The 560367-nt window shown below is 35.3% G+C and overlaps 20 protein-coding genes and 2 long non-coding RNA genes across 43 annotated transcripts; 12 read left to right on the top strand and 10 right to left on the bottom strand.

Moving 5' to 3' along the window:
* Positions 1 to 8979: 8979 nt before the first annotated feature.
* On the bottom strand, positions 8980 to 19307 carry LOC138329175 (uncharacterized). The gene is made up of 3 exons (XM_069275971.1): positions 18954 to 19307; positions 14695 to 15090; positions 8980 to 13647 (listed from the first exon to the last, which is right to left on the bottom strand). Exons 1-3 carry the CDS (start codon positions 19030 to 19032, stop codon positions 13502 to 13504), a joined length of 621 nt encoding a protein of 206 aa, XP_069132072.1. The 5' UTR covers positions 19033 to 19307; the 3' UTR covers positions 8980 to 13501.
* Positions 19308 to 19329: 22 nt separating this feature from the next.
* Positions 19330 to 33896, top strand: LOC138328920 (uncharacterized). Its single transcript, XM_069275634.1, has 10 exons — positions 19330 to 19489; positions 22690 to 22762; positions 23416 to 23475; positions 23733 to 23810; positions 24306 to 24377; positions 25013 to 25047; positions 26571 to 26655; positions 26818 to 26874; positions 27411 to 27508; positions 33728 to 33896. Exons 1-10 carry the CDS (start codon positions 19437 to 19439, stop codon positions 33894 to 33896), a joined length of 780 nt encoding a protein of 259 aa, XP_069131735.1. The 5' UTR covers positions 19330 to 19436.
* A 36280-nt stretch (positions 33897 to 70176) lies between these two features.
* On the top strand, positions 70177 to 75781 carry LOC138328919 (uncharacterized). The gene is made up of 7 exons (XM_069275633.1): positions 70177 to 70419; positions 71246 to 71357; positions 71649 to 71821; positions 72330 to 72526; positions 73392 to 74111; positions 74954 to 75010; positions 75557 to 75781. The coding sequence occupies exons 1-6, from the start codon at positions 70177 to 70179 to the stop codon at positions 74961 to 74963; spliced, it is 1455 nt and encodes a 484-aa protein (XP_069131734.1). The 3' UTR covers positions 74964 to 75010; positions 75557 to 75781.
* Positions 75782 to 76630: 849 nt separating this feature from the next.
* Positions 76631 to 91528, top strand: LOC138329174 (uncharacterized). Its single transcript, XM_069275970.1, has 20 exons — positions 76631 to 76641; positions 78161 to 78223; positions 78497 to 78609; positions 79471 to 79512; positions 80027 to 80110; positions 80649 to 80806; positions 81704 to 81830; positions 82462 to 82567; positions 82841 to 82899; positions 83175 to 83303; positions 84062 to 84115; positions 84577 to 84619; positions 84882 to 84913; positions 85427 to 85513; positions 86380 to 86457; positions 87452 to 87532; positions 89060 to 89137; positions 89387 to 89439; positions 91169 to 91227; positions 91471 to 91528. The coding sequence occupies exons 4-16, from the start codon at positions 79474 to 79476 to the stop codon at positions 87473 to 87475; spliced, it is 1020 nt and encodes a 339-aa protein (XP_069132071.1). The 5' UTR covers positions 76631 to 76641; positions 78161 to 78223; positions 78497 to 78609; positions 79471 to 79473; the 3' UTR covers positions 87476 to 87532; positions 89060 to 89137; positions 89387 to 89439; positions 91169 to 91227; positions 91471 to 91528.
* A 460-nt stretch (positions 91529 to 91988) lies between these two features.
* LOC138329173 (mucin-2-like) lies at positions 91989 to 102675 on the top strand. Its single transcript, XM_069275969.1, has 3 exons — positions 91989 to 95029; positions 98650 to 98769; positions 99221 to 102675. The coding sequence occupies exons 1-3, from the start codon at positions 94979 to 94981 to the stop codon at positions 102530 to 102532; spliced, it is 3483 nt and encodes a 1160-aa protein (XP_069132070.1). The 5' UTR covers positions 91989 to 94978; the 3' UTR covers positions 102533 to 102675.
* A 7275-nt stretch (positions 102676 to 109950) lies between these two features.
* Positions 109951 to 111080, bottom strand: LOC138328913 (uncharacterized). Its single transcript, XM_069275628.1, has 2 exons — positions 110571 to 111080; positions 109951 to 110487 (listed from the first exon to the last, which is right to left on the bottom strand). Exons 1-2 carry the CDS (start codon positions 110874 to 110876, stop codon positions 109951 to 109953), a joined length of 843 nt encoding a protein of 280 aa, XP_069131729.1. The 5' UTR covers positions 110877 to 111080.
* Positions 111081 to 128299: 17219 nt separating this feature from the next.
* LOC138329171 (uncharacterized) lies at positions 128300 to 163623 on the bottom strand. Of its 3 annotated transcripts, none has more exons than XM_069275962.1 (13): positions 163475 to 163623; positions 160660 to 160735; positions 160072 to 160154; positions 148322 to 148456; positions 147677 to 147785; positions 147361 to 147469; positions 146113 to 146190; positions 139752 to 139816; positions 139170 to 139340; positions 138523 to 138624; positions 137469 to 137590; positions 131478 to 133179; positions 128300 to 131442 (listed from the first exon to the last, which is right to left on the bottom strand). In XM_069275962.1, the coding sequence occupies exons 2-12, from the start codon at positions 160730 to 160732 to the stop codon at positions 133027 to 133029; spliced, it is 1200 nt and encodes a 399-aa protein (XP_069132063.1). In that variant the 5' UTR covers positions 160733 to 160735; positions 163475 to 163623; the 3' UTR covers positions 128300 to 131442; positions 131478 to 133026. The 3 variants fall into 3 exon arrangements, with proteins under 3 accessions (XP_069132063.1, XP_069132062.1, XP_069132064.1); XM_069275961.1 differs by having other exon boundaries at positions 160072 to 160163; positions 163475 to 163622; XM_069275963.1 differs by lacking the exons at positions 160072 to 160154; positions 160660 to 160735; positions 163475 to 163623 and adding an exon at positions 158116 to 158160.
* On the top strand, positions 163617 to 180038 carry LOC138329172 (uncharacterized). 4 transcript variants are annotated; one of them, XM_069275965.1, is made up of 8 exons: positions 163617 to 163745; positions 169815 to 170240; positions 170778 to 170886; positions 175590 to 175706; positions 177762 to 177868; positions 178297 to 178373; positions 178530 to 178713; positions 179052 to 180038. In XM_069275965.1, the coding sequence occupies exons 2-8, from the start codon at positions 169898 to 169900 to the stop codon at positions 179180 to 179182; spliced, it is 1068 nt and encodes a 355-aa protein (XP_069132066.1). In that variant the 5' UTR covers positions 163617 to 163745; positions 169815 to 169897; the 3' UTR covers positions 179183 to 180038. The 4 variants fall into 4 exon arrangements, with proteins under 4 accessions (XP_069132066.1, XP_069132065.1, XP_069132068.1 ...); XM_069275964.1 differs by lacking the exon at positions 163617 to 163745 and adding an exon at positions 163755 to 163891; XM_069275967.1 differs by lacking the exon at positions 163617 to 163745 and adding an exon at positions 163915 to 164060.
* Positions 180039 to 181931: 1893 nt separating this feature from the next.
* LOC138329170 (oxysterol-binding protein-related protein 11-like) lies at positions 181932 to 216578 on the bottom strand. 2 transcript variants are annotated; one of them, XM_069275959.1, is made up of 22 exons: positions 216431 to 216578; positions 199388 to 199422; positions 197054 to 197159; positions 195760 to 195807; positions 195438 to 195519; positions 194932 to 195005; positions 194407 to 194555; positions 194093 to 194207; positions 193709 to 193750; positions 193208 to 193288; positions 192275 to 192336; positions 191790 to 191908; positions 190055 to 190191; positions 189542 to 189627; positions 189340 to 189421; positions 188942 to 189149; positions 188497 to 188607; positions 187818 to 187978; positions 187323 to 187442; positions 186661 to 186822; positions 186127 to 186192; positions 181932 to 185558 (listed from the first exon to the last, which is right to left on the bottom strand). In XM_069275959.1, exons 1-22 carry the CDS (start codon positions 216527 to 216529, stop codon positions 185484 to 185486), a joined length of 2220 nt encoding a protein of 739 aa, XP_069132060.1. In that variant the 5' UTR covers positions 216530 to 216578; the 3' UTR covers positions 181932 to 185483. The 2 variants fall into 2 exon arrangements, with proteins under 2 accessions (XP_069132060.1, XP_069132061.1); XM_069275960.1 differs by lacking the exon at positions 216431 to 216578 and adding an exon at positions 216184 to 216396.
* Positions 216579 to 230459: 13881 nt separating this feature from the next.
* Positions 230460 to 233262, top strand: LOC138328754 (uncharacterized). The gene is made up of 4 exons (XM_069275502.1): positions 230460 to 230615; positions 231407 to 231478; positions 232162 to 232221; positions 233079 to 233262. Exons 1-4 carry the CDS (start codon positions 230549 to 230551, stop codon positions 233213 to 233215), a joined length of 336 nt encoding a protein of 111 aa, XP_069131603.1. The 5' UTR covers positions 230460 to 230548; the 3' UTR covers positions 233216 to 233262.
* Positions 233263 to 240832: 7570 nt separating this feature from the next.
* LOC138329168 (uncharacterized) lies at positions 240833 to 255047 on the bottom strand. Its single transcript, XM_069275955.1, has 16 exons — positions 254802 to 255047; positions 252119 to 254441; positions 251638 to 251845; positions 249431 to 251086; positions 248776 to 249281; positions 248321 to 248364; positions 247887 to 248040; positions 246691 to 246854; positions 245974 to 246128; positions 245072 to 245152; positions 244708 to 244819; positions 244435 to 244512; positions 243909 to 244036; positions 242411 to 242527; positions 242055 to 242165; positions 240833 to 241505 (listed from the first exon to the last, which is right to left on the bottom strand). The coding sequence occupies exons 2-16, from the start codon at positions 254421 to 254423 to the stop codon at positions 241415 to 241417; spliced, it is 5910 nt and encodes a 1969-aa protein (XP_069132056.1). The 5' UTR covers positions 254424 to 254441; positions 254802 to 255047; the 3' UTR covers positions 240833 to 241414.
* Positions 255048 to 255094: 47 nt separating this feature from the next.
* Positions 255095 to 263046, top strand: LOC138329169 (splicing factor 3A subunit 2-like). 2 transcript variants are annotated; one of them, XM_069275957.1, is made up of 9 exons: positions 255095 to 255222; positions 256887 to 257063; positions 258869 to 258940; positions 259243 to 259289; positions 260069 to 260178; positions 260457 to 260506; positions 260906 to 261046; positions 261595 to 261663; positions 262289 to 263046. In XM_069275957.1, the coding sequence occupies exons 2-9, from the start codon at positions 256938 to 256940 to the stop codon at positions 262781 to 262783; spliced, it is 1110 nt and encodes a 369-aa protein (XP_069132058.1). In that variant the 5' UTR covers positions 255095 to 255222; positions 256887 to 256937; the 3' UTR covers positions 262784 to 263046. The 2 variants fall into 2 exon arrangements, with proteins under 2 accessions (XP_069132058.1, XP_069132057.1); XM_069275956.1 differs by having other exon boundaries at positions 255100 to 255222; positions 256884 to 257063.
* A 2456-nt stretch (positions 263047 to 265502) lies between these two features.
* On the bottom strand, positions 265503 to 271694 carry LOC138328911 (titin-like). Its single transcript, XM_069275625.1, has 4 exons — positions 271674 to 271694; positions 269564 to 271376; positions 266221 to 269456; positions 265503 to 265916 (listed from the first exon to the last, which is right to left on the bottom strand). Exons 1-4 carry the CDS (start codon positions 271692 to 271694, stop codon positions 265503 to 265505), a joined length of 5484 nt encoding a protein of 1827 aa, XP_069131726.1.
* A 5213-nt stretch (positions 271695 to 276907) lies between these two features.
* Positions 276908 to 342067, bottom strand: LOC138329164 (transcription factor ETV7-like). 10 transcript variants are annotated; one of them, XM_069275950.1, is made up of 10 exons: positions 342006 to 342067; positions 299436 to 299511; positions 288037 to 288144; positions 286922 to 287026; positions 282943 to 283041; positions 280307 to 280531; positions 279633 to 279707; positions 279098 to 279226; positions 278444 to 278690; positions 276908 to 277820 (listed from the first exon to the last, which is right to left on the bottom strand). In XM_069275950.1, the coding sequence occupies exons 1-10, from the start codon at positions 342024 to 342026 to the stop codon at positions 277166 to 277168; spliced, it is 1740 nt and encodes a 579-aa protein (XP_069132051.1). In that variant the 5' UTR covers positions 342027 to 342067; the 3' UTR covers positions 276908 to 277165. The 10 variants fall into 10 exon arrangements, with proteins under 10 accessions (XP_069132051.1, XP_069132053.1, XP_069132045.1 ...); XM_069275952.1 differs by lacking the exon at positions 342006 to 342067 and adding an exon at positions 331847 to 331977; XM_069275944.1 differs by lacking the exon at positions 342006 to 342067 and adding an exon at positions 331240 to 331263.
* On the top strand, positions 285820 to 327519 carry LOC138329165 (uncharacterized). The gene is made up of 5 exons (XR_011209419.1): positions 285820 to 285870; positions 316975 to 317092; positions 317697 to 317710; positions 318523 to 318546; positions 319055 to 327519. It is a non-coding gene; the product is annotated as an uncharacterized lncRNA (long non-coding RNA).
* On the top strand, positions 329031 to 353599 carry LOC138329166 (uncharacterized). The gene is made up of 3 exons (XR_011209420.1): positions 329031 to 329105; positions 350262 to 350330; positions 350616 to 353599. It is a non-coding gene; the product is annotated as an uncharacterized lncRNA (long non-coding RNA).
* Positions 353600 to 354094: 495 nt separating this feature from the next.
* Positions 354095 to 381919, bottom strand: LOC138329162 (ETS-related transcription factor Elf-3-like). 4 transcript variants are annotated; one of them, XM_069275940.1, is made up of 9 exons: positions 381735 to 381919; positions 367050 to 367234; positions 366429 to 366903; positions 362382 to 362621; positions 361183 to 361323; positions 360377 to 360517; positions 359551 to 359751; positions 359150 to 359342; positions 354095 to 356739 (listed from the first exon to the last, which is right to left on the bottom strand). In XM_069275940.1, the coding sequence occupies exons 2-9, from the start codon at positions 367179 to 367181 to the stop codon at positions 356631 to 356633; spliced, it is 1632 nt and encodes a 543-aa protein (XP_069132041.1). In that variant the 5' UTR covers positions 367182 to 367234; positions 381735 to 381919; the 3' UTR covers positions 354095 to 356630. The 4 variants fall into 4 exon arrangements, with proteins under 4 accessions (XP_069132041.1, XP_069132042.1, XP_069132043.1 ...); XM_069275941.1 differs by having other exon boundaries at positions 367050 to 367231; positions 381735 to 381814; XM_069275942.1 differs by having other exon boundaries at positions 354096 to 356739; positions 367155 to 367234.
* A 39918-nt stretch (positions 381920 to 421837) lies between these two features.
* On the bottom strand, positions 421838 to 440119 carry LOC138329161 (uncharacterized). Of its 2 annotated transcripts, XM_069275938.1 has the most exons (7): positions 439287 to 440114; positions 436022 to 436201; positions 435698 to 435869; positions 434188 to 434461; positions 427550 to 427663; positions 425250 to 425495; positions 421838 to 424805 (listed from the first exon to the last, which is right to left on the bottom strand). In XM_069275938.1, the coding sequence occupies exons 1-7, from the start codon at positions 439444 to 439446 to the stop codon at positions 424536 to 424538; spliced, it is 1416 nt and encodes a 471-aa protein (XP_069132039.1). In that variant the 5' UTR covers positions 439447 to 440114; the 3' UTR covers positions 421838 to 424535. The 2 variants fall into 2 exon arrangements, with proteins under 2 accessions (XP_069132039.1, XP_069132040.1); XM_069275939.1 differs by lacking the exon at positions 427550 to 427663 and having other exon boundaries at positions 439287 to 440119.
* An 11880-nt stretch (positions 440120 to 451999) lies between these two features.
* On the top strand, positions 452000 to 456837 carry LOC138329157 (uncharacterized). Its single transcript, XM_069275930.1, has 2 exons — positions 452000 to 452201; positions 452517 to 456837. Exons 1-2 carry the CDS (start codon positions 452146 to 452148, stop codon positions 456826 to 456828), a joined length of 4368 nt encoding a protein of 1455 aa, XP_069132031.1. The 5' UTR covers positions 452000 to 452145; the 3' UTR covers positions 456829 to 456837.
* An 18669-nt stretch (positions 456838 to 475506) lies between these two features.
* On the top strand, positions 475507 to 483817 carry LOC138329160 (uncharacterized). The gene is made up of 8 exons (XM_069275937.1): positions 475507 to 475817; positions 477045 to 477128; positions 478036 to 478245; positions 478929 to 479066; positions 480065 to 480125; positions 480373 to 480440; positions 481164 to 481255; positions 482567 to 483817. Exons 1-8 carry the CDS (start codon positions 475779 to 475781, stop codon positions 482754 to 482756), a joined length of 882 nt encoding a protein of 293 aa, XP_069132038.1. The 5' UTR covers positions 475507 to 475778; the 3' UTR covers positions 482757 to 483817.
* Positions 483818 to 486082: 2265 nt separating this feature from the next.
* On the bottom strand, positions 486083 to 526359 carry LOC138329154 (uncharacterized). Of its 2 annotated transcripts, XM_069275919.1 has the most exons (43): positions 526212 to 526359; positions 524805 to 524891; positions 524199 to 524312; positions 523625 to 523762; positions 520667 to 520769; positions 520013 to 520090; positions 519509 to 519638; positions 519069 to 519117; positions 518458 to 518558; positions 517750 to 517816; positions 515195 to 517025; positions 514428 to 514561; positions 514032 to 514114; positions 513595 to 513677; positions 511456 to 511612; positions 510844 to 510921; positions 510418 to 510457; positions 509769 to 509854; positions 509471 to 509598; positions 509235 to 509305; positions 507328 to 507418; positions 506855 to 506994; positions 504812 to 504898; positions 504486 to 504610; positions 503887 to 504060; positions 503371 to 503493; positions 502672 to 502966; positions 502365 to 502419; positions 502159 to 502237; positions 501687 to 501749; positions 501305 to 501416; positions 500914 to 500934; positions 500098 to 500259; positions 499105 to 499314; positions 496875 to 496967; positions 496547 to 496692; positions 493089 to 494035; positions 490613 to 492105; positions 489788 to 489898; positions 489135 to 489298; positions 488474 to 488714; positions 487889 to 487975; positions 486083 to 487537 (listed from the first exon to the last, which is right to left on the bottom strand). In XM_069275919.1, exons 1-43 carry the CDS (start codon positions 526212 to 526214, stop codon positions 486197 to 486199), a joined length of 9921 nt encoding a protein of 3306 aa, XP_069132020.1. In that variant the 5' UTR covers positions 526215 to 526359; the 3' UTR covers positions 486083 to 486196. The 2 variants fall into 2 exon arrangements, with proteins under 2 accessions (XP_069132020.1, XP_069132021.1); XM_069275920.1 differs by lacking the exon at positions 500914 to 500934.
* A 183-nt stretch (positions 526360 to 526542) lies between these two features.
* Positions 526543 to 540155, top strand: LOC138329159 (sorting and assembly machinery component 50 homolog). The gene is made up of 14 exons (XM_069275936.1): positions 526543 to 526673; positions 527997 to 528065; positions 528322 to 528423; positions 529180 to 529267; positions 530402 to 530505; positions 530701 to 530846; positions 533743 to 533830; positions 534559 to 534687; positions 534848 to 534919; positions 535188 to 535271; positions 536126 to 536267; positions 536671 to 536817; positions 537358 to 537499; positions 539803 to 540155. The coding sequence occupies exons 1-14, from the start codon at positions 526650 to 526652 to the stop codon at positions 539846 to 539848; spliced, it is 1383 nt and encodes a 460-aa protein (XP_069132037.1). The 5' UTR covers positions 526543 to 526649; the 3' UTR covers positions 539849 to 540155.
* Positions 540156 to 560367: the final 20212 nt, after the last annotated feature.

The raw sequence follows: 560367 nt of genomic DNA, 5'->3' as shown, positions 1-560367 counted from the left end.
GCTTTAGAGATTGAAATTGAGTCTGTAAATTTGAATTTAATAACAATATATGGTCCCAATAAAGATGAGCCTGATTTCTTCAATATTATATCTAAAACAATAGAGGAATTTGGAAATGAAAAGTCTATTATTTGTGGTGATTTTAACCTGGTCCTTAACCCACAAATTGATTATGATAGGTCTTACAAACACATAAATAATCCACATGCCAGGGAGAAGGTGCTTAACATGATAGATGAGTATAATCTGATAGACATTTTTAGAGAATACCATCCAAATCTTAAAAGATACTCGTGGTGAAAAATAAATCCTCTTAAGCAATCTAGGTTAGATTTTTTTCTAATAAGTGATTGTTTATTACCTAATGTTAGCTCTTCCAATATTGAACCGAGCTATAGGTCAGATCACTCTATCACTACACTAGTTTTAAAATTTAATACATTTAAAAAAGGAAGGGGTCTATGGAAATTCAACAATTCTCTTCTTTATGATACAGAATATGCTAAATTAATTAAAGATGTCATTGCAGACACAAAAAAAGAATACTGTCTACCTATATATAATCTTAACAATATGAATAACATTGACGAGATGGTTTTACAGTTTAACATTGATGATCAGTTATTCCTTGAAACTCTGTTAATGAACATTAGAGGTAAAACAATATCTTATGCCTCTTATAAGAAAAAACAAAGAAACTTGAAGGAAAACGAATTGATTAAGTCCATACACAATTTGGAAAACAGTGAAATTATTAATATTACAGAAATTGAGAGGAAAAAAAAAGAATTAGAAGCCATTCGATTACATAAATTACGAGGAAGTATAATAAGGTCTAGAGCGCAATGGGAAAAAGATGGAGAAAAACCTACCAGTTATTTTTTTGGTCTAGAGAATCGAAACTTTACCTCCAAAATTATTCCCAAAATTCAAAGAGACGATGGAACCATAATAGAGAAACAAGAAGATATTTTGGAAAACATCAGACATTTTTATGAAGACTTGTATAAAGAGAACATACATTTACATGACATCGATCTTAATACATACTTGAATTTTAACGATATACCCAAACTTACTGTTACAGAGTCTCAGTCTCTAGAAGGTAAAATCACTTATAAAGAAACTAGTAACTTCCTAAAAAGTATGAAAAATAACAAAAGCCCTGGGTCTGATGGCTTTACGGTTGAGTTTTTTAAATTTTTCTGGATGAATATTGGTAAATTTGTAGTACGTTCTTTGAATTTTGGTTTCTCAAAAGAAGAATTATCAGTTACCCAGCGTCAGGGTGTAATTACTTGTATACCAAAAGGTGATAAGCCTCGACATTTTTTGAAGAATTGGCGTCCAATCTCATTACTGAACATAACTTATAAAATTGCTTCTGGTGTGATATCGTACGGAATGAAAAGTGTTTTAAATAAACTTATAAATCATGATCAGACAGGTTTTTTATCAGGGAGGTATATAGGCGAGAACACACGTTTACTTTATGATACTATGAAATTTACAGAAGATAATGATATTCCTGGGATGATCCTGATGGTAGACTTCGAAAAAGCCTTTGACTCTGTATCTTGGAATTATATTAGAAAAGTCTTGAATTTTTTTGGATTTGGCAATGACATTCTAAGATGGTTTAATACTTTACACAATAATGTCACATCTACAATTAATCAAGGTGGGAATTTATCTTCTTTTTTTGAAGTCAAAATATCTTGTCGTCAAGGCGATCCAATAGCTCCATACATTTTTATACTATGTGCTGAAGTTTTGGCAATTCGTTTAAGGAAAAACATTAATATAAAAGGAATTAAAACAAATGACACTGATATTCTTACAGATGATACATTTCTTACATTAGACGGATCAGAAAAGTCACTTAGTGAGAGTTTAACAGAATTAATTTCCTTCAAACATATATCAGGTTTAAAAATTAATGTAGATAAAACTGAAATAATATGGATAGGAAGTATGAAGTACAGTAACGAGACTATGCTCCCAGAGTTCCATCTCAATTGGGGAAACACTAAATTCACATTACTTGGGATTGACTTTGATGTAAATCTAGATAACATGCCTAAGATGAACTTTGACAAGAAAATTGTGAAATTAAAAAGTTTAATTGATATATGGAAGAAAAGGAAACTAACACCTTTTGGTAAGGTTCACATTATCAAATCATTAATGTTATCTCAATTTAACCATTTGTTTATATCTCTTCCAAATCCAAGTGAAAAGGTGATAAAGGAAATAAACACACTTCTATTTGAATTTCTATGGAATAGTAAAACTGACAAAGTAAAAAGAAATATTGTTGTCCAAGATTATTGTAACGGGGGTTAAAAATGATTAATTTATATGCTTTCATAAATTCTTTGAAATTAGGATGGATTAGAAGACTGTACAAGAAGGAAGGGAAATGGAAATTGATTTTGAAAGAAAATATTGATATTGATATATTACTAAATATTGGTGGTGAATATATATTGCAGTGTAGTAATTTATGCAAGAACAGTTTTTGGAAAGATGTTTTGAATACCTGGTATAAATTTAATAATGCTAAGGAAATGCTAGAGTTGCAGAAAAATTCATTTTTAACAAAATGCATTTGGCATTATAAGGATATAACTATAGCAGGTAAACCCATTTTTTACAAAACTTGGTATAAATCAGGAATTCATTCTGTCGCAGATCTTGTAAAGAATTCTGATATATTTTCCTTCTATACATTAGAAGAGCTTTCACAGCTATATTCACTCCGTACAAACTTCCTCCAAGTTCAAGGATTAACATCAGCAGTTCGGAAATGTTTGCCAAATCCATTGCCCCTTAATACTCCATCAGTTGTTCGTCCATTTTTACCTCCAAACATAGTACCTGTACTCCAAAGTTTTAAGGACTCTAAACTCTTTTATAATGTTTTTAATAAAACAACCACTGTAGCCACAGGTAAACTCAAATGGCAAGAACAATTTGAATTTCCTGACGGAGAATGGAGCAAAATTTTCAATATTCCGTATAAAATAACTAAAAATACGAAACTTCAATGGCTCCAATATCGTCCATCCCACTATATTCTTACTACAAACTCTAGTTTATTTAAATATGGTGTTGTGCTTAATGTGGGAGTGCCAAGAGGTGCAAAATATGTTACAAAAATTTGAGACTCTTTTAGATGTACTTTACATTCCGTTTGCAGTAAATAAGCCGTCTTTTATCTTTGGACTTACGAACAATGGTATAAATACTGCTGTTGATAATGTTATAATTCTTATTATTAAACAATATATTTATAGGACCAGATGTTTTAATAAATCTTTAAATGTTCATGCATTGGTAAACAATATAAAAGAGTATTACAACATACTAAAATATATATCAAATGGACAGAATGACAGTTTAAAAACAAAATTTGCCAATACCTGGAGTAAGTGGATAAATCTTATCCACCTTGACATATGATTGTCAAAGCTATCTGACAGTTCCTTTATAATTTTATATCCGAAGCAACTGTGATGTTACTAGTCACATCTCAAACAAATACATTTCTAACCACTTTCCTCTGCATCTTTCCTCTATTTTCTCTACTTCTCATTTTCCTCATCCTTTTACTTTCTTATTTTCTTTTTTTTTCTTTTTTCTTCTTCTTCTTTTTCTAAATTTTCTAGAATTAAAAATTTATTTTCATTGTTTTGTCAAGAGAATTATTATAACTGTGAGTGTGCTAGGCTGTGTGTATGAGTATGTTTATGCATGGAATCACAAGTATTTACTCTAAAAGTTTTATGTGTGAGGGTGTTTGTGTGTGTATGTGTGTGTGTATGTGCCTATGGAGTGATGCCTCTTATAAATGTATGTAAAACTATATTAAAATGTAAATTATGTATTTACCTTGTACATGTATGTTTTGGTATATATAATGTATGTAAGGGTGTGATTGATTGTGTGTTTATGTATGTATGTATGTATGTATGTATGTATGTATGTATGTATGTATGTATGTATGTATGTATACATGTGTGTATATATGTAGGTGTGTGTGTATGTATGTATGTGTATGTATGTGTATCTGTGTGTGTATGTAAGGATATAGGTATATGTATGATCGTGTATGTGTAGATATACAAAGGTATGTGTGAAAAGGTGATCGCATAAAAAAACCATATTGAATTAAATTATATTAAATATAGATGATTAATTATAATACCAATATGATTTAAAAATAAAAGAATTATAAAAAAAAGAAACGAAGTGGTTTACACAATATTCTAACCACATTTATGTACGACGCAAATGACTTTAGCCGTCGGTAGAAAGGATGCATTCTGTTACTTTCAGTGATGCCCACCTCTTACACTGTGATTGCTTGACTATTGAGATCTTAATCAACACACGTTTGCAAAAACTAAAAAACGGACGTTTTACATAAAGCAGCCTTCGTTCACAGTGCGAGTTTTTAATCATAAATACTTGTTCCTCGTTTGGCGTTAAAGACCTACTACCTTTCCGAAAAAGCTTTTGATTTTTTTGGATGTAAAACAAGATTGATAATTTTGTGAAGCCTCAAAAGTTATTAGCTGAACGTAAATACTAAACTTACATTACCTTCTGTTTGGTGTTGTAACCTTATCTTATGTTTATTTTCTTATGTTATTATTGTTTTTAAGAAAAAGTAGCGGGCCTTTTAAAGATGCTCCACCGCCGACAGAGCATAAATGCTATTAATCATTTGAACAATAATTGTTGTTTAATCATGTTTATATATGTCTAATTAAAACAAAAATTAATATAATATAATTTATTTTGCCTTTGTTGCATGGGCAATCAGTACTTCATTCCATATAGGATATAGTGCCACGGAATTTTTTCGGGATGCAATTAATAATTTTTTTATATTTTTAACTTAAAATAAAATTAGAAGTTCAAACATTTCAATGGTGGTAATGGTGTAAAGTAAGTAACATTTGTAACTGAAGAAAAATACTAAATCGTCTGCTCCTCTTTTTGATAGTGAAAAAATACCATTTGTCAGCGGTGGAGCATCTTTAACAGTATTATACAAAGACAATAATATTTTCAACCTATTTATAATATGAGTCAAAGTTTTAAAATTGATAATATAAACAACTGGGCTCTTACTGCTGTCGAAAGAAATTGAACATACAAGGAAACCCAGTTTGTGGGTAAAACATAAAGTGGAAAGTATTTTAGTTTTTAGATATTCTAATTTTCTCCATAATAACCAAAGGTTTTTCTCTTATAGATTGCCGATATTAAATAAAAAGTAGTAAAATATTTTAACTTTTGCTAGCAATAACACCATTATGTTGTTTTGATTTCCAAAATCTAAGATGAGATGTATCTTGTTAAATCGAAGTGGCTATGGAAGGTTCTACCAGAGAGAGAGAGTTTTACGTGGAGCCTTTGGAATATAGAATCACATCTAAATCACTCATTTTCGGCTTTATACGCTTTAACATCCACAGAATAGTCATTGTCTCACACAAATGGTTGTCTGGGGAGATATCGCGAGAGTAGGAAGCAGAGACAGTACAGATAACACAAATAAAAACACGAGAAATGTTAAAGTCAGGACAACAGAGCTATTTTGGTGTCTTTACTGCCATGTGTCCCTAGAGGAGAGAAGCAAAGGAAGAAGAAAAAAAACACATTTCTATAAGACAATCGACACCAATGTCGTTTACAGATGCATACATACTGATGTAACTTTATTGTGTTAGCTTACCGACAACTACGGGCTCTATAATAAGGTTACAGAGTCTTCTAATACGATAACTGATACCTGGTGACTGGCACAACCATCGCGTTTAGCAGCCATTCCTTTCAGAGTCGTTGCTTACACTTATATCATTACAAATGTGTGCAATTTTGGGTATCAGTAGTAATGTCATTCAAAGTCGATTCTTGTACATTTACAAGCTTACCAACAATGCAATGTGCCTTACATGTACCGCATATACAGTCCAAAACGAAGATCAGTTATTAAATGAACCGAAATGAATGCTATGAAATTATGTTTATTGTAAATAAACAATGAGTACATCATGAATAAACCATGCCAAACTTTCGTTTTATATATTCTCTTTAAATTTGACCATGTTTAATGGAGTTTTGGTTAGGATTGTGATTTGGATATAGTTGATGCATTATATATAGTTTTTTTTTTTCAATCGATCTTAACAGGATGCATTGTCTCCAGTAGTAGAATATTGAATATTTAGAGACGCAGAATTTGTAGGTTTTTTTCTAGTGAGAGAAATCCAATAAATCGGTTTCATTACATTTTACAGACATATTATTAAAAGGCAGAATTTAGATCTGGAAAATTAATATCAATAACAGTCATGTAATAAAACTTGATATAAAAAAAAAATAAAAAAAAATAATAATAAATAAAACGTATAGCTAGTTACTTTCGTGGATTTTTTTTTTTCACTTTCGCGGTACATGATAACGAAAATTTGCTACGCGAAATATTGACAAATGTTGACTTATTCTAAAGTCAAAATCATGAACATTAAAAACCGCTGAAATTAAAAAATCTCGTTTTTAGTTAAATCGCTATTAAATCGTTAAATCATATAATCAAGGTCCAAACTGATGGCGTACGAAACATCAGGATCCAAACTGATGGCGTACGAAACATCAGGATCCAAACTGATGGCGTACGAAACATCAGGATCCAAACTGATGGCGTACGAAACATCAAGGTCCAAACTGATGGCGTACGAAACATCAAGGTCCAAACTGATGGCGTACGAAACATCAAGGTCCAAACTGATGGCGTACGAAACATCAGGATCCAAACTGATGGCTTACGTCTTTGAACAATTCCTGAGACATTGTTATGCATGTGTGCCAGTGTCTGATGTTAAAAGATCTATAAAACACTAATAGCTAATGGTATGCAATTGGATATGGTAATCGATAATCCAAAATTAGAAAATATCAACATAGATCAGCCTGCCGGGTCATATCTTAAATCAGTACTTAGGCTTTGTGCGGTAATGCTAATGAAAACTAAGCCTGTTCGTCGGCGTTTTCCTATTCATTAGAAATGTTGCTGCTTTATATATAGCAAGATTACACGAAAAGAAAATCAATTACGTTTTCTTTTTACAAAAGCAGCATCGCTTCTTTGAAGGATTCCATCGATCTGGAATTTTAAATTGTAAAGTAAACCCATACTATAAATTATAAAGAGTATCGCCGAAGTGTTGTTGTTTTTGTTCTTGTTTTGTTTCTGCAGTATTACGTAAATTGTTGGATGATGTACAAAAACTCGAAATACCTTTAAATATTCTAATCTTAATGATGGGATTTTATTCATTCAATAAAAAAATAACAAAACCAGTTCTGCTTTCCACATTAACAGTTTTTACATGGTCAAGTCGATTTGGTATTATTTGGCATATATTTGAATCCCCAACTGACAAATATTGACTACTGGAGACAACAAAATTTTGTTTCACGTTTTATCATCAGCAAGGATCATCTATGGTCGTGTTCAATCTGATTAAAATCATTTCTTGATCGTTGTCTACGTTGCCAGGCAAATTGCACGTGACAGATGGCTTTAATTGGATTGCGACAGATTCAGAAGGTGAATGGAAGCCGGAGAAAACTTACCGGCAATATGTTCCCTACAGGAAAACAATGAATAAGTATAGAGACACAGGCAGCATGACGAGAAGCATAAATCGCATTATTTACAAACCATGCGTTCATTGGTACAAAGTCTGTTAACTATACCCTGTATTCTAGCGTCACCCTCGATAATCCAGGGTTTACTTTCACTATCGTTATGTTCATGAGAAAAATAAATTGACCAATCACAGGCCAGCAGACTCTTCAGTGAAGATTACAGAGAGTGACGCCCAATTTCATAAGCCACAAAATCAGCCACAATATAATGTTTTAGATATTTTTGATGTAAATCAAAGGACCAAACTACCTTCTCATCTGTCAGGGAATGGATGTTACCACAGAAACCACTCGAATGTCTAGGATATCCTCTTTTATTATACCTCACTTAGAATGTTTTAATTGTATTAAACTTGATCACATGACATTGAATAAGTTGGATATTTCACTGGAATATGAAAGACTAGGGAAATAACCCCAGGGAAATAATCTTTTGAAGCTCCGCATGTGACCGGAAGTTGACGTCATCTGCAACGTTAAGCATCCATGGCAACGCTGTTTGCTTATTTGTTTGCAGCCAGACGAATTTATCTTTTGTTGGGAAAATATCTTCACGAGTTCTTTTGAAAGAAATTAAGAATAGCTTGTTGATATTGAAAAACAAATATATGGATTTATTTTAATTTTGTTCGGTATAATAAAAAAATTTATATCCCTATGTGTCGGGTACATCTCCCTGAAAAGAGGGCATGACTTTAACATATTTTATGAACATATTCCTCAATGAACCAGAAACCGCGTTCGAAAATAAAATAATAATCTTTTCATGCATATTTCATTGTATTAGCTATATTTTCAACAAACTTTCACCTTTTAGAATATTGATTTTCACGGTTTCTTTATAAATTAAAATTATCTATTTACATTTTCTACATCATTTGGATAATGACATATACACATAACCCCATTGTTATTTGTACCGAGATCCATGGATTGCCACGTATTGACGATGAACACTTCCTTTTGATTGCCTTTATATTTACATAATGTTTCCTATATATAACTATGGAGGCCTATCGATTTTCTTATACAATTTGTTAACCCATATTGCATTTTGTTTGATCAAAATAAATTTTGTGCCATTGCACATTAGAGAAGTATGCATGCCGTAAATTCTGGATTAGATCTACTTACCGAAACAAATATTTTTCATTCTCTTCTCATCCTATGAAAGCCAGATTATTTTGTGTGCGGTTGAATTTCGATTTCTTCGCTGAGAAATCGCCAAAATAAAACGCCCCACGAAAATGATTCAATTTCAGCAAAATTTTATTTCAATAACTGAAAAAGGATTGAACATCGGACAATGCCTATTTGAGTTCTCTCCCAGGAAATAATACGTATACATATCTATCACATAATCCGCCTGATATCCAGTGATTTCATGATTTTCATTGGCTGGAAATTCATTATGACGTAAGACAGAAACAATAAAATGATGCCAGGAAAAATGACGAGGATTACGAGGCTCGAGATTACGCTAAGGCTCGCAAAAATAAAAATTCCTAAAACCCGTTTCATAAAATATCAAATGAAATGAACACTCATGTAGGATCCTATATATAACAGATCCAAAGTGGACTGAATCCCGTTTTATATATGTGTGAACGCCGCAAAGTTAAGTCATGCCGAACATCAGTTGGTCTACCGTATTTCTTTGTTAACCAGTTATTACCGTAAATTCTAAGTCGATTCAGAATAATCCTCAATACAAAAATAACAGCATAATGTAACCTTTGTGACATTCTTGAAAAACGTTGTCTTCAAAGACAAGAGCATAATTCTGTCTTTGCATATAACAGAGTTAGCTCCCTTGTGGGTAGGTATCGATTGTTACGTCATTATTTTGTGAGCGCAATTTACGTCGTTTTCTTCAAAAAGTGTGACGTTACGCTCGCAAAGACATGACGTCACAATCAATACCTACCCGGAAGGGCAGATACATTGTAACTCTGTAATATGCAAATACAGAATATAAGGGAGTTCTCCGGAGATTTAGGCATGTTTGTAGGTTAGGATAAACAGCTCTTATCTTCTAAATAAACATACACATATTAGCTACTTAAAGGGACAATTCACTCAGGCTAATTCTTTTACATAACCAAGAAGCAAAATATAGCATAAATGTATTGCTCTACATTTCTTATGGAACATATAAGGTAAACTATTGACAAATTCCACGACATTGTTAAGTATTTTAATTAATACCGTTGAAATATCAAATCGTTGATCAATACGATTTAGCAGGTACAATATGGACGCTGTACCCATACCCGAGCCAAAGTCATGCACGTTAAACAAAAAAAAAACTACATAACTACTGAAAAGGTGATAAAATGATTTTTAGGCAAGACAATTCACCTAATAAGGTAAATACACTACTGTTAGAGCGATTTTAGCAGTTTTAGACAAAAGTTCCATTACTCTACGAGCAAGGGACTGGGTTCGGCATACAAAAAGTTCGACCACAATGTGTAATGGCGGACAGCGAGCGAGTTTGAACATCTACACACATGTCACAACCATGGGCTTTTCATGCATATCACAGTAAAACTGACTGCTCTAACTTCCATTAGAACTGGGTTTTTTAAATATTTGTACAAATTTTAATGTTCTTTTAGACTGAATTGTCCCTTTAACAGAGGCTTTATAAAGAATGTTTCTACCTAATTTGTTTATGAATCCAAATGCGAGGTTATGTGATTTTAATAAAAGATATTATCTTTCTATTGGCAACTTATATTATTAAAATTATACATGTATATCTCTTTGATAGTATAGTTACCTAGTACATATGCACATGTATATGAACAACTACTCCGATGTTACAAACCAGATGTTTAATATAGTTCATTACCTCTTCAATACAATTACATACAACACTGATCATAAGAAGGATACGTAGTACACAACGAGGACTTCATCGACAGTTCGGTTCTAAACATAAAATTAATTTATTGTCCGATAAATTGGGCGGAATAACGAGGCGATTCACACATTATTGAGAACAAAACCTACTCTTCTGATTGGTTTTCGTTGTTTTGCTCAATTAACAGAACCATTTATGCTAATCATCATTTACTATTTAACTTGTTGGGAGGTAGCGTAAGTTAATAAAACGCCCATTCTATAATGTAAACGACTTGATATATACATTTCCTTTATTCCCACTTCAGTTTTCAATGTTTTTTATATTGTATTCAAAATGCATTATCACCCAAAAATGGACCAAGTAACTAAGTTGTTATTGAATTCCAGAATGCGACCACCAAGCTGTATTACATCACTGGTAAATGCATTTGACTTTTATAACATTGTAAAAAATATTTATTTTTCATGAAGCGTTATAGTTAATTGATTCGCTCGATTGTCAAATCACCCATTGAACTAAATGGGTGAGCTTCAATGGTGAATTGATGCAGTTTACCATTCAATATTCAGGGGACATAGTTCGTATGGATGTCGACTAGTTAATGATTTATTGACATTATTCGGTATGTATGGTTGGGAAAGTATTTGATCATGACACTTAATCAATATAGTACTTTGTCCATATACCCACCGTATAATATTGGTGATAACTGAAGGAGTACCTCATTTATTCCGTTTGTCAATATGATCGATAAAATCTAAAAGAATGTTTGTTTATAAAACTTAGTACAAATTATTTCGCCTTCGTATTTATAGGCGAATACTCAATACTTTCGTCTTCATATATAACATATTTATAGGCCTATATACATTTATATATAGATCTTGCGCCAATGAACGCCAGATTTATGTTTCTGGATAATTAAGCGACGTGTACTTAGTAACATTCAGCTTGATATTTATCGATAATAGCATCCCTGGAAAAGAAAATGCATTTCCCTTACACGTGTGAATTGGTTTTGTAAAGATTATATTAAAAATAAAAGTTAGTTAGTACCGTTGAAATATCACTACGTGCTCAGGCGTTTGTATTCCACAATTATATGTAGGGTTGCATGATGTTCTTCTACTCATTATCTGTATAACTGACAAAATATTTGGTAAACTGCTAATCGAACAGACTATCGAGGTATACGGCTACGTCAATACTGTGGGAAGGTTTTGCAGTCGATCAAATGGTCAGATATCTGAAATATTTCAGTTTGGTTTTAAAACATGAAGCTAGACTTGGTCGTTGATTTATTATATGCAGTGTACTTACGTAAATATTGCCGTCACCCTAATCTCATTTGACTTTGTGATACGACTTGCATGTGCTCGATCCTCGATATTTTCGAGGTAACATAATCACTGTCCGGTAGTACCCGCATAGTGTCAAAGCTATTCATTTCTTTTGATATGAATCAATAGACCAAATACATCCTCCATCTGTCGTTACTTATGGAAATTTCAGATTTGCAATGACTTAGTCAGGTGCCGGATACTAAGACAGTGATGGTTACACTGAAGTATCGAAGATACGATGGCGGGTGTTGTAGAGGAAGTATAGAGAACACTTATTATTTTGGAGCATTTGGTTTAGTTAGTATTTAGTCAATAATTTGAGCATGACGCTGTTATTTTTAATTTTGATTTGCCCAAAGTGGTATATAATGGTGGTTGTCGAACACCGAGTTTAACATTCTAATGTATACTGTTTTAATAGTTTGTTCACTTTATTGACCATACCCGCATGCCATTCTATGTAAAACAATTAGCTATTGGTAACTCAAGAGAAGCTATGATTCATTTTCAGAATTTAAAAACAACTTTACATTAACAAAGGTTTATGCCTAAAGGCCATGGCTACATGAGAATAATGCAAATACAAGTAACAAGTAACAGGTGTTATTGTCATGCAACCCTTTGTCAAGTAACAGGTGTTATTGTCATTTTCCTACATTACGTAATTATAATTCAATTTTGCTTGTTACGAGCATTTCCATTGGCTTAAAAATTTACTTTATCAGCCTATCATTCGACAGTAACGTCGCTTCTGATTGGCTGAGATGACGGCGTAATAATTTCATAGACAAAAGAGTCCCAAAATGAATTTTAAATGTTGAAGAGATTATCTTTAGTAAAATGAATTATAAGGATTAATTTGAATAGATTTTTTTATGTTATGGAGATATAACACAAAAATCTGAGTATACTCTCATCATAAACCGCTTCGCGGTTTATTTAGAGTACACTCAGATTTTTGTGTTATATCTCCATAACATAAAAAATCTATTCAAGTTAATCCTTAAATAACTACATCAAAGGGACACAATGCTAAGGTAACAGAATGGCATCCTCTCTCTCTCTCTCTCTCTTGTTCCCTGTATTCTGCTTTTTTATCAAATATGTTGCTACCATTGCAGCTAGATACGTTTAGCCTAGTTCACAATGAACTAAACCTTCTTAAATACTATTCAAAGGCGGATTGCTAGTGTCACTCGTACCATAAAATGAGTGAAAGGAAAGCTGCATCTTGCACATAAAAATGTAACTTCTCCACAGATTACAATGGTATGTCGATGTGTGTCGTATCCTTCCTTCCCGGAGGTAATTTCCTCATCTTCTACCATGACTGTTTCAGTGTTATTTGACTAGGTCTGATTACCAAGAACGTGGTAATAAAAAACTGGTATGAAAACCTAGTCTTTCTGATTGTGCATCCTGAATTCATGTCAGCAATGTGTTATTATCCTTAAGAGATATCACTTATGATGCTGAACCCCTTATTTAGTATCTGATTTTGAAACAAGTCATGAATTATTTATGACGGTTAGCGAGGCTGGTAGGCAAACTATATATGTCATACATGTGCGTCGTCTGCTAATTTTTGATCTGGGCTTCTGACATGTTTTATTATATCCATTAAAACAACAAAACAGAATGCTGACAATATCACTGCTCCGGCTCCAATCGCGATCAGATCCTGGGTATCCAGCACATAAAAATCTGGAAAACATGAATAACGGCAGCGTTTAGACATACATTTAGTATCTTATCCTAGCATTTAAGCAAGTCAACACAAGTTACTTCCCTTTAGGTAGAATACAGGGATATATTTCGATTATCTCTCTTTGAATGTAGTATACATAAAACTGATTCAGAAAAACTTGATGCATGAATTTCATATTCAATAAGTCAATGTTCCTAGTGTGACGTCATACAACTCTTTCCCTGTTTCTGTTGTGAGAAATCTCAAGATTTTCAAAACTGACCAATCGGTAGCTAGGCAAAGTGGGGGAAACTAATACGTTTGCTTTAATGTATTAAAATAGTTGGATGCGATTAGATGGAAAAAAAAAATTAAAAACGTTTTTCGCGTTATTTGCGATTTTCGTTTTCATTGAGATATGAAAATTGATTAATGTTCAAAGATTTTTAAAACACTTTCATATGTTTATCCTCTCGTTTTGCTTCAGAATTGCACTAGAAACAACATAATTATAATAATTGGTCAGCAGACCTTCAGGTTTACAATTTGAACAGTGGTAAATACATTTCAGAGCGTCTGGTGTTTTCTATGAAGGATGATTAGATTTGTGTTATGATAACTTAAATGGAGGTCTCATTATTCATATTTTTCTTTATAATTGAATTTCTTGTGGTACTGCAGACTAATTGCTAATTCTGTTTGTCGTCATAGCTTAAGGATAAACTGCATTTGAATTTTGCTTTTACATTTTTACTTGACACAAAAACCAGACGTTCATTTTAACCGATGCGTTGATCATCATATTAATTCAGAGGGCTGACACTCGTACATAATATTATCTGATGAAAATATAAAGATATGACATTTTATTTAAAATAATGAGAGTTATTTGCCCTTGATTGTAGATTTCTTATGTCATGTGTTCATGAGTATAATGTTAAGTCGTTCAGAGATAGCGACGCATTTTTAACTCAAAAGCTAATAGCAAAATAATGTCACAATCGATACCTACCCGCAAGGACAGATAACTCTGTCAAATGGAAAGACGGAATTAATGTACTTACCTTTCGAAAACAGCCTGTTCGTAGAATCGTTGAAATTATATTCACAGAGAACAGATATTTTCTCATGACATTTACATTCTTGTCTTGTTATATTCCAATATGGCTCCAGCTTTATAAACTCGCACCTTTCCTCTTCATCTGTCGTTCTTTTACTTATAATTCTTTCATTTCTTTCGTGTTGTTCTCTCGTCCAAAATTGAACTGATGAGTTTGAGAATTTTGAAAATAGATAATGAAAAGCTGACGTCACGTCAACATCCGTGTCCATATGTGGAATGTTGCTTCCATCTCGCGTGCAAAGCTGTTCAGCACTTGGAAAGTCATGGAATTCTGGGTAAAATCTAAAGCATTTCCGGCGCGACGTATCTAGTGACCAATGCAAGGAAGGGCAGTCACCTGTAACTATAGAGTAAATATCTATTTTGAAATAGGTGTGTAGATTCCAAACAACAAAACACATCTCATACTTTCTGAAGCACGTATAACTTAAGCTCAAGTATTGAATCTTTGAACTTAATACGCTATCAAAGGATCGTATTCCTAATGAGCATCCAACTTACTTAACATTTCGTTCATCTTTGAACTACAATAGACCTATTATGAGAGAAACCTCAAATATGTGTTTTAGATTTCTCAATAAACAGCTGGTACGTAATATTTCAGTAAATGTGTTAAACACATTGCCTTACAAGAACCTTTGCAAATTCCATTCTGTTTCAAACTTGATTCATCAACATTTTGAAAATGAAGGAAATACATTTAGGAAACATAATCATTGAATACCAACCTCGATGTTTCTGAATCATCAGTTGGAAAAATGATATGATCTCTTTTGTTTCTTACATGGAATTTAATATCTTCCATAAGTACCACTACGCTGTCTTAGTTTCTGGATATATCGCTACAATACCCTTGTTTATTTACTGCCTGTTTCAAAAGCAATGTTGAATATAATTAGTTATTAATCTGTTTAGCTGTTGATTTCTTTCTCAGAAAACATGTCATGTTATTGCAAACACTTTTTGGTTTTGTTTTTAAGTAAAATCGCTAAGCGAAAGTGAAGTACAGAACTGTTTTCTTACAAGCTGTTTGACCTATAGTAATTAGTTTATTCGTCATACTCCGTGTAGCACTCCCAAATTCTCGTATAGGTATTTTGGTACAAACCTCACAACGGAACAGCATTGCAAGTATAACGTTTACGACACGAGATTTTGATCGTTTTGAAAAGTAGGGTCCTTCTGAAATACGTGCTATAAAGCGTTCGGAAGCGTTACTAGGTAACTTTGTCAAAATAACTGAAGAAAAGTATTGTCATTTAGAAATATGTTCTTAGTATCTTAATAATTCATCTTTTTATTGAATGGCACGAAGAGTTATTTCAATTTTAAAAATGTGTTTCCGTGTTTTTGGGCTAATTTTTCCTTCTCCACCAACATCTTTCTATTTCTAAATATTTAGCTGTTTTCTGCAGAACTTAGTGTTTTCCATTTCCAAAATGAGAAAGTCCGTCTGTAAATCTGACAGCTGGATTCAATGAATCATAATAAATGCATTACATAATGGCGACGTCACAATATATTCGTCAGTACCTGTGTCCAAGGCAATGGAGTATATATATATATAGAAATTGATAACGAATAAGACCAGCACCACATTAGTTCTGTAAAATTAGAACAAAAGAAACAAATAGGTTAGTAAATGCAAAAGATTAATATGAAGCTTTAGTGGAGATCCATACCTCTGTTTTACCTTATGGTGCGGTGATATTCAACTACCGCGCGGTATTTAGGACGACGGCAGGAACATAAGACGACCCGCGTTATGAAAATTAACATTTTATTTATTTATTTATTTGAATTCAATTGTTAAGAAGGCGTTGATAAGTGTAGTATAAACGGTAAGTTCATAATTTTTGCGAGTCTATAAAATTATCGATTTCGTTGTACATTCCCATTTTTAAAATGAAAATCTCCTTTCGGAAAGGTAGTGGGCCTTTAATTAACTTCTAACGTGCATTAAAGGAGAAAGTCTAAAATATCACTCCTACTGCATCACAGTCGTAATCATTTCCTATCACACAAAATGCCCATGACGAATTGCCGTCCTGTTCATACGTTTACTGCGAGATACATGTAACATGACAGGCGTCAGTTTTCTGCAGACCTATCATTTATACTGCTGTATCAATAAAGATCAATGGCAGAGTACGGAGGTTAGCAAACATCATGGTAGTAATGACTTCAAGAAACGACGTGTCTAGACATGAGCATCAGTATTTGAAAGAGACTAATAATATCTGCTGATGGATGGAATCAAGCGTTGTAAGGCTTATCTGCTTATTTATAAATTTTCAGTATTCTCGTAGGTCATATATCAAGGTAGCCACGGAAACTAGCTTATTACATTAAACATGCATTGTTGATACCTTTTATTTGTATCCGCAAAGCATTGATAACTTGCTATAAATCTACTTAAATTTGTTTAAATGTTATTTGGAAGTAAATATGAAGTACATAGATATTTCAATGTTGTTTAGAAAAATCATTAACACTGTTCGAACAATAAAAAGGGCATTCAACATCAAAAGGATGACACCCAAGTTGACAATACTAGATTGTATCCTGAACCTTTGGTGATGACGACACCCGATGTAAAAGTGAGGCATTATTGTCACACAGGGATATGTATAATAACACTAGCACGTGCTCTATACATGCTTCCATCATAAATACAGACATATTACCACATAGACGCCAAATAAATCAATTAAAAGCAGTGACATGTTATACAGATATAGAGATGGTCGTGTATTTCTACACATAAAGCCATTCTACCTCAGACATGGCGACACACGTTGCTATGGGTAACTATGATGGGGATTGATGAAATTAAATCCTGCTTTTATTATTAATAAATACAATCTCGTATTGTGCTTGTGTTGTATGTTAGTCTGAAACAATGCTGCATTGCATCAAAGCTAAAGCCACGAAGTAACACTGAGAATGAAAATTCAGACAAACAACACAATTTTTACTAAGTAAGCATCAATGTTTCATAGGTATGTCTGTTCAATCTTTCACACTGTTTGAAAACATCATTAAGGTATGATTAAATAAAAGCTATAACATCATAGCTGTCTAACATCATGTAGAAAATCATACCAAATATGGCATTTGCAACCTTATTAAAATTAAACATATGTAAACTACTAGTTGGCAGTAATGCAGGCATTATCCTTAAAGTACAATTTCACCAGTAAAGATGGGATTAAGGTAGGATTCAATAAAAACTACATACTGTCTAACATAAAGTACTGGTTGTGTAGAAATGTTCACTGTTTTCACGGTTGGTGTCGAATCACGAATATAAAAAAACAAACGACTTTGTTTTAAGGTTATTTGGATCGCTGTCATTATGACCTACCACGAATATGTATGCTAATAAAACACTTTGGAAACTTCACACCACGAAATAAAGTACCTACAAACATCTTATGAAATATATATACTTTGTCAAATTATGGTGTTTTCTTAGCTTCAGACCAAAAACCAGAATCTACACAATTGTCTCTTGTACCACATTTATGGAGTTCAACTAAGATATCTTGTTTATATTTTTCTTTTTTTTTTCGAAAAAAAGGAAAGAAAAAAAATACTGTTTGCGACCATCTCTTTAAATATTACTTGGTGACATTTGTACCAGGTTTTCAATTATTTGAAATATTATGAAATGTTTCCTGATTTCAGTATTATAAGTGTATTGTGTACGTTTAACATAATTTTGTGTGATTTGTGTAGACACATATACACAATTCACACAAAATTCTGTTTAACGTAAACAATACACTTATAATACTGAATTCAGGAAACAAGACACTTGCATTGTTATATGATTTATAAACCCGAACGGCAAATCAGTCGAGGGGTGATGTCCCCATGTTTATATTCTATATAATATACAGAAATACACATAGATAAGATTAACCTTGTCTTGCATTAACAATACAACTGTACCTTGCAAACTAGTCTAGGTACATGTATTAATAAAATCAAACAGAAAAAAAGTTTCTTCTGTACAATATCTATTTACAACATAATATGCAAAAGTTCATTTAAAGATACTTTGAATAAGAAGGAAAGTCACTATGTGATGCAGTGGCTAGCATTCTAATTAACTACATTGCATTTATATAAAATATATCTGAATATTTACTTCAATGAAATAACTTTTTTACATTATTATTCATAAGTACGTACCTTGTCTTCCATAATTGCCAGACGTTATCAAAAAGAAATTACACAGGTGTAAAACAGGGATTAAAATGTTCTTTTCCATGTCAAGTGATTTCAGCTCAGTTTAGTTTCTCTTCTCTGATGGCTCTATCATACTAGACAGGCTCTAATCGTGTACTTTCATTCTCCCGCTAAAAAATAAACATTTGCGAAAGGAAGAGGAACCCACGTATTTGTTTTATCAGACAGCGAAGGCCGTCACGCCATCAAATGTTTAACCCCAGCGGAATTCAGATCCTGTTTCGTAACATTTAAATTATCGCACATTAACCCTCAGTAACTGTAATGGACCTGTGGGTAATATGACCAGTCACATATGCAGTGGTCGTTTGGGAGAAAATGTGCATAACCATATATGTATATTCTAGTCAGAGATAATTTTGCGTCGCGAAATCTGATTGGCCGACCAATCAGAAGGTGTTTCTGAGGCTGGGAGAGAAGTCCAAGATGGCGACTATCGAAGCGGTGACCCATGGAGTATCTGCGACTGAAGACAAATGGTAAATATGCTGTTATATTTAAATCTTGACATCATAATATTATGTTTCTGTGAAGTTTAATGCCTAATGCAGTATCGTGAGTACATGCGTCTACGTTTTTGACGATCGTGTAGACTGATTCCATGGGCATGACCCAGTGGCATTACTAGGCCTGCTACTCTCATAACATGAGAGTCGACTGGTCAGCCGTTTTTTACCCATTAGCCGTACTACAGTACTGTACTAGTAAACATAACGTAATGGGATTTAATATCCAGTATCTAACTTGACGGTGAGGAAGAAATGAGCCAGCTCTATGGATATCAAATAGGTTGAAGAACCACAATAGGCCTATAGCTACATGTATCTCATTTGAATACACGTGGGAACTAGGCTAGCACATCATCAATTTATATCATTGGAGATTCGGACGTGTTTAGATTGTGGGTCGTTTCGCTCAAAGCTTAAGATCAAGTGTACCAACAAAAAAACGTAAATAGAAAAAATGGTATAAACATTTTGCCTTAGGGTATACGTACTTTCAAAACACACATGCAATAAAAAAAACATACCTTATCCAGTACCTATGCCTCATCATGCTACAGTGTAACTACCCGAAACCTAATCGTCTCAAAACTGATCATCTCTAGAAACCGAACATGGATGTCATTTACGGAATGAATTCCTCTTTATTAATAGTAAATAAAACTTCCCAAAAGTGATCCCTGATCCCAATTCCGAATGGCGAATACTGGACCGATTTTGAGATCGGAATAACTAAAATGCACTTCTGAAAACCGGCCTTACCTGAGCGACAATGATAGCTTGCATTGAGGTCTAATCAACCGACCGTGAAATACACATGATACACATGCACCTGTATCCATAGGTGTCGCATGCCATGTCCTAGGGCATGTATACAGTGTGAAGATGTACACGGTAATTACAGCAGAGAAGGTGATGTAATTATTTAATTATGTCTATTGTTTAGATATTTAACGAAGGTCTACCATGTGCAAGGGTTTTGTTTACTGTAGGAAAACAAGCAGTGCTACTGTAGTAATATAGAGAAAGTTTCATATTCAATTTTGAGAGTTTCAAATGTAAATTCTGTGTATGAAGAAGCCAAAGCCATGTATTGTTTTAGGAAATGACCATGTCATATAATGACCGGCATCGACTGATCATCGTGTAATTAGATCATATTTAATTTGATCCTTGACATAGCAATCGACCGTATGTAGGTTAGTGCAGACGAGAACATCCCGAAGAACATTCACACAACTAACGTTTATAAGCGATAACAAAGTCAAGATTGTTGTAACCCATTCCTTTTAAACGTATGATTCTCTCTTTTGTGATAATATTTACATCAACAATTAATATCATTCGGTTATAACGAACACTAGGCATACAGTCTGGCAGTATAGTGTAGAAAACAACTTCCGATCGATTAAATATGGAACGATATGATTGATATTTGGTTCACTTCTCCAAACCCAACCCTCTCTAAACCGGCTGAAATTTTATACACCGACCATGATCGGTTTAGGGAAGTTCCACTGTATTTTGAAAGTTATTATTTTTCTTATTAAATTGGAAATCTGAAATTTAAAAAATAAATTCTGTAAAAATGGTAGGATTCCTGAAATATTATACTATAAGCAAGTAAATAATAACTCTCAACTAAAGAGCACATACAATGCATTAGCAAACAGTTTTGTGCAAAAAGCAATGATTTAATATGTCTAAAACAAATGGTCATTCCAAAACAAAAAAGGGAATAACTCTTAGTTGTTAAATATTGTAACAAGGTAAGATCAGTGTTCTGCACGCTCTACCGACTGGGCTTAAGGGAAATTCCTTAAGGGAAATTCCTCTAGTGCGAATAAGCTATTTACAATTAAAGGGACAATTCAATGAGGCTAATTCTGTTACATAACCACGAAGTAAAATATGACATAAATGTTTTGTTCTACACTCATTATGAAACTATTACTGTTAAGTAGTATTCCACAATATCGATAGCAATAACAGCAATAATGTAATGTTGAAATGGTTAAATATAGCGTGCAATAATCAGCCCTGAACCCAGAAAACTGCTTTTAGTATTGGGTATCGGTTGTTAATTCATAATCAATTACTGCTTAAGGACAATCTACTAATTAACAATTTTATAATCGGATACCATTTACAGAAAATTCACATATATTTTTATATATATTTAACATTTTACTTTCTCTGAAGAATTTTAGAAAGATATTCTATGAACCAACACTACAAAGAAGTTTTTCTTAATTCAAATTATCTTTTATTTAACATTTCATTTTGAAATCTTGTTTTGCACCAGTATACACGTAATAAAGGTTCAGAACAGTAAAATATCAGCACAAATTATCTCCCATTTTAATAATCGATTAGTGACTTTAATTTCATAATTGATAGTCTTTAGGAAAATCATAATCGATCGATCATCGATTAAAATCGAGAATGAGTACTACACCATGTTATATTAGATTCTATTACTATAGCTATAGTACAAAGTGTAAAAGGGGCAGATTGATGGGGCTTATATAAAGATTGAGCTGTGGTTCAATTCAATTAAAGGGACAACTCAGTGAGGCTATACAAATTCTGTTACATAACCACGAAGCAAATTATGACATGAATGCATTGTTTTACATTCCTTGTGAAGCATATATAACAAGAGATTTTGACAAATTTCACGACATTGTTAAGTATTTTGATTGATACCATTGAAATTCAGGTAGCAGGTACAACATGTACACTGTACCCATAACCGAGCCAAACTGACACACATTAAAGAAATGGAATACATATCAACTGAAGCGTTAGTTGATGAAATTATTTTTAGATAGGAAAATGCATCTAATAAGGTTAACACACAATTGTAAGAGTGATTTGAGTAGTTGTAGGGCCAGGCATACAATACTTCTGACCACTATGTGTAATGGCGGACAGTCGAGTAAGTGAGTTTGAACATTTCACATATATACATTTAATTTCACTACAGTGGGCTTTTCTGGCATATCCAATAAATCTGATTTCTATAAGAACTTTTTTTTTTCGAAATATGTGCAAATTTTAATGTACTTTTAGAATGAATTGTCCTTTTAAAGGTAGAATATATAAATGCCATTGGATACAGATATATTCAATGTAGTGTGTTAATATCAAAATTTGCTTCTTTCCTTTTTTAGGCGTCTGACATATGCAGAGGTTGTTTGGGCTATGCCTACTAAACCAGAGTCAACGGCCATGACCATGAAAAAGGTAACTTTGTTGTCTTATATCATTACCATCTTACTATCTTGTTTTTTGTTGACTTACTAAAGTATTCACATGGAATTAGTTTCTTCTGTGTATACATGTAAAGTCTTTAATCATGATATAGGTTGAAATTTTAACAACAATACTGATTTTGGTTACCCGGTATTTAGTTTAACAACCTGTAAACTACCATGGTCATTTAAAGATATGCCAGGTTTGTTGGTGGAGGAAAGTTGCAGTACCCAGAGAAAAACTACTGACCAGCAGTCGGTACCTGCCTCACATGGGGTTAGAACTCTTAACCCAGAAGTGCAGGGCTTTTGGCAATCTGAACATCGAATTAACCACTCAGTCACCACAGCCCCTGATCATGGTTAACAATACAATTAAGACAAGCTCAACACACATATTCTAAAAGTAAAATGCAAGTCCTTTTATTGGCAATTCAATTATTACTACCAATTAGTCCCATGCCGGTGAAACTGGGTTAATTACAGCTGTGTTAGTGTCCATCTATATCTTTCTGTCTGTCTGTCTGTCTGTCTGTCTGTCTGTGTCTGTCTGTCTGTCTGTCTGTCTGTCTGTCTGTCAGTCAAGATTATGGCTTTCAGACAAGAACTTTATTTTTTTATTTTTGAATTTATCTTATTTTAAAGGAACTAATGAAGGTGTCATCTCCAAGACGATCAAGAAAGATGCCAAAAATACAAACAAAGGTGAATATTGTTTTGATATATAATTGATGGGTTGCCAACCAGCTGTCAGTTAGACTGTCCGGGTACGTACAATTGACTTTGCATTTTGTATTATGTATGCTACAACATTGGATGGGTATACGTGTGAGCATGAGGTATGGCTATATACTGCCTGCTGAGGATAACTTTATAAAGGACTATTTATATAGATATCTCTTCAGGTCATGACAGTCTGTACCATATGGCAATTTTCATTTTAGATTGTGTTTATATTTAAGGAACTAATGAAGCTTAAGGTGTCCCCTAGTGCTCCAAGGCAATCAAGATTTGGAACAACGCACAAAATACCAACTAAGGTAAATATTGTTTTTCTCCAAATACTACAAAGCAATGCAATTCTGTCTTCATTCCACCTTAATACTAGCTAATTTACCAACACACACATAGCATTTAAAAAAATTAAAAACTATCAGAGAACATGTTGAGGCTAGAGTAAACAATTTATTAATACTTAAGTATCATTCAGGGTTTGGGTTAAAAAAAAATGACTCTAGTTGGGCTCCAACTATTCCCATAGCCTGAGTGCCCTGCAGGAAGGGCGTAAGAATTGTACCTGCTGCCCCTATTGCATGATAGTAAAAAGCAACTAAATTAGGAAATGCGTTCCGCAGCAATGGGTAAAAAGCCTATCATAAGTAAGAGGTTAGACACAATTTAGTGTTGTTAAGTATCTTGTCATGCTATACTTCCAGTATTGTTGGAGTAGGCTATGACATAATCAGAAACAGGTATAATTACAAATCTTTATTATTTCAATCTCATGTATATCAAAATTGTGTTTATATTTGAAGAAACGTTTTAACATGCCGATGGTAGCCTACCAGGAAAAAACCAGGAGAAAGTCACTGATGATACAACCTAAGGTATGCTAATATTGATTTTTCAACATTTAATATTTTTTTATTTTATTTTGGTTCTTTTTATGTAGTAAAATCCTGTTTTCATAATACATTGTAATTATCATACCACTCATTGGTTAATGCTATGTAACTTTATTGATAGCAATCATTTAATTCCTCCATGAGTATAATTCAAATATTAAATATTTGTTTTCAACAGTTTAGATAAATCATGCACGATCCATATGCTAATACATAGTCTGCTCTTTTTACGACAGCAGATCTAGAATGTATGAATGATTAGCTGTAATAATACTTTCAGTGTTACCCGTCCTTATCATTAGAGGAAATATGTTTGATTTATGTGCTTTGAGTGACCTCTGCTGCATCTGATTTTCCCTTCTTTTGTTTCAAAGAGCAGACATTTCACAAATTTTTCTTTTGAAGTTCAAAAATAGTGCTGTATTTGTTTTAATTAATTCTATGTGTAATATCTTTAACCCATAGCTGTTTAAAGTTGAATATAGAGATTTAGTCTATATTGGAAGTCATGTAATGCTTTTGCTTTTAATGTTATATATGCTTGTTACTGATTTGAATATGCTTTGTTGTGTGTTTGATATGTTAAATGTGGAAGTTTATTTACTTTTTCACTGCAGTCCTCACTTAAAAATGATGAACATGTTTATCAACGGTATACATTTGAAAATCTTACGTTGATTAATATTGTTGATACTAAATACTGTTAAGCATAAGAATGAATTAGTCTTGCATATTAATATTGTTTTAACTAACATGATACTGCTTTGTGTTTACGTAGAAAAATCCATATTATTGTAATTAGGCCCTAATAGTAATCAGTTTGTCCGTCCATCTGCCTTTTAATTCCAGATAAATATGACCTGTTTGATGTCTTAACTACTTTTCAGGACAAAATGTACCAGCAGTAGAATGTTCACTTTAAAGTCTTTCTTTCTTAAGTTTTGGAAGCATTAATATATTATGTTCTGTTTTTATTTGTTATAACATGTGCATACACATAATGTACATCACAGTCACATACATGTCTGATCTTAATAGTTTACATCTTAAGATATATATATAAGAATTGGATGAAATCTGATCCTACTGTTTATGAAGAGATATAGGAAAAGCATGAAAGACTAATCTTAATATTTTACATCAAGATATAGAAAAAGCATGAAAGTCTTATAGTTAGGAATTGGATGCATCTTATTGATGACTTGCATTGCTTGCAGTTGACCTGTTTCAAGGATCATTTTGGATGAACAATTTGATGCATAATTTTCAATATGTGTATTTTGATATATAGCTGTGAAATTTTATATCACATTTTTGAGAAACTTGTTTTTCACATAAACTTTAATTTTAAGCTCACCAAAACAATCCTCATACTTATTAGTATTTGTTTTATGAATGCCAAAAATGATACAAATTATTACTTGATAAGAATGAATTTACGATTGCAATTGACGCATATCAACTTTATCTGCTGTAAATGGTTCAAGGATTGTTTATGTTAAAGTTATTCATGTTTACAATAATTTTCAGATTTAATCAAACCTTTTCCAAGAGAGTTAAAATAAAAATATTTGATTAAATACATGTACATGTGTACATACAATTTGTATGTACATACATATGTATATCAAAGATACAATTTGTACATACATACATATGTATATCAAAGATACAATTTGTACATACATACATATGTATATCAAAGATAGAAATGTTATGATGTTAACCTACCTGTTAAATTTGTCAGTTGAATTTGGGTGGGGTTATCATTTTAACAACAGATAAGAATTAAATAGGGCAGTCATAACATTGACGGTACATGCACTCTTGCTTTTTCCACTGTATAATTATGTATTGAGTGTGATGTCAATATAATGAAGTACTGTAGCTTGTGTGTGCTCATTTGAATGTTATATTGTGATATCTTTTGCTATGTTCTTCATAACCACCTCAATATATCCCTTTGTTGTCTTCTTAATTTTTTTCTGGTTTTGTTTTTATCTATTTTAAATTTTCTTTGTACTAAATCAGTTATATTTATAAGTAGATATATTTAGGTATTTATAAGATATGTATTGCATAATTACATTTCATAATTTTTTTTACTTTTATACACATGTAATTTATAAATATATGTATTGATCCAAAATCAGTGAACTTCCGGTATATTTATAGGGTATGCATTGAGATCACGGAAGACTTGACCATCATCCTAAAAGCAAAGTCAATAAGATCAATTTTTCGAAGGAACGGTGTAAAGGTAAGCTCCATGCTTTTATTTGAATTTCTATAGAAACATAAATAACTTTATTATTTGTTCTCTTGTCTGTCAACGAGAAAATTGTTACAGTAACTTTTAAGTTCTTAACACTTTTGACTCTTTAAAAGCCATTTAAATTTGAATATTGTTTGTCAATTGCAGCAGGGTCAACCAAACAAAAAATGTGTACGTTCAAGTTTTACAAGAAAACGGAAAGAAGTAAGTATGACACCATGCGACCATGCAAGCCAAAAATATCTTTAAACAACTTCTTCTCAATAACCAAGAGGCCGAAAGAGGTTTTATTGTTATTGGGCCCCTGGCATGTTGGGGTGAAGGGCTACCAAATTTGTTCAAATGAATGACCTTGACCTTCATTCAAGGTTACAGGGGTCAGATTGACAAAAATCTTTAAACAACTTCTTATCAACAACAAACAGACCTAGACACCTGATATTACCTGTTTCATGCATAGAAATTCTTATTGACTCTCTTATGTGTTGAGTATATGCACTATGAATACCAAATAGCAGGTGAGCAATTCAGGCCCATTGGGAACTTGTTTTGCCAATGGTATGTTGTGAAATAACTCTTCAGATATCTGTCAAATTTGGTATGATACTTTTTATAGGTAATAAATTATCAGCACTTTCAAGACATTTTATAAGCGCTCACTTCTGAAAAAAACATTGCAATACAATTGATTTCTGTATTAGAGTAGATGAATTATATTGGTAATTATTTTATTATTATAGGTAATCAACCTTCCAACTGGAGTTCATTGTTGTGGTATTTACCACAACAATGACTTCAAATACCTACGATCACTTCAAGAAACATCACTTGGAAACAGGTATGTATTTCCACGGGAAAAAAACAAACAGCTTATTTTACATTTGCAAGTCTAAACACAGGGACCTAAAGTTTTTATCAATCAATGTATAAGTATTTTACATATAATTATTATATATATATAGATTTTATTTTTTATTTTTTTTAATATATATTTTATAATTATTTCTATTTTATTAAGTTATAAAGATACTAACGTCAATTTTCCAAACAACATACGAAATTCCGTAATTGTCAGGTGTGTATATTTTTCAACCGTTGTTCGCACGGGAAAAAAAACATTTTTTATATTTATCTAGAAATATTTTTTAAAGGCATATTTGGGATACTAAACACTAATTATTTATAGGCATAATTTAATACATGGATTTTTAATTTTAATTACATATTGGCTATTATTTCTTTTTTTTTTATATTGCCGTAAAATAATTTAAAACTCACGAATCAAATTGATTTTTAATATGTTTAATAAGTTTCAAAATTGATAAATAAGCATGGTCTGTCCATACATTTATATTTTACCATTTACATATTTTATTAAATGTATATATATATATAAGCAAATATTTGAAATGATATTTTGATATATTCAACTTTATTAGAGCTAAAAAAAAATTTGGTTATCAAAAATTTAATTGAAATATGTCATACATTACAACCTGTGAAATGAGTACAAATGTAGTCATTTTGAAGCCAAAAATTGTGTTGTCTACAATTTATTTTTTACACAATTAGAATTTTTAAAAAAATATATATTGCAGGTATTTTTTTTGATTTTAAATATGTCATAACGCTTTAAAATACAAAAATTACAAAACTTGTAATGAATTTTTTTTAATTTATAAGCCCGTTAACATAAATGTGATTTTGAATGACTTTGCAAGCTTAATTCGTCAAACCTTTTTTTCATTTTTCCAAAGAAAAAAAATAACATATCAAATTTTTTTTGTCAGTTAGGCCATATAGGCTTTTTAAAATTGTGAAATGTTATTTAATTTGGGACAATATACATAAATCGGGGCTGATTTTGGTCCATTAATAAGTATTTAATTAAAAAATTAAAACAAATCATAAATTAATGTTTTTTCCTTACAGAGTTCATACCCTTAATACAATTTATATAGCCCCTTGTAATTTTACAATTTTCCAGATGACCAAGTAATTTAAAAATCTATTGTCGTATTACAAGTGGCGAAATGTAAAACGGATGGATTTTAAAAAATTTTATACAAATATTTAAATTTTTAGAATATGTAACCCTTTGTTCTATAATATTCATTTCCCCATTGGTGGTAGGGGTCAAATAGTGAAAACTTCAAATTTCAATGTGTCAGAATTAAATGGATGGCTTTTTAACAAATGACGACTCCTAGGGGCCTTTTGGGGCAAAAGTTGGTCAAATAGGCCATTAAACTTCAATAATCAAATTTCTGGAACTGTTTTTAATCTCAAAAAAAAATGATAATGGAGAGTCTTAAGGTCCTTTACGAAAATTGTGAATTATATGACTGGGGTTATGTGACCATCTGGGGAGGGGGGTCAATTTTACAATTTTTTCAAATTTGGTAATAGTTTTAAAATGGAAATTTAATTTAAAACACTTCTTTACATTTCATATTTGTTCATAGGAATTAGTTGGTTAGATTTTTTGCCTGTGACAGCATTTTATTCATATCCATATCGGTGTTGACTTTTGGGTCTCATATTATTTAAAGCAGTTCATCATTGAAATTAAAACTTAAAAAATCTTCTTCTTACAATTCACAGTTTGATGGAACCAAATACTCTTCATAGATTAAATAGTGAATATTTATAAAACTCTTCATCACATTTTTTGACTGACACTGACTGACTTCTAGTATGGTTTTTGTTGTTTAACGTTGGCAAAGCAAATTGGAATTTTAAGCATAAGGTTTGGTAACATAATACACTATCAAAATAAAAATTCTAATACGAAGGTTCAACTTTAAAAGTTTATTCTGATTCATAAATACTTTTAAACAGATTTGAACCAACTTTGCAATGCTCTTTCTGTAGCAGCACTCAGGTGAAGGCCTCTTTGGCCTTTTTTTTTTTTTTTTTTTTTTTGTAATCGCAAAACATTTACAAGAAAATGCCACGTTCTCTAGATCCCTGCATAAGATGTTGAATAAAACTGGGTAATCGTTTACTGACACCAAATGTGAAGTCATAAAAAAAAATATGAAATAATTAATGTGGCCCACAATAAATTCACGGAAACTCCGGAAAACATTTTCTTGGCCCGATCGATGTACTAGTAGCTACAATGTATAGGCTAAAGGCACATACCACAGGAGTCTGACGTTCTGTCAATAATATAAAAAAAATATCAAAAATACCCCTATATATACTATATAAAATAGGATAAAGGTGTTTTTTTTTATATTTATACTATACATAAGTCATTATATAAAATAGTATATAGAGGTATTTCTTATATTTATACTATACATAAGTCATTTATAATAAAATAGTATATATAGAGGTATTTTTTATATATATATTTCAACTATCTGTTATTGACAGAACTGTCAAACTCCAGTGAACATACATGTACGAAACACTTCCGGGAAAAACAAACATTAATTGTCGTGACCTAACACAAATTTGATCAAACTTCGCACGGATGTAAAAACAAACATTTTAGATGTACATCAGTCTAAACACAGGGACACATACATAGATAAAATTTTTTGGCATTATATTTATATTTATAGTCAATTGAAATGAGTACATACGGTCAGACCATGAAGCCAAATTGTGGTCTACAATTTCATTTCACATTTTAAACAGTGTTTATTAGTAATTAGTAAAATTATAATTGCAGTATGTTTCCCATCTGAACATACATAACCATAAAATACATCACTTATTACATTATCTAGTGTTGAGGCTAATATTTATAAGGCATCTGAAGTCATTTGAAAATGACTTTCACAGCTTAATTCGTCAAACCTTGTGGTTTTCAATAGGATTAATAAAGAAAAAATAACATCATTTTTTTGTCCATTTACGGCACATATAACTTTAAATGTTAGATATGCTTCACTGATATGTAGAGCCCGTTTATAAAAACAACATAACCAATAAATAGTCTCTTTTTTTCTCTAATTCATACCCTTGTATACACAATACATATATAGGGGCCAAAGAAGTAATATCAACAGGATTTTCCAATGACACGGGATCCAATCAAACGTAATGGTCTTGGGGTACTCTGGTGGGTCCATGATTATATATAATCTGTAACTAATTCTCAGATCCCTGTGATGTAAATAACAGGAACATACTTCCTAGACAAATGAAATAGGTTTATAAGGTCACTCATCATTTGCCATTGTCCTTCACCTAGGGAATGTGTATCCAGCTTGGTATGTATGCAAGCATATTATGTATAGGGTTTCGATAAATTAACAGCAATGGATTCTCCCCATTTTTCAAAGAAATCCAAAGAAAATCTTGATATTATCCATGTGTTTTTTCATAATATTACACACGACCGGAATAAATCTAAAGCAATTGTTGATGTTTGTCGTGTTTTTTTTAAAACCCCTCTTATCTGAACTTCTGTCGTTCTTGTTCTTTGCAGGTTGTGTTTTACACTTCCTTCCGCAGTTTGGTTGACCGGGGTTGCGACGTCGCTCGCAGTGGTGGTTAAGCCGTGGGCTTTTCACTCTTGCGTGAGGCTGTGGTAAGATTTTAGATGTAAAAATTCATTATTCCCTACCGGTGAAAAAGTGTTCAGGTCACGTGAGAAAGACTTAACCTAATCGCCTTCTGTTTGTATAGCGATAAACAATTTATATCTTCGACGACTTCTCCTAAACCACTTAACCAAATTCATTAGAAATTTGCAGAAGCCTCTCATGGCCAAAGGTCAACCAAAATTATGGATTACTGATCTCAGGGTCATATAGTTCACAATTTGTAAGTCCCCCCCACCCCCCACCCCCCGCACCCTCAATGGAGTCCCTAGGGAACTTATTGTGTGTGTGGTTTTTTTTTTTTTTTTACAGTACAAATATTTTATTCCCCCAGCTGTATGTGATGTGTATATACATACACATTAGTGTTTTGGTAAGAGCTGCCAGAGCTGGGTGCCCTGAGGTCAACTCCTCGAACAATATTGTCCTCCAAAGCATGCACCAATTACAAATATAATTTTTTAACAGAAAAATTTTGAAAGCCATTTTAGTTGAAGGGACATGCATATGTAACTTTTTGCAGAAAACAAATCAAGAAAATTACATGTGTATTGAGTATTCTGATAACAATGATTTGGAATTTATTGTTTTTGATTAATGTTTGTAGTAGAACTAAGAGAATGTAAATGTTTGTATCAACAAACAAAAAATAGAAAAAAAGACACACACACATAGAAAGAATTATAGACAATACACAAACAAACCAAAAAGAATTCAAATCATACATATTTTAAGTACTACAACATAAAACATCATACAAACATTGATTGGCATATTTCAAGAACTATTCAAAAATGTATTTCCAATTGATCCATATTTGATCAAATTTCTCAATACACCTATTTGGTATTGACAGCTTTTTTTTCCAACATCATATTTTGTAAACAAAAACTCCATCAAACCTTCCATATTTATGTTTTTATTTGTTGTTATATTTTTTCATGATACAGGAAAAAATACAAAACTTCATAATTTATTATAGAATATCAAAATTGAGTGGTATTGACAAATTTTCAGTCTCACCAAAGAGTACTGTATCTAATTTAAATTCCACAACATTTATTAGTTTTTACATATATTTTTCTTTTCATATCTTGCCATATTTGGAAAGATTTTTGACAATACCAAAACATGTACTGTTTCTAATTTAAATTCCATAACATAATTAGTTTTTTAACATTATTAGTTTTTACATATATTTTTCTTTTCATATCTTGCTATATTTGGAAAGATTTTTGACAATACCAAAATATGTGTTCTTTGGTTTCAACTTCTGTATTACAGATATTACATAATTTATTTCAGAAATATTTTTAATTTTTAAGTAAATATACAAAGGGAGTATACGGTGTTTGTAGTCTATACTGGAACCATTGTATTGATGTATCTTTGGTAACTTTGAAAGGGTATTTTTATATTTGTTCTTTTCCTGTGTATCATGTTTCTAAAGATGTCTTGTTGCTTCCATTTCCTCTCTGTTAATTACCAAGCATTTAATTTTTTTCAATTAGACAAAAATACGTTAAAGTTTACATCCCTTAATACTTTTTTAAATAAAATATGATTATGACTAGGTATGAATGGTCTATCTAGTTTATTTAACAAGTTAAGGTTATATTCAGATTCTTACATATTTTCTTGATACATTAGCTGACTTAATAAGTTATTCTTCTTCTGGGTCTTCTTTTTTCTGCCGGGACTTTGACCATTTTCTCAAACTTTAAGTCGGATTGCCATGAAATTTCGTAAGGTCCATTTCTGGTGACCTGCAGATGTGTCGACCGTTTTAATTTTTTTTGACCAGCATCAAAGATGTTTAAATCAAATTCTAAATTTTTTAAAGTGAAAAATACCATAATTGTGAGTAAAATAACAAATTTTGTCACGGTTTCAAATTTTCTAAAACCCAGTAAGAGTTATCTCTCTTTAATTCACTGCTCAGCAGGGATCCGTTAGCAAGTTCATTTTTATTGTTTTTAAGTTAATAGATCGTATTGTTACTAGCGGCTAAAATTATTTTGAGGTCTTTTTTTGTGCAACTTTTATATCCCATAACCAGTACCACGATGGCCGCCATGGAATACAATAGGTCAAAATTGAGCAAAAAAGGAACATGGCTGAGAACACAAATCTAATACAATATTTGGAGAAGTTATTTGTGCCATGGTTCCTTTCATATACATATTAATGTATGTGTAGGAAGAATAAGGATAATGTGCACTCGGGATGAAAAAATGTACGTACAGTTTTTAAAAATAAATTGTGACGTACAAATAAATATTGTTCTTTGCCCTCAAGTTGATTACTAGTATATCCATATCCTTCATATTCACATACTCACGAGTCTTTCATATTCATAAATGATATCATTTTTTTCATAAACCATGAACATATCTGGCCAATATTTCAGCAATATTCTCTCTTGTATATCTGCTGAATATTTTGTAATATGCGCCTATACTTGTTTACTGAACTGTGTACTTGTGATCTTGCAGGTTGTGTACGCTACCTGCTGCTGCCGAGGAGAGGTTTTCCCTGTCCCTGCTGCTGACCAGCCTAGCTCCAGCTCTGTTGTCCCCGCAGTACCAGTCCCAGCATCACCTGTTCCTATCCGCAGATCTGGTCGTGCCACCCGCAGACCAGCTTGGCATAAGGATTATGTAATGTGATGTCATATATAATGTATTGTAATGTAATATCCTTTATCTGTTTGTCCATGGAATGATGTTGCTTGAGGATGTGGTAACCCCTCAAAAATCGTGCCAATTCCTGTCCCTCACCCAAAAATGTATACAATAGTATACACCATTAATTGGTTGTTCATTCCAACATCTAAGATCAGTCCCCATTTAGGTGATTTGGTAATTTCCTCCCAAATTCCGTTCCATACTTTTGTACCCTAAACGAAGAAGGGACATTGTTTTTGCTCCGTTTCGAATTACTATTATTACAACTTAAGGTTGTTTGAGGTACATTTTTATAAGATTTTTTGGGATACGGAATGCATTCAGTGATATGGTTATGTGGTAGGTTGTGAGGAACACATGAACATGTGTAGTGATACAACTTCCGGTTATTTGAGGTATATCATGTAATGCTATAAGGTTTTGACAGACATACTCTTTGGAGTGTGCATAAAGGGTTTTTTCCAGGATTGCATTCAAAGATGGCTGCCAGTGTCCACTTTTTAAATTCTTGAAAAATTTCTGAAATTTGGTCTATTGGTATTGTAAATTGGTATACAATATATATAGTTTTAAGGTTTAAAGTTTTTGTAGGACACTGAACTCATGCAGTGATCCCAATAAGGTGTTTAATTGAAATACATCACAAAATATTTGAGGACGCTGACCACTTAGCAGTGACCCAATTATTGTTATTTGAGGTATAACTTAAGAATTTTGAGGACACTGACCACTTACAGTGACCCAATTATTGTTATTTGAGGTATAACTTAAGATTTTGAGGACACTGACCACTTGCAGTGACCCAATTATTGTTATTTGAGGTATAACTTAAGATCCTGAGGACACTGACCACTTAGCAGTGACCCAATTATTGTTATTTGAGGTATAACTTAAGATCTTGAGGACACTGACCACTTAGCAGTGATACGACTGCAATACTTGGTAAATCACAGGATTTTGAGGATACTGACCACTTGCAGTGACCCATTATTGTTTTATTTGAGGTATAACATTAAGATTTTGAGGACACTGACCACTTGCAGTGATACGACTGCAATACTTGGTAAATCACAGGATTTTGAGGATACTGACCACTTGCAGTGACCCAATTATTGTTATTTGAGGAGGTATAACTTACTTGAGATCTTGAGGACACTGACCACTTGCAGTGATATGACTGCAATACTTGGTAAAGCACAGGATTTTGAGGACACTGACCACTTAGCAGTGACCCAATTATTGTTAATTTGAGGTATAACTTAAGATCTTGAGGACACTGACCACTTGCAGTGATACGACTGCAATACTTGGTAAATCACAGGATTTTGAGGATTATACTGACCAATACTTGCAGTGACCCAATTTATTGTTATGAGATAGAACTTGCATCCTGAGAACACTGACCACTTAGCAGTGACCCAATTATTGTTATTTGAGGTATAACTTAAGATCTTGAGGACACTGACCACTTGCAGTGATACGACTGCAAATACTTTTGAGGTAAATCACTTGCAGTGACCCAATGTTAGATACTTGCGACCACCACTTAGCAGTGACCCAATTATTGTTATTTGAGGTATAACTTAAGATTTTGAGGACACTGACCACTTGCAGTGATACGACTGCAATGATGCAAGTGATACGACTTACTTGGTAAATCACAGGATTTTGAGGATACTGACCACTTGCAGTGATACGACTGCAAGACTTGGTAAATCACAGGATTTTGAGGATACTGACCATTTGCAGTGACCCAATTATTGTTATTTGAGGTATAACTTAAGATTTTGAGGACACTGAACACTTGCAGTGATACGACTGCAATGCTTTAATTTTGACTCAACTGAAGTGTACAGAAAGTAGTTAATAGAATATTTCGTCCCTGTCCCTAACAATACTCACATTACCCTACCCATATACCCTAGCACAATTAAGCACGCATTTAGTAAATAACATTCTAACCGCTACTTTCTATATGTACACTTGCAGTTGACCAAATTAACAGCCAGCGTCATCGGTGAAGAAATGCCGTTGACCAGCAATGAGTGCCAGGTAACTGCCCCACGTGGGATTTGAACTTGTCATCAAAAGGTGAAAGGTCCCTAATTAAAATACAGGAGACCATAAAGTCATTTAACAACCTTGGCTCCATTGAAAAAGGAAATGAATTTTTTTTCAAGATGGCGATTTTTGTGCCCATCATTGAAAATGTATTTTAAAGTACACTTGGTAAGGACAATGTCAGGATCGTTTTAGACATGTTGCGTTGATAGATAGAAGATGGTGGTCAGGGTAGGCATCTTTGATTTCGGATCAATCCAAAAAATAGCATATGTTTGAAATCATGTCCGATAATTTCAGACAAGTATTACTAAATCATACTAGTAGAAGTAGTTTTAAATAATGGACACTGTAGATGGCCATCTTGGATTTTGCATAGGCCCGGAAAAAAACACTTGGTTGGGACCATATTGGAAATTTAGGCAAGTTTCTGCGAAATTGTTAGGTTATCCTGACCTTTCAGGTCGACCTTATAAAGTATCACGTTAAAGTATCTAAGGTATCTAAAGTAACCATTTGCCCTTGCATCCCCCTCCCTCCCCGTTCCTGCACAATGCCATCTAAATCCAGGACAACAGGGTAGAGAAGTTGTAGAATTAAATTGTATGTAATAAAAGGAATGAAAGCTAGAAAAAAGAAAGTTTGTAAGAATTAGAAAGAGTTAGTAAGAAAGTTTTGTAAGAAAGTTTGGTAAGAAAGTTAGAAAGAAAGTTTGTAAGAAAGTAAGAAAGTTAGAAAGAAAGTTTTAGAAAGAAAGTTTGTAAGAAAGTTAGAAAAAAGTTTGTAAAAAGTTTGTAAGAAAGTTAGAAAGAAAGTTTGTAAGAAAGTTTGTAAGAAAGTTAGAAAGAAAGTTTGTAAGAAAGTTTGTAAGAAAGTTAGAAAGAAAGTTTGTAAGAAAGTTAAGAAAGTTTGAAAGAAAAGTTTGTAAAAAGTTTGTAAGAAAGTTAGAAAGAAAGTTTGTAAGAAAGTTTGAAAGAAAGTTTGTAAAGAAAGTTTGTAAGAAAGTTTGTAAGAAAGTTAGAAAGTTTTTGTAAGAAAGTTTGTAAGAAAGTTTGTAAGAAAGTTAGAAAGAAAGTTTGTAAGAAAGTTTGTAAGAAAGTTGATGAAAGTTTGTAAGAAAGCTTATGAAAGTTTGAAAAAATGTTTCTAAGAAAGTTTGTAAGAAAGTTAGAAAGAAAGTTAGTTAGAAAGATCGTTAGTGTTAACGTGTGACGAATGAAAGCCCCCCTGTGAGGGGACATCTGTTTATATTTAAAAGGCTGACCCCAAGGCCCCAACCTTGGCAGCTTTCAAATGTATAAATGTTCTGGGGTATTAAAATTTGTGTTTTTTATGAAAAATGAAAAAAAAAAAAAAAAAAAAAAAAAAAAAAAAAATGAAAAAAAAAAAAAAAAAAAAAAAATGAAAAAACAAAAAAAAAAACAAAAAAAAATAAATTAAAAAAAAAATGTTAATATTGTAAATAAAAATGTAAATATTGTAAATAAAAAAAATTCACAATGGCAATACATGACATGATCCTGATGTCATAATAATTTCAAATATTTTCATATTTTTCAGGATAGTGATACCATGAAGATATGCGACAACCATCAGGACAGTGACACCAGATAGCAAACGTTCTTTGATAGCGACCCATAATGCTTAGCAGAGCATCTGGACCAGGATAGTGATTCAATCAGGACAGTGACAACCATCAGGATAGAGACAACCACCAGGATAGGATATGGCGACAACCATGAACTAGATAGAAAACGTTCTTTGATAATGCGACAAGCTCTCATGGACCATCAGGACAATCAGTGACACTAGATAGAAAAAAGATATGCGACAACCATTGATAGCGACCCATAATGCAAACGTTAGCAGAGCATCTGGACCAATCAGGACCCAGGATAGTGATTCAATCAGGACAGTGACAACCATCAGGATAGTGATACCATGAGGATAGTGACAACCATCGATATTGAGAACCATCAGAATAATGACACCCAATGGCAGACGTAATGGTGACTAGTAGTGATTAGCAGAGCTCCATTCAGGTACATTTACTATTAAAAACTTATATTAAAAAAAGCTATAATTGAATTGTAAAATTAAACTACAGTGTTATTGCAACTGCATGTGTGTATTTTGTGCCCATCACCATCAAGTGGTGGGTCATTCAAATTATCTTTTATCCTTGGACCAGTGTCCGTTCGTCCATCATTTTTGTGTCGCCTACAATGCAAGGGAAATACTTAGGTATCACTATGTCTGCACTGTCGACGTCTGGGAAATGGTTTCTGTGCGATAACTTAAATATTTAATGTCCGATTTCAATCAAAGGTTCATTGCTTTATATCGATAAGAATCGATTTACGAGTTCGATAATTGTCAAAATCTGTCAATATTTACAAGAGTTACGGGACCTTAAAATTGTCAAAATAGATAAATCCATGGTTTCCACTCAATAGCTTTAGTATTTATTTGTCTAATTTCAACCATTTGGTATATTGCTTTTTATCAATGTGATCTCGGATGAGTTCAATAATTGTCAAAATCCATCAATATTTCCAAGAGTAATGGGACTTTAAAATTGTCAAAACAGATAAATCCATGGTTTTCACTTGATAACTTTGGTATTGTCCAATTTCAACCAAAGGAGTAGATATGATAGACCAGTATTTGGCCTTAATTTTTCAGGCCGAAAAAAATAACTCTGATCCCCCATCTATTTCATATCAATAAATACTCTCATACTTGCCATTCATTAAAACATATTTTTTTATAACCATGTACACTATGTGTCCCCCGCACCTATGACGTCATCAAATTGATGATTTTTCTCTTCTCGCCAAATTTTGCTAGAAATTTTCATCATCTTTAGGTTAGAAAAGGCTTGAAATGAATTTGGCCGCCACCTTGGAGCAACTTTACATTTTGCATGGATATGCGTAAATACAACGAATACACAACGTGTGAAAAATCTCTTTCTGCTCCACGAAGGCGGCCACATTCATTTTTAGAGAAAACCACTCAAAAAGTATGATTTTTCAAGTTTATTTTTGAAAAAATGCGGGAAACTGCATGTTGATGACGTCATAGTGAACATAATTGGCACATGCGGGATATTTTCGAGATGTAAATGTGTTAGCAAATGTATTCAGCTGTTTTATATGGCAAAATATGTTGTTCTTTACAGGAGAATTAATTTTGAGGCCATATTCGAGTCTTAACGTACCTTCTCCTTTGGTATATTGATTAATAAGATCTGGAAGTGGTTTGATACTGGTCCAAATCCATCCATATTTGCAAGAGTTTACGGGACTTGATAACTTCACCTAATAATTAACAATATTTTCAACTGTAAATAACTATTTTTGTGATGCTGTGCAGGCGACACATCCTACTTCCGTGGAATTCTTGTGTCCATTGATAATTTATCAAAACTACAAAGGGATCTCTCTCAATTTTCATGCAAGAATAAAGGTTTTCCCTAGTACCCTTGTTGAGCACATTGCATATTGGGGCTCATATGTCTAAAATAGCTAACAGACAGCTAATTTGAATTTGAATAGTTAAGTTTGTAACCACTGGGTTCAATCAGATCATATGTTTTTTCACCAAACTAACTGATTTCACTTTTTTCTCCCCCAAATGGCAGCTGCAGTAATCTTTTGGTGATCTACAAGGTTCATAACTCTTCTAAGTGGCTGTTCACCCCCAAGAAAAGGAAGTTTTATTATTGTAACTGTTGTTGGCAATTCAAAATAATTGGCATCTTAGGATTGTGATGATCACCATGATAGTGACAACCAGTATATCGACAACCATCAGGATTATAGCGACACCATCAAAAAAAGTGACAACCTATCAGAAATTAAATCAAAAATTAAAGTGACAACCACCCATCAAAAAAATGACAACCATCAGTAGTGATGCCCGATGGCAGACGTTCCGTGATGGTGACCATTATGTGATTAGCAGAGCTCCAAACAGGTACATTTACTATAAAACCTCATGTGTAAAGCTTACATCTAAATTGTAAAGTTAAATTGCAGTTTTATTGCTCATGTTATTTCGAATTCAACATACTATCTGTATATATGTTTTTCCCTAGTACCCTTGTTGAGTAGTAATTTTGGGAAAATATGTCTGCCAAGTAGCTAACATGCAGCTATCTTTTATTAGTGGAATTTTGTAACCGCAATCTTTAAAAGAAACTATAAACATGTCATATCATGATTTCCACTTTACTGAATGATTTCACTATTTCTCTCCAATGACAGCTGCAGTATCTTGACCACTTTTTGGGTTCTGCAAGGCTCTGGACTCATTGGCTGTTCAATCCAAGACAAGGAAGTTTTAGTTTGGCGACTCTTGTTGGCAAACCCAAAACGGTAGGCATCGTAGAAAAGTGATACCATCAAGTTAGTGACATCCGTCAGGATAGTGACCACCATGAGGTTAGTGGCAATTAACCATCAGAATAGTAACAGCCAGGGTCATGTAAGGACGTGCCAGGTTTGTTGGGATGGAGGAAAGCCGGAGTACCCGGGGAAAAATCACTGGCCAGTGAACAGTACCTGGCAACTGCCCCACATGGGATTCGAACCTATAGCCAGAAATTTGACAACCATGAAGATAGTGACACCATTGGATCGTAACAACCACCAGGATAGTGACAACCCGAATGGCAACTCCAGTATCTGCACCTCATTTGGTGCCTGGCTCTTATCTCGTTTCAAAAGAAGGAAGTCTGGTGACTCCTGTTGACAATCCAAAATGTTCGATAGTGATACCATCAAGATAGTGTCAATTTATCAGGATAGTGACACCCGATGGCAGATGATCCCTGATAAATAGTGATTGGCAGATACCGGTACCTTTCCATTCAGTATTGTTATGAAATTTAGTAAATTACAATTTTGTAAAATCAATATCAGTTTCTTTTTTTCGCACTCATTAAAGAGAGATAAAGATGTTAATGAATTATTAAACTTTAAGGTCAATACTTGAGTTATACACACTATCAATACAAACTGAATACCACTAATGGATCTGCTCTGGTGAGGTTTCCGTCTCGTTGAAGTCTCGATTCATCTTTAATTAAAGATTTTTTAAAAACTAATTTTCACCATTTAATTTGTAGCAAGTTGCTATATAAAAATATGTTACGAAGTGACTTCTTTTTGTTTTAAATTTTTTCATATATGAGTTTGATTTGGTGGCCATTTTGAAAACGTTCATTTTTTACATTTTTAAATTTGTAGAGAGGTGAAATTTCCACCTTTTTAGCTTCAATAGTTTTACTTAACTTGTCAGTGCAACAACATTTTTAGATATATTGAGTTAATTTTTGCTGTAAATCGTTTTGTTATGATCACTGAGATGTCCAATGATAAGCATTTAAGGGGGAGATTATAACATATTGGTCTTTATTTTTTACATTTTATGTGAAAGATCAACTTCTTTGAATTTTTTACAAAGAAAAGCTGAAAAATAACACATTTTTGTAATTGGACAAAACATCAAAACACACGCTGACCCCCTGTTTTTATGATGGTTTTTAGAAACATACTTTGAGCTGCAAAATCTTTGAAAAAGTCAGTCATCAGAACTTTTTCTGGGAAGCGTTCCAATCTGGCAAAAACGAGGTTTATTTTCATCTTCAAAATTTAGGGGGTAGGGGGTGACATACACAGCTGTTCTGAGCAAAAATATGGGTTGACAGTGTGTTATTATTTTTGCTTTAAAACAAACTTTGGTTTTGTCAATTTCATGAATATTAAACTTATCAGACAACTAATTTGCAAAATATTGCTTTTAGATTATCGTTTGTATAGTCAGACAAATTTTACTTTTAACCAGAAAGCAGATCCTTAATACCAGGATCGATTTAATAAAAAAAAAGTTTTCACACTAGTGCCAAAATCATTTACGAAATATTTCATTGAATTTTGTTACTTCTGGGATGTTCCACCGCCGACAGAGCATAAACGATACCCATTATTATTTGAACGGTAGTTGATAGTTAATTGAATGTTAATAATTATCTCCTAATACAAAAATACATATTAAATCATTTATTTTGCTTTTGGTACATGCAAAATTCAATACTTCATTCGATATAAGGCATTAGTGCCCATGGATTTCTTTCTGAACAAAATTGATTATTTTTAATATTTTTCTATTGAAATAAAAAAAGAAGAGAACTCAAAACTTTTCAAATGGTGGTAATTGTGTAAGGAACTTTTGTAACTGAAGAAAAAATACTAATTCATCTGCTCCTGTTTTTGATAGAGAAAAAATACTGTATGTCAGCGGTGGATCATCTTTATGTTTTTAGCAACTAGATCATATCAGTATGATGGTAGAAGGAGAAAACTATTTTTGATAAAGAGACTTACCTAGTGAACTAGTGTCAAGGGAGACAAAAAGCTTTTTAGCACGTTTATTATTATAAAAGACGAATGCCCTTTTTTCATCATAACAGAAACCTCCCATCATTTGAAAATAAAAGTCTTAAGGTTAAGAATATACATTATAATTACATCTATTTATTCTAAAAAAAATCTAACATTTGCACAACCGAAGATAAAAAATTCAAATTCTTGTCTCTGATTTCAAATTACATTGACTTATATTTTTCCAAATAATTCAGAATTTCATATTCCTAAAAAATGACACATTTAGTAATGTTATGTTTTAGTCTATGAAGGCCAGAAGGGTCATTTTTTGCTCTTGCAATAACAAGTATGTTTTGAAAAATAATTCTTGATCATAATCTTTGGAAAAATTGTCATTGTGTGGCCTGTTTTTGGGTAAGAAAAAAAGAAGAAAGGTAATTTCTTTTTTTCCAAATTTCATTTTATATTATTCAATTAATGAATATAGAAAAGTAAAGTTCTTTAATCCTTTTACTCACTCTGCAAGACATTGACGAAAAACCTCCCAAAATGACAGGACACAAACGACTAGACGGGACTGACGTGGGAGGCGCGTTACGAACTGACCCTATCACTAAAACTACTAATTCACATTCTCACTCCAAAGGACTTAATTTCTATATTACTTTAGTCAATGATTTTAAGATAAACTTCAAAAATTATATTTTTTTTATTTTTGAAAATAATTATCCTTCTACACATACTGGCTTGAGCTGTTATGACCATCTGCCTTGTAGACCAGAAAATAGCATTGAAATAAAGTGTGGTAATAAAAAAAACTCATTGAAAAATCAATATGATATGGAATAAGATTTTAGTAAGATAGATCAATTTGAAACTATACTGTCTTAATTTGTCGTTGATAACAAATTCAATTAAGGAGTTATCTGATCACTTTATTTCTAAATATCACCTACAGGTACTGTAGAGTGTCACCAGTACATAAGTGACCTACAGGTACTGTAGATGTCATCAGTACGTAAGTGAACAAAAAATCAAAATTATGGAATTTATGAATTTTATTTTGAAACAAATACGTGTGACATTGTATATCATTTTATATATGGGGCAAATAAAGTAATTTCTAACAGTGTGGACAAAAGATTGTTGAATTTTTCAAGGCGATCTGTCCCTTTGTCTATAAGGATCCAGTGTTATATGGAAAATAACTGTTGATTATTACTTCCTTGACCAATATCATTTTTATGTATGGTTTTCAAAAGAATTAAAGCACTTATGCATCTGTTAAGAATCATCAAGCGTCTACAAAAATCACGAGTTTTCTATGTATGTATTGCATTTTTTGTCTTTGTGTGACCAGAAACATATATATTATAGGCGGGCCATTTTTTAGATTGGCAGATGTACTTCTGTATAGGCTAACGATATATATGCTCTTTAAATATGCTCTTAAATAGTTAAATATAGGAGAATAACTTTTGATATGTTATAAAAAGTTCAATAATTTTCAGATAGTTTTAGTAGAACTTTGGAAATAAAAAAAATAACATTTTAATTCTTGCATACAATAATGTAATACAAAATGCACTTCCAGTTTTGAATGTCTGACTGTCTAAAATTAAAGTATAATTTTCTTATTTTCTGCTTTCAAAAATCATGACTATGATATGTTTAATCTTTGTATTGATGCAAAACTATGAATTAAAGTTAGCCAAGGGAAAATGCTTGTAATGTATAAAACCCAGAGGTCCATCTCTTACGTCAACAAAAAAACCTATGTTTCTGGTGTGACAATGTTTTATGTTAACATATTGTCATAAAGGTTTTCCAGAGTTTTATACTATGTTGGTCTTATCTCTGGTTTTTAACCTTGGATATGAATACATGAGGATTTTATCATTGTACATTTGTATCAGCAAGATTTGAAACCCCATCTTTGCTGCTTCTCATTTATAATGGCTATAGAAAATGTGCTTAATAGTATGACATGTAAATTATGCATCAATTACAATAATTAATAAATTATCATTTTAATAAGTATGACATTTTAACAACAATTTTTTTTTCTAATTACCGCTGACAAATGTTATTTTTTCACTATCTAAAACAGAAGCAGACGATTTAGTATTTTTCTTCAGTTACAAAAGTTACTTACTTCACACCATTACCAAACTTTTGAAAAGTTTGAGCTTTTAATTTTACTTCATTTATGAAAAATAATTAATTGTATCATTCTGTGGCACTATATCCTATATGGAATGAAGTACTGATTGCGTCAAGCACTTAAGGCGAAAATAAATTATTTTATATTATTTTTTTTTGGTGTTAATTAGGCATGAATAGACAGGGATTAATTACAAATTATTGTTCAAATGAATGAACATCATTTATTGCCTCTGTCGGCGGTGGAGCATCTTTAATCAAGGGGAACAATCATAATATTCTCAAGGTTGTAAACCAGTCCAACAACTTCACATTATTTAATACAGAATAAGATTTATTAGAAGGGGCTTACATATCTAGGTATAATTATCTAATACAAAAATTACGATTTATTAGAAGGGTATACATAGGTATATTATTTAAGTACCGAATTAGGATTTACAGAATAGGTAGGTACATTAATTAATTACAGAATTAAGAATAATTAGAAGGGTATACATTAGAAGTTATAATAGGACATTGAATACTATCTAGGTATATGTATTTCAATACAGAATTAAGGATTTATTAGAAGAGTATTACATATCTAGGAATCATATACACTTATTTTTTTTATTTTGATGTTAGCTTTTTATAAAGCAAGTGGAAACTGACCTGAAAATCAAGATTGATTTTTGCTATCATAAAAGAAACTTAATCTATTCCTGTTGATATTCAATTCACTTGTAATGCCAGTTCTTTTGAAAATGTATCCATACAAAGTGTGAAGATTTGAAAATACAAATTGGTTATAGAAAAAGACATTTGCAATTTTGTAAAGGCATCCTTAAATTAAGAAAGGTGTACAAACAATTTCATTGCTCTTTGGCGAGCTTGCTATTGAAATAAAATACAGAATTGTGTTTTTGCACAAAACCTTATAACATTAAGTAAATGATCAATTAAATTCTTTTGATCACAAGTAAACTCTTTTAAATTAATTTGTCAACACTCGTTAAAGATATTCACATGTTAGATATTAATCAATTTTTGTAAATTCTTTTAAAGTAATGGTCACATGTTTAAAAGATATTAGATTCAATGAACTTTTGTAAATTCATTTAAAGTAATGTCACATGTTAAAGATATTAGATCAATTAACTTTTGTAGAATTCTTTAAATTAATGTCACATGTTAAAGATATTTTTTTATCCAGAGCTGACTTAAAGTAAATGTTTGAATACACTATATATAGAAATCAAATAGCTAGTTTTTACAAAAGATGAATTTAAGACTATTCATCAATTTATTCAGAAACTGTAAGATGAATTATATTGACACAGTTTGACATAGTAAAGTAATTTATTAGAACTTAATGAAAATGATAGCAAAATTATGTATACATTTAGAACCAGCTTATAATTAATCTACATGAAGAATCATTGAATCGAAAATAGGTTCGTATTCTAGGCAAACAATGAGAAGAAATTGTAATTTATGTAAATCAACATTGGCAATACTATTTTTCTTTTTAAAATGAATGTCACATAGAAAAAGATAAACGAATCATTAAGAATTGTAACTTATTCTAAATAAATGCACTGTTAACTTCTTATTCGAAGTCCAGAACTAATGCAAGAGTAATGTTTTAATATATATTTCAACCTATTTAATATGTTTACAAAAGATTAATTTAAACTAATTTGTTCAAAACTAAGTCAAAATGCAATCTTTATCAAATGCCTTCTTTCTGACCTAATTCATTACCTGTTAAGTGCGCTTGATTACTTTTCAATTATATATGTACATGTATATTATGCTAAGAGCACTAATATTTTTGATTGCTTCCTATGCCATATATCACAGATTGTATTACAAAAATTTGGACTTCTTTACATACTTTTATGAGTCAGAGAGAATAAATAAAACCGTTTGAATCTGCACTTAGATCATTGGTAATCGGCCGCATTTCAAGAACGTATCAATCATTGTACGGGCCTAAATTAGGGAATCCATTGTACGGCTAAATTAATTCCAACACTGTTGTTTAATAACCCACCCATATATATATCATATTTTGCATTTTTTGTCTTTATGTATGACAAGTTTATAGGTTACACTATTGTCAAAAGTTTTTCCTAGAGGTGGTTTATTTTCCTGTGTTACAGTTTTTTATCTCTGGTTTTTGTAAACCTTGGACATGAATACTAGATACTAATATTACATTATCAGCACCAGATTATTTGACCAATGAAATCTGAAAACGAGATAACCAGTGTAAAGTTATTTATGAAAATTAACCAAACATAACTTATTAATTATTTAATAATACTCAACCCACCCCCACCCCCTTCCTGATAATGACTACCATCCCCATTTATATCTAAGGGTTTTCTATATGTACATATATGTACTGCTTAATTGCAAGTTTTTTAGGGTAACACTATTGTCAGATGGTTTTCTAGAGTTTTTTTTTTTTGTATTAATTACAGTTTTATCTCTAGTTTTTAAACCTCAGACATGAATACAAGAGTATTGTATCAATTGTATCAGCAAGATTTGTACCCCGATATTTGCTGCCTCTCATTTATATGGTAAACTATTGTCATGTGAGTTCCAGAGTTTTTTTTTTCAATATTACAGCTTTTTATCTCTGGTTTTTAAACCTCAGACATGCATACAAGTGTAATGTATCATTGAATCAGCAAGGATTTTAGTAAACCCCATATTTGTGCCTGCCTCTCTTTAGAGATGGTAAACTAATGTCATGAATTCCAAGGTCTTTGTATTATATTTTTTTTCTAGTATTAGCAGTTTATTAAATCTCTGGTTTTAAAACCTCAGACATGAAAATACAAGTGGTATAATATCATTAACAATAAGATTTTGTGACCCCATATTTGCTGCAACTCTATTATATGGTATAAGCAATGACGGGTTTTTTCCAGAGATTATGTTTTCTTTATTACAATTTTATCTCTGTTTATATTAAACCTCAGACAAATGAAATACAAAAGTGATATAATCTTTGGAATCACGCAGAATTGTACCCCATCTTTCCGAGGCGCTCTCATTTAATATATCTATATGTAGTAACTTCATATGTTTGTCGTTTGTCGTATGACAACTCTTCGTTGTTTCACCAATGTCAGAAGTTTTCCAAGGTGATTTTTTCTGTATAACCATTTTTGGTCTCTGTTTTTTGTATTTCGGACATCATACAAAAGATATTTAGTATCAATTGTGTCTACATATACCGCATGTGGGGGCATTGTCACTTCCCAGTCTGCAGATATCTTTTCAAGAAAAAGCCAGTGTACGGTGGACTAAAAAGTTGTATTTTAATTGCATTACTTTTCATATATATATCAATAATGTAATGTAACTGTCATCTTTTTGTCTTATAGTGTTATGACAACTTTTGTCGTTACACAAATGTCCAGAAGGTTATTCCAGAGGTTTTATTTCAGTAACTACAGTTTTATGACTGGTTATTTTTATTAATTTCGTGACATCAATACAAAAGAATTATATTGTATCAACTGTGTCTACATATACCTACATGTGTGGGGGGCATTGTCACTTCCCTTCTTCAGATAACATTTCAAGAAAAAGCCATTGTACGGTGATTAAGAAATTTGTATTTTAATTCATACTTATTAACCCACTTATGACTTTTAATGCTAGCTTTCATTTATATATTTAGGAAGTGCTTATATGTGTACTACTGAATTATTTTTCTTTGTGTGCGACAACTTTTGTGGTTACACTATTGTCAGAAAAGTTTTCCAGAGTTTTTTTTCTCTCTGTATTACAGTTTTTTCTCTGGTTTTTAACCCTGGATATGAATACAAGAGTAATATATCCTTGCATCAGCAAGATGGCAAGATGTATGTTATACCCCATCTTTGCTGCTTCTCATTTATCTTGTATCAGTACAAGTGTATGACAACTTTTTATGTTTCACTATTTTCAGAAAGTTTTCCAGAGTTTTTTCTGTGTTACAGATTTATCTCTGGTTTTTAGCCCTGGTCATGAAAACATGTACACGATATATCTTGTATCAGCAAGATGGCAAGATTTGAACCCCATCTTTGCTGTTTCTCATTTATAACATAATGCAATTACAATACTTGTATGACAACCAATTTTTGATGATAACTACGTCATCAAATAAATGACCATTTCAACATCAATTTGATTATGTTGTCTTTAATTGCAGTGAGTTAAAGCAGCAAACGAGCTGCAGGTTCTGATCAGGGTCAGGTTAAGGCCAAATAAAAAAATATTCTTGTTTCTGGTAACACCCTTGAATCTTTTTATATATATATTTTTTTTTCTCTTCATCCCAGTTTCTTGCAGTAAAAAAACTGAAATAGACTTTATTCAACCTTATATAAACCATGGATTTGATTTCCCGGTTATTATTAGTGTCTTAAATTTACAGCATTTGTACCCACATTCCTAATTTTGTGCAAAACCAAACAAAATTGAGGTTGTTATTTGTTTGCTTGAGGACAAAACTGATAAAAAGTTTTTGAGTAGGCTCTAATTTTATAGAGTTGGTCGGGTTACCGGAAACACAAATATTTTTTGTATGGCCTAACATGAATGATCAGAAAATTAACCATGTCCGTTTTAAATTTAGAATTACGCCAAATTCGCATCATAGTCTTTACCAACAATTCAATGCTAATTATACACTTATTCAAAGATTAGGCAATTGGCTTTGACTTTGTTGTGCTCTTTGGGCGAGATGACTTCGTACACGAAAAAAATAATTCCGACATCTTTTCCCAACTAGACAATCTATTTAGTCCGTTGAGATTCACTTCCAAGATTCTCAGGTACCAGTATCTCGAACTTTCCTTAACTTAGACTTCTCCATAGGAAATCTTAAGTTAAAAAAAAATCCGTAATGCTTTCCTATGCAGAATTTAAAAGTTAAGGAAAGGAAATCCTTGAATTTAAGGAATGTCCATGAAACGATCTGGAAGAAACAATTTGATTGGCATATTTGAAAGGTCACCAGAACGTGACCCCTAACGTAATGTTGATGCAAGGGGACGTAACCCATGATGGATCATGAAATTAATAATATAGATGCTGTGACCATATGTACCTGAAATATTTTAATGTAAAGTTTGAAAGATCACCGGTCTGGTGTGTATCGACTAGTTACTTTGGAAAGCTGATTTATACCAGTTTGTGAACAGAAATGGACAAATCCTGAACTGTATTAAACCACATGAGAGTATTGAAGCAAGAAGAAGAAAATGGTATGGGCCTTAACGGTCACCTGAGTTAGAAATATGATTAAAAAAAATGATAAAATTACAGACATATGTAAACACTATAATACGCTGGGCCTTGAAGTTGTTCATATTTAGTATTTTTATAATAAAGCAACTAAAAGTGGTTAACAATTAGAATTATTTTTTTTTTTTTTTTTTTTAATCATTTTTTGTTTTCCTGCCCCTCTGGTCCCAGGGGGTCATCGAGGACCACATAATATGGATAAAAATGCTTATATCTTAGGCTAATAATTCTAATCAAGGTTGATTAATTTCCTAATGAAAATTGGGCAAATAATGTTACAAAATGTGTTTTTTCCTATATAAACTAAAGTAAACTTGACCCCTCCTCAGGGGGTAAACGTTTTCAAGGTCATATATTCACAATTTTTATAAATTCTAACCCTTTCTTTCTCCTTTTATTCTCTAATTATTTGATTTACAATTTCCAGAATTTTAAAGAATTTTTTGAAAAGTTTTAGCTATTTGACCCTTTTTTAGCCCCGCCCCGCCCCTCTGCCCCCAGGGGGGTCGGCCAAGACCAAATTTGTAAAAATATTAAAATGCTATCTCAGGCTAAGGGGATTTAAAAACCAAAAATTTTTGAAATCCAAAAAAGTCTTTCCTATTAAAATTTAACTTGTATTTTTTTAGAAAATGAAAAACAATGCTCATTAAGAATTTCTTTGGTCCAAACTATAGCCTAGACCCTTGTTTAAAATTTATAAAAAAGAAAAAATTTGAAATTAATTTGACCTCCCCCAGGGGGGGGAAACGTGAGACAGGGGTCATATAACTATTTTTTATTTTTATTAAACAAACAAACTTAAAATTTTTATTATATAAAGTGTATTTAGAGTAACCATAAGTCCAAATTTCAGAATAAGACCCTTTTATTTATTATATATTTTAAGTTTTAGCCTATTTTTAGCCCCATTTGACCTTTTTTGGCCCCGCCCCTTGCCCCCCAGGGGTCGGCCAAGGACCAATGTTATATAAAATGATATGAATATTAAAATTTATCTCAGGCTAAATTCTAAATTAAGCAATTTAAAAATCACCAAATAGAGCTCTCATTTTGTAAAAAAAGGGGTTAAAAAGGAGGCTAAAACCACATAAAATTTTTCTAAAATTTTTAAATTGGGAATTAAATTTTTATTATATATTTGAACCAAATGGAGTAATGAAATGAAAAATTATTGGAAAATATGCATGTTAAACCCCCATTGACAATGTAATCCCCTTGGGAGGGGGACAAAGGACATAGTTTGGATATAAGGATGTCCAATTTATGAGGAAATGGATTTCTACCTAGATTTTCAATGGTAAATTTTAATGTCTGGTTAGAATTAGAAGGGTATTAGGTACCAAGCACAAAATTACCATTTGTACCCCATTATTTACCTGGCCCCCCTGGGCCCAGGTCAGGGGATTTGGTCAGTAATGTGGATATAAGTTATTAAAAGGCTATATAGGAAAAAATTCACCATATTTCTAGAAAAATGAATTTTTGTTTCCAATTAAATCAAAATCTTTAAAGTTTGTGCATGTGATTTGTAGAAATTATGTTTTCTTTAATTATGAAACTTTTTAGTAGTATTTTAACAGGAAATTTTACCTGGTCCCCATTTGGGGTAATAAAAAGAGGGGACCAAGTCCAGGGACAAAGGTCTTTAATTAAGAAGAAGGGTTGAATTTTTGTTAAAAACCTTAATTTCAAGATTCCTTAAAGTTTAAATTGAAAATAAAATTTGAAATTTTACACATTTTATAACATTTCGCCTATTTTCAGAAGAAAAATTTTTTTTAAAGTTTAGCAATCTCTTTGACCCCAAACCCTGACCCCTAAATGACCCCCTTTTTTTCAAGTCTTCAAGCCCATATAGGTATTTATTAGGTGATAAAACATTGCTAGTTCTCATAACTTCCAATTTAATAGTATGTAAAATAGTCAAACCCGCCCACAAAAAATATGAAGAAAAATTTTATTAAAAAAAACAGCCATTTTTCATTTTATATTTTTAAAAGTAAACCCAGCCCCTTCCCTTATTCTAAAATAGATGCCGGGCGTCCAGGGTTTTAAATTAGAAAAATTATCCTTTTTTCGTCAATTGTCAGTGTCCGTAAATTTCCGTATATTTCATCTCAAAAAAAGTTTTGTAAATCGCTACTTGTCATAGAGTTCTGCATGAATTTTTCTGTAACCAAATTTTGAACAAACATCCTTGGGGGGAAGGAAAAAGGACTTGTATAAATTTTGGCCCCTCTGACCCCCCCCCCTGGGGGGAGGGGGGGACCCAATAGGGAAAATAAAGGTAAATGGCCTATAAAACGCTACTTGTCCTAGAGTTCTGCATGGATTGTAACCAAATTTGGCCACAAACATCTTGGGAGGAAAGGGGAAAGAACTTGTATATTAGCAGTTTTGGCTCTGACCCCCCCGGGGCAGGAGGGGCGGGGCCCAATAGGGATTTTAAAAGGTAAATCCTATAAAACGCTACTTGTCCTAGAGTTCTGCATGGATTGTAACCAAATTTGGCCACAAAAATCCTTTGGGGATGGGGAAACAGAACTTGTAAAAGTTTTGGCTCTGACCCCCTGGGGGCAGGAGGGGCGGGGCCCAATAAATTAATAGGGAAATAGAGGTAAATCCCATAAATTGCTACTTGTCCTAGAAAAAACAAGGATTGTAACCAAATTTTTGAAAATTTTTAACAAACATTTGGGGAAGGGGAACAGAACTTGTATAAATTTTGGCTCTGACCTCCCGGGGGCAGGAGGGGGGCGGGGCCCAATAGGTTCCAAAGAAATATACTAATATCACTAAATTTAAAATTTACGCTACTTGTCCTAGAGTTCTGCATGGATTGTAACCAAATTTGGCCACAAACATCCTTGGGGGAAGGGGAACAGAACTTGTATAAATTTTGGCTCTGACCCCCGGGGGCAGGATACGGGGCCCAATAGGGAAAATAAAGGTAAATTCTAATCTTAAATCGCTACTTGTCCTAGAGTTCTGCATGGATTGTAACCAAATTTGGCCACAAAACATCCTTGGGGGGGGAAGGGGAACAGAACTTGTATAAATTTTGGCTCTGACCCCACGGGGGCAGGAAGGGGCGGGGCCCAATAGGGAAAATAAAGGTAAATCCTATAAAACGCTACTTGTCCTAGAGTTCTGCATGGATTGTAACCAAATTTGGCCACAAACATCCTTGGGGGAAGGGGAACAGAACTTGTATAAATTTTGGCTCTGACCCCCCGTGGGCAGGAGGGGCGGGGCCCAATAGGGAAAATAGAGGTAAATCCTATAAATCGCTACTTGTCCTAGAGTTCTGCATGGATTGTAACCAAATTTGGCCACAAACATCCTTGGGGGAAGGGGAACAGAACTTGTATAAATTTTGGCTCTGACCCCCTGGGGGCAGGAGGGGCGGGGCCCAATAAGGGAAATAGAGGTAAATCCTATAAATTGCTACTTGTCCTAGAGTTCTGCATGGATTGTAACCAAATTTGGCCACAAACATCCTTGGGGGAAGGGGAACAGAACTTGTATAAATTTTGGCTCTGACTATATATTTTGGGGCAGGAGGGGCGGGGCCCAATAGGGGAAATAAATAGAGGTAATCCTATAAATTGCTACTTGTCCTAGAGTTCTGCATGGATTGTAACCAAATTTGGCCACAAACATCCTTGGGGGAAGGGGAACAGAACTTGTATAAATTTTGGCTCTGACCCCCCGGGGGCAGGAGGGGCGGGGCCCAATAGGGGAAATAGAGGTAAATCTTATAAATCGCTACTTGTCCTAGAAGTTCTGCATGGATTGTAACCAAATTTGGCCACAAACATCCTTGGGGGAAGGGGAAACAGAACTTGTATAAATTTTGGCTCTGACCCCCGGGGGCAGGAGGGGGCGGGGCCCAATAGGGGAAATAGAGGTAAAAAATCCTATAAATCGCTACTTGTCCTAGAGTTCTGCATGGATTGTAACCAAATTTGGCCACAAACATCCTTGGGGGAAGGGGAACAGAACTTGTATAAATTTTGGCTCTGACCCCCCCGGGGGCAGGAGGGGCGGGGCCCAATAGGGGAAATAGAGGTAAATCCTATAAATCGCTACTTGTCCTAGAGTTCTGCATGGATTGTAACCAAATTTGGCCACAAACATCCTTGGGGGAAGGGGAACAGAACTTGTATAAATTTTGGCTCTGACCTCCCCGGGGGCAGGAGGGGCGGGGCCCAATAGGGGAAATAGAGGTAAATCCTATAAATTGCTACTTGTCCTAGAGTTCTGCATGGATTGTAACCAAATTTGGCCACAAACCTCCTTGGGGGAAGGGGAACAGAACTTGTATAAATTTTGGCTCTGACCCCCCGGGGGCAGGAGGGGCGGGGCCCAATAGGGGAAATAGAGGTAAATCCTATAAATCGCTACTTGTCCTAGAGTTCTGCATGGATTGTAACCAAATTTGGCCACAAACATCCTTGGGGGAAGGGGAACAGAACTTGTATAAAGTTTGGCTCTGACCCCCCTGGGGGAGGAGGGGCGGGGCCCAATAGGGGAAATAGAGGTAAATCCTATAAATCGCTACTTGTCCTAGAGTTCTGCATGGATTGTAACCAAATTTGGCCACAAACATCCTTGGGGGAAGGGGAACAGAACTTGTATAAATTTTGGCTCTGACCCCCCGGGGGCAGGAGGGGCGGGGCCCAATAGGGGAAATAGAGGTAAATCCTATATAAAACGCTACTTGTCCTAGAGTTCTGCATGGATTGTAACCAAATTTGGCTGACCACAAACATGGGGGAAGGGGAACAGAACTTGTATAAATTTTGGCTCTGACCCCCCCTGGGGGCAGGAGGGGGGGCGGGGCCCAATAGGGGAAATAGAGGTAAATCTTATAAAATTGCTACTTGTCCTAGAGTTCTGCATGGATTGTAACCAAATTTGGCCACAAAACATCCTTGGGGGAAGGGGAAACAGAACTTGTATAAATTTTGGCTCTGACCCCCCGGGGGCAGGAGGGGCGGGGCCCAATAGGGGAAATAGAGGTAAAATCTTATAAATCGCTACTTGTCCTAGAGTTCTGCATGGATTGTAACCAAATTTTGGCCACAAACATCCTTGGGGGGGGGGGAACAGAACTTGTATAAATTTTGGCTCTGACCCCCCGGGGGCAGGAGGGGCGGGGCCCAATAGGGGAAATATAGGGTAAATCCTATAAAAATCGCTACTTGTCCTAGAGTTCTGCATGGATTGTAACCAAATTTGGCCACAAACATCCTTGACCTGGAAGGGGAACAGAACTTGTATAAATTTTGGCTCTGACCCCCCGGGGGCAGGAGGGGCGGGGCCCAATAGGGGAAATAGATAATATTTTAAATCCTATAAAATCGCTACTTGTCCTAGAGTTCTGCATGGATTGTAACCAAATTTGGCCACAAACATCCTTGGGGGAAGGGGAACAGAACTTGTATAAATTTTGGCTCTGATCCCCCGGGGGCAGGAGGGGCGGGGCCCAATAGGGAAAATAAGGTAAATCCTATAAATCGCTACTTGTCCTAGAGTTCTGCATGGATTGTAACCAAATTTGGCCACAAACATCCTTGGGGGAAGGGGAACAGAACTTGTATAAATTTTGGCTCTGACCCCCCGGGGGCAGGAGGGGCGGGGCCCAATAGGGGAAATAGAGGTAAATCCTATAAATCGCTACTTGTCCTAGAGTTCTGCATGGATTGTAACCAAATTTGGCCACAAAAATCCTTGGGGGAAGGGGAACAGAACTTGTATAAATTTTGGCTCTGACCCCCCCCGGGGGCAGGAGGGGCGGGGCCCAATAGGGGAAATAGAGGTAAATCCTATAAATCGCTACTTGTCCTAGAGTTCTGCATGGATTGTAACCAAATTTGGCCACAAACATCCTTGGGGGAAGGGAAACAGAACTTGTATAAATTTTGGCTCTGACCCCCCCGGGGGCAGGAGGGGCGGGGCCCAATAGGGGAAATAGAGGTAAATCCTATAAATCGCTACTTGTCCTAGAGTTCTGCATGGATTGTAACCAAATTTGGCCACAAACATCCTTGGGGGAAGGGGAACAGAACTTGTATAAATTTTGGCTCTGACCCCCTGGGGGCAGGAGGGGCGGGGCCCAATAGGGGAAATAGAGGTAAATCCTATAAATCGCTACTTGTCCTAGAGTTCTGCATGGATTGTAACCAAATTTGGCCACAAACATCCTTGGGGGAAGGGGAACAGAACTTGTATAAATTTTGGCTCTGACCCCCGGGGGGCAGGAGGGGCGGGGCCCAATAGGGGAAATAGAGGTAAATCCTATAAATCGCTACTTGTCCTAGAGTTCTGCATGGATTGTAACCAAATTTGGCCACAAACATCCTTGGGGGAAGGGGAACAGAACTTGTATAAATTTTGGCTCTGACCCCCTGGGGGCAGGAGGGGCGGGGCCCAATAGGGGAAATAGAGGTAAATCCTATAAATCGCTACTTGTCCTAGAGTTCTGCATGGATTGTAACCAAATTTGGCCACAAACATCCTTTGGGGAAGGGAAACAGAACTTGTATAAATTTTGGCTCTGACCCCCCGGGGGCAGGAGGGGCGGGGCCCAATAGGGGAAATAGAGGTAAATCTTATAAATCGCTACTTGTCCTAGAGTTCTGCATGGATTGTAACCAAATTTGGCCAGAAACATCCTTGGGGGAAGGGGAACAGAACTTGTATAAATTTTGGCTCTGACCCCCCGGGGGCAGGAGGGGCGGGGCCCAATAGGGGAAATAGAGGTAAATCCTATAAATTGCTACTTGTCCTAGAGTTCTGCATGGATTGTAACCAAATTTGGCCACAAACATCCTTGGGGGAAGGGGAACAGAACTTGTATAAATTTTGGCTCTGACCCCCCGGGGGCAGGAGGGGCGGGGCCCAATAGGGGAAATAGAGGTAAATCCTATAAATCGCTACTTGTCCTAGAGTTCTGCATGGATTGTAACCAAATTTGGCCACAAACATCCTTGGGGAAGGGGAACAGAACTTGTATAAATTTTGGCTCTGACCCCCCGGGGGCAGGAGGGGCGGGGCCCAATAGGGGAAATAGAGGTAAATCTTATAAATCGCTACTTGTCCTAGAGTTCTGCATGGATTGTAACCAAATTTGGCCACAAACATCCTTGGGGGAAGGGGAACAGAACTTGTATAAATTTTGGCTCTGACCCCCGGGGGCAGGAGGGGGGCGGGGCCCAATAGGGGAAATAAGGTAAATCTATATAAATCGCTACTTGTCCTAGAGTTCTGCATGGATTGTAACCAAATTTGGCCACAAACATCCTTGGGGGAAGGGGAACAGAACTTGTATAAATTTTGGCTCTGACCCCCCGGGGGGCAGGAGGGGCGGGGCCCAATAGGGGAAATAGAGGTAATCCTATAAATCGCTACTTGTCCTAGAGTTCTGCATGGATTGTAACCAAATTTGGCCACAAACATCCTTGGGGGAGGGGGAACAGAACTTGTATAAATTTTGGCTCTGACCCCCCCGGGGGCAGGAGGGGCGGGGCCCAATAGGGGAAAATAGAGGTAATCTTATAAATAAAATGCTACTTGTCCTAGAGTTCTGCATGGATTGTAACCAAATTTGGCCACAAACATCCTTGGGGGAAGGGGAACAGAACTTGTATAAATTTTGGCTCTGACCCCCCGGGGGCAGGAGGGGGGGGGGGCCCAATAGGGGAAATAGAGGTAAATCCTATAAATCGCTACTTGTCCTAGAGTTCTGCATGGATTGTAACCAAATTTGGCCACAAACATCCTTGGGGGAAGGGGAACAGAACTTGTATAAATTTTGGCTCTGACCCCCCGGGGGCAGGAGGGGCGGGGCCCAATAGGGAAAATAGAGGTAAATCCTATAAAACGCTACTTGTCCTAGAGTTCTGCATGGATTGTAACCAAATTTGGCCACAAACATCCTTGGGGGAAGGGGAACAGAACTTGTATAAATTTTGGCTCTGACCCCCTGGGGGCAGGAGGGGCGGGGCCCAATAGGGGAAATAGAGGTAAATCCTATAAATCGCTACTTGTCCTAGAGTTCTGCATGGATTGTAACCAAATTTGGCCACAAACATCCTTGGGGGAAGGGGAACAGAACTTGTATAAATTTTGGCTCTGACCCCCCCCCAGGGGCAGGAGGGGCGGGGCCCAATAGGGGAAATAGAGGTAAATCCTATAAATCGCTACTTGTCCTAGAGTTCTGCATGGATTGTAACCAAATTTGCCACAAACATCCTTGGGGGAAGGGGAACAGAACTTGTATAAATTTTGGCTCTGACCCCCCGGGGGCAGGAGGGGCGGGGCCCAATAGGGGAAATAGAGGTAAATCCTATAAATCGCTACTTGTCCTAGAGTTCTGCATGGATTGTAACCAAATTTGGCCACAAACATCCTTGGGGGAAGGGGAACAGAACTTGTATAAATTTTGGCTCTGACCCCCCGGGGGCAGGAGGGGCGGGGCCCAATAGGGAAAATAAAGGTAAATCCTATAAAACGCTACTTGTCCTAGAGTTCTGCATGGATTGTAACCAAATTTGGCCACAAACATCCTTGGGGGAAGGGGAACAGAACTTGTATAAATTTTGGCTCTGACCCCCCGGGGGCAGGAGGGGCGGGGCCCAATAGGGGAAATAGAGGTAAATCCTATAAATCGCTACTTGTCCTAGAGTTCTGCATGGATTGTAACCAAATTTGGCCACAAACATCCTTGGGGGAAGGGGAACAGAACTTGTATAAATTTTGGCTCTGACCCCCCGGGGGCAGGAGGGGCGGGGCCCAATAGGGGAAATAGAGGTAAATCCTATAAATCGCTACTTGTCCTAGAGTTCTGCATGGATTGTAACCAAATTTGGCCACAAACATCCTTGGGGGAAGGGGAACAGAACTTGTATAAATTTTGGCTCTGACCCCCCAGGGGGCAGGAGGGGCGGGGCCCAATAGGGGAAATAGAGGTAAATCTTATAAATTGCTACTTGTCCTAGAGTTCTGCATGGATTGTAACCAAATTTGGCCACAAACATCCTTGGGGGAAGGGGAACAGAACTTGTATAAATTTTGGCTCTGACCCCCCGGGGGCAGGAGGGGCGGGGCCCAATAGGGGAAATAGAGGTAAATCCTATAAATCGCTACTTGTCCTAGAGTTCTGCATGGATTGTAACCAAATTTGGCCACAAACATCCTTGGGGGAAGGGGAACAGAACTTGTATAAATTTTGGCTCTGACCCCCTGGGGGCAGGAGGGGCGGGGCCCAATAGGGGAAATAGAGGTAATCCTATAAATCGCTACTTGTCCTAGAGTTCTGCATGGATTGTAACCAAATTTGGCCACAAACATCCTTGGGGGAGGGGGAACAGAACTTGTATAAATTTTGGCTCTGACCCCCCAGGGGCAGGAGGGGCGGGGCCCAATAGGGGAAATAGAGGTAAATCCTATAAATCGCTACTTGTCCTAGAGTTCTGCATGGATTGTAACCAAATTTGGCCACAAACATCCTTGGGGGAAGGGGAACAGAACTTGTATAAATTTTGGCTCTGACCCCCGGGGGCAGGAGGGGCGGGGCCCAATAGGGGAAATAGAGGTAAATCCTATAAATCGCTACTTGTCCTAGAGTTCTGCATGGATTGTAACCAAATTTGGCCACAAACATCCTTGGGGGAAGGGGAACAGAACTTGTATAAATTTTGGCTCTGACCCCCCGGGGGCAGGAGGGGCGGGGGCCCAATAGGGGAAAATAGAGGTAAATCCTATAAATCGCTACTTGTCCTAGAGTTCTGCTGCATGGATTGTAACCAAATTTGGCCACAAACATCCTTTGGGGAAGGGGAACAGAACTTGTATAAATTTTGGCTCTGACCCCCCGGGGGCAGGAGGGGCGGGGCCCAATAGGGGAAAATAGAGGTAAATCCTATAAATCGCTACTTGTCCTAGAGTTCTGCATGGATTGTAACCAAATTTGGCCACAAACATCCTTGGGGGAAGGGGAACAGAACTTGTATAAATTTTGGCTCTGACCCCCCGGGGGCAGGAGGGGCGGGGCCCAATAGGGGAAATAGAGGTAAATCCTATAAAATTGCTACTTGTCCTAGAGTTCTGCATGGATTGTAACCAAATTTGGCCACAAACATCCTTGGGGGAAGGGGAAACAGAACTTGTATAAATTTTGGCTCTGACCCCCTGGGGGCAGGAGGGGCGGGGCCCAATAGGGGAAATAGAGGTAAATCCTATAAATCGCTACTTGTCCTAGAGTTCTGCATGGATTGTAACCAAATTTGGCCACAAACATCCTTGGGGGAAGGGGAACAGAACTTGTATAAATTTTGGCTCTGACCTCCCGGGGGCAGGAGGGGCGGGGCCCAATAGGGGAAATAGAGGTAATCTTATAAATCGCTACTTGTCCTAGAGTTCTGCATGGATTGTAACCAAATTTGGCCACAAACATCCTTGGGGGAAGGGGAACAGAACTTGTATAAATTTTGGCTCTGACCCCCCGGGGGCAGGAGGGGCGGGGCCCAATAGGGGAAATAGAGGTAAATCCTATAAAACGCTACTTGTCCTAGAGTTCTGCATGGATTGTAACCAAATTTGGCCACAAACATCCTTGGGGGAAGGGGAACAGAACTTGTATAAATTTTGGCTCTGACCCCCTGGGGGCAGGAGGGGCGGGGCCCAATAGGGGAAATAGAGGTAAATCCTATAAATTGCTACTTGTCCTAGAGTTCTGCATGGATTGTAACCAAATTTGGCCACAAACATCCTTGGGGGAAGGGAAACAGAACTTGTATAAATTTTGGCTCTGACCCCCTGGGGGCAGGAGGGGCGGGGCCCAATAGGGGAAATAGAGGTAAATCCTATAAATCGCTACTTGTCCTAGAGTTCTGCATGGATTGTAACCAAATTTGGCCACAAACATCCTTGGGGGAAGGGGAACAGAACTTGTATAAATTTTGGCTCTGACCCCCCGGGGGCAGGAGGGGCGGGGCCCAATAGGGGAAATAGAGGTAAATCCTATAAATCGCTACTTGTCCTAGAGTTCTGCATGGATTGTAACCAAATTTGGCCACAAACATCCTTGGGGGAAGGGGAACAGAACTTGTATAAATTTTGGCTCTGACCCCCGGGGGCAGGAGGGGCGGGGCCCAATAGGGGAAATAAAGGTAAATCCTATAAATCGCTACTTGTCCTAGAGTTCTGCATGGATTGTAACCAAATTTGGCCACAAACATCCTTGGGGGAAGGGGAACAGAACTTGTATAAATTTTGGCTCTGACCCCCTGGGGGCAGGAGGGGCGGGGCCCAATAGGGGAAATAGAGGTAAATCCTATAAATCGCTACTTGTCCTAGAGTTCTGCATGGATTGTAACCAAATTTGGCCACAAACATCCTTGGGGGAAGGGGAACAGAACTTGTATAAATTTTGGCTCTGACCCCCTGGGGGCAGGAGGGGGGGGCCCAATAGGGGAAATAGAGGTAAATCCTATAAATCGCTACTTGTCCTAGAGTTCTGCATGGATTGTAACCAAATTTGGCCACAAACATCCTTGGGGGAAGGGGAACAGAACTTGTATAAATTTTGGCTCTGACCCCCCGGGGGCAGGAGGGGCGGGGCCCAATAGGGGAAATAGAGGTAATCTTATAAATCGCTACTTGTCCTAGAGTTCTGCATGGATTGTAACCAAATTTGGCCACAAACATCCTTGGGGGAAGGGGAACAGAACTTGTATAAATTTTGGCTCTGACCCCCCGGGGGCAGGAGGGGCGGGGCCCAATAGGGGAAATAGAGGTAAATCCTATAAAACGCTACTTGTCCTAGAGTTCTGCATGGATTGTAACCAAATTTGGCCACAAACATCCTTGGGGGAAGGGAAACAGAACTTGTATAAATTTTGGCTCTGACCCCCTGGGGGCAGGAGGGGCGGGGCCCAATAGGGGAAATAGAGGTAAATCTTATAAATCGCTACTTGTCCTAGAGTTCTGCATGGATTGTAACCAAATTTGGCCACAAACATCCTTGGGGGAAGGGGAACAGAACTTGTATAAATTTTGGCTCTGACCTCCCGGGGGCAGGAGGGGCGGGGCCTAATAGGGGAAATAGAGGTAATCTTATAAATCGCTACTTGTCCTAGAGTTCTGCATGGATTGTAACCAAATTTGGCCACAAACATCCTTGGGGGAAGGGGAACAGAACTTGTATAAATTTTGGCTCTGACCCCCCGGGGGCAGGAGGGGCGGGGCCCAATAGGGGAAATAGAGGTAAATCCTATAAATCGCTACTTGTCCTAGAGTTCTGCATGGATTGTAACCAAATTTGGCCACAAACATCCTTGGGGGAAGGGGAACAGAACTTGTATAAATTTTGGCTCTGACCCCCCAGGGGCAGGAGGGGCGGGGCCCAATAGGGGAAATAGAGGTAATCCTATAAATCGCTACTTGTCCTAGAGTTCTGCATGGATTGTAACCAAATTTGGCCACAAACATCCTTGGGGGAAGGGGAACAGAACTTGTATAAATTTTGGCTCTGACCCCCCGGGGGCAGGAGGGGCGGGGCCCAATAGGGGAAATAGAGGTAAATCCTATAAATCGCTACTTGTCCTAGAGTTCTGCATGGATTGTAACCAAATTTGGCCACAAAAATCCTTGGGGGAAGGGAAACAGAACTTGTATAAATTTTGGCTCTGACCCCCCGGGGGCAGGAGGGGCGGGGCCCAATAGGGGAAATAGAGGTAATCCTATAAATTGCTACTTGTCCTAGAGTTCTGCATGGATTGTAACCAAATTTAGCCACAAACATCACCTTGGGGGGGGGAACAGAACTTGTATAAATTTTGGCTCTGACCCCCCGGGGGCAGGAGGGGCGGGGCCCAATAGGGGAAATAGAGGTAATCCCTATAAAATGCTACTTGTCCTAGAGTTCTGCATGGATTGTAACCAAATTTGGCCACAAACATCCTTGGGGGAAGGGGAACAGAACTTGTATAAATTTTGGCTCTGACCCCCTGGGGGCAGGAGGGGCGGGGCCCAATAGGGGAAATAGAGGTAAATCCTATAAATCGCTACTTGTCCTAGAGTTCTGCATGGATTGTAACCAAATTTGGCCACAAACATCCTTGGGGGAAGGGAAACAGAACTTGTATAAATTTTGGCTCTGACCCCCTGGGGGCAGGAGGGGCGGGGCCCAATAGGGGAAATAGAGGTAAATCCTATAAATCGCTACTTGTCCTAGAGTTCTGCATGGATTGTAACCAAATTTGGCCACAAACATCCTTGGGGGAAGGGGAACAGAACTTGTATAAATTTTGGCTCTGACCCCCTGGGGGCAGGAGGGGGGCGGGGCCCAATAGGGGAAATATAAGAGGCCCGTAATCCTATAAAACGCTACTTGTCCTAGAGTTCTGCATGGAGGCCCAAATTTGGCCACTTCAGCCATCTCTATAACAGAACTTGTATAAATTTTGGCTCTGACCCCCCGGGGGCAGGAGGGGCGGGGCATCAGCGCATCTAAATAGAGGTAAATCATTATAAATCGCTCACTTTGTCCTAGAGTTCTGCATGGATTGTAACCAAATTTGGCCCCGTCACAAACATCATCTTGGGGGAAGGGGAACAGAACCCCGTATAAATTTTGGCTCTCTGACCCCCTGGGGGCAGGAGGGGCGGGGCCCAATAGGGGAAATAGGTAATCTCTATAAATCGCTTGGACTTGTCCTAGAGTTCTCATGGATTGTAAACCAAATTTGGCCACAAACATCCTTGGGGGAAGGGGAACAGAACTTGTATTGGAGGGCTCTGACCTCCCGGGGGCAGGAGGGGCTAATAGTCAGGAAATAGGAGGTAAACCTCAGCTTATAAAATCGCTACTTGTCCTAGAGTTCTGCATGGATTGTAACCAAATTTGGCCACAAACAATTGGAGGCCCGTCACCTCAGCGCATCTCTATAAAGACTTACATTGGAGGCCCGTCACTTCAGCGCATCTCTGTATACTCAGTTATTGGAGGCCCGTCACCTCAGCGCATCTCTATATAGTCAGACATTGGAGGCCCGTCACCTCAGCGCATCTCTATATAGTCAAGTTATTGGAGGCCCGTCACCTCAGCGCATCTCTATAAAGTCTTACATTAGAGGCCCGTCACTTCAGCGCATCTCTGTATACTCAGTTATTGGAGGCCCGTCACCTCAGCGCATCTCTATATAGTCAGACATTGGAGGCCCGTCACTTCAGCGCATCTCTATATAATCTTGACATTGGAGGCCCGTCACCTCAGCGCATCTCTATAAAGACTTACATTAGAGGCCCGTCACTTCAGCGCATCTCTGTATACTCAGTATTGGAGGCCCGTCACCTCAGCGCATCTCTATATACTCAGCATTGGAGGCCCGTCACCTCAGCGCATCTCTGTATAAGTTATTGGAGGCCCGTCACCTCAGCGCATCTCTGTATAGTCAGACATTGGAGGCCCGTCACTTCAGCGCATCTCTATATAATCAGCATTGGAGGCCCGTCACCTCAGCGCATCTCTATAAAGACTTACATTAGAGGCCCCGTCACTTCAGCGCATCTCTATATACTCAGTTATTGGAGGCCCGTCACCTCAGCGCATCTCTATATAGTCAACATTGGAGGCCCGTCACCTCAGCGCATCTCTATATAGTCAGACATTGGAGGCCCGTCACCTCAGCGCATCTCTATATAGTCAGACATTGGAGGCCCGTCACTTCAGCGCATCTCTGTATACTCAGTTATTGGAGGCCCGTCACCTCAGCGCATCTCTATAAAGACTTACATTAGAGGCCCGTCACTTCAGCGCATCTCTGTATACTCAGTTATTGGAGGCCCGTCACTTCAGCGCATCTCTGTATACTAAGTTATTGCAGGCCCGTCACCTCAGCGCATCTCTATATAGTCAGACATTGGAGGCCCGTCACCTTCAGCGCATCTCTGTATAGTCAGACTTATTGGAGGCCCGTCACCTCAGCGCATCTCTGTATACTCAGTTATTGGAGGCCCGTCACCTCAGCGCATCTCTATATAGTCAGACATTGGAGGCCCGTCACTTCAGCGCATCTCTATATAGTCAGACATTGGAGGCCCGTCACCTCAGCGCATCTCTGTATACTCAGACATTGGAGGCCCGTCACTTCAGCGCATCTCTATATACTCAGTTATTGGAGGCCCGTCACCTCAGCGCATCTCTATATAGACTTACATTGGAGGCCCGTCACTTCAGCGCATCTCTGTATACTCAGTTATTGGAGGCCCGTCACCTCAGCGCATCTCTATATAGTCAGACATTGGAGGCCCGTCACTTCAGCGCATCTCTATATAATCTTGCATTGGAGGCCCGTCACCTCAGCGCATCTCTATATAGACAGTTATTGGAGGCCCGTCACCTCAGCGCATCTCTTATAATCAGTATTGGAGGCCCGTCACTCAGCGCATCTCTATATAGTCAGACATTGGAGGCCCGTCACCTCAGCGCATCTCTATATAGTCAGACATTGGAGGCCCGTCACCTCAGCGCATCTCTATATAAGACTTACATTGGAGGCCCGTCACTCAGCGCATCTCTGTATACTCAGTTATTGGAGGCCCGTCACCTCAGCGCATCTCTATATAGTCAGACATTGGAGGCCCGTCACTTCAGCGCATCTCTGTATACTCAGTTATTGGAGGCCCGTCACCTCAGCGCATCTCTATATAGTCAGACATTGGAGGCCCGTCACTTCAGCGCATCTCTGTATACTCAGTTATTGGAGGCCCGTCACCTCAGCGCATCTCTATAAAGACTTACATTGGAGGCCCGTCACCTCAGCGCATCTCTGTATAACTCAGTTATTGGAGGCCCGTCACCTCAGCGCATCTCTATATAGTCAGACATTGGAGGCCCGTCACCTCAGCGCATCTCTCTATAGTCAGACATTGGAGGCCCGTCACCTCAGCGCATCTCTGTATACTCAGTTATTGGAGGCCCGTCACCTCAGCGCATCTCTATATACAGACTTATTGGAGGCCCGTCACTTCAGCGCATCTCTGTATACTCAGTTATTGGAGGCCCGTCACCTCAGCGCATCTCTATATAAGCAGACATTGGAGGCCCGTCACTCAGCGCATCTCTATATAATCAAGTTATTGGAGGCCCGTCACCTCAGCGCATCTCTGTATACTCAGTTATTGGAGGCCCGTCACCTCAGCGCATCTCTATATAGTCAGACATTGGAGGCCCGTCACCTCAGCGCATCTCTATATAGTCTACATTGGAGGCCCGTCACTTCAGCGCATCTCTGTATACTCAGTTATTGGAGGCCCGTCACCTCAGCGCATCTCTATATAGTCAGAATTGGAGGCCCGTCACTTCAGCGCATCTCTGTATACTCAGTTATTGGAGGCCCGTCACCTCAGCGCATCTCTATATAGTCAGACATTGGAGGCCCGTCACTTCAGCGCATCTCTGTATACTCAGTTATTGGAGGCCCGTCACCTCAGCGCATCTCTATATAGACTTACATTATGAGGCCCGTCACTTCAGCGCATCTCTGTATACTCAGTTATTGGAGGCCCGTCACCTCAGCGCATCTCTATATAGTCAGACATTGGAGGCCCGTCACTTCAGCGCATCTCTATATATCAGATTGGAGGCCCGTCACCTCAGCGCATCTCTATAAGAGGCCCGTCACCTCAGCGCATCTCTGTATACTCAGTTATTGGAGGCCCGTCACCTCAGCGCATCTCTGTATACTCAGTATTGGAGGCCCGTCACCTCAGCGCATCTCTATATATCAGACATTGGAGGCCCGTCACCTCAGCGCATCTCTATATACTCAGTTATTGGAGGCCCGTCACCTCAGCGCATCTCTATATAGTCAGACATTGGAGGCCCGTCACCAGCGCATCTCTTATACTAGTTTTGGGGGCCCGTCACCTCAGCGCATCTCTATATAGTCAGACATTGGAGGCCCGTCACTTCAGCGCATCTCTATATAATCTTGCAGTGAGACCCGTCACCTCAGCACATCTCTGTATACTCAGTTATTGGAGGCCTGTCACCTCAGCGCATCTCTATATAGTCAGACATTGGAGGCCCGTCACCTCAGCGCATCTCTATATAGTCAGACATTGGAGGCCCGTCACCTCAGCGCATCTCCATAAAGACTTACATTAGAGGCCCGTCACTTCAGCGCATCTCTGTATACTCAGTTATTGGAGGCCCGTCACCTCAGCGCATCTCTATATAGTCAGTTATTGCAGGCCCGTCACCTCAGCGCATCTCTATATAATCTTGCATTGGAGGCCCGTCACCTCAGCGCATCTCTGTATACTCAGTTATTGGAGGCCCGTCACCTCAGCGCATCTCTGTATACTAAGTTATTGCAGGCCCGTCACCTCAGCGCATCTCTATATAGTCAGTTATTGGAGGCCCGTCACTTCAGCGCATCTCTGTATACTCAGTTATTGGAGGCCCGTCACCTCAGCGCATCTCTATATAGTCAGACATTGGAGGCCCGTCACTTCAGCGCATCTCTGTATACTCAGTTATTGGAGGCCCGTCACCTCAGCGCATCTCTATATAGTCAGACATTGGAGGCCCGTCACCTCAGCGCATCTCTGTATACTCAGTTATTGGAGGCCCGTCACCTCAGCGCATCTCTATATAGTTAGACATTGGAGGCCCGTCACCTCAGCGCATCTCTGTATACTCAGTTATTGGAGGCCCGTCACTTCAGCGCATCTCTGTATAGTCAGACATTGGAGGCCCGTCACCTCAGCGCATCTCTGTATAGTCAGACATTGGAGGCCCGTCACCTCAGCGCATCTCTGTATAGTCAGACATTGGAGGCCCGTCACTTCAGCGCATCTCTGTATACTCAGTTATTGGAGGCCCGTCACTTCAGCGCATCTCTGTATACTCAGTTATTGCAGGCCCGTCACCTCAGCGCATCTCTATATAGTCAGACATTGGAGGCCCGTCACCTCAGCGCATCTCTATATAGTCAGACATTGGAGGCCCGTCACTTCAGCGCATCTCTTATATCTTCATTGGAGGCCCGTCACTTCAGCGCATCTCTGTATACTCAGTTATTGGAGGCCCGTCACCTCAGCGCATCTCTATATAGTCAGACATTGGAGGCCCGTCACCTCAGCGCATCTCTATATAGTCAGACATTGGAGGCCCGTCACCTCAGCGCATCTCTATATAGATCTTGCATTGGAGGCCCGTCACCTCAGCGCATCTCTGTATACTCAGTTATTGGAGGCCCGTCACTTCAGCGCATCTCTATATAGTCAGTTATTGGAGGCCCGTCACCTCAGCGCATCTCTATATAGACAGACATATACATCTCTGTATAGTCAGACATTGGAGGCCCGTCACCTTCAGCGCATCTCTATATACTCAGACATTGGAGGCCCGTCACCTCAGCGCATCTCTATAAAGACTTACATTGGAGGCCCGTCACTTCAGCGCATCTCTGTATACTCAGTTATTGGAGGCCCGTCACCTCAGCGCATCTCTATATAGTCAGACATTGGAGGCCCGTCACCTCAGCGCATCTCTATATAGTCAGACATTGGAGGCCCGTCACCTCAGCGCATCTCTATAATAGCGCTCTCATCTTGCATTGGAGGCCCGTCACTTCAGCGCATCTCTGTATACTCAGTTATTGGAGGCCCGTCACCTCAGCGCATCTCTATATAGTCAGACATTGGAGGCCTGTCACCTCAGCGCATCTCTATATAGTCAGACATTGGAGGCCCGTCACCTCAGCGCATCTCTGTATACTCAGTTATTGGAGGCCCGTCACTTCAGCGCATCTCTATATAGTCAGACATTGGAGGCCCGTCACCTCAGCGCATCTCTGTATACTCAGTTATTGGAGGCCCGTCACCTCAGCGCATCTCTATATAGTCAGACATTGGAGGCCCGTCACTTCAGCGCATCTCTATATAGTCAGACATTGGAGGCCCGTCACCTCAGCGCATCTCTATATAGACTTGCATTGGAGGCCCGTCACCTCAGCGCATCTCTGTATAATCTTGCATTGGAGGCCCGTCACCTCAGCGCATCTCTATAAAGACTTACATTAGAGGCCCGTCACTTCAGCGCATCTCTGTATACTCAGTTATTGGAGGCCCGTCACCTCAGCGCATCTCTATATACTCAGTTATTGGAGGCCCGTCACTTCAGCGCATCTCTGTATACTCAGTTATTGGAGGCCCGTCACCTCAGCGCATCTCTATATAGTCAGACATTGGAGGCCCGTCACTTCAGCGCATCTCTGTATACTCAGTTATTGGAGGCCCGTCACCTCAGCGCATCTCTATATAGTCAGACATTGGAGGCCCGTCACTTCAGCGCATCTCTATATCAGACCCGTCACATTGGGCCCGTCACCTCAGCGCATCTCTGTATACTCAGTTATTGGAGGCCTGTCACCTCAGCGCATCTCTATATAGTCAGACATTGGAGGCCCGTCACCTCAGCGCATCTCTATATAGTCAGACATTGGAGGCCCGTCACCTCAGCGCATCTCCATATACTCAGTTATTGGAGGCCCGTCACCTCAGCGCATCTCTGTATAGTCAGACATTGGAGGCCCGTCACTTCAGCGCATCTCTGTATACTCAGTTATTGGAGGCCCGTCACCTCAGCGCATCTCTATAAAGACTTACATTAGAGGCCCGTCACTTCAGCGCATCTCTGTATACTCAGTTATTGGAGGCCCGTCACCTCAGCGCATCTCTATATTAGTCAGACATTGGAGGCCCGTCACTTCAGCGCATCTCTATATAATCTTGCATTGGAGGCCCGTCACCTCAGCGCATCTCTATAAAGACTTACATTAGAGGCCCGTCACTTCAGCGCATCTCTGTATACTCAGTTATTGGAGGCCCGTCACCTCAGCGCATCTCTATATAGTCAGACATTGGAGGCCCGTCACTTCAGCGCATCTCTATATAATCTTGCAGTGAGACCCGTCACCTCAGCACATCTCTGTATACTCAGTTATTGGAGGCCTGTCACCTCAGCGCATCTCTATATAGTCAGACATTGGAGGCCCGTCACCTCAGCGCATCTCTATATAGTCAGACATTGGAGGCCCGTCACCTCAGCGCATCTCTGTATACTCAGACATTGGAGGCCCGTCACTTCAGCGCATCTCTATATAATCTTACATTGGAGGCCCGTCACCTCAGTGATCTCTATATTGGCTTTCTATTTTCTAGATTCCCAACTTGCATGATTATGCTCAGACGAAAAGGGTTCACCTTCAGCCTACAAGGAAGGTTGATTGTCAGGCAAAGATAACTATCAGACATGTTAAGATGTATATGGACTACACCTCTGACTTGAGTATGAAAGACCGCAGACGCAGTATTCTAATGAATGATTTGAGGAAACGGCTCCAAAATGATCCTGACTATGGTGATACAAGGATTTATGTATCACTCCCTTTAGCTGACGGGCATAACAATCACATTCCTTCACCAGAATCGGTAATGGGAAACAGAGTTGATGATACAGTCAAAACTAAAATCAGAGAGTTTGTGAGTGATGGGATAACAAATGTAGGCATTATCAAAAGATTGCTGAAGACTTTTGTTGACAAGAAGTATGATGACAAGGATTCCAAACCTTCCCCAATGGATAGGTCATATTTTCCTACCAACAAAGACATAAAAAACCATATCTGTTTAACTCTTTCCTCTAAGCATTCTTCTCAATGTGATCAGGAAAATTTGGAAGACTGGTTAAAAAGATGAAAGAAGAAGACCCCTCAAGGAAGATACATTTTAGACCAGCCAGCGAATTGTGAGGATGGTTCAACCAGCAAGTTCCTTTTTATCCACCAGGAAGAATGGCAACAACGATTATTAAACTTGTATGGTAATACCTTGTGTTTGCTTGACGCAACCTATAAAACCACCAAGTATGCCCTACCATTATTCCTTGTTGTTGTGAGGACCAATGTGGACTATATACCAGTATGCCAATTCATAACAGAAGATGAAACCATGAGCAGCATCCAGGAAGCGTTATCCATACTGAAATCTTGGAATGAAGATTGGAAGCCATCGTATTTCATATTGGAAGCCATCGTATTTCATGGTTGGTTTTTGTGAAAATACATATTTATCTCCATATCCATCAAAGTTTGACTGGACATTAAACAATGGATCCATCCATCCAATCATATCTCCCAAAACAATTGAATTTAAGTTACAATATATCATGTGCATCGGTCAAGTGGTTTGGTATTACCTGTACTCAAATGGATCATTTTTAGCTCATCTAGTCCAAAGAGCAATTGAGTTGATGGTGTATTAGTGTCCATTGTTTGTAAACCATAACGTGAAGTTTTTAATCATGATGTACTGTTTTTTTTTTATATAGCTGGATTATGATGAGGCAGAAATTGGTGCAGTGACTGCAGAATTTCCTGACGGGAAAATATTGATGTGTGCCTTCCACAGAGAGCAAGCTTGGGAGAGGTGGTCTAGAAGTGGTAGGTTAATTCAAATTTCAGGAGCAAATGAGCAAAAGTCCAACTTCAAACAGTGCAATATGGCTGAATGATACGTTGTTGAGCTACATGTATATTTAAGGGTTTGACCTTTCACATGTAAAGGTATTAATAGTACAAGTTGATAACTTTTGCCACTCTACAAAATTATCAATCAGGTTTATATTCCCATTTTAAAAATTAAAAACTGTTTTGAAAAGCGCCTATTAAGACCATGGGTCCCTTTTTTTTATGTTTTTTACTGATTTGAAATTTATATTGAATGTGTCGCAGAGGATAATGTTCCAAGTGAAGACAGGGAGGAATTCCTTCGCCATCTGAGAGCAGTTGCTGATGCCCCTTCAGAGGAAACTCTACAGGAGGCCATTCAAAGTCTGGAAGAGAAGTCTTTCTACCGGGGATCTCTAAGGAGATATGTTGAGAGCAAATGGCTTTCTGTAAAGGAGGTAATACTTTTTTACTAAAGTACTGAATGGGCATATGGTAAAGGGGTAAATTTGGTCATATTGCTATGTATGTGTAAATGACCTCGTCTCAGAAAGTCAGAATGACATGGCCAAGGGTTGTCAGCCAAGTAATATGTTAAACTCCCAAAAATAAAGAGATAGATAAATGAAAGTATGAATAGATATCATATCTGTCTCGTATGCTTTATGCATCATCTTTGTGGTTTTTGGAGACTTGGAGGGAGGCGGGGTGAATTTGTGTAAACGATATAAATGGATGTCATACTTTATATGTACCTATCAACTTGATATGCTTAAAATTTTCTCTTGAATAAGACAGCTTCGTGTAAATTAAATCCATAATTGAAAATTGATGTTTTTTGTTATGGACCTTTTCTGTGATTTTTATCACTCAAAAAAAAAAATGCAAAATTAAATTGCACAAAAAAGAAATTTTTTAAACTATTAATTTCATTTATATCCATAACTAGAATATATTTATTTATAGAGTTGGTGTCGTGCCTGTATCGCTCCTGGATTCCATTTACCTGTGACAACCAACAATGGTGTGGAAACCCTAAACAAGTCATTGAAGCATTTCTATTTGAAGTTGTCCAGTTCTGCTTCGCTCAGCAACCTTGTGCAGATAATTTTCAAGGATTTCCTGCCAGACCTGTATCAAACATATTTGATGTTGAACTTTAGGTAATATATCTTAGATCAGCACAAACTGCATGAGCATTTTTGTTTCATTTAGGAAATACATGACTGTACATTTATGTATTAGTTACTCATCATTGCACATATATTAGAAATGAAATAGTTATGATAGTTCTTGAAAATGTCTGGTAACTTCTACTGGAAAGCAAGTATACATGTTTTTTTATTCCTGACAGATGATACAACAATTAAGTATGGATTGTCATATTTTTGACATACATTGGGTGTTTTAGCATACCATATAGTGCACTAATCAAATGGTGCACATTACCATCATATACAGTCCAACCCTGTTATTATGAATTCATGGGGACCCCTGAAATCCTTTTGTATAATGCAGGATTTGTACTAAGTGGGATCGAACCCAGAAAATAAAACAACATGATGCCTTTGATCAGAGATATACTTTACGTTTTATTGAAAACTGTTCATCCCCTGTATATGGATTACCCACTGTATACACATAATGGGAGTACAAACAGTGATCAATGGTTACAATTAACCTGGTTTTGTCAATTTTTGTTTTGTGGGTTTAAGATAATACAAAACGTGTCCAGGAGACTTGAATATTGTTACATAAGGGTTTTGTACTATCCGAATTCATATTAATGAATGAGTTGGTCTGTATTTGCTAGAACACTGATTGTATGTAACATACCAATGCATGTCAAAATAATGACAACCTTTGCTTGTACATCTAAGTAGTCATTTCCATTATATAAAGAAAATGTAAAATATAAAATTAAAACATCTGCATAGAGAAAAATAGCATTTGATGGAACAGCCTTTGATTTGACAGGAAATAGTACTCCAAAAATGTAAATCACTATATTGAGATTTTCATTTTCAGATCAACCTCCAACTTCAAACCCTACCAGGGCATCCCTTCTTATCTACATGATCGCCCTCATCATATTGTACAGCACATGCTGAAGAGGCTCAGTAAGGGAGAGGAAGATTTCCAGAGCAGTGATATCAGCCTGAATACCGTGGGTCTCTACACTGTTAAAAGTGACTCCAGGAAATACACTGTGTCTTTGGGCAGTGAGTCTGCATACCCGGACTGTAGTTGTGATGATTTTAGGAGGAATTTTCTGCCATGTAAGCACATGTTTGCTGTGTTCACATTTACCAACTCAGACTTTTTGGATCTTCCTTTATTGTATAGAAGTAACCCACTGCTCACTTTAGACACTTCCTCAGTAAAAACACATTCTGGGTTGTGTGCATTGACCAGACAACCGGTGACGGAGGAAGCAATCTCTTCAACAAAGGAAGACAGCATTGATACCGTGAAAGTCCAGAGAAATGTCCTCAGTAAACTTAAACACATCCAGACTTTGGTGTACCTTTGTAAGGACAATAATACTTTACAAAATGCAAATGACCTCTTGGAGGAAGTGGCAACTGCATTGAAAGAAAATGTACCTCATGATGCCAACTTACCATTAGGTCCATCAGCAAAGTTACGGAAATTACCAACAAGAAGAAAAATATTTCAGACGGCATGGGAAGTATCAGCGCAGAGTAGGTGCCAAAGCCCAAAAGATGCGAGCTGCAGCAGTGTTAGGTAAACACATATCACGATAAAATAATGTTCAAAACTACATATGCATGACATTGAATAACTTTCCAATAAGTCCTTAATCATTAAGGGCCCAATAGGGGATCGAAATAGAGGGATTTCCTGTTGAATCACTACTTGTCATTAAGTCCTTGATGGATTTACACCAGATTTGGTCAGAAAACATCCTTGGGTGAAAGGGACCTTGCATAAATGGTGGTTCTTACCCCATGGGTGCGAAGGTCGGCCCCAATAGGGGAAATATAGCAGATTGTAGAAATCCATTGTCAATTATATAGATGGAAGTAGTCACATCCTTGGGTGAAGGTGAATAGATTTAGTGTAATCCTAGGCTTCTAGGGGCCAGAGGAATTGGGATTAATTGGGGAAATATAGTGAATTATCCTGTTGCAAGCATCAAGGTTTAGTTTAAGTTTGATATGAAGCAACATTTGGTAAAGAAGAACAACTTTTGTATAAACTGTGATCCTGTGCTCTTGGCACCAGAGAGATGGTGGGGGGGCAATAGGGGAATATACATATGTATAACGTTAGTAGTAGGATCCAAAACGGAAATATCTAGCAATTAAAAAAATTCTTCTTCTGATATAGGAATAAAAATAATTGGTTTATATTTAGTCTATAGCGTCCTTGTATGAAATGGGTCAGCTATGGGTCAAATTTAAATACTATATATATTAAATAGCATAATTGAATCTGAAAACCTGTTGTGGAAAGCACTTCTTGCTAATTTCATAATTAGAAATATCTATTATCATTCAATTAGAACTTTTATTACTTTTATAATTCATGTTTTTTTTTGTTTATTTCATTGATATTTATTGCAGAAATTGGTAACATGGCAAGAAAGAAACCAATGAAGGCCAAGATCCATTCAAAAACCAGTAAGTTAATGGCTCGATACACTATCTATCTATGTGCTCATACTATTGTTCATGAAGGTACTATGTGTCTCTTGTCAAAATCTTAATAGAATCTTTCTCTCTCTTGAGGGGTGTGACATCAAAATCACAACACGGGATAATTAATGAATTTCCAAACTGAGGCTTTCCACAAGGGTAGTGACTATATGGTGTCACTTTTCAAGAATGGGAATGGTTATTTTTCTCCAATATACAAAAGAATGATTGAGATAGTCTCAACCTACCTCTCTTACCTAAGGAGACATTAAAATGGGTCTGTCAACTGTGCGTCAATGTTCAATGTGCACAACAGTTAACAACACTACACTTAACAGGGAAATCTGTAATGGCTGAAATTAGAACACCACAGGATACATTCCTCAATATGTATGAAATATGATCATAATTTTAATAAAAATTTCTGTGTTAAGACACACTCACATCAAAACAAGAGAATGTATCAATACTAGAAGCTGTTATTTAGATGCAGGTAATGAATATCTTGAAATGCTAGTACTCTTATTGTAGGAACTCCTCCTTCGCTGGATGGCCCGGTCTTGACAGATAATCCTCCCTCACTGGATGGCTCGGACTTGACAGACAATCCTCCCTCACTGGATGGCCCGGTCTTGACAGATAATCCTCCCTCACTGGATGTCCCGGTCTTGGCAGATAATCCTCCCTCACTGGATGGCCCGGTCTTGGCAGATAATCCTCCCTCACTGGATGGCCCGGTCTTGGCAGATAATCCTCCCTCACCCGGATGGCCTCAATGATGGCCGGTCTTGGCAGATAATCTTCCCTCATCACTGGATGGCCCGGTCTTGGCAGATAATCCTCCCTCACCCGATGGCCCACGGATGTCTTGGCAGATAATCTTCCCTCATCACTGGATGGCCCGGTCTTGGCAGATAATCCTCCATCGTTACATGGCCCAGTCTTGGCAGATAATCCTCCCTCACTGGATGGCCCCATTTCGCCACATAAACCAGGTAATGTCTCAGGATATAGTTTTTAGCCCTCCATTATCAGGTGGTGGGCTATTTAGATTGACTATGGTCTCTGGTCCATTGTCCGTCAATCCGTCCGTTAACAATTCTTATTAGCCCTTATTTATCAGAAAGGGACCTGTCTCAAATTTCATATGCGGGTTCCACATAAAGCCCTTAATTGTGCATAATGCATTTTGAGACTGATCCGTCAAAAGATGGCAGACAGGCTGCCATCTTCAATTCTTATCATTAAAGCTTGTTACCACAATTTCTCAGAAAGAGCTGAAGTGATTTTTCTCAAATTTCATATGCAGGTTCCCCTAGGGTCCTAGTCGTGCATATGACATTTTTGGATTGATCCTTCAACGAGATGGCCGTTTATAAACTTTTCATTCAAATGTTAAAGTAATGTACAAAAGAGAAAATAGCTCTTATTTCAGCTCTGAAACACTTCAGTGGGAGGATGGTTACTTGTGTTGACTTGAAATGAATATTCAAGTTATAAAGCACATCTAAATGTTTTATGTTTTACAGGTATTTTAAATGAATTACCGGTATACATTATTTTTAGGAAACTAAATATCTGCTTTCGTCCATCCCTTTACAGAATATTTCACAGAGGTAATGGTTTTAAATATTACCATACTTGGGTGTGTGTAACCTTTCAAACTTTCTGTATTCTTCCATTGCTTATATAGCCTTGCCACTGCTCGCCTTTTCACCTTCTGTCATGTAGACATTAGATTTCAATTCTTTCTGTAATTAGAGCTGGTGACGGGTAAACAGATATACTGATCTAACTAATTTTCTAACTTCAAAGTACTTTTAAATTATAGAGGTTTTTTTTTATTTCACATAATATACTGAGATTTTACATGAAGTAAATAAGATGTAATTTGTGGATGTAATTTATTCATATGCAAAGGTATTGGATCCTTTTTCACATTGCATGGCACTCAACAATTTATCGGACCAGATTGATGGTTTCAGTTATTTCTGCATGAATATATGAATATATAAGAACCTAGCTTTATATATATGTATATATATATATACCAGCATGATAAAAAGCGTACATACAAATGTAACCAATCAAGACTTGGCAGACTATTAACATTGAATTTCTTTGTAATACAATTTCATGAAAGATTATTATCATTCATGAACATCGATATTTCAAATTCACCGGATTAATGAAGCTTTTTGAAGGTGTTAAAGACCCACTACATTTCCAAAACAGATTTTAATTTTTAAATTTTTACTGTGAAATAAGTTCAATAGTTTTATGGAATCTCAAAAGTTATCAAATGACCATTATCACTACACATGAATAATTTCCAGAACTTGGGTAGACTTAATGTTTATCCTCGTCGTCCTAGACGTGGTTGGCTATCAGTACAACTGCACACAGTAAAACAGTGAAATGAGCTTCTTTGTTAAGCAAAGGTTTACATATGGAACCTTGCATTTGTTTGGTGTTTAACCTCATCTTAGGTTAGCAATGAAGATGTTCTAACATTATAACTGTTATCATTTAAATTTTGTTTTGGAAACATAGTGGCCCTTTAAAGTGACATTTAAATGTCAAGTATATAAATGTATCCTGTTGTGATTGTGATCTTGATGTTGTACTTTCTTGGGTGATAATTGTTTTTCTGTGTCTGTTATGGCAGCATCTTTAGGGAACAATCAACTAAATGAAAAAAAAAGACCTTCAAAATGGCCCCTGTGTATTGAAGATTGAGCCCACGATAGAATTTTGACCTGGCCACTGATTGGCTGGTTTTATATATAATCATGAAATTCAAAAGTAGAGATGTTTTCTGACAGAGAATATTCCTACATAGCAATGATATGAATTTGGAAATTGCAAAATGTACTTTCTTTCAAAATGGTTACCCTGGTTGGAGTTTGAATTGAAGAACCCTAACTTTTTCTCTATCTATATTAAAACCTAGCCTTTAATAATAGAACACAGTAGCTAACTAATATTCAGTTGTTTAATACATTATAAAATTTACAAACTCCAACATTGTGGTCTATGAAAATTATTAAGTTGGTTAATCTTCTTTGACATTTCCATAAAATCTCCACTAATATCTTGTCATTCAAATAATTATGTTTCTTTCTTTGCCTACAGCTGCATGTAGTAGTTCAACAGTAGTTGCAACACCAAGTGATGTTTTATTTGATGCTGATTATGGTAAATATTCCTGTTAAAAAAATTGCGTATTTCATTTAACATATTTCAAATATATTGAAAGTAAACATAACTTAATTTGATTCTCCTATTGATTCATTTCATGTAAATTGAAAACATATCAATATATTGCTGACATTATACCTGTAAATGATTATACAATGAGTTTTTAAAACATAACCCTCTTTGTTTCATAACAGGTGAAACTTTACCTATGCCTATATTAACTAATGTATACATATATTTGAAAAAAATTATTCCACTATATGTTTGCAGTTGTACAAAAAATTTGGACGATTGGACCTGTTGGTCATCTCCTTGCCAAAGTTGGCCCCAATCTTATCACAGATCATTCAATTAAGTTTCTGCAAACAACTTTGAGTGATGAGGTAATGCTTTCTTTAATGTTTATTGCCATAATGCAGTCTCCAGTTTATCCAAGATATATTGAAATCTGGATCTACATCTGTGATTTGACAATAGATACATATATTTTTATTTTTCCCCTGATTGGTGATATCTGACATTTACAGTGAGAATGGATAATCACCCTGAAAGACCTAAAATAATAAGTTAGCAGGTTGTTTTAAATACTCCTTTTGAGCCTGTGAGCTTATCGGTATGCAATGGTGCTGCGTCCGTCATTTGTTTATTGTTCGTTCGTCCAGCAAATGGCCAGAAACATCCTTGGGGGAAATAGAACAGAGATTGGAAGGGTTGGGGTCTAATATGGGAAATTAGAATTAAATTTTAAAATTTCTTCAGAAAAGAGACAATGATTTTGTATTATTGTATTAAGAACATTACTACGGCATTACAAACCAGGTGAGCGATTCATTTAGCCAAAGTTGTGGACAAAAATACATATTTTGTATCTTTATCAATTGAATAAAACTTTCAAGTTAGAGTTAATAAAAAAAACGATAATCTTATTATCGTTAAATACTTGTATCAGGTAATTTGAGATGAAACTTGAGATACTCTTGAGTCAGGAATATATTTTCAGAATTTGATAACGGTTGAATGAAATTACTATGATGATTTATAATCTGTCAGTTGAGGTTTAATAAAGAGAAAGAATATATTTTCATATCTTAAAATAATACATCATTATTATGTTAAAAGTTCTCGTTTTCATCTTTATTTTCTGTCAAATGGAACATAAAAAAATCAAAAGTGAAAAAAAAAATCAGTTATAGCAAAAATATATGTATGGTTGACGTGTCAACGTTTGTTCTTAATTGTTACAGGTCATGGATGCGTACCTATTTCTTTTAACATCAGTGTCCATGGTAAGTTTTAAGCCCATCATCATTACATGGGGGGCTATTCAAATCGCCTTTCGTCCATGGTCCATTGTCCGTCCGTCTGTCCTTTCGTCCATCTGTTAACATTTCTTGTTACTGCTATTTCTCAGAAAGAGCTATACAATATAAAGGGATCTTTTTTCAAATTTGATATGTAGGTTCTCCTAGAGTCTTAGTTGTGAATATTGCATTTTTGGACCGATCGGTTTTTAACAAGATGGCCGACCAGCGTCATCTTGGATTTTGATTGTGAAAGTTTAAAAACCAGAGAAAAGATCCTTCTGTCATTTGTCAGACATATATCATTCTTTGATGGGCGCTGTTGTTATTTGATTTAATTGCATGTGCTTGTACAAGTACATGCATGCATACAAAAACATAATACAGTTAAATTATGAATACATAAATATTATGAATACATAAATATATACAACATTAAAACACTTGCACTTTTTACTCAATGTGATTAGCTATTGAAATATGATTTATTTTGGTTTAGAACAAAAGAATATATCACATGGAGACAGCAGTAGCCAAAGCCATTTTTGAAGATTCAAGTTTGATTCATGGTGGACTAAGACGGGTTTGTAATAATTATTTGGTCATATGTATCTTCAAATTCCATTGTGCAATGTGTGTTGTAATATTTTAATATTTTAATGTGGAATCATTATCAACAGAATGTGCTCATTTACCCCTGAGTCTGATGACAGAGTGATAGGGCCTTTAAAGAGAACCATTGCTAAAATTCCCCCTTATAGAATGCTTCTACTCCTGGGTTTCACCTAAACCTGATTTATATTCATGATCATTTGAGGAGAGCAATCTGGTTTTTTTCGTGAAATGATCTCAGATCTCAGATAGACCTCAAATGAAAAAAAAAAGTTTTAAACACTTTATTTAGTTGATACTCATAAAATTGATCATATTGATCCACTACCAAAAAAACTACCTTTAATGTCTGTCTGTCTGTCTGTCTGCCTGAGAATCTTGTCATGTTCCTCTTGTCACATCTTTGAATCAGATAGATTACTTTGTACATATTTAAGTATCCTATGCCATTGCTAGCCTATATTCATTTGTAGTACATTTGTAACATGACATTTACTTGCATATTTCAGTTAAATTTGACTGACTATGATGTCATGATTGGGGCCGTTAATGAAAGCAATTCGCACTGGACACTGTGTGCCGTGTATCCAAAACAAAGGAGACTGATCTATGTAAACCCACTCGGAGAAACGCAGGCCAAGAAAGATTTGATCCTAATGAATTGGAGGTATGTTAAAAGTTCTACATTTAAACGCTTCTGGCAAAGATATTTGTGCAACAAAGTGGAGAAGGGGGTATTCAGGTTGCCCACCTAAATTACTGGGAATGATATTTGGTGACAGTATTTCTTACACATTGTAGCTGTACATAATTCATATCCGAGCAGAGATATGACCCTTGCACGTCCTTACATGACCCTGTCTGTATATATGACGTTAAACTATTAAAACCTACAGAGTAATACTTCAATGAATGTGTTGTCAATATTTTATATTACAAAGAGTGACCTCCTACCACTTTTTTTCTCCTTGATGCCATTTATTGTTACATCCAGTAACTAGCCTAATTAAGGTGTTATTATAAGATCATATTTGTGTACAGTATTAATATTCTTTTTAAATATTTTCAAAGATTACATGATTCAATAAGGAAAAGATGCGCTATTAGTATAAAAGTTAAGTGAGCCATAACTTCGCAAACATTTTGATATCCTTTCTTTTCTTCTGTAATCATTATTCTAGGTAAATTGAAAATTAATTACTATAAGATTTTATGAATTATTCTATGAAAAACCATTTAAAGGCACAGATAAAACATGCTGGTTGCTTTAAGCATATTTGCCACAACACAGATTTTGTGCACTGCAATAATTCGCGTATTTATGCTTTATGTGTATTAAAACTAAGATGGAAATATTTCTTTATAACTACTATAAAATGTAAAAATGTGACATGAAGTGGTAGACCATAACTTGACTACTTTGTTTAACCCTGTGTTCCATTCGCTAGGCAGTAAATTTTGTGATTTTTGGCAGTACTACCCAAATTCATTCTGACCTCTTATTTGACTTGTAAAATTAATACACACATGTGTAACATTAGTTGGTTATTGCTTTATATTACAGGCGATTTCTACAATACCGGTACAATATTGGCATTGACAGCCCTCCAGCAGCATCAAAGTGGCTTCTAGACACACAATGTCATATAAAACAGTATGACTCTGTATCTTGTGGGATATATGTTTTGAAGGTAATTCAGTTTTATGTTCATTGAAACAGAGGTTGGATATTAATTTAGGTTTGTCCAAATCTAATATAATTTCCATGTGTGGATCTGGTGCGCTAAATCTTTGAGACCTGTGTCGTCTGCCGTGTGTCCTTAAACAATTTACATTTTTGACTTCTTCTCCAAAACTGCTGAAGAAAAGTCAATGCCTTTTGTTATCATTTTATTTATCATATTAATTGGAATTTCACATAAAAGATGCTTCACCTCTGACAAATAGTATTTTTTCACTATTAAAAACAGGAGCAGACGATTTAGTATTTCTTTTCAGTTACAAAAGTTACTTACTTCACACCATTTCCACCATTGAAAAGCTTAGGCTTCTAATTTTACTTCAAGTTAAAAATATAAAAATATTTAATTGCATCCCGAAAAAAATCTGTGGCACTATATCCTATTTGGAATGAAGTACTGATTGCACATGCACTGAAGGCAAAATAAATTATTTTATATTATTCTTTGTGTTAATTAGACATATATATACACGATTGAACACCAATTATTGTTCAAATGATCAATATCATTTATGCTCTGTCGGCGGTGGAGCATCTTTAATGTTTATCATAATTTACTTCCATTTATTATTACATCATAGTTTGCAGAAGATTTGTTGTCAGACCAACCTTTGCGTTTCAAATCCGCTCCAAAGGATATACTTTCCATAAGACTTGGGATAGCAACACAGTTGCTAGAAATATCAGGTAATTAAGGGACATAAGTGTTTTAGTTTCATAATGTTGTTTTTTTCTATTAAGATATATGCTCTATGTAAGTAATATCTTACTTGTATATCATTTATAAAATGTGGTTATTGCCCTAATAATTTTTACAACAAGCCTCTACAAAGTTACCAGGTTAATATGAGCATGGCCTTTTGGTGGAAAATTAAGTATTTTATGTTGGTGCAGTCCAACTGTACTCTTTATGATATGATTATTGTTTCCAGCCTTTTAAACATTTTGTTTTAATTGCAGAGCCACTTGATAGCTATTGCAGGGAGTGTTGTCTGACTGACACATCAGACTGTCTCTGGGTATGGACAACATCAGTTGCTGTAGTACATGTGAACAAGTCTATTTTGTGTTTAACTTCCGTGGCTTACAACTGATTTTATGTATATACATGTAGAATCTAAAATGAACGTTCCATGGATACAAGTTCTATGAAACGAGTCTAAGAAGTTCAGCGTATAATGAATAATGAATACATGTACAGTATGCATAATGTAATAAATTAAGAAACAAGCCCAGGTAGATAAAATGTACACATTTGCCAGTATATCCCATTGTATGCTACATTGCTCCTTAGATTCAATGTGACTCATGTCCGAAGTGGTTTCACCGATCCTGTGTGGATATTCCAAGGCATAAACGGACATCAGAGATACAGACAAATCCATACCTGTGCAGGTTTTGCCTCAAAGATTATGAACCTATGGTATGTGTTATTGTTTTTAACAAAGGTATATTGAACATAGAGTTTAATGCCATACCGGGTCTGTCATCCTTTGTTGGTTCATCCAACCACAATTTAATATCTTTCCTTGCACCTCTACTGATTAAGATATAATGTGATTCAGAATGTTATTAATGTTGATCGATAATAGGCTCACAAGAAGTTTAGGGATTTGCCAAAAGGGAGTTATTTGGCTAATTATTGCTATAAATAACTTCTTATATTTTGAAAAGACTTTAACTGTCTTCCTATAACTACATATGTATATGATATATTTCTCTCATACCTACGGGTGTAATACTGGCTGGTCTCAGACAATACTGCTTCCATTTATTATTACATCATAGTTTGCAGAACTAGACAATAATGTTGCATATATTAAGTCTGTATTGCATGGCAACCATTAAAAATTATGACAAAATACTACAAAATTATTATTTTCTTGGTAAAATTTTAACATTAATTTATATGTAGCTTGCTTTTGCAATTAAAGTACCATTAATACCTCTAGCCCTCCATCCTTGAAACCTATGTGAGGCAGTTGCCAGGTACTGACAGTTGGTTCGTGGTTTTTCTGCGGAGTACTCCGGCTTTCCTCCACCAACAAACCTTGCACATCCTTTTATGATCCTGACTAAAACCCCAAACCCTAATCAATATAGATATAAAGATCATTCAATGGCGAGGGCTATCACATGTGCTTTTACGTAAAATGTATTTCATTTGATTTTATTTGACAGAACAAGGTACAGCAACATGGAAGGAGTCGTCAACTACGGACAAACCCTCAAAAGGTTAATAGGTTCAGATAGATTACATAGACACATCTTTTGCAGACATAAAACACAACTCATCAATGAAGACCACGATGACCCCTATTTTTAGTTATCAGCTTTGCATGCAGTAAAATAGCATTAAAATGTTTCCATGTTGATACCAGGAATCAAATTAAATCTGACCTAGGGGATATGCAACAATTTTCTGAAATATTACATTAATGGGAATTTGTTTACTTTATATATGATTCAGTTGATAGGTAATGAAAAATGTTTCATTAATTATATAAGTATAGTGAAAAACGCCTAATAGTAGGTAGAAATATGGACTCATGAGCACTTGCACCTTTAATTATGGATACTTTGGGTTATGTCCCCTAGCAGAGAGACACAACATAGTCTATAAAAGTGGCAGTGTTTCTGCTCCTGTTTCAACTCTTAATATGAAATAATTATTTTTATTATAAAATGCTTTTCAGACCAGGAAGAGAAGCTCTTTCATTTATGGAACACCAAGAAAGAGTGAGTACAATTATTCTTTTGAAAATTTAATGTATTTATAAATAATCCTTAGTTTCATAAGGGTAAAATATTCCTTATGATACATCCATCCCTTATTCATGAATGATCAGGAAACAATATAAGCAGCTAACGCGTACCATTGGATATGCTGGAACACCCAATATATCTTACACATGAATTTGAATAAAAAAATATGACATCCGATGCTTTAATATTTTATGTATTTACTGTATGAATGACCAGTATATATTTCTAATTTCAGTGAACAGTAATAACAAAGAAAATGGAGACAAGGTAAAGCTGTATATTTCACAGTATTTTGGTTTTTTTTTTACAATTTCATCCACATTTCTTGAAAACAAATGTGCATATGAAAGAAAGAAACAACATATCTCTCCGTCATTTAATGCATTAGTAGCCTGTTAGGGTCACATTGAAAAAAAAAATATTATGTTGTAAAATAATAACGACTTAGTATGTTGTAATAACGACTTACTTATGTTGTAATAATGACTTAGTATCTCGTAAGAACGACTTAGTTATGTAGTAATAACAATTTAGTTATGTCATAATAACGACATAGAATGTCGTATTAATGACTTAGTATGTCGTTTTATCGACTTAGTTATGTTGTTATAACAACTTAGTATGTCGTAATAACGACTGGTACATTTGAATGTCGTAATAACGACCTAGCTATGTCGTTATAACGAACTAATATTTATTTTAATATGACCCTAACAGGCTTCCGTACATTATTGTTGTTCTCAAAATAAACCTATAACTTTGTTGTGCTTGTTATCTTAGAATATTACTGCTAGCAGACCGAAAAGACAACGGTTAATGTCACCTACAGCTGAAAATATGAAAGCTATGCAAAAGGAACAGAAGAAAGTAAGTTAATTTTCTATTGAGTTTTTCAGCTCACATTATGGATAGAACATTTTTAGGCCACCTGACCATAAGTCATGGTGACCTATTGCAATAGTCGTTTGTCCGTCCGTCGTTCTCTGTCGTGTGTAGTGCGTCGTGCGTCGTTGGTTACCATTTCCTCGTGAACGCGATAACTTGAGTAAATGTAAACCGATCTTAATAAAACTTTGTATGTAGACTAAAAATTCGAAAGATCTCGAACGAGTTTGAAAATCAACGTGATTTGATTGTAATTTATGGAGTTATTGCCCTTTGCACTAATAATTATTTTTCGACATTGTGAACGCGATAACTTGAGTAAATATAAACCAAGCTTAATGAAACTTTGTATGTAGACTAACATTGGAAAGATATCGGACGAGTTCGAAAATCAGCTTGATTAAAGTAATTATTTAATTACAGAATAATTGCCCTTTGCGATAATAATTATTGAACCTTGTGAACACGATAATGCGAGTTAATATGCACCAATCTTAATGAAACTTTGTATATAGACCTATTAGATCTATTTTCCTATTTCATGAAGAAGACATCAGTTGGCTAGTAAATGACATAACTAATTTTTATCAAATATCAGGTGACTGTTAAGACCCATGGGCCTCTTGTTATAGAAAGTAAATAAATTTCTCCCGACAAGTAAAGTCTTAACAAAGTCACTGGAGACAAGGTAAAGCTGTGCTACATTATATTTCTTTTCTTCACAATTTCATGCATACATCATGAAAACAAATTGGCAAATGAAGAAAACAACATAACATTTTCTTGTAATTTAATGCATGAGATTTGCTTACAAATTAACAATAACTTTGTGTGCTTGTTTATCTCAGAGTATCACAACAACAAGAAATCGATTAGCGCCACCTAGTGATTCAGAACAGAAAGCTTGGGATGAGGAACTGAAGAAAGTAAGTAGCTTTTTAATTAATAATTGGGTATTTCAGCTCACCTTTTTATAAAAGAACATTAATTTCATAGGAAATAAATTAACTTTTCACAAAAGATAAGGTCTTAAATTGCATAGAAAACAGTTAATATAGGAAATCATTTTCAGAAGTTTTTGATTTAGTGAAAGGCTCAGTACATTTCCTAAACCAAAAGTCATAAGTTTATTAAAATGACTTTATGTATATAAGCATCAGAATATCTATATTCATGATCTAAAATGAAGTAATAATTACAACACCAAACTTATGCAAGATTTCTTGTGTAAATCCATTTTGATAGTGAAGGTTAAGTTCACGAACCTGCTGTATCCCAAATGGAATGCACTGTACCAGCCTAACCGAACCATACAAGTGTTTTGTTTCTTGAAGCTTACCACTTGGATGCATGATGGTGGAATGAAGATATTTCATTTGTCAGCAAAATGTTTTCTTGTACTTTGTTGAAAACAAGACCAAGAGTATTTTTACTGTATCTTATGAAAGAAACCTAGCTAGATTATTTACTTCAATGTATGCCAAATATTCAAAGCGTATTTTTCATGGGGTGCCGCCATCATTGAAAAATCAAAACGCAATAATCTGTGCAACTGCTACGAATCCACAAAATGAATTGTAACACATGGTTTATGTCCCCAACCAAACACTACTGAACTGTAATTTAAGAAAAAATATATTGCCCTTCTGTTATTTAAAACATCATTTGGCTCTAATATTACGTATGTCAAATATTCAATAATACATATTGATATATAAGCCTGGTGTAAAGTTACAAAGTGTAGGCCATATATGTTCAGTTAATCTGTAGTATAATTAAAAGTGTAGTATGAATGATAAAATTCATGTCGTTGTGACTTTTAGATTTCTGAGCGGTTTCATTTTAAATCTACGGTAGTTACATAGTAGTTTTCTTGTTTTTCTTCTTTCTTATTGTTATTTTTTGTCATTTCTTTGACAGGAAGATGAAATGATTTGGGACTAAGAAATTGTAGCGCCACTTTTACCAATGGAAAATATACCTCCTTTTATATGGCCACAGGTAGAGTACAGCTATATCTTACTTATATACAGTATATAGTAAGACACACTTATAACAAACAGGCTTACAAAAAAGGAATGTTTAATGTAACATTGTGAGTTTTATTCCCCATCAAGCTAAGTCCCTCAGTAGGTCCAACCCCTGGGGACAGAGGGGAAGGACTCAGAAGGGGGAACTTTGATGAAATTTGGCTTAAGTATCCTACTCCTCATTAACCATTGAGTGGATTCTAACCATAATTGGTGTGAAAGATCATATGAGCTAGTTTCGACCCTAGTGACAAAGGGATGGGGCTTCAAAGGGGAACTTTGTTGAAATTAGGCTTTAAAATTTTACTCCTCCTTAATCCTGACCGGGTTACAACCATATTTGTCATGGAACATCTGTAGCAACAAATTATTCAAATGAATGACCTTGAAGGCCATTCAAAGTCTTATGTGTAAAACAGGCTAAAATCTTCAAACAACTTCTTGTGAATATTTACGAGGTCTAGAGACATGATATTGGACCTGCAGCATACTAGGATGAAGGGCTACCCAGTTTGTTCAAATGTGACTATGTTGTTTTGTGCCAATAGTCAGACAGCAAAAATTAAAGTTTGGAGAGGAGTTCCATACAATTTCATATGAAATGAACATAAATTCAAGATACTTTGTATCATATAATTACAAGTATATTCATAACAAAGAACTTTACGTCAAAATGTATTCCAAGAATCCAGCGGAGGCCGCCTTTTTGTCTTCCAGTTATCTTAATTCTGACATCAGGTAATATTTCCTGACGTCATCTTATTGTTTCTGAATTACATCACAATGAATTTCCAGCCAATGAAAATCGCCCCAGGTCTTATTGCACTAGGTACATATTAATCAAAATTATTACACGGGCGAAATCACTGCATATCCGATGAATTATGTAATAAATATTTATATCACATGGTTCAGTATATAGTAAGAGTGATATAACCTTGACAAGTGAATTTGACAGATAATCCAACATCAATATATGCACCCGCTCACCCCCCACCACCACCACCACTGCAAAAAAGTTAGCGGTTGTGTGAGCTACTGGATATTCAGGTTGTATGTTCATCTGTCTATCTGTCCATCTGCCAACGATTGATAGATTACTCCTACTTAACCACTAGAGGGATTTAAAATAACAAATAAATGTACCTCAACATTTCGAGAGTGATACCCCATTAATACAAAGAAAAACATAAGTTTATCTCCTAATCATGAGTGGGTTTTGAGTTTTATAAGTTCAACGTCCTTTTAATAGCCAGGGTCATGTAAGGATGTGCCAGGTTTGGTGGTGCAGGAAAGCCGGAAGAACCCAGAGAAAAACCACCGAACTGGTGACCCATATTTTGAGGGCTTGTGGTAATATGTTGAGGAGACATCTTGACCGCTCTGCCACCACAGCCCTTCGTTATCACGGATGAGTGTTGTAGTTGATAACAACAAAAAATGCATGATACATATACAAATTTGACATTTCTAATTAATCCTATTTCTTCATAAACAGAACATGGATGAGGATAACGAATCTGATGATGAAAGTGACAAAGAAGGGAAACTGTCAATGGATGACATTGAAGATGCAGTAAGTACCATGGAATAAGAAGATAAACTACATTTTTAGTACTGCTAGATTTAATTATGATGATTACACTGTGTATTCTCAGAATTGGCCATTTTATGTTTGTTTTCCTATCTTAATTGCCATTTCAATATCTTTCTTGATGTATGGATTTATTACATTGAATTTAAGTTTTTTAACTGTCCAATAAAACTTATTATGCATTATTAGGCAAAGGTGAATATTAACTGACACATAATCTTTTTGCTGCAGATACCAATCCTGTATCCCACTCTGACGCTTCTTCCATCTGGTAAATTGCCAAGGTAATTATAAGAGTTAATGATAATGAACTGCATGTACTATAATTGAAAGAAATGTTACAATTTAAAAGTTATGGAAAAGATAGAATAAATAACAAAATTGCAAGTGACACTGTCACCGTTATATGTATGAGCTAGCTTTTAATTGGAAGTTCTGATACCAGCTTATACTAGCTTATCCTGAACATTCCAGAAACGCTTCATACCAAAACTGTAACCACAATAATATCTCAGCAAAAATGGACGATCAGTTTCTTTGGTCTTATGTAGCATCAAATGTTATGGTACAGTAAAACTTATTTATAACAAATCTGTGGTTGATATAATGCAGTTATGTTCATACTTCGTAAAGGTTCTGTTGAGATATCTACATTGACTGTGTAAGTTACTACAAATGACTATAGCGAAGTGATTTTGTTGTACACTCTGATTCATGGCGTGGCTCTGAAGTTGCGCATGGCTTTCTGTAATCTCCAAAGTTTCTGCAAGCCTGTACTTGGTCAGTTTTTTTTTAACTCACCTGGTCCAAAGGGCGATTGAGCTTATGTCATGAGGTGGCATCTGTTGTTTGTCCATCTACATTTCTTATCAATCGCTACTAGTATTCATAGAGTTCTAAATGGATTGTAACCAAATTTAGCCAGAAACATTCTCTGAGGAAGGTAGGGAATGAGAACAGAATTTGTAAAAATTTTGGCTCTGACCCCCTTGAGCAGGAAGAATGGGTACCAATAGGGAAATTAAAGCTAAATCAATGATCCTGTATCCAGAACATTACTTTGCATTACAATACCCAGGTGAGCGATACAGGCTCTCTCGGCCTCTTGTTTCATGATATGTCTTCATTTGTACTATGAATGGATAATAATGATAGTTAAGTACCAGATAACACCTGGAGTATCAAGGATGATAGTAACTTGATATAGATGAAGGACTACTCACTTTGAAAATTACATGCTATTTTATTGCTTTCCAGCTCTTTTCATGAACAGTTTATGAAATTACCAAATCCAAGACAAACATATGGATATGGTCTGATGGAGATTGAAGCAAAGGTACACCATTTGTTTGTTTAAATGCAATTTAAACTAGAACTGTTACCAGAGTGACCGACTGTTACATCCCACTTGGGCTAATTAGACTTTGTAATTTGTAATAACTCCATTAATAGGGGACATTACAGAACCCTAAATAGTTTATTCAAGTCCCCTTTATGTCAGCTAGGGCTCTGTGTACTAAATGTTAAAATCTGTCATACAGTTTATGAGGAGTTGACGCCAGACAAAGTTCTGTTGACAGACAGACAGGCAAAAAACCAATTCCAATTGTCCCCCTTACTTTGTTGTGTGGGGTATACTTATTAATGATATCAGTTCATTTTTATACAATTAAATACTGTTATCAGTCTCCTGTTAAGAAAAGTTATAAACGTGTACGAGAAATTTCTTTGTCCGCAAGTTTTCCTTGTTAATGAGCATGTATCTGGTAGACTGCAATGAAACGATGTATGTAGTATATTGATTTGGTAAGGATTTAATTTAGGACTAAGAATAAGTTCCATAAGTTTGATGTGCATGAATGAAATAGTCTTCTGAATAGAAGTATAAGGTCATCATCACAATGGTTTAATCTGAAACAATCTAATTACTCCCACTCAAAGTCATATCAACCACATGCATGTAAAGGACTTTGTATCCAATGTATTTTTTTTTGTTTTGTTTTTTCATTACAGGCATTGATGGCAATCGAGATGTGGGTCATGAAGACGTTTTCCAAAATAATCCCAAGAGAGTATGTGAATTTTGCAAAAAAATATATACAAAAATGTTTTCCAATAACAATGTATCAGAATGAAACTCCTTCATTTTGTTAAATAATAATGTGTTTTGATTGAGTGAGATATTAATCAATTATCACAAGAAAATTTAACAATGTCGACAATTCCATGCGATATGTTAAATGGTGTTTAAATACAGTAAGACATTATATAAAGTATTCAATACAATTAACTCCTGTTCTCTTTGTTTGGAGCAGCCGGTACACAAGTTGGTCAACAGTGCGTGGTGCTGAGAAAGAACTGATGGATGCCATCAGGGAATCGTCGGTGTAAGTAAAACTTAATATGTTCATTCATGCTACAAGGCTCAAACTGTTAAAGATAATTTGATTTGCTTTGTCTGGTCCCACATTCTTTAATCTTGTCTCGGTTCTCGTACAGAATCATATGTTCATTGAAAAACCAAACATTAGAGTCATGTGTAACTTAAAGCATGGGATTATTGTAGATACTATGATACAGTATTAAGTATGATATCAAACTTCAAAAAGTAATAACCACATACAACATACCATATAATTCATGTATCATTTGTATCATGTAATTTCAGTAAAGGAGAACAGTATACAAGACATGTCATCTTGAAAGAAACTGTGACTCAAGTTGTCCAGAAAATCAGAAAAGTTACAAGAAAGGAAGCGATCAGACGGTGCTGTGTGTGTGAAGCGGAATCATGGGGAAAGGCAATCAAAATATGCATGAAAATGAAACTGTAATAGTATTCTGTAAAGGGCTTCATATATTTATGTTATTAATTCATACTTAAAGTTATATGTGTCATATTTTTCATATTTGCGAATCAAGAAGAGCTTCTAATAGGTCCTTCTCCACCGAAAATTACCAACATTTTGAAAATTACAATACTTTCAATGCACAGGTTTTGTTTTTAGAAATACGAATAAGGACTGCCAAAAAACGTCTGCAGTGCACTGAAATTAGTACACAGGGTCAGACCATGAAGCCAAATTGTTGTTTACAATTTCATTTCACATTTTTACAGTATTTCTAATAATCATTAAGTAATTTCTGAAAGATTATTTCCATCTAAAGAAACATGAATTATAGAACCACGAATTTTACAATGCATAACATCTGTGTTCATGTATGTTTCCTTGTCCATTTGAAAGATTTACACAGCTTTATTGATCAAACCAGATGGTTTCAATATATTACTAAAGAAAAAATAATATGTCAAATATTTTGCCAATTAATTTACAGCACATATAACTTTAATCATAACTCCACTATTCTGGGGATGACTTGAAACTGTATGTTTACTTTAACAGATGTATGTACCACGAGTACAGAAAGATTTAAAATATGGCAGATCTTTTCGCCAAGAACTTATATTTTGGTTCGTGAATAAGCAGCAAAATTATATTCAAGGCAATTGTGATAAACCAATAAAATCATGTTATATATTAGGAATACATTTATTATTCAAAAAACATGACCATGTAAATTTAGTGCGAGTCTGGCAGTATTATTGGTAATTAGAGTAATGCTTAGATGTTATGTGGGTTTATGTTAAATAGAATAAATGTAATATGTTAAAACGCAATATATATAAAAGTAATAGATAAAGTATCAAAATATATTTTAACATAATTACATGTAGAGAATTACAGATGAATAACATATGAGAGTAATAGATATAAAGTATCTACTATGCTAATTATGTTCTCCGCCTCCATAAAATGTATGATTTACAAATTTAGTAAATTGTCATAATGTACATGTGTGTGTTTGAAAGGCTTGGTAGATATCTAATATTTGGTTGATTCACAGGATATATTCAATCTATATCAACATCATAACATTCCAACAATTTGTGAACATATTATGTATCATGTTGTTGATCAATCCAACACTGAAACATACACTTTTTCAATAATGAATTTATAAAGCTACAATTTATTAATGTAGTGTCAGTACAATTCCAATTATTCTTATGTTTTGCTTGATTTTGCATGTGTACATTACAAAAAAGAAAACGGCTGATCAATAGCATGGTGGCATTATAAGCAGTTGCTATAAATTATTTTTTTCTCTGTCACATACTCTGGAATAGACAATCAATGTATGTTATAATACAAAATTGCTGATGGTGTACATCATGTAAGTTATTTGTCCCTGTGAAGTCATCATTTCAAAAGACAAATTCTGATGTAAAGGAAGTGATATTATGTAAACTTCATACCACCAACGGCAATGACAATGATAAAGTGATGCAGCAAAGGACACTACGACTTTGTAAATATCCATTACATTTCATTATCATTCAGTGGTTTGTGACTTAAAAACTACAGTATAAAATACAGTTGACCATGTTTGAAAACTTGTTATGATATACATGTACATGTTACTACATTTTTGTTGCAATGATTGATGTCATTGTTATATCAGTTGTTGCTAATAATTGATATTTTTCGTTTGTAAATAATGAGTGAATAAAAATTATTGTAATGACATTTGAATTCATGAAAATCTGAAGGGCTTTGTTAGCGGACAAAATTTGCCAACAATACGGTACTAGAATTACACATGATTTACTGCATTATGCAGAAGGAAATAACAACCATGGATGGTTAATTTTAATTAAAAAGGCCTTTCACTACCTATCATATCATGGGAATTCCTGTACAATGTTTTGTTGTATTTTACCTTTTCTGAAAGTGTTATTAGATTGAACTTATTAATCAATGATGATACTTAAGTATCTTTCCTACAATTATTTTTTCCTCTTTTTTACAACTGTGGATGTAGACATTGAGATCCTATTATGTCACATTTGTTCATATCGTGTGCTTAGATCATGTGCATTATGATGAGAAATAAGCAAGACATAAAGGGATGAACTATTGAAAACTACATGAAAATAAGCTCATGCAATTTGCTGATGATAACAGCCTCAATATTGATGGAATATGGAAAACACTTCAATGTCTCTTGAATCTTTTAGACCAATTCACTAAGTTGTCTGGTTTAAATCAAATACATGTATTGAAAAACAAGGCATTTGAAGTGGCTCATAGAGAGGAAAAAATATGTGCATAACATAACTTACATGTACACTGTATTAATTATATATTTATTGTGTTTGGTATTATTTCTTGTGTTAATTGGACAATTCTATACACACAATATAACACCAATTATTTTTCAAATGATGACTATTGTTTTTGATCTGCCGCTGGTGGAGGATCTTTAAACAGCATCATCTGATCCTATATTTATGGGATAGAATAGCAAGAGACTACTTTATCTCTGACATATGCTATGCAAAATATGAAGATTATGAAATTGGAATACTTTTGCAGAAGAAAGTATTGTTGGCTAATACTTAAAAGCAGTGAGAGTGGTTAGCACATTGTATTTTGGATATCTTGATTTTGAAAACTGCATATTATGAAATATAAAGTCAAATTCATACCAATTCTAAAAAAGATATATCTATACTTCAAAAGTCATAAGCTGATATATAATTTTGTAAATGTTTAAATATAACTTTGTACAATGCTACTTTTTACGGAAGCCCTGGAGGGACATTTTAGTTATTAGTTATGGCTTATTTCTTAACACTTAATACTTATTTGTTATCACTTATTTGTTATCACTTATTTGTTATCACTTATATGTTATCACTTAAATTATTTGTTAATTGACTGCTTTGTCAAGGCGCGATGTTTTCACTTTAGAAACAAAATGGCCGAGTCAAGTCGAAACGAAGAGGACAGTCCTTCAAACGAAGAAGAGGTAAGATTGAATGTAGTTGTCATATATAAGGGATATCCCAGTAACATCTTACAAACACACCAATCCTCATCACGACACTTATTCACATATCAAACACAAAAGTAAAATCTAGACAGCCAAATCCTTTTTATTCGGCGGTGGCCGAGTGGTTAAAATGTCCCGACATATTACCACAAGCCCTCCACCTCTGGGTCGCGAGTTCGAATCCCATGTGGGGCAGTTGCCAGGTACTGACCGCTGGTCGGTGGTTTTTCTCCGGGTTCTCCGGCTTTCCTTCACCAACAAACCTGGCACTTCCTTAAATGACCCTGGCTGTTAGGACGTTAAAGTAATAAATCATCAATCATCAACTTTTTGAACAGCAAGGACTTATTATTAGGCATGAACTGATAGTTTTTACAATTACTGCAATAAGGGAGGTAACTCTTGAGTAAATGTTAGGAAATGCGTAAAGGCTGCGCTTGCGCGTCGCAACTTGGTCAATCTGGAAAGACGCTGACAATCGGTGTCCGCTTTTTTTTATGAAGGTAAGCAAATTGTAGAATTGCCATCTGGCATGATACATGTATTTCAGTAAGGTATATCGTAATGATCCATGTTCTAATTTGGCGTAATGTTAATGTTCATGCAGTAACAGTAGCAAGAATATCATGTTTGAACAACAATGTCAACATGTGTTTTTTTATTGATCATGTGGCTGGATATTGTTGTACTTTTTAGATTTCTCAGTTGATAATTGTCATAGAAATATATTTGTTACAAAGTTCACACTGCATAGAAAGTTATAAGATAGCTACATCAAGTATTTGACATTGATGAAATACTGAGGAAGCATGGTAGTACAAGTCGAGATTTTCGAACCGTAATGCTAGCGATATTTACTTTTGAAAGGGCGAGTTATCTCCCTTTAATCGTCCGTTCATCATAATGAGTGGCCTAGTAGTATGCACATGTACAGTAGATCTATCGAACCAATAAGAAAATCTTTAAGATAAAGAGTAATAATTGAATGATTTGGCAACGTAACGTTAACTTGAGTTCAAGCCAATACTAAAGCATAAATTATACTGTACAATTCTGATATTTTATAAGTTGTTATAACTTGTCAGTGCTGCGGCCCAATCCTTTTTGTCAAATTTAAAAGTCAGATAAAATATGTTAACAAGAGGCCCAAGAGGCCTTGACGGTCACCTGAGTGCTGCTACAGAAAGAGCATTGCAAAGTTGGTTCAAATCAGTAAAAAGTGTTTACGAATTAGAATAAACTTTAAAAGTTAAACCTTTGTATTAGAATTTTCATTTTTTGTTTTTCATTTTGATAGTTAGTGTATTATGTTACCAAACCTTATGCTTAAAATTCCAATTTGCTTTGCCAATGTTAAACAATAAAACCAAACTAGAAGTCAGTCAGTATCAGTGATTTTATAAATTTCACTTTTTAATCTATGAACATTATTTGGTCCATCAAACCTGTGAATTCAGAAGCGGATTTTTTTTTAAATTTGAGCCATTTTGACCTATTTTGGCCCCGCCCCTCTGGTCCCTTGAGCCAGGACCAATATGGATATGGTGTAAAATGCTATTTCAGGCTATTATTCTAACCCAGTTTGCCTCATTCCTATTAAACTAAGCAAATAATGTTCATAAATGTGTTTTTCCTATATAAACTATAGTAAATTTGACTCCCTCCCCAGGGGAAAATCTGAGATCCCAGGGCCATAACATCCACACATTGTGTAAAAGGCCTTGAATACCTTTCAATCTCTGTAGAGTATTTGGTTCCATCAAATCTGAAGAAAGATTTTTGAAAAGTTGACAAATTTGACCCCTTTTGGCCCCGCCCCTCTGACCCCTGGGGGTCGGCTAGGACCAATATGAATATGATGTTTAATGCTTTCTCAGGCTAATAATTCTAACCCAGTTTGACTAATTTCCTATGAAAACAAAGCAAATAATGTTATAAATGTGTTTTTCCTATATAAACTATGGTAAATTTGACCCCCTCCCCAGGGAAAAATCTGAGATCCAAGGGCCATGAAATTCACAACTTTTGTAAAGGACCTTAAGACCTCTCCACCATCTATGAAGAGTATTTGATTCTACCAGTTTCAGAATTTCAGAAGAAATTTTTTTTAAGTTTTAGTCTATTTGACCCCTTTTGGCCCCGCCCCTAAGGCCTCTGGGAGTCAGTCATGGAAAATTTGTTAATAGGATTCAATGGCCATTTCATAGGGATAATTCTGACAACATTTGACTAATTTTCTATTATAAATGACCAAATAATGCTCCAAAATGTGTTTTTACTATATAAACTATAGTAAACTTTACCCCTTCCCCAGGGGGAAACCTGAGACCCCAGGGTCATATGATTCACAATTTTTGTAGAGGGACTTGAGACCTTTCTATATATGAAGATTATTTGATTCTACCACATCTGTGAGTGGAGAAGATTTTTGAAATTTTAGTCAATTTGACACCTTTTGTCCCCTGGCCTCCCACAGCCCCCTGGGGGGTGGGGGTCATATAAAAATCCATCTTTTTGATTGGCCTTATGCCTTAGAAGGTTTGTGCAAAATTTCATTGAAATTGCTTCAGCAGTTTTTGAGAAGTCGAAAATAAAAATTGTTTACAAACACACGGACAAAAGGCGATTAGAATAGGTCACTTGAGACTTCGTCTCAGGTGACCTAAAAATCAAAGGTTAAGCCTAATTGTTGGTATATGTGCCATTAATGATAATACAACATGTTGTTAGTTGTATGTTTTTCCTGTGATGTTGGAAATAATTGTGAAATAGCTGTACAATTACATTGTACATGAGTGTACAATTACATTGTACATGAGTAGTTCCCCATGTATTGGCGTTATGGTTTTGCACTGTCCTCCAAATACCCTGGACACTAGTCAATATATGTTGAAGTTACTTGTCACAACTTGTCACATGGAATCAAGTACTGTCATATTTCGTCACACTTCTTGGAATATTTTATTTTGATGAGATGTTAGAACTTCATTTGATATTGGTTTTAGGGTTACTTCATGTATGTGATGTGACACTTGGTCTTAACTAACAGTAACAGTCCTAACAGACATAATTTGAAATGTAGTACGATATAGCTAATTGTAATTATGACATAACTAAGTCACAATTATAACATAACAGAAATTTGGAAAATTCTACAAAGTTGATTTGTTGCATTGCTTGGCTTGAGGTGATCGAAATATTTGTCTGACACGAGGTACAAGATACAAGAATTTTTATTTAGAGTCGTGTTTTACAAAAAGCAATTTTAGCTCAGGAGAGCTATCCTTACGACTTTAAGTTATAGCAACGAAAATAAAAGAGACATTGCAGATATATATCACTGGAGGTAGCATGCATCACTGGAAGCCGAGTAAAATAGCACTTAATTGTTTAAAGTTCATACAAACGTAAACCTCATGCAATAAATTTCAGATTAAAATTTAAAAGACAGTAGTCTAATATACATGTATGACAAAAGATGAAAATTGATATGGTATATGCTAGTATGGCATACTCTAAAAAAACATAAGGTTAGGCATATTAAACGTTTTAAAAAATCGGAATTTAAGTATTGATTTGTTTGGGTTTTTTTTCAGACTGAAATATCCAGAAAAGAACGGATTAAGCAACTCGTCAATGCAATTAAAACAAGCAAGTCATCAAAGACAATGAACAGGAAAAGAAAACTGCCACAGTTTGGACCTGTATCTGGAAAGGTATAATTAAATCATACAAACATTAGCAAGTGAATTCTATAAACTGATGATGAAGATGACTGAATTCAAGATAAGTGATAACAAATAAGTGATAACTGATAAGTTGTAATAAATAAGTAAATAAATAATAACAAATAAGTAATAACAAATAAGTTGTAAGTAATAAGTAATAACAAATAAGTTGTAAAAAATAAGTAATAAGTAATAACAAATAAGTAGTAAGAAATAAGTAATAACAAATAAGTTGTAAGTAATAAGTAATAACAAATAAGTTGTAAGTAATAAGTAATAACAAATAAGTTGTAAAAAATAAGTAATAAGTAATAACAAATAAGTTGTAAAAAATAAGTAATAAGTAATAACAAATAAGTAGTATTAAATAAGTGGTAAAGTGTGTTACTAAAAAGTATTTGTTGGGTGAGAAATAATGAATCCAATTACTTCATTTCAGAAAGAAGAGAAAAGCCAGTGTGGTGCAAGGGGCAAACACAACGTTTACAAGTTATATATAGGATGGCAAAACTATTCCAGTGAGAAATATAGAGTGGTAACCATCAAAAAAGGAGGCGGAACAAGACTTATAGAATATAAAGCAGATGAAGTCCAGACGGTGGAGAGTATCATCAGAAAAGGAACACAGTACTTCTTTCCGAATGGAAAAAGTCAGTTTGGCGACTTGAAAGATATGTATTTATCACTTGCTAGTTTTTCTGGCGAGTGTATAAACACATTCACAGACTTAGAGGGTTGTGAATGTACATTACAAACATATCTGAAATCACATGGTCTTTTTTCTTCTCAGTACCATTTGTACCTGAGATCAAAAAGAAGAGAAGAACCAAATAAATTACCAAAACCTGAAACACCGGACTCACAAAAACGTCCCAAGGTACCAACTGATGTTACAGTGAATGAAAGTGATGAGTATGAAAGAATCCTCTTAGTAAACAATGGTCTTCCAGGAAATATAAAATTGTCTTTCAAAAAGACAAAATATTCGACATATTCTAATGATGAAAGCTCAATTTCGTGTGCGTCAATGAAAACCTGTTATGGTTTGGCAGCTAACAATGAAACTCCCTACGACCAATATAATTGTTTAATTGATGATAGCTTTCTGACAACAATGGTTTCAAAGGAAGATCGGAAGTATTTAACACAGAGTGATGATGGGTCATATCAGTTGCATGATTACACTACAGTCTCTTCGAGCGGTTCAGATGTAATTTTGCAAGGCCCAAATGAAGTTCATGGTATGAATCACGGAGATCTAATGTTGGGATTGATATCTCTGGTACACAACCAAAATGAGTTATACCAGTGGTTTAAAGATGGGGAATTACTTTGTGAAGGACTAAATGTATCGTTCATCAAAGTTGAAACCCCTGGTGTATATTCAGCTGGGATATATTCCGGTGACAAATTGCATGCATGTGGAGATAGATGTGTTGTAAAAGAATGCTTCATGAAGAAAGATGTATTGAATTTGTGTGATTCCTCTAAACTTCTAAATCAGTCATTATTTACAACAAGTTGTTTGGAACCAATGCCAACGCAAACGGAACACACAATTACATTGCCAATTCCATCAGAACTTTCGACTCAGTTGCCAAGCAAATCAGGTCCTACACAGTTGCCAGTTACAGCATCTACCACAGATCTAGACTGTACTTTTCCAGCAGGCCCTACGACAGACTTCATCTTTCCCACAGGCCCTACCACACAGTTGCCAGTTACAGCATCTACCACAGACTATACCTTTCTAGCTGGCCCTACGACAGACTTCATCTTTCCCGTAGGACCTACCACACAGTTGCCATTTACAGCATCTATCACAGACTGCAACTTTCCAGCAGGCCCTACTACACCGTTGCCAATTACAGCATCTACCACAAACTGTAAATTTCCAGCAGAACCTACCACACAGTTGCCAATTACAGCATCTACCACAGACGTTAACTTTTCAGCAGGCCCTACCACACAGTTGCCAGTTACAAAATCTACCACAGACTGTAATTTTCCAGCTGGCCCTACCATACAGTTGCAAGTTACAGCATCTACCACAGATTTAACCTTTCCCACAGGCCCTACCATACAGTTGCCAGTTACAGCATCTACCACAGACTGTAACTTTCCAGCAGGCCCTACGACAGACTGTAACTTTCCAGCAGGCCCTACTATACAGTTGCCAGTTACAGCATCTACCACTGACTGTAACTTTTCCGCAGGCCCTACGACAGACTTCACCTTTCCCACAGGCCCTACCACACAGTTGCCAGTTACAACATTTACCACGGACTGTAACTTTCCAGCAGGCCCTACTATACAGTTGCCAGTTACAGCATCTATCACAGACTGTAACTTTCCAGCAGATCTTACTACACAGTTGCCAATTACAGCATCTACCACAGACTGTAACTTTCCAGCAGGCCCTACTATACAGTTGCCAGTTACAGCATCTATCACAGACTGTAACTTTCCAGCAGGACCTACTATACAGTTGCCAGTTACAGCATCTATCACAGACTGTAACTTTCCAGCAGGCCCTACTATACAGTTGCCAGTTACAGCATCTATCACAGACTGTAACTTTCCAGCAGGACCTACTACACAGTTACCAGTTACAAAATCTACCACAGACTTAACCATTCCCACAGGCCCTACGACGAAGTTGCCAGTTACAGCATCTACTACACTGTTGCCAGTTACAGCATCTACTACACAGTTGCCAGTTACAGCATCTACTACACAGTTGCCAGTTACAGCATCTACTACACAGTTGCCTGTTACAGCATCTACTACACAGTTGCCAGTTACAGCATCTACTACACAGTTGCCAGTTACAGCATCTACTACACAGTTGCCAGTTACAGCATCTACTACACAGTTGCCAGTTACAGCATCTACTACACAGTTGCCAGTTACAGCATCTACTACACAGTTGCCTGTTAGAGCATCTACTACACAGTTGCCAGTTACAGCATCTACTACACAGTTGCCTGTTAGAGCATCTACTACACAGTTGCCAGTTACAGCATCTACTACACAGTTGCCTGTTACAGCATCTACTACACAGTTGCCAGTTACAGCATCTACTACACAGTTGCCTGTTACAGCATCTACTACACAGTTGCCTGTTACAGCATCTACTACACAGTTGCCAGTTACAGCATCTACTACACAGTTGCCTGTTACAGCATCTACTACACAGTTGCCTGTTACAGCATCTACTACACAGTTGCCTGTTACAGCATCTACTACACAGTTGCCAGTTACAGCATCTACTACACAGTTGCCAGTTACAGCATCTACTACACAGTTGCCTGTTACACCAAGACATAAGACGCCTTTGACAGCTCTTGCTGGTCCTTCAACAGAGTTGAATGAGATGGAATGTACCTGTCTGCCTAAAGTGATGATAGCAGACCTTTCATTTGGTGAAGAAATTGGGAGGGGGGCATTTGGAGTCATAAGAAAAGCTGTGTGGCTTGGAACACCTGTAGCAGTGAAAGAAATCACAGTGAAGAGAATGAAACTTGCAAAACCTTTGATTAAACAGGAATTTTGTATTCACAGCAGAGTCCGTCATCCGAATATAATACAGCTCATGGCATACTCGCTGAACAACAACAAATTATTTATGATATCCGAACTGAACGACGGAAGAAATCTTGATGATATTATTTTCAGCGGAGGGAATGAAAACATGTCATTTGAGCAAAAAGTATCTATTTCAAGAAACATAATCCAGGCTATAGCTTAATTACATAACCAATCCCCAGCAATCATACACGGGGACATTAAGCCGGAAAATATATTGGTTTCGTCAGATTTAAAAAGGATACGCCTGTGTGACTTAGGGATCAGCAAGTTGAAGACTATGAATACAGTGAATACCACATTAGATGGCACATCCCTTCAACCTGGAACACCATCTTATCAAGCCCCAGAAGTATTGTTAGGTAGAAAAAGTGGAAACATTGCTTCTGATGTTTGGAGCCTGGGATGTACCATCATAGAGTTGCTGGTCGAAGAACCAGTGTGGAATATTCCTGAAGATGCTGATCCTGTTATATATATTGTGAGCTGCATGAAAGAAGGAAAAACCCCAGATGCATATCGGCTATTATCAGTGAAGTTCTCCAATTCCAACATCATTCAAATGATGTTGTACAAGGTTCTGAACTTTGAAATAAACAAAAGACCTAAGGCAATGGAAATGCTAAGCGCGTTCTAGAGTCAAGATCAATCTTTGGTTGGCGCCAAGATCCGTATTTGATCTCTTGCTTTTCGTTGATAGAAGATTTTATGGTGGTTTCAAGTTGTATTTTAATTCTATAAATGTTGACTTTTCTTGGGTATGTAAGACTTAAGTTTCTAAACATTTTAGATATTAAAAAGAAATAAACGTTATTGTACCATGTTAAATCTTAACAAGTCTAATAAGTGTATAGGATCTCTTTTATATAAGGAGTTTCACATTGGTGTGATTGGGCTTTTTTCACGTTTACATCTGCATGATTATTGAAAAATGTATACTTTACAATTTCAAGTGAAATGATATGATATAGGTCCATGTTGCATTTCTTACAGTGTAGATTTTGTTCCCCATCCCATTTTTTTCACTAACCTCGAAGTAAAAGCAGATGGAAAATCTGAAAACCAAGTAGGTTTCTTTTTTCACTTTTGACTTATGGCTTACTTTTTACAATATTTCTATGAAAGACTAGTCTAGATTTGGTTCTACATTTGTATAAGCGCCGCGCCCCCTTATTCTGTTCATATTTTGAAATTTTATATCAAATAATGTGTTTAAATACATATGTACTCGTTATATATACAAATACTACATACAGTATCAAAAAATCTGGTAGAAATCCTTGTGATTAGTAAGCCTGGGTATTCCTTTTAACTTTAGTTTCCTTTAACAGGTCACAGTAAAACTAGTTGATATATCAATATAGGTAAGATTGAAATGCTTTGCTTCAATCGGTTGTCAACAGTCAAACTTGTGTATCTGGTCGTCATCTTGGGACATGATTGATAAAGCATGTTTTGGGATCGGCGTATATAACACTATCCCGCGGAATGGCTGTTTTACTTTGAATATTGATATCAATTTGTGTAAATGTGCTCGGAAAGTCTTGTTTGTGATATTGAAGAGTTATAAAACTGTTTTGGAGCTTACTTGATCGGTGCAGTAGGTTTTTTATGATAAAGATGTTTCATTGTGAATATTAAGATTTGTTGAATCGCTAAACAAACAATTTTAATTCATTCTGCTGACACGGATCTTTAAAATAAACAATAAAGAATATATCATTTCCTTTTTGTTAATGCTTTCTGATAGCACAGTCCCAAAATAATGCTTATAGCATATGGAAAAATGTATTTTGACGTGAAAATCGAATTTTACAGAGTATGACGTTGAATGAAATGTTTGCATATGTTGAAATGCATTTTTACATATATGCAGAAATCGAGTTATAGCTCATCTCTCGAGTAGAGTGGGCTTATGGAGTCATTTCGGTATTGGCGTTGGTTAAATTTTGGTGCAAGTGCTATTCTGAACAACTGGCAATGATCGATTTCTACTTTATATAGGATCATAAGTGTTGTGATGAATATCATCAATCACTTTAAGGAAGAAGAAACTGCTGGATTTGAGAATTTCAAGAGGCTTACATGGGCCGAAACTACCAGGTTAAAATTCTGGTACAAGTATGCTAAAAACATACATTGATTCCTACATTTACTAAGGATTGATACGACTGAAGGCAGCCAGATGTTTCAGTAACCATTAATTATGCAGAGTTAAAAGGTTCAATTTATGGAAATAACCAGAAACATATATACATAGAGATTGGCAACTCCGCCATTTTCACGAACGGCAAATGTACCTCTGTAAGTGCTTAGGGTTTTTTAGATAAACTTTTAAATACCCGAATTCTCTGTTTATTTTTCATTCATACATTCACACTATATCCTTTTACTAAAACCCCCATTTAAGAAAGAAAATCCACAAAAGAGAAGGAAGAAAATGTTATTTCCGTAACAGATATTCCGTTTTTCGTCAGCTGATTTTATTGGAAGGTGGTCTATCACTTGAATGCTTGCAAATGTAGAGCAGTAGCACTGAGCTTCTGCCGGATGAAGATTACGTTCGTCGGATTTCATTTACATTTCAACAAATTTTATTGCAAATAATATGCAAATGGATTTGGCAACAGGCAAAGCCTATATTAGCCATCTCCAAACAAATCCGGTATAGTACAATTATCAACAAAATATTTTAACATTTACCATTACATTATGAATGAATATTATTATTAGTGTATCTCCCCAACCTATCATAGTAGAAAAATCTAAAAAAATCTTTTAGTTTCAGATATATATTCTGATATGCATTGCAATAAATATGTATTTTTTTCTTCATCACAATTGTCACAGCCATGCAGTAGAGTTTTTGCGTTAAAATGCGAGTGGGGGATATTAGAGTTATGTATTTTGGTTCTGAGTGATGATCTTTGTTCATTAAATAAAGGACATATGAAAAGATAGTGTTCGGCTGTTTCATTACCAAGGCCACAAGAACAAATTGGAGAATCTCTCAAATGATCGTGAAATAGGTCAGAATTTAGATTGCTAGAGGAATTTCAGAGCTGGCACAGAGTAATATTAATAATTCGAGAACCTTTGTTTATAAAGGTATTTGTTATATCAGGTTCCATTTTATTAATGTTAAAAAGGAGTGTTTTAAATTGTGCAACAGTATTAACATTTGATAAGTCAAAGTTTAAAGCGAAAGAATTAAATTCTCTAAAGGTACTTGGAAAAAAACTAGTATTGTAACTTGCAGTTCTGCACATAGGAATATTAAAATATCTTGTCATCCTTAGTGGATATCTCTCATTTTCAGGCTGATATAAAAATGGTTGTACAATTTCAATCAAATGATGTGGAGCAAATCCACGGAGTGTCTTAAACATAAGAATAAGTTTGTGTTTTTGACGCCGATCAGAAAGAGATTCCCAAGCTAGTTCTTTATAAAGTATATCATGGGAGGTACCTCTGCGCAATCCCGTTATAATCCTAGCGGCTTCTAAGTGGACAGACTCTAACAGAAGTTTACATTGTTCAGTACAGTTATCCCATAAAACATCAGCATATTCTAAAATAGGTAAAATATAACTTTTATAAATGTTTAAAAGAGTTTTACGTGACACTCTTTTTTTTAATGTTTTTAAAATATTTATCCTTTTAAATGCTTTCTGGCATACACGTTTGTCGGATCATAAAAGCGTTTGAAATGCTTGATTATATAATTAGCTCACTTCTAAGCATCGCATTCACGCTGATGGGATTTTTACAGTGGGTAAAATAATGGCCGCTGCAAACTGAAGCTGTCAGTGTGTAGGATTGAATTTTGAAAATTGAGTTTTTCTTATATTTTCATGTATGTGTTACCTTAGAAGTGCTTCGCACTTTATGCCCTTTGGGCACGAAGGGCTGCGCCCTTATTAGTGTTGCAATAGGTATGAGTTTAGTGTACTGATATTGGAACTATATGCAACATGCTGTGCATCCTCGATACTCCAGGGGTTCCGATCACTTACGATCTCTGTCGCTCTCGCTGTAGTCTTCTAAGAAAATTTCTACACGCTTGTGATTTGTTCAGATTTGCTCCCCTAATCGAGCTTTCAATTTTACTATGGGATAGTAAATGAGCGTGGAGATCGTAAGCGATCTGAAGCCCTGGAGTATCGAGGATACATGCCGTTTTGAGGGCTATCGAGTGCATTCAAGGTCACAGGGGTCAAATATGTGAAACTCTTTAACCGGAAGACCCAGGACATTATAAGGGCGCAGCGCTTCGGGCACGAAGTGTGAAGCACTTCTAAGGTAGCACATACATGAAAATATAAGAAAAAATACAATCTTTCAAATTCAATCCTACACACTGACAACTTAAGTGTGCGGCCGCCATTTTTCCCCACTGAAAAAGTATAAAATTAGTTTTTGAGGTACCCATTAGAGGCGAAACAACATTTCGACCGGACAGGGAAATGTCTACCTAGCATATTTTTCGTAAATTTCCCAATTCATACCCTTGATACCATAATATATGTATGTATATTGTTGGTTAAAATTTTTCGTGCCAGGTCCCGGTGCTATATACGAAAAGGGTGGCAAACCCTTAGACTGCTAAGGGGATTTGACGATAGATGGACGGAACTTTCTTATGTTACGGAATCTTTTGCATAAGTAAAAATCGAATTATGCATATATGTGAAAAAAAGTGAATGCGGAATTTTATCTTCATAAATCCTATCTTGATGGGAATTTTTATTTCTCAGTATCGTTCCAACAAGTGTGTGTCAGTAGATTGTACATTTACTCTGGGTTTGGATTTTGGGACAATAATCCCGTATCTAGGCACAGGTTTACGACGCGCAAAAAAACTAAAAAAGTAATTTTTTCGCGCATCGTAAACCTGTGATCTAGGTAAGGTGGCCTTTTCCTATTTTGTGAATTGAGTAGAATCGGCTCTGTGTCACTATAGTCAATGCATTGTCACTTTTCCACAATTTGATCTGTCGGGCTTTGACATCACAGGGATATGAGAATTAGTTACAGATTATATAATCATGGACCCACCAGAATGCCCTAAGATCATTTTTAGACGTTTAAGAGGTCTATATTAAAAATGATAAAAATCATACTCTACATGGTACTATATATAATCTGTAACTAATTCTCAAATCGCTGTGTTTGACCTTTATCTTGTCGTTAATTGTGTCTTCTTCATATTTACGCACCAAACAACTCACACACTAGATACCCGAAACCCGTAATAAACGAATACAACATAAGGTTTCCATTTCCAGACTTCCAAAACTGCACGGGTATATTTCAATATCATTGATTTTAATTAAATCATATAAGTTTTGATTATTTTTTATTGTTATTTTACATTACATTCAAGACCTTGACGTTTCGACATAAATGTTTGAACTTTACAAGACCAAGAATAACTTGTACATTATACTAGGACTTTTTATGTGCAAGCTAGGGCTTTTTCGTATCGCAAGCTACGCCCCTGGGGACGAGATTTATAAACAACAAAGGCCAAAAACGAATTCTCCCTGACCGAAATATCTCTTGACTCTACATACATGAAGGTACGTAGGTACTACCTCGCTCAACAAGACTTTTGTTGGCTTCGCATGCTGCGCCAGTATCAAGCATTTGGTTTATATATCAGATATCTTATATAATTCTATTAAATACGACTGACAGATATCTTATATAATTCTATTAAATACGACTGAGACGTTGCTCCATGAAACAAGAGGCCCATGGACCTTAACGGTCACCTGATATTTGACACAAATTAGTTATGTAATTTACTGATGTCTTTTGTTCATGAAATAGAAAAATACATCTAATAGCTCTACATACAAAGTTTCATTAACTAAGCTTGGTGCATATTTACTCACATTAGTGTGTTCACAAGGTTCAATGATTATTATTGCAAACGGCAATAACTCCTAGCAACTAACACTATATTTGTACTATGAGCAGCCTAATGAGACTTATGCAAACTCACTTTTTGAATTGTCTCTCTGTTAATATGTTAATATGATTATCATTCTTCTTCTTTTCTTGTGTTATTTTAAAATCATCAAATATTTAAGTAAGGTTACTCCTAAGAAACTAATTATGGGTAAACACTAGTAATTACAAATATAGTTGTAACTCCACAAATCAAATATATGTGTATTTTATGAGATTGGTTCTGGATAACCATCAGTGGATGGCTAATTGTGTTAACACATGTGGACTTTACAGCCTGTATCTGTTGTGGCGAATAGGACCAATATCACAAAATATACATACTATCAATTATAGTTAGAATAATGTGATAATATTTGGTTATTATATAAAAAATGAAAATTAACTAATAATTTATAGAGTTACAATAAATATGATCAAAAATTATGTCATTCCTCATCTAGGAGTTACCTCCCCTTATTTTCATAAACCTCACCATGTATATGTTTTATATAATTATTTGTTTGTACCACCAATATCGGGAGAAGACTAAGATAGGCTACGCCTGATGTCTAATCCAATTGACACTAACATCTTTTTATCAATAAAATATTTGGAAATTAAATTAACTCCGTAAATTACTGTCGAATCATGCTGATTTTCGAACTCGTCCGAGATCTTTCCAATGTTAGTCTACATACAAAGTTCATTAAGCTCGCTTTATATTTACTCAAGGTATCGCGTTCTTAAGCAAATGTTAACGGACGACGCACGACGGACAAAAGACTATCGCAATAGGTCAGCGATCCTCACCACCTTATATTTTGGTTTAGCTTCATAACTGCATAAAACCTTCCCAAAACAGAAAAAAAAACACAATGATGACCTGATCTATGACAAGCCAACATGACATTTATTCAGAAGCAACGTCGATTCTAAATTTCAATGATTATATATAAGATATCTTAATTACGATAAAAATATTAATATTAATTTTACGTCGATTACGAAACAAGTTATATAACTTATGCAAATTACTCTCGATGGCCCGGATGTAAGAGTACGAGGGATCTCGGTGTTGGAGGAAACCGGAGTGCCCAGAGAAAACCCACATGATTGGCAGGTGACCCCTAACCTTTTCACGTCCGTGCTGGGGATCGAACCGATATAAGATATAGTATATGAGATAATAATATATGTTACAAACTTAAATAAAATATCATATTTAATTTTTTTTCTGTATACGATATCTTGCATACTACATGTAATATCATCATTGTATATGATATATATAATTATATAAGATATTTTATATAATTTGATTAGATAAGGGATAGACATTCAATAAAAGTTAAATCGGCTTGCCATAATTATCTAACAAAAAACGGAAAATCAAACCCTTGTTAGATACATATATAACACTGCTAAAATATCGGTATACTAGTTTTCTGCCTTTATTTTGAAACAAAAGTAGACGGTAACATCTACACTTTATTCTTTAAGTCAGTCCATAATACTAAAATATTGAAATATCAGAATCGCTTGGGCAGAAAATAAAACCCCCATTTTGGGCATTCGTTCGTTCCAAAACTAACAACAGTCATTTTAATATCCTATCAGAGGTTATTATAGATATTCTTGCAAAATAATGTTGAGCTCAACAAATAGTCGTAAACCTTCGTCAGGATGAATGGGGATGATGGCATTTGGTTTTACAACGTTAACAAGTTCTTTAAATGTTTTACTGTATTTTGGTTTCTTTTCACCGTATAGTTCAATGCAGGCGTTCAAATCTTCAGTATCAATATCGGTTTTAAAATTGTGTCCTTCGTTCAATTCAGGCACAAAAAACAATACATCTGGTTTTCCAGAGGGCAGTTCAGAATATTTTTTCTGTTGACGTATATCATGCGAATTCCAATGTTTTGCAATTCTATCCAAATCCGTTTGCAAAGCCTCCATAAAACAAAACTGTAAACATTCTTTTACAACTGGGTGATCCATATCAAATAATCCACAATCCCTGATGTCTTTAAAAAATTTATCCACCAATGCACGCCCAGTTTCCGAAGGGTCCCCCAAAACGCCTCTATTCGTTGGTTTGATGTACTCTTTCCACACATAAAACTCTTCATGCCGGCTAAAGAGTCCGTGGAATTGCGCCTAAAAAATGGTTGCAAAAAACTCAAACTGTTGTTTTCTGTTCCATGGTCTGCTCTTAAAATTCTGGGAACACAACGTAGAGCCATTAAACAGTCTAGATAATATTTTGCAATAACAGATGGATTGTTATTAGTGGACGCAACCTCAAACCACAAGACTTTGCGACTATATCCGTCAATGCAGCCATGGATACAAAATCCAAACGGTTTAAGTTTGTCGTACCCGTCTACATGCCATACGTAATTAGGTCCTTTCAGTCGATACACTCTTCGTTGCAACCTATGTGATCTTCGTTCATCTGTTGCATGTGGATTTATTTCTTTCATAATTTTCATTACGTCGTTTCTCTTTACGGCTATGCCATAGTCCCGCACAAGTCTTTTCCACATAGTCCTATAACCTACGCACGATCCACTAACATTACATTCTTGTTTGATTATGTTGACTACCTCATGTTTAGGTGAGTAATGTTGAGGACGTCTTCGAAGATGGAGACGCTTTAAGATACGTTTTAATTGCCGAACGCATATTTTAATGTTATGTCTACAGAACAAGAACAGTACTATTTCAGCATACTTGAGTCCTTCGGTGAAATATACCTTTATCAAATCATCTCTGCTAAGGTTGTTCCCAGACACTGGTATACTAGAAGGAACAACACTCAACACGACTGTTATGTTACACAAAAACAAAGTTAAAAACATGCATACAATACTTCGTAGTACATCCATCTTCTTCATCTGGTAATTCAAAATGGCCGCACAACACATTGAAGCACGAGGTATAATTTTAATAACTGATAAGAAATAAGTATTAAGTGATAAGAAATAAGTATTAAGTGATAAGAAATAAGTATTAAGTGTTAAGAAATAAGTCAGAACTAATAACTAAAAAGTCCCTCCAGGGCTTCCGTAACTTTTACATCAATGAGCAGAGAGAGATCTTTTTACATAGATGGGGATCCATTCCCGCTATGAATCTCCCAGAACACACTTAATAACTGATCTAAGTCTGTTTTATATATCTACCTGTATATATTGTATTAGTGTGCATTGTCTGTCATGTTTATTATGTCATGTTAAGATAAAAGTCAAGAAAATGTTAATGATGAAAATAATATTGCTATTGTCTTCCTCATAATATATCCTCTCATGACTTTTTTATAAACGTATCATAAACGTGAATACTTCCTTGTTGTTATTTTTATTGTATCTTACAATAACGATAATATCGAAAAATACTGACAGCTACAGTACAGAAATGGAATGAACGTATCTCTAAAATTCTTTATTTTGTCATTTGAATGGCTTCTGTGCTATGAAGAGAAATGGGTTGCTTTTGTACAACGTTTTAAATAGATAGGCACAGTGACATATATTGACATTAAAACTTATCACCTCACAAATATTGACAGTAAAACCTTGTCACCTCACATTTGATGACAGTAAAACCTCATCACCTCACAATTATTGACAATAAAACCTTGTCACCTAACATTTAATGACAGATAACCTTATCACAATATATATATTGACATTGACCTGCATATACAGAAATGGTTCGCCACGACCCTCAATACGTGGTGGTTTAATAGTTTGTTTTAATCAAATGAAATTGTAAATTTTAATTTTTAAATATCACTAGAAGGTTCTTAAGGATGTAAGGAAGTAATACTATATAGACTTGCGTTGAGGTGACGGGCCTCCTATGTTAGACTATATGGAGATGCGCCGAGGTGACGGGCCTAGCTCCTATGTAAGGCTATATAGACATGCGCTGAGGTGACGGGCCTCCTATGTTAGACTATATAGAGATGCGCTGAGGTGACGGGCCTTCTATGTTAGACTATATAGAGATGCGCTGAGGTGACGGGCCTAGCTCCTATGTAAGGCTATATAGAGATGCGCTAAGGTGACGGGCCTCCTATGTAAGGCTATATAGAGATGTGTTGAGGTGACGGGCCTCCTATATTAGACTATATAGAGATGTGCTGAGGTGACTGGCCTCCTATGTAAGGCTATATAGAGATGCGCTGAGGTGACGGGCCTCCTATGTTAGACTATATAGAGATGCGCCGAGGTGACAGGCCTCCTATGTTAGACTATATAGAGATGCGCCGAGGTGACAGGCCTCCTATGTTAGACTATATGGAGATGCGTTGAGGTGACGGGCCTCCTATATTTGACTATATGGAGATGCGCTGAGGTGACGGGCCTCCTATGTAAGGCTATATAGAGATGTGCTGAGGTGACGGGCCTCCTATGTTAGACTATATAGAGATGCGCTGAGGTGACGGGCCTCCTATGTAAGGCTATATAGAGATGCGCTGAGGTGACGGGCCTAGCTCCTATGTAAGGCTATATAGAGATGCGCTGAGGTGACAGGCCTCATATGTTAGGCTATATAGAGATGTGCTGAGCTGACGGGCCTCCTATGTAAGGCTATATAGAGATGCGCTGAGGTGACGGGCCTCCTATGTTAGACTATATAGAGATGCGCTGAGGTGACGGGCCTTCTATGTTAGACTATATGGAGATGCGCTGAGGTGACGGGCCTCCTATGTAAGGCTATATAGAAATGCGCTGACGTGACGGGCCTCCTATGTAAGACTATATAGAGATGTGCTGAGGTGACGGGCCTTCTACATGTATGTTGGACTATATAGAGGTGTGCTGAGGTGACCAGCCTTTGAAAACTATTATCAGAGATTGGTCATATGAAAATAGTTAGGGAGTTAATCATGGAAAGTCAATTACTTGGGAATAAGTAAGTATTAAGCAAACAAACAGTTTTGCAAAAGACCATACAATTCACTCTACACGTGCTTGATTAAGAGGCAACTCGGATGAGGGTTATTCTCTATTTAGTAATACTTCACTCTTTTGTAAGTGTGTGTTCAAAGTTGTCAGAATGGAGTATACAGTTCTACTGAAGTATTGTGTTTTAATTTTGGAAAGAAGAACCAGTTTGATAAGTATGGACATTGTAAAACATAGAATACATCATCTAAACATGTTCTAAATTTCCCCGTGGTGTTGCTGGGATTTACCAAGGACATTTCTTTTTTAAATCCTTGCATTTACTTAGTGATCATCCGGGTACGTACATGTACATGCACATAAGCTATTTTCAGACATACACATTTACGTGTTCAATTTTTATATATTTTTAATAAAAGAAAACAAACACAATGCGGTTTTAATATGTTATTTCTTCTAAATTCAACACTTCTTTGTGCAAGTTGTCAAGCATTTATGGGGAACATACATCGATTTTGGGACTCTCTGGACATAGTTTTTTTCCGAATTTTTTGATGTGCAAAATATACTGGCTGGCGACATATTATCGTGAAAAAATAGATGAACTTCAGTCTTATTGGGATTAAAAGATGCAAGCGATGCTATCTTATCTAAATCGCTATTAAGTACGTTAGTTCTGCTGTATATTCCAATTAAACCTTGTAACATAGTTATGCATTTATCTATGTAATACAACTTGAGGAACAACATAACAGAATAAATATACACACAACATGTACCATTACAGCTTTCAGTGTACTTTTTCAAGAATAATTAGTAAAATAAATGAAACGTATTCTTTAGTTGCTTGTGTATTATCCATCAATTAAATAAATTCATGCTATCTAAATCTGCTGAGAAAGGCAGAGTAATAATATTTCTTTCTTAAAGACACAACATTATCTTAATTTGTGAATGGAAGATTTATAAGCAGAAGCATATATCAAATATTTATAGTTTATGTTTTAAGATGTTGAATAATATAGGAGTACGTGTCATCATACACTCTTCATTCAACAGCAAATATAAACATTATAATATACATGTATTCATGTAAAGTTACACTGATGAAAACACTTCCAAATATACAGCTTCAACTCCATGTATTGTCATTTTTCTTTTATTGTACTATATATAGGGAACCATGAAGGACCATATACCTGAAACACATTTTTATGGTAATCAAAATCAATGTATACTTTTGTGCACACAAAAAAGATGTTCAGATGATGTAATTCATTACATATACATGTACAGCATGCAGTGTTTGAAGGATTCTACAGTCAGACCAAAACACTGATTCTAAATTTAAAATACCTGTATTATTGGGATTTGTTGTAATGAATGTCCAACAGGAAAAACACAAGATACTTAACTTAGTAAAGTATTTAATCTGTAATATCATATTTAAGCTGATACACCATGTATGTCTTCTAAATACTACTAATGTATTCAAAGATTCTTTTCACAATCCAGTTTTATGAAGAAAATATCCATGTACCAGTCTACATTTGTAGAGAATAATGGAAATGATAATTCTACAGTTTTTCTTTAGTGAACATTGAAATAAACCTGTACAAAAAAGGATATTCTTATATCCACACACACCTGAAAATGTGTCTCCTTTGTTATGATTTAACAAGATTATACAATAGTTGAAACATATGTTTCTGAAAGAATTTCAAAATATGTTTAAAAAATACCAATAATTTCTTAACATTCCTTGGATTGTCTGACATACATTGCACTTCATGGTCCTAGCAAACATTTTAAATACATGGCTAAACAGTTGATTTTTGTTAAAAAAAAAAAAAAAAAAAAACGAAGAAAAAAGTTATACTGCGGTTATATCTATTGTCTGTGAATTTTCTTTATTTCTCAGGAAATCTTGTTTTCAGACTCTCAGCTGTCAAGAAACTGACATGAAGACACAGTTGTTTGTTACATTTTGTTAACATTATTTGAAGCACCCGATCACTACAAGATATGCATGCAATCAAGGATCTTTGCAATTTTCCCAATCATAGGGACCATTTTCAAAATTAAGCGGCCAATGGTAAAGGGGCCCATCCATAATTATCCCCGCATGTCTACATATAAGGCCAAAAATATGTCTGTTTAGTATTTAGGGTTACATTGGCAAAAACATAGGGTCGGTAGGTTGGGAGGATTTTTTTAGTGTCTTTCACTCTGAAATAATGGCCAGAACTGGAGTTTGAGATCGAAATCCTGACTTTTAATTTTTTTTTCGTAGAAAAGTGGTAAAAAATAGGGTCGAGGGTAAAAAATTAAGGTCGGTCGGGTAACCCAAAACAGAAATATTATTGTTTTTGGCCTAATATATATATATATACAGATGTATCCATGCAATCTCCCAGACTCCCACATATAAAACAATCTGTTATTCAAAACAAGGACAAAGACTGATTTAATTATGATTTATTGATTTCTGGTGGATGACTGCTGATGCAAGTGCATATTTTCTCTCCTAACATGCATATGCATACACCTAAAGTTGTTTGCGACATGTACATGTGATGTACCGTGTTTCGTATTTGTCTATCATTATAATGTACAAGATAATAAATAAATTCTTCAAAAATAAAATAAACAAAATAAACGCTGAAAATACAGTTGAACTAGAAATAAACATCAATTCCTTTTTTTTAATTATTATTTTTTTCGTAACGGGCCGTTCTGACTGGGGCCGTTTATACAGTGGAGTCGTTTTAGAAGGGGTGGGGCTGTTCACGACTGAATGAAGTCTGTGGCAACGACGAAGACGGAAAATAAATTACAGTCAGGTACAGTTATATTGGAAATACAAACATACATAACAGACGATATATATATATATATATATATATATATATATATTATATATTGATATATTTTTGAGCAATTAGCAAAAGATTTAGATGTAATGCATTGCGTCAATGTCGCTGGATTGAAGACACACCACTGGCACTGCATCGAGAAACACGTGTTTGAGAGTATGGGCTCGTTTACGCTGCCAAAATCAAGAAAATGATATAAAATCTATCGATATTAAGTTGCGTAGGACAGCTCACATGTACCTAGTTCTTTTTACAGCTGTTTGTTTATGTTTTCAAAGCAGTTTAACGGTTGTGTCTTATAAAATCTTGCACCTAGTTAGATTTCTTACGTAGGCCGCCATGCAAAATTTTGTAATGATATAAGCGGTTTTTCCCCTATGACCTTTGACACGGTGTTTTAAGGCCGCTTAAGAAATTACGCGTTGATTGGTCTATGAGAGACTACACACACACACGGACACAGGGACCTGGCACGAAAATTTTTAACCAATACTATACATATATATATTATAGTATCAAGGGTATGAACTCGGCGGTCGAGAAAAACGGACCTATTTTTTTTTAAACCGTGATTTTTTTAATAAATGGGTTCTATACAACTTGACGGATATCTTACCTTAAAGAGAAATAATTTATCTTTCCATTGAGTGCTTGATGAACAAAATTGGCCAAGTATTGACGAAGTTATGGTTTGATGAATCGGGAAATTTACGAAAAATATGCTAGGTAGACATTTCCCTGTCCGGTCAAAATGTCGTCTCGGCTCTAATGGGTACCTCAAAAACCAAGCCAAAATCACAAAATCTACGCTTGTGGTGGTAAACAGAACCCATAACTGTGTTCATCCACAATCTCCTTTGAAGGTGTCATGACCCGTACTTTGTAGAAACTCCATTTAAACATCATGTAGCTCACTTACTTTAACCGTCACCGCCATGTTCATTTTTCTCTCGGAACGCTTCTCGACTTTACATATTGTGACTACATTATGCAAATTATGTAATGTTGTGCTTGTGGGTAAACTCGAGAAGCGTTCCGAAGGACAAAGGAACATGGCGGTGACGGTTAAAGTAAGTGAGCTACACGATGTTTAAATGGAGTTTCTACAAAGTACGGGTCATGACACCTCCAAAGGAGATTGTGGATGAACACAGTTATGGGTACTGTTTACCACCACAAGCGTAGATTTTGTGATTTTGGCTTGGTTTTTGAGGTGCCCATTAATATTAGAGCCGAGACGACATTTTGACCGGACAGGGAAATGTCTACCTAGCATATTTTTCGTAAATTTCCCGATTCATCAAGCCATAACTTCGCCAATACTTGGTCAACTTTGTCCATCAAGCACTCAATGGAAAGATAGATTATTTCTCTTTAATATAAGATATCCGTCAATGTTGTATAGAACCCATTTATTAAAATAATCACGGTTTTAAAAAATAGGTATGTTTTTCTCGACAGCCGAGTTCATACCCTTGATACTATAATATATATATATATGTATACTGATAGTTTAAAAAAATCGTGCCAGGTCCCTGTGCACACGGACACATATTACAAATAGAACAGAGGAACAACACACCCACCTCACGTGCGGACAAGTCAGGAAATAGACAGAAAGAAAGGAGAAAGAGAGTCTGACCAGCTCTCGGAGCTTTGTCCAGACTACTCGAGAGAAACAGAAAGTCGGAATTTATACCAGAAAAGACCAATGAGAATAGAGAACAGAAATTTAAAGTAGCCAATGAGAAGAGAGATAACAGATTGAAAGTGAAAGTAGAACACAAATAACAGGAATCGAACCCGGGTCTCCGGGGTGGAAATCTACGGCTCTACCGACTGAGCCAAAGAAGCATGCTCCGTCAGCTGAGTGACAGAGACCGTATTTAACACTATTTACAAGTCACACCGACCCGCTCCTTTTACACACGAATATGTCCAATTAGGGATCTAGCTGACAACAAATTCATGTATTACTTCACTATATGATTAAACCTGGTAAGTGCAGTGTATATTTTCAGTTTGACATTGTTATTTGCAATATAGGAGCATGTGTTCCTGAGACAAGATATGTGTAGAATGATGCACGTGTGTCAAGTCCCGTGCTTTATATGTTGGCCAGTGAAGGTAACTAATTTAAGCAGAGCAAAAAAAAAATGGCTGCCACTTCGGATACACTCACAATTTTACAATCAAAGTACAGGGATTTCGAAACACTGTTTCAATCGCTTACCTTCTGTTCAACGAATTAACGCTTGGCTAGCTGTTGATACAGGCATGGGTAATGGCATAACGTAAGATGTTTTGATGCTATCCTCATTCTAGGCATACTACGAAGCGTAGGCAATATGGAGGTCAGGGGCGGATTCAGGTTTTGAGGTTAGAGGGGGCGTGTGACCAAGCAAATCAGGCGAGGGGTCTGGGAACCGCCTAGGCCCCCAGAAGCTCTAGAATAAATGGTGCAAAATCCTGCATTCTGAGGATTTTATGAACACATTTTCCAGAAAATAATTGAAGCCATTTAATGATGTTTATTTATGGTTTTCGTGTCAAGTGTCATATCTTTTATTTGAAGTTTTGATTTAATTTTTTACTTACAGAATTGCAATATCAAAATCTTAATATTTATATGGACATAAAGCGAAGAAGGATGGGGGTCTGGTGGCCGCCTAGGCCCCCAGAAGCCCTCGAATAAATGCTAATAAATCCTGCTTTCTGAGGACTTCATGTACACTTTTTCCAAAAAATAATTGAAGCCATGTAAAAATGTTCGTTTATTATTTTTGACGTCTAATGTCACATTTTGAATATAAAGTTACAGAATTGCACTGCCTAAAATCTATATATTTATAGAGGCACGAAGCAAAGAAAAGGATGGGGGTCTGGGGGCCGCCTAGAACGAATATACATACCCGGCCTACTATGCATTTACATATTATTTTTGTCCAAAACAAACATAAATACAATGCTTACTATCTACCGTACCGCTCACAAAACGTCAAAATCACATTTTGTGAACTTGCCGTATAAATTCCCTTCTGAAAGACCTTATGTATAATGTAAACAAATAATGCCTCGATGAGAATTTTATATTTTATGTGGTTCGTTTTTATTGCCTAGTAGGTAAGCTATATCAAACAAGTACGATAAAATGTAAAACAAACGTTTTATAATGGTTTACATAATCATCACTTTGCTCCATTTGCAGTAATAAGGAACAATTGTAGCTCTAAAGAAGACACCATTTTCAGTCTAAAATACTTTTGAGCTACAATATTGCAGCTAGGGGTCGCCTATTGAAGGTTTTTATAGGAATAATAAAAATGTATGTGAACTTTTTTAACGATATAAGCTTTTACTTTTATACATTATCTGTCAGATTAGATAATTTATTTTCACTAACATACACAATCTTCATAATTCGTGTATTGGACAATGACAGAAAAGTAGGCTAATGGTCTGTCTATGGCCAGATGCTGCCTGGAATTATTACTATCATCCTGTTTTCTAATAGGGAGCCTTTTGTCATGTGCATTAATTTTTTTAACATCTTTTGTCCCATCTTATAACATTATCGGTAAGATATGTTTTTGTTGAAACAAAAAAGGAAGGCATCTGGCCATGGTGTGCACCCAGACCCATTGGTTCTCCATTTGGTTTGATTTTCCACTTTTTCTTTACACACGTTTTCTTAGGACAAATAAAAAGCTTCTAGAAGCATTCGACGTCAGTAGTAATCTTGTAACTGGCGTTTTGAAAGTACGCACACATTTGTGAATTGATAGTCGGGTTTAATGTAATGTGAACTCCTTTTTCCAGAAATCTATATTAGAAAAAATGTAAGTCCATCAGAAAAAAAACACAGAGCATCCTTAAAAGCTTTAAAATATTTCAATATAAATAAATAAAAAACAATGTTCCTAATTATCAGATCATGGTAAGATTAGAATGACAATGGTCTGAGTCTGTGAGAAATATGGCTTGTTGATTGGCATTCGGACAAATGGCAAATTTCTGGATTTCTATAAATTCCAGATGTATGTGTTCGAGTTCAATTTCAAACAATTTTATTGACAAATATCAGAGATTTAAATATCAAAGTGATTAGACAGCATGCAGGCATTGTCTATATTTGTGCAGGAACTAATGATGTTTTCTCTGTTGTAGAATTTGGAATGATTTCTGTGTATATAAGTTGCAATGTCCTAGACTTGGTGTAGGATCCTAGAGGACCAGCATACATTGGACCTAACTTTACGGAGATGTCCCAATTTGGAGGTTACAGTGTTTATACAGCATCTACAGATGTTTCTTAAATGTCCACAGGATGTTTCTTGTGTAAAGACTGTTTAGTAAAGATGATCTTATTTGGTCATATTTTTGTTTTTGCGGTTCTTAAATCCAGTATTTGAAATCTTAAGCATTGAGTACTGGTGCACCTCCTGCTAACCTGCACTGCAGGATTTTTCAGGTTGGGTGGCTCGCTTGGTTTCACAAAAGGCTTTGGGACTCAGATATGTACATTATACTCGTCCACTAATACCAATCCACAGCCTAATACAGTGTTCAAAAGAATGTCAGTCTTATGTTTTTATTTTAATTGGAATATTTAGAAGTGAAATAATTATGTTTGGATAAGATACGAAGCAGAACATGCATACATACCGTATATCTTGTCTATACTGTTGGAGTAACTTCTGTGGCCAAAGTTAATTTAGATCTTAAAGACATTTGTTTTAAGTATCCAGTGTAATCTTGATCCTTATAAACAAATGCCGTGTGTAATCCATGTTAACAGTTCATCTCCCTGTTTTGCTGTCTGATGCAGTGAGAGTAAACCAACACGCTAATTATGATGACGGCCGCAAACATTATTTGACGACTCACGTTAAGAAAATCAACATTTATTTTGACTTCGAGACAAAACTTGCCACGTCAATTTTGAAGTGAATATTGTCTGGCAAAGGAAAACTTAAGTCAGTACAAATAGTGTTAATATATCCAGTACAATTTCTTATGAAAAATAAAATCTTCCGTCAAAATTAATCTGCACGCAAAGAATTTATATAATAGGAGTCCTAAAACATCATTCCCATGTCCGTGTTAACATATCCATGTAGCCTCACTTTTAGAATTAGCCAAATTTATTTTTATAACTGTGCTTTATTTACACAGGGCTTTTCCATTAATTCATATGGTCTGGAACACTAGACATCATAAACAGAACTTGATTATTGTTTTGATATACGTGTACAAGGACTTCTGGAAAACCAATGAATGCATTTAGACTGGTTTTCTTTGCCCGACTATGTTTTCACTCTAAAGGTGGGGTTCTTTCAAATTTTGCAGTGTTAAAGGTCTAGGTTTATTTCTCCTTTATGTGCAATTTTTCTCCATTTTGCCTTTATTAAAAAAGGAAGAAAGGGCCTAAAATGATAATTTCTAACAATATTTTGATAATGTGTCAAGGGGACCCCGCGTATCCATCTTTTGAACAAATTTTTGATTTTTTAAACTATTTTTTGGTAATGAAAATGGATTCATTCTTTATTTTTAATCCATTTTTAATGTATTTGCTAATTAATTTGACTACAAACTGATTTTGTAGCAAAACATTTCAAATTTTTGACAGATAAATGTTTTGGGTTTGCTTTACATATTTGGCCATTGTATCAATTTTTGTCCACACTTTTAAATTTAAAAACAAAATTGAAATCAGGGAAAGTACCTTTTCAAATGCTGAAATGTAACCAATTAGAATTTTTTTCTAAAAAGTCAACACATGCACTAGGCGACATTAAATTCAATTTTGACCATAGGTAACCTAATAATACAACAATTAGTGATAGAATTATGTAAACTTTACCATAGGTACCCTAATAATAAAACAATTAGTGATAGAATTATGTAAACTTTACCATAGGTATCCTAATAATACAACAATTAGTGATAGAATTATGTAAACTTTACCATAGGTATCCTAATAATACAACAATTAGTGATAGAATTATGTAAACTTTACCATAGGTATCCTAATAATACAACAATTAGTGATAGAATTATGTAAACTTTTTTTATTTTTAAATGAAATATGCTACAATCTTAATTTTATTCAATTAGGGACATTGATTTCGTTACCACAAAGTATTTCAAAACTGCTAAGCATCTTACATATTTCATTTTTTTTTATACTTTATAACCCCTATATATACCAAATTCACGTATAAATCTGACAATATCTATAGTTCACCCAATCTGGGGCCTCCATTTCATTTCTGTGGCAACCTTTCTTTTTTGACAGTGATCCATGTACTCGGCATAGATGTACAAATGTAACCCCTATATACCAATTTTCACTTTATTCTGACATAATTTAAATTTCATGGCACCCAATATTTGCTATTAATTTATTACTATAAACTAATTTTAACTTAAATTGGACTTTAGAACCTTAAAGATGCTCCACCGCTGACAAATGGTATTTTTTCACTATCAAAAACAGCAGCAGACGATTTAATATTTTTCTTCAGTTACAAAAGTTACTTGCTTTACACCATTACAATCGTTGAAAAGCTTGAGCTTCTAATTTTACTTCAAGTTTTAAATATCGAAAATAATTAATCCCGAAAAAGTTCCGTAGCACTATGTCCTTTATAGAATGAAGTACTGATTGAGTATGCACCAAAGGCAAAATTAATTATTTTATATTATATTTAGTGTTAACTAGACATATATATACACGATTAAACACCAATTATTGTTCAAATTATGAATATCATTTATGCTCTGTCGGCGGTGGAGCATCTTTAAACTGGAAATGTATATCTAGGTACCGGTATACATACAAAAAAGTACTGCATTGCTGACTGCGTTCACTATTTTTTAAGTAATCCAAATACTGTTTTCCCGGATTTTAATTTTGAAAATAAGTTACACTTACAGATAGAAAATGTCCTGAGAGTGTTCTAAATGCATGGTAAAATTGTGGTCACCCTGTCACAGGGTGAAATGAGATGACAAAGAGCAAGGCTTCACCAATGTTAACACACCATTCTGAAATATGGTATGCTGACTTTTAAAGTAAAATTGCTAATGCAAGTACAAGAGCTAGCGTGAATAATTCAACATTTGACGATTTTTATAAAGTAGAAAAAACACCATTTGAACAAAAATTTTGCAAAATGGCCCTTGGGGTTGGAAAGTATGCAGTAAATGTTACATCCAGGGCTGAATTATGACAATATACACTAGACTGTTTCATTAATACTCGAGCAATATGCAATTTGGCTAGAATATCACAAGATGACATTAATAATCTTGTAGAAGAAGCTTTGAAGGTCAGTGAAAACATTAATGAAAGTGGATAATATTCATGGTTTTCATACGTATCAAGTATTATCAACGAAAATAATATTACATTTGAGATTAAAAGGGGAAACTTCAGTAGGATTGAGGAACAAGCCAGATTAAAATGGTCATTAGAAAATCTAAACATTGTAGTTTGACATTATCTTCTCAAGCAAAATGCAGCTTTTAGATTATAGTAATAAGCTCTTTCTATACAGTAAACTTAAACAAAACCAGAAAGAGGAATGTTATCTTTCTTTCCAAAATTTTGAATTTCGAAAATTGCTGGCAAAACTTAGGATCAGCTATCACAACCTAGAAATTGAAGCTAGTAGGACAAAAAAGATGCCTCGATCGCCAACACCGGTAATGCATATTTTGCAATCCTCAGGAGTACAATAAATTCTAATGAAAGAAAAACTTCTGTTAATACCAAAAAAGATACCTCGCCAGCACCGGTAATGCATATTTTGTAATCCTCAGGAGTACAATAAATTCCAATGAAAGAAAAACTTCTGTTAATACCAAAAAAGATACCTCGCCAGCACCGGTAATGCATATTTTGTAATCCTCAGGAGTACAATAAATTCCAATGAAAGAAAAACTTATGTTAATACCAAATTAACTATATGTTCAAAGACTTTGAAAATTTAGTAAAGTTATTGTCATCTAATGAAGCACATCATGCAAGCTTTCCTAATTAAGTCTCGCACGAAATTAAAGTATTGTAAGATAACTGTGTATTCTCTATATATTCCGGTAAATATATGCCACTGTGACAAGGGCATGCATATGGAATGAATAAATGTATGTCCTTGTGATAGAACAAAATATTAAAAAAACTATGAGCCGTAAAGTGTGGCATTTTCCCCGCGCCCTGCAGTTGGTATAAAACCCCAAATACATCAAACCTAACAATTACATCAAGGTCAAAGTAACAATTATTCAAGTATAACTTTATCGCAAACCAGTATTGTAAAACTGAAAAAAATCAACAGCAGGTAATAAAAAGAAACTGTAATTTGGTATTTTTGACCGAGTTTCCATAGTAAAAGAAACAAGATCCCAGAGGGATCTCGGCACCCACCAAAGATTGATCTATATCTGACAAATGAAAGAGGGATCTTTTCTCTCCTTTCAAACTTAAACTTCTTTTTTCTGCTTTTCAAACTAAAAACTTCTTTTCTCTGCTTTTCAAACTTTAAAGTATATCAAAATTCAAGACAGCGGCATGGCAGCCATCTTGTTAACCTATCGGTCCTAAAATGCAACATGCACAACTAGGGCCCTAGGGGAATTGCATATGAAATGTGAGAATGAACCCTCCAGTACTTTCTGAGAAATAGCGGTAACAAACCTCAACTATCAAAATCCAAGATGGCTGTCTAGCGACCATCTTGTTTACCAATCTGTCACAAAATCAGTATGGCACTCCTAAGGCTCTAGGGATATCTACATGTGAAATTCGAGACAGATCCCTTCAGTACTTTCTGAGAAATAGCGGTAACAAACATCAACTGCCAAAATCCAAGATGGCTGCCTGGCGGCCATATTGTTTTTTTCCGATCAGTCTCAAAATCAGCATGACACTCGGCGTGCCTAAGGAGAACATATGAAATTTGAGACAGACCCCTTCAGTACACCATTTGATATTTGTTTTGTTTTTTTCATTAATAAACATGTACTAATTACCAGTAACTATATATCAGTTTACCAGTAAAACCTGTAGACAAAAAAAAAACACAATTTATATAATATCTTAAAAATCTATTTTAAAATCTGATCTTGATAGTATACATCATATAAACTTGATTTAAAAAATGTTTACCGTTAAAACAATTATTACATTTGATTATTAAAACAAGAGGTCCATGGGCCTAAACAGTCACCTAGAATGAAACAGATATACAAACACTACAAAGGCCCTTGAAGTCGGTCAGCGATTTTATAGATTTGACTTTTTAATCTATGAGGAGTTTTTGCTTCCATCAAACCTGAGAACAAAGGAGAAGTTTTTTTAAAATTTTATTCATTTTGACCCTATTTTGCCCCGTCCCTCTGGTCTCCCAGGGGGTCAGCAAGGACCGATATGGATGTCAAAATGCTATACATGTATATATCTAAGGCTAATAATTATTATCAAGTTTGACTCATTTCCTATGAAAATTTAGCAAATAATGTTCATTAATGTGTTTTCCCCATATAAACTAAAGTAAACTTGACCCCCTCCCCAGGGGGATATGTGATACCCCGGGGTCATATAATTCACAATATTTTCCATCTATAAAAAGTATTTGATTCTACCATTTCCAGAATTTTAGAAGATTTTTTAAGCTTTAGCCTATTTGACCCCTTTTTGGCCCCTCCCCTCTGCCCCCGGAGGGTCGACCAGGACCAATATGGATATGATGTTAAAATAATATCTCAGGCTAATAATTCTAACCAAGTCTTGACTCATTTCCTATGAAAATTGAGCAAAAAATGCTCATAAATGTGTTTTCCCCATATAAACTATAGTAAACTTGACCCCCTCCCCAGGGGGAAATGAGAGACTCCAGGGTCATATAATTCACATTTTTTGTAAAGGACCTTAAGACCTTTACATCTATGAAAAGTATTTGATTCTACCATTTCCAGAATTTTAGAAGAATTTTGAAGTTTAAGCCTATTTGACCTCTTTTGACCCCTCCCCTAAGGCCCCTGGGGGTCAGTAATGGCTTTAATGGCCATCTCATACTGATAATTCTGACAACATTTGATTAGTTTTCTATAACAAATGACCAAATAATGCTCAAAAATGTGTTTTCTTTATATAAATTAAAGTAAACTTAACCCCCTCCCCAGGGGATAACGAGAGACCCAAGGGTCATATAATTCACAATTTTTGTAAAGGATTTTTAGACCTTTCTATCTATAAAGAGTATTTGATTCTACCACATCTGTGAGTTGAGAAGATTTTTGAAATTTTAGTCAATTTTACCCCTTTTGGCCCTCCCACAGCCCCCTGGGGGAGGGGGGGGGGTAGGGACCATATAATTCACAATTTTGATTGGCCTTATGCCTTAGAAGGTTTTTGCAAAATTTCATTGAATTTGCTTCTGGAGTTTTGGAGAAGAAGTCGAAAATGTAAATTGTTTACAAACACACAACAAACGCATCGTCAGATGTGGGCTATATATTCAAATCGGCTAGCTGTGCATATTGCATTTTGGGACCGATCAGTCAACAAGATGGCTGACTGGCCTCCATCTTGGATTTTGATAGTTGATGTTTGAAAAGCAGAGAAAAGATCCTCGTTTGTAAATGTGGGGTTTCAAAGTCAATTTGTTCTTTGTTCTTATTTGTACCAAGGATTTATATCATATACATCCTTGTTTGTACTTAACAATTCTTTTGAATTTATGAAAATGTAACATTGAATACCTCATGAAATAAACGACAGAAAATTACTTATGTCCCATGACTGTACTTTTTAGCGAAAATGCGAAAAACTGCAAACTATGATTTATTAGCGCAAATATAAATTTGCACTTTTCTGTGGTGCAATACTGGAAATACATTTTACATGTATATGCTGTACATGGATTAGCTCTTCAAAAACAGCACGAAAATAGCTAAATAAACGTACAGCTAAAGAAGTACGTTCACAGTATGTATCCATATTTACACATTGTATGTTTTACTAATTGCTGTTAGTTCTTTAATCATAGATATTAGTATCGCCGATTTTTGGAGATAGTTTAGTGCTAAATTAATTTCAATTTTATAGACTAAATTGGTTTTCTTCTTTAGAATCCCAACCATATAAGATGATGCTACAAATTCGATATGATACATTGTATCTTAAATTTCAGAGAAGTCGTTTATATGAAAATAGTCGCGGTAAAACTCAACTTGGTCCTTCCTACCACTTGAGCTAATAATGTATGAAGTTGTTTTTTTAAGTTTTCAGTATAATGTACATTATTAAATGATGTGTGTCGCAAGCCTCAAGGTTAATGAAAAAGCATTGTAGTGCGATTGATACCATTTCAGGACGTCCTCTCGTGTATGCTATCTCTTGCATAGGTGAAGTTGGTTTTTTTTCTACAAATACAAAACGAGTGCAGTCCAATGCTTACTTTCAGAGAAGTTGTTTTTAAAATATCAAAATATCCAAATTGATCCCTTTGGCCCCTGAAGGGTCAGCCCAACCATTTGTGCAATTTTGAGTCCCAACACCATAAGGAATGCTGCCAGTCAATGGTTAAATTCTGACAAGAATTGAAAATGAAAAAAAAAGTTAATTGCTGACAGACGAGCGGACAGACAACAGAAGCAGTGGTTTTGCATACCTTCGGACCAGGTGAGCTAATAAATGTATGAAGTTTTGTATCAGTAAATTGTACATAAGTACAAGATGTGCACCGCAATCGGTTAATCCTCACGGTTAATTTGAAAATCATTTTAGTGTGGTCGATACATACAGAACAGCTGAAATAGCCTTCACCTTCTTATGTCAGATCATGTACGATTTGTACACGTTTTACACATGTTGGTGAACTAGCCATGTCTGATGGATTGTTGGCTTATTAGACCATTTAGGGATGTCCTTCAGCACGTGTGTATGCAATCTGTTGCATGTTTTGGGAGCCTGCAGTATGTTCATGTGATTCTTTGCAATAGTGGAACTCTCACTATTTGTTATAGTGATGCCTCACTGCCAAAGAGACTAAACAAGCACACCACATCCGGCTACATTATACCAAAAACGACTGTCAAATAAACACAATACATCGTTCAGATTTCAGACTTCTCACTTTGCGAACGAAAAACATCACAAAAGACTAATGTATGTAACTTGTTTTATTTGAAGAGAAGATGTATCATTAACAGTGACAGACATAAAGGGGAGGTCACTTCTATCAATGATGGTAATGAAGGAAATCTGAATAACTGACACACAGTGCCCAAAAGTCTCCGATCATACTACTGTATATATATATGTAGAGTTACCGAATCTCCGTCATACAGCATCGGATCCATTACTGACAAAGTAACATGATATATGTTTAACACAAACAACTCATGTAATGTTTACTTTGAAATGTTTTGTTTCAAGATAAGTAAATCAGATAAATTGTGATGACTTTCTTTAATTTGAGATCATTTAACGCGATAAATTTTTTAGAAATGTGTAGCTTAGTCCTATTACTCTTTATGATAATAAAATCTACAGAACTAGTGTAACATGATTTGTGGTCATTTTAATTAGACCTATCTAGAATTGAATAACCTGATTTTTTTCTTTTTATTATATCCAGCAGTACATAGTGCATGGTTAAAAATTCAACGAGGTGAAATTGGCACAGCATCACATAGTTTGACTAGCACAACAGTGAAAATGATGTATTCCACAACCAAAAAAACTTAATATTTACCATATCCCCCAAAAAATAATAGTAAATAGGTTTTGTCAACATTCTAGCACAATAGTTTAACATAGCATTGCATCTTAGCGCTATGTTGTTTTGAATGTCTTAAGGGACATGCGGGTCTGTGTGAATGCTCTATCAAACAAACTTCAAGTCTTATAAACTCTCAGACCCACCAGGCAGAACCGTGTCTCGGTGAACTCTCTAATCAGAGCTAGCTATGAGATATATCTTGGTGAAGTCTCTCCCATCAGAGTCATGGGCTCACTTGTCCCCAAACTAATATGCATCTACCCATATCTCGGTGAAGTGCCTCTCACCAGAATCAGACTGCTTTGTCATACTGTCTCTATAGAAAGGGGCTTAAATATATATATATATATGTACTGATCATGTCAATGACCTTAACCTCTCAATTGACTCTGGCTAATATGCTTCTGTGAATTCTCCTTCAATACACGCCTCTCACCATAGAATGGGGCACATGAAAACCTTTTTTCATCCCATTCTTATCACAAAAGGCCTGGAGAACACAGGAATGGTTTTGAGCAGATATAACAATATGTAATAGCTAAAATGTTAATGCCTCTTAGCAATTCTGTATTTGTATATTACAGATTTACCTACCCTTGAGAGTAGGTACTGACTGTTATGTTGTTTTTATGAATGAAACATCACATTTTTCACAGAAAATGATGTAATTTTGCAAAAAAAAAAAAAAAAGATATCTAGCCACAAGGGAGGTAACTCTGTAATATGACAGGATATATAATACAGCACCATCGAAGTTTTACATAAACCATACATACATACAGGTCATGGTAAAAAATCATAGTTAGTAAAAGCTTCTAGGTACTTTTGTTTTATCACACAAATATTTTCTCAAGCTCTCTCAGCTGGCTTTCATCTACCAGACAAGTGCAAGCTAATATCTTTTATATCTAAAAGTTTCTTTTTGAAGTTTATGAGATTTTTTTTTTCTTTATTTATTGTACATGATTATAATATTATGGAAACATGTTTCTTCCTACTTTTAAAAAAAATACTTAAATTCCTTATTTTTTATGATAAGAATTTATCTGTGTCAGAGCACACCAATTTTGTGAAAGCACGATAACTTGTTGCTTATATCCATGTTCCAGCCACTGTAGCAAGCTATATTCACAAAACATATACATGTTCATCCTTGATACTCCAGGGGTTCCAATCACTTATGATATCTTCACCCTTGGACTATCTCATAGTAAATCTGAATGTAGCCAAGAGGAAAAAATCTGAACCAACCACAGGCCAGGAAAAATTTCCTTTGAAGACTACAGAGAGAGCAACGCCCAACTTCAAAGCCACACAGTCAACCAGTGTACTGATATAGGCCTCTTATGATGTGCATCAAAGGACTGAACTACCTGTTCTGTTGCCTCCAGATTTATTATAAGATAATCCACCAGGGATGTAGAGAAGTGCATGATCGGAACCCATAGAGCATCGAGGATGGTACATAATATACCTTGCATCTTACATCATGTCACAAAACACAAAATGACGTATATTATTGTAATGTGAAAACAGTAAACTTCACATGCAGGTGCCTCCTAGAATCACATTGGTTTTCTTAATAGCTGGTATGCTACTGTGTAAAATGAAATTTTCGTTGTGAAGAAGTGTTTGTAGTTTCATGGTTACCAAAGAACCACATATGTAATTAAAAAATGGAATTTGTTTGATCTATTTTTGCCACTACACTTTATCGGCTGTAACCATGAATAGGTCAGCCAATGATTTGGTATGACAGCTCCAAACTACAGTAGACACTACACAACATGTTCGTCTACATGTTTGTTTACCTCGTGTTCGTCTTCGTTCGCGTTCGTTTTCGTGTTCGTGTTCGTGTGTCATGAATAGGTCAGCCAATGATTTGGTATGACAGCTCCAAACTACAGTAGACACTACACAAGAATATATCATGTTACACAGTGAACTACCGACACCTAACAGTGTCACAACAGCCCTAGCCTGATTTCAATCTAAACAATCAGTCTTAATTCAGTGTCTCCCTAATTACAATGATTTATCATCCGATTATTAGATCTCATATTTTATGAAGAAAAATAAAAAGAATTTACAAAACATTTTTGTTTCTTGATAATACAGACACTGATTTAAGCTTTAAACATTTAATACAAATGTATGTGTTTGGAGAAATCATTTCATGCGGTACTTTATATTGATATGATAAAACTGTCTATTTATCAAGCAAACAAAACAAAACTACCCTATTGATTTCTTTCATATGTAAACAATCACTAACCAACTAAAACTATGTGATGCATTTTTTAAATCTTAAAATGATAAAAGTCATTATCATTCCATGTTATATGACAGTAAAATCTGATAAATTTTCTGATGAGTTTAGCGAGACATGATAAACTGATAAATAACTGGCCTCAACACGGTGAATGGACTATCAATAGTCTGATGGACACTCACTCACTGCTTGTGACATGCTTCTGTTTTTAATTTTGTTTTAAAATCATTTGAAATAGCAATGCATTCATATACCTCGAATCATTTGAAATAGCAATGCATTCATATACCTCGAGACTATAGTATAATATAAAACTTTTAATATGAACTCATCTTTTCATGATTATTGAAAAAAAAATCTTTGCATGATTTAATTGAAGAATGTGTGGATTTGCATAATTTTGGAACATATTATAGTAATCAAACTACTGGTACTACCATATAGCCAGTTATCTTCTCAGATCAAAATTTTGCTATTTGACCAACAAACGAGAAAATCCAATTTTAGCAGTTTTAAACTTCTGTAATATGGATTTAAGGGTATATATTGTTCAACCATTTCACGGATCAAATTTTCACTATCATATCAATGTCTCACGAAATCGCGAAAATATTTGGCTATACGATATTTTGATACTTGTTTCAGATGAAACATTAGAGACTTCCTATAGGGTTTAACAGTTGAAGACATAAAAGAAGCCACCGGTGAAGTGAACATTTATGCATACACAACTCAAAAATTTCAATTTCATAAAACAACAAATTCAGCACAGATATCCTTATTAATAACAGACATACAACAATTTTAGAGTTTTATTCTTATGAACAAGACTTTCAGACCACTGACCTCAAACACCCATATTAAACTTTCTAAAATCTACACAAAATTGGGTTAAATTTAGGCTCAACTGAGCTAAAAAGATATTGAATGCCAGCGTTAATTAATGTAGTCCAAAATACCTAGTCTAAAATGCCTTCCAATAAAATCATTTCATGATGTACATAGCAAGTTAAATCTCTCTATTAATTCTTTTACAAATATTTTTTCTCTCTAAAACATAATACTACAGTTACACAACAGATTAATAAAATGTAATAATTCTAAGAACTACATGTTTTAATAATCATCTACTGATTCTCACAAACTCTGTGACTATAAATCATTTCTCCGCTGATCCTTGTATGGTCTCACGAACGGACCAATGTGATCAAGGCAGTTTGTCTTTATACTGTTGTCCAACCTCTGACTAAAATTGTAGCATCAAGCCAAAAAAGCTTGTTATAATAAAGCACACAACTTGTACAAATAAAGTACCGGGTAAAGTCTCATCTACACAGGTATCCGTGTGTGAAAACATTTTCATTATGTATAGGAAATGCCCGTTGATGGATTTTTTTTGGTTAGAATGTTTTGATGTTACTACTAGAAGAATAGTGCTAATTAAGTGATATAAAGTAATGTTACATATAATCAAGGTGAACAAATGCCTTCTTTCATCAAGAAAAGGCATGAGAAATCTTTTATGATGTTCATGCACTTTTTTTCTATCTTTTTAGACAAAATATTTCAATGGAAGTTGGTATAAATATAGGTCTTTATCTATTTATCTCACAGATCGCTGCTTTACAGATTTTTTTTTTATGGTTGAACCAAAAATGGAGAAAAAGACCTGTTTTAAAACCATTATCAGTAGCAAGTAAATGAGAACCGTTCACTTAGCTGGGTCAAAACAATGTTTGCATCTGACCCTACTTCCTAGTCACAGTATTTGAGGATAAAATCCATGACTAAAACATCTGTAAGGTGTTTTTGACCAGTCCATACTAAACACGATATCTTCACTTGTCTTTGTTTAGAGTTGGGCGTTTGAAGTCCCCAGTATTAAGTCTTGGACGCGGCCGGTCACCAAAGATGTAGCGTTCATCGTTTGTAATACTTTGGGCGAGAGCCTGCATGGAGGCTGCTATCTGATCAGGATCACTGGGAGTCAGCTATAAATCAGAGAAATCAGTAACTATAATGAATGTAAGCAATGAGGTATCATTTATTTTGGATGTAGTCATATTTGGCTTATTTGGCGTTTGGCGTGAAAGCGCTAAAATTTAACATACCAAAATTCGGCTATGTATGTATAACTATTGATACATCTAAACACTGTTATTAGGTAATACTATGTGAACACATACTCTCGGGTAAATTACTTGATCGCGTTACATAAACATACATTTAAGGTATGTGCTGTCAACCGGTAAAAACTTTACCTATGCAAGTCTTTCTTTTCAGCAAACATGTATATAATTAGATGTGTGACTATTAATCACCTTTATTAAAGACCAGTATTTCGGGGTTGTCTTTATATCGATTAGGCTTCAAAACTAATCATGTCAGATTTTCATTGTTGCGGGATTTATGTCTATAGACAAAGTAAATCAAGGTATGCTCTAAAATTTTAGGGAAATGCCAAAAAACGTATCAAAATTTAACCACCTACTTTGATACAAATACTGTACACCAAATTTTCCTGATGCCAAAATATCCCAATTAACATTATCACAAAATGCTAACATTTAACGGAAAACCTAACTAACATTTAATGGAAAACCTAACTAACATTTAATGGAAAACCTAACTAACATTTAATGGAAAACCTAACTAACATTTAATGGAAAACCTAACTAACATTTAATGGAAAACCTAACTAACATTTAATGGAAAACCTAACTAACATTTACTGGACACGAATCATCAACATCTAGCATTTAATGGAAAACCTAACTAACATTTAATGGAAAACCTAACTAACATTTAATGGAAAACCTAACTAACATTTAATGGAAAACCTAACTAACATTTAATGGAAAACCTAACTAACATTTAATGGAAAACCTAACTAACATAACTAACATTTAATGGAAAACCTAACTAACATTTAATGGAAAACCTAACTAACATTTAATGGAAAACCTAACTAACATTTAATGGAAAACCTAACTAACATTTAATGGAAAACCTAACTAACATTTACTGGAAAAACTGGCTAACATTTACTGGACACGAATCATCAACACCTAACATTTACTGGAAAACCTAACTAACATTTGATGGAAAACCTAACTAACATTTAATGGAAAACCTAACTAACATTTAATGGAAAACCTAACTAACATTTAATGGAAAACCTAACTAACATTTAATGGAAAGCCTAACTAACATTTAATGGAAAGCCTAACTAACATTTAATGGAAAACCTAACTAACATTTAATGGAAAACCTAACTAACATTTAATGGAAAACCTAACTAACATTTAATGGAAAACCTAACTAACATTTAATGGAAAACCTAACTAACATTTACTGGAAAACCTAACTAACATTTACTGGAAAACCTAACTAACATTTACTGGAAAACCTAACTAACATTTAATGGAAAACCTAACTAACATTTAATGGAAAACCTAACTAACATTTACTGGAAAACCTAACTAACATTTACTGGAAAACCTAACTAACATTTACTGGAAAACCTAACTAACATTTACTGGAAAACCTAACTAACATTTAATGGAAAACCTAACTAACATTTACTGGAAAACCTAACTAACATTTAATGGACACGAATCATCAACACCTAACATTTACTGGAAAACCTAACTAACATTTAATGGAAAACCTAACTAACATTTAATGGAAAGCCTAACTAACATTTACTGGACACGAATCATCAACACCTAACATTTACTGGAAAACCTAACTAACATTTAATGGAAAACCTAACTAACATTTATGGAAAACCTAACTAACATTTACTGGAAAACCTAACTAACATTTACTGGACACGAATCATCAACACCTAACATTTAATGGAAAACCTAACTAACATTTAATGGAAAACCTAACTAACATTTACTGGAAAACCTAACTAACATTTAATGGAAAACCCAACTAACATTTAATGGAAAACCTAACTAACATTTAATGGAAAACCTAACTAACATTTAATGGAAAGCCTAACTAACATTTAATGGAAAACCTAACTAACATTTAATGGAAAACCTAACTAACATTTAATGGAAAACCTAACTAACATTTAATGGAAAACCTAACTAACATTTAATGGAAAACCTAACTAACATTTAATGGAAAACCTAACTAACATTTAATGGAAAACCTAACTAACATTTAATGGACACGATCATCAACACCTAACATTTAATGGAAAACCTAACTAACATTTAATGGAAAACCTAACTAACATTTAATGGACACGAATCATCAACACCTAACATTTAATGGAAAACCTAACTAACATTTAATGGAAAACCTAACTAACATTTAATGGAAAACCTAACTAACATTTAATGGAAAACCCAACTAACATTTAATGGAAAACCTAACTAACATTTAATGGAAAACCTAACTAACATTTAATGGAAAACCTAACTAACATTTAATGGAAAACCTAACTAACATTTAATGGAAAACCCAACTAACATTTAATGGAAAACCTAACTAACATTTAATGGAAAACCTAACTAACATTTAATGGAAAACCTAACTAACATTTAATGGAAAACCTAACTAACATTTATGGAAAACCTAACTAACATTTAATGGAAAACCTAACTAACATTTAATGGAAAACCTGACTAACATTTACTGGACACGAATCATCAACATCTAGCATTTAATGGAAAACCTAACTAACATTTAATGGAAAACCTAACTAACATTTAATGGAAAACCTAACTAACATTTAATGGAAAACCTAACTAACATTTAATGGAAAACCTAACTAACATTTAATGGAAAACCTAACTAACATTTAATGGAAAACCTAACTAACATTTAATGGAAAACCTAACTAACATTTACTGGAAAACCTAACTAACATTTAATGGAAAACCTAACTAACATTTAATGGAAAACCTAACTAACATTTAATGGAAAACCTAACTAACATTTAATGGAAAACCTAACTAACATTTAATGGAAAACCTAACTAACATTTAATGGAAAACCTAACTAACATTTAATGGAAAACCTAACTAACATTTAATGGACACGAATCATCAACACCTAACATTTAATGGAAAACCTAACTAACATTTAATGGAAAACCTAACTAACATTTACTGGACACGAATCATCAACATCTAGCATTTAATGGAAAACCTAACTAACATTTAATGGAAAACCTAACTAACATTTAATGGAAAACCTAACTAACATTTAATGGAAAACCTAACTAACATTTAATGGAAAACCTAACTAACATTTAATGGAAAACCTAACTAACATTTAATGGAAAACCTAACTAACATTTAATGGAAAACCTAACTAACATTTACTGGAAAACCTAACTAACATTTAATGGAAAACCTAACTAACATTTAATGGAAAACCTAACTAACATTTAATGGAAAACCTAACTAACATTTACTGGAAAACCTAACTAACATTTAATGGAAAACCTAACTAACATTTAATGGAAAACCTAACTAGCATTTAATGGAAAACCTAACTAACATTTACTGGAAAACCTAACTAACATTTAATGGAAAACCTAACTAACATTTAATGGAAAACCTAACTAACATTTACTGGACACGAATCATCAACATCTAGCATTTAATGGAAAACCTAACTAACATTTAATGGAAAACCTAACTAACATTTAATGGAAAACCTAACTAACATTTAATGGAAAACCTAACTAACATTTAATGGAAAACCTAACTAACATTTAATGGAAAACCTAACTAACATTTATGGAAAACCTAACTAACATTTAATGGAAAACCTAACTAACATTTACTGGAAAACCTAACTAACATTTAATGGAAAACCTAACTAACATTTAATGGAAAACCTAACTAACATTTAATGGAAAACCTAACTAAAATTTAATGGAAAACCTAACTAACATTTAATGGAAAACCTAACTAACATTTACTGGAAAACCTAACTAACATTTACTGGACAAGAATCATCAACACCTAGCATTTAATGGAAAAATAAGAATTCACATTTAATGTAAATCATCTTTAAGAGACAGATGTCTCAGAATATAATTTAAATGTGGGACAGGATGTGATAGGACTGGGTATAGGCCTGAATGGATCAAAACCTGATAGGGCTGACAAAGGTAATATCATATGCCCTTTCTTCCCAATTTTATGACGGAAGTATAAGACTATCATATTCAAAGCTTAACACCTGACACTGAATAAAATACCAGGTATGTATGAATTGTGCTATATTTATCTCTACAAGGATCTACCTTATCTCCATCCGTGGCGCCGTCATCTAGACCAGTTCTATTCCAGATTGGTACAGAAATGGGCATGGAGGAGGAATAGATGGAAGTCTTCATTGGCGTCGTGCTCCTTCTCTCTCTTGGCCCTAATAACAAGGATCAATTAGGATAGTGGATATAACATCTAGTGTAGAATACTAAACAATTATCAGGTTAAGTTCATATTTATCACATAACAGGCCTGTCAGGCCATGTCATATATATTATAAGACATGTGTAATAACACTATTATGACGTCATACCGTGTATATAGATTTAATGTCATTATATATGAAGTCGCATGATTGTCTCCGTAGGCTCGTGGTATATAAAATTGTTGAATTCGTTTGATAAATCTCATCTTACATAGCCACTCATGTAAGATCCTCTATATATCCCATCATTGGGAGACCCACGGTTAATTGCACTACGCTATATGCTGAAATAATAAGTTTGCATCTGACGATAGGATTACATGTAATAAATCAGCCATCTCAATATAAAACTGGTTCTTGAAGGGAAATTTATCAAGTTTACTGGTAGTCATTTTGTAACCCCTCAGTGACCCCTCAGTGATAAGAATACTATTTCAAATAAACACACCTATAGAGTTTCAGCTGTGTAATACAAGCTCTGTTTGGACTTTAAATGGTGATTTTAGAGGCCAAATGTCAAAGAATTAACTAGAAAACTGACAGGAATTTTAATATTTCTCAGATGATAACAATGAGCCTGTTGAGGAAACAAACAAACTATAGAAATAAAAGGAATCCTCAGATAATCTAGGTAAGCATATTCTCTAACATAATCTAGGTAAGCATATTCTCAAACATGATCTAGGTTAGCATATTCTGAAACATAATCTAGGTAAGCATATTCTCAAATTTAATCTAGGTAAGCATATTCTCAAACATAATATAGGTAAGCATATTCTCAAACCTGATCTAGATTAGCATAAACTCAAACATAATCTAGATAAGCATATTCTAAAACATAAAATAGGTTAGCATATTCTCAAACATAATCCTCATCTACTTACTTGCTTCCTCCTCCTCCTCCTCCTCTTCCTCCTCCTCTTCATCTTCAGACGAGTAGAAATCAGCTGGTCCGTCACCTCCATCATCGTCCAACATAAACATACCTAGAAGTATTTTACATTGAATACACTCTAGTATCAATGTACAGGTATTTTACATTACATGTAAATACAATCTAGTATGAATACCTTGAATAAGTAAGTTTGGGGCACCTGTTCATCCTTTTCTCACTAAATAACTTAGGTGTCCTAGACTTAAACTGACCAGAAAACCTGCCAGTAAGTTTTGGGCACCTGTTCATCCTTTTCTCACTAATTAACTTATAATTAGGTGTCCTTGACTTAAACTGACCAGAAAACCTGCCAGTAAGTTTTGGGCACCTGTTCATCCTTTTCTCACTAATTAACTTAGGTGTCCTTGACTTAAACTGACCAGAAAACCTGCCAGTAAGTTTTGGGCACCTGTTCATCCATTTCTCACTAAATAACTTAGGTGTCCTTGACTTAAACTGACCAGAAAACCTGCCAGTAAGTTTGGGGCACCTGTTCATCCTTTTCTCACTAATTAACTTATAATTAGGTGTCCTTGACTTAAACTGACCAGAAAACTATGGAAACTATGACTGACATGTAAGATATAGTCAGCATACCTTCTGAGTCTGGATTCTCCTGGTATTCGCTGATGGAATGGATTTTTGGCACCGGGGTAGACTTTGTCCTGCTGATAGGAAGATGTTTGGAGCCCTGTCCAGCAGGTACAGTAACAGCAGAGGATGAACTCCCAACAGACTTTCTGTCCAGCTTCCTCCCGTCTCCAGATCCTAGTGTATCAGATATCAGGTAATCACAGGTTATTGTATGTGGGGGATAATGATGACATTTCATGTTTCAATTCTGTGTTTGCTTATTACTGTCAGTAACAGAGTTATCTGCCATTGAGGGTAAGTATTGATTATGCCTATTTATTGATTTAATTTGTGTTCATTGTATATGAAATGTTGTGACACTTGTCTCAAAGTTTCAATTTTTGCTCACCAAGGCACACAAAATAAAACACTTTCAAGACTCTATTCATTAAATTCCATATAAAATGAGTACCCATTTAAGATATGTGTCTGCCTCAAAGTGAATGGTTTTCACAGCTTTATCTATTAAACCTTTTCAATAAATTAGTGAAGATAAACTAAAATGTCAATATTTCGACCAGTTTTTAAAATACTTGACCACAATACCTTGATTCCTATTCCCACCAACAGTAGCATCCTTTGTCTGATTCTCAGATGCATTCAGGAGTAAACTGAAACACAAAAGACAAAACAGTAACAAAACAGACATTATATTATATGTATGTAACATCAAGGACATTAACTCTAACACAAAGGACGTTAATGTTACATCAATATCACTGTCAAGGACATTAACTCTAACACAAAGGACGTTAATGTTACATCAATATCACTGTCAAGGTCATTAACTCTAACACAAAGGACGTTAATGTTACATCAATATAACTGTCAAGGTCATTAAAAACTAGGCATTAACAAAGGACGTTAATGTTACATCATATAACTGTCAAGGTCATTAACTCTAACACAAAGGACGTTAATGTTACATCAATATAACTGTCAAGGTCATTAACTCTAACACAAAGGACGTTAATGTTACATCAATATAACTGTCAAGGTCATTAACTCTAACACAAAGGACGTTAATGTTACATCAATATAACTGTCAAGGTCATTAACTCTAACACAAAGACGTTAATGTTACATCAATATAACTGTCAAGGTCATTAACTCTAACACAAAGGACGTTAATGTTACATCAATATAACTGTCAAGGTCATTAACTCTAACACAAAGGACGTTAATGTTACATCAATATAACTGTCAAGGTCATTAACTCTAACACAAAGGACGTTAATGTTACATCAATATAACTGTCAAGGTCATTAACTCTAACACAAAGGACGTTAATGTTACATCAATATAACTGTCAAGGTCATTAACTCTAACACAAAAGGACGTTAATGTTACATCAATATAACTGTCAAGGTCATTAACTCTAACACAAAGGACGTTAATGTTACATCAATATAACTGTCAAGGTCATTAACTCTAACACAAAGGACGTTAATGTTACATCAATATAACTGTCAAGGTCATTAACTCTAACACAAAGGACGTTAATGTTACATCAATATAACTGTCAAGGACATTAACTCTAACACAAAGGACGTTAATGTTACATCAATATAACTGTCAAGGTCATTAACTCTAACACAAAGGACGTTAATGTTACATCAATATAAATGTCAAGGACATTAACTCTAACACAAAGGACGTTAATGTTACATCAATATAACTGTCAAGGACATTAACTCTAACACAAAGGACGTTAATGTTACATCAATATAACTGTCAAGGTCATTAACTCTAACACAAAGGACGTTAATGTTACATCAATATAACTGTCAAGGTCATTAACTCTAACACAAAGGACGTTAATGTTACATCAATATAACTGTCAAGGTCATTAACTCTAACACAAAGGACGTTAATGTTACATCAATATAACTGTCAAGGTCATTAACTCTAACACAAAGGACGTTAATGTTACATCAATATAACTGTCAAGGTCATTAACTCTAACACAAAGGACGTTAATGTTACATCAATATAACTGTCAAGGACATTAACTCTAACACAAAGGACGTTAATGTTACATCAATATAACTGTCAAGGTCATTAACTCTAACACAAAGGACGTTAATGTTACATCAATATAACTGTCAAGGTCATTAACTCTAACACAAAGGACGTTAATGTTACATCAATATAACTGTCAAGGACATTAACTCTAACACAAAGGACGTTAATGTTACATCAATATAACTGTCAAGGTCATTAACTCTAACACAAAGGACGTTAATGTTACATCGATATAACTGTCAAGGTCATTAACTCTAACACAAAGGACGTTAATGTTACATCGATATAACTGTCAAGGTCATTAACTCTAACACAAAGGACGTTAATGTTACATCTTATCAATAACTGTCAAGGTCATTAACTCTAACACAAAGGACGTTAATGTTACATCATATAACTGTCAAGGTCATTAACTCTAACACAAAGGACGTTAATGTTACATCAATATAACTGTCAAGGTCATTAACTCTAACACAAAGGACGTTAATGTTACATCAATATAACTGTCAAGGTCATTAACTCTAACACAAAGGACGTTAATGTTACATCAATATAACTGTCAAGGTCATTAACTCTAACACAAAGGACGTTAATGTTACATCAATATAACTGTCAAGGTCATTAACTCTAACACAAAGGACGTTAATGTTACATCAATATAACTGTCAAGGTCATTAACTCTAACACAAAGGACGTTAATGTTACATCAATATAACTGTCAAGGTCATTAACTCTAACACAAAGGACGTTAATGTTACATCAATATAACTGTCAAGGTCATTAACTCTAACACAAAGGACGTTAATGTTACATCGATATAACTGTCAAGGTCATTAACTCTAACACAAAGGACGTTAATGTTACATCAATATAACTGTCAAGGTCATTAACTCTAACACAAAGGACGTTAATGTTACATCAATATAACTGTCAAGGTCATTAACTCTAACACAAAGGACGTTAATGTTACATCAATATAACTGTCAAGGTCATTAACTCTAACACAAAGGACGTTAATGTTACATCAATATAACTGTCAAGGTCATTAACTCTAACACAAAGGACGTTAATGTTACATCAATATAACTGTCAAGGTCATTAACTCTAACACAAAGGACGTTAATGTTACATCAATATAACTGTCAAGGTCATTAACTCTAACACAAAGGACGTTAATGTTACATCAATATAACTGTCAAGGTCATTAACTCTAACACAAAGGACGTTAATGTTACATCATATAACTGTCAAGGTCATTAACTCTAACACAAAGGACGTTAATGTTACATCATATATAACTGTCAAGGTCATTAACTCTAACACAAAGGACGTTAATGTTACATCAATATAACTGTCAAGGTCATTAACTCTAACACAAAGGACGTTAATGTTACATCAATATAACTGTCAAGGTCATTAACTCTAACACAAAGGACGTTAATGTTACATCAATATAACTGTCAAGGTCATTAACTCTAACACAAAGGACGTTAATGTTACATAATATAACTGTCAAGGTCATTAACTCTAACACAAAGGACGTTAATGTTACATCGATATAACTGTCAAGGTCATTAACTCTAACACAAAGGACGTTAATGTTACATCAATATAACTGTCAAGGTCATTAACTCTAACACAAAGGGACGTTAATGTTACATCAATATAACTGTCAAGGTCATTAACTCTAACACAAAGGACGTTAATGTTACATCGATATAAACTGTCAAGGTCATTAACTCTAACACAAAGGACGTTAATGTTACATCAATATAACTGTCAAGGTCATTAACTCTAACACAAAGGACGTTAATGTTACATCAATATAACTGTCAAGGTCATTAACTCTAACACAAAGGACGTTAATGTTACATCGATATAACTGTCAAGGTCATTAACTCTAACACAAAGGACGTTAATGTTACATCAATATAACTGTCAAGGTCATTAACTCTAACACAAAGGACGTTAATGTTACATCAATATAACTGTCAAGGTCATTAACTCTAACACAAAGGACGTTAATGTTACATCAATATAACTGTCAAGGTCATTAACTCTAACACAAAGGACGTTAATGTTACATCAATATAACTGTCAAGGTCATTAACTCTAACACAAAGGACGTTAATGTTACATCAATATAACTGTCAAGGTCATTAACTCTAACACAAAGGACGTTAATGTTACATCAATATAACTGTCAAGGTCATTAACTCTAACACAAAGGACATAATGTTACATCAATATAACTGTCAAGGTCATTAACTCTAACACAAAGGACGTTAATGTTACATCAATATAACTGTCAAGGTCATTAACTCTAACACAAAGGACGTTAATGTTACATCGATATAACTGTCAAGGACATTAACTCTAACACAAAGGACGTTAATGTTACATCGATATAACTGTCAAGGTCATTAACTCTAACACAAAGGACGTTAATGTTACATCAATATAACTGTCAAGGACATTAACTCTAACACAAAGGACGTTAATGTTACATCAATATAACTGTCAAGGTCATTAACTCTAACACAAAGGACGTTAATGTTACATCAATATAACTGTCAAGGTCATTAACTCTAACACAAAGGACGTTAATGTTACATCAATATAACTGTCAAGGTCATTAACTCTAACACACAAAGGACGTTAATGTTACATCAATATAACTGTCAAGGTCATTAACTCTAACACAAAGGACGTTAATGTTACATCAATATAACTGTCAAGGTCATTAACTCTAACACAAAGGACGTTAATGTTACATCAATATAACTGTCAAGGTCATTAACTCTAACACAAAGGACGTTAATGTTACATCAATATAACTGTCAAGGACATTAACTCTAACACAAAGGACGTTAATGTTACATCAATATAACTGTCAAGGTCATTAACTCTAACACAAAGGACGTTAATGTTACATCAATATAACTGTCAAGGTCATTAACTCTAACACAAAGGACGTTAATGTTACATCAATATAACTGTCAAGGTCATTAACTCTAACACAAAGGACGTTAATGTTACATCAATATAACTGTCAAGGTCATTAACTCTAACACAAAGGACGTTAATGTTACATCAATATAACTGTCAAGGTCATTAACTCTAACACAAAGGACGTTAATGTTACATCAATATAACTGTCAAGGTCATTAACTCTAACACAAAGGACGTTAATGTTACATCAATATAACTGTCAAGGTCATTAACTCTAACACAAAGGACGTTAATGTTACATCAATATAACTGTCAAGGTCATTAACTCTAACACAAAGGACGTTAATGTTACATCAATATAACTGTCAAGGTCATTAACTCTAACACAAAGGACGTTAATGTTACATCAATATAACTGTCAAGGTCATTAACTCTAACACAAAGGACGTTAATGTTACATCAATATAACTGTCAAGGACATTAACTCTAACACACAGGACGTTAATGTTACATCAATATAACTGTCAAGGACATTAACTCTAACACAAAGGACGTTAATGTTACATCAATATAACTGTCAAGGTCATTAACTCTAACACAAAGGACGTTAATGTTACATCAATATAACTGTCAAGGTCATTAACTCTAACACAAAGGATGTTAATGTTACATCAATATAACTGTCAAGGTCATTAACTCTAACACAAAGGACGTTAATGTTACATCAATATAACTGTCAAGGTCATTAACTCTAACACAAAGGACCGTTAATGTTACATCAATATAACTGTCAAGGTCATTAACTCTAACACAAAGGACGTTAATGTTACATATATAACTGTCAAGGACATTAACTCTAACACAAAGGACGTTAATGTTACATCAATATAACTGTCAAGGTCATTAACTCTAACACAAAGGACGTTAATGTTACATCAATATAACTGTCAAGGTCATTAACTCTAACACAAAGGACGTTAATGTTACATCAATATCACTGTCAAGGACATTAACTCTAACACAAAGGACGTTAATGTTACATCAATATAACTGTCAAGGTCATTAACTCTAACACAAAGGACGTTAATGTTACATCAATATAACTGTCAAGGACATTAACTCTAACACAAAGGATGTTAATATTACATCAATATAACTGTCAAGGTCATTAACTCTAACACAAGGACGTTAATGTTACATCAATATAACTGTCAAGGTCATTAACTCTAACACAAAGGATGTTAATATTACATAAATATAACTGTCAAGGTCATTAACTCTAACACAAAGGACGTTAATGTTACATCAATATAACTGTCAAGGTCATTAACTCTAACACAAAGGACGTTAATGTTACATCAATATCACTGTCAAGGACATTAACTCTAACACAGGGACGTTAATGTTACATCAATATAACTGTCAAGGTCATTAACTCTAACACAAAGGACGTTAATGTTACATCAATATAACTGTCAAGGACATTAACTCTAACACAAAGGACGTTAATGTTACATCAATATAACTGTCAAGGTCATTAACTCTAACACACGTTAATGTTACATCAATATCACTGTCAAGGACATTAACTCTAACACACGTTAATGTTACATCAATATAACTGTCAAGGTCATTAACTCTAACACAAAGGACGTTAATGTTACATCAATATCACTGTCAAGGTCATTAACTCTAACACAAAGGACGTTAATGTTACATCAATATAACTGTCAAGGACATTAACTCTAACACAAAGGACGTTAATTTTACATCAATATAACTGTAACACAATTCACATAATTTTACCTTACCTTAAAGATTGATATATCACTTATTCTCTTTTGCTAATTTTTTGTGCTTATATATCAACTCAATTAACAACTTCCTCATATAAACTACAAGGTCAACAAATACATATTTAATATCATACCTGACCATTTTCTTCTTATCATTTCTCACTTTATCCTGTAGTCTCTGAAAACGTTCTCTTTCTTCCTCTTCAAACGTCCTATAGCAACAGAAGACAAGCTATTAAATCCGGCTTGCAACCAGCAACAATAATGCCAAGAAATGTTCTGAATACAGGATCTTTGTTTCTTTTCTGAAGGAATTTAAAGATTTACCTCTATTTTCCCTATTGGGATCCATTCTTTATAAAATTTATACAAACTAGGTTCCCCTTCCCTAAATTATGTTTCTGGACAAATTTGGTTACAGTCCAAGCAGAACTTTATGACTAGTAGCGAATTAAAGGATTAACCTCTATTTCCCCTATTGGGCCCCGCCCCTCCTGCCCCCAGGGGATCAGAGCCAAAATTTACACAAACTCTGTTCCCCTTCACCCAAGGATGTTTCTGGCCAAATTTGGTTATATTCCATGCACAACCTTATGACTAGTAGTGATTTAAAGGATTTACCTCTATTTTCCCTATTGCCAGCCCCTCCTGCTCCCGGGGGTTCAAATTTGTTTACATTCCATGCACAACTCTATGACTAGTAGCGATTTAAAGGATTTACCTCTATTTCCCCTATTGGGACCCGCCACTCCTGCCCCGGGGGGTCAGAGTAAAAATTTATAAAAACTCTGTTCCCCTTCCGCCAAGGATGTTTTTGGCCAAATTTGGTTACATTCCATGCAGAACTGTGACTAGTAGCGATTTAAAGGAAATGTTGACTGATGGGCGGACAATGGACGTCGCGCCATGGTATAAGCTCAAGGTGAGCTAATAATATTAAAGACCCCTCCTCTTAAAGGCCCATAACCTTTCCGGAATAACACCAGAAAATGCATACCGATGATCTAAAATAAGCTTACGACACCAAACATATGCAAGATTGCCTGCGTAATATATGAAAACAGTGGAGAGTCAATTCGGTGTTTTGCTGTCTGGCGCAGTGATAGTCAACTACGGCGCGGTATTTAGGACGACGGCGGGAAACATAATACGACCCGCGTTATGAAAATAAACATTTTATTTATTTTAATCAAATCGTTCAGAAGGTGATGATAAATGTAGTATTAAAGGTAAGTTAATAATTTTTAGGACTCTACAAAGTTATCGATCTTGTTTTACATTCCCATTTTAAAAATTAAAAGCCGTTTCGGAAAGGTAGTGGGCCTTTAAATCCCAACACTTATTTCTAGGGTAAGGTGCTTATTGTCCTTAAAATAAGGTACCTGATCCGGTCTTCCATAGCAGCTTCCTCCTGTAGTAAGTAACTACTAAGGTGCTGCTGGATATTATTGAGCTGAGATTGTAGAGATTCATAATTACGGGAAGACGAATCTGAAATCAAAATACACTTTTAATGTCCTGCAATTACATGTTTTAGACACGAACATGGAATCAAGAGTTGAATGGTAAGTTCAAATATTTCCACAATTTTTTTTATTCACTTTCATTAAACTGTTCGCAAATGATATATTCTAAATCATAATTTGGATATGATTAGATGTTTATTTAGTAAGGGGAGATAATTTGGTATGAACTTACCTGGCATACTGCCAGAATGAATGTCACTTTCTGGTGTTGCCATGACGATACCAAACACCTGAGAGAAGTCAGGTGACTGATGTAGCCTCTCTATCACCAGAGAATCTGTCTGTTTAAAATAAACGTATATCAGGTTACCACTTCAGGAGATAAAAACATTAAGATGGGCAAAGGGTGGTAACTGCCAGAAAGCTTACATTTTTTCTGTATATCTTTTTATTAAGATGACTCTCTGTTTAAAAAGTACCGTGTTAAAAGCTATATATGGCTATATAGATGTAAATATTTCACCAAACAAACACTGTAAAGGTCACACTCTAGTTCACAGTGACTTACTTTTAGTAAATGACATTACCTCACCTAGATTTAATTTTCCTACAACCACATAAAAATATCCATGACAAATAGTGTTGAAAATATTGATGATTTGTGCTAGTCTACAGTCCAGCTAAATTAGATTTATGAAATGGGAAATGAATATAGGAAAGACAGGACCAGTATGAGCTTTAAATTCATTATATTATTTAGTATTCCAATAAGTCCAATTTCAAATGAAATCAATGTTTACTACTCTATATATTGCTATGGCTGATGAATTGCTAATTGAATTGAATTGTGGAACTATTTATTGTCATATTTCCATACCTGGAGCATATCGCTGACCAATACCTTGGGTGGTCTTCCCTTGGTACAAACGGCATGAGTGTCAATGCCGCAGCTGAGACAGCGATGTAACACCCAGTCTCCTAACTGCCGTTTGTGGACCAGGTACAACTGTTCCTGTAAACATACGAATACATGTAATGATAATGTTCTGCCGCTTTATATATCCAAAAGAGATGAACATACTATCAATAGTAAAGATCAGGAAACAACACATGTACATTTGATTGCACAACGTACCAAAAAATATATCAAAATTGATCTGTATGTTTTCTATAGGTCATAATGCATAATTCCTTATTATATATTACATCAACCACGATTGCTATCACACAGAAACCGTTCCCCTCACACATCCTGCATTCCCGATCCACACATTCATGTGAACACTGTACATTGTGTAACGTTTTGTGTTTACAAAACTGTACAAACAAAGTACACCTTTTATGTGAATAAGGTACTGGCAATAACTAGAAAACTAGAGCTAGTTGTAGCTGCAAACATGGACATTTAAGCAAGGGGAAAATTTTTGCTAATTGAACGAACGTTATTCCACAATGCAAATTTTTGTAAAAAGTTTATAAATTATATTGTGAAAAGCCTGCAGTTATATGTTTCACAAAAATAACACCAATGCGCCTGTATCGCTCACCTGGTTTGTAATGTCAAGTCATGTTCTGAATACAGGTTCATTGTTTCTTTTCTGAAGGAATTTGAATATTTACCTCTTATTTCCCTATTGGGCCCCGCCCCTCCTGCCCCCGGGGGGTCAGAGCCAAAATTTATACAAGTTCTGTTCCCCTTCCCCCAAGGATGTTTGTGGCCAAATTTGGTTACAATCCATGCAGAACTCTAGGACAAGTAGCGATTTATAGGATTTACCTCTATTTCCCCTATTGGGCCCCGCCCCTCCTGCCCCCAGGGGGTCAGAGCCAAAATTTATACAAGTTCTGTTCCCCTTCCCCCAAGGATGTTTGTGGCCAAATTTGGTTACAATCCATGCAGAACTCTAGGACAAGTAGCGATTTATAGGATTTACCTCTAGTTCCCCTATTGGGCCCCGCCCCTCCTGCCCCCGGGGGGTCAGAGCCAAAATTTATACAAGTTCTGTTCCCCTTCCCCCAAGGATGTTTGTGGCCAAATTTGGTTACAATCCATGCAGAACTCTAGGACAAGTAGCGTTTTATAGGATTTACCTCTATTTCCCCTATTGGGCCCCGCCCCTCCTGCCCCCAGGGGGTCAGAGCCAAAATTTATACAAGTTCTTTCCCCCTTCCCCAAAGGATGTTTCTGGCCAAATTTGGTTACAATCCATGCAGAACTCTAGGACAAGTAGCGTTTTTATAGGATTTACCTCTATTTCCCCTATTGGGCCCCGCCCCTCCTGCCCCCCGGGGGTCAGAGCCAAAATTTATACAAGTTCTTTCCCCCTTCCCCCAAGGATGTTTGTGGCTAAATTTGGTTACAATCCATGCAGAACTCTAGGACAAGTAGCGTTTTATAGACCTGCCCCCAGGGGGTCAGAGCCAAAATTTATATAAGTTCTTTCCCCCTTCCCCCAAGGATGTTTGTGGCCAAATTTGGTTACAATCCATGCAGAACTCTAGGACAAGTAGCGATTTATAGGATTTACCTCTATTTCCCCTATTGGGCCCCGCCCCTCCTGCCCCTCGGGGGTTCAGAGCCAAAATTTATACAAGTTCTGTTCCCCTTCCCCCAAGGATGTTTGTGGCCAAATTTGGTTACAATCCATGCAGAACTCTATGACTAGTAGCGATTTAAAGGAAATGTTGACGGACGGACGACCCTTCGGGCCAGGTGAGCTAAAAATAACACCAATGCGAAATGTCTACTTTTAGAAATCGTGAAAATAAGAACTCAGTAAAATATCCAAGTATATTGCAAACATATATAGATGCAGTCAATTGATATAACATATTACTATTAGCTGTTATATTTTTATTGCATCTGTAAATAGATAAAAGATTATATTGACTTATCAAATATTTAAAGAGATAATAAATATAAATTTTGTATATATTACAATAGGGTTAAAAATAGATTTGTTATACAAAAAAAATTGTGTCCTTCTTAACTACCTTCACCTTGTGTATTAATGATAATACACGATTAGTTATACATACATAAAGTTTCACACAGAGCTCTCAAAATGTGTTATATCATATTTTATGTCATGTCATCTTGACATACTGGTATCCACGTATATAGGACTTATCAGTATGTTATTTTTAAAGCATTGTTCAAAAATATATTTATACATTGCATGGATACATGTATATTTAAAGGCCCACTACCTTTCCGAAACAAAAAAATATAGAGATTCTTAAAAATATTAATAACATAAGAAAACATATACAGATGGCCTAAGATGAGATTATAATACCAAACAAATGCAAGATTTCCTGCGTAAACTATATTTACAGTGAAGATTCGTTTCGCTGTTTTACCGTCCGGTTCAGCGATAGTCAACTAACGCTCGGTAGTTAGGACGACGGCGGGAAATATAATACGACCCGCCTTATGAAAATTATTATTTAATTGACATTATTCTAAATGTGCAGAGGGTGATGACAGGCCTAGTATTAACAGTAAGCTAACAATTTTTGCGAATCTACAAAATTATCATTCTCGTTTTGCATTCCAATTTTGAAAATTAAAAACCGTTTCGGAAAGGTAGTGGGCCTTTAAAAGATATCATAGAATCAGATAGAAATTAAAACTTGACATCAAAATCAATATTTCCAATTCATAAACAACAAAAATAAATCAACAAGTATTATATTCACATACCCAAGTTTATTTTTTGATAATGATCAGGCTAAAAATACAAGTCCTTTTCATCTTTGCTATATATCACAAATAGTGCAAGGGAAGTAACTCTGGTAGAATGCCTTTGTAGCATGTGACAATCATGCAATCATTGATAAGGATTTTCTTTAAACAGCATACCCTGAAATAGCCTAGTCTCTGATCTAAGGAAACCATTTAATATAATGTTTAAAGATGGAAGTGAAAATAATAAATTTTACAAAAATTGTTTTTATACCAATTTGCTACAAATGACATCTCTTAGTAAAAAATAAGAAGAAGTACCTTATAATAACATCCTCAGTGCTTCGGCTATCTGATCCCACTTTTGGACAGTGCAATCATATAACAATAATTATACAACTGTTTGTACCCTGTACCGGATATATTAATAGGTATTTGTGTGATGGTCACTTGTTATCTACAACAGGGTATCTTTATATCAACAATACTGATACACCAGCTTGACAAGTTCAACCATCTGCATTTAATAAATAATTCACTCCCTTAAGCTAACATATGAAGCCTGATAGTATTACATGTGATATTTAAACAAATAAATTGGGTAAGGTGAAGAAAATACCATTCTATATAAATCTACACTGTTGCAGAGTTGCTTCCTTTAGTTTCATGTATTTTGTTTGCAAGCCGGTAATAAGAGGAAATATACAAGCAGGCAGGTCAAGGAATCTTGTCTATTTCCAATGTTTTTCAATACAGACAGACCTTTGGGAATGCAAATTTTAAGTCATGAATAGTGAAATAAAGAGTCTTTAATTTCAGCATGCTAAAATCAAATTGTAAATTGTATATGATTCCCCATGGAAAATGTGAGTGGGGTCCAACCAGGATCCCGGGGGGATGAGTGGGATCCCACTGGGACTGCAAATCCCACTGGGATTACATAATTCATAGATTGCACCTTTCACAGTATTGATTTTTTAAAAATAGAAATGACCAGTAACTTTGAAGCATGTTCTTTCTGAGTGATGAAAGCGCAAAGTCATTTATTGATAAATAAGTTACAATTAGGCAATATGAAAGCGCAAAGTCATTTATTGAATAATTAGAATTTATATGTTTTAATTGAATTAAAATAATATTTTGTTTGTGTGTAGCATTATAAGTTAACATAATTATGAAGAGAACAAAGCTTTAGTGCAATTCAGAAATTCAATAATATTTGAAGGTCAAGGAGTGGCTTGAGTTGATAAAAATCTTTTTCTTAATTGTCTGTAACTGTTGTAACACATCTCAAGTTGTGTTTTGAGAATTTTTTTTTTAAATAGAAATGCATTCAATTATCAATTTTTTTTTTTGTTCATTGAAAATTATGAAAAAGATAGTATTCACAATTGAATTTCCCTAGGATCTCACTGGGATTTTGTAGCAGTATCCCGCCAGGATTGACTGGGAACCAATGGTGTGATTTTACTGAGATTCTAGTGGGATTCATCTGGGATCCCTGCGGGATTTGACTGGGATCCCGGTGGGATTTGACTGGGATCCCGGTAGGATAGATTGGGAATCCTGCCCAATTATCCCACTGGGAGCTGAGTCTGAATTCCAGTGGGATCCCAGTGGGATAGATTGAGAATCCCGCCCGATTATCCCACTGGAATCCCAGTGGGAAAACCGCTGGTATCCCACCGAGATTCCCAGTAAAATTTTCCATGGGGATTTATGATATTCTTTTGTCATATATGTTCTATAATTTTATATCTACGGTCTAAATGTATTCATTGGCCTTCCAAAAGTTCATACATATCAATATGACAGTCCAGTTCTGCTTATGTTGTCCAGTTTTGACCATTGAAATTATGGAAAAGCCCAGTGTATTTAGCACATTTCTAAAAACAACTCTTTGAAAGCGAGGCTGCGTGGAAATGTCAACATGGACATAGCCAGCCGGGAGAACATGTTAGGATTCCTATCAATTAAATTAACTTCTTCGCATGCACAGCAATTTCGACAAGTAGGTTTATTTTTCTGTTTTATAAGACATTATACTAGATATATTTACAAAATTTCACTGACTTAAGCCTTCATTTGCCAGACTATTCACTTTAAACTGTTAATCTGAAGTATCAATGTGAATGGGGAAATTAAGCTACCAATATTTAGGTAAAAACTAACCTTAAATTGATATAAAAATTATAAATTAACATTAATTGATAATATAAGAAGCTAGCCAAATGAAGAAGATACTAGATGCAGAACACAGAATCATTCGGAACTCCTTGGGGAATAGATTCGCAATAATACCCTATGAGTTCAGGATGTACACAGATAGCATTGTTATTGCTCAGACTAAAGAGGCCAGTTTGTACATTGGCCTTTTTAGAGCTGCATAATATTACCACAGATCAAAAACTCTTTGGTAAACAGTTTTATCACATACTTATGCTATTTTACAATAGTGATACAACTAATTTCACTGAACATTTTCGTTGGTTTGTATCACACATTACGTGTGATACAAGATATTGCATCACCCTTCTAGCTAGAACTACTTTCAAGGGGAATTCCCTTTTCACACAAAACAAGCATTTTATAGAAATCCCCTCTGCAGTCGAAGCATGAAACAAAAAAGAGGCCCAGAGGACATGTGTCGCTCACCTGGTTTGTATTGCCAAGATATGTTCTGAATACAGGATCATTGTTTCTTTTCTGAAGGGATTTAAAGATTTACCTCTAAATACACTGTTGGGTCCTACTCTTTATGCTACTGGGGATCAGAACCAAAATTTATACAAACTCTGTGCCCCTTCCCATGGGATTTAAAGGCTTTGGATATCACTTTAGGCCGCTTTACGGCAACTCAGTGATAAGCAAAATATTTTGCATGAAGATACCTTAAGGTCAGCTGCATATTGTATGCTATTCAGAATATCCAATTTTTTCTGCGCTCATGGAAATTTCAGAGGTGAAAGGTCAAAGGGTGAAAATTCACATTTTCATTGTTTAAGTCCTAATTAATTAAATAGCGATACCTCTCCTTTTCTTTTCCCATTTCCCCAAGGATTTTTCTGGCCAAATTTGGTTACATTCCATGCAGAACTCTATGACTACAGTGGAACCTCCCGAAACCGATCATGGTCGGTGCATATAATTTCGGCCGGTTTAGAGAGGGTTCGGTTTGGAGAAGTGAACCGAATACCGATCATCACGATCCGGATTTAATCGATCGGAAGTCGTGTTTTACACTAGTGCACCGCAGGTATGCCTAGTGTTCGTTAAAACCGACCGATATTGATTGTTAATGTGAATGTTATCACAAAAGAGAGAATAATACGTTTAAAAGGAATGGATTACAGCAAACTTGACTTTGTTACTGCTAATAAACGTAGTTTAGTTAGTTAGTTGCGTGAATGTTCTTGGGGATGTTCTCGTCTGCAACCTACATACGACCGATCGCTTCCGGTTACGTCAAGAATCAAATTATATGGTCTAATTACACGATGATCAGTCGATGCCGGTCATTATATGACATAGTCATTTTCTAAAACAATACATGGCTTCGGCTTCTTCATACAGATAATTTACGTTATCCGACAACTACATATGTAAATTTAAAAAAAGTGTGATTTGAATACAAAACTTTCTCTTTATTACTAGCTCTGCTTGTTTTCCTTCAGTAAACAAACCGCGTGCACATGGTAGACTTTCGTTAGATATCTAAACAATAGACATGATTAAATAATTACCCACCATCTCGGGTATAATTACCGTGTACCTATAGCCTTCACATCTGTATACATGCCCAAGGACATGGCATGCAACAACTAAGGTACAGGTACGTGTGTATTTCACAGTCGGTTGATCCGACCTCAATGCAATCTATCGGTGTCGCTCAGGTAAGGCCTGTTTTCAGAAGTGTATTTTAGTTACATTTGACTATTCCGATCTCAAAATCGGTCCGGTATTCGGAATTGGGGGGGATCGGTTTTGGGAAGTTTTATATACTATTAATAAAGAGGAATTCATTCCGTACATGACATCCATGTTCGGTTTCTAGAGGTGATCGGTTTTGAGAAGGTTCGGTTTTGGGAGGTTCCACTGTAGTAGCAATTTAAAGGATTTACCTTTAATTGCCCCTATTGGGCCGTACCCCTCTTGCCCCACAGGGGTCAGAGCCAAAATTTAAACAAACTCTGTTCCCCTTCCCCCAAGGATGTTTCTGGCCAAATTTGGTTACATTCCCTTCAGAACGCTATGACTAGTAGCGATTTTAAGGAAACATTCACGGACGAACAACAGACGGATGACAGATGCCGCGCCATGACATAAGCTCATCGGCAATAGTAAAATTAATTATACATGGTGTCACATTTTCAATTTCTTTCAACAAATTTTATTTCAAACAAGAGGCCCAAGGGCCTTTACATGTAGGAAATTAATTAGATATAGTGTCATGGTAGCCATTTTCGATTTGGGATCCACCCGAAAAATAACAACATTTGTCAGGTCCATGTCAGGATCATTTCGCACAAGAATCTGTCAAACCGCATTAGTAGAACTTGAGAAGAAGTTCAAAATCTGTTTTCAAGATGGCGACTGTGGTGGCCATCTTGGATTTCAGATCGACCCGAAAAATAACAACACTTTGTTGGGACCATGTCAGGATCATTTCAGGCAAGTTTCAGCCAAATCGCACTGGTAGAACTTGAGAAGAAAATCAAAATGTGAAAAGTTAATGCACAGTGGACGGCGCACGGCGACGGACGAAACATGACGACTATAGGTCATCCTGACCCTTCGGGTCAGATTGACTAATAAATCTTATCATACCCGATATCCAATACTATTCATACTACAAAACTGAAACATGTGATGATAAGCAACGTAGAGTCATTCCTTCTCTATCATGTTTAGAGGCACAGACAAATATACAGATATGGTCTATGTTTGACAGCATGCACACAGCTTTGATTTCATCTTATCTCGCTGCCATTATGTCCCCAGATGGCTTATGGACAGGTACAACATACTGAAGAGTAATGCTATTTTCTGTGCTTATGTTCCTATGAGAAAAGCTTATCAAATCTAGACGTGCACTTGTTGTTTCACTGTGGTAACTGCTTGTACAAGTCACTATATATGAACGATTGGTCCATTAGATAAACATGCTCGTTTAAAAAATTCTTGTGGAATAAATTCACTTCCAGCAACAAGCGATACAGAATGTTCATCCATTGGTGACAAAACTCCTCCTTGCATCGCTCCATCTACCACATCTCTTCCCTTTTCTTTTTTTGAGCTTATTGTTTTTGTTCCTCCAAGTTGAACATAGAGATCTTCCTCAGGAGTTCCAGATTTTAGACAATACAACAACCTGGGAAGGGATTGATGAACTTTGACAACAAAGGCAATTTGGCTCTCGATGTTGCTAGTGACATGGAATAGTGATCTTAGCTGTACATTGAAGTCTTCGAAATAGAAGCAGGATGACGTCCATAGAGGTCCTGAATCTCTAACTCTTTCTGTAAAATGTAGCAGCAAATGTACATTGGAGGTCATATACCTGGCACTATACAGTGTGTCGACATCAATCACAAACCGCAGGAGCATCTCTTTGCATTTGTTCAGCTGTACTCATGTTTATAAGTCATTATACGCCAATATGTTAATCTGGCTGTCCATTTGAATGATTTTCACAGTTCAATTCATCAAACCTGATGGTTTTCGATAGAAGAAATTATAACATGTCAAAATTTTCACCCAGTTATGGCAAATGTCAACAATTTTGCCCAATTATGGCAAATATAACTTTAATTGTAGCTAGTATTCACCAGGGTTTTAAACTCACCCTCCAGAAAAGAACTTAATTGAGACTACAGGGGAGAACAGTAAGTTGATACTTTTAGGGCATGACCTAGTTATCAGTCATCACTATATGGGCACCAATGCAACGTAACAGAGGACATGACTTATATATTAATAAAATCTGTTACCTGTAAGTGATCGAGATTGGGTTATCTTAGTCGAGGGCTAAGATTTTGTAACATAATCCCAACTGAGGCGTTAGCCGAGGTTGGGATGTTACAAAATCTTAGCCCGAGACTGAGATAACCCGATCTCGATCAATTATAGGTAATAGATTTTTTTTTCTCTCGCGTCTCTAAGATATAACAAAACCCATCTATACGAGTTCAGAGTGTAAAATTATCCCGTCTTGGGCCTCCTGGTTCAAAGCTGATTAACCATTTCATCTGCGCTTCGATTTCAGTCATTCCGCGTAAAACTATAGTTCAGTTATATCAAAGAAAAACGATGATCAATCGGTACATAGTGTTTTCATAATTAAAAACAACCACCAAACAGTGCATGGTAAATGACTGAATGCACATATTTCTAATAATATTGATTATCTGAAGCGTGTGACATCACCGATTCGATAGTATGACGTCACATGCGCGGAATGTTACATGAATGGCGTAAAATTCCACCAAAAATCACGTAAAGGTACCAGACAGATCGGACGAGATAGAAAAATCTAGCACCGGGTATCATGTGAGATTTCCCTGTCCGAGGTGCGAGAAATATATATATGGTACATGTATTTAAAATCACTGTTAGTGTCTCTGCTAGGGATTGAACCGAGGACAGAACACATTTACCCTTGAAAATACTATCAAAGACTGATGTTATGACTTTTCAAGGGTGAATCTGCAGACGCCAAACTGATAGAACTAAAGGAAAGTTCTCTATACCGTATTTTCCCTAATGAGGGCGCTGGCCGCGGGTAAATGGCCAAGGGGTGCGCCGTTATTTTAGACCAATTTTAGATGGGTTTTTTTCTGAAACAGCCTATAGTCATCCTGCTTTTAGTTTCGTATTTTTCTGAAACTTACTATAACCACATACTCTACACACTTACCTGTGGTACACTTCCATCAGCTGTACCCATGGCCTCAGTGAGGTACACACATACTCTACACACTTACCTGTGATACACTTCCATCAGCTGTACCCATGACCTCAGTGAGGTACACACATACTCTACACACTTACCTGTGATACACTTCCATCAGCTGTACCCATGGCCTCAGTGAGGTACACACATACTCTACACACTTACCTGTGATACACTTCCATCAGCTGTACCCATGGCCTCAGTGAGGTACACACTTACCTGTGATACACTTCCATTAGCTGTACCCATGGCCTCAGTGAGGTACACACATACTCTACACACTTACCTGTGATACACTTCCATCAGCGGTAGCCATGGCCTCAGTGAGGTACACACATACTCTACACACTTACCTGTGATACACTTCCATCAGCTGTACCCATGGCCTCAGTGAGGTACACACATACTCTACACACTTACCTGTGATACACTTCCATCAGCTGTACCCATAACCTCAGTGAGGTACACACATACTCTACACACTGTGACCATTAGTGTTGGGAATCACTTCATAAATTCACAATCGATCATCATCTTTTTAAAACGATCGATCATCGACTAATGATCGATTAATTGTGTGTCCTTTGTAGGGCTTCCAGGTTACAAAAATCAAATTTCTTGTTTGCTTTTTTCTTTTCTTTTTTAAATTGTATACTGTTTCCAATATGTATTCTTTTATGCCATTTTGTATCCGATAATTTCTATGTGCTTTGTTTTTGTTTGTTTTGTTTTTTTATTCTATAATGAATTAATTATTCATTGAATAAATTGTTTTCAAAATATTTCAAGATATTTGTGTTAATTATTTTACTATGAATTTGTTGACAAATTGACATAACAAGATCAACTCTAAAGAAAGTTAATGACTTGTCATTTTAATGAAATTAACATTAACTATTTCCACAAAAGAAATTTGATATTTTTTCAGTGAGTTTAAGACTTATGACCTTATGACTGATTTAACAGATATTACTTCGTTTTACATATCTAAATTTAATGTTTAATATATAAAACTTAAAGCGATGCTAGCCACCGAAAACAACAACGTGGTTCTACTTTCATCTTCCTTAATCTTAATATAGGATATTTATGATGTCACTGAAGTTCACCACTAGACAGCAAAATTATTGACTATTTTGTGAAGAATACAGAATTTCGGCAATACATTAACACGTTTTAAAATTTCAAATATACAGTAATTATAAAAACTCCGGGCAAAACATGTTCCGACGATTCAACTTACTGTTGAATTTGTATTTGTTTCCACACTTTATGCAGAAGACAAATTCCATGTCGAGTTTCGGAGGACAGCTGTACATGTCCTTTATTCTTTTGAATCCAAAAAAATTCCACACACGGGAACGTTTTGCCCCCGGATGATCATATAGTTCGTCTGTCGTATTTGTCGCCATGTTCATTCATCGCTTGTTGCTACTGGAAGCTGAAGCGCTTGCAGCGACAGCGGAAACGTATCCAGTAACCAATCAGAAACCGTGTTACATCATGTGACAGATACATTGTAAACACTATAATTGCTGCACACCAGAAAGCGGCGTGCCTCGAAGTATTTCTCATCTTTTATCTGTGCCTCGTATTTTTTTTGTCTCGTTTTAGTCATTATGAAATCGACTACAGAAATCATTAATCGATTAATCGATTTTCCAGAGCAAACGAGGCGACGTCGACTAAATCGATTAATCGGAACACCACTACACTTACCTGTGATACACTTCCATCAGCTGTACCCGTGGCCTCAGTGAGGTACACACATACTCTACACACTTACCTGTGATACACTTCCATCAGCTGTACCCATGGCCTCAGTGAGGTACACACATACTCTACACACTTACCTGTGATACACTTCCATCAGCTGTACCTGTGGCCTCAGTGAGGTACACACATACTCTACACACTTACCTGTGATACACTTCCATCAGCTGTACCTGTGGCCTCAGTGAGGTACACATATACTCTACACACTTACCTGTGATACACTTCCATCAGCTATCTCAATTTCATCCAGCTTTTTCTGAAAGAACTCATTTTGGCTATATTCCTTGGGGAGACCTGAAATTTCTTATACAGAAAAAAAGAATATTTACTTATAAGTGATTATTAAATCTAAAAATTAATATCTAACTTTGTTACAACTCACAAGCATAGTTCCTTATATTACAGACATCTTATAATTATAGGAAGCACAACAGGGAATGAAATTAACTATGTTTTGTTGTATACGTGTTCGTTAGAAATGTGTTTTACTGTAGTATATCAAGCATAAAATACGCAAATCTTGATAATTCCAAAATCATGCATGTTCAGATCCTCAAAGGTATATGATGTTATGTAGATGTCTATCAATTTTATACATAAAATGGCAAGTATACAGCAATGTGTAATACAAAATATACTTAATACCAATTCTGCACATAGGAAGTATGGGGGACAGTGTATATGGGCTTTCTAGGTAAATTTGACAGTGACAGATCCAGCTAAGTGATATAGCTCCAACTGAATTAATAGTAGCAGAAAATATTCATCAACCATATCATGTTTTAGACAATGAACCCACCAGATCTACATGTAAAATGAAGGGCCTGGCTTGTACGTAACTTGAAGTTCAAACAGTGACAGGTAAGAAGCATTATCTGAAACAAAAAATGGAAAATTTAGAATAATTAATTAATTCACTGATCAACTTAGTTCTGTATTATTAATAATTATATAAATATCAAATAATCAATTTTCATTTTAATTTCATTCTAATGTCAATTAAGCCTTCAAAAGTATCTGTAATATTGCATTGAACCTAATAAGCACTAGCTAGGGGTGTAACAATACATCGGACTATTGATATGTTACAATTGTATGCCTATTAACTCGATCAATTGATGGCAATTTCAAAAAGTCGATAACAATCGCCGATAATACGCCAAACTATCGATAGTTTCAATAGTCAGATATTTTTCTGTAACTTGGACTAAAATCATGTACTCACAGAGGTTTCATACAGGAACAGACAAACAGTTACGATAAAATAATACTTTTCCATGCTATTCAATCCAAACGCAAACACCGACAATGTTCTCAATCACGATCTTCATTGCGTTTGAGTTGGTACTGAAGCTAGCAGGTAAAAGGAAGTAACTCTAAACCAATACTGCACTAGATGACGAGATGTACGTCAATTATGGCGGCCAATTAATCGACCAGATTGTCATCAAATTCAGAGTGCAATACTATCACAATGCTATTGCAATTGTATTCTGCAATAGTTAAACTATCGCAGTAGTGTTTCCCTCGATAGCAATAGTATTGCAATAGTTAAAATTGTAAGCGAGTCACCCCTAATAAGCACACATGCCCTTAAAAAATAGTGAATTATAAATAGAATTCTCAAGATGTCATTTTCTGCTTGTTAAAGGAAAATGATATATAATTAATGTAGATATTGACATAGGAAATATGTAAATACAAGCCAATTAATCTCAGTTGAATCAGAATTAAAGAGTTTTGTATAAATTCATTTGCAACAGGAGATGAGAAAATGTAGTGGAAAGTCCGGGATTCTAATAGTCTACATAACAGAGTGCTTTACCAATTGAGTTACTACTAGCTTTTGTAGTGGAAAAGGTATCACTTTCTGACAACAATAGAACTCCAACAGTAGCTTCTGGTTGAGCTATAATCGATCATAAACCCAGTCCAATTCCACTACACATTTGTGAAAACTGTCTATCAGCTCCATATAAAAACTGTACCCTGTGATGCTATTTTTAATGATTTGAAGATGCATGAGTACATGAATACATATGCATGCACCAAATTTAAACTTAATAGGGAGCTAATTATAGTTTATAGTTTCAAGTTCTTATCTGCCTCAAAATAGTGGTAAACTAATTATGGCTTCTATAGGCCGCTCCAGCTGGGACCTATATATTACATCAGAAACATATACAGTTATATACATATATATAGAGATTAGAAACTCTAGCTTCTTTACAATTTGTTGACAGGCAGCAGACCTCCAGTTTATAGGCATTAATTTTCCCTTGGCTAACTTCTTTTAAGTGTATTCTTTTAAACATTATATTTTTGCATCAACACAAAGTTTATATATATAAACATTATATCATGGTTTGATGTGACCAGTTTCCCCTATTGATGTTATTTGATATGATTTTTGAAAGCATGAAAAACAGCAATTTTTCAAAAATCAGACATTCAAAACCAGAAGTTCATTGTTTTATTAATATATAAGTTAAATGTTTTTTCTATCCAAAATCATACTCAAACCATCTGAAAATTACGGAATTTTTATGACATATCAAAGTTATTCTGTTGTATTTAACAATATTTAAGAGTTAATTATCTAAAAACCCATACACACATATAGAGGTACATCTACCGTTCGTAAAAATGGTGGAGTTGCCAATCTCTATGTATATATGTTTCCGGTTACATACATCAAATATCATTATTTTGAATTGTTTTTTTCAATTCAATGAATTTTAGTAATTTAATTAAAGTTACACAGCCAGAATCCTTTAGAATGGTTGCAGCCAGATCATGTAGCAAACTAAATTCAACTACACTGTAATAGAATATATATATATGGGATCAAATAATGTAGCAATACAGGAGTTCCGAGATCCTATAACAACGTGGGTAAAGTATGATTGAACGTCGATTAATCCCGGGCCACCTTCCGGTCGTAAAAAAAAAAATATGACTTCACATAAATCACGTCAAATAATGACCAGATGGTGGGACTAATTGCATTGTTTTGTGAACTTGAAACTCCCTAATTACTATGAGTTGATACTTAAAAGTTCTTTAAATTATTTTACATTTTTTTTTAAATTTGCTTTTAATTAGCTGTTAATCAGTTTGGTTGTTACATCTCATAAATAAAGATGCCATTGTGGTTTTGACAAAAGGTAGGTAAAAAATTAAAGAGTCAGAATCGCTGTAACTTGAAGCCTATCAGATGAAAGTTATGTGTCGACCCTGCTAGCTGGCCATGAAAATGTTTAACCAGATTTGAAGTTGATGTTATGGTGATCACAAGTGCAGCCTGAGTGCAGATTTAGGACTATTGTACCAGAAACATATATGTTTCTGATTGCATGTACACAATAATGAAACGGATGCAATGTGATTGTAATAATACTTCAGAAATATACTTTAAAACTGCTATCTGAAAAAGAACTGTCAAAATAACGGGAGCTGACCTATATCTGTAGAGTCCCAACTTACCCAAAACATTTGACGTGATGCTAATCACACTTTGGTCTGGGAAATTTCCCAAACTTTGCACTTTCAGGACACACTGAACGTGTCATTAAAAAGCCGACATTTAGACTTGTTTGCTCCATATACATTACCTGAAGTTTGTGCTTTCTTTGTGGTGCCCCTCGTCCGCTAAAAACGCTGCGGTGGGGTAGGCAAACACCAGTCACAAATTGTTGGACTGACAGTGGACAGTGGCCTCTTTACATCACTCGGAAAATAAATGTAGAGCAGTGAAAATCTTTTCATAAGTCTAGAAGTGTTCCGAACGGTATTGTTGTCGTCTTATTTCATCATCCGCACAAAACTACTGAATGATATGCAGCTTATTCATCGTATTTACAACTAAAACAGTTAATTTATCAGGTATTTCAGTGTTATGTAGAAGACCTTTTGTTTTATTCGGTGTACAGTGGCATGTTCCATTAACCTATTTATTAACCAATCAAGTGTCGGCAAGGTGAGTCCCGAGAGAAGTCGAAGTGACCTGTCTGCAGCGTGACAGAACTAAGGTTTGGATCTTTTAAATGAAACACATATTTGGCCGGTGATTGAACACATCGAAGTTGTTGCTCTCTCCTTACATGTATGATATATTCGTACGATGTAAGGCCTAGGCCTATATCGTCCTATCAAGTGGAATGACCCGGTTTGGTTTTCTCGATTTTGTCGTCTGTGGATGTAAGAATTACCTCCCTTTGACCAGTCCGTGAAAAGTAGGCTATTGCTGAAAGTTAACTTAAAAGTAAGATCCTCCACCGCTGACAAATGGTATTTTTTCACTATCAAAACAGCAGCAGACGATTTAGTATTTTTCTTCAGTTACAAAAGTTACTTACTTTACACCATTACCACCATTGAAAAGTTTTAGCTGTAACGTATGGAATGAAGAAGACTGCATGGTTGCCCCTTCACCAAAGGCAAAATAAATTATTTTATATCATTTTTTGTGTTAATTAGACATATACGTATATACCTGATTCAACACCAATTATTGTTCAAATAATGAATATCATTTATGCTCTGTCGGCGGTGGAGCATTTTTAAAGATTTTAAAGGTCCACTAGGCCTACCTTTCCGAAAGACTTTTTATTTTTAAAATGGGAATGTATAGGGGAAAGATTTTGTAGAGTCTCTAACATTTTAATACTTATTACACCATATCAGCACCCTCTCAACAATTTAGGTAATAATGAAAATGAAAGGCCCACTTCTTCTTCTTCGTCTTCTTCTTCGTCTTCTTCTTAATTCTTTCCGAAACAAAATATAAAAGTTTCTGAAAACAATATTAAAGATGCTCCACCGCCGACAGAGTATAAATGATATTAATCACTTGAACAATAATTGGTGTTTAATCGTGTATAAACATGTCTAATTAACACAAAAAAATTTATATAAAATAATTTATTTTGCCTTTGGTGCATACGCAATCGGTACTTAATTCCATATAGGATATAGTGGCACGGAATTTTTTCGGGATGCAATTAATTATTTTTTGTAACTTTAACTTGAAGGGAAATTAGAAGCTCAAACTTTTCAATGGTGGTAATGGTGTAAAGTAAGTAACTTTTGTAACTGAAGAAAAATACTTAATCGTCTGCTCGTGTTTTTGATAGTGCAAAAATATCATTTGTCAGCGGTGGAGCATCTTTAACATAAAAAAATGTATATCGATGACCTTAGATGAAGTTGTAACATCAAACAAATACAAGTTTACCTGCATAATCTATGTTGATTGAATTAAGGGCTCACAACAATTATTATACCTCACTTTCATTTAGAATGTTCTGATTGGATTAAACTTAATCACATGACATTGAATAAGTTGGATATTTCCCTGGAATTGGAAGGCGATGGAAATAACCCCAGGGAAATAAGCCCTGAGGGAAATAACCCAAGGGAAATAAACCATGAAGGAAAAAACCTTAGGGAAAAAAACCCCTTGGAAGCTAAGCACGTGACTGCATGGAAGTTGACGTCATCTGCAACGTGTTGCTTATTTTTTGCTGCCAGACACATTTTGCTTTGGGAAATATCTTCATGAGTTCTTTTAACAGAGATTTTTTTCTTTTCATTTTGGTCGGTATAAAAAAATAATTATGTCCCTATGTGTTAGGATACATCTAAAATTATCTCCTGGAAAGAGTTATTTTCTCTTGGGCTTCACCTTCGAGAAAATAACTCTTTCCAGGGAGACAATTCTAGATGTATTCCTCCACAGAGGGCCATAATTGTATATCAATTTCGCTGTTTTGCAATCTAGTGCAGTGATAGTCATCTAACACGCGGTAATCAGGACGACGACGGGAAACATAATACGACCCGCATTATGGAATTTTGATTTATTTTAATTAAATTGTTCAGAAGATGATAAGTGTAGTATTAATGGTAAGCTCATAACTTTTAGGACTCCTCTACAAAATTATCAATCTCGTTCTACATTCCCATATTAAAAATCAACAGTTGTATCAGAAAGTTAATTGGCCTTTAAATATAATTTTTCATAAAGCAGGTTATATTATGTTTCCCACCATTTTTTGAAAGATGTGAGGTTTTTTGTAAGGTATATTTTCTTAATATTTTACTATTTGCTGATAATATAACACTATTCAAAATATCTCTAGCTTCAAAAATAAGCTTTTTACAGCTGTTTGAAATTTTGAAATTTCACCTTGTATAAAGTGTGTTTTCAAGGAAATAACAAAGAAGTGTCCTTGCCTTTTTTGTATTTAAATATAGACCAGTAGAATATTTTTTCTTTCTTATCACATTGTCAGGAATACTTTTTCCTAATTTAAGATTAAAGAATCAGATTTGTCAAATTAAAAATTAACACTCATTAGAATTTAGAGTGACAAAATACATTTTTATATGTCTGTCATGTGTGTTATCGACTGTAGACAGGAAAAAGACATTTTTATATGTCTGTCATGTGTGTTATCGACTGTAGACGGGAAATAGACATTTTTATATGTCTGTCATGTGTGTTATCGACTGTAGACGGGAAAAAGACATTTTTATATGTCTGTCATGTGTGTTATCGACTGTAGACGGGAAAAAGACATTTTTATATGTCTGTCATGTGTGTTATCGACTGTAGACGGGAAAAAGACATTTTTATATGCCTGTCATGTGTGTTATCGACTGTAGACGGGAAAAAGACATTTTTATATGTCTGTCATGTGTGTTATCGACTGTAGACGGGAAAAAGACATTTTTATATGTCTGTCATGTGTGTTATCGACTGTAGACGGGAAAAAGACATTTTTATATGTCTGTCATGTGTGTTATCGAATGTAGACGGGAAAAAGACATTTTTATATGTCTGTCATGTGTGTTATCGACTGTAGACGGGAAAAAGACATTTTTATATGTCTGTCATGTGTGTTATCGACTGTAGACGGGAAAAAGACATTTTTATATGTCTGTCATGTGTGTTATCGACTGTAGACGGGAAAAAAGACATTTTTATATGTCTGTCATGTGTGTTATCGACTGTAGACGGGAAAAAGACATTTTTATATGTCTGTCATGTGTGTTATCGACTGTAGACGGGAAATAGACATTTTTATATGTCTGTCATGTGTGTTATCGACTGTAGACGGGAAAAAAGACATTTTTATATGTCTGTCATGTGTGTTATCGACTGTAGACGGGAAAAAGACATTTTTATATGTCTGTCATGTGTGTTATCGACTGTAGACGGGAAATAGACATTTTTATATGTCTGTCATGTGTGTTATCGACTGTAGACGGGAAAAAGACATTTTTATATGTCTGTCATGTGTGTTATCGACTGTAGACGGGAAAAAGACATTTTTATATGTCTGTCATGTGTGTTATCGACTGTAGACGGGAAATAGACATTTTTATATGTCTGTCATGTGTGTTATCGACTGTAGACGGGAAATAGACATTTTTATATGTCTGTCATGTGTGTTATCGACTGTAGACGGGAAAAAGACATTTTTATATGTCTGTCATGTGTGTTATCGACTGTAGACGGGAAAAAGACATTTTTATATGTCTGTCATGTGTGTTATCGACTGTAGACGGGAAATAGACATTTTTATATGTCTGTCATGTGTGTTATCGACTGTAGACGGGAAATAGACATTTTTATATGTGTGTCATGTGTGTTATCGACTGTAGACGGGAGACATTTTTATATGTCTGTCATGTGTGTTATCGACTGTAGACGGGAGACATTTTTATATGTCTGTCATGTGTGTTATCGACTGTAGACGGGAAATAGACATTTTTATATGTCTGTCATGTGTGTTATCGACTGTAGACGGGAAAAAGACATTTTTATATGTCTGTCATGTGTGTTATCGACTGTAGACGGGAAAAAGACATTTTTATATGTCTGTCATGTGTGTTATCGACTGTAGACGGGAAATAGACATTTTTATATGTCTGTCATGTGTGTTATCGACTGTAGACGGGAAATAGACATTTTTATATGTGTGTCATGTGTGTTATCGACTGTAGACGGGAGACATTTTTCAATTTTTCAAATGACCCTCATGTCTAACCTTTTATAACTGCTATGGATATTACATGCACTAGGAATATCAAAGATAAAGTCAAAATCATTACTACATAAGCTTAACCCTAGGAAGTACGATAAAATTACTGTACTTCCAAAGGTACATTCTGTGACATATTTTCGGCAATGTTACTTAAGTCGATACAATTTATCTCCCATATAACTAAGAGGCTTAGAGACCTGATATTTGGCTTGTAGCATGCTTGGATGAGGGGGGTACCAAGTTGTTCAAATGATTGACATTTACCTACATTCGAGATCACAATATTAAAGGTCAAAATGGTAAAATTTTGTCAATTTTCAGCTCGCCTGGGCCGCTTCTATGACAGCTTATGTCAACGCGTCATCTGTCGGTCAACATGTCCTTTAAATCACTACTTCCTAGAGTTCTCCATGGATTGTAACCAAATTTGGCCAGAAACATCCTTGGGGAAAGGGGAACAGAGTTTGTATAAATTTTGGCTCTGATCCCCTGTGGGCAGGAAGGGCAGGGCCCAATAGGGGAAATAGAGGTAAATCCTTTAAATCAGTACTTATCATAGGGTTCTACATGGAATGTAATAAAATTTGGCCAGAAACATCCTTGGGGCAAGGGGAACAGAGTTTGTATAAATATTGACTCTGACCCCCTGGGGGCAGGAGGGGCAAGGCCACAAAGGGGAAATAGAGGTAAATCCTTTAAATCACTACTAGTCATAGGGTTCTACATGGAATGTAACCAAATTTGGCCAGAAACATCCTTGGGGCAAGAGGAACTGAGTTTGTATAAATATTGATCCTGACCCCCCCCCCCCCCCCCAGGGGCAGGAGAGGTGGGCCCAATGGGATAAATTGAGGTAAATTATTTAAATCGCTACTAGTCATAGGGTTCTGCATGGATTATAATCAAATTTGGTTAGAAACATCCTTGGGGCAAGAGGAACTGAGTTTGTATAAATTTTGGCTCTGACCCCCCTGGGGCAGGAGGGGTGGGCCCAATAGAATAAATTGAGGTAAATTATTTTAATCGCTACTATTCATAGAGTTCTGCATGAATTCTAATCAAATTTGACCAGCATCATCTTTGGGGAAAGGAGAACAAAGTTTGTATAAATTACGACCCTGACCCCTCCCCAGGGGGCAGAAGGGGCAGGGCTCAAAAGGGGAAAAAAGTCCTTTAAATTGCTACTTGTCATAGAGGTCTTCATGGATTATAACTAAATTTGACCAGAAACATCCTTGGGGAAAGGGGAATAGAGTTTGTATAATTTTTGGCTCTGGCGGGGCCTGATAGGGGAAATAGAGGTAAATATCAAAATTCCCTTAGAAAAGAAACAATGAACCTGTATTCAAAACATATCTTGGCATTACAAACCAGGTGAGCGATACAGCCAGCCCCTCTAGGAATTTTGTTTAAGAGTCCTAGAGACCTTTTATTTGGTATGTAGCAGGTTGGGATGAAGAACTACCAATTTTGTTCAAGATCCCAGGGGCCAAAAAAGGCTAAAATATCTAAACAACTTCTTTTGAATAACTACGTGGCAGAGCTAAAGTAATGTTATTTGGCCATTAGCATGCTGGGATGCAGGGCTGCTAAGTCTGCTTATATGAATGACCTCCACCATCAGTCAAGGTCACAGGGGTCGAATAGGCTAAAATAATTGAACAAATTCTTGTGAATAACTAAGAAACCCAGGGTACTGATAGTGGGCATTTTGCATGCTTGGGTGAAGGGCTAAATGTATCAAGGTTGATAAAACGAAGGACCTTGACCTTCACTCAAGGTAACTAATCAGAGGTTCTTTCTGTGTACATTAACATAATGTTTTTAAATCATTATTGAAAACAAAATCTTGTTTTTCTATTTTTGCTACGTTGTCTTTGCAGTACTTTGATTTTTTCAGGTATTCGGTTACAAAATGCACCTAGTTTTAAAGAAAAAGGTAAAGAAGGATACAGTCATGCTTGGATGATCCAACCTTAAACGATGCTAAGATTACCAACATATTCAGTACTGGTGCAATTGCTAGCAAGAGGACGCATATGTTCTAGATATAAAAGTGTTGGTAACTGTATATCAGTGAGACAGCTTGTTTCCAGCACGAACAATGAACAATATTATACCTTGCCAGTCTTGTTCAAAACTCGAACCCCTGGAGAGAAGATGACGGTGGATGTGGGTATCTGGGACGTACGTCCATCCGACCCGACACTCCAGACTCCACTTGTTGTTGCTATCCACGGACAACCTGGATCCTCCCAGGACTTTGAGTCCTTAGCTAGAAGACTGGCTGGCCATGATGTCAGAGTGGTGGCGTTAGACTTTCCAGGTACACATCAATTTTACATTTCAGTTTTATAGGTACTGTACATACAATTCATTTTACCTGATCATGACTAGATAATGAAATTCCTGACAGGTTGCTATTTTGGTGTTGCCTGTAAATAGAAGGTGACACATGTATAGGAGTCTATGGCAGTAGCTGTGGGGCCCATGTTGGTGGCAGGAGGTTTCCATTTAGAGGTTTCCGTTCATTTATTCAAGTTCTCTTTCAGATCAGAATTGCAAAAGTCAAGGTCTTTTTTGTTACAAACTCACATTATGACTGCACACATTTACTTCCGTGTTATTCTGTTAAATGACTTTAACAGTTTGAGCTTATCATGCAGTACTGATAGACATGTTTCAAACATAATGTGTAGATTTGGGTTTCTCCTTCATTTGTTGTGCACACTCTCCTTTTGGTTATGATCTGTCAATCAAGAAGACAGTCTATTGCACAAGAAATTGATAATTTGATGATACAATGAATATTATTATATTAAATTGTATAATGAAACACATTCAAGTTTATTGGTCATTACAGGCAATGGGAGAAGTAGACTTTTTGGGAAGGACATCTATCGCCTTGACCACAGCACAGAAGGAAAATATCAGATGTTAACTACTATACTGGAAGCTTTGGCCATTGATAGGTAATATGTATTCCATTGATTTAAACATGTTAGGGTGGTAAATGTCACATATTTCATTGGTGAATCACAGATAAATGGGTTTTTATTGGTATAAACATGTTAGAAGGTCAGGATGACCTATTGTCATCGTGTTTCGTCCGTCGTCGTGCGCCGTCCGCCGTGCGCCGTGCGCCGTGCGTCGTGCGTAAGACTATTTATACAAAAGCCTACTCCTCCTTAACCCTTGAGCGGATTACATCCATATTTGGTGTGAAACATCATTGGGGAAGGACAATCATATTTTATATAAATGAGCCTGGTCCGACCCCTAGGGGCTGAGGGGTGGGGCCCCCAAAAGGGCAAATTTTCTTAATTTTAGCTTTAAAATCCTACTCCTCCTTCATCCTTGGATGGATTTCATCCATATTTGGTGTGAAACATCATTGGGGATGGACAATCATATTTTATATAAATGAGCCTTGTCCGACCCCTAGGGGCTGAGGGGTGGGGCCCCAAAAGGGCAAATTTTCTTAATTTAAGCTTTAAAATCCTACTCCTCTTTCATCCTTGGATAGATTTCATCCATATTTGGTGTGAAACATCATTGGGGAAGGACATTCATATTTTATATAAATGAGCCTGGTCCGACCCCTAGGGGCTGAGGGATGGGGCCCAAAAAAGGGCAAATTTTCTTAATTTTAGCTTTAAAATCCTACTCCTCCTTCATCCTTGAATGGATTTCATCTATATTTGGTGTAAAACATCATTGGGGAAGGACAATCATATTTTATATAAATGAGCCTGGTCCGACCCCTAGGGGCAGAGAGGCGGGGCTCCAAAAGAGGAAATTTTCTTTATTTAAGCTTTAAAGGGACAATTCAGTAAGGCTCAATCGTTACAAAACCACGAAGCAAAATATGACATTAATGTATTGTTCTACAGTCCTTATGAAACATATGACAAGAAATAGCGACAAATTCCACAACATTGTTAAGTATTTTGATTAATACCATTGAAATTCCAGATCCTTGATCAACACGATTAAGCAGGTACAACATGTACGCTGTTCCCTTACCCGAGTCGAAGTCACGCACGTTAAACAAATGCAATACATAACCACTGAGGAGTTGATGAAATTATTTTTAGACAAGAACATGCATCTTATAATGTTACCACAACTGTAAGAGCGATTTGAGTAGTTCTAGACAAAAAATGCTTTACTACACAGGCAAGGGTCAGGGTTAGGCATACAAGGCTATGTGTAATGGCGATTGAACATTTCACATACATTTGACTGCAGTGGGCTTTTCTGACATATCACAGTAAAACTAAGTAATCTAATTTCCATTAGAACTGGTTTGTTTCCGAAATATGTGCAAGTTTTAATGAAGTCTTAGAGCGAATTGTCCCTTTAAAATCCTACTCCTCCTTCATCCTTGAATGGATTTCATCCATATTTGGTGTGAAACATCATTGGGGAAGGACAATCATATTTTATATAAATGAGCCTGGTCCGACCCCTTGGGGCTGAGGCGTGGGGCCCAAAAGGGCAAATTTTCTTAATTTAAGCTTTAAAATCCTACTCCTCCTTCATCCTTGGATGGATTTCATCCATATTTGATGTGAAAACATCATTGGGGATGGAAAATCATATGTTATATAAATGAGCCTTGTTTGACCCCTAGGGGCTGAGGGGTGGGGCCCCAAAAGGGCAAATTTTCTTAATTTAAGCTTTAAAATCCTACTCCTCTTTCATCCTTGGATGGATTCCATCCATATTTGGTGTGAAACATCATTGATGAAGGACATTCATATTTTATATAAATGAGCCTGGTCCGACCCCTAGGAGCTGAGGGATGGGGCCCAAAAAAGGGCAAATTTTCTTAATTTTAGCTTTAAAATCCTACTCCTCCTTCATCCTTGAATGGATTTCATCTATATTTGGTGTAAAATATCATTGGGGAAGGACAATCATATTTTATATAAATGAGCCTGGTCCGACCCCTAGGGGCTGAGGGGTGGGGCCCCGAAAGGGCAAATTTTCTTAATTTTAGCTTTAAAATCCTACTTCTCCTTCATCCTTGGATGGATTTCATCCATATTTGGTGTGAAACATCGTTGGGGAAGGACAATCATATTTTATATAAATGAGCCTGGTGACCCCTAGGGGCAGAGGGGCGGGGCTCCAAAAGAGGAAATTTTCTTAATTTAAGCTTTAAAATCCTACTCCTCCTTCATCCTTGAATGGATTTCATCCATCCATATTTGGTGTGAAACATCATTGGGGAAGGACAATCATATTTTATATAAATGAGCCTGGTCCGACCCCTAGGGGCAGAGGGGCGGGGCTCCAAAAGGGGAAATTTTCTTAATTTAAGCTTTAAAATCCTACTCCTCCTTCATCCTTGAATGGATTTCATCCATATTTGGTGTGAAACATCATTGGGGAAGGACAATCATATTTTATATAAATGAAATAGATCCGACCACTATGGGCAGAGGGGCGGGGCTCCAAAAGGTCAAATTTTCTTAATTTAAGCTAGATCCTACTCCTCCTTCATCCTTGGATGGATTTCATCCATATTTGGTGTGAAACATCATTGGGGAAGGACAATCATATTTTATATAAATGAGCCTGGTCCGACCCCTAGGGGCAGAGGGACGGGGCCTAAAAAGGGGAAATTTTCTTAATTTAAGCTTTAAAATCCTACTAGTCCTTCATCCTTGGATGGATTTCATCCATATTTGGTGTGAAACATCATTGGGGAAGGACAATCGTATTTTATATAAATGAGTCTGGTCCGACCCCTAGGGGCTGAGGTGTGGGGCCCCAAAAGGGCAAATTTTCTTAATATTAGCTGGCCCACTTCCTGTTTTCAGATTTCGGTCTCCAATCTCAATGAAAATTGGTCTATAGGGGTTTAAATTAATGCCGAACAACATGCAAACATTTTCATTAAGACTTTGGTTTTCCAAGATGGCCGCTGGCCCACTTCCTGTTTTCAGGTTTCAGTCTCCGATCTCAAGGAAAATTGGTCTATAGGGGTTTTAATTGATTCTGAAGGGGAACTTTAGGTGAGGACAATCATATTTTATAAAGGACCGAGCTAAGACCCATGGGGATAGTATGGCGGATGTCCAAAATGGAAGCTTTGCTGAAATTTGGCTTTAAAATCCGTAAATGGGTTACAACCATATATGGATGAAGGGCTACCAAGTTTGTTCAACGAATGACATTTACCTATTTCAGAAACTTACATATTCAACTAAGGAGTTTCTTGTATTGTTTATATTAATCGTTAACCAATACTTTATACTGTGACTTTGTTGTTTTGTGCAATGAGTCAGATGACCGTTAAGGCCCATGGGCCTCTTGTTATTGGTATAAAACATGTTAGTGTGGTAAATGTCACATATTTCATTGGTGAATCACAGATAAATGGGTTTTTATTGGTATAAACATGTTAGTGTGGTAAATGTCACATATTTCATTGGTGAATCACAGATAAATGGGTTTTTATTGGTATAAACATGTTAGTGTGGTAAATGTCACATATTTCATTGGTGAATCACAGATAAATGGGTTTTTATTGGTATAAACATGTTAGTGTGGTAAATGTCACATATTTCATTGGTGAATCACAGATAAATGGGTTTTTATTGGTATAAACATGTTAGTGTGGTAAATGTCACATATTTCACAGATAAATGGGTAAATCATTTTAGCCCATTATCACCAGATGGGCTATTCAAATCACTTTTTGCTTGTGGTTCATCGTCAGTCCGTTAACAATTCTTGTTATCACTATATCTCAGAAAGTGCCGAATGGATCTTTCTCAAATTTCATATGTAGGTTCCCTAGGACTCTTGTTGTGCATATGGCATTTTGAGACCAATTGGTCAACAAGATGGCTGCTAGACAGCCATCTTGTATTTTGATAGTTAAAGTTTGTTATCGCTAGTTCTCTGTAAGTACTGAAGGAATCATTCTCAAGTTTCATATGTAGGTTCCCCGAGGGCTGTAGTTATGAATATTACATTTTGGGACCAATTGGACAACAAGATGGCCGCCAGGCAGCCATCATGGATTTTGATTGTTAAAGTTTGTTATCCCTATCTCTCAGAAAGCACTGAAGGGATCATTTTCAAATTCCATATGTAGATTCCCCTTGGGCCATATTTGTGCGTATTTTGTTTTGGGATCAATCAGTCAACATGGATTTTGATAGTAAAAAATTGTTACTACATACTATTTCTCAGAAAGTACTGAAGGAGTCCTTCTCAAATTACATATGTAGAAACAAATAATAGAAATAAAATTGGACTAGCCTTTCATAAAACTATTGAACACTTAAGCCATAAATCCTTTTGCAAGATTAATCATTAAAGAAACATATACACAGTTTTCGAAATTTTTAGTCTACATTTATATTGGGGGTCTGTGAATTTAGGTCTAAAAAGAGGGGACAAGGTGCTTATAGGGATGGGGGCACTTATTGTGTTGAATACATCATTAGGGACAAGATTTAGTTTAGCAATTGAGCTAATTAGGTTCACATTGTCTGCTCTGGGTCTATTCTTTTCCGTCTTTAATATTTGGGCACCAATGCAATAGTAGTGGACATTATGGAGTACATTACAACTTCATACAGGAGGTACTCTAGATAATGCGTTCAGAAAAAATGATTAGATTTCGTACATACAGCTCTGGTATTTCTTACAGGGTCGATGTTCTGATGGGACATAGTGCTGGTACCTGGTTGAGCTACAAGGCTGCAGCTGACCTTCCTCTTGCTAAGTCATCTGTCATTCTTAATCCCCTTTCAAAAAGACACCATCGGTGAGTTCAATCTGGAAGCCTTAAGTCCATGGTTAGTTATGAAGGATCATTTAAGTCATGTTATCTTTCAGAAAAACATGAGTTGTTAAAATACCCTAATGTTAGTATTAGAGGAAGACAGGAAGTTTAACAAAGCTTTTTATAATAGGAATAGAAAATTTAATGGGGATAACGGCAGGATCCTGCCAAGATCCCGCCAGGAAACCAAATCCCTCCGGGATCCCAGCGGGATTTGACAATCTAATTGGGATCCCAGTTTAGAAAACCGGGATCCCAGTTGGGTAAACCAGGATGGTGCATGACCGTGATCCCTGCCTGGATATCACATGTGACCAGGATCCCGGCTGGTCACAGAAGAGTTACTCCTCTTTTTAAGAACTCTTTTCGTGTTTTGTAGTTTAAAATTAAGATGGAGGACACCAGGTAGGGAAGTCAAAGTTTTGTGCAGTTATTTGTGAACTTTAGGAATATCAGCAAATTTGGTAAGTTTCATAATGTTACAAAAGTCATTTTATAAGCCTAAAACAAAAGAAATTCATAGATTGCATTCTCAGTAATGTTTTTTAATAGAAATGAGCAGTAACCTTGAAGCATGATCTTTCTCAGTGATAAAAGTGCAAGTCATATATTGATAAATAAGTTACAACTAGGCATGAAGTGGTGGCAATTATTAGTATTTGATTATAAGTTTATATACCTGAATTTAAATACTGTTTTGTTTATGTGTAGCATTATAAGTTTTCATAATTATGAAAAGAACAAAGCTTTAGTGCAATTCAAAATTCAATAACATATCAAGGTCAAAGAATGGCTTGAGTTGATAAGAATCTTTTTGTTTATTGTCTGGCTGTATCTAAAGTTTTATTTGATGAAAAGTGTTAATTATTTGTTTGAAATAGAACTGCGTAGAAATGTAAAATTTTTGGTTCACCGAAAAAGCAAAATTATTTATAATCAATAATGCAAAAGATAGGATTCACTTGTATACCCCGTATTTCCCCAAGATCTCACTGGGATTTTGTCTTGGGATACCAGCCCGAATCCCACCGGGATATGACCGGGATCACGCTAGGATATGACTGGGAGCCCGGATGGGATTGACCGGATTCCAGGAAAATATCGAACCGTGATTCCCGGTCATATTTTCTCTTGGGAAGACCTCTATGATACAGGAGATTTTAGAATCATAAGTCATTACAGTCCTAGGAAAAAGAACCATTGAAATTATTAAAGATGCTACACTGCCGACAGAGCATAAACATTACCATTCATTGGAACAATAACTGACATGTAGTTGTGTTTATATGTGTCTAATTAACACAAGAAAAATCATATAAAATAATTTATTTTGCTTTTGGCGCATGCTCAATCAGTACTTTATCAAATATAGGGCATAGTGCCATTGAATGTTTTCGGGAAGCAATTAATTATTTTTTAATATTTTATCTTAAATTAAAACAAGAAGCTCAAACGTTTCAAAGGTGGTAACGGGGTAAAGTAAGTAACTTTTGTAACTGAAGAAAACATTAATTTGTCTGCTCATGTTTATAAAGAGGAAAAATACCATCCATTGGCGGTGGAGCATCTTTAAGCATTTATATATAGATAAATTAAGGACCAATGGGCCAGAATCGCTCATCTGCTACCTGGTAATCATGGTCATATTAAAGAGAGACGATAAGATTTCTGATGTATGACACAGGACAATTTTTAATATAAAAACAAAAACAAAAAAACATTTCATTGCAAAAATCTACAGGGACAGGCCCAGTGCATAGTCCTATGGCAGCCAAAGTAAAAAGATATTAGCCTATAAGACTCCAATAGACCTTGAATGATGGTCAATATTGACAAAATTCAATTGAAGATTTTCGCCTATTTGACCTCTGTGACTTTGAATGAAGGTCACAGTCATTTTTTTTAACAAAATTAGTTTTCCTTCATCTCAGCATGATGCAGGCCCAATGTCAAGTCTCTAGGCCTGCATGGGCACTTATTGGGAAGAATGTGGTATATGAACTAAACCATTTCTTATTTCTTTTGATCGAGTTACAGAACTCTCCGGCCATATATGGGAGTAAAAATTTTAGCGGCACTGTTGAGAAATCCATCTCTTCATTTAACAATCTATAAAACACTTCCCTTTTTATATAAGATGTTAGGTAAGTCTGCATTCTTAGTAAATGTACACTCTGTCTTAAATTATCTCCCTTTGTTGTTACTCCAAATTCTATAGAAAATATATAGCTTTTAGAGTTGATACATTTTTCTTGCAATCACTTTATAAGTAAACAATAAAAACTTCTTAGGCTTTCTGTGGAAAGTGTAGCTTTCCATCTCCATTTCAACTGAGAACTTATTTGACTAAAAGCACATTTACTTGATTTCCAAATACTGTACTTAATTGAGACAAAATGTAATCAAGTAACTGTACCAATATCCCGGTAATTTGATGAAAAACATTAATTATAATAAAACTGAACAATTGATACTTATCATATCATACTTCAAAAAATTCTCGTCTTTTAAAAAAATTATGAAAAGTTTATCAGAAGTGATTAAGTGCAATATTTATTTTTGTGCATTATAGGTTTTGTGTTGGATGAAGACGCTTTTCCATCACTTCCGATTGCTGTAGAAAGTATGAGACAAGTCAATTTTGATAAGGTAACACATGATTTTGAAGTAAAATGAAATTTGTTTATTTTATGACATATTCTATGAATTTTGAAAAAAAAGTATGGTATATGATTTATTACATATACATGTAGTTATGGAAAATCATCAAATTATATATACATTTGCATCTTTGTAAACTTTTAGATGCAAGCATTTGCTGAGGCTGCTGGTAAAAAGAAGCACCCATTTGTAATGGCTATTACTCGCAATGACAAGATTGGTGAATGGAACTTTGCCATGGAGATGGCACATCACCTTGGAATCGAGGAAGGGGAGATAACCAAGATTGGAAAAGATTCTATAACCATTGCTGATACTGTCGGAAAATGTAATGATTTTCAAGAATAAATTTTATTTACTTTGAATCTGCATAATTTTATACATCTAAATTCCATTTCATGGTAAAGTCATCTATCTGTAAGGTTCTGTGTATTTCACATTTACTTATGTATTTGTCATGTTTCAAAAATAACTTTTCTTCAAGTCTCAGTTTGATTGTCAAATAGCCTTAATTGCTATACATAAGCATGCATGATATCTTAATATCACCTGTAAGTGATTTATCTCTCGGATTCCTATAAATTCTGTTCTCTGCTCTTCTTCTTCTCTAACCATAACAGGATTTATTTGTGCTTGTTGTTGTAATTTGTGGAAATTATCTTTCAGACGATGATAGCTACTACAGGCGAGTGCTTTTGTTTGAACGGGGAGGCCATGTTGTCCACAAAGCCCATGAACAAGAAATTGTAATACAGATACTCAAACTTTTAAAAGTTGTTTGCAGTCATCATTCTTGACAGAGTAACACTGGCACATTTATTTCGTGACTGTCCTTGAGATACTATTCTACATATGTTTTACTTACATGTTATATTGTAGCTATGGTTCCATATTTTTATGAACATACCTCATGTGGTGTTGTGAAACAATGAAATTGATTCAAAGTCTGCTGGTCCAAAATGTATGACATAAGTTTGGAACAAATAATTTGTATATCTGAACACATACCTCATTTCTTGTTCACCTGAGCAAAGAACACATACAAATGTATCTAGCTTGTGGTACATTTCTGATGATGACACGCCCGATGTAAAGAAGTACATGTACTGTAATCTTGCAGCTTGTCAGTCCATAGTTTGTCTGCACAGCTACCTCCTAATCTGCTGGATCCATTTCAATAAAACTTCATTGGCAGCATTGATTGTGACCGTGTGTAGATGAATGTATACAGTTCATGCATTTGTTGTGATTTTGGTTACCATGATAACCAGGTTACACAATTAAGGTTTTGTTAGAAAAAATGTCCAGACAACTCCTTACTACTGGTCAATTTCTATTTTGATTGCTATGGTAACAAGGTCACTATACACAGGTTTTCTAAAATATACATTTTACCTTTTAGATTGATTTTGTTCAAACTATGGTCAATTATCATATAACATATGCATGTCTATAATTTGATACGTCACATGCTTCATTAACAGTTACCATCGTGTTAGGGGTGGGGATATTGCATTGGCTTACAGTTTCAGTTTACAGGAAGTTTTGGCTTACTGGGCAGTGTCACTGTTTATCTGTTATCAAACCTGAATATAATAAGTTAACATTAAGCGATTGATTCAGGTCTGAATAAAAGGTATTCTCTTTATAGCATGTTCAAGACTTGTTATTTGTGGTATTGTTAATAGACACACTACTAGTCTGTAGAAAGTCCTAGGCATCATTTGATGTCATATGTGGCACGTTATCCAGTCACTGCTCATATTGTATGTGGCATGTTATCCACTGCTCATATTGTATGTGGCACGTTATCCAGTCACTGCTCATATTGTATGTGGCACGTTATCCAGTCACTGCTCATATTGTATGTGGCACGTTATCCAGTCACTGCTCATATTGTATGTGGCACGTTATCCAGTCACTGCTCATATTGTATGTGGCACGTTATCCAGTCACTGCTCATATTGTATGTGGCACGTTATCCAGTCACTGCTCATATTGTATGTGGCATGTTATCCACTGCTCATATTGTATGTGGCACGTTATCCAGTCACTGCTCATATTGTATGCTCATATTGTATGTGGCACGTTATCCAGTCACTGCTCATATTGTATGTGGCACGTTATCCAGTCACTGCTCATATTGTATGTGGCACGTTATCCACTGCTCATATTGTATGTGGCACGTTATCCAGTCACTGCTCATATTGTATGTGGCACGTTATCCACTACTCATATTGTATGTGGCACGTTATCCACTGCTCATATTGTATGTGGCACGTTATCCACTGCTCATATTGTATGTGGCACATTATCCACTGCTCATATTGTATGTGGCACGTTATCCAGTCACTGCTCATATTGTATGTGGCACGTTATCCAGTCACTGCTCATATTGTATGTGGCACGTTATCCAGTCACTGCTCATATTGTATGTGGCACGTTATCCAGTCACTGCTCATATTGTATGTGGCACGTTATCCAGTCACTGCTCATATTGTATGTGGCACGTTATCCAGTCACTGCTCATATTGTATGTGGCACGTTATCCAGTCACTGCTCATATTGTATGTGGCAAGTTATCCAGTCACTGCTCATATTGTATGTGGCAAGTTATCCAGTCACTGCTCATATTGTAGTGTTCTGCCGAACATCATGGCTACATGTTGGTAGATCAGCCTTCGACTGCCACTTGCCGAAGGGTTAATTGTGCTCCATTGTGCTTCATAATATTTGTCTACCTTCATTGTCCCATATTACTGTTCATATCATATTTATATGTAATCATGTTTGTTTTGTTGTTTCTTGATAAAGGTGCAGATCGACTTGAAAAAAATGACAATTCTTTTTTGGTCATCACTTCTATGTCCCATAAGAATTTAATACATATATTTGTACCTTTGTTGACTGCTAGTTTTAATAAATGTTTGTTGTTGCCTATTTAAAACTCATATTCTGTTTATGTTTTTCATCCATTTGTATTATTAAGCTATTCAATTTTTTACCAAGTATTGAATTTAGAACCTCTAGTCTGAAAAGTCAGAAAGTTTAAGCGATGATGAAGCGTCCTTCATCAATTCATTGTCCACCAATTATTTGTCATGAATCACTACAGGTCATAAACTAATTCATGGATTTTAACAAGAGACCCAACGGCCTTGTGGGATAACAACACTTGGCCAAATCATTTCAGGAAAGTTTCAGCTTTATAATACTAGTAGAACTTGATAAGAAGTTCAAAATGTGTTTTCAACATGGCAGCCGTAGCATCTATCTTTGATTTCGAACTGACCCAAAAAGTAACAACCATTGGTCGGAACCATGTTGGGATCATTTCAGGCAAATTTTAGCTAAATTGCACTTGTGGAACTTAAGAAAAAGTTCAAAATGTGAAAAGTTTTTTGTACAGAGCATGGCAGATGACACAATGATAATGACGTCATATAATAAGTGGATGGTACGTAGTGCATCGACTGCACTTGGTAAGGTAATATGGGCTGCAGTGAAAATGTAAATAATTAATAAGACAAAGGAAAAGATAAACAATTCTTTATGGTATCACAGATTTCATACTTTATTATGTCCCCATACACTTTTAGATAATGTATGACATTCACACAGCACTGTATTTACAAGCAGGTATACATCAATTCTCCCTCCACAAAACAATACATACAGGGCAGTACAAATGTGTACAACTGCTCTCCGTGCATTCACCTGTCTCAAAATGAGAGAAAAAATATCAAAAGCTATACATTAACTTATTGAACAAGTGATAGAATTTTGAGAAAAGTAACTCTAAACCTCTCAGACTGACTCTCATTGTCAGAGACCGACCGTTGATAGTACTGCGCTAGACTTCATCAACCATAGGTCTCAGAAAGTATCTTAACGTTATTTATTCTTACACCAACCCTACACCGACCTAGTACGTAGATTTCAATAATTAACAAGAGATCCCAGAGGGATCTTGGCGCCCACCAAAGAATGATCTATATCTGACAAAGGAAAGATGGATCTTTTCTCTACTTTTTAAACTTTTTCAAACATACTACATATAAAATTTGAGACAGATCGCTTCAGTACCTTTTGAGAAATAGCGGTAACAAACTTCAACTATCAAAATCCAAGATGACTCCTTGGAGGCCATCTTGTTGATCAATCGGTCCCAAATCACAATATGCACAACTAGGGCCCTAGGGGAACCTACATGTGAAATTTGAGAAAGATCCATTCAATACTTTCTGAGAAATAGCGATAACAAACTTTGAATAACAAAATCCAAGATGGCTGCCTGGCGGCCATCTTGTTAACTGATCGGTCTCAAAATGCAATATGCACAACTAGGTCCCTAGGGGAACCTACATATGAAATTTGAGACAGATCCCTTCAGTACTATCTGAGAAATAGCCATAACAAACTTGAACTATCAAAATCCAAGATGGTGGCCTGGCGGCCATCTTGTTGACCGATCGGTCCCAAAATGCATTATGCACAACTAGGTCCCTAGGGGAACCTACATATGAAATTTGAGACAGATCCCTTCAGTACTATCTGAGAAATAGCCATAACAAACTTTAACTATCAAAATCCAAGATGGTGGCCTGGCGGCCATCTTGTTCACCGATTGGTCCAAAAATGCAATATGCACAACAAGGGCCCTAGGGGAACCTACATATTAAATTTGAGAAAGATCCCTTCAGCACTTTTTGAGAAATAGGGATATCAAACCTTAACTATCAAAATCCAAGATGGCCGCCTGGCGGCCATCTTGTTTTTCCGATCAGCCTCAAAATCTGTATGGCACAACTAGGGACCATGTGTACCCTCCATGTGAAGTTTGAACAAAATCCCTTCAGTAGTTCTCAAGAAATATTGATAACAAACTTCAACTGCCAAAATCAAAGATGGCTGCCTGGAGGCCATCTTGTTTTTCCGATCAGGCTCAAAATCTGTATGGCACAACTAGGGACCAAGGGTAACCTCCATGTGAAGTTTGAACAAAATCCCTTCAGTACTTCTCAAGAAATATCGATAACAAACTTCAACTGCCAAAATCAAAGATGGCTGCCTGGCGGCCATCTTGTTTTTCCGATCAGCCTCAAAATCTTTATGGCACAACTAGGGACCACGGGTAACCTCCATGTGAAGTTTGAACAAAATCCCTTCAGTAGTTTTTAAGAAATAGTGATAACAAGCATTGTTTACGGACGGACGGAGGACGGCGGACGCAGGGCGATTTGAATAGCCCACCATCTGATGATGGTGGGCTAAAAACTGCATGTCAGAAAACAAGGCTAGAATAAAATGTGAATTAATGGTAAGTTAGCTAACTATATATAAATAGGTGGTTAGTTTGTCCTTGACTTTTACCAAAACATGTCAGTCAGGCCCGACTTGTAACTTTAAATTAATACATCTTAGTAATGCATTAAATGCAAATAAAATGGACACTTACAAGTCACTCTAATGCATAAGCAATTGAAAATCACTCTAATGCATAAGCAATTGAAAATCCTTGTAATTCACTAAGTCCTCAATATAAAAAGATGAGTCTTTAGTTTAATCGTACACAAAAGGACAATGGCTGCACCAATCAACACAACATTTTCATTGCATAATGCTTTCAAAAGTCTACAAAATGGATACCGCGATAATTTTCTTATTGTAGTGTGGAAAAAAAAACATCTGAAATTACACTGACAGAACAGGTAAATTTGTCCCCAAATATACATTTCTCGACACTATTGATACCTTCATTTTTAAAATGTTTAAGAACACTTATAATATAAGAATTTATAGGTGGATTTGTCTTTTTAATTTGATTTTGATTGAGATACCAGTACAAAAAGAACAATATGATCAATGATATTCAATCTTGACAAATATGCAGATTTTATAATTTATATTATTAAGATGTTTGGAACAACAGATTATTAAACCTACATGCACCTGTTGTTAACAACTTAAAATTGCACTTAATGAATAGATTCATAAATAACAATATAACATTTTATAAGAGATCATTTTGGCAATTAAACCACCTTAATTCAGTAGCTGAATATCATGTGTTTGAATTATAAACAATAAAACAGTTTATGATAATGAGCAGTAAATTTGTCTACATTGGGAATCTCGCTGGTACTATACATACCGGGAGTACATAACTTTATTGCTTGTTTTCAACAGAATATGAAAAAAAAAAAAATTCAAATGATAATTTTTTTTTATGAATTCAATTAAACGATTCTGCTAAAAATTATGAAACTGACCTATTTCTACTACTTTTTAAACCATGGATATATGAAACAATCACATAAGAACAAAAGTAGGGTAACACTGATAAAAAAAATAGCTTTAGTGTTGATCTTTAATAGTATTGATCAATTATAATTCTTTAGTATATTGTATGTAAGGAAAGCCACTTTTATCAGACTGAGGTAGACCCAATTATACTGGTCCCATTCAACATTTAATATAAAGCAGTGATAGCAGACCTCAAATTTGTCTGCCACATGTGAACACACCATTGTGGTTTGACAGAGCTTCCCTGTGTTTAGTAAAACATGTCTACATATCAATGTATGTGTCCATTGATTGTCTTTTTCACTTTGTCCAACTCATACTTTCAAAACCACGTACACCACACAATATCTGATGCAGAGATACTTTGACAAAGGATATATCACATTCATAAGTGTGCAGAACAAAGGCCATAACTTCAGTATAGTATCATGTGTTTTGTCTATATTTGGTTTGGCGATCAATATACACAAGATAACAGCTATTGTATCACATGTAAATTGCTATATAACGTTATCACAACATCTGGTGAAGAACTTTATCACATTTCTTTCCTCTGATGCATCAACTTCTACTTATCACAAAATAATTTTCCTATTGCAGACACCTTAGTGAACAAGTCCATCCATTTTGACAACAATAACATATTTTTGTTAACCATCATATCCTTTTGTATTCGGTAGTCCTATCTACCATTTAAAGGCATGAACCTGAAGGTTGATCCCACCACAACCTTCCACTACATGAAAGGAAGAATATGTCTTCATCACTATAGCATTATATCGGAGCTGCTCGTCAAGCTGTACCTTTCATATTTCCCTTCTCAAGTATAGTGTTGTATGTCCAGACATCATCCACCTTGTGAAAATACTGAAATGAAAACAGATGAGTTGAATGCTATGCTTTTAAAAGAATTCAATCTTTGCACGTTACAGGGTTACCTCCCTTGCTCTTAGGTATCCATTGTGACGTTCCTGTTTTAAGCGAAATTCACATTGTTTTCTATGAAAAGTAGGGTGTTACACTCACAAACAATAAATGCTAGCAAGGGTAAATACAGAACCATGATTTTTGTTTTTGTATTTCTATATCTCAAAATATTGCATAAAGGTTCATAACTAAAACATTTAACTTAACTGAATGTTGACTGTAAAATAATTTTATTGTGTGCTATTTCTACTTGGAAACAAAATTATTAAGATTTACTTTCATGGATTTCAAATAAATGGAAACATCTATCAGTATCTATTAAGCCAGGTTTATAAACACATCCTGAGATATTAAACCTTTGAAATTTACTGTTGCAGTTAAACACAAAGATTAATATCATTCACACTCAAAATAAAGTGGGCTTATACTATACAGGTAGTATATAATGACATACAATTTTATGTGGGGGTTGTATGTACTTGGTATTAAGCCAAATATAAAATTGTACCTTTGTGGGGAAATCCGTGTTGGTTTCCTTCCTATGACGTTCTCCTTCTCTTTGTCTCTCCTCCAGCTAATCAACAAAGAAACAGCAATTACTTAATGGCATAAAAATCAATGTAACAACATTGTCAAATTAAATAACAACAAGAGATCCCAGAGGGATCTTGGCGCCCACCAAAGATTGATCTTTGTCTGACAATTGAAAGAGGGATCTTTTCTCTGTATTTCAGACTTCAACTATCAAAATCCAAAATGCAATATGCGCATCTAGGACCCTATTGGAGAACTTCCATATAAATTCTCAGAAACTTCAACTATCGAAATCCAAGATGGCTGCCTGGTGGCCATCTTGTTGACCGATCTGTCCCAAAATGCATTATGCACAACTAGGGCCCTAGGTTACCTTATTACTTAATTAGTAACAGAAGGACTGAATAAACATGTGACATGTGAACTATTTCTGTTATCCTTGCTGAAAAGACAACGGTATATTATAGTAGTTTATAGGCACTAGTAGCACTGTCTGAGGAATACTTACAAAGTGTTTATGTTCAGTTGCTGTATTCACATCTCCAACTCTGAGAGCGTTGGTAACATGCTCCCAGAGCTTACGGGATTCAAAGTCTCCCTGTTTAGTCAGCGGTCGAACTCTCTTCCTTAGTATATTTAGGTTATTCACATCGATAATCTTGGTTTCCCCCTTAACATTAAATGATGCAGTGGTAACTCTTTTGTTATCATATGTTAGAAATACAATAGAATCAGGACTAGAATCAGATGAAACTCCATTACAGTAAAACACGGTTATAAAGAACCTCTCAGGACCAACAAAATTGCTTCGCTATAAGCATAGTAGTTCATTATATACATCTTATAGGAATCTAGGAATAGGAAATTGATATATTATAAGTATGTAAGCATGTTTGAGATAAACACATTTACTTTATTTGAAACAGCATCATCATTATAATCAATTTGATTCAAGCAGTATTATTGGTTGGTTCTCCATTATTATAAGATATTCCTAGAAATATTGTTTTTTTTACAAAATTGAGTATTTATAATAGAATATTTTTTAACTAATAAATACAAAACAATGAGCAACTTTTCAATTATTTGCTCTTACTTTTGCTCACAAAATAATGACAGTAAGGGGGGTAACTCTGTAATATACAGACTGAATATTTGCTTGATGCTTACATTTGCATAGCTGAACTCGAGAATGTTGTTCCACTCTCCCTGAACTTTACAGGCCACTGTGCCCTGGTTACTATTCTTCACCTCTGCAGATACTCGATGGAGCTTGCCTCCATAGAATGGCTGTATAATAGATTATAAATAGTTATCAGTCAAATACTGTACCATATTCTACCAGCCCTTCTACCCTAGATATAAATGTTGAGATAATAAGGGGAGGTGGCTTATTGCTGAATATAGGGAGGACGCTTGTCGCAAATTGGGGCTTATTGCCAGTAGAGTATGGTTACAATAACGGTACCATGATAGCAGGATAAAATTACTGTAGATCATTATATTTCTGCATGGTATACAGTATTTTGCACACTTATACTTGTATTTGATACAATACGTAGATTGAATACATGTATTATGATACTTTGAACTTGGATAATCACACATTAAGTGATTTGCTCTTGGTACGGATTGACAAAATTTCTACAATTGTTATTTGCATACCTTGGTATGGAATGTGACATTGGCAACATAGTTGGTCTTTTGGCAGTTGATGGTAATTTTGTCCCCCATTTCAGCCCAAGGAACAGTGAGTATAGACCGGGCATAGGCACTGGGCATCATAAACACATACTCTTCATCATGTTGTAATAACTTCAAACAGACTGGAACCCAAAAAACACACTTGTTAAGATATATACCAATAACATAAAATAAATACTAAGTTGTCTTTTAATGGAGAAATGCATGTTTATCTTAATTACCTCGTGTTGCAAATAAGGTACAGAGATTTGCAAACTTACTGATTGTAATTGTTATAATATTTGACCCAACTAGTGCCCCCATTCCTATAAGTGCCCTTGCCCCCTCCTTTTTTTAAGTGCCTCAACATCACTTTACTCAAATTAAAAGCAGACTAAAACTGAAAACTGTGTAGTTCTCTATTTGATGTCTTTTGCAAATTGTTCAATTACTTTTGTACTTTATGAAATAATTATATATGAAAGTTTACCCCGTAGACCAATTTTGCTCCTATCAAGCCTTCTCATTTCTGGACATTTATGAGGTCAAATATAAAAGCTACTTGATACCTCTTTAAAAAATTCATGACCTTAATACATTGTTTATAATATAAGCATAATCATTGATCACCATGAGGAAGTTATGTGTAGACGTAACTCACTTTTTCCAACCATCTGTACGCCTATGGACATACCCATGAAGCGTGATTTGGTATATATGGAGGCATTCATGCACATTTGTTTTTCTGGGCACTCAAAATAAAAGGCAGAAACTGTAAAAACAATGTTTCATAACATTAAAAGCATTGGATGAACAGCTGGAGAAAACAAGAATTTGATTTTTGCTTGAAAGCACTACTGGAATGATTTACCATGAAACCACTAGGATTAAGTCAATAATTTGAAAATGCCATGAAATTAATTCAAATTGAATGGTGTGGAATTTTTTTCTAGACAATCAAGAAAATATCTTTAAAACAAACAGCAATTGAAAATTGTTTGCGATCATAATATCTTTGAAAATCAGGAGCAACACAAAAACTTTTCTAGAGATTCGACAATGATGGCTTTATATATTCACTTGACTTAATTTGCTTTGTACTTTACCTGGAGGGTGATGTGAGACCTGCTCAGCACAGAACGTTAACTGAACAGGCTTGTTACTGGTTTCACCATCTTTGTCATTTGTCTGGTTTTCCTTGTCAGGCGAGTCAGGTTTTGATTGGCTTGATTTATTGTTATTTTCTTGTAAGCGCCAAGAGCAGTGGAAAGTTTCTCCAATGATAGGATTATAAGGCTTTTTGGCAACAGACCCCTAAAGTGTAAAACAACAAAGAAATCATAATTTATACATGTATAGATAATAGGCAGAAACAATATTTAAGTCAGAATCAAGTGAAACAGTAGATTTTTTTTAAAGATAACCTTTGATTGGCAACTAACATCATATATATCATAATTTAGAACAAAAGGACCAAGATAGTTATAAATAAAAACAATATTACCTGTCTGGCTGCATGGAAAGAAGTGAGGTACCATTCGAGGACAGCAAGCATCCGAGACTCAGGGTCAGGCAGATCGGCAATTCTGTAAAGGATAATTGATATACTCAAACACTTTCAATTAACCGCCCTCACAGGATTGAAATGCTTTACATCCTCTGATATTCCATGATTTATCAAAATCTTTGAATCATTATTTACTCACTTGAGAAAGAAGTCAGGATGAGCCATACAGTCAGCAAACATTTCAAGTAAGGAACGGCGCTCCAGGATAAAGGTAGGAAGGACAACCTATTGTAATCAAGAACATGGTGTAATTATAATAATATAATACTATTTTATGTAGGATGATGTGTAGAAACTTACAAGTAATACTTTAATTGGATAAACACTGTTTATGGTATGGTCCACCAGTCACCGTAGCCCAATACTTTTTAACAAGGGATATTGGGAAGAACTTTAAGTTCAAATTATCCATTGCTTGGTTAACTACAATATATTAAAACACTATCATTGTTTTAATGTTACATGCAACCACAAAATATTTAATTTTGAAATTAAATTGAAGCTCAAAATAATGAAGGAATGTACACACTGAAAAGTATGGCATACAGTCAATTGAATTCAAAACAAATTTTGTTTTTTAATATTTCATGATAACTATAAGATACCCAATACAGCTTTGATATCTGTGGTGGTTGAGGATGATATGACTAACCTTGGTAAGATCCATGCCCAGTTTGAGCTGAGACAGGAGATGAAGGATAACACTTTTGTGCTCCTCCACCTCGTTACCGAGGTCTGTATCCTGGTAACTGGCGCTATCCTCTACTTCTTCATCATGGTTAATAGGACCTGATAAAACAGAAATGTAGGCTGGTCAGACAAATATTATATGTGTGGTCAATAGTACCTGATAAAACAGAAATGTAGGCTGGTCAGACAAATATTATACGTGTGGTCAATAGGACCTGATAAAACAGAAATGTAGGCTGGTCAGAAAAATATTATATGTGTGGTCAATAGGACCTGATAAAACAGAAATGTAGGCTGGTCAGACAAATATTATATGTGTGGTCAATAGTACCTGATAAAACAGAAATGTAGGCTGGTCAGAAAAATATTATATGTGTGGTCAAAAGGACCTGATAAAACAGAAATGTAGGCTGGTCAGACAAATATTATATGTGTGGTCAATCAAGACCTTATACATATATGATACATAAAATACAAAAGCTCGATGAGCATTCTTGTTTCCAAAGAAAATTGATTCATTTTTTTACAGGTATTGAAAGGATTTATTCAATCAATCAAAGAGTCTTAACTCTGCAAACTACTTTAATGCCAGTTAAAAGGGTCATAACTCTATGGCTGCCAAAAGTCACTCTGACTCTGCCCTAAATACAATCAACATCATACATGTACTTCTTATCAAGTTTGAAGGCAGGTAATTCATGATGTAACTGTATTGTTTAGAAACAAAGTCAGACAAACCCAATACAGAATCTACCACTATGATGAGAGGGGATTACAATGGGTTACATGTGAAGTGTTCCAAAACTATAATCAGCCATATTTAAGTGATAGGTGACAGTAAGTTTTTCATATATACATGATAGTGGGTATTGTCATAACACCACAAAACTTCAGTTGGCTCATTAAGAATCAAAGTAAAGATAACAAAAATATATGAGTGATTTGATAAAGGGATGGTGCATGAATAAAATTATGAAATCCATACTCAGGAACACAAAAGTACTATATGAAAGTGTAGAAATGAACAAAATACACTGAATATAAATTGGAAGCATGCAAAAATCAAAATCTCCATGTGTGTTAACATAGATTTTGTGATGCAGCCCTGAGTACCACGATAATGGTCAGTGCTTGTGGAATGTATTTTATGGTGGTCTATCCTATAACCTATTTAATGTAAGCTTGACACTCAGCACCATGTAACCTAGCTACTGACCATTGATGAAATCGCAATACATTATAGATGAAGTCAACATTCAGGGACTACCTGCCAACAACCACCAAAAATTGCAATGATGCCTGATGCAATTCTCATCTATCAGAGTTAGTTCCCTTCGTTTCACTTGGTCAGTAGTGAACATGAAATGAAGGGAAGTAACTCTGATAGGACAGAATCCCTGCTGCTGAAATAGGATTATGACCTTTGATCTAAGGCCATCCAGTAGACTCCTGAAAGTATGCTTTTGACTCTTAAAATTCAGATTTGACTCTTGAGTTTGAAGCACATGTCTATTTGTCACATGTTTTGACTTTTCAGATTTCTGAGAAATTGTGATTTTACTCCTGAATCTGCTAAATTTCAACTGGATGCCCTGCATCTAGGACAGAGTGAATTGAAAGGAAGTAACTTTGATAGCTTAGAATACCTGGTGCTAGTAAAGGGGTTCTGACCTTTGACCTATAATGTAAATACTTACCGTCCTGTACTTGATCAGGCAATGTGAAGGGCAGTGAGGTGGCCGAAGAGAAACTTCCTGTTGGGGAGGTTTTCCCCCCAGAACTGGTAGGTATGGGTATGGTCACATGGGAAGTATTACTGTGAGAAATTATTACAATATAATAGTACCTTTTAGTAATATATATCAAACAAGAAGTCTATTCATTCAACTTCTTCAAAAATTTAGGTTCATTTTTATAAGACCTAGCTATGAGTAGAGATAAATTTTGAAGTACATAATTAATAAATTTGTATACATGATTTTTGCATTTCTATTTTATTACAATCATTACTTGTCTGAATCAAAAACAGTTTTTATCCAGCAATTATTTTGTCCTCAATACCTGTCATGATTTTGATGATGATTCTGAACATGACTGACATTCCAAATCCTATTATTAAATAGTAAATATCTGTGCATACAGATGTTTATTTAGACAAGTGTTTTATGAGTAGAAGACTTACACTGGCTGAGGGTCGCCCCAGTTGATTGCAGTAGAGTTAGGGACAGGTTTGATGGAGGCTCCCTACGGAAGAGATCAAACATAACTGTCAGGAATGTTAAACACACTGTTCCACTCTAGGATAGAAATGTGTAACAAACCAGTGGAATTCTGGGAGTTTATACACAACTATAACCTGTTAGATAGAGGACGTCAATAGAATATTTTATTCAGGAATTATTTGTTGTACATACAAGTGACATGTTAACAAATCAACAGAATATTTCATTCAGGAATTATTTGTTGTACATATACGTGGCATGTTAACGAATCAACAATCTTGATAGTTACAAATCATTTTGATTCTGCTTGATGTTAATAAATGTAAACTCTACTTGGGGAAAATTCAAGTATATCATTTAAGCAGCAATGTTTGTTATTCTTGTACGATGTAGTGTTGGGGAAAAAAGTGCTAACTTTGATATCACCTGCTACAGACTGATTTTCATCAAATCTATTGTGCTTATTTCAGTTATGAATGATTTGGATCATTTCAAAAAGCATACAAATATTGTAAAAAAGTCTCCATTTTTATTGAAAAACAAAACAACTAACCTACACAATGTATTGTATTTAAAAGAAATAAAAAAACATAAATATTTACAATTGTACACATGCAAAGGAACACAAAACCACATTACATTCAAAGCTGGTACTGCAGAAATGATTTTAGAATAACCAGACAAATCATTCCAGAATTTTGTACTAAATGTCTTCTTTCATTCAAAGCAGACAAAGACTTATAAATAATTATAATTAGTATTAATCGTACTTTTATTTATTATTTTTGTCTTGTGGAAGATTTTGTCTTTAAAAAGTACCATAGAAATAAGAGGTAAAGACAAGACAAAAGGCATAAGGAGAGAGTTAGGACAACAACATGCCAACAACTTACCTGTCTCTGTTGTAACATCTTGAGGCACTGTGATAGACAGGTGAGTGTAGCATTGGACGTGGCCTTGATTAGCAGTACATCCTGTAACAGGCAGCCTTTAGATAAAGTCTCAATACATCTAGTCTGATTGGTTTTATTATGAACAACAATTACAAGTCCAAATACTGTACATTCGGTATTTATCAGAGAAAACATTTTGCTATGTATTAATATATATTTGCAATAAATGCACCTGTAAACTATTTGCAAAATTAGTTTCATATACACACCAAATATTATGCCTTCCATAAATTGTTCATGCTAAAACATCCTCTACGTAATTTAGCGTAAATTAACCAAAATTTACACATGAACAATTCTAATGAATACCAATACTCAGTAACCATACTAAGAGCTTTACATAATGTAACACAAAATATAGGTTGAAGCAAAATTAATGCTTTACATTATATTCCTACGTAACTATGAGAAAAGAAAATATTCACTAAAAATTAAACTTACCGGATCAAGCCCTGTAATTGTTTCTCCAGCAGCTGGGAGGTGCTACAAAAGTAAAGGATATCAAAAATCAAACTCATTTTACATATTTGTAAAAGATGTAATAGAGATACATGAGATACAGTGTATTTCTAAGAGAAACAATATTTTTTTTTTTTTTTTTTTTGTGTAAAGATTAACATAAATTGGCTATCTTCTTTTTCTGCACCACATTTCAAAAATAGAAAGTTTTAAAACATCTGACACAGATCTTTAAATTTTGAATTAGTACACAAATATACTTCATTTCCACTTGCAATGAAGAGTATGAAATTCAGTCAGGGAAAACTTCCTGTTAAAATGTAGGTGATTAAGACTAATTCATTCTGATAAAAATTGTCTACTTACATTAATTTTTTCGTTGAGTGTCTCTGAGTAGTCCTCTGCCTCTACAATGTATTCCTTGACCTCCCGGAAGGGGTCGAGGGTGTGAGGATGTGCTGCTGGGGCCTTACCATGTGACCTATAGAACAAAGCTACAACTTATAACATGTAAGATTTCCTCACTTTATCTGATTAGATATGCATCGTATATAACACAACAGCTTTCATCATTCTGGAAATATTTTAGCTGATATACAAATTTGTTTTAGTAATGATTCAATTAAAATTGAAAAATATTACCAGATTGCTGACTGGTTATTTAACAATACAATACAAACCTCGAAGCAACAGATTTTGTAGGTACTGCTATATCTTGATCTGCACGAACTGAGGGAGACTTTCTAGACCTGACAGGTACATGTCCCGTCTCATTTGGAGCTAAGTTCATAGACATGGACTTCACATCAGGCTTTTGTGCTGCAGAACTCTGTAATGTTAATTCGGATATATTGTGTTTCAATGCTAGTCTTCATAACTTTAATTAGTTTTCTACCTTTATAACGATTAGAATTGTCCGTGAATTTATGTAACTGATATATTCAAGAATTAGGCAAATTAGTACAGACCATTAAAATTATCCCTAATTTTATTGAAAACAAACAACCAAAAGTTGTGTGTTCTGTATTTATATAAGATTTCAGTATATTTTTATTAAACCGAGAGGTTTGGGGAACTTTTAATAATGCAAGCACTGTAGATATGTAGCCTGATAAAATATTCTCGCAATAGGTGATTAAAACACTGTTTAGCCAACAGAAAAACACAGCTCATACAGATAGAAACCCAGATGGATGCGTATTTACCATGTTGGCTGTGTGATACTCGGCAGTAGACCGTAACTTGTCAACCCAGTGTTGTCTTTCTTTGGCATCAGAGGCTGGCAATTAAAACATTTCAATTTCTATAGCCTACTTCATCATTTAAATCAAATGAGGATTAATGCTTTTGATGATGCAGGCAATATACATGGTGCATGTGACTACAAAACAATTATTTAACATAATTAATACATTTTTAACCAGATGTCCATTAAACTTGGTGTAATAGTCCACTCAATATTAATTGTTATCATATACTAAATTTCATCACACACTAAATGCAGTTAATTCATAAAGCCCTGTTAGCTAACCAATGTCATGATGCCTTGTTTCTGTGACATTCAGTTTGTGTAATAGTTATACAGCTGATCCATGTAAATATTATAGGATCAGCTTTGTTTGTTTTAACATTAAGTACCTTTTATTGATTTTACTGGTTTCGGATGCAAAATATTGTTCCGTAACCTCATTAAACAATAAAGTTTGAATACCTCTTAGTCTGTATAATTCGCCATTAGCAGCATTCACTGTAAATGTCTGAGAGTCCTCATCTGACGGTGAAATCACTGATGCCTGCAGAAAAATTAAAATGATCAACTAAGATTTGCAATCCTATCGATTCAATCATATCTACATTATAAATAATTCATCTATTTGGGCTGAAAATGTGTTATCGCCAAGCATATTGAAGAAGTGTCTTAATAGCATTCAGTCAACTTTATATTCAAAATTAAAATGTCTACGACATGTTTCTGTCAATATGGTTAATATTATTATTATTTATTATGAGAAATGTATTATGTGAATACGTACAGCCAGTTGAACATAGCCTCTAGGTCTCTGTTTTTTCTGTTCTTCTTTCTGAAAAAAAAATTGCAATATGTCAACTGTATTCTTTTTCAGCATTTAAAGAAATTAAAACTCATAATTATTTTATATGGATTAGGTATTAACTGTGATTAGAACCATTCTTATATTTAAATAAATATATAAAATTCATATACATGAAAAACATACCACAACATGTAAAACATACCAAAGAAAGAAATAATCTAAAAGTTCGAATCTAGAAATTATAAATTGGATATCCAGATAATCATGACCATACAGGTAATATGTTAGCAGGTCATGTACCAGTGTGTCTGTAGCCTCTACACCTACATGGCATTACATAGATAACCCCTAGATTAGATGAAAGCCATATAAATTTGATAGCAGACCCACCATTTATAACTCATTGGAGATTCCATAGATTAACATGTATGGTATACAACATGGCGAATACTGTCCACTAATATAAGATCTATTGTAAACTTTTAATAGACTGAAAGGCATACAGCAGACAGGCTGAACTAGGAGGCTATTATATATATGTGGGCGGGAAGACTTCCACATACAGCCATAATACTGTACGTCATTGTATTCTACGGATTTATGTCAATATAACCATATTAATTGCAGTTGCTTTGATATTTGAACATCACAATGCATCAATATTGATTAAATCTGACATGTTTAAATCTTGACAGCTGGGTAATTGTAACATGTGGGCTACCTAGAAACGGCTCAAACGCTATCGTAACAGAACTCTGGACCTATAGCAATGATATTAAAATCATCCTGCCAGTCATCTGAGAATGATACCAATTGTTTGAAAGACAAATTGGCCATTAGACAACTGAAGTCAATATTTGTAAACAAACCACACCATTTGAGGAACTTTCACTTTCAATACTTCTTTTAAATCTGAACTTCATTAAAATTGTACAGTGTGTTCCTAGTAAAATTGAATAAATTCTGAAAAGCAGTCACCATGCAAAAAGATACTCACACTTTTTAGTGTTAGCAATTCACTAATGGACGGACGACTAACACCATGGGATACATACAATTACATCAGACTTTTTAGACAAGCAAGATAGAGGAGCAGAACTCAAATTTAAATACAATATTTGGTATCCCATAAAAAGTTTATTCTAGATAAAACAATCAAGGAACTAGTGACCATGAGGATCAGATTATTATTTCATACATCAATTAAATAAAATTTGCAATGCATCATTATATTGATTTTATGATTACCAAGCATTAGATAATCAAGGCATACCTCAAAATACTCAAGCATGCCCGACTCAGGGTCAAGGACGAACCACCTGAACTGCCAGCCTTTGAAGGCATTAGTGTATTTATGCAGTTGGCCTTCCATTGGTTGTCTGTAAAATACCAAAGTTATGTATATTACAAACACACAACATAGAAATCATCACTCCACTACATATAGTTTTATATGACAAGTCATCACAACAGTTTATCAGTCTGATAGGAGGAGAAACTAAATACCAAGTAGGTATTCCAAGACACAGGGCTCGAATTTTACATTTTTTGCCACTTGCTAAAAATAGCAAGTGCCCTAAATTTGTACTTGCTAAAATATATTTTTACTTGTAATTAAATATTTGTATTCAAATTACTATTTTGTTATATATAAAATCATTTATTTTTGCATGATGATGTGAAGTGTATAGGTATATCAACAACATTATAATAAGAACTGTGTCCTCATATTTTCCATTAAAACAATTTTTCAAAATCATTTTGTCATTTTTACAGTTGTCCATAATAAAAACCACTTGCTGAAATATGCAAGTGCATATTTTTTTCACTTGCTATTCTGGTATATCTACTTGCGAAAAGCAAGTAAAATAGCCTGAAATTCGAGCCCTGGTCTTTGCATATTAAAGAGTAACATCCCTTGCGGGTAGGTATCTATAGTGACCGACGTCATTACTTTGCATTCTAAACTCACACTGTTTTCTCTGAAAAGTATGATGTTACGCTCGTAAACACATGACATCACAATCAATACCTATCCACAAGAGTAGATATAACTCTGTAACATACAAATACAGAATAAGGTCAGCCACTCCATCTAGAATACATCAAACCGACAATAACACTTAGAATCAAGTTAACGGTGACCTCAGGTGGATTCCACTTAAAATGTTACCACTGCACACAGCTAGACTACACAGCAGCCTAATTAAATAATGATATCTCAACATACCACCTCAGATCCATTAGCCATAGCTTTACCAATCTGATCCAGTTTATGATATGTTACCTAAATGATTACATATCCAAGTAAAAAGTATGTAAAATCCCAACTTTGCACCAATGGTCAGCCTAGATACAAGTCCGATTGTTTCTGAGTCCGATTGTTTCTGTGTCAATTTTAACTGTATATTCACAACCTTCCAAATTCACATTTTCACTACCTAATACAAAGAGTCTACTAAATGTTAAAACAACTAGATTATGGTTTCCACATTAATGTTTCCCTAGAACGCTAACATTTGACAGCTGATATGTACCCTATACTGGTACATATGCATACTTTTGAAGGAATCTGACTCTCCTAGCTTCTGAATATAGAACTTGTACAGTTGTTTGTCATAAGATATATATCCGCTCTTATTAATTGGAAGGAAGTCTGTTCTCATACTTAATATGTACTGCAAATGCAACAACGTCCCCAACAAGTTCACTTCTAATTAGTGCACTAGCTGCCAATTAGTCAGTAGGAACTCTGACTAAAATGACAATTACTATCAAAATGCTTATGCTTGAGCTCGTTATTATTTAAAGTTTTAAAATTTATAGAATGATGTTTGAAAATCAGGTAGAAAAAAATCAAAGATAAAAAAATACAATTTAGAAATTCAGGTAAAAGATTAAAAAAAACTGTTCTACTGTGGAAAAGATACACTATTTGAAGAGGCCTTCATTGATTAAAGGTCAGTTGATTGAGAATTTACATTATTTGGCAATACAGATGTACACCTATAATTTGGCAATGTGAACTTATACTTTAGTCATTACAAGGAGGTTCTTCAGACTCAACTTCATTCTTATAATTACTGTCAGAAAATACTTCAGTTTTTGGTGTGAAAATATTTATATTTATTAGTTAATTGATTGCAATACTTGCAATTGGGACTCTACCTTTGAATGACCTAGCTTTATCTCTCTCACCTTAGATTATGTCCCTTTATATCTCATATTTTATAAACAATTTAAAAGGATTTTTATGGTAATGTTTCATACAGTTCTACAGCTAGGAGCTTTAACATATTATAAGTGTCTAACTCTAAATTATTAATAAAATACAATGTATAAACATCTCATTGTTTTGTAAAACAATATGTATGATCTTATTCGATTACAAACCAACACATTTCTTTCCAAATATCAAACAAACATCAAGTCTGCTGGATATAGTATATGACCCTGGCTGAACATGATATACAGTTCCCCAATAAACAATTTAACATGTACGGTAGCTGATATGAATCCCTGAGGTGCCCTTGTCAACATGCATGGAGAACATTTCGCTACTTGTCAACTATATACTAGGACAGACACAAACAATCAGTGGACTTACCTCATATGTTTTGTTCCCTCCACCTCTTCATAATCCTTCAAAGAAATGAAGAATACATTTTACAAAAAAATTTATGTTACAATACTAATATCCTGAAATCCAACCTCCGGCTACAGATAAATTAAAGCTATAATATATACTGTAAAGTATCATCCTATTTTAGGGAAACTTTTCTGAGAACATGAATTATAGATGAGTATACATTGCACACATTTGATACTGTTCTGCAGTCACACGGACTTTGCGATGCGGTACCCAGCACATATCATTGTTTGATATGTCCCAGATCAATACACATTATTTGGATTACCTCCATATGTGGTATTGTAGGGGGATGTACCCCGGCCTTACATCGCACGGGATCAATAAACAATGCACACCCTTGTTTGGTCTGGCAGACAAAGGAAAACTTCAATCAACACAATCATGTCTTCACCCACTACATCACTGAGCTGAAGATAAATCGTCTCATCTTACTTCTTAAATGTTAAGATACATAATGTGCAATTTGAAAATCAGATTAAATCAAAGTACTGTAAGTACTGAAGGAGGTGTTATTCAAAATCATGAAAAAGACATGTAATTTTCACAATTTCAAAACTATATGGTATTTTGTTAATTAAGATAAAGCATAGAACAGCTTCCTCAAAGTCCATGCACATACCGGTATTCTCCAATGATCTTATCCCAAAGGAAGTGTTCAATGCTGCAAATTATGGCAAACATTGCATCAGGTTTCTTAAGTTAACTGTCATGCTTTATATTTTCTAGACGTAATGTTTGAAATAAATTCCATGACAAAATATCTATAAGTAACAGTTTTGCCTTTTACTAATACTGCACTAGGCTTTTCCGTCGGTTGTTTTATACTTGAAATACTTCACCAGTCATATATACTGACCTTTTCTACCATCTGTTTTCATAACCATGCCCTTTTAAGTCTTTCGCTAAACTCCTTGGATGTTTCTATACCTTTGTTATTTTTATATATACATTACAAAGATTCATTGTGATTGAAAGAAAATACAATGGTTCAATAGAACGCATTGGTCACTTGCTACCTGGTATTTTCGATCTATTAATGCTACCATCTAAGTATAAGATCCAAAGGACAATGGTCAATATACTGTATAAAAAGTCATGAATATAAAAATACATGTACTAGGTTTTTTTTAATTCATACAAGGTCACATATAAGGACAAAGTTGGATTCACTTAAAGAGACATGAACCTAAATAAATTGTAAAATTGAGTAAAATATATATTTAAGACGCATCAGATACCTTACGAAGTAAAATGTATCAAATGATTATAATGGAAATTCCATCTCTCTGTATTTTGAACCGGCCCGGTCGAATTTTGCAGACTGCAGTGTGATAAAAAAGTAGTGTTGAACTTTAGTGACCTCCCAAATGCACTGCATAAATTAAATGAACGTAAACAAAATGGTGGGTCGAAAACGTGGGTGAAGCTAACACAAACGAATTTCGATAGAAAACAGAGTATATCAAGAGTCAGTAACGTGCGCGATTGGGAAAGTAGGTACATATAAATGGATCGTTGTAATGCAAGAGACAGAAGCAACTTTCCAGTTAATACTTGCGTGATGTACATATATGTGCAATTAAGTCAAGAACCTCCCCGTCATATGAAAAGTCTCGTTTGAATTCTGACTTATCATTGAAGTACGCTAAATACAAATTGTTTTATTACTAATATTAACAAATATGGCTTCTACTTCATATGTCAACGATCGTAAATTAGAAAATCGATCAACTTAAAATGTGGAAAACTAATATTCATTATCGTGTCAGCAAGTTTGTTGTTCATTATAATCTCGCTTTCGACCAGGTTTCGTTTTTGTGTTCCCAAAATAGAATATGACGGTCTATTTTTATCATTTTTGGGGTAGGTATTCCCCACATTTTCCTGTCGTTTTAGATAACCAATCATTGTAATAAAATATTCAAGAAACATCTGAAAACCATATCTGAGCATACAGAACAACTTATTTTAGGTTCATGTCCCTTTAATACCAGTCCTCTTAGCTATAATATTGACAGGAAGTTGTTACAAATAGCTTATTTGAACCCCGTGACTTTGACCCCGTGACTTTGAATAAAGGTCAATGCATTTGATTCAATTTTTGGACATACTTTAAAGCCCCATTCTTTGTATTAAATTTTACAGTTCTAATAATGTATAAGATCATCTGCACTAATGACAAGAAGTCAGTTCAAAGTATTTGGCTATTTTATTCATCCCCTGCAGTCTAATTCAATGGGTTTAATCAGAGATATTCCGAAACGTTTGTTTTCGCGAAAAATTTGAATATTAATACGTATCGGGATACCTCTGACTAAACCCATTGAATTACATTGCAGGGGAAGTCACTCTAATCGCTCTTCACTAGAACGTTGCTTTCGATGTCACAAGTCAGAAAGCGCCGGTAATTTTGGATTAAAATATTGCGTTTGAATATATAGACATCGTTTATATGCTTTTGCATGGTATGTATGTGATTATGGATTATCGGAGGACTGATGCGTGACTATGACTCTAGGAAAAAAGGTATACTATTGTGAAAAAAAATAACTTTAATCGAGGTGGGGGTAAAAAATCCAATATGGCGACTGTCGTCCCTTTCTCTGTTTTATAGTAAATATCCCGATTTTTAAATAATTTTTCAAATCTCGTATTTTTTGGAAAATATCCAAAGGCCTGTCATATATACTCATCAGTCCATCCTCCAAATACAAAAAAAAATGTATGACAACGTCCATTTCCATTGAGTTGGCCCCCTGTGGCCATTTCCTCTCAAAATTCGTTCTTTAAGGCCTATGGAAGCTATGATATCTATTTACAATAAGCTAGGTGACTATAGTGTATCACATTAAATCATATAAATGATTTGGTTTTGTAATCGCAAGGATACATACTGCGGAAGATAGGATTGTGTTTACTTCATCTCGCACTTCAGCTGAAGAAATATAAACAACCTGATAGAACAGTTACCGTAATGTAAGCTACCGTGATGTAAACGTTGACTATAACTGTTACAACATAACTGTAGATATTTAATTTTGGAAAAAATATTGCAGTTTTTCCCCCAGTCATGGTTGCAGAAACTGTCGCCCCCCATGCGTCAAGTAGAATGAATACCGGCGATATAAAAACACATTTAGGGTACTGATGAAGTGAATCGGATTGCTTTTGCTAATAATCAAGTTTATTATTTACAATCAGATTCAAATTTTATAAGCAAATAGACTACAATACTAGATCTAGCACTACGCTTGTACTAGACACTGGCCGGTTCACTGTTATAAGTCAGAAGTCAAATATTTATATAATACCGTATTTCCCGGAGAATAAGTTGCGACTTTTCCCCCCTTAAATTCGGGATCGCTACCTATACACCAGTGAGACTTATCTGTGGACGAAAACCAAAATCTGACGATGTTTTTGAATTATTTCTACGTCATGATCCACACGTGAAAATCGTAAGTTTTACTCGCCGCTTTAGTAAAGTTATACATCATAAAAAAATCGCCGTAAAAGTGTTTAAAAGATATAATATGTAATGAAAATATAATAAAGATGACAATAATTACGTACCAAATGCATTTTCAATCGTACAATTGTTTAATTCACGGAAAAAACGGCCAACTGAAGCGTGGTTGTTTACTATCACAACACAATGGCGGACTGAACTCGCTATCGATTTTCTGTGGGTTTGTTATCGAGATAATAATATTTAAACGTCAAAAATGATCAAATATCAAATTAAAGGTTTAATATATTATTTAAATATTATGTTTGGACAAGAAATGTTCGCAGACACCAAGAAAATGGTCTTCTGAATGACTGCTAACTTGCACACGTCTTACACAGTTATATGTCAACAGGTGTATTTCCCGGAATCCTGTCGTCGTGATATCAATGAAATAATCAGCAATCAAGTTATACATGTAAATAACATGTAATATAGAACATAATATCAATTTTATAAGCATCCCACTGTCGTAAAAAGCATCTTTTAATCAATCTCTGCAGCGTCAAACCCCACGACGTCATATCCGGAAGTTTACAAAAATAAAAGCTTGGGTATTGCATTATGGATCAGCTTACACTCTAAACAAAGTCGATAATACAGTAACTCTTTACACAAAGACATATTTTATACACATGATATATCAAAATAAAGATATAATACACTTCTATGCGAACTGAAGACAGTATCTTAAACCGGCGTATTGAAATGTTAGCGAGAGTAAGCATGAATTCGAACTTGCAAATGTATTACACATGTGTCTTTCCCGGAATTCTGTCCCCGTGATTTTAATGAAATACTCCAATCAACTTTATAAACGGAAATAACGTGTAATATTAAATATAATATCGACAATATAGACATCACACAGTCGTATAAAAATCATTTAATCGATCTCTGCAGTGACAAACACCACGAGGTCATATTCCGAAGTTTGCAAAAATAAGGCTACGGTAATGCATAATGCGATAGGCCTACGCCGTCACTCTAAACGAAGTCAAATTTAGGTTACGATGCTAATCTTGATAATACATTAAACTATTACACAACCATATGTTTGATACACAAACTATATCAAGATAGTGATACAATACAATCCTATTCATAATGAAGACTGTATTTTAACCGGCTTACTGACATACGAACGAGAGTAAGCGTGGATTCGTACGGCCGCCATGTTTGTTTACACACAAGTAGGCTTACGTAATGGCAGAGTAAACACCAAACAGCAACATGATCAAATCCATTTTTACTCAAGATATTCACATCATTGTGAGTGTTATTTGTTATTTATTTCTATTAAATTTACAGACAGTTTTAGTTAGTCTAATCAATCGATAATCATTACCGTATACGTACTTCATCAGAGATCCGTCAGAGATCGATCATACAAATCAAGGATTTATAAGTGAGATCTGATATACGTCCTTGTACAAATGTATGTACTCAAACGTGGGTAACATGAATATTGGGGGAAAATAAATTGATGATCCTGTTGATACATAAAACTAGATAAGCCAAATAAAAAAAAGTATGTGTAGCAAATGTGAAGCATGCGAGAACAGGCAATCCCTGACAGTTCTTGACCTCTGTGCAATACACAACGTTACAATACACAGTGTAAAAGTTATCTCCCGTAGTTACGAAGATTGCCGATAGGATTACCAAGGTATAGTGTTCCGGTTATATTGAGAAACCTGAGTGATTTTATAATGGAAGGTGTATACACACCTCCATAAAAATTTCAAACTAAGAAGAACATAACGAAGAAATAATCTGCAGCATGATGTATGGTGAGACACATCAACTTGTACATCTCCTACCAGTGCTTTCTTGTGTAACAAACCTGTAAACTGGCCTGTGATTCATTGTTACCATTAATTATATATATACATGTACATACATGGCCTGATAATGAAAGTAAAGCATTCTTCCATGTGTCATGTGTCTAAACCCTAGTGTTTGACAATTAATTTCACACACTGTAGACACAACACCACATAATTAAACAGTATATTATGTGTATACAATATACACAGGCAAGTTGAACCAGTTAATTAAACCATATTTTGAATAAATAGGTCGCTCTGCAAATATCTTGAGTTGAGATAAGTACAGTGATATATTTATCTTAAATTCAGAATCCATATACATGTACCAGGTACTTGCATATATACCGTATTTGTCCAAATATGCAAAATTGAAGTAACTCAGGGAATAAATTTAGACTTGCCTTTCATAGAATTATTATACAAATTAGCCATCATTCATGATCAATTTGCAAAAGAAATTGGTAACAAAACAATCAAAGTTTTCATATTTTCAGTCTGCATTTCATTCAAAGTACCGACCCAATAAGCGCCGAGGCCTCATTCCCAACTGCCAGGGCATATATATACAGATCAAAATTGTATAGGTTTGCAATAATTAGGAATGTGGACGCTTACAAAAGTCAAATACAGTACACGAAGAAGAAATTTGATACTGCACATTTATCAGAAACAAGATGATAAAGATGTAATGTGCTAGTTTCTGTTGCAATAACCTATTAAAAAGGAATTATATACATTCAGTAACCAATTAAGTCTTAATATTTGAATACAGAAAAAAAAAATTATTGAATATTTTACTTTGTCATGTTTGTCATGTGTACTTGGTCTATTGAAATTTGAAATCTTAATTTGGCATATTAAAGAATTATCTCCCTTGCGGATATGGGTATCCACTGTCCGTTTTTGTAAGTCCAACTGCCCCACTAGCCTAGACAGTATTGGTGCAATATGCCATCCAAATTTTTATTTTCAGTTTTTCAGTGGTCTTCGACCACAGGACCAGTGGTAGCATCAACTAATGGCTAGCTGTGCTTTTGTAAGTATTTTGGCTGCAACCCCTGGGAAGATTGAGGACTAGTGATTTTGACAAACATAATTTTCATATCCATACACTGTTTATTATATAAAGGTCTGCCAACTATCAATGTAAGGAGCAGAAATCTAAAATCTGCTCCAATCTTGGGAGGGTATAACGAGCTTCTGACTGAAGACCAGATAGGACAACATTGAAGACAGAGAAGCATAAATCACTGCTAATGAACTACACCTCCAAAAAATTGTATTGGAATAAATGAGTAGAGTATAGTACAATATTGTTCTGGTTAATGGATAGTTTTCCTACCATAACAGTCAGGCAATCATCTACAGAGCAGCAACGTTTAACTGTAAAGATAAGTCTATACCTCATGGTACTGTTATAACTAATCCTCCATGTCATTAACACCTTATGCTACTGATTACACCCCAAACATCTTCAATAATTAACGGTGTACTGGGCTCATCACAGCAAGATCAGAAGTCGATCATTGATCTCTTCCCAAGGAATCAGGTGCAAATCAGAGGTATTCTAAAGCTCCCGCAGTCTTCTTATAATGGTCAAATAACAAGAAACTTCAAAACTCCTAGCAATTAAACATATTATGATATCATCAGAAGCAGTGACAGCTAACTTTTGTTTTTATATCATGACAGAAAACACCACTACAATTCTGTATTTGAGCCATATATGCATATTCTGTCCCCGATAAATGGTAATTAAACCCTATCTCTGTATATTAATTATCATCAGCATCAACATTAAGTGGTCCATACATATCAACAAGATCGCCAATCACTGAAACTGGACTTTATTCCTGGAAATTAAAATACTGTTGATCATATATAGTGTTCATCCAATCAAGTCTGACAGAGGCTTAGTCTGCTCCATCATTGTCTATGCGACAGTCGTATGGGATCCAGCTACAGAAGAAATCTGAAGGCTGTGTGTTCGTACCAACTCCAGAAAACTGTACAAAAATTAATGTAACGCTGCCAGATTTATCATGAATGACTACAGTTGATACACCAATGTTTCAGAAATTGATAATAGAGCTCTTGTGGGAATCATTTCAAAAATGATGTAGAAACCAACACCTACCACTCTTGTAAAATATCATTAATGGGCTGGTGGCTAATCCCTGGCAACAACATACACTCAGGAATGAAACTTATTGCAATGTATGTAATATTGAAATATACAAGAACTCATTTATCCCAGCCATCAATCATCGCTATCATCATTATCATCATTTTTTATATAATCATCATCATCATCATAATCATCACCATTATCAACCATTCAATGATCATTACCAGCATAATCATCAACCATTAATGATAATTACCATCATCAACCATCGGCTGATTGGGTGGTGTAGTGGTTAAGCCACTCGTCTTTCACCTAGCCGGCCGGGGGGGATTAGTAAAATCTTTTCTTGCCTTTTTGCGCCAGTCATTTCATCTGGTCATATATTCACTTGTGCGCTTAACAACAGCCACGTTATATATAAAGCGACGATAGGACGCAGATTCATTTGGGGAATTTCCCAGTTTGATCAGTATCAATAGTTAGATATGACAACTAAAAATAAACGAAAACAACAGACTAGCCTAGCTAGGGTTTTTTTCCAAAATAAAAAGCCCCATATTTAGGGTTAGGGTTTGATTGATTGATTGATCATATTTAGGGTGAGATGTGATCTAATTATTACTCAGGAGAGGGGTAATTACCGTTGGTAACCATGACAACCTGCAATAGAATGTAAAGATAATTATATAATTATGGTGATCCGTGTGACCTGACAGAGAAAGCAGTCTTTATACACACAGAATATTGTTTCAAAAGTAATCTTACATCGCCGACTATATTAAAGATCAATCAACCCTCCATTCGTCTTGTATTTATCTTGCCACATTCTCCTCTTTTTTTGACTAGGTCAATGTTAATAATGACCAATTGAATTGTATACAATAATAAAAATAACCGTTGTAATCTATTCTTCTATCCATCAGTAGCCATTCTCGGCCCCGGCGTCATCGCTATACCACGGGACCTCTACACTCTGGAAATAAAAAGAAAACATAATAAGAAATGTAAAATTAACATGACTGGTTAATTTCTTATCGTCAAGCCAGCAATACATTATGTATTCTGTTAAGTATCCAACGATAAAGCAGCTTGGTAAAATCACATAGTATTTTCTTATCATATTCGTAAAAATTACGGTTATATTACCAGTAGTAAAGTTATGTTACGAGTTGTAAAGTAAATTACGACTTTTTCTCAAGCCTGGCCCGGAGGCTATATTCTTGACCGGGAGTTGTGAAGACTCCTGCTGTGAGACCATGCCTCGCTTGCACAGCTACTTTACCTGTGTCCCACCGGCTAACTGATCGGTCAACGTCCCAATATTCTTACTGTAGGCATTTCTTGTTTATTTGTTTATATTCAATAAAGGCATTTTTTCAGAAATATCGAGTAGTTCAAGTCGCATAATATATATTTCGTCTTCATGTCCAGCAAGTTTTCGTTTCTACAAACTTAACGTAAATACGATTGATTTTCAGTAAAACGTTCATATGTTTCATTTAAAATATTAATTTCAACACAAGACGATACATACATCATGAGAATATAGTACCAAACAGGTAGCGAGTTGTCCTAATTAAAAGTGTGTATAACCAGAGACATACATAATTTATTTATCTACGTCTCTGTTATATTATGTGTACGTCTCTGGAATAACTCACGGGGAAAATCACAACCATTGTAAACTAAATCACAACCAGTGTTAACTAAGTAAAGTACCTTGCCGCGGGCAAAACGTTACGAAGACAATGAGGGATCACACATACTGATAGCAGGGAAAGCCCACCTGTTGTTTGATTGACAGCCACAGGTACGCTAATTAGTAATTGATCCATGTCACTGCGACTCACAGGTAAGTGCCCGAGCAATTTTATTCTGATTCTTTTACAAAAACCTCTTTTCTCTTACCTGATATACTACCATTAATTATACACCGACAATCGGTAGTTCACGCTGGGATTTGGCAGTTTTATTTAGTTCAAAGCAACAACAAGACAATACTTCAGTTTAATTTCGAAATAAATTTTATTCAGATTCTTTTACAAAAACTTTACTTCTCTTACCTGATATACTACCATTTCTTATACCCCGGTAATCGGTAGTTCACGCATGGATTTGGCAGTTTTATTTAGTTACAAACAACAAGACAATACTTTAATTCCGGAATGAATTTTATTCTGATTCTTTTACAATAACTTCACTTCTCTTACCTGATATACTACCATTAATTATACCCCGATAATCGTAGTTCAAGCTGGGATTTGGCATTTTTATTTAGTTACAAAAACAACAACAACACAACACTTTTGATTAATTCCGGAAAGAATTTTATTCAGATCCTTTTACAAAAACTTCAATTCTCTTACCTGATATACTACCATTACTTATACCCCGATAATCGGTAGTTCAAGCTGGGATTTGGCATTTTTATTTTGTTACAAACAACATCAAGACAATACTTCAGTTTAATTACGGAATGAATTTTATTCAAATCCTTTTAAAAAAACTTCACTCCTTTTACCCGATATACTACCATTTCTTATAACCCGACAATCAGTAGTTCACGCTGGGATTTGGCATTTTTATTTAGTTAGAAACAACAGCAAGACAATACTTCTGTTTAATTACGGAATGAATTGTATTCAAATCCTTTTACAAAAACTTCTTTTCTCTTACCTGATATACTACCATTAATTACACCCCGGCAATCGGTAGTTCACGCTGGGATTTAGTAATTTTACTTATTTACAAACAACAACACAATACTTCTGTTTAATTCCGGAAAGAATTTTATTCAGATTCTTTTACAAAAACTTTACTTCTCTTACCTGATATACTACCATTTCTTATACCCCGGTAATCGGTAGTTCACGCATGGATTTGGCAGTTTTATTTAGTTACAAACAACAAGACAATACCTTAATTCCGGAATGAATTTTATTCTGATTCTTTTACAATAACTTCACTTCTCTTACCTGATATACTACCATTAATTATACCCCGATAATCGGTAGTTCAAGCTGGGATTTGGCATTTTTATTTAGTTACAAACAACAACAACAAGACAATACTTCAGTTTAATTACGGAATGAATTTTATTCAAATCCTTTTACAAAAACTTCACTCCTTTTACCCGATATACTACCATTTCTTATATCGCGACAATCGGTAGTTCACGTTCGGATTTGGCATTTTTATTTAGTTACAAACAACAAGAAGACAATACTTCTGTTTAATTACGGAATGAATTTTATTCAGATCCTTTTACAAAAACTTCACTCCTTTTACCTGATATATTTCCATGATTTATGCCCCGGATATCGGTAGTTCACACTGGGATTTCTGGGCAGTTTTATTTATTTACAAACAACAACAAGACAATGCTTCAGTTTTCGGAATGAATTTTATTCAGATTAAGTTACAAAAACTTCACTTCTCTTACCTGATTAAATACAGTACCATTACTTATACCCTGCAACCGGTAGTTCACACTGGAATTTTGCAATTGTAATGGGAAAAAAAAACAATAGCAAGACAACATATCTGTTTCAGAATGATTTAATTTGAGATTAATTTAACAAGCTTCACTCCATTCACCTGACATACTACCATGACAGATTGATGTCTCGGTAACCGGTAGCTCATGCTGGGACCTGGCACTTGGCCAGTTCTGGCTAGCTGAAACACAGGTAAGCCGTGCGTTCAGCCGTGACCGACCCTGGCAGGAGGCCAGTACCTAATCGACGGTGACTGCTGGCAGGGAGGCAATATCTTCAGCGACAACTCTGAATTTTAGATGACATTTGTCTGAATTTTAGATTACATTTGTCTGAATTTTAGGTGACTTGTCTGAATTTAAAAAAACGTATCTGAATCTTCAGATTTTGTCTGAATATAATAAAACTAGTCTGATTCCACAAGGAAAGTCTGAATAATTCAGATAAAACGTAGTAATTTCAGACTTTACTATCTCCTAGTGAGATGAGTATACATTGCACACATTTGATACTGTTCTGCAGTCACACGGACTTTGCGATGCGGTACGTACCCAGCACATATCATTGTTTGATATGTCCCAGATCAATACACATTATTTGGATTACCTCCATATGTGGTATTGTAGGGGGATGTACCCCGGCCTTACATCGCACGGGATCAATAAACAATGCACACCCTTGTTTGGTCTGGCAGACAAAGGAAAACTTCAATCAACACAATCATGTCTTCACCCACTACATCACTGAGCTGAAGATAAATCGTCTCATCTTACTTCTTAAATGTTAAGATACATAATGTGCAATTTGAAAATCAGATTAAAAAATTTCAAACTAAGAAGAACATAACGAAGAAATAATCTGCAGCATGATGTATGGTGAGACACATCAACTTGTACATCTCCTACCAGTGCTTTCTTGTGTAACAAACCTGTAAACTGGCCTGTGATTCATTGTTACCATTAATTATATATATACATGTACATACATGGCCTGATAATGAAAGTAAAGCATTCTTCCATGTGTCATGTGTCTAAACCCTAGTGTTTGACAATTAATTTCACACACTGTAGACACAACACCACATAATTAAACAGTATATTATGTGTATACAATATACACAGGCAAGTTGAACCAGTTAATTAAACCATATTTTGAATAAATAGGTCGCTCTGCAAATATCTTGAGTTGAGATAAGTACAGTGATATATTTATCTTAAATTCAGAATCCATATACATGTACCAGGTACTTGCATATATACCGTATTTGTCCAAATACGCAAAATTGAAGTAACTCAGGGAATAAATTTGGACTTGCCTTTCATAGAATTATTATACAAATTAGCCATCATTCAATTTGCAAAAGAAATTGGTAACAAAACAATCAAAGTTTTCATATTTTCAGTCTGCATTTCATTCAAAGTACCGACCCAATAAGCGCCGAGGCCTCATTCCCAACTGCCAGGGCATATATATACAGATCAAAATTGTATAGGTTTGCAATAATTAGGAATGTGGACGCTTACTGAGTCAAATACAGTACATGAAGAAGAAATTTGATACTGCACATTTATCAGAAACAAGATGATAAAGATGTAATGTGCTAGTTTCTGTTGCAATAACCTATTAAAAAGGAATTATATACATTCAGTAACCAATTAAGTCTTAATATTTGAATACAGAAAAAAAAATTATTGAATATTTTACTTTGTCATGTGTACTTGGTCTATTGAAATTTGAAATCTTAATTTGGCATATTAAAGAATTATCTCCCTTGCGGATATGGGTATCCACTGTCCGTTTTTGTAAGTCCAACTGCCCCACTAGCCTAGACAGTATTGGTGCAATATGCCATCCAAATTTTTATTTTCAGTTTTTCAGTGGTCTTCGACCACAGGACCAGTGGTAGCATCAACTAATGGCTAGCTGTGCTTTTGTAAGTATTTGGCTGCAACCCCTGGGAAGATTGAGGACTAGTGATTTTGACAAACATAATTTTCATATCCATACACTGTTTATTATATAAAGGTCTGCCAACTATCAATGTAAGGAGCAGAAATCTAAAATCTGCTCCAATCTTGGGAGGGTATAACGAGCTTCTGACTGAAGACCAGATAGGACAACATTGAAGACAGAGAAGCATAAATCACTGCTAATGAACTACACCTCCAAAAATTGTATTGGAATAAATGAGTTGAGTATAGTACAATATTGTTCTGGTTAATGGATAGTTTTCCTACCATAACAGTCTGGCAATCATCTACAGAGCAGCAACGTTTAACTGTAAAGATAAGTCTATACCTCATGGTACTGTTATAACTAATCCTCCATGTCATTAACACCTTATGCTACTGATTACACCCCAAACATCTTCAATAATTAACGGTGTACTGGGCTCATCACAGCAAGATCAGAAGTCGATCATTGATCTCTTACCTAGGAATCAGGTGCAAATCAGAGGTATTCTAAAGCTCCCGCAGTCTTCTTATAATGGTCAAATAACAAGAAACTTCAAAACTCCTAGCAATTAAACATATTATGATATCATCAGAAGCAGTGACAGCTAACTTTTGTTTTTATATCATGACAGAAAACACCACTACAATTCTGTATTTGAGCCATATATGCATATTCTGTCCCCGATAAATGGTAATTAACCCTATCTCGGTATATTAATTATCATCAGCATCAACATTAAGTGGTCCACACATATCAACAAGATCGCCAATCACTGAAACTGGACTTTATTCCTGGAAATTAAAATACTGTTGATCATATATAGTGTTCATCCAATCAAGTCTGACAGAGGCTTAGTCTGCTCCATCATTGTCTATGCGACAGTCGTATGGGATCCAGCTACAGAAGAAATCTGAAGGCTGTGTGTTCGTACCAACTCCAGAAAACTGTACAAAAATTAATGTAACGCTGCCAGATTTATCATGAATGACTACAGTTGATACACCAATGTTTCAGAAATTGATAATAGAGCTCTTGTGGGAATCATTTCAAAAATGATGTAGAAACCAACACCTACCACTCTTGTAAAATATCATTAATGGGCTGGTGGCTAATCCCTGGCAACAACATACACTCAGGAATGAAACTTATTGCAATGTATGTAATATTGAAATATACAAGAACTCATTTATCCCAGCCATCAATCATCGCTATCATCATTATCATCATTTTTTATATAATCATCATCATCATCATAATCATCACCATTATCAACCATCAATGATCATTACCAGCATAATCATCAACCATTAATGATAATTACCATCATCAACCATCGGCTGATTGGGTGGTGTAGTGGTTAAGCCACTCGTCTTTCACCTAGCCGGCCGGGGATTTAGTAAAATCTTTTCTTGCCTTTTTGCGCCAGTCATTTCATCTGGTCATATATTCACTTGTGCGCTTAACAACAGCCACGTTATATATAAAGCGACGATAGGACGCAGATTCATTTGGGGAATTTCCCAGTTTGATCAGTATCAATAGTTAGATATGACAACTAAAAATAAACGAAAACAACAGACTAGCCTAGCTAGGGTTTTTTTCCAAAATAAAAGAGCACGAAACACACGATAACATACAAGAAGCTCAATGTAGTATACAGGAAGCTAAAACTTCAGACATTGACAATGAAACAAAGGAAAGAAATTCAAAAACCCTAAAAAAACCCTGAAAATAACAGTAGGGCCAAAACGAAAGCAAACCATGGAACTTAAAAGTGACCCTGGTCCCTCCTCAAAGAAAACATTTGTACTATTTTTCTATATTTTCTATTGTGTTTTTCTATATTCTGTAGTATTTGTCTATACATCATTATTTAGTGCTTTTCTATAGCGCATCTATCTGTTGACAGCTGGTAATTAGATGGGGACACGCTGGACCCTTAATCCGTGAAGTAATTAATTATCCACGGCCGTGGCACTTATCGTCTGCGGGGCTCCCTCAATTTTATTGCCCCCCTATTTGAGAGGTATTAATTGCCTCCCATCCCCATTATCTATAACAAATGGCTACATCGGTCTGGAAAATCTGCCAGTGTCCACATCTATATTACACACGGTCAACATTTACTTGTGGCTAATCGTTTTTCTAAGTGTTATGTTTTAGTGTTATTGTCAATTTTGGTAACCAGAGCCCACCGCTCCTGCAAAGGAGCGGGGTGCTCCTGCGCTCCTGCAGCGCTCCTGCAGGGCTCCTGCATGTTTGGTATAAAAGGGGCACGAAACTGAAGCTCGAGGAGTTCAGGTGTTAGCTGGTTTGAATGACGGAGTTCAGGTGTTAGCTGGGTTAAATGACGGAGTTCAGGAGTTAGCTGGTTTGGCCTATTGTTCAAGTGCACATTTCTATGCTAGAGAGAGCGGAGTGGTTATCCTGTGAACTGTAACTGTATCCTGTAAATGCTATTGTTGCTGAATATACGTGGAACTTTATTAAGGCGTTGAATTGTGTTTTACTCGACGACCCACTCTATCTTAATCAAAACTCGGGTATTGTGGCGGGTGCCTGACGTTACCCTAGAAGGCATCTACCGAGGGCTGCGGGCTTGGAATACGTATACACGTAACTCCTGCAGTTTTTCGCTACACATTGTTAAATTCAACATTGAATGGAAAAGGAATGATTTTTAATGTAAGCATCAAATAATTTACAAAGAAGATACATTTAATTAGAAGTTTTGTTGCTTGATGATGTGACAGTGTATAATCATAATTGACCAACAGTATTGGAAGATCAGTGCAGTTGAATGACCATATATGGCGATCAGTTGCTGCTGTTTAGAAATTAACACCTTATAGGTTTTATCAAGTACCTACCAACTTGACTGAAACTGTGCCAGCTAGGTAAAATTTGGTGGTGCCGAGTGAGTTCTCGGTAACTAGTCACTAGGCACAGTGCCTAGTAGCAGAAATTTGGTGATGCCGAGTGAGTTCTCAGTAGTCACTAATAGGCACAGTGCCAAGTAACAGAAAAAAACTTAATCTAATTATATTATAAGCCCTGCTGTTTTATTTTGTAAAGTACAGTGTATAGTTTTACTTCTATTTTCACTCCTTTCAAACATTTCACTTCTCAATTTCATTGTAAATAGGCCTAGTCTAACATTAATAAACTGGTAAAAAAAACACACACAAAAATGAAAAAAGACATTATTTTCAAACAAAGCAGTTATATGTATGTATATAAAATATAAGATTAGTTTTATTACATATCGCACATAATTCAGTTTAATGAAATGAAAATATTATTTTCTATTGAGTAAAATTGAATTTCAAACCCTAAATTCTGTCTACACAATGCACTAAGTCCAATATAACTGTTTTATTTGTGTAAATTATAGTTTTACTTCTATTTCACTCCTTCCCGAATTTCATTTGTGCAAGTTTTTTGCTATTTCCATAATTAAGCTACATCATAGAAGCTAATTACTGTATATAACAAATACCTCGTGTTGTGTACACTTGTTATCTTATGTAATTCACAAACTTAATGGGTATTCTTATATCTACGACTTTCAGTTCGCAGTTGTCATACATGTAAATGTTCTAAACTTAAAAGTAAATTCTTATTGAGTATCATACAGACTCAAAATAAACTCAATATAAAAACATATATGATCATGACAAATACATGGAGCCACAAAAGGGATGGAGCAGAATTTAATTTACGGTAAAGTGGACATTACTTAGCCTAAGCCCAATGGGTACTGATAGCACAGTATAGTATACGTTTTAAACACACCAGCGGATTTTTTTCTTTGCCAAAAGACTGCTTACCTGGCGATAGAGACATAATCATTAAACACAGAAGATGTGACATCTGTTGTATAATCCAAAATCTATAGCAATGATTGATAGGTCGTTAGCAACTTTATGAAGCCTTGAACATGTAAATACCCTATCGGATGACAGAGCTTGTCCAATCGTTATGGATCAATGATCGAGGGCCTATGACAACTTCTGGGAGCTTCCGGTCAGTCCGAACGCAGTGTATACACCCACTTTGCTTATCGAAGTTACATACCTTAGCACGTTGCATCACTGCCATGACCTGTAGAGCCTCGGCTTCAGACAACCCAGACAAATCGGGCAGTCCAAGGTTCACTTTCTCTGTAGCTGCCATCCTAACGTTGATTGTGTCAACTTCCGTTACAGCGTCATCGAACTCCAAGGGAGACTACTCTAACAGGCGTAAAATTATTGTGCCTCGAGCTCATATCATTAAGGAGGCGCATGCATGCATGTTCAGCAAAAAAAATCAAATACCCGCGGCGCCTATTATAAGTTATCATGATTAAAGGAATAAAGTTGATTATTTGTGAAGGACTATACATAAAGGCGAGAATTGAGACAAATATATATGTATTGATAAAACTTATCCTAGTTAAAGCTGTTCAAAATCATTTAAAAATCTTACTGTTAGATAAGTTAGTCTACATGTAACGTTGTCAAATTTTGATGTAAAGTTTCAGTGTTTGACTTAAGTAAACATCAATCCTTTGAAATGATTAAATGGTCATGTAACATTTACAAGTTAAAAAGTGGTACCAGCGCTGGTGCACACCAGTGTACCCTGCACCCCCTTATAAATACTATTTCAAAAATTATCAAAATTAAAATTTCAATCCTTCGATCTGCTCTATATGGGTGTGAGCTTTGGGTATTATCAAAACCTGATTTATTAATGCTAGCCTTGAAAGGGCTCAACATTTTGTTATACAGTAGTGTCTATACAAGGGTTTGACAGAAGAACTAGAACAGATATTAAATATGCTTCACTAATAGTTTGGACCTCTATTAAGGCTTATACAGATATTAAAAAACTATTGTTCCTAGGCAGAGTTTGCAGAATGAAAAGACCAAATTTTATTTTTTAGAATTTTTAATATAATTTAATTTTTAAATAATGTGACAACGTATGTTCAAAAAGGTTTTATACCAGACATTAATACCAAAATACCTATAAGAAATACAACTTATATAAATATGAATATGTCTTAAAAATTTCGATAATGGATCTTTTCCTTCCAGATATTGTTTGAAGGCATTAGTCCACAAATCTGTAACTATGTATGAAACAATTAATGCCTGGAAATTCAGAATGTCAAATGACGCAGAATTCACACGATTCTTATCATTACATGATTGTTTAAAACCCCATTACCTTTGGAAACTAGCTCTACGTCATCCAAATGGCCTTGAAAATGTCAGATATATTATGAAAATGATTGTGTCTGTACGTTTAGAAAATTCTGTAATATTATGTCACTATTGTGGACACTTTTACACTGATATTGTTAGTCATATTGTTTTAAATTGTTCATTAACTGAACAAATAAGAGATGATTTCATATGTTCAATTGTATCAATCACAAATATAGATTTTATTGCATATTTATACTCCCTCTCAGATTTTGAGCTAAATACATGTATTGTTAGGAGGTCCCTTGGACTTTACATTTGAAAGGTATGATATGGAACTTTTAAACAGATGTTTAATGTAGTCGATTTATAATTACTGCAAAACTTACTCGTGCATTTCTTTATGAATATATATATATATGTATTGAAAATACTTTGATATAGAAATATCCGAGACAATTGTGCTCTCTTCTCTCTTTCTCTGATTTATAATAATTATGGCGTGTATTCTCCTATTCTCTCTAATTTTGTACATATTATGTCATGCTGCTACCATACATGTATTTTCATATATTATCATTATAAACTCTTCATTTTGGAGGAAATAAAGATAAAAATAATATATGTGTATACACATGTATTATAATAGACATGTCTTGGCAATACTCTCTGATTATTATGACAGTTCCAATTGACAGTTCCATGGGAAGAAAGATGAGAGGAGGCATTTGAGTAAAAGAAGGAGAAGTATGAAGAATTGGCAGGACACATTAGGGTCCTAGGGTGGAGTGGTTGGGTCTTCCCAGTGGAGATCGGATGCAGATGACTTCCTGCACATACAATATGGAAAATGTTTGCAGCACTGGGTGTGAAGGGCAGATACAGGAAAGCAGCAGTGGACCGACTGTCAAGAACAGCAGAGAAGTCGTCCAGCTGGCTGTGGTGGAGATGACAAGACATGAGCTGGAAGCTATCCACAGACGGGCAGTGATTTGGGCAATCCCTGTCGACTCGCCATCTTGAGGACGTTCCAGGTTAGGAGTCGAAACATTCAGGGAGAGGTGGACCTGGGATGGCGACGTCTGTGGAGTTGCAATCCAGGAATTGTATTAGGTAATATTACTATACTGGGCTACCAGTGACTTCCAGGACAGACTGGATGGCAACCAATAACAGATTGGAGACACTGGAAAGACAGATGACATCTAGGAACAGACTAGTACCAGGGTGTAATGGGGCAGCTTCCCACTTCACAGTATCCGTGAGGGTACAACCTACCACCAGCTATGAAGATACATTCAAAGCAACACCCCCAGAGTCTTCCGAGAAGGGGAGGGTGAAAGACACGAGAGGACAGACAACACGGCAACGACTAGGCTCGTCCAACGGACTTTGACTTGAAAGGAAGTAGAGATCAAGTGCCACTGTGGGAAAGTCAGCAAAAATCTTTGAGGCTTACGTATCCACCAGGCAAGAGCAAAGTGCCAAACTGAGGAGAAACTGCAGCAGCGCACAGATATGCCATCTGACCATCTGGTGAGACGCAGGAGGTTCCCAGTCAGGATTTGCACCAAAGCGCTGAGTACCTCACTGCTGCTGTGTCGTCACAGCGAGTTTACTTTAGGGAGAAGATGGTCGAGGGACTAAAGCAGATGAACCTACAGTCGAAAGGAGGAGAAAGGTGAAGTGGCCTCGCATAAGGACATATGGAAACAACTAAACGAGGACTTGGATACGATGTTGGAGACAACACTGCAAGGTGGAGTGGAGAGAAAAATAAAATCATTGACAACAATTGTGTACACATGGGGATGTGAAAGATTTGGTACAGAGGAGCAGAAAAGGCAAGGTAATACTCACCAACCGAACAGAAGGAAACACCAGATCAGCAAACTGAGACGGGAGCTGAGATGTTTAAGGAATCGGTTCAGAAAGTCGGACATCAAGGAGAGGATCGGTTTGCAACAGCTACGAGACGACCTCAGGAAACAACTGAAATCCCTTCGGAACGCTGAGAACGCCAGAAGAAAGAGGCGAGAGGCAGCGAAGAAGAGGTCTGCATTTGTAGGAAACTCCTACAAATTCTCGTCGTCACTTCTTGGGGGAGAGAGATCGGGGAAGCTAGAGGCCAATAGACAAGAGATTGAAGAACACCTACAGGAAACGCACTCTGATGCAGATAGGGACTCACCGCACGGAGAGTGTTCCAGAATCACTTTTTCTGAAGAACCATCAATTCCATTCGATACGAAGGAGCCAACTTGGAAGGAGATCACAGAAGTGGTCAGGAAGGCACGGACGGCATCAGCTCCAGGACCTAGCGGGATACCATATAAGTACTACAAAATGTGTCTGAAACCCCTGAAACGGCTGTGGAGGCTTTTAAAGGTCATATGGAGGAAAGGCAAGATACCGGATAGTTGGCAAAAAGCCGAGGGAATATTTGTTCCGAAAGAGAAGGATTCTAAGAATATCACACAATTCAGGACGAATTCTTTACTCAGTGTTGAGGGGAAGATCTTCTTTGCCATACTCGCCAGACGGATGGCAACGTACATGACGGCAAATGAATACATTGATTCATCTGTGCAGAAAGGAGGGATCCCAGGATTCCCGGGTTGTTTTGAACACACGAGTGCCATCACCCAGCTCATCTCCTACATATTGTACCGTTTGAGGCTTATCTCCATAACATAATGTTAATTTAATTGACATAAACATGAGAGTGCGATACTAAACTTTCATGTTCTTTTACTTCCCTAAAACATAGACTACTAATCATTGTTTTAGTGAGCTAAAAGAACATAACAGTTAGCATCGCATTATAATTTTTATGTCAATTAGTTAAAAACCAAGTGTTCATTTTCTTTATTAAGTTTAAAGATGCTCCACCACCGACAGAGCATAAATGATGTTCATCATTTGAACAATAATTGGTGTTTATTCCTTGTGCATGCTTTTCGTGTGTATGTAATATATCTAATTAACATAAAATGATTTATTTACATAATATAAAATAAATTATTTCCCTTTGGTGCATGCGCAATTAGTACTTCATTCCATATAGGATATATTGCCACGGATTTTTTTCAGGATGCAATTAATTATTTTTTTTTTATATATTTTACCTTGAAGTAAAATTAGAAGCTCAAACTTTTCAATGGTGGTTATGGTGTAAAGTAAGTAACTTTTGTAACTAAAAACAATACTAAATCGTCTGGTCCCGTTTTTGAAAGTAAAAAAAATACCATTTCTCAGCGGTGGAGCATCTTTAAGATATGGCTATGATTTCATTTTTTGTTGTCATCGGTGCATTATTTGGGCTATTAATTGTCCAGGTATTTGTTCCATTTGTAGACTTTTTCACTGTTAGTTTAATATTTGTTTCTTCTTTCACATGGTTGGACCAAATGTTACAACATAGAAATTGTTCGACTTTCTGAATTAAAAAAAACACGTGTAGTTGAAAGATAAAAAAAATGCTAGCCAGTTAGAGTTTTTATAGTGAAATTATAGTCGACATACACGACATGTTGTCAAATATTCAAATTGAACACGACTATTGCTGGTACCGCATCACTTTCGCGATATTCACGTTGCATATACATGTATCTTTCAACTACACGTGGTTTTTTAAAAATAAAACCGGAAGCGAAGTTGATTGGCTGCCGTTTGCTCTACTAAATGTGTATACGGCGGCCATTACAAATCTGTGAAATAGAAGGGTCTCGGAAGTATTTCATTGTGCAGAGTTGTTTAATTTCATAAATGGGATGTAACATGGGGGCAGTGGAGTACATAAGATCCCAATATATAGGTATGTGTATGTTTTCCCGGCATTGCATGGACGATATATTAGAAATATACCGCTGACGTAGCGTAGGCCAAATCTGGCCTACGATTTCACATTTTTAAGAGGTACCGCGAGCTGACTATATATTAGGCAAAAAAAAAAAAAAAAAAAAAAAAAGCCTAATAATATAGGCAGGTTTAGCGGACTATTACAGTAGCGGTCCGGAGCCGCGTGCTCGTTTGAACTGTTCTCTTCACTATAACAAGTTGTATTAACACTCTCCATGCGTCGTAATGTTTACCGAGTCAGTTGTTGGGATTGTCGCTGCTCCATTGCCTTTCCTTTCGCATTTTAGGTGAGTCAGTTGGTTGTTTTGGCGGAAACCTTTTGGTTCAAAACTACGGTAGCCATGTTTTGTTTACTACGGAGAGTGGTGGATGTTGCGCATGCGTTAAGATTGACCTGCACTCTTAGCCGGTCGGGAGGACTTTTAGGATTCCCATAGATATTATTATTTTCTTCGCATGTACAGCGATTTTGACGGAAAGTTTTTTTTTTCTAATTCATAAGAAATTATACCGGATATATTAATACCATTTTTTACCGATTTTACAGTCACTTGCCCGACTATTCGCTTTAAAGTAAGGGAGCTACACGATGTTTAAATGGAGTTTCTACAAAGTACGGGTCATAACTCCTCCAAAGGAGATTGTGGATGAACACAGTTATGGGTACTGTTTACCACCATAAGCGTAGATTTTGTGATTTTGGCTTGGTTTTTGAGGTACCCATTAGAGCCGAGACGACATTTCTACCGGACAAGGAAATGTCTACCTAGAATATTTATCGTAAATTTCCCGATTCATCAAGCCATAACTTCGTCAATACTTGGCCAATTTGTTCATCAAACACTCAATGGAAAGATAAATTATTTCTCTTTAAGGTAAGATATCCGTCAATATTGTACAGAACCAATTTATTAAAATAATCACGATTTGAGAGGTCAAGGTCACGGTGACCGAGCCAGACAACACTGTACAGGGCTCCGATAAAGATCTATGTTTTCTTATATTTTGATGGAACTGTGCTACACAGCTTTTGGTAGTATGATGTCTGAGGAAGAGTTCTAACGAATACATGTGGAAATTGGCACAGACTTATACGTAAAAGTTGATTTTGAAACACTTTTCTAAGAGACAATGATGTGACTCCGGTGAGATCTACTCACCCCACACCTGTATACTTCTACAGTGGATCTGGTGTGTACATACAATTGTACCTACTATATATAATATTTACACTTATAGACTATAGTCATGTCGACTCCAAGAGGTACTTTCAACTCCAATAAGGGGAAATCTAAAGGACGTGATGAGAAATCTGTAGAGGAAAGTCTTGTGGATATTTATAACAAACTTGAGAGTCTAATCACTAGTGACACTATGGAAAAAATGATACATAAACTCAAAAGTGATATCAGAAAAGAAAATGAGGACATGATTCAGAAACTTGAGAGTCGGATTTTCGACTTAGAGAATAGCAATGACAGACTAAAACAAACAGTCCAGAGTCAAGAAGAAACAATCATCGAGCTACAGAAGGTACAATGTGAAGTGTACTCTAAATACAATGACTTAGAGCAACACGGTAGGAAGAATTCCATCCGTATATCCGGACTCCGGGATACCTCAGATTCCGAATCCGTAGATGACTGTGTTAAAAACTGTTGTGTCTTTTGTAAACCGTAAGTTGAACATTCCCGTACAGAGTGAGGACATTGACATTGCTCACAGGCTAGGTAAATTCAATAAAGATCGTCCAAGGAACATTATTGTAAAGTTTGTCCATAGACGGAAAAAGCACGAGATCATCCGCGCGAGACGACAGCTGAAGGGTACCGGCATGACTATTTTTGAAGATCTAACAAGACTTAACCAACAAAAACTGAAAACAGCATACAATTTGAACTGTGTTAAGAATTCGTATAGCGTAGATGGAAAATTATTTGTGATTCTGGAAAACGGCAAAAAAACGTAGAATCCTGTTTGATACTCCTTTGGAAGAAGATTTCCTGCTGAATGACACAAATTTCAGAAGGAATATATAGAAATATAGACCTACTTGTACAAGTATTTTCACAATCTGAAATACATGTAACTGAGATTGCATTACAAAAGGTCGGTAATGGACTATAGGTAGTGGACAGCACTACCGCCAGAGACTAAGTCTCTGGATTACCGATCCGCGATAAAACATTTTATTGTGATTACTGTGAATTTTTGTGTTGTGCATAATTATTCTTGTTTGGATTAAAAAATGGAATATTTAAATTTCTGTGAGTAAGGTAAGTGCGAGTTGATGTTATATTGAATTGTGAGCAAAAACTGTAACTTTAAATGTTCTTCGAGAGTAGTTTCCTCGATTTGGGAAAACAAAAAACACAGATTTTGTGTTCATGTACAGTAATCATAGGTTTTTTTTTATATTTTTATTTTTTCTATTTTCATTTGTATGGTAATTATATCAGAAACATGTAATATTTATGTTTCTGATACCATAACTCATGTAAATCTCTGTAAGAGTGGCCTCCCTTTACCTGTCTATATTTTTTGTTCCGTTAATTTCCTGTCTGATTTGTAATCAGAAATATGTTTCTGTCGCAATGAATGCCTCTGAAATATACAGATAGACGTATCAGTCAAATTTTGCCCTCTATATTCAAATGTGAGTTGTATTCTTTTTATTATCAAATAAGGATTTCCCTTTAGATATTTTTTTTCTTTTTCTTATCCGGATTTAATTTGGATAAGGTTTTCTCATATAGATTTGTACTTCCGTTTCCGGTATGTAAGTCTTTGTCATTGGTGCGTTTGATTTGAATATAAATATATGTTTCATTTATGCGCCAATATGACAAAGACACAACAGTAAAGTAAGCGAGCACGGTGTGGGAAGAGTAGTGACCGAACTAGGCCTACCATGTATATGTTTTTTATTGTATCCTATCTACCCCTTTTCTGTTCTCTTCTTTCCTACTCTGTTTTTCTGGATGGCAAGTTATACTTAAGAAATTGGAATTGCTGCAACAATAACGCACGTTGGAAATTTATTTATATTTATCGTGTTCCACAGTACCTTCTCTACGTGATTTATTCAATATGCCTACTGCAACCAGCTATTAGAAGCAAGCATGATGACATGTTTTGTAACTTTGGTTTCATAATTAGTTGAGAGTGTCAAGATACTATCAGCAAACTGTCAGGGTCTGTCGGATAAGTTCAAGCGTAAAGATGTCTTTGCATATTTAAGAGACAAAAGTTATAATATATACTGCATTCAAGACACACACATTTTACCAAAGAAAAAGAAATACTAATACGCAATGAATGGGGTTATAACTGTCATTTCAATTCTTTTAAATCTAACTCACGGGGTGTTGCTGTACTAATTAACAATAATTTTGATTGCAGGATCAAAAAGGAAAAGATAGACTCGTCTGGTAATTTTTTAGCATTAGACTTGGAAATTGAAGGTAAAAATATAACATTAATCAATATTTATGGTCCAAACTCCGATTGTCCTGATTTTTTTACAAGAGTGGAAGATACTATCCTTGACTTTAATAATGATAAATATATAATCTGTGGTGATTTTAACTTAGTTATTGACCCTGAGCTGGACTATGACAAAAGCTATAAAAAAATCAATAATCCAAAGGCTAGAGAGAAAGTTTTAAATTTAATAGAAAATTTAGATATGGTAGATGTTTTTAGGGAACAGAATACAAATTTGAAACGTTATACATGGCGAAAACATTCACCTGTAAAACAATCAAGATTAGATTTTTTTCTTGTTTCTCGAAATATATTGTCAAGTGTTTCTGAAGCAAATATTGATGCAGGGTATAGGTCTGATCATTCTTTTCCAAAGATTGTTTTAAAATTTTATGACTTCAAAAAAGGTAAAGGGCTTTGGAAATTTAACAACTCATTATTACATGATCAAGAATATTTGAACCTGGTAAATAATACAATTAAATCTGTAAAAACACAGTACTGTCTGCCAATATATAATCTTGACTCTATTGATAATATTCAGGATAGCAGCCTACAATTTATAATAAATGATCAACTCTTTCTTGAGACACTTTTAATGGAAATAAGAGAGAAGAACAATATCATATTCATCTTTTAAAAAGAAACAAAAGAATTTAAGAGAGAACAATCTGAAAGAAGATATTAGTAAACTTGAAAATCAAACTACTGTTGATATAGATCTAGATGAATTGAATAGAAAAAAGAAGGAATTAGAAGAGATTCGGTTGGAAAAAACTTAAAGGTAGTGTAATTCGGTCAAAAGCTTTATGGATAGAGGAAGGGGAAAAGCCTACACAATATTTTTTAAATCTAGAAAGTAGAAATTATGTATCAAAAATTATTCCAAAACTTGAGAAAGAAAATGGAGAGTTTATCACTAATCAAGATGAAATTCTTAGTGAAGTTAAATCCTTTTATGAACAATTATACTCTGTTGACAAGAACATTGAGGAAGTAGATTTAGAAGAATTTTTAGAAGGTTGTGAAGTTCCAAAATTAAATAATACAGAATCTTCGAGTATGGAGGGTCTAATAACGTTTGAAGAAGCATCAACAACTCTTAAAAATATGAAAAATAATAAAAGTCCGGGATCGGATGGATACACTTCAGAGTTTTTCAAATATTTTTGGAGTAAATTGGGGTTTTTCGTTGTTCGTTCTATTAATTATGGGTACTTAAATGGTCAACTTTCAATCACACAACGTCAGGGCATTATCACCTGTATTCCAAAGCCAAACAAATCAAAATACTTTATTAAAAACTGGCGTCCAATTTCTTTATTAAACATTGTATATAAAATAGCTTCTGGGACAATAGCTAACAGGATTAAAAATATTTTGGGTAAAATTTTGAATTCAGACCAGACAGGTTTTATTTCTGGACGATATTTAGGAGAAAATACAAGATTAATTTATGACATTATGCAATACACTGAGGAATATGATATCCCTGGAATGTTGTTAATAATTGATTTCGAAAAAGCTTTTGACTCCGTTTCCTGGAAATTTATTGATAAAACTCTGAAATACTTTAATTTTGGAAATAGTTTAAGAAATTGGATAAAAGTTTTACATCATAATGCTAGCTCTGCAATTAATCAAGGAGGTAATTTGTCTTCATTTTTTAATATTATGCGCGGTTGTCGTCAAGGCGATCCAATCGCTCCTTATATTTTTATCATCTGTGCGGAAGTCTTGGCTATTCGTATTAGAAATAACAGAAACATTGTTGGTATAAATATAGAAAATTGTAGTATTTTAAATTCTCAATATGCTGATGACACTTCTCTAATACTTGATGGATCTGAAAACTCTTTGAAGGCAGCTGTTACAGAATTAAATATTTATGCCAAAATTTCAGGACTTAAAATAAATACAGGAAAATCACAGGTTATTTGGATAGGCAGTAAAAAGTATAGTAATGATACACTTATTCCGAGCTTGAACTTACAATGGGGAGTTACTAAATTTACACTTCTTGGTATTGACTTTCATGTTGATCTTCATAAAATACCAAAAATGAACTTTGATAAAAAATTATGTAAACTAAAAAATTTAATACAAAACATGGAATAAAAGAAAAATATCTCCTATTGGTAGAGTGTGTATCATAAAATCTCTCTTAATTTCTCAGTTAAATCATCTTTTTATTTCACTTCCAAATCCAGATGAAAATTTTGTAAAACATCTAAACACAGTTCTTTTTAATTTTCTTTGGAATAGCAACTCAGATAAAGTTAAGCGAGATGTAGTTATCCAGAATTATATAGATGGAGGTTTGAAAATGATTCATCTTTCATCGTTTATAGACTCGTTAAAGATAGGGTGGATAAGAAGAATTTTTAGATCAAATGGTAAATGGCAAATGATTCTAAAAACTAAAGTAAACTTTCTTTTTCTGGCAAACTGTGGAAGTGAATATCTGAATAAAATTTTATCTAATTGTAAGAATGATTTTTGGAAGGATGTATTTACAGCATGGTTCAAACTAAGAATAAAGGATAATCAATTAGAAGCGGAAAAACACTCTGTTCTTAAGACACCAATTTGGTACAATAAAAACATTACTGTTGGAAATAAAACGATTTTCTACCAATCATGGTTTAGAAAGGGAATTTCAATTATACAAGACCTGTTAAAAAGTGTTTCTCCATGTTCATTCCTTACATATGATGAATTTTGTAATAGTTATGGTGTAATAAGTAATTATCTTCAATATAATGGACTGATATCCAGCATTAAAAAGTATCTGAAGAATGTAAATTTACCAAATGAAATACTATTTTATCCAATTATTCCTTTTAGTCTTGAAATTATACTGAAAAACATTTGTGGAGTCCAAGATTTTTATAGAGCACTTGTCAAAAACAATACTGTAATAACTGGTCAAACTAAATGGGGAACCTCTTTTGACTACGATCAAGAAACATGGAAAGATATATATAATATACCCTTCATCTCTACCAATAATACTAAACTTCAGTGGCTTCAGTTCCGAATCTCCCATTATATACTAACAACTAACACTTATCTTTGTAAAATTGGTCTCTCTAATAATCCTTATTGTTTGTTATGTGCTTTAGAAAGGGAGACAATCACTCATCTATTTTGGGAATGCTCTGAAGTTCAGGATTTTTTAGCTAATTTTGAAAGTCTTTTAGATATTCTGTTTATACCATTTGCAATTAATAAAGAAACTATGCTTTTCGGAAAATTTAATCATAACGGAATATATCAAAGAATCGATAATGAAATTGTTCTTTTTATCAAACAGTATATTTATAAAACAAGATGTTTACATGGTTCTTTAAATGTGATGGCTTTTTTAAACTGTATTAAAGATTATTATTATGTTCAAAGATATATAGCTTATAAAAAAGGAGAAAAAACTTTTAAAAAATTTACCAAAGATTGGAAAAAAATGGATAAAGCTAGTAGAACTCACAAATCCCTGACAGTTGCACATATCTTTTATTAAAATAGAATATATATTTATTTGTTGTCACACATACATGTGTCATGCTTGCTTTTGATCAGGATGTTGAGCAGTAATTTTTAATTCAATAATATTATTGTAACTATCAAATATAGAATGACTATCTAACTTCTTGCCTCCTTCTTCTTTTTTTTCTTCTTTTTTTCCCCATTCTTTCTTTCTTTTTCTTTCTTTATTTTATTTTTTTTTTTTTTAATCGTGTTTTCATTTAGTTGATTCATTATTCTTCATATAAGAATATATCTACATTTAAATATTATACTTCACGATCTCTCGTTTCTAGTTCATCCCATTATCCCTTCTTTCCTTCCCAATTCTTTTGTTTTTTTTTGTTTTTTTTTTTCTCTCCCTCCCCTCTCTCTATAAAAAAATCAAACAATGAAATTATAATGATGAATGAAAGAATGGCAGAGTGAAAGATGTGCATGGAAGATAACTATATCAATAATTCATGAATATGTGATTAATGTAAAACTGATGTATTGTTTGACAAAAAATAAAAAATTACAAAAAAAAAAAATTTAAAAAAAAAAAAAAAAAAAAAAACAAGAGATCCCAGAGGGATCTTGGCGCCCACCAAAGAATGATCTATGTCTGACAATGGAAAGAGGGATCTTTTCCCTTCTTTTCAAACTTTTTCAAACACGACTACATATAAAATTTGAGACATATTGCTATAGTACTTTCTAAGAAATAGTGGTAACAAACTTCAACAATGAAATCCAAGCTGGAGGCCGTGCAGCCAACTTATTGTTGACCTATCAGTTACAAAATGCAATATGCACCACTAGGGTCCTAGGGGAACCTACATATAAAATTTGAGAGAGATCCCTTTAGTACTTTTTAAAAAATAGCAATAACAAACTTTAACTATCAAAATCCAAAATGGCTGCCAGGCGGCCATCTTGTTGACCGATTGGTCCCAAAACGCAATATGCATAACTAGGGCCCTAGGGGAACCTGTGTATAGAATTTGCTTGAGATCCTTTCAACACTTTCTGAGAAATAGTGGTAACAAACTTCCACTACCAAAATCCAAGATGGCCGCCAGGTAGCCATCTTGTAGATCGATCGGTCCCAAAATGCAATATGCACAACTAGGGCCCTAGGGGAACCTATATATGAAATTTGAGAAAGATCCCTTTAGTACTTTCTGAGAAATAGCAGTAACAAACTTTAACTATCAAAATCCAAGATGGCCGCCTGTCGGCCATCTTGTTAACTGATCTGTCCCAAATTGCAATATGCACAACTAGGGTCCTAGGGGAACCTGCATATGAAATTTGAGAAAGATCCCTTCAGTACGGTGTAAAGTAAGTAACTTTTGTAACTAAGAACAATACTAAATCGTCTGGTCCCGTTTTTGAAAGTAAAAAAAAAAACCATTTCTCAGCGGTGAAGCATCTTTAAGATATGGCTATGATTTCATTTTTTGTTGTCATCGGTGCATTATTTGGGCTATTACAACTGTAATTGTCCAGGTATTTGTTCCATTTGTAGACTTTTTACTGTTAGTTTAATATGTGTTTCTTCTTTCACATAGGTTGGACCAAATGTTACAACATAGAAATTGTTCGACTTTCTGAATTAATTGCATTCACATTTTAAAAATTATCCTCATATATTCAATTTTCAAATCAGTTTCCAAAACGTTAAGTGTTATAATTCTGATTTGCATTATTGATTCGCACGTGCACGTGCACGCGTAGCGGGACATAACATCCTCGATACACCAGGAGCTATATACTGACGTTATATCCACCCCTGGACTATCTCATAGTAAAACTGGAGGCAACAGAATAGAACAGGTAATTTAGTCCATTGATGTTCGTCAAAAGAGCCGTACAACGGTACATTGCGGTTGACTGTTGAAGGAAATCTTTGTAGGCATGTGATTGGTTCATCTGCTGAGCTGCCTCCAGTTTTACTATGAGATATTCCATGGGTGGATATACCGACAGTTACAGTAACCCTTGTAGTATCGAGGATGGATATAACACAGCGACACGGAAACTGCCATAGACACTGCATTTTGGCGCTATATCAACTTCGGGTTAGACCTATACTATGCTGACGTCACAATAGTTATTTAACGTAATATCGATTGTGACGTCAATGTTCATGCTGTGCATGGTAACGGGACGAGTCCACGGATTCTCAAAGGATATCCATGAAACAAAGAGTACGTATAGATGGATGGTGACGATGTCAATATCTGTGTATGGTGACGATGTCGATATCTGTGAAGGGTAGCGATGTCAATATCTGTGTATGGTGACGATGTCGATATCTGTGAAGGGTAGCGATGTCAATATCTGTGTATGGTGACGATGTCGATATCTGTAAAGGGTGGCGATGTCGATATCTGTGTAGGGTGACGATGTCAATATCTGTGTAGGGTGACGATGTCAATATCTGTGTAGGGTGGCGATGTCGATATCTGTGTATGGTGACGATGTCAATATCTGTGTAGGATAACGATGTCAATATCCTGGTATGGTGACGATGTCAATATAAGTGTACATCTCTCCTTTTTCGTGAAAAATACACTTTATCGCAATTATACTGTAAAAAGGCTGATTTGATGCTTTTCTTGATTTTTTAACGTGTCTTATCCATGTTTGACATCTCAACAAAGGTTGTCATTTCGACTTATGCACCATCTCCACCCACTCTACTTAGACCCTACCAGTAGTCGCGAAGGCACAGCAGTCGTGATTTTGGAAAAAATAATTGCTTGCATCTCACGAAACATTATTTCCACATAAACAAAACAGAACCATCATGAAGTATTCGTTAGCAGCTACAGACATTTGGAAACTGGACGCACAGTCGAACCATCACGACTGACTGGTTGAGGCCCAGTGCCAAAGAAAAAATAATCAGATAAAAATAAATGAATAAAATTTATAGTTTTTTTGTTCTGGAGACAATGCATCTATTAAGTTTTTGACAATATCACCTTTTTTCAAGGCGACATGTTTGGAATGACCTTTGTCACAATGGCATTGTACGAAGTGGGAAAGTTCCTAGAGAGCAACCCAGGTAAGGTCGATTTTATGTTTTAACGCACGATAATTACGTAATATGTGTAGAATGTTTGTGGGATTATTTTGATAGATGAACGACACAATTTTCAAACACATCCTGTATCTAGTCTGAGTCTGTCCTCGCGTAGATTCATGATTGCAGAGAAAACAAACTACAGTCAAACTTGTCTATGAATATATACAAGCGGTCTTCAAAGACTGGTGGTCACTATATGTACATATGTGCTTGTATGTATAATGTCTTAATCGTAATTGGACACCCCTCCCCCGGAAGACATTTTCAATGTAAAACTGAAAAATAAATTGACTACCGGAAGTTTTAGATAGTGAAATGTAGCTGCCACAACAAAGTGCGAATCCAAGACGATCCGAAATGTACCTACAATGTAGTTTCGAGGCAGAATCATAGTTGGCAGTTGTCGCGTGGTTAAACTGTCCCAACTCGTGAGTTGCCATGTATTGCCAATCCCCACTTAACATAGCACATCCTTCCCTGACACTTTCGTCCCGCAGTCGGGGGCATTTTCGTAAAGTTGATACCTTTTTTTGACACCAAACATAATTTCATGTTCTGCTGAAATGTTCATTGTTTGGACAAGGTTTACGTTAATATTTCATCCGTCAATAAGATACACATATTTTTTTTACATATTTAATCAAACTTATGTTTTATTTCAGAGGACGAAGAAGATAAAGTGCCGACTCAGTCTTCTGTCCATGTGCCAGGCCAATTTGAAAGTAATAACCATCTTAATATCTTTTAATTTCTTTTTGTGACACAAAGAGACTCGTCAGTTTTTGTGATTTATATATATATATATATTTATATAGTGACTCATCCTTAACGTCGGTTATGCCTTTTTCTCGTGCCCTTCCTCCCATAGTCGACATTTCTCTGTATTCTCCAGTTTCGTACTAGTTATCTTTATTCGCCCTGGATCAGTCAGTCCCTTTCTTTTTCTTTTTGTGTCCTTTTTCATATTTACAGTTAAGCCGAAACTTTGTCTTTTGTTCACCCGATAGTCGAGTCGATTCCGTATCACCATGTTTTTTCCTTTTCGTTACTTTCAATCACCAAGTCTTTTTCTCATAATTCTCAAAGTTTTGTTCTCCTTTATCAAATTACAATTTTGAATAGCATTTATTAACCTTCCCTTCTAGAATTTCACTTTAGAATACGCTTACCTTTCCTCTTTTGTTTGTTTTTCTGTTTCCTTTCAGTCGAGTCTGCGTGTCTCTTATTTGCTCATGGAGACAATTTTGTTCGACCCTGTGCCTCAACCCCCATTATCGAATTTTTAAATTTTGTCATGTCCCCCTTTCCGAAGTATGTTCCGTGTTTTGATTTCTCCTTCTCTGAATGTGTTGTTTACTCGTGCTTCTCCCTCTCTGAGTTACTGCCAATTTTTAATGTTCCCTCATCTGATTGTATATTGTCCCATGGTATTTTTCTTTATGAAAATCTTTTCTCTTTTGCGTTCCCTGTCTCCAAGTCTTTTTCTCTTCCCTGGTGTATTTTCATCTATCTATCCTGGCTATCCTAATTTTGTCTTTTCTCACTTCCACCTTTCCTACTATTTTCTATTTTTCCGTAGCTGAGTCCTTGTCGTTCCTGCAGCCCCCACCACGACCACGCCCAAAGTTCTTGTTGAGACACCGACGCCGATTGGCTCGCAACCGAGCGTACACAAAATCTCTCATCCAATCCCTTCCGGACGATCTCAAGTTCTAAAGATGGCACATCAAAATGAAATAAAATAATACGAAATGTATATGAAATTCTCTTTCTGTTCTTTGTGTGTCCGATCATCTAGTATTCGAAGAGGTTATAACTTGTGCGCGCATATCTACACCTGCTATACCCGAGACATTATAAAGATGTCAGCTAAGTGAGAGCCAGCTTAAAGTAAACCCTAATTTATGAAACTATCCAAAGAACATTTCAAATTATTTGGAGAACGTTAGTAGCGTTAGTCCTTACTTCACGTCATTGTCTATATGACGTCACAATCTACTGTACGTTCCAAAATGCTTTTTACAAGGTTACCTTAAATTTAAGTGCATTTATAAAATTATTGGACTACTTTGAATATCATTTTAAGCTTACTGTATCTAACGATGTCAAAAATTTTCCTTAATTTTTATCATTTCTGTCATGTAGTCCGAGAAATTCAAATGGAGTGTAAAAATCTCATTAATCTTGTAGATGGAAGTGTGGCCGGTCAAAGAAAATCTGCCCTCATTTCCATTAACTTTCCTTATAACTCTATTATTTCAAATTCTCAATAAGAAAACATTACGTAATTTAAGGAAAGCGTTTTCTCGTCCCAATCCAATGAAAACATTTGGCGACAAGGTCATGCAGTATATATAGAGTGTTTGTTGAGTACTCATGTAACCGGACAGTCATAGGACTGCATGTTATAAACTTTGAATTTCAATTTAAGGAAACATCAACTTTACCTAGTCCACGCTTAGCCTTTTGAGATCGAATCCAGGGGTAGAATTCCTTATTCCATGCACCACGTTCTGTATACATGTGATTGTTAGTTCTCTAATTAACCGGAGATGCTATAATCGTGTACTGTGTCCACACGAAAACTTGAGAACGGATTGATTGTCGATGTTGACGCAATTGTAGCTTCCGAGGCAACACAAACCGAGATTTAATTGAGGTCATAGGGTTAATTTCATGTATATAAGGTACATTGGTCACTGGTACATGCATCTTAAAATCATGTTGTTTTTTTTCAATTACAGTTTTCAGATGATAATTAGAGAAAGGCTTGTTAAGAGTTCACTGAAATTATTTATACAATGCTACCTTATGATATAACACACGGCGGGATTGATGCCAAAAGACCAACCAAACTTTTATAATAAAAAGGTTACTTCTTGTGAGCTGACACTTTGTTTTGATCTCCATAACGGATAAATGTTTCACTTTGGATATATAGATGATCAACATTTGTTCTCCGATGCAAATTTGCCATAGTTGAATTAAAATGATAAGAAAAACAAGCAGGGTGAAAGAGAAACATGATGTATTGAAACCAAGATTGAATTGTATACATGTACACATAAAATGTTGAAAGTAGTTAGACCCAGCCCTCAAACATAGGGACTATTGGCACAGGTAAGGATTCAAGCCTCTGACACCTAAAAGTTCATACAGCGCTTGGAGTGGTCACTTACAAACATGGTAACTCATTGATCAGACCAGTGGTCAGTGGTACAGATGTATACTCAGACCAGTGGTCAGTAACACAGCTATAGGCTCAGACCTGTGGTCAGTGATCATGATACAGTTGTAGATTCAGACCAGTGGTCATTGATACAGTTGTTGAATCAAACCAGTGGTCAGTGACACAGCTATATATTCAGAGCAGTGGTCAGTGATACAGTTGTTGAATCAGAGCAGTGGTAAATGACAGACCAGTGGTCAGTGATACAGCTGTAGATTCAGACCAGTAGTCAGTGATACAGCTGTTGACTCATACCAGTTGTCAGTGATACAGCTGTAGATTCAGACCAGTGGTCAGTAACAGAGCTGTTGACTCAGACCAGTGGTCAGTGATACAACTGTAGATTCGGACCAGTGGTCAGTGATACAGTTGTTGAATCAAACCAGTGGTCAGTGACACAGCTATATATTCAGACCAGTGGTCAGTGATACAGCTGTAGATTCAGACCAGTGGTCAGTGATAAAGCTGTAGATTCAGACCAGTGGACAGTGACACAGCTGTTGACTCCAACCAGTGGTCACTGGTTGACTTATACAATGTCATGGATAATATTTCAGCAGCTTCACTTTCTTATACCATACAGCAGTCACATCATGGTGTAGATTAAGCCAGTTTTTGGATGAAAAATTGGTTCAGTTGAACAACATGGTAATTTTTAACTATTCCACAAGATCTACAATTTGTTCTTTATACACACATTCAGCTGTCTCACAACTGCTTACCGCAGTAAACACAAATCTTATTACAACATACAATTATTACTAAGTCAGAGTCATTTCACAAGGACCGCGTCATGTATATGAGAAATGGATCAAAAGAATGACTTTACTCTAAATCTGTATTACTTGTATATCTCAATTTAAATGACAGTTGCTATAAAGATGACATGCAATACTTCTAACAATGTTCAACTTTAACAAGAGAATGTATTTTCTATTACCTTCAACAAGAGATTATCTAATCTAATATTTTTAATGTGAGATTATCTTCTCAAATTTTGTGAACAAGATAAGTTTTTCTATATGACTATCATTTCTTAAAAGAATCATCAAAAACATGCAACAACGTATTTGGTTTTAGGTAAGGCTTTCTTATCAGTACTTAGCTAGCGGACAAATTGATATTTAACCAAATGCTACATTCATTCCAATACTAATACCAATACATTGTACATTATTGTATTTGAATAATCATTTACAATAACTATAATTTAATGATTGAAAAATAGTGCAGTAGTTTTGAAGTTTGTCCATTAATAAAAATTATTCTGATGTTCTTTTGCATTTTTCATATTGGTCTTCTGCCCAATATAAAATGCTGATAGCACTACAGAATAAGTTGAGATAGGTACCAGGTAGTAATCCTTACAAAGAAATTTACTGTAAGCTATTGAAAATCACAGACAAAAACAGGAAAAAATCTACAAAGATCACAATAAAAATAACAATTGTATCATTCTGAAAATCACAGACAAATATCACCACTATTAGATGTAAGTAGTATCACATATATACTTCATGGGCCACCCCTAAATAGCCATTAATCATAATGTCTGTACTAACATTTCAAGGTATTTGTATTATATAGCCACTATATTTCCCTTTATAGCCACTATATTTCCCTTTGTTTCACTCTCAGTGCCACAGGAGTGAAATAAATAGAAGAAATTAACACTCGTTGATCAAAATAATGACTCTTAAATGGAATTTTTCCTTTGTTTTTGGTAAGATAATTGAATATATTTGAGAATTGGAGTGTATCTAAAAGAGGCATTAAACAGGTTTGATCATTGAATTATTACAGGGGAAGTAATTGAGGAAAAATTGGTTCACAGAGGTTACAGCGGATACATTTTGTAAATACTGTATAACCTATCATCACCTAAAGATTCAGATAAAATCTGACATATCACATATAACACTCATTATATATAAACTATGATCATAACGTAACAATGCACAATGATATTAATACTGATGGATTTTGCATTCAGCCATTCGATGTCAGTTCTATCACATAATTTGACAATATTATATATACAAGCACTGATAATTAGATTTTAAAATAGCATTAATAATGCAACTGATATTAAGTCACATTTTATTATACCATGTTTTGATTTAAAACTGATATTAAGTCACATTTTATTATACCATGTTTTGATTTAAATGCAAAACAAATATCAATCTCTATATAATTTTGTCTTTTATCTAAAAATGTATTAATTTCTTTACACTTTCTTTTTTTTAAACCAATAATTATTTTCTTAGAATTTCTGTATTTTGTTGTTAGTCCTGTCCATATGTCAAAAAAACCATTGAGCATAACAAGAAAATGTGAATTCCTTGCAGGTACATTGTATCCTAAAATTCTAATGATATCATAACATGGTGGCAATACAAAATTACTGTATATACTACTATTCCACCTTTGCATATTAAAAGAGTTATCTGCCCTTGTGGGTAGGTATATCACATCATGTGTTTGAGGGCATATTTCACAGAGAAATTGATGTGAGTTTCACTCATAGACGTGACAATGGATACCTACCAACAAGGGAGGTAACTCTGTTACATACAAAGACAAAATACACTACTAGGTAAGCACTTCTAGAAAAACTCAATATCCTATAAATTCACTCTATTTCACTAGAACACTACAAATGGCTAATGAACACCTATTTAATACAGTTTGAGCAAAATATTCATTGACTCACTCTCTCTCTTTTACAAAGACATCTCAATATAAAGGAAGCAAATCAATTCCAGTTACTTAGTATGGTATATACTGTACATCATAAATCATGGTACCCTATATTGGTTTTAAAATATCAAGTTATTACTCAAAAAAGAAAGAAATGTTTAAAACTTTAAAGAACATACAATATGCATTTATTACGTCTTGTCCTTTTTATGCTGAAACCGTTGCCTTAATGATAAGATAGATATGACAGTCCTAATTGCACTTTATGATATGTTCCATGAGATATCCTTTGAGACATGTCTGACAAATCATAGGAATTCTAAGAAGTTAAAATGCTTTGATCTATTAAAACTTTTCAAAGACATTATCAAACCTAGGGAACCATGTACCAACCTTATTGTTTCATCTAAATTTGATGTTTCAGAAATAAATTGCATGACCCTGTTAAAAGCTAACAGATTAAATAAATAAGCTAATATGTAACATGTACTATCTATTTTTATAAACTTTTTAAATATAACTTTTTGTAAATTATAACTTTCAATATGAATTTCTATCAAGAATTACATACAGAATACATAATAACTATAGGTAATGACTAGATCTCATTAAGCATGATTGACATCTGAAAGAATTAATCTTTATATCTTTCCATGGTTATATAAATTAATATTTACTTATTATGAAGGAAGCTTATCATATATATTATATATACAGTCTATAGGTTTTGTATCGCTCACCTGGATATATTTATAAGGGAGGTAGAATTCTAAATAGTAAAATGGAACTCTTCATGGTTAAAACCTCATCAGGATTTCATAAAAAGTGTTTTTTAATAAATAAGGTAATTTTATCATGTATAACCATTGACAGTGTTCTCCCCTCTGACTTCAACTCTGATTTGACACTCAATTATGAATTCCAGTAACCTTTATAAAATAACAGAAAAATACTACCATGTACATGTAGGTTTGGAAGACATGTTGTTAAACATAAGAATGAATAGACGAAGGACGTAACACTATGCACTAGATTAAGATCATTTTCAAATAATAATCTACAATATTATGGCTTTATATCAATAACATATTATTTGTTTACAATCAGCACAATGAAAAATCAACAGTATATCTACTGAAATAGTGGTATATCTAAAATAATGGCACTGCCACAAAGTATACTAATATATTGTATTAAACTCTAATTAAATAAGTCAGCTTTACAGAATGCTATTACAAAATTAAACTCTAGGTTTCTCCGTTGCCTTATACTGTTTGTTTATATGTAATTTACATTCATATAATTCTTCTTGTGACTCCCAATCTCTTCTCTATAGAACAGAAATCACAGTTCTTATCAATAAACATATTGCACTACTTTAAAATGTTAGTAGCACATAATTAGTGCCTATGAATACTATTATATTAAATTCTTAAAGTTGTGTCTTTTAATACTTTCATAATTATAATAAATAATTAAAGTTATGTCTATAAATAATATTTATACATATAATCAAGTGATACAAGTCGTAGCAGACTTAACTTTGGAATTACTTTTAAATCATTATATTCACACTGATCTTACAAAGTATATTACAGTCAACAATATCATAGGAATGGTCATTAAAATAAACCATGAAAGGAGAATTAGGCTTCCTTCTTATTCTGTCTTTGTATATTACAGATCATCTCCTGTGTAAGTTGGTATCTATTGTGACATCATTATTTTGTGAGTTAATTTATATTGTTTTCTTTGAAAATTATGACATTACGCTCGCAAACACATGATATCACAGTCAATACCTTATTGCAAAGATAGAAAACTCTGTACTATGCAAATACAGAATACCTCTCACACATGATTTCTTACTCTAACTTATTGAACTCTTCATATTGTTAAAACCACCCCCAATTAGCTATTCAGGAAAAGATTTTTTTTTAAAGTAAGGAAATCTCTTTACATGTACATCCATTAAAGAATCATCCTTTAAGAGTTGTCTCCTCCATGGTTTCATTTTTCAATTTACATGGTGTACTCAAGAAGGAATTGAAGAAACCTAGGTAACATAAAATGATCTCTTCTAAAGAAGGAAATGTGATATTTAAATATTTTATGTACAACAATAGGTCATCTTTGGGTCAGATGACTTAAAAGACGCACAGCACTATAACATGACCTGATCACGGCACCTGACAGAATGATCTAGATAGCGGCACCTGACAGAATGATCTAGATAGCGGCACCCTGACAGAATGATCTAGATAGCGGCACCCTGACAGAATGATCTAGATAGCCGCACCCTGACAGAATGATTTAGATAGCGGCACCCTGACAGAATGATTTAGATCGCTGCATTCTGACAGAATGATCTAGATAGCGGTACCCTTACAGAATGATCTAGATAGCGACACCTTGACAAAATTATCTAGATAGCCGCACCCTGACAGAATGATCTAGATAGCGGCACTTTGACAGAATGATCTAGATCACTGCATTCTGACAGAATGATCTAGATAGCGGCACCCTGACAGAATGATCTAGATAGCGGCACCCTGACAGAATGATCTAGATCGCTGCATTCTGACAGAATGATCTAGATAGCGGCACCCTGACAGAATTATCTAGATAGCGGCAGACTGACAGGATGATCAAGATCACGGCACCCTGACAGGATGAGCTATCATTATCACAAAGTTAGATCCATACATTTAATCTCAAGAACTGATGATATAGTATACACATATCTGTATAGTTTACAATATAAAATTCTGCTTAATAAGTAAAAAATATTGAGTACATTATCTATAAAACCTCTATCATGTATCAACCCTGTTCACCATAACATAATCATGACATGATCATGCTCTATACACATTTTTAAGGTTTTCACACAATATTTACACCAGAAGTCTAGACATACACATATGTTGTATGTAATCTTCTTTGAAGTAATACATACACATTGTATGTAGCCTTCATTCATTGAGCTTGACTTTCACATACAGCTTTCATACATTACACATGACCTTCATAGACACATCCTTAAATAATTTTTTAATAGTCATAAATGATATGACAAAAATTCTGATTGAGATCAAGAACAACTTAAAGTTTTGTCACCAATGGGGTTAGTTCATGTAGGCTCCATGCAAGTTTCTAGCATCATCCCATATACAGAATTATAGTATTACATATATTGGTGTATTTGTAGCATCTATCACATACATGTAACTCTACAGCTACAACAGTACTTTGAAGAATTTTAAAATATCAGATATAATTCCTTAAATAATCAGCTTAATATTACATGTATATGTATACCTTGGACTTTTCTTTACTATTTAGTTTTTGTTGTAGTACAGGGCAATGGCTATGAACGTGCATACCAATATCGTGTACAGTGTTTGTATGTATGTAATCCATTGATGTTTTTGTTTGTATGTATGTAATCCATTGATGTTTTTGTTTGTATGTATGTAATCCATTGATGTTTTTCCTCTTCTTGACAAGATTGTAACCCTTAAGAATTTTGGCACATTCGCCCACTTCTGAGAGAAAAATATTTTAAAGATGAACACAATTTGAAACATTGTTGGTATCAGTACTTGTAAGTTTAAATTAGGTTGTATTAATGAATGTTGCAGGAAAAAAAGTATACTTGGTCAGTGTCTTGAAATATGAGCCGTATTTTTGGCTTGAGTCAGAAAAATAACGTGGCTCGCCAATTTTGTTTTTCAAAACACACTGACCATATATTGATTCTTTATTTACATGTACTTAATTGTAATTAACTCTATAGCAAGTACCACTAAAGAAATCTGAGTTGGGGTAGATGTTGTACAGGAGTGGCTGTTAAAACTGGAGGTTGGCTAAAACCTAAACTGCCATGGCGCTGAAGATGTACTACTGAAATAGCCACTCCTTTCAACTGTCAATGTCGTACTGACAGGAAGTATCGGAATCTGTACTACCAGAACTGTACATCACATTTCCACTTTCACACCAGCGTTGACTTCATTGATTTTATCACTGTTCCTGATGCTAGTACACCCATACAAGTGTAGCAACTTCAGCCTGTAGATCACAAAAAGAAATTGAAAGTAAATATTTGTTGAGTATAACAAATAATTCTGAATCAAGATATATGCATTAAAAAAACACATATTTAAAATTCCATTATCATGACAGTGTTGTATATTCAAACATGCCGAAATTGATATTGTCTGTCATCAAACATCGATCTGCAGCTTTCATTTTAAAGACAACTTATACACTTTTTAGACCTTGGTATACTTATGATGCCTGGTGATTTGTCTGATGAAGGTGACAGTGTTAACATTGTAGTAATCATCAAAACATCACATATAAACTATTAACTGGTTGTGTAACAGATTCATTACATACATGTTAATCATACTTCCTAACCTGAAGAAAATGTTTAGAAATATTGGCATAAAGATAGACTTATATATGACCTACAGGTACATAATAATCAGTTAAGGAGTCTGTCATCATTGACTTAAAAACTCAGGATAATATCAACATATATAAAAGTACATAAAATATGTATTATTTGTTACTATTCTTAGTACCGGTAATTACCTTAAAAATACGATGACTTACCTGCGACAGTGTTTCGCGAGTTTTATAATCACAGGGTCTGTTATGTCAGACAAGAAGTTCAGCTTGACCGTCTCCAGACGCTGGTTACAAAAGTTTGCCAACATGGATACACTGTGAACAATAATATACATCATTTATACTTAATGGCAATGTATGTACTATCTAATATTTATATCTAAAAAACGAATGGAATCTTATCGCTAACTGACAGTATTACTTGGACAGAATAGTATTTCTCTTGTATTATAAATTGAAATTAAGAATAGAAAAAAAGGAATTGTAGATTCAAAGATTTGTTACAAAATATCACAACACAGAAATATTTTTTTTTTTTACTTTGGAGTTATCTCCCTTACCTGCGATGAGAACAGCCTGTTGAACTGATATCTATATTGCGGAGGTTTTGACAGTTATTAGCCAGGGCTCTAATACTGTTGTCTGTGATATTTCTACACCCACAAATGTCTATATTTCTGTAACATTAATATAGTAGACAAAACTTTCATAGAAACATAGTAAAAACATAGTACTACAGTTTTCATTAATGAATCATTTGACCAATGTAAGAAAATACTATATTATGTTCAATAATGACCAAACATAGCAAAGCCATCCTCTTATATCAGCAGTTGGAATGAAATATAATTTTCCATAAAATAAGCAAGCACAAGGCAAGATAACATGCTGTATCTTTTGATTAATTATTTGATTGATAACTTTCTAATCTATTTTGTAAACTGCATACATGCTCAAAAATATGAGCAAATAGACACACTGAGGCACAACAAAACATGAATTCCTGACATGATTTAGAAATTTCATTACTATATTTATTATAAAAGACTTGTAATTTAATATCTTCAATTTTTATTGTAGCACCAAAATGACTGTTACTGCCGTGATTGCCTAACCGTTGACAAAATTACTGATGTAATACATTGGTAAGCTGAGCGTCAGATATTATTGACTGGTCGTTCTGTCAATCGTCTGGAGGGGCGGAGTTTACAAAGTCTATATGACACCAGACAATAAAACGAGTGTGCGGAGTTTATCAGACAATGTTCTCGCGACGAACGCGTTACACTGTTAATCTGCGGGAGTTTGATAGGCAATATGCAGGTAATTTGTATTAATAATAGTGTTCATTCTTAAATGTCATAGACACTAAACTATTATGGAGTGTATCAGATTTCGTTGTACCGTCACATAGGCGGGTGCTCCAATGCAGGTGGAATTTGCCTTGATACATAAATACGTACATATGGCTGCACTTGATAAGAAGAACGTATGTAGAAAATTTAATCTAGTATATTACATTCGTTAATATTTGAGTCATTTTGCATTGCGTTAGAAGTTTTGCAATGTGTTTGGTGTACCGACATAGGGGCTTTCTGCTTCAGACTTCATTTTGCCTTGCTCTCTGGTGTTTGTAATTTTATTATCCGCTTGTACACTTCAGGGATGGTCATGTCCATTACCTCGTGTGGGCGTAAAAACCTCAATGGCTCTTTGCTTGTTACCACATAACTAAATAGCTCTTCTTTAAAAGCAAGGAGGCCGGGATCCAGCGATTCCTAAAGTTTTCACTTTGAGCAGCCATCTTTTACTCCTCTCGCTATCACCTAGAACCCTGCAGTGCTATGAATACGGCAATACCCGCTGATTTCAGTACAGATCTATCTTATTACACAATATTAGACACGCCAACCAACCAATCAACTCGCATCTATCATTATATTGTAGCCAAATATGCAATAGGTATTGTGCAAGATGCGCAGCAAGTACATCGCTGTTACCATCAACCGTTAGGCAATCACGGCAGTAAAAGGGGGAGATAATAATATTCCAGCATACCTTATGTCTGTGATGTATGTAGATACTTCCAACATGGAGACGTCTGTAATGTTAGGACAGTTGGCCAAGGAGATGGTCTGTAACCGAGGACAATTCTTCACCACGTAACGTATACAGTTGTCTTTGATCTGAATAAAACACAATACTGACCTAAGTTTTTGATTATAATTCAACTTTTCATCTCTTTAAAATGAAAATAAAGATACCAAAATGGCATCATTAAAGTACTGGTAAAGCTTACCATTGATTAGTCCCACCTTCCGATGATTGTGACGTCATATTTTGACATTAATTTTTGAAGTCACAATTGTCGGGAGTTGGGACTGCATTAAGTAATTGTTCTCTGCCCATTGAATCATTTTAGTATCTTAAAACCCCTGAAATATTATACACACACATAATTTCAAAATGGTTGAGAACATCTGAGAAAACCTAATGATTAAATAATAGTATACTAGTACATAAATGCACATTTTTTTCCCAGAAAAATTCACAATTCCCATTTTTGTGATGATTAACTATTTACCTGTTTACATCCCCGAAGATCAAGATTTTCCACTCGACCAAGACTAGAGGATAGCTGGGATATACAGGAGTCAGTCAACTGGAACAACAACGGAATCATTATTTCCATCAGATACAGAAATTCTAGGGCAATAAAAGGGACACATTATAAGACCATCTATAACCTATTAATACATTCAATAAACACTGTCACAACAATTCATAGAATTTACTCAGGAAAAGGAATGAAAGTTTTTCACCTTCCTTATTTTATAACCATGGTAATATTTTTTACCTTATAGCATTGTCCCAAGTTCAAGTTGAGTAAATTCAGACAATGGGTTGCTAGAAAACGAATACTTTTTGGTGTAATATTGAAGCATCCAAACATCTCCAAATGTCGTAAACTGTAACAGAATAAAAACAAAATAGCAATTAAAGGATCTGCAAACATTTGAATATTAAAAGATCGCATGATCTGACTTACTTTATTTTTATTCACTTGAAAATATAAGTTATCCCTCACCTAGTAGGTAGGTAAGTTTTCAATGATATTATATAATACTTTTTAAGAACAGCCCAAGCTGCAATAAACTAAAGATATTACAGCATCACTCACTGAAATGTAACTAAGAGAAATATATCAAAGACTAGTTTACCTTTTCCCATGCTTCTTTATAACAGTTTCCAATCCTTCATCTTTGACATTTTGACAACCATTTATACACAAACTTTCAAGTCTGAAAATGAAACAATGAAAGATAAAAACTACTTTAAAGACCTAAAACAATGACTAAAGGGTTAAATACATACCAGTATTATAATAGAATATTCCCACCAAGTATCTTCTCTATCCTCTAGCCATAGCTATGTGTGGTTATGGACACAGAAAGAGGAGAATACTGGTATCAATCAAGGCAACATTGCAGAAAATATGTCACAGAAGGTACCTTCAGAAGTACACTGACTTCATTGTATTTCCCAGTGTTAAAGCAATATTTTAACAATCGTAGTAATGAATCATTTCATGAATACATTTAAATTTGAGGTGCATTTTCATGACCTAGATGGATTATGTTTTGATATGACTATTTATAGAGGTATGACCCAGATATAGCACCAATTCCACTGTCTGTCATATTTCATATTTTTAACCTCTCACCTGTCACATGACCCAGATATAACACTAATTCCACTGTCTGTCACATTTTATATTTTTAACCTCTCACCTGTCACATGACCCAGATATAACACCAATTCCACTGTATGTCACATTTTATATTTTTAACCTCTCACCTGACCCAGATATATAGCACATATTCCACTGTCTGTCACATTTCATATTTTTAACCTCTCACCTGTCACATGACCCAGTTATGGCACCAATTCCACTGTCTGCCACATTTCATATTTTTTAGCCTATCACCTGTCACATGACCCAGTTATGGCACCAATTCCACTGTCTGCCACATTTCATATTTTTTAGCCTCTTACCTGTCACATGACCCAGTTATAGCACCAATTCCACTGTCTGCCACATTTCATATTTTTAGCCTCTTACCTGTCACATGACCCAGATATAGCACCAATTCCACTGTCTGTCACATTACACCAGCTAGCGTCTATATGTGTGAGGCCGTGACAGCGAGCGGAGGCGTGGAGGAGGATACAATCTCCAGTCAGAGCACCACGACTACAGCCACACAGGTTCAGCTCCTGTATCAAACATAAACAAAAATGTTTATGTGGTGTATGCTGATATCTGTCTCTTCATATAGTGTATGGGTTATAATCATATAATGTACATTGATTCCATAGGGGAGTTAAGATTTTCATAAGTATGTTTTTTTATAGAATGTATGTCTGTATGGGAAATACTGTACATAAGGGGTCTTGTGCTCTTAGATTTTTCATACATACCTAAATATACTAAATATATCTACCCAGTACCTCCCAATTGATGGCATGCCAATGATAGACTAATAGAGGGTGTGCTATTTAATTTTGCAAATTTGGCAATCAAAGTAAATTTGCAAATTTAAAGTTTATCTCCACCAATAAATATCAACACCATATACATGTATATTGAAAGGAATTAGAACCAAATTTCCATTCAATTTTAAATCTGTGAATATCAATCTTCGTAATGTTGTTTTGAAATGGAAATCACCAAATTTAGTAGCTGCGAAAGTAAGTTGGTTTACATTACCTTGACCTCAGACCAATAAAGGTTACAAACTTCTGACTGACTGATTATTGATTATAATGAGAGACTTGCCTTTAGACTGTCAGCACACTCCCTGAATAAGTCCCGCAGTCCTCGTGCTGTGATATTGTCCCCGTGACACTGGATGAAGGCCAGACTGGCAGGATGTCGTTTTCCAATCTGGGCCAGAGATTCATCGGTGAGGTGATGTTTCTTCTTCACGGTGATGTACTTCCCTGTATCAACAGAATTGGGTACTGATTCAGAACAATCACATTATATCACAGAAAGGAGTTTTCTAGTCATATAGATATATCAGTTTGAGATAACAGCTTTTTATACCAGTTTACCACAAATTTTAACTTAGTCCACAATTCATATTAAGTAAATATAATAAGCAAAGTAGACAGGTAAGCAGTCAATATGAATAAAAAGTCCAGAAACCTGATCTTAGAAAATCTTGTTTGGCTATCTTAATAGTACATAAATATTGTATCTGACATTCAATCTATATACTGTACGATTACAGAATTTTTTTTTATTACAATTACGATTACAGAATTATGACAAATAAAGAAACAAGAATTTCACGGAAGGTGTCGTCTGCACAGCATCACAAGAAATAGTTATGTACAGTTGAAAATATTGTTAATAATGAGATGAAGTTATCAAGTCCGTAACTCTTGCAAATATTGATGGATTTTGACAAGTATAAAACCACTCCAAGATCTCATTATAAAATTTGGTTGAAATTGGACAATAAATGTTAAAGGTAATGAGCGGAAACCATAGATTTGTCTGTTTTGATGATTTTAAAGTCCCGCAACTCTTGCAAATATTGATGGATTTTGTCCATTAACGAACTCATCCGAGATCTCAGTGATATAAAGCAATATACCAAATTCGGTTGATATCAGACAATAAATATCTAGGTTATCGCACAGAAACATTTTCTGTACGCCGACATAGTGACACCCAAGTGTCGCCCTTGCGTTGCAGGTGACACAATAAAATGATATAGATTATGTAAAATTCTTACAATGAGTTATGTGATACAGGCTATGGTGGCCTTTGTTTAAAATCTTTTCTGAATTGTTTGCTTCATGATGATAAAAATATTGACCAGCCACTTACAAAGAGTCATTGAGAAATCTGACCGTAGCAAATCTTGATGGCTATCTTCTATAAATGTCCTATCCAATATTCAATTGATATTCAATTACAGAATTATTTCATAATAATTACAACAATAAACAAGCATTACTCACAGAGGGAGTCGTCCATAGCTACACGATGGAAGTCTGTACAGGTAAGAGCACATCGCGCCAAATCTTCTAGTGTTAGATATGACAGTATGTGCAGTAAGATCTCATCTGGCAAACAGAGCCATGCTGAGAATTTACCTTTCTGTATCCTAGGTGTCTATAACAGTAAAAGTTACATTTATAATCACAGAGGGTATATACCATATCGCTCTCAATCGTGAAACACCAGTGTTACCATGGTAATATTTTAGAAAAAAGAAAATACAATTTTTTTTTACATTTTTTTAGTAAGTTACATTTTGAAGAGGGGATACTTGTAGTATGTTGCTCTCAATGAATAGTAAAAATACATTACCATTATTTTAATTATTTTTACAGATTTTAAAATCATATTTTGAGTCAAAATAGTAAGAGTTTGTCAGAAGCCTTAAACTTACCATTTCATGATATTTTGAATAAGCATTCAAAACAGACTCTGTATCTGAAAATCAAGAAAAAAAGCACTACAAATATTCATAATCACACAATTAATGTATGAAAATACCTGTCAAATGCAATATAACCATAGAAACAATATCAAGTTATAATTAATTGCAACACCATCAAGCATACAAAAGTCAAGTATATAATATATAGCACCAAATAGGGTTATTGGGTCTGTCCTTTATTGAAAAGTGTCGTTTCTATGGAAACGTCTATTAAAGCCTGTATATTTCAACTTAACAAATGTTCTCATAAAAAAATAATATAGATATGAAACTTAATTTAAATTGAACCATCATTATTTGTACTGCAATATTGTAAAATACATCTGACCAAATAAACTACGGTTGTTAGACCTAATGATTATCGAGTAAGCTTATTTAGAAATGTACTACACTGCATTCCTTACTTGTATGTGAGGTTTGTGGTGGCTCCATCACTGCCTCAGCAGGCAGCCTGTGATCGACCACGTAGGGCAGACTGGCAGGACTGTCAGGGGTAGGTGTAGAAGGTGTACTGTTCTCCGGTGGCTGATTCCGTACCTGTGGAGGTTGTGGTGGGCTGGTAGAAGCATGCTGGGATGAGGGTTGTGGAGGCAGGTGTTGCTCGGTCCTACCAGAATCAGAAGCACTAGGGGGTCTCGGAACAAACAGACTATTCTCTACTATATCAGGGGATCCGCTCTGTGAAAGGGTGCGCTCTTTTGATCGGGTACGAATTCTTCGAGCAGGACTGGTTCTTCTCTCAGATGATAAAGGTTGTTCTGGTTCACCTGGAGTTAAAGCAGTCTCTGAGGAACTTCGATGGTGTAAACGGCCACGTCGTACATCTGAGGAATGAGGTCGATCTGACGAGATTCCACTGAAATCAGTCGTCTTCCTGTTTGGGTTCTGAGCACTGCTTGGTCTTTGTTTCCTGAATTTATAAAGGTTCATACACAAAAAAATTTAAAAACAGTTTAGGAAAAAAATAAGTGACAAAACTGAAAAAATTGACCTAAGTAAAATTTGTTCACTTTCAATGTATATTTTAACAATATGGTGGAATGTAACTATCAACATTACCTTTTAGAGAGATCAGCACTGGAAGGACGTGGTTTCTTAGTTTGCCTTGCTGCCTCACTATTAGAAGGTGTTTCATCATATGGCTGAGAGATACTGTCCACACTGACTGATTTACTGACCAGTCGTCGACTTGCACTGGACGGTCTGGCTTTGCTGTTTTGCGGACCTTTCAAGCTTGACTTAGTGGAAAGCTCCCGGGGGTTATACGAGCCCCACGCTATACTGGACCGCTCCCAGTGTCTCTGGTAACTAGGTGTTTCTGTGGAACTTCTTACTTTAGATTTCTTTTGGTTTTTAGACGAACTTTTCTTTGGTTCACCACTTGTGGGAGGCTTGCTTGAGACATCTTGCTCCACTATCTGTTCCAGAAAACTTTTTGCTGGGTTCTCAGGTAGTGTGAGATCTACCAGAGGAGGAACGGGAGGTGTACTTGGGGGAACGCTACTTTTCTGCTCAAACATCTGATGCCAGTCATCACTTTCCATAGACATGCTAACTGGAGGTCGTAGAGGTTCATCGTTAGAGTTATCTGCCCGTACTTCATCCTCTTCATCACTACTATTGACGAGATTCAGCATTGGAACAACACACTCCACCCGGCTGGAGTTTCTACTTTCTCTTGTCTCAGCCACACTGAACACCTCTATGTCTAGTGGCCCACTTTTCTTCCCCCTTAGTGGTTTGTTTTCTACCTCTGCTGTCCTCTGTTCATGGAGCCAAATCTCCTCCTTTCTCAATAATTTATCATCAAATAGATCGTCTAAATTCTCAGTGTCTTGTGACGGAGGCTGATGATTTTCCCACTCCTCTTCATCCAATGGAATTTTTGATACTTCCTGGAACTCTCCCTCTAAGCTTTTCCTTGTCTCCTCTAGTGCCTGTCTCTTCCTGTTAAAGTAAGATTTGATGAATGTTTTCACAACAGGGTCATCTATAGATTCACAGATATCGATGACCTCCTTCTCATTTCGGCCACAGTCTAAATCTTCACTGGACGGTCGACCACTGTCTCTGCTCTCTGATTTGTTTGGAGATGATTTTCCCTTGGGAGAGCCCCCATATACAGGTGACTCATAGCTATTATCTATAATTTCATCACAATGACTGTCTGTTTTATCTTTAAAGGTTACGTTTTTGTCCGTTTTACTTTCCACAGTTTTTCTCTCCTGTCTTTTTTCACGGTTCTTTTTCTTCGTGGGTAGAATTGGTTCTACCCCTATCAGAACGTCGCCACAGTCTCCACACCAGGTCATATAAGGTTTATTGATCTCTCCGCACTCAGGACACACAATCACACGCTTGTCTTTAGAGTTATCTCCCTTGTTGTCCGCCTGAACAGTTACCTGTTTGTGACTCTCGTGATCTTTACCATCCCTTAGGAAGGATAGGTCTAGTCCAAGCTTTTCCATTCTGTCAGTAATACCTCCTGCTTTTATTGTTGCTACGGTAACCTCTGTGTTCACCATAGTTTCTCTGTCATCGTTGCCAGAGAAGTCGCGTCCATCTTTTTCTTCCTCTATTTCCTCGTCTCTATCCACATGACTCGCCTTTTCACGTCGATACAAATTCTCGAGAGAGTTGAAATACCTGTCTATGGATGCTTTAGCATAGGTTCTCTGGCGCTCTAACACTTCTTCATCCTCATTTTGTTGTCTCCTTTAAAATTTAAAAACGATGTGTTTAAATTGTATGAACCTGATTCATCAAACAATCCCATATATATTCTAGCACGAAACAAAAAAAAAATCTGTTCATCTTCAAAACACAAGTAACTTTTATTTAATGAGTAACCAGACTACCAATTGCACATCTATCATTTTTTCTTATTGACCATGTTCAACTATATAACTTTATTTTTTCATCAGAATATATCTACGCATGTAGTATTAAATTTTGTATTACAAAACATGAAATGTAAATAATAACTGACATTTATGTGATAATTAAGTCAAGATAAACGTATCTGATACAAAATGTTAATAGATGTTAATTTTGACTCCAAATGTTTGTTGTTTGTCATAAGATATAAATCCCCAAGTCTCCATGTATGAGTGGGAAAGGACGGGATAGGATGTGATGCAATGAAACAGGACAGGACAGACCGCGACACCAGACTGATGTAGATAGCACTTAATGCCCCCCCCCCCCCCCCCACACTTTAGGACAGAGGCATAAAATTGAACCAATTATCAGCTTCTTATAATTACTTTTGTTCGTGGAACTGTCTGATGCCATCCACATGTCGTTGAGAGGACTGAGATGTGCGATCATCCATACTTTCTCGGGTTGGTGTCTGACGTGGACTCTCAGATTTTTTATTGTCAAGCAATTTTTCATGGCGGCTACTAATGCGGGGTGAAGCATTGGACTTCTTACTCTGAGAGGGAGGGCGAGGCACCATCATCTCATACGAAGCTGTCACAAAAAATACAGAAATGTAGCATACTGCAGTAATACAGTGCAATTACCCATGACTAATGATCAATTTAATTTATAGCTTTCCCCCCTACCCATATTTGAAATTGTTCTAGATTTCTTTACACTGCAATATAAAACATATTTCACTTATAATGTAAAACTGAAATACATCAGTCTATTCTGTTTGTAAATGAAGCATATTTTTTGGATCATTGATTTCCTAACTTTACATTTTAGCAGTACATGTATATGTTGGCATATCTACCATACCTTGTTTTGTACCTCCTTCCATGAAGAGCTCTGCACCAGACTGCTTCTGGGATGTCATTGCCTGGTAGGGTACAGGGTAACCCTGAGACTCGAGGAACTGGAAGTATGCTTGCAGATCGACATTTTCTGGGGGTGGTGGGTAGGGTATACCCTTGGGTGGTTGTTGTAAGTAGTTTTGATGAAATTCTGGTACATCTCCTGACTGAGATCCTGGGGCAGGCTGAGGAAGGGAGTGAACACTATGTGGAGTTGGAGGGTAATGTTCTGGAGGATAAAACATCTGAGGAGGTAGCGGACCCATTTTCATATTCTGAACCGTTGGTGACTTCATGCTTGTGTTATTAGGAAGAGGGGGCTTTTTACTAGACGATGTTTTTGTATCAGGAGGATGAGGCACCTTTGACAAGGGGTGATTATAACTTGCTGGGTATTGATTGTACAAATGAGATTCTGATCCATCATAGGACTGATAACTTCTTGCAGATAACTGTTGTAAGTAGGCTTCAACTGCTGGTCCAGTCTGTTCTGAGGGGTGTGGCATACGTACTGGTGTCCCTGGAGGCAATGAACCCTGCATAGGATAATATGGATACATGAATGAGCCATGGACAGGTGATGCCGGTGGACCTTGGAAAGCCATCGGGTTGTAATATGGGTTGGGTTGCATTGAGTTGTACATATTTCCATATGGATTTCCTGCCATATGTTGCATCATGGCTGGGTTCATTGCCATTTCTGGGTGGTAGGGATACATTGTAGGCGACTCGTATCCAGATCCACCCTTATAAGCCTGTTGATATATCTGAGAAGAAGAAAACACTACGTTTCGTGGGACATTGACTTGTTCATAGTTTCTAGACACAGAAGTTTTTGTGCTGTTGTCTTTTCCTTCATCAGTTTGCTGGAATATATTTTTAATTGGGTCATATTTCGGTCGATTAAGAAGGGGGCGAGCTGATTCCTGTCCGCCATCATGGTCAGTTAGTGTAATTTCCGTTAGACTTCCATTAACTAGAGTGGAACTGTCTTGATCTATTGTGTCCATGTTTGCCATTGTCTGCTGTCTCGAATCTACAGTTTGAGTGACAGATTTTTGAGTTTGAGTAGCAAGGACATCACCTGATGATGTCTTTCTACTCCTCTCTACATTATTTTGTCTCTTTGATGCTGGTTTTGGCTGTTTGTCGATGGATCGGTCTGAATTTTGACCTTGATGAAGCTCTTCAATTTCTTTAATTGACTTCTCAAGGAATGCTTTGTACTTAATTTCACCGAGCACTCCTTTTAAATCATTGGATGCCAGTTCATCTAAAACCCTTGGAGACTGCTTTCTTATCTTCTCCTCTAATGGGTCAGGATTTTGTTCCTCTGTTTTAGTGATGACCTCATGATCCGATTCAGCTCTATGAGTTTGAAGACCAATACTTTCTAGATGTTCAAAGTCAACAGATTTTTGGAACATATTAGTCACATCAAAATCTTGCGAATCTCTCATTATATATTGATTTTGGCCTGAGCTATGTCTTTCAGGGAGCATGTTTTGATTATCATGAGAATGGCTACTTTTGCCATTTTCTCTACGACAATTTTTTTCCTCATCATCCACAGGTTTCGTTGTAAAAGTTTTCTGTTTTACATGTGTATAGCTATCATTCCTACCATCTGAATCTACAGGTAGTCCTGAATCCCTCTCTCTCTTCTCAATGACTGGTGCCCGTGGTAAGCTCTGAGCACTCCCCCGTCTATCACTTTTCTGGCTTTCCTCCCTTAGGATAATGTCTCGTTTGGCACACTGTATAAGGCGTTCAACAAGCTCATTGTAACCATCATTACCTGAAGTTACCGTCTGTTGTTTCAGCTGTTCTTTAAGCTTGTCAAAGTCATCATCTGGATAATCTCTCTCTGAAAAATTCTTTACATCCCAACCTCCAGCATCTCTGTCAAGATTCAGCGACAAAGAAGTTTCAGTTGTTTTAGCTGGTTCTGTAGAATTGGTGTGAGACCAATGATTCCTAGGAATTAAGTCAGGCGAAGATAAATAATCTTTAGCTTCTATGTGTTGTTTTGTATCTCTAAAACTAGTAGAAGAGTTCACCTTTATATTTTTATTGATATCAGTATTTCGTTCAAAGGTATTTGTAATATTATTAGTTTTACTGACTGCTTGTGGTGGAATACCCTGTTCTGGTTTTTCTGTTGATAATTCCTCTCTAGAAGTGGATTTTGTTCTGAAGTATGCCAGTCTACGTTGTCGGAGTTCCTCCTTGCTTGGGGAGGCTGTTCTGGAATCTTCATCACCATCCATGATCTTCTCGTCAATGATCTGTGAACAGTTTTACAATATGTAATGTACACATTATTGTCATCAAATCTACATTTACACTTTGTATTATACAGCTGTATATGTTTTAATTTTGAGAAATAAAACATCCTTCCAGTCGAAATAAAGATATGTATATATACATAGCTTTATTTTTTTTTTAAATTGTGTGTGTATCATTGTTTTTTTTTAAAGTAAGATTACCTGTACATCAAGTGTATAGTGGACTATTAATGGTAGATAGAGCTGGACTAAGTAAAGTATTTCATGATTTTAAGTCTGGAATGTGTGTTTCAGAAATCATATGGTGAAAAATGAAAGAATAATGCGCATATTGATCATATAAAAAGTTATTCAACTTACGATTTATCTAAGTGTCGGGTACAGATACATCCACAATAAACTTCATTTGTGATAGTTATCGAAAAACTTCAGTGTTGCAGGTGCTTGTTTGTATCGGTGACCGCCATCTTGTTTCCCTGTAAACAACTTTGCGGTTTTAGTTTTCGTGACAGTTTTCTTAATCATGTATGTCAATTAATTCATATATTCGTTAAAGGAAGTTTTATTTTCAATCTTGAATGAGATTAAGTGTGTTTTGTTTTAACTGATATAAGATAAACTAATTTCACTTTTGTTAGAGATTAAGGGTTTCCAATCCATCAACGTTGTAAGAAAGCTTGTAATTTGTCTGACGGTAACATTTATTTTCAAACAGATTACTGACCCTGTAAACGTAGATAGACGCATGCAGAACAATCGGGCCGGGTGATCCAGTTGATGTGTAAATATTTTTTCTATTTATCAAATGATATATTTAAGACCATATCAGATACATAAAGAAACGATCGATGTAGAATTCTTATGAATACATATGTCCAATGTTATGTGCTTACTCAACGAGTGTGACAGTTTTGAATCGTGTTACCTGTTTTGACGGATATTGAATTTGCTATCGATACACCATTTAATTTTAATTTTCTCCACACATACAAAATAAGCATCTTTGTTTGTTTAACATTAATCAGATGCAATAAGGCCTAATAATGTCTAACATTGTAATATTGACTAGATACTCAGGACGTTTCGGCCCAAGTTTAGTCACTTCGCCCCACACATAAAAATGTATCTACAGTATGTGTGTGGGGAGGGCCAGGCACGTATTGCAAACTTAGCCTGATATATATTTTTAATGGTAATGATAGTCTGTAATGTTAGACCAAATCAAACGAGTTGGCATGTTGTCAATATGTAACCCTGGTGAATATTTGCTGCAATATACCGCGCGCGCTTGGCTAGAGATAGCCTGAGATACTCTGGCCTTGAAACCAGACTTAGACATTTTTATGACAGCTAGATATCTGGTGTAGGGCCACAGGTCAGCAGTGCTATATCGAAAGGTGGAACTCGCTAACACTCGTATTGAGCTAGGTCATCTGTGATTCAGACTGCTTACAAAACACTACCACCAAGAAGTGTCACTTAACTTGGTCTTTTCAACAAATGAATAATTTATCTACCCATAAAAATCCATTTTATCATGCATGCATGTTATATTTTGTCAATACAGTTGTTTCCTTTATGTTAAAATTTAAGTCTTCCTCCTCGTCGTCGCCATTTTCTCTATAGTATGCAAATCGCCTCTAATGTCGATGGATTGCTATGTTTCGGTAGATAAATTAATCATTTGTTGAAAAGACCAAGGTAAGTGGGGCTTCTCGGAGGTCAGTTTGAATTGGGGATGACCAGACCCAATACCAAACGGTGTCAGCGAGTTCCACTTTTTGATATAGCACTGCTTTTGGCCCTACACCAGACAACTATCCGTCATAATGTCTAAGTCTGGTGTCAGGGCCAGAGACTCTCAGAGTATCTCGGGCTAGGCTAGAGAGAACTTTTCTTTAGCTCGATCGCTTGAGTGTTGGACTAGTAACCCAGAGATTCCAAGTTCAAACCTTGGCAGAGCCAAGTAATCTGTTAATTATAACTAATTAATTATTGACATTATAGGCTGTGAATCAACATAAAAATACTCCCAATTTTCGTCTGTAATTCAAATGGGTAACTATAGTGTTGGACCTATTTAATTGATTATCAATCAATTATGATTTTTCTAAAGACTATCGATTATGTAAAGTAATAATCGATTATTAAAATGTGAGAAATTGTGGTTAATTTACTCTGTTCTAATACAATTGTTGATAACGTTTGTGTAAACTAATATACTTTAAATGTAATAATATTTCTGAAATATTCTGAAATTAGGATATATATGATATCTATATTTATGATGTGTGTTAATTAACATTGAGATCTGAAGTTTCAAATAATGTTATTTTTACAGGTAATGTATTTTGGGGATATTCGAAAAGTTTGCAGTTTAAAGTTTTGCATGAAATTTTTTGTTGTTGTCAACTTTCATTGAAAATACACATTTTTTTTCAGCAGAGTTTGTACCATAGACAATTTGACTTCCAACTGATTTAGAAGAATCACACCATGGATTTCCAGCATCGAGCTGGAGGGAAAACGGGGACTGGAGGTGTTGCCTCCGCCTCGGAATCCAACAGAGATCGAAGGGAGCGTCTCCGACAGTTGGCTCTGGAAACAATAGATCTTCTTAAGGTATGTACTAATCATAATTAACAAATTGTGTAAGTTGGCTAATATAATTGCTCACATATCTTATGATTGAGCAAATCTTTTGCAATATTTCAAATAAATCTGTATGGAATACAGGTCAGAGCATGAAGATATGTCACAGAATAAGATATTGTATTTTTTGATAGATCAATGATTATCCCCCGCGAACGCGTTTGCGGGGGATATTGATTTGGGCTCTGTCCGTCCGTGCGTCCGTCCGTCCGTCCGTCCGCCGTCCGAGATCGTTTCCGGCTATAACTCCTAACCGTTCAACTTGGCTACACGAAACTTTCTGTACATGTTAGGCTAGTGCTCTAGTTGTGCCTTTGCTAATGGGAACCTTTCATTTTCGATACTTTTTGTTACCATGGAAACTTATTGAAAAATACCATATTATTAAAGTTTCCTTTCTATTCCGGGCTATAACTCGAAAACCGTTCAACTTGGCTACACAAAACAGTGCTCTAGTTTCCTTTTTCTAATGGAACCTTCCATTTTCAATACTTTTTCTGTTACCATGGAAACTTATTAAAAAATACCATATTATTAAAGTTTCCTTTCTATTCCGGGCTATAACTCGAAAACCGTTCAACTTGGCTACATGAAACTTTCTGTACATGTTAGGCTAGTGCTCTAGTTGTGCCTTTTGCTAATGGGAACCTTTCATTTTCGATACTTTTTCTGTTACCATGGAAACTTATTCAAAAATACCATATTATTAAAGTTTCCTTTCTATTCCGGGCTATAACTCGAAAAACCGTTCAATTTGGCTACACGAAACTTTCTGTGCATGTTAGGCTAGTGCTCTAGTTGTGCCTTTTTTCTAATGGGAACCTTCCATTTTCAATACTTTTTCTGTTACCATGGAAATTTATTAAAAAATACCATATTATTAAAGTTTCCTTTCTATTCCGGGCTATAATCGAAAATCATTCAACTTGGCTACACGAAACTTTCTGTACATGTTAGGCTAGTGCTCTAGTTGTGCCTTTTGCTAATGGGAACCTTTCATTTTCGATACTTTTTCTGTTACTATGGAAACTTATTTAAAAATACCATATTATTAAAGTTTCCTTTCTATTTCAGGCTATAACTCAAAAACCGTTCAACTTGGCTACACGAAACTTTCTGTACATGTTAGGCTAGTGCTCTAGTTGTGCCTTTTGCTAATGGGAATCTTTCATTTTCAATACTTTTTCTGTTACCATGGAAACTTATTTAAAAATACCATATTATTAAAGTTTCCTTTCTATTTCAGGCTATAACTCAAAAAACCGTTCAACTTGGCTACACGAAACTTTCTGTACATGATCTTTTAAATTATTCTTTTAAATGTCATGTTACTGGAGAGCGGATATATTTGTTGTATGAATTTATTCAAGGACAATACTAAGCTCTGTTCAAATAGTTAAACCTACATGGATGACAATATCAAGATTTAAACTCTTAGTTACAATGAGCTTCATTTATTTTATGTTTGAGCTTTCATACACAACTGGGCGCGGGGGATGATGCCAAGCTTTGCGGCTCCTTGATTTTAATTGTTTCTGAAGGTTTCCTTTTACCACATACAGGAGTACTAGTTAACATAAACGTTGAATGTTCAAAATCACTATGGAAAAAATGGACTCCATGGTTAACATTTGTTTAAATCAAGATCCTACTTGTTGTAGTGAAAAAACTTCATTGATACACAAATAAAAGATAAAATTGTCCTATACTTCAGTAAATATGTGTTCTACCACTATCATTTGTTTGTAACGAATGTGCATAATTTTATTTTTTAGGATCCCTACTTTATGAAGAATCATTTGGGCTCCTATGAATGTAAGCTGTGTTTAACACTACACAATAATGAGGTATGTAGGAGCATGGTGTCAATATTTTAGATTAAAAGTATATTTGTATAATCTGTTTCACTTACATTAACAATTCCACAGATAGTGTCTGTCATTCATCTTTCACTCATTTGTAAACAGAGAACACTAGTTTTACTGATTGTCTCCCTTTCATAATGTTGTCCAATGGCATTGTTTTTGAAAGTCTGATAAATGTAAAATCATTTATTATAAGTTGATAAATGCAGAAAGAAAATACACTATTGCGTATTAAAATTTTTGATAGAATTAATTTTTTTGATGTGACATCTTTGTACTTTTAGGGGAGTTATTTGGCTCACACACAAGGCAAGAAACATCAGGCAAATCTGTAAGTATACAGTTCAATCTCAACCAACATTTGGTTTGAGTGGATAAGTGTAACATTCTATTAACAATCGGGGTCATTTATAGACATACTAGGTTAGTAGGTGGCGGAAAGCTGTAGTACCTGGAAAACAAAACCACCGACCAGTACCTGGTACCTGGCAACTGTCCCACATGGGATACTACCTTGGAGGTGGAGGGCTTGTGGTAATGTGTGGAGACATCTTACCATGAAGCCACCACAGCCCCCTAAATCAGCAAAAGGCATTTCAAATATGTATGTTTAGATTGTTTTCAACTTTTAGTAATTTTTTCAAGGGAAGTTAACAAGGAAGTTTTAGATATAAATTCTGTATATAACTATTTGTAGATTTGATCACAACGATTTTATGTTAAAATAAATTAAATCTTTTCACTGTTGAGTTTTGATTGTTCTCATTATAAAGTGAATCGACTGTTGACAGTGTTACATTTCAATAATATTTTATTTTTATGTATAGACTTTTAGCGATTATCATTGACATTTGAGAGAAATTGGTGTTTAAACAGTTTGTCTTTTCTTATTGCACTTTACATGACCGAGAAATCTTATTATTGACATTTGAGTGAAATTAGTGTTTAAACAATTTTTCTTTTCTTATTGCACTTTATATGACCGAGAAATCTTATTATTGACATTTGAGTGAAATTAGTGTTTAAACAATTTGTCTTTTCTTATTGCACTTTATATGACTGAGAAATCTTTGTTGACTCTGTATACATTTTGTTGAATTTTTTCAACAGTGCCCGCCGTGCAGCAAAAGAAGCTAAAGAAGCACCAGCACAACCTGCACCAGAGAAAGCTCGTGTGGACATCAAAAAGTTTGTCAAGATTGGACGACCTGGTTACAAAGGTGAATATATATTTTAATGGTGAAGGAGTGTAAAAATTCTGGTGGTGGATTTCAATATGTTTAAGACTGGATATTCTGATTATATTACAGACTTTAAAATGAAAGGAGAGGTTATGTTAAAGTGTAGTTAAATAGGTAATGATGTGGTAGGGAACAAATTCCATTCAAAGAAAATGCGCCCATTTGCCTTTTGCCAAGAATATCATCATTTTAATTCTGAGGTGTTAAATCTATAGATTTAATTATGGAATTCCAAAATATTTTGTTTTCTTTTCCAGTGACAAAACAGAGGGACCCTGATAATGGACAGCAAAGTTTATTATTCCAGGTAAGATTTCTAATCACATGCTAATGTAACCCTGGTCAATACTAGTGGCAATATATCGCTTGGCTAGAGAGAACTTCTGTTTAGATGGATTGGTTGAGTGTCAGACTAGTAATCCAGAGGTCCTGCCTTTGATCCCTGGCAGAGGGTGATTAAAGTTTATATAAATTCTGCACCCTGTTACACTAAATATACAAAATTTAATCACACATGAAAATAAGTTGGTGTACAGTACAGTAAAACCTACAAATCAAGACCGTTAAAAGGAAAAAAGACAAAGGTTTAAAAGCAAGTCACATGTAGTATAGGCAGATTAGAAAAAATAAGATGAAATTTGTAGTTAAGAATCATTTCCTCTCATTTATTGTTATCTTTTATTTGATATTCATTTTTTTTTAATAGATTGATTACCCCGAGATTGTAGAAGGAATAATGCCCCGACACAGGTTTATGGCTGCCTATGAACAGAAGATGGAACCTCCAGATAGAAAGTGGCAGTATCTCTTATTTGCTGCAGAACCATATGAGACTATTGCTTTCAAAGTAAGTACAATGCTATAAAGAGCATTAGCACTTCCAGTCACCATTTTGTAGTTTGGGTTACCTCCCTTACCTTAACTTGACACATCCTTGAATTTTTTTCTCAAGTTTGAAATGAATTTTACCATGTGTGAAATTACGAATCCAATACAGACCTTATTGTTCAATATTAATAAGAAATAATTTCATGATTTGTGTCATGATTCTTACATAAACTATTGAACTGAAATAAAATTCACTACAAATTATGAAAAAAACCCATGGCTAATTTCAATTTGAAACTAGGCCTTGTGCAGGCCCCATATCACATTACAGAACTAATAGACCCTACATGGTTATTAGTGATACAATGTTTTGGTTCCTTACTAATGCATAGCAAATTGCAATAATGGTTACATGGGGCTATGAAGGGTCATGGAATCATAATTACCTGTACATTTAAATGTCTTTATTGGGACTCCAGTATCAGTTATGGTCCTTGGAATTCTTGTGCATCAGTTTACTATTCAATTTATTCTTTTGCAATTTAGTTAATATTGGATAAATTACAGGTTCCTAGTCGAGAAGTGGACAAAGACTCAAAGAAGATCTGGTCCCACTGGAATAGGGAAACAAAGCAGGTAGGTTTATCAGGGAATAGAGGGAGATGGTGCAATATCATTTACTCAAACATTACAGCAGAGAATAATTGTTACAAAACAGTTTATTTAGAAAATCTATTTACGACAAAGCATGACATTGTTATCTTTATGTGTTATTTCATTATTTAAGCAGCAAATTATCGTAGATACTGTAATCATAGTTATTTAAACATAATCAAATTTCATAGTGAAATTGATTTAGCACAAGCTCAATAACGAATTCATGCAAACACCATAATGGCTACATAAACAATGTAGAGAAACACAAATAGTACAATAATATTTTAGTGCAACCATGCTTTGTGTGAAAAGTGATAAAATAAGATTACCATTAAAATAATAATTGTACTTTAACAGTAACCCAAACAGATTGAATGACTTTTGTAAATTTGATTATAATATTACATCACAGACCATACCACCTGCCTTAAAATCAAGTACTGGTCATTGATTTTATAGTCTAGATAGTACAGAACAAAGGTTTAGATTTAATTCGTTATACTTAACCATACCTTGCATTATATGCTACCACATATGTCATCCAGGTTTTGATATTTTTAATACAGAATATTTTATATTGATGTTTGCTTTGTTTGTTTTTCAGTTTTTCCTCCAGTTTGCCTTTAAGATTGACTCCAAGCCAGCTCCCTCAGCACCCCAGCCACCACCCAGTCTCCCGCCTCCTACTTCACAGACCCCTACTTCACAACCTACATCACAACCCTCTGCCGCCCCAGCTCCTCAACTTCCACCCCCTCCAAGGATGCCCCCTCCCCCTCGTATGCCCCCTCCCCCTCCTGTACCTCATCCAATGCAAATGGGTGGAGGAGCCCCACCTCCCCGTCCTCCAATGAATTTCCCGCCCATGCCCCCAGGTCCCCCTCCTATGGCCCCTCCACCTATGCCTCCAGGAAGTGCTCCTCTGCCTGGTCCTCCACCCCCAGGACCACCAGGTCCCCCCGGCCCCCCTCAGAGCATGCCGGCACCACCCCCTCCTCCAGTTCCTCCCCCTATGGTGCCGTCTGGGGCTCCACCCATGATGCCAGCAGCCCCACCCCCTCCCCCTCCTCCTTCCAATCCCCCAGGAACTTCATCATAGTCATACAGAATTGTTGGAGCAGTTCAGTTATTGGATCATCTGTTAATGTCTTAGATCATTTCAACTTCAATAAATTAAACTTAATATTGAACAGATCAGACAAAAATTTTAGTGATCAGTCATTTGTTAAAGATTTAAATATTTTTTGTCCGATATATAAATACATATTGTAACCATTAATTTGAAAGCATGATATCATGTCATCATGCGGAGCATTACATACGATGTAACATGAATTGATATAAATCAATGTAAATACTCTAGATTGTATGTGTTTCTTGTTTTTATACTGCCTGCTTTGTAGATGTAAATCTGAGGTGTATGCTGTAAACCATTTTATTTTTCATGTACTGGTATAAATATTCACGTATCGGTTGTTTTCAACATATTCATGAAATCGTTGATTTGTGATCAAGATCTTTTACTTATGATTGTGCATTCGTATATTGTATTACGTTTTAACAATTTAAATTCATGTTTAGCTCTGGCAATATCATGCGAAAATAAAAGTGGTTTACCGGTGTTTTAATTCACCTCATATACCTGTCTGTGTGTTAGAGAAAAGGACTGTTATACCACTGTAACAAAATTGGATGGATGAAGGGTGGTGTATACTGAAATCGCTTTGTCACATCAACAAATCTTACTCTCCTAAACTACTGGACCAATTTCAATGAAACTGCTCATTAATGTTGAGGGCCATGTGAAGAAGTGCAAGCAGCCTACATTATGAACATTTTAGTTGCCATGATAGACGGGTTACTATACGCAAGTTTTTGTAAAATGGCCAATAGCTCAAAAGTCTTGATTAATTTCACAAAAAAAACTTTTCATGTGATGTAATATATGATGCCTAGTGTTCCACACATTACAAAGTTGAATAAAACAAATTGATTGCTATGGTAACTTGATAAAAAGATACATTCCATCGCGAAAAATAATTGTTTTGCTGTTAAAAAAATATAAGCTTCCAATCATGCATGATGCAATATTATACATAAATCGTTTGTGTTTTTGCGCTGTGTTTGCGTTATGCTAGAGATGGGAACGTTAAACGGTTCAGGTACATGTACTGTAAGGGCAGCAAACGGAAATCTCGGTAAACCAGTGTGTTTGTTGTAAGGATACTGGATTAATTAATATGATTTAAGAAATGATTGGACCTGTCTCAAAAGATTTAAATGATTTTAATCTGATAATGCGGCCTCCCGCAATAACGATTTGTCCGAAAGAAGCAAGAAAAAAAAATGTTCGCTCGTAATAATTAATAATTTTGTGCCAATGCATTAAACATGTTTCTGTTTTTCCTCCCAATAATAATACAGTCCCAGCAAGTGAAATATGTTCGCTCGTAATAATTAATCATTTTGTGGCCATGCATTAATTATTATTTTGTTTCTGGCGACAACCGTTATTTCCTTCGTGTGTATGTATATTTCGTGTTACACATTACTTTTTGCATCCTCGATACTCCAGGGGTTCCCATCACTTACGATCTCTACACCCCTGGACTATCTCATCGTAAAACTGGAGGCAACAGAACAGAACAGGTAATTTAGTCCTTTGATGTACATCAAAAGAGCCGTATAACGGTACACTGTGGTTGACTATGTGGCTTTGAAGTTGGGAGTCGCTCTCTCTGTAGTCTTCAAAGGAAATCTTTGCTGGTCTGTGATTGGTCAAATATTTTCAGCTGAGCTGCCTTCAATTTCACTATGAGATAGTCCAGGGGTGTAGAGATCGTAAGTGATCGGAACCCCTGGAGTATCGAGGATGTTACACATACTTTTTGATATCCACCAGAAAAACAAAAACTTGTTTGCAATATACGACTGTCCAAAATGAAAACATTGCAACAATCCAGATCTATACGTCATGACGATGGTTTTCCAGTTAGTGAGGAAACTTAACTCTCGGGACTTGCATTCGATTGGAACATCTGAAGGTGGAGTATTTAAAGACTTGGATATGCTACATACAATATATCCTTTCACAAGCCTTGTTTGCGCCTATCTATCGGGCACTCGTTACATCCAAAAAAAGCCTTGGCTTGAAACTGACGTTAAAATACAACATGGTCCGACACTACTTACAACTGTTCAAACCAAATCACCCCCAAAACGAGCGTTCGTTATAAATATGTTGCAGTAATATAAACTGCATTGCGAGTTTATCTGATTATTTACAAATGGACAACCGCAAATAAAACGGATCAAACATACATCCTCACCATGTTTTGTTGAGCCGACTGTTCTCAAGTATACGTCTTTGCAAATCTATTATAATTTGTACTATTTGTTGGATCCACTTACTTTCTTTTCGCCAAGAATCAGCTGAAGACAAAGCGACTCACGGATGTCACCATTAGGAATAAATCTGTTAGATAGCAGTTACGGTATCACGACTTGGGAACACAATCCTATTCCAAGTTAAAAGAAAAAACGATGGCAAAATGCAAAAGAAATATGTTTTTAAAGATTGGCATATGGGGATTCATGAAAAATGGGACAAGAGGGGAGAGTGAGTGTTTAAAGTATTTTTAACTTGGCTTGGGAATGAAACATTGGCCAGGTTCCAAGATCATGATTAGTCTTAGACTTTTAAGCGTTTGCTTACTTAATCTGAAATGGCGTCATTTCAAAAATCTTAACACCGTTTTAGACTCGAGAATGTTTCTTGATCATGAAGCCAGGTGCTCCAGAAGAGGGAGTATAAAAGTTTATATCATCGACAGTTGGCTTTGGTCATACTGGGTAATGCCATCATTTATATCATCGACAGTTGGCTTGGATTCATACTGGGTAATGTCATCATTTATATCATCGACAGTTGGCTTGGATTCATACTGGGTAATGTAATCATTTATATCATCGACAGTTGGCTTGGATTCATACTGGGTAATGCCATCGTATAAATCAACGACAGTTGGTTTGTGTTCATACTGGGTAATGTCATCATTTACATCATCGACAGTTGGCTTGGATTCATACTGGGTAATGCCATCATTTATATCGGAGATAGTTGGCTTGGATACATACTGGGTAATGCCATCATTTATATCATCGACAGTTGGCCTGGTTTCGTACTGGGTAATGCCATCATTTATATCATCGACAGTTGGCTTGGATTCATACTGGGTAATGTCATCATTTATATCATCGACAGTTGGCTTGGGTCATACTGGATAAGTCATCATTTATATCATCGACAGTTGGCTTGGGTTCATACTGGATAAGTCATCATTTATATCATCGACAGTTGGCTTGGATTCATACTGGATAAGTCATCATTTATATCATCGACAGTTGGCTTGGGTTCATACTGGATAAGTCATCATTTATATCATCGACAGTTGGCTTGGATTCGTGTTTGATGATGCCATCATTTACATCATCGACAGTTGGCTTGGATTCATACTAGGTAATGTCATCATTTACATCATCGACAGTTGGCTTGGGTTCATACTGGGTAATGCCATCATTTATATCATCGACAGTTGGCTTGGGTTCATACTGGGTAATGCCATCATTTATATCATCGACAGTTGGCTTGGGTTCATACTGGGTAATGCCATCATTTATATCATCTACAATTGGCTTGGGTTCATACTGGGTAATGCCATCATTTATATCATCGACAGTTGGCTTGGGTTCATACTGGGTAATGCCATCATTTATATCATCTACAATTGGCTTGGGTTCATACTGGGTAATGCCATTATTTATATCATCGACAGTTGGCTTGGGTTCATACTGGGTAATGCCATCATTTATATCATCGACAGTTGGCTTGGATTCATACTGGATAATGCCATCATTTATATCATCGACAGTTGGCTTGGATTCGTACTGGGTTATGCCATCATTTATATCATCGACAGTTGGCTTGGGTTCATACTGGATAATGCCATCATTTATATTATCTACAGTTGGCTTGGGTTCGTACTGGGTAATACCATCATTTATATCATCGACAGTTGGCTTGGATTCATACTGGGTAATGCCATCATTTATATCATCGACAGTTGGTTTGGATTTATACTGGGTAATGCCATCATTTATATCATCGACAGTTGGCTTGGGTTCATACTGGGTAATGTTTATATCATCGACAGTTGGCTTGGGTTCAGACTGGGTAATGTTTATATCATCGACAGTTGGCATGGGTTTATACCGGGTAATGCCACCATTTAAATCATCGACAGTTGGTTTGGATTCGTACTGGGTTATGCCATGATTTATATCATCGACAGTTGGCTTGGATTCATACTGGATAATGCCATCATTTATATCATCGACAGTTGGCTTGGATTCATACTGGATAATGCCATCATTTATATCATCGACAGTTGGCTCGGATTCATACTGGGTAATGTCATCATTTATATCATCGACAGTTGGCTTTGATTCGTACTGGGTAATGCCATCATTTATATCATCGACAGTTGGCTTGGGTTCATACTGGGTAATGTCATCATTTATATCATCGACAGTTGGCTTGGGTTCGTACTGGGTAATGCCAACATTTATATCATCGACAGTTGGCTTGGGTTCGTACTGGGTAATGCCAACATTTATATCATCGACAGTTGGCTTGGGTTCGTACTGGGTAATGCCATCATTTATATCATCGACAGTTGGCTTGGATTCATACTGGATAATGTCATCATTTATATCATCTACAATTGGCTTGGGTTCATACTGGGTAATGCCAACATTTATATCATCGACAGTTGGCTTGGGTTCGTACTGGGTAATGCCATCATTTATATCATCGACAGTTGGCTTGGATTCGTACTGGGTAATGTCATCATTTATATCATCTACAATTGGCTTGGGTTCATACTGGGTAATGGCGTCATTTATATTATCTACAGTTGCCTTGGGTTCATACTGGATAATGCCATCATTTATATTATCTACAGTTGGCTTGGGTTCATACTGGGTAATACCATCATTTATATCATCGACAGTTGGCTTGGATTCATACTGGGTAATGCCATCATTTATATCATCGACAGTTGGTTTGGATTCATACTGGGTAATGCCATCATTTATATCATCGACAGTTGGCTTGGGTTCATACTGGGTAATGTTTATATCATCGACAGTTGGCTTGGGTTCATACTGGGTAATGTTTATATCATCGACAGTTGGCATGGGTTTATACTGGGTAATGCCATCATTTAAATCATCGACAGTTGGTTTGGATTCGTACTGGGTTATGCCATGATTTATATCATCGACAGTTGGCTTGGATTCATACTGGATAATGCCATCATTTATATCATCGACAGTTGGCTTGGATTCATACTGGATAATGCCATCATTTATATCATCGACAGTTGGCTCGGATTCATACTGGGTAATGCCATCATTTATATCATCGACAGTTGGCTTGGATTCGTACTGGGTTATGCCATCATTTATATCATCGACAGTTGGCTTGGATTCGTACTGGGTTATGCCATCATTTATATCATCGACAGTTGGCTTGGGTTCATACTGGGTAATGTTTATATCATCGACAGTTGGCTTTGGTTCATACTGGATAATGTTATCATTTATATCATCGACAATTGGCTTGGGTTCATACTGGGTAATGTTTATATCATCGACAGTTGGCATGGGTTTATACTGGGTAATGCCATCATTTAAATCATCGACAGTTGGTTTGGATTCGTACTGGGTTATGCCATGATTTATATCATCGACAGTTGGCTTGGATTCGTAGTGGGTGATGCCATCATTTATATCATCTACAGTTGGCTTGTGTTCATACTGGGTAATGCCAACATTTATATCATCTACAGTTGGCTTGTGTTCATACTGGGTAATGTCATCATTTATATCATCGACAGTTGGTTTGAGTTCATACTGGGTAACGCCATCATTTATATCATCGACAGTTGGCTTGGATTCATACTGGATAATGCCATCATTTATATCATCGACAGTTGGCTTGGATTCATACTGGATAATGCCATCATTTATATCATCGACAGTTGGCTTGGATTCATACTGGGTAACGCCATCATTTATATCATCGACAGTTGGCTTGGATTCATACTGGATAATGTCATCATTTATATCATCGACAGTTGGCTTGGATTCATACTGGGTAACGCCATCATTTATATCATCGACAGTTGGCTTGGGTTCATACTGGGTAACGCCATCATTTATATCATCGACAGTTGGCTTGGATTCATACTGGATAATGCCATCATTTATATCATCGACAGTTGGCTTGGATTCATACTGGATAATGCCATCATTTATATCATCGACAGTTGGCTTGGATTCATACTGGGTAACGCCATCATTTATATCATCGACAGTTGGCTTGGATTCATACTGGATAATGCCATCATTTATATCATCGACAGTTGGCTTGGATTCATACTGGGTAATGTCATCATTTATATCATCGACAGTTGGTTTGGGTTCATACTGGTTAATACCATCATTTATATCATCGACAGTTGGCTTGGGTTCATACTGGGTAATGTCATCATTTATATCATCGACAGTTGGTTTGGGTTCATACTGGTTAATACCATCATTTATATCATCGACAGTTGGCTTTGGAATATACTTGGTAATGCCATTATTTATATCATCGACAGTTGGCTTGGGAATATACTGGGTAATGCCATCATTTATATCATCGACTGGGTAATGTCATAATTAATATCATCGACAGTTGGCTTGGGTTCATACTGGGTAATGGCATCATTTAAATCATCGACAGTTGGTTTGGGTTCATACTGGTTAATACCATCATTTATATCATCGACAGTTGGCTTGGGTTCATACTGGGTAATGTCATCATTTATATCATCGACAGTTGGTTTGGGTTCATACTGGTTAATACCATCATTTATATCATCGACAGTTGGCTTTGGAATATACTTGGTAATGCCATTATTTATATCATCGACAGTTGGCTTGGGAATATACTGGGTAATGCCATCATTTATATCATCGACAGTTGGCTTGGATTCATACTGGGTAATGTCATAATTAATATCATCGACAGTTGGCTTGGGTTCATACTGGGTAATGGCATCATTTATATCATCGACAGTTGGCTTGGGTTCATACTGGTTAATGTCATCATTTATATCATCGACAGTTGGCTTGGATTCATACTGGATAATGCCATCATTTATATCATCGACAGTTGGCTTGGATTCATACTGGGTAACGCCATCATTTATATCATCGACAGTTGGCTTGGATTCATACTGGATAATGCCATCATTTATATCATCGACAGTTGGCTTGGATTCATACTGGATAATGCCATCATTTATATCATCGACAGTTGGCTTGGGTTCATACTGGGTAACGCCATCATTTATATCATCGACAGTTGGCTTGGATTCATACTGGGTAATGTCATCATTTATATCATCGACAGTTGGCTTGGATTCATACTGGATAATGCCATCATTTATATCATCGACAGTTGGCTTGGATTCATACTGGATAATGCCATCATTTATATCATCGACAGTTGGCTTGGATTCATACTGGGTAACGCCATCATTTATATCATCGACAGTTGGCTTGGATTCATACTGGATAATGCCATCATTTATATCATCGACAGTTGGCTTGGATTCATACTGGGTAACGCCATCATTTATATCATCGACAGTTGGCTTGGATTCATACTGGATAATGCCATCATTTATATCATCGACAGTTGGCTTGGATTCATACTGGGTAATGTCATCATTTATATCATCGACAGTTGGTTTGGGTTCATACTGGTTAATACCATCATTTATATCATCGACAGTTGGCTTGGGTTCATACTGGGTAATGTCATCATTTATATCATCGACAGTTGGTTTGGGTTCATACTGGTTAATACCATCATTTATATCATCGACAGTTGGCTTTGGAATATACTTGGTAATGCCATTATTTATATCATCGACAGTTGGCTTGGGAATATACTGGGTAATGCCATCATTTATATCATCGACAGTTGGCTTGGATTCATACTGGGTAATGTCATAATTAATATCATCGACAGTTGGCTTGGGTTCATACTGGGTAATGGCATCATTTATATCATCGACAGTTGGCTTGGGTTCATACTGGTTAATGTCATCATTTATATCATCGACAGTTGGCTTGGGTTCATACTGGATAATGGCATCATTTATATCATCGACAGTTGGTTTGGGTTCATACTGGTTAATACCATCATTTATATCATCGACAGTTGGTTTGGGTTCATACTGGTTAATGTCATCATTTATATTATCTACAGTTGGCTTGGGTTCATACTGGGTAATGTCATCATTTATATCATCTACAGTTGGCTTGGGTTCGTACTGGGTAATGTCATCATTTATATTATCGACAGTTGGTTTGGGTTCATACTGGTTAATGTCATCATTTATATCATCGACAGTTGGTTTGGGTTCATACTGGTTAATGTCATCATTTATATCATCTACAGTTGGCTTGGGTTCATACTGGGTAATGTCATCATTTATATCATCGACAGTTGGCTTGGATTCATACTGGATAATGCCATCATTTATATCATCGACAGTTGGCTTGGATTCATACTGGGTAATGTCATCATTTATATCATCGACAGTTGGCTTTGATTCGTACTGAGTGATGCCATGATCACGTCAAATGAAAGTCAGGCGGCGACAACAAACTGTAGGCCACTAAATAGTAAGTATCTGAGACGTCCTCTTTTCGAGGGAAACATCATAATATTTTCCTTAGTACATGTAGATAACATCATAATATTCTCCTTAGTACATGTAGATAACATCATAATATTCTCCTTAGTACATGTAGATAACATCACAATATTTACATGTAGATAACAATTTGGATAATAATACGTTTACACAGTCTTCATCAGTCCGCATGATTGTTATAATTCAGAAATAAAAAATTAAAAGAAAATGATTAATTTTAATTGTTAATTAAAAAACGGAATGTTTATAATATGGGCGTTCATAGTTTGACAGTTCTCTTATATGTATGATTTTATTGTTCGTGCATTTCTAAAAACAAACAGCTAACTCAAATTTAGCATGATTTAATGTTTAATATGACTCTACCCAGATAGTGCGTATGTTTCCCCCTATATAATCCGATAGTGAATCATGTTAACATCTTCTTCTTCTTTTTTGACTTTATTCCTTCATAAATGAAGAGTTTATACAAAACTTTAAGACAAAGGATTACAAAAAAAATGGAAGCGATTACATAAATAACACATGTTTGACGTCCTAAATCAGGACATTATTATAAGAAAATTGAGAGGAAAAAATTTATAGAGAGAGGGAAAAAATTCAATACATCAATAAGGAAAATGATTAAATTCAAACTGACATCTTCAAAGACATCATGATATAAATGTAAGAATGTACACATATTTACTGAAACGCTAATTCAGCAGCTTTAACAGAAAAGCAACAACAAACATAAGCAAATCTTAAAGAATACTCATCATCCGGTAATAGTTCCTGTATATAATCAGGGATGTACCCTAATAGGACACAAATAAGTTCGTGTCTATCTAAATTGTCTAATTTTACGTATGACTCAACTGGATAATTATTGACAATATTTGTGAAGAATTCATCACGTAGATCAAATAGATCATGATGTTTACAATCAAGTAAGTAATGGGCTAAAGCATCATGAGATATCACATTGCATTTCGCACATAACAGCCCACAACGTGGGCTTAACAACCTCAGACTTGCTACTCTACTGCATATATTAGCTTGAAAAGAAGATAAGTGTTTCCAAAGAAACCAAAGAGACGGCGGACGAAGTGATCCATGCAAACATTTAAATCGACTAAATCAAGTATTTTACGAGACATATAACAGCTTTCGTAGCTGTTTACAGTTGAACATTGCTGCTTGTTTGATTTGGATCACTATAAAACTGACTTTGACAATATGATTTTATACGATAGTCAGGAAAGTAAATCGACAAATTCTAACCTAATAGTCAAAGGGTTGTTACCACCAATCCGTCGAATCCAGGCAACAAGAAAAATCTAATGCTTAAGTTGTTGTACGGATACTTATGGTTCCATTTAAATACATAACTTTGACCTTAAATTAGGTTAAAGTTGCTATGTACACTGGTTTTAAAGGCAAATAATAGATCCTCTCTTGTAATGATATAGCAACGTTCAGCTTTCTGTATTTTGACAGGCTAGGCTTACAATACGGGTTTAAGTGTAAATTTTACGTAGGTGGTGTTTTAAAATATTGGTCATGTTCATGCAGTTTGGGTTCAAATCAAATAAAAAAAATAACCATCGTCTGAGACCCACGGTTGATTACACATCGTTACGCTACGCTGCACTTATCAGTAAGCGTTGCGTATTGCAACCAACGGTGTGTCTCAATAGTAGCGTATTGTAATCAACTATGGTCTCAAATGTAGCGTATTGCTATCATCCATGGTCTCAAGTTTAGCGTAGTGTATTGCAATCAAGCGTGGGTCTCAAGTGTAGCATTTTGCAATCAACAATGGATCTCAAATGTAGCGTCGCGTATTGTAATCAACTATGACTCTCAAGTGTAGCGTATTGCAATCAACCATGGTCTTAAGTGCAGCGTAATAAATCAATAGTGGGTACCAAGTATAACATAACATTTTGCAATCAACATTTGGCCTATATCTCAAGTGTAGCGTAATCCAGTCAACCATGGTCTCAAATGTAGTGTAGCGTATTGCAATATTAACCATGATCTCAAATGTTGTGTAGCGTATTGCAATCAACCGTATTGCAATCAACCATAGGTCTCACGTTTAGCGTTTTGTAATCAACCATGGTCTCAAGTGTAGCGTAGTGTATTGAAATCAACCATAGGTCTCAAATAAAGCGTAATACAATCAGCCGTAGTCTTAAGTGTAACGTAGCGTAATGCAACCAACCGTGGATCTCAAATCAACCGCGGGTCTAAAATATAGCGTAATACAATCAGCCATGGTCTCAAGTGTAACGTAGTGTAGTGCAATCAACCATAGGTCTCAAGTGTAGCGTATTGCAATACATGGTCATAAGTGTAGCGTAGCGTAGTGCAATCAACCGTGGGTCTCAACTTAACCGTGGGTATCAAATGTAGCGTATTGTAACCGACCATGGTCTCAAGTGTAGCGTAGTATATTGAAATCAAATGTGGGTCACAAGGGTAGCATAGTGCAATCAACCGTGGCTCTCAAATGTAGCGTATTGCATTCAACCATGGTCCCAAGTGTAGTGTAGCGTAGTGCAATCAACCATGGTCTCAAGTATAGCGTAGAGTATTGAAATCAACTGCTGGTCTCAATTGTAGCGTAGCGCAGTGCAATCAACCATGGATCTTCAACTATCTTCAAGTAACTTGATCAAACAATCATATCTGAAAGGCGCAACTTCTTCCCACGTAATGTTTTTCATACGCCCTGAGAAAACAATCCTAAGTTGTGTGATAACTTGTGCTTGTCAATGCTTGTTCAGGAGTTGTTTATTCAGAAACATTTTTTTTGTAGCGAGAGATAATTGTATAATTAATGATACCGTATATAGACTGATAAACAGCGAGTGTTTGTACTATAAGATTGATAAGATTGTATCAGACATTTTTATCACTGGTGAAAATTCAGGATTATTATGAAATGATGTCTGGATCATCCAATTAATACTTTTAAGGAATACTTCCTCAACCGGAACTTTACTTTGAAGATTAAACTTCGACATGTTTTGACGTACAGAGATTTATCACGTTATTTATCATCCTTTTGGATGGTTTCGTATTGTTGGTTTCAATTTTAGCACTTTTCTCTGTTTGAGAAAGCAGTTCTTTTTTGTAGCTGTCTTTGTCGTGGTAATTGTAGATATCAATTATTGAAGGAGATATCCAAGGTGATTAATGACAACTTCCTGGATAATGCTCCAAAATATAGTGATAACCTACACCCGACAGCCGGGCTTAGATTTGTGCAGATAACCTTAATTTTCATTGGCTATAAAGAGGACCAATAGATTGCCATTTTACATAACAAGGAACCGGGAAGGGTTTGCATACCAGTCTAAGCGTAAACTTCGTGGTGTTGTTAAACTTTGTGCATGCAAATGATACAATAATGTAGCAAAGCTTAAATTTGGCACGTGCGTTTCTTCAAAAAACGTATTTCTTATTTCATTAACCAGGAAGTCATGTGTTCATATATTTAATCGGAAGATGTACCACTATTTTTGTTTTACAACATCAACTATGATGAAATGTTCATTTGCAATAAATAATTATTAATACCAAGTTTCCAACTGTCACTGTCTCTAAGCCAATCTAATTATCGGCATGCTGTTGTTGATAAAGAAATTTAAATTGTACTGCGATAACTGTTCTGGGTCCATGGGTCCAGTTTCACCAAAATTCCTTGAAGCGATTCCCTAAGTTAAAATTTCCGATAAACGATGTGTTTCTGATTTTATGTTAAGGAGTTCCTTAAAAACGGGGGGGGGGGGGGGGGGGGGGGGCTGATAGTTGTGACGTTAAAGTAAGCCTAACAGCCTGTTGACTAATTCATGCTGTTGTTGATAAAGACATGGAGGGGCTGATAGTTGTGACGTTAAAGTAAGCCTAACAGCCTGTTGACTAATTCATTATGTTTTATTGTGGTAATGTGATATTGATAACGCAGTATGCTAGAGGTCATATATCTACATGATCAGTACATGCCTTTTTAATAAACAACCGATATCCTGTACATTAGATTGCAATAACGTTTTGGTTTAACACGATAGATGATGTTTACTATTTTATCAATTTCATTGGTAAATTTTTAAAAGTCTGTATAATTTCAAAATTTGAATAATAACTAAATAATAAATTAGAACCACATAGTTAAAATGATAATGAAAACAAACAGTCGCTGGTTTAGGTATTCTCGATACACCAAGGGTTACCATGACTGACGTTACATCCACCCCTGGACTATCTCACAGTAAAACTGAAGGCAGTTCAGGAGTGAAAAACTGACCAATCATAGGCCTGCAGAGACTTCCTTTGAGATTACAGAGAGAGCGATGCCCAATTACAAAGCAACATAGACAACTTCAAGGCTCCAAATACGTGACATGGTAATGTTTCCTGGTATTGTCTATTGTATGATCTACCGTAACTTTAACACTTTATTTAAATGATCAAAGCTTGTAAATAAATGTAAAAAGCTGTTCTTCAAAACTCATAGAAAACATTCAAAATTCATTTAAGCTGATAAATAAGAGCTTGCCATTATTCGTCCAATGTATATTTTTGATAAAGTTACAATACATGTAACTATCTTTTGGTTTGTACTTTTACCTGTATACTGCTTTTGGTTATGGTCTTTGTGTAAGGATATGTTTTATATGTATGATGTTGATTATGATTGTCTTGTTCCGCATTCCATAACGACCGACCTTTACTTGAATTGACACATGGATAAAGGTATATAAAATGTAAACAACATTTCAGGAAGTAATGTAGTCTAGTATTTCATAAACTGATCTAAACATGACTAGCGATAAGCTAGGAAGGTATCCCATATTATGTTACATATCATATTTCTTAAGGATTCATTTATGTTACTGAGACGTAACACAGAAATCTCAATACTCTAAATGAAGCAGTTTATGATGAGAGAACACTCAGATTTTTGTGAAACATATTCTTCAGGTTGGATGTTACATAAATGGTTATTTGACACAACCATCGAAATAATTACTCATGACGTTTCAATAACCACATTGTCATTTTCATCAGACGTAAATGACAAGTACAATATGTTTACACCGAGGAGTGTCACAACATACCTCTTCAGTGTAAACATATTGTACTTGTCATTTACGTCTGATGAAAATGACAATGTGGTTATTGAAACGTCACGAGTAATAATTTTGATTTGTTTAGTTGAAGTTAACGATTTAAACAACGAGTATCTGATTTATTTGAGCTTAAAGTTGTACGAGACATAAATTTTGCTTTGAAATAAAAAATTGTTTTAATGTATTCATTGTATCGTCACAGATTCATGATGAAGTTTTCTATCCTGGAACATTAAAAAATATGAACATAACACCAGCATCTCATGTTAAAGAAAACCATTAAAACACATAACCTTTAATATGCACAGGGAAATATATAAATCACTTTGGAAACCTGTCATTCTGTCAATAATGCGGTAACATAAACTTTTATACACACATGTAAAAATATAAATCACTTTGGAATCCTCACTCAGTAGCACTTCTTTTAACTTTGGAATGGAATGCATTGTTATTGTTATTAAAACGTATATTAGACCATGACTAATCTCTGTTACCCCGGTAACGATACATCAACCGTCAGCTGAGCTGTTTGAATAATGCTTTAACAGGTAACCGATTACCGTGGCTGTCTCTTTGGAGTTTCACAACACTTTCGTCTAGTTTATTAGTCAATGTTTGCGAGTACTGACGTTTTAATCTGTTCATAGACAAATCCTCGGGTTCGTTCTGAACCTCCGTCTTCACTGATGTTTCTGTATCTTCAAACACTGGAGAGTTCCTCGATGATGTTCCACCTTCAGATTTTACACCACCTGAATTAAACATTTTCGGAACATCATCGAGACACACCGAGTTACTTGGACTTACTCTACTTTTATCGATGAGATCAGTACTATCAGTGAGCCGAAATCCAGTCATTATGCCTCCGTCTCCATGCTGATGAACACTTTTAGGAATATTAATAAAGCCATTGTTGAAGGGAAGTCCTGGTGGGAAGTCACAGAAATGATTTGTGAAATTATTATGTTGAGCATCACTCGGTTGGTATTCTGACTTAATGATAGACGGAATGTTAGGTGAAGTTTGTGATCGTTCATCCACCTCTTCCACCCTTTCAGAACCCTCCTCCTCCATTTCGTGCTTGACCGGTGTGTGTGGAGGTGATATGCTTTTGCTGTGAGGTTTTGCACCCCTTTGGCCTTTCTGAATTTTTGACGGAGGCTGGAGAAATCTGAAATATGAAATGATTTATAATGAATTCACAGGAAATATGTGTGTCCTTAACGGTCGGAGTGCAAGGACACATAAGGTTACTTGTGAACTCAGTTTCATGGTAAATACCAGAGATTTGCCATTCAAATGAAAATAAATATACCATATGCAAAGGTTCCCTTTATTGCATAAAGGGACTAAATTTGTATTTATCATCTTATTTGACAACACCATGCCACTTCGGCAAAACCTCTTTGTCCAAAAACAGAGGTTACTAACATAATAAAAGTAGTTTTTGCTCAATTTTGCTTAGCAGTCCGTTTTCGTGAGGGTCTAGTTCACATGTTGTCTGTATAAAGTGTATAAGATTCATTGCTCGACCTGGGCCCAGTTTCATGAACATTCCTTAACTCTAAGGAATTCCTTTACTTTTCCCATAGAAAAGCATCACAAAAGTTAAGGAAACAATCTTAATTTAGTTAGGGAGCATTCCTTAAAATCTGCATTTTTTCCTATGGAGAATTTTAAGTTAAGGGTTTCTTAGATTTAAGGAATGTTCTCCTAAACCAGGATGAAAATGGAATCGCAGACATAATGAATACATTATAATGTCAGTAACAAACACATTTGCTATAAACTTACTGATATGTTAGCCGTCGACCAGAAACCTTTTTGATGATGTTCATCCTGTAGTAATATCTGAGAGCTCTGGACAGTTTCTCATAGGTCATATTGGTCCTGTTCTTCTGATGTCCCCAAAGCTGGGCCAGACCTGTAGGGTTTATTATTCGGAACACGAAGTCCTGGGTATTCTCCCAACACACGTAGTTACCATACTGGTGTGGGTTCTGTAGTAGCTGGTAGATGAATTCCCAGAGCAGACGACACTCTACAGAATTACAGAAAACAAAGTTATACACTTCTCATTATAGCAATAGAGCATTAAGAACTAATATTATGTTCTAATTCGTCAAAATAGTCAAATACCACATTTTCAGATTCCGTGATTCGAAGATAAGAAGACGTGTGAGAAGAATTATGTTAATCATAATTTTCTATATTATACACATAGAAACACGAAAAGGAGCAATGAATGATCAAAATTGATGGTAAATTATCATAAACGGATCTAGTTTGACGTGGAGCAAACATCAAGCATAAGGGAACCAAACGTTGAATTATCAAAGTTAGCTAAATTTATAACCAACCCGTGATGTTTTCTGCTGTCTCTGATACACCATGCACATAGTGCTTTCATGTAAGTGGTTTATCTGAAAAGTGAATGATTGGACGTACCAGAGTCTTGTTTGCGTAGCATCAGAGTATGTGACAAGGTATTGTCCGCTGCCGGCAGTGTTGAGGGTATGCTGGGGGAAAATGCCATATTGTCACATAAGTTATTCTCTTCGTGTAGTTTCTCGCATTCTGTAACAAACGAACAATATACGGTCAAGGTTAAATTAAGCTAAATCTTAGACATGGACAAAAATAGAAACGACATATATGGATAAAATTAGAAATAGAAACTATTTATCAATAGTAATGAAACATTACTTTATCATTAATCTGTCGACCAACATGCTGACTTTCTTTCTATTTTAACTGTTATTAAATCTTCTCCTGCTTATTCCGTCTTTGCATATTACAGAGTTAGCTCCCTTGTGGGTAGGTATCCATTATGACGTCATTATTTTGTGAGCGCAATCCACGCCGTTTTCTCCGAAAATTATGACGTTACGCTCGCAAACACATGACGTCACAATTTATACCTACCCGCAAGGACAGATAACTCTGTAATACGCAAATACGGAATATTTACAAGACTAGTTACCATCTGGATCTGTCACTGGTTCCTCATCAGACGCACTGTCAGTGTCAGCTATCGTAGGAGCCGGACTCAGAACTCCTACAGAATCAAATACATGGTTTTTATAAACAAATGCAATCAAATACAGCATAAGATGTAAGAAATGGATATCAGTATAATATTTCAGTTTTATTCTATTCCTTGTTATGGTGTCTGGTTATTTAGTTGAACATTGTTGCATTCATAGCATTCTTTGTCCTGTTATATGGTTATATGTAAGACACTTTAACCTTTCAATTTCAGTACTGAAGTGTTAACCTTCCCAGTGTGTTGTGAGCTCCCCAGTAATGAATTAGGTAACGGATCACCGCCATCCCTTCTCTTTCATTATAGATTTCTCGTCATTCTTTAACTACTCATTAACTATGTTTTTCAGGAGAGTTTTCAATTAATGTGTTTTTACACTGGGTTGTGACTGGTTTTTAGTTTTAGTTTAAACATTTTTTTTATTGCAAACAAATTTACGAAAGGATCGGGCACAAGTTATTACAACTTATTTAAGCCCTCTCCAAAATGTGACTGGTCAACCATCGTGTTTTGATAAAGGATGTAGGTGATGCCCAAATTCAATCTTTGTTTTTATCGTTTCATTTGCTTGGCATTAAATTTGTATTGGTAAAATGTACACTGTATACGACTACCTGGTACAGATGTGGGTGGTAATGAGATGTCAGTCTGATGTAAAGTAGGCGTGGCCTGGGTGATGTTGTGATGGTGTAGGGGCGTGGCCTTGGGAGGCTGAGGTAAGATTGGCACCAATGAGCGTTGTTGTTGTTGTCCCAAGCGTGCAGGGGAAGACGTAGTCGTAGGCTGGGCCGTGTCTGAAGAACTTAGCACGATTAGCCCGCCGTTGTGGTTGCTTTCTGTAAGTACACAATCAGACACATTAGTATATCCCTATCAACCCTATCAAATGAATTATTACAAACGATGATGACTAACATTGAAGACCCGATATCATCGTGGGATTATAAATGAACACTTCAGGTGAACCAGTTGAAATGAATTTTTCGATCCAATATAAGTGCATGAACAATAAAATATTGTAATGCAAAATTTTTAAATAAATATATACAGAGTATTGTACATCTCCAAAAAGAAGGGGGAGGGGCATGCTTGTCTTTGCAATAATCATATGTTTGCAGGATTTGAATCACATTAACGAGAATAGATACGTATTCTTAGACGAAGATTTACTTAATATCTCTGTACATAACATTGTATGTATTATGATAAAGTATCTCTGAATGAATTTTCGTGAAAAAATCATAGTATTTATCACACGTTGGACTAATACATTTAAAAGTCATGTACGTTAAAACACTTCATTCAGTGAACGACTCAACAGCACTTAAAAAGTTTGTGTATGTTCTTCTTCTTGATATACTGTTGAGTACAAATTATTTATCATGTTTGTTTACGTAGATTATTTTAGAAAGTACTGATGTAGATAACAAATAGGAGTCAAGTCGTAATAATCTCAATCGCAATGGGCGTTAATTACCTCGAATACGGTAATATTGTGTTTTATTATACTTAGAATATCAATTGCCTATAAACCTCAAGACACATGTAAACACTTTGATAGGCAAACAAATAACATTACGAGAAGTAGCCGGATATTTGTGAAGGTGAAGAGGGTTTAGTCATAGCTCGGTCACACATTACGTACGTTGTGTACGACCAAACCCTTTATCATATACAATAGGTACCAGGCACTCTAGATATCAAATAGTACACATGACTAGGTAGAATATAGGTTTTTATATACCGCAGATGTAATATCCACGTGTCATACATATCCGGCTGCGGTCTGATTGTCGTAAGTTCAGTCAACCGTGGGCGGATGTATATAATGCTGGAACCTAAGGTGTATCTCACCTCTCCGACCGACACCAGCGGAAGTTTTATACACAATAAACGAGAAGAAACCATTTTTCCTGATACAATCAATATAATGTGTTATTCTTGTGTAAGTTCATTTTTTTGCTCCTAAGAACATTTGTATTAATGAATAAAAACGTTTAATTAGTCTCAATTGAAAAAAACACCAGCCCCAGGATCATAAAACAATCTTAAGTCTAAAACTGTCTTAGATTTAGACTTAGCCACTCAAAGATGACGTTACAAATGTCATAATATATATTTAATTTCTGGTTGGCTTAATCTAAACATAAGTCTTAGATTGTTTCATGAGCAGACGAAGCAGTAATTACAGTCATTGTTAAGCCGTATGCGATTGCTTACAGAAGCCCTCTGATAAGACCCCACAAAAACATGAAATTATCGATTCGCCCCTGGTTACTAGTATGTCTATGTATGTAGTGGTACCATATTGCTAATAGCTAATACAACAATTTATATTCGTATGCAATATCATTGCATGAATAATCGACTTAATTCAAATTACAAGTACACGTATGTCAATACATCTGTTTTCATCCACTTAATTATGCATCAAGATTTTCATAATAGAAAAAATGAAATAAATGCTAATTCAATTTTTCAAATCAATAACTAGTGCTGTGCATTGCACTGTTTTGACCGAATAGATATGTTTAAACTAGATAACCTATAAAAGATACAGCTATACAAATCTATACATCGTAACCTTACTGCATGACATACATTGTATGCGAATTAGTGTATGGTAAACTAGCTAGCTATTCTGCTCTTCACCAGCATCACAGAATATACATCAGGCCATTTTTATTACATAAACTGCCATTAACAAAGTACAATATGAAAACTGCACTTTACATTATACTCTTTAGCACTGGCATTGTTTCACCTGTTTCCATGAACTCAGTTTTCGTTATAAGTTATCAAAAATTCAGCGCAAAATTTATTTGGAATTCACCCAATTGCAATAGTAATTATGGTAATAACACATAGAAACATTCTAATTAGCACACGGATATCTTAGCGGGAAATGTATCCCACAAAAAAACTTAATTAAGATTACTAACATATTTGATTTGGCAGTATACTTACGATAAAGCTAAACTAAGATTACTAACATATTTTGCATTATAGTAACAATAAAGCTGAATTAAGATTATTAATTATAACATATTTTGTTTGGCAGTATAGTAACGATAAAGCTAAATTAAGATCACTAATTGTAACATGTGTGATTTTGCAGTATATGAGTGAAAAATAAGATTACTAACATGCGTATTCTTGCAGAATATTGTTTATGACGCCATAACACGCAGCACAATGTTAGCCATTGGATATTGTAACAAAGTAATACCGATTTATCATCACATACCTGCTCTGGTTTGTTGGTAGGCAGCCGTTGAGAAGCTGGTACTGACAGACGGGAGGAGGGACGGATGGTAGGTAGGCATAGGAGAACAGACTAGATTGGCTGCGGGGAAACAATAGAAAGTCTTAATACAGTCCAAAACATCCAAAACATCCGACTGGATGATGCTGAATCTATTGTATAAACCTACTTTCTACTAACAAATCAAGAGCCGGGATATAAATCGTGATCTATACACTATCACGTTATTAGCCAATGAGCCCTGTATCCGGTTAGAATAATATATTATCGCTAAATAATTGTCTACCATTCTCATGTCCTGGTGTGCAAAGTATCAATATAAGTAACCTTAGCTGCCTTTTTCTATCCTTTACCTAAAACATACATTCATTCCGCTACAAAACTGAAGTTATCATGTTTAATGGTGATTTAGCCTCATTCAAGGATAATATTTGTCATTTGATCGATAACCGGACACGGAATTGTTAATTAACGTCTGTGGGATCTCTAACAATCAATCTTCCATTTTGACACTTACTGTGTCTGAAGCTTTTACAAAACTGTTTTTTCAATACCTAAAATCACTAGATAAAACATATGAATTATGTACACAAATTTCAATGTTTTATGACATTATCTCCTGAATGGCCATATATTACACAATTGTTTCGATCTCGAATACTCTTGACCTGAACAATCCACACGACTAATCCAACATGAGGAACTATGATGTGATCTACACCTATTCGATGATCCGTATCAAATAAATGCTTGTCGCCTACAAACACTATGAATTAAGATTCATCGGCTGCTCTTACATAATGATTAGAGGCCCTGCTGTATACAATTCAAACCTTTCCGGATTTACATGTAGCAAAATCTTAACATCCGGGTTCTTTATCGATATATAACGATTACATCCTATTAAACGATAAACGTTAGTTGTTATCGTTAATTACGCGTCTTCTTGCATACGTTTATATGGTGATTAGCAAACTATATCCGGGTGTGAAGCAGCTCCAGCAATGTTTCTGATCACTGTCTATTATGGCTTTAACCCCAGTTGATGGATGAATTTAAATTTCAGCAAATCTTATTGCAAATAAGGTGCAAATGGATTTGGCATCAGGAAAGTCTATATTAACAATCTCCAAACAAATCCGGTATGGTACAATTATCAACAACAATTTTAACATTAAATATCACATAATGAAAGAATATCATTATTGTATCTCCTCAACCTATCAACGTAAAAAATCTACAAAAAAATCCTGAAGTTTCAGATATATATTCTGATATACATTGCTATAAAAATGTATACTTTTCTTCATCACATTGGTAACAGCCATGTAATACAGTTGTTGTCTTTAAATGCGAGTGTGGGATATTAGGGTTATATACTTTTGTTCTGAGTGATGATCTTGGTTCATTAAGTTAATTGGTTCATTCATCACCAAGCCACAAGAACACGTTTGAGAATCTCTCAAATGATCGCGAAATAGGTAATAATTTAGATTTGAAGAGGAATGTCTGAGCTGGCACAAAGTAATATTTATAATTCAAGAACCTTTGCTTTTAAAGGTAATTGTTATATCAGGTTCCTCTTTATTTATATTAAAAGGGAGTGTTTTAAATTTCGCAACAGTATTAACATTCGATAAGTCAAAGTTTAAAGCGAAATAATAAAATTCCCTAATTGAATAAAAGGTACTTAGGAAAAACTAGTATAATAACTTGTAGTTCTGCACGTAACAATATTAAAATATCTTGTCATTCTTAGTGGATATCTCTCATTTTCAGACTGATATAATAATGGTTGTACAATTTCTGTCCAATGCTGTGGAGCAAAGCCACGGAGTATCCTGAAGATAAGTATACGTTTGTGCTTTTGACGCCGATCAGAGAGAGATTGCCAAGCTAGTGCTTTATAAAGTATATCATGGGAGGTACCTCTGCGCAATCCCCTTATAATCCTAGCTGCTTCTAAGTGAACAGACACTTGCAGAAGTTTTCATTATTCAGTACAGTTATCCCATAAAACATCAGCCAATTCTAAAATAGGAAAAAATATAAATTGTGTAAATGTGTAAAAGAGTTTTACGCGAAACTCTTTTTATTTATTCATTTTTTAAAATATTAATCCTTTTATATGCTTTCTGGTATACATGCTCTCTATGATGGATGAAGCTGTTTATTTTCTTGTCTTTGAACAAATGTGTTGTGATAAATATGAACTTTGTCCCCTACAAAAGGTCGACTTTATATGAAAACTTTATCGCCTTCGAAATTAAATATCTATTTCTTTAAATGATATTACATGTATTCAAAAATGATTCATAGATATCATGTTTTAATGAATAATATGGATGAGATCAAACAAATACTCTTTGGAATATCTGGCTTTATGTTGCTTTAATTGTCGGAGCCTTGATTAAAATATAAAAAAAACCTTGTATTTAAATAAATTTGAACGATAACTAGTAAGCGTTGAATATAATTTTTATCATCATTAGTGATATGACTAGCATGTCAGTCCACAAGTTGATTTTTTCGATGCTTCAATAGTTGAAGTGAGAAGTTGAAAACAGTTACTTAATAGTTATTAAACTTTCTTCTTCTGTTTATGACTTAAGTTTGGCTTCATCATATAAAACGACTCGTTAATTTAAGCAGGTAGACCATGATGTAAGTCATATAATCCTGCGAAAATAACAGCCCTATTTAAATTCCGACATTGTCCTAGTTAGTGACTTAACAAAAAATAAAAACAGGATGTATTCTTTATATACGCAGTTATGATTTTCTCACGAACACGGAGTATTTATACATCCGGGTTTTTTAATACACTTTGCGAATAAACATTAGACTGATCGAAATGTTGGGAACCTTAACTTATATTACTTCTTATGCATCACATGAAAGTTTTTTCAGGTAGGTATTACGGAAATGCAACGTATATTGATCACATTGTATTTATAATGAGAAACCTGCATCTAACATGTTTGAAGACTTAAATCATTGCCTTGATTTTTGTTCACATAACACATAGAAAGAACAAGAAATGATGTTTTAAATATATAGCGGTCAGTGCCTGGCAACTTCCCAACATGGGATACTAACTTGCGACACAATGTGAAGGAATTATGGTATGATGTCAGAACACCTTGCCTAATTCAATCAACACTTTACATTATTGAGATAATGAAGATAACAACTACGAGTATAATGATTCATCTCTATCTAGATGTACGTCACACGCTTAACAAGTAATAAACACACCAGCTTTTCTACCAAGGCTGTAGCGTGAAATTCCATTACAACCACTTAAAATGTTATTTCCGAGACCAATATGATATGTTATATAATCTTAAATGAACTTCCGCTTTTGACAAAACTAATAGTGTTTAGGAAATAGGCCAAATATATAGACCACACGTCACAATTGGAAAGTTTTTCTTTTCACTTTTAGTACAAAGGGGTATTATACACTAGGCTGAGTAATTTTACTACGTAAATAATGTGTGGAAACCATGTTTCATTTTCCTGTTATATCAACTTATAAAACACTTTCCGGATCACGTCTCTCCTTATCTCCACAATTGTGTAATTATTCATTGCTGTTTGCTTCAACACTGCTGTTTGCTTTGGTTTGAGATAGCGACTGATGACAACGGTCATACCACTAACAAATTAACGATCGGTATTTGGATAAATGGGAGGGAACAAATAGGAGATAACAACAAATTCAAGAATGCATCTACATTGGTTTAACGAGAAAATAATCAAATGTTAATGAACAGACAGATAAGGATAATTGAAGGTTAAAACCAGATACTCCTAACGTCTTTGTAATTCCGACGACATCAACACCCCATATCGAACGTCACAGTGGCAATTGTCATATATCACTTAAAAACTGAGAGTAATCACTGAAAATAATGATTGTTAATTTATTACTTCTGTTGAAAGGAATGCACCTCACCTGGGTTTCGTTGTATCAGTTTCTGTAAGGCGTTGTACAGAAGGTCGCCATTTTTTGGAATCCGGGCAATAAAGTCTTCTCGACCCAATAAACATAAAGCTTTACCTGTGAATAAAATCGGATATTAATTAGTATGATAACATTTGTTGATGTGGTAGAACACGAACACAAGTAATTTGTTTTCATGAACAGGGTCTACTCATTAATAATGAATATTGCAATAGTTTCTGAGATTGACATTTTTAAGTTGTACCTTTGACATTGAACCATAAGTGAAGTTACAATCAATAAAAGTAGTTCCATGTTGGTTAGCAAAACGACTTGTTGGCTAAATCAGCCAGATAGTTTGTAGTCACATACGCTGACAACTAGTGGTATATATTGGAGACGGCTCAAGGATGCAGTTGTTAAATATAAGTCAGTAATTTTTGCTTTAAAGGAAGTCATAAATTAGATAGTTTTCTTTCACTTGTTTTTATGAGTTAGTCTTTTGAAGTTCAAGCGTAGTCATAGCCCGTTATTAAATTGTTGATGCATTAATTACATTTGATGTACCTTCCACAATACAAAATTTACGATTCATTGTCAAGCGGAAATAATGAATTAACATCTAGTGATCTGACTCGGATCGGACATTATATCCGGACAGAACGGAAATCCGTAGTGGACATGACATAAAAGGATTACTTTAGTCGCCATGTTTGTGGTTTTTAAACAATTTGAAACATCTTTGAACACAGATAGCATTTCTCTTAGTGTAAAGTACAAAAGCAACAAGAAGGAAGCCGTACAATTGGAGATGACAGAGATGTCGCGTGCGCTTCGCCTCCAGACCTTAGGTCGTCCGCTCGTGTGACATGTCAAGTAAATATCTTGAGATTGGGCGTAAACAAAAAACCTGCAGATCTATTACCTTTAATTGCCTTATGTAAACGCTAAGCGTAGGTGTTCAACTGTGCAAAAAAAATGCCTGAACAATAATGCATGCCTATGGTTATGCGTTTAATTTCAAAACAAGTTTTTTGAAAGAGACATGCTAAAGTGCCAGATTATATGATTGCATTTTCCGAAACAGGACTAATTGATCGGAGATGATAGATGATGGAATGCGTTACCGTTCATGTCTATCTTGTCAGGAGGGATATGGTCTATGCTGTACTCCTCCGAACACCATTTTAGCCACACACCCACTTCGTGTTTGCTCCATTGCTGGGGATGTTTAGCTAAAACATAAAACACCTATGGTAAAAAATATAGTATAAGTAAGAGGGGTTTCTCAAAATTACATATCACAGTAAAATTAGTATATAATAAAGAGAGTTGCAGGAGTAGTTTGTTTTAAATAAGGCGTATTAGATGCTGATTGTTTCTTATATTATTTATATGTATGTAAGTCCAAAAGAGTAAGTCCAACATGTGGTAGTTGTGTCTGTGTATTGTCTTGTGTAAATTTAAACATGCTCAATTTATATCTCACCTTACACGTCGATAACAGAACTCCAATCGGAGTAATGAAATGATATACACGGTTAAATATCATGCACAAATCGGACTTTTTTCATGTCCTGCATTTAAAGGAGGATCTGATTATGCTAAGATGAAATAGATATACATTTTTATTTTCTTCTTTATTTCCCATCTACGTCCAACTGCCACATAAATTCGTTTTTTTGACAAGACGACAGGCCACAATGAAAAGAAAATACACTCCGCAATGACGTCATTTTTTCTGCTGGCTTGTAGATTAATTAACAACTCTATCAAGGGAGTGCTTCTTCGCGGAAATGCTACTATTAAATGATTTCATTTCATTTATAAAAATACGCACTAATGTATTAATAAAGGCGCATAGCAGTAATATATTTCTGAATTTACCAAATCAGGGATGGTCACATAGACATGACGTACGCCATTTCAAAACAGTTAATATAAAATGAAAGATATGTAATTATATAATATATGTTGTCTTATATATATATATATCTAATACTCTTTATCACTGAAAAGGAGTTATATAAAGTGATTAAAGTGTGTGCTGAATAACTAACGAAGCATGTTGACCTTTTCGTAAGAAACTTAGATTATTACTGAAATGAATCACGGAGAGCTATGTAGTATAACAATCAACTACGTATGTATGTGTTTTCTGTCAGATTACAAAAAAAACTACCGGAGGAAATATCTACACAATAAAACACATAATGTACCTAATTATAACGGTGTTATATAAATAAATAATGCGTTTGATTAAACTGTTCTTTAAGTAAATTTATAACTGCCTGTCTGAAGAGACTGCTGCATAAGTATTTCAGAATATTGGTTTTGGTAATTTGATCGCAATTTTATTTCGTTCAATGTAGTTTTGTTCATATTTCCTCTCAAACGGGCGAGGAAGAATTCTAATAAATGAACAACAAATATCAAAACAATCGTTCAACTTCACATGTGCCTCAAATACCTCACACAATCGAAATAGAATCAGCAATTCACGAAGTGTTATTTCAATTAGTTACATTATTTTAATTAAAGATCAGACGAGATGATTTTCTTATCTATACATAAATATTAAAAGTAAATCAGAAATTACATCAACGAAAGACATGATACAGACATATCTTCTTAAAATCAAGCCTTACACCCCCGATCATAATTATCTGGTGTTATAATTAATCATGTTATAAGTTAAGACTTAAAGTTATACTGACTAGTGTCGGAAAATAATATCAACATTTTAATAAGAAAGACAGCAACCATCACCAGTTAAAGAAAATGACCATCACAATGACTTGATGAGACCTACTTGATTGTATGAGGCCACGAAGCCTGAACGGTTCCCCGCTGAACGTAGAGAGATGTTGCTCCAGTAACATATCTCCAGTGACTGATCAGGGACATAACTTAGGAAGTCGTATCTATGGGCCTACGCGATTCCGGGAACTCAATATAGATTTACATCCAGGTAAGCTATAAGTCTATATATACATAGATATACTATATAAATAAACACTTAGACAGCGATATATATGACGACCTGGTTTATAATGGACAGTCACCCACACCTTGTGTACTGCTCCAGGTAAAAAACACTAATGACATTTTATGTTTAATAGGAAGAGTTGAGATCATAATTAAAAAAAAACGTAACAGTGGATTTAATTAACACTTCCATTCACGTTAAAAACACGTGAATTTTACTTTTTGTGAAAATAGAGGGACAGAAGAGTTATAATAACAGGACATTAATTTTAAAATTTCAAATAAATTTGTTATTTTTCCTTTTAAAACGACATATACTGCAACTTCAGTAATTTCCAAGGATATTCAATTATCTTTCGCATATGCCTTCTACATAACACGTTAAGGAATGATCCATAAATAAATAATATTGTCAATGAATCAAAATTTGACAATTCAATATGAGATGGATGATTTATATCTACGTAAGCATATTGCATTTTCTTCACTGGAATAATATTTTTAATTGTTTTAATTGTGTAAGTAGAAGAACCAATACGTTATGGACAAGGAGTTATTGATATCAAACAATGATGAGAAACTTAATACATTAATAATATTCATGTTAATATATTCGTATACATATATAGATACAAATTGTAAATATTTTATACCGACAACTATCTTTGTGTATATATGTATATTACAAGTGTATTACATTAACTATAGCTATTAAAAATATCTCAGGTAAGGTGTATCAAGGTGCGCCTAACAGTGATACCAGGTTCAAAGCGATAAATAGGTCAGAGTATTAGGCTTTTTTTCTCCGAATTTGGTTCCGGAAGTTTATTTATAAGTCAGGTCATTAGTTGTAAGGTACTCGACCGGTTACAAAGATCTCCTCATATTCAGGGTCCGGGTGTTCAAAGGGTGGTTAGCTTAATATCTTGATTAGTAAAATTTTCATTTCTCATTTGCTACAAATCCTATGGTTATATAAAATAAGGATGTAGGTAATGAGAATCATGTAAAATTTTGTAAAGTTAGGATAAGAAAAAATTATTTTATGATTTGAAAAAAGTCGTTAAACTGATCAAGCTAACCAGACTTTGAAGCAGACGACCCAGGTGGTTATTGTATTGGTATATCTACACTCCTTAGCCAACAGGATATGGCCGGAACACACAGGGAACATAGGTTTTATACCACCCACCTTTAATTCAATAATATATCGAGTATATCTACAGTCAAGGAACATGCGTATTTATCAATCATTTCCCTAATTATCTCATTCATACTTTATAAGGATTCATCATTTTCATCATTCCCCTATATATATAATCTATTTTTACATATTTTTCATTTAGACGTTCAGGCTTAGTCTAAGTTATGGTTATAGTATATACATCTGCTGTTTATTTTGACAAATGTCAATAAATTATATTCCTTTGTTTCAAGCAAATATCAACTTGTTTTGTTTTTGGTAAGCATAAAGAGAAAAATGGCGGCTCAGTGTTTAAGTATGTGTGTGAATAAACACGGAGTTCAGAAACCACCAATTAGTGAAATACTAATATAGAAATAAGTAGTTAATTTTCTTTTACGAAACTCACATCATGAATAAGCAACAAAAACTGACTGTATGAAAGAAAAACAACCTCCAAATGTATGAAATATATAGTGAAAAAAATAACAGTGACGAATACCATGTCTCGTGACATAACATTGGACGTATATTGGCGTATATCAATGAGGATCTATCATTGATAATATTAAAAATCTGAGTTACCTATATCTACTGATATCGGATAGGATAAAAATAAATTCTAACGAATGTCCCATCTTGAATGCTGTGGAAATACATTCATTTAACAGATGTCTTATTCCCTGTCTGTATTCAATAAAGTCTGTTGCACATGATCAGTTATCACAGCTTTTATTTAAACATTATTATTACATATATCTTCTCACTGGTAATTTGATTATCCGTATTCTAGCCGGATATTGTATGTTCTCTCTACAGCCTCAGTCATATCGACATGTTTTTATAAACATGTAATATGCAAATGTTGGTTAAGTTAAATTTCATGCAATGTTCACTCTAAAAACTGTTGAAGAACTTGGATGCATAACTATGATGGTACAGATCTATAACAGCACCAATACTTAGTACACCGTTGTGAAAGGGAAAAATGCTGGATGAAATGATATGCAATTAGAAGGACCTCCCCCCCTGATCAACGCCATGACGGAATGAGATTGAAAAGAAATTATTTTGTGTAGTATTTTCAACACGCTCAATGAATAAAATAGAAAAAAATAGCATGTGCAGCAATCGAAATGATTGTCTGTATATATCAAATGTTCTAAAATATCTTTAAGCTATCAGAATAACCCAAATGATACATTAAAGATATTTAAATAACTAAACATACAATATGCTTATTAAAATATACACTAGTCTAATACAGTATCAGGAACTCAATTAAAGAGAACTCCCTGTTCCAATGTATTGTTAGTAATAAAACTATTTGTATAACGTTAACTGAACGTTGTCAGCAAATGGAAAGCTTGATAATATATATATGGTATATATTATCATGTTTTCTAAAATTAAAAGTTTATTTTATCGACTATTTGTAGTTTAGCCGGAGTCGTACTTTATTACAACATATTATTTAAATTAAAACAATATCTATTGTTTATTCGCTCTATCTATAAAACGGACTTCTTGTATAGCGAATTAAATTTTCAGATCCGTTGGAATTCTTTATAGGCCAGAGCTACAGTATACAAGTGCATATATTTCGTATGAGTAAAAATACATAATTCCCAAAATTTTTGTCATTTTGTAATAATCATATTTTTGATTTCGATAAAATTAACAATAATTTTCCCTTTTTAGAATAAAGCATAATATATAGCGAGTGTCTTCATTAAAAACTGTCAAAACACAGTATTCCATCTTTGCATATAACAAAGTTATCTGCCCTGTGGAAAGGTAACGATTCTGTCGTCATGATTTTGTGGAGGAAATTCAAGTCATTTTCGCTGGATAAGATGACGTTATGCTCACAAACATATGGCGTCACAATAAATGCCTACCCGCAAGGGCAGATCAATCTTCAATATGCAAAGACGAAATATCCAACTATATTCGACATATTCGGTATCTTTATGAAACCATGACCCAGTTTCATCAACATCCCTTAACTTAAGTTGAATCTTTAACTTAAAATGGTCTGCAGGAAACCATTAGATAAGTTACAGAAAAAACATAGTCTACATCATATTTTATTTTTCAATTAAGTTCATATAAATTACAATACATTATAAAGTTAGGATACAGGAAAAATTATAAAATACTTATGTTAATTTACAAAAACCTTAAATATGAAAGATGCTCCACCGCTGACAAACGGCATTTTTTTCACTATCAAAAACAGGAGCAGACAATTAAGTATTTTTCTTCAGTTACAAAAGTTACTTACTTGACATCATTACCACCATTGAAAAGTTTGAGCTTCTAATTTTACAAGTTAAAAACATGAAAAAGAATTAATTGCATCCCGAAAAAAAAAAAAATCCGTGGCACTATATCCAAAATGGAATGAAGTACTGATTGCGCTTGCACCAAAGGCAAAATAAATTATCTTATATTATCGTGTTAATTAGACATGTATATCCACGATTAAACACCAATTATTGTTTAAATGATGAGTATCATTTATGTTCTGTTGGCGGTGGAACATCTTTAAATGAACTTTACTGAACTGCTGTAATGCTTTTCTATGGAGATGTTCGAGACGCTGGGGTCTTATCAACATACAACATAACATATATGGCTATATTATTATGGTTTATCATATACCGTCTATTTCATTAATATTTACTACTTTAATGAAATATTATTTGAAGTAATCATTAACAAAATTTCTAACTGTATTGTCAATCATTTGCAAGTGCATTTTTTCAAGAGTAAGATGAAGTCAGTCTGTGTGATGTTTAGAATATATTTTCACTACATGTATAATCATTACGATTGAGACATGGTACAATACAAGCTGTTGGTGATCACTGGTTATGGTAAGACAATATGTACCAATTAGAACGGGGCGGTGTCAGGTAATACTCTATAGGGTAATAATATAAGGAAGTGAATCTATGTATTTTGTATATAATATCTCTATAAGATGATATCAGGAAGAGCGACTATGTATTATATATATTGCATGTATAATGAAGTGGTGCTCTCTGTGACACTGATGTATAATGTACTCCGTCACATTATGAGACTGTAAGCTATAATTTGTTTGTCCGCCTTACAATAGCTTGCAAACAGTATTTAAAAACATTTTGGCAAGTACTAATAGCCCTATTATCTTGCTTTCTTTGTTTTATATCCTTTTCGAAACTAAATATGTTTATCGAATAAGTATGACCGACCGCGTTTTCATTACGCGACACGGAGCCTGGTGTATCCGTCTGCCGAAAAAAGCAAACAACTTCGCGAAGTGAATGTACCGGTGCATATCTCTTCGAAAGTTGAGATCTTCTTCCTCTTTTCAAGAGTTTCTTAGCTAACTAACTATTCATAACCATTGTCATATTTCCCGTTTTCGTTGTAAAGTATTGGCGTTGAGTTAATAAAAATGATTTCCTTTTCTTACGAGTACTTATATTAGTTTATGTAAATCATCAAACATGGACATGAGGAATACTCATTAAAAATATTTAAGAAACACTACTACCCGAAAAACAGCGATTGATTTAATGGTAAATCAACAGCCAATGAAATTTAAGGACACGGCATGTTTCTAGGTAGAGGAAAGTACGTGGAGAAAAAACACGGATCACATTCAGTAACTGGAAACTGCCCAACATAGAATAGGAAACCAAAAAGTGAACACATTTTACCAATTAACGATAGTCTAATTTAAAATCATCAGGACAAGTCTTGAACATAAAATAAAGATTTTCAGACACGCACACGTTTTCGGGGAAAAGTTATTCAATATCCCATTGACAACTACCTGTTCAAAAAGTATAAGAGGAGTGCCAATTCATTTCACCCGGATTATCAACTAGAGATGTATGATAAATTATATCTGCATGTCTCACCTAACCCCTTGTTTGGGTAAATCTTACTTCAAACCCACATTGTATCGTGCTCTTATTTATATCAATGTTTCAATACATATGTCGAAATGAATGTGTAACGTTATTTATTATTATTAAAAGTAAGCAACAACTAAATTGTTTATTAGCATATATTATTGCGTATAAGTAACACAGGTTTGTTTGGTACTTCTTCCTCCTCCTCTTCTTCTTCAAGGATAATGACAAACCTTTAAGATTAAGTTTATATGTCATGCGCTCTTAAAAATATGAATATATAGCTTGATGTACTTGACGCTTATTACATACTAAACCAATCATTTTTAGCATTTTTATTTATTTGATTAAATGTCCATGGTCTAATCGTATATGGGTCTATATATTATCTGTATATTTTTCTCTCATAGCTATGGATATGATTATTTTGAAATGAACGGAAAAATGAAAAAAAAAACATCATTAAGTGTTCAAGCATACTAAGCTTACAAAAAATACAAATTGTTTGCAATATAAACATATCGTATACATTTAAAAATGTTTAAGACATCTATTTTGATTTTTTTTAATAAAGTCATAAGTCACAAGGTTTTTGATGTTAAGAAATAAATTGATAAAAAGAAAAGATATTGCGTTCAAAATTTATTTTAAGCATAAAAGAAACATAAGCTAATTTAGATATTAAAATAAAACACCACAGCCATGCTTTATCTGTTAACGGTATTTACAAAATAGATAACTAAATGGTAATTCTAAAATATGCTAGTCACTATACGGATACAGCTATCTAACGGGTGGGCTGTTTGTTTACATATCGATAGCTGGTCGTGCAATCTGACGCGAGATCAATTCAAGGTAGGAGAAGATATGTACGATAGAGCGGGGGTAATTATTTAAAGTTTAGACCAGCGATATTTTCAAAAATGAATTTCCTTCATTTGCTATAAACACATACGGATTTACGGATAGTTGTTTTACTAAGGTATTTATACAATCTGAGATTTCGATTATTCAAACGTCCGCTGTGCAATTAAGATGCAAATAATTCCATTTTTGCTATTCAGTGACATTATAGTGTAATGAGTAAAATATGTGGCGCTGTCTTTTTAAAGGTTAAAGGTTAAAGTTATTTATAATCATCAATGTTATCAAATAGAACATTTAAATATCATTATCCAAATGATTAACTTCGTTACCATTGTTTCCGTAAAGAAGTAATGGAGAAATTGTTAGAAACAGAAGTAATCTAGTTAAATTTTGATATTTACGCTGACTTTAAAGTGTTTATAATATTTATTTTTAAACAGGTCGTTAACGAGTCGGCATCAGAAATCATTCCCATGACAGCTGTGATGGATGTGAAAGGAAGTTAGCTTTTCAATTAGCGTGTGTAATTAATGTCTATAAATTATTAACTCAGTTATACAGTTTACATACTAATCCGAGTTTATTTTATGTACATGACAAAAAATGCTTTATGATAGTTTGTATGTTTCATGATACTACACAAAAATTGTTTCGTATTGTTTATATAATGAGCTTTAGTATAACAAATAAATTCACCATACGCATTTATCATACATTTTGTCAAGCTCAAAACACTAATTTACTTTATTGTCGCCCGAAATCATCAGTAATTTTGGCCGTTAGCATCAGAGAATGTAATGGACAAACAGCTGTGTGGTGTTCTTAACAACACATACAAGTCCTTCAAGGGAACAACATTTGTGCGGAGTCCAAGTTCTAGGGAGTCCGAGAGGACATAGCACTGAATGATTTTCCTAATATTAGTAACAAATTATAGAATGGCCAAATAACTGTAATGAGGTCCTAACAACAGTTACATGTCCAACAAGAATGCACTAGCTGAATTGTGTTGCTCCTAACATTAATGACCGATCACAGACGAACCAACCAGCTGTATTGTGACCTTAAGATGAATGACGAGAATTATGGTAGATTAACACTGTCTGCTATCAATCCCATTTTGAAATTAATTGAAATGACAAGAATTAGGCGGACCAAATAGGTGTTGGTCAATTCTAGACGGAGGAAACAGAAACAGGTGTACGTCGGTCTTAGTAGGAATTGCAAGAGGTACATATGTAAAAGAACCAGTCATTTCTGGTATCCTTAGTACTATAGTGGCAACACAGCATTATCATGAATTCTATATATACTGCCGGTGCTTTATTAACTCCCAAAGGTTTGTAGTAAAGCCATTCTCATGTTTCATATATTCGGATTGTTTAGTCGCCATGTAGTATATTTAAGCATATAACGTCTTTCAGTTGGCAATCGTAGCCAAAATGAAAGCCAACTTGACACAGGCAAATTCCATGAAGCGCGCTAGCAATTCATGTTGGATTTGCCTCTGTCCAGTTGGCATTCATATTGGTTATGAATGCCAACTGAAAGACGTTCAATGCTTATATTTACATTTGGTTACAATTTATTGTTGAAATAATAAGGAATTTTGCATCTATAATTAATTAATCATTCGTTATCGTCAAGGATGGAACAGCCATATTAACAGCCGTTTTCCGTCGCTGGCACGACAATTGTGACGTCACAATGATAATGACGTCATAAGAAGCGATTGAAGTTCATATTCTCTATGACTGCCAACTCCGCTTGGTAAGGTTACATTGTGGGACTGGAGAGAAAATGTTAATATATATATGTATGGTCAACGGTATAACTAGCCTAATTTAGAAATAAATGGCTGTGTTTTAAATTTCAAAAAAGCGGTTGAATCATTGCAAAATTATAAAGACAATTAAATATTTACTTTTTAATGCTACTTTGTAGTACAAATACATGTAGTAACTAGTTCGAATGAGTTATATTTTTTTAAATGTACGGTGACTAAAGAGATGTATACGAACGGAAGAGAGCTTCTATGTGTGCATGGAAATATGCTTAATTATATTGTCTTAATGTGGCATTCTGGGACAGACTGATACGAAAATTTTAGATTACACGGGACTAATGTATAGTGGTTTGTTTTATTTTGATTTATGTCCGTTTTGTGAGTTGGAGGAAAGCCAGCCTTAAAACAAATCGACCTAATCGGTCAGCACCTGGCAAGTACATATGTTTACAAGTGATAGTGGTAACTTTACAACTGATCTAATCACTCAGCCACCGTTTCCTGTTATTATAATGGTTTATGCAGTAGAACCTCGATGCTTATAAATTGTAGCCAGTGACTGACGATTATCCCGTCGATGATACTAGGCCTACCCCTTCAATTGTCTTTAACGATTCATAAGTCGTTTGGTATCAAGTAATAATATATATAAGAGAAAATTCAAGACCAACACAACGAGAAATTCGACTCATTGAAGTTCGATTCGTCGTAATTCTACCGTATAAGTGTGTAGTGAAGTTACTTATTTATAGTTGTTGCCACCTGACACACCAAGGTTTAATTGATAACCATCCTTTGCCTATCCGGACAGGCCGGGCTGAGTCTATCCAGACTGGCCGGTAATACTACTGGTTGGACCACAGGCTGGTAGACTGTTTGTATAACTTACCCAGACTGGCCGGTAATACTACAGGTTAGGCCGCAGGCAGATAGACTGTGTAACTAACCCAGACAGGGTGGTGATACTATTGATTGTGCCACAGACTGGTAGACTGTTTGTATAACTTACCCAGACTGGCCGGGTAATACTACTGGTTATGCCACAGGCTGGTAGACTGTTTGTATAACTTACCCAGACTGGCCGGGTAATACTACTGGTTATGCCACAGGCTGGTAGACTGTTTGTATAACTTACCCAGACTGGCCGGTAATACTACTGGTTGGGCCGCAGGCAGATAGACTGTGTAACTAACCCAGACAGGGTGATGATAATATTGATTGTGCCACAGGCTGGTAGACTGTTTGTATAACTTACCCAGACTGGCCGGGTAATACTACTGGTTAGACCACAGGCTGGTAGACTGTTTGTATAACTTACCCAGACTGGCCGGGTAATACTACTGGTTAGACCACAGGCTGGTAGACTGTTTGTATAACTTACCCAGACTAGCCGGGTAATACTACTGGTTAGACCACAGGCTGGTAGACTGTTTGTATAACTTACCCAGACTGGCCGGGTAATACTACTGGTTAGACCACAGGCTGGTAGACAGTTTGTATAACTTACCCAGACTGGCCGGGTAATACTACTGGTTAGACCACAGGCTGGTAGACTGTTTGTATAACTAACCCAGACAGGGTGGTGATATTACTGGTTGGGCCGCAGGCAGATAGACTGTAACTAACCCAGACAGGGTGGTGATACTATTGATTGTGCCACAGGCTGGTAGACTGTTTGTATAACTTACCCAGACTGGCCGGGTAATACTACTGGTTATGCCACAGGCTGGTAGACTGTTTGTATAACTTACCCAGACTGGCCGGTAGACTGTTTGTGTAATTTAAACTTACCCAGACTGGCCGGTAATACTACTGGTTGGGCCACAGGCTGGTAGACTGTTTGCTGCCAGCCGTTGTACATCATATCCTGAAACAAAAAAGCATTGTCTCAGTAAATAAATAATAAAAAATAATAAAATCGTATGCGTCAATAACAAAGAGTTGAGCATTAATGATAAGAGATGCTACCACAAACCTCTACGAAGCCAACTGGGTTAGCTTTGAGTATACTTTATTCTGTAAGGAAATTATTGAAGTTCCATATCATTTCTGAAATGATCTTGATCATCTGCAGCATACATAATTAAGATGAATTACAATTGATACGATGATCTTTTGTTTACTATCATTAATTCCTTATCTTTAATTCTTTATCTTTAAGGAATTCCTTGCTAACTTTACACAATAGAAAAGCATGACAGAGCTCAACGAACACTCCTGTCTTCTTCTTTTTTAAATATTTCTATGACATTCTGTAAGACCTTTTGTGTGGATAATTTCAAGTTATTGGATTCCGTAAAGGGCACTGCCTTTCCGAAACGGCTTTTGAACTTTAAAATGTGAATGTAAAATGAAATTGATAATTTTATAGGATAAGAAAACGTAGTAACTTACCGTTAATACTACACTTACCATTACCTTCTTAATAATTTCATTAAAATAAGTTAAATGCTGATTTTCATAACGCGGTTCGTTTTATGTTTCCCGCCATCGTCTTAATTAACCCGCAACACAGTGACATAACTCTTTACTGTTTACGCAGGGAATCCTGCATTTAGTTGGTGTTATAACATCCTCTTAGGCCATTTATATACAGTTTCGTATATTATTATCATTTTAATTTTTTAATTTAATGTTTTAGACTGATATCGTTTACTCATTTGAAATACTTGGTTCTATTTACCTTGCACTTTTGTCAGGAATCATTCAACAAACATCTGATCTCTCAGTTTAACCCTTAAAATTTAGTTCTAAAGAATTCTTCAACGAATTACAGCGTAACCTCCCTTGCAGGAAGGTATCTTATAATGACGTCAGAATTTTGTGAACGGAACTCACTGAAAACCTGAAAACTACGTGACACTTGCAAATAAATGACAGCACAGTCAATTCCTACCCAGAATAGCTCTTTAATATGACCGATTCAATGGCTGATTTTCCCTATATGACTTGGTCATTTGGACTGACCAACATGAATGTAACGTTAAAGATTTAGTAAAAATTCTCCTTGTATAGTGTGCGCTACCTAATTCGGTGACCAATAGATGTAGAAAAACAGTAAAATAATGTTACAGTTTGAATTACATCCGACGATCTATTTCCCATCTAAAAATAAAACAGTAATCTGTGAATTGTAAATCGGAACTTTATTGTAGCATTACTTTTTTATTTGCATTATTATAAAATATTGTTATAGCGGTTGTCAGAAGTAGTAAGCCTTTCAAATAAATGGATGTTAAGCAAGAAATACTTATGGGATGATTTAGATGTTTACTTAAGTTGTGTTTGTTTTTATGCATCCATCAATGCACACTGTGATATTTAAAAGAAATTACTTTGAATTTAGCATGAACAAATGGACAATGAATTCGACGATTTAGCATGTATAAAGTATAGAAGAAAATGAAAAATATAATGTTAGTGAGTAGTGAAAGAATAAAGACAATGCTCCATTTTGTAGGTGAACAAGCACGTATGGTAATGGATTTCAATGTTAAATATCAAAAATATAAAAATCTATGTTGTTTAACATTTGTAACAGAGCACATGATTGTTCATTAACATCACCACTGGTTTATCCGCTAGGAATCGCACTCGGGACCTCTGCATTACTAGTCTGATGCTGGAGCGATCAAGCTACATAGAAGGTCTCTCCGAGAGGTATATTGCGGCTAGTATTCACCATAGTACACATATTAAGTAATACTATAACAAGCATGGTTATCTTAAGATATTTCTACTAATAGTCACAGTCAAGCGTAATTGATTTTTTAAAACCATTATGAAGAGAATTACCTGGCGATACAATATATAGATATCCTAGCACTATAAAAGTTGGAATAAATGACATACTTACTTGATGTTGATCATTACGTTGCATTCCAGTGATTTAATCTGATCATCATACATTATTTTTATAGCAATATCTGTTTTTAACTTCTTTGAAATGTCATCATAGCAATCATAATGGGATTATATTAAAAAAAAGTCCTCAATGTTGCCTGGAAGTTTCTTATTTAAAATACCATTTACACCAGTTGCGATTTCCGTGAGAGCTTCATTAATGACCTTTTGTCCGATTTTTTTTTCTCAGAATTTCAGCAGGAAGGGGTGCGATCCGTACAATAAGTATCAGTGAGGACCATGTCTTTGATATAATCGGTATTATTGTTTTTATCATCTTACCTCTACCTTCCTTCTGTGACCGCATTACTGGTCAATATAATAAATATAGATAAATGATAACAAACAATAAAAAAATTATGATGAAGGTATTTTGAAGAGATCCCCTAATTATTACTAATAGAGGAGACATTTGATTGATTATTACAAATGGCCAAATTATCCATACTAACACCAGCTGTTAAATGTATGGCATTGTTGTAGGCAATATAAGTGGGTGGTGGGCGGGTATGTTTGTTTTGTTATCAGGTGGTATGTTGTAGGAGTGTCAGAAATCTATTGTATCATAAACCTTAGTAAACTAAAGGTTAAACTAATTAATCAGAACCATGGAGAGATACTAAAAGTCCCAATTTTTATAATTGATGTAAAATGATGTAAATTCATTTCTGTAATGATCCAAAAAAAGGAAATGTTAATTTATTAATGCATTAACGATTTTGAGTTCATTATTAATTTTGCACGCTGTTATCTTTATATCGACTGATTGCCAAAATTACCAAGAATGATCAATAAACCAAAAAATGTTATAATATTAATGCGTTTTTGCTTTTTGTCCAGAGATAAACGATCTTGATATTATAAACCAGGTTCTCTTATGGTTTACATCCCTTTTTAACCATTATCACTCCGTTTATGACATTTTACAATTCTAATACCGCTATCATTAAATTTCGAAGTCTTAATAACCCCCTTGACACTGGATGAAGACCTTGATACGACATAACTACGACCTCGCTAATTTTCAGTATTTTTTCATTGCTTGATCGCGCTACCACGCAAAATGACAACTCCACTGTGTTTTCCATACGCTCTACTCGCCATGAACTAGGTGTGTCGTACCGAAGTCTTCGTCCAATGTCAGAGGAATTAAGAGACATTGACGCCCCTGAGACGAATCAAAGGCTTTCTTGTAAAAAACTTTTGTGCCATACATGTAATAAGATGCACAGTATATCAATTGATCATATAAGATGATGGTGGACCACATACTTTAAATGGTATGTGGATAAACTGTACAAATACATACAGCAAGATACCGGAAGTGAATTTGCACCGGAAGTGATTGTAGAAAAATCACGTCCTAATAAAAATAACTGCACACGAATGTAAGTGTTTATGACCACAACAGGTCACAACAATACTCTATAGCTAGGGATCTAAGCTTTAGACGTGATTTTGCTTTCCTAGAATTTTCAGTAATAAAACAATCCTTTGCTGCCCAAACCAATAACCAGTATATTTCGTACATTTGCTTTAAAGTGTTTCTCGAGGGTAATTTCTCATTTGCGTCTTACAATTATTTTGTGTATGTGACATCATATGTAAGTGCATTTGGCACTTTACTTATTTTATCTATTTACTTGACGAATGTGGTTGTGTTTATATACGGCATGTTGTTTTAAGACCGGTTATAAAGCACGCAATCTAATTAAAATTAGACTTGTAATTCCGCTCCACTACGATACTCTACGTTATGCTCTTGTATTGGAGCGTAACGCGGAATTACAAGTCTAATTTTAATTAGATTGTAAAGCACGCGCCTATTTATGACACTTGTCGTCTAAGTTACTTTGTGCGAATCACCGTTTTGTTACCATGCTATTTCCACTAAATGATCTCTGTAGCTGGTATCCTCTCCTAAAGCTGTACTGAAACGCTTATGTGAAAATTGTTGATAATTACGTAAATACTTTGTTTAGTTTGCGTTACGGTGTTAATATAATCTATTTTGTATCTCTGTCTTTAAGATGCCCAGAGTATTCCAAATAAGAAAAAAACGAATGTCAATAACTTTAAAATAAAAATCGACAAGAATTACCATGCAGTTGTTTCCTTATATAAGTAGTTATATATACCAATATAAGTTTTTTTTTATTATCGGGCTATCGGACGATTACCGCTGATTTTATTTGAATGCGAGGATATAGACATTTCAACAAGATATGAGCTAAGCAAAACAAAACTTAAACAAACTAATATCAATAAAATCACTTCATGATATTTGTAGATTTATTTATTTATTTGTATTTTGCTATATTGTCAGACGTTTTCAATATGTATACAGTTTATTTATTGAATATCTGACATTAGATACCATACGCGGTATGCATGTATGCATATTCAAAGGTAACTTCCTGTTTTTATTTAGAACTAGAATTTGGATTAATTCCCTTCATGCAATGGCATTAACATTCGAAAAACGGGACTTACAGTATAAATGCATTTTACGTCGAAAAAGAAAAGCATTAAAATAATGTTCATTTTTCTTAGAAAATTTTAAAAGAAATGCAAAGATAAGAGTTTGTTTCAATTCATTTGATCAAAGACAAAACTAGTAAACAGGTATGTAGCAGATACTGATCAGGAATTGAAAAATCCCGAAAACCCGGAGAAAAAACGTGTGATTTTGGTCTGTACCTTGCAACTATGTACGTGCGTTTTGAACTCGCAACCAATGGGTGAACGACATGTGATAACACAATAATTTAGTAGGTGCGTTCATAATTATTTTATAACTTATATAATGTTAACACGAAAAGATATATTTCAATCGGAATAGCACAATTGATATGCTTTTCCGTTCATTTTGATAATATTTCTGAACAAAAACTAGTTTCTATAAATTTCAAAATGCAAATTACAGATATTTTAATCACCGCTAATGACAGCCTATAAATAAACTTTACCACTTTCCCCGGATTTAGTTCAACGCCAGCTCATAGCGTTTTATTTTCATGCGTCATATTTCCTTCTATATCCTGCTCAACAAGTGTGATGTATATATGATAAAATTCATCTGACGCTATGAAGTCTGCACAAGTTACTTCATTGAAAACAAATAAAGAAAGAAATACATCTTTATGTATATATTGAATTCTATTAGGAAAAAAACTAAACGTTCTCGTAAACGTTTTTCTTTCAATCTTACAAATGATTTCTTATTGCTTACATCTACTACAGTAACATATATCCAAAATGAACCTACTTATAACACCAAATTAAAACTCAAATACAAACAAAATATGCATTATTACATCTTTCCGCCCTTTTCCCTTCTCTCCAACTTTCAGGGGAAAAAACCCATTAGAAACTTTAAAAAAGAAACATAAGCGGTAGAATCATGCCATGATAATTTGGGCCAAATCCGAGTCATTAAACTAATTGAGTGAATAGCCTATGATTATTGAATTCATAAGTTTTATATAGTTTTTGATACTTATTTCAGTAATGGTTAAACTAATCAAGATAATTTTCCAATTTAACATTGGTAAACCAAATGATAACCAAAAACACCCAATACTAACAGATGTGTGTCTGCGTCCTGACACTAACTTTCATTTGGTATTTTGCCTATAGGTTGCTTAGTTATGATCTTTTCGTTAATATCAACATGTAAAGTAACTTAAAGTAGTCGTTATTATCTATTAAGTGGTTATTTTGTATGCATTATGGCTTTGAGATAATTCTGAGAATGCGGCATATGTTTTTATAACATGGACTTAAAGTTACTTGATGAATGTGGTATTTATGCAAAGATAATAAGTTAATAGCGGAGCATATTTCTCAAAAAGCGAAATATACATTTACGGAAAATGAAATTGATCGCGAATACTTTTCATCTAATAGTATTTGATTACATATGATTTATCTTTTAAGATATAGCTAATTGTTATCCCAACTGTCAAAATTATACTGCAGTTATCATATACCTTCATTTCCTGTATACCATAAACTCGTTTATATTTTCAATAGGTAAAATAAAAATTCAATATTACATAAAATATTATCAATCAATCAATCAATCAATCAATCAATTCTTTTATTCCTCTAAGTTGAGATTTACAAAATAAAAGGATTTCTCAAAACTTTACAGTTTTACATATCAAATGAGTAGTCAGATTCTATTAAAGTCTACATACAGGATATTTTAACAAGGCTTCTTTAGAACAGGTTTTTATACTGGTGAAAATGTCTTGACGAAATTTCCAGAAATTGTACGCCGTCTTTAAGAAACATCATATATTCTGCCCTTGAGGTAAACATATTTTTGAATTCTTGGCAGTCCATTCCGAACAGTATTCTCAAAAAGTGTTCGTGGGATATATCATCAATATAAGTGCACACTTCCGGTCCATATGTCGCGAGAATCTTCTCCATGAATTGAATCCTGTCCAATTTTGTATGCTGACATTTAGTAGTAAAATGTAAGACGGGATCTATATACAGTTCTTCACATTTTTCGCACACTGTTTCATTCCAAGTTGGAGCAAAGGCTAGCATTTTGGCAACGTATCGTGTTGTGGGTGTGCAATGTAGTTTCCATAATATATGAGGTGAACTGTAGGTACAATGTATATATTGGAATCTTAGGAAATCTCCTTCCGCGTGCATTCGATCTCTTAATAACATATTTTCACTGTTAGATATCGATGAGTTAACTATCCTTTTCCACATAATTTTGGAGGGAAATTGTGCTGCCTTTACATATGTTATAAGATGACATTGAAGAGTATAATTTTTCAAAAGCTTTATAATATCAGGAATAAATCCAGTTTGTACAGAAGGTTGGTCCAAATACTGGTATAATCGCGACAAAAATATTTGTTTTGTTAATGTTTTTGATGGCAAAGCGATAATAGCTTGTAGAAATAGTAGTTTCTTTTTGTCGATCTCTGCGCCGATTCTTCGCATTCCGAGCATTGGCTCGGCAATGTCTGATCGAGTAGGTTTTATAAAGCACTGGGTTCGTTTAACGATTTCATGTTGGAAAACATTAAGTCGTTGAATGTCTTTGACTAATAGTTTATTCCAGAATTGTGATCCGTATAAAACACTGGGCAGGACGACTTTCTTATATAGCCCGGCGATTACCGTAGGGTTTGTAGTTTTGCAATCTTGACCAAACTTTGTCATCAGATTAAATGATTTCCTTCCTTTTTGAATTCCATTTGATATTGCATCACCAACTTTAAGGTTAGAAGTTATCAGCATTCCGACATGTTTGTACGAAGTTTCGATTGTTAGACTTGTTGTGTTCAATGTCCAATTGTAGTTAGGGTTAATAGTAGTTTTTCCAAAGACTAGGACTGCACTTTTACTTGCATTGTATTCGAACTGCCATGTGTTCGAGTACCGCCCACATATATTTAAAAGTTCTTGTAATGACGCAGGGTTTGTAGCCAATAATGCCAGATCATCTGCTAACGCTGGATTACCACAATTTATCTCAGAGATTCTTGCTCCAAACTTTGTTGATTCTAATTCCTTCAAAAGGTCATTGATATAAATCAGATATAAAAATGTTGACGTCACTCCTCCTTGACGGATTCCGGACCGTACTGCAATCCAGCGAGATCGAGTTCCATGGGTCATTACGGCGCTTGAAATGTCTGTATAGGAATTACGAATAATTTCAAATGTGTGTCCCCTTATGCCAAAATCATACACTTTCTTCAGAATTCCCTCATGCCATACTGTATCGAATGCTTTACGAGTGTCCAGGAAAGCGGCGTATACATTGCTATGTTTTTCAATATTGTAATGAATACATTCTCGAAGGTTGAATGCTACAGTTTCACAACTTAATTTCTCTTTTGAAATCCTTGTTGTTGTATACACAGTTTGTTTTTCGTAAGTAGGAGCCAATCTTGAAGTCTTAAATGAAGCAACTTTTCCATAATCTTGTATAATGCTGGTAGCAGCGAAACTGGTCTATAATTGTCCGGATTTTGTTTGGATTTGTTTCCACCTTTGTATATAGGAATAATGATCCCGCGTTTCCATGTCTTCGGAATAAAATGATATGTTTGGATTGCCTTTAATAACCGTAGAGTGCATAACAGTAAATCGCGTCCTCCATATTTCAGATGTTCGTTACATACGTTGTCAACACCTGGTGCCTTGTTGAGTTTAGTATCCTGAATAGCATCTCTGAGTTCATTGAATGTAAACGGTGCGTTGAGCATATTTTGAGCCTGCTGATCTGTATATTCTTCGGATAGTGTCATAATATTTTCTCGAAATAGTGGGGTTTGATAGATTCCTTCGAAATAACTTGCGAATGCTTCAGATATTCCCCGTGGTGTATCATGAGGGTTGTTGTTAAAAATGATTCTTTGGCTTCGGTCTGTTTTCGGACATTTTCTTTGGCGAATGATTTTCCAAAACAACCTAATGTCACAATCCGCTGTATTTTCAAGCTCCATTTCAAGCTCTTGTCTGTATTGTTCGTAGGCTAAATCATGGGTATTTCTAAATAAACGCTTTGCTTTCTTATATTCCTTATATGAATTGTTATGAAATCCTCTTGGTCGACCATCGTAAATCCATTGTTTCCTTGCGTTTAGCGCATGCTTATGAGCGATTCTGACATCACGTGTCCAGTACGGTTTGAGACGTGGGTTCCTATTTACAGGTGGTATTGTCACGTTTGCTGACATGATTATCGACAAGGTAAGTATTTCCGTATAAGCGTCTATATCATATTGAGTCCTAAGAGGCATATCTTCGAGTAGTTTGAGCCTTTCTGAGAGTTGGCGTTGATATAAAATCAAGTTCTCAACAGATGCTTTTTTCCAAGATCGCGAATCATCGGATAGTATTGGTTCATTGGAATATGTATGTTGAATAGGTATTAATAAGATACACGTTACTGGTAAGTGATCAGACGCGATATCTGTCTCTGCAGTCGCAAATATCTCTGCATGTTGCAAATAAGGTCGAAGCTGCTCGTCAATACATATATAATCCAACATAGATTTCATTGGAGAGAAAGTATATCTGTATCCAGTACAAATGTTGTTTAAGTTTACAATTTTAAGATTCATGTCGTTTATTAAAGTTTTCATTTCGTTGGATTTGTGCCTCAAAGCGTAGTGTTCTGGGGTTTCATTTAATCGCGCATTCAAATCTCCCGCTATGATAACTTTTCCGTTTCGTGAGTAAAAGACGCAAGTATCTCGTAATTGCTGTAATATTGAGCCATATAAATTCAAGTCATTGTTACTGGGCATGTATATTCCAACTATAGTAAGACAATCAATTTCGTTATTACTTATTTGTATAACGACGATCCGATCCGTACATGAGTTTTCAAGTATATTTACGCTGTGATATATTGTATTTTTAATCATGATAACAGTCTTCTGTTTATCCGTTGTACCGTCTGTAGGCTTAGGCCTTGGAGCAACAAAATAATCTGAATGAATATCATCAAGAATACTCAACTTATCGTTGTCCACATTTGCCTCCGTGAGGATAATTACGTCACTAGCTGTTTCACTCATAAATTTCTTCACACATAGACCCGAAGATCCGATACCTCTTACATTCCATGTAGTGATAGACAAGTTCATTAAGAGTAATAGTAAACAAATAAGTAGATTTTTATTGTTCATTTTGTAAAGTCTGTAATCCATTTAATTGTTCTATTTTTATCGTTCTGTTCCCCAGCGATCTCTTCGCCCATTGTCTTTGTTCACAAATTGTTCATTATCACTATTATGTGCTCGGCGATGAGAATCTTCTTGGTAGTTACCATTGAAATTGTCTGATTCATAGTCAAATTCAGAATGACGTGTCTCGTCCCTATAATCCTCATGATAATCATAGTCATTTTCATAAGGGTTGTGGCGAAAACCCTCCTTCCAGTCACGATTATAGCTACACTCTGTATCAAAGTCATTTTGACGTGATCTATTATAACTGTATGTCCCTCTCTGATTACTACGAGAGTCAAACCTTCGTCGCGAACCGCTACTGCGACGCGTGAATGTCTCCTGTCTCTGCTTTTCCCATTGGTTACGGTTTACCCAGGGACGACATAGGATATCCTCAGGCCAGAAATCGTCTCTAAGAAGGATATCTGGGTTATCCGTGCTGACGTTGAGTTTTGCCGAATATGTATTCCCTTTGTTATTGAATAGTACGAGATCAGTGACTTTGATTCCTTTGTCCGTTACATATCTAGTAATACCAGATTCTGTGGATTCGTCACCGATGCCACACAGGTAGAACCGAGCTGATTTTCTCCGTTTTACTCCTACAAAGACGTCAGTTGGTGGACCACCGTGTTTTTGACGTTCGGTAAGTTCATTAGTATTGGTATATGCGTTGGTCTTCGTATAGTTATTTCGGTGCTCAAGTTTTTCGGGTGATTTTGATTTTAAATACATGGTTGGTGTGTATTCACGTCTTTCGTTCGCGTGCGTCTGTCTATTTTGTATCCCCGGTGTTGTGTTTACACTTTTATTAGCGGTACCGGTACCGTTACACGCACTTGAAACCGGTCTGTCAGTTAGTGAGCTATCTACGTTTCCTTGTTCTGCATGGTTGGCTGCGCTTTCACTCGTACAGTCGTTTGTATCACTCGGTAATGTGAGTACGGTATCGGTGGGGCTGTGAACGGGCGGTATTCTGTCGACTTTCGGCGATTTCAAAACTGTCGCATACGTTGCAGAAGTTCCACTGTTCAAAATTGTATTTCGAAGGTCCATTATGATAACACAAAGATTTTCGTTTTCTTTTTTGATACTTTCAAGTTCATTTATTAATCTTTTCTCCGTAACTGTATTACACTTCAATGTCATTTCAATATTGTCTAGACGTTCTAACACTGTATGTAATGTTGGATTCGGAATTCTTGACGTGTTCAGGTTTACAGAAGAGTGGTTTTGTGAGGTACTTGGAGTAGTACTTTGAGCAGTATTATCACATTGGAGCGATCTTAGAATTTCCTTTGGTCTGGTTTCATGGTCTAGAGCCTCATCTCTACCTTTAGTAAATACACTGTTTATTTCTGAATCGTCTCCACATATAAACATATTTATAATATGACAGTCTTTGGCATATTTCTCACTTTTGGAACTTGTTTGGGTAGACTTCCTCGAAATAAGGGTACGTTGCGGACAATTTGGAACAGTTTGTGCTCGTTTGAACAATGTTTGCCTATACCATTGGAGGACATTATCATCATGCTTTGTTAAAGCCAGTAATCTGGGTATATAGGAATCTCTTGGCAAATGGTACAGGGTTTGGTCAAGTTCGTCTATAAACTGTTGATTCTGTATCTGACTTATATCAGGACATGATTGATCAGTGTTGGAAGTGTCCGCTTCTGTACGACTACTTGTGTTCGTGCTGGTGTTACGTAAACTGTACTCACCGCAATTTTCTTCGGAATGATCATAATTTCCAGATTGATTACTTGCATTGAACGTGTGAGGGTTTTGCATCGTTTCAGAGTTCACATTGGTGTACGATAGTCCGTCTAAATCCACACAATTCACACAATTGCTTGTAGAATCGGAGAGCTGATCATAGAATCGACTGTCTTCGGCCATGACCGGAAGTAAAAAAAAAAAAAAAAAAAAAAAAAAAAAAAAAAAAAAAAAAAAAAAAAAAAAAAAAGGTCACAACAATACTCTATAGCTAGGGATCTAAGCTTTACACGTGATTTTGCTTTCCTAGAATTCTCAGTAATAAAACAATCCTTTGCTGCCCAAACCAATAACCAGTATATTTCGTACATTTGCTTTAAAGTGTTTCTCGAGGGTAATTTCTCATTTGCGACTTACAATTATTTTGTGTATGTGACATCATATGTAAGTGCATTTGGTACTTTACTTATTTTATCTATTTACTTGACGAATGTGGTTGTGTTTATATACGCGATGTTGTTTTAAGACCGGTTATAAAGCACGCAATCTAATTAAAATTAGACTTGTAATTCCGCTCCACTACGATACTCTACGTTATGCTCTTGTATTGGAGCGTAACGCGGAATTACAAGTCTAATTTTAATTAGATTGTAAAGCATGCGCCTATTTATGACACTTGTCGTCTAAGTAACTTTGTGCGAATCACCGTTTTGTTACCATGCTATTTCCACTAAATGATCTCTGTAGCTGGTATCCTCTCCTAAAGCTGTACTGAAACGCTTATGTGAAAATTGTTGATAATTACGTAAATACTTTTAGTTTGCGTTATAGTCTATTTTGTATCTCTGTCTTTAAGATGCCCAGAGGATTCCAAATAAGAAAAAAACGAATGTCAATAACTTTAAAATAAAAATCGACAAGAATTACCATGCAGTTGTTTCCTTATATAAGTAGTTATATATACCAATACAAGTTTTTTTTTATTATCGGGCTATCGGACGATAACCAAAAACACCCAATACTAACAGATGTGTGTCTGCGTCCTGACACTAACTTTCATTTGGTATTTTGCCTATAGGTTGCTTAGTTATGATATTTTCGTTAATATCAACATGTAAAGTAACTTAAAGTAGTCGTTATTATCTATTAAGTGGTTATTTTGTATGCATTATGGCTTTGAGATAATTCTGAGAATGCGGCATATGTTTTTATAACATGGACTTAAAGTTACTTGATGAATGTGGTATTTATGCAAAGATAATAAGTTAATAGCGGAGCATATTTCTCAAAAAGCGAAATATACATTTACGGAAAATGAAATTGATCGCGAATACTTTTCATCTAATAGTATTTGATTACATATGATTTATCTTTTAAGATATAGCTAATTGTTATCCCAACTGTCAAAATTATACTGCAGTTATCATATACCTTCATTTCCTGTATACCATAAACTCGTTTATATTTTCAATAGGTAAAATAAAAATTCAATATTACATAAAATATTATATTCATATTATAGATAATAATAACAAAACAAACCTGATTCCGTTTTGATACCTGTAAAGTTTTCGTATTTTTCATATAATTATTTCCATGTGACTGTATCACTATTAAAAGTGTTAGCTACACCAACAAATGTCACTTTAACTGTCACACAAGCAAATTCCTAAAGGAAATGGAGAAGTTTCTAAAATTTAATTCGAAACTGAACACGTGAAGAAGCCTTTGTCCGTAAGAGCATAATAAGTAGTATCATAAATCATAGTCACTTTTTAAGCAGATGTTTACTGTCTGTTTTCCAAAATGAAACAGATATTTATATTTCCATGTTTTGTAGATTTCTGCTAGAATACTGTCAACAGAGAAAAATAACATACCTTGTAAACCTTCATTTGCTCTTTCGATGCAATGTCAAAACATGCTTTTTCAAAACAAGGTCATTTTTAAACTTTAACGTATCACGCACGTTATATCAATATTGTAATCATATTCATGTTAGTCATTGTAATATAAACATATGCATTTAATCTATATTAAGGAATTATCCTGTTAAAGTATTTAGACAAGCCTATGATTACAATTGGAGAGCGGAACATTTCAATTAAGATATATCATGTATAAATATTTTTTAAAGAGTCATATACTCATTATTTTATGATTCGAAAAGCAGATTTGTTCAGAGATAGAATGTGTGGAATATAGCGTTGTAATACAGATTTGGAAACAGAATCTCGTATTCTGAATAAAATGTGATGTTCTTATAATGACAAACTTTGTTTGAGAAAATGAATTGCCAACAGTGTATCGCTTCTTGGTCAATAAACGTTTATCATACAAACTTTTTTGAATCTAATAGTACACGTGAAATATTGCTTGTTGAAAAACAACATAGAATTTCAGGTGAAATTATCGTATATTTTCTATATTTATAGATACAACTACATTTCCTGTTGTCGTTGTTTCAAGGACTAACAACGGTTTTTCAAACCACGAAAAAGCTTTCTTGTTATTGAATATTTATTCCTTAGTATCACTCAGAGGTTCCGAAAGCACACAACAACCCAATAAAGCAATCTTAAATTAATTATTATCCGCTACATTTTTCAGAAGGAGTTTTACATAATGTTTGCCTTTTTAACAAACATTCAAATTGCATGTGTCATACGATGAGAATGCTTTTACGTACCACAAGAAAAAGTACGAAAAATATGAGAGGCCAGAACAAATATGCATGTACTATCACTGGAAAGTATTTATATAATGACAAAGAAGATCACTAACTTTGTAGATTTGGGCGGCAAATATCATGGTATGGTATCGGTCAAATTCCTATTAACGATGTAATTTCCGCTTAGTTGTATCACACGTAAAAATACATAATATATATATGTATTTGAAATAATCATGAGTGATATAATCATATACTTTAGTTTATCAATAGAGACATAGTTAATCAGCAGAATACGAGACTTATAAATGTTACTCTACTTTTGAAAATAAAGAATATGCTCTAGTCCGCGGTATTTACAATCTGGCTTTTAAATCCTATATATAGCTCGCTTTTTCCGAAGTTTTATTTTTAGAACACCGACTTCAAAAATAGATAGCATTGTGCCCATAAGGAAGGCGAGTTGTCGAAACTGAAACACGATGAGAACTGAAACTGAAAGTCAAGTATACGTGTGTACCCTATAGGTATAAAGAGATCATAAGCTGGCGTAATACTCCATATCTTATGTTTTAGCTGTTATTTTTGTTTAAGCATGGAGTTGTGATTGATTTTAACATTTTTATGGTTGAAATACCAGACAAAAAAGGATTTAGACACAAGTTATTTCAACTTAATGGAGTTGTATGTTCCTTAACAGTAAGTTGGTACCTTTTTTAGAATTGTATTACTTACTTTAAAGTTCGCTGATTTTTCAATTTCGGTAAGTCATGTAACCATTGCTAGGTTTGAACTATGATTTAAAAAAAAAACCGTTGCATTACCTAGCCTTTCTATTGGTAGGGATTTACTACTACTATAGTGTAGGTGTAGTTAGGTTTCTGCTGTATAATTGTTAATTATCTTATTTACCAGGGTAGGGGCCAACCAGTAGCAGGTCATAGTATAATAGTACAGGTATTACAATGAAAAAAAACCCAAAATAGTACCGCCGAATCATTATATATAAAAGCAAGATAACCAACATCAACGTTCTTCAACATAATATATAATTTCTGTTTTGAAACAAATCATCTTTAGTATAGATTGAAATAAGTAGTATTGTCTTGATCTCGTCATATGTCACATAAAAATTGGTATTGTAAACATTTGAAACAATCAAACAACACAATAATAATTATATTGTTTTATCGTAAATCGTCATTAGCTTTACATTGTGGCAGAAAGTAATAGAATTATTAAATTTATCGTATGACTGACTCGTTCCAACACACTCGACTATATCAAAGGTATCGTATGACAAACGTGTAATCACTTGTGACGATCCAGGTTATAATGACATCAAAATTAAAATTTGACGTCGCAGCACGACTGTCTCGGTATACAAAAACGTCACATCTACTCTCTTATAGAGAAAAGAAATTTTTTGAAAGGTTTTGTCATTTCCATTAATATTAGTTATGTGATAAATAGAATCTTACCCTAATGGCTACGTGTAATGAAATTGATTAAACTCGTCCAATACTTTAATATGCAACGAGCCTAAATTATTTACTTCGTTTAATAATTCTCATATTACATAGCCACTTATGCGTGATCCTCTATATATCTACAATCAGCATTATTATCATTGATATATGGTAACGCAAGTTTTCCCCAGTAATCCACTTATAATGTCTTTAATGCATCTGTCATGAGGTGCCTTTTTATCACATTCTTACTTTTACAAGTATCATGTAACAAGTTTGTAGAATATTTTACTTATCAATCGCACAGACAAGGTGGAGTGTCAATTTGGGCCCTCTGGCGGTCATCACCGATAAGATTTATATTTTGTTAACATATGACTGATGATTAAGGTCAGGTCGGAGTCCCTTGTGAGTTATTTGGGGTTAAACAGGGATATCATTTTTCTGGTTTTTTTTCTCTAATTTTCCATTGATATGTTGAAAATAAAACAAATTGGAAAATATAACTTAGTGTCAAAATATAGGTCACAGTGTCCTAGTTTTGAAAAATGGTAATTATGCAAGAATAAAGTTAATCTAGTCACATAATATGCCAGAAAAAAATGTTAAACATTTGTATATCACATTGCATTGATCAATATATTTGAATAGTATAAACTAAGGCAAAGAATAGTATGGATATATGGTTGGGATGGGATTGGGGAGGGGGAACAAGTGGCGGGGTTGTTATTTTTTTTTATTTTAAACACCAATTAATGTATTGTTATGTTCCCAAGTTAGATAAACTGGCTCAAAGTATACTATTTTTCTGGAATGACTTGCATTTGAGAAAATGTACAATGCAAATTTGAAACATTTACAAAATAATTATGCATTAAAAAATATAGCAAAGTGTTTGAGCAAGTTTATGACCCTCTTAACATAACCAATAACATTAATCGATGTTTTAAAGTTTAAAAAATAAAACTCCGACCTGACCTTAATCATTAGTCATATCATGATGTCCTAACCCCCGGGTATCTGTAAACAAAAATAATGCTTATCGGTCATGGCCGCGCCCAAACTGACACTCCTCTTTTATCTTCATAATTTGTTGAAACAATATTTATCAATATTATTCACAGGAAAGTCACTCTGTTTAGTGTTACTTACTTTAAGATGCTCTTGCTATGAAACGTATCCCCCGAGGAAGATATCCCGGTGAAATTTGAGATTTACATACGCTTTTTACTCAATTCTATTTTTTTGAGTCCAGTTGATAAAAAATGTAGATCAAACTACGAGTAGAAATACACATAACAAATCAAATTTGCACATTTTACTTAAGGTTCCAGTCATTTTTTTCTTGTGCATTCACTACACAGATGTGAAATAACTATTGATATATTTGTTATATTATAGAATCAATGAAATGACATTCCTGAAGACACACCATCAATACGGTACTAACACTTACTTAACTGAAAACAACATAACCTGTTACTTCTCGATTGATAAGATCAGCATTGTAAAATCATTGGCACCCCAGGGTATGCTTGATGATTGACCCAATACAAGCATCTACATGAATTTATCTTTCTAAAATTGTTATAACGTTTACGGGTTTCTACATGTTATCATCAAAACAAAAGACTAAATCATGAAGGCAGATATTATAATGCTATCTTTTCCAAGTATGATTGATAATGACACATCAATTCAATAATGTAATGTCTTTTAAAATGTTATTTCAATTTTAGATTGAAATTTATTTAATATTAACTTATTTCAAAATTTATTTCAGCCTTGGATGTATATGTATATAGATATAGAAATTACTCCGCGATTGTATGTGTTTTACATTTCAGATTTCTCCTGTTCTTGATACAGACTTCAATTTGGAAATGTTTTCCAATTCCATGCGGCCTGTGACACATTCATCCTATAATATCTGCATTTGATACTTTTGAAACATGTCTCAAATGGGTAATGCTTTGGAAACATGAAAAAACATTGCTATACCGATTACAGCAGTGCTTTCTGCACAGAATAAAAAAAAACACGTAATTAGTTTTAATAAACACGACATTATTATAAGTCATATGCGTTACATCAGTTGATTATTTACGTTAATGTTCTAATACAAACTATTTAATGGGATAAATGTATTTTATATAATATTATTTATCTTATTTCAGTTACATTGTACATTGTTATTATATACTATTAGAATATTATATCAATAACAGCAAATGTTGCCAATTTAGTATAACATACATGGATTATCTTACAAGTATTTTTTTATATTAAGATTAAGACTATTTTGCATAATATCATTTCCAATGAAGATCTTACAATATGATATTTGTAATGTATGACTTTATAATACAACTAAACAATATGTTTGTAAGCATAAATCATTTTAATGAAGATTTTTTTCTTATTATTTGATAATGTATTCCCATAAAGGAAGTTATTTTCAACACTTTTCATAGTAATTTATGACATTGCACTAATTTAATTACTAAATGCTAACTATTATAACATTAACCATTTCCTGTTGACATGCCGTATTGCTTTCTATTCACAGGCTCTGACTATCAGGTAATTACCCATATGATTTTTATGTTCAAAGATAAGAATTAATTTTTATTTTGTGCAGTTCACTTTTGATGTCATTATTTGAAAATTGTCCTTATTCTATCTGAGGTATACTATTAAAATACCAATAGAAAAATGTTATTTTAACTAATCTTAAAGATACTCCATCGCCGAAAGACCATGAACTTTTCTCATCATTTGAACAAAAATTCATGTTTAATCATTATATTATATGTCTAATAAATACAAAAATAATCTAAGATAATTTTAAAGATTAATAAATTTTTGTTTTTAGTGCAAGCTCAATCAGTACTTTATTCCATACAGGACATAGTGCCAGGGAGTTTGTTCGGGGTAAAATTAAATATTATTATCTTGAAGTAAAATTGGAAACTCAAACCTTTCAATGGTGATGATAGCGTAAAGTAAGAAACTTTTGTAACTGAGGAAAACACTAATTCATCTGTTCCTGTTTTTGATTGAGAAAAAAACCCATTTGTCAGCGGCGGAGCATCTTTAATAAAAATGTACTAAGATAGTTATTGATCAGTTCAGCGTTTTAATTTGTTTCATTCATATGCTCTGATTTTACGATAATATTTTTAATGAAATATGATTACAATATCGATGATAAGACATAAACAATTCTATTATAATTTATCACATATATTGTTTCTTTCAAATTATATACAGACTATGAAGGTCTAAATGCTATCCTGATAGCATCTGATGTAGCAAGTATATCACACTAACAGTATCTAATTGTATGTTCCTGTTGTATCTGTATAAATCTACTTTGGTTGTTTTTATCCTAGCCGACCTTCCAACGCCACATACCTGTGAGTAGCTAACTTTAGTAAAGACGTATATTTAAAAATTAACCGAGTAAAGTAGTTCTTAGAAAAAATAAATCTTACTTTCATTTTGTCTACACAAATAAATTCAATCTAGTTTTGAATGTCTGTATATTACTCTGTTGGTTGCGAAATTTTAGTATCATTATTTTACGAAGTAATAAATTCTAAGGTGATAAGAATATTTTTCATCGTGATAATGTTAGCATGTCAAAACTTCCACGAATGCTGCCTCATGTGTGACGCCTAGGGATAAATCCTCTATACCATAACGTTTTACATTACGTTGTATAGGAAAAACCCAAATTTCATCTACTTATATTGACACTATGTACTAATAAACACTATTTCATACATTGAACACACCTCTTATTGTCTTCCACATCTATATTGCTGAAGTAAGTAGTGTTTGTTTGAAAAAATTACTTAAAAGTAACAAGATGCAGCGAATTTTTTGAAGTGTAAATCATATTGTGTATGTGTTGTGTTGCAGCCTGACAGCCTATCTATCTATCGATCCTAGGATGGACATACACAACAGGTGAACACTAACCTGTGACAGGGTGCCCAGCAGACGACGGTCACTCACATAAGACATCGGACCATGATACGCAAGCGTGAGCTTTCTATTGTCTCTCTCCGTATGGTGCTAGTGCACTCGGATAACTCGCACACGTACACACACACACACACCGACAGTCACACACAGCTAAACACATACAAGTACTAACATTTAAAAAATATTGAATGGTTAATTGCAAAATGGCTATCAAGCTACATAGTTATATATATCTGGTAGTAAACGTATTTTACGTTTATTTACAAGGAGTTTGTGCAAGAGTGCACCGGATCCATTATTGAAGTTTTAAACTAATATTTCAAACTTCATAAATTGAGTGATTTATTTCAATAGCACACTTCGATATGCAATAAGATAGCATATAAAAGCAAATAAGTATTGAAAGTATGAACATTTGCTTTATTATTTATACCTATATCCGTGATATAAAGTAGAAGTTGTTGGCTAAACACCTTATCAAGCACTGTTAGCTTCTTATCTAAGGCGCACGTATGGAAACCTTGTCAACTTACACCTATCTATACAGAAAACCTCACTGATTCTGCGCCATGCGTTAAATACTAAGACTCTAAAAGCAATTAAGTAAAACAGTTTGAATACGTGGGGAAATCAGAAGGTGAACTATAGCTAAAATAATCTTGTAGGGTGCTAATTCAAGCACAAATGCCAGACGGCGGCTCTGTCAGTCAGCAGGAAGCTGAACGTTCAACTGTACAGGTATTTTGACGAGGTCATAGACACATTATGCTCCCGGAAAACGGATATATGATTGGGACGTTTTGAGCCAATCAGAATGACTTCCTTGTACCGCCGGAGTAAGCTGGCTTCTATAACTATTTTTTAGGTATAACGTTTACATGCCTCACCGTATGTGCTATTTCAGGCTGACATATATAATCTATGTAGTACATTCATCGCACTCTCGTCACGTTGACGGACCGAACAAAAATCACCACACTTATCTTAGTTTTTTTAAAAGTTACCTGTATATCTCTTAATAATATATATGTGTGTATATGCATCGCTGGATGACGTAATGAGACACGGAGCAGTCCACACATGCATAACGAAATGTAAATACAACATAATCCTGCGACGTACACATACACATATATCGACCGACTTGTTTATATCGACGTGTGGCTTTGGATTTCATTTCTATTAGTGACATGCAAATTTATTATCAAGCAAAACTGCTAAATGTATTTAGCTTGGTTACTTTGTTTTAATTAATAAAAATAAAATAATAAATATTATACAATAACATGCGAAAAACCTGTTTTAATCCGTCAGTCGTAATAGAAAAGGATGGCGTGTGGGCAAAACATCAAAAAATGTAATGAAAAATCAGGTGGATTTGCGTGTGCAATGTCAATGCTCTCTTTATATGTTTGAATTATATATATCAAGCAACTGAGGAGATAATGGACACAAATAGAAACATAATTGTATTGTCGGTTGTGACAGCAGTAACACAGCGGCTGGCGCGTGCCTGTCGGTCAGCTATAATTAGACATCTCAATGTAGGAACCGCTTGACATATAGTTGTGATAAATTAGTCACAGATCATTACATAACATCAATTTGTAGAAAAGCACATTACACAAACTGAACTAGTCATTTATCAAACTGTTACGGAAATGGAATATAGAACTGCAGTTACAAAATGAGCTGACCATAACAAACGGCAAGACAAACAAACAGTGACCATACATTATCGGCTATAAAATTACACTAAAATGGGGGTCTATAGGGTTTTATTTTCTACACGAGGTCCTACACTACCGAAATATAAGGGAGCAAATACAAACAATACATTTCATTTTGCAATAAACAACAATGTGCCTTTTAAAGTTTAATATGAAAGTAAGAAAGTGGATATGTCGAATGGACCCCCTTCTGTGTAAGGGCAACTTAATGTATCATTTCCCTCTGATAAAATGATTTTTTTTTAAATATTATTTTTCTAAGTAAGTCATTGTCGGGATAGGGTATCTAACAAGGATACGATGAACCAATAAAATACAAATTAAATAAAATTTGATTTGAACCGTAAAAATTAATGAAAAATAAGACTTCACCATAAAAAGAATTAGAAAAAGAAAAAAAGCAGCAGGCTTTGACAACATAAATGTACGGTACAAATAAGATGGTAAATGTCAAAAAACAGCATTTGTAATATACTAAAAGTCTGTTTAACATGTGGATATGAATGGTAGGGATTATCTACCCGAGGGTCACAACATATTGTGATCTGAGGTAGAATATCTCTATCTTTCATATCCATGTATGAAAGAGTAATGGAAGCACGACCTCCTGATGTTTACGTTTTTTACAGTAAACTCAGCCTATATTTTAAAGATGCTATGACATCATGACTCTGTATTGCATGGGTAGCCATGTAAAATAGCCAGAGCCCAGTTGAGTGAATAGCATACCAGCCAGTGTTGTAACCATACGTATGAAAGATAACCTACTACATCATGGACGCTATCCTATACAATTCTCAAGTGTTGTTTAGCTAGCTAGAAGGTGTAGGATGTCATAAAAACGGATGTTTTGTATTACTGCACTACGAACAGACGATGAAATGAAAACATCAAGTACTGTATAGCTAACGATATCTTAAAGGATGTCATAAAAAACGGATGTTTTGTAGTTTACTGCACTATGAACGCGATAATATTGTACGGCTAACGACATTTCACGACTCATTACACCATGAACGCAATCATAACTATGAAATTCTGAATAGATAACTTAACCTTGAAAAAGGTCACAAAATTTTGTTGGTACCTTGCTTATATTACAATCAGAGTAAGTACGGCTTCCCATATATGCAGTGTGTTTCATGTTTAAAGTGCTTGCGTGTTTTGGACTGTTTTTGTTGTGGAAACAAAATATGTTAATGTATATTGCTAAATAAACATTGAAGAATGGCACAAAACAACGAATGTTTTGTAGCTTACAACACCCTGAGCGGTTCATATGAAAATACAGATGTTGTAGAGCTATAACCTTTGAATGAGACACGATAACAATTCAAAATGTGTAAGCTAACTACACCATGAATAGTGTTGTTTTTAAATGCTATATGGCTACATAGACCATGATCTAGTACCGAAACATTACATGCAATCCAATGTTGAGTAGTCAATGAAGAAAATTACACAAAAACGACACATAAAATACAATCAAATTGATCATGAAGGTCAAACCAACGAGCGTTATATAACTAACCTGCCCTTGCAAGCGGAATGGAGAGGAGGGCAAACACATGTATAGTATGAATTGATATTCCATTCTAAGCCAACTGTCTTCCGCGTGCTATCTACTTTCGTGTGCTATTTACTTTCACGTGGTATTCACTTTCGCGTGCTATCTCCTTTCGCGTGCTCTTTGCTTTTGCGTGCTATTCACTTTCGCTTGCTATTTGCTTTCGTGTGCTATTCACTTTCTCGTGCTATTCATTTTTGCATGTTATTCATTTTCGCGTGCTACTTACTTTCGCGTTCTATTCACTTTCTCGTGCTATTTACTTTCGCGTGCTATTCATTTTTCGCGTGCTATTTACTTTCGCGTTTTATCCACTTTCACGTTCTATTAACGTTCGCGTACTATCTCCTTTCGCGTGCTATTTACTTTCGCGTTCTATTCACTTTCGCGTGCTTTCTACTTTCGCGTTCTATTCACTTTCACTATCTATTAACGTTCGCGTTATTTACTTTCGCGCGCTATTTACTAGGGCGTTAGAATTTTAACTTCTGCCCCTATTGCATGATCATAAAAGGCGACCAAATTTAGGATCTTATCTTTTCTCTTCTTCCTAATTGACTTTATCTTTCCTAATGCCTCCCTTGGCACCGCCTCACTTTTGGCCTTGAGTTGAACGTTCGCCCCTGTGAGGAAGGCTTTGGGTTCTGTCCCCTGTCCAAGACACACCAAAGTCTATAAAAGTGGTAGTTTCTGCTGCTGCTTAGCGCTCGGCATACAGGAAGTGGAACGACTGGTTCGCCCGTTGTTAGTATAATGTGACCGGGTGGGGTGTGTTGCTTGGTGTCTTCGGCGGCATACTTCAGTGATATAGCACAATAAAAAGACACAACATGAATATACCGCAGTCTCCCAAAACACGCAACTCGCACAACATACACGCAACAGACCGCATACATGGGGGGGACGTCCTTGCATGACCATAGCTGTTGGTAGGATATTAATTAATCAAACATCGCTATTTACTTTCGCGCGCCATTAACTTTCGTGTGATATTCACTTTCGCGTACTCTTCCCATTCGTGTGCTATTTACTTTCGCGTGCTATTTACTTTCGTGTGCTCTTTACCTTCGTGTGCTATTTACTTTCGCGTGCTATTTACTTTTGCGAATTTCGCGATCAATGTAAATTCACGAAAATTCATCTTTTCGAAGAGCCGATGTCATCTAAGGACGACCTCCCATGTATGTGGTATGTAGCGTGTGTGTAGTGCGAGGTACGTGTTTTGGGAGACTGCGGTATATTCGTGTGGTGTCTTCTGGTAGAGTGGAACTGTTGCCCTTTTTGTAGTGCTGTATCACTTAAGCATGCCGCCGAAGACACCTAGAAATCGTGGCAGAAAGTTAGTTTATATCATATAAAGGTCGCAAATGATGCATGGTTCACTGGAAAACAGTGTTATTTATTAAAAGGTAAAGAGGCGAACTGTAGTTGTAGCCTTATAAAACGAATATTAGGTTCTTGATGAACATTTCCCATCATCTGATTTCGCTTTATAGGAAGATACATATGTACTAAACAATTAGTATATACGAGATGTTAGAAAGTACATGTGTATTTAAATAATTACTTGGTTAAAATACGAGTTATGACAACCACGGTAAGAAAATCAATACATACTTACAGATAAAGCTATGTAATAATGTCAATATGTACAATTCAATAAAGAAAGACAAGAACAGAGGTACTATTGAACTGCGTGTACATAGTTTCTGCCCCGAACTTTAATTAGCATGTGCCACGTCGGCCAAACTTGAATCAACAGATCGAATACATATGTTGTATATACAGCAGGGTTTTCCCCAAGGTTACCTCGGGATCTTCGTGTCACTAAGTGTCACTTCCAATAAATAGCTTGTCTACTGATTGGGCTGATAAGACTGAAGTAAAATGGGCCTCAGAAAACAGCAGATGATACAGTTCTCAAGTTATACATAAATCGATATCAATTTTTGGATTTGTAAGCCATACCTGATTGTTTGACCTGGCACCGGTCAACTCTGGCAATACCATGTACAACACACTGGTACTATTACGTATCAAACGACGTTTTTCCGTACATAGATAACACGTAGTGTTCTTAGAATTACAGGTTTGTTATCCCTCTCTTACCGCGTACTATATCATTGTGAAACTTAATCTGATATTATCTACAACACAGACTATAATCCAGTAACGAAGACGCCATGCTCTTTTCATATAATTCGATTAAGATTGGTGTGTTTTTGAATGTTTGAAAATGGGTTTTCTAAATGAATGAAGGTTTTAATCATAAAACGTGTTTCATCAGCATTTTCAAAAACTGATACGCGTCTTTACTTTCTCGTGAAAATGATATATTTTGACTGCATAATAGATTACATATGTATTCAATGCATCAATAGGCAAATCGTAAAATCGTATCCATACCAACGAACTATAGCGTCAGTGTTCGGATCAATTGCTAAGCTGTCATTCCGTGCTGATTTCGGATCAAATTACAAAAATATCAAACATACCTTGAAGGCAAAGTCCATGCTGCTTGACAGTTATTCAGGTGCATTGTGGGAATAACAGAAAATCTAGAGACATGCACAGAGAAAACAGCGTTCATTGTTGTCAATAATGTGATTACTTCCGCCGAACCGTGATGTATGAATACACATTTCCGGGAAACACTTCCGCTAAGTACGCTAATATCCGGAAGCAGAAGAGGCCTACACGGGCGGTCAATACTCGGAAACAGACACCTTGTGTAGGCTGCTTTCCTTACTCATGTTGCACTGAGTAGCCCATGATGCTGATGTATTACATCGACTATACACGTATAGACAGTCAATAATAGGTATGTTATGTAGGTTTCACAGAAGGATATGGACATGTCTCCATATGTTGACAAACTTCCGCTCAAAGGTCGTTTATTAATAGACATAAGAGCGATTTCATGTTCTTGTAAGGGTATAAATGGTGAGGAACGGAAGCCAATGAAAGTTGTATGTCTGGTATGTATTAACAAATTGTTTGGTACATTGTAAACTCCGCATTAATGAATTACTTCATTTTGAAAGGTTGTAAGCAATTTCACAAACAAATAACCAGAACATATTTACATAATAAAGAAGTTTTACATCTAAAAGCACATGTTTAATATATATTTATAGTGTGTCTCAGCCAGGACAGAACCCAGAGCTTTCCTCACAAGAGCCTGCGAGCGTTTAAGTGAAGGCCAAAACCGAGGCAGTGTCAAGGGAGTCGTTAGAAAGAAGAGAGTAAGTTATAATAGTGATAGTTTCTGCTCCTGCTTAGCGCACAGCATAAATGAAGTGGAACGTCTGCTTTGCCCGTTGTGCAGGAGTTCCACTATTACAGGGAGACACAACATTAATACAACACAGCCTCCCAAAGATACATTCACACACAGCAATACATTACAGTCACTGAGTCTATTAATGAGACGTTCAACAGCCAAGCCGTACAAAACAACTAACTATTTATCTTAATTTGTCATTTATTTTGTTTTATCCTATTCTTAAAAACAGTCATATAAAAATGTTGTGCGTTCTTAATAAATATGTAATTGTATTGTCTAAATCATAAAGTAAATTATTATCTATAGGGTTCATATTGCTTGATAAGTGCTTGATTTAAAGGTACCCTTTGACACTCGTGATGCATCGTATGCAACAGTGATGTCAAAACCATGTTTTTCGTAAGAGCAACCGCTTATACCAGATACACGCTATCACAAGATAGGAAAAAGTATTCAACTGTTAAAATTTTAATTGCAAGTAATTCACTTCCAACCTATGCTTCACTCTTTTCTTTTTAATATACTTTGCCTGCAAATCATTTAAATTATATAAATCAAAGAAAAAGATGGACTTCTCAAAGTACAGGCTTGTTATCTGAAAAACGGGAAAACATAATAGCTAATGACATTCATGTGGTAGTCATTTCGGATTTATATTTCAACGACAACGTAACGATGAAGTTGGCAGATTTTGAAAGGACTTGATATACTCCTCAATTTATACACGTACTTTGTTCCGGATGTCAGTATCAGGTTTCCTCGGTTATCTTATCTAGGCCCTGTTTGTTCTGGCATTGTTCAATTACGCCTTAGCAGTTTCCTAGAAAGGAAAATATTTAACAAGAGAATGATTCATTCCGCTAGCTTCACCTTTCGTTATCTAGGTGGGATTTATAACAGGCGAAGACTATAGTATCATGTTCTATATCCTGTCAACATCAATGCTGTTTCCTATTTACAAACTCTTAAATAACAATTCACGACTTTCTAACTAACACTAAGTAGTGTAAGGATAGTGACAACCCAGCCAGTAGAAGCTAGCTGGTTATGAAGGAAAACTAAACCCATTTGTATTAATGCATTAATGTAAATTCAATATGTTTGAACTGATGTCGTTGGAATTATCTCCTAGAAGATGTGACATCAGCAACAGCAGTAAATCCATCTAATAGGCTGGACAATCACCAGGTGGATCAGAAACTATACCTAATTATAATGCAGACATATTTCTCCCACACTTGACGGGACTATCCTGTGGTTGCTAGGGGAAAATAATAGAATCGTTCACTGAGATGTAAGAGTTCTTAAACAAGAAGCTTTACCGAGGGTTGAGATCCCCTGTCTCATCCAAATGAGGTGAATGACTTTGGCCTCCAAACTTCGGCAAGCCTCTGGTTGACCAGCCAAAACCTTTCACTCGGGTTGAGATATCCCTGTCCACTTGACAGAGACTGGTCAGATTCGTCACATTTACTTTGTAATCCTTACTTAGGTAATGAACTTAAGATATTAGATCCTGTTTTAGCAAGTGATATTTCTCAGGTCACATTGACATAACGATAAAATTGTGCATCTGGACTAATATTAGGTTTTACTGCTGATTCTTCTACTGTTTTATAGCTTGTAAATGTTGATAAAATACTTATTTAAAACAATGTACATTTCAGGAAAGCCAATCCACTGGTTTCGGTACATATTTCTGTCACTATTAAATAAACCTGCCGTTATGTTTACTAATGTCTATACCAGGTGCAATATGTTATTGTTATCATATATACATCTTATATGAATAAAAGAGCGTGTTTACATGTACAAATATGTCTGTGTTGTCACTATTGCTTTTGTTCTACATTTGTATGTTCAAAAGATTATTTATTTGTATATTGTTTACTTTAAGTAATAATTGAGATAATGTAAGCATAGGTATGTATATATCTGTTTCCCACATGAATATAAGTCCCCTGCCGGTGAAACCGGTCTGTCAGTCAGAATTTCGTATCCAGACGATAATTTGAGAAAAAATCAACGGATTTTGATCAAACTTCACACAAAGATAGGAAATGGGAAAATACAGCTTGTGATTGAATTTTGGGCGAAAGGTCACTGTTACTAAAAATAGATTTTTTCACAAAATATAAGTTGTCAGACAATAACTTATGAAAACATTATCGTATATCGATCATTCTTCACACAATGGTAGCATATGAGAAAATACAGCTTGGGATTGAATTTGGGGTCAAAAGGTCAATTACAAAGGTCACTGTTACTAAAAATAGATTGTTTAAAAAATTTCATTTCCAAACTATAACTTGAGAAAAAAAATCAAACGATTTTGATCAAATTTCAAACAATGCTAGCATAAGAGAAAATACAGCTTGGGATTGCCTTTGGAGTCAAAAGATCAATTACAATGGTTACTGTTACTAACAATAGATTGTTTAGATAATTTCATTTCCAAACTATAACTTGACAAGATTTAACTTCACACAATGGTAGCATATAAGAAAATGAAGCTTGGGATTGAATTTTGGGTCAAAAGGCCAACTACAAAGGTCACTGTTACTAAGAATAGATTTTTTCACAAAATATTAGTTGTCAGACAATACCTTAAATAAAAAATCCACATATTTTGATCAATTTCACACAATGGTAGCATATGAGAAAATACAGCTTGGGATAAAATTTTGGTCAAATTTTGTTCCATACAATAACATGAGAAAGCATCAACGTATTTTGATCAATCTTCACAAAATATTAGTTTCCAGACAATAACTTGAAAAAAAAAATCAATGTATTGTGATCAAACTTCATCCAATGGTAGCATATGAACATACACAGTTCGAGATTCAAAATATCAACTACAAAGGTCACTATTACTGAAAATAGATTGTCGCAAATTTTAGTTTGAGAACACATCAACGTTTGGGGTCAAAAGGTCACCGTTACTAAAACAATAGTTTGTTTAAAAGATTTCGTTTCCGGACGATAACTTTAGACAGAATTTGTTCAAACTTCATACAATGATAGCATAACTAAGCAATAATAACTGGCCATAGCTTAGAAAAATCCAGGGGACGTGTGTTGCCTGCAACACTTACTGTAAGCTTATTAATAACATTCTGATGATAATCGCGATAAACATAGATCATCACTATTATAATCAAATATTACATCGATATTGATCTAATTGTTGATACATTATTGATGATTCTGGACTGGTGTATGTAATTGTCAAAACCCTTTTTTACGTTTCCGTCCGACCCAGATATAAACCCTGGAAAAACCCACTTCCTTGTATTGTTGCTATATTTCCACCACATTGATATCAACATCCGCTATAATCGCCTTACGTTTTACCTGAGGAAATGTCAGTTAGCACGGATTAACGCCATCATTATAATGGTAAGTGATATATAATACGGCATTAAGCTGATGCTTATGTTACAGAATATTTGCTCTATTGTTATTTATGTTGTTTTAATCATATTCTGAAGAACAAACACTATTTAGAATAGAAAAATAATTACACCATTACGTTTAAATTCGCATTTTATGGAATGTTACCTATTCATGGAAAACATAACATGAATTAATTAAGTGAAAATGAATAAGTGATACAACTGTGTATCTTACTTTATTTCATGTATAAGTAAGATGATCATATGAAATAAGACTTAATGAATCCAGAATCCACTTTTGATGTCTTATCATCGAAATTAGTACAATGGGAGCAAATGCAATCCTGTTTTGTTAAATTTTAAACCATTATTTCCTCCACTAGTTTTTAACCAATATTTATATTTTATTTCACTTTACTGTATGGATACGTGCTTTATCAAGAAAGATAACTCTTATATGTAAAGCATTTATTAGCTTATAGATTTTATCTCGTGATTTAGATGTATACCTGCAGTAACATATTATCACATAATGGGAAATGCACTTAAAATATTCATCAACAGTGAAAAGCTGTCTGTGTAAAATGTACATGTAAATGTATACGATGCATTGGCTCGTACGATTGGTTTATGTAATTAATAATCTGCATTTACCACCATATAATTTCACAATGACACCATGAATATAGCACTTAATGAATATCTCCGTCCCCCCGTCCACCCCCACCAACCCCCCCCCCCAAAAAAATATATTTAAAAAAAAATAAAAAAAAATAAAACAAACAAACAAACAAAGCACTTATATATATATTTCTTTTTCTTTTTAGTGATATCTTATGAGAATAGATAACAATTTATAATTTATAAAGTCTTTGCACAACGAATATTCTTTTTTCAGTTGTCCCTCAAAAATTACAAGACTTATTCTTTTTGTGATTTTCCAAAGGCCCAAAGAGTCTTAACTATTCTTGTTCATTTTCATTAAAACTACTTGCACAAACATGTAAAATTTGACATTATTGCTAAATATTGTAAGGTTATATTTATAAATTATTTGAGTAGATATCAATAGTATATCATTTAGTATCCTTTATATCTGAGCCATTACTTTTAGTTTTTTAGGTAAAGTGTAGTTAAAAATAATTATTTTTACAAATCAAAATTAGGAAAGGAAACTCCGGCAGTGTTTGTCTAAGTGTACCTTGAACATAGAGAGTGCAGTTTCCGATTTAAGTGGAAATTAGTCTATAGTAATAATTTGGTATGCTGAATATAACGGTGTCTATGGTAAGGAAATGGAGGCCTCTGAAGGCTGAAAACAATGCCAAATGAAAGTGAAAATGGTAAATAAGGATTATGAGACATACACAATAACATGATATCACTTTTCAGTTAGATTGGATGTCATGGTAATAAGACATTGTCAGATTTAAATACAAATTAGTACGTTTATAAAGTATGCAGAATAATACAGACACATGCTTGGTTTCCATGGTAACAAAATTGGTGACTCTGATTTCAGACCCTTTATGCCTTTCCAAAAAAGCAAAAGAGATAAAAACAAACATAATGTACCTAGACTTTTAATACTACAAAATTTGAAAGAAATCGGAGAGTGGGCGGTTTTTGCAACCCCACCCTTTAATTGCATTGTTTGACGCTGGTTATGTTATTGTATGTAGTCTTAATTATGTCACCACATTTTCAGACCTTTGTTTTACAGGCACGCTTAGGGTATCATAATTTTCACCATTTGATTGTTTACCTTCTGGTACTCTCAATTTATCTCATTAGCTTTGTTGTGATTTGTTTATTTTACTCATTTAACATGAAAAAAATCCGTTCAGTGTAAGGTAAAACACTTAAATAGATCGATACAAACAAATGCAAGAACAGAAAGTATGTTGATAATATTTCATAATAACTGAATGATTAAAATAATCTATAATAGTTATTATACTCTTTATCTTTTAAATTTGGACTTATGAAATCTGCAACTCACACAACTTTACAAAACGTTGCAGATATCTAAACATATTTGAATAAAGGTATTCGGCAAACCGTGTATTTCCAAACAAAATCATTTCTAAGATTATTTCAGCATTAAAATCATAAAATATTTGTAATCCTTTACATACCAAAGACATTTTCCATTCACATGAAATCACACGGTAAGAAATACGTATCTGAATACTACAGATGTGCATATTCACCTGTACTAGTATCTTAGTATTCATATAGTTGTTTATGTTAGCTCAACCGCAGAACGATGACTTACAGAAAACGGGGTGTCACTAACCACAGCGAGAATTCCAAGAAACCGTAACATGATTTACCTGAGACATAATGATGACGCATGCCAACTTATCAATTGATGGAATTCACGAGACAAAAAGATCGCAAATTCAATAACTACCCTATAACGAAATCGGGGTCAGTATATAGGCTTTTAATTGATTGGGTTTTACCGGCATACACTTGTAAATATTAAAACGCCATTATCTCCGGTTAAACTGTTGTTATTTTCTTTAGACATGAGGATCAAAAGCTGAAAGCTTCAATTGGATTTTGATCCAATAATGGAAAGCGGTAGATAATGTTTTTAATTCATTTCGCTCCCTCTTAATATTTTGTTTAGTTTATATGCACTTAAATGTATCGTGTAGGAATGTCAAATTAGTCTTGCTATTTATAAGAAGCGCGTTGCGTCTTGTTCCGGAAAGGTTAGAATGGAAGGAGACTTACCTGTAGCGACCAGGAAGCTGTTATTTCTGCTAATCCAATCAGAATGCACGGCTGACGACGGCGTACGACAATAAAGAAAGCTGGTTGTCTTAGATCCAGGCTAGAGTTTACATACCATGACTTACCTTCGATGTTTGACCTCTTGTGAATAATTAACCTAGATTGTGAAACAATTACGACATGGCTTGGTTATTGACATAACACATTGTTAACAGTAATATTGAATATCGATACACGTATACATTGTACACATTCATTTTGAAATATTTGACAAGCATATCAAAAAAATATGAGAACACGCGTCCTGTCGATAAGATATAGTCGATATGGTAATCATGAATAGCAAAATGCTGATAGTTTAACTTGTAAGAATCGACGCTTAATTTTTTTTCGAAATAACTAAGTTTCAGAAGGTTTGTAACCTAACTGCACTGAGTATAAAAGATCGGCGTTATCAGATAGCATACCGACTTTACACGGTCTTTGGGAAAACGTTACAGTTGTTGGTCTACAGCCATTTCTAAACGTTACAATGGTCGGTCTACAGCCATTTCTAAACGTTACAATGGTCGGTATACAACTATTTCTAAACGTTACATATGTTGTTCTACAGTCATTTCTAAACGTTACAATGGTCGGTCTACAGCCATTTCTAAACATTACAATGGTTGGTCTACAGCCATTTCTAAACGTTACAAATGTTGGTCTACAGCCATTTCTAAACGTTACAAATGTTGTTCTACAGTCATTTCTAAACATTACAATGGTTGGTCTACAGTCATTTCTAAACATTACAATGGTTGGTCTACAGCCATTTCTAAACGTTACAATGGTCGGTCTACAGCCATTTCTAAACATTACAATGGTTGGTCTACAGCCATTTCTAAACATTACAATGGTCGGTCTACAGCCATTTCTAAACATTACAATGGTTGGTCTACAGCCATTTCTAAACGTTACAAATGTTGGTCTACAGCCATTTCTAAACATTACAATGGTTGGTCTACAGCCATTTCTAAACATTACAATGGTTGGTCTACAGCCATTTCTAAACGTTACAATGGTCGGTCTACAGCCATTTCTAAACATTACAATGGTTGGTCTACAGCCATTTCTAAACATTACAATGGTTGGTCTACAGCCATTTCTAAACATTACAATGGTTGGTCTACAGCCATTTCTAAACATTACAATGGTTTGTCTACAGCCATTTCTAAACATTACAATGGTTGGTCTACAGTCATTTCTAAACATTACAATGGTTGGTCTACAGCCATTTCTAAACATTACAATGGTTGGTCTACAGCCATTTCTAAACATTACAATGGTTGGTCTACAGTCATTTCTAAACATTACAATGGTTGGTCTACAGTCATTTCTAAACATTACAATGGTTGGTCTACAGTCATTTCTAAACATTACAATGGTTGGTCTACAGCCATTTCTAAACATTACAATGGTCGGTCTACAGCCTTTTCTAAACGTTACAAATGTTGTTCTACAGCCATTTCTAAACATTACAATGGTTGGTCTACAGCCATTTCTAAACATTACAATGGTCGGTCTACAGCCATTTCTAAACGTTACAATTGTTGGTCTACAGTGATTTCTAAACGTTACAATGGTCGGTATACAACTATTTCTAAACGTTACAAATGTTGGTCTACAGCCATTTCTAAACGTTACAATGGTCGGTCTACAGTGATTTCTAAACATTACAAATGTTGTTCTACAGCCATTTCTAAACGTTACAATGGTCGGTCTACAGTGATTTCTAAACGTTACAAATGTTGTTCTACAGCCATTTCTAAACATTACAATGGTTGGTCTACTGCCATTTCTAAACATTTCAATTGTTGGTCTACAGTGATTTCTAAACGTTACAATTGTTGGTCTACAGCCATTTCTAATGTAACAATGGCTGGTCTACAGCCATTTCTAAACATTACAAATGTTGGTCTACAACCATTTCTAAACGTAACAATGGTTGGTCTACAGCCATTTCTAAACGTTACAAATGTTGGTCTACAGTCATTTCTAAACGTTACAAATGTTGGTCTACAGTCATTTCTAAACGTTACAATGGTTGGTCTACGGCTATTTCTAAACGTTACAAATGGTCGGTCTACAGTCATTTCTAAACGTTACAATGGTTGGTCTACTGCCATTTCTAAACGTTACAAATGGTTGTCCTAAAGCCATTTCTAAACGTTACAAATGTTGGTCTACAGCCATTTCTAAACATTTCAATTGTTGGTCTACAGTGATTTCTAAACGTTACAAATGTTGGTCTACAGTCATTTCTAAACGTTACAATTGTTGGTCTACTGCCATTTCTAAACGTTACGAATTGTTGGTCTACAGCCATTTGTAAACGTTACAAATGTTGGTCTACAGCCATTTCTAAACGTTACAAATGTTGGTCTACAGCCATTTCTAAACGTTACAAATGGTCGGTCTACAGTCATTTCTAAACGTTACAATGGTTGGTCTACAGTCATTTTATTAACGTTACAATGGTCGGTCTACAGTCATTTTATTAACGTTACAATGGTTGATCTACAGTCATTTCTAAACGTTACAAATGGTCGGTCTACAGGAATTTCTTAACGTTACAAATGGATGGTCTACAGTAATTCTAAACGTTACAAAGGTTGGTCTACAGTCATTTCTAAACGTTACAATTGTTGGTCTACTGCCATTTCTAAACGTTACGAATGGTTGGTCTACAGCCATTTCTAAACGTTACAAATGTTGGTCTACAGCCATTTCTAAACGTTACAAATGTTCTACAGCCATTTCTAAACGTTAAAATGGTCGGTCTACAGCCATTTCTAAACGTTTCAATGGTTGGTCTACAGCCATTTCTAAACATTACAAATGTTAGTCTACAGCCATTTCTAAACATTACATATTGTTGGTCTACAGCCATTTCTAAACATTACAATGGTTGGTCTACAGCCATTTGTAAACGTTACAAATGTTGGTCTACAGCCATTTCTAAACGTTACAAATGTTGGTCTACAGCCATTTCTAAACGTTACAAATGTTCTAAATCCATTTCTAAACGTTAAAATGGTCGGTCTACAGCCATTTCTAAACGTTACAATTGTTGGTCTGCAGTGATTTCTAAACATTACAAATGTTGGTCTACAGCCATTTCTAAACGTTACAAATGTTGGTCTACAGCCATTTCTAAACGTTACAAATGTTGTTCTACAGCCATTTCTAAACATTACAATGGTTGGTCTACATACATTTCTAAACATTACAAATTTTGCTCTACAGCCATTTCTAAACGTTACAAATTTTGGTCTACAGCCATTTCTAAACATTACAATGGTTGGTCTACAGCCATTTCTAAACATTACAAATGTTGGTCTACAGCCATTTCTAAACGTTACAAATGGTGGTCTACAGCCATTTCTGAACGTTACAAATGTTGGTCTACAGCGAATTCTTAACGTTACAATGGTCGGTCTACAGTCATTTCTAAACGTTACAATGGTTGATCTACAGTCATATTTAAACATTACAAATGGTCGGTCTACAGGAATTTCTTAACGTTACAAATGGTTGGTCTACAGTAATTCTAAACGTTACAAATGTTGGTCTACAGTCATTTCTAAACGTTACAAATGTTGATTTACAGTCATTTCTAATCGTTACAAATGGTCGGTCTACAAGAATTTCTTAACGTTACAAATGGTTGGTCTACAGTAATTCTAAACGTTACAAATGTTGGTCTACAGTCATTTCTAAACGTTACAATTGTTGGTCTACTGCCATTTCTAAACGTTACGAATGATTGGTCTACGGCCATTTCTAAACGTTACAAATGTTGGTCTACAGCCATTTCTAAACGTTACAAATGTTGGTCTACAACCATTTCTAAACGTTTCAATGGTTGGTCTACAGCCATTTCTAAACATTACAAATGTTAGTCTACAGCCATTTCAAAACATTACATATTGTTGGTCTACAGCCATTTCTAAACGTTACAATAGTTGGTCTACAGCCATTTCTAAACGTTACAAATGTTGGTCTACAGCCATTTCTAAACATTACAAATGTTTTTCTACAGCCATTTCTAAACGTTACAATGGTTGGTTTACAGCCATTTCTAAACATTACAAATGTTGGTCTTCACCATTTCTAAACTATAAAATGGTTGGTTTACAGCATTTTTTTAACGTTACAAATGTTGGTCTACAGCTCTTTCTAAACGTTACAATGGTTGGTCTACAGCTATTTCCAAACGTTACTAATGTTGGTCTACAGCCATTTCTAAACGTTACAATGATTGATCTTCGGCCATTTCTAAACTTGACAATGGTCGGATTGCTGCCATTTCTTAACGTTACAATTGTTGGTCTACAGCCATTTCTAAACGTTACAATGGTCGGTCTACAGCCATTTCTAAACGTTGCAAGTGGTTGGTCTACTGCCATTTCTAAATGTCGTAATGCGTCAAAATTGATGGCAAAATCGACAAATTAAAGCACGTCAATGTTACGGTGCATGTGTTGATGGCGTAACGCAATTGTCTAGTGCGTGGGAACAGTCTTAACTCCTTGTGTAAGATAGAGTTTCCTAGGGGAAATCTCTACCCTCGGAGGAGATCCACGACAGTCTACCTCGGCAGGCCTAGGGTTAGACAGTCGTGAATCACCTCCTCAGGTAGAGATTACTGTCCTACCCTCAAGGTTGGGGAAGATCCTATTAATCATTTCCTTGACAACCACGGATTTAAGCTTGAAACAAATGTAATCTTTTTAATCAGAATAGATGATATGTCATGAATAGGAAACGAACTGTTGAGAGATATTCAAATTCTGCACGTCCTTCATAATTGATAAGTTTTCAGTATTGAGTACTACACTGGTATCTTATTTGGAATGACAAAGTGTGAAAAGTCTTATTCCCAACACTGGCGTAAGGATGTGATCCACTGCTATGATCGTTTGATGCTAAACACAGTTTCAAACATGGAAACAGCAATTATCGAACGAAACTATTTTTACTTTTCAAACAATATAGACTAGACAAAATAAAGTAAGGGGCAACCTAATTTTCTTTGTCCTTTCGAAGTGAATAGCGCGTGCTTTCTCCGATAAGCTTAGGAGTCAAACAAATAAATATTAAAGTCCCATTATGTTTTATGAATGCTCTACAAACTAAACATCGATGATCCTTATGAATTTGTCTTTATTTAATTCTGTTCAAATTTGTACAGTTTCAACAAAAATGCATATTAGAAATATATATAAATAGAACATTAAATGTGTATATCTGGAAATAGATTATGTGCCTGTACGTACCCGGATGATCACAAGGTAAATCCCAGCGACACCAAGGGGGAAATTTATAACATGTTTAGATTTATTCAATATTTTACAATATTCATCTTTATAAAACTGGTACCTCTTTCCAAAATAAAAACACAATACTTCAGTAGAAATATATACTCCATTCTGACGACTTTAAACAAGCACTTGTACGCCAAAACTACAAAAGAGCGAAGTATTACTAAGTAGAGATAACCCCTCAGTCGCTTCCATCTTACCTGTGTAGAGTGCATTTTATGCTCTCGTGCAAAAATGTACGTTCGCTTAATACTCTCTTAATCCATAATAATTGACTTTCCATGGTTAACTCCCAAACTGTTTCATATGACCAATCTCTGATTTTTAATGAGTTTGAAGATTTTAAGTAGGATTGTAACTAGTGTTTAAAGAGGCTCATTTATAAAAAACGACGAAAATTAGATGACAATGCGTTAGCGTCGTCTGTTAACATCTATCAATTGACCATACCTGGATCAAAGGTTATACAAAGCGGTTCTCATGTGTGATGTTTACCCACGTGTGGACTGTGGCACCAAAAGAGCGTAACAGCTGGATCCCCTGGTATTCCCCCATCATTGCTACAATCACGATTAACTACGACATCTTTAATTAGAAAATATCCCCATAAGGATATCAACTTTATCATTTGGCGAAATTTGGTAATTTTTTTTACGATTGAAAAATATTACGAAAACATAATATTGTACTTTAAATCATGATTAGTAATGCACTAAACATATCATGCACTTTCCTCAATGTAAATACACTTCGATGCTACTACAGAAAATGAAAAGAAATTCACTTGGTAACTACGGTATTTTATAATATGTCTTTAAAAAAATAAGATTTTCATAATGAATTGTACGTTAGAATTTTCATGCCTATAAGATGGTCCTGATCACCACCATCTTCCTTTTTCTAGCAAGCTAACATGATTCAATAAATTTTCTTTGTATTATAATTCAAGGTATTGATTAACGTACGATGTGATGGAAATAACTATAAATTAAACTCACCTCGACGAAGGCGACAATTGATATTCAATAGTTTTAGCTAATTTCAAAATTACTGTTTTTATCTTGACGATCATTATCTTTTCTGCTTAAACATAATTATAGTGTTTTTAAAGATCTATACGGATTCAGCAATACTAACGCAGTAATAACATTATGTTGTGGTACAAAAATCGTATGCTGTATGCGAAACTAGATACCCTTAACGTCATTAAACTGAAAAAAAAAACAATTAGTAATGCATTTCGGTGTCTACATCAGAATCTGATTTTAAGAACAGTAAGTCACTACCTGTATAATGTCTGTGAGGAGAACGACATACATGATGTATTTTTTATTAGATTGACTATATCCTTTATAATGTATTACAATAATATTTAGAATTAGCTGGCTCCACACCTAGCCCATGTTTAATGAAAGCATATGGAAGTGGAACTGGCTATACTTGTATGGCTATGCATCACAAAACATGAAACACACATAAGAGTTCTATATTAGACACAGTGAAGTTGTACTTCCTGGATTACAACTCTAGACCGTCTTATCACGAACATGTCTTGATAACCCGATCTGTCAACGTCATATATTGGAGACTCCGCAAAACACATTAACCAAGCTTTACTTCGGATTGCTCGCTTATTTCTAATATTTACAATTCTGCTTGAGCTCATAGGCTCGTAAACTGTAAATTATACCGGTATCCGTAAATATTTTCTAATGACAACCTTTAATTTATATGAATTTAATTCTGGTGAATTCATAAATAAGCGGATCCATTTATCATTTTTTTTTATTTTCTTTTTTAATGGACTGTGTAATATAGAATTATGACTTATGAAAATATCATTTAACATGAAATAAACAAATACAAAATGTTTTCTGTATTGAAAATTACTGCAAATTATATTTTCATTCCTCATCGAACAGCACCGGTGATTGGTTTAACAGTGTCACGTGTCCGGGTAACAAATATCGAGTATCTTTCTCGGAACCCACTTCTTTCTATTTTCCCTGTCGAGTATCCGCCTCGGAACATATCGGGTGTTTTCATAAGAAATACTATAAGACATATAGAAATGTGCTGTTATAGATTACAAGTTGTTGATAACATTTTATCACATTTGAAATTGTTGAGGAATATTGATGTTATATTTTTTTTTGTTAAATATCACTTCTGTCCATTAAGTCTACTCGGTGTACACTGGTACAGTAGTCTATACAGTTTTATGCATATGCAGTTATAAATTTGGAATATTAAAATATGTATTGCCCTGGTGTGAGGGAGACATCAAGATTTGTTTCCCCGAGATAAACTATGTTTCCCGAGAACGTTATATGTATGATATATGTAGGGAATAACTTTCTTAAGGACGTAATTCGATAGACAGTATAAATGTTCAGGCACCAATTTCTAGTGTGTAAGCTAGGTTTAAACTGACTTATCTTATATGAAGCCGATTGCTTTTCGTCTTTGAGCTATTGCATTTAATATATTTTAGCGCTATAAACTCAATCAGGGTTCTGAATAGTCCTTATAACTCGAGATGATTTATTGGTTTGTGCACATACGCTGTGCTCAAATTATATTTATCGAGGTCTTACTGTTTATTTGACGTAAAAAATACAAGCATTCATCAAGAATGTCTGGTGTATCTGAAAGGTCATTTCTAATGTGGAATGAAAATCAAATTGTTGCTTCAAATGTCAATGTGTAATTGAAAATGCTACAAAATCAAATTAAATAGGAATGCATCGATATGAAAAACGATAAATGGAATGTTAACCTTCAATGCGATGCAGCATGTTCGCCCGTACTCCAGACGACATTCATTTTCAGTGTGAATGTCCTCCCTTTCCATGAAGTGATAACGTTTTATTATATATTTGTTTCGATTCACATATTTAAAAAAGAATCTTGCATAAGGATGTTAAAGAGGAACTTCCTGGTAAATGTGATATCGTTCTGATTGATGCGTATATCGTTTATGTCTTCACTCGGTAAGACGCGGACTCAGTCTAACAATTAAAGAACAATTTATTGTTTCTACAGCATTATCTGAAGCCAAATCAAATATACTGCTTTGTTATTCTAGTCTAGACAATGTAGACATACTTGATGACGACACATTTTATATCGGCAGTATATAGTGAAATAATCAGAATTGATTTTGCCATATATTCATTGTTGTACCAAAGAGCCTCTGGAATTCTACAGCAAGAAGCAGATGTGCTAAAACTTGTCAGATTCGTTATATAACAAACAGACAAAGTAAACATAATGCAAACAGCAAGACAGAGTTGATTAACACGTTCTATAACAACACAAAGCTATCTCCTTCTGTACTAGCACACCACAATCATTGATAAAATACGTTGATTTAAAATAACTTCTAACTAACAGTAATGACCGTATAATGTTATATGCCAGTTTTCCAATGATAGAGACAAGCATGAGTACCCATGGCCGCTTCACAGTGTAAAACACATTTTCATTAGATACATAGTTAAACACAAAATATGAAACAAACATGACATTGTCATGGGTTAAACGAGGACGCTGGAAATGTGATTATCACTGCAACGATCAGATTCCATAAATACTTAAATATATCTCAAGGAGACTGGGATAGCTAATCATGAATAAGCTAAGCCAGGGACTCGTTTGTTTTAAATGGCATTTTCATTTATAATTTGGTAAATGTAATTATAAATATAGAAATTCAGGTCAACCATCACAATATATATTCCATTAATAAAAAAGTAAACATGTTATTGACCACACCACAAGAATACGCCGCATTGAGCATATTATTATTGAACGATGCCCATACATGGAAATATCACGGAACATAACAGAGGCGGAAAAAATGAGCAACTTCACTACACAATGAAACGTCGCGCAAGGGCTTCTAGGAATTCTATAACAACCAGCGCAAAAGGAAATAGTCTACATCACAAATCGCATATACTGTGCTAGTAGGTCACAAAATGTCACAATATAAACTGCAATGTCATCGGGGCATCACTTTACAATTCATGGCATATTAATATTTTACTACGAATACTGAAAATTGCCATTAAACTTTTTTGTTAACACATTTTGTCAAATAGTTGTTGAAATTTAAGTACCTGCAATGAATTAAACTGACATATATGGGGTTGTTTTTTTAATTTACATTACAAACTACAATTTAAACTAAAATAATGTGTCACACCGATGATACAGATTATGATTCGAAAGTCTAAATCTAGTTTTCAGCTGCAACTGAGTAATGTGATAAAGTAGTTATGTCGCCATGGCAACAATTTTACTCATACACACGTGTCTAACGGTAAGGCATTGAGATTGGATAGGCGAGTCTTGTCATTTGTATGTATAACATGCATCAACCAGTGTAATAAAATAAGCCTAAACATATATGGCTAATATAACACTGTTATATAAAATATTGTCAAAGTTGGAAATGTCTTAAGCAATACATATTAACAGTGTTAATTTCAAGATAAAATGAAAATGTTTTAAGGATACATTATTTTGCAGTTTTAAACCAAATTGCAAAATAAAATTCTTGATATCAAACAAAACATCAAACATATTGTGTTCTCTTTGTATATTTGATTTGGAACATTTATTCACTCTATGAATTCATCGTTATGAATGTTGTAAGAGACTTACCATTTTTCATATTTTCATACATTTTCACAAATATCAGAACCGATCAATATATCTGTTTACAACATTAAGCCATTATGAAAGCAAAATGCTCGCTTTCGAAGCGTATTGTTGTGCTTGCCTACCTTAGAATCAGAGCCCGCCATTTCCTCTGTAGACTATGACCTCTCCTTACTCAAAGTGGGTGGAGCTACGTTCCTTAAATAGGAAGACATTGCAAATAGGTTCTCGGTGCAACTTCCTCTTTGCAAACACACGTACATACCAAATCATATACACTTATCTCGGGCTTGATAATCATTGGTGAAACTATAAAAAAGAATATTGTTAACAAGAGGGAACAAACTAGCGATTGGGGGCAAATGCCCATATAAATTCCTTTTTCGGAGAGAAACCTAACTATCAATACAATGCCATACCGTTAATACAAATCCTATTTCTTTGTTGAAATCTTCAGAAGTGGTCAAATCTAATAAAAACAGCCTGCCATTTGTTAGTTGCCACCCATACATCCATGTTTTGAATGATATATAAGCCCATCCCAACAGAAAACATTATTCACTCACTAAATACATATATTCCTAATTTATTTCTATCTATATTCTACTACAACTGTTTATTCATTGTTTATAACAATTGTAATGTTTAAAATGTTTTACCATGTGATATTTCATAACAAATATATTTAATAAAATGTGAAAAGTTTTGACTACATATTGTATAATGAATGTTTTCATGTTGTAAACAGGAAGGTGATATGACATGTGAAAACTAGGAATTCCAGGCATGAGTTGATATTATGATATATACAACCAGTGTTATGTTTGGTTAGAAACGCTTATTATGTAGTCAAGTTTCCTTCCGATAATTCACAAACCTAAAACATTGTTCCGAAATCTATGCAGGTCTTAGATTTAGTTTATATGAACAGAAATATCTACCGACTTAGGAATTCGACATTGAGCTTTGATTTAAATTTTGCGAGGTCGATAAAAGACCTTATCAATAACCCCAAAAATCTTTCATTGCTAGTTAGTGTAATTCAGATTACTGTGTCATTAAACACTGATACCTACTGTCATTGTATGTTTTTATCTTTTTCCATAGTTGTTTTATAAAAACGTCAAATAACGAGCACGTGTCTAACAATAACACTGGATATGTGTCTATATTTTATGCTATATTTGGTCACTGTTACTGAAATAGTCTTTTTAATTCTGTGGAATATAATCATATGATTTGTAAATCAGTTTTGCCACAAGTTCACGCCATATAAATAAAACAATGGACGGAATTTATCATATGCTCAATGCGTCCAAAATTAAAGTTTAATCCTGTGAGAAAAAGAACAATGCTATCTTCTTTCAGGGATTTCCAAACCAAAAACTAATCTTTAGGAAACATTTTGATACACTGAAATGTAACTCATATAATTTACCAAAAACGACCAACATCACTAACACGAAAATAGTCTGACTAGGAAATATTTTCGGATTACTCTAAGAAATATTTCTAAAGTAATATTACACAATTATAAACAATTATAAGTATAATTTCAAACAATTAAAGACTTCCGTGATATTAACCTGACAATATGATAAATTTCGACATAGTCTCATAATCCATATGTATATTTGTTCGATTGCCAGTTTCAAAGTCTGATAAGCATTTAAATTCCAATCGATTATATAGCTTTATGTCTAAACAACTAAACATCCAATTTTGTCGAAAATGTTACTATTGTAGATTGCATATTTTAAATCTCAACACAAGAAACATGTATTAGAAGGGAAAGAATTACTTTGTCTTTCGATAATTCCTATTGCATATGTTAGTAAGAAATGTTTATTATTTCATTATAGTTATTTGTATACTCCATAATATATTTTAGTGTTAAAGAAAGAATATTTTTTATAGAAATTACTTAGATAAAATAAACCTTAAGTAACATCTTGTTCTTTGAAATCTCTGTACAGCATTTTACCCTTCATTAAATCATTAACTGGACATGCCGCAATATAACCTCCTGGTTCAAATGCATTTTAATTACAGTAGACAGGCTTTTTCCAGCACGTGATTAAATGAAGGGTAAAATGCTGTACATACATTTCAAAGATGTTTCCTAAGGTTTGTTTTATCTAAATAAGATCTTTAAAAAAATTTCTATAAATCTGTCAAATTTAATTACTAGGTTTGCTTGAATGGAATTAGAATGCATTTAAACTAGGAGGTCCTTATTCTGCTAACATCATAAAATAAAGAAACAATACATTTTGTTCGATTTTTTACAGAATTTTTACAACAAATACTACGCCATAATGGAATCGGAATGGTGATTCGTTCTTTAGGCTTTTTATGTTAGGTTGACATTTAACTTCTATCGTGAGAAATAGATACTCCTTCAGTGTTTTATTCGGTAAGAATTAAAACCTACATTTTTGTATGTCACTCTTCCTGGTCAGATCACCAATAAAACACCTACAGATGATATATATTATTTAAACAATAAGGAAATCAATTTGAATTTATACATATTAGACTCGATTTCCTTATTCCATGGTTTGAGGGTGTATATTAATTCTCCTTATATGATCTTGAGAATTACGTTAACAAAGAATATCACCGACATGAAATTAATGAGAGGTGGGTGTAGTCTAATAGTAGTATCAAATTACAGGTTAACAATTAAAGTCATTGAGAATAAATTGTGATTTATGGTTCTGTTCGATGAGACATTTGTGTTGGTGTTAAGTCTCATAGGGTTAATGCAACATACTTTTAAACAAGAAAACTTGTGGCACAGGAAATGGTTTTCGATTAGATAAGGAAGGAATTAATCACGTTTAAGCGTCAAAATTGTAGACAGATTACAAAAGACGTCAAACAGATTTCTTAGAATTAGTTATATGCTCTTTTCGTTTATGCATTAGCCCTAATCCTCTCCCCTTATCTATCCTTGTTTTTATCTCCTAGAGTGGATATTTTATTTATTTACATCATAGATACTCCTTATACACAAGGGAATCACAACAAAAGCAAGATTATGCTTTAATTATATAATAACATTATGTTCTGGAAATTAAACAAAACAAACAAAATAATTACGTGCAATAATGACATATGTCATGTCATAGTACTGTAGCATAACTGATATCTCCGGATTTAATAACGACGGTTTACAAATATTTATCTGTTATGAACAGTTATACAAGAATGTTGTATTGTTATAACTTATTATATATAAAACTTATATGTCAAAGTTACACGTATATATAAAACGTACATATCTAATAAGTTAAGTTTTATTATATATGATACTTATATGAAAAAGTTCAAAAGTAAAGACAGATTACAAAAGACGACAAAATTGTAGACAGATTACAAAAAACGTCAAACATGTATGTAAAAGTTATATATAAAACGTACATATCTTATAAGGTAAGTTTCATTATATGTATTTGTATTGTATGTGATTCAATCTCGCGTAGTTTCAGCATATTAGGCATAAAACGCAAAATTAGATTATTGTTAGCGACAGCGAAAATAAGTTATTTAAACCACTCATTCACGAAGAACTGATCAAATTTACTGTCCTAATACAATGCTCCTGCCATTATTTTATTTCTCGAACTAAATTAATTTGTAAATTATAGTTAATTTGTTTTATAAGTGCCGAAACAAGTTTTTGCTCATATCTTTACATTTAGGGTTCATGCAGTTTGACATGCTGATTAAGTATCCATAAGATTATCCCTTACTTCATATGATGATCTATACTACACACACAATCTCCATCCCATCCCATCTTTTTCGTTCCTCCGTTTTCCATTCATATTCCCTCTCGTTTTCCCAATTAGACACGTTGTTTTTGTTATTGCAACACATAGCTAGTTCATAATGCTCTACTTTGTGTCAGCATTAGCATATGTATGTAAATAAGGAGAGATAGTCTTATATAAGTATTGTTTACATTTATCTTAATCCTAACATTGCAATATATTGTTGTCTGTGTATTAAATGGAAACAAAATAATAAGAACAAGTCGATGTTACGACATGAAGAATATAACCGTTTGGACAGAGATATAGGCCATTGGGCCCTAACCTACTCTAAGACAACGTGCGGTTAGTGCAATGAACGTGACCCGGGATTTACACAACACTGACCTTCCGGGTTATTTGTGTGCTAATTAGGACGTGTACCCAACCTACCGTGACGTCGTGTTTTACGATTGTCGGGCCTTTTGATCCATCCACCCGTATTTTATTTTCTATTTATAGACTAGGAAGTAACTAAATGTCTCACATAGCCAGGACTATATCGTAACAAGGTCGTATCTATGTACGCGTGCCTATTATGGCATAGTAACATAATGACCCTGCTAAAGAGGTTGCATATGTGCAAAATGGTCGCCATTTCAATGAAACACATGATAATCATCATTTAAATATTGCACCACTAGACAACCATTATTTATGCCTGGAACTTGCCAATGACAATGTAAATACTTGATTTGATCGCGATCAAAATACAGGATTTCCATCCAGCAAATGATCATGCTATCGATCATCCTAATACGTTTTCTTTTTGCATCAAATCGAACTACCTGTAATGAGCAAACGAACGGTCGAAATAACAAACAAACGCACGGTCGAAAGAAAGAAAGAAAACAATAACTACCGAACGAAAAGAGCAAACGAACAAAAAAGAACGAACGAACGAATCTAGTTGTACCCGGGTTTAACGTGTCCTTCCTTCTATCCGTCTATTAATCTGTCTCTGCACACGTCCTTACAGATAGGACACACTGCATACTACACGAACATACTACTAGATATCATTTCATTAACTCAGAAAAACAAACACACGAACAAATCAATGAATGGACAGGCCGACGGATAGATGAATGGACAAACAGACATGCACGTTATGATGACCACAAATATAAACATAAATAACACATGAGTAAGACTATCGTAAAAAGTTCTACTCATCTGGGCTTCGACGAATAAACTGTAGACAATGACCGACAAACTTTCAGTTGATTTAGCTACCTACTGGGTCTAGACAGTGACCATACTTGTAGTTTAGTTGAGGCTGTCACTTAAAAGATTTTAAGTTTAAAAAAAATGTTCAAATTACATTTTAATGGATCTGTTGCAATATAATAAACCGAATGGATCGCTACCAGTCGTGTTTCTGGACTTTCTAACTTCAAACTATTATTTGTCTCTTTACACAATGTATTGAGTAGAGAAACATATTTACAACATTCAACAAATGCAACATAGATGGAAGACAAATTATATAACTTTTTGTGAAACATACATGTGCATTGAACGGATCAATGCCTAAGATGGAATATTTAAATATATTATATCTTTAGATGTAATCTCAAATTTTTGTGTGATTTATCTTAAATGAAGCCGCCGTTTTTGTTTAAACATGTTCTGTATATCTTAAATGTGATCATTAGCGTGTAACACTGCGCGTCTGATCAGGCCATATCTAACAGTATTCAAAGGACGATGTAAACGTGAAAGCACATCTTATGAACTTTTCGGCTAATGTAACTTGAACTATATTGTGCTCTCAAAATGACTGCATTCATTAATCGATTGCTTTGACCTTTGCGATCTTGAATGCATGTCAAGGTCATTCGATTGTAAGCATATGCATATATACCATACATGATAAATACCTCAGCTGATAATGTAAAATGTAAATGTTAATGTAAAATGATATTTAAGCATATTTTTCAACATTTTACTACCGTGACCTTCAAGAGTGATAAAGGTCATACATTAAAAACTTATTTTGCCGTGTGTCTATCATGTTACAGACGTATGTCTATTCGGCAATCGGTCTTTGATATAAAGGTGTTCTACAACAATTGTACTGGTGTAGCATATCTGACCTGTATGACCTTGACTATAATCTTAATTTTAATCTTAATTCATGCAGGCACACATGTATGTCATAGGTGTTTGAAATATGAAATCCATATGAACCGGTTTAATGACGTAAATGTTTAGGCGGGAAAATAGACTTGTAATATGTCTGGTTTGGGATAAAGACTATTTTAATACTAAATGATTCTAGAGAAGCGCGGCGGTTACACCGATCTTTAGCAAACCAAAGGTGAGTGGCAAGATGTTACAGGCGACAGATGACAGATGGATGATTGTGTAATCCGTGAAAATGGTTGTACGTGTAAGCTAACTATAGTCAGTTGATTTTCATTATCTTTGAACATGCTATTACTATTGATCTGCTCTATTATGTCCATTAGTTTATAAAGTATATCATGGTTTGGAAGTTACAACCTGATCACTACTTTTGATCATCAACAGTGATGACACGTTATCATTAATGTATCATGATTTTTCAAATATGTAATGCAGATGATCTTGAGTATTACACTAACGTTTGAATACTATTACAAATCTGTCCAGCGTTAATTTAGGCATACCATTGATAAATGGTAAAGTTATATCGTAAGGCACGTGTAAAAACAACATAAGTGCCTCATAATTATAAGTTTCCTTTTATTTCGATTATTAAATGCACGAGATTATTCAATTTATCTGTAAGAAAACAACAACAAAACAAAACATACAGTTTACATTCGGTTGTTCTATATACATGTACACTGGTAGATACAATCCTGCGAGTGTTCAGTTTTATTGTTATTATCATTTTCAGTTTGAATACAAGTAATCTTATGTGATAAATATTCAAACGGTATGTTGTGTGATACTCAAAGAATGTCAAATTTGTTGTTTATTATGATTTTTTTCAATACACATCGGTACGATCAGCTAAATGTTACCTGGTTCTCGATTGTATATAAAACAGTTTTCTTTGTTTATAAATCATTCCTATTAAATTAATGTAGTTCGCACTATCCTGCCAAACATCCAAATGTGGTTCTTTTTCTTTTTAGTCATTTTGTTCCTATTTTGTTTACTTATCTTTCTTTCATTTTTCCCACTTTTCCATTCACCTTTCTTCCCTTTCACATTTTTTGTTTATTCACCTTCATTACCTTTCACCCATTCTGTCTTTACTTCAGCAATAGAACTGTCTTCTTGCCTGAGTGTCCAGTTATTTATATTTACAAATGTATTATGGTACACACCCGACCATCACCCTATACGAGATGTACTAATTATTGATGATCATGGGTAGTGATTTAGCTCAGTTTAGGGTGGCGATCGTCTGTTTCTACCAACGTACATACTCTATATTGATATCCAAACAGTTTTTATTCTACATAAATTTTCTAAAATTATTCACGCAGTCAAGAATTATCTAAAGCAGACAATGAAAAAATATTTCTGCACACTCAGAAATATATTAACGATACAAAAAGATTTTGATTTTACATCTGTACATTCTCTATCACCTACCTCTTTCTATTCAAGTTACAATTGTGCAAGCCTTCCTTATATTTTCCAACATATCTCTCTTCAGTACTTGATACATTTGATATATTGTGTATTTGAAATAATTCATATATATATATATATATATAAACTGTTTACCTACTTTAACTATATCAAATACTGCGTCTTTTATCTTTCGCGACTCATATGACACTTGCGAAACGGAAATATCAGAAGGAAAGGAATGAACAAAGTGCAGGAAAACCATGGAAGGAGATATGATGAACATTGATAAGCCGAAAGTCGTGCGTAGTGGATTGTGTACTTGTGCCATCTGGGTCGAGAAAGATCATCAACGCAGTCTTAAACAATGCTTCTTTTTTAGTGAAAATGTCTTAACTATAATTTATGATAATATAAATGAAGGCCTCTGTCACATTCTTTTCAAATACCTGCACCTTCTTACATCCTATCTTTACCCTTCCCTTATCCACACTTTCACAAAAAATACTATTTAATTGTTAATGTCATCTTGTATAATTTTGTATGTGTTACCTAATATTGTATGTAAAGGGCTTAATATAAGTTGGAAAACCGTGTGCCCAATCCTATTGTACATATTTGATACAATAAAATATGTTTAAACTAAACTCTATTTGCATGAACATTGGACCACACACTACAGCATACTTAAAGAGAGGTAACTCTGTTAACTCACTAAGTTATCGTCATAGTCCTGTTTTATGTTATATGGTTTTAGATGATATTACTTTAGATGCGGTTATCAAAATGATCTAAAACATCATAAATGATAAACGTCTTTCAATGAAGCAGCACGAGGAGACATTTTAATCTGAAACAATATGCCGGAGGGCTATTTCTGAAGACCGATCTTTTTCTTTATCCTTATTTTCTTATTTTAATTGAGAGTTTCATGTTATTTTATAAATATTCATATGTTATTATAGCGTATATTCAAACGTCTTGTTTTAGGATATTGTTGCACTGGCGGGGCGAAGAGAACGAATGCTACTTTTGTTATAACAGAATGATTTCTCCGAAGTATGTACAATGTATACGTTTCTCTTAGTACATTAACAAATATCGTTCAGAATAAAACATAGGAACCCAAAAATGAACTTACACAGTTCAGATATTGCTTTCAACATCTGGTAATAAACCGGTGACCTATTCTCCGGAAGGAAAGACTACCCAATTCTGAGTGCAACCGAACTAAGTTACCATTTCAAAGAAAAAATATAGCCATTGTTTTTGATAAGGTATAGTGTTATTTTCCTGTAATGTATTATTTCCATTTCATTTCTCTTTCATGTATTATCATTACAGTCGTTATAATTCAAAGTGATGAAGATCTAAACAGAACTGAATCAACTTTGAAGGAGAGAAAGGAGACATCATCTGAGATAAAGGCAAACGTGAAAAGATAAAGGCAATCGTGTATTTAAATGGTCGACGTGGAAGTATTGTCTAGTTGAGATGTGTAACTCGATACGGACTATTCATTGTTTTGACCATATCCACAGCAATCTACATGTATATCTTTATCATCCTAGTGGGTGTCAGATTAGTTTGTTTCTAATGTTTATAGCACTTATTTTTAATCTAGAATTACACCTATATAATAGCAGCCAATACTACTCCTTCCTCAAAAGGTTAATATCAAAAGTCCTGATTGCTTACTTTTAAATAACATAATCGACACATTATTCATATGCAACCTTCAACAAATGTTGTTTGTTTTCTTCAAAATCACAGATATTGAGTCAAGGATGACGAGACAAAAAACTCGCAAGAGAGGATTTTCATCCAGTAGGTTTTTTTCTACGTTTAATAGGATCTAAATATAGACTCGTCGATACCAGCAATGAAAGCTACACCGAAGGTCTTGTTTTTCAAAAAAGTCTAAGCTACGGAAGTGTAGAAGTGTCACATTATTATAACAATAATCTAAGTAATATATAAACTTAGCTAAAACATAATTTAAGATCAGATTTACCATTTTGAAAATCTTTGTGCTTCCTCAACCATATGGCTGAAATTGCGTCACCAAGTACACACTATTTACTGCTAAAATTTACAAAAGGGAATCAAAATCATGATCCAGACACACAGCTCTGTTTATTCCGTTTTTATGTTGTCCTCAAAAAGAATTTCAACACAAAGGTAGCACCGCGTCACTTTTAAAAAGATTAGTCCGTATTATATTTGATCTCTCAATTTTTCATGCTATTTGTTTGTGTTATCATAGATTTAAAAAAAACTGATTTTGATTAATACTGTCGAAATGGTGCATGCTGTATTTGGTTAATACTAACCGAAATAATGACAATGTTTGCTACAGTACACATGAATAACTTGTCGAAAAACCGTTATAGCAGATTTTATCTCACTACCTCAATGCATCGTCAACTAGTTAAAAGACCGCACTTCGCCATAATTACTTGCAGTTGTCCACCCATTTAACTGTGATTTAATATGAATGTAACGGGTTAGTGGTTCATGTCTACGAGATGTCCAACACATGGTGTCCCAAAGTGTGGAATCACAAAGGTCTTTACAACATATTGTGGTATGATTAATACGTGTTTCATGGTTCAGTGATTCAGTTTATCAATAAGGCGAGGCATTCAAAATGAAAAAGTACAAAACTATTATGATGTTTTAGCGATATTAAATTAACAGTTGACATATCTGAAGTACTAGTGAATTAGAAATGCGCGGTTAGAATGACATTTTTTTTTAGAAAAGATAGTTAATGAAGTTTAAAAAATGATGACAATTTTCATACGACCGCAATATCTATCCTTAAAGTTGTTAATAATATGTATATCAATGTTATTCATTCTATCATATTATTTGTTAACAGTGTAAATGTCATTGCAACGTAAACAAATGTCTGTCTTAAACATTTTAAAACCATTTCCTTAGATACGGTCCATGATAATTGTGATATTTTGATTTATGTTTGATTAGATATATTCATATAGTGCACGTTTTTAAAGGTGTTAAAACTTTTATCAATGTACTTAGAAAAATAATATTGGAAATAAAAAATTGTGTCAAAAGTATTTTTGTAATATGTTTTTTTAATTTTCAATTGTTGTCATAAAACATCCCTACATTTTTTTCGCGGTTAGTCACCTCAATATCTTAATATTTTCACCTCAACTTCTCTGATGGTGCCGATTAGTCGACATAGTCAGTAGTTAGTAATTGTATAAAATGTTTGTCTCCTATCACTGAAACAAAATATGAATTACTGATATGGATGTAAACACCATTTTGATGCATACAGCATTACTGATATCTCCTTATTACGATAAGAGCAAACAATTTATGATATCTTTAAAACTATTGTCGATAAAGAAAAAAACAGTTACAGATATCCATAGCCTCACTTCGAGAACCAGCTGTATCGTGCCTCTTACATCGAAGACGAAAGTGAAAACAGTTATGTGTGTCTTTAGTATACGTAAATCGCAAAAAGATAAATAAATGTGTGTTAAGTATCAAAACCGAGGGAAACAGTGTGTGGTGACGTAGCATTAACAAAGGGAAGGAGAAAGGGATTCATATATCAGTCATAACATAAAAGAGCACACAAATAGTGTCACTAGCATTAGCGATAGAACGACATACAACTACAAGAATATGGTGTCATTAAGCGAGTACATTTCTGCATCTACTAACAGCATCTTTCGAGTTATCTCCCTTTATTCGAAGCAAGTCAAACAAACGGGTATACGGCATACAAAGGAAAGGGCTTTAACATAGACGGTAAGTTACCTACTACATTTAATATAATATCAAATATACATTTAAAGTTGATGACCTGGCGGTCTTAAAAATATAATAATATTTGAGGTCGTCTTGCATCGTCTTTTTTTCTTGTTTGATTACAAATCAGGCACATTCAATGATCTCAGTAAGCAGATTATCATCAATCGATTTCATGGTAGGTGTCGTTAAAAGAACATTCGGTGAATCTGGTGATATTTGCATGATATGTTAAAGTAACGCTAATTTAGGAGAGCAACTAGTTAAATGTTATATATAAGTAGATCTGCAGTCCGTTACGTTGGATGAGTCGGAAGTTGTTTCATAATGCAAAACATTACCAAAACTAGACTTGGGTATACATTGTTCAAACACCGACAATTCTTCACAATTTATCGAACAAATTGTGTACAACAGAACTTAAAAATAGCCCTGATTGTCAGTTAGCATATCGTGTTGTCTCTGAGGGACTATTAAGTATGTAATTTAAATGTTCAACATTAAAGTATGCGAGTCCATTTAGCTAAGATAATAAAATTACTGCTGTGTGCTCATATACTGTAATGACATTATATCATTTGGAAAATAAAACAATATTTCAAAATACTTGTTACTTGTCGTTCATTTTACACCGTACTTATTTAGTCCCTGGGACTTCCATACATTTATTCGAGGAGTCACCAACCATTTTGATTTTGCATCAGAAAACACACTGAGGCAATGTACAGTTAAAACATGCAAAGCACTTCTGGCTAGTTCAGAGTGAGTATCAGTTAAACATTGCTGAAGCGACGGGGGAAAGCATCAGTAGATGGTCAACTGATAACGGAAACAATGTCACGTCCTCAATGCAGATGGGGAAGGAAGCGTTTGGATGTTATGTCCTTATTGATGGACAGGCATATCATCTGGTCTAATGTGTTAACATACAGTATGAACTGCTGAGTCTCGAGTCGTCGATCCTACATAATGCACCAGCGTCTAAAGCATGGCTGAGACATTCATTAATACATATGTTAGATAACAAAGACATAAATCTTTATCTTATTCCTTTTTTATTTTTATCATACAATCAGTTAACAACAACATCAACAAAATGTCTTAATAAGAATATATAAAATATAATAGTTAGGGTCAATTTATCATTTGCAGAAAAATCACTAACACTTTCGTAGCTTTGTGACAGATATAATTTATATGTTACAATTAATTATCCGCCAGCTACGGTGATAATATTGAATTTTGGAGGACACAATTTGAAGCACTTATCTGAATAATTTGCGTTGAACGACTTATGTCTCGTCAGCACTACATATAGCAACATAAATAAAGTTGGAATAAAAATCTAAATTTTCGATAAAAATCATCAATAATGAATTCATATATATGAACACAAAGTAGATTTGACAAGTTTCTTAAAGTTGAACATCACCTAACAATACACTCAGACGCAATAGATTCACGCTTCTAATTTATATGTTGATACCCTGAACAAAATATCAAAGACTACCACTTAAATAATATCAAAGTTACAAGTAAATGACGGTGTTGAACCAAATGTCCTATAAAATTCCTTCTATTGCTCAATAGATTAAGAAAACTTTCTAAGCTGCACTGTAAAGTTGAGACCATATTGCAGAAGTTGTACATTTAATATAATTATTGCAGTTTTTTTCTTCTGATATCATGACTAGTAAATGATTTGATTTTATCGTAGAAATATGAATGATTCTTACAACTGTTTTGTTTTGATGATAATTGGTCCATTTTGGTATGTTCTGTTTTAGGATGAATACAAAATTATCATTGGTGAGTGTATTATGTTGATGGTTATCGGAAAAAATGGGGGACCATGCGTAGATTGTTTAGTATTTACATCCTATAGTCAGTACATTGAAATGTTTTTTTTATTAAATTTTATCTGGTTTACAGCTCACATTCGTTCTGCAATTGCTGTAAAACTCCCAATACCTACCCAATACCTGGCAAACCATTACGGGATTTTTTCTTTTATTAAGCTCATCAATAATATAAATTTAAGATATTCAAGAAGTACTTAGATTTTCCACCGTTATGTAAAAATCATACAATTATGTTAGAAATAATAAAAAAGATATTGAAGACTAAATTTTGCTCTTGAAATCCACCTCAGACAAATATATTACATACATATTAATCATTATATTAATTCAAACGGCGCATGTCAGTCAGAGCTCGAAGTTTAGTGTCATTAAAGACAAAATACGATATAGATAAGACTTATACATGACACAGATATACCCTATCACATAGAGAAACACATTCAAAAATAAATTATTTATAACATAAACACATACAATCCTCACAGAGAAGTAAATACAGGGTCACGTTATCTACAGAACCAATTGACCTGTTCATGAGATATTTCGATAATATTTTCCGAATTTCACATGAGGGCTATTGTTTATGTAGTGTTATTACATTATGTTTCATTCATGGAATGTAAAAAAATAAGTACATGATTCAAAACGGAGATCACTCAACCGTGAAGCAACATCATTCACACAGAGTCTGAGGACACTCAACTTGCAATCTTTACAGAACCTTTACTTCGACTCACATACACATATTTATAGTTACAAAAAAATGTGAATATATACAATCAATCGATAGATGTTAATAAAATATATTCTTATTGATAAAAAGAGAATTATATCTCTAGTGTGATAATGTACCGGCAGACCTGCTGCTCAATATGTTTGATATAAACCCATTTCGTCTTTGTCATCAGATATTGAGTAGATCAGATGTCAGGGCCCAGTTTCATGAACAGTCCTTAACTTAAAGAATTCCTTAACTTATAATTCTCAACTGGGCACTAATACGCAACTCTATATATATCAAGCTATCAGCCATAAAATATTGCTGGAATTTCATTAAAATAACTGATATTCGCATAAGTTCAATTCTTGGAAAGAACCATTCAATAAATGCAAATGATCTTCATAATGTTTTTTTTTAGCTCAGTCGAATGTCTGTTGATTTCATAAAAAAACATTGAATAAGGATTACATTTGGTCGACAAGATAAGGACAAGATCGACAATCATTTTACATTTGCAGACATTTTTATGGTATCACAAATAATATTTCAAAGAAATATATATATAAGTTACGCCTTATTCAAACCTTCAGTGTTTCGTTATTTATATTTATTTTTAAGACATTGACTCAAAAAAACAACAAAGATAAACAGTTTCTTCTTAGGAAGTATACTCCTTTATACATTTGAAATACAAATACGTCAAGAAATATTGCCTGTCATTGTGAACTATCAGTAATAATGATTGTTGTACACGGGAACATTTCTATTTCCCGGAAACGATTCCATATATAGTCTACTCCATGGCTGATAAGTCTCTAAAACTCTTATCATGACATGACATAGTTCCGGGATACTACCGATTTGACTCGGTGCCAAGAATCATGGCGATATGAAGCAGACCATCTTTTTATTGTTGGCTGTGCATCCAAACATCCAGGGACACAATCCATGGCATTTGAAATGTTAGACATGCATCCTCAGCTATACCGGAAGTTTCTTTTCCCGGACACGTTCCATGGCGAGACTAGTGAACTTGTAGACAAGCCTGCGTCCCTCCACCCTCTCCAGGATACCCCGCTTGTAATAGTGTCTGAAATCAAACAGTGATCAGGGGCGGATTTAGGTTTTGAGGTTAGAGGGGGCGTGGGACAAAGCAAATCAGGCGAGGGGTCTGGGGGCCGCCTAGGCCCCCAGAAGCTCTCGAATAAATGGTGCAAAATCCTGCATTCTGAGGATTTCATGAACACATTTTCCAGAAAATAATTGAAGCCATTTAAGGGTGTTTATTTATGGTTTTCGTGTCAAGTGTCATATTTTTTATTTGAAGTTTTGATTTATTATTTTTACTTACAGAATTGCAATATCAAAATCTTAATATTTATATGGACATAAAGCGAAGAAGGGTGGGGGCCGCCTAGGCCCCCAGAAGCCCTCGAATAAATGTACACTTTTTCCAAAAAATAATTGAAGCCATGTAAAAATGTTCGTTTATTATTTTTGAAGTCTAATGTCATATTTTGAATATAAAGTTACAGAATTGCACTGCCTAAAATCTGAATATCTATTCATAGAGGCACGAAGCAAAGAAAAGGATGGGGGTATGGGGGCCGCCTAGAACGAATATACGTACCCGGCCTACTATGCCTTTAGGCCGGGTACGAATTGGTCCCTATGTATCGTAGTGGAGCACTGCCTCCGAAAATCACTCGGGCACAGTTTTTTCATACTTTTTTGAAGGTTTTGAAGTAATAGGGAACAATTGTAGCTCTAAAGAAGACACCATTTTCAGTCTAAAAGTCTTTTGAGCTACAATATTGCAGCTAGGGGGTCGCCTATTAAAGGTTTTTATAGGACTAATGAAAGTGTATGTGAACTTTTTTAACGATATAAGTTTTTACTTTTATACATTATCTGTCACATTAGATAATTCATTTTCTCTAACTTACACAATATTCATAATTCGTGTATTGGACAACGAAAGAAAAGAAGGCTAGTGGTCTTGTCTATGGCCATACGGTGCCAGGAACCATTGCTATCATCCTGTTTTCTAATAGGGAGCCTTTTGTCATGTGCATTAATTTTTTAACATCGTTTGCCTATCTTATAACATTATCGTTAAGATATGTTTTTATTGAAACAAAAAAGGAAGGCATCTGGCCATGGGGTGCACTCAGACCCTAGAAGCTCTCATTTTCTGTCGCATTCCACTTTTTTCTTTACACACATTTTCTTAGGACAAATAAAAGGCTTCTAGAAGCATTCGGCGTCAGTAGTGATCTTGTAACTGGCGTTTTGAAAGTACGATTTAATACAGGACTTAAATGCTGATTCAAAAATGTGTAATATATCATTTACAACCTGGAAAATGAAGGGCATGACATATAGTCAACCAGCGAAGACTCATGGCCAGCTACAATTCCTTTCACCACCCCCCTCCCCCTTTTCTTTTATTGCTAAGGATATCGAGATATAACCTGTCAATATTGAATATTAATGACAATAAATTATCTAATATATTGGGATTTTATCGGGGTTTTTTTTGGGAAAAAAAGTAAATACTTGAAGGGATTTACATTGTACCTTTTAAGCGATGCAGATAAAACCTTAACTTACACGAAAAAAAATATCATTATTCCATTGTGCCTGGATACAAGTATGTTCATGCATGTATGTCCCACAAAGTCGAATACATTTAGATTTTAAAATGATAACATCAAACGGTAAAGGTAGGAAATGGAGCTTTCTGTCTAATTCTCACTCTTTATCTAATTCCTTAATTTTTTCCCTTTCTCCCTCTTTTTTTTCTTTCTTCCTTCTTTTCCTTCCTTCCCCTCTTTCTTTTTCCCTTCTTTTTCCTTTTTTCTTTTTTTTCTCTCTCCTATTTTAGGGGGGGCGTACGCCGGGTCCGCCCCCCCTTGGATCCGCGCCTGGTGATATCGATCGTCAATTGCCTTTCTCATTGAAAGTTTCAGAGTTTTATATGCACAACAGAAGATAGATAACTCGTTTACAAAAGTAAACTACTAACAAAGATATGGATACCTTGTGCCCTTGCGTAATCGATCCTTTACTAAACCTTTCAGGATTATGAAGCATTTTCCTTTTATAACGACTTAATGTTTACAACTACACGAAAGCAATGCTATCTTATTTATTTTAGTCTATTGAGTCAGTCTATACGCCAACTGAACTGTCGGTATTTATAAATCACGGATACTAATAATATGGAATAAGTAGTTAGTACTGACACCAGTCATTACAACTTGGCTTTGTTATGTTGTGGTACCCAATAAAGCAATTGATCGCAACCTTCACCTGTGAATTCTTCCTACATAAAATTTACCTGTGAATTCTTCCTACAAAAAAGTATCACAGGAAAATACTGAACATACCTAAAAACAACATATTTATCACACAAATCGCCTTTATTTTTCCTTTTTCCCACTATGTATGTGGGTAAAACAGTATAAAAGACGTTTCTTTTTATAACACAAACTTACCTCATTGCCCTACTTAGTTTCTCGTACGTCATGTTTTCGTTGTTTTTCAAACTTCCCCACAGTTGTGCTACGGCTTCTGATTGGACGAATCGGAACACGCCTTCTCTGTGATTCTCCCACCGTAAGTACTGCGGGTTGTAGAGTGGGTTCATCAGAATCTCGTAGATAAACTCCCAAAGGTGCTGGTTCTTAGCTGTACAAAACAACAATAGTCTTAATCATTACACATTCTTTCGAAACAATGTCGTTGAATAAATAAACTGTATCTTCAAGTTTTCTTCTATGTCTTACGATTTCATTTTTCAGAGAGTATTGTTCAACGATCATATCAATAATGTGCTGAATGAACCACAAATATTATCGCTATATTTTGACTTCTATATGAGGTTCCTTGGCCTTACCTTTCTTCTCCTTCTGTGCCTCCTCATCTGTAGGCAGACTTTTAATCCTTGGCCTTCCGGGCCGTCGTCTTGGTATCGGCGTTGACGTCAGTTCGCACGGTATATTGCATGGGTTGACCCCTTGTGTTGATGGGCAATAAGGCTGATACATACATTGACGTTCATTCATGTTACAAACGGGAGGTGTAGCTCCAGGGAAAGCTGGACAGAACAAAAAGATGCAACGTTATACACATGGGTGAAAATAAAAGCATTGTCTGATGACAATAAAAACAATACATCAGGTCGAGTATATGTTTCGTCTCCGATGAAATAATTTTAACGTAATGAAGTTACATCACAGCACATACAACTGTGAGAATATTGGCGTTCTCTTATAATTAAACAGAAGAGTATGTTTAGATGATAACTGTAAATGTACTAATATCAGGTCCCGTACTTTTCCTGTTCTTGATAAAATATTGATATCACGTAACGTTGATACTTTAGACTAATGTTTTATCTTTGATTTTAAGCAGAGAGAAGAGGGAACTCATAATAGTTCCAGTATCATAAGAGCGAGTAATTATAATCTAAAAGAAAAAAATCGTAGAAAATGTCGATAGGAACTATTGACGATATCATCTTCAACCAACCCCATATCGTATTTCTAAATATTTCTACAGTGAATAATCGAATCATATTTGTGTCAGTAAAAATATTCAAAATAAAATTAGTTTGAATTTTCGATCATTTAAAGAATCTGAAAATTCTTCTGGAAAACTGTCATTTAGTTTGCTGGTCTGGTAAACATTTGCGATAGTCACGAGTGGTCATATGTACTTACAATGTCGTGCCTGCATGTGGTGAGGAAGTGGTAGCCTAGGACACGGGTACGGCTGCTGGTGGTGCTGAGGAGGATGCTGCTGATGATAAAACATGTTTTCTGGCCTTTCTAGCTTACCGAGATCGTTACATGCTTGGTAGTCTGTCGAAGAAAAAAAAAAGAAAGATGCCATACATCAAATACTTTTTCGTTTGAAGAGGATTGTAGAGGAAATTACATTGAGGCTGCATTTCAAGTTAGATTGCTTACTATAGAGAATTTTGTTCCTGGTTCACAAAACGTAGTTGTCATTCCAAAATAACAAGTTTTAGAGTTGTCTAACCATTCTTACTGAATCATCTCTCTGTTTTATTTCTTACCGATGTTTAGATTTAATTTAGCATTGAAATTGCCAGGATAATTAAGGATTAATTAAGTCATCTTAACTTAATGTATTTTATGTTTAACTTCATAACATTATAAAATTATTCAAGTTAATCCTTATATTTATTTATTTACAATTCCTTTAGATTTCAATTTCCGACGGGACTACTTTTTCTATAAAATCATTACGTTGTTGTATTAATGGTTACGTTGCAAACCACAAAGTCATTTTATGTTACGAGATGATGAGATAGTTTAAGCCGATAAGAATGTGTATTCAATATCTTTAACTGTACCCCTCACATAATCAAGTACTATTAATAATATGTACCATATCGAACTCACACATTTCGACGGGAGACAAAGATTAAAATATAAGATTTTTCCTAATTTTCAAAGAAGTAACATTAGTGATCTTCTGCGATCTATCCACAGTTAAATACCTTGTAGATTATCATAACTACGGGAGACGTTTTCCATTTGGAAATGAGGAGGGGAGGAAGAAAGACTGAGAGGAGATGAACAAGAATCGTCTGTGCCATCAGTCATCGGGGTACTGGTGTCCATACGTGGTTTGTACCCCACTAAAACATAAACAAAGGTAGGGGGATTAGTACACCAATACCACAATACATTTTATAGCGGGCTCAAACTATATACAGTATAACTTCAATGTATTTATTCCAGCATCAAGTTAAACATTTTATTGCATCGAAGATACTAAGTCATCAATATCAAGAGACGTAGCCAATATACAATATATCTAATCTATCATCAATCACTTACATACATGTACATATTTATATTTTACCTACATATTCACCCATTACCAAATTTGTTTATTTTTTGTGTGTGTGTGTAATATTTTTTGTGGAAATGGAAGTCTTGGTATGCACTTTATTACATGATCCACTTCTCGGTATGCATCACTGAAGGATCCTATTTCAGCGGAATTAATAATAATAGTCGCTAATAGAAAGTTTTATCGACGTTTACATTACAATGAAGATGTCCTGAAATGTAATTGAGATATCATATAAAAGCTACGCATCCCATTTTCATATCATCTCTACTTTTCCACATTAATTCTATTCATCTGTACTATGATAACGAGGTGTGTTAAAGATCTATGATAGCACGTGTCAGACAGCTCTATCACCTTTATTGCTATTTTTTACAGATAATTTGAGAGGGTACCTGGACATATATTACCCAGGTAGCTCGGCTCGTTACTCTGTCATGCTTCACGTGCCATATGGCACTGGTGCATCTTTATCAACAAACGCCAATGAATTAAGGCGTTTTGAAGGAGATACGCATGAAAGCGTTTTACACGTGAGGTTCCAACATTCTTAGAAAACAGGTACAATGGAAATGTTCACATGGGCTTCATGAGAGACATTTTCCCACGGAAGTAGGGATAATGGGACGCAAAGTGGTAGTCTTCAGAGACATTATAATGATTGAATTAATCTTCACTTCCTGCAACTGTCATCGAATTAAAATTTCTCAACTGTCAAATCACACATATGGACCATGGGGCGCTTTTTAACTTTGAATAATGAGATGAGCTAAAGTTCAAATTATGCCAGCACTACGTTTGTTAAATTTAAGAACAATCAGCTTTAATTCTATAACTTACTTCCGTCATGCAGCTTTCTAAAGAGATCATAGAAAAGCCCGCCAAAGTTTGGCTCTAACTGTAGGAATTCGTCTATTCCCATTTTACACAAGTCGCCGCCCGTCACCCCTCGGAAGTTTTCGGCGTGCAGTAACGAACAATCTAGCTGCTGTTTTTCTGCTACATCAAATATCCAATCCAGTACTTGTTTTGGGTTCCAATTTTCAGGAGATTTTCCATTCCATGACGAACATTCTTGTTCTGTACAGATGATAAAAATATGTATATACATGTATGACATGTAATCTAACATGTAAGACATTTCAGGCTCAAAGTTAAGTTTGAAAAAGGAAAAAATAGAGATAACTAAAAAGAAAACGAAAAAGTTAAAGTTTTCAAAAAGATCACAAAAGTGAGGTACTCCAATTACTAAAATGAGACAGAATAATTTGTAGTTAATTTTCCATCAAAATTTGAATTACTTAGTTTTGAAAATCTTATATATATTCACAATATTTTATTTATATGCATAACTCAAAAATACTATGACATTAATAATTAATCTAAGAATTCATGTTGCATGTCCCGAAATGACAAAATTTTTTTGTTGGTATGATATGTAATTTGTATCTCAATTATTTGAATATGAACATTAGTTATTTTATGAACAATGTCAACACCGCATATTGTTCTCTGTCTAGAAAAGATCAAGAGGTGGGTAAAGCCTGTCAAGTGTAAACAATAGTTATGGACAAGTAGACCAAGTTAAGGGCGTTCCTAACGCGTGTAAACCCGATATGGACAAAGTCTTATAGAGGTCAGTCTATGTTCGGGACATAACGTACAGGTCATTAACCATGTAAACTAGATGATAAGACAATCAGGGCTCCGCCACATATCGGGGAATTCAGCGGAGTTTTTTGTCACCAGTAAATATCAATCAAAACCACAACAATTCGTCATGTTTATAAAAAAATCTTTTGTACAAAAAAAGAGAAAATTGATCAGAATAAATGTTTGAGTATTTTACAAGATAATTTCACGCAACAGAAATAAATATCTACACACAGGCGCCGACATCCTTCTTTTTGACAATTAATAGATGCATACTGTTACTTTTTTTCGTGGCTATTAAAATTCGCGATTTTTATTTCAAAACAAGTTCGCGATGATTAAAATTCGCGGATTTAAAATTTGAATGGATATTACTATCAATAACTATGATGGTGATGGTAAATGGTGGAGATAAACTTTCGCGAATATATCTGGATCGCGAAAGTAAATCGCACGCGAAAAGAGATGGTCTACAGTATTAAGAAAGATTCTATATCATATCATCTTGACCAATATAAGTATACACGTAGTATTTGTTTTCATTCTTAATAATGTCATAAGAAAAAAATACCTTTATAAGAGACACGGTCGTGATTTTCATAACATTTAGTAACCAGTTCACCCATTTGTATCATATTCTGAATGAAATATCTTAACCGCAAAAGCTGTGATTGCCATCATACTATGCAATGTATGAACAATATGATTTCATTACATTTTCGTGAATTATCCCGATACCTGAGAGCTTCGTCAAACTTTTGTATTTCAAAAGAAACCGATTAATTCGAGGATTTTTATTTGTTCCTGACCAAAATATTTACTTTATACCTATGTATGTTAAACTCGACTATTAATGTCGTGATTAGTCGACATTTTGTAAGGTCCGGCTTCGATTTAAAGAGGATTTATTGTACATGCGAAATCTATTATATTGCACATTATTCATTCTGATGATTTGGATAATTAAACTGTATAAGATGACCTTATGTAAAGAATGCTAACACTCGTTACCGTCCAGTTTATACTCTTGTCTCTTCTTTTTAAAAACTTCCTGACAAACAACCTTTGCGATATCAGCCCAACATTGAGGAAGTTACAAATCATGTTGATAACATTAGATGATAGGTAGATTAGGTGTGTTAAAAAAAACTACAAAAAGTTAACTTTTAGGTCCGGCATTTCAATGTAACCTTCACAACGAAAATGATCATCATTAAAAAATATTACGTCATATAAGATGCATGTATACAAGCTAACCATCTGTGCGTTAGGGTGGAGGGGTGTATTCCCTTCCTTGATCACGTATTAAAAGACAGTTGTAATACATACCATATCTTATCGTATACTGTGACATATATTTGCCATATGTCGTGGTCAAGAAGGGACAAAGAAACATTTAAACACCCGGGAAATTTTATTTTATGTAAAGTCAATTGAAACATAATAAAAGTCTGTAAAAGATGAAATAAAGCACAGACAGGAGAAAAAAGTATCAAAAAATATACAACATTACTTCCGAAATTATAAAAAGGAATTAAATTACTAAATGGTATTTTAAATTGCAAGCTGAGAAAGTGAAATGAACAATAGTCTCTTAAACAAGAAAGAGACCATACATGAGGATACATGATGAGATTGGTGACGAAACCTAAACAGGATGTTTCAATTTATAAATTACGAAATGTTTAAACGAATGGTGAACTAAGGTACATTGAACATATCAGATGATACTTAGCAACCTAAATAGAAGAAAGACACCAATGACATATCACGGGATGGGAGTTGATTATCATTATCATAACCCTAAACCCACATCAACCCCGTAGGTAACATAATATCCTAATGTGTATTTGATGATTATGTCTATACACCATTGACTAAATTGAAGTGGGTCCTCAACCTTTCTACTTTTTCATTCATAAAAATGCCATGCCTAGATTGAAGATGAGAGAGTGTTGTCTCCACCCTGGTCTGATACTTATTACAGTGAGGTAGAATTGCTATATGCATACACACGCCGTCTGGTATCAACGAGGGGAGGTATTAGTTCAAACCCAATCATTATGAAATAGTTACCCACGTATTTTTCCCAATATTTGTTTTGTGCAAACGTATCAAATAACATATTATAGATACATTTCAATAATTTATTATTTAGTCGTTTGATCAACTTTAGTATTAACGCAAATATGATATCTTAATAATCAAGGAATATAAAAAATTAAAATATACTTTCGGTGAATAAGCATTGGACGTAATTACGCGGGAATCCATGTTTGATCAATCTTGCCTTGAGTTGGAATATGGAAATCTTGCTCACTCATCTAGCATGTACTGTCCAGGTGGGCTAATCATTAACTTAAGAGAGTTAATGCTAATTAAACTAATGTATGTGTCAAACATGTAGATATCTTAGTTTTTGTTTTCAGATATAAAGTGATACATATCGGACACATGCCATCATAAAAATGGTCATATTTTTCAAATTAAGATAGTTTGATTCCAAAAGGTGTCACCTAAATTATGAAGTAATGATCAATAGCATTAAAGCTCTGAATAAAGACTTAAAGAAAATAGCCCAATTGTCTTTTTAATGAAAAACAGTGAATATGGTTATTTGGATATTGCAATTATATATACAACTGGTAATGGTAGTATTTCATATTCTATAAACCTACATGGATATGATTTCATATGTTAAACACATCGCTTTAATTAGTCAGCAATCATTTGAAACATTTATTTCATCTGTCCAAAGAAGAAATGTGCCTATATTTATTTATCAGAAGTATATGAACATTAGCAACCGTTTGATGTCTCCAAAATGAAAATGATATGCATTATTGATTTATGCGGTCTTTTAAATATAATATTTAAGCTTCAAAATACACACTTGACATACTAATATTGACGATTTTCTAGCTATATTTTATTGCAATGTCATTATAAAGGTTAAGATTACGATATACCCGAACATAAAAACATAAGCATATATTCTTAAGTGATAAATGATACACGCATTAATAGAATTATGTAATCCATGTAAGCAGATAAGAATTTTTAAGTCAAAGATACGAAGATATTTTTAAAAATTTGGTATGAACGCAATATTGGGTAACATATAAGCGTATACAAAAATGCATATGTAGAACAAAATATATTACAACTTACACCATAAATACAATTTCATTCATCAATTTAATCATAATGCAATGGAAGTAAAGTGATAATTACCTAAATTGTGGTCACTGGTCTGTAGCCGTTGGTCGTATTGAGAACATGGCTGTGATGTACTTGCAGGATTTCTATCGTAGTTGAAGCATTTATTCTGATAGTTGATACAACAGTTTCTGTCCTGTTTTGACGAATCTAGAACTGGTCCATAGCCACTGTTAACGTAATTTGTGTGTGCACTAGCCGTGTTTGCATTTGGAACACCACAGTTTGCAATATCGATATTTCGTTGAGGAAGTTGATGAGAATAGTTCCATGAATGAAAGCTGGCAGTACTTCCTGTAGTGTTTTCATAAGAGTTTCCTTGTCTCGATACCTCCGACTCGGTGTTATAATCACATAGAATCTCCTCTATGTCCAAAGTAGTCTGTGGATAGCCAACACGACGACAGTCGCTTTGGGTATCTGTCGTCTCATCCATTAGAAAGGGGGGCTGTAGAGCGTTGTGGTCCATTTCCTCTATAAGGCTGCATATCTAAGGTAGGAAAATTTAAACTTAATTATAAAATCCAATTTCATATAAAATGAATATAATTATATATATTTTTTTATATATTGTAAAATGCATATATGCATATATATTAAATGCATGCATTATTGAAATGGATGCATATGATTTACCTTAGAGTATGCAGGAATGGTAGAAAAATACATTTCATCGATAGCTCCAGCGGAGAAATTATCACTACTAGACCATACAAGAAAGGCTAAACTTAGACAACTTACGTATTGTGATGGACTAGCGGAAGGCATTGTATTGTTTATCTGCTTCACGTGTTCGAGCCGGAAATCCACGTAATTTCCTGCTGCAATTAGAAAAGAAATTGTAATTGGTTACCGCCACGCGCCCTATGCCGTTACATTCATGCTCTGTCTTCACCAATTACCGCACACCTTGCTATTGATTGGCTGGGTCGTTAGGCCGTGACTACTGCTGTCTTAGCATTCATTCATAAGTGTGTCGTTAAGGAATTACTCTAGCGGAACCGATCGTCGTTGGTGTAGCCAATCGCTGAGCTTTGTTAAGGTTAACATTACCTTATGTAGTTTATTACTCGATCTCACGGATCATAAAGAATTCTCTAACTTGTACCGGGTTCTCACACACAACATAAGGTATGTGCACGATCAGCCTGACAACCGATATAATTAGCAGGCTAACCTAGACAAATATAGCCTGGCCACAGGTAAATGCTGGCCGCGATCGGCTCACGGTTGCCACATGGTAAAGCAATTAATGCAGTAGTAATCTTTTTAACTGATATTCGCTCATAATGTACTTCCTTTTAACAATCTCATTAGCGTGTTGTGTCTCCGGAGGGAAAGCAATATGATAGTAATTTATGAGATGTTTTATACCATGTACATATGTATGTTAGTGTATCATGTGCGGTATTACGTCAGCGTGTATTGTTACACTATACAGGTAACTCACACAGGTATGTTTTTAGGGTACATGCAAAAGTACACGGTTTATTACAAATTAATATCATCTGAATTTGAATGACGTGGATAACGTTTGCTTTGTCATGTAGATAAATCAGTTGCTAATTATGATATTAACTTACGTTAACGCATTCCTATACAATGTTTTTAAAATAAAAGAACAAAATAAAGCAAACCGGAATACAAATGCATATAAATATAGAAATATAGCATCATCTGATACGTATTCACAACTTGTCATCTTTGGTGAAAAAATAATGACTATTCCATTGACATAGCTAAAGCACAAATTTCACAAGAAAAAAAGTTATTAACACGTTTTCACGCACGCCTTCACAGTCTTTTTACATTTGGCGCTAATGAATAGGAAAAAACGGGCAGCTGGATTTTACTCACTCGGTGACATTTTTCTGGTTATCATAGTACGATACAGGTGGTAAAATTTACTGAAAACCATTTCATTTCCTCGTTATTAAAAGATAGATTGGCGTTTTCAGTCCTCATATACTTGGATTTCTTGGTGATTTAATTTCTCAATTTACAGTATTGTTGGGGTTGTACTAATGATTGAACTGATTGAAGTGTAGGAGACCGCTAAATACAGCTGTGCTAATTTAACCACTCAGAAATCATTTAGTTTACATGATCTTACATCTGACTTTTACACTGACTTTCGTATAGCAAACGTAATGATAGATAAAAAATTACGTAAAATATCTGTCATTATGATGATTCTTCATATGAATGGTAGAATTGTTTCGACCTAAATATATTCGGTGACGTTTCCTACATTTAAATATGACCTTGATATTGTCATGACAAGAAATCATTTGAATCATTATTTAAATATGATACTGAATTATTCCATAATGCATCACTGTACAGGAGTGATAAAAAGAGCAAAGATCTAAGGATTTTGGAGAGAAAATCTCGATATAAAATGGTAATGATTCTTAATTCGACGGAGTTGTTAGACAGAATCACTTAATTTTCAACCTCTCGGTAACAAAGATGAAGACCTTTTCGACAGATATTTTACAATTCTTTGTGATTTATATAAAAACACCGTCTAGTTCCTGCAGCATAAAAACTAAATAACATTATGGCACATTAAAGACGTTATATTTATTTCAACAGAATTTATATAAGAATATCATCTTCAAATCTAAGAGATCATATCTCAAGCAAAAAGAAAATGTTCATCCAATCAGAAATTGCGAATTAGAGGGTTAACGTGCGTGGAATGTGGACAGATGTTTATAGTCATTCCATGCTACGGTATAGAATATTTTAGGATGCCTAGAAATCATACTTTTGCTACCTGATAGTTTCAAAGCACAATGAAGAAAACCGTTGGTTTTTAATATTATGCAAGCAGCAAAGTTTAATGATGGCCTTGACTTCAAAAAAAATTTGGTTTAACATTGGTAAAAAAACACGATCACTGATATAGCACTGGTATACATAGTAAAACGTTTAATTAATCAAGCGAAGAAGAACAGTTTAAATATGTATATAAACCTAGATATATTGCATGTATAGGGTTCATAGACAGGTACAAACAATAATTAAATACTCCTGTGGGTAGAAATGTATGATTCTACCACAAGTCATTCACATCTAGGCTAAATAGTGTAGAATTACCCGGAAGCTTAAACAGCCTTGTACCATAATGACATGTAATAGTTAATCTATCCTACGCACATCCGTATCCTCCTTACCCACGTTATTCCTATTGCACAAGGCCTTTTGACAGGTAGCAATCTAATATACTTAATATTAGACGTTATATTTATATAACTTCTTCCTATTTTTAAATAGTAAAAAAAACCAATGTGATAAAATTCTATGACGGCATGGTAGCTATTCAAACACCTACAAGTAATCAATACTAAACATGGTGAAAAATGAACTCTTTACTAGGAATTATACTGTTCGTTAGATCCGGGATGCCTTTTTCAATTACACGTATTTTAATAAATTATTTTAATCTTAATGTACCCACATATATATTTCAATGCATTTTGTGTAATTGCGACTTATCTTCAAACGCTATCTACATCCACTGGACCCCATATATACCATTCAACAACAAAAAACTCCATCTCCACTCAGCAGTTTCTCGGAAACATTGAATTGTATCTATGTACGGTTCCTCTATAGAACTTGATTCCTTTACAAAATAATTATTACGCTTTTCATATCACATTGATTAATTGGATAAAATGATATTTATATTGTATAGTTTTTATATATACATATCCAAATCATTTATTACATTATCATATTTTAATGGGAAGTGAACAAGATGGGTTAAATTCCAGGTGAAACCATTTTTTAATGTAATCAATTGTAATATATACCCCAAATCCACGTACTGTCAAATGATGTCATATGTTAAGAAATAAATGACAAAATGTTTTTATAAACACAAGAAAATGATTATGATTAATTTTGGTAACTAAAATGAAATGTACACCGGATGCATTATAATATCTCTGTTAAAAACGAAAGTCCTTCGGGTGCCTTAAACATGTCGGTAGTAAATGGGTATCGATATAAGGACTGATTACACGTGCGACATGTGGCGATGAGCGATGCACGTGAGTGCGAATCCCGCCTGTTGAAAACGACAAGGCCAAACAGGTCAGCGGAAGTCGCCAAGATTATCTTTAAGATGTTAAAACATACTTCCTTTGGAACATTTAACGCTATAAATTCATGCTTCATTGAGACAGTTGAACACATCAGATAGTGTTACGATATTTGGTAAGGGACATTATACTATAACCCATTTTATTTTCTCGTATATTATATCTCGCGAACTATTAATTATGTATATAAATTATGTATATAATGTGTAACTACGTTATACCTTTATTAAATTATGTATACATTTTGTAACTACATCATACAGTTATTATCTATGTATATATTGTGTAACTACATCATAGAGTTATTATCTATGTATATATTGTGTAACTACATCATGCAGTTATTATCTATGTATATATTGGGTAACTACATCATACATTTATTATCTATGTATATATTGTGTAACTACATCATACAGTTATTAATTATGTATATATTGTGTAACCACATCATACAGTTATTATCTATGTATATCTTGTGTAACTACATCATACAGTTATTAATTATGTATATATTGTGTAACCACATCATACAGTTATTATCTATGTATATAACGGGTAACTACATCATAAATTTATTAATTATGTATACATTTTGTAACTATATCACACAGTTATTATATATGTATATAATGGGTAACTACATCATATAGTTATTAATTATGTATATATTGTGTAACAACATCATACAGTTATTATCTATGTATATATCGGGTAACTACATCATACATTTATTAATTATGTATACATTTTGTAACTATATCATACAGTTATAATCTATGTATATATTGTGTAACTACATCATACAGTTATTAATTATGTATATATTGTGTAACTACATCATACAGTTATTATCTATGTATATATTGTGTAACTACATCATACAGTTATTATCTATGTATATATTTTGTAACTACATCATACAGTTATCAATTATGTATATATCGGGTAACTACATCATACAGTTATTAATTATGTATACATTTTGTAACGACATCATACAGTTATTATATATGTATATATTGGGTAACTACATCATACAGTTATTAATTATGCATACATTGGGTAACTACATCATAGTTATTAATTATGCATACATTGGGTAAGTACATCATACAGTTATTAATTATGTATATATTGTGTATCTACATATCATATACTTATTAATTATATATGTATTGTTTAACTACATTATACAGTTTTTCGCGAAACGTTTGAGTTCGTTTAAGCTCTCCCTTCCGAAAATAAAGCATTTTACAATTTGAAGTAACTTAACGAAATGCATGGTCCAGAACAGTAAAATAGATATATTAAACTTTTAATATAAGGTTGTATGGGTGATTTTGTATTTCTGCTGTATACGTGTCAATTGATATTAATCAGATTTCTATGGAATCAATTTTCGATATCTTATTCTTGACGTGGTAGGCATTTTAAACTTCAAGCACGACCTGCCCTTGTCAAAGTTATATTACTAGTTTTTTTTGTATATTTAATTACATGTAACAAATGTGTTTATTTTAACTTCTAATAACCTTTGATAAGCAGAGAACATTTTTTGATTTGTTATATATATATAATTAATTTTTCTTTGTTTTCATACCAAATCCGGCTTTCCGATTGGCCAATATTTTTTTTGCATACCACTATGAAAAAAAAAATCCGAGAATGGCGCGAAACCCTGACGTTATCGTGACGTCACAATAGATACATTGACGTTACATATTGATTCGGAAAAAAGAATCCCTTGAAAAACCACTATAATGGTACATTTAAACATACTTCATTTTATCAAATATAGTATGAAATTAATTATAAGTATTGATGTCACTATTATCAACACATTTCATACTAAATTGACTACATCGACGACATAATCGGTGAATTTCCTTTGATACTATTCACATTTATAAATGTAACAACACTAATAAAATAAATAGCATCACATTAAATAAATACACCATATAATTATAAAACATGACATCTTGACAATGACACAACATTATTTTATCGTTATTTATCAATATATATAAAATATAATTATCAATGATAAATATCGCAAATTATGATATTGCTATTATATCAACATAAGATGTTGTATTAAAGTATTATAAATAAAAATATATCTTATGCATATATTATCACTATTATTTCAATATGAGATATTATTATGAACAATAAATACAGAACAATGTCTTATCGCTATTTTCGTTATTATATCAATATAAGATATCATAATGAATGATAAATATAGCACATTCTTTTATCGTTATTATATCAATGTAAGATATTTGTTATGAATTATAGATATAACACATCGTTTAAACGTTATTATATCATTATAAGATATTATTATAACTAATAGATATAGATTTACATAGCAATGTTGTCTGACATCGTAATTTAGAAAGCCACGCCTACACAGACAACGCACTGGCGTTCCCTCTAGCTGTCTGAACGTTTGACCTGTGCAGTACCATATATGATTTATGCCAGTGTTGCACATGAAAGATGTGGTAAAGTTTTGAAGGAGAATGACAGCGCATAATGGACAAATAACCCATATGATTAGTTTTTTGACATTCAGTTATTTGATTATCAGATAATGACCTTAAATTGATATTAATTCAAGTTTGTAACGCCAAGCGTCATGATGTAGTAAGTAATACTAGTAATACTACAAATAACAGTAATCGATAAATAGACTTTGTGGCCTTATAACATAAAACATGTGATAATGCATAAAGTAAACGTAGTCGTAAGTTGTGAAATGTTATATTACAAACATCGCGTTGTTAGTCACAATAAAATCACCCAGAAACGTTATATTATAAACATCGCGTTGTTAGTCACGTCACAATTAAACATCGCGTTGTTAGTCACGTCACAATTAAATCATCCTGAAACGTTATATTATAAACATCGCGTTGTTAGTCACGTCACAATTAAACATCGCGTTGTTAGTCACGTCACAATTAAATCATTCTGAAACATTATACTATAAACATCGTGTGGCAGGTCACAGTAACATCATCCAGAAACGTTATATCATAAACATTGCGGTAGGTAACAAACATCTTAAAACTTCATTAAATGAACATACAAAAACATGTAAGTAATATTGAAATATTCCACGATGTTTTCACATCGACATTGTGGTTTATCAAAATTACAGTATTATTAATAATATCATTATTCATTATAATACAAATATAGTAACATGTCATAATGTTATTATTGCAAACTATCAAAATATGAAAACGTATGAGGTGTCATAAGAAGAATATCACGGTTAAAAAACATCACATTATAAGCAACGTATTATGTCATAAAGTAAACATTTCAAAGCATAGCTATATCAATATCGTGATACATAATAGATGATTCAAACATGATAGATATCTTAAAACGACACAACATAATCATAAGTGATAGATGATCTAACACCGTAATAAGTCCAAACAGTCATCATTGATATATAATATACATTTATACGTCAAAACGTCATAAGTGATAGACTATATTCCCCGCGAAAGTTGAAACATAAGCATGTATGATAAAATGATATATAATGATATACAATATGATACGTCCAAACAAATGCAAAAGTGACAGAATGTACACTGCGTTATTTTAAACATAAGCATATGTGTAAGACAATATAGAGCGTCAACGTCCAAACATAAGCATATGTGACAGATAACAAACACACGAACACGTCGCAATATTCAAACTTAGTTATATGACTTAGATTGCAACAATTGCAGTAGATGATTATACGAACGGCGTGATGTGTCATTGACATTAGTGGATAACTGCTTTTTCTAGGTCGTTATTGCATTTTACTAATTCAATCTAAGGTCCATAACTGATCAACAGAAACAGTGTGATACAAATAACGTTATACAACGGAAACCTTAATCATCTAGTTAAACTATAAGCAAACCATCAATCATCAATTAATTATCTTAATATCATGATATGTATGTCCGTTGTATAATGTTAAGATATTCTGTATGCGATATCTCAATTTCGTGTGGCAAGCTGTATATATATATATATATATATATCGCATGGAACGTAATAAAAAAACCGCCAGTAATTAAAAATGTCATTACAATTACATGTGTATTATTTAATAAACACAATTAAACATAGTGGTAACACATTATCCTTTATACACATGTACTCTCACGCGTGCGCAACAAAATGTCAAAAGACGAGCCTCACTCTTCTCTCTTGTTTGAAACTAAGGTTGTCATGCCATTGAAATATATTTAAAAAGCAAATATTGCATAATCAGCAAAACTCTACAACAAATGGAAAGATTATCCGAATGTAAAGATAACAAATGACATGAAAGGTTAAAACTTGTGTTGGTTCATCACCTTCCATCGTGGTTTTGCCGTCACCTTGGTCCGCCATGTTTTGAAGAGTTTGTTCCGGAGAGGTATACAATAAGTACGGAAGTACAATGTCAGAGTTATAACTGGGAGTTAGTAAGGACGGATCGACAAAATTCCGGACAATTCTATGGCGGACCTTCCTGATCCTATCCGCACTTAATTTTATCAGAAAATCTATGGTCTTTTAGATCACGTGATAACAAACCAACATGAAAGCAGGAACGGTAATCTCCGAGTCCAAACTATAAACATTTATGGGCATTTTTAAGGAAAACTACGGGATAGTATCAAATAGTGATCAGTGAAGGCGAGAATATCTTGCCATGATTTGCATGTCTAAAAGTGGTCTATATTATAGGTTCATCTATCAATTCGAAGTTGTCTTCTTAATATTTGTTGGGGTTTTTTTCAGCAGCATTATTTTGTCAAAACCCTGCATATTGAAAATACTATCGATGCTATGGTACCATGGTAACAATGTGTCGATTAAAAACAAGTACCATGGTAACAATGTGTCGATTAGAAACAAGTTCCATGGTAACAATGTGTCGATTAGAAACAGGTACCATACCATAGTAACAATGTGTCGATTAGAAACAAGTTCCATGGTAACAATGTGTCGATTAGAAACAGGTACCATAGTAACAATGTGTCGATTAGAAACAAGTTCCATGGTAACAATGTGTCGATTAGAAACAGGTACCATAGTAACAATGTGTCGATTAGAAACAAGTTCCATGGTAACAAGGTGTCGATTAGAAACAAGTTCCATGGTAGCAAGGTGTCGATTAGAAACAAGTTCCATGGTAACAATGTGTCGATTAGAAACAAGTATCATGGTAACAATGTGTCGATTAGAAACAAGTATCACGGTAACAATGTGTCGATTAGAAACAGGTACCATAGTAACAATGTGTCGATTAGAACCAAGTATCACGGTAACAATGTGTCGATTAGAAACAGGTACCATAGTAACAATGTGTCGATTAGAAACAAGTATCATGATAGCAATGTGTCGATTAGAAACAAGTTTCACGGTAACAATGTGTCGATTAGAAACAGGTACCATAGTAACAATGTGTCGATTAGAAACAAGTATCATGATAGCAATGTGTGGATCAGAAGTATTTAAAATGCTACAGATGATAGAAGACTATAACTATATGTATGAAGGCAAAAGGTATGAGTAGACAATAGATGAACAAGGTCACGCAAAAAATATGTTGCAAAAAGTATAGTTAAATTCAAAGCAATAATACATGTTGGACGAAATCTTTTAAATTTGAATGTTAATGCGTGCATGACATATGTCAAGCATTCTTACAGAGATTCAAAATAAAATATAAATATATTCAATAACATTTAAAATATGTGAGTATGCACATTGCGATTGTCCTTATCTGTAATACATAAATCCTGATGATCTTAAGGTATTTGATTCCATCCCAAAAAATAAATCTCTGATTCGCCTTTCCACTTAGACAGATAAAGCAATATATTTGTTAACATCGCTCATGAACCGCTTTTCTAAAACCATACTACTATAAGATTTTACTTGATCGTGCTCTCGTCCGAATTTTCAAATGAATGCATTAGAGGTTAATTGTTCTGTCAATGCAAATAAAATTATTCTCCCACAAACAATCTATTAAAACATTTGATTCTGTGGTTATTTTCATGTTTTAATAGAAAATGCACATCGTCGTCGAAACCATCATAAGACTGATATAGAATATTATTACATTATGTATTTATGAATGAGATTAATAAACCACATTATTTACTTCTTGCATGCAAAAAAAGAGCAATTGTTTGACTACTGCACATGAAAATCACAAGAAACACCGAATATTAATATAAACTGGAGTCAACAAATCTACTTAATAAGACATTAATGCGGAAAACAAAAGAGCTCCTTCTTTTAAATTAACACCGCTAGTGGTGACAAACACACGACCCCTTAAGTCTGTTGAACATTGAGCAGCGACAACAAAAATATCGTTTATTGATTACACTATAGCTGTAGCAACCGGTAATTGATATTAATGGATCATAACTACTTGTGGTCATGTATTTTTAAGTGTCGGCAATATTACCGGATTGTTAAAACGTACCAATGAAAAATGATTCATTAAAAATGTAATATTGAGATCAGCTTGAACTATTAATACTTGATGTATAATGACATAGAAGTGACTTTGAGAGCACACTATTTTTTTGTTATCAAAATTGAATTAAATTTATTTATACATCATAGAATACAGAAAGCACAAAACACTCTAAATAAACTTTAATTAGAATTGTGAGATAAATTCATTTTGATTTCGGTTTTTAAGCTTTATGTGAATTTGTTCAGTATACTCTGAATTTTGTGTTGTACCTGTAGAGCTCCACAATACAAAACAGTTAAAGCACTAAATACAAGTTTGATGTTGGTGAACAGTATAGCAATGTAATTTTTATATTATGTGGATTGGAAATGATATTGATCAGGGAGAATCTGAGAAAATGAAAAGAAAGTGTTTCGGTAGGAATAATAATATGAAAAATTAATGCATTAAATAAAATTAACAGTTTTGCAATCAATTGAATTGTGGTCAATTTGTGGTCTAATTAATACGAATTAAATTTTTGAATACTGACCAAGCTTCATTAACATCTGGTACATCATACAATACCAGACACACAGTTTGTTTTTAATCTCTATTGATTACATTAACATACATTTGCAATGCAACCATATTCCTATCTTTTAGCACTATGCATGCTTTTTTATTGACATCCGACGGCCATTGCCAAAACGATAAAAACATAACAATATGACAATACATATATTTATGTTATAATCTAGATAATTTATGAAGTGTTCAAAGGATTGTTTCGGTTTCATGCTATATGTAACTACAGAACCAGGCACTGTAGATAATGCTATGGTGTTATACAGCAGTGTAGAAATTTTCTCAAATATTTTGATGTTAGGGTGAATATGATTTGATACCAACCACATAGGTAACGTAATACTAAGGTGCGATGATGGCAAGGTGTTTCCCTAAGGTTAGGATTTCACACAAAATCTCAACTAAAGCTATTAATCTATAAATATTACAACTGATTTTGGTAACCGTTACACGCTTTATAGACAATACAGGGATACCAATGGGTACAAAGCTTAGTGGCGCAAAGTAGAAAATACACCCACGGTAGAGAAAGGTTTTACTAACACCGATAAATGACAAAATAATCAAAGTTTCCTCAACAGGAGAGAACGTTACATAACAGATATCGATGTGAGTAGTCTTTGGAATGCAGAAAGTATTGGAGCGTTATCAGGCAGATGAAAAGATAAACTTTGGTGTGAAGTTAAAACAAAAAGTTTCATTTTTGTCTGGTATCGTGTGAAACACAAATCGTCGGGAATCACAGATAAAGATAATTTTTTTCATATAAATTTCAGAACAATTTTTGAATGCAAAATAGTTCACTTCTGATCAATATGCATCTATGGACCTATATATTGTGATTAAAAGCACTGCATCAATTTGCAACAATAAATTTATTTTATTCATGTGTATTGGGAGTTAAGAATAAGTCCACTCCGTTTTAAGGGTATGTTGGGTAGCTTTTGTAGTGAGCGTTCCATCATTCTGACAGGTTTGCCTGGAGTGAGGAACTGGTGACGTTCTCACCTTTTCGCTGACCCTAAGTCTGAATACTCTTGTACAAATCTTATATCACTTGTAATTGCCCTCAAGGTGCGATGTTTGTTTGGTTTGTACGGAATGTGGGAATGATAGGTGAAACTGGTATAGTTTGAAGAATTAACCATTTTGCTTTTGAAATACAGAGTTTGGTTATTGCCATAGACAAAATCATAACAGATATGCAACATTGTTAAAACGAAAAATACTATATTGATGTAATGGTGAAAAATAATGTAATTTTCATTTGTTGATATGATATTTATTCATTTTAAAAAACACAAAACAGTTGAGGACTGACTATTTTTGTCTCCTTATCAGAAGTATCATACAGACCGATTATATTACATGTTATAGAAATGATTAATTGCCGATTTGTTCATTTGACCTTTGGATACCTCACATATAACTTTTTGTTGTATTTTTTTTTCTTGAAAGATTACAGGCGGTGAACAATGGAGAACGGTTGAAGTGAATAACCGTCAAAATAGCTTACTTATTGGTATTCTGTGGGCTGTTTATAAAGTGTACACACACTACTGTGCCTTATAATGGTGAAATTCTGGCTTGCCTTCTCAAAACAAAAGGGCAGACTTAGGTCCAAACTGAAGTTGTTCTACATATAATACTTACATAAAAACTTACGTTTTCTCCTTCTATAAGTTATTTGGAAATTTTGACTTTCGAGAATTCGGCGTTTAGTCCCATCTGCGCTTATAGTGTTGCATTGGTTCGACCAAATAACAGTAGTCAGGTTTCAGTCTGTGTGTGGGGGAGGCTAAATGTAGCCATTGAAATAATATACATGGTTATTATCTATACATTAATTGATTAATGAATTCATAAGTTACAGATCTGTTTTATTTTATTATTAAGTTAACCTCCTAATAACAGCCAGGTTCATGTAATGACGGCCTCCTGTGTATGCGGTATGTTGCGTGTTTTGGGAGACTGCGGTAACAAGGTATTCATCATTACGAAATTTATACACTATGTTCACCTACAAAAATATTAAGTAAGTAATTTAATACAATAAGCAACTTCCTCCCCCTCTGGGTGCGGCTTCAGTTGCATTTTGGGCAGTTGCCCAGTACTGACTGCAGGTCGGGTTTTTTCCTACGGATATTTCGGCTTTTCTCCCTCGCCTAAACCTGGCACGTCCTTAACTCCCTGGAATATTTTAGGGGTCTGATGAAAAATGCAACTTTTATTTCAATGCGCTTTTTTTTCTATTTTTCGTTGATAGTTTTGGTAAGCAACCCATATATATTTAGAAACTAGAGATCACGATCTATTCAATTTTCTCGAAATGGCCTGGTTGTTAATGGGACGTTAAACTAATCAAACCAAAGGTTGACAGATCAGGAAATGTTTCCGATTTATACCTCTCAGTATTTATGTTATTGCTGCACTCTACTCTAATTCGACGTATATGACCTCTTCCTTCTGATGAGAACGGAGCAGGTAAGCATTATCCTTTAAATAATATGGGTTCATAGTTAAGTAACGTACAAAAATGCATTTAATACTGAGATTGAAAAACAAGCTTAAGAGCTCATGTCAATAACTTCCAGTAGTTTTGTCTGTTGAACGTAAGGACAAACTTATTTTCTTTTTGGTTCTACGGCTGGTACACGCAAAAAACACCAGTGACTTATTTATATCTTCAAGTATTGATGAATTGACATCGGTAATTCCGTTTTAAAATATTAACATTTTGAGAAGTCCAGCGGTAAATAGGGTTACTGACAAATGGCATGATACCAAACCACAATTCGTGTGTTAAATATGTACGGTATGTTGTTCTTATACGTCCAATTTGAGTAGCTTTAGCGATTCAAGGACGCGTTAGGTTTAAATGTTGGTAGGAAACAGGATTTTCTAACAGCAAAAAAACACGTACGGAAGGTACAGTTAACAATGTACATTACGTCTAATGTTGATACACTGACATAAAACACAAGTATCATAACACGTGTAGGTGTGCCAGCCTTGTGTCATAACACGTGTAAGTGTGCCAGCCTTGTGTCACGATGATGGGATTGTTCAGGCGTCCAGTATGCCTATGTTGTGTTCAATAAATACATGAATATATTTGTTATAATGCACACATGGTATATTGGTGATGTAGATATCTTTCTTTCTTAATTTGAACCAATAAACGTGTGCATGTTTTTTGAGACACGTGAGTGCATGTATACGTTTTGGATAATGTGCATGTGTGTTAAACATACAAATAAACGTAAAGGTATATGTATTCTAAAGCTAAGCTTTGTATGTGTGTATGGGTGTTCCATTCACCAGAGTTTCATTGATACTCTCATTTGTGTAATCTGCTCTACTGGTTGTGAAGGTATTGCACGTGTAATAGTGTAACACGCGCATTTGTGTTGTGTTACACGTAATTATCTTTATATCTGGTTTAATGTGTTCAATGTTTTCTGGTCATTAATTTTTTTCCCAATATCAGAAAAGTTGCCCACAATACTGGCCTGCACATAAAACGGACACATACATCATATGGTTGGGGAGAAAGTGCTGACAAAAATATCTTAAAAGAAAATACAATGGTCGGCCGTTTCTTCAAAAGCGGTTTGTCCGGTTCAAACGTTTCCGGTAACAAATGCATATCATAGATAAAGTTAGATCACATACATAGGTTAATAATAGCGTCACCTAACATGCCTTGAGGTAGGAAACAGTTATAGTCGCTAGTACCCACTTACTTACCGCAACATGTGGTTATCTGGCGCGTGCATATAGGTAAAATCGCTGAAGGATGGACTTATCTTACTTAAAAAAACTTTACTTGATGATGCATGCAAATCTAAAAAGAGCGGTTATACTGAAAACAATTACCAGTATTATATATATTAATTGGTCACAAATTGGACTACAACAGCACACAATACCTACAACATCGATATATATCCCTTTCCCATCCTGCATCCCCACCTCCCGACTCAGCCAATCAAAACGATCCAGTCCGGTTTTGTAAGTTTGACAATTTTTACATAAATTGCATTTCAGAAAAATATCAACATAAGAAACAAATTGAAGAGTTAAACTTAATCAATTAAGAGAAGTAATTAATAAACTTACCTAAAACTCTTTCTTCATGTTTAGTTATAGTAAATCCGTACGCATTGTAATATCGCTCCCGAGTCTGATCTTACATCGAGTAGAATACTACTATAGTCACGTGGTACTGCTTGCATATCTCACAGGAGTTAGGACGGATTTGATTGGCTGGCGAGGACAGCCAATGCTATATCGGCGATGAACCTATAACGCGTGTATAGATAAACTACAGTCACCTGTACGACCTGTTATAGAGTATATTAGTGACGGTATTTGTTGTCGTTGTTGACATTGTGTAGCCTCTGAAGGTTAATTGTGTTTTCCTCAGTACAATGTAAGGATAATAGGTCGACGTTATGGAGGTAAGGAGAAGGGAGATGAAGTTTGACTTGATTGTCCCATCGTTTACGATATTGGTTCAATATTCCTCCGACAGGCGGCGGGAGACACGCCGGGTGTGTATCCGGTTGATGTTTATTGAATGAGCTATACATGAAATAAACTACCTAGTGTTAAATTTCATCTCATCATGAAAAAAGGTTGTTTAGAAGAATGATTTGCTTAGGATTGCGGGGGATCTGTGCATCTTGCTGTAATTATTTTTAAGAACGGAATATAACACAAATAACATTACTTCCTTGTAATGTGTTCTGTAAGTTGTCGAATTTTGGTCGATAATCCACACATACAGTTAATTCGTACGTAGTTGAATGTTATATCTATTAACTGTGTATTGTGTATATATGACGAAATGTACACACATGAACGCTGTCATTTATACCACCAGGTAACACACACCACATACAGTAAATAGCTAGGTCTCTTCTGGATCTCTAAACAGCGGGCGAGTTAGATCCTAGGGGATAGATCCAGATGTATTGGTTTGTGGATACAATGGACATATGGATCAAGGTTCCTTGTTGTAGTTATCATGGTAAGAATTAGTGGAGAGGATATATCGGTCCGTCAGGAAGGAGATCCCTTATCATTGTGTATTGAATTGTAGAGACTGTTTAAGGTTTAAGACCGTTTAAGCGTATTTTTCCTATATATCACTTCTTAAGTGTTCTTAAACATAAGCTAGTTACTAAAAAGAGTCTATGCATCTGTCTAACCTATAGATATTAATTTGGATTCGTAGATTATTGTGCGGTTTGTAATTTTTAGCAAAATATGCAAAAAAAGTACAAGTCAGGTTCAGTACACCAAATACACATGGCATTATGTTAACTAGTGTTTATAGCATGTAGTAGGAGCAATGGTTTGACTGGATTCGACTAAAATACTTTCTAGTTTTGAGAAAATGTTTTAACTGCTGTATTTGGGACAAACATGCAAATTTGTGGAAATGCTGTAACACTATTAAAAAAGACCGATTTGCTTTTTCTGCTCTCATAATTCTTCGGCTAAACGTCTCTACCCTCCTACCCAAACTAAACTCCGATCACGAAATGTTATTAACAATAACCAAAATATTATACAGGCGATTAATTAATACATGGTATTATCTTTATATGTTTTTCGCAATCACTATTGTTTAGAACGTCTGACTTGATAAAGTGGCCTTACTTTTGGCTTTGAGTTGAGCGTTTGCCCCTTTGGGGAAAGGCAACTTAAGTCATATAAAGACGAAACCCTTTATGAATTGTCTTGTGCGTCATTGTGTCTATTTCTGTATGCTTTGGGAGGCTGCGGTATGTTTATCTGCCGATAATAGAGGAGATCTTGCCCTTCTATTGCACTCCACCGGGTCATCTTATACTGATCACTTGAATACCAGTCGCAGCCCTGCAGGTAGGGCGAAAGAATTGTACCTGCTGCTGCCCCTATTGCATGATCGTAAAATGCGATTAAATTTAGGATCTTATCTTTTCTTTTTTCCTAAATTACTTTGTTCTTCCTAGAGTCTCCCTTGACACCACCTCACTTTTGGCCTTTGGCTGAGCGCTCGCCCCTGTGAGGAAGGCTCTGGGTTCTCTCCCCTGGTCGAGACACACCAAAGTCTATAAAAGTGGTAGTTTCTGCTCCTGCTTAGCGCTCAGCATAACGGGAGTGGAACGACTGGTTTGCCTGTTGTCAGTAAAATGTGACCGGGTAGGGTATGTTGCTTGGTGTCTTTGGCGGCATGCTTATAGCACTATAAAAAGGGCAACAGTTCCGCTATACAAGAAGACACAACATGAATATACCGCAGTCTCCCAAAACACGCACCTCGCACAACATACGCAATACATTGCATACATGGGAGGCCGTCCTTACATGACCCTGGCTGTTAATAGGACGTTAATTAATCAAACAAAGAAACAAACAAATGAGTACTAGTCGTCCTACTCATTTAATGCTAAGCGTAACACAGGAGCGGAAACTTCTACATTATGGACTACGGTGTATCTTGGTCGGGGGGCGAAAGCGGGTCAGAACCTAGAGCACAACTGAAGGCCAAAAGTGAGGCGGTATCAGGAAAAACGTTAGGAACCGAAAGGTTTGGAAAAAGAGAAAAGAAGATACCAAATTTAGTCGCCTTTTACGATCAAGCAATGATCTCGTTCGCTTAACCTGCATATATATATACATATATAAATAGTCAATCTGATTAAAATGTAGATCCTCAATTACCAATAAGAGGATCTGACAACATCCCATAAGGGGTCACTTTCTGGTGACCTTTGAAAATGGCCAATCAAATTGCTGCTGCCAGAATCTTGACTGGTGACTAAACTGTTTGAAAAAAACTGTCAGACGTATTTTCGTGGATGTAGTCATCTCGCTCAAAGAGCGCAACAAAGCTAAATGGACATGTATACAAGGACGAAAGGGGGTATTAGATTTACGTCGGAAGTGTATCTGATCCGTAGCACACGTGGTAAAAAGGTCATCCGAACACGACTCCTTCTGGGATGTTGTCAGATCCTCGATCTGTATTTCAATTAGATTGATAAATATTATGCTTTTTTAGTTAGCCTATCAAAACTTCTATATATATATATATATACTAGGCAAATTTAGCGGACTAGCAGTGACCACGATTAATTGTATTCTAACAAAAATAAAATAAAAATGCACCGCTGGTTTGCCAGTTGACCACCAGCGATTGTGTTATTTGATGGTTGCAGCTTTATGTTTCAGAGAGATATAACAAGTATAGATGGTTATGTTACCATCAACCTTCTAAAACACGCACCACTCACCAGACGCAAGACATCAGTCATTCGAAGTCGGACTTAAATGTGTTACTCCATCGGCCATTGGATAATTATCAATTAAAACAGAACTGTGCGAATTAGTATTTTTTTCAGTAACAAAAGTTATATTGTTTACATTATTGCCTGGATTGTTTTGAGGTTCTGTTTTTAACTTCAGCTTAAAAGTATTTAGATGAATTAATTGCATTACAAAATATATTGATGACATTATGCCCTATATGGATTGAGGTACCAGATACTGATAACACAGACAGCAAACCAAAACAAATTCTTCAAACGAATTTGTGTGTTATTTAAACACTGATATCAACAATTAAACATTAATTACTGTCCAAATGATAATGATTCATCGGCAGTGGAGCATCTAAGCTATTCAGCAACACCAAACCAGTCAAAAGGGCCAATTCACAGGAAACCGATTCATATCATCATATTTTATGTAACATAAACTAAAAATGACAAAAGCAAAAATAAATAGTTGAGAAAGAAGCTCTCACTTTTTTGTATGACTCTCAATCATGTGACGTCATATATGGCAAATACCAGGGCACTATTTCAACTAATATTCCATTTTTATATATATTAAATATTCGACATACTAGGCAAATTTAGCGGACTAGCAGTGACCACGGGTTTCTGTAGTATTTTAGTATCAAGTATTCTAACAAAAATAAAATAAAAAAAGGTCGTGCACCGCTTCGTTTATTTGCGAGTGTAAATTGGTTTGCCAGTTGACCACCAGCGATTGTGTTATTTGATGGTTGCAGCTTTATGTTTCAGAGAGATATAACAAGTATAGATGGTTATGTTACCATCAACCTTCTAAAACACGCACCACTCACCAGACGCAAGACATCAGTCATTCGAAGTCGGACTTAAATGTGTTACTCCATCGGCCATTGGATAATTATCAATTAAAACAGAACTGTGCGAATTAGTATTTTTTTCAGTAACAAAAGTTATATTGTTTACATTATTGCCTGGATTGTTTTGAGGTTCTGTTTTTAACTTCAGCTTAAAAGTATTTAGATGAATTAATTGCATTACAAAATATATTGATGACATTATGCCCTATATGGATTGAGGTACCAGATACTGATAACACAGACAGCAAACCAAAACAAATTCTTCAAACGAATTTGTGTGTTATTTAAACACTGATATCAACAATTAAACATTAATTACTGTCCAAATGATAATGATTCATCGGCAGTGGAGCATCTAAGCTATTCAGCAACACCAAACCAGTCAAAAGGGCCAATTCACAGGAAACCGATTCATATCATCATATTTTATGTAACATAAACTAAAAATGACAAAAGCAAAAATAAATAGTTGAGAAAGAAGCTCTCACTTTTTTGTATGACTCTCAATCATGTGACGTCATATATGGCAAATACCAGGGCACTATTTCAACTAATATTCCATATTTATAGACAACATTAAATTCCATTCGACACTACAAAGGGTACAAATAATGATCAAAGTAATTAAGACCCGGATGAAATGATAACGTAACACGCCTGACCAGTAGCTAGTGACCAGGAAAACCAGTCTATCACAACGGGACGAATAACTTCCCCTTTTTATCTGTATGATTTACGTGTATGGGTTTCTGTAGTATAGGCAATTTAGTATCAAGTGAAAAATGGATGTCGCCGTTCTTCTCTACTTTATATTTAATTAAGTATTTAAACATATATTGTCTCACTTCAATGTTCTGAAAGGTCGTTATCTGTATCTGTTTTGTTCTGGTAGCACTTTGTAAATAGCTTCGTTTATTTGCGAGTGTAAATAAGCTTACTTGACTTAAGATAGGACTTACCCCTTTCCATCTATATAAAATGTTACTTAAAGGCCCAATACCTTTCTGAAACGGCTTTTAATTTTTAAAATGTGAATGTAAAACGAGATCGATAATTTTGTAGAGTCGCAAAAGTTATTAACTTACCGTTAATACTACACTTATCATCATCTTCTGGACAATTTAATTAAAACAAATAAAATGTTAATTTTCATAACGCGGGTCGTATTATATATGTTTCCCGCCGTCGTCCTAAATACCACTCGGTAGTTGACTATCACTGCGTCAGACGGCAAAACAGCGAAATGACTCTCCTCTGTTATCATATATTACTCAGGAAATCTTGCATATGTTTGGTACTGTAACCTGATATTTGGCCATCGATATGTATTTTCTTATGTTATTTATGTTTTTAAGAAAACTTTAAATTTCGCTCCGGAAAGGTAGTGGGCCTTTAAGCATTGAAGTCACTATTTTTTAATTTCATCGGGGTATGAAAGAAATTTTGTTTGCAAACTGTGTGAATCCGCGTAGCGGAGCGGATTCTCACAAAAATTTGGAAACAAAATTTATTTCATAACCCAATGAAATTAAAAAAATAGTGACTTAAATGCTTATAATTAATTTTCAAGGCTACTACATTGATTTTTTTCAAGGGATTATTTTGCAAGATCAATACGTAACGTACATGTTCCTATTGTGACGTCACGTTACGTCGGATTTTCGCGCCATTCTCGGATTTTTTTGAATGGAAAATGAATAGACCAATCAGAAAGCCGGAAACAAAGAAAGATTAACTATTGAAGTTTGACTTATCTCTTACAATTATATACGACACGAAACGAATCTTTACTAACCCATTATTACAGTCAAACCTATATTAAGCGGCCACTAGAGACGGACAGATACAAGGAAATAGTTTGCCTTTAGTGAACGTTTCTCATGTTCGTCTGAATCATAATACCTGAAAGAAAATCCCTTTCTCTATCGGATATGTTACACACTAAATCAATATAAAAAATGTACTTAGATGTATTTTGTGTTGGGAATTTAGTGGGGCCTTACTATGTTTGCTTGAATGATTAAATGCGTCCTATTAACATACAAGGTTATTTATGGACGACCTTCCGTGTATGCGATACTTTGCTTGTGTGATTAATAAATAAAAACGCACCCCGACCAGTCAAATTATACCGACAACGGGCAAACTAGTTATCGCACTCCCTTAATGCTGATCGTTGAGTAGGAGCAGAAATAACTAGGCCTAACTCTTTTTAGGCTATGGTGTGTCTCGGTCAGGGGACACAACCCAGCATATATCTTATTTTCAAGATATTTTCCACGGCAGTGTTCCACCGTATTTTATCGAGTCGGCTCCCGGCTTATTTTGAATTGTTTAGAATATATTAGTAGACAAGAATGTCACGAAAGTGAATGTGTCGTCTGCACAACAGTTTAAAAATCATACAAAATAGTTATTCACAGTTGAAAATATTGTTAATGTGAAAGGTAAAGGTGAAGTTATCAATTATGAATCTGGGCTATCTTTTGTTTGACTAATATAGCTTTCAGTTTATGTTACATACCTATGCAAGTGAAATTTAATCAGAACTCATCATGATCTGAATTCATGCAACGCCAATTTTGACTTGTCGCGGAGTCAAGAGTTGAATCCAAGAAATTATCTGTTTTGACGATTTTCAAGTCCCGTAACTCTTTGACTAGTATTAAACCCATCCAAGTTCTCATAATATAAAGTAGTATACATAATTTGGTTGACATTGGATAATAAATACAAAAGTTATTTAGCGGAAACTAAGAAATTTTCTGTTTTGACGGTTTTTAAAGTTGTCCTGTAATCTTGCAAATATTGACGGATTTGGACCAGTATCAAACCCATTCTAGATTTCATTGATATAATTCGATATTCATAATTTGGTAAAAAATAAGATAACAAATATTAAAGTTATTGCACGAAAACCAAGAAATTATCTGTTTTGACGATTTTTAAGTCCCGTAACTCTTGCAAATATTGACGGATGTTAACCAGCATTCAACCCATCTGAGATCTCATTAATATAAAGTAATATACAAATTTGTTTGAAATCGGACAATAAATACTATAGTTATCACACGGAAACCTTTTCCCGGACTACGCCACCGACATTGGTTGTCTTTGGTTATCGTCAATGACACCGGCCATGGAATTGTCTTCTCGAGGTTGCCTCTGTGTAATAAGTTAGGCCTGGTACCTCCACGAAACAATATTTTCACTGCTAGTGTACATTTATCCTATGTAGCATTTTATTTATAAATGAGAATATTGACTTCAATTGGTCACCCTTTAGACATTATTTTACAAGTACAAACCATACACACTAATATTATTCAAATTTGAATAAACTTAATGAGTTATTGTAATCTCTGAATATGATATGAATTTAAACTTTCTGATTTCTTTTCTTATTTAATGTGGGTACTCAGAAGATAGATTAGCGTTTATTGATAATTCATATATCCGACCATTATGGTCTTCGAGATATAATTTCTCAAGTTCATAACTTCAATAGTAAATCATTATTTCTAAGTAATTGTACTAAGGTTAATTGTCACAACTATATTAACGTGATGAATTTTAATTTGATAAATCAACACCTGAGAAAGGAATACGCGATGAAGATAAATCACACAAAGTGATTCAAATCCAAATGCATTGCTGCGGTTTTAGTGCTTTACTTTAAGTACCCTCGGAAACCACACTGTCTACTCTACAACGAGACAGATCGCAACCAAATACTGATTACGTGGGTAACCGACTTTAATAGTACTTTTAAGTAGTATTTTTAATAAAATGTTTTAAATAGGCTGCCAATTTTATACCGTATCACCCTGAGATGTACTGATACACCTTTCATACCCCTTAGGGTAGACACGACCAGGTGATCTATCGATTTTGACCACAGGTCAACAGAATCCTGCAGCGTATCTGACCGAAGATTAACACGTGTTCGAGGATACCATGAACGTTCCTTTAACCAGAATTACTAACGTGTTCCGATTTAAAGGTACGTACGCTATCAGACATCTCCATATTATATTGGGTGCCAGAATTATACACGTGGAGGTGTAAACGAATCAATACCCTGTTACAAGACTGATTGTAGTAACTATCACTTTTCTTTGTTATTCTCATTCCTTGAGTATAGGGGGTACTGTAAAATACTAAAAGTTAACATTACCATCTACATATATAAACCCACTTCATTTTTAAGTGTTCCGTTAACTCTACAGTGAGATAAATTTTCTTTAATAGTCATAAAGATGTAATTAACCACCATCTAACAGATTTTGAAAATTTGATACGACTTTTGTCTTCCAATAATCTAAAACTTCTGCAAGATTAGGCCTCTTTGTTAAAAAAATCATTTGAACTGAGGAAAGCTGACTTGATAAATGTTTACGTTTTTGTTTTGATCTAATGTGTGTTTTGTACAGGTATGTTTTACTATCGATTCCTTTTTGTATGGATGTAAGAAAGCAATAAAGTTAAATGGAATGAATATATTATCACCTTTGGCAGTTTTCAGTCAGGACGCATACCTGTCTCTAAATCAAGGTGACACATGTCAACAGATTTATGTGAAACAAGCAAATTCATGGAATTTCCATCCCCCGATTCCAGGACATATTGTAGGTAAACATTATTAAGGTTAGGTTTAACCTTGGTTGAAACATGCCGTGGAAATCGAACTTGGCCAAGCCCTTAAGGTATTTGACCGTGTTACCAAGTTTGAAGAAAATCGGTTAATATCTATTATAGTTATTGCAGGGAAATGGCAGAAAATGTTGGTTTTTTTTTTTATTAAATCAAAGGACCATAACTATGCTAAATAAGGTCCCTCGCAAGTGGCGATCGAACTTGGTAGAGCCCTTAAGACATTTAACTTTGTTACCAAATTTGAAGAAAATCTGTTAAAATTTATTAGTTATTGTACGGAAGTGGCAGAAAACGACTTTTTTTATTAAATCAAAGGGTCATAACTCTGCTAATTAAGATCTGCCAAAAATGGCGATCGAACATGGCTAAGCCCTTAAGGCATTTAACTTTGTTACTAAGTTTGAAGAATATCGGTTTACATTTGTTACACTTATAACAATATTAGTTTTAACATTTGTTAGTTACTACACAGAAAATGCAGAAAAATGACTTTTGTAGTAATGAAAGAGTTGATCGAACATGGCCAGGCACTAAAGGCATTCAACCTTGTTACCAAGTTTGAAGAAAAACGGTTAATATTTATTACCGTTATTGTACGGAAGTGGCAGAAACTGACTTTTAATATCCCCCGTTTCGGAGAAAGCGTGGGATAACAAAATATGATATGATTTAAACCTTTGAATATTTGCAGTATTTGTTTGGGTTTTTGTTTTTTTGTTGTTTTGTGTGTGTGTGTTTTTGTTGTTGTTGTTGTTTAAAGTCTAAATAAAGTGATATCGTATCGCTGTTCATTGACTATGCTGTCTACATTAGGAAACGTTCGACCAGCGGTGCGAGAAATGAGATTAATATCGATAATTATAGGTTACCCAAGTTCACATCTGCCATTGAACTTTTTTTATACATAAACAACTTTTCACAGTTTACTTCACGACATATTGTTAATTCATATTATTCTCCCTGATCGGTTACGTTTGTTTGAATCAACTTTCTATGAACAGCAAGGGAGTGTCATTTAATGTCAGACCAGGTTATGGAGGCGTGATAATTGTTATTCTATCATCACATATGATAAAAGTAAAGTGTAAAGTTACATTAACGGTAAGACTAGAAAAAACTATTCCCTGTCTATATTTGTGTTATCTAGGCACATTGCTGACAGTTCCTTAAATGTTTAATTATTTTTCACATATTTTTACATTTCCTGTGTAACATTTCTTCAAATAGATGAATGTTTTATGAGTTTTTCGTGTATAGAAATCATAGTTAATAAGTCCCGAGTCACAAGAAATCATACAATACGTTAACTAGTTGATGCTTCTTGACTCCGAACAAAAAGACAGGTTGATTGAAAAATTAATACTCCTCCATCCATATACCCCTCTCTCCCATTTTGCTCTAGTTTTATTTACATCTAGATATTATACTTGTGTGGATACTTTGCAGTATCAGGAGTCTTGACTTGATATTACTACATTAGTTTGTCATTAACCATAGTAAGGAGCACAAAGATTTTTTCAGTCCTGCAGGTAGGGCGTTAGAATTTAACCTGCTGTCCCTAATGCATGATCGTAAAAGGCGACTAAATTTAGGATCTTATCTTTTCTTTCTTCCAAATTTACTTTATTCTTCCTAACATAGCTTCTGTTCCTGCTTAGCGCGTTTAGCATAACGGGAGTGGAACGACTGGTTCGCCCGTTGTCAGTATAATGTGATCGAGTGGGGTGTGTTGCTTGGTGTCCTCGGCAGCATGCTTCAGTGATATAGCACTATAAAAAGGGCAACAGTTCCACTAAGAAAACACAACATGAATATATCGTTGTCTCCCTAAACCCGCACTTCGTACAACATACACACATTACCATAGCTGTTAATAGAAGGTCAATTAATCAAACAAACAAACAAGGATTTTGCCATATGTACAGATAAAAAACTTTGACTTGGGGAATTGCTGAACCAAAATACTTTTAGGAGATATGAATAGTATAAAACAAATGATTTATTATTAAGCTTTGTCCAACGATTTGAAGGCAAATAAGTAAAGGGGAAAAAGGGAATTGTTGAGATTTTTAAAAGTGTAAGTACATTGTATTTAAAATCAATTCCATTTGTATTTTCCAATTAATAGAATGCATATTAATTTCAAAGTGTTATTTGTTGACATAAAGTTTCTTGTTTTAAGTTGTTTTCGGCAATCATATGATAATGAAATGAAGCATTAATTATGAAGCTTTTTGATATTTATTTAAATATTTGTGATTTTATTTTAATTGTATTGTCATATTAAAAATCTTACCATCATTGGTTAGTTGGTCTAATGGTTGATATAATTGAACAAGTTGGGTAATTATTATCTCCCCTCTCTTGCAGCATTTGTTACCATGGTCGATTGCACTCATGTAAAGGTCTTTTCATGGTCATGTAAGCCTGATAAGTCGTGAAAGGGGATTACATTTATGTGTGTGTTGACTCAACTGTGGTAGCAAGAGATTCATTGGACACACTTTTCTTTTGTTTTGAAGTTGGAAATATGCAAATTATGACATTCATAGAAGTGAAAAACCGTTAACTGGTTCAAATTTTACATAAAAAAAGTAATTAGTACAATTGACAATTCGAACATTTACATGCATGAAAAATAGTAAAAGGAAAGTAACACAGTGTGTTGTATAGGAGGGGGATAAAACAACCAATTGATGTTGATAATGTAGAACGTCGTCTGAGTCATAACCGATGTAAAAATATCTAGCTACATAATCACCTAGACAAGCATTGTCCAAAACAAAACATGCATCCATCACTTAATATCAACATCAAAAGTTCAATTTTAAAGTTTATAACCCTAGAGTTTTCGTCCATTTTGTTGTCCTGCGTCAGACCTGGCCGTCATTCCCCGAGTCGAATGTCAGTCTAGCCTCCGTTCGTACGTCTATAATGCCAAGCTCCTGTCGTCCTACCAAGGGCTAGTTTGACGTAAGTGGCAGTGAGTTCACACAATAACTCATAAATTCCGTCTGTTTAGGAGTGTATTGAAGTTATTCTAATAATAAAAATGTGATTGTTCGTTTAGGCGACGCTTCGGATTTTCATAATCTGAATCAAAATTCAATCATTTATGACGAGAAAATGTTCATGCTGAACACGACTGTCTATTGCAAATTTTAGTAGAAAGCGGTTAAAACGTTCGATTGGTTTATTATACAATCTTGATGTCAGTTGCTTCTTCAATATATGCATACTTAACGGACTTAGCAATGCAATTTAATAAACTTTGTCTTTTGTGATATTGCGACACTTTACTGCAGTACAAACGGATATCAAAAATACATTCAAAATACGTCTGAATTAACAATTTAGGTCGAATGGTTTTTACACCGTATACAAAATAGTGTTATAAAGTAGGCCATGTAAGAATTGTATCTGCTGATCCTATTTCATGATCTTAAAGGCGACTAAATTTAGGATATTATCGTCTCCCTTGACATCGCCTCACTTTCAATCTGATTAAAATACAGATACTCAATTGAACGGAGTGGTTATAAGGATCTGTATTTCAATCAGATTGCCTCACTTTTGGCCTTCTGTTAAGAGCTCACCCCTGTGAGGTAGGCTCTGGGTTCTGCTCCCTGGTCGAGACGCACCAAAGTCTATAAAAGGGTGATAGTTTTTGCTAATGCTTAGCGCTCAGAATACAGGGAGTATGGCGACTGATTGACCCATTGTTAGTATAATGTGACTGGGTGAAGTGTGTTGCGTGGGGTCTTCTGTGCCATGCTTCAGTGATATAGCATTATAAAAAGAGAAAGAGTTCAACTTTACAAAAAGACACAACACGAATATATACCACAGTCTCCCAAAGCACACACACACACAACACATCGCATACATGAGAGGCCGTCCTTACATGACCCTGGCTGTTAAAATAAGAAGTTAGTTAATCAAAGAAACAAACATACAAAATATGGCTCGTACGTCCGTGCTACGGACCTAGGTCTGACTACCACAGATTACCCTCTCCTGTTTCAAAATCAATATGTTGCATCACGCTGACTCAGCAGATACAAATGTAAAGCTTTAGCTATTTCATATAAGAATTCATCAGCTAATTTGCAGTTCAGTGTGCCTTTTGTTAATAAATATTTTAAACACTTATTGTACTCTGCAATTTAGCTGAGGCTTAATCAGTTTAAGGAAACAATGCTAAAATAGCCATACATGCATTAGAATAAACATGAACTTAAATCAACTATGTACAACAAACGATGTACAGATCGATATTCTAATTCTGTATTGACCAATGACCCGTGTTGTAAATGATCACGTGACAGGATACGGCAAAAATTCAAGATACTTTATTCTCTCGAGTAATATACATGTTAGAAGAGGTCGTGGAATTTGGGTTTATGGACAATATGAGAGGGGATTTATTATATAAAATATTCGATATTTACAACAGGATGTGTGCTGAGGTTCCGCAATAAAAGGTCAATAGTCACGGAGTCCATTAACGATTGAACGGAGGGTTGATCGGAATCAGTGCAACACGCCATACACTTAGTTCGTATATCAGCGCCAAATAGATAACTTTACACTTTTCAGAGATTTATAGCTTAGGTATATCTATATATTGACTGGTATCTCGAACATCAACAAACTTAGGTAAACGTAATGCGTTTTAGCCTTTTAATCATACACTTAGTCGATATGATACGACCGAAAGACATGAGATAAAGAATGTTCTGTGTTTATATTTCAAAAGGTGTTACAACTGCTGACAGTTCTCCAATTCCGACCCGTGGATTGGTCAGTTATAGGACGAACAGGATGCCTGGAAAAACGCTTTAATACAGAGAGCGTGCAGTGGATAGTCAACTATCCGTAGGTAATCTAGGCTTCATTTCCCTTATTTATAGAGGCAACATGTCACGAATACAATTCAATACAAAGCTGTTGTGCCCATAGTAACACAGGCCAAATTGTACGGTACAACGAGACGGCAAAGAGTGGGATCTGATTGGTCTAGATTAAGCCAATGGATGCACGTGCAGGTGTTCCAGTGGCAAAGTTAGACGTTTATAGTAATAACGGTTTCAACACGCATGTATATTTAGGTATAACATGTATACTAGGTATCGATTTGTGAATTCCACACAGGCTGTGTAACAGGTATATCTGATATCAACACGCTACACATGTTAACTGTACCACTGCATGGTAGATAATCGCTCGCTTTAATTCTCTACTGTTATCATACACATCTAAAACGGAAATGTGTCATGCTTGTCTACTGTTCACACAACAGAGACAAACATAGGAGCATTTAGTCCTACGTTAGGTGTATTACATCGTGTAATTAGTCAATGAGATAACGCGTACATCAATTTCACAGCCGCTAAATATGTACAAAACGGTATCTGTGTAGGTCTTCATTCGTTATTTCTCTTGTCATTTTGTTTCATTTTCAGTTTTTAAATCAGCAAAGGTGTGATTTAATATTTAACAATCAAATACTAAATGCAAATTGTACTTTGTAATATTAATGCTTGTCTTATTACCTACTATAGAGAAAAAGCATTAGTGAACGTATATACATGTACTGTCATGTTATGCGCGAAACATGTATGGAATTTAAACATCAAAAAGATTTATTGGTTTGTGGACACGTGTGTCACTATTACTTGTGAATCTAAATGGTCGACTTTTGCTGATTATTCCCTCCTCGTTAAGAGACATTTTACATAATCTCCTTACAGACGATTCGGAGATTTGTGTGTTTGTTTGATTAATTAACGTCCTATTAACAGCTATGGTCATGTAAGGACGGCCTCCCATGTATGCGGTGAGTTGCTGGTATGTTGTGCGAGGTGCGTGTTTTGGGAGACTGCGGTATATTCATGTTGTGTCTTCTTGTATAGTGGAACTGTTGCCCTTTTTATAGTGCTATAACACTAAAGCATGCCGCCGAAGACACCAAGCAACACACCCAACCCGGTCACATTATACTGACTACGGGCGAACCAGTCGTCCCACTCCCTGTATACTGAGCGTATAGCAGGAGAAGAAACTACCTCTTTTTTAGACTTTGGTGTGTCTCGGCCAGGGGACAGAACCCGGAGAAGTGAGCGCTTCATGCCCTACTGATAGCCATATTCAGCACTCATAGATTATATGATTATCCAAAGATAATTTGTTTGTTTGTTTGTTTGATTAATTAACGTCCTATTAACAGCTATGGTCATGTAAGGATGGCCTCCCATGTATGCGGTGTGCTGCGTGTATGTTGTGCGAGGTGCGTGTTTTGGGAGACTGCGGTGTATTCATGTTGTGTCTTCTTGTATAGTGGAACTGTTGCCCTTTTTATAGTGCTATATCACTGAAGCATGCCGCCGAAGACACCAAGCAACACACCCCACCCGGTCTCATTATACTGACAACGGGCGAACCAGTCGTCCCACTACCTGTATGCTGAGCGCTAAGCAGGAGCAGAAACTACCACTTTTATAGACTTTGGTGTGTCTCGGCCAGGGGACAGAACCCGGAGAAGTGAGCGCTTCATGCCCTACTGGTAGCCATATTCAGCACTCATAGATTATATGATTATCCAAAGATAATTTGTTTGTTTGTTTGTTTGATTAATTAACCTCCTATTAACAGCTATGGTCATGTAAGGACGGCCTCCCATGTATGCGGTGTGCTGCGTGTATGTTGTGCGAGGTGCGTGTTTTGGGAGGCTGCGGTGTATTCATGTTGTGTCTTCTTGTATAGTGGAACTGTTGCCCTTTTTATAGTGCTATATCACTGAAGCATGCCGCCGAAGACACCAAGCAACACACCCCACCCGGTCTCATTATACTGACAACGGGCGAACCAGTCGTCCCACTACCTGTATGCTGAGCGCTAAGCAGGAGCAGAAACTACCACTTTTATAGACTTTGGTGTGTCTCGGCCAGGGGACAGAACCCGGAGAAGTGAGCGCTTCATGCCCTACTGATAGCCATATTCAGCACTCATAGATTATATGATTATCCAAAGATACAGAGTATCATAAATCTGGAATAGGTAGCAAATAAACTAGCAATGTAAATGGTCATATGATAATAATAGTGCCCTTTCAAAGCATAAACCTTAAAAGTGAAGGAAGAATATAATGCATTTAAGGATAAATGGGATTTTTATCATCATCATAATGCATATAAGTGTATAACCTTTACAAACTTCATGTTTTTGTTATTCAGTATATTAAAGATATAGAATATATTATCTGTCAATCATCATTCAGTGTAAGGTATTATCCACATATATTTAGCATTTTCCTTTTAATATTTGTTTAGTTTATTACTTTAACGTCCAATTGATAGCTAGGGTTAGGATAATGTGGTGGCGAAGAACCCGAGTACCCGCTCAAAAACCTGCGATCAGCGGCCAGTACATGGCAACAGCTCTGCATTTGAACTTGCGACCCAGAGGTGGAGGGCTTGTGGCATTGTTTTGACTATTACACCACCCTGTCATCGCGTTCCTTATGTGATCTGGTCAATCCTTAGATAATGCTGGTTATTATGTTTCCAATATATCCGAATTCTTAGACAGAAAAAGAACGCATTATCCTCATTTCCTTATTGTAATATTTTCATATAGAGTTAGTTACGAGTTACACTTCCCGGGAGTTTCACCGTTGTACTCCGACGGGGATTTTACGCCTACTTTTGGTGACCGATATGTCTATTACAAAGTTTAATTATGAATCTTCAACCAATTACACCTTTGAAGTGATATGAAGAGCGCACCACTTAAGAGGGGTGAGCCTGAACACTTAACGTTATTAGTTGACGCCAATACTCTCATATCGAAGCTGTACCTGCGTTGTATATGTGCAAATAGTTTGACGGTGTGAAACAAAGATAAGATACCGTATGAAAGATGATGGTTGTTATTGCGAAAAAAAAAGAAAGAAAGAAATGGACATATAGCAATATCGGTAAAAAATATCTAGGAACATTTTTCATGTCCGGAGTCTATATCCCCTATATACCTGGGAATTTACTCGTTTATGTAATACGCGTATAATACAATAATTCTTTTACAAAACACATGAAAGGCGTGGAATAAGATGTATTTGTAAACGTGTTAAATCTTCATACTGGTCCATATAACGTATTTTTTTTTAAATGTATCTAAATATTCCTTAACTATGTACAAAAGTAAATATGATTAAACATATGGTAATTACCCTCAAATCCCAACTTGATTTCACACTGCGTTTTTGTCGTACAGATTAATGTCGACATTTGAATTCTCCCAGGTTCCTTATATTGTGGGTAATAATGATTGTGCGATAAAGTACTAAAATATTTTCTCTACTTTTCCGTATAAAATACCCGAAATATATTACATAACTGTATGCAATACAATCTTCATTGTAGTACTACAATAAGAAGTTAATTGTCCGACGAGACAGTGATAGGTGATTTTAATCTAACCCACTGCTATCACATTTTAGCGATAAAACAAAACGTTCCAGTTATCGCCTCCCACGGGTTTGCACCCAAGGTTACCTCCCCAAATCCAAAAACGTGCTGTAGACACTATTACCCCCTCAGCCAGGATTTACTTGGAGACTACGAGACCAGACTAAGGGACCCAGGTCAGGACATTTGATATGCGTTTTTTTGTTTTATAATTCTTTGTAAATGTGTCGTGTCAGAGCTGCTCATTACCGTGTTGTGACGTCAACGAGGCATCCATGTTAGAAATCTTAAATATGATCGCCTCTTATTTCAACTTTACTATTTTGGCATGTCGATAGGTCTATTCTGTATATTTCTAGATATATACATATATATATAATCATTAAAGATAAATTCACAGTGACCGGTTATATATATCAGAATAACAAAGTGGTCCCCATTTTGCATGCCACAAGTTGCGTATAGCGAGTGTTTGAATGAGTGAATTATACGTGTAGTATATTCTTGATTTGCTTTAAATTTGTTTAATATCGGTTCTTCCGACGTTTCGTTTCGGTTGTGAGCAACATAATAAATAACAATCCAACAGGGGGACGAAATAGTTTGAAAAAGCTGTCAAACTCATTTTCGTGTATGTAGTCATCGCCCACAGACCACAACAATGTTATGTATATATATATACTGGGACGAAATGGCTTTTCCAATTAATGTACAGAAAAGTGGTATAAAGGTCATCCGAACATGACCCCTTATGGGATGTTGGCGGACCCTCTATTGAACGGATTGGTTTTAATGATACGTATTTTAATCAGATTGATACAAAAACAATGTCACATTGTCATAATGTCGGTGCGTGATCCCAAATCTTAATAGAGAATGGAAGTGTTTTGAGTTTACTAGTTTCCATGAGACGACAACACGCCGGTTATTGATGGAATATTATTATCGCCTGACGTCATATCAGAAACATCATACATATTGAACCATTCTTTCCAAAATGCCTGAAAAATACTTCAGCTGATATTATGATCAGGCCATTGTGACGTTATCAAATGAACTATGCGCGATCAATTTCCCTCTCACACTAAGACCCTGCGCGCGCTTACACAGGGACGCCGAAAGTGATTTTCATAAGTTGTATAATTTGTTTCGCAATCGATACCAAATAAATGAAGTTTATCTTTATTTAACTCTGACGTAGCGTCAGTAATAAAATGCTGGAAGTGTATGTTTTTTTAACATCTGATAAAAATGTATATCATATTCATGTGACTATTATAAAATTTCAGTAATTTATATAGTATTGATTTACATATTACATGCACATCGCTTTGTTTGATTGGTTAATACATCGCTTTGTTTGATTGGTTAAATTAACGTCCTATTAACAACCTTGATCATGTCAGGACGGCCTCCCATGTATGCGGCGTGTTGCATGTACATGTGTGACGTTCGCGGTGCTTGTTTTGGGAGACTGCGATATATTCCTGTAGTGTATTCTTGCCATTTTGCTATATCACTGAAGTATGCCATCGAAGACAGGAGCGAACATTCAACAGAAGTGAGGCGGTGTCAAGGGAGATATAAGGAAGAATAAAGAACGTTAGAAAAATAATATCTTAAATTTAGTCGCTTTTTACGATTTATGCAATAGGGTCAGCAGGCACAATTCTTACGTCCTACTTGCTGGGCAGCATTTTTATAGTAACAAGTAATGTTTTGGCAATTATGACGTTACGTCAGCAGCACAGTATCAGTAAGAAATGAAGAGAATCTTCATAACAATGTTCAGACAATGAATTTCATTCCACATCGGCAGTCAGACCCTTAATCCGGTATGGATACAAGAAGGGTATGTGTGGGTATCAAAGAGATTGGCTTGATAGAAAATGTTGTTTATTGTGTCAGAATTCCACATCATGTTGAATGAATAATTTACTTAATATTAGTCTTTACCGCCGACAGAGCATAAATGATACTCATCATTTGAACAATAATTGGGGTTTAATCGTGTATATGTATGTCTAATTAACACAAAAAATAATATAAAATAATTTGTTTTGATTTTGGTGCATGCGCAATCAGTACTTCATTCCATATAGGATATAGTGTCAGGGAATTTTTTCGGGATGCAATTAATTATTTTTTATATTTTAAACTTTAAGTAAAATTAGAAGCTCAAACTTTTCAATGGTGGAAATGGTGTAAAGTAAGTAACTTTTGTAACTGAAGAAAAATACCAAATCGTCTGCTTCTGTTTTTGATAGTGAAAAAATACCATTTGTCATGTTGAATGAATAATTTACTTAATATTAGTCTTTATTTACCAAAATGGCGACATATGGACAATACTGAAAAATGATAAGTGAAATCGTGCGGTATTGCTACCACATTCATACAAAGATATAACATTGACATTTTTGTAAGCTATTGAATTTTGTAAGAATATTAGAAAACTTTTATATAGACTTTTACCTATATCTCTTTAACAATAAAAGTATTTCCCGGGAAAATCAAGTAAAAAACGGCGAAATATGGACACCCGCTATATCGTATAAAGTATAACGAAATAATATGAGCAATCATTTTCCTCAACTTAATATAGGTTAAATTATCTAAATTATGGGGTGATGAATTCGACCAAAGCAAGATTTAATCCTTATATTTCAATTCAATCTATTAGATTTTTGTTGATTTATGTTTTTAAAAATGCGAGTTTCTGGACTTGGGCTAGTTACAACGAGAGACGTAAGAAAATAGTGCGTCAGAGCCTACCTTACACGGCCGAACTTTCAACGGAAGGCCAAAGATGAGGCGGGGTCAAGGGTCAAAGGTTTTTTTCCGTAAAATCCTTTCTTTTATCTTGTTAGAATTAATGTTTAGTCCCATAATGTAAATAACATTTATATCAGACTATAAAATGTATATGTTGTTTTGCGATTGTCTCCACAAAACATCTACCCAATTACTACCAGAGTGTATGAGACATGTTTCTCTTTGAAACATTAACCATTTTGTATGCAACAAAATAGCAATCACTTACAGCTATATCACTATCTTACTTTAACATTAATATGTTCTTCTCGAGAATTTTTTAATTTACTTAAAAGAATAATGTATGGGATAGGTATTGTGCCTATGAATACCCAACGACGTAAATATTTACAGGCATTAATATTTAATGTAATGTTATTGTTGTTTTCGGCATAACAAGTGTCAGGAATACATATGTACGGGGTGTTTCAGGACACCAATATTGAAGCTTCATAAAATCAGATCCCAGAATGGTCCGGACATACGTTGTAGAGCAGATAGATATTGATATGCATAAAATTTGATTGGTGTTGATCATTAGGTGTGATTTAGCTCGTGCGCTTCTTATGCTTCGAATAACAACCAACTGTCTTTCATATGTTTTTATGAAACTTTTTCGATGATACTGATTTTGAGGATATATAGGATATATATGCCTGTAACATACCAGCTATGAAATTATCATATGAAAAAGAAAAATGAAAAAAGAATGAAAAATACATAATCGAAGTTCCTACCTGAATAAGACTGACCATTTGCCATATTCGCTGATGTGAATTCATCCCAGTTCGCCATTGTATGTTGTTTAAGAAATACAAAAGTGTTATTTGCACATCATATATAAATTCAAAATATTTATTTTCGACGATATTAGGAGCTTGCTGAGCGAATCGCTTTGTACCAATGATATTACAGAACGCCCGCGCATGTGTCTATATTAGGCGGATGTCAATCCCGATTGTGTAAGTATGGCCTCGCGGATTTCCTGTTCAACAATCCATATGGCTACCACTGCTTCTTTAATTCAGAAACTATGAAAAAAATGGAGAAATTTTAATTCATGTTTTGAGTTTATCTGACCAATTTTTTAACAAACCTTTGATTTCTGTTATAGATAAATAACAAAACATTAGTGCGGTTATATCTTAAATATTGTAATGTATTCCTTATGTTAACTATCGTTATATGTAAATGTTGTAAATATTTAATTTTGTGGTAGACCAATGTACGCTTACATGTTTGACGTCAGACAAAAATATGGAAATATCCATTTTGCTGATTCTATCTATTTTTTGGTGAGATTTAACTTTGCGCTAGATGGCATTCATACATCCTTTTCCGCGTTTCACATAGCTACTTTTCTTTCTAAGCTATTTTTCAGGATGATGTTTTTTTTTTTTTTTATATAAACGTGGAACTGAATGAGTGTGTAACCAATCAAATAGTATATGCAAATGATTTACTTAATTTCATGAATTAGCAAGACATGTATAGGTAAATATCGATTGAATCTTAATCGTATGCTTATCCTTTTTCGTTTGCATTCTAGATTTAATTCTTTAAATCATTAAGCTGATGCACAGTAAACTTTGAATTAATAAATAATAAAGTAATTAATTAGTCAAACTACGTAAACCTATACAAAACCAACATAGGTAATTGAGCTATTCACGGAAACCGCTGTGCGCCAATTTCCTTAAAACATGTTACTTTACATGCGGTATTATATGCCTCAAAAGAATAGTGCCTGCATATTTGCGCTCATTTTTTGTTTTCCGGTGGTTTTTTCTGCGTTGTATAAGTAGGTTGTAGAGGAGCTTACATGAAATAGTATTTCTATTTCATTTGTTATAATGAGTTTGAAATTAATTAATAAACGAGTATATTTATATATCTTTTCAATTGATTACCTATGCTGCATGTTACGTTTATTTTTGTATTAACACATAACTCATTATAAAACCAGAAAAATAAAATATGTTAGCAGACAATAAAACAGCACAATAACACGGATACACGTCTTTAAGTACCCTACATTTTTTCTTATTATTTTCCAAATGTCGACCATTGTAAGAAATATACAGATGAAACGTCATCCTCAATGTTTTTTTTTTCTTACGAAATATCATTTCAGTATTTCGTTTAGTGATTATAGCAGCCAATTTATATACATATGGCAATAATGAATCTGTATTTATCGTGAAATCATGTGGTGAAAGCTGTTTAATGAAAACAATGAAAAATGTTAAAACTTTTCAGAACAGAACAAATTGTCTTTACCTACAGCATTATCTTGTTTTATCATTGTTCAACATTGTGTTAGTGAAACGTGTGATCTAACACCTCATGTCTTTCTGATGGAAACACATTTAGCTAAAGCTAATCATAGATTGGAATCGTTGTTTATCACAAAATATGGATATGCCAGTACATGGTGAAAATGTTCACACATTACCCATAGGCATGGTAACAGAGCAAAAATAGATAAAATATAATATGAAATTAATTCTATTTAGAAACCTCCATTTGGAAAATTTTCAGTGGGTTTATAAGTGTGTTTTTTATTTTCGTTATTTCAAAAAACAATACTTATTAACATTGATATGTGGAAGATATCCTTGCACATGCTGAATGTAATCATTGTAACCAGATCCTGTCCACAATAATGACTGTAAACTATTTTCGCGATGACTTTAGAATTTCATATTTTGCAAGTGTAACGGCATTTCACGGCAATTAATTTGCTTTCGAGACTTGATTGGTTGTGCACTACCTGTATTTGAAACATTTCCAGTGATTTTCGTGAAATACGCGAAATGTAATCGCACATTTTACAGTACTAGAGAATCCAGTATGTTCAGATCGAGTGAACCATCGCCATTGTCTATAGATGTGTATAGATGGGGTACGTTCGCCATTATCTCGCCTGGGTCTCTTTCTCTTTCACAGGACGGGGGGGGGGAGGCAAACATGTCTTTTTGCCACCCACCCCCCCCCCCCGCCATTTTAGAAAAAAATTCGCTTTTGCCACCCCCCCCCCCCCCCCCCGCCATTTTAGAAAAAATTTCGCTGCGCGTCGCGTATCCTAATCGTTCAAGCACGTAATGTTCTAACCTTTAATAATGAAAATTCAATACACACGAACTAGACCAAAATAATAATGAAAATTCAATACACACGAACTAGACCAAAAATGGCCATCAAGGGATCATACTATTTCAAACAAATGCTTCTTAAAAGATTAATTTGTTTATATATCTTAGTAAGACAATCAATTCATTATTATTTTGAGTTACACAACAATGTGCCGATGATGTGAATCCAGTATGTTCTGATCGAGTGAACCATCGCCATTGTCTATAGATATGTACAAGGATTATATGTAATTAAATATGAAAAAAGTATATCAATTATCTCCTGTGGGTGCGGGGCGCGCGAGGGGGGGGGTTGTTACAAAATATTGAGGACCTTTGCCCCCCCCCATTACGTTTCATCTGCCTACGACACTGTAAATATCTGATTTTTTATCTTATTATTTTAATGCAAAACGAAGGTAATTTGATACAAAAACCTTATTGTATTGACTTCTCAAAATGGGTGTCAGCTTTATTGTGAAAACAGATTAGCTACGTTCGCCATTATCTCGCCTGGGTCTCTTTCTATTATACCATCCAAAATTAAAATTCGTACTTGGTATTTGGGTCCTCTAAATCGGAAAGGTATTTCTGACCTTTGACCTTAATTATATAAAAGTTTGTCCAGACATTTTCTATATAATAATAAAAATGGCCTTTATTTCTATTCGATTCCAAATTGCGTCAAAATTTTTTCTCAAATGTGGTCGAACATATAAAAGTTTAGAGTATTTACATCATCGCTCATATTTTAGCGTTCTGCCGAACAGCATGGCTACATTTTGCTAGATCCGGCCTTCGACTCCCACTTGCCGAAGGGTAAATTGATTGCGCTCCATTGTGCTGTTCAATTAAATATTTGTGAACTCTCTTTGTCTCGCATTACCGTTCGTATTATATTGTGTAATCGTGTTAGTTTTGTGTGTCTTGATAAAGGGGCAGATCGCCTCGAAAATTTGATTGTTTTTGTCCACACGGTTGGAATTACTTCCCCTCCCATATTATATATACATATATATAGGCACTGGAATTGTATAATTTGTCTACATGTCTATTTCGGTGTTTCACTGTAACCTGTATTTGGCTCATTTCAATAATAAACTGGATCTCCTTTATCACAAGGCAGTTTTCTATGATCGAAAGTTTCTAATATTTCATACCTCACTGAAATTAGGCGAATTGCTCGTTTCTGGCAAGGAGTGTTTTCTTTGACAGACAGTGTAAAATATTAAACTCACGAAAAAAGAGAGTGTTTAATATGATATTAACCGCCAAATGTGAGCAGCCTTTTGAGAATTAAGATATTTAAAATGCATGGTTTTTAAATTTACAACTACAAATAAGAGCTCAAAATGAATTTTGTTTGCCAGTACTGCCAAAACTCATTATGAGAATGAGAACATACTGTTAAACCATGAAGCCATGTTGTGCTCTACAATTTCATTTCACATTTTTGCAGTGGTATTAGCAATTGTGAAGTGATTTCTGCAGTTAGAGTCCATCTAAAGATTTACAAGGCATAAAGTAATAATTTTACAGTTCATACATTCTGAAGTTTTAACTAATGTTTATAAGACATCATATATGTTTATCTGTCCATTTTAATGATTTTCAAAGCTTAATTCAGCGACCCTTACGGTTTGCAATATATTCCTTAAGAGAACAAAACATGTCAAATTGATTGCCTAATTAAAACACATAACTTTAACGATCCGAAATTGATGAACACATATCTTGTTGACACCAACTTTGTTTTAAAGCGGCGATATCTATACAAATCGGTTTGTTATCATTTTTGTATTTGCCAAATAAAATCCTTCCGCCTCCGGGTTCCGTCAAACTGCTGCATATTCGGTTATTTTTATCATATATCCGTCCAGTCTCCAATCGCTTTGCCCGTGCAAGATTGTTCAATATGTCACTAGTGTAATATAGACTGAAACGCTTTATATTTGATGGAAATTCATTCCAAAGTCAGTACACACCCAAGTTTGATATAATAGTGGCCTCCGCTAGATTTTGCAATAAATGACATTCTTTGATATTAAGGATGTGATACAAAGTATCTGGAATTCGTGTTAATTTCATGCGAGATGTTATGAAACTTGTCTCGCAAAAATAAAAACCTAATAATAATTTCCCTTATGCCATGAACACTCATTTAATATCATTTATTAACTTGTCGATGATCATATGTGCGGAAGATTTACAAGCGCCTTCGTGGCGATGTAAGAGTTCTTAGCCGACGACAGAACGAATCCAACGAGAGGTTACCGAAAATGACAAGATTAACATGCATTATCTTAAAGTTAATATGATAGTTATTGATTTTGCTGTTATGTTTAATATCTAAGTGTTTTTATGGAACACACATTTGTAATATACTGCCGACTGCGAGACATCTTATGGAATTACACACGAAATAATGAACATTAATGGAATATCACATATGGAATATCGTGACTTATTATATTTCCATAGCGAAATATAAGGTTTTATGATGAAAATATATACGTGGTATTTTTCGATCCAGTGAAAATACCGCTTTTGATATTTTCACTGAATATTAACCAATAAAAACACGACATTTCCAGTGAAAATGTCGTTTTTGATACTCTGTTTTTCAAACCAAATATATATAGTATTTATGCCCCTCCACACATATCAAGAACAACTCAACAATTAAATGAAATTGAAATGGCCACCCCAAAAAGGGTGACATTTAAATTTATTGTTAATGATCCACCATGTGGATTAAAACAAGAAATGACGATTATCAATACAAAATCAAAATCACTACAACTTAAGAATAAAATTTTATCAAAATTATGTTAGCCTAAGTGGGGTTCACCCAAAAACCGCCGGGTTGACCAAAAACCGCCACAAAGACCTACATGATATACAATATCAAGAAAATATTAGTAACCACATTCATTATTAAATATAAAATGAAACTTATCAAAATTTATTCATCAAAGTGGGGATGACACAAAAAAGCGCCACTGTCACCAAAAACAATAACTGCCACTTAAAAGGGTGGGTTAAGGGTGGGTTGAAAACTTTTTAGATATTCTAGTGCTTGACAGGAAAATCAAAGATGGCTGCTGATCGAGAATAGGGATGCGTACCCTCAGGCCACACTAACCAATCAAAAGCCTGCGATATCATTCCGTCATCAGCAGCCAATCAGAAAAGATATTGATTCTATTAAAGATTCCTTGTCCAAATTGTAAGACAGTATATATCATAGTTTAAAGAGTCAAACTTCAATAATTTTTTGAAATCCAAATTAGACATTCTAAAATAATTACAAAACATTATGATATAGCTTGATATGAGTTACAAGCATAAAATAAGCTAATTTCTTAGCTAGCATTTAATACATTTTCCTATTATTTTTTCATTTTCAATGTTGTAGTATAAATTTCTTTCATTAGATTATCTTTTATTTTTCCTAGAAATGTGTGAACATTCATTGTTTCCTATTGCATGATCGTAACAGGCGACTAAATTTAGGATCTTATCTTTTCCTACCTTACTTTCTTCCTAAGCGGTACTAGCAACTTTATACTGACCTTGCCATCGTAGTTGAGAACTAAAAGTCACAGCAGCTGTATTGAGACTCTAGCATTACTTATCCGTGATGGATGGATACAATAGTTGTCTGACGATCCAAGCATTACTTATTAGTTATGGAAGGATACAATATCTGTATGGCGATCCAAGCACTACTTATGAGATATGGAAGTAAACAATAGTTGTATGGGGACCCTAACACACTAGCGGTATGGCGATCCAAGCATTACTTATGAGGTATTGAAGAATACAATACTTGTATGGCGACCCTAGTACTACTTATTTGTTATGGAAGAATACAATAGTTGTACGGTGACCCTAGCACTATTGTTTTTATGTTATGGAAGAATACAATAGTTATACGGCGACCCTAGCATTACTTTTTTGTTATGGTAGGATACAATAGCTGTATAGCGATCCAAGCACTACTTATTTGTTATGATGGAAGGATACAATATTTTTATGTCGATCATAGCATTACTTATTTGTCATGGTGATCACTTCTGGTACAAAGTGTGGGGTTCCTAAAAGGAACGTGAACGATGTGATATATATAATTTATCGATGCTCTGCATTGGTCGCAGAGTGTTGAAGATGTCTCGACATATTACTACAAGCCATCTACCTTTCGAATGCGGGTTCGAATTCCATGTGGGGTATTTACCAGGTACTGACCGCTGGGCGGTGGTTTTTCTCCGAGTACTCCGGCTTTCCTCCACCAACAAACCTGGCACGTCCTTACATGATTTGTTTGATTATTTTAACGTCCTATTAACAGCCAGGGTCATGTAAGGACGACTTCCCATGTATGCAGTGCGCAGCGTGCGTGAAGTGCGAGGTGCGTGTTTTGGAAGACTGGTATGTTTGTGTCGTGTCTTCTTGTATGGTGAAACTGTTGCCCTGTTTATAGTGCTATATCACTGAAGCATGCCGCCGAAGATACCAAGCAAGACACCTCACCCGGTGACATTATACTGACAACGGGCGAACCAGTCGTCCCACTCCCTGTATCCTGAACGCTAAGCAGGAGCTGAAATTACCACTATTATAGACTTTGGTGTGTCTCGACCAGGGGACAAACCCAGAGCCTTCCTCACAGGGGCGAACGCTCAACTCAAGGCCAAAAGTGAGGCGGTGCCAAGGGGAGGCATTTGGAAACATGAAGTCGGTTATCCTGGCTGTTTTTAGGACGTTAAACTAATAAAACCAAAATCTGATTCTTAATCTTAACTCAATACCTACTAGAGGGGGCCACACAAACGAATAGTCAAATCATTATGCTTTAGCCTTAATATTTAGAAAATTAGGATAAAGGCTAGATATATGTTTTATTAAATTGAGGAAGACTGTTGAATCATGATGAATGAAAGAGAGAGGTTTTAAAAAATACTGTGTTATCAGCAGCTCTCGGTGTGAGGGATATTTAATTACCATATAGCTGTTATGGATAAATGTCATTATCTGACAGAAAATACCATGATTAAGTTTTATGTTATATATTGTGGTAACACTATACTTATTCTCAGCATAAGGAAGTATTGCCTTTTTCTAATTTGTTTGCCTGATATTGATAGAGATGAAACTATATGGCCAATAATTGGATGTTGGTTGTTAGGTTAAGTATTATAGGATGTACACGGATGCAATAGACTATGTTTAGGCTGGGTGATGTTCATCACACAACAACGCTTGTTTTCCTGTGAATGTTTAAATTTACAAAACCGGATATTTTTGATGTTTCTCAATTCCTCACTACTACGTGCACGTGAGCCCCTACTAACCACGTTCTTACCCAATACACAGGAGTAACTGGGGCAATGTAAATATATGCAAGGCATCAATGTGGGCGAGCGTTTGAACTATATTCACCAATCAGAATGCTCGTTCTATACAAGACACTTACTACTAGCTGACACAAGGCCAATCAGATATCGCCATGAATTATATATTTAAGTCATTATGACCAGGTGTATTAGTTACACATTCACTACCTGTATATATTTGTATGTTTCTAGGACACGATCTTGGTTGATATATTTGACATTCAGATAAACAAAGGTAAGAGTACAGGTATACAATTTACATCGCCTGTATTGCTAATAAAAAGTTTAGAAATACTATACTATTATCAGCGTAATGTGAATGTTCCAGATATGACTTGGTTCACACGTTTAACTAGGAAACGAGATACCCAACCGACGTCAATCATTAATACTTAATATAGAAGACACTTTTATAAATAATATACATACATGCAGACATTCAGAACAAAAAAAGCAGTTTGAAGGACAAGTGTGGTTAGAACAATGGCGAGCTAACTTGTAACAGGTGCATCATATATCGATTATCACCAATTGATTCATATAACTGCTTTAGCCCTGCAGATAGCAAGGACGTTGTAAGTGTATCTACTGCCCATGCATTCCTTGACATCGCCTTACTTTTGGCTTTGAGTTGAGTCAGGAAGACTCTGGTTATGTGCATAGACAGTGATAACCATGGTCAGCTGATGTACATATAACGTCAGTTATAGAAACCTCTAGAGTATCGAGGTTGCGTACGTACATTAAGGTCGTCCATCATCGTATACGTAGTTAAAGTGACAATTCACTCAGGCTTATTTTTTACATAACCAATAAGCAAAATATGGCATAAATGTATTGTTTTACATTTCTTACGAAACATATAACATAAACTATTGACACATCCCACGTCATTGTTTAGTATTTTAATTGATACCGTTGTAATTACAAATCGTTGATCAATATTACGATTAGGCAGGTACAATATGTACTCTGTACCCATACCCGAGCCAAAGTCACGCACGTTAAATAAATTAACTACATAACCACAGAGAAGGTGATAAAATGATATTTTAGACATGACAATTCACCTAATAAGGTAAACACACTACTGTCAGAGCAATTTGAGCAGTTCTAGACAAAAGTTGCATTACTCTACGAGCAAGGGACAGGGTTCGGTATACAAGATGTTTGACCACAATGTGTAATGGTGGACAGCGAGCGAGTTTGAACATTTCATACCCATGGGCTTTTCTGGCATATCACAGTAAAACTGACTGATCTAATTTCCATTAGAACTGGGTTTTTTTCCCCGATATATGTACAAATTTTACTGTTCTCTTAGACTGGATTGTCCCTTTAAACAGCTTTCACTATAATTCAAGCTATATCTTGTGTGAAATTTCACAAGAATTAAGAATGGGAAAGTTTTTGGATTCTCTATTTGCTAAGTCTAAGGCGATTTAATTTAATAAGACAATATTTCGTTATATTGAACCCAAAGTTCCAAAATGCGCTGTGTACGATAAACTGTATCGCAGATCGCATAGTTGGGCGCACTCTGTTTTAGTAGGTAATGCGATCATACGATAACAACGTTATTTATCAATAGTTACAGTTTTTGTCATTCACATTTCACACATCACCGTGACACACCTGGTTTGGATACTGCACCATGTATTGCTGTGGGGAGTCAGAAACATCGTAAAGTTCCATTTAAAAAAATCACAAACTGATTCATTTCTTGTTTATTCCGTATCCGAGCTCTTTCTAATCTTAAAAAAACATGGTACAAGACTAATTTTATTTTGTGTGGAATGTTGTGATTGTAGTTAGTGCATAAATACATTTTGTGGCCAAAGTGGAGATCATGTTAACCCTAATTGTGCGAGTTAGTCTCCTTTGTCCAAGATCGCCATATAAGAAAAGGAGAAAGAACGTGGAAGCAAACAGATGTGTTCTGGTTGTGAAGAATCAAGACATGCATGGCAGTCTGGCACTCCCTTACTGTTACGCGCTAAGCAGGAGCAGAACTACCACTTTTGTAGACGTTGGTGTATCTCGGCTAGGGTACAGAATCCAGAGCGTTCCTCCGAGGGCGAAACGCTCAACAAAAGCCCAAAAGTGAGATGCTGTCAAAGGAGACGTTAAAGATAATATCCTAAATTTAGTCGCCTTTTATGATCACGCAATAGGGGCAGCAGGTACCTTTCTAACACCCTACCGGCGGGGCCAATCAGCCAGTATCATATAAGGCGGTATCCACTGTATGCGGTGCGTTGTGGTTTAAGAGTCTGTAGGCTATATTATGGGTGGCTGCGGTATATTTTGTGTTGTGTCTTTTTGAAGTCATGGGACCTCCGTTAAAGAGTGCTATCCCACAGTAAAGACAATTGGTCAAATCATTAATGATTCCTTACTCGATATATAGACAATCGGTTTTGCCTCACGAGGATATTTATCAGGATCTGAGATCGAGTTATCACAATCGATAAAGCAGAAAAGCAGAACCAAGATTTCACGGAAAAAAATTAAAATTGCGTAAAGTTAAAATACCGAGCATCACACCCTACCAAGTCACTTAAATACATATAACAGGCACCAGTCGCCCTACTCCCTTTATTCTGTGCTCCAACCGAAAGCAGCCCTGAAGGTAGGGCGTAAGAATTGTACCTGCTGCCCCTATTGCATGATCGTAAAAGGCGACTAAATTTAGGATCTTATATTTTCTCTTCTTCCTCACTGACTTTATCTTTCCTAATGCCTCCCTTGGCACCGCCTCGCTTTTGGCCTTGAGTTGAGCGTTCGCCCCTGTGAGGAAGACTCTGGGTTCTGTCCCCTAACCGAGACACACCGAAGTCTATAAAAGTGGTAGTTTTTGCTCCTGCTTAGCGCTCAGTAAACAGAGAGTGGGACGACTGGTTCGCCCGTTGTCAGTATAATGTGAGCGGGTGGGATGTGTTGCTTGGTGTCTTTGGCGGCATACTTCAGTGATATAGCACTATAAAAAGGGCAACAGTTCAACTATACAAGAAGACATAACATGAATATACCGCAGTCTCCCAAAACACGCACCTCGCACAACATATACGCAACACATCGCAAACATGGGAGGCCGTCCTTACATGACCATAGCTGTTAATGGGATGTTGATTAATCAAACAAACAACCCAAAAGCAGAGCCTAATTACTTTTACTGGCCATACGCCCAACACCTTTATTATGGTGGCGAACGTTCAGCCGAAGGCCAAAAGTGAAGAGACGTTAGGAAAAACAGAGAAAAAACTATTCATACGATAAGGTCAGCTAAATAAATAAAAGATAAATATATAGATTACATAATCATCAGGTCTCGGTTTAAATGACGATGGATATATATATTATTATAACCTTGTTCAAGCTTTGTAACCTATTTTCAATTCTTAAAAAAAATATGATGATAATAGATTCAATATGGAAACAATAATTTCAGAGTTTGACAAAGGCCCTGGGTAGAGCTGTTTCGAGGGTCAAACCTCTACCATTCTGCTTGCAAATCAGACGACCACGTTAGATATTTTGCTGCGCCATGTTTGTGAAAGATTTGATGGGTAGAAAGTATTCCATTGTTTGTCATTTGACTTAAACGAATAGATATGGCGCCAGCATTGTACCTGCTGTCCCTATGGGAATAATTCACGTGATACCCGATAGCGTTTGCACAGGACTATTGTTTCTATTGGTGATAAGATGACGTCAAAAGGTTATATCCTACTCTAACGTCATTTCACCGGGATGATTACAAATAATTACGTTCCATCACCACTGGAGATACTAGTCCTACACAAACGTTTTCGGGTTACATGTGGCATGCTATTTAGTCCCATTGCATGACCAAAAAATGCGAGTAAATTCAGGATCTTATTTTTTTCTTCCTAACTTTCCTCTCTTGACGCCGCCTGACTTTTTATTTGGCTTATATTTGGCCCTCTGTTGAGCGCTCGCCCCTATGAGGTAGTCTCTGGGTTCTTTTTCATGGCCGACACACACCATAGTCTCTAAAAGTTGTAATTTCCGCTTAACTTTGAACATTAAGGGAGTGGAATGATTGGTTCGCATGTTGTCAATATGTGACCGGGTAGTGTGTATTTCCTCCCAAAAAACACACCTCACAAGACACCACATAAACGGTAGGCGGTCCACAGATTACCCTGGCTGTTAATAGGACGTGAATGAAACAACCAACCAGTCATTATAATTAACCAAAATTCATAATTAAATTATTACAAAGACTGCAAACAAGTACAAGAATTCCACGGAAGTGGATGTGTCGTCTGCACAGCAGCACAAAAAAAATATTTATAGTTGAAAATATTGTTAATAATTAGGTGAAGTTATCAAATCCTGTAACTCTTGCAAATATTGATGGATTTTGACCAGTATCGAACCCGTTTTCGATCTCGTTGATATAAAGCAATACACCAAATTTGGTTGAAATCTGACAATAAATACTGAGGTTATATAGCGGAAACCATGTTTTGACGATTTTAAAGTCCCGTAACTCTTGCAAATATTGACGGATTTTGACCATTATCGAACTCATCTGAGATCTCATTGATATAAAGCAATTTATGAAATTTTATCGAAATTTGACAATAAATATTTAAGTTATCGAGCGGAAACCATGAATTTATCTGTTTTGACGATTTTCAAGTCCCATAACTGTTGCAAATATTGACGGATTTTGACCATTATCGAACTCATCCGAGATCATCTCATTGATTTATAGAAGTATTCCAAATTTGGTTGAAATTGGACAATAAATAATAAAGTTATCAAGCGGAAACCGTGGATTTATCTGTTTAGACAATTTTAAAGTCCCCATAACTCTTGCAAATAGTGACGGATTTTGACCAATATCGAAGTCATCCCAGATATCATTGATATAAAGCAGTGCACCAAATTTAGTTGAAATTGGACAATGAATAATTAAGTTATCGTACAGAAACCGTTTCCGGACACCGACATATAGTCATACCTAACACAAAAAGTATGGGTGAACGAAAATCGGTATCAGAATCATGAAAAATACATCAGAGAAAGAAAAATAGGTTGATTTCAAATTTAAGTGTACAGTTGAAAATCTGTTAATTTAACAGATTTTCGTATGATTGTTTTACTTCGTCTATTTCTTTCACATTATTTTATAATTTTCTATCTTTACCTACATTATGTACGTCTATGTTTCCACATTTAACTTGAACACATTTTATTACTGAGTATAAATGCAATATTACAGGAAGCACAAAATTGGAACAGTAATTTTATAAAGTGAACCTCAATACCGCCACAACTAAGACGAGTTAAACTTCTTGAGATTCGTTTACCTTTGTCATGCGGATCGCCAGGTAGTGAGGAAAGCTAATTTGATTGTGTATAATAGTGAAATATAATTAGCCTTGATTCGTGTGAACGTGATGATGCCAGCCATCACAGGTAACAGGTAACAAATCTATTTTGCCTGGGGCTATACAAAATCTTTCTGGACATTAATCATTCTCCAGACTCGTGTTGCCTGTCAGCTTTGTTTTATCACTAATTATTATAGCCTCTCAGCCAATCAAACGCCTCCGTACAAGGTCATGATATGGAGCCTCAATTAGTTGATATTTCTTCCAATCGGGGAGCGTCAAGCATTTGAACAAAACTATCAATTAAATGTTATCACGATTTAGTCAGAAATGGTCATTTTCTTATGTCTTCCATACTGTTTTACATTTCTTTTAAAATTATTTTCCTGGTTTGGATTTAAGTTCAAATTGAGAAATATGTAATTTACTGGAAATACGTCAGGATATTCACAAAAAGAATAAATGTGCATGACCTTATACTTAGAGTCTTATCACAAATTACATTTCACGTAGCCATAGAGCACAATAAAAGGACAATTGGTATATGTTCCAGTATTTGATATTGTTTTATCGTCTTCTAAGCTAATTTTATAACTAGTCATAATACAAAATTGTTATATAAAAGCGTTCACGTATGTTGACATAAACATCCTCATCCTTTGAATATTGTTGTGGAAGATACTACTGCAAAATCACAGTTTTCACGAGTAATTTATTTTTGCGTTAATTTGCGAGGAGATCTGAGAATTCAATTCGCTCGAAAATATTGTATAGATAATAATATGAAGTGATTCTATGTTAGTCCATGGTTTCACCCCAGCACAATCAGAAGTTATATGTTTAATTAGTATATCATGATATAAAAATATGTGAATCGAATAATACACAAAGCGGTTATTAGTTTTCACAAATAGTTTCGTGATGATTACTTGTTTACCTGTAAACCAACTTATTTTCACGTTTAAATACTTATTTTGCTTTGTTTTCACACTAAATCTGGCTTTCTGATTGGCCGATATTTTTGCATACCTCTATGAAAAAAATAAACGCCACCTACAAAACCCACGGAACTACTTCCGTCAGACATACCATGCCGGTAAACATCAAAAGGGTGTGGATCATGTGTGTTCTTTAAACAAAGACAATAAAATAGTATTTGCCCAAAAAAAAAGAAACTTATTGAATAAAACAAACAAAGTTTCTATATCGTCGTCTTCTAGGGCTGTTGTTTAGCTACTGTGCAAGCAGACTTGAGGCTCTTAAAATGGCGAGCTTTAACTTAGGACAACCTAAAGAAATTCTACAATTTGCAGACAATTTAACGGAAGTAGATAACTTTGAAACGAACAGCGAAGAGATACGTCTGTCTCGCCAGAAAAGGCCAATGCTTGAATAATTTTACGTTTTCACACAATAATGGAGTTTTCACGATAATTTGAATTCGTGACCGAGACGGCCTCTCAGATCTTTTTCAATTTTTCGTTGCTATTTATTTTCACGATTTCATATGGCACGCGGAATAAGTTGGTTTACAGTATATCTAGACGGATTTGGCTAGACCGATCATCGGTGACCGGGTAACTAGCGGGATTGGGCAGGACCGATTATCCGTGACCAGTTAACTAGCGGGATTGGGCTGGGCCGATCATCAGTGACCAGTTAACTAGCGGGATTGGGCTGGACCGATCATCCGTGACCGGTTAACTAGCGGGATTGGGCTAGGCCGATCATCAGTGACCAGTTAACTAGCGGGATTGGGCTGGACCGATCATCCGAGACCGGTTAACTAGCGGGATTGGGCTAGGCCGATCATCAGTGACCAGTTAACTAGCGGGATTGGGCTGGACCGATCATCCGAGACCGGTTAACTAGCGGGATTGGGCTAGGCCGATCATCAGTGACCGGTTAACTAGCAGAATTGGGCTGGACCGATCATCCGAGACCGGTTAACTAGCGGGATTGGGCTGGGCCGATCATCAGTGACCGGTTAACTAGCAGAATTGGGCTAGGCCGATCATCGGTGACCGGTTAACTAGCGGGATTGGGCAAGGCCGATCATCAGTGACTTGTTAACTAGCAGAATTGGGCTGGGCCGATCATCGGTGACCGGTTAACTAGCGGCATTGGGCTGGGCCGATTATCGGTGACCGGTTAACTAGCGGCATTGGGCTGGGCCGATTATCGGTGACCGGTTAACTAGCGGGATCTGGCTAGGCCGATTATCGGTGACCGGTTAACTAGCGGGATTTGGGAAGGCCGATCATCGGTGACCGGTTAACTAGCGGGATTTGGCTAGGCCGATTATCGGAGACCGGTTAACTAGCGGGATTGGGCAAGGCCGATCATCGGTGACCGGTTAACTAGCAGGATTGAGCTGGGCCGATCATCGGTGACCGGTTAACTATCGGATTGGGCTGGCCCGATCATCGGTGACCGATTACTAGCGGGATTTGGGAAGGCCGATCATCGGTGACCGGTTAACTAGCGGGATTGGGCTGGGCATATCATCGGTGACTGGTTAACTAGCGGGATTGGGCTGGGCCGATCATGGGTGACCCGTTAACTAGCGGGATTGGGCTGGGCCGATTATCGTTGACCGGTTAACTAGCGGGATTTGGCTGGACCGATCATCGGTGACCAGTTAACTAGCGGGATTGGGCTGGGCCGATCATCGGTGACCGGTTAACTAGCGGGATTTGGCTAGGCCGATCATCGGTGACCGGTTAACTAGCGGGATTGGGCAAGGCCGATCATCGGTGACCGGTTAACTAGCAGGATTGAGCTGGGCCGATCATCGGTGACCGGTTAACTATCGGATTGGGCTGGCCCGATCATCGGTGACCGATTACTAGCGGGATTTGGGAAGGCCGATCATCGGTGACCGGTTAACTAGCGGGATTGGGCAAGGCCGATCATCGGTGACCGGTTAACTAGCAGGATTGAGCTGGGCCGATCATGGGTGACCGGTTAACTATCGGATTGTTCTGGCCCGATCATCGGTGACCGGTTAACTAGCGGGATTTGGCTAGGCCGATCATCGGTGACCGGTTAACTAGCGGGATTGGGCTGGGCATATCATCGGTGACCGGTTAACTAGCGGGATTTGGCTGGACCGATCATCGGTGACCCGTTAACTAGCGGGATTGGGCTGGGCCGATTATCGTTGACCGGTTAACTAGCGGGATTTGGCTGGACCAATCATCGGTTACCAGTTAACTAGCGGGAATGGGCTGGACCGATCATCGGTGACCCGTTAACTAGCGGGAATGGGCTGGACCGATCATCGGTGACCGGTTAACTAGCGGGATTTGGCTGGACCGATCATCGGTGACCCGTTAACTAGCGGGATTGGGCTGGACCGATCATCGGTGACCAGTTAACTAGCGGGAATGGGCTGGACCGATCATCGGTGACCCGTTAACTAGCGGGAATGGGCTGGACCGATCATCGGTGACCAGTTAACTAAGTCCATAGCACATCCGATCATATTGTTTGGAGGTCATGGATTCTAGCCCTGATCTGTTCACTACATTTTCTCCTCTCCTGCTACATCTATTCATTAACAGCCAGGGTCATGTATGGTCGGTCTGTCATGTATACGATGGGTTGCGTGTATGAAGTGCGGGTGCGTGTTTTGGATGGCTGCGGTATATTCGTGTTGTGTCTTCTTGTGTAGTGGAATGGTTGCCCTCTATAGTGTTATATCACTGAACATACCAACGAAGACTAAGCAACTCATCACACCTGGTCACATTATACTGACAACGGGCAAACCAGTCCCCCAATCCTTTTATGCTGAGAGCAGAAACTAACACTTTTATAGATTTTGGTGTGTCTCGGCCAGGGGACAGGAACCCAGAGCCTACTCCTCAAAGCGGAACGCTCAATCGGTGGGATGGCGTCAAGGGAGACTTTAGGTTTGTTTGTTTGATTGATTAATTATCATTATTAGGAAGAATAAAAAGTAAGTTAGGAAGAAAGAAAAGATGATACTATCTTAAATTATGATAAACAGCGTTGTTTCTATATATATACTGCTTAACCAATATTTCAAAATATCACCTGAATCTTATCGCTAGTATCTTACCCCGGTCAAACTGTTACCTTGCTTACAGAATAACATTAAAACCAGCACAAGAAGAAATAGTGAAAAAAGATATATTCAGAATTAAACAAAAAGAAATATCCAGTATTCGACTGAAGCGTGAAATGTATGATTTAAATATGTCCTGAAACATGCCTTTATACCTCACACCGATATGTCTATAACACTACGTTCTGTGTATGACTTGTGTATCTGTAGGGAGATCATACAAGACATATGTTGCAAACAACTCGATAATAGTTAAACTTAACAGTCTTAACGTTTATGTGATCATTGGCAGATGTCACACAGACGCTTTGATTTACCACAAACAATCTCCTACGAACATATATATTAAGTATCGACTCTATCGATATATATATTTATATAGAAAAAAACAAAACTAAAACAGATATGCGATCGATCTCTAACGTTTTCCCCAGCTGCCGAAATATTTCGCATTTGTAAAGTATCTTTGTCGATGCATAACTGACACATTTGAAACGAAATATCTTTTTAAACATGTGATACGTTTAATTCAAGTCTGAACAGGTGACATATGATCCAGACTGAATCATCCGTCTTGAAACGAGCCATTGTATTTTGTTCTTTTTTGTTTATTGATATGCTCACTGAAGTAAAAACAAATGGCTCATCATAATAGGCAGGTAATTCAGTTTATGTATGGTCTTGTACTTGAGTATTCAGTAATAAAAACAAATAAACAGGATTAACTTGTCACCATAGGCACATAATGTTTTATCTGATATGTTGGGCAAATCATAATCTCTTATATGAAAAGAGGAGGGAGATAATGGAGGTACTAAGGTTATAATGAAGCAATGAACATGTCATAGATTGAACTCATATAGCAAAGTGCACCAACAGATGAACATCCAATTAATCGAATTACAGTACAATTTGTTTGGCGTCGCTCTTTGAAAATATTCATATGAAGTCTGTGTAGGCCTGTGATTGGTCAATTCTTTTATCCTGAAATACCTAAATAGTCGAGGGGTGGACATAACGACAGTGATAGTAACCCCTGATAGATAAGTTTTGTGTGGAGTCATAGTTATACACAGTTACAATGTACTATCACCCTGCAGTTTCAAATACTCCACCAATAATCGATGTCTGACATGACAATTATGGAATAATGGGAGGGTCTTGAATAATGTATCTATCTCGATATTACGATACATTTTAACAACGTTGTTTGGTATGCACGCATTTTTCTATAAAGGAATGGGTTATGAGTAACTAAAATGTTCCTGTTGTCGTGTGGCTTGGTGTAATATGTTTCTGTTAACATTAAGTATAGCAGCAGCTTTTGTCTACTGATGCCATTATCATCTTGGTTGTGACCAAAGTTAATAAAGGGGAAAAAAGCTAGGTATATATCGCGCTTGACATCTTCGTGTAACATACAAGGACATAATTGAAATATTTCTGGATATGTTGATCAAGGACCTTTCGAACATGAAACAATTGAATATTGGTCATCTGTCGTGGGGTAGAATTGAAACGTATGACGTCGCTAACAAATCTCGTTAGATAAAATAACAGGAGACTATTGGTATACTTATCGTAGTTTTGTGTTCGATAATTTAAAGTGCGTCGTACCTATGTTTTAGGAATTTTTTGTCAGGTCGTTGGAATAAATGTTGTGGGATTCATGAATAGGCGTTCTTGGCATGACCTTTCATACCAGAATGAAAAAGCTAAATTTGTATTTTTACGGGATTAACTATAAGCACGTTTTAGTGTGACGGATGTGAACTTGTGACATATACTATAAGATATAGGCGTGTATTTATGGACAAGAGTTCGCGCCAATGTCGACATCGTGATGCATAATTCTTTGAATTAATCAACTTCATGATGTGTTCGGTACTAGTTTATTTTATTAAACATCCATTGGAACCCCTTTCTTAGTTTAAATGGAAAAGGCAGAAATAGAGTCATTCTGTTATTTTGTTCAATATGAAAACTACATATACTACCATTAGATCATGGAGTGTTACAGTGATGGCGAGTGATTATAAAATAATAAGCAACTTTAATAAATACTCACCTTCTTATTAACAAACAGAAGAAAAAACAGCGTAAGGAAAAACAAATAATATGATTCTATTATAGTATTGTATATTTATTATCACTTACTACATTGAAGCAATCTTCAATTTAAGAAAAACAAGCAAAACAAATCTCAGTGTTAAGTCGAATATTTGATAATTTAATCGCATGAACATTTACACTTCTATTCTAAACATTCGCCCTTTTCATAATACAAAAATACTGCATATTCACTTGAACTTTACAGAAATGCTTGCGAACACAACTCGCGCACCCATGCCAAAGAAAAATGAATAGTGAAAACGTATGACATTCGTGCTTAGAGGACTCGTCATTAAAGTATGGAAGGGTAAATAAAATAAATGTGCGATGACTGCTTTTCTATGAATAAACGAAACCACAAAAATGGAATTAAGGGGAAAAGTTTTGAAAAGATAAAGAAAGTTCGTACGTCATGCAACATACCACAGGCAAAACATGTTATGAAATAATATCAACAGGAATTAAAATTAATTGATTAAAATCCATGTGCAAAATATATTTATACATACAAGGACGTTATGAGGATCAACGTGTATTATTGTATCCGTGATGCGTCCCGGAAAACAGAAATAATGGTCACTAAATTATACATTAACAAAACGAACTCGAAATCAGGTTTCCATACAGACATCATATAAAACTCGCTATTCATCAATGCCGTCCATTTTCACATTTTACACCATATCAAACTAATTTGGTAACGAAAATCATAAACTAAGCCTTCATTTACATATGCAAATAAATCACTTTAATGAATATTTCGAACATGGGTTCCGCTAGAAGGCAATAGTCTTTCACATCATGTGTAAGCTAATACATTATCGAGACCAATATATAAAAACATGCAAACCAGTAACCGTGATCGTATACTGATGGTTGGTTTGTTGGCTAGGCTTAAAGTCATAATCGTTAACAACAAGGGTCATATAAGGATGGCCTCCCCTGAATCGTTAACAGCAAGGGTCATATAAGGATGGCCTCCCCTGAATAGTTAACAGCAAGGGTCATATAAGGATGTTCACGCCTTATAGGTGTTAAAAAGTATCAAAAAAGTAAAAGTGTCAAAAAACTTATGTGGTGTTTAGAATGACTTATTAGTGAATCCTTATCAAGTTTCATAATTAAACATTTCACATTGCATAGACATGAGTAAAATATCCTATATTTTACATAATTGGTACTTTTGGAAATACAAGTAAAACTTTCAAATCCATTTGTGACCATTACGTTACATGTTATCAGATATGTGTCTGACAATGTATATTCAGAGATTGTCGCACCAGTAAGAGTCCCGATATCGGCTAGATGATTCAAGGGCTGATTAGGGATGTGATAACAGTCCTGTCATAAACTTTTTGTCATCAATTTGTTTAAATTAAATCATTTATTGTTTATGCATATTGCATTTTAATAAAATCTTAACAAGACATAACATTTACTGATATTCATAAAATATTAGTATCATTGTTGGAAAACCGTATGAACTACAAAAATTTACTCGCCGTTGGTTAAAGCCACACTATACGTAACTATCAACAAATATTCAAGTTAAATTTGACTCCGATATTGTCAGTATTTGTAGATGTAGTTGAAATTAAGATATATAAAAGAATATTTATAAAGTTTTTTTTAATAACTTTGATACAGCAGTTGTTGAAAGTCGATACATGTAAACACGCCTTTATTTTAAACTGGTCTCCATAGAAGTTACGATTATTGCCGAACGGAAGTCGGAAAGTTCATGACCCGTTTTTGGAAGAGTTCGGACAGACATTACGTAGTTACGGTAGTCACATGACGTTCTCGGCATCGACATTACAATGTCGGCTAACTTCGGCTTGTTTGACTAAGTGGGACCCAATATGTTCAATATTTATTTGATTTTTATCAAAATATTACGAATCATAATCGCTCATCTTGACTTCGATTTAGTCCTGTCTCTGCATGATTTACAACAGGATTGTTTTTCAACATTCTTCTAAATCTTGAAAAAAATAAGAAATATACGGAGATTGAGCCTTTAACAACGCGAGTTTGTTTCCATTCCTCAAGTACAACGTCATTGACGGCGTCGTAGGTATTTCAGTGTTACTGCTTAGCAGTCAAGGTCCTATTTTTGCTGTTTTGTATAATGTATTTCCTTATATATTATAAACAGAAAGAAATCAGCGATAAAGGCAAAGTCGAAATTTGAGAGGGGATGTGATATCAACTTGTGGGGATTTTGGTCATATCAGTGGTACATATAAATATCACATGGCCTTGACATGAATGAATGAACAAAATATGGATAATATTATGAATCCGTAGTTTACTGCGTTTGGGTGTAAATTTTTTTATGTCGGTTAGTAATTATTTCACGACCTAGAGGTGCACATAAATGCTAGTGTAGGAGATGTCGATGTTACTTATTAATGTCTATTTCGAGAAATGTGTAAGTAAATACATAAATGCGTTGTAGCCCAGTGACGATCGGTGAGGTGTGGTCGGTGAAGTGTGGAAAAACATCTCTTTCATATAGAAATCAAATGTATACAAATCCATAAAAATGTTAATTTATCAAATTATATATTGTTTCCTCTTCAACTTTTATAACAAAATCGAATTAAAAACATAAAAAAAACATTAATTTATTTATCTAAAAATACAAAAGGAAAATATGAAAAAAACACTATTACCCTGAAGGAACACTGTAACATAAATTACGGTCATAGAAGCGAGTCTACATAAATCCACTCTGTAATCCTCGGTGGGGGCAATAATTTACAGTAAACAATTCCCTCTGATGACGTAGAAGTCCACGATACTGACGTCACGTGAAGAACGTTATCACGCTGTTCCACTAACAGTTTTTGCTGTTCCCATTCAGACTTCGTTCTTGCCACAATGTCCTCGTGGAAAATGATACCCGAATGTGTTCTGTCAAACCGTTTTCTGGTTATATTTTGAGCCAAATGGTAAGTGTAAACGAATGAAGCCTGCAACAATATGAGTTAAATGATCACAAAAACTGCCATTATATCCATTGCATGAGATGTTGTAATTCTGTGTTTTGAAGTACAAATATGCTATTGATTAAGATTATATTTCATTTGTTTATACAGTATATACGCATGCATGGTTAAGAAACAATAAGAAACCAAAATATATTTCATTACAGGTATTTTCCTTTTGAAAAATCACAAAGAATTTCACAGACGGCAGATTCCGATGGGAAAAAGCATGGATGTGTCACAAAGATAAAGGGAGGCAACCGCTAAGAATAATATCGTTATCACTTTGAGACGGAATGCGCTAAAACATGCATTACAAAAATGTAAAATAAGAAAAATAATAATTTTAAAATCAAGTTTCTAACGACCTTGTTCCTCAATGGGGAGCAAAACTGAAAAAATGCCAATTACGTGATGTTTCTAACTTACATAATTAATGTCCCGGCAGGATTTGATACTTCCTCCTACTGAGGAATTAGACAGAACAGCCTGTACCCGCTCGGCCTTGAATAACTTCGATTTTATTTCCATTAGTCTTGGAGACGCTGGGGGCATATCGTCATCCGTGACGTCATCCTTGGAATACACCATTTCAGAAAACGTAAATATAGTTACGCTGCCATCTAGTTGTTCCATCAGGGCAGGTTCAAGATTTCTGTTCACATAGCTCTGTACCTGCAATAAGATAAATTATACCTACAAAATCTTCCTTTAATCAATAACATGATAATAACTTCCTATAGATTTACACATCAAACTATAACTACTTTCTCCATATGGATCTGAACGTATGATAAATATCTTCATTAGAGATACGAACTATCATATTAAAGATAAGTACCTAAAATTATCGTCATAACATTTTGTACCAAACATCCTGCATTTCTATTTGTATCAAATAATCACATGTTCACAGGAAGAAAAAAAACGAAAGAAAAAACAGTTAAAGATATACAATATTTAATATAAGTTCGAGATATGTAGCGATATAACAACAATGACCTATGACCCATCATCTATGACTCATTCAAATAGCCATCCTCGATATTCGAGGAGTTACTAACAAGGACGTAATATATCCACCCTTGAAAAATTTCATATCAAAAACTGAAAGCTCTGGAGCCGACAACAACAGATGGGACACGTTATTAATTAACAGAATGGTATATCTGTATACTTTGGTTGGCTGTTAGTCTAAGAAGTTGTATGTCGTTCTCTGCATAATCTTCCACAGAAGACACTGTAGGCATGTGATTGGTAAGGGTTTTTTTTCTCTCTCCTGAAATGTCTTTGCTATGGCATCTTATAGGGGTGGATATTACAACAGTGATAGTAAACCCTGGAATATCGAGAATGAAAACGCCCTCCTGCAGCAAACATTACTCATTTCACTATCGTGTTACAGCCAAGCAGCTTTTACCAGCTTGTAATCATACTTCAAGCGATATCTAAATCTTATATTCCGACTATAGAAATCTCATCTGCGATGTTGCTATTTTTTCATAATATTTGCATGGTGAATTCAACTAAGGAACAATCTTTTAGAGTAAGTTTCTTTAGCTAGTTGAAATGTTAGATTCTTAGTTTAAAAGTAAGTTTCTTATTTAAATTCATCATGCCAATATTATGAAAAAATGGCTTAAAAATTGGTTCTTGCAATAAAATTTTCAACGTCTAATACCATTTCAACACTACGTATAATTTAATGATACTTAATTGTATTTGATGATATATTTCTAGATAACATATCCTCTACACCAGAATCCGTACTTTATAGACATATTATGTTACCTAACAATGGAATTGATTGGCATGGAAGTGGAGGTTATTTTTAGCCAGATTCCTTATCATGAGTTTACATACCCTTTGAGATATTCAATAAAACAAATATTGTGTTTTCCTTCTTTCTGACATAAAAGTTTTAGCTGAAGACAAAACCTACAACTGCTGTCGATTAAATGGCGATGATCTAAGCTTTAGAAGCCTCGATACAAACAGCGATAACAAGGGAGTGCGAATTAGTGCTATCTATGGCTGTTTACAGGCGAACCCTTGTAATGCTAATAGGAATAGTTTACAATGGTGAACGGGTATTTGAAAGAGTTTTACTAACGCATCCAAGGTGCCTTTACAATCCTTTTTAATGTTATTTTCACAAAGAAGTTGTATTAATGTACACCATATGTAAGCTGGGCTTCGCTATGCCATTAACATTGGTAGATAGGCAATACCTAATCTGATAATATTAATAACTTGCTATAAATATCCGAGTAACCACATGGCCCATTGCTTACATTACGATTCCAGTCTGTCTGTTTACATAACTTGCGTCTTTATTTTACGAGTCATCATATTCAACAGGCATTAGTTGTACTTGAGAATCATTATTGGGACGTAGGGTAATACTGCTTTATTTCTAATGAGTAAGTTTATTTTTAACGTCAAATGTGATGACTAATTTCGACTTAACCATATAGTTACAAGAATACGTACACGTATGGATGTCTCTCGCTATTTTTTTTTTTTTTTTTTGATGGAATTTTCGCAACTACACCAATATACCGCGAACCCGTAAACATTTCGTCACCGCGAACATGTCAACATATGACTAATAGTAATAGTCTCATTGACATGGCGATAGAGCGGGACTATTATGTGTCCTAAAAGCACATAATATGTGTGATAATACAATTTAATAGTAATTATGTAATTCACATGAATCATCTCACATGCATCTTTGCTGAATTGGGCCCCAGAATCCCCGACAACCAGATCTGAGCATACGTCACCCACGTCGACTTCAAGGTCGAATCCAATGTCATCCTCTTTATCTCCATTATAGGCTATAAATAGAAAGGGACATTTACATAAAACACGAACTTTAATAGGAAATACAAATTATACCACACCACTATTTGTGGTTAACACGTATAATCCTTTCATTTTCATATCATATACATTCAATTAAAGTTCATTATATCGTATTCAACAAGCGAGAGGGAAATGCAATGGCTTAACACGCGTGTGAATCCTTGCCCCTCCGAAATCAAGACAAATTTTCTATCACAAGGGGTAGCTGATTCGATCGAGTATAGTAATTATTACAATTGTCTCCTTCCTTCTTTTTCGTTTCTTTGTCGCGAAAACAGGCCGTAACGAGGGAGATGTTAGGAAGAACACTGGTTAATAAAACTACTTGAAATGGGAAAGATAATATCCTTGATTTAGGTCGTAACTAGGGAGATGTTAGGAAGAACACTGGTTAGTAAAACTACTTCAAATAGAAAAGATAATGTCCTAGATTTAGGTTGTAACAAGGGAGATGTTAGGAAGAACACTGGTTAGTAAAACTACTTCAAATAGAAAAGATAATGTCCTAGATTTAGGCCGTAACAAGGGAGATGTTAGGAAGAACACTGGTTAGTAAAACTACTTCAAATAGAAAAGATAATGTCCTAGATTTAGGTCGTAACAAGGGAGATGTTAGGAAGAACACTGGTTAGTAAAACTACTTCAAATAGAAAAGATAATGTCCTAGATTTAGGTCGTAACGAGGGAGATGTTAGGAAGAACACTGGTTAGTAAAACTACTTCAAATAGAAAAGATAATGTCCTAATTTAGACGGATGTTGGAAGAACGTAGTAAAACTACTTCAAATAGAAAAGATAATGTCCTAGATTTAGGTGTAACAGGAGATGTTAGGAAGAACACTGTTAGTAAAACTACTTCAAATAGAAAAGATAATGTCCTAGATTTAGGTGTAACAGGGAGATGTTAGGAAGAACACTGGTTAGTAAAAACTACTCAAATAGAAAAGATAATGTCCTAGATTTAGGTCGTAACAAGGGAGATGTTAGGAAGAACACTGGTTAGTAAAACTACTTCAAATAGAAAAGATAATGTCCTAGATTTAGGTCGTAACGAGGGAGATGTTAGGAAGAACACTGGTTAGTAAAACTACTTCAAATAGAAAAGATAATGTCCTAGATTTAGGCCGTAACTAGGAAGATGTTAGGAAGAACACTGGTTAGTAAAACTACTTCAAATAGAAAAGATAATGTCCTAGATTTAGGTCGTAACGAGGGAGATGTTAGGAAGAACACTGGTTAGTAAAACTACTTCAAATAGAAAAGATAATGTCATAGATTTAGGTTGTAACGAGGGAGATGTTAGGAATAACACAACAGAATGTTAGAAACAGTAAAACTATTCAAAAGAAAAGATAATGTCATTGATTAGGTTAACGAGGGAGATGTTAGGAAACACTGGTATAAAACTACTTCAAATGAAAGATAATTCCTAGATTTAGGTCGTAACAGGAGATGTTAGGAAGAACACTGGTAGTAAAACTACTTCAAATAGAAAAGATAATTCCTAGATTTAGGTTGTAACGAGGGAGATGTTAGGAATAACACTGGTTAATAAAACTACTTCAAATGGAAAAGATAATTCCTAGATTTAGGTCATAGCGATGGAGATAATTAGGAAGAACACTGGTTAGTAAAACTACTTCAAATAGAAAAGATAATGTCCTAGATTTAGGTTGTAACGAGGGAGATGTTAGGAAGAACACTGGTTAGTAAAACTATTTCAAATAGAAAAGATGTCCTTTTTACTAATTTGCGTTCCTCCTATTATCATCATCGCTACGACCTTAATCAATGACATTATCTTTTCTATTTTAAGTATTTTTACTAACCCGACCTTAATCAATGACATTATCTTTTCTATTTTAAGTGTTTTTACTAACCCATATCATTCCTAATGTCTCCCTCGGTACGACCTAAATCTAGGACTTAGTCGCCTTTTATGATCATAAAATCGGATCATCAGCAATAACTCTAACGCTCGACCTGCAGAGCAGATTTTATAGCGCAAACTTGTTTAAGTTGTTTGGTATGGTTCATTATACATTTAACGATAACCTCACGTGTATGTAGTATCATGTGTGTGTGTGAAGTGGGAGGTGCGTGTTTTGGGAGTCTGTGGTATATTGGTGTTGTGTCTTATTAAGTCACCTGACCCGAAGGGTCAGGATGACCCATTGGCTTTACCCTTCATAATGCCTCCCTTGGCACCGCCTCACTTTTGGCCTTGAGTTGAGCGTTCGCCCCTGTGAGGAAGGCTCTGGGTTCTGTCCCCTGGCCGAGACACACCAAAGTCTGTAAAAGTGGTAGTTTCTGCTCCTGCTTAGCGCTCAGCAAAAAGGGAGTAGGACGACTGGTTCGCCCGTTGTCAGTATAATGTGACCGGGTGGGGTGTGTTGCTTGGTGTCTTCGGCGGCATGCTTCAGTGATATAGCACTATAAAAAGGGCAAAAGTTCCACTATACAAGAAGACACAACATGAATATACCGCAGTCTCCCAAAACACGCACCTCGCACAACATACACGCAACACACCGCATACATAGGAGGCCGTCCTTACATGACCATAGCTGTTAATAGGACGTTAATTAATCAAACAAACAAACAAATGAGCCGTAGTCGTCATGTTTCGTCCGTCGTCGTCCGCCGTGCGTTAACTTTTCACATTTTGAACTTCCTCTCAAGTTCTACCAGTGCGATTTGGCTGAAACTTGCATGAAATGATCCTGACATGGTCCCGACAAAGTGTTGTTATTTTTCGGGTCGATCCGAAATCCAAGATGGCCATTACAGCCACCATTTTGAAAACACATTTTGAACTTCTTCTCAAGTTCTATCGGTGCGATTTGGCTGAAACTTGCATGATATGATCCTGACATGGTCCCGACAAAGTGTTGTTATTTTTCAGGTCAATCCGAAATCCAAGATGGCCGCCACCTTGAAAACACATTTTGAACTTCTTCTCAAGTTCTACTTATGTGATTTGGCTGAAACTTGCATGAGATGATCCTGACATGGTTCGACAAAGTATTGTTGCATCTCTGGATGATCCCAAATCGAAGAAGGCTACCATGACACTATATCTGATTAATTTCCTACATGTTAAGGCCCTTGGGCCTCTTGTTTGAAATAAAATTTGTTGAAGGAAATAAAAAATGATCCTGACATGGTCCTGACAGAGTGACACCATATAAAATTAATTTTACTATTGCCAAGGTAGTCAGATGACCGGTAAGGTCCTTTGGGCCTCTTGTTGTAAAGTAGAACACCTGTCCTTGTTATAGTGCTCCATTACTGAAGAATGCCGCTGAAGACACCAAGTAAACACTCGGTCACATTGTACCGACAACGGGCGAAGCAGTCGTCTCACTCGCTAAGCAGGATAGATAGGGATAGAACCTGGAGCCTTCCTCATAGGTGAAGTGGAAATGTGGATATGATAACCTTTTCAATATTGATGTTTGTTTGTTTGATTAAACATGTAAGGACGGCCTTCCATGTATGCGGTATGTTGCGTGTATGAAGTGTGTTAGACTTATGTTGTCTTCTTGCACCGTCCGTCGTCGTGCGCCGGCCGTAAACTTTTCATTCAAACGACTTCTTCTCAATAACCAGGAGGCCCAGGGTACTGATATTTGGCCTGTAGCATGCTTGGATGAAGGGCTACCACGTTTGTTCAAATGAATGACCATGGCCTTCATTCAAGGTCGCAGGGGTCAACAAGGCTTAAATCTTCTAACGACATCTTCTCAAGAACCGGAAGGCCCAGGGTACTGAAATTGGGCCTGTAGCATGCTGAGATGAAGGACTACAAAGTTTGTTCAAATGAATGACCTTGACTTTCCTTTAAGGTCACAGGGGTCAAATAGACTAAAATCTTTTATTTAAACAACTTCTTGTGAATAACTAAGAGGCCTAGAGACCTGATATTGGGCCCCTGACATGCTGGGATGAATGGCTATCAAGTTTGTTCAAATGAATGACTTTGATCTTCATTCAAAGTCACAGGGATCAAATAGGCTAAAATCTTTCAACGACTTCTTTTCAAGAACGAAAAGGCTCAGGGTTCTAATATAGAGTCTGCAACATGCTGGGATGAAGGGCTACTAAGTTTGTTCAAATGAATGACCTTGATCTTCATTCAAGGTCACAGGGTTCAAATAGGCTAAAACCTTTAAACGGCTTCTCAATAACCAGAATGGCCCAGGGTACTGATAGTGAGCCTGTAGCATGCTGGGATAAAGGGCTATCAAGTTTGTTCAAATGGATGACCTTGATCTTCATTCAAGGTCACAGGGATCAAAAAAGCTAAAATCTTTAAACAACTTCTTCTCAAGAACCAGAAAGCCCAGGGTACTGAAATTAGGCATGTAGCATGCTGGGATGAAGGGCTACCAAGTCTGTTCAAATGAATGACCTTGACTTTCATTCAAGGTCACAGGGGTCAAATAGGCTAAAATCTTTAAATGACTTCTTTTCAAGAACCGAAAGGCTCAGGGTTCTCATATTATGCCTGCCACATGCTGGGATGAAGGGCTACCAAGTTTGTTCAAATGAATGACTTGACCTTCATTCCAGGTCACAGGGGTCAAATAGACTTGGCCTGCAACATACTTCGAACAAGGGCTTGGCCTGCAACATACTTCGATGAAGGGCTACCAAGTTTGTTCAAATTAATAACATTGGCTGTTATTCAATGTCACAGGGGTCAAATAGGTGAAAATCCTTAAACTACTTCTTGAGAATAACTAGGAGGCCTAGAGACCTGATATTGGGCCTGTGACATGCTGGGATGAAGAGCTACCAAGTTTGTTCAAATGAATGACCTTGACCTTCATCCAATGTCACGGAAGTCAAATAGGCTAAAATCTTAAAATAACTTTTTGTGAATAACTAAGAGGCCTAGAGACCTGATATTGAGCCTGTGACATACTAGGATGAAGGGCTACCATATTTGTTTAAAAAATGACTTTGATCTTCATTCAAGATCATAGGGGTCAAAATGGCTAAAATCTTTAAATGACTACATATGTTGTATTTTGCAAATAGTCAGATGACCGTTAAGGCCCATGGGCCTCTTGTTATAGTGCTATATCACTGAAGCATGCCGCCTAGACAGCAAGCAACACACCCCACCCGGTCACATTATACTGACAACGGGCGAACCAGTCTTCCAACTCTCTTCATGCTGAGCGCTAAACAGGAGCAGAAACTACCACTTTTATAGACTTTGGCGTGTCTCGGCCAGAGGACAGAACCCATAGCCTACCTGAGAGAGGCGAGCGATCAACCGAAGGTCAATGGTTGTGTGTGGTCAAGCAAGGGAGACATTAGGATTAAGAAAGTAAGTTGGAAAGAAAAGATAATATCCTAAATTTAGTCGCCTTTTGCGATCATGCAATAGGGACAGCAGGTACAATTCTTAATCCTTACCTACATGTCATAAACGATGCACACATCAATACTTTAAGAACAGGATATGGACATTCAGATTAATAACAGTTTTTTTGCTTGACCGACGATACTCTCATTCCTAGTCTAGCATGATCAAATCGCGATGACGAATTATAATCGAATAACAAATATATGAAGATATTATTTTTGGAAAATTATTCGCCATGCTTTTATCGTTTTAAAGGTCTGTGGAGGATGTTGTGTGCGCAATTAGCTTAATCTTAAAAGTATGATACTCATCTTGCTCTCTTTATCATGTATGTCTTGAGAATTGTACAACAATTTGCTAAACTGTTTGTTTGTTCGTTTCATTCAATTAACGTCCTAATAACAGCCAGGGTCATGTAATGACGGCCTCATATCATTTGGTGTGCGATTGATTTTAAGGCGCAATGCCAGAATGGTAGGCATTGTACACCAAATTATTAAAATCTGCACGCTTGTTGTTGCAAGGTAGTTGCATATGAAGGCAAAACCTATGTTGTTGCAAGGTAGTTGCATATGAAGGCAAAACCTATACGGTAGTTCACGAGAGGGTCACCGGATTCCACTTTCTTTGTAAAGACGCTAATTTACTGCTGAGTTTGTTTTTGTTTTTAGGTCAATTATGATTAAAGAAATTATCATCCAAAGTCATGTTTTGCAAAAAATGATATTCTGTTACGTCCACAGGACAGCAGTTCTGACATCTTTCGTATCAGGATAAATAACACTTCAACCACACATTTCATTTCAGTTAAATCCATTGTTGACTTCAATAATGTATGATAGTCTTCATTGCCTTAACCTCAAGGCCTATCTTTATTTGTAATCAGGAATATCGAAATAACACAATAATCCTCTACAAAGTCTACCTATCAAAGTACACTGTGAAATATTTTCCTGAATCAGAGATGTTTTAGATAATTTCGCTATATATTTTCTTTATTTTTTAATCAATATCTCTTTAGGAAGGGAAGTGTATCGCAATACACTAATCAATGCAATTAAGTGCGCTAATTACACTAATTTACACATGCATCTACGATGACAATTAATGCAATACCTGTAATAGTGTTAAAGTTTTCCTCGACTCCTTCAGTAAAGATAGCTTGCTGCCACTGTCGTTATCAACAGTCTTCACTAGGAAAGTTCTTGTGATGTCCGATATTTTATCTATGGCTCTGTCAATAGGGAGATCCGAATTAACATCAGCAGTTTTAAAATATTCCGGAAGTTCACCCGTAAGTATTGACCCATGGTTGACTCCTTCTATTACAATGATAGGGCTCATCTGCAGTAATGAGTCGTCTTCGTTCTCATCTTCACTTATATTGTCGCTGAAAGCACAAATATACCCAAAGAATAATATATATATATATATAAAAGTCAACGACTTTCCCCTTGTACATTCACCATTTCATGATGGCTCTTCAGGAGTAGAAATGTTTCTTGTACATTCACCATTTCATGATATATATATACATGCGAGTTGATTATTGGGAAAAAAACATTTAAACAGTATTGGAATTAGTTGGCAGGAAGAAACCTTTAAAAAAAACACACACACACACACACAACTGAGAAGACTTTTCAATTATAACATATATACAATCCAGTGTGATATACTTGTAAATATACTTGTATAAGTGCATATGAAAAATTAAAATCGAACCGTCTTAGAAGTAGAGTATTAGAATTATACCACTGTCTCCGCTGAAATCATAAATGATGACTAAATCTAGGATATCTTTTCTAACACCTCCTTTGACACCGCCTCATTATTGGCTTTGAGCTCCGTGTTCGTTCATGCGAGACACACCAAAGTCTATAAAAGTAGTAGTTTCAGCTCCTGTTTAAGCTTCAGCCTAACGAGAGTGGGACGACTGGTTTGTCTTTTGTCAATATAATGTGACTTGATGTGGTAAGCTTGTAAGCCGTCTATATCAGCATGTTTCACAAGGAAACAGGTATATACCACAGCCTCCAAAAACATACCGACATATATACTCACTACACATTTCACACAAGATAAGCAAAAGAGTGGATTAGATTACGTCCTATTAGCAGCCAGGATATTTAAGAACGACATCACGTGTATACTGAAGTGTATTGTGCGTTTGTGCTTTGCGATATGCTCGTGTTGTGACTTTGTAATTGCGGAATTTTTGTCCATTTTAGTAGTCACTTAGGCACACAGCCAGATAAAGAGAACAAGCGCGGTTCACCCGGTCAAATCATACTTACAACTGGCAAACCAGTCGTTCCTATTTCTTTCTCATTCAGTATCACGAGTTTTCAAGGGATACAGAACCCAGAGTCTTCCTCACAGAGGCGAGCACTCCACTCATGGTTAAGGCGAGAAGGTGCCAAGGGAGACGATAGACGCCATGATGAATACTGAATATTCTGAAGTTAAGCGTTGTTCCAAGATAGGAGAGTTATAAAGGGAAAGTGTAAGATAATCATTACAAACTATCCCGCTCCCATTCGTGAAAGTCATTTCTAACAAATAACTAGAACTATACCCTGTTAATGTGCTATCGATATTTGATTGAATTTGGCGGAATACTCACATCAGCATGTCGGCAATTTGTGTTATTCTGGTCACCCCGTCTAGGTCTCCCGAGATTGTGAGAATCGGAACCGGAAATGTAATAATCTGGCCCTGTCGGAGGTACGAGTTGAACAGAAGGATACCATCTACTTCCGCCGGATATATACTGGCATACAACTGTACTGGAAGGCCTTTCAATGGAATAAAGTTTGATGAATTATGACATTATTAACAATATGAATTAGGTCACAAAGCGTTCACATTGTGTACTTTTATCAGACTAAAGATTTTAATGACAAAATAAAAGATCCCATCGAATAAATTCAAGAAACATTACCCTTACCCGAAGTGCCATGTCCCGCCAAAAACAGGTCATATTGGTCAGCTGTGAATCCTTCCTCCCTGAGTCTATCCCGCACGCTCCAGACGATAGCTGGAATGTCCTCTAGACGTGCTGCCTTTCCGTGGAGATCTGCAATCACTGACCACGTGCGATATGGACTCCTTTTCTGAATTGTCTCCCCTAAAATAGTAAATCGTACTTTCAATTTCTTTGGATTTCTAGGCAAGTTTAAAGCAGTGTACAGGTGTCAATTACTGAGAAAAGACAAATTTTTTCCTAGTTTTCAATGTAGTTCTTTGAGATGAGTAATGTTTTCCACTATGAAAAACCTTTAAAAACATCTGAAATATTTGTTGGTAAACCAGTTGTTTCCTTTGGCATGCAAGAAATTTTTATCGTGTTATTTAAATATAAGCTAATGTAATAAAAACATTTTGAGACACTGTTGCTATGGCGTTCAAAAAATATGTACAACTTTTCAATTAATGTAAAGCCGGTATAATTTTAAATCCAGCTCTGAGAGACGAAAGCACGTTTCCTTTCCCACATTCAGCAGGGATATTCGGTCAACGTATAACAACATCTTTAAGGACATGGACCTAAATTAGGGAATGAACAGGCCTGACCTCACACCCTAAGTATAGGCTCTTTATTCTGTGGTCGCGTAGGAATGAAAGTCATTCCATCCCATTAAGCGACCTATGTTGACAAGGGAACAATAGCCCAAACAGGCTTCTTTTAAGTCGGCCTAGATGAAGGTATGTGAACACTTTTAAAGGGGTCATTACTGTCTAATGAAACACGAGGTGGCTGTTTTCTGACCGTGTCATCCCGTACTCGGAACAGCCATGCCACGAAACTTGGACATTTTAGATGACTTATCAGCGGGGCTGATAACCTATAATTGCTCATTTTTACATTGCAGTCGCCTATTTCAGTAAAACAATCATGTAAATATAAATTTCCATGCCATATTATGGTGTACAACGTTTCAGAAGACGATAAGAATTTGCTCAGATACCTTTTTAAACTGAAATGTGTATTTTATGTATAATTTTATATATGAATAAGTTAGAGTGAAACAACAGCGAAATAAACGTTCTTCAGTAGTGTTTGTCTTTGTGCGGCTGGTGAAATATACCCGAATCGTTTCCACTTACACAATCATTAATCACAACAGACAGTGTTACGTCCACTGACATATATCATTTACTCAAAAACATGATATGTGAAATAGATACTCAGAAATACCAGTGTATGGGGGGCAGTCTCCGGGAGAGTTCGTCACAGAACAAAACGTCGCTAAAACAACTCGTCTACAAGACATCCCGTCGCCACTATAGCAATACCTCATTAGCCTTTCAAAAATTCTATTATTGTTACATTTGAAAAATATAATCCTAGCCTTATTACCTAAATATTATATGAATGTATTGATAAATATGATGTGATTAGAAAAACGACGATAATTTATATCAAAATATCAATTATGAGGTAAATGGCAGAAATGACGAAAGACAGAAATCGGTCAATATCTTTTAACACCAAATACCAGACAAAACGCATCATCACATCATGTAGATAGAGAATGTGTCAGTAAAAACGATGTAACAAATTACCCCGAACACCTCAGCAGTTTTAGACAGGAAGATGAATTGATGTAATTGGAGAGACACGACTTCCTAAAATGCCATCTAGACATGGCGGAAACAATACTAGGGACATGCTGGTGTTAAAACAGCAATCTATATGTGCTGTCGAAGGTAGGATAGATGCAAATACTGCATTTTAAAAGCAGACCACGTATCAAAACTCTTCTTTCAAAATTTATATGTGGTTATATAATATATATAATGAAACTTATCTATATTAAATTTGCTGGTTGAATGAAATGCCTTACATTTGTTTATGCATATAGGTGAAAATACAAACAAAAAATATCAAAACTCGCATAAATTCATCGCGTATCGTGATCACCCATGCGTGTAAATGCTGATATTTCAAAAAGTGAAACATGATCAAGGCCCTTTCGCTGTAAATGGAACCGCACCACATATATGAGAGTTACAACTCTAGGCCCAGATACAAGTTGATACTGGAAACGTCTCTGTTTATGAAGCAACACATAGTTCTGTTCTTGTGTTAAACTGTGAATCTGACAAACGGCACAGACAAGGTTTGATAAAACGCACAAATCTTATCTAGTTTACATAGTGTAGACGCAACTATAAACACTTTACACTCAACAGTTAAACTAAAAGTTATTTCTGTCGGCAAAAATCACTTTCTGAAACCAGAACTACGTAAGCATATAGGGAGCTGAAATGAACAAAAAAATCTGTATCTGTTGTTTGTGGGCATTTATAGTAGTTAATGTCAGATATCACTGGGGTTAGCTGTACCAAAATATACATACTGATAAAATCTATAACCTGCAACAAAACAGCTCTCTTCGTCAGTCTTGTCTCATAGTCAATGACATATATACTTTTTCTCACATACTTAAAGATGCTCCACCGCCGACAGAGCAAAAATGGCATTCATCATTAGAACAATAATTGGTGTTTAGTCTTGTAAATATATGTCTTATTAACACAAAAAAATATTATAAGATCATTCATTTTGCCTTTGGTGCATGCGCAATCAGTACTTCATTCCATATAGGATATAGTGCCACAGATTTTTTTCGGGATGCAATTAATTATTTTTTATATTTTCAACTTGAAGTAAAATTAGAAGCTGAAACTTTTCAATGGTGGTAATGGTGTGAAGTAAGTAACTTTTCTAACTTAAGAAAAATATGAAATCGTCTGCTCCTGTTTTTGATAGTGAAATACCAATTGTCAGCGATGGAGCATCTTTAAAACTCGACAGCAGAAAGGCGTGGGGTGTAACTACTTGTTACTTCTACTTATATTGCTAGCATAGAACCAGCCGAATACATGGTTTACGTACAAATTAACAGCATTGTGATATCAAAAGCATTTTTGGAAAATTCCAATTCCGAACAACTGGAGCAGGAGATTAAAGACAACCAGATAACTAGATTGGAAGATCCTCTTCTACAAATAGTTCCATAGTCTTGAGTTCGAACCTCGATATTGTAGCTACATTTACTCTGCTTCTATACTACCCTATATATTCTCTTTCTATTGACAATAATCTAGGACAGGAATCACAGAAACAAAAGCTTGTATTGTAGTATGTAAATATCCACAAGGAGAAAATTAATATATTGATACAACTTTTATAATGTTAACCTTACCGAACTGTCTGTAAAGAGTATTCTCCACTCCAGTCTCCGGAAGAATGACAATCACAACTGTCCGAGCACGTGTCACCAAGGGGCTCATAAATATGTGGCGTCCATTCCCGACCCCCAGGGCCGAGATTAGGTACAACAAAAGACTCACACCTCCCTTCATCCCTGCTCCAGAGGCTAATGTCGCGCGGAAGGGCACGACATTTACACGCTGAATTCCATGGCGGGACGACCGTGCAGTGTGTGACAGCCGACGGGAGCTGTACAGTTGTAATGTCAGCTGAAATTGGTCGTAGCGGAGAAAATTGGAGTTTGACGCCTAGGGTACATTTAGTACACTTATCTGCTCCCCTTACTCGAGTTTTATTTTTTATGTGTGTACATATCATATAGTCCAGACTCTCCAACCTCGGAGGACACTACAGCTGGAGGGCTAACTTTGATGTGACGGAGCCTCAGCGGTGCGGTGCTGTATGAACGTACAGAGCCGAGTGCATTCCTCGTAACGGGTATTATTAATCCGGTGTGTACATAGCTGTATATACTTACAGTTTCTCTTCAACACAGACATATTCATGTCAAGAGGAAGCACACACTTAGCATCTTTGAAGAGGGTTGGGATGGTAAACAAGGTATTTCTGTAGTGTGTGTAAATGTATCATGCTCTATTTTACACTCCAGTGAAAATTACAGACATTCGGATATTACAAACAGTTTAGCATGATTAAGTTTGCCAACTTAATTTGAAACACCTGTCATTCAACACCGACTTAATCATACTAAACATCCGATCTTAACACTCCAATACAACAAAAAGAGTATGTAGCTGTACAGCATTATTACTTCTTTTACCATAAATACCTATTTCTCACACAGGTATAAAGATACCACCACATCATGCATATTGAAATCCAAACTCACGTCTATATATCACACTTACAGTGGCATACAGCAAACTTACTACTACAACAAAACATCACGATATCAAACAGGTTATAATTGTATTAACACTGTATACACACACGATTAAGTCATCTACCATACTGTTACACGTTAACACGGTGGTCAAGATGTCCCGACAGTCCGCCTGCTCTGGGTTGCAAATCCCCTATGCAGCAACCATGTACTGGCCGACGGTCGGTGGTTTTTCTCGGGGTACTCTTAAACTAATAAACATCCTAATTACTCCTGATCACCACACAATTATATCGTTGTGTCAAACAGGAACGTCTATATACCCCACAGTAACCTCAATATACCACACAATTACGTCTGTATACCACAAAGTTACCTCAATATACCACACAGTTACCTCTATATATCCCACAGTTTCCTCTATATACCACACAGTTACATCTATATACCATACAGTTACATCTATATACCACACAGTTACCTCTATATACCACACAGTTACCTCTATATACCACACAGTTACCTCTATATACCACACAGTTACCTCTATATACCATACAGTTACCTCTATATACCACACCGTTACCTTTATATACCACACATTTACCTCTATATACCACACAGTTACCTCTATATATCCCACAAATACAAATATATACCACACAGTTACCTCTATATACCACACAGTTACCTCTATATACCACACAGTTACCTATATATACCACACAGTTACCTCTATATACCACACAGTTACCTCTATATACCACACAGTTACCTCTATATATCCCACAAATACATATATATATGTACCACACAGTTACCTCTATATACCACACAGTTACCTCTATAGACCACACAGTTACCTCTATATACCACACAGTTACCTCTATATACCACACAGTTACCTCTATATATCCCACAAATACAAATATATACCACACAGTTGCCTCTATATACCACACAGTTTCTTCTGTATACCAAACAGTTACCTGTATTTACCACACAGTTACCTCTATATACCACACAGTTACCTCTATATACCACACAGTTACCTCTATATACCACACAGTTACCTCTATATACCACACAGTTACCTCTATATACCAAACAGTTACCTCTATATACCACACAGTTACCTCTATATACCAAACAGTTTCCTCTATATACCACACACTTACCTCTCTATACCACACAGTTACCTCTATATACCACACTGTTACCTCTATACCATACAGTTACTACTATATACCACACAGTTACCTGTATATACCATGCAGTAACCTCTATATACCACACAGTTACCTCTATTTACCACACAGTTACTACTATATACCACATAGTTACATCTATATACCACACAGTTTCCTCTATATAACACACAGTTACGTCTATGTACCACACATTTACCTCAGTATACCACACAGTTACATCTATATACCACACAGATTCCTCTATATACCATACAGTTATCTCTATATACCACACAGTTATCTCTATATACCAGACAGTTACCTCAATATACCACACATTTATCTCTATATACCACACAGTTACCTCTATGTACCACACAGTTACCTTTTTATACCACACAGTTACCTCTATATACCACACAGTTACCTCTATATACCATACAGTTACCTCTATATACCACACAGTTACCTCTATATATCCCACAGTTACCTCTATATACCACACAGTTACATCTATATACCAAACAGTTACCTCTATATACCACACAGTTACCGCTATATACCACACAGTTACATCTATATACCACACAGTTACTTCTATATACCATACAGTTATCTCTATATACCATACCGTTACCTCTATGTAACACAAAGTTTCCTCTATATACCACACAGTTACCTCTATATACCACACAGTTACCTCTATATACCACACAGTTACCTCTATATACCACACAGTTACATCTATATACCACACAGTTACCTCTATATACCATACAGTTACCTTATATACCACACAGTTACCTCTATATACCACACAGTTACCTCTATATACCATACAGTTACCTCTATATACCACTAGCTCTATATACCACACAGTTACCTCTATATACCACACAGTTACCTCTATATACCACACAGTTACCTCTATATACCACACATTACCTCTATATACCACACAGTTACCTCTATATACCACACAGTTACCTCTATATATACCACACAGTTACCTCTATATACACACACAGTTACCTCTATATACCACACAGTTACCTCTATATACCACACAGTTACCTCTATATACCACACAGTTACGCTCTATATACCACACAGTTATCGCTATATACCACACAGTTACCTCTATATACCACACAGTTACCTCTATATACCACACAGTTACCTCTATATACCACACATTCAGTATACCACACAGTTACCTCTATATACCACACAGTTACCTCTATATACCACACAGTTATCGCTATATACCACACAGTTATCCTATATACCACACAGTTACCTTTATATACCACACAGTTACCTCTATATACCACACAGTTACATTTATATACCACACAGTTACCTCTTATACCACACAGTTACCTCTATATACCATACAGTTATCTCTATATACCATACAGTTACCTCTATATACCACACAGTTACCTCTATATACCATGCAGTTTCCTCTATATACCACACAGTTACCTCTATATACCACACAGTTACATTTATATATACCACACAGTTACCTCTATATACCACACAGTTACCTCTATATACCACACAGTTACATTATATATACCACACAGTTACCTCTATATATACCACACAGTTACCTCTATATACCACACAGTTACCTCTATATACCATACAGTTACCTCTATATACCACACAGTTACCTCTATATACCACACAGTTACCTCTATATACCACACAGTTACCTCTATATACCACACAGTTACCTCTATATACCACACAGTTACCTCTATATACCACACAGTTTCCTCTATATACCACACAGTTACCTCTATATACCACACAGTTACCTCTATATACCACACAGTTACCTCTATATACCACACAGTTACCTCTATATACCACACAGTTACCTCTATATACCACACAGTTACCTCTATATACCACACATTTACCTCTATATACCACACAGTTACCTCTATATACCACACAGTTACCTCTATATACCACACAGTTACCTCTATATACCACACAGTTACCTCTATATACCACACAGTTACCTCTATATACCACACAGTTACCTCTATATACCACACAGTTACCTCTATATACCACACAGTTACCTCTATATACCACACAGTTACCTCTATATACCACACAGTTACCTCTATATACCACACAGTTACCTCTATATACCACACAGTTACCTCTATATACCACACAGTTACCTCTATATACCACACAGTTACCTCTATATACCACACAGTTACCTCTATATACCACACAGTTACCTCTATATACCACACAGTTACCTCTATATACCACACAGTTACCTCTATTTACCACACAGTTACCTCTATATACCACACAGTTACCTCTATATACCACACAGTTACCTCTATATACCATACAGTTACCTCTATATACCACACAGTTACCTCTATATACCACACAGTTACCTCTATATACCACACAGTTACCTCTATATACCACACAGTTACCTCTATATACCACACAGTTACCTCTATATACCACACAGTTACCTCTATATACCACACAGTTACCTCTATATACCACACAGTTACCTCTATATACCACACAGTTACGTCTATGTACCACACATTTACCTCTATATACCACACAGTTACATCTATATACCATACAGTTACCTCTATATACCACACAGTTACCTCTATATACCACACAGTTACCTCTATATACCACACAGTTACCTCTATATACCACACAGTTACCTCTATATACCACACAGTTACCTCTATATACCACACAGTTACCTCTATATACCACACAGTTACCTCTATATACCACACAGTTTACCTCTATATACCACACAGTTACCTCTATATACCATACAGTTATCGCTATATACCACACATTTACACGCTATAAACACACAGTTACCCTTTACATACCATACATAACCTCTATATACCACACAGGTACATTTATATACCACACAGTTACCTTTATATACCACACAGTTACCTCTATATACCACACAGTTACCTCTATATACCACACAGTTTCCTCTATATACCACACAGTTACCTCTATATACCACACAGTTACATATATATAACCACACAGTTACATCTATATACCACACACAGTTACCTCTATATACCACACAGTTACCTCTATATACCACACAGTTACCTCTATATACCGCACAGTTACCTCTATATACCACACAGTTACCTCTATATTACCACACAGTTACCTCTATATACCACACAGTTTATTCTATATACCACACAGTTACCTCTATATACCACACAGTTACCTCTATATACCACACAGTTACCTCTATATACCACACAGTTACCTCTATATACCACACAGTTACCTCTATATACCACACAGTTACCTCTATATACCACACAGTTACCTCTATATACCACACAGTTACCTCTATATACCACACAGTTACCTCTATATACCACACAGTTACCTCTATATACCACACAAGTTACATATATATATAACACACAGTTACCTCTATTTACCATACAGTTACCAGAATATACCACACAGTTACCTATATACCATACAGTTACTACTACTATATACCACACAGTTACCTGTATATACCACACAGCTACCTCTATATACCACACAGTTACCTCTATTTACCACACAGTTACTAATATATACCACACATTTACATCTATATACCACACATTTCCTCTATATACCACACAGTTACGTCTATGTACCACACATTTACCTCAGTATACCACACAGTTACATCTATATATCACACATTTACCTCTATATATACACACAGTTACCTCTATATACCACTCAGATTCCTCTATATACCATACATTTATCTCTATATACCAGACAGTTACTCTATATACCACACAGTTACCTTTTTATACCACACAGTTACCTCTATATACCACACAGTTACCTCTATATACCATACAGTTACCTCTATATACCACACAGTTACCTCTATATATCCCACAGTTACCTCTATATACCACACAGTTACATCTATATACCACACAGTTACCTCTATATACCACACAGTTACCTCTATATACCACACATTTACCTCTATATACCACACAGTTACCTCTATATATCCCACAGTTACCTCTATGTACCACACAGTTACCTCTATATAACACACAGTTACCTCTATATACCACACAGTTACCTCTATATACCACACAGTTACCTCTATATACCACACAGTTACCTCTATATACCACACAGTTACCTCTATATACCACACAGTTACCTCTATTTACCACACAGTTACCTCTATAAACCACACACAGTTACCTCTATATACCACACAGTTACCTCTATATACCACACAGTTACCTCTATATACCACACAGTTACCTCTATATACCACACAGTTACCTCTATATACCACACAGTTACCTCTATATACCACACAGTTACCTCTATATACCACACAGTTACCTCTATATACCACACAGTTACCTCTATATACCATACAGTTACCTCTATATACCACACAGTTACCTCTATATACCACACAGTTACCTCTATATACCACACATTATCGTATACATACCACACAGTTACCTCTATATACCACACAGTAACCTCTATATACCACACAGTTACCTCTATATACCACACAGTTACCTCTATATACCACACAGTTACCTCTATATACCACACAGTTATCTATATACCACACAGTTACGCTATATACCACACAGTTACATTATATACCACACAGTTACCTCTATATACCACACAGTTACTTTATATACCACACAGTTACCTCTATATACCACACAGTTACCTCTATATACCACACAGTTATCTCTATATACCACACATTTACCTATATAACACACAGTTACCTTTATATACCACACAGTTACCTCTATATACCACACAGTTACATTATATACCACACAGTTACATATACCCACAGTTACCTCTATATACCACACAGTTACCTCTATATACCAACATAATACCAACAGTTACCTCTATATACCATACAGTTACCTCTATATACCACACAGTTACCTCTATATACCACACAGTTACCTCTATATACCACACAGTTACCTCTATATACCACACAGTTACCTCTATATACCACACAGTTACCTCTATATACCACACAGTTACCTCTATATACCACAGTTACCTCTATATACCACACAGTTACATCTATATACCATACAGTTACCTCTATATACCACACAGTTACCTCTATATACCACACAGTTACCTCTATATACCACACAGTTACCTCTATATACCATACAGTTATCGCTATATACCACACAGTTATCGCTATATACCACACAGTTACATTTATATGCCATACAGTAACCTCTATATACCACACAGTTACCTCTATTTACCATACAGTTACCTCTATATACCACACAGTTACCTCTATATACCACACAGGTACATATATATAACACACAGTTACCTCTATATACCACACAGTTACCTCTATATACCATACAGTTACCTCTATATACCACACAGTTACCTATATATACCACACAGTTACCTCTATATACCACACAGTTACCTCTATATACCACACAGTTACCTCTATATACCACACAGTTACCTCTATATACCACACAGTTACCTCTATATACCACACAGTTACCTCTATATACCACACAGTTACCTCTATATACCACACAGTTACTCTATATACCACACAGTACCTCTATATACCATACAGTTACCTCTATATACCACACAGTTACCTCTATATACCACACAGTAACCTCTATATACCACCAGTTTACCTCTATATACCACACAGTTACCTCTATATACCACACAGTTACCTCTATATCCACACAGTTACCTCTATATACCACACATTACCTCTATATACCACACAGTTACCTCTATATACCATACACAGTTACCTCTATATACCACACAGTTACCTCTATATACCACACAGTTACCTCTATATACCACACAGTTACCTCTATATACCACACAGTTACCTCTATATACCACACAGTTACCTCTATATACCACACAGTTACCTCTATATACCACACAGTTTTCTCTATATACCACACAGTTACCTCTATATACCACACAGTTACCTCTATATACCACACAGTTACCTCTATATACCATACAGTTACCTCTATATACCACACACAGTTACCTCTATATACCACACAGTTACCTCTATATACCACACAGTTACCTCTATATACCACACAGTTACCTCTATATACCACACAGTTACCTCTATATACCACACAGTTACCTCTATATACCACACAGTTACCTCTATATACCACACAGTTACCTCTATATACCACACAGTTACCTCTATATACCACAGTTACCTCTATATACCACACAGTTACATCTATATACCATACCGTTACCTCTATATACCACACAGTTACCTCTATATACCATACAGTTACCTCTATATACCACACAGTTACCTCTATATACCACACAGTTACCTCTATATACCACACAGTTACCTCTATATACCACACAGTTACCTCTATATACCACACAGTTACCTCTATATACCATACAGTTACCTCTATATACCACACAGTTACCTCTATATACCACACAGTTACCTCTATACCATACAGTTACTACTCTATACCACACAGTTACCTCTATATACCACACAGTTACCTCTATATACCACACAGTTACCTCTATATACCACACAGTTACCTCTATATACCACACAGTTACCTCTATATACCACACAGTTACCTCTATATACCACACAGTTACCTCTATATACCACACAGTTACCTCTATATACCACACAGTTATCTCTATATACCACACAGTTACCTCTATATACCACACAGTTACCTCTATATACCACACAGTTACCTCTATATACCACACAGTTACCTCTATATACCACACAGTTACCTCTATATACCACACAGTTACCTCTATATACCACACAGTTACCTCTATATACCCACAGTTACCTCTATATACCACACAGTTAACCTCTATATACATACAGTTACCTCTATATACCACACAGTTACTCTATATACCACACAGTAACCTCTATATACCACACAGTTACCTCTATATACCACACAGTTACCTCTATATACCATACAGTTACCTCTATATATCCACACAGTTACCTCTATGTACCACACAGTTACCTCTATATACCACACAGTTACCTCTATGTACCACACAGTTACCTCTATATACCACACAGTTGCCTCTATGTACCACACAGTTACCTCTATGTACCACACAGTTACCTCTATGTACCACACAGTTACCTCTATGTACCACACAGTTACCTCTATTATACCACAGAGTTACCTCTATATACCACACAATTGCCTCTATATGAATTACATATATTCTATCAATAAATTCGATTCAATTCTATACATATTGTGAAAAATATGCATTATAACAAAATGTATAACAATTTAAATTACAATTAGTAGTTATTATTCATAAATACAGAAAGAAAGTCATATGATGATGGACTATTTTTTCAAATATTTATATACTTCCATAACTACTTACAAAAGCAAAATATATCATCAGCTGTGACTTACAGGTGATGCGCCCATACACACGAACAATACATATACACATGTCGACATACCGATATTAGGAGAATTCTGATAATAATTAGTCGGACAATAGGCAATCAAAGGTGCGGTTTATGAAGGTAAAGGGAGGTAACTCCCTTATAGAGAAAGTGTAGTTTCATCATTATGTTATAATTACTATAAATCTTTAAAATCAATTAAGTAGTGATATGATAGTATGTGTATTGGATGTTACTAACTCTATCCACCAAATATTGACCTTAGTTTAACTTTACCCACCTCTATATACACGGATATATTGATAATAGAAAACATGGGAAGCTATAAATGCTGAGAGACAGCCATACAATCGCTTCTATACACATATAAACAATCCTAACCTATATAAAAGTAGTCGTTTTTCACATTCAAAATATATGACGATCGGTTTAATCCCGATTTCATTTTTTAATTAAAGCGTATCAAATGGCAAAAATAACGTTTATAACGCACTTTGAAAAAAAAAACAAAAAAAACAAAACAAAAAAACACTTACATATGACACACTTTACGTAACCATTGTTTTAAACCGATAACAGAATGATGATGTATACATTTCCGGTTTATTGATAATCACAGTTTTATCGTAACAGGAAAAAAATCCGTTAATACACGGAAATCATGTTCACACAGCGAATGAAATTAACAAATAAACATCCCCACCTGGACGAAGCCACTGTTTGCCTATGAACATTTGATTTAGAGCAACAGAGATAGTTGTTTGTCATAACATCGTTCATCAATATCTTACATAACTACATCAGTAATGGATTATGTTACAATTTCGTTCGAATATACCATCATTATCACCAGCTGCAGCAAGAATAGATTTGGTTGAAGCAATTGTAATAATTCTGATTTTTCGGATGGCATAATTTCGATCAAATAATTATCCATGGCTTTGTGAGTACATATTATGTCGTTTTCTCTGAAAAAAATAGCATTATGCTCACAAATGCTTCATGTCACAATCAATTACAAGATCAGCACTTTGCACAGCTGTGAAGGATGATTTTGAAAGGAAAATTATCGCCCTTTTGAAGACTTGCTAGATAGTCATTTTTAGCCGATTATGCTAGGTGGGGTAGAAGTTTTGTCTCGGGGAGCTTTCCACCCTTTACAATTGAAGATATGATTTTTACCAATTTTTCATCTAGACCTCTAAAACATCTAAAATGGTCTACGGGCACATCGGTACATAATTATATAAACTGTAATTAATTCTCTGATCCATTTGGTTTACTTATGCAGTTTGTTTTTTCGGTTTCCCGATTTTCTTACAATTAAAATGTCTTTTTTGTGTGAAATTAGAATATTTTAATTGATGATATTGCTATATGTTCATTCAGCTTGTTTGATGAACTTTCATCAAATAACAACAATAGTCGTCATGTCAAACAGACTATATTCTGCAGTGGCATTTATTGCAGAGTTATCTGTCCCTAAGGGTAATTATGACAAGTCTGGACGAACATAATTTCATAGCTTTAAGACAAATCTTTATTGCGCGAGAACGAATCAATGTTTAAGGCATATGAATGCATTGGATTTTTAAAAATCACTATTGTTTTGGGAACGAATTTGTATATTTGTTTAAATCGCTACAAATTAATTTCGGAATAAATGTGGTCAACTTCATGTATGATAGACATAACCCGCAGTACAACTTAGACCAAATGTGTAGATGGACACAGACCTGACTCATGCAACTAAATACATCGAAATGTAAATACCTTGAGATTGGCAGATTTCAACTATTAGTCAAAATGGCATCGCAACACCAGTACAAAAAGTGGAATCGGAAACGGACTTAGGAGTGAACATTGACTCAACTTGCAATTTTCATTTCATTCCAACTAGTCAATCTTAAATGCAAAGAAAATCATCGTTTTAATGTTTAGATCTTTCTCATATATGAGCTCACAAATGTTCGTGGCACAAAACTCTTATTCGTTCAATTGTGGAATATACAAGAGCCACGAAAGCGCTAGGGCGATACAAAAACTGTTTTATTGTTGTGATAAATACACCTATATACTATATAAAACACCAGGAAAAAAATTACAGAACTTTTACTGAAAATGGTGAAAAATTAGGCCAGCGATGCATTTCATTCCTGGTGTTTTTATATGATATATATAGCGGTATTTTTATATATATTTACACTACATAGTATTTACAGAACGTCCAGATCCTGTGATCTACCTTACCAAAATCGTTTAAAGAGTCTGAGTCTATCAACACTTCAATATCGTAGAGAACGGGCAGATATCATCAAAATAATATAATATTCTAAATAATTTGGACATATTGAATATTGACTCACAAAATTCTAAATAATTTGGACATATTGAATGTTGACTCTTCAAATTCTAAATAATTTGGACATATTGAATGTTGACGCACAAAATTCTAAATAATTTGGTCATATTAAATGTTGACTTACAAAATTCTAAATAAACTGGACATATTGAAAAACCACCCAGCAAATGTTCAGTCATCTTTCTGACAAACATGGTATAAATCTGAAAAAATACTCACAGAAATTTACAGTAAACCCTGTGATATTCTATATAAATGGAAACTTTTTAATCTGTGATTAAATAAATGTATTTTTTATCCTATTGTCTGGTACTGATATATATGTCAGTATCTCCAAATATATTAAGGGTAAAGGATTTCTTATTTTAAGCAACTGGAAGTCCATAGGACGCGTTAAGAGTACACTATGTCATTGCTTGAAGAAACAACAATACATCTCCACAAGCTAGCCTCAGCTTACCAATGCTGTCACCTGTTCGAATATTGAGCGAATACTGGTCAAGTTTAGCAAAGTGTCATCTTGATATAACAGAGAGTAGGTTTACCATAACAGCGTGGATATCATAGATATGATTTTAATCAGATTGAAACGTTCCGTTCCTATTGTATTTTCATAGAAGGGAAACAAACCATCGTGACTCATCATGAAGTGATTTAGGACGGACGTGAGGGGTTTTACATAATAGCTGGTCTGTCACTGTTTGGTATGTTGCATTTTGTATCACTGAACACTGATTAGTTAATTAATGTTATGGTAATTGAGCTATTAATCTGATATACTTCTAATACTATATATTGACACGAAAACTAGTGACGTCATGTATGACTTGCATATATGTCTTCACGGGTCAGAAGAACGACATTAACAAGAAATATGGGTAAGTATAATAAATTAAGAAACTATCTATTGAAAATAAGATATTTATTTGTTACACACATCCTCCTTTATCCTTACTCCACTTAAAAACTTTATTTTATGACATTGTGCTGATCTACTAGTAATACATTGTCACAAAAAGGCATGTTAACTAATATATTATTCCGGGGTCCCCTGGTTTTCATCAACCTTCGAGGTCCTCCAGCTTTCCCCCACCTTCTAAACCTGGCTATTCCTTAAATAACTCTAGCTAGTAATAGAACGTAAAACAAACACAATTTGTAACTTTTTAATGTCCTTACTCCTAATATTTCAGTGTGACATCGACAAAGTCTCTCAACGTGGCATGTCGCAACATGGATCACATGGATACACGGAAAGTGTCGCGGTTTTTGTCTCGTCACTTAGAAATGGAGCGAACTATTGGATCCGAACAGTTAGTCAAAATGAGACGTTTATTGAATCATTTGGATGAGAAAATGACATTTACTTCTGGGCTTTGTACAACAATATTCACTGGTTCTAAAGCAGACGGATTCGATTTCAGAGCTTCCGATCACGATATGATGTGGATATTCGATGGGGCGGTTGTAGTAAGGCCCTACGATAACATACGAATGGAAGATGCCGATAAAACTATCTTTATCATGGACAACACCAACTGTAGACCTGGATTTACCTTGCTGAAACTTCTTCAATTAGGTCCTTTGGAGGGAAGTGCAAAGTTCGTGGTAGCATTGGAAAGTTTTAATGGATCGCAATACTTGTCTAGTCTCGGTTTGAAGTGTGCTTTAATGGGGCTGGAAACCGGAGAATCCTATCTACATGGTCCCTGTGTAACAATTACAAATGAACAAGGTATGGAGATCGACCATGCTTACAGTCTACACTGTCGATCTTGGCCCACAGACCTCACGGATTTCTGTGATCGCACACAATTTTGTGTTTGGCCATCCAGAAAGATAGTCCATCGGATCGTAAAATGTGGTTGCCATGTTGTTGCAATCGGCGACAAGTATTCTAGTCATTTTCAGATACAATGGCGGATTTCTTTCGCGCAAGCAGAAACCATTCTTGTCGGTACATTCAACCACGTACAATTCAAAACATATGCTTTGCTGAAAATGTTCCTGAAAGAATGCATTGATCGCGATCAGTCGGTGCAGGAACTGCTTTGTTCCTACTTCATGAAAACTATTATGTTTCATGCTATTGAACATTCCAAAGCAGACATGTGGGTAGAGGACAATATTGTTCAGTGCTTTTGGTATTGTTTTACCGTACTATTTGAATGTGTTAAAACTGGATATTTGCCAAACTATTTCATGCTTACCAACAACATGATTCACCCAAAAGTCACCGGACAAAATAAGAAAAGATTGCTCCAAATACTGAATGTGTATCAGAAGACGGGATACAGTTGCTTATTCCAGTGCCAAACTCTCCAGTCTTTGCCTAGGAAGATAAAAGAAAATAACTCAATGTTTCCTTCACCGAAACTACCAAGAGATCACGTGGCAGAAGAATGCTGTCAAGATATCTGCATTTGGCATGGGCTTTTGTATTACAGAGTGCCAGAGCCAAGCAGTTCACATGCTTTAAGAGTATTATACAACTTGTTTATGAAATGTCAGGAGGATAGTCTTCTCGATGTAGGATTACTGTACTTTATGCGGGCCATCACGTACAGTTCAAGCGAAAGCATCGCCGAAATGACGTCACATGTACAATGTAATAAAGCTGCCTACAGACAGATCAGAAGAGATAGAGGTTTACTTCGACTCTCGTCTGCTACGGACGTCTCTAGTGGAGCGTTATCATTGGCCACCTTCTACTACAATGTCGGATCCTACAGTAAAACATCACACGTAGCTACAGACGTGGTGTACAATTGTCAGAGAAACTGTACGTTACTGGAGCACAGTCCTGATGAATATCAGAGGGAAATGTGTGGTAAAGGATACACACTACTACAGAAAGCCAAACGGTCATTTGTGTATCCTTACGTGATCAGCAGAGAACAAGGAAAACTCTATCCAGCGGAATTAGACAGTTTGTGTTCAGCCGCCAGCGCAAACACATTTGGTGATGTCGAAATTCCAGCATTGCCGTATGCCATCTTTCTACTTGTCTTGTGTGCCTACAGACTTCATAACAATGACCAGGCAACTATGTTCTTCAAGGATCTACTCGCGTTAAGGAAGTATCCTGTTAACGGCATGCATGCATATCCCATCTTGCAAAATTTGGTTGATATATGTCAAAGTATGTTAGAAAACGAAAGCAACTCTTTCAGTCAGCTTCCGGACAACACAGCTACTGTTAAAAGTGCTGACAGCCTGCTTCCTGACAACACAGCCACTGTTAAAAGTGCTGACAGCCTGCTTCCTGACAACACAACCACTGTTAAAAGTGCTGACAGCCTGCTTCCTGACAACACAGCCACTGTTAAAAGTGCTGACAGCCTGCTTCATGACAACGCAGCCACTGTTAAAAGTGCTGACAGCCTGCTTCCTGACAACGCAGCCACTGTTAAAAGTGCTGACAGCCTGCTTCCTGACAATACAACCACTGTTAAAAGTGCTGACAGCCTGCTTTCTGACAACACAGCCACTGTTAAAGGTGCTGACAGCCTACTTCCTGACAACACAACCACTGTTAAAAGTGCTGACAGCCTGCTTCCTGACAACACAGCCACTGTTAAAAGTGCTGACAGCCTGCTTCCTGACAACGCAGCCACTGTTAAAAGTGCTGACAGCCTGCTTCCTGACAACACAACCACTGTTAAAAGGGCTGACAGCCTGCTTCCTGACATCACAACCACTGTTAAAAGTGCTGACAGCCTGCTTCCTGACAACACAGCCACTGTTAAAGGTGCTGACAGCCTGCTTCCTGACAACACAACCACTGTTAAAAGTGCTGACAGCCTGCTTCCTGACAACACAGCCACTGTTAAAAGTGCTGATAGCCTGCTTCCTGACAACGCAGCCACTGTTAAAAGTGCTGACAGCCTGCTTCCTGACAACGCAGCCACTGTTAAAAGTGCTGACAGCCTGCTTCCTGACAATACAACCACTGTTAAAAGTGCTGACAGCCTGCTTTCTGACATCACAGCCACTGTTAAAGGTGCTGACAGCCTGCTTCCTGACAACACAACCACTGTTAAAAGTGCTGACAGCCTGCTTCCTGACAACACAGCCACTGTTAAAAGTGCTGACAGCCTGCTTCCTGACAACGAAGCCACTGTTAAAAGTGCTGACAGCCTGCTTCCTGACAACGCAGCCACTGTTAAAAGTGCTGACAGCCTGCTTCCTGACAACACAACCACTGTTAAAAGTGCTGACAGCCTGCTTCCTGACAACACAACCACTGTTAAAGGTGCTGACAGCCTGCTTCCTGACAATACAACCACTGTTAAACGTGCTGACAGCCTGCTTCCTGACAACACAGCCACTGTTAAAGGTGCTGACAGCCTGCTTCCTGACAATACAACCACTGTTAAACGTGCTGACAGCCTGCTTCCTGACAACGCAGCCACTGTTAAAAGTGCTGACAGCCTGCTTCCTGACAACGCAGCCACTGTTAAAAGTGCTGACAGCCTGCTTCCTGACAACGCAGCCACTGTTAAAAGTGCTGACAGCCTGCTTCCTGACAACACAGCCACTGTTAAAAGTGCTGACAGCCTGCTTCCTGACAACGCAGCCACTGTTAAAAGTGCTGACAGCCTGCTTCCTGACAACGCAGCCACTGTTAAAAGTGCTGACAGCCTGCTTCCTGACAACGCAGCCACTGTTAAAAGTGCTGACAGCCTGCTTCCTGACAACACAGCCACTGTTAAAAGTGCTGACAGCCTGCTTCCTGACAACGCAGCCACTGTTAAAAGTGCTGACAGCCTGCTTCCTGACAACGCAGCCACTGTTAAAAGTGCTGACAGCCTGCTTTCTGACAATACAACCACTGTTAAAAGTGCTAACAGCCTGCTTTCTGACAACACAGCCACTGTTAAAAGTGCTGACAGCCTGCTTCCTGACAACACAACCACTGTTAAAGGTGCTGACAGCCTGCTTCCTGACAATACAACCACTGTTAAAAGTGCTGACAGCCTGCTTCCTGACAACACAGCCACTGTTAAAGGTGCTGACAGCCTGCTTCCTGACAGCACAACCACTGTTAAAAGTGCTGACAGCCTGCTTTCTGACAATACAACCACTGTTAAAAGTGCTGACAGCCTACTTCCTGACAACACAGCCACTGTTAAAGGTGCTGACAGCCTGCTTTCTGACAACACAGCCTCTGTTAAAGGTGCTGACAGCCTGCTTTCTGACAACACAGCTGCTGTTAAAACAACCGTTGTTAATCGGACTGTTAGTAACCGGGGATCTGACAGCCGAGTGTGTGACAATTCAGCAAGTGTTGTTAACATAGCGACTGATATGTCATTTTTTGGATCTCCGACAGAACAAGAAGGCATCAAAGACAGCACTACATTGGATTATTGTAATATTCCACTTCAGTATCAATGCAAAGAAAACATCGTCAATGACGACATTGAAAACATTTTTGCTACCTTTTATAAAGTGATGTTTTGTATTGAACCTATCAATATTATTGAGAGAATCTTGTATTAAATGCGACGTACGTACAAATAATGTTCTTTTTTAATGTGACAACCGTCATTGACATTCATATCATGGCATCAAAGAGATTGATTGCGGTTCCCAATCAACATTTATAAATAGTCGAAATGTATTTGGTAGGCTAATGGCAGGGTATCAAATTATCTGCGAAAAGTTTTATAGAAACATCTTAATTGTTTAGTGTTTTGAAGACTCTTATTGGTTGAGCATTTGACAAACAATGCAGATATCATATATATTTCCTGGGAAAGGGTTACATGAAATTATTGCGGCTAGTATTCACTAAGGTTACATACTTTCCCGTTAAGGAAAGAACTCGTCCTTTAGTTTCCGGGGGTTAACAGTGTTAACAGTCCCTACGTGAGCGCGAAATGTAGCCGGGTGGTGTCAAATACAACAAGGCTAGAGGGTTATTTTAGATACATGTATATTTATTATATCAGGTGTAAAAAACCCTACAACACAAATAGAAAATATAAATTGAAGTACTCTCTCGCAGACACCCACACAGCACGATCGACAACTCTTTATTCCTAGCTATAAGTAACTTTACCTATAATACATTGAAATAAGATATATATTGACGTAAATTATATTTTGAGAATTTACAATATACCCTTATGACTTAATATACATACATAGAAGTTTTGGAAGGGGCTCAGGCAACAGCTTAAGGATAATCTAGCCATAAATTTGATCAACTTAGGGATTATGATGAAGTATTAGTCGCAATCCGACAGTTAGAAGATGATCATATCAATTGCAAGCCAGGTAAAAAAACAGCGACTGTTGAAATGGCTGTCATGACTGAAGACAAAAAGTCGGGTGACCAGCCGGATCTTCGCACTATGATACAACAGCTTGACACCAAGGTAACACAGTGGTCTAGTAAACAGCAGCAATACAAAGGGAGAAAATCAAACAATAGGAGTAAATATTCATAGTCCCGGAATGAGAAGTCGACACAACAGTCCTATAGTAAGCATATGGCAGATAAATGAGACAACAGAAGTAGGCCTAACATGTTGGAGATGTGGACAACCCGGACATCTTAGACTTGGATGTAGGGTCATTCTGGTCATTCATTGTAAAATCGCTACTGAACGAGTGGGAGGATATAACGAGGTGAGTATTTCCCTTGAAGACATTAAAGTCAGAGCACTACTAGATCCACAGTTTCTACTGTAAGCGAGACGTTTTGTAAGACAAATCTGTACCCTTTGGAGCTGCAGCCATTGTTGGATATAGAGTTTGCAGGTGGAACCCCATTACCATACTTGGGTGTTATACTGGTTGACATTGGGGATTTACCTTACATGGATCCAGAGGTTAGACGTCCGTATCTACACTGTAAACTTTTAGTGTTAACTTAATCCATTTATGGTGTTTTTAACGGGTAACTTAACACCAATATCGGTGTAAAAAACGATAACACCGTTCCTGGTGTAAAGTTAATCCAAACAATGAAAAGTGTATTGTTTACCCAAATTTGGTGTAACTTCAATCCAAAGTTGGTGTAAGTGTGCAACGTTACACCAAAATGGTGTAACTTTACACCAAATTCTCACATGAAAGTGTAATTACACCCCGGTGGTGTTACTTTACACCAACTTTTTATTTGAAAGAGTAGCCTTACACCACAGCGGTGTTACTTTACACCAGATCTCTGTTTGAAGTGTAACCTTACACCATAGAGGTGTTACTTTACACCAGATCCTAACTTGAAAATGTTACCTTACACCACAGTGGTGTTACTTTACACCAAAACCTAATTTGAAAGGGTAACCTTACACCTCAGCGGTGTTACTTTACACCAGATCTTCGTTTGAAAAGGTAACCTTACACCACATTAGTGTTACTTTACACCGAATCATAACTTGAAAGGGTAACCTTACACCACAGCGGTGTTACTTTACACCAGATCTTCGTTTGAAGTGTTACCTTACTCCACGGTAGTGTCACTTTGCACCAAATTCTTACTTGAAAGTGTAACGTTACACCCCGGTGGGGTTACTTTACACGAACTTTTCACTTAAAAGGGTAACCTTACACCACAGCGGTGTTACTTTACACCAGATCTCCGTTTGAAGTGTTACCTTACACCGTAGTGGTGTTACTTTACACCAGATCATAACTTGAAAGTGTAACCTTACACCACAGTTGTGTTACTTTACACTAAATCCTAATTTGAAAGGGTAACCTTACACCACAGCGGTGTTACTTTACACCAGATCTTCGTTTGCACTTTTACCTTACACCACAGTGGTGTCACTTTACACCAAATTCTAACTTGAAAGGGTAACCTTACACCACAGCGGTGTTACTTTACACCAGATCTTCGTTTGAAGTGTTACCTTACACCACAGTGGTGTCACTTTTCACCAAATTCTAACTTGAAAGTGTAACCTTATACCTCAGCGGTGTTACTTTACACCAGATCTTCGTTTGAAGTGTAACCTTACACCCCAGTGGTGTTACTTTACACCAAAGCCTAATTGGAAAGGGTATTCTTACACCTCAGCGGTGTTACTTTACACCATATCTTCGTTTGAAGTGTTACCTTACATCACAATGGTGTTACTTTACACCAAATCTTAGGCCTAAGGGACTTTATTTAGGGCATGTTCTGTACAAAATGGCGGCCAGTTCAAAGATCATTTGACAGAGAGGGGAATTACAACATCTAACAAAACTAAAGGGGCACTTTTGAAATTAGCCGAAGTTGCCGACCAGTTAAATTTATCGTCTCTCGAGACAGACGATTACGAAGAAACATCTCGAAATAGGAGGACGATGGTTGTTGATGCCGGATGTTTTTACATATCAAGTTGCAAGTCGCAGCTACCCGATATCGGGTTTGGATATATCTTTGTGGATCTCAGTAGTGATTGTGGTTGGGGTCAAGACCAGATCAGGCATTTTAAAGATGACAACGCATATAAACTTTTCCAACAGAACCACATCAGTAATGTCGTGTATCACCAGCAGCACGGTCATATTAAGTTAAGTGTATAACTGAGACACGACAGAATGGGGAGCCATTGCTGGATACTTATGGGAACTAAAGGCTTTATCAAGTCTGGTGGTTGTACATGTGTTGCGTAAGTAATTAGAACCCCTTTTTTTAAATGTATCTACATGTACAATTTATCTCCCCACGTACAATATTAATGTACATGTTACCAAGGATTTATAAGTGGGATCATATACGTCCTTGATGTTACGTACAACGTACAGTCAGTGGCCATAATAATTTAATTAAGTACGCAAGTGAGTTTTTTTCTATATATTATTAGTAATTTTACATATTTTTAATTGTTATTACTAAAGTAATTTTACATTAAATCGTAACAAGATTTTATGTACTGAGTAAGGACATTTTTTTGCATCCTATATATATTATCTAAAATATATTCCGTGCCATATTTATCGATACATGTAAATCGATCTTAGTGTAGACATGTAATTTTTATGACGCCATTTTACTATATAGACAAAGAAGAAATGGCGGCGTCATCAAACGTTGTTTTGATGTAATCGTTCACAACTCACACATATTGCAACGGAAGAACATGTACATTATTTCAAAATAAGCGTTAGATAAGTAGTTTTTATGTTGTCAACTTGGAAGTTTTTATGGTTGCAATAGATTTCTGGAGAGGAGTTTTAAAAAATGTAAAATTACTAATAAAATATAGTATATAGAATTGCTTGCGTACTGTATTATGGTCACTGACAAAGACAGTGATTTAGGTTTTGATGTTTAATACATATACAGCAATTAAATGTACAAACATGAAAACCGTTAACTGTATACTATACAAACTCATTCTCATCTGTACATGTGTTAGAATGTATAAAAGTAAATATGTACTGTGCACGTAAATGTTTCCATAATGTACAAATTAATCAAATGCAGGTACATTGTACTATGACTCTCTAATGAATTTACACATTTTTTTAAATCTACACAATCAATAAATAACAACAAAGTCTATAAAAGTGGTAGTTTCTGCTCTTGTTTAGCGCTCAGCATGAAGAGAGTTGGAAGACTGGTTCGCCCGTTGTCAGTATAATGTGACCGGGTGGGGTGTGTTGCTTGCTGTCTAGGCGGCATGCTTCAGTGATATAGCACTATAACAAGAGGCCCATGGGCCTTAACGGTCATCTGACTATTGGCAAAATACAACATATGTAGTCATTTAAAGATTTTAGCCATTTTGACCCCTATGATCTTGAATGAAGATCAAAGTAATTTTTTAAACAAATATGGTAGCCCTTCATCCTAGTATGTCACAGGCTCAATATCAGGTCTCTAGGCCTCTTAGTTATTCACAAAAAGTTATTTTAATATTTTAGCCTATTTGACTTCCGTGACATTGGATGAAGGTCAAGGTCATTCATTTGAACAAACTTGGTAGCTCTTCATCCCAGCATGTCACAGGCCCAATATCAGGTCTCTAGGCCTCCTAGTTATTCTCAAGAAGTAGTTTAAGGATTTTCACCTATTTGACCCCTGTGACATTGAATAACAGCCAATGTTATTAATTTGAACAAACTTGGTAGCCCTTCATCGAAGTATGCTGCAGGCCCAGTATGAGCATCATAGACCTTTCGGTTCTTGAAAAGAAATTGTTTAAAGATTTAAGTCTATTTGACCCCTGTGACCTGGAATGAAGGTCAAGTCATTCATTTGAACAAACTTGGTAGCCCTTCATCCCAGCATGTGGCAGGCATAATATGAGAACCCTGAGCCTTTCGGTTCTTGAAAAGAAGTCATATAAAGATTTTAGCCTATTTGACCCCTGTGACCTTGAATGAAAGTCAAGGTAATTCATTTGAACAGACTTGGTAGCCCTTCATCCCAGCATGCTACATGCCTAATATCAGTACCCTGGGCTTTCTGGTTCTTGAGAAGAAGTTGTTTAAAGATTTTAGCTTTTTTGACCCCTGTGACCTTGAATGAAGATCAAGGTCATCCGTTTGAACAAACTTGATAGCCCTTTATCCCAGCATGCTACAGGCTCAATATCAGTACCCTGGGCCATTCTGGTTATTGAGAAGCCGTTTAAAGGTTTTAGCCTATTTGAACCGTGTGACCTTGAATGAAGATCAAGGTCATTTCAAGGTCATTCATTTGAACAAACTTAGTAGCCCTTCATCCCAGCATGTTGCAGACTCTATATTAGAACCCTGAGCCTTTTCGTTATTGAAAAGAAGTCGTTGAAAGATTTTAGCCTATTTGATCCCTGTGACTTTGAATGAAGATCAAAGTCATTCATTTGAACAAACTTGATAGCCATTCATCCCAGCATGTCAGGGGCCCAATATCAGGTCTCTAGGCCTCTTAGTTATTCACAAGAAGTTGTTTAAATAAAAGATTTTAGTCTATTTGACCCCTGTGACCTTAAAGGAAAGTCAAGGTCATTCATTTGAACAAACTTTGTAGCCCTTCATCTCAGCATGCTACAGGCCCAATTTCAGTACCCTGGGCCTTCCGGTTCTTGAGACCTCTTACATGTTTAATCAAACAAACAAACATCAACATTGAAAAGGTTATCATATCCACATTTCCACTTCACCTATGAGGAAGGCTCCAGGTTCTATCCCTATCTATCCTGCTTAGCGAGTGAGACGACTGCTTCGCCCGTTGTCGGTACAATGTGACCGAGTGTTTACTTGGTGTCTTCAGCGGCATTCTTCAGTAATGGAGCACTATAACAAGGACAGGTGTTCTACTTTACAACAAGAGGCCCAAAGGACCTTACCGGTCATCTGACTACCTTGGCAATAGTAAAATTAATTTTATATGGTGTCACTCTGTCAGGACCATGTCAGGATCATTTTTTATTTCCTTCAACAAATTTTATTTCAAACAAGAGGCCCAAGGGCCTTAACATGTAGGAAATTAATCAGATATAGTGTCATGGTAGCCTTCTTCGATTTGGGATCAACCAGAGATGTAACAATACTTTGTCGAACCATGTCAGGATCATCTCATGCAAGTTTCAGCCAAATCACATAAGTAGAACTTGAGAAGAAGTTCAAAATGTGTTTTCAAGGTGGCGGCCATCTTGGATTTCGGATTGACCTGAAAAATAACAACACTTTGTCGGGACCATGTCAGGATCATATCATGCAAGTTTCAGCCAAATCGCACCGATAGAACTTGAGAAGAAGTTTAAAATGTGTTTTCAAAATGGTGGCTGTGATGGCCATCTTGGATTTCGGATCGACCCGAAAAATAACAACACTTTGTCGGGACCATGTCAGGATCATTTCATGCAAGTTTCAGCCAAATCGCACTGGTAGAACTTGAGAGGAAGTTCATAATGTGAAAAGTTAACGCACGGCGGACGCGGACGGCGGACGACGACGGACGAAACATGACGACTATGGCTCATTTGTTTGTTTGTTTGATTAATTAACGTCCTATTAACAGCTATGGTCATGTAAGGACGGTCTCCCATGTATGCGGTGTGTTGCGTGTATGTTGTGCGAGGTGCGTGTTTTGGGAGACTGCGGTATATTCATGTTGTGTCTTCTTGTATAGTGGAACTTTTGCCCTTTTTATAGTGCTATATCACTGAAGCATGCCGCCGAAGACACCAAGCAACACACCTCACCCGGTCACATTATACTGACAACGGGCGAACCAGTCGTCCTACTCCCTTTTTGCTGAGCGCTAAGCAGGAGCAGAAACTACCACTTTTACAGACTTTGGTGTGTCTCGGCCAGGGGACAGAACCCAGAGCCTTCCTCACAGGGGCGAACGCTCAACTCAAGGCCAAAAGTGAGGCGGTGCCAAGGGAGGCATGATGAAGGATAAAGCCAATGGGTCATCCTGACCCTTCGGGTCAGATGACCTAATAAGACACAACACCAATATACCACAGTCTCCCAAAACACGCACCTCCCACTTCACACACACACATGATACTACATACACGTGAGGTTATTTAAGGATTGATTGTCAATTTTGTTGCTTGCATTGACTGATGAAGAAAGTTAATCTCGTGCAAATGAAGTGAACTGCGAAGCAGTTCATGTAACATTTGCACGAGATTAACTTTCTTCATCAGTCAATGCAAGCAACAAAATTGATAATCAATCCTTATATTTACGTTAACCAATTTAAATATCCCGCTTTTGAAAAAAGTCAAATTATATGTATTCGGCATAAGATTATTATACAATTTGCAACATTGTACCAGTTATCGTACATGTATGTACAGCTACGGAACAGCCGCCAGTCAGTTCTTTTCGTCACCAAGGCAACATAAAATGTAGTTCCGAAAATAACTTCATTCTTTGCGCGTTGTTACAATTAAAAACGGCGATTTTGAAATATTGTTTTTATGTACAGGAATTAATGGCTTAAATTGTATCATAAAAACATGATCATGTAGCTTCAAATAAAAAAATACTGCGCAGTACTGTCAACGTGTAATCCGGTTGCTCGATTTAGCAGGGGTCCGGTTTTGAAGAAAATGACGATTGTGGTGAAAATGCTGAATAGTTGGTATCTAAACATAATCAAATCTTTTAAAAATCAATTGCGATTGTTATGGAATATACCTGAATGTTGTATTTCCGTCTGGTAATTGTTTGTAGCTGGCAGTTAAATGTTTATTAACTAAACCTGTTGTGAAATCCAACCCCTGTGTCTATGGTATGCGATGCAGTCCAAGAACAATGCTTCAGGGGCTCAATAAAACGTGTTAAAATGTGGGATTTAGTCGCAGATCACTGGAAGACTTGTGTGTTATTCTTGAAATGTGATAACTTCTCTGTCAACCGGAGTTTTAGGATTAAAATTTTGTATAAAGTAAGTAGAGAAACATTGATTTGAAATGTTGGTGGTTTCCAACGACCCTCGAATGCCGTGGGTTTTGACACTCGCAGAATCATTTCGTTAGGCTTAGGCCTATGTCACTAAAATCAGCCTGTTTGGTATTTGAGCGTATTTTTATGGAATCTATCGTTTCTAAGCTTACATGTATGTCACCGTTTCACATATAGATCTATATATTGTACACATTATCCTAACTATTTGCGTTCGATTATGCCTACTTCGATGAGTGATGAACATCGCTGCGCTCAGTAGCCTAAGATGTTCAGCATTTTCCGGGGCTTGAGCCTAAGTCATCGTTTCTTCAAAATACGTGTAAAATATCTGTAATATCATATTACTAACAATTTCTAATATCACTTTATCAAACATTTCTGTCTGTGTTTCTAAATGTACAGCGATAGGCCACATCCCAGAAAGTTCATTCAAAACTGAAGCGGCGTAAAACTAGGTTAAAATGTAAACAATGTCAAAATGTATTCTCACGCCGGTCAGAGGTCAGCGCGTGACCAAGCATCTTCATTGGGAAATGAAGTGATCGGAGTTTACTAGTTTCATTGAGGCGGAGCGAAGTGAAAATGTAAATATTTAAGGATTGATTGTCAATTTTGTTGCTTGCATTGACTGATGAAGAAAGTTAATCTCGTGCAAATGAAGTGAACTGCGAAGCAGTTCATGTAACATTTGCACGAGATTAACTTTCTTCATCAGTCAATGCAAGCAACAAAATTGATAATCAATCCTTATATTTACGTTAACCAATTTAAATATCCCGCTTTTGAAAAAAGTCAAATTATATGTATTCGGTATAAGATTATTATACAATTTGCAACATTGTACCAGTTATCGTACATGTATGTACAGCTACGGAACAGCCGCCAGTCAGTTCTTTTCGTCACCAAGGCAACATAAAATGTAGTTCCGAAAATAACTTCATTCTTTGCGCGTTGTTACAATTAAAAACGGCGATTTTGAAATATTGTTTTTATGTACAGGAATTAATGGCTTAAATTGTATCATAAAAACATGATCATGTAGCTTCAAATAAAAAAATACTGCGCAGTACTAGCAGTGCAGTCAACGTGTAATCCGGTTGCTCGATTTAGCAGGGGTCCGGTTTTGAAGAAAATGACGATTGTGGTGAAAATGCTGAATAGTTGGTATCTAAACATAATCAAATCTTTTAAAAATCAATTGCGATTGTTATGGAATGTACCTGAATGTTGTATTTCCGTCTGGTAATTGTTTGTAGCTGGCAGTTAAATGTTTATTAACTAAACCTGTTGTGAAATCCAACCCCTGTGTCTATGGTATGCGATGCAGTCCAAGAACCATGCTTCAGGGGCTCAATAAAACGTGTTAAAAATGTGGGATTTAGTCGCAGATCACTGGAAGACTTGTGTGTTATTCTTGAAATGTGATAACTTCTCTGTCAACTGGAGTTTTAGGATTAAAATTCTGTATAAAGTAAGTAGAGAAAACATTGATTTGAAATGTTGGTGGTTTCCAACGACCCTCGAATGCCGTGGGTTTTGACACTCGCAGAATCGTTTCGTTAGGCTTATGTCACTGAAATCAGCCTGTTTGGTATTTGAGCGTATTTTTATGGAATCTATCGTTTCTAAGCTTACATGTATGTCACCGTTTCACATATAGATCTATATATTGTACACATTATCCTAACTATTTGCGTTCGATTATGCCTACTTCGATGAGTGATGAACATCGCTGCGCTCAGTAGCCTATGTTCAGCATTTTCCGGGGCTTGAGCCTAAGTCATCGTTTCTTCAAAATACGTGTAAAATATCTGTAATATCATATTACCAACAATTTCTAATATCACTTTATCAAACATTTCTGTCTGTGTTTCTAAATGTACAGCGATAGGCCACATCCCAGAAAGTTCATTCAAAACTGAAGCGGCGTAAAACTAGGTTAAAATGTAAACAATGTCAAAATGTATTCTCACGCCGGTCAGAGGTCAGCGCGTGACCAAGCATCTTCATTGGGAAATGAAGTGATCGGAGTTTACTAGTTTCATTGAGGCGGAGCGAAGTGAAAATGTAAATATTAAGGATTGATTGTCAATTTTGTTGCTTGCATTGACTGATGAAGAAAGTTAATCTCGTGCAAATGAAGTGAACTGCGAAGCAGTTCATGTAACATTTGCACGAGATTAACTTTCTTCATCAGTCAATGCAAGCAACAAAATTGATAATCAATTCTTATATTTACGTTAATCAATTTAAAAATCCCGCTGTTGAAAAAAATCAAATTATATGTATTCGGTATCAGATTATTATACAAATTTGCAACATTGTACCATTTATCGTACATGTATGTACAGCTACGGAACAGCCGCCAGTCAGTTCTTCTCGTCACCAAGGCAACACAAAATGTAGTTCCGAAAATAACTTCATTCTTTGCGCGTTGTTAAGATTAAAAACGGCGATTTCTAAATACTGTTTTATGTACAGGAATTAATGGCTTAAATTTTATCATAAAAACATTATGTAGCTTCAAATACAAAAATTGCTGCGCAGTACTAGCAGTGCAGTCAATGTGTAATCCGGTTGCTCGATTTAGCAGGGGTCCGGTTTTGAAGAAAATGATGATTGTGGTGAAAATGCTGAATAGTTGGTATCTAAACATAATCAAACCTTTTAAAATTCAATTGTAATTGTTGTGGAATGTAACTGAATGTTGTATTTCCGTCTGGTAATTATTTTTAGCTGACATTTAAATGTTTATTAACTAAACATGTTGTGAAATCCAACCCCTGTGTCTATGGTATGTGATGCAGCCCAATAACATGGTGCTTCCGGGGCTCAATAAAACGTGTTAAAATGTGGGATTTAGTCGCAGATCACTGGAAAGACTTCTGTGTTATTCTTGAAATGTGATAACTTCTCTGTCAACTGGAGTTTTGGGATTAAAATGCTGTATAAAGTAAGTAGGAGAAACATTGATTTGAAATATTGGCGGTTTCCAACGACCCTCCAATGCTGTGGGTTTCGACACTCACAGAATCGTTTGTTAGGCTTAATTTCACTGAAATCAGCCTGTTTGCTATTTAATGGAATCTATCGTTTCTAAGCTTGCATGTATATCACCGCATCACATATATTGTGCACATTATCATAACCATTTGCGTTCGATTATGCCTATTTGCGATGAGTGGTGAACCTCATGCGTTCGGTAGCCTATGTTCAGCATTTTTCCGGGGCTTGAGCCTAAGTCAGCGTTTCACCAAAATACGTGTAAAATATCTGTATAATATTATATTACTGACAATTTCTAATATCACTTTCTCAAGCATTTCTGAATGTACAAAGACAGGCAGAAAGTTCATTCAAAACCGAAGCGGCGTAAAACTAGGTCAAAATGTAAACAATGTCAAAATGTATTCTCACGCCGGTTAGAGGTCAGCGCGTGACCAAGCATCTTCATTGGGAAATGAAGTGATCGGAGTTTACTAGTTTGTAAATAAAAATTAATCAAGGATGCAGGTACATTTTGTACTATGACTCTCTGAATGAATTTACACATTTTTTTAAATCTACACAATCAATAAATAACAACAATTTCGGAACCGTATATGCATTTGACAAACAGGAAATACAATGTAATTCATACCTAAAAATTGTAACGACATAATGATATGTAAATAAATTTTGAAAAAATCTTTGTTGTTTCATATTATTATACAAATTTGCAACATTGTACCATTTATCGTACATGTATGTACAGCTACGGAACAGCCGCCAGTCAGTTCTTCTCGTCACCAAGGCAACACAAAATGTAGTTCCGAAAATAACTTCATTCTTTGTGCGTTGTTAAGATTAAAAACGGCGATTTCTAAATACTGTTTCTATGTACAGGAATTAATGGCTTAAATTTTATCATAAAAACATTATGTAGCTTCAAATACAAAAATTGCTGCGCAGTACTAGCAGTGCAGTCAATGTGTAATCCGGTTGCTCGATTTAGCAGGGGTCCGGTTTTGAAGAAAATGATGATTGTGGTGAAAATGCTGAATAGTTGGTATCTAAACATAATCAAACCTTTTAAAATTCAATTGTAATTGTTGTGGAATGTAACTGAATGTTGTATTTCCGTCTGGTAATTATTTTTAGCTGACATTTAAATGTTTATTAACTAAACATGTTGTGAAATCCAACCCCTGTGTCTATGGTATGTGATGCAGCCCAATAACATGGTGCTTCCGGGGCTCAATAAAACGTGTTAAAATGTGGGATTTAGTCGCAGATCACTGGAAAGACTTCTGTGTTATTCTTGAAATGTGATAACTTCTCTGTCAACTGGAGTTTTGGGATTAAAATGCTGTATAAAGTAAGTAGAGAAACATTGATTTGAAATATTGGCGGTTTCCAACGACCCTCCAATGCTGTGGGTTTCGACACTCACAGAATCGTTTTGTTAGGCTTAATTTCACTGAAATCAGCCTGTTTGCTATTTAATGGAATCTATCGTTTCTAAGCTTGCATGTATATCACCGCATCACATATATTGTGCACATTATCATAACCATTTGCGTTCGATTATGCCTATTTGCGATGAGTGGTGAACCTCATGCGTTCGGTAGCCTATGTTCAGCATTTTTCCGGGGCTTGAGCCTAAGTCAGCGTTTCACCAAAATACGTGTAAAATATCTGTATAATATTATATTACTGACAATTTCTAATATCACTTTCTCAAGCATTTCTGAATGTACAAAGACAGGCAGAAAGTTCATTCAAAACCGAAGCGGCGTAAAACTAGGTCAAAATGTAAACAATGTCAAAATGTATTCTCACGCCGGTTAGAGGTCAGCGCGTGACCAAGCATCTTCATTGGGAAATGAAGTGATCGGAGTTTACTAGTTTGTAAATATAAATTAATCAAATGCAGGTACATTGTACTATGACTCTCTAATGAATTTACACATTTTTTTAAATCTACACAATCAATAAATAACAACAATTTCGGAACCGTATATGCATTTGACAAACAGGAATATACAATGTAATTCATACCTAAAAATTGTAACGACATAATGATATGTAAATAAATTTAACTCTTTGTTGTTTCATAGTTATACATATACCCCTAATAGAAATTTGGTGATAGACTCTTTAATTTTAACATATATAATTATATGAAGTTAGTCCCTTAAATTTGTTACATTAAATTACTAAGTGGTAAATTTTAAGAAGAACAAGATGCTTTGTGGTTTGTTTTGAATTTTTTCAGGATGTAGATGGTGCTATAAACAAACGTGTACAGGAACCACCAATTTGAAGACGGTTACACCGATCTTGGATGAGGGTTACACCAATGTGAGAAGAAAGGTACAAAGATCATGGATGAAGATTACATCAAATTAGGAAGAAGGTTACACCGATCTTGGAGGAAGGTTACACCGATTTGGGATGAACGTTACACCGATCTTGGATGAAAGTTACACCAATTTGGGAAGAAGGTTACACCGATATTGGATGAAGGTTACACCAATTTGGGATGAAGGTTACACCGATCCTGGATGAAGGTTACACCAATTTGGGATGAAGGTTACACCTATTTTGGATGAAGGTTACACCAATTTTGGATGAAGGTTACACCTATTTGGGATGAAAGTTACACCGATCCTGGATGAAGGTTACACCAATTTGGGATGAAGGTTACACCTATTTTGGATGAAGGTTACACCAATTTGGGATGAGGTTACACCAATTTGGGATGAGGTTACACCGATCCTGGATGAGGTTACACCTTTTTTGGGTGAAGGTTACACCAATTTAGGAAAACGTTTACACCTATTTTGGATGAAGGTTACACCTATCCTGGATTAAGTTTACACCAAAAAAGGTGGCACCACAGCTGCCTCCTTTTTTGGTGTAACGTTACACCAATTTTTTAGGATTAAGGTTACACCAAAAAAGGTGGCACCACAGCTGCCTCCTGTTTTGGTGTAACTTAACACCAGTGGTGTAACTTTACACCAGTGGTGTAACCTAAAAATTTGGTGTAACGTTACACCAAAAAAGGAGGCAGCTGTGGTGCCACCTTTTTTGGTGTAACTTAACACTCAAAAGTTTACAGTGTAATGTTGGTTGTACCAGATAGCAGATATAATACCAATATGCCTGTTCTTTTAGGAACTTATGTGCTGCTATCTGCCACGACAGCATGTAAGACTAGATTTGGTGATGTTACCTACAAAGGCAGAGTCTGGCAACACCATGGTACTTACCTACAGATGCCTTTCTTTACGAGATCGCAACCTTGTCAGGAAAGATTGATGCCTTGGTATAGTGAAAACAGCTGGAAATGAGACTTTTACTATCCCGGCCAGTTCCAAAGTAACAATTAACGGGATATTGGTTGTGGATTATATCCCTACCTGTGTCTGTTTCAGTATCAGACACGTTAGATATAACGCCTGGGCTTGTACATTATGAATATGGAAATACCTGAGACATACCTGTTACCATATTATCTAATATCATTATGGGGAATGTGGCAATACCAGCCCTAGCAATAATATGGGAGTTGTACCCAGTATCAGTTGCATACCAGGAGGTACCATTAAGACACAACTTTAGAGGGTTACTGAACTTGGATGCAATGAATCTGGCTGCTAGTCAGCTTGACCAAACTGCAGTTTTACTCAAGGAGATTGAAGATATATTTTCGTCCGGTGACTTGGACTTAGGTCATTGTTCCGATGCACAACATCGTATTGAGATGCATGATGCCATCCCATTTCCCAAACATTATCGACGTATTCCGCCATCAATGGTAGAAGTTCGCGACCATATTTAGCAGCTTGCTGCTTGCGGAGTTATTCGGCGCTCGCATTCCCCATGGTCTTTATGTGTGGTTTTAGCCAGGAAAAGAGCTGGTAGTCTAAGAATGTGTATTGGTCATAGACTGCTTAACAGCAAAACCATCAAGGACTCGTATGCAACGCCAAGGATAGATGAGGCTGTGGACACTTTGCATGGATCCAAATACATTACGGTACTTGACATGAAAGTGGTTACCATCAAGTAGAGGTGCTAGAGGAACATAAATGCCCCAGCGAGGTATCAAATGGGCAGTAACAGACAAATTTTCCGATTTCCTATGGAACCAAATCCACGGTTTATACGGACAATAATCCATTGACCTACGTTCTATCAACAGTCGAGCTTGATGCAACAGGCCATCGCTGGGTTACTGCGCTGAGCGTTTATGATTTTACCATCAATTATATTCCATGAAAGAACAATACTGACGCGGACATTTTGTCAAGTATTCTTGAAGACTCATAGGATAGGAAACATTATGAGAATTCCTCCGACTCCATCAAAGCTTTCTGTGCTAGTATTCAGAACGATACTTGAGCTGAGGTTATTGTCAGTCTTCCGTTGGAAGATATGGGCATTGATACCAAGGAACAGATGTCGGCCCGTGATTGGAGAAGAGTTCAAGCACAGGATTCTATCTAACATATCATTGTTAAAGCAGTAAGGGAGAACCGAATATTAACACGACATAGTCTAATGCCGGAGCAAGTGAATGACGCGAAAGCAGTCAACCATTTGAGACTGGACAACGGTGTGCTATACAGATGCGTCACTAGGGATGGTGAACATGTGAAGCAACTCGTACTTCCTTCCACCCCATGTCCAGAGGGTACTTAAACTATTGCTTTCTGACAGGATACCCGGGAGGAGACAGAACGTTGTCTCTAGTGCAAGAGCGATTTTTTTCTGGTCTGGAATGGGCAAGGCTAGAGAAGTTTGTCCAAGGCTGCCTGAGATGCATTAACCACCCAGAAGGCGTCATTGGTCAACATCAAGACAATCCAGTATTCACCAGGGTTACATTTATTATATATGAATTATAAACAAATTTGTCCAGAAACATCATTGGGGAACGGGAACAGAGTTGGTAGACAGCATGGCCTTGTCCTCCTTTGGGCAGGAGGGATGAGGCGAAACAGAAGTAAACAGGGGTAAAATCTTTTAAATCACTACTAGTTATTGTTTGATTAGTCTTGGTTCACTGGGCAGCAGAAATACCGGAGTTCCTCAAGGAAGTGTATTAAGTCCGGTTCTATTTCCTAGTTTTATACAACGTACTAGTAAACGGTATGCCTAAAGTGGTGACTTTCGTTATGGAATTATTAGCAAATGACCCTAAACTCTTAAGAAAAGGTACAGATACTCAAGAACGTTAATAGGATGTTGATAGAATTGTAAAATGGGCACGTAAACATAAACATTGGAAAGCAAGTCCAATTAAACAATACATGTCTTTAACAAAACTTTGCCCTATTTTGCATTTACATAATTCTATAAACATAAATACGGGTGTACCAAAGGGTCAATACTCGGTCCATTATTTTTTCTTATTTATGTCAATGATGTTATTGTTAATTTAAGATGTTTGTAGATGACACGTCTCTGTTCGTTATTGTTGATTATCGGAATGGCAAGACCGATGTTGAATAATGATCTTGAAACTATTCAAAAATGGGCTGATACGTGGCTGGTAACTTTAATCCAAACAAAACAGAACGAGTTTAATAATATCAGGGAAATGATTAGGACCCGATCATAGAGACATTTATTTCAATAACAGTGTTCATCTTGGAGTTTGGTTCTCTTCTAATCTTTCTTGGAATATACATGTAGACCATATTATAGAATCAGAAAAGATTAAACACATTGAGAAAATTAAAAATGTACACGTGAGGGAGACACTTTACAACATTTACATGTCATTCATTAGATTCATCTTAGACAATGCGGATATAATCTGAGATAATGCTCCAAAATACTTAATTGATGGGTTAGAAAGTGTTCAAACAGAAGCCGCCTGAATTGTAATAGGGGAACCAAACTTTCAAAAATAGAATTACTTCATAGAGACACACAATGGGAGAAGCTAGCCGAACGTCGTAGAAAAATTAAAAACTTTTACAATATCACAAAATGGTCCATATAGTATCCCATAGACCATACATATAACACTAGACGATCAGACGTGCATCAAACACTACGTCCAAGGTCAAATTTGTATCATGAATCTTTATTACTTTCCTCTACTTGAGCATGGGATGAACTAGATATGAAATAGGTATAACAGAAAATTCCTCTATGAAGGCACTCAAAACGTACTTTCAGACACGGAAATCAGTAGAACATAGTTTAGCCATTTTACTATATAACACTGGTAATAGATCAGGCCAAATACTTCATGCTCGGCTGCGTCTAGAATACATTTCTATATAGTTCACTAAACAAGCATCTTGTAAGCTACACTCTGTTAGACTCATGTCATTGTGTCAGTGGATTTATAATATAAAATATTTTTTATTCAATTGTGTCAATTATGCTGACATCAGACAACAATATCTCTCTTGCATATTAACCAAATACAATTAATATTGTAGACAATTCAGATATCCTTTTATGGGGTGATCGGTCATTCACTTGAAAATAACATGCACGAAGACATTTTTGTTTCGGTACAGAAGTTCATCTTTTCCAGTAAAAAGGTTTAAAGATTCATACCTTGGTTAGCTTTCTTGTTTTATCACTGGGCTTTTAATTATTACCATGTGTTTAACTACATACATTAATTCAGAAATGTCTGCAGTAGAAGTATAACAATATCAGATTAATTCATAAATTAACAAAATTCAATTGAAAAAAAAAATGTCTTTAACAGTAGCTATACCATCCTTTATTTGTTTGTATCATGAAAATATAACCTATACTTGTATATATTTAAAGAAATATCTGTATATTTACGTAACTATAGTTTCTCAAAATAAAGACATATGCTACATGTACCCCTTCCCCTTCATTTTTTTCGCTACAAAACGCACCATTTTCAGCCATTTTTGCCATATTCGTCCCTTTATAGAAAAGTTCTGGTATTTAACTTTTGGAAATATTTCGCATTTCAATAAGGAGCATGTTGCTCTTTCTAAATCAGGCAGAAAAATGTGGGCCCGCGTGCTTACGTTTTTGCGCCACTTAATATTTTTTTTTTTTTAATATTTTAGATTGAAAAATAAAAGTTTGCAAATTGCCATTAAATGCAAAAAATAAAGTGACAAAATTGTATCATTAAGGCCAAATATTTTAATTACTGCTAACCTAATAAAGATTTAAAGCAGAAATTAGCTCGAAAAAGCTAAAAATTCTGGAGCAGTGATCATTTAAAGTTATATGTGTCGTAACTGGCCGAAAATTTGGACATGTTATTTTTTCTTCAATTATCTATTTAAAACCATAACTTTTAATGAATAAAGCTGTGAAAATCATTTAAATGGACAGACAAACATATATAATGCCTTATACAGAAATCACTTTACAATTACTAATAATACTGTAAAAATGTGCAATGAAATTGTGGACAACAATTTGGCTTCATGGTCTGACCGTATGAACTCATTTCACTACACTGAAGATGTTGATATAATGATTTTTGGCAGTACTGCCAAAAATCATTTTCAGCTCTCTTTTGTACTTGTAAAACTAAAACCTTTACATTGAAAGTATTGTAATTCTCAAAATGTTGTTAACTTTTGGAGTTGAATAACATATTACAAGCTCTTCTTGTAACTTTAAGTAAAGGCAATTTAAGCAGAAAAATGGTAAAACTTTGGTTCTACCACCAAATGAGGCAGTTTTTAAAATCCCCTATAAAAATCTACTAAAAATAGAAATATAATTTTTTGACACCTGGCTTGCACGAGACTTCAACAAGACTGAAACCTCAGAAGAATGCATCAGTACTTATATCAATTGATGTCGTTTTTATTTATTTATTTTTTTTTTTTAATTTGTTATTGCATTTTTATTTCGAAATGCCGGAACGATATACATGTACTTCCTCGAGACTTGAGAGAAAATGTGCGAATAAGTTAGTATACTCCTGATCCGGGTTTTTAGTCGACCCCAAATCAATTTTACCTCTCCGGAATATGGTATCCGCACTTCCGGTTTCGTATTTTACTACCATTATTCAAACTTCCGGTTTTAGTTTCTCTTCAGAATCTTTTTTCAGTTGAAATGACGATGAAAGCATGAAGCTCAACAGTATATCATCAACAACGTGCCTTATGGTAATATATTTGTTTCAAAGCTATGTTTTTGGTTGATATTTTCCCTATTGTATAAGAACAGGAAAAAATACACATCAGTGACATTCCTTTCGAGTATTCGGAACAACCGGTTCGACCGTTTGTAAAAGTAATTACTAACGGATCTGCAGTTTTTTATAGAGGTATGATATAAATCATGCATGGCATGCAAAGAGCAAAGCTCTACTTATTAATTTCTTAATTCTATTTCAAAAAGGCCTAAAACAAAAGGACGTAATTTAAAGTAGACTAGCCGGCCGAGATACTGTACTCTAGCCCTTACACCAGACTTGTCTTGAGCAGTATTGCAGATAGATGTCTGGTGTAGGGCCAGAGCGCAAGTACAACAAAAGATGGAACTCGTCGACACCGTTTGGTATCGTGCCATGTCATCTCCGATTCTGACATTTTACAAAATATAACCACCAAGAAGCGTCACTTACCTTGGTCTTTTCAACAAATGAATAATTTATCTACTCATACATGTAACAATTCGCTTCTTACCTTGGTCTTTTCAACAAATGGATAATTAATCAACTCATAGCAATCCGCTTTATCACGCATGCACGTTATAATTAAAAAGACCAAACAAATACACAACCAGCAAGACACACTTCAATTATAAGAAGGCCTACATGCAGCAGAACACCAGGCGCAGGATTGGCTCGTGTCCTTTCACCCCGACAAATGCAACATTATCAGCATCACACCTAGACGTAAAATACACCAAAACTACACTCTGCTAAACCATACACTAGAACGTGTACACTGTACAGTCCAGCAAATACTTAGGCATAACACTACAACATAACCTTTGCTGAATGGCATTGTATGTTTGTATAATGTAGAGGTTCATTAATGTTATGGAATATATATAAACAAAACAAACACCATTTATGTTAAGGTCAAAATATTGCAATACATATCACAATACAGCTGTTGTGTATCACCATATATCGTGGTACGCTTTTGCCGTATCGTAAGGTACCACATACATTGGCTAGCGAAGTTTTGAAGATATATATACAATACAATATTGTATATCTTCATAACATCGCTAGCTAAGGATATTTGGATTTTGACATTTTGTCAATAAAAATAACCTGAATAATCACATTTTTGCATGATAGTTATTGGCTGTGTAATGCCTCTGTAACCTATCATATTGACAATTCTATTGCAATTGTATAATTTGAATTTTTGTTGTAGGTAATATCGCTGGCTGTGCCATTAGTGATAGGACATCGCTGTTCTAAGGGTCTGTCACGGATTGTGAGGCAGCAGGTCAAAGAGGTTTGTACAATATATATTGAATGGAATGTTTACGGTGACTGATATAGCTACAGTCATTCAAGACATCAATTTTCTCTATTTTTAGGTCATCATACCAAAAGGTTCAGGATAACCTATACCGGTAGTCATTGTGCTTCATCATTGTCTGCTGTTAGCAGTCGCTAAACTTTTCATTCAAAATTATTCGCAATAAACTAAAGACTCAAGATACTCATATTGGGCTTGTATAATGTTGGATAAAGACTACCTGGTTTGTTTCAAATGAATAACCTAGACCTTCATTCAAGGTTACATGGGTCAAAATGGCTAAACTCTTGTAAACTCAGTTTGCAGTACTGTACGTGGTAAATGTTTGAATTATCCAATAATTCAAGTTAAGTGTTCTTGAATATTTTTTTTATGCATTAGTGAAAAGTTGGTAGGGAGGTACTGATGGGGTATATCTATGTTTGGTTGAGTAGACATGTTTCAACTGTGTGATTTTATCATTTTAGAAAGTTAGAAAGAATGTTCTTCTAATATGAGGTTAATAAAACAAGACTTATTAGTTTTATTTTTGTGAACTTTTGAAAATAAAAGTTTGAGAAGTATGTATAAAAAAAAAACCCAAACATACAAAGAAATTAAAACAGAGATAATTATTTTACAGTGTGATTGTCTTTATTCTTTACAGTCTTCAATAATATGACATATACCATACAATGTTGCATATTTTATGTGGGGGATTTACAGGCTATTAGTTGGGGACTATATGTGATCTAGATAATGTAACCAAAAATGTCTCCTTATTCAGATTAGTTGGGGATTATATGAGATCTAGAAAATATAATGGAAATGTCTCCTTATTCAGATTAGTTGGGGACTATATGAGATCTAGTTAATGTAACTGAAATGACTCCTTATTCAGAGGCTATTACCACATTATGAGGAACTTAAGACCAAGATGCCCGACAGCTGTCCCCTGAGTCCGAGTCGAGATGTGTATAGGATGCAGGAGGAAAAGGTCTTTATAGAGTCAACATCCAGATACAAGTGTAACATTTGTGGGAAAGCCTTCATCTCTCAATTCTATATTGATATGCATTTTGATAACCGTCATCCAGAATACATTGCAGAGGTAATAAACAATTTTATAAAGAGAATTTTGAATTTTATAAAGAGAATTTTGATAAACAATGTGGCTATGTATATATACAGTAACTTATTTGGGAGCTCTATGTATTTTGTGTGGATTAATAGTCAAGTTCTGCAATTCAGTCTATTTGATGTTGTTGATTAAAGATGCTCCACCGCTGACAAATGGTATTTTTTCACTATAAAGTACAGGAGCAAACGATTTAGTATTTTTCTTCAGTTACAAAAGTTACTTACTTTACACCATTACCACCTTTGAAAAGTTTGGGCTTCTCATTTTACTTAAAGTTAAAAGTATGAAAAATAATTAATTGCATCCCGAAAAAATTCCATGACACTATATCCTATATGGAATGAAGTACTGATTGCGCATGCACCAAAGGCGAAATAAATTATTTTATATTATTTTTTGTGTTAATTAGGCATATATATACACGATTAAACACCAATTATTGTTCAAATGAGTAATATCATTTATGCTCTGTGGGCGGTGGAGCAATTTTAAATATATCTAAAAAGATCATTTGATATCTTTTCATATTATTATTTTAAAAGTAATTATACTAAATCTAGTTTTAGTCAAAATAAAGCGAGAGGATATGGTGTGTGTTCTATCTTAGCAATTAAAGATTTGTTAAATACTGTGTAAACATAATTATGTTTAAGGGGGAGAATACCATTTGTTACGCTGATTATTGTGACATTACACGATGTGACATTGTGTCGGGACAAAAGGTAGCAGACTTTTGGGACATCTCTCTGTGTTTGGAGGATGACATGACAGAACTGAGGGAACGCTGTGAGGTATGGCAAGAATTATGATAGTTAACCTCTGTCGGTATTTATCCTTTTTTTTCCATCCTTCAAATTTATTTCATTTCATGTCAATGATATTTCAGTAAGTGATTTATCATACTATAGTGTGTAGTAAGAACTTTGCTTTGATGTTTATGTCCAAACATAGGTATAAAATGGTAAAAGTTACACTTATGATTTCTAAGATTTCAAAATATGGTGCAAAAAAGTCAAAGTACAAAAAAGGTATAAAAAAGTTAAAGTACAAAAAAAGGTATAAAAAAAGTCAAGGTACAAAAAAAGGTATAAAAAAGTTTAGACTTTAAACCTAATTTGGTACCTTTACTGTAAATACTTTCCTGAAACTTTCGTTCAAGGCAATGATCATGTTGTCTGAACACAATTTGTTAGTTAAGATTTGAACCAATCAATTGAAAATTACCGGAAAACTGCATAAAATAAGACACACAAGGTTTATGTCTATTCATTTTATGAGCCCAAACAGTGAAGTTCAGTCACATGTATTTTTCAATGAATGTTTGTATGATAAATGTTTGTTATTTTTAAAGCTGCTAATATCTGTGTGCACATCTCGTGACTTCCGGTATTGACAGTTTGCCAGATAAACAAGCAATAGTCATGTCACCAACCTGTTCATATTATTAAAATTATTAATTGATATTTTTGCAGTTCACAAATAGAAATGGGGTTTTCGTGATGTATTTAATATTAGCGTGTTTCCCAGTCGGCATATGGCTTCAGACGATGACCTTGTTATGTTTGCTGGCAGTAGATTTGTTGTACTTTCTGAATATAACACACATGCTTTAGTGTGGTATTTAACACAAGTGGTTCTTAGGTAACATCAAATCTGTAGGATAGATTGTTTTAAGATGAAGCAATTAAAATTTGTGGTTACAGCAGCTTTTCATGTCATACCGACATAATTCTAGTTTTATTTTTAGTGTGCAGATTTTGTAAAATGTTTGGACATTGGTTTGTTAAAGGGGACATTGAGTCGGTGCATGCCTGATGGACTGACAAGGAAGGAGAAAGATGAACTTTATAGTAAGTATGAGACTTTCTTAATCTATCAACAATAGCAGTTGAAGCTATTAAAATGTTAACCATATATTCATCTTGAAGATGTAGATAAATTCCTAAATAAATCAGGACATCCAAAGTGGCCATTATAGGTCATATGTTTTAGCAAAATGTTTTAAAACTTTTACACTTTCATGTGTTAAAATTTCTTGCTAAATCTGATAAATGTTAAGAATACATGTTTTCTAACATTGCTGAACATTATATTTAGGGTGGCTGAATGGCTCTGTATGTCACTACCTGACTTGTAAACTTTACTACGATGGGCCGAAAAAACAGGTGAGTCATAAAGAAAGAAACTTTAATATAAGCACGGAGGCTACAATAAGTGTGACTGCCCATTTTATTCCTTTTCAGATAAGTTTAAAATCTTGTACATCATGTAGAATTCAAAGACAGGAATCATTATGAGTAAAAAATGACTGGTAATATGACACAGAATATTAAAGGGGAACTTTTCTAGGGTAAGATACATGCATTTTCTCAGTTTCATGGGAATTGATGTAGTTATGAAGATTCAGTCTACAAAATAAGTGATGTGTTCATTATACACTGTGTAATTTTTAAGCCTTATAAAAAAAATGATTTGTCAAAATTAAGATATTCCTATTTTAAGGTATGCAGGTATGTTTCCATCTACATGTATTGTATATATTGTAGGCTTACTAAACTTCTATAATTTTACAGTGCATAACTAATTTTTATAAAGCATCATACATTTTTGTCTGTCCATTTGAATGATTTTCAAAGCTTTATTTATCAAATATGATGGTTTTCAATAGATAAATGTTTGTCAAGTTACAGCAGATGTAAGTTAAGTGTCAAATTTGCAAAAAAAAAAATTACTATTACAATAGACAATGTTTTATAAAAATTTACCATGATCATAAAAACAACTATTGTATTTGCCATAATAAGGGTGTAGGGTGTTGAAAAAATTGTAACAAAGGTGATACACATATCCAGCTAAAACATTTCATCTCACTATGTTTTTTGTTTCAGAGTGCCGACACTGTAATGATGTATTCCATTCTGACAACCTTTATGCTTGTTTTCTTCATCATCTATTACTGCATAGGCTACCATTACTTCTAGTAAGTCAACAATAATGTCATGTATTTTAAAGCCTCTTAAATTAGATCATTACCACCAGTATATTCTGCATTAAAGATTTGATTGATTGTCAGATGAAACTCTAGTCGAGTTGAGATCTGATCTTGGACTTCTAGAAAATTTTAATAATTATGTCCATCAAAATTTTATTTTGAACATTTTTGATGGGTGCATCATATAGTATGGTGTTTTTAGTTTTGCTTGTCAAAAGATCTCTTACAGCTTTCAATCATATTTTTATCCCCCGCTTTCATAGAACAGGGGGATATTAATTTAGGTCCGTCTGTATCGCTTGGTTTAACTGCCACAAATCTCAAGCGATTTTTTTGTATCATGGTCACATGGTTAAATGTGCCATGGGCTCAATTGAAGTAGCTCTGCATTTTTATCGGACCCTTTTTGGTGGAGTTATGGCCCTTTGATTAAGGACAAACAGCATTTTTGGCTGTTTCTGTTTAATAACTCTCTGATTTTCTCGAAAGTTGGTAACAATGTTAAATGTCTCAGGACCTTGGCCAAGTTTGATCGTGACTTTGATTGGAGCCTTTTTGGCTGAGTTATGGCCCTTTGATTAACGAAAAACGCCATTTTCGTTTGTTTCTGTTCAATAACTCTCGCAAATATTACCTGATTTTTTGGAAACTTTGTAACATGGTTAAATGTCTCGGGGCTTTGGCCAGGTTTGATAGGGACATTGAATGGACCCTATTTGGCTGAGTTATGGCACTTTGATTAACGAAAAACACCATTTTTGTCTATTTCTGTTAAACAACTCTTGCAAATATGACCAGATTTTTCGCGAAACTTGGTAACATGGTTAAATGTCCCTGGCTCCTGGCCAAGATTGATTGGCACTTTCATAGGACCCTATTTGGCGGAGTTATGGGCCTTTGATTAACGAAAGCGGGGGATATAAATTCCACGAACTTGCTTGTTCAAACTTGACAACTGTGACAAGTTTTGTTTTACTGAAAAGCAGTTTAAAGATTTAAAGAACTTTATTTTCCAGAGTCATAGTCCTTTATTTGCTATTTTGTGAATGACTGAAAATATGAAACATTTTGGCTTCAATTCCTCTCATATTGCAATTGGGTGCTGTGCTATTTTGAGAAAAAAATAAATATTCACACACATGTGCTTAATAAAGAGAAAATTATGTTTTGTTTCTGGTCATTAAGAAGTACTAGAAATAGCTATGATCACATATCCGGTTGATTGATTTTTTTTTCTATTTGAAATTGATTTAGTTTCCATACTATTGTAAAATGAATATTATTTTTCTTTCATTTCAGTACTGACACATTTTCTGACATCTACGATGACGATGATACCAGAGCCATTCCAATCAAGCCATTAAAAAACAGTGAGTTACGTCAGAGGATGATGGATGACAAATTACGGAACGAATGGAAACAAAGGAATGATAAAAAAATTAGTGAAAAATTTCATAAAATGTTTGCCGAGCGATCTGCGAATAGCTGAAAGTGAATTAAGATTTTCTAGTACTGATCTTTGTTGATATGTACATGCATAGTTGTGATACGAACAACGAAAGTGAATGGTTTTTATATGGGCCTATAGGTGAGAGAGTAACCTTGTTGTGTCTTTTTGGATTAGTTCTCCTTTTTTAATGTAAATGATGTACAGAAATGGATTAGACCCCAGAGCATAATTCTCTTATATAAACAGTCAACTCTTGTTTAAGAATTTATATAAAATATATTATTATGTAACTGGCCTGTACAGCCATGTCATTCGGTCCTGTCATGAATATCGTAAGACACGTTATTATGACGTCACATGCAGTTTTGACATCATATATTATGACATTACATGATTGTTACAGCAGATTGAAACATCATATCCGAGCCGGATTTCTGATTTCTACTGTTTTATATAGTGACAAAATAGTTTTGCTTATATTTCTATTAATAAAAGTTATGTGATAAATAGAATCTTACACTTGTGACTATGTGATATGAAAATTATCAAACTGGTTAAATAATTTTATATGTCACTCGCCGACAATGGTATATAACTGGTATATGTTACTTTCTGAATTGAGAATTTTCGTGACTGCCAAATTCTGTCTAAGTCAATAATGAAATCCATTCGCTGAGACTTCCATCTTGATGGTATGTGTGTTGTCTAGACTATCAATCTCCAGATTATCACTGGGTCATTTTATTTGGTTCATGTGAGGCAGTTTATGGCCAGGTCATTGTTCATCCTCTACCATATCCTTCAGTAACCTTGACAGTTTATATAGAAATAAAATAAAACCAAACCAATACTGTGTGACCATAGCTAAGACTCGGCTATGTTTTTGCATATAAAGTAAAAGTTATGACTTAAAATGCTGCACCATATTCCAGAATGTGTGACTATGTAGTTTGAAGGTGTGTGTGGTATAAAAGGTGTTGATACTGTTGTAGATTTGTACTAAATGATGATACAAAAGCTGTGGAACAGACCTTGTCAATGTTGTTTTCTTAAATTACTTTTGTTTTTTTGTTGCAATAAATTTCTTAATCTTTTAATAATCGTGTGTTATAGCCATGATTTGTCATATTTAAGGATTAACCACCGCTAGAATACCAGAGCTTTAATCTTTGAGAGCCCAGTTGTACCTTCGTGTGACGTCATCACCATCTTTTCTAAAAACCTCCTGTTCCAGCAGGATCTTGGTGTCCACCATAGTATTTTCTTTATACATCCAATAAAAATCTGATGGATTCTAGAGGTCTGCTGTTCTTCATACAATATAGAAACCATAGAGATGTTAAACAGTACACGTCAATGATAACAAATTTCAATCATGAAAATTCATAATTGTCATATTTGAATTTCACCTATTTGTTTTTCAGCTTACAAGAACTAGCTCGTGATCTCAAACTATTCATCAGTATCTTGATAGCCTTATGCCAGCCAGCTTACAAGAACTAGCTCGTAATCTCAAACTATTCATCAGTATCTTGATGGCATTATGCCAGCCATCCCTTTGTAAAACTTCTCATTACCACTATGCTCTATTAAAATCCCCAAAATGAATATGCTCTATTAAAATCCCCAAAATGAATAAAGATATCTTTCTTAAATTTCATATTATGTAATTCCAATTGTTCTTTAGTTATTCATATTGCATTTGGTGTGATCTGATTCAACAAATGTTTGAGAAAAGGGTTATAATTACTTCCTAGTCATAAATATCCCCAATTAATTGACTGTTATTTAATACCAAGTTGTACATTCAAGAAATTGAACAGTCTAATTACAAGGAACGATAATACATTTTGTATATGAAATTTGGCAAAAACCTCTATAAGTACTTTCAGGAAGATAACAACTAAAATCCTCAGTTGTAAATACCAAAGACAACTGTATGTGAGCACTATTTATCATTAGCTCACCAGGCCCTGATTTCTCGAAACTTAATTGAAGACTTAAGTCAAAACTTAAGTTTTTCTCCTTATGTAACTTATATGAAAATTTATGACTTAAGTCAGTTTTTGACTTAAAGGCCCATTACCTTTCCGGAGCAAAATATAAAGGTTTCTTTAAAAACATTAATAACATCAAAAAATGCATACCGATGACCTAAAATAAGGTTACGACACCAAACATATGCAAGGTTTCCTGCGTAATATATGAAAACAGTGGGGAGTCAATTCGCTGTTTTGCCGTCTGGCGCAGTGATAGTCAACTACCGCGCGGTATTTAGGACGAAGGCGGGAAACATAATACGACCCGCGTTATGAAAATAAACATTTTATTTATTTTAATCAAATCGTTCAGAAGGTGATGATAAATGTAGTATTAACGGTAAGTTAATAATTCTTAAGACTCTACAAAATTATCGATCTTGTTTTACATTCCCATTTTAAAATTTAAAAGCCGTTTCGGAAAGTTAGTGGGCCTTTAAGTTTGTTTCCTTTAAATTGCTAATAATCATTGAGTTCTACATGGATTGTAACCCCATTTGGCCAGAATATCTTTTGGAGAACAGAGTTTGTATAAACCTTGGCTCTGACCTCTCTGGAGCTGGAGAAGCAGAGCCCAATAAGGGTAAATCCTTTAAATCGCTACTGGTCATGGAGGTCTGTTTGTACATGTCTTGTAACCAAATTTGGCCAGAAATTAATATCCTTGGGAGAAGGGAACAGAGTTTGCAACGCTCGGCTCTGACCCCCCACATTCCGTTAATATCTTATCATAAATATCTTATGTTAAAACATATTGTAAGATAATTATTTTAATGTTCTAATTTCTTCTTGCATAATATTATAATAAGAGTTGAAAACGGAAGGAGTTTTGAAATAAGCTGTCGGCTGATATCATTACAAAGCTTTGCTTATAGTCAAGGAAATAATATATTTATTATACATATTGTGAACCGTCTTTGATTTTCAGGGGTTACTATGAGTTTTATGGAAGTAATATCAACCCCTGAACTGTCATAGCAAAATATGTACACTACTTTTGAAGATTACAGAGCCATGACCTCCAACTCTAAAGCTAATCCAGAGTAACGTTATTTGATTCACAAATTTCTATGTGATTAGACAAATTGTATTATTGTACACAGTCTTCAGTTTTGCTATGATATAGTTTTGGGGTGAATATAACAAGTGATAGCAACCCCTGGTGTATAAAAAGGATGGGGGTGGATATTACAACAGTGATAGCAACCCCTGGTATATAAAGAGGATGGGGGTGGATATTACAACAGTGATGGTAACCCCTGGAGATCGAGACTGATTGAGAACAGAGCCATCACACTTTCAGAAAACATAACACTAATGGTAAGAAAAGTTTTTGGTTTTTATTATTATTTTTTTTTTCAATTTTTGTTTTACATAATTTTCAAGCTATCAAATACAGCACTTTTAATGAGATTTTGTCATAAAGCTGTTACTTTATATTTACAAATCTTCAAGCCAGTCTTTCACATCAAAGAAAAGTTTTTCAGGGTCAGTAACAAGGTCGCTTTTCTGACTATCCGAGTCTACCACTTGGCCTGTTTCTGCATTGAGTATACGGATGGGTTCAATGTCCTTCACAGATGTAGCTGCTTTAACATTGTATTTTTGAGGCCTTGTAGCTGAATGAGGACTGACTGGTAATTTCCCTTTCCTTCTACTGTCACTAAACTGTTCCTCATCACTACTGCTCTCTTCTGACGGCTCATATGTTTTATCCTCTTTCTCTGACATGTCTGAGTCGTCTGTAATGCTTTCCTGTGAGGATGGGGACGGTTTGTGGTGATGTGATGGTGCAGAAGTCTTAGCTCCATACATTACATAGCCAGGGTGGTCCTGTGTTTGAGGCTGGGTAAACAGATGTCCAGTAGACACATTCCCTCTCTGTGGCCCTGCTACACTCACCGGTTTCTGTAGCAGTTTGGATTGATTACCTTGGATGTCTTTAGATCCCTTGTTGAGAACCATTCCAGTTGGATATGGTCGTTGCATAGGTAGGTTACCTCCCTTTACTTGAGCAGCCCCTTTGCCTGCTGGACCCGACTGATATTCTCCACCCTGTAGCAATGTTCGCAAGTTCTCACCTTTCTTAGCAGGATCAACACCTGTTTGCATCTGACCGACAACTTTCTGAACTGGGCTACTTCCCTTAGCCACAGGAACAACAGTTCTATTTTTATCTGCAGTTGGCTTTACATCACTTTCATCATCAGATGATGAAATTTCAATTACCTCTATAACTTTTTGGATAGGTTTAGATGAAGCTGGCTCAGAATTCTTGCTGTAGTTAAACTTGGGAGAGAGGCCAATGTAGGGTGTGGCTGGTGTAGTGACAGGTGATGGGGCAGAAGGATCATTAGGGTTATAGGGCTTAAAACTGGAAGCTCCTTTCCCACTTGTTGGCAGGAACTTACTTTTAGCTTCACTGGGAATGTTTGTTTTAACTGTGGATATCAAATTTGGTTTTTGTGTACTGGGTGATGACCTCTGTATGACCTTTGACACTCCACTAGCACTGAGTTGTCCTTGGTTACCAGGTTTCATCGCAGTTTGTTTTACAGTAGACATTTCAGATCCCAGTACTGATCTGTAATTCTGCTGGAAAGGTGAGCTGCCTGGACCTTTCTTTTCCAATCCCTTAGAACCTTGCATTGTTGTTGATCCACCTTGGTTTTGTCCTCCAATTTTACTAGATATAGAAACAGCTTTCTCAGGAGAGAAGAAGGAAGAGTCAGATTGACTTCCGTCCTTTCCAGATGTGTCGGACAATGTTTTTGTAGCAGGCTGAAAATAGGAAATAAATTCAAATGAACTATCAGGGGTTTTTGCATATCTAACTACAAAACACAAAACTCAGGTAATAGGATTTATTAAATGGATATGCTCTATAATAAATTTCTGCTATAAACTTATGTTAACATATAGATTTTATTCACATTTTACATAATAATAAAATTAAAGCCCTGAACCAAAGCTATTCCATAAACAGATTTTCGCAATTTTCACAAAGAATAATTACCACAACAGCTATTTAAAGAGTGTTAAAAGTACAGTGAAGCCTGAACTTAGCTAAATACTTCTGAGAAAAAAGTCAACCAAATCATTCAAGTTTACAAAATGTAATCTGAAACTTACAGACTGGTACTGTCTGGCTTTGTGACGCTGTACTTCCTCCTGACAAAAACGGATAGCCTGTTCTAGTACCTCTTCATCGTCCTTCACCTAACAAGGTCAAGGTCAAACATATATAACTAAGGTTATCATAAAATATTAACATTTCCATTAACCTTGAACAGTATTTTTATTTTCAAACAATTCAAACGTTACAACACCAGTTTCTTGTTTCATACCATTACAACCAATTAAATGTGATCAAGATTTTTGTATGGTACTGTAGATTTATTGAAAAGTTAAAAAAAATGCAGTTAACAAAGTTTTATTATCCTGTGTAATTAACTTATGAGGATTTCGCTGCCAATTAGAAATCCCGAAATTGAATCTCTGCAAAAATGTCCTAAGGTACAAAAAAATAAGTTCAATGAAGTTGCCATGAAACTTTGTTGATCTGCAGTTCTGTATTCTTATTACCAATTTTTTTAATTATAAGTTAAGTTATAAGTAATTGATCCTTGAATGTTAATATTGCTAAAATAGCATGTTCTTTCACAAATACTTCATTCTTGATGTTTTTTGTTAACTGCAGGTATCAATGTTATCTACCTTTTTGCCCATAACAGCACTAAATGTATCCTCCAGCAGCTCATTAGCCTCAATGGTTTGGCTGATATCCATCTTAAAGGAGATGTAATTATAGACCTTATACACTTCCATCAGACATTTTACTGCCCGAGCATGGTTCTCAGATCGACGAAGCTCTGGCAGTCGACCTCTGATGGCGTCAAGACAGTACTGATGAGCAAGACGCGCAAACTTGACCCTCTCTGCATCCCGCATGTATTTCCTATAATCAATTAACAAAACAGAGATACTTGCAGCTTTTCAAAAATACTTAGCATCATGTACTAATTATAAATAAATCAAATACATTATTATCATTAATGGGGCAAATTTATCAGGTTATTGAAATATTTATCCAATACTTTTAGACAATTTTTAAAATATTCATAAAATAAACATAATATTGTATTCATGATATTGTAAACATGTGTTTTTATACAGTGAATGAGTTCATGCTTATAACATTATATTTTCATTCCTAGAATGTGTTTATAATATGTATATATAACAAACTATGCTTATAATGCAGTGATCTAATTGGTCCCCATAGGTTCGTTACAACTGCGTTTTATTATTACATTTTGTATATCATTAGTCAGATTTGCTGGTTATCTAAGAGAGATGTATGTTATATATTATTTACTTTCCCGAGTCTGGGTCCCTGTTGAGTTGTAGAAAGATGCTGTGTAGTTTGGGGACATCCTTCTGGTCTTTCAGAACCTTGAGAAGAAGTTTGACTGAGCGAGTCAAGTGGGATGGAAAACTACCAGACCGGTCAATCTCGTCAACTGGGATCTTCCATACACCCTAATAGCCATCAAAATATCAGAAGTCATTAAATATCAGGATTTTTTTGTAAATGGCTTTAATTTTTTATAATAGAAGTAATTTCAAATTAAAACAAAAAGCAAAACATGTTTTTAACAATGAACTGTTATGAGTATGCATGTTACAGTTTTTGAGCCTGTGGTCAAAGTATCATTACGTAATAATACATGGTATGAAAAATCATAATTATTAAGTATTATACCACCACCTTGCTGCCCAAATCTCATTTGCAGCAGTATGGTAGATTTTAAAGATAATGTGAGAAGATAAAAGCTTTCCAAAACTCTATTTAGCCGGAGAAGAAAATTCCATATCTATTGAGTCTATTATCAAAATTTGGTTTAAATTTAAAATAATTTGAAGCAATTGTGCACAAATAAGAAAGGCATTGACCTTTATATATGTTTACTACAAACTTTATACTCTCACAATATAGGAATACACATGAAAGTTTATATGTAATATTACCTGGAAGAAGTTTGTAGGTTTTCGGTCCACAAACAGACCAGGGGCAGGCATATGTGCCATCATCTTCCAGTCAGGGTTACCTAGCAACAGGTCGTGGGCATACTGCAAATTCTGGGGGAAAATAATTCATATATATAAATATGTTTGTTTAGGGTTACATTGGCTAAAAAAATAGGGTCGGTCGGTCGGTTTTTTTTTTTTTTTTTTTTAAGTGTTTTTCACTCTAAGATGATGGCTGGAACTGGAGTCTGAGATCAAAATCCCGTCTTTTTAATATTTTTTCGTAGAAAAGTGGAAAAAACATTAGGGTCAGGGGTAAAAAATTAGGGTCGGTTGGATAACCCTAAACAGGCTGATTTCTTTTTGTCTTATCATAATTTCAATGAGTATTGCTAAGTTGTTCCAAAGATTATCATCTTTATCATATTATTAATGAAATTTTCATTTCTGATATACTGCAAAATAAGTGATTATATCTTCACCTAAATCAAGAATGGAGTTCTTAAATCGCTTCAAATTTTATAACGTTAAAACTAACAGATATTATTTTACCCTGACTTGAATATTGTTAAACTGTGATTAGAATAATACCTTTGAACAACTAGGCCCTAGTATATTAATCAAATCAATGAATATGTAAAGGTTTGTGAAAAGTACCTGGAAGAGGTTCATGAAACTTGAGGACAATTTGTATGGTATCAACGTTACTATGGCCAATTGACATCAGACACAGGGCTTGGATCACCATGGACATTATACTGTCGTGTCATACTCATATGTCTAACTAAACCACAGCATTATATAAAGAGGTATTGATGACCTTACCTTGTGGTATGGGGAGTGTACGTAGGTGTAAGCCAGTCTGTACATGGCCTTGTAGTGGGTGGGGAATCGGGCCAGACACAAACATAAGGCCGCCATACACTGTTCTATCAGCTGTCTGTGCATCTTAGAGCTTCCTGGCTTGTCATTTGTCTTACTTTTAGCACTTTCCGAGGTAGTTTTATCTTTCTTTACTCCCTTTTTCTCCGCTGAATCAACATCATTTGTTGCCTCTTTGCTGCTTTCCTTTCCTTTCCCACCATCTGAAGTAGTGATCCCTTTAGGGTCGCTCGCTTTTACTTCAGACACAGACTTAGAAGTCGTTGTATCATCTGCCAGTTTTTTCTGATTATCAGTCTTTTCATCAGTATCCATTTTCTCATTATATCCAGGATTGTCAGCAAGTGTTACATTGCTTACATCCATACCTTCCTCTTCTGTGTTCTCTTCTTGCTTTATTGATGTCTCAAGATTTTCTCCATCATCGACCTTTTGTCCTTGATGAACTGTAAAAACTGTTGCAATAATATCCAGTTTGTTGTTGCTTTCTGTTGGTCTTTGGTTTGATTTTGAATCTAATTCAGTTATGTCCATTTTAGCATCACTAGTGGTGATTCTAGATTCTGTAGTCTTTTCCTTATTTTGTGTAGAATTTCCTTCATTATCTTCACCCAAATCCTCTACTCCCCTCTTGATGAAACTGGTTTCCAATTCACTTCCATCCTTCTTCCCACTATTCCCATCTTTACTTAGATCAACTTCCATGTTCCTGTTCCCATCACCCTGTCCACATTCCATTTGCTGCTTATATGCAGGTTCCTCTTTTATTGTTTCCTTCGTTATATAAATTTCTTCCATTGGTTCAGTCTTTTTATCTGCACATTGATTGGCTGATGTTGTTTCAATCTTTTCGTCTTTTGGGTCAGTGTTATCCAGGTTCTGATTGGTTGAACCATGTTGCGTTGACTGTTTGGAACTGAAGTTAGAAGAAAGGGGAGATAACTCCTCCTTTCCACTAATAGAGCCGACAGTGTCCTGCTGTGAGCTGACTTTCTGTGGTGTATCAGCATCTGATGTTAAATTTTGAGAAGAAGGAGACTGTGACCTTGACACCTTCATTGGTGAGCTTAGACTCTTTTCTGGTGAACTTTCTGATATTATGTCATCAGGAATGATATTCTTAGACAAAAATTGGTTAAATTGGGCAAGAAATCCACCAGACTTTGATAAAGAGTCACCAGACTTTGACAAGGAATCAGCAACTGACCTGCTTGGTGAGCCAGCAGTATCTGGAATCGAGTCAAAAGAATCGGACAAAGAGTCCAAACCATCATTATTGTCATCATCATCAGATAAGCTCTCCACAGATTTCTCTCCCTTTTTATCCTTTGTTATCAGGTCTTCCTTTGATTGGCCAGATTTTGACATGAGATCACCCTCTAGTTCTTTGGCCATTCTCTCCCGCAGACCCTTCGATAATGATAGCTCGCTGGGATCTGAAATCAGAGAATACAGTTTGAATAACGTTTGATCTAAACGTTAAGTATTTTGTACATACAGTAGACTGAGTATACACTGAACCACCTTTTTTCACCTTATTAAATTTGAAGATTATATGGATATTTTGAATACAATAATGTCTTTATAGTGTGTGATAAGACTGCTCAGCTTTAGATATATTAAAATAAAGCTAGACTCAGTACTTGACATCGGTATATTAACCACCTGCCTAATAATAAGACCACTTCTTAGGGTCTCACATGATCAACTTTCATACAATTTGACCCATGCACTAAAGAGCACTTAGCTAAAATGTGGTATTTACACATAGCTTCCATTGTATACTATATTGGCATTTCACATACTAAATACAATACCAAAAGTACAATTATACCTTGACATGAAAATCTAGCTATACATGCCTGTTTGTCATGTGAACAGATATACCCTAAAATCTCGATAATAAGCCTGAATCCAAAATAGGTCGGTCTTGAAAGTAAGCCTTGGATTTCTTACAGTCAAATATACTTTAAAAATATGCCGGTTTTGAAAATAAACTGTACTTGAAAATAAGCCTTAATTGGATTCCTTCCAGGGAAATTATCTAATACCAAAGACAACTTTACTGGTTGTCAATATGGAATTCTCAAAATGTTTTGTACTGGTTGTGTTATTTTATGATATACATAAATGCATGAATATGTATAAATAAATGCATATTTGTATTAATTATCAAAATTTGTTCATGTACCTTATGTATTTTTTTCTTTTTTCTTTTTAATTTGAATTTTTCGCAAATAACCTGTCTTGTAAGTAAGCCTATAATACGTTACAGGATAAGTAACTTCGAAAATAAGACAGGCTTGAAAATAGGCCGTCCCTGAAAATAAGCCTGGGATTTTCTACCAAAATAAGAATATAAGCCATGGTTAATCATATGGATTTTAGGTTATGGTAGCATGTATCATGTGAAACATACCAATGGGCGGTCCTGCATCCTGGTCCTCTGGAAGGTTCATGTCTCCATACTGTCTAGTCTCAGATTCCATGCTCTCGTTACCTTGACTCAATTCCCTTACGTCAGAATGGAACGATTTCTCGTCGTCCTGTCCATCAACAATTCCATCTTTGGAAGGACCAGAATTGTTATCCAGACTTTTATCCTGAACTATTTTATCTAGTCCAGGGGAGGACAATAAAGCAACCTCGGCCAAGTCAGACAGAGAATCTTCATTTTTATCCAATCTTTTCCCCTCCGGTTTGTCCTCTGCCAAGAGTTTGTCCTCTAATGAGGACACATCCCCAGACTTACTGCTCTCTGAGGAAAACAAGTCGATGGCTTTATCAATAGACTGTCCTTCACACACCTCCATATCATTATCATCAGTTTGATCTTTTGGTCCAGCCATACTGACAGCCCCATCACCTTTACCCACTGTGTCTCCCTTTACATCGAACCCAAAGGAGGCTTGTTTAACAATGCCAGTGACTTCATCCAGGAAGAGGCCCTCCCCTTCAGACATATCATCGTCTACAGCTTTGTCACCTTGACCTTGCTCAGCTGGTATACTTGATGTTTCCTTGGTAACATTCAAATTAACTTCCTCCTTTTCTGTGGTCGGTCTAAATTCTTCTTTTTCAACGGTTTTGGTTACATGTTCATCAAGGTTTTCAGCAGATAATTCCATCATGCTGCCTGCTGCATTAGAGGAATCAATGACCTTGACCTCTCTGTGTGTAACCATAGCACCAGCTTTTGAGGTCATGACCTGATTGAGATCAGATGTAGCTTGGTCAGTACTGGAGCTGTCTACAACATTTTTCTGTTTGGAGTATGTGTGATCTGTTGGGGTGACTTTTGGCTTCCGTCCACCCGTTTTTGCGGTTTGTCCCACGGGTAATACTGGACTATCTAGAGTGGATGTGCTGTAAAAAGACAAGAAAAACACTTCTTGTTACATCACTCAGGAGAGTCATAGGTTAATCAATTACCATATTTGACCCAAGAAGGAGCCGGAAAGCTTGGCATTATCTCCCGCGCAGTTGGTATAAAAACCCAAATACACCAAGGTCAAAGTAACAATTATTCAAGTATAACTTTAAATGTATGCGAGTAGTGTAAAATTGAAAACACAAATACACCAAGGTCAAAGTAACAATTATTCAAGTATAACTTTAAATGTATGCGAGTAGTGTAAAATTGAAAACAGAAACAGAAAAAATTCCAAAAATTGAAGGCCCGCAACAGCAAAAGGCACAACTAGTGCACTTGTCTGATATATGCAGAAAGTTTCATGTAGCTGCATTGAAAGCTTTTGTAGTTATAGCGCGGAAACAAAAAGAAACAGTTATTTGGTATTTTTGACAAAGTTTCCATGGCAACAGAAAAATCACGTAACATGGAAGGTACGCAATAGCAAAAGGTACAATAAGGGCACTTGTCTGATGTATACAGAAAGTTTCAAGGAGCTGTGTTAAACTGTTTGGAGTTATAATCCGAAAGAAAAGGAAACAGTAATTTGGTATTTTTGACCAAGTTTCCATGGTAACAGAAGAAAGATCTTCAATAGCAAAAGGCACTTGTCTGATGTATACAAAATGTTTCATGGAGCTGTGTTGAACACTTTTAGAGTTATAGCCCGGAAAGGATCTCTCAGGGGATAATAAGCATATCCCCGTCCCTATAAGAGCCCCCTCCCCCTTTTTGAGGCTTCAATTTCAGCTACGCAGACTTAAGTCCAAACTGAAACTATGAAAGCCATGTAGGCTTTTCCATTGGATTTGTTTGGTATATTGTAGGCTTTTCCATTGGATTTGTTTGGTATATTGTAAGTTTTTCCATTTGATTAGTTTGGTAATTGTAAGTTTTTCCATTTGATTTGTTTGGTATATTGTAGGCTTTTCCATTGGATTTGTTTGGTATATTGTAAGTTTTTCCATTTGATTTGTTTGGTATATTGTAGGTTTTTCCATTTGATTTGTTTGGTATATTGTAGGTTTTTCCATTTGATTTGTTTGTATTTGGTGTTATATTGTAGGCTTTTCCATTGGATTTGTTTGGTATATTGTAGGGTTTTCCATTGGATTTGTTTTTTCCATTTGATTTGTTTGGTATATTGTAGGTTTTTCCATTTGATTTGTTTGGTATATTGTAGGTTTTTCCATTTGATTTGTTTGGTATATTGTAGGTTTTTCCATTTGATTTGTTTGGTATATTGTAGGTTTTTCCATTGGATTTGTTTGGTATATTGTAGGGTTTTCCATTGGATTTGTTTGGTATATTGTAGGTTTTTCCATTTGATTTGTTTGGTATATTGTAGGTTTTTCCATTTGATTTGTTTGGTATATTGTAGGTTTTTCCATTTGATTTGTTTGGTATATTGTAGGTTTTTCCATTGATTTGTTTGGTATATTGTAGGTTTTTCCATTGATTTGTTTTGTAATTGTAGTTTTTCATTTGATTTGTTTGGTATATTGTAGGTTTTTCCATTTGATTTGTTTGGTATATTGTAGGTTTTTCCATTTGATTTGTTTGGTATATTGTAAGTTTTTCCATTTGATTTGTTTGGTATATTGTAAGTTTTTCCATTTGATTTGTTTGGTATATTGTAGGTTTTTCCATTTGATTTGTTTGGTATATTGTAGGTTTTTCCATTTGATTTGTTTGGTATATTGTAGGTTTTTCCATTTGATTTGTTTGGTATATTGTAGGCTTTTCCATTTGATTTGTTTGGTATATTGTAGGTTTTTCCATTTGATTTGTTTGGTATATTGTAGGTTTTTCCATTTGATTTGTTTGGTATATTGTAGGTTTTTCCATTTGATTTGTTTGGTATATTGTAGGTTTTTCCATTTGATTTGTTTGGTATATTGTAGGTTTTTCCATTTGATTTGTTTGGTATATTGTAGGTTTTTCCATTTGATTTGTTTGGTATATTGTAGGTTTTTTCCATTTGATTTGTTGTTATATTGTAGGTTTTTCCATTTGATTTGTTTGGTACATTGATTACAGTCTTACTCTGTGCAGTAATTGTTTGAAAGATTAGCCCCAATTTGGTCCTATTAATTATTCCTTCATTTTTTAGTTTTTCAACCACTCACTTACCATAATTTGCTGTGTATTGCAATTTTTACAATTTTTTAATCAGAATATGCCTAACACTAGCTATCTGCCGATGAGGGTTATCTGTGGAAACTATTGACAAATTTAAAATGTATGCAGGCTATTCATTGTATATAGCTCAAGTAACCCTCCAAGTATGCTATAGGATTTTCACATGAGCTATGATTTCTTACATTTAAAACCTATTACCAAACAAAAATGAAATGTATTGCAAAATTCTTTCAAGGAAATCCACGTGAAAGAAATATTGGTTTACACTTAGTAATTTCCCTGTCCAATCCTCCCTATTTCACCCTATTGTACATTTTACTTACATTTGCTGTCGTTTTTCATGACATCGAGCAAAAGGACTATTGGCTGCCTCTGTTATGTAGTGTTGGAATATCTTCATTTCTGACTCCAATATAGCTTTGTTTTTCAGCAGAATCTTCATGATGGACACATGGATTCGGTAGAATATCTGTCAGGATGAAACATTTGATTTATTAGTCTAAGAAGACTATAAGAGAGTTGGTAAAAAAACTACTTAAAAAGTTATTTCTGAATCAAAAGTAATGATGTAAAAGATGTGAAAATGGATAAAATATTAAATCTAACAAATGGTCATTCAGCTAGAATTATCTGAACAAACAATGGTTTTACCTCCAGTGATTCCACAGCTAGATGTGGGGTAGTGTAAGCATACACTATCTTCTTAGGGAATGTCGCATTTTCCTCGTATAGATATTCTGCTGCCTGTATAGATATAACATATTCAAGCATCTTGTATTTAATACCTTTAAGTAATGAGTAAGACAATTTTGTAACTTGCAAAACTTTTTTTCTCTATTTATTGAAATGCTCCATTTACCTGTGTACCTTTGTGCAGAGGAATGGGATATTGCTATCCCTAAGTTGCTTTTACTTACTTAAATTTTTGTAATGATCGATATATATATATACTGTTATCCCTTTTTTGTATTACCGTATTTCATCGCAAATAAGACTCCCCTCCCAGAGAAGAAATAAAGGTCAAAAGTGGTGGGGGGTCTTATTTGCGGACAACCCGCCTGATAACATCGATAGGCCTATTAGGTTGCCATCTTGGATTTTTTAATGTCCTGTCATTGTTGTAACAGTCATATGACAGATGGGTAATAGCAAGATGTTCAAGTATTTAATATAATAATGAAGACGTATGAGTAAAATTAAATCAAATGTTATGACAAATTAAAATATGAACAATACTAGGGCAGTTGTAACGTTAGTCTGAAACGGAAATGCACATTTTTGCAAGAGTCACGCGGACATTCACCAATGAATCAAAACGAAGAAACAGCATCATAAGCAATGTCATTTTAATCCAGAAGTTTTAATAATCGTATAGTTATTTTAAAATATTCAAATTCGGTGATTGTTTACGATCACAACTACATCTCCGTCTTAGTAAACATGTGAATCACTCGCCGTGAATCGGAAGGACGATCGCCGTTCAGACTCGGGCCTATTTAAAATTCACTGCAAACGTTTACATATCAAATTCGTTCAAATACAGAAGAATTTACGTACATTTGTCTCAGCCAAATGAGCAAACGATCGTGATTTAACTTCAACGTGCCGACATGCACTGATGCAGTTGTTTGTAACATCGTACACACATGTGTAGGAAAATGGCGCCGGGTTGTAGCCATACTTTCACATTTTCACACCGGGTGGTGTTTGGGAATTTGATCGGTATTTGATCGATAGTTTGATAATATTTCAGATATTAATCCAAGTATTAACTGCATTAAAACATTGTAGCAAGTATTTTTGTATCCAGAGTAAAATACGAAACTTTGCGGCTAATCATATTATACTGACTGCGTAAACAAAACATGGCGGCCGAAAAGTAAAGCATGGTTTCTCCAACTGATCGTGAACTACAGGTACGTTACATTCACAAATAAACATATTTGAAACTGTAAATGCCTTAAGTAGATGTTTTAGGTAATAATTGTATTGAGTTAGAATCCACGACTGCAGAAACGATCTGCATCAATGACGAATATCTTTGACGATTCATGTAAAAAATGACAAGCCGTAAGAACACTAAAACGTGTTGACCATGCCGACATGAAGTGTTCATGGAAACATATATCGGTGTATTTTATTGAAAATAACCTCCAATGAAATATGAGCACTGTCCACAATTAAATCACCTGTGAATTAACTTGAATTAAATGACAAAAATAACAAGCACACAAACAGTTGTTTGCTATGTGATTTTTCAATGCCGATAAAATAAACAAAAAGAAGTTCTGATACAAAGTCATTTTGCTGATATTTTTAATTACTCCATTGCTCAAATCCATCATCCAGTAAACTGAAAAATAGGTGGGGGTCTTATTTGCAGACATCCCCCCTAAGTCTGAAAATGTGTCAAAATAGGTGGGGGGTCTTATTTGCGGTGAAATACGGTAATCATGATATTGCTATTCCTATCTTTTTGTAATGATCAAGATATTGCTATCCTACATTTCTGTATTGAGATATTGCTATCCTACATTTCTGTATTGAATTGCTATCCTACATTTCTGTATTGAGATATTGCTATCCTACATTTCTGTATTGAGATATTGCTATCCTACATTTCTGTATTGAGATATTGCTATCCTACATTTCTGTATTGAGATATTGCTATCCTACATTTCTGTATTGAGATATTGCTATCCTACATATCTGTATTGAGATATTGCTATCCTACATTTCTGTATTGAGATATTGCTATCCTACATTTCTGTATTGAGATATTGCTATCCTACATTTCTGTGTTGAGATATTGCTATCCTACATTTCTGTATTGAGATATTGCTATCCTACATTTCTGTATTGAGATATTGCTACCTCTTACCTTTTTGTAATGGTCGAGATAATCTTTTGGCGGTTTCCTCATCTTTTCCAGACACTTGGCCATCATGTAATGTTGTAACCACTCCTCCTCATTCTCCTCACTCTCACACTCGCTCGCCTTCTTATAACAGTTATACGCCGTCTGTAACATCTCCTGTCGACTATCAGACGCAATCTGTTCCAGTTCATCCGTCAATGGAAACCAGTTTTTCTAAAGGCCAAGAAAAGTTAGATCATGAATATAGCAGTAATTCGCTGCAGATAGGCTTAGGTATCTCTAAGAAAAATTATTGGAACAAATTGATCTGTATATAAAACAGTTTTATACACTTATTATCAATTCTGACATTTTTATTTCAAATGACGTTTTACTCCATGACATTTACAAATGCTTAATACATTTTCATTTTGCACTTGTAGCATGGATTTTGTACCATGCAAATAGATAGATAAACTAAGAAAATCTAGTGCAGAGGAATGAATTAAGAAGGTGTTGTGTGTGATTTTTGGGAATACACAAGATCCGAACAAAGATGAAAACAACATAGTTCTAAGTAAACATCGGAAAACATCACTGGTTGCGTAATTGTACACATCGATTATCGTTGTGACAATTATTGTACATGAGTGTTTTATTATTTTATGCCTTCAACGAGGTTGTGAAAGTAACAAAACAGCATTAAATTTTTATCGCGGATTGTTATTATTGTTTTGATGTACTCGGGCTTGCTTAGCGTACCTATGATTGCTGTTTCACAGCATCAAAAATCAATTTACACACTTATTATGAATTCTGACATTTTTATTTTAAATGAAGTTTTACTCCATGACATTTACAAATGCTTAATACATTTTCATTTTGCACTGACCTTAGTTTTGTGTTAATTCTTTTATTTGGATCAAGACAACTTTCCCAAAGTACTTCTGAATTCCATTAATTCCCTAAAAAGTTTTAAGTTTAGTACACATTGAAGGACAACAAATTCCTCTTTACCCATTTGAGCTGTCGTGAAGCGTGAGAGTGAAGCTGATACGCCAATGACCCATACTCTATCCACAGTTTGGCATTGGTGTCGTCGATTTCCACAGCTCTCCGGAAACATCGAAGGGCTCCAATTGACTTACGGTAGATAGGCATGTCCATTTTCAGAGATATCTGAAATTTCAAAATGAGTATGTCTTTAAAACAAAATATTTATTTCGAACTATGATTATGTTTAGAGAGATGACAATGTAACAGGTTAAGAAATGCAGAAACCATAGAGCAATGTATCAAGATTTTCAAAATTTTGATAAAATGAATAATAGAAGTTCATGTCATCATATCATTCAAATTACTTTTTTTGTCAGATTGAGACACAACTGTTGGAAGAGTTTAATAATGATAAAATATAAAACTATAAAGCCGGTTTGTATAATCATGTATTTACATTTTTGCTGCTAGTGTGCTTTACTAACTTTGCCATTTCCCATTTGGAATTCAAACTCCCATAATTGCCAACTGAATGAAATTAAAAAATTAAATGGGACATTATACTCTCAACTCATAGAGGAAACACTCCATATTAGGAAAAAAAAATCTGCTGTGAAAATCATAACTCAAATTTTTTTATAGGGCATTAGATAAATCATGTTAGAAAACAACAATCAGAACATATTAGTATCTTTTTTCTGACTGTACATTTATTTTGATTTGAACGCATTAATATGTTGTAGAATGTATACCTCAAAGAAATCATCATTTAAAAAAAAAAACACTCCAAAATCACTGAATTCACACCAACACATATTAACTGTTTGAACCTGTTACCTGTAATTCCTCTGTCTCAACCTGTACACAGAAACAGTCCACAACAATCAAAACTTTTAAATCAATAAACAATTACTACCCCTATTTATCTATTTAAAACATGGTATATGAGATGTCTTTGTCTAACTCCTAGGATCAGAATCTAACTAAGCAATCCCTTGATTATAGTTTAAATTCAGTGTTAGTGATGGACTACCAATAATGATATGACCATTTAATGGTTCAATTGGCAATCTGTTGATCAGGATCATAATATATACAGACATACCTGCTATAAAGGACACCTCTGTATAAAGAACACTTGCCTATAAAGGACAGGCAAATCAACCTAAGATATTGGGTACAATGTACTACATGATTGACCTCTATATATAAAATCAATTTTACTTACTGAACTTAGTTTTTGTTCTAGCTGACTCATTCGTGCAAGTCCCATTCCAGCCCAGGAGTCAAGACGAGTTGGATTCATGCAAATATCACTCATGTAGAACCTTACTGCTTTCCTGTGTTAAAATATCCATCAATTAGTCAATAGTATGACTACATCAAATTAAAACTAGAATGTCATCAGTAATCTTTAATATGATAATAATCCATTGCCTTCCAAATAAATCTGTATTCACTCATCATTATTTATATATACTCCAAAACAATCTTATAAATTTATAAATGAAAATTTTAAAGCATGGGAAAATATAATCGACATCTAAGTACATCAAGAATTTAATCCATGACATATATCTTCCAGTATTAGAGAATTAACCAGAACTTACGCCTGTTCTTTGTTTTTGAAGTAGTAGTCAGCCAGTAGGTAGTACAACTCTTTAGATACTGTCCTGTAATGTAAGTGGTTAGTCAGTACATTCAACCATGGTTTTCTCAAACTTCTAACCTGGCTCATACCAGCAGAAGATTCCACTTATATATGCAGTATTTAGTGCTTGGAGTCATACTCATCAGAAAGTAAAGACATTTTCCACTAGTTCAAAGGAAAGTAGCGCCAGCTAAAATACACTAATAAGTGATTCTTATTGCAACATGGCATCTGTCATGATACAAGACGTATCAATAATTATATTTCATTTTGTAATATTAGTGACTTAATTCAAACTTTTTGAAATAAATTAATCAATTATTAATTGTTTGTATTAATACTTTTTTAATTAATCAATCATTAATTGTTAAAAAAAAAGGAAAACAAATGGCCAATCCTGATTAAGAACCACTTCCCATCACATTACTTACGACAGATGTTTGGTGTCGGGGGTAGGAGGGATGTTGGTGTTGCCCTCAATGTAATCCTGTAGATTTTCCATTACTTTGGCTGCAACAGAAAAAAAATAATAAAGAAATAAATCATCACACAATTTTTCTAACTTTGGATGCAAACAAAAAGCAATAATCATGTTACATGTAGTACAGTCAAACGTGCAATATTGAATATATTTTACCTGGTTTTTCCGATTCTGGAACAAGCTGGGCTATTCTTTTTAGAAGAGTTTCAACCTACAATCAAATAGAAAATAAATTCAATACATAATAAGTGCAATATATCATAGCATGAATGTATTTGTTATTTATAAACACAGGAGACATGCAATTATAAACTCAATGAAAACTGCAGCTATAAAATCTGTGTTCAGAATCTGTAATGTTGACATTCAACAGGATACAGTTAAACACCACAAGTTATATGACCTTAACATAAATATCAACACAAAAGAATATGAACATTCTACAGGATGCGATATATCTTACATCAGCTGATACAGCGTCTGCCTTATAGCTATCAAACTCAGGCACAGAATTGGGTTTAAAATATTCAAAGATCTTCTGAGCGCTGTCCCATGTCAGGTCTATCTGGGCAGCGTTATGGTCCATCAGATGACGGGCCCGTCCCTTCTTGCTGGGGTGACCAAACAGGCAATACACACACTGTTCGTAGGACTGTTCTATGTCACGCTTGAATTGGTATGACCCACTTAGGAATTCCTGAGCTACCTCTAGGTAGAATAGCAGCAGAGATCCATTAGATCTAGTACACCAACTATGTCTGAAAGCAGAGAAGCTACCCGTCACATCCAAGTATTGGATCACTAGATACATCTGTATTACACATCAAATGCCAAATCCCACATGTTAATCATGACACAGTGAGATAAGACCTGATACAATAGGAGATATATACAGTGAAGGTATAAAAAACAGCGTACTCTCATTTACATTGTATAAACAAACATTTTTACAGTTTCAAAAAGTTCAAATTAACATTACCAGGGATCAATCTAGGTTTCAAGGGAAACTACCTTTTTTCAAAATGGAAGAAAAGTTTTGTGACATTTAGGGGATTTCCACAGATTAATAAAAGATTGTTATTACCTTTGTTCAAAATTATCAGTAGATTTCAAGACATCAAACCAATACATGTTTTACCATTCGATGGATGCTATGACCTACCTAGCTAGGTATTCGTGTGCAATATTTAACAACATCAGGTAAGATGGCATTCCGTCCAGTAAGTCTGCCTGTCCTGAGTCTGCTGGGGTGGATAGCTGCATTGAGCGGATCTTATCCTCCTCACTATAATATCAGAAACTTTGTCACTTCAATCAAACTCTACGTACAAATTTATGTCATAAAGAAACATTTAATCTTTCAATCAGTTGTTGTGCTAAGACTTAAGTTTGCCGTGTTCATTTATAGGCAATTGAAATTCCAGATCATTCTAAAAGTTATGTGTGCATCTTGTTGGCAACATCAAAATACAGTTTATTAATCTTCAAGCTACACTTGTTAGAGGCTATGTGGTTCAAACTTGTTTGGAAATTACTTTCATCACATGATGTGACTATCATCTTCAAACCAATCACCAATATAAAACAATCAGTCAAATTAATTTGTAGTTCATAAGTCGGCACAAAATATGTTGGTTTATATATCTTTTTATCTGTAGCATACTAAAGGATGACGTACAATTTGATTAACTTATACAGTAGTATCCATGGTAACACGGTGCCTATAGGCATTTCTACTGCACTGTCTGGAGCTGCCATGGTGATATCAATAATGCTGATTAAATTCCTTGAGAGTCTCACAAGATTTGTGTTCGGAACTTCTTTCAAAACACAGTCCTTTTTGTCAAGTATCCTGTTAAAGAAAGGAATACAAATCAATCACTGCCTCAACCCTCATATAAAATCTAAATGGGACTGGATGCACCAGGTATAACACTTCATCTCTCTATTTCATGGTAGGGGATGCCGATGGAAGGATGTGTGTGTAGGGGAGGCACTATGGCAACATATCATTGTGTCCTTGCTTTACTAAACAGAAAACCAGAGCTGCAGAGTTTTTTTCCTCAATATTTTGCTCTATCTGTATAAACTGTCATTTCTGAAGAAAACCATCAGAGCAATTGTCATATGGGATATCTGCTACAAAAATATGTGATTTTCTTTTTTTGAGAGTATGTTTAATAAGCAGAGTTCAATTCATTTCATTTATTATCTGTGATAAGTCTTCAGGTTCACCCAATTATATTTGCTTTATGTGATGATGTATGTATGAATTACCTGATGAGGTTTTGACAGATCTGAGACAGTGTGTCACTCCAGGCTGCCTTCTGTTCCATGTTGGCAGCTTTCCTATAACACTGGACCGCCTCGTTAAATGACACCTCACCCCACACCATACCTTTCTGATTAAAAACAAATCACGACAAGTTTCATTGCTAAGATTTATCAAACAAGATACAAACCTTACAGCTTATTCATATGATATATACTTGAACTACAAAATTCTTCTCATTTGTTTAATTAAATGTGATAGCCCAAAAGTAGTTACTTTACAAGTCATCGAAATGAAACGTTAACATAGACAATACTTTGAATGTGCTTACCTTGTGGGCGTCCATTTTAAAGAGTGAATCCTGGAGAAGGATTAGCTGTGACTGACGTTCTGGTACTGCCGCACTGAATGCCACAGTCTATAATAAAGAAAACAAATAAGGTATGATTAAATGACTGCAAAACTACTTCAATATACATTAATAAGCTGTAAATTATTTTAAATCAACAAACATTTTATAAAATGCTGATTTCCAAGAGAAAAACTTGCAGCTTAAACACTGCAATATATGGTTTTCTATTAAATGAATTAAAATTAAATAAAATGTTCAGCAAAAGGATCCATAAAGAAGAGGCCCACATGACCTGGACACCTCAGTTATTATAGCTTACTCTTCCTTTAAAGTTATACCCGCTCTACAGTAAGTCAACCAAACATGTCTCAGCACTAGACTGTATATCAAACAGTAACATGTCTCAGTACTAGACTGTATATCAAACAGTAACATGTCTCAGCACTAGACTGTATATCAAACAGTAACATGTCTCAGCACTAGACTGTATATCAAACAGTAACATGTCTCAGCACTAGACTGTATATCAAACAGTAACATGTCTCAGCACTAGACTGTATATCAAACAGTAAAATGTCTCAGCACTAGACTGTATATCAAACAGTAACATGTCTCAGCACTAGACTGTATATCAAACAGTAACATGTCTCAGCACTAGACTGTATATCAAACAGTAACATGTCTCAGCACTAGACTGTATATCAAACAGTAACATGTCTCAGCACTAGACAATATATCAAACAGTAACATGTCTCAGCACTAGACTATATATCAAACAGTAACATGTCTCAGCACTAGACTGTATATCAAACAGTAACATGTCTCAGTACTAGACTGTATATCAAACAGTAACATGTCTCAGCACTAGACTATATCAAACAGTAACATGTCTCAGCACTAGACTGTATATCAAACAGTAACATGTCTCAGCACTAGACTGTATATCAAACAGTAACATGTCTCAGCACTAGACTATATATCAAACAGTAACATGTCTCAGCACTAGACTGTATATCAAACAGTAACATGTCTCAGCACTAGACTTATATCAAACAGTAACATGTCTCAGCACTAGATTGTATATCAAACAGTAACATGTCTCAGCACTAGACTGTATATCAAACAGTAACATGTCTCAGCACTAGACTATATATCAAACAGTAAACATGTCTCAGCTATTAGCACTAGACTGTATATCAAACAGTAACATGTCTCAGTACTAGACTGTATATCAAACAGTAACATGTCTCAGTACTAGACTGTATATCAAACAGTAACATGTCTCAGCACTAGACTATATATCAAACAGTAACATGTCTCAGCACTAGACTATATATCAAACAGTAACATGTCTCAGCACTAGACTGTATATCAAACAGTAACATGTCTCAGCACTAGAGTATATATCAAACAGTAACATGTCTCAGCACTAGACTGTATATCAAACAGTAACATGTCTCAGCACTAGACTGTATATCAAACAGTAACATGTCTCAGCACTAGACTGTATATCAAATAGTAACATGTCTCAGCACTAGACTGTATATCAAACAGTAACATGTCTCAGCACTAGACTGTATATCAAACAGTAACATGTCTCAGTACTAGACTGTATATCAAACAGTAACATGTCTCAGCACTAGACTGTATATCAAACAGTAACATGTCTCAGCACTAGACTGTATAAGATTGTGTCTTTTATCCCCTGACGTTTAAGATTGTGTCTTTTACCCCGTGACCTTTAAGATTGTGTCCTTTTCCCCCTGACCCTTAAGATTGTGTCCTTTAACCCCTGACCTTTACTATTGTGTCCTTTAGCACCTGACTTTATGATTGTGTCTTTTACCCCGTGACCTTTAAGATTGTGTCCTTTAACCCCTGACCTTTAAGATTGCGTCCTTTAACCCCTGACCTTTAAGGTTGTGTCCTTTAGCCCCTGGTCCTACAGATATCATGTATGCTGTTCTTTATATCAATACCCTAAACGTATGACCTTTCACTTTGTAATCTGTCACAACCCACCTTGCCCTTAAGTTGAGGTTTTGTAAATGTTTGGAGAATAAAGTCCACCACTTTCTCGTAGTTGCCAGCCTCGTACAACTTCTGTGTTTCCTCCAGTGATTGACATCTATGGAGTGACTCTTGGTGGCTCTTTACCTGATCTGTTTAACGTCAAATTTTATACAACATAAGGTCTTTTGGCCATGGGCTTGTTTTACTCATCTTAAAATAAATGGTAATCAAATGAAAAGAGGTTGAATAGTATAGAAATGTATTAGGCACCTACTAAAAATCTTATAAAACGAAAATATTACATACCATTCAAAACAAAATGTCCGAATTAAACAAAAGTCATCCAACCAGGTTGTATTTATATCATATGCCAACATAACAGAATCTTAACTTAGTATCACAAAGACAGGTTCAACATCATTGTATTTTCTATGTTCTTACATAATGATGTTAGGAATAAATTGCTGAGTAGATAATTTTACCAATTGATATAATCCTGTCCATTTTACAGTTGACAAGGCAGATCCTGGTGGGCTCCCCCTGTTCTTTACTATACTCCAAGTACTCTAATGTCTGAAAGTTTGGGAAAAGTTCAAATTGTCAGTTTCTACTATATATTGTATACTTTAATAGTTGAAACCTTGTAAAAAATATACTAAGTAATTATTGACAAAAGCCTTTAAGTAAGAATTAAGAAAACATCCACATATCTATACTACATATAGCCCATCAACATATCTATACTACATATAGCCCAAATATCTTTTATATTAGTATGAAAAGCTGGAACAATTTCTTGTACTAGAATATCTGAAATGTTCACAAAACATCAACATATAAAACTTTTAAGCCTTTCTTCTCACCAATTAAATTATTACTCACTATATATGGTGCAAAGTTAAAACTTAACTAGAAATATGTCTGTTAGACATTAAGCGCTCACTAAATACTTTCTAATCTTAATTTCCGCTATGAAATCATCCTCTGCAACAGGTGTACGTAGCACTTTCGCTCATTATCCTTGGGACTATTGCAAGGAGATGGTTTACACCCTTGGTGCATTGTAATAAATACTTTCCTTAACTTCATCAGAACATTAAATGTGAAATTACTTTGAAGTTCTTTGTTACATAAAAGTGTGTTTATTATCATATTGATATTGATATGATACACTTGTTTCTCTGTTCAAAATAGTCGCCCGCTAGAACACCGTCCAGTCTCTGTGCACGTGGTGACTTACCTGTGTCATGCCTGAACGCCTTTCTTGGGTACATTAGATCTAGAGCTCAGACACTCAGACTGATATTTTTTATAAAATGTTTTTTATTCTGTTTCTCTTACCCAAGGCTCTTTAGGCTGTGTAATTTTATAAATATTAATTATAACTGCAGCAAATGCAGTCTATGGTCACAGGGTTTAGTAAGCGATAGTGCAACGTACACCTAGGACCTAGGATGATGTGAAATAAATTAAATATGTGGCCAGTACTAAAAGTTATCCGTTTCGTCACTTTCTTTTATTGACTATATAAACCTGAATTGCATTGTATTGTTCCGGAAGTTTCCAAAGTCGATCAGATGCATAGAATATCGTGACCGATGTAAGAGTTTGTATGATACGCCGCTTGAAGTTTACACAAAACAAATGCATGTAGCACTGTGTAATGTCACTGTTGTTAATTTATAGTACATTATCACTGACAAGTATATCTTAATACATATTTTGAAAGTTTGGTGTCACTAAATCATGGCGAAAATCTATTAAATACTATTAGACACTGACTTCTGGTATCGCATGTGCAGTTGGAATCTGCGCATAGCTGATGTACACAGACTCTACAACCGACAAGGAAAATAATAGTACAAGTACACTCGCACTAAAACGTTTTAGGGGTTATCTAGTTCCTTCATTTGAAAAACAATATAGATATCACACATGGTCATATTATGATAAAATTTGAATGTGTTTTAAAGGCACACTATCTATCTGAAACTGCTTTTAATTGTTAAAATGGGAATGTACAACGAAATTGATAATTTTATAGACTCATAAAAGTTATGAACTTACCATTAATACTACATTTATCATCGCATTCAGAACTATTTAATTCAAATAAATAAAATGTTAATTTTCATAATGCGGGTCGTCTATGTTTCCCGCCGCTGTCCTGAATACCGCCCGGTAGCTGACTATCACTTTGTCGGAAGGCAAAATCAGCGAAATGAATCTACACTGTTATCATATATAACCCAGGAAATCTTGCATATGTTTAGTGTTGTAACCTCATCTCAGGCCATTAGATGTATATTTTCTTATGCTATCATGTTTTGCAGAAACCTTTAATTTATGCCCCGAAAAGGTAGTAGTCCTTTCATTTAAAAGATCTCACCTTTTGGAAACAATACAAGGCATCATCCATTTTGCCTTGTAGCATATAAAATCTAGACTTCATCCAGTATACTGAAATTCAGAAAAATAAAAAATAAATTATTCGAAACATAGCTAAATTAAATGTAATGCAACTTCTGATAACTACACTGTATTATCAATTTTGGCCATTACATAGTAACTTAATAGTTTGACAGAGGAACCCTATTGAGACTACAGACTATTTATTTCATGTACCTCTAATACAGTGAGGGAGCCATTGTGAGCCCATCACCTCTCCACAGCATGTCAACCCTGTGATGAACCAGAGGTCGTCGTTACAGTGAGACGGCAGGTCAGAGGTATGAAGCTGCTGGGACCCAGGGCTGTAAACATATATATATATAGAATCTGAGTTAAATCTTATCATCCCACAAAATGAACTGATAGTTTATTTCTACAAGTCATATGTAAAGTTGGCAGATATGGCTATACTGCAAAACAGTCAGTCACATTGTATCTTTTTTAAATATTCCTAAAATAACTATTTACTTACCTCCTAGGAGAGCTGCCAGGTGACATGGCCATTCTGTTATTGACAATCCACTGATCTAACTGGAATTCTGCTGCTAACTGGCAGGTCTTTTCAAAGAAGAAAAAACATTGTATAATCTAATATTGTCTTTGATTAATAAACCATAAGCTCATATAATTGAAAATTTGGAATATTTTAGATATGTTGGTTTCATGAACAAATATCCATGTATATCCCATTGATTTTGATTACCAGTAAGTGTGACCATAATGTGCATGAACACATGGTTTGTTATTTTATCTGATTTGAATTACATAGACGTTAGTACAAACCTTCTATTATTGGTAACAAGTTTAGAACCCATAGGTGACAGATGTTAGATGATAACAGCTCTGTGATATTTTGTGCCTCATATCTATTAATGATACTTATCTAAATTAAAGAAGTTGCATATCAGCATATTGCTTATTACTTTTTATCATATCTGTTATTGAACCTTCGGGTCTGTTGAACTGACAATAAAACAAACTTTCAAAGATAATCTGATGTTTGTACCGAGTAAGATATACCAAACTGATTGACTGACGACATGTTGATAGTCCTTTTATTTGGAAAAAGATCCTATTGGTTAAATGGTATCAATGTGATACAAAGACAAAGCATTTCTTACCTTTCCCAAGTTCTGTGTGTACTCCTCAGAATCGCTCAAGCTAAACAAGGAAGACAATTATAATTATAAATCTGCATTTAACAGCATAAACAATACATTGAATTCCACGTGTAAAGAAATGAGTGGAAATGCATGTCAAAGTCAAAGAGGTATTTCATTTCTAGGTTCATTTTCGTCTCATTGCAGAACAATCAAGTCAAATTGAAGTTTACTGTATCCTAGATATTTCATCATTAATTCTAATATGCTCACAAAAAAAGTAATATTTACAGTAACTGCTAAAAATAGAAGAATCAGATAATTTTGTGTGCACTTATAATAATATTTCATGATAAGGTTTAGCATGCTAAAAACAATCAAATAGTTCCATACCACTTTTCTGAACCTTTAAAATTTAATAGCTTTTATGTATTGATATATACTTACCTGAAGATGTCTGGGAGATCAAAGTGTTTCCTTGTTCGACTATAAACCTTCAGGTATATGTCTGTCAGTCCCAATGTCCTGTTACAAGTACAATAATCACACATTATAATCAGTACAAAACTTTTGATTATTTCAATTAACTAAATTTCTTTTGCAGCATTATGTAACATAAATGAATGGCATTAACCTGCCTATTAGTGTCTTCCCATTGGCAGGTAGTCACCTCCACATTAACACCCCACCTGCTTCCACCCAAACAAGCTTGACAAATGAAGCAGATTTTTATCATTTTTCAATACAGGGGTTTTGAGATCATAAATGACCAAGGTAAAGTACTACTTACAGTCAATTAGTCCCACCTTCCAGTGATTATGATGTCACAAAACACACATCAAATGATGACGTCACAATGTCGAGATAGTTGGACTAATCAACTGTAAATTGTATTTCACATACATCATTTTTTGGGATCTCGAAACCCCCGTATTGCTAGATGATCTTTTTAAGTCATTATAAAGATGTTGTCGATAGGAATTACAATTTTTAATCTCTCTGTACTACACTATGGTATTACAGAGATCCATTATACAATCACTTCATCAAGATACCTACCATTTAGCCTCCCCATGTTTGGCCAAGGCGAAGAGGTAGCGCATCATCAGAGAGATAGTTCCTGCATTTTTAATGCTCTGTTTTAAGAATTCCCTGACCTCTGTATCCTCGGTTGTGATTAGTTTCTGTACCTCCGTGGTTAGCTCTGTTTCACCACCTGTCATGTAAGAAGTTCTACTGCAGACAAGACTAAAACTGTTGATTTGATTCAAAACAAACTTCAATAAAATCTTAAATCATATGTATTTAGAAAACAAGATTTATTATTAGTAAAAAGAAACCCATATTTTTTCTTATAAACTCATTTATTTGCTACTTATTGATATCAAACTCGAGGTCATTATGATCAAATATAACAAAACATGTGCTGAATCCTACCTGTAAGAATATTACTTATTAGGAAAACAAACATTTAATTGATTTTGTTTCTATTGTTGAGGAGGGTTTAGGATTTGTGTACCAGGGTATATATCTTTATCATCAAAAACAATATTGGATTACTGTGTTTATTTGACCTTGATACTGAGGTCAAGACGTACCGTATATTAGCATAATTATCTGTTTTTATTTCTAAATGAAACAAGAGGCCCAGAGGGCCTGTATCGCTCACCTGGTTTTTTGTTAGTAATTATCACAAGACTCTGACAATTAGAAAAATAAGCAAAATTGACTCCCAAAGTTTAATTTTGTATCACAATCATACCATGATGCTATTGATACCATACAAATATGCTATCCAATACATAGGTTCAGAGACAAAGTAATCTATATGAAAATAGTAGCCTAATTGACCTTTTTGACCTCACATCTATTGCCGTTTAAGGCCCCGGGGGTCAGCCCTATCATTTGTACAATTTCAAATCCCAACCCTATAAGGATGCTAACATTGCATTATAAGTGCTCTTCCATTCTTAGTTGCAGAGAAGAAGTCGTTTATATGGAAATAGCTAAATTGACCCCTTTTGACCCCACCCTTCAGGCCCCGGGATCAGCCCCATCATTTGCAAAATTTTGAATTCAAACCCTATAAGGATGTAACCATTGCATTATGAGCGCAATCCCATATTAAGTTGCAGAGAAAAGTCATTTATATGGAAATTGACCACTTTTGACCCCGCCCCTCAGGCCCCCGGGGGTCAGCCCTATCATTTGCTCAATTTGGAATCCCCAGCCTACAAGGATGCTACCATTGCATTATGGGTGCTATACCATACTTAGTTGCAGAGAAGAAGTCATTTATATGGAAATAGCCAAATTGACCCTTTTGACCCCGCCCCTCAGGCCCCCGGGGGGTCAGCCCTATGATTTGCACAATTTTGAATCCCCACACTATAAGGATGCTACCATTGCATTATGGGTGCTATACCATGCTTAGTTTCAGAGAAGAAGTCGTTTATATGGAAATAGCCAAATTGACCCCTTTTGACCCCGCCCCTCAGGCCCCCGGGGGGTCAGCCCCATCATTTGTACAATTTTGAATCCCCACCCTATAAGGATGCTACCATTGCATTATGGGTGCTATCCCATGCTTGGTTTCAGAGAAGAAGTCGTTTATATGGAAATAGCCAAATTGACCCCTTTTGACCCCGCCCCTCAGGCCCCCCAGGGTCAGCCCCATCATTTGTACAATTTTGAATCCCCACCCTATAACATACTACAATTGCATTATGAGTGCTATCTCATGCTTAGTTTCAGAGAAGAAGTCGTTTATATGGAAATAGCCAAACTGACCCCTTTTGACCCCGCCCCTCAGGCTCCCAGGGTGTCAGCCCCATCATTTGTACAATTTTGAATCCCCACCCTATAAGGATGCTACCATTGCATTATGGGTGCTATCCCATGCTTGGTTTCAGAGAAGAAGTCGTTTATATGGAAATAGCCAAATTGACCCCTTTTGGCCCCGCCCCTCAGGCCCCTGGGGGGTCAGCCCCATCATTTGTACAATTTTCAGTTAGTAGCCCATAAGGATGCTACCAGTCAAATTTTGTTGAAATCCGACCAGCGGTTATGGAGAAGAAGTCGATTGTTGACGGACGCCGGACGACGGATGCCGGACACTGCGGTATCCCATAAGCTCACCTCGGTCCTTTGGACCAGGTGAGCTAATAATTGAATGCGTTACTGTGGGCTGAATTATACCTGCAGCTTTTTCTTCACAGTCTTTTATTAAAGACTGTTCCTGTTCCTGAACCACAAGCACTTCATCATCTTCGTTCATTTGTCTACAGCAAAGAAAAAATGACATGTGTCGTCATCCACTCATCTTATAAGGCATGCATAAAAATGCCCTTATATAATATACAGTTGTTTACTTTTATTAAAAATGACTTAACAATATTGAAAATAAAATGACTGGCATTACCTTATAGAAGTCTATAATTATGATTTCAATACCCATAAACGATGAATGAAATGTAATTCTTGCAACCACAACTTAACAGTATCTTGCAAAATTGTAGAAATAGTGTCCCACAAAAATTATTGGTCAAATCAGTTACATTGTATTACAGATATGTACTCTAGTCTCCAGATAAACTGTTTTCTGTAATTAATCAAAGGAAGAGATTTGAACTTACTTGAGACTTGATGGCAAGAAGGAGATAAGCAACTCTTCAAAATTGACACTGGGTTCCTCTTTAGGTTTACTCACATTTCTCACCTAGTACAATAAAACAAATACTAAATGATATCACAAGATTCAACATGGATGTTTTCTGATTCTATTGATAAGTTCTGATTTGTTGTTATACAAATATTTTACTTAATTTGTTTTGTTAAGTTCATTTCTTTGCAATATTTTGATCATAAAACGAAACTAGTGTCTGTTAAATAGATATGCATACCCCGTCTCCACAAATCAAAGCAGGACGGTATGGGACGGGACAAAACATGAGACATGAGTAACACTGTATGACATCCCATGTACCCCGTCATTAATGGTAGGGCATAAATAACTATAACGAAATAATTACTCTGGCACTTCTACGTTTGACACTGAGTCCAAAGTCCTCGGGAATGAAACCTCTCTTCCTTTTAGTGGCCTTGCCGCGCCCTTTACCCAGGTCCTCAGATTCTACAGGTGCTGCGCAAGTATGGTCATGAAGAGCTTAAAGGAAATATACAGATCAAACGTTCAGTTTTTTTTATTAATAACAAATGTTAATTGATACATAATATGATAAGAAGATCTCATTCAGATAATGATATCAAACTGTGTCAAAAATTACACAGATAATACAGTATATATTTAAGAAACAAAACACCAAATATTACTATCATGGTCCATTTTTCTCCCAACACACCAAGGCCTAGCTGTAAATGGTGATTAAATTAACTTAATTAAATGATCAGAGGAACTTTTATTTCTGGTTTGCTGCAAAACCTGTAATTACGTTTTTTGTAAAGTTGTTGAGTAGGTAAAGAATGGATTAAATGACTGATAGGAAATTAGTAATATTTTGTCAAGTTAGCTCCAAGAATTTTTTTTTTATCTCGATTTAATTTTTTTTGTTAATTTATGATTAGCCTAATCACCTTTTGAACAACTGATGCCTGATTTGTTTTCAGGAAATCCTTCCACATGTTATCTGAGATAATCTGGTATTATATATAAATATATATATATAAGACCTTGCCTTAAAACAGCTCTGTCTAGCTACTGGACAAATAAAACAAAGGTTCTGTACCAAGGTGAGTACTTACCTGTTAAAGGGGAGGTTTTACCAAGCTGAGTACTTACCTGTTATAGGGGAGGTCTTGTGTACACTGGGTGAAGACGAGGGTGATACAGGTGTTGACATAGTTGGAATTGTGTACGATAATTCTGTGACAGGTGTGTTTACTGGCTGCGATATAGGGGCAGAGACAGGCGGTGTATGTGGCACCCCAGACACAGACGATGTATGTGACATCCCAGACACAGACGATGTATGTGGCATCCCAGACACAGGTGATGTATGTGGTATCCCAGATACAGGTGATGTATGTGGCATCCCAGAAACAGACGATGTATGTGGCATCCCAGACACAGATGAAGTATGTGGCATCCCAGACACAGGCGATGTTTGTGGCATCCCAGACACAGGCGATGTATGTGACATCCTAGACACAGGTGATGTATGTGGCATCCCAGAAACAAACGATGTATGTGGCATCCCAGACACAGGCGATGTATGTGGCATCCCAGACACAGATGAAGTATGTGGCATCCCAGACACAGGCGATGTATGTGGCATCCCAGACACAGGCAATGTTTGTGGCATCCCAGACACAGGCGATGTATGTGGCATCCCAGACACAGGTGATGTTTGTGGCATCCCAGACACAGGTGATGTTTGTAGTAGTCCAGAAACTGGTGTATGTAGCATTCCAGGGATTGATGATGTCTTTGATATTCCTGAAATTGATGTTGACTGCGGCATTCCAGTAATTGATGTTGACAGTGGCATTCCAGTTATTGCTGATGGTTTTGGTATTTCAGAAATTGAAGTAGCCTGTGGCATCCCTGAAATTTGAGTTGAGTGTGGCATTTCAGAAGTTGGAGTGGAATGTGGTACTCCTATAATTTGAGTTGGATGTGGTATGCTGGAAATTGGTGTGGTTGGTGGTATTTCTGAGCTCGGTGTCTCAGACACAGGTGTTGTTGGTGCTATCACGGATGGTGGTGATAAAGGAGCTAGTCTAGATTCTAACATAGGGGACATCCCTGATGATAGTGATGAAGAGGAAACAGTAGAAGGTTGGGAGGCTGAAGACATTGGTGATGATCCTGAAATCTTTGCATAGGGAGTTTCTGAAGTAGGTTCAGTCTCCATAATCATATCTGATACAGTTCTCCCTGATGTTTCTATGTTAGATTTTGACGAGGTACTTGATGACACACTTGTAATTGCTGAGTAAGACTGTGGCAGTACATTGGACTGTCCTGGCAGTGAAGAGAGTGAGACGCCTGACACTGGAGTTGTTGGCTGTGACAGCTGCTCTGATATAGCAGAGGAAAACTGCTGTACTTTGGTAGGACTTAGGACAGGCTGCTTTTCCTTATAAACCACAGGTGGATGCTCACTTTCTCCTGTGAGCTCCTGACTTTTTGACAGAGATGACTGTACAACACTTTTGTCACTACATATCACCTGCATCTCCTCAGAGATTAAAGTAGATGATATTACAGCATCACTTGTCACTACAGATGAATCTGTTAAGCTGATCTGACTCACAGCTGACGGTAAAGGAGACGATGGCAAAACGGCAAAGGAATCAGACGGCATCAGAGACGAAGATTTCATTTTATCACAAGCATCATCTGTTTCCATGGCTACAACATTTTCTTTATCTGTCTGAGCAGCTGGGTCGTCTGTGGTCATAGGGACATCAAGGATTTCAGATGTATTTGATTCAGTCTTTTTACAATCTACAGATTCTTTTTCTCTTGTATCCATGGTAACCAAGTCGACTTCCATTTCCCCTGAATTTTCAGAAGCCTCCTCTGCTGTAGGTGATTTATCAGGTTGTACAGGAGGTAAATCTGTACAGTTACTATACTCTGAGAGGTCTACGTGCAGGCCCAGACTCTGTAAATATTATTCATATATTAAATGAAAAACACTGTTACAGCATAATCCATTTACATTTTCCCTTGCACCACACACACACACAAAAATAAATAAAATTAAGAAGTAAATTATTACATCTGTAAATTGTCAGGAAAACATTTCTATTTTTGAAACTTTACATGCTGTTAAGTTATCATGACACTCAAAAGTCTGTTTAAATATTCAAACTTTACAAAGCAGAAAATATCATAATAACATGTTGATAAAAGTATGTATTTGATTGACATGTAATTTTTTGGAATTTGCTTCATGAATGCAGAAAAACATTTTCAGTATTCTGATACAATCTATAACACTCCGACTGAACTCCATCTGGAAGTAACTACTTTATTTTTGCGAGAAACTTTTTTTTCATAATGCTGTGAGAGAGTTCGAATTCAAACCCAAAGGTTTCGCAAAACCTTGTTACAGTCAAACCTGTCTATTACGGCCACTCAAGGCACAGGGGAAAATGATCTTTAAACACAGAAATAAATTGTGTTCGAATTGGTAATTTTGGACCCTAGAAATAGGTCTTATTGAACAGGTAGTCATTACACAGAGGTGGTCCCTAACGCAGGTTTAACTGTACATGAATGCACGATTGTCAGTTAGAGCCCTCCATCACAAATTAACCGTATGTATTTGCAAATATTAAATTTTTTATGCAAAACTAAAGTGGTCTACAGCATACAGAACTTACCAGTGGAGGATCAGAATGTACAGCCCGATCATACAGCTCAATAAGACTTTCTCCCAAGTTCTTCCACCTGCAATAGATTACAAAGTTGCTGTATACTGTAGTTTGAATGGCTAAAATGTCACACTCTGTGATCGTGAAAATATCAGATTAAGAGAGTGTAAGGATCATCTCAATATATATATATATACTTGTAGTGTAAGGATCATCTCAATGCTTGTAGTAGATTATTATCAATTGAGTGTATAACAACAAGAAATAGCTGTAAATTTTATAAACTCTCTCCATATTTTTTATTCTCTAGATTTCCACACTGAATGTAGTTATAAGGCTCGATGCAGGAAGTTTTCATGTTAATAAGTTGTTGGACGACAACAGGTTTTTTTTGTTTTAATTTATCTGCAATCATTGGAACACAATGAAAAATTATATTACAAATTATATCAACATCCTATATTAACACCCAGGGCCATTTAAAGAATAACAGCTGTAGACTCAAGTCAACAAGTCCACAATGGGGGAAAACGGACAGAGGGTAAAATCATGAATCATGTTGAATTTAGTTAACAATAATATGGCAGTACTTCCTTCTATTATATGAAATCACAAAGGAAAACAACAACACAGCACAGTATGAAACTCAATAGGACTGATTATATACATAATATTGTTTTACAAACACCAGATACAACCCCCTGGAATTAAACTTACGTGAAATGAGTGATGACTTTTGTGAGTTTGATGGGAAGAGGTTCTGGTTCCTTGGCCAGCTCTCTACGTCTGTCTCTCAAGTCTAGTGCCTCATTAATATACTGTGAATTAAACAATATACACATAAATAAGGTCTCTTCTCCGACACCTCTTAATCACAAAATATTCTTATCTCATCATGATCAATTTAATGACATTTTATAGGTTTTAACAGACTCTAAAGTAACAAACAAATCTTGAAAAATTGATCTATCTGATTATTTATTCTGATAACATCATTTCTTAATCCGTGCTGTCTAGCACTACCTGGAAGCCAAGCCTTGACATGGAACACAAGTACAGATATATACTAGAATTAACTGTACAGAAATCTATTTTAGTGTGTTTATTTGACATATTTTGCAGCTAATTATAAAGTTCGCAAAAATAGATAGCAGTGAAAGGGCTTCAACAAACAAGTGAAATAAAATTTCAATTTTTATAATAATTTTTAAACTGTGAAAAAGGTAGTAAGGCATGAAAATGTGAAATTAATTAATAAGTTTACAGTATCTACTTATAAATTGCAGATGATGTTTTCACAAAATAATAATGTGGTTTTTGTTGTTTACCTCCTCAGATTCAGTCGGGTCAACTTTGGCCAGCAGGACCACAGGATCACTGTATAATACAGATAGCACAATCTGAATTATTGAAGTCTAAGGTTTTGCTTGCTTTATTTGAAAACTTTAGTATAGAGTGTCAGAAATATCATCCACTGAGGCGGTAATTAAAAACAAATTTGAAATACTAACCATATAAAGGTTATTTCTCTAAGATCTTAATGCATGTCAAAGCTACAGTAATTTCCTTTTTGCTTCACAAATAAGTATCAATATGTTCAGTTATACTTTGTATTATAATCAGAGCTTTAAAATTCTGTGAAGATAAAGAAAATTTTACCACTGTTAAAATATTCTGTTATATTTTGTAGATGTGAGTTCTTTAAACAATTATATTTTATATAAATCAGAATATTAGAATAACCAAAATGTAAACAAAATTTTATTACCACTTTTCAAACATTTCGTCTGTGTCATATTTCAGTGATGGGTGTTCTTTGAGGATTTGTTTCCTGAATGCCAGACCCTTAGTGTACTCAAAATCCTTCTCCAATGCCCGCGAGATGTAATACATGCAGTCTGAACGGAAAGTTAAGTTATCAATATCTAATGAAAACACGCAATAAAATAGACTTCTTTAATTTCCTCCTTTAAAACAAATGTGACAATACAACATCAATTAATATAAATACTCTAGACATTCTGAAGACACATAACAATTCTCTGCTGCCATTTGGTGACAACTTATACCAGTATCATATTTGCATTACATTTAACTTGTATACATTGCAATTGTACTTAGTCTATGTGTTACACATCAGATTTTGTGGTCCAACCATAAAATACTTTAAACATAACTTGTGTATCATACCTACAAAATAATTTAAATTTCATGAACTACATAAATAAATACCATTATATTACACTGAGTAATTCAGGATTACGATACTTACTGAAGTAGTCATTCATAGCATACAGCAAAGTGACAACATGGTCCAGGCATGGCCAATGGTTAGGATTACAATGTAGGCATTCATAGCATACAGCAAAGTGACAACATGGTCCAGGCATGGCCAATGGTTAGGATTACAATGTAGGCCCTGAAAAATTACAGTACATCAAAAGTGTTATGACAAAGAGGTTAAAATTACATGTATGTTATCGAAAACAAAAGGTAATACACAATGGTAGCCTATCACCAAAATACATCATAAAAGTGAATCTAATTACTAATATTAACAGTAATATCCTCCCTATAGAAATCTGACGATGCAGGGTACAGATGGTGTCTTACCTGGTATGATACAGTTGATCTACAATAATCGGGACGGCATTAGTTCAGAAAACTCACAATCCAGACAGATATATCAGAAAACAGATGTCATTATAGACTTTAAAAAATTCTGAACATGGACGATTTGGACTAGAGATGCAAGTGTTTCAATTATGATCAAGGGTCATTAAATTGTCATTCAAATATATATATATGTGTGTAATTAAACTTTCTGCACAATACCATAATCACAAAACCAATATAAACGGTTTTTTCTTTTTTATATAAAATATCTATATATTGTTTTGTTTTTCATTTTATTCTTGTTTCTTTACCTTTTCAAAGCCCAGTCTGGCCAGAGGGAAATTGTAGAGCTTCAAAGCGATGGTTCCAATTTTGTACCAAACTGTCACTTCAGTTGTATCAATCTTCACTGCCTAAATGGTAAAACCACATACAAGTGAACTCCATGTGGAACAAGATAAACTGCAGATTATCAAATTTTCTACCATATAACCAATTTACTACCATATAGCCAATTTACATACAAAATGATGACCCAACATTTATCCCGAAGAAAGAAGAACAATGTCAATCTGAAAACTACCGTATTTTTGCGCGTATAGTGCGCACTTTTTTTCATAATTTATCAAGTGAAAAGTTGGGGGTGCGCACTATACGCAGGTTCATGTACAAGGCATGGCCTGGGTTATGATCACCGACCGGCAGGTCCGAGCTATGCAGTAACATTTTGTACACGTTGTCGTGAAATAATTATGATTAAATACTTGGATCTTTAAGTCAATGGTCAATGCATATATTCAATATAAAAGGAAAACATCTCTTGAAATTTTTATCTTTAATTCCTTGAAAGTCCGTATTGAGAGCACGTGTGTTCATGACCGGATTCATGTTACGATCGTGAATCTTCAGTAAGGTATCTCCAAATCTAAATGGCTAAATGAATATAGCCTGGAGCTTGAAACGACGTATAAGTGTGTAATTAATTCGTCACATTAGATAGATTACCTTATAAATAAGTTTCTCCTGCATGTGAAAACTTTTGAACTTGCAAATGTTTACGGAAGTGAGTTTAACCCCACATGCAGAGCCAGCAAATTAAATACGAAACTAAAACCTTCCTACATTAACACTGACCAATCGGCACTATAAATGATGGTATGACTGTAAAATTTACTCTTATTACTATCTTTTGAAATGGTTCTGTAAGACATCATCCTGATTTCAATACTAATTGAAATAATTGAGAATACGGAAGCGTGCAGTCAGTAATCAAATATGGCGGCCACCTGTGGTTGATTGGCCTACTCAGTCGGCTTTCCAGCTAATATCTTGGACAATGATTAAATCTAAATGCCGAACAGATACACAATAGACTTGATTGATACCACTTGGAATTACACAAGGTATGGTAAATTATTTGATTGTAAAAACATTGTTGTTGATATCCTCATTATAGTGTCACCGGCAATTCACAAGCTAACTAGGCCTGCCGTTGTGTAAACAAAGTGTCAATCATCGTGTCAAACTCCTCTCGCCAGTTAATTTTAATGAACAGAAGGTTGTTTTAAGCACTTATAAACAATAAGAACCATTTGATTTTGTGCTTCAAGAGTGATTGGAGGCAATGCAAAATGTTGTGAACGAAGATACAAAAACTGAGATTTTTTTTTTTGTAAATATTTTTTTTTTTCAAAATGAAACTCAAAAACGTACCTGCGCACTATACGCGGGTGCGCACTATACGCGCAAAAATACGGTAATTAACAATCCAATCACATTTGTAACGACATTTTATGAATTCAAAAGGTTGACTGTAAAATACAAGTATCAGATATAACTGTATTTCATTACATAATTGTCACTCACCTCTATATAGGATGAGATAGCCGACTGTAAGTCCTCTCTGTGCTCTGTAGCTATATAGCTCTCTGTATTTTACTGTATACCTGTCACTCACCTCTACATAGGATGAGATAGCTGACTGTAAGTCCTCTTTGTGTAGGGCCATAGCTATATAACTCTCTGTATATTACTGTATACCTGTCACTCACCTCTACATAGGATGAGATAGCCGACTGTAAGTCCTCTCTGTGTAGGGCCATAGCTATATAGCTCTCTGTATTTTACTGTATACCTGTCACTCACCTCTACATAGGATGAGATAGCTGACTGTAAGTCCTCTCTGTGTAGGGCCATAGCTATATAACTCTCTGTATTTTACTGTATACCTGTCACTCACCTCTACATAGGATGAGATAGCTGATTGTAAGTCCTCTCTGTGTAGGGCCATAGCTATATAGATCTCTGTATTTTACTGTATACCTGTCACTCACCTCTACATAGGATGAGATAGCCGACTGTAAGTCCTCTCTGTGTAGGGCCATAGCTATATAGCTCTCTGTATTTTACTGTATACCTGTCACTCACCTCTACATAGGATGAGATAGCTGACTGTAAGTCCTCTCTGTGTAGGGCCATAGCTATATAGCTCTCTGTATTTTACTGTATACCTGTCACTCACCTCTACATAGGATGAGATAGCCGACTGTAAGTCCTCTCTGTGTAGGGCCATAGCTATATAGATCTCTGTATTTTACTGTATACCTGTCACTCACCTCTACATAGAATGAGATAGCTGATTGTAAGTCCTCTCTGTGTAGGGCCATAGCTATATAGATCTCTGTATTTTACTGTATACCTGTCACTCACCTCTACATAGGATGAGATAGCTGATTGTAAGTCCTCTCTGTGTAGGGCCATAGCTATATAGATCTCTGTATTTTACTGTATACCTGTCACTCACCTCTACATAGGATGAGATAGCTGATTGTAAGTCCTCTCTGTGTAGGGCCATAGCTATATAGATCTCTGTATTTACTGTATACCTGTCACTCACCTCTACATAAATGAGATAGCTGATTGTATCCTCTCTGTGTAGGGCCAAGCTATATAGATCTCTGTATTTTACTGTATACCTGTCACTCACCTCTACATAGGATGAGATAGCTGACTGTATGTTCTCTCTGTGTAGGGCAATAGCTATATAGATCTCTGTATTTTACTGTATACCTGTCACTCACCTCTACATAGGATGAGATAGCCGACTGTAAGTCCTCTCTGTGTAGGGCCATAGCTATATAACTCTCTGTATTTTACTGTATACCTGTCACTCACCTCTACATAGGATGAGATAGCTGACTGTAAGTCCTCTCTGTGTAGGGCCATAGCTATATAACTCTCTGTATTTTACTGTATACCTGTCACTCACCTCTACATAGGATGAGATAGCTGACTGTAAGTCCTCTCTGTGTAGAGCCATACTGGCCAGGTTTTTGTGTATTGAGTACAACAAACGCAGGCCATCCTGGTCAGCCCCTTCTTCCTCGTCCTCCACCAGCTGAGCCGTCTGTTAAATAACCAATGAACAAGTACATAAATACATACACATTAACAATGTGGTTTACAAAGCAGATAAGATCTATATTTCAATAGAACAATATTTTTCATTTTCAAATATTAAATAAACTGATCAACTTTAACTGCATTGTCTTAATATAGAACAAGGAGTCTAACATGGGAGAAAGCCTGAGTACCTTCCTGGAGAAAACCAATATGATCAGAAGTATCAAGTGGGTGACCTCTAACTTTTTCATATTCAGCATATTGTCAGTAATTGTCTCTCAATGTTATATTCTATGTAGATTGACTTAAAATTTCTCTGGTATTGATTAGCTGAGCTAATGAGATCGACCAAGATGCCTCTAAATGTTGCAATGTAACCTTTTTCAGATTACCTAAAATTGTCTCTAAATATCGAGTAGTACTTCATTGGCTGAACTTACCTCTCTGAGGAAGCCATGATTGAGGAGATCCTTGAACGCAGCCTCTGCCAAATCTACCTCGCCCTGCCTTTGTAGTCTCAGTGCCGCATCATACAGAGTGAATGCCTCAGACTCCTGTAATCACCCAAATTAGAATACAATATAATGGCTGTTCATGTAAGAAATACATACTATTAGTGAACGATCTTATACATAAATTGTTTGGGGGTATAGTAATGAAATGTCAATATATCATTCAGTTTACAATTTTATGCATTTGTGAAGTTATTTATTCATATGATGTTAAATCAAATCAAACAAACAAAACTATTTTCATTGAGATTTAACAAAATTAAGCAGTCAACAACAATAACAACTTTGGATAATGATATTCATAAGTATAGTATTAATATACTTATGTTACAAGTATAACTAACTATAAAAGAAGATATTGGGTCAAAGTTTTAGTCCTATATATTCCCAACGGCAAACATTTAATTTTTTGATTTTTTTTGTTCACATCTCAACAGAAACAATTCTTTCTAGTGGTGCAAAAGTTCTGGACTTTTTGTTCAATCTTTATAAAGAACAGATCTATAACAAGTCTTAGTTGATGCAGCAGCCTACTTTGGCTTCCTTTGTCCGTCTAGCTGGTGTCTTTGGGGCCCGGCTGTCATCCTCACTACTGGAATCATTGAGTGCTGCTATCCGAATCTGGAAGGAAAAAAATACTAATATCTAAATGTTAGGTTATGTATTTTTATCAACATACATTGATTTTAATTACTTATGTTTATTATTATGATTAAATTCATGTAAATGATAAAGTTCTGATGAAACATATACAAACAGTAAAACTGAAGCTTGCCTAATAGTGACCACTGCATCTCTTTATATAAAGACTACCTTAGCTTAATAAAACCACTTTTCTAGGGTCTGAATTGCAAATGACCAATATCAACACAATGCAACCTATGTATAAAGACCAATTTTCCTCTGTCCCTTAGGTGGTCTTTATAGGCAGGTGTCACTGTATAGTTATATCAAATTTTATAATTCCTTTGGAATATCTGATTCTGCTATTGTGTGTTATTCTACCAGTGCTTTTTTTCAGCATGGTTTAGGGCTTATTTTCGGCCCAATTCCCTATGGCAAAGCCTCTAAAAATTTCCCAATTCAAGTCTAAAATTTCCCAAAAATCAAAGTTTCTTGAAAACTATCCAAAAATATATAGCATGAACTTAGTTGACTGAAGCTTTAAGTATTTGTGAATTGGCTTCAGAATAGTACATAAACTACACTGAAAATAAAAAGTCTTATTTTGTATGATTTATTTCATATTTCATAATTTTTCCCAAATCTTGGATTTGTCACACATTTTCCCATATTCAAAGCCATGGGCCCCATTCCCAAAGCAGTGAGAAAAAGATTTGTCTACTCACACAAGTTTACATCCTTAATGTGCCAGGTGTTACTATCAATGACGTTATAACCACCCCTGGACCATTTCATAGTAAAACTGGAGGCAGTTCAGAAGACACAGGTTATTTGGTCCTTTGATGTACATCAACAGAATTAAATAAAGTACTGTTGTATGGAAATGTTGATAAAAGAGTAGATGGTGGAAAAGAAATACAGGTAACAGATAAGCAAGCTTTAAGATGTACTCCGGTAATATTATGTTCGACACTGTGAAACTTTGATAGGCAATATCGACGTTATTATTAAGTGTCTCGTCGTAATGGTACCTTAAACATGGTTGGGGTAAGTAAGATGCAATAAAACATCATTTTAAATTTAATACTTACATTCCTAGTTTTCGGTTAATTTAGTTACCAAAATATATAGCGTCTCTTTTTTACTTTTAGTATTAAGAGCTTTTGTTAGTTTCTTTTTTTTTTTAACTTTCGTCCTAGAGGCCCTTTTTTTGTCCGGTTGCAGCATTTTGTATCTCACTTTTTCAGTTTTTATGATGGACAAGTCTTCAGTCAGTGACTGGTACACTTTTCACTATTCAGTTATCACTCAACTTACCATCTCAGTTATGCAGACTCTTTAACTCCCTGTTAAGTATCAAATGCATATGGCAAAATTTATGGACCCATAATGAAAATCAGATGGTCTTGCCTAACATATCATGCAAACGAAATTCAAGCAAACGGGATTTGGTAGTTCAACAACTGGCGCCATATTATTATTTAGTTTCGTATAAAATTAGCATCTTCGTATCAATGCCATTTTACACACTCTTTTATCGCTAAATGATCAAATAAATACAAAATATAGTACGATGAGATTATTTGAATATACATGTTTTATTTTTCATATTTTTGTAAATTTTCGTTAAAATGATTTTCGTATTTCTTGGAAGGGGAGTTAACCGCATTTTACGAAGAGAGTTATCTACCTTGTAGTCTGACCTTCACTTCCTGCAATGGTCGATCATTGACTTTCTGTTTACCGGTCCCTTATATGATGGGCACTGTACACGCTAAAGTAAGAACAATAGTGTCACAAATTTTGGTATATTTACATGTCAATTCAATAATATTGACTATTTATACACAAAGGCAATCGGTGTCACGTTACTGCATCACATGTAAGACACTTTCGTTACGTTTTTAGTCTTTTGACAACTTTGTGACTGTTTGACCATAGAGAGTTACTTAGTTTGACGTTTTGTTAATAATGTATTGCATAGACATATAAGATAAAAATAACCCCTAAATCATAAAACGTCAAACTCCTGGACTAATAATCATGCATTTTTATTGTGATAATATACTGTTATAGCATACAGCTGTTAATCACTAAATCAGTTAATTATAAGTGAGAATAACAGGGAAAATACACATCCCTGTCGAGTGCCCCAACCAGGAATCGAAAACAGGTATCCGGCGTGGAAATCTACGGCTCTACCGATTGAGTCAAAGATGCATGCTCCGTTAGCTGAGTGACAGAGACCGTATTTAACACTATGTACAAGCCACACCAATCTGCTCCTTTTAACTACTCCCCCTGTTTTTCTTGAGATTTCCTAAATCTCAACCCGAGACTCTTTAACCACCTTCCATGGGTTAGTTAGATGGGCGGCAATAAAGAAGAACAGGGAAAATACACATTCCTGTAGGTGCATGCCCCAACCAGGAATCAAACCCAGGTCTTGAGCGTGGAAATCTATGGCTCTACCGACTGAGCCAAAGATGCATGCTCCGTCAGTTGAGTGACAGAGACCATATTTAACACTATGTATAAGTCACACCGATCTGCTCCTTTTACATAATTCTTACATTTAATTTACAGTACACCAGTGAGTCATTGACACTGCATTTTGCATTTGTAATTACTCATGAACAAAACAGTGATGAAAATAAAATAACATCTACATTTACAAATGTGCTAAAATTCTTCCTTATGACATCAATATGTCATTTAGACAGTACAGTGAGCAAGCATACATCCACAATATCTTCCTTAAGTTAGAACACAATGAATGGTTCTTATTATGTAACATACTTTTTAGACCACTATAATGTACATCTATGTGAAGGTATAACCAACAAATGTACAATGTAAAAATAGAATGTTGGAATTAAGGGAAAGCTTTCTTAAGTCATCACGCTCATATCATTGCAATAACTATCATCAGTATTAAATATTTATTTAGAATTTTATACACTGTAACTTATTGCCTGACCCTGTATATGTTTATTAATCAATTGTCATGTACAATATATTGTATGATGTTATATAGATGTTTAAACTAAGTTAGAGTATATCAGTAAACATGTCCTCTTATATTAATCTTTTAACCTTCAGGAAATGGAGGGCCACTCACAGATGGACAATCCAGCCCCTCGAAAACGCTCAATTGACTTTAAGCAACCTGTGAGTGAAGATATAATTATCAATAATTTGCTTCTTGTTCTTAGTGAAATCACTGCATGAATCAGTGTGTCTTCTTTCAGAATAATTATTCAAATATAATCAAATAATTATATTAAGTAAATTGAAGTAATTATAATAAAACCCTTTCTACAGAACATTTGTGGCTGGATAATGATACTTGATTGACCAGTTCAGTTCTTTATTACTTTAGACCACTTTTTTCTTGATATTATATGTTTTGAGTTTTGCATTTAAGGCCAAGGTGCAGAGAGTTTTGATTGAAGGACTAGTAAGGACAAAAGAAGACTTTCTCATCTCAAAGATCCAAGATACGTTCAAGGCAGAAAACTTTGAAGAGGTAAAGGAGAAATACATTGTCAAATTTTTGTCTGTTTTAGTTCTACATATTAAATATGACAGTACTTTGCAATATAAATCTAACTTTTTAGTTAGTTTTCAACTCTGATAGTAAACTAAATTCATAATTCGTGGTATAAAATTGTGTGGTCTTAACAATAGAATGTTTTTTATTGAAAACTGCTATTTTGTTATCTCAGTATTTTGATTATATTGTTTCTTTTGTGAAAATTAACAATTGAGTATAAATTAAAGAATTTGGTGCCAATTGATTCAATTTATGGTGTTTTAATTTGATAGTGTTGTATTATCTGTTCATGAAATCACAAATTATAATCTGTTGATTATGGTTATATTATCAGCTGTTAAGCCACTTATTTTATTGTTTGGTGTATTGTTTGATGTGTATTTTTAAACTGTTGTTTTCATTAAATGCTCATATATTTATTTACATGGATTCAGGACAGTAGACTGTGGTATTATGTTTATAGTATAACTATTATATTTTAACTTATTTGCACTTTCATAGAATATATATATACTTTTCAAAATTGATAATCACTAAGATGGTATTAATCAATTATCAATATGTTTTTTAAATGACCTGTTTGCAACACTAGTACTTCAAATGTTATTTAAATTCAGTGCATATTATTGTAGCTATCACTTGAATATGGAGTGCTATAAAAACTATTTTTTATCTAGAAAAAGAAATCTGATGACAAAATGTTCTGGTACACCATTTGCTATGTTGCAGGTGGTGAGACAATGTGTGGAATCTAAATCACAGCTTCAAGAGCTTGGTATCTTCAAAACAGTAAAGATTACAGTAGACACAAGTAAAGGTACTGACTGTGACCTTCCTACCTGTTAATCGAAAATTACCTTTTCCTATGAGAAGCATGGCAAGTAATTCTTCAGTTTTTAGTGAATGAGGAAAGTATTTTTTGTCTTTAGAGAAAAATCATTCACATATTTTTAATAATGATAATAAAAGACTTTATTTAAAGGTGATAAAAACAGAAGACTTAGCAGCTTCATAAATGTATTACAATTTTAATTAAATCATTCTGCATTAGGACAGGGGCTATTAATATGTATTTATAATTACATGTTATTTATATTTCAATTATATGAGATATATCTGGGTACATGTTCAGAAGTTGTCCATACACAATATCTTATAAACAGTGTATCATATCAATTGTCTGGCCGCCTTTTGAAAACTAATTTATGTTGTTTTCATTTAAACAATATTTATAATTTTCAATTATTCCTTGCCTTGTGAAACGCTCACCTGGATGTATTGTCAGAGTGAACGTTTTTGGGAGTCTCCATAAAATACTGTTCTATACTTTATATACAGTGGAACTCGGTTAATACGAAGGGACCGAGATAAAACTTCGAGTTATCCGAGTGTTCGAATTAAGCGAGTTCTCCTGTCTACTGACGATCTCTTTACTTGGTATATATAGACTAGTTCCATGTCGTAAAATGATGTGAACAAGAGAGATGTCAAAATCGCCGAAGGTAGTTGCAAAATTATAACAATAAAACCGAGATATATATTTTGAAATGCTGTTCTACAGCAGATTTATGCAAAAGAAAATCGGCATTTTCGGCGAACTCGTCCAAAAAATCCCATTTCGAGTTATAAGAACATTTTATGTATGATTTTTGTCATTCGGACCCAAAATTTGCTTTGTATTATCTGAGTTCTTCGAGTTTTCCAAATTCGAATTATCCGAGTTCTTTAAACAAAGATAAAGACGGAATTCGGCAAAGTACTTCGTATTAAGCTGGGTTGTCGAATTATCCGAGTTCATATCAACCAAGTTCCACTGTATATATTCCCTTGACTGGTTTAAGATTTTATTATTATTCATATCTGTAACAGTTGTTGTTGTGGTATCCATTGTAATGTCATCACTGTCATTTTGTTTAAAATATTGAGGAAACTTGGTTTTATTTTTACCAAGCTCCTGGTGCCTCTGCGTCAGACTATGAAGTAAAATTTACAGTGGAAGAGAAACGGTTTGAGGGAGGTGTTCATACTGCTGCAGGCAACAATGACTTAGAAACGGTAAATAATTTAGGCGTTTTTGGTTCGATTTATTTCGCAATTTCTTATTGCCAGTGAAATACATGAGATTTAATTGCACCCGAAGTAACTTTACACAAGTCTGAGTTGCTATAATGCAATTTTGAATAAAGTGCTTCAGTCTCATAGATTCAAATTTAGACAAATATTAAATCCCTAATTTATTCTTATTTTCAGTCCTTAACTATGGGCCTGAACAATTTGTTCGGAAGAGGTGAGAAGTTATCTGCGAGATATGCACACACTAGAAACTTCAGAAATAGGAAGAATAACCAGGCACATGTACATTTCACCAAGCCACTCAACGGGAACCCTAATGTCAGGTAAATAATAAAATAATAAATCAATGTGTTAATATAGAAAATTATTATATTATAATTATTATTATAGACAATTTGAGTAATTGTTAAATGTATTTTACATGTTTCATTTACCAATGGTCCTCCACCTCTCGGTTAAGAGTTTGACACCAATATGAGGCACTTACAATGTACTGAGTGTAGATCAGTGGTTTTTCTCTGAGTAACTGTACCTCCACCTCTCAGTTACAAGTTTGACACCAATATGAGACACTTACAATGTACTGACTGTAGATCACTGATTTTTCTCTGAGTAACTGTACCTCCACCTCTCAGTTTGGAATTTGAAACCAATATGAGGCACATACAATGTACTGAGTGTAGATCAGTGGTTTTTCTCTGACTTACTCACCTCCACCTCTCGGTTACAAGTTTGAAACCAATATGAGGCACTTACAATGTACTGAGTGTAGATCAGTGGTTTTTCTCTGACTTACTGTACCTCCACCTCTTGGTTACGAGTTTGAAACCAATATAAGGCACTTACAATGTACTGACTGTAGATCAGTGGTTTTTCTCTGACTTATTGTACCTCCACCTCTCGCTTAGGAGTTTGGAACCAATATGAGGCACTTACAATGTACTGACTGTAGATCAGTGGTTTTTCTCTGACTTACTGTACCTCCACCTCTCGGTTACAAGTTTGAAACCAATATGAGACACTTACAATGTACTGACTGTAGATCACTGATTTTTCTCTGACTTACTGTACCTCCACCTCTCGGTTACAAGTTTGAAACCAATATGAGACACTTACAATGTACTGACTGTAGATCACTGATTTTTCTCTGACTTACTGTACCTCCACCTCTCGGTTACGAGTTTGAAACCAATATGAGACACTTACAATGTACTGACTGTAGATCAGTGGTTTTTCTCTGACTTACTGTACCTCCACCTCTCGGTTACGAGTTTGAAACCAATATGAGGCACTTACAATGTACTGACTGTAGATCAGTGGTTTTTCTCTGACTTACTCACCTCCACCTCTCGGTTACGAGTTTGAAACCAATATGAGGCACTTACAATGTACTGACTGTAGATCAGTGGTTTTTCTCTGACTTACTCACCTCCACCTCTCGGTTACGAGTTTGAAACCAATATGAGGCACTTACAATGTACTGACTGTAGATCAGTGGTTTTTCTCTGACTTACTGTACCTCCACCTCTCGCTTAGGAGTTTGAAACCAATATGAGGCACTACAATGTACTGATGTAGATCAGTGGTTTTTCTCTGACGACGTACTCACCTCTCTCGTTACAGTTTGAAACCACCTGAGACACTTACAATGTACTGACTGTGATCAGTTTTTTCTAAACCAATATGATATCAGAGGTTTTCACACTTACAATTTGAAACCAATATGAGCATACAATGTACTGACTGTAGATCACTGATTTTTCTCTGACTTACTGTACCTCCACCTCTCAGTTTGGAATTTGAAACCAATATGAGGCACATACAATGTACTGACTGTAAATCAGTGGTTTTTCTCTGACTTACTGACCTCCACCTCTCGCTTAGGAAGTTTGGAAAATATACATTAAATGTAATTTTGAACTGTAGATTGGTCCTGGGAAATTACACATATGATACATTAATATGTAATTTTGAACCTGTAGATTGGTCCTGGGAGAATTACACATATTACATTAATATGTAATTTTGAACCTGTAGATTGGTCCTGGAGAATTACACATATATACATTAATATGTAATTTTGAACCTGTAGATTGGTCCTGGGAGAATTACACACATATATACATTAATATGTAATTTTGAACCTGTAGATTGGTCCTGGGAGAATTACACATATATACATTAATATGTAATTTTGAACCTGTAGATTGGTCCTGGGAGAATTACACATATATACATTAATATGTAATTTTGAACCTGTAGATTGGTCCTGGGAGAATTACACATATATACATTAATATGTAATTTTGAACCTGTAGATTGGTCCTGGGAGAATTACACATATATACATTAATATGTAATTTTGAACCTGTAGATTGGTCCTGGGAGAATTACACATATATACATTAATATGTAATTTTGAACCTGTAGATTGGTCCTGGGAGAATTACACATATATACATTAATATGTAATTTTGAACCTTAGATTGGTCCTGGGAGAATTACACATATTACATTAATATGTAATTTTGAACCTGTAGATTGGTCCTGGGAGAATTACACATATATACATTAATATGTAATTTTGAACCTGTAGATTGGTCCTGGGAGAATTACACATATATACATTAATATGTAATTTTGAACCTGTAGATTGGTCCTGGGAGAATTACACATATATACATTAATATGTAATTTTGAACCTGTAGATTGGTCCTGGGAGAATTACACATATATACATTAATATGTAATTTTGAACCTGTAGATTGGTCCTGGGAGAATTACACATATATACATTAATTATGTTACATTAATATGTAATTTTGAACCTGTAGATTGGTCCTGGGAGAATTACACATATATACATTAATATGTAATTTTGAACCTGTAGATTGGTCCTGGGAGAATTACACATATATACATTAATATGTAATTTTGAACCTGTAGATTGGTCCTGGGAGAATTACACATATATACATTAATATGTAACCTGTAGATTGGTCCTGGGAGAATTACACATATATACATTAATATGTAATTTTGAACCTGTAGATTGGTCCTGGGAGAATTACACATATATACATTAATATGTAATTTTGAACCTGTAGATTGGTCCTGGGAGAATTACACATATATACATTAATATGTAATTTTGAACCTGTAGATTGGTCCTGGGAGAATTACACATATATACATTAATATGTAATTTTGAACCTGTAGATTGGTCCTGGGAGGTTACAGCACTAACACAGATGTCCTCCTCAGTGGTTACAAGGAAGCCAGTAAAGGAATCCAAGCAGCATTTACAGTAAGTGTTCAAATTTATCATCAAACATTCTACCAATTTAACAGAAATGTTCCTGAGATGGTCCAGAGATGGTCCTGAAATGTTCCTGAGATGGTCCTGAGCAAGAGTTGTTATTTTCCGAAATCCATTATTAAGATGGCAGTCACAGTTGCTATTTTGACATAAAAAATAAAAAACAAACAAAAAACAGTCATGTTAAAGTTCTCCCAAATCAGTTCCGAAAATGCTGAAAATTTCTGTGACTGTAAAGAAGATTAACTTTCAAATACTTGTTCTCCAGAGGGAGAAATATATACAAACATTAAACAGTATATGTAAATATCCCTTCCACAAATTTTTGGCCTCTTGGCTATCTTCAGGTTCAAAGAAACACAAGAAAAGCTAGGTGAAATCCATCTTGAACGTTTTGATATCAAAGAAGATTGACTGTCCAAGAAGAGTTGATATTTTGGAAAAAAAAATCACTGTTTGTCCAAAATCTAAGATGAACACAAAAGTCACCATCTTGAAAAACATATTCAAATTCTTTCCTATTCAATTGGTGCCAAGCTTGACCATTAAGCTAAAGGCTCTTGGACCTCTTGTTTATCATGCAATGATGTCAAAATGAATGTCATGATGTTTTGAATGTCCATCCACAAACCACATTACGATAATTTTGTTTGGTAATATTACAAACCACATTACGATAATATTGCTAATCAGGTCATATTGTGTGTTGTTTGCAGTTTCCATCGACAGTAGGCTCCCACAACATCCAATGGGATGGGGTTTGGAGGGATCTCCGGGCCCTCTCTAGGACCACACCCTTTCCAATCAGGGAACAGGCAGGACACACCTTAAAGTCCAGTATACAGGTACAATACATTAAATACTAAATATAAATCCATTGTTGCCTTTTGAGAACCCAAAACGGCCTTATCACTACCCAGTTGTTGTAAACTGTGGTGATAATGACCCTAAATTTCTTACATAAAGCTGTGATCCATTTTGAAAGCATACTCTTTCTGTTTTCAGCACACAGTCACCACTGACACAAGAGATGACAAAATATTGCCACATGAGGGGTTTTTGTTAAAAGCTGTTCAGGTAAATTATTAATCCTGATTTAGGAGTTATTTAATATGTTTGCCAGATTGTAAAAACGGGTTAAAGACAAGGAATTGCTGTGGATAGCAGAACTGTTTTGAATCTATTGGATAATCTATTTTCAAAATTCAATATAATAAAGTAGAAAAATATGTTCTGTGGATTAGGTCTCGTATACTTTTATAGATCTATAAATTTTGCTTTTAGTGTGTTGTCTATATAGATTTATAGGTGGAATCATTCACACATACTCAATATATACTTGTAGGAATATGCTGGTCTAGGAGGAAATGTGGAGTTTGTCAAATTAAATACAGAACTTCAACTCAATAAAGAAATCTTGCCATATATAGTAAGTATGAAGTAACCAAGGTAACATAACAATGATATTAATTCTGTTACTGATTTGTATAGAGAATTGTAAATCTGAAATATTATTATTACTCCAAGATTGACAGTACTTGTAGATAAACAGTAAATGTAGCTTTTTCGGGGAAAAATTATGATCATTTTGATATATTTCCAGTTTGCACTGACATGGACTCAATTACTTTGTTTTCTAGTATTATCATTATCAGTGTATAATTATAGTACAACACATGTGGCAATTCTGTTGTACATATAAATAAATCGATCAAAGGGAGGTTACTTGATAAAAAATTTGGATATCACTTCACAAAACATAAAGAAATGTTGCTAAAGATATCAAAGAATTGTTAAAATATTTAATTGATTTTTGCAATCACATGCTTTGTTAAAAATGAATGTTCTTATGATATGATTACCAATAAAAATTATAAGAAACAGAAAACTATTTTCTTTTGTTGTCAATGCGATGGGAACATGTGAATGCCTTGATTATATATACAATCAGCTGTTCAATCGAATTGGTTGACAGGAGAGAACAAAATATGGGTATTTAAAATACTACGCAACTGTCACAAGAAAAAATAATATTCATTTGCAAAATGTAAATGTAAGGATTTATATTTTTATTTTGTTGAGGTAATGAGGGTGTAAGGATAATGGAGCCTGTCTAAATTTTATGTAATTCCGGAGACCTAAGATACATTTTAAGGTAAAGTGTGACATTAGAATCAATATAGTCAGGGTTCATAGTATACAAAAGAGGAGCTATTTATTTTGTATTTAGAACTAAGATATTAAACCTGAGAAACATACTACTACATGTATATGTACTTACAGGTTGTCCAGTTGTCAGCAGCATGTGGTACAATGTGGGGCCTGGGGAAGGAAAAAAGGGTCACCATTAACGACAAATTCTTCCTGGGAGGTCCACTAACTCTCAGAGGATTTCACGACAGAGGAGTTGGGCCACATGTGGAAGGTTGGGATTATTGAGATCTCTTTCATTAATCTAGTTTTAAGGAAAATAATTTACTAGAACTGATGACTCCAGTTCTGACTCGAGTTTCATCAACATTGAAATGTATTTAATTCCTTTAATATAAATTAAAATTCTTCATAGGAAAGCAATACAGTAGTTAAGGAACAAATCTGATGTTCAGAAGCATTCCTTAACTTCTGTAATGCTTTCCTATGCATGATAATTTTATGTTAAGGAATTCCATTGAGATAAGAAACGTTGAGGAAATTTGGTCTTATTTTCGGTCTTTTCATGGTCTAATTTGGATTTTTTTCTAAAATTATCATTTATTTGTCTACACTCTTTGAAATGGAGGTTACATTTTCAGAGAGATTAAACATTAATTTTCCTTTTATAATTACAGGGAATGCTCTCGGCACTGATGCCTATTGGCTGTGTGCTGCCCATGTCTACACCCCGCTGCCGTTCAAACCAGGCCTCGGAGGGTTTGGGGACTTCTTCAGGTCTCATGCTTTTGTAAATGTTGGAAATGTGGGTGCTGTAGAATTAGGTAAGTGTGAGTGATACTTTTAGAAATCTCTTCATCAAAATGTATTTGGCTAAACTAATGTAAAATAACTTTCTTTCGTGTGCGATTTACTATCACGTTATTCATTATCTAAGTAAATCTTTGAAAGTTTCTCTCTGTAAATTAATATCTGCATCATTCACTGATATAATTATATAATAAATTGATAGGAATTGGCATTCAAATTTTAGAAACGCAATCTTGATTCTTCGCAAACCTTTTTTGAAATGGAAATTGCGAAATTTAGTAGCTCATTACACAAAAGAAAGTTTATGAACAGTGTATTGTTACAGTATTTTGCTGTATGATGTCTAGCTCTTTAGTTCTCATTTTCTCTTCTTTATCATTTAGATAAAACAATATATTCTATTCTTAAAGAAAAATATAACTAAACGACAAAATCATCAGTCTACTCTCAATGTAAGTAGTAGTATTTTTCTATTTTGTTTTCTTTTATTTTAGTACTCTTTTAAACATATCAAAATTATATCAAAAATAAGATTTGCTAAATATTAATTCCAGATAAATCTCTAAAAGAAAACATAGAACAGTTATCTGAAGAGTTTCGACTAGCATATGGTCTAGGACTTGTATTGAAGCTGGGAAACATTGCACGTATGGAACTGAATTATGTTGTTCCTGTACGGTTCATGAACGGGGACTGGTGAGTATTTTGTCTTAATGCATTTCTCTTCTGTGAGATACTTAATCACATCATATTTTTCTGAGAAAACTACGTAAAATTTGCTTACAAAGCAATGAATGTTATGTTGAATACTTATGTACTCGCAAGGGAGTAATATGCAATGATGGAATATAGGTAGTTCTAAATCTCACGTATAATTGTAAAATTCTGTCACCTGTAGTGCCATCAAATGACTAGGTTCTCATATTTCAACTCAGGTCAATAGTACTATCTGTAAATCTTTTTTTCAACATCATTTAACAACAATGTCACTTGTAACAAAATGGGTTAATATTTAGTATGTAACAGGTAGTTTAAAAGTACATTTGATATAGCACATATGGGAAAGTAAAACAAACAGTAGATTGATAGATATAGAACTGTGGTAGTCAGAAGCAGCAGATGAAAATTGCATATTTTAGGCGGCATGTGCCTTTTTAATATATGTATAAACTGGCGAGACGGAGTAGGTGTTAGGTTTTTAGATATTCTAGGAATTTAGGGAGTCCGAAGGATTAGGAACTGAGTATGTAAAGGACATGTAAAACTAAATGCGAAGTTCAAAATAAACTGTCAACTAAATACCATGTGTATGTTTATACACTGATAATGCTTACACAGTCCTGTCAGAGAGTCTGTAACCAAGTTACAACTGGTGCATTTTATTATCCCCCGCCTAACGAAGTTGCCGGGGGATATACAAATGGGTTCCGTCCGTCCATCCTTCTGTCCGTCCGTCTGTCCGTCCGTACGAATGGTTTCCGGAGCATAACTCTAAAACCAGTAGAGATATTTCCACGAAACTTCATACACACATTGGTCTTATGGTCTAGTAGTGCCTTTTGCTATTTTTAGGTTTTCATTTTTTTGCATTTTTTCCGTAACCATGGAAACATTGCTGAAAATATCATATTTTTGTACCAGGTTCGTTTCCAGAGCATAACTCTAAAACCAGAAGAGATATTTCCACGAAACTTCATAGACACATTGGTCTTATGGTCTAGTAGTGCCTTTTCCTATTTTAAGGTTTTCACTTTTTGTACTTTTTTCTGTAACCATGGAAACATTGCTGAAAATGGCAGATTTTTGTGTAAGAATCGTTTCCTGAGCACAACTCTAAAACCAGCAGAGAAATTGCCATGAAACTTCATAGACACATTGTTCTTATGGTCTAGTAGTGCCTTTTGCTGTTTTTAGGTTTTCATTTTTTGTACTTTTTCCTTTACCATGGAAACATTGCTGAAAATATCATATTTTTGTACCAGGTTCGTTTCCACAGCATAACTGGAAAACCGGTTGAGATATATGCACGAAACTTTATAGGCACATTATTCTTATGGTCTTGTAGTGCCTTTTGCTATTTTAAGGTTTTCACTTTTTGTACTTTTTTCTGTAACCATGGAAACATTGCTGAAAATGGCAGATTTTTGTGTAAGAATCGTTTCCGGAGCACAATTTTAAAACCAGCAGAGATATTTCCATGAAACTTCATAGACACATTGTTCTTATGGTCTAGTAGTGCCTTTGCTATTTTTAGGTTTTCACTTTTTGTGCTTTTTTCTGTAACCATAGAAACATTGCTGAAAATATCATATTTTTGTAGCAGGTTCATTTCCGGAGCATAACTCTAAAACCAGCAGAGATATTTCCACGAAACTTCATAGACACATTCTTTTTATGGTCTAGTAGTACCTTTTGCTATTTTTAGGTTTTCATTTTTTTCACTTTTTCCGTTACCATGGAAACATTGCTGAAAATATCATGGTAAATTGTAAATGTTGCTTTGCAAAACTCCACCCATCTTTGTGTATGTAGTCTAATATAAATGTCAAGGCTGTATACCTGATTCAACAATTGCAGCCCCGCTCTACTTGAATTATACTCCATCTTTCTTTAGCTCAACTTCCTTTTTCCTGTTTTTTTTCATACACATAAGTCTCCACAATCAAACTTACTTCAGCTTTGATATCTCCATTGGCAGGGGATCTGAATGACTATGTCCTTGTTAAACCACAAATGTCATTGGTGTATCATTGGTTAATTAAGTTATCATGCAGGTGTAACGATAAGATAACATTATAATTTCAAATGATCTAAACCCCTGTCTTTCATTTATTTTGTTAATATTTGAATTGGAGTTTTTCTTCCTAGTATATTCTATACTGCATCAGTATAGGGGTTATTTCCCTTTGTACTGAATGGCACACCTTATACCAGAAAATGAAGGCTTTTTAATTGATCATCTTAAGGTGTAGAGTGACAGTTTATTTTCTGTGTTGCAGTGTGAACCCTGGTATACAGTTTGGTGTGGGGATGACCTTCCTCTGATATCAATGATTACGAGATCATGGTAAAATGCCTGTGTACGGACAGTATATAGTGTGACAGTGATAGCCATCAGACTGGGAGATGCTGAAGTATAATGAGGACTAGACAGCTATAACTGTTCTCATAATTCTCACGAGGATATATAGTGACTAGACAAATTAACTTGGAAAGTTGCTTTAACATGTTTCAGCCATGGTTAGTGACCTATGTGTATGGGTTATGTATGTCAGTGTCTGGATCACTTCATATCACACAACCCTTGATGTATAGTAACGGTACACAATAAAGTATTTATGATGTGCTATAATTCTACCTCTTTGGATTTCATAGAAAAGAAAAAGCTAAAACAAAATCAAGAAATGTACATTTTGTAATATTGAATAGACCATATTCGACCTAATTAGGGCCCAGGGCACTTAAAAAAATGAAGCAAATAAGGGGGCGCTATGTAGACAAAAATTTGGAGTAGACTTTTATAAAATTATTCTACAAAATAAACCATATATTAATTTGCAAAGAATTTGGTAAGGAAACCAACACAGTTACCATATTTTCAACTTGCATTCAATTCGAAGTACGTGAAATTGAATCCTAGAAAGGGGGAGGGTGCTGATAGGGATTGGGGCACTTATTACATCGAATATGTTAAATGACATGAAGTGAATCCTAAAACACAAGTGAATTATATACCGAATTAAAACCTTTTTATTGATAATGAATTTCCTTGGCATCACAATGCAAATGACTAATAGAATCATGATTGCATCGCTTCATTTACGAACTTCAAGAAAAAGGCAAATCTGTTGACCATTTTGGAACATCTTTTGTAAAGATAGTTGCCAAGCATCAAAGAAAACAACCAGATTTGTTCTTCAACAAGAATATATCTATTTGGAAGATTTAAAAGAGCATTCTATATCAACAGTTCATGATACCTTTCGAGGTGTTTACAACAAAATCTGAACAAAATCGTCACATATCTATATAAGAGGTACGGGCGCTTATTGGGTCAGATACGGTAAATGGCATTCATTGTTCCCTAAAACATAAATGAATTGTATATTGAATTCAAAACGTTCAATTGATAATGAATTTCCTTGACTATTTAATGCATATGAACCCAATAGAATCATGATTGCATCACTTCATCCACGAACTTCAACAAAATGGCAAATCTATCAATAACCTTTGGAACATATTTCATAATGATAGATCCCAAGCAATAAAGAAAACATAACCATACATTGGGTTGCTGCTATTCAGTTAGGAACTTTATATTACACATAGAATGTGTCCATTTGAAAGGCTTTTAAAAGAACATTCTATATCAGAGTTCATGATACCTTTCGAGGTGTTAAACTAAATCTGAACAAAATCTCCACATATTTATGAAGTTCACATCAGTATATACTCTGGTAGTTGTGAATACAGATACACAACTTTGACTGTTAACGGCTGAATACCTGTGAATAAACTCCATCTTCATTCTCCTACAATGGCTAGTAGTCGTATTTCACAACACTGATCTGGTCCAAACTAAGAAGGGTTTGTAATTTGGTACTGAATTTTTGTACTCCTTGAAAACATGATAACTGTGTCGAGTAAATGATAGACAGACCTTGTTGATAAATGAGATGAGCACAACTAGGGAACCTGGTAGACGTTCCACTGTGTGGATTAATAATAATACAACATTTTATTTATGTATATTTTGCTCCCAAAATGACGGAATAAATTATTAGAATTCCAAATATACCATATTTGCGCAAAGAATCAAATTCATTATAATGATATCTATTTTAATTTCTTTTGATTAATATAAAATAGTCTCTCTCTCTTTTTCTGTAGACGTTTTATAACTACTGCCTTTGTAAAACAGACGCATGGACTGAGTTCAAAACCAAACTGCGCATGGCATAATACATGTAACAACCTAGCACATAAATCAGTTCTAATCAAATAAACTCCGAATTATAAAGACCGATGTACAAATAATCGTTATTGTACAGTCGTAATTCTTGTGCTGGAAATCACAGTAGGAAAAAAAGTTTCTTTTTGTTTTGATTATTGACTGATATTTGGTGTTAAAAGAAACATATATACATATTATATATATATTTCTGGTGTTAATAATGGCCTGAATACAAGACTGATAAGTTAAAAATGTTTAAATCAATGACATGGTGTATTCCTGCTTTTGCTTTTAAGTTGTTATTCTTTATTCTGTTCTGGCATTGCGTCTTTTGAACATTATACTGTATGTACCAACTGTCTATCTGAGTTCTGAGTCTATCGACGTATACGTACCAACTGTCTATGACGTATACTGTACCAACTGTCTATCTGACGTATACTGTACCAACTGTCTATCTGACGTATACTGTACCAACTGTCTATCTGACGTATACTGTACCAACTGTCTATCTGACGTATACTGTACCAACTGTCTATCTGACGTATACTGTACCAACTGTCTATCTGACGTATACTGTACCAACTGTCTATCTGACATAGTATACTGTACTAACTGTCTATCTGACGTATACTGTACCAACTGTCTATCTGACGTATACTGTACCAACTGTCTATCTGACGTATACTGTACCAACTGTCTACCTGACGTATACTGTACCAACTGTCTATCTGACGTATACTGTACCAACTGTCTATCTGACGTATACTGTACCAACTGTCTATCTGACGTATACTGTACCAACTGTCTATCTGACGTATACTGTACCAACTGTCTATCTGACGTATACTGTACCAACTGTCCATCTGACGTATACTGTACCAACTGTCCATCTGACGTATACTGTACCAACTGTCTATCTGACGTATACTGTACCAACTGTCTATCTGACGTATACTGTACCAACTGTCTATCTGACGTATACTGTACCAACTGTCTACCTGACGTATACTGTACCAACTGTCTATCTGACGTATACTGTACCAACTGTCTATCTGACGTATACTGTACCAACTGTCTATCTGACGTATACTGTACCAACTGTCTATCTGACGTATACTGTACCAACTGTCTATCTGACGTATACTGTACCAACTGTCTATCTGACGTATACTGTACCAACTGTCTATCTGACGTATACTGTACCAACTGTCTATCTGACGTATACTGTACTAACTGTCTATCTGACGTATACTGTACCAACTGTCTATCTGACGTATACTGTACCAACTGTCTATCTGACGTATACTGTACCAACTGTCTATCTGACGTATACTGTACCAACTGTCTATCTGACGTATACTGTACCAACTGTCTATCTGACGTATACTGTACCAACTGTCTATCTGACGTATACTGTACCAACTGTCTATCTGACGTATATACTGTACCAACTGTCTATCTGACGTATACTGTACCAACTGTCTATCTGACGTATACTGTACCAACTGTCTATCTGACGTATACTGTACCAACTGTCTATCTGACGTATACTGTACCAACTGTCTATCTGACGTATACTGTACTAACTGTCTATCTGACGTATACTGTACCAACTGTCTATCTGACGTATACTGTACCAACTGTCTATCTGACGTATACTGTACCAACTGTCTATCTGACGTATACTGTACCAACTGTCTATCTGACGTATACTGTACCAACTGTCTATCTGACGTATACTGTACCAACTGTCTATCTGACGTATACTGTACCAACTGTCTATCTGACGTATACTGTACCAACTGTCTATCTGACGTATACTGTACCAACTGTCTATCTGACGTATACTGTACCAACTGTCTATCTGACGTATACTGTACCAACTGTCTATCTGACGTATACTGTACCAACTGTCTATCTGACGTATACTGTACCAACTGTCTATCTGACGTATACTGTACCAACTGTCTATCTGACGTATACTGTACCAACTGTCTATCTGACGTATACTGTACCAACTGTCTATCTGACGTATACTGTACCAACTGTCTATCTGACGTATACTGTACCAACTGTCTATCTGACGTATACTGTACCAACTGTCTATCTGACGTATACTGTACCAACTGTCTATCTGACGTATACTGTACCAACTGTCTATCTGACGTATACTGTACCAACTGTCTATCTGACGTATACTGTACCAACTGTCTATCTGACGTATACTGTACCAACTGTCTATCTGACGTATACTGTACCAACTGTCTATCTGACGTATACTGTACCAACTGTCTATCTGACGTATACTGTACCAACTGTCTATCTGACGTATACTGTACCAACTGTCTATCTGACGTATACTGTACCAACTGTCTATCTGACGTATACTGTACCAACTGTCTATCTGACGTATACTGTACCAACTGTCTATCTGACGTATACTGTACCAACTGTCTATCTGACGTATACTGTACCAACTGTCTATCTGACGTATACTGTACCAACTGTCTATCTGACGTATACTGTACCAACTGTCTATCTGACGTATACTGTACCAACTGTCTATCTGACGTATACTGTACCAACTGTCTATCTGACGTATACTGTACCAACTGTCTATCTGACGTATACTGTACCAACTGTCTATCTGACGTATACTGTACCAACTGTCTATCTGACGTATACTGTACCAACTGTCTATCTGACGTATACTGTACCAACTGTCTATCTGACGTATACTGTACCAACTGTCTATCTGACGTATACTGTACCAACTGTCTATCTGACGTATACTGTACCAACTGTCTATCTGACGTATACTGTACCAACTGTCTATCTGACGTATACTGTACCAACTGTCTATCTGACGTATACTGTACCAACTGTCTATCTGACGTATACTGTACCAACTGTCTATCTGACGTATACTGTACCAACTGTCTATCTGACGTATACTGTACCAACTGTCTATCTGACGTATACTGTACCAACTGTCTATCTGACGTATACTGTACCAACTGTCTATCTGACGTATACTGTACCAACTGTCTATCTGACGTATACTGTACCAACTGTCTATCTGACGTATACTGTACCAACTGTCTATCTGACGTATACTGTACCAACTGTCTATCTGACGTATACTGTACCAACTGTCTATCTGACGTATACTGTACCAACTGTCTATCTGACGTATACTGTACCAACTGTCTATCTGACGTATACTGTACCAACTGTCTATCTGACGTATACTGTACCAACTGTCTATCTGACGTATACTGTACCAACTGTCTATCTGACGTATACTGTACCAACTGTCTATCTGACGTATACTGTACCAACTGTCTATCTGACGTATACTGTACCAACTGTCTATCTGACGTATACTGTACCAACTGTCTATCTGACGTATACTGTACCAACTGTCTATCTGACGTATACTGTACCAACTGTCTATCTGACGTATACTGTACCAACTGTCTATCTGACGTATACTGTACCAACTGTCTATCTGACGTATACTGTACCAACTGTCTATCTGACGTATACTGTACCAACTGTCTATCTGACGTATACTGTACCAACTGTCTATCTGACGTATACTGTACCAACTGTCTATCTGACGTATACTGTACCAACTGTCTATCTGACGTATACTGTACCAACTGTCTATCTGACGTATACTGTACCAACTGTCTATCTGACGTATACTGTACCAACTGTCTATCTGACGTATACTGTACCAACTGTCTATCTGACGTATACTGTACCAACTGTCTATCTGACGTATACTGTACCAACTGTCTATCTGACGTATACTGTACCAACTGTCTATCTGACGTATACTGTACCAACTGTCTATCTGACGTATACTGTACCAACTGTCTATCTGACGTATACTGTACCAACTGTCTATCTGACGTATACTGTACCAACTGTCTATCTGACGTATACTGTACCAACTGTCTATCTGACGTATACTGTACCAACTGTCTATCTGACGTATACTGTACCAACTGTCTATCTGACGTATACTGTACCAACTGTCTATCTGACGTATACTGTACCAACTGTCTATCTGACGTATACTGTACCAACTGTCTATCTGACGTATACTGTACCAACTGTCTATCTGACGTATACTGTACCAACTGTCTATCTGACGTATACTGTACCAACTGTCTATCTGACGTATACTGTACCAACTGTCTATCTGACGTATACTGTACCAACTGTCTATCTGACGTATACTGTACCAACTGTCTATCTGACGTATACTGTACCAACTGTCTATCTGACGTATACTGTACCAACTGTCTATCTGACGTATACTGTACCAACTGTCTATCTGACGTATACTGTACCAACTGTCTATCTGACGTATACTGTACCAACTGTCTATCTGACGTATACTGTACCAACTGTCTATCTGACGTATACTGTACCAACTGTCTATCTGACGTATACTGTACCAACTGTCTATCTGACGTATACTGTACCAACTGTCTATCTGACGTATACTGTACCAACTGTCTATCTGACGTATACTGTACCAACTGTCTATCTGACGTATACTGTACCAACTGTCTATCTGACGTATACTGTACCAACTGTCTATCTGACGTATACTGTACCAACTGTCTATCTGACGTATACTGTACCAACTGTCTATCTGACGTATACTGTACCAACTGTCTATCTGACGTATACTGTACCAACTGTCTATCTGACGTATACTGTACCAACTGTCTATCTGACGTATACTGTACCAACTGTCTATCTGACGTATACTGTACCAACTGTCTATCTGACGTATACTGTACCAACTGTCTATCTGACGTATACTGTACCAACTGTCTATCTGACGTATACTGTACCAACTGTCTATCTGACGTATACTGACACTGTACCTAACTGTCTACTGTCTATTGACGTACTGTACCAACTGTCTATCTGACGTATACTGTACCAACTGTCTATCTGACGTATACTGTACCAACTGTCTATCTGACGTATACTGTACCAACTGTCTATCTGACGTATACTGTACCAACTGTCTATCTGACGTATACTGTACCAACTGTCTATCTGACGTATACTGTACCAACTGTCTATCTGACGTATACTGTACCAACTGTCTATCTGACGTATACTGTACCAACTGTCTATCTGACGTATACTGTACCAACTGTCTATCTGACGTATACTGTACCAACTGTCTATCTGACGTATACTGTACCAACTGTCTATCTGACGTATACTGTACCAACTGTCTATCTGACGTATACTGTACCAACTGTCTATCTGACGTATACTGTACCAACTGTCTATCTGACGTATACTGTACCAACTGTCTATCTGACGTATACTGTACCAACTGTCTATCTGACGTATACTGTACCAACTGTCTATCTGACGTATACTGTACCAACTGTCTATCTGACGTATACTGTACCAACTGTCTATCTGACGTATACTGTACCAACTGTCTATCTGACGTATACTGTACCAACTGTCTATCTGACGTATACTGTACCAACTGTCTATCTGACGTATACTGTACCAACTGTCTATCTGACGTATACTGTACCAACTGTCTATCTGACGTATACTGTACCAACTGTCTATCTGACGTATACTGTACCAACTGTCTATCTGACGTATACTGTACCAACTGTCTATCTGACGTATACTGTACCAACTGTCTATCTGACGTATACTGTACCAACTGTCTATCTGACGTATACTGTACCAACTGTCTATCTGACGTATACTGTACCAACTGTCTATCTGACGTATACTGTACCAACTGTCTATCTGACGTATACTGTACCAACTGTCTATCTGACGTATACTGTACCAACTGTCTATCTGACGTATACTGTACCAACTGTCTATCTGACGTATACTGTACCAACTGTCTATCTGACGTATACTGTACCAACTGTCTATCTGACGTATACTGTACCAACTGTCTATCTGACGTATACTGTACCAACTGTCTATCTGACGTATACTGTACCAACTGTCTATCTGACGTATACTGTACCAACTGTCTATCTGACGTATACTGTACCAACTGTCTATCTGACGTATACTGTACCAACTGTCTATCTGACGTATACTGTACCAACTGTCTATCTGACGTATACTGTACCAACTGTCTATCTGACGTATACTGTACCAACTGTCTATCTGACGTATACTGTACCAACTGTCTATCTGACGTATACTGTACCAACTGTCTATCTGACGTATACTGTACCAACTGTCTATCTGACGTATACTGTACCAACTGTCTATCTGACGTATACTGTACCAACTGTCTATCTGACGTATACTGTACCAACTGTCTATACTGTTGACTGACGTATACTGTACCAACTGTCTATCTGACGTATACTGTACCAACTGTCTATCTGACGTATACTGTACCAACTGTCTATCTGACGTATACTGTACCAACTGTCTATCTGACGTATACTGTACCAACTGTCTATCTGACGTATACTGTACCAACTGTCTATCTGACGTATACTGTACCAACTGTCTATCTGACGTATACTGTACCAACTGTCTATCTGACGTATACTGTACCAACTGTCTATCTGACGTATACTGTACCAACTGTCTATCTGACGTATACTGTACCAACTGTCTATCTGACGTATACTGTACCAACTGTCTATCTGACGTATACTGTACCAACTGTCTATCTGACGTATACTGTACCAACGTCTACTCGTATATCCATGTCTACGACTATACTGTACCAACTGTCTATCTGACGTATACTGTACCAACTGTCTATCTGACGTATACTGTACCAACTGTCTATCTGACGTATACTGTACCAACTGTCTATCTGACGTATACTGTACCAACTGTCTATCTGACGTATACTGTACCAACTGTCTATCTGACGTATACTGTACCAACTGTCTATCTGACGTATACTGTACCAACTGTCTATCTGACGTATACTGTACCAACTGTCTATCTGACGTATACTGTACCAACTGTCTATCTGACGTATACTGTACCAACTGTCTATCTGACGTATACTGTACCAACTGTCTATCTGACGTATACTGTACCAACTGTCTATCTGACGTATACTGTACCAACTGTCTATCTGACGTATACTGTACCAACTGTCTATCTGACGTATACTGTACCAACTGTCTACCTGACGTATACTGTACCGACTGTCTATCTGACGTATACTGTACCAACTGTCTATCTGACGTATACTGTACCAACTGTCTATCTGACGTATACTGTACCAACTGTCTATCTGACGTATACTGTACCAACTGTCTATCTGACGTATACTGTACCAACTGTCTATCTGACGTATACTGTACCAACTGTCTATCTGACGTATACTGTACCAACTGTCTATCTGACGTATACTGTACCAACTGTCTATCTGACGTATACTGTACCAACTGTCTATCTGACGTATACTGTACCAACTGTCTATCTGACGTATACTGTACCAACTGTCTATCTGACGTATACTGTACCAACTGTCTATCTGACGTATACTGTACCAACTGTCTATCTGACGTATACTGTACCAACTGTCTATCTGACGTATACTGTACCAACTGTCTATCTGACGTATACTGTACCAACTGTCTATCTGACGTATACTGTACCAACTGTCTATCTGACGTATACTGTACCAACTGTCTATCTGACGTATACTGTACCAACTGTCTATCTGACGTATACTGTACCAACTGTCTATCTGACGTATACTGTACCAACTGTCTATCTGACGTATACTGTACCAACTGTCTATCTGACGTATACTGTACCAACTGTCTATCTGACGTATACTGTACCAACTGTCTATCTGACGTATACTGTACCAACTGTCTATCTGACGTATACTGTACCAACTGTCTATCTGACGTATACTGTACCAACTGTCTATCTGACGTATACTGTACCAACTGTCTATCTGACGTATACTGTACCAACTGTCTATCTGACGTATACTGTACCAACTGTCTATCTGACGTATACTGTACCAACTGTCTATCTGACGTATACTGTACCAACTGTCTATCTGACGTATACTGTACCAACTGTCTATCTGACGTATACTGTACCAACTGTCTATCTGACGTATACTGTACCAACTGTCTATCTGACGTATACTGTACCAACTGTCTATCTGACGTATACTGTACCAACTGTCTACCTGACGTATACTGTACCAACTGTCTATCTGACGTATACTGTACCAACTGTCTATCTGACGTATACTGTACCAACTGTCTATCTGACGTATACTGTACCAACTGTCTATCTGACGTATACTGTACCAACGGTCTATCTGACGTATACTGTACCAACTGTCTATCTGACGTATACTGTACCAACTGTCTATCTGACGTATACTGTACCAACTGTCTATCTGACGTATACTGTACCAACTGTCTATCTGACGTATACTGTACCAACTGTCTATCTGACGTATACTGTACCAACTGTCTATCTGACGTATACTGTACCAACTGTCTATCTGACGTATACTGTACCAACTGTCTATCTGACGTATACTGTACCAACTGTCTATCTGACGTATATACTGTACCAACTGTCTATCTGACGTATACTGTACCAACTGTCTATCTGACGTATACTGTACCAACTGTCTATCTGACGTATACTGTACCAACTGTCTATCTGACGTATACTGTACCAACTGTCTATCTGACGTATACTGTACCAACTGTCTATCTGACGTATACTGTACCAACTGTCTATCTGACGTATACTGTACCAACTGTCTATCTGACGTATACTGTACCAACTGTCTATCTGACGTATACTGTACCAACTGTCTATCTGACGTATACTGTACCAACTGTCTATCTGACGTATACTGTACCAACTGTCTATCTGACGTATACTGTACCAACTGTCTATCTGACGTACTGTACACTGTACTGTACGTACAACTGTCTATCTGACGTATACTGTACCAACTGTCTATCTGACGTATACTGTACCAACTGTCTATCTGACGTATACTGTACCAACTGTCTATCTGACGTATACTGTACCAACTGTCTATCTGACGTATACTGTACCAACTGTCTATCTGACGTATACTGTACCAACTGTCTATCTGACGTATACTGTACCAACTGTCTATCTGACGTATACTGTACCAACTGTCTATCTGACGTATACTGTACCAACTGTCTATCTGACGTATACTGTACCAACTGTCTATCTGACGTATACTGTACCAACTGTCTATCTGACGTATACTGTACCAACTGTCTATCTGACGTATACTGTACCAACTGTCTATCTGACGTATACTGTACCAACTGTCTATCTGACGTATACTGTACCAACTGTCTATCTGACGTATACTGTACCAACTGTCTATCTGACGTATACTGTACCAACTGTCTATCTGACGTATACTGTACCAACTGTCTATCTGACGTATACTGTACCAACTGTCTATCTGACGTATACTGTACCAACTGTCTATCTGACGTATACTGTACCAACTGTCTATCTGACGTATACTGTACCAACTGTCTATCTGACGTATACTGTACCAACTGTCTATCTGACGTATACTGTACCAACTGTCTATCTGACGTATACTGTACCAACTGTCTATCTGACGTATACTGTACCAACTGTCTATCTGACGTATACTGTACCAACTGTCTATCTGACGTATACTGTACCAACTGTCTATCTGACGTATACTGTACCAACTGTCTATCTGACGTATACTGTACCAACTGTCTATCTGACGTATACTGTACCAACTGTCTATCTGACGTATACTGTACCAACTGTCTATCTGACGTATACTGTACCAACTGACTACTGTACCAACTGTACTGACGTATACTGTACCAACTGTCTATCTGACGTATACTGTACCAACTGTCTATCTGACGTATACTGTACCAACTGTCTATCTGACGTATACTGTACCAACTGTCTATCTGACGTATACTGTACCAACTGTCTATCTGACGTATACTGTACCAACTGTCTATCTGACGTATACTGTACCAACTGTCTATCTGACGTATACTGTACCAACTGTCTATCTGACGTATACTGTACCAACTGTCTATCTGACGTATACTGTACCAACTGTCTATCTGACGTATACTGTACCAACTGTCTATCTGACGTATACTGTACCAACTGTCTATCTGACGTATACTGTACCAACTGTCTATCTGACGTATACTGTACCAACTGTCTATCTGACGTATACTGTACCAACTGTCTATCTGACGTATACTGTACCAACTGTCTATCTGACGTATACTGTACCAACTGTCTATCTGACGTATACTGTACCAACTGTCTATCTGACGTATACTGTACCAACTGTCTATCTGACGTATACTGTACCAACTGTCTATCTGACGTATACTGTACCAACTGTCTATCTGACGTATACTGTACCAACTGTCTATCTGACGTATACTGTACCAACTGTCTATCTGACGTATACTGTACCAACTGTCTATCTGACGTATACTGTACCAACTGTCTATCTGACGTATACTGTACCAACTGTCTATCTGACGTATACTGTACCAACTGTCTATCTGACGTATACTGTACCAACTGTCTATCTGACGTATACTGTACCAACTGTCTATCTGACGTATACTGTACCAACTGTCTATCTGACGTATACTGTACCAACTGTCTATCTGACGTATACTGTACCAACTGTCTACTCTGACGTATACTGTACCAACTGTCTATCTGACGTATACTGTACCAACTGTCTATCTGACGTATACTGTACCAACTGTCTATCTGACGTATACTGTACCAACTGTCTATCTGACGTATACTGTACCAACTGTCTATCTGACGTATACTGTACCAACTGTCTATCTGACGTATACTGTACCAACTGTCTATCTGACGTATACTGTACCAACTGTCTATCTGACGTATACTGTACCAACTGTCTATCTGACGTATACTGTACCAACTGTCTATCTGACGTATACTGTACCAACTGTCTATCTGACGTATACTGTACCAACTGTCTATCTGACGTATACTGTACCAACTGTCTATCTGACGTATACTGTACCAACTGTCTATCTGACGTATACTGTACCAACTGTCTATCTGACGTATACTGTACCAACTGTCTATCTGACGTATACTGTACCAACTGTCTATCTGACGTATACTGTACCAACTGTCTATCTGACGTATACTGTACCAACTGTCTATCTGACGTATACTGTACCAACTGTCTATCTGACGTATACTGTACCAACTGTCTATCTGACGTATACTGTACCAACTGTCTATCTGACGTATACTGTACCAACTGTCTATCTGACGTATACTGTACCAACTGTCTATCTGACGTATACTGTACCAACGGTCTATCTGACGTATACTGTACCAACTGTCTATCTGACGTATACTGTACCAACTGTCTATCTGACGTATACTGTACCAACTGTCTATCTGACGTATACTGTACCAACTGTCTATCTGACGTATACTGTACCAACTGTCTATCTGACGTATACTGTACCAACTGTCTATCTGACGTATACTGTACCAACTGTCTATCTGACGTATACTGTACCAACTGTCTATCTGACGTATACTGTACCAACTGTCTATCTGACATATACTGTACCAACTGTCTATCTGACGTATACTGTACCAACTGTCTATCTGACGTATACTGTACCAACTGTCTATCTGACGTATACTGTACCAACTGTCTATCTGACGTATACTGTACCAACTGTCTATCTGACGTATACTGTACCAACTGTCTATCTGACGTATACTGTACCAACTGTCTATCTGACGTATACTGTACCAACTGTCTATCTGACGTATACTGTACCAACTGTCTATCTGACGTATACTGTACCAACGGTCTATCTGACGTATACTGTACCAACTGTCTATCTGACGTATACTGTACCAACTGTCTATCTGACGTATACTGTACCAACTGTCTATCTGACGTATACTGTACCAACGGTCTATCTGACGTATACTGTACCAACTGTCTATCTGACGTATACTGTACCAACGGTCTATCTGACGTATACTGTACCAACTGTCTATCTGACGTATACTGTACCAACTGTCTATCTGACGTATACTGTACCAACGGTCTATCTGACGTATACTGTACCAACTGTCTATCTGACGTATACTGTACCAACTGTCTATCTGACGTATACTGTACCAACTGTCTATCTGACGTATACTGTACTAACTGTCTACCTGACGTATACTGTACCAAGTGTCTTTCTGACGTATACTGTACCAACTGTCTATCTGACGTATACTGTACCAACTGTCTACCTGACGTATACTGTACCAACTGTCTGTCCGTGATCAAACTGTTATAAGCCGGTTTAAGATGGAATTTAAGGCTAATTAGTATATTAGTCTATATAAGGGGCGCACCTGCTTTCGGAAAGCCAGGTACTTAGAATATTCTTTATAGAAATATTCCATGTGGGCTTCTTAATGTAATCCATTAGCTAGACGAGCAAGCACGAAGTGTGCGTTATTCAGAAAAAAAAAATCATAATGCACTTTGGTAAGCCATTTACAAATACACCCAAGGTCAGGAATCGATTCTTAGACATCTATACGATTGTGTACAAGTCCATGAAAATGAAAAAAATACAATACTAGTATGTCATTAAGAAAATCTTTTAGTCATTTTAAGGCTACGAAGTTATGCAATTTATTCGGTCTTTGATATTATGAATTTCTTAGAAGAATATCTTTTATAAATCCAATATATTTCATGAACAAAAAATGTTAGATTTTCTTAACTTACTATTATAGGAAAGAATATTGGCATAACAACTAACCGTTATTTGAATTCAAATTCTTTCCAACATCATGAGCTACAAGAAGTGCATTTAAGGAACGATAATGACTTTTGAAATACGTTTGAAAATAGAACATGACCGACATGGTGCTTGTTTTGAAACTTTGAATTGTCCTCATTGCGAAAATCGAGTTTTCGTTTAACCGGAGTGTGGTCACAAGTCAGAACAGTGACAGTCCTAATTAATTGGAAGTATTCAATACGTAGGTTTGTACTGGTCATTTCCTGTAAGCTCCATTGAATGACTAATTCTATCCAGATCATATTAACAACACTATATCCATACAAACCAGGTTCGATTTTAATTTAGAATCGTGTGACGACAAACTATCATGACTTTAAACTAATGAAATTACAGCCATATTGTAAAGAGAGATAAATGATTTTCTTGTACGTGGAGTGACTAGTAATCCCAGCTGAGATTGTGACCAGCATATATCTCCAGGAATCCCCATATTGCTATAATGTTAGAAACCAACATTTGTCAGAACAATAATTTCTAAAATGTGGAATCTATTACATTGCCGCTAGCATAGGTGATAGCTTTGGAGAATTTTTTCAAACTGGAAATGCGAAGTAAAGGTGTTTAGCAACTATTATGGAACGCCATAGCTGTCTAATATGGTTCAAATATACTATATGCATTTGTGTTCTCATTATATTGTATGGAACGCCATAGCTGTCTCGTATGATTCAAATATACTATATGAATTTGTGTTTTCGTTATATTATATGGTTTTATCATTATATGATTTGATCTTATCAATATATGGTATCATTTTATCTTTATTTGATTTGATATGATCAATGTATCATTTGTTTTTACTATTGTTTTATTTTCATTTGTCATGGTATTATTGTCTTTTATCATTATATGAATCGATGTTATCACTATTTGATTTGGTGACACATATTTTTTATTTACATCTATCATTGTTTTATTTGGTGTTATCATTGTATTATTTTCATTTATCGTTATATTATTTGATTTCATCTTTATTTGATTTGATTTTACCATTGTATTATTCTACTTTACATTATTCCCAAACATCATTATTTTATTCCATAGATACTTTATATCATTATACTTTTCCATTATATGGTTATACTTTTCCCTTGCATGGTTATACTTTTTCATTGCATGGTTATACTTTTCCATTATATGGTTGTACTTTTCCATTATATGGTTATACTTTTCCATTATATGGTTATACTTAAAATAAAGATAAAATCAAATCAAATAAAGATGAAATCAAATAATATAACGATAAATGAAAATAATACAATAATAACACCAAATAAAACAATGGTAGATGTAAATCAAAAATATGTGTCACCAAATCAAATAGTGATAACATCGATTGATATAATGATGTAAGACAATAATACCATGACAAATGAAAATAAAATAGTGATAGGAGCAAATGATATATTTGTCAAATCAAATCAAATATAGATAAAATGATACCATATATTGATAAGATCAAAATATATAATGATAAAACCATACAATATAATGAGAACACAAATTCATATAGTATATTTGAACCATATGAGACAGCTATAGCGTTCCATAAACTCTGAAGTGTCTTTATTTAAATGTTAGGAACACTTGTCTTTGTACTGTGATTTATAACGTTAGTAAAATCTAAAGGCTATTCAGGTCGCACATGTCATTATATGAAGAAAGTATCATAATTTCATACAAAACTACGACTTTTTATGTCTGATATCTTTTTTGTGCTTCATATTTCCGCAAGTCTATAATTCCTCTCTTAGTAAAAGTTCCTGTTGGTGGTTAAATCGCTTTTTAATAACGTCTTAAGCTGTTGACGGGTTCTATTACACGCTAGTGACATTTACAATTGTGTTGTTTTGACAAGCAGATGGATGCACCATCACACCACTTTGAACGCTGTTACAGAAATTGCCATGGAAACACCTTCAGTCAAAAACAACACTGCTAGTTTTCTTATTCGAGAGGTTGCGCTGACAACGTTGATTATACCGAGGCTCGGTCGTCACCATGCACACAGTTGACATGCGTCATGGTAACCGATACTGTCAGGTCACGATGGAAATGACATGTAATATGGAGCCAAGGTCACGTGAGAAAATGACATATAACGCCGAAGTGATGATCTAACATGGGAAACACGTGTGTTTGACTGGCGTTGTAATTACGGACGACACAACTCACCAATGTTTTCATTTCGTCTACTGTCACAGACAATGTATCATCTGACTTTAATTAAAGGGACATGTTTTCTAAGTGATTTGTGGTATTTCTTTTACCACGCATCGATAACATTGTAAGACGACTCTTAATAACGACAAACAACAGGATTGCATTTCCTCTGTGTTCGAGTACCATTCGATACTGCATCACTCCTTCCACAAGCCCGTCATCCTGTTGTATTACTAGTACTTCGCGGGTAATGAAAACAAAAAACGCGAAAATTACACGCCTCTAAAAGCTTCAACTGCAAGACCAATGGAATTTGTTTTTGCTGTAAATCGCCAAATGTTTAAAGGTCGTTGAAGGGCAATGGTCAAATAAGTCGTTAGGTCATCAATCACGAAACTAAGTCTTCTTCAAAATAAGTTGATTCACAGTACAGTATATCGCGTTTTCAGTGATACGACTATGAATTGCTGATACATGAAGTATATAACAAAAGATTCGTCACCATGGACAACAAAGACAGTTATGTAAATTAGATTTAGTTTATTAACTAATTAACAAAATTAGGTCACAACATGCTTATCATCCCTTTGTCATACCCCATCAATATACGTACACATTAATTATTATTATTTCTACTAATAATTCTCGTACATTTTAAAGTCAAAATAGCGTTATTAATATAATTACGGCTTTAAAGCGATTCAAAAATTATTAAAAAAAGAAAAGTACTCATGCCTCCGACATTTGAATAAACATTTCATTTAAAAACTTCCAAAGTTTGACATTTACCATACTTTGGTCAGACTGGCAATTATTAGATTGAATCTATACTCAAACTACAATTTCTCTATAAATGGATGCCTTTTGAGATGCACAGATGTCGTCACGTTTTAATGCTGCCCCTGTTGATACACTCGCTTAAAGTCAAAGTTAAAGAAAACTATGAAATTGGGGAAACTGCCCGATTTTCACACCAACGATTTTCTATGACGTCATCGAACCGACAGAAAATACACTGACGAATGAGCTTCCACACATGCTTAAGCAGAATAATAAAATAACTGGATACAATTAAACTTTATTGCATTTTCATTTAATTTGTCAAACCATTCGTCGATGGCACAGGAAATACCATGGCCGGTAACGGGAGCGTTATACTTCATCATTGTTCCGATGTTGTAATGCAGTAAAGGCAAACATCGGTACGCTGGGCACGGCACAAGGAGCACTGCCAACAAAGAGAGATGAATTTTAATTAAGCTGATATTACCAGTCATGCGGTTAGGGTTTTTACATGGCCCTATTGAGGCATAATTGGATTGGATAATACACTTTAGCAATGTCGATACTGAAACGCTTCCTGGAGCTGACAAAGAACTACAGTTAATTATGCAGGGCATGTGAAATGTCACGTTTATTTGGGGATAACAAAGGCTTTAACCCGACGTTACTTTTAGAATAATTCAGTATTCACATTAGAGTTCGAAATAATCATAATACATATTGAAAGTCAGGATTTCTTAGGAAATATGGAAACCCCAAGAATAAGAAATTTTAAGAATATCGAAAGTCAAAATAAAATACAATGGAGACTCATTAGACAAGCCAAGTTCGTTTTCTGAATAAAAACAGGCCGGGAAATAGAGCGACTGAAATTTATTTTTAAGTGATTTAAGACGTCGGTTTTCAAAAGAGGTAGTTGCATATTGGGGTAATGGATTAATGGAGAACGGATTAACGAAGCTCCACTGCAGTAAATATTGAAAATAAAATTATGTAAGTGTTGAAATATTGAAAGTCACAAGAGGTAAATTATAGTATCCTTATAGAAGATATTCAAAAGCAGAATGACAGTAATAAAAATCATAAATAAAGGTAAAGGAATTCAGGACATCACATGGAATATTTTAGATATATACCCGACATCGGAGGATGACAATATCATACATTCAAAGTAGGAATGGTGACTGGTATATGATAGAGGATTTATAAATCATAGTATGTAATAGAATATTGGAAAGACACAGCTACATTGTGTCCTACAATATGATAAAATGCGTGCATATAAGAACATTGAAAATATAAAAGACATAAACGCAAATTTAAAATAATTGTAATTTAAAAATGCGTGCATATTAGAACATTGAAAATATGAAAATCATAAATTTTAATATAGTTAAAATAATTCAATAAGATATATACTAGTATATACTGTACGTATTGATCACCGACCTATTTCCATTGTCATGGTGATCAATCGTCTTAGTGTGGGATAATAGTCGAGCTCTTAGAATTTACATCACAGTGTGGATCAAAATTCAATTAGAATGGCCACGACACTGCCATGCTTTTGTATACTCATTGATACGTTTCGTAATATGTACTTTTATATACCTTTATGTCAGACGCAGTCACGCACTTTCTTATAATATCGTCTGAAACGGCTTCTACAACGCCCTATTTACATATTGTCACATCACCATGGTTAGCTATTCCCTATCATCAAGGACGTATATGTAAATCCTTGGTATCATTGACATTTAAAACTTTTAGCTGTACACAACTATAGGACAAAACGATACTTAATCCTTGTGTCTGGTTGTTTCCTTGGATATTGTTGAACCATGACGATAAACAACAACTGAATTTAGTTCATGTAATATTGGAATCAATTTCCCATATAAAACGTTAACCATGAATATTTCTACCCACAAAGTCTTCGTAGACCCATCACGAACAAAGATACGCACGAACATGTCTAGTTATACTAGAAAGACACGTACTATGGTCATGAGGTTCCGATCGGGATCACTAACGATCTCTATACCCCTGGACTATATCAGAACAAGTAATTTAGTCCTTTGATGCATATCAAAAGAGCCGTATAACGGTTTACTGTGGTTGACTGTGTGTGCCTTTGAAGTTGGGCGTCGCTTTCTTTGAAGTCTTCAAAGGAAATTTTTGCTGGCTTGTGATTGGTTCAGATTTCTTACTCTGAGCTGTATGAGATAGTCCAGGGGTGTAGAGATCGTAAGTGATTGGAACCTCTGGAGTATCGATAATGCCATATAGTAAGATACACAGTTCACACTAAGATTACTAAGCTAATTCGTTAAAGATGCTCCACCGCTGACGAATGGTATTTTTTTCACTACCAAAAACAGGGGCAGACGATTTAGTATTTTTCTTCAGTTACAAAAGTTACTTACTTTACACCATTACCATCAATGAAAAGTTTGAGCTTCTAATTTTACTTCAAGTTAAAAATATAAAAAATAATTAATTGCATCCCGAAAAAATTCCGTGCCACTATATCCTACATGGAATTAAGTACTGATTGCGCATGCACCAAACACGAAGTAAATTGTTTTATATTATTTTTTTGTGTTAATTATACGTATATATACACGATTAAACACCATTTATTGTTCAAATAATGAACATAATTTATGCTCTGTCGGCGGTGGAACACTGTAACAAATACCATTAATGTAGTAATT

The sequence above is a fragment of the Argopecten irradians genome, chromosome 8 (genome assembly GCF_041381155.1).
Source record: "Argopecten irradians isolate NY chromosome 8, Ai_NY, whole genome shotgun sequence".
Classification (NCBI taxonomy): Eukaryota; Metazoa; Mollusca; class Bivalvia; order Pectinida; family Pectinidae; genus Argopecten; species Argopecten irradians.
This window is presented reverse-complemented; position numbering and strand designations above follow the sequence as displayed.

Coding starts and splice junctions, on each gene's coding strand:
- LOC138329175 (XM_069275971.1), bottom strand. CDS start 19,032: ATGGAAAAGAACATTTTAATCCCTGTTTTACACCTGTGTAATTTCTTT. Junction 15,091..18,953: donor TGGCAATTATGGAAGACAAG/GTACGTACTTAT, acceptor CTATAGTTACAG/GTGACTGCCCTTCCTTGCAT. Junction 13,648..14,694: donor GAACAGGCTGTTTTCGAAAG/GTAAGTACATTA, acceptor CATGTTTTCCAG/ATTTTTATGTGCTGGATACC.
- LOC138328920 (XM_069275634.1), top strand. CDS start 19,437: ATGGCGACTATCGAAGCGGTGACCCATGGAGTATCTGCGACTGAAGAC. Junction 19,490..22,689: donor TCTGCGACTGAAGACAAATG/GTAAATATGCTG, acceptor TTCCTTTTTTAG/GCGTCTGACATATGCAGAGG. Junction 22,763..23,415: donor CGGCCATGACCATGAAAAAG/GTAACTTTGTTG, acceptor CTTATTTTAAAG/GAACTAATGAAGGTGTCATC.
- LOC138328919 (XM_069275633.1), top strand. CDS start 70,177: ATGTATATGGACTACACCTCTGACTTGAGTATGAAAGACCGCAGACGC. Junction 70,420..71,245: donor TGAGTGATGGGATAACAAAT/GTAGGCATTATC, acceptor TTTTTTATATAG/CTGGATTATGATGAGGCAGA. Junction 72,527..73,391: donor TATTTGATGTTGAACTTTAG/GTAATATATCTT, acceptor TTTCATTTTCAG/ATCAACCTCCAACTTCAAAC.
- LOC138329174 (XM_069275970.1), top strand. CDS start 79,474: ATGGATGCGTACCTATTTCTTTTAACATCAGTGTCCATG. Junction 79,513..80,026: donor TTTTAACATCAGTGTCCATG/GTAAGTTTTAAG, acceptor ATTTTGGTTTAG/AACAAAAGAATATATCACAT. Junction 81,831..82,461: donor GTGGGATATATGTTTTGAAG/GTAATTCAGTTT, acceptor ATTACATCATAG/TTTGCAGAAGATTTGTTGTC.
- LOC138329173 (XM_069275969.1), top strand. CDS start 94,979: ATGGCCGAGTCAAGTCGAAACGAAGAGGACAGTCCTTCAAACGAAGAA. Junction 95,030..98,649: donor GTCCTTCAAACGAAGAAGAG/GTAAGATTGAAT, acceptor GTTTTTTTTCAG/ACTGAAATATCCAGAAAAGA. Junction 98,770..99,220: donor TTGGACCTGTATCTGGAAAG/GTATAATTAAAT, acceptor ACTTCATTTCAG/AAAGAAGAGAAAAGCCAGTG.
- LOC138328913 (XM_069275628.1), bottom strand. CDS start 110,876: ATGTGGAAAAGACTTGTGCGGGACTATGGCATAGCCGTAAAGAGAAAC. Junction 110,488..110,570: donor ATTATCTAGACTGTTTAATG/GCTCTACGTTGT, acceptor ACCATTTTTTAG/GCGCAATTCCACGGACTCTT.
- LOC138329171 (XM_069275961.1), bottom strand. CDS start 160,732: ATGCTTCTTACCTGTCACTGTTTGAACTTCAAGTTACGTACAAGCCAG. Junction 137,591..138,522: donor GGAGGAGGAGGAGGAAGCAA/GTAAGTAGATGA, acceptor CCTTGTTATTAG/GGCCAAGAGAGAGAAGGAGC. Junction 133,180..137,468: donor GCGCCACGGATGGAGATAAG/GTAGATCCTTGT, acceptor TCTGATTTATAG/CTGACTCCCAGTGATCCTGA.
- LOC138329172 (XM_069275965.1), top strand. CDS start 169,898: ATGCTAAGATTACCAACATATTCAGTACTGGTGCAATTGCTAGCAAGA. Junction 175,707..177,761: donor CTTTCAAAAAGACACCATCG/GTGAGTTCAATC, acceptor ATCGAGTTACAG/AACTCTCCGGCCATATATGG. Junction 178,714..179,051: donor TGCTGATACTGTCGGAAAAT/GTAATGATTTTC, acceptor ATTATCTTTCAG/ACGATGATAGCTACTACAGG.
- LOC138329170 (XM_069275959.1), bottom strand. CDS start 216,529: ATGGCAGCTACAGAGAAAGTGAACCTTGGACTGCCCGATTTGTCTGGG. Junction 193,289..193,708: donor CAATTACAGGGCTTGATCCG/GTAAGTTTAATT, acceptor TGCCTGTTACAG/GATGTACTGCTAATCAAGGC. Junction 188,608..188,941: donor GGTCTCACATCACCCTCCAG/GTAAAGTACAAA, acceptor TTGTTTTTACAG/TTTCTGCCTTTTATTTTGAG.
- LOC138328754 (XM_069275502.1), top strand. CDS start 230,549: ATGTTCATGCTGTGCATGGTAACGGGACGAGTCCACGGATTCTCAAAG. Junction 231,479..232,161: donor GTTCCTAGAGAGCAACCCAG/GTAAGGTCGATT, acceptor GTTTTATTTCAG/AGGACGAAGAAGATAAAGTG. Junction 232,222..233,078: donor TGTGCCAGGCCAATTTGAAA/GTAATAACCATC, acceptor ATTTTTCCGTAG/CTGAGTCCTTGTCGTTCCTG.
- LOC138329168 (XM_069275955.1), bottom strand. CDS start 254,423: ATGGATGGTGATGAAGATTCCAGAACAGCCTCCCCAAGCAAGGAGGAA. Junction 251,846..252,118: donor GGAAGGAGGTACAAAACAAG/GTATGGTAGATA, acceptor TTTTTGTGACAG/CTTCGTATGAGATGATGGTG. Junction 244,513..244,707: donor ACTTGGGACAATGCTATAAG/GTAAAAAATATT, acceptor TTGTTGTTCCAG/TTGACTGACTCCTGTATATC.
- LOC138329169 (XM_069275957.1), top strand. CDS start 256,938: ATGGATTTCCAGCATCGAGCTGGAGGGAAAACGGGGACTGGAGGTGTT. Junction 261,047..261,594: donor ATGAGACTATTGCTTTCAAA/GTAAGTACAATG, acceptor GATAAATTACAG/GTTCCTAGTCGAGAAGTGGA. Junction 261,664..262,288: donor GGAATAGGGAAACAAAGCAG/GTAGGTTTATCA, acceptor TTTGTTTTTCAG/TTTTTCCTCCAGTTTGCCTT.
- LOC138328911 (XM_069275625.1), bottom strand. CDS start 271,694: ATGCGGACTGATGAAGACTGT. Junction 271,377..271,673: donor TGCGGACTGATGAAGACTGT/GTAAACGTATTA, acceptor GACATTACCCAG/TATGAATCCAAGCCAACTGT. Junction 265,917..266,220: donor CCAAGCCAACTGTCGATGAT/GTAAATGATGAC, acceptor GACATTACCCAG/TATGAATCCAAGCCAACTGT.
- LOC138329164 (XM_069275947.1), bottom strand. CDS start 319,159: ATGTCTTATGTGAGTGACCGTCGTCTGCTGGGCACCCTGTCACAG. Junction 299,512..319,114: donor TGCTGGGCACCCTGTCACAG/GTTAGTGTTCAC, acceptor TTTTTGTTTCAG/GATATGATGTACAACGGCTG. Junction 279,708..280,306: donor ACCCACATCTGTACCAGGTA/GTCGTATACAGT, acceptor TTGATTCTGTAG/GAGTTCTGAGTCCGGCTCCT.
- LOC138329162 (XM_069275940.1), bottom strand. CDS start 367,181: ATGCCTTCCGCTAGTCCATCACAATACGTAAGTTGTCTAAGTTTAGCC. Junction 359,752..360,376: donor CCACATGCAGGCACGACATT/GTAAGTACATAT, acceptor TGTTCTGTCCAG/CTTTCCCTGGAGCTACACCT. Junction 359,343..359,550: donor GGCACAGAAGGAGAAGAAAG/GTAAGGCCAAGG, acceptor TGTTTTGTACAG/CTAAGAACCAGCACCTTTGG.
- LOC138329161 (XM_069275938.1), bottom strand. CDS start 439,446: ATGAAGGGAGGTGTGAGTCTTTTGTTGTACCTAATCTCGGCCCTGGGG. Junction 435,870..436,021: donor GGCGGGACATGGCACTTCGG/GTAAGGGTAATG, acceptor TTCCATTGAAAG/GCCTTCCAGTACAGTTGTAT. Junction 434,462..435,697: donor CAAATTGCCGACATGCTGAT/GTGAGTATTCCG, acceptor TTGTGCTTTCAG/CGACAATATAAGTGAAGATG.
- LOC138329157 (XM_069275930.1), top strand. CDS start 452,146: ATGACTTGCATATATGTCTTCACGGGTCAGAAGAACGACATTAACAAG. Junction 452,202..452,516: donor GACATTAACAAGAAATATGG/GTAAGTATAATA, acceptor CTAATATTTCAG/TGTGACATCGACAAAGTCTC.
- LOC138329160 (XM_069275937.1), top strand. CDS start 475,779: ATGAAGCTCAACAGTATATCATCAACAACGTGCCTTATG. Junction 478,246..478,928: donor ATCCAGAATACATTGCAGAG/GTAATAAACAAT, acceptor ATTATGTTTAAG/GGGGAGAATACCATTTGTTA. Junction 480,126..480,372: donor GGAGAAAGATGAACTTTATA/GTAAGTATGAGA, acceptor CATTATATTTAG/GGTGGCTGAATGGCTCTGTA.
- LOC138329154 (XM_069275919.1), bottom strand. Junction 504,611..504,811: donor TTAAAATGGACGCCCACAAG/GTAAGCACATTC, acceptor GTTTTTAATCAG/AAAGGTATGGTGTGGGGTGA. Junction 502,238..502,364: donor TCCAGAATCGGAAAAACCAG/GTAAAATATATT, acceptor TTTCTGTTGCAG/CCAAAGTAATGGAAAATCTA.
- LOC138329159 (XM_069275936.1), top strand. CDS start 526,650: ATGATGGGCACTGTACACGCTAAA. Junction 534,920..535,187: donor TTTTGTTAAAAGCTGTTCAG/GTAAATTATTAA, acceptor ATATACTTGTAG/GAATATGCTGGTCTAGGAGG. Junction 536,268..536,670: donor AGTTGGGCCACATGTGGAAG/GTTGGGATTATT, acceptor TTATAATTACAG/GGAATGCTCTCGGCACTGAT.